Raw genomic sequence first — 573,304 nt, 5'->3', positions numbered from 1 at the left:
TCACTTATTTCCCGAGATGACGAGGTAAACACAGGTTCAAGAAGCTGGGTAGAGGACTCAGCGGCTTGTGCCTGGGAGCAGAAATGCGGCGTGACGCATTGTATCCCAATACATCTAGGAGCGTTGCTTTTTGCCGTCTCCCTGGAAACCATTACTGCGCTGCCACTTCCAGGCGGTCTATCACGGATTCAGGTGGAAACACAAGTATCTTTTCGTGAAAAGGGAATGTGGAGTAGAAATAAGGGGGGGTGAGGTGGGGAGGGGGGTTGCAAATGGCTCTGAAGTCTGCAGGCTTAAAAGTGTTGATAACTGTGGATTAGCTCTGCCTTCTCCCTCATGCAGCTTTAGCTGTGTGGTCTCTACCTCTTCAACCTTCCTTCTTTTTGGCTGAAAAAGCGGCATACAGAAACGCAGGCGTGTGCGTGTATAGACGCCGTGTGCAAATTAGGTCAGTGCAGCAAATGTGTTGTGCTAGGCGTGACCCTTGAACTCTCGGTCAAAAGGGCAATCAGTCATTTAATCATGTTTGGTTTTGCAAAGCATTTAGCATCTTTTGTCATTTGTTTGGTAGCAAGGAAGAAAAGCAACCTTATCATTGACATTGTTTAAACAGACCATGGGTGCATATAATTTGTAATCTCCATCATCCACTCCTCGTGTATTTGTGTGAACAGCTTTGGTTGCAAGGATCAGTTGATTGACATTGTGCCGGCAGACACAATTAATGCTCTCAAAGACTTTCAGTATTCAGAGTAACTAAATTCTGTTCTGTTTCTTCCTGTGAATGCTGCAGATGATCAAGCTCGATGTCCTTTAGACAAAATGCAAAGCACTATTTACACTGGCACGTGTCCTTATGTTTAAAAGTGTATCGTATCTCATCAGGCCAAGATGATGCAATACATGTGCATTTATTTATTTATTTATCCTAGAGTTAGCATGTGAAATATTTCGAAAAAAAGAGATCATTTTACTTCTAAGTTATCAACTACATAAATACATAATGCAAACAACTCCCTGCTAAACAGCGCCATGATTGATTGTGGCTATGTACTTAGCTTGAAAGCCTTTGGTTGTCCAACTAAAATTGCTCATCTCAAGTACTTCCAGTAAAGAGAAGATACCCTTGTAATCATGCACATCATAAACAACTTCATTTTCATTAAGCCTCTTTACGCTTTATGGTAAATTTAATTTAGATCATCCTATGATTAATGTTCTCAGCTGAGTATACTTAAGAGGAGCAGCGCATGTGCTGCTCTCAACATAGTGAAGGAACAGCCAGACTGTGCCAGGATGGGCAGTAATGCAAGATGTAATAATCCTGCACGAGATAGAATTGTTAAAATGTGTTGAAAAACAAAACAAAACACATACTACGAATATGTTGCCTAAAAAGATTTGACTGGTTGTTGGAGTTGGAGTGCATTTTTATGTGATATGCACCTTTTGAATGATATCAAATGATTAAAGATATATAAAGTAAATTTAACCATATTAGGCTTTTGTAGCCTTTTGGATCAAAACTACTTGTTTGGATATTAAAGTCTGGGTTAAAATCAAGGAGCAATTTCGTGGTCTGAAAAAACACACACACAAGGTTTCGAAAACTGCAGTTCCTGAAAATGCCACTTGAGGCAGTCCCTCACAGACAACCTTAAAATATTCAGATTTGGAGAAGAAATGAATCGTGCTTCCTGCCTGGCATAAAAAAAAATGACTTTAGACTCTAATGGCTGCTAATTTCCCTGCACAGGGGATGGGTTATTTTGTAATAACTAAAGTGCTATAATTGTGTAGAGGCATTATGCATTATTAGGGGCATGGCCTCTTCCATTGATGGGTGGGAGCACCAAGCCACTAGCCCTCTGCTAGGTTTCACCTAAACTTAATTAATGCACTGAACTTAACCTCTCAACTATGTTTGTGTTGTTGGTACCTTTTGCAGCATTTTAATGCAACTATCATACAAATAATATGGCTTGATGTGTGGCTAAAAACCTTCTAAAGTGAGTGGAATTTCATGAATTTATCAGTAAGTTACTTAGCAGCTAATTTAAAAGTATCCATCCTTGTACAACACACCTATATAGTCAGGAGTGCACATAAGTGGTCCGCATTTGCTGTCAAAATAAAAGACGCGCACGAGATAAGAAGTTGCAACGTGCGTTTGGGTACATAAGATTTTCTGGAGGAGGACAGACATTTGTTTAGAACTCTTAAAGATGTCGAAAAGGCAAGCTCCTTTAAGCAATTACTTTGGTGTTCCTCCACCTCCAAAGAAATGTCAGAAGGAGTCCGAACCACAAAAGAAGCGCGTATTCTCGAAAAAGTGGTGGCAGGAGGTGAGCTGGCTTCAAACAAATGATGGACGCACAGAGATGTGGTGCAGAATATGCCGTGAAAATCCCACTCTAGCGGACAAAAACAGTGCCTTTTATATGTACGCAAACGCGTGTTGCAACTTCTGGTGCACGTCTTTTATTTTGACAGCGAATGCGCACTTGCGGACCACTTATGTGCACCCCTGTATATAGTCTATGAAACACCTTGCAATCTTACGTAGGCCTAGAAACCGTTTGACGACCATCTGGCAACCATTGCTTGGCAGGGAAAAATTTTCCCTGATAGGTTGCAATAAGTTGCTGAGAGTTGCTGTGAAAACTACTGCAAAAGTCCCAGTTACAGAAGCCTTGAGACAACCTAATGACCACTGGGTAACTGCTGGTCAGTAAGAAAAAATGAACATTCCCCAACCTGTTGTAGCTGCCAGTCAACTTTACAAACAAGCCAGCATTCAAAGTGACCGCTGAACGTGACTGATGGATATAAATACACAAAAGAAAAGTAGTGAGAGTTCTGATAACTTGATCGTTTATTACAATTCGAAGAACCGATCGAGGAGTTAACCATTAGCTAGGAGTATTTACAATGAGAAGTGTGCATTGCTAGCTTAGCATCACATACAGTGATGTGAATTATTAACAACGTCAAAGAGGTAAAAGCCCAAAATTTAATCCAATTTTAAATCGGGGATTGACATGCCTTGCGACATCCATAAAGAAAAAAAGCTGCTTATAGTGTTGCACTCGCGGCCCCCCTCTCTTCTCCATCCTACAAGGATAATGCTTATTTCACCGGGAAGAAGGAAGGGAACGGGAACAGAGAAGTAAATATCCGTTGACATTTGAGAAAAACCATGCACGCAAACACGTGCATGCACGGGGACGGATCACATCCCCCACTGCCTGTCATCTAATTAATTCATTTTGGATTTCACAAATATGACCTGTGATTGCTGGTTGTCAGTGTGTGTGTGTGTGTGTGCGTGTGCGTGTTGGGGGGATACGGGGTGGGGGTGGGTCAGTCAGCAGCTGATACATGAAATGATTGGGAGAGTGCAGCGTGTTCCCATTATCTTGTCCCTTGCATTGTAATTATCACTCCTGCTCTTTCTGCACCACTGCTCCCATCTCTCCTCGCCATTGTAATCGTGATTGACTGGTGCGGCGGCCAAAACAGTGCAGTCTGAAAAGGCATCAGACACACATCTCATAACCGCCCTGCCATTTGATCTTCTCCTCCTCCTTCACACTGACTGCTCCACCATCTCTCCATCCCCCTTGTTTTGTTTTTTTTTTCTCCCAGGTTGAAGGGAAGTGGCAGCCAGACGATAAGGAAACATGCTTGTAGATGAGTCCAGATTCGACATGCCGAAAGCATATTATTCAGTGTTTTCCTATCTGGCGTGATTGAATATAATTACACTTTATGTTCAACCCATGCATAAATTGATAATACATGCTTTCAATAGTGCCGAGCGCTGTTCTAACATGATAAATACACGCAGCTCCACTCGCAGCCGTTCAAGTTACGAGTGGGAGGCAGGAATCGTTTATAAAGCACGAATGCTCCGTCGACATGCTTTCAGTAGTGTGGACACATACTTAGTTTCCCTCAAGTAAAATTTCTGGCCTTCAGTTTCCCTGATGCTTTGAAATGCCAGACAGCCTCTTGCTCTGCGACAGGTTTGAATGATACACCTTGTCAGAGAGGGAAGTTCATCAGCAGCCACTGAGAGTGCCATCGATTGAGCTGCCCTGAGTCCCGCCAAGTAATGGATTGGATTTATCCCTCTCTGGATAAGGCTTGTGCTCAAGCATGTGTGTGTGTGTGTGTGCACACATGCACCCATACAGCCAAGCGTACATACAAATTATATAGTGCTCTTTGCACATCTGTGTGTATTTTTACACAGCGGTGCGCCTGCACACTGCGTCCACACACACACACACAGCGTTGTCTAAACACCACCCTGACAACCTGTCTGAAAAAAACTCGTGTGACATTCAGCAGACATTTGTGACAGTCGGGATCAAAGGCAGTGATGTATTGTCAGCAGCTGCATGGATAGGGAAAAACAAGACAAGGAGATAGTACTTTGATAGATATCAGGACATTTGTCAGGCATCTGTCTGTGCTTATTTTAGCAGTGAGAGATGAGTATCATCAAATCTATATTTTGAGGAGGAAAAACGGCTCAAAGTTGATGGAAGATGCCTTTCATATGGAAGAGTCGCGGCAGTTCAACTGTTTCTTGGGTATTCTTTGTGGCCACGCTTTCTCAAACAAATATTAAGCAAATCATCATCAATAAATCATTTCGAGAGCCATTTAAGCATTTCAAGTCTCATTACAATGACAAGGGTAAACAGATTGGAAGGTGTAAAACACTCGATTAAAGTGGCATTCTACTTGCTTCTCTAAATTTTTAAAGAGGCAATATATCATGAATGTGTCCAACCAAAGATGGGCATACTTGAAGAGAGAACTAATTAGACTAATCTTTTTGCCAGAAGGTTTACCTGTAATGGTTATAATCTATGGACTGTAATATGATTCAGAAAACACTTAGTGGCAATCCATCTTCTGCTACGCCTTAAGGCAGTGCCGTGGATGTCTGTGGGGATGCATGTACCCAAATTTGCAATTTCTAAATTTGCACAGCATCGTTGCGGAACAATGTTTGGAAAAATCCTCAAAAACGGAGCATTTATTGATGAGCAGAGTAAGAACAGAGAAATTGTAAATTCTACTTATTTCATCTTAATAATGCTCTTTAAACGGATTCATGGTGTTTTTCGAATACAGATGGCTGTGGTCAGTGTTGCGGTTATTGGTTCAGGACCTTGATGGCTCTTACTAATGAGTCTGTTTGGCTGAAGCATCTGTCTGGATATCTAATGTCGCTCGCCATGTGGAAAATGTCATCCACCGTCTGGCCTCTTGCAACAAGTCAAGTCTCTACTGGCAGAGTCGACATTGTAATTAGTCTACGATCAAAGCATCCTGAGGGGTTCAGCGTGGTTTGTGCTGAGCACGACCTCTTGAAAGTACTTTTAAAAAATAGAATAGATGTTTTCCTTAATCCCAAGAACGGAAAATGCATGCCTATGGATCATGTTGCATTTCATATTAATGGGAGGCAGAGTTAAAGGAGGAGGTTTTTGAGTGCATCAGGGCATAATGTCACATCAGGTCGGTGGTCATTCATGTTTTAATGGAGTTTTCAAGCCATTTTTAATCATTTTATAGGATATTATGTAAAAATTAGCCCTAATATGGACAGTTGTGGTAGAGAAATAACCATTCTTCTATTTCTTGCTTGGAGTGAGACCATGAAACTTGAAATTGCTACAGTTTGAGACTTTCCTGGTCCACATACAGACTTCAAACTGTTACAGTCAAGGGCTTTTCGGGTGCCTTTTCACTCTATGGAAATCAGAAAAACCATGGGCAAATACAGGCAAATCGGCATAAAAGCTAATGAAGCACCCACGTACCCGCTGTTGCGAGGTAATGAGTGTACTTAGCTCTAAGGGAAAGGACATCTCCAAAGGATTTTCAGTGTGTGCCCACTTCCCCAAGTGCTTAATCATGGTGCTTGATTATGAGCAGCCATTAGAAGCCTGTGAGTCAGCCCCACTCATACACTGCAAGGAATTATGGTGTGCTTGATTGAATTCAACATTCTGTGCCCCTGGTCTATGACAGCTTGCCAGAAGATAGCAAAGAGCTTACCCTTTATTGGTGCATCACTTGAAGCAAACAAACAGGCTTTTCTCTGGGACAGCTTTTTACTAGGTGTGCCGCACACTGTAGCTCGTATTGCACATTTAGCCTACTGCAGAGTCTCCACAGGTAGACATTGAGTCGGATTTCATGCATCCAAACTCATACTGACCTTAGGAAAGGAAATAAAGGAACGTCATGAGGTTTGTAGATGTATGGCAATCTTACTGGCCCAAACCAAAAGCCACGAATCATCATGATGTGAACTATTGTGTTTCTTTTCAAGCTGATTTTTAGCTGTTATGGGTTTGCTTTTTTTTCACGTAACTGTATTACTCATACTGTATGTATATATATATATATATATATATATATATATATATATATATATATATATATATATATATATATATATATATATATATGTCTGTATGTACCCTGTCTCCTTGTAAACTGGTGGACCAATCTGAATGAAATTTTGCACACACTTCATCTCAGATACAGCGATTATTGACATCTACGTTTCAAATTTTTTTTATTATATATCCAAATGTTTTGATTTTGCTACACATCATTTTCATGCAAAGGCAATGTAACAGTCTCTGTTTGAGCTTGTTTCACGTCTGACATCAAATGTACGTTGCGAGAGTACAGAGTGTCCCTTACATGCCGCAGGCCTGGTAAAAAATGCCTGTATGGCGAGTACTATTAACATCCTAGAATGTCACCCACCACACCTGGGTAAGAGGGAAAAAGAGGGCTCACAGTAACATCACATGGAACCATGTGATGTTACTGTGAGATAAGATCATTGGCAGCCAGCCAAAAATGCAGGTTTTGTAGTGCAAAATACAAAGCTGGACATGGCAACACACGTAATGTGAGGAAACACCTCATCAAACACATAATATATCTAAAAGCTGACAAGTGTACCGACAGTGATAGTCTGAAAGCCACATTCACAGAAAGACCTGCAGCTTTTGTTACCACGTCTGTCACAGGCATATAAAAAGTTGAAGAAGTTGTGTGTAAATGGGTGAATTAGCCATGTTGTATTATACGTTACAACAGAAAAGTGCTATATAAGAACCAGTCCATTTAACATAATCAGGTAGGTGTATATGCTGGATGCTTATTCTTAGCATTTTTTCAAAGGCTGCACTAAAAGTTCTTATCAGCAGGCTATTAACAATAAGCTAACAGATTATATGAGGTGCTCTGTCTGAATCGTAAGTATGGAACCATAATTGATAGTATTCCAACATCACTATCTAACCACCCCCAACCGGCAGATGGCTGTCCCTCCATGAGACTGGTTCTGCCCGAGGTTTCTTGCTTTGCTGGGATTTTCTCTGTATTATTATTGCAGGGTCTTTACCTTACAGTGTAAAGTGCCCGAGGTGACTGCTGTTGTGATTTGGTGATATATAAATAAAACTGATTGAATTGAACCCTTATACACTGTTCATTTTACCTGTCTTCACAGTATTGGTAAATACATATCTGTTTAGTCAGGACAGTGTCATGTGTGTGTATATATATATATATATATATATATATATATATTAGGTTTAATGCTGTCACACAATATTGTGTCCTACTTTACCTAAGACAAACAGCCATCATCATTTTATTTTAGTGAAAGTGAAGTTGACAGGAATATTCTGGAGCTGTTTGGGATTTATTATGCAACCGTTAAAGCAGTTAAACACTGTCATCACTGCCATATCATAAAATGATCCTCATAACTACATCTAGAATTATTTAGCATTAAATAACACTTAGAACACATTGCAAGACCAAACTTGCATTTATGTAGCACCTTTCTTACTGACCACTCAAAGCACTTTTATATGGATGCATAGCTAAAGTGTGATCTGTAGTTAACTCATTCACTTTATCTACCTCACATCCATCCCCAGTTAAGCTAACATGCATCTCTTTGGACTGTGAGTGGAAGCCGGAGGACCCATGCACACACAGGAGGAACACACAAACTCCACATAGAAAAGGTTCAGCTGGGATTTTAACCAGGAACCTTCTTTCTGTGAGGTGACAGTGCTACACCCCTCCGCCGCTGCGCTGCCCTGTTACAGCTGTTGTGTACGTGTCAAGGCATCCTCTTTGAAAGCTTTCTCTGACCTCTTGTGACCTTTTTGGAACTATGGGACATGACTCACTTGTTGATGTAGCTTTCTAGCTTTAGTTTACCACTTGGTTACTACTAACAGCAAAGGTAAAGTTTCTAGGAGTAAAGTAGAAACTGAACAATATATCAGGATGTCACGGGACTCATGTGCTTGATAAACATTTTCTGGGGTTATCTTGTGCTGGCAGTCCCTGCATGGTGACCGGCCAGGGTTATGCGTTGTGCTTGTGTCCTGGTTTTCCTGGGACAGCAGACCTGGAGAATGTGTCCCGCCATGGGGGACTCACCGCACCTGGAGCGCATCACACACCTGCAGCTGATCAAGCCTCATCACACACAAAAGACATTCTGCACTTTTTTCTTTTCTTTTTGCACTGTAAATAAACACATTTTCATTCAAAGAGTCCTGCGTTTGGGTCCTGCATCCGCATACCTGACACAGAAGTTTCTTGTCGGTGTATGTTCTCCATTTTATACTATAAAACATCTTTAGTTGCACGGCACTTGGTGCCACACGCTTCAACAGTTTCTCTCCTGACACAGTTTTTACTTCATTAATTCAGTTTAATATCACGGGAAAGTTTTCTTGGTACGACCCAGTTATATAATTTAAATAATCAGTGCCAAAAGCAAAACGTGCACAATCCACATATCTACTTTCATGTTAAATCTCCTCATATATATGCATGTCGAGAAATGTTAAATGTTTCCCTTTATCTTTAAAAAAAAGCACTCTTGTTTCCTCATCTCGTGATCTCTCTGTCCCTTTCTCCTCTGTCTCTCTCATCGCGTTGCTGTGTCACTGGGCACACCTGCTTCATCCAGCTGCCAATTACAGCACAGAATTACAGACTGGCACACAATTAGGGTATGCCTCACGCACTGGCCCACGCTCGTAATGAGTTTCCCCAGTCATTGATCAAAGTCCCAATCACACCCAAGCCCAGAGTTCACCTTCTTTTATGTGGCTATCAAAAGATCATCTGAGTAACTTGAGACTCCTGTTTTTTTAACACTGGCCAAAGTGGCAGAATTTTCCATGTAAGAAAAAAAACCTGATCACCCAATTTAATGGTTTTCTTTATATTAAAGCAAACTGTGTTTAAAGGAATTTATACAAACGGCTGTCCAGTTTATATGTGATCAAATTGGTCTCAATTGCTAAAAACCACAAGTCGAGCAATTTTAAATGCACATGAAATGCAGCTGCAGAGAGCAACACTGCATTCGGCTTTGCACTTTCCACACTTTCTGCCTCTGTGTGTTTTCCCTCCTGCACTAAACTCCTCAAACTCTTTGGGCTGTTGCTGTAGATCAATTAATTGAGCTCTCATCTGAGAAGGGCTGCATGTACATCTACTTCTCATTATGCAAGTGTCAAGGCTTGAGTAGTGGGCTTCTTGGCAAATAATAGAGGAATGACATTGCTTGTTTGTTTTCCCTTGGATATGAAATGCACTGAAGCAGGAGCGAAATAGGTGGTGGGAGGGGTGGAGAGACGACGAGTAAAAAGAACAAGCCGAGCACGGTCGCACACAGTGTTCAAAGCCACTAGGCACAGGTTTCTGTGACTGACAAGTAGATGGGAACCTCCCAGTCACACTTTTCCAGTCTCTGTGAAATTGCTTCAGTGCTTCAGTGATACAGACTCATCCTGTAGTCTTCCTCCTCTTTGCCATTTCTCCCTCGAGCAGTTGGATTGTACGCTGCCTCTTCTATCTTTGAGCAACGTTATTCTAATTAATCTGGGTAGGTTTTGTGAGAAAATATAGGAAAAAAAAAATCAAATGTTTGAGTTTGAAATGAGAACTCAAAGCCGGCTAAGATAGCAATCTTCTGGTGAAGACAAGGTAATGAATTAATTTTGGTTCATGGCTCAGTAGTGAGGGGAACTAGGTTGAGTAATGAGAAGAGGAAGCTGTGATAATGGAAATCTAAATGATTAAAGTGTGTCTTTGCATCGTGTGGGGTGGGGGTTGGATGGTGGGAACTTGGAAGAGAGTTAGGATGGTGTGACAGTCTCTAAGATTGTAAACCCCCCCCCCAATAAAGTTCAGCATTACAGTTTGTATACTGTCATGTCTCGCTATCCTCTTGGCAATCACTGACCCGTGGAATATAGGTGTTACTCTGTTTCACATATGAGGAACAGAATATGCTGTGAATGTGCTTTTTCAACTGTATCCCTGTTGTACAGTTGAGAAGTACATAGCACATACTTAACCTGTTATGTTATGTAAGTTGTATGAATGTATTCACATCACTTCCTTGTCTTCTTACTAAAAACTATTACATAGAATTGTGTTTTATGCTGTTATAATGAATAGCGCTTCCATACGGTTACATTCATTGGCCACTCTATTCTGTACACCATGCTAGTACTGGGTTGGATTCCCTTTTTGCATTCAGAACTGTGTTAATTCTGCATGGCATAGATTCAGACCTTTTGGTCCATATTGACATGATAGCGTCACACATTTGCAGCAGAATTTTTGGCATAGCCTTAATATGCTCTGTTGGATTGACACTTTGTGACTGTGGAGGCCAATTAAGTACAGTAAACTCATTTTCATGTTCAAGGAACCAGATTAAGAAGATCTCACCTTTGTGACACGGTGAGTTACCCTAGTGAAAGCATGAAAGCAGGGGATTTTCATACCAAAAAATATACGTCCTGTAACTAATGGAACGATTCTCCTGTAATTAAATAGAAATTCAATATTTCATTTGGGGATTTTATTGGAAATTGCTATGTAATTATATTTACCTACAAATGCCAGCCAGGGCTATTCACACTCACATTCATGCCTATGGGAGATTTTGATTCACCATATAACCTAAACAAGTGCTTTTACCGGTGCGAGTTGCACAACACAGTCTACAACATGTCTTATTTTCCTTGACATTAAATGCAAAATGTGCCTTCTGCTCGTCTCTTCTTCCCAAGTGTTGACATTTTGCTGCGTTTTCATGAGAAACAAGGAACCTGGGAAAGCAAATGTCTAACCTTACTGCACAAGGAGGATCTGATTGGATCACTTCCAAACTTGTTCCGCCTTTCTATGCAGCTTAATTTGTTCTGATTGGATCTCCTGTTTCTGGAACATTTTCATTTTATTTTTATTCGCTGATGAAAGCGTAAATACTTTTCATAATAGTTTTTGTCTTCATGCATTAGTTTTTATTTAGTTATCATCATGTTTTTGCCAGAAAAAAATAGTTGTTGATTAAAACTATGACACAAGTTATTAGTCAACAAAATTAACACTGCAACAGAACAACATCATCTGCAAAAAATCTTGATCGTGATCTTGAGACTACGTTACCTTCAGCCTTCCACACTTTGGCTGCGGCTAACGATTCTATCCATAAATATGAACAAAATCTGTGACACAGTCTTACTGTTGGCAATGGGAACCAAACTCTCACTATGGTTGCACAGAGACCAGAACAGAAAGGACTAAAAGTAGCTAAATCTAGTCACACACAATGGGCAGTTATAACAGCCAATTTGCCTCCTGTTGTGCTCAGGGGATGCTGGCTGTGACAGGAGACGCAAACACTTGCTGCCTTCCTGTCTGTGATTCAGGAGCAAAAGTAACACCTTTGCTCTTCTAGCTGAGCAGTGGACAGTCAGCAGGTGAAGTTTCCTCACTCCCGGGAGGGTCACTGCTGCTCAGACTGGGCTTTTTCATGTGCGATATGACCAGGGCATGCCTCAGCTCTCTCAGATACAGATGATCCAGCTACAGCTCCAATGCTCTGATGACTTTTATCCTGGAAAGTTCCCCATCCAGACGATGAAGACAGTGATGACAGTCTTTCTTCTTTAAAATGACCGTATCTGTGTCCAAATTCAGAGGCCGCATCCTCCTGAGGCCGCATTTGTAGGCCGATTACGTCACAGCGACGCGACGAAGGCAATCCAAATTCCAAGACTCTTCCAAATGCGGCCAACAAATGCATTCTCCTTTTCCCCAGATTTGGAGGATGGGTCAGGTCTATCCTTCATGGCCTAACCTATCCAAGAATTCATAGCACGGTTCAGCCAATTCCAGTTTCCAACAATGGCGGCAGCTACTTAGTTTTAATATTACACTTATTACTCTTTCTGGGTCACAAAATAAACTTTTAAGATATTTTCGGGCGAGAATGTAGCTGTGTAAACTTCAAATATTTGCTCGATTTATCAAAATATCACATATTTCCAAAAGAGCTCCGACATATTTGGAGACGTCTGTTACCCACCAGCTCCATAGGTAGCCGGGGAGAGAACAGCAAACTCCCAGCACATCGTTTTCATAAACCAAAGTGTAATGTCACAGTGGCACATCCATCTTTTATATACAGTTTATGATTATGACCAGGCAGGTGTGCTACACAATTCCTACACTTCAGCCTCTGCTGAAGATATTGGCTTGAGAGAAAATAAAGATAATGACTTAAAATAAGGTGGTTTACCCTATCTAACTTCTATAATATCATGTATATCTGTTATCTATGATAGGTGTCTGCGAGGTGGCAGGTAATTCAGTGCACATGCTCATTAAAAAGTTGATTTCTGATACAGTTTATTTCCTTTTAAAGTGCAATTTATCACCCAGGTTCCTAAGTAATAGGTCCTGGTGACACAGTGAATTATGGTTTATGCAATTAAATTGTTTCAGTCGCACTTATCAAATGGATATGACCTCATCCTCTAGCCACTTGGTTCCGTGCTTCTGCACCTGTGATGCACCGAGGCGTGCGTGTACATATACGTTGCATACACACATTCTCGGCTCCTCTGCGGAGGTATAAACCAGGAGTAGATATTTCCCTAATGGAAAGGCTCATTGCGAAAAAATAACTGTAAAACCAGCCAGCGCTCTGTCAAACTATTTTACAGTGTCAGCACAAATTCTTCAGTCTCTTTTCACTCTGCAGAGAAATTTATGGCCATTGATGACTGATTGCATTTCTCCCCCTCACAGTACTCTGAGCCTTTTGAAAGTAACCCAGCAGCACATTAATTTCTCCAAAGTCATCAATTCAAGTGCAGTGACTTGCTGGAAAAATAAAAACTCAGATGAAGAGGGTCTAATTTTAGTAGTTTTCATCAGCGTTAGCAATATATATTTTTAAAAAAATCCCCAAACCATAACTCAGGCATTTAAAAGTGACTGCATTTTGTATAGATGGACAGCACAGGATTTAGCTTCTCCGTAGATGCCACATAGCTGCATGTGACGTCAATACCTGGCTGCTTCTCTCATTATTAAATCAACCGGTGTCATCTCAAATTAAAGGTCCAGTTATGTCATTAAGCTCGGAGGACCAAGAACAATCTGAGCGCCTCGAAACATCCTCGAGAACATCATTATGCAGCGTGCATTTAGTAGAACCACTGAGGTAGACGCAGGGGCTCAAAAGTGTTCTCTAATTAAAGGTCTAATGTCTCATCTTGTGCACATCTCTTCCATTTCTCTCCTTGCCATTCCCGGTGAAGGCAAGGAACGCTCAAGCAGAGATGGACAAAAAGCTCGATGAAAAGACACTGATTAACATGTCATGTTCCAGACAGGTATCCATTAGGCTCTTTAATCAAAGTCTATATGGCATGAAATTGACATTTTCAGCCCACCATAATGCCTCATGAGAAGCATCGAACTGAACTGATACTGCCCTATACATCAGTGCGCTCGTAGCTGTTCCACAACCTGTACTTTCATTTGCCATCTTCACGCCTCAAGGCTTCTAAAAGACCCATTGTTTTCCCGCTCTGCATCCAACTTAAGCGCTTCTCCTTTTTTTTGTTTTTGAGCATTTTGGAGGGAGACGCATTTCCCTGGGTCAGCAGCAAGGTATCATGCTACGTCAGTCAAACCGGCGGGATAATGATGCCACGGGTACCTTTGTATTCTAATTGCAGCCTTTCGATTTCAACTCGTATGAGTTGTTTTCTCTGACCGAGAAGAAATGTTTCAAATTCGAAAAAATACGACCCCAGTGTTTCCCACACACCTAGCTTCTATTTTTGGCACAAGCTGCAGACTTTCATGTCTATCTAACCTGTTGCTTCTGCCCTAGCTGGCTCTCCCTCGCCTGCATGTTGGATCCTCCTCCGATTCTTCAGCTTAGCTATTTCTTCCTGACCCTTGTTTCCCCCTCTCAGCTGCCACGGCAGCACTGGTTGAAGCTTGGAAATATTCAAAGCAAACAGAGAGATGATTTCGTGGTTGGCTAATCCCTCTGGTCCGGCCTGTCTTTGCAACTGCTTGAACGCTGCAGGGGCTCCAGTTTTACATATTTACCGTACCCCAAGGAAAAACTGTCTTTGCACCTTTTGGGAAGAGCCCTTTTTGAGTGTGCTGTGTATAACATACTAACCTCAACACACAGCTATTATCACTAGCGAGTTTCTATTAATATATTCGCTTTAAGTGTTGTTTCTCTTTATGACCATTTATAAGTGTTTCTTTTCTTCAGCAAAGGAGACACAATGCAAACTTACCTTGGGATTTTAATCATTTTAAATAGCAAAAAAACAAACAAACCCAGCGGCTGTCAATGTACTTGAACAGCCAGGCCAAGTAAAGAAGCATACAGCATGTGTAGGAAAACACCGGCGCCCCTAGGAGCAATAATTCGCTCTTCTTGATCAAACAGTTTTGCTGTTATCCAGTATTGTTGTGACTAAAGGACTTCCTTGCTGAAGGCCTTTCAGAAGCCAGCAGGTTGCTTTCAGCACAGCCCATGATTCCTTCTGTGCCTTTCACTAACACTTCTTTTTCTCCTCCCTAACTTCTCCTTTCTGCTATGTCTGTGTCCTTAAGTCACAGGGAGAGGGAGCACAGTTGTTTTGATGTAGGACTTGATAGATTTGTTTGCTGCTGCATTCATTTGCTCTGTATCAGGGAGCTGACGGGCCGTAAAATGAAAATTTGCCTTAGATTTTCAGCATGACTGTTTGGGGGCAAATGTGAAAGAACTCCCCATGCATTGCAGATAGACATTTTTTTTCTATGTCTTTAAGTGTGTGCATGTTATGCTTGGCGAGTAATAAGGATTCAAACCTTCCTGTTGACTGGAAATGATGCAGATTATGTCTGTTTAAGTTTTTTCTTTCTTTCTTTTTCTTGGTTTGACAAATCCCCCCACACTGAATTCATGTTGTCCACGATGTTGTGCTGCTGTGATGAGAGAGGTTAAAAAAAAAACAAAAAAAAAACTGGTTTACTTATTTTCTTCCTGTTGTAAAGGAACCTCATGATTAAAAAGTGACAGTTATGGATAGAGTCCTGCTTTTCAGGTAATTAGATTAAATTAAAATGCATGTTGTCATCTTGCGATGCCCACAGCCCCTAATTAAAATGAATGTGATGCAAACAACAGGAAGCGTTTTCTTGTTAAAAAACAAGTTGAAGGAGAGAAAGTCAAACAACAGACTGGCCTTTACTGAGGCTAAATTAGAAACCCAACCTGATCTCGCAGAAATACGGGAAGTGACCACAACCTCTGAAACAACACATTATGTGGCTGTGCTGTGGAAACAATGCCAATGGAAAGCCAATTAGGAACTTTATTGTGGTAGACACACAGATTCCCTGATGGTAATGTTGAATGAAACAGGCACAGTCCTGTTTGTGAATAGCGTGGCGGTTGCTTGAAACAAACTCATCTTTCATCCAGGAGACTGGGGTTCAACTCCCCTCTGGGACTGTTCCTCGTAATCACTTTTGTTTTCTGTGACAGGCGGCAAAAATATGTGATCGAATTTAAGGAAAGATCCTAGTTGTGGTACACTGAATAAATTCATAGAACCTTTTTTAGGAAAATTGCTGATGTTGTTACCAGCGGAGAACAACCTTTTTTATATACACTGTGGGCATTTTACAGTGTTGAATGTAACGTGTTCCAAAGTAACGCGTTACTGTAATCACATTACATTTTTCTGTAACGCAGTAATGTAACGTGTTACTGTACTAAATTGAGTAATTACATTGCAGTTATATACAATTAAGTTGTTACTTCATTCATAAAGGTTCTTCTGTAATGCAAACTGTGTCCAGGACACACACAACTGCATTATGTTGGTAACACAACTTTGGCTCTTTGCACGCATCTGCAAAAAACAGCATGCTAATGCAAAGCTAGTGGAAAACCCAGAGTGTCGATATAGCTGAGTGGATGCCAGTCCAGCAGCCAGGGTTTGAACTTTAGCAGGTAACAAAGTCAGTGATGAGCAGTCAGGCTTGACGCCTCAATTTGCTACGTTTTCATGTTTGTACAGTAGAATCACTGCAGCGATCGCTTTAAAGTCTCTGCCGATTTTGTGTTCATATTGTAAAAGCTAAAAGAGACAGTCCCCATTTGACTAGTAATTTATGTTGGTTTGTGGGACCGTAGTCTAAAGGCCATTACACACCGAGTATGTTGTGAAAAAGCAAAAAAAACAAAACAAATTTTTGTATCCGAACTTGTATAATGTATACACGCACCAAATGTGCTGTGATTCTGTTGAAAATTTATCCTCAAAAAATACACTGTGAACAAAAAAAAAAAAAAAATGAAGTCGACATAAGCGATGAAGAGCTGGTGCTGATGTTTCTGAAGAAGGAAGAAATGGAGATTCTGGGTTCATCAATTTCCAATGAGAAGGCAATAAAAAAGTGAGAATATCATGGAGAAGGTTAAGGTTTATGGAGTAAAGGGAATGTAACAATTTTTTTTCTGGTGAGCAATTAAGTAACTTATCTGCATTGCTTTTAAGAAAAGTGATGAGTAATGTGTAATATGTTACTTTTTGGAGTACCGACCCCAACACTAACCAGACCAGAGTTATATTCTGTGTCATGTATGTAGTGATGATGATGATGATGATGTTGGTGCAGACTGTAAAATTGTATAATATCATAGCCAGCAGGTGAACAAACATTTAATTTTTTTGGTAACTTTATGGTGTCAAAAAGACAAAACACTGTGTGCTGTTTATTGTGGGCAGTGATAATGGCCTTGATCATGAGCAGTCACCAAGGCGCTTCCTCTTTGTTCATGTGCAGGTGATGCGTGAGTCGAAAACCAAAGCAGGCCTTGTTGTGGCACAGGGAAGGTGCTCGTGGACAGCACGACACCCCCATTGCTCTTTCCACCTAGTTGCCCAGCTGGTGTCACGGAGCGCGTTGGATGATGGAGCACTCTCATTCCGAGCTGAGAGAGTGCTGAAGGTGAGAGTCGGCCGGAGACCCAGTTCTTTAATCCTGGCTGGCTTCTGCCACCTTGTTCAGCAAGATAAATGGACTTTTGACACTCAGTCAAATCACACGCTGGCCCAGCTTTAATAAACAGATGTTTTGTTTTGGTTTTTTGTTTTGTTTTTTTGCATTTTCTCATCTCACTCAACTGCCATGTGGTAATCAGTCATCATCATCAAGTTATAATAAAGACTTAAACAGTAATGTCCTTGCAAACCAACTACTAGTCCAAAACACATATAAATTCAATAGCACGGCTATGTATGATTGTGTAGCAACAGAAGCACCAAAAAATAAAAATAAATGTTTTTAAAGCAATTATATAGTTCATTGACTTAAAAAGTCAAAAAATAGAATTCAGAGGATTGTCAAAAAACAAATCTGTTCTTCAAGATGAGACATGCACGCATGCTTTTCTGACAGTCGCAACTGTTGGTGTGCTTTGTGGAAGTCCAGGTGTTCTTCAGACAGGCAAACCATGGGGGGCAATTACAGAGGACGTCCAACACCTGTGTCCACAAGTGAGATGGGAGCTCAAGAACATCCCAAATGACATTTTGTCAAGAGCGCTTAAATTCACGAGTACTGCACCAGGGTCTATTTCATACAGTCTGTCAGAAGTTTTTAGCCGAGCAAAGCCAGTGACGATGCTGTCATCATTTACAGTTACATATTACTCGTGTTTAGAAACAGATAAACACCAACACTTAGCAGACTTAGGGCAGTAAAGACTGCTGCAGAAAGAGTTGTACTAAGAATTAACAATGAAGTGTTTTACAGCAAGCACTAGTAAATGCATTAAAGTTCCTTTTTTCTTGAATGCCTCGCCAGATTACAAGATCCAGCTTGTAAAATGCATCTCTCACACCGACACTTCCTTGTACTCTCTGTAAGCACTGATGGCAGATCAGTTCAACACGAGAGTCAACACCACGTGAATCTTTTCAACTGTGTCTTTAAAATAAAAGCTGTTTAGTGCAAAATAATTAATAGCATATGTGGGATAGGTTCCCTCTTAAATTCAAATTATGGGGAGGTAGATTCTGTTTCAGATAATGTTATTATATTCATTCTTGCAGTGGATTATCCAAACCTACCTTCTGCATTCTTTTCCACTGTACAACCTGATTTTTAAAAGAGAGACAGTGCATATTATCCACAGAAATCAGTGATTTGTAAGTCATATAAACCCTGTTTTATAGAAAATAGCAATAATAAAATCTTGAAAGGTTAAATACACTGCAGCTTAGAAAACATAACAAGTAGACTCAGGTTATTGTCTTCCCAGAAAAACAAAAGAAATGTTTTGGGGAGACAATAACGTGACGGAACAGCTGCGGAAGTGACAAGCTAACAGTTAATGGTTAATAGTGAACAATCTATCTACATGTATCAACATTACTGAATCATATTACACACATTACATGCATCTTTTTCTTCCTCACAATGCTGATGAATCTTCTGCTTCTTTTAAGCTTATCTCAGGTCAGTCCTTGGCATGTTTTGGTTTCTGTGGCTTCAGCAGCTGTTCCGTCACATTAATGTTTCCCCAGAAACACTTCCGTTGTGTTTTGTGATATTTTTTTCTACTTCCATTGTGCTTTATTCAACTTTGCTGTGCTTTATGTGCTTTTGCAGTGTTTTTTTCTATCTGCTGGTGTGTTTTTTTTTTTAACTTGCAGTTTGTTTGACCTCTCAGAGCCACCATAAAAGTTTACTTTTACTCATTCCTCTTTGTTCAGGATCGCCACAGCAAAACATTCACCTCTGTAGCATCGCCTTCTCACACCAACCCTCTGCATGTCTTTCACAGCCACATGTTGTTCCATCGCCTCCTTTTTTACAAGACTCGATATGGGTTTGGGAGCAGAGGACAACAATTGCTACTTTTGTAAGCGAAATATTTTTCCCACTCTCACTTTATGTAGAAATTCAGAACAGTTTGAGGTCTGCTTTGTAACAGTGTTTCCCTTCATAACTCAAGAGTGTTTTACAATAGAACCCGCTAATGCTAAGCTTATCATCACAAATGCTGGCTTTTGATCTGCGTGTTCTTCTTTAGCCTTGAGGACACAATCTCTGATACAAAAAAAAAGGAACTAGAGTTGTGATTCATTAGAAATTTTGACTGAATGTGTTTGATTCAGCTTCACTTGATGTTTATATATCTTTTTTATTATTTTTTTATTGTTTGCTACGGTTTTAGCTCGTATTCACGGAAGCACTAGCAAACTGTTCACTGATAATGGTTTTCAGAAGTGCTCCTCAGCCCATGCAGCGATTTCCACTCGAGCATCCTATCTGTTTTTAATGCAGTGCTGTCTGCGAACTGAACATCACATGTTCTCAGTATTGTTTTTTTTTTCCATCTCCTCATCTCTTGCAGATATAGAGATTTTTCCAGATTGTCTGAAGCTTTTAATGACATTATGTGCCACTGATGATAACATCTGAAAGTGGTTTGCAGTTTTCACTAAGAAAGGTTGTCGTCTTAAAAAAGGAGATTGTTTGCCCACACAGTCTTTCACGGGGGTCGAGCCTCTCCTACATGTTTACTAAAGAAAAGACTCTGCTTTTCCGAGGTTCTCTTTTCATGTCTTAAAAACTCTGTCCACTGGAGTACAAGGTACTTCATGCTTATATGTTGAATTCAGTATTGATTAAGTATTTATTCCTTCTTTGTTAAGGCAGTTTCTAAAAAATGTAAATAGCAAACAGCTGTCTCTGTAATGAATATCTTTTGAGACAAGACTACACTTGTTTTTGTTTAGATTCTCTCAAGTCGATCTATAGACAGACCTTAAAAAGGTAAAGTTGCGGGCAATTGGCTGATAAAGTGAGCTCAATGCCCTGTAGTGAACACACCGGCTGTGGGATTTTGGCCTTAATGTTTCAGGACTTTAAAACAAAAGTGAAACAAATATTACCTTGCAGCATTAAAGTTCCTTTGTTCTTCCACTTTCTGGGTCACTGGAGGTGGGACTGGAACCCATCCTTGCAGAGGCAGGCTACACTGTGGTCCGGTCACCAGTCTATCGTAAGACTAGGACAGACAACCATTCAATTTAGAATTACCAACTGCATACCAAATGGATGACTGTTGCAGTACCTGGAGAAAGTCCATGCAGAAAGGCCTCAGTCAGCCAGTGAACCCAGGACCTTTATGCTGCGAGGGGATGGTGTGGCACACCACGATGCCGATGCCAGTCTAATGGAAGACATCTATTCACCCATCTATCAGACTGTCATCAGGATAGCCGAGATATGGCAGTGTCTCAGACCAGTCTACTACTGAGAACTCCAAAGAGAATTGCCCTCGCTTACTTTAAAATGTAATGCTCACTGGTACTGTTACCATCAGTTTTGCTCATACACTACCAGCAGAGATCCTTCTACCCACCCTTTGTTTCTCTCTCCATCTTTTTTTCGGAGACATCTTCCCTCCTGGCTCGTAGCATAAATGGATTTTCATGCATCATCTGAGCGTGTGTATTGGAGTTGATGGAGTGAGGAGGATGACGCAGATTCCAGCCACACAGCTCCTGTCCTGCACCTTTCTGCCAATTCCCTCTTCCTCCCTTAGCTCCCACCCCTTTTCCTGAGCCTTGTTTCTTGTTTCTTCCTGTTTGGTCAATCGCCCTGCTCTATAGACTAAACACAGCTTTGCATAGGGTTTAGCCTGTCGTTGACTGTATGCATCTGACAGTACACCACATTTAGATAGAAAACAAATAGCACCAGTCCACCGTATACTGGAATATGTCCAGTGTTCAAGGCCCCTATGTCCTCTACTCTTTGTCTTAGTTTGTTAGATTATAATTAGTTTGTAGTTTAAAGTTTAGTGATATTTTAAAAGACTTTCTTCCAGTCTGGGTTACTCCAGCTTTAGACCCCACCCACTCCCTCTGTGCCATCAGAAAGAATGAGAACTGATATTGTTCCCCTTACCGCAAGTCAGCTTCCCATTTGATTGCTTATCTCTTTTATTAGCTTGATGCTATTACTGGCATGGCTTCTTGGCTTTCATTATCCATTTTTATGCTGCAATATTCTCTTGGAATTGTTATCGGAGGCGAGTTCATCTTGTCACGTTGTTTATGCGTGATTGATTTGTGGGTTGCTGATCTCACCCTCCACCCCTTGCTCAGTGCCGGCTCGTCGAGCCGACAAGGTTACTTATTCACAGATGATAGACATCTTTATTAGGAGAAGAGAATGCTTTAAAACCTTAAGCACAGGCATTTATCTGAAGCGCGGCATCTTATGGCCCAACACCCGACATGCCCAAACTCATTCATCACGAGCAGGCCGACGGCCCAAGTTCAGCCTGTTTGCCCTCTCCATCAGCCTGAAGGACAGAGCAAGGCAAAGATGGCAGCAAGAGACAGAGAAGAGCAGTGAGCGTTTGTCATGACAGAACTTGGCCTGGGGTAAGTCACTTCCCAGTTTGTGTTGACCACCGCTATTTTTCTGCTCATCAGTATGACCCTGTAGGTTCAGCTTAAGGTTGAAATTTGCTGAGCTGTCAGAGGAGAGTAGTTTTCTTGGCCAAGACGTCTTGGAATCCAAGAAGAAAAACATAAATTAAGTAGGTTTTTTTTCTCTCTCGCTCTCTTTTTTATGTTTTAATGTATCAAGCAAAAGTAGATGACTTTGAAAATACTCATTATGGATTCTACTGGAAAAAGAGAGCCTCGTTTACCCAGCGGCCCAAGCTTGAGTCTTTATGCATTTATGCCTGTGTAATGAAGTTTTTGCCCAGTAGTGATGGCAAATGTCATTAATGCTTGCAAAAATGATGACTTGGAGTGCTCACATTAGGCCAAAAGTGCGGATGCTACTTGTTTTCTTTAAGACCTATCATTCTCGCCTCCTGCTGTGTATAATGGCACTTGGCATCAGTCGTCGATGACGAGGCGATTTCATTTATCTCTCGCCATTTAGTCTTTTCAAATGGGTGGCACGGCTCTGCAAGGGCTATGGTTATCACGATGAACCTTCACCAGTCAGAATGAAGGGTATGTGTACACACACACACACACACACCCACACACACACACACACCCACACCCACACCCACACACACACATTTTTGCATGCTTGGTTTTTGTAGTTTCTGAGATTGCTTGCTCAGCAAAGGCATTGCCTTTCAGGCTCTGTCTCATCCTGTAGCTCAGTAATCCTGTTGGTATTACTGAAGCCCTGTGAAGCTCAAACAATCCCTAACGAGCTAATAAGTTAAATAAATACTTTTAGCCAGGACAGGTGGCTTCCACTTAGAAATAGCATGTTAAGCATGCAGTATTTAGATTCTCCACGGGGATGTTTCATTTTCATTACTTAGTCCAGCTGATGGCTTTTAACCTTATTGACAAAAAAGGAATCAGTGTAATTTAAGACTTTAAATGAGGGCCTTACTAGAGATTCAAAATTTCAGCGTTTAACGTGGCACTTCTTTTGTCTTTATTGGCCAGCTAAATGGTCTTTTCCCAGAGCTTTAATTATTCATCAGTATTAAAGTTTAAATCCACTGGCTCTTGGGGATGGAGTCATATGGCTTTGAAATACAGGTCATTAACATTAAACGATATTAGCTTAACTGTTCCAAGGTTCTCTGTACCTTTTGTCTTGTGGCTCTTGAAATGTGCAGTGCTCGCATGATAGTGGGTTGAATTATAACATCACACACTGAGTTTTGGTTAGTATTAAAAAAACAGCCCCATCTTAAAAAAACTAACACATTCACCATCATGTAATCTAAATGCAGATGTAAAAATCACATTTTACTTTCCTCCTTTTTTAATGGAATGTGCTTGTATTTAATTATAGGGGGTGAATAATAGACAGTTTTATAACTTCCTTAAGAGCAGGCTGCTCGTTTTCTTCCTTCCCCTAGCTCAGCATTGGTAGCATAACGAGAAGAGGTCAGTGTCGAGCAACTTGATGTGTCAGGCGTCAGTGTGACGCCCGATTCCATCATTTTTGCCGATTGATTATTTATGCTTGGCTGCCAGTTTACATTAGAGCCCCTGCTGCCCCCAAGAAGATTGCTTCCATGTGCTCAATTGATCCATGTTTGAAGTTTAATTACCATTTGATAACCATTAGCCTTGTTGACATCATAACAGAATGGGCGCTAAAGTGGCTGCCTTGACAGTAATAATTGGTCAGTGTCGATTAGATGCCGTCCAAACACTTGGCTTAACTGTATTTGTGGGAAGATCATAAAGTGCTCAGTGCACTGCCCAAGACACCACAACTTAAAAACAATTCTACAACCCTTATTCACTCAATCCAAGGTTGTGTGTTGGTAACAGGTGTTAACCCTTCCACAGGGTTAGGCACAAAATGGAACATGCAATCATGGTAAAATACACCTTTCAATTCTGAGTTTTTATGTGACATGACATATACAAAATCCTTTAAATACAACCTTGGATAAACAACAGCCCATGACCTACTACACCATGTAATTGTTTCTTTAAGAAAAACTACACCATCATATTGAAGCAGTGTAAGAAGAACTCAGTACACACCATTCAGTAGCTTGTAGAAGCATGTTTGGAAATAATAACCAGAATACCACTAATGTAGCTTCAGTTTGTTGAAGTTTGCAGGAATTTGTTTAATTACAGCTCTCTTAAGGGTCCACCACAGTATTCCAATCAGGTTGAGGTCTGGATTTTGACTGGGACATTACAGAACCTTGAACCTTAATAGAAGAGCTTTCTTCTCTTTTTCAGCCATTCTGTGGTAGATTTGCTGGCTGATGTAGTTTCAGCCAAGTTTTAGTGTTACAGATGGCCTCATGTCTGACTCTGAACCCCTCTGTATGCTTTGATATACAGAGGAGGTCATGGTGGACTCAATTACTGCAAGGTGTCAAGGTCCTGTGACAGCAAAAATAGCCTAAATCCTCACCCCTCTACAGCCATACTTAACGGTTGGTATGAGGTGATTGTGCTTATATGCTGTATTAAGTTTTCTCCAGACATGGTGCTGTGCATTATGGCCAAGCATCCCCACTTTGATCTTGTCAGTCCGAAGAACATTGTTCCAGAAGTCTTCAGATGCAAATCTGCAAACCTAAGCCATGCTGCCCTGTTGTTTTTAGAGAGAAGAGGACACTTGATTATTGCCTACTTGATAAATCATAAGTCTTGGACAAGAATTTGATATTAGGGAAGAGAAAAACGTTTCTGGGAGTAAAAGGTGGTGGATTTTTGCTCTGAGTCATGAGTGACGATAGTGGTGATGCAGCCCAAAACAAACTCCTGTCTATTTTCGATGCAGTGTGTGAGTGGATTCACAATGAAGCCTCTCTGTATGTATAGTAAGAAAGATCTGTATTTGCTTGTCCGTCTGGATTCCTGGTCAGGCTGCTAGTTTATTCTTTTTGTCCCTTTTGCTTTCCCATGCTGTCAAACTTAATTCTGCTGTCAGTTTCAGGTGCTGTATATCTCAATGCTTTTCTGTCATTCTGCACTTTCACAAGGTCATCTATCCACTTCCTTACCATCCCCATCTCATCCTGGTTACCCAGGCCCTCATCCAGGTCTCTTAACTGTTCAGCATCTCCACCAGCACCTTGCTGTCTACCATTGTTAGGGCTATACTTTGCTATATTGCTACACCGGAGTCTTTTGCAGATAGTTTATTACATAATCTCTGTCCTGAAACTATGTTTAGACAACTCAAAAAAAATCCCACGAAAGTTCAATCATTTACAGCGAATGTTCTCCCTCTTGTCTTTTAGTAGAACTTGAAGTTAAATGCGTGTTGGGCAGAAGCTGGTGGATGACTTCAAGGCATTTAACCCAGTCAATGTCAAAGAAAAGCCCAAGCACATTCAAGGTCACGCTCCTGACCTGATGTGTCATCTTTCACTGAAGATTGCTCTTTGGTCTCTGGGTCAATGCCTAGGACACAACTCTCATTACCTGTTTTACTATCCTTGACTTGAAGATTAGGCCAGTTTGACACAGAAGTTCATGTTTGCTTTCTCTGCAAGTCTGAGGTCCATTGTGAAATTACAAATGCGCCTGTGGTCAGAAAATGACTTCCAGGAAGCGATCCAAATATATCAGGAATGCATGAGGAAGATTTAATTTTCATTATTATCACCATGGATACTGCCTTGTTGAATATTTTTAAACAGTGATGAAATGTCCAAACCAAATGCAGCCACCGAGAGGTTATTGGATTATGTGCTGCTAAAAATAAGCCTGTGTTGTTAAATGAGTGAACATCAATCTTCCGAATACTTGACTAACAAGAGCAGAGACTGTGATGTTCCACTTCTGCTGGAGAAGCATGTACATTAAAAAATGTACATAAAAATGTTAATATGTAACAAAATTAACTACTCAGTGTGTCGCTATTAGGTTCTGTATTCAAGTTTGTTTCAGATTGTTTGAAAAATCACATGACTGACTTGGGTTACGCTATCCTGTCGTTACAGTGAAAAACCATCAATACTGTCACACCTCTGGGTATGATTCACTCTATTAGGTACAGTATGATGGTTCACCAGGTAGCCCATGTGAGTGCAGTCTGAAGAGGACTCATAAATCTTTGCAGTCTTTGATTACTGAAAACTATGATTGACTTTTCAGGGTCTGATCGATGAAAGCCCTCACCGCTGATGGTTCAAAATGGTATGCCTTCAGTATTGATAAGCACTCATTGGGTGGAAAAAAAGTCTACTTGTTGGATTGCATGAAGCATTTTCGACTCTCAGGTAATGGAACTGTCATTCTTCCTCTCCCAGATAAAAATCGTCCTCCCCTTTCCTCGTTCCTTCCTGCCATCTTCTGCCATATTAAAAGGGTTATAAATTTAGCAAGGTGGCAACACTATTCCTGAAATAACTTGACTGTTTCTTTCTCTATTGCTTGCTCGAACTAAAACGGAAAAACAGACCTGAGAAATATGAAAAAAGAGAATTAAAAAGATTTTGTTTGTCAGTGGTCAGTATGAATTTATGTTGGTATTTTATGTTTCTTGGGATCCTGTCTCTCAATTTGCATTGTTCATGGTGAAGTGCAAAATTGTGATTGAAATTTTTGTAGAGTGATGAAATGAAAGGCTAACATCATAATGTAGTGGTTCTGCAATTCTCGATACATTAAAAGACAATCACCTTCGATAACTTACAGTATCTGTTTCATTTATTATGGTTTAACACTAAGGTTTTGGACAGACTAGTTTTGCTTGATGAAGCTGTTAATGAAGATGTTGATGTCTCATTTAAAAGTTCATCAACATCATTATCCATGAATTCAACTTTTCAAATGCTGGTAAAAGACATGCAAAAGTTAGGAGCAGGTCCATGTGTGAATCTGGCTTTAAGTTATTCAGCTTTTAGTGGAGTTGGGCAGATCAATCCAAATATTGACACTGATATCAGTATCGGATCAATGCTAACGCACTTGGATCGATACTTTGTTTCTATCCTCCAAGTTCAGTATGTTTCCCACTGTCCATCCATCCATCCATCCATCCATCCATCCTCTGTTCTGCAATTGAGGGTCATGGGGGACAGCTGGAGCCTATCCCAGCTGTCAGGGCAAGAAGCAGGGCACATCCTGGAGAGGTCACCAGCCTTTTGCAGGGCTAACACAGAGAGACAGCCAATCATTCACACTCACATTCACACCTGTGGGCAATTTAGAATCACCAATCAACTTAACCCCACTGTATCCCACTTAACTGTGTTAAATACACTTTTTTTTTATTTAAATGAAAAAATAAAGTCACGTCAATTCTTTATCGCCTACAGCACATTAAAACAACAGAAGCTGACCCAAAGTCCTTTAAAGAGATGCACATTTACATTCCAGGTCTCTAAAAAATACAGTATCACTATATAAGGAAACTGTGTCAACTAAACTGCATTAACTAATTAAAATCACAACACTGTTGTGTTGGTGTTCATTAAAATGTATTCAGAATTTGGCAATCGTAGAATGATTCAGCTCATAAATCATGACACACTGCTCTCCCCTACATAGGCTCCTTTTATAGGTTAAAAGTATCGCTATCAGTATCAGTAATACGGCTCTTAATTTACAGTCACATAGCACTACTTTTAGAATTATTTTGTGTTTGATGAGGTGTTTCCTCAGATTATATGGGTTGCTGTGGCCAGCTTTCCAGTTTGTTTGTTTTTTAACGTATTTTACCGAAAGTCTGCATTGAGTTTTGAAGCCCAACTGAGACTACTTTTGGCTCACCGCAACTGCCTTTGCTACTTGTGTTTATTGTCCTTCAACACGTAGCACGTCACATGGGTGCTCTAACTCAACTTTGTTACCAAATTTAGCACTGAATGATTTAGTGTGAATTTATATCCGGTACTACCGGTAGCCCTACAATCCAAAACATGGGAATTATTTATTTACTGTCTTCTGGTGCTACTGAGTGTTTAACATGTTAGTCATTTTAAAGTTGTGTAAATTCCCTCTTACCATATTTTCCTAAGCATTGTTTTTTGTTAACCTTTGTTCACTTTATCGCCATTCATGTGAGGTTTGTGGGGAAATCTGTTTAGAGTGACTGCATACATTATGTATTATAATACATTAAAGATATAAAAATATCAATCTTCAGTGCCAGTATATTGATAATCATACAATTTCCCCTTCTCATTACAATATATTGTGATGTTGATATTTTGTCCCACCACTATTCATTCTATTTGATTTCATGTTCAGTACCCTGTAATTGCCTGAATAGCTGATTTACGATTCTTGTCACTGCTGTTTCATGTACAGAACATGCTTTCTCTTTGCCACACTGAAAGTTATTATTGACGTGGGAAGAACTTTTATATCTATTATTATCCCTGTTACTACTTTATTACTGTGACTCCAGGTTAAACGAGTAAATGGTGTTGGTGGATAACTTCCCTGATTCTGTTTCGCTGATTTGCAGAGGGGTCAGCACGACATGTGACATGACTCATACTGTATTTCTGGGTATCTTCCTACAGTTATTCTATTTCAAGAGCACCTGGGATGTGTGGGATATTTTTTGTATTTTTTTTAGGCTGTTCACTGACTGCACGCGTGTCAGAAAGAAGGTAAGAGAAAGAAAGTGAGTTATGGAGAAAAGTCTCCAGAGATTCTGTTAAATCTCCCGTGCACCCTAGGAAGAGTGCCATCTATACAGTTGAAGGCACAGGGAATGTAGGAGGGAAAGTGAATGAATATTACAAGAAAGAGGCAAAAGGATGTGGACATGGAGTCCATATAAAATCAGCAGTGTCTCAGTGGGCTGACTATGTGGAGCTCTTGTGCTCAGCTCATCAAATAATGCAACACTATGGCTATTAACATTACTGCTACATACTGTACCACTCTATTATCACAGTATTTAATGTCTTAGAACTTTGGACCGTCTATGATCCTTGCATATTACTTTGTAAAAGCTAATTCGTTTTTCATGACTGTTTCGGGTCATGTAACCAGATTGCAATTGCCAGTGTTCAGGTGGCTGTTTGTTAAAGCAGCTTTCATCAATCAGGTTTTTAGATTTGACACCTGGCTCGATCAGTTGGTACAACATGCTGCCGACAACCCTGATAAATAAACCTGGAAGAACTACCCATCCCATCTGCCCCTACATATGTCATCTGATGTAACTTACTGGGATGGGAGCTTACACCTTACTGAGTCTGAATCAGCACATGCTCTGCTGCCAAGTGGCTGGAATACATTCATTCAGAGGAGAATGTACATATTTCACTAACAGAATGACACTTCATTTAAGATTTTAAATGGCTAATGGTCAAATATACATGATATTTAAGTCTTTATCAATGGATACAAGTCTATTTCTACCCTTTTTAAAACTATCTATCCTTATATTTACCCCTGTATTTACTTGGTTTACCCTTCAAATTAGCAGTCTGGTAATTTGTGTGTGAATCTTTTATTCTGACCCCCTAATGCACCTGGGGTCTCACGTTTTCTGATACTGCACATCATCCAACGTCACATCATTGCCTTACAGTGCAATGCTCTGCTGGAAAACAGGGATTCACGCAGATATACTTTGATCCGCATCATCCACATATTGCAGAACAAATTGCAAGTTTAAGGCTTTCACATTGCTACCTAACATTCTGTAACGTCAATATTTTGCTTTTGGGGACAGATATGTACTTTGACATTGTTTGGAGGGGGGTGGGGGGAATTTGTGCCACATTCAGCCAGTCACAAACTAAGGGTTACATGATGAGCAAATTGTAGCTGATGTAATACAGGATTATACATTGCAATTACTGTTAGTTTGCAGGTTTGGTTAGTTAAAGACAAGGTAAGAGCAAATTTAGCTGCAAGAAAGTTGACTGGCTGGATAAAAAAAGATCTCCTGAATAGGTTAGCCTGAATTACTCTTGACATTTGTTTGGAGAGGGAACATTTTCCGAACTCAGAGAACCTCAGATTTCAAGGAACGACAGAAATAAAACTAAACTTTGAGGGGGGACAAGGAGAAGCACTTAGTGGATTATTCGGGAAATGAGAACATACATGATCCCAATTTCCCCTATGTATAGGGGTAAAAACTGAATTAGATTACTGTTTGTATCCTATTGTGTGGTGTGTTTCTGTGTTATAAAAGTTGCTAGTGAGATGTTGCATTATTCAGCAGGACAGCATAAAAGATGCAGCATGCGGGCGGAAAAATTCCCATTAAAAAATCAGAGCTCTTGTTCCCTTATTTTATTAATGAATCAATTTATATATATCATTTAATATTCCTGTCAGGTCTAAGAACATGTCTGGGTTAGTGACTTAAGGAGTAGCTCACTATTGTTTTTTCTATGTATGCATTGCAGTGACAAGAAAAGTGTTGGTATACTTTTCTTACACGGGGCCAGAATATATGTAAACTCTGAATGTATAGAGAATGTTCAACAACAAGCATAATTAGCACTGTGTGCAATGCAGTGCAGGGCCTTTGCATCATCTGCTTTTATGCCAGATTACTGCCATGACACCAGACATCCCTGTGGGATAAACAGTATAAACATCTGAGTCCCTGCGATTCTGGAGAGTCGGTTTCTTCTAAGTTATTAACCAATAATGACAATTATGTCTGCACGTGTCTCATAAAATGCAATGCTTATTTTTCAGAACTGCTTTTAACTTAAGTTCTGTATCGTGTCAGCCGACATGACATTCCTCCTAGGTGTGTATATATATATATATATATATATATATATATATATATAGTTATATACAGCTTTATTTTCATGCACTGCTTTTCAATTATAGCCCCTCAGGGGATGGGGAGGACTCTATTATGTGTTCTCTGGCACAAAGAAACTTCCATTTTCCTCCAAACTTTCAATATATCTTAAGCTATGATGGCCTACACATCCTTATTTCTTCTCTGTGTGGAAAATGGGGATGATAAAAGTGAAGAGGAAATCCCTTTTCATTATTTATTTTCAAAATATATGCTCATTACTTATTATCTACAGTACTGGCGGTTATTATTATATGTATTTTTGAATAAACAAGAGATAACTGAAATCCCCCATCTCTTTCCATAACCTTGGCTCAGACCTGGAGCTTTAGATAATGAATGCAATTAAGGGCTTGCTGCATTAAACCTGCTGGTAAACAGTGGGTTTAAGAGCTGCACAATGTTAGACTTACAGTCAGTTTTTAGGCCATTTATCCATGAGGGAGAAGCCATTTTCATAGATGAAGGGAAACTCTTTCCACACACAGCGGTTAAGGCAGGTATTAGAATAAAAGCACTGATTGTCACTCTGTAAAAGAGTTAGTGCATTAACTGTGTGTGGAGGGCAACTTCAAAGAAGTATGTCTGTTATTTCTCTCTAATTAGGAATGCATGCCAGTGAATGTAGCAGTGATATGTGATTATTTTGCTTACCAGCAGTATCCTTTAATTGTTGTTTTACATAAAATACAAATAAAATGATTGATTCTTCACTCTGAACATACAACCCAGTGTTATATTTATTTTTCCTTAAAAAAGGACTTTTCTTCTAGCAGATGCATCCAAAAACCTGACATGCTGATAATAAAACCACTCTTCACTTAAACGCATATTTTTAAATAATCAAAAACGGGGGAAAGAGTTTTGAAAAATGCAAAAAAACAGACAACACTAACTGTCCATATTCAGCTTGTGTCTGGCAAAGCAGTTTGCACCCATGTTGCAGAATGTATCGCATTAAATTTTGATGAGGACTGTACCTAGTTTCAGGCTGGACTGTCAGTGTGAAAGCCCCCAAAGGTATCTATTCTATCTCCAAAACAGTGCAGCCACTGAAGGTTCTCCACAAATCTTTACTATATGACATGCCTCCTGCTTTCTTGACAGCAAATAACTTAACTTGTATGTGAGCATTTTCAGAAGAAGACAAATAACGCAACAGTTCAAGCCGCAGGCAAGACACACCGAGCCGAACCATCACAGTTGGAGAGCAGCGGGAAAGCAGAGTTTGTGGGTGTTTTTTGAGATTGCTGTGCAGCTTCAGAAAGGTGCGTGAAGTCGATACGGTTGACGTGTGAGTGTTGTGGCATACTACGGGACCATCTTATCTGTCATGGATAGAAAGAGTCCTGTGGCATTTTTCTAATCTGTTTTCATTTTCTAATTTCCTGAGTGTACCAACAAGGTCTCCTGTGAGTGAGTACTTGTCAATCACAGTGTGAAAATATTATGCTCCAATACAGTCCAGCAGTGATGCCGTAATCTACTTCCATGCACAATAAATTGTGAATTATAGCAGCAACATACCCTTGAGTGATATGTTGTTAAACAATTTGTGTCTGTGTGGTTTTTTTTTATTGGAGTAAACATAATTGTGCTTTGATTATAATTACCTTTCAGTTGGTTTTCTTGTGAATTGAAGCACACCACCAATGGGTTAAACAAATTTGGCAGTTTCTTGTGGAAAAGATCCGTTTTGTGTCTCAAAATGCGCGCACACACAATACCGCTCATTTAGATGTTTGATTTAAAAAGCAGGTTAAAATAATGGTAGCCTATGACACATAAGGAAATTATAGTGGGCCAGCAGTGGATTAGGACAGAGCGCCGAAAACTCTCACAGAACAAGAATTACAGTTCAGGCTCCTAGCAGTCGGCCCTTATTAAAATAAAAGGTTGTAGCTATGAATTGAGTGTGTCGGAAGGGCGCTGAGAGTTGTAACAGCTAAGCCGTCCTAAATCAAAGCACAGATGGTTAACTTACCTGCTGCGAGTCGTTTGGTCGACACCGATGCAGAGAGGATAGATAGGAAAGGTTTTTATAGAAACTATAGCAGTTGTTCAGAATTGGATACATAAACTCATCGGTTTTTGTCATGAGTGGTAAAGGGAACAATTTCCTTGCACATTTGTCTAAGGGGAAATTGAATTTTAAAGATATGGAGTACTAAAAGTGGATTTGGTGTAGCAAGGTTTTATGAGTCAGGCAGTACAAAGTGTATAAACTTGGACATTTAAAAAAAAAAAAATTTTCAGCTGTGGCATTGAGTCAGATAACTGTCATTTAAAGTCAGTTCAGCTTTTTGTGTGTGCTTATTTCAGCATGCTAGCTTTCCACATTATTAGTTCCTGCTTGGTAGCACTGGGCTGATCTGCCTTTAATGCAATTGTTTTTAGTGCTGATAACAACGGTGATTTTTAAGGGCTAGAAATTCTACTCCATATATCTTTAGATATTTAAGCATATACAAAAATGCACCATAGTCACTGTTTCTTAACTTTCCATTCATTGCATAAACTAGGACATTAAAGCAGCTATACCTATGTACTCTTTACTATACACTTGTTGTCAGGCACATCTTCCATAATATTTTTTAATTCTGGGGCATAACAGTGCATCTATAGTAGGCCAACAATATCAGGCTTTATTAGCATTGAGCACATTTGTGGGTCTCACCTTCATGATGGGGTTTTCCTGACCCACCACATGCCAGAGGCGTTGCATTGAGAAGTGGTGGCTGTAAGGGCCACTGAACTCTGAACTAACTGACAGGAAACCAGTCTGAGATCATATTAGCTTTGTAATATGATGTAATTCTTCTGGAAGTAGTCATTAGAAATATATTTAAGTTATAAAGGGATAGGCATGAAAAAGTTGTGTAGTGTCAGTGTTCCTCAGTTTATATTTACTGGTCAGCTGAGCTAATTGTGACACAACCAGCTGAAATTGAGACTCATCAGACTGGGCAGTGTTTGCACATTCTTCTATTATCCAACTCTGGTGAAACCATGCATTTGTAGCTCCAGTTTCCTGTTCTTAGGTGATATGAGTGGTATCCGATGTGGTCTTCTGCTTCAAGGCTTAATGTGCATTCAGAGATGCTCTTCTGCATACCTTCGTTGCAACAACTGGTTATTAATATATACCATTTTTTGCCATTCTAATGCTTAGTTTTAATGTCAGCAGACTGTCTTGACCATGTCTACATCCCTAAATGCTTCACATTGCTGGCATATTATTAGCTGATTAGATTAGGGTGACAATGTTTTTCAGTGGATTTACATGATCTTTCGGTGCCCGTGTGGATTTGCTTTCTGGGTAATCCAGCTTCCTTCCAGAGTCATGCATTTTATGTTGATTGGTGATTCCTAAATCGGCTGTAGCTACACCATTGTCAGACAGCCATTAAAAAGTACCAGTGTGCATGCAGCAAAACTAAATATGTCTATTTATTTTATTTCACACATACTTTCTTAGGAAGCCTTGCACCTGTGTTACCCATAATGGAAATGGATTTCTGGCACTTTGATTGGAGTTTCAGGTGTGTAATGCTAGTAGCAGCTAATGTGGTCAAAGCTACTAGCCTCCAGCAGAGAAAAAGGGAGAGGCTGCAGAGGTCTGGTAAACCCATTTCTTCATAGCTCCGCACTCAGAGATGTGTTCTTTTTCAAACTACATACTCCATTCATTGCCAGTATCACTTGAGGCAGTCTATCAGACTTTGTGGAGCCACAAAATGGTTTATGCAACTTTACTTTATATTTATTTATTTTCAAATACATGCAGTTGTAGTTACCAAGACCTCATATGTGTGAGTGGTTGTGTTCCCCTTTTAATATTTCCTCAATGAACATCCAAATTCTGAATTATTGCAGCATATTTTATCAGTGGTTTTCAATTTCTAACTGCACCATAAAACAGATTCATGAGGTGTGCAGAGTAATAATGACTATATTATTATAAAAAACAAAAGCAAAATGTTCAATGATCAAATTTACATTATTATTAATATTATTTATTTATCTGCACAGAAAATAATTTAGATGGTCATTACATGTCAGGAAATCTCTGATGCCCCGCGTATAACTCTGAATATTAAATGGTCTAAAATGATCTGCATGCAGGTAAACATAAGCGTATTTGCTAAAGGACAAAAGAGGAAGATCTGCAGGTGGGCTAAATAAAAGCCATATTATTGGCAACAACAAAAAAAAACACACAAAAAAAAAACCAATCAAATTAAAGCAAATGACACCTTTTCAGAAAGCCAGCAAGGGGTCTGTCAGCCTGATGGAATCCTCATTTCTCTGGACCATTTGGCAGTGAGTTGCACCCCTCTTTTCCTCGTTCTGCCTTAATGGCCACGCTGACAGTGACATGATATTCCACATAAAAGGAGCCAAGAGGAGCGAGACCGGGTGCAAAACTTCCATTAAAGTGATCAGAAGTTGTGTTGCTTCGAGGCCTTGACAGGGTTGCCCATTATCGCCTTGTCTGTTTTCCCCCCAGTTTAGATTTGGCTAATGCTCAGATTCTGCGTTTAAGTGCAGCGCGTGCTTCGCTGTGAGGTTTCCTGGATCTTTACATGAAAAATGGGGAAAAAAAGTGTTGGGTCCCAACCACTGAGGCCGTAGCCACTACAGTAACGACTGACAGTTGCGAAACTAAATGAGGAACCTTTTCCTCGTGTCTCTAACTATTTGACCATTTATATCTCATGTGTTTGTGTTAATGATTTTATTAATTTCTTTGCAGGAAGAAAGAGAAGAAGTTAAAGTCTTATTCAACTAAAAGTATTGCTATAGTTGTATTGGATTTTTGTGTATGGGGATATTTAAGAAACCATTTCACAAGTGTGTACTTTATGTCCGTACATGCATGTGACATTTGTTTGCAAAAAAGAAGGGGGGGGGCGAGTTTGTGTATATCCAAGTGTACTAGATGCTGTGTAAACACCCCAACTCCTCCCCTCAGCCTCGTTCCATCGGCACAACTTCAGCAAGCTAATTATAGCCGTCGATCACTGCTGTCTCCCCATAGTTTTTTTTTTTTTTACCCAGCAGCCCCTTTGTGCCCTTGCCCACTGCCGCCCACACTGCTTACAGCCAGATTAGCTACAGCCAGGCGCCGCAACGAGCTCCACTGCATATGAGAGCGTGAGAGAGTGTGAAAAGAGAAGGGAGGGGATTCGAGGTGCTGTTGATGGGTTTTGCTGCATGCTTTGATGGAGATAGTTGCCCAACATCCATTTGGAGCCCTGTTAAACTGTTTCTATAACAATGTAAGGTAGAGAATGTCTTAAATCTAACGACATGAATCTAGGAAAAGTTGTGGCAGTGAATGAATGAATGGACACTTAGTTCGACCTTTTCTTTCTTTTCCTCTCATTAGCCTGTGTCACTTTCATTTACATCAAAGTCACCTTTCCTTTGAAGTTATATCTAAAAGCACTTGTCTCAAGTTATGAAATCACTGTTTGCTTTTTCCTTTGTTGTGCTGCTAAAATTAATTAAAGATTTGCCACTATTTGGAACGCTAGATCAAGTTCAGTAAAGACCATAATAACGTTAATCAGCGCTGATTAAATGCTAGGCGTTATTAATTAAAACAAAGGCAACAGAAATGGCTTATTATAGGTCTCTGTAGGTATACTTGCCTGCTGAGATCTCCTCCCTCTCAACCTTCTTTATTCCTCCAGCTTGTTATTACATTTTCTACACCTGGGGGGCAGTGTTGTCTTTCCTTGTTTCAACTCACAATTACTGTTGCAGTGATATACACAGAAGCATGCTGCTGGATTTCATTTTCATATTACCATATTGGTTGGCCCTTGCTGTTGGTGAGAGAGAAATAGTGAGTCTCCCCCTGACTTCAACATCTTTTAGAGTATGTGATGAGAGGGATGTCTGACCCCACCGAGGTAAGAAGAGGTTTCAGACAGATGGAGGCAAAACGCGTGCATACATGTATTCAGGATGTGCGTCCAGTATTTAGTAATTTCACGTAGCGCTGAAGCTTGCGACAGCCCCCCAGATTTTCTCTCATATGTATGTTACTTTTTTAAGGAAAACCACAAAAAAGTAGTGGCGAAAAAAGAGAAAAAGAAGGGGGATTTAGACCTCTAGAGAAAACCAGAAAGTTTCAGATTTTGAAAAAGGGACTTTTTGAAAAAGACAATTGCATTTGAATGTGTTTCCACGTGACTCGAGCAGTGAATCGCCGCTGTCCTAACTCGTCCTAGAGGGAGCAAGATGAAGGTCCAAGAACCGTCTCTCCCATCTTTAATCACAACAACAACCATTATGACTGCTGGAACAGAACTGATCTGAAAACAGCAGCTTGCTATCTGCACCCTGCAGTGGCTCCACTGTGGATACCATTACATGATAAACACCTTTCACTATCAGAACCCAGGCGCAGTGCAGTACTCGGAGTCCAAGAAAGTTGGACTCAGAAATAGCAACAGGAAACTTGTTGGACTGATTCTGTAACTAACTTAAATAGGATCACGCATGGACCTAAAACCAAATTCGCATTTAACGCCCTGTGAACACATCAAGCTCCTGTTATATACTCTTTGAAATTTACTCTGGTAACAACAATAATGGGAGTGCATTTTTGTGATTGGAGGACCCTAATGATCAAATGATACACATTTAGTGAAGGACCATCTAAAAGCACCTGGATTTTTTTTTGTTTTTTGGGAGCCTGGAATATGCCAGACAATTTCAAAAATGTGGTTTAGACCATGACCACGCATATGCCATTACTCCCCGAGAGAGAGAGAGACAGCTTTTAAGTGTGATTGGCTCTTTGGCCACCGTGGAGACCATTTTATTACCCTCACTGGTCTAAATCTCAGCAGGCTCATGACCATGAGCAAATGAATAGATAGTGATGTTCTGTTTACCTGCTGGGCGAAGAACTTCCACCATCAACAATTCAACAAGGCTCTGCTTGTACCTACTGTGAGATTAACTATGCATTCAATTTCTATTAGAAGAGAAAGTGATTCCAGCAGTTCATGTGCTTTGAGTGCAGGAAAAAGTTGCAAAGGTGTGCAAAGAAGCAAACTAGGTTTCTGTCAAACATGATATTCATTCCCCGGTTGATGAACACGATAAATCCGACTCACCTGTCAGCTGTTATCAAATCCTCGAATGAACATTTTGATCTGTCGATCTTTGCTTTACTTCCCCTGGGTGGCAGTAAGATTTTCAATCGTTGCCACTTGCAGACATTATTTGCACATCTTTATGACCTCTTCACACGTTGCAAACAATGACATCATTTTGAATATACTTCCTATAGAGGTTTTTGCAGGTGCATGGCCAAAGATCTTTGTTGTAAAAATAGCCACTGATGGTTAAATCAACTAATGCTTTAACTCAAGGAACTAATTCAAACCGTAGGTATGATATAGTTTGTGTTCCTAGGGTGAGAAGGGAGGTTTTAAGCAAAAACATTCCCACTCTGTTACATTATAAAGGAATATAAAGCCTTAATGTGTCTTTGACATGTAAATTTTAAAAGCACACATGTTACAGCACTGGCAAAAGAACTAATGATTATGAAGCCAGTGCATAAGTTTAATAAGGCTGATCTGTAGCTACTCAGCTCTCTACAAGTGTTTGGGCTGCTGGCCTATTCTTTATATCACTTTTGCTCTCTCCAAGCCAGATCCTGAGGTTCAAAGATAGAGGTCCTCTTTAAATCCAATGTACACATCTTAAAACTGAAGGGGATTGTGGATACCAAACCTTAAAGCTGTCCCTTCATACCCTGGACTCTGTGGCATGCTTTAAAAAACATCTTAAATGTCACCTATTAAGAGAGGCATGGAATGTTTTTGTGTTTGTGTTGTTTTTCAATGCGATGCACTTTGTGACTAGTTTCTTGTTAAAGGAGCCAGCTCTCTTGTGAACAACCCAATAGAAATAAATTTTACTTCACTGATGTTTCACACTTTCTCATATCTATCATCATTGCACTGCCCCAGTCAATTCCTCATCCAATGGTAAACGGACTGCTTCTTTTCTACTCTACCTGAGCACTCAAAGTGCCTTGCCTCATTTTCTGCGCTTTTAGGAGAGTGTTTCCTATCGAACATTTACACTTTGACAGATGCATTGCAGAGCAACTTGTGGATTGAACCACCAACCTTGTGATTAATAAACAACCTGTTCTACCTCCGGAGCTACAGCCCCCCACCAAAATTAGCCTCTATTCCATGTGCTTTGTGTCTCAGTGCTCTTCTGTCATTCTGCCTTTTAGACTCTTGCTCAATGCAACCCGCGTCCTTCACATCTGTACCCCATCCTGGCCAGTTAGAGACCGTGTCCAAGACTCTGCCACTTGCCACTGCCAGCAAGTGGCTTTCAGGGGGTTCTTCCTACCATCGTTGGACAACATCTGGTTTGTAACAGAGCTTCATCAAAGTTTAATCACGAAATTGTTTATTTTTTAAACTCAGTTCTTCAGTAAAATAAGTTCTTTCAAATGAGCTTTCCTCATTGAACTGAATGCAATACAATAATCAGTCAGCAGGAAGGTAACAGGGTAACATAACACCCAATTTTCAAATGAGTATTCATGTTTGAGTTCAGCAAAAGGTAGACAAAGCTTATCACAAAGAACATATACTGTCAAAATAAAAGAATTATATCCTCAGTATAGACAATAAAGGTTTGTTTTATCAGTGTGTTTAAGTTTATTAATAATTAAATAGCCCAACCAACCCTGTTTTTTTCCACAAAATGTACAATATACTTGGATATGAGTGATATGATACACTACATTTGAACTTTAAACCTTATGTGTGTCTTAGTGGTTAAAGTGTGAGCACAAATTACAGCCAAGAGGATTAGAAAAGTATGAGACCACTCCGGGATAAAAAAAAAATCCATACAACAACAAAGTAGGATGTAAAGATAACAACCAACTAAACCAATACTTTTTAAATTTTAGATGGACAGCAAAGTTCTTAACACTTGAAATGTTAACTTTTAACATTGTACTTGAGGTTCCATTACATGAAAGCGTGTGGTGGTGTCAGAGTTTTCATGCCAAATACTAATGCCTCCACTGAGTTTTATCTCTTGAGCAGCGAGGTCGTGTTACTCTTGTGTGGCACTGTTAATGAAGGTGCCAGGTTTGAGCACCGACAGGTAAAACAGTGGTTTTTACCAAAATAAACATAAAGACGTTCAGCCAGAGGCTGTGTACTGTTACAAAAAGTGACATTATTTTAAAGGTTCTGTTCTTCAGCTTCTTTTTCCTTACATCTTTCTCTCTCTCTCCATTTTCTGTCTTTGTCTTTGTGTTTTTTTGTGTCCCTATTGCAGGCTCTAGTGAACACAAACAGCTTTTGTCAAGGGATTTGTGGATGTGTACGACTCGAGACTGAGACTTGGGAGCACTGGGCGTGCCTTTTGTTAATAGAATACGCATGGTTGGGTCTCCCTGGGGCTGTTAGTGATGAGGGGAATGAAAATGTTAATGTTTTTGGAGCTGTCGTGGGTTCTCAAAGACCTCTTAAATTAAACCTATGTACATATACCCTGCCCAAGAGGAAGCATGCATTTCTTTAGAAGTGGAATATCTACGTTTCAACCCATATTTAATTGTTTTTACTGCAAAACTAACTCAAGTCATCGTTGCAAGTTCTACTGAGACTTTGTAGGTTAGGCTATTACTAAGATATATACATCTATGTAGATCCAGAGAGGAAAGATATTGCAGTCAGTTACATAGGTTAGACCAGAGAGGCTTCAGTGGTGCAGTTGAAGAATGTCTTCGATTTTCTTGTCTTCACCATCAAAAGCAACACTTGCGTGGACACACCGGACTGCAGAAGTTGACTTTTTATTTACGGTCTCACGAACATCATCCAAAGAGGACCTGGCAGATATTCAAGTAGTGTCGGGTTCCTCAGTGTTTAGTGCTTGCTGTAAATAAACATGTCACATCAGGAAGATATTATTACTGTTGACCACTATAGTCGGGTAGTGTGGTAAACAGAGTGGCCACTGTTTAATGATCATGTCAGGCTGACAAAAACGACAAATCAGCACAAGGCTGACACTAGTAGCTGCTGTTAGAGTGCAGACAAAGACGAGGGGAATGACTGTTGTGTGATTTGTGAAGAAAATGCGGCTGCGTAGCACACATTACTCCAAAGGCACAAGCTAACCACTAGATATCTCTGTACTTTCCTGAGTGGAACAAACAGATAAAGTGGCAGTCTGCTTTAAGGATGTTCTCTGAGGTTAGCCTTGTATAGCCAGTATCCACTATATGAATCATCTTTTCCAATACAATGATCACACAATCATCCAAACATGCACTTGGAAAAAAACAAAAACAAAAAAACCCTGCCATTCAGTCATTGACACCCGGCTGATACTCGTACACTTCCCCTTTTCCATTTATGCGCCCTTACCAAAAGATTTAATTTATACACAGTCGAAAAAAAGAAGAGTTGTGTGGTTTCTCTAACTCCCTCTTTCCTGCAGCAAGTGTCAGAGGCAGTTCATATTGGTGCGGCAGAAACGGGATAAAGTATTTCTGCAAATATCCATCTTGACAGTCCATAGATCAGAGAGGGAGGGAGCACTTCAATGCGTGTTCACCAGAGTGAGCGGCAGTGTCACAAAGGACGTTTTCCATGCTCTCTCCTCTTTTCACCTCAATTTATTATTGTCGGACAGGTTTTTCTATCAGCGAGTGTCCTGAAATGGAACGATGTAGATTTTCTAAGCTTTATTTAAAGCTGTGTTCTGTTTTTCCCCTAAGCTGCTAATTTGTTTAGCGTATATTCATCAATTAATCAATTTCTATCTCATGAAACCACAGGGAAATGTCTTTGCTGTCCGTTATATGCTCTTTCGTTGCAATGTATGAGAACTGAGTCATGATTCATGCAAAATGGTTGGGCTGATGCCAACTTTATCTAAAGCCGGATCATCAAGGTGAATAAATGATTACATACAAACAACGATTTTGGCAATGCTGTCGTTCTTTTTAACCATTAGTTCCAAAAACACAACAGTGATAGAAAAAGGAACATCGGGGCAGAAACAACATAAATTGGTAAAAAACAAACAACAACATTAGAACAGGTAGATATTAGGATGTGATTGTGTGTGATAAGTGCTGCATGAGAGTGAGTGCTGTGTGGGTGTGCTGCCTTTTAGCACCTTAAATACCACGCCATTGTCATCTCTGAGTACCAATAGGTGGAGCCGATCAATCTCCAGGCCCTCCACACACCAAAGTGCCCCCGCAGTATTTGAGACGTTAACCCCCTAGTTGCTCCCGATGGCGTGTGAGCATTTTGAACGACAACTGTGTCGTCAGACGTGAAAGTCTCTACGTGAATGGTTGAATGGCAGACATGCTTTAAAGCACTTTACTGAGCTGAGGTTAAAAGTGCAGATTGCTTAAAAAAAACAAAAAACAACTACATTATTGACCTCAATCAGTAAAAACCCTCTTTATGAACCCTGAAGCAGCTTTCTTTTCTTCTTTTTCTTTTATGGCCTTTTCTGTGTAATGCAAACCAATCTGAGCAGCGTTAAGGCACCAAAGCACCAAGACCGGGGAATTATTTTATCTATTTGTAATCAGTGTCTGATCCTCACTTTTACAAACATTCAAACAGGCATCGTTACTTGTGCCTATTCTCCAGTGAGCCATAACTGTTCCACAAACAAGCTTGGAGATAAACGCTAACTCAAATCTCACATCAAATTTTACTCAGCATTTCATCAGTGCAGTCTCACCATCAAGTTCCCAAATCCTGAAGAGAATGCCAGACTGTGTCCTGCTGACATGTGCAGTCATTTGTAAAGTATGCCACAGCTGAAATGGTAGGATGATGCCAGGATGTGGCTGGTTTATCTTTCTCAGTCATTAAGCGAGTGTGCAGTGCTTTCAGCCCACCATAATTAGACTAACAGTTGCAAAAAAAAAAATAAAAAAATTCCAAACTCTAGAAATTCAATATAACATCAAATAGTGGGGATACTTCAACAGATCTGCTGGTTGAATGAAAATGACAGGAGAGTGTCGAATTAGTTTCAGATATCCTATTCTTTTCAGCTTAGTATTAATGCCATGTAAACCAACAAACTGGTATCAAAAGTGTCTGTCTATTGTAAAAGACATGACTGAACAATGGCACAGTAATTCTACTGTGAGAAAGCATTTTGAAAGTGTGATGAAAGAGTTATCCAAACATGTAAAGCATGTTATATAAAATGGGATATTTAGCAGTTCATTTTTATGTTGGAGTTACAGTTGGAGTATAAAAACTCTATCCAGTAATGTGGAGCTCCTTATTTTGAGGTTTCTTTCAGTGAAGGTTCTGTATCTTGGTTCAGTAATGGAGAGCCTAGAGCTTGAGGGTGTTGGCTTGTTCAACCTCAGGGTAACCAGTTGGTTATGGGAAGTACTTGCAATCGGCCTCCAACAGGAAAAGAAAGTCAACGCCATCACTGAGCAACCACCAATTTTCCCTAGTCCGAAATAATCTGCCATCCTATTTTACCTCTAGTGTCACTGAGCAAGAAAAGACACTACGACTATTATAAAATGATCGTGTATGCTATCATTTACAGATCACAGGAAAATGAAAACTAAATATTGAAAAAGAAAAGAAAATCAATATCAAGTAATCAATGAAATACAATGGTATGGTGCTAGTTTTCTTGTAAAATCACTGCAGTGAAGCAGACTGTATGTTTGCTGGCACTGGAGACGCATGTGCTACCTCATGCAGTCACTTCATCTGGCACATTTTCACCGCCTGCACATATGGATTGTCTAAATTAACAAACTCTGGAAGTAATACCTAACATAAAGTGACAGGTCTCATTACACTTCATATCCTCATTAAGAGTCCCAATCACGATTCAGCCCAGGTTCACATCACCAAACTCAAACAAATTTATTTCGTTCACTTATCATATTCCATTCCTAAATGATATCCCAGGGTCGGAGATATCGCTGATTATCTATCTCATTTTGGCAAGTTGTGAAATAATCAGCCTAATTGCTGTAAACTTATAAATGCTGTGCAGGTAATGTTGCATGATGGATGCACTGACTCTGACAGAGGTGAATAAAAAGAGCCACCGATGAGTAGGTTCAATATACATCAACATTCCTCAGGGCTCCACATGCACATTTCCAGGTGAACTGTGACTTTACAAAGGGAACATTGCCTACAGATGCATGAGCAGTTTTATTAGTCTGATCTTTTAGTGCATGCCTTTTTTTAACTTTTGGTACACACACACAATTTTTGGATAGAGTCATCAGTTCATCCTTGATTCCTCTGCAATAAACAAAGCTGTCTTCCAAAGTTTGTATTTGAAAAAGACTTTAGCTTAGCCTCAGAGAAGAGCCCTTTGGATTTTACTGTATGAGTTATGTACAACTAAAAAAAACAGAACCAAGGTGGGTGAAAGGTGATAAATATGTGCAGTCTATTTCATATTTTGTAGGTATTTAGTTGGTGTGTTTTCGGTGTGAGTTCAACCAATTAGTTTAGCTGGTCTCCATCTAACGCACGACCAACCAAAGTGACATCCAGAGGTGGCAAAAGTAAAGGCATTATGTACTGAAGCAGAAGTACAGGTACTGGTGGTGAAAAACTAGTAAAAGTTGAAGTACTGATTGAACTTCATTACTCAAGTAAAAGTGAAAACGTACAGGCTCTGATACGTACTCAAAGTAACAAAGTAAAAAAATAGCTCTTTGGATTTTTCTACCAGCCATTTTTTTGCAAAACTAACTGAACCTTGTGCAATATTAGTTTGATAATAAAATGATATCAATAAATGAGAGTACAAACTTTACTTCAGTTTAAATTTGAATTCTAATAAATGTAATCCACTTGAATGAGTTAAGCAGAAAATGAGCAGAGAAAAAGAAGGAAAATTTAAAAATATCTCTATTTTCTGTTGCCAACATTGTCGAGGGTGACTTTGCCTCTAAACAGAAAATGAGTAGGCAACGGTTTAAAGTGGGATTCAGCAGGTGGGGGGATTGGTCGTAGTGGCACAGCAAGAGGAATCGGTGCTCTGAGGTTTACTCCTCTTTGTGGATTTACACACCTGAATTTAACAAGATGTAAGCTGGTGTTTTATGAGTTGTCCTGGCTGATTTCCATCATCTACATTGACAGCACACTGTTTAATCAAGTGTCTTCATACTTAACAGTATGAAGGTGAATATCAGTTAATGAATCTAAGCATCATCAGCTGCACTTCAAATTTGTCTCTGATATACTTAATAAAACCTAACCATGAGCACCGCAGCCACTGTGCACCAGTTCAACACACTGTTTTATTTTAAATCCATCACATTACATGTACATGTGACAATACTAAAAACGTAATGTTACATGAACAGACCGAACATCTGATTTAAAATTGTGAGGAATACGTGTAAGCATTCAATTTCCAGTTTATCAAATCCCACTAAGCAGTCCTTACCTTAAAACTATAACCTCTTTTCTTCCTCTCCTGCGCTGTCTTTTCTATCTTTCTCCATCTCTGAGTGAAGTTAGCTCTCTTCCTTTTCTCTCCCTGTGAAAATTAGCATCTGGACATTTAGCTAGCAACACAGCTAGCTACCATGTTGTGTGAGAAACTGCACACAAAGCTTGTGTTTGCTGATGTTTGTTGAGCTGACAGAAACTCTACGTTTGAAATAACCTGCTACTTGAAAAATATTACGCCCTTTATGCTTTCTCGCTCCTCACTTCTCTTTTGTAACGCTAGCTAGATGCTAAAATACTGCAACTTATTGACACCAGAATTTAAGTACCTTGGACTCCGTATCAGGGTTTGGAACTGAAGAAGCCTTTCGGATGTGTGACGAAACATCTTCAGGAATATAAAAAAAGGAGTTCAGTTGGCTCCAACCATGACCTGAATGTCTGAAAGCCTCACAGACCATCAGACACCATATGACTTATTGATATTTCTGTGACAGTCTGATATAAGCCTATAATAACCACTGATTTCATTTCCAGTAACCTTTTAACCATGCACTTGCACATTTCCATGGAAGTCCATCAGAGAGATTAGGGGCTGTGGTCTGCACAGGATTTTATCTTGATTTTATTCAATCATGGCTTTTGCTGTAGGCTGTCTTAGAAGTGTGTTGTTTTAGTTTAAAGAACACACTTTGAGTCTGCAGGAAGTGGAATAGTAAGACCATGAAATTCCAGATATATCGGACCAGTTGACCACATACAACACTGTAACTTCCAAACCTCAAGACATACTTGCCAAGCAAACCACAAGAACAACATGACTGCTCTCCAGTGAGCACAGGCCTGCTATTTGTCATACATACAAGTAGTTCCCACGATCAAGATCAAACATTCATTATAATATTATAACTATGTGTGGGGTACATGTTATAAAGAGTTGGATTTCAGTTCTTTTTCTGTCCATACCATACTTTGTCAAGTGGTAAAATTTATCTATCATTATATTCTGAGTGTTGTGTTTTGACATGAAGGGCCGTTACACATGATATGTGCTCTTTGTACCAGTTTTTTCTCCTGTTGATGTAGAGGAGATGTTGGATTTCTCCATAGTGGATAACTGAGACGAGGGGATATCAGATAGCCTCAACACTCCAAGTGATCAATATGGGATGGTGCTATGCGATAACAAATGACTGTCATGGGGCACTCATTCAAGAAAATGAAAGCCCATTCTCCAACCCTGAAACAACAGAATTCAGTCATTTTTCATCCTTCGGGGGAAAAAATGTGTACCTGTTATTGTTTCCTTATTTTCTGTCATACTGTTACAATGGTAAATGTTTATATTAACCATGAAGAAAGTTTAAAATAATGAGCTCAAGCAATTCCTTTGACCTAATAGGAAGAGAACTTGTTTCAAAAATACAATGAATAGGAAATATTTGAACTGTTAAATTAACCAAAGCTACTCCTCTGAAGTTCAAGAAAAAAATATAGAGCTGGAAGTTATCATAATTTTAGCTAACTTAACAATTATAGCTTTTAGGAAAGTCACGATACCAGAGGTTTAGTAGCTGGTACCAGTACCTGTAGAATTCAGTTCTACTAACACCTGTAGCAGCTTTTGCCTAAAACAGAAAATGAAAACCCCCAGTGCATAGGCCTAGTGGGGGGCAAACTGAAGCTGCTTATGCAGATAGCTGTAAGCAAAGGAGACGATTTTTATTAGCTTTCTGGTTTCTGTTTGTAGTTCTCTTGTTGTCTAAGCCATCGGTCTAGTAGACTAGTTGACAGATTCCGAGTTTGTACCAAATAGACTTCATTGAAGGCAAACCATGATGCATGTTGAAAAGAATAAGTGCATTTTGCTACTGTTAGCAAGAAAAACACTGAGTTTGGACCATTTCCTACTTGGGCAACAGAAGAAAAGATTATGGCCTTAACGGGCTAAATAGAGAAGTTTTTGTGGCTGTTTTTGGCCCCCTTTTCTGTCATAAAAATTGTTGCTTTTAGGTGATAAAGTAAATCATCATGCGCCGCCTTCTTTTAGCTTCTCACCAAAGTAAATGTTTTCCTTGTACAGTTGCACAAACAATAAATCAGTAGCGGTGGGCTGATGTTATTTGCCCTCTCGTTCCTCTCGCTCACGCTCTCATATATTCACACACGCACATCACAGACACAGACAGTAATCCTCTTAAACTGCTTTTTATGCAACCATTTGTCATCCCGGTGTTGCATCTTGGGAAAATTGCAGCCCTACAGGAAGAGAAGGCAGTGGAGAAAGACAGAGAGATAGCAAACAGAATCACGTAGCAACCTTTTGTAAATGGCCACTTTTCAGAGTCATTAAAGAGGATCCAGTAGCTCAGGACTCATACTGGCAGTGAACGTCTCCCCACGCATCTTTCCTCCTAATAATCACTGTTAGCTTTGTGTAATCTCTTTCAGCTATTGACATCAGGGGGAATAAGGTGGACCTGAACCAGAAAGTAGTTATCCTTATCATTATTCTTCAATTAAAGGCCATGGGCATTAGTCTACAAGAAAGACTGGGTAAATAAAAGCCTTTTTTTCATTTCAGTTGAGTATAGAGCTAAATCTATCAGATATTTGTAACACAGTATGGATAGATCATTTCTATTTTTGCAGCCTGCTATTATTTTATTTGTCTCTGTTGGTAAATCCACTTGATTAACTATAGAAGTGAAAAACTGAAACATACACAGTACAGTAGATCATAACATTACAGTTAGAAAACAAAACCAATTGTGGCTTGTTTGGAAGGATTCCCAAGAGGACGTTTCTTCCCTCTTAAAAGAACGTGGCAGCACAGCTTACATTTGCAAAGTTGCATCTGAACAAACCCCAAGACTTCTTGAACAATGCCTTTTGGACTAAAGTGCAGATATTTAACCATAATGCGCAGCACAAGTATGGCATAAACCAAACACAGCATATTAACACAAACATCTCATACCAAGCATCAAGCAGGATGGTAGAAGGGTGATGATTTGGGCTTGTTTTGCAGCCAGAGGACCTTGACAACTTGCAGTCTTTAATTCGGCCATGAACTCCAATCTGTCCAGCAGCTAAAGCTTGGCTGAAATTTGGTCATGAAACTGGATGGCGAGCCCAAGAACAACAGCAAATCTAAAAGTGAATAGTAGAAAAGAAAAGAATCAAGGCGCATTGATCGAATCAAAGTTTAGACCTCAACCTGACTGAAATGCAGTGGTGGGAACCTAAGAGGGCTGTGCATGAACAAATCTCGCAAATCTCAATGAACTGAGGCCACATGGTAAAGACGAGAGGGCAAAAATTATTGAGTGACTTATAAAGTCATGCAGAAAATGATTACTACAACTTCTTGCTGCTAAGGTGGTTATACCTTAGCAGCAGTTAGTTTTTCAGAGGAGCCCTGTGAAAACTTTCTTTTTCTCATGACTGCATGCTGTTTTGCTATTTTTCTTTTTCTCTACCTCAGGCCACCAAATGAACTAATGGCTGCAAGTATGGCGATGTTGGTCAGCCACCATGTTGGTCCAGATGGAAATATCTCAAGCCATTAAATGGCCTGACATAAAAGAAGTGTCCAGAAAATAAATCCTAATGACTCTGGTGATCTCCTGACTTTACCTCTAGCACCACCATGAAATGGTGATTTGTCATATTGGTTAACTACCATGGCCATTACCTCTTAATTTTAATTTGAGTTTGGCAGACTGCAGGGGCTCTCACAGCCTGAAGGGTCTATAATTATGTGTGCTTTGGTATTTCAGTGTGTTATTTTTCAAAATAATTGACAACCTGAGCATATATTTTATGTTTTGGCAGCCCCACTAAAACTCTAGTTGACTGGAGACATTCAGGTAGTATAAATGGATAGACTCACACGATGCTCCATTAATGCATGCCAGCATAACAGCTGTACTTAAAGGGCATTCACCGAACAGACTTGGTTAGTGCAGCTATCAGAGTTCTCCAGAGAAAGAATAGCACTTTTGTCCCTGTTTTAATGCAATGTCAACACGCTTCTTTTTTTTCTTTTTAAATCACCAAACTTCTTTACCGATAAGCCCGAATAATCTAAAGCAACAACAGAGTGAGCTGCGACTTAACTCAATTTATATGCAAATGTAATATTTTCTGTGTAATGAGCTTATTGTATTATGTCAGCACTGACTGGTGTTGTTTTGTGTCATTCGGAATGAGAACCGAAATCAATATCGGTACCCTTTATTCCTGTTCTTCAAGATGGTCAGAGATTTGCATTGTGCGCTCTGCGTTGGCCTTAAATCTATGACAAGAGCTAGCAGTGCTGAACATAAAGGGGTGAACATAAAGGGGGATTATGTTTGTTAGCATTCAGTTCACATAACAGTTTCCTTCGGTGGCTGTGAGTTGCAAAGCATTGTGCCCACATGTGCTGTTTAAAAGTGTGGATTATTTGTAATGTCATCAATACACCTAATTGAAAAGTCAGCTAAAGTAGATGAAAACTGTTTGGAATGATACCTTTATGCAGTGTGTGCGTATGTGTGTGTGTCCCTTGTGCTTGTACAATGCCTAAATGATCCATGATGCATGTCAAACTCTTGTGTCAGCACTTTACAGCGAATAGGTGTGATAAAAAGTGAAAAAGTTGTGATTAGTAAATGTGCATTCTTTAGATCATAGCAGGTACTGTGCACGTTTGCCTGAAGTATCATCAGTTATCGCTGTATTGTTCTTTATGGCGTTGTCCTTTCATCCAATTCATAACTAAGGTTCAAATGCTATTAACGTTATTACTGTGATAAAACACACAACAGATTTAAAGACGCATTTTCATCTGTTAACTAGCTTGATCTTGGTGTTTTGTCTTTTATAAAGGGAGGCTCACTCAGGCAGTGTTTTAAATGTTTTTAATCCAGGAGCCTGGCAACACAGCCTTATGTTAGCTGTAAAGCAAAGCAATTAAGCTCATTATTGTGTCTGCATTTTGCTTGCTAACACAAGAGTGCAGAAAATGCCACAGAGCTGTGACATTTCTTATGGTAATATTCTCACTTTGTACAAAAGTTAAAATGGAGATTGAAGGTGTCAGCAAAATGTATGCGCACATCGACCACTTAATGTCTTTGCTCATGACAGCAATATTAAAGTAATACCGGGTATACTTTTGCCATTTCGTTTAGCAGAGTTCTGTCTATGTGGTGTTTTTCACAAGTGTGATAAAATGTCTAACAGGAAAAAATGCAAAAAAACGACATATTTGAGATGTAAGGAACGACTGCTAGTAAAGCGGGGTGGTGTATCAGCCGAGCTGTTACAGGAACACATAGGGTGATGACTGTATTGACTTTTAGTGGGTAAAAATTCTGATATCAATTACTACATGTACTGCAAACAGTGCAGGAAGAATTTTAAATAGTGGAGTCAGGGCTGCTTTGCAAACAAACGAATGATTGCAAGAGCTGTGTTCTTCACAGCTCCTATTTCTGTGTTATTTTATATAAAGCAAACATAACTACATGGAATAACATAGGTGGATGGTACCTGCTGACTTTTTAAAACTTGTTTGTAGTTTAATTCATACTAACTTGCCCCTATTAATAGTGGTATCAGAGACTGTCCTTCTCCAAGGGTCATTTGTCAAAGCTGTTATTATGACCTACTGTTTTTTATTTATTATTAGTGTTGTCAGCGTTAATCTCGTTAAAATGACGTTAACGCCATAACCGCATTAACGCGGCAAATCTCCGTTAGTGAGTTAGCATGGATCGCCCCTGTGTGGGGGTGCACGGTGTCAACGCGTTAGCTCGGTTAGCTCGTTAACGTGTTAGCGCCGTGCAGCCCTACGTCATTTTAACGAGATTAGCGCTGGCAGCACTAATTTTTTTTTTCAGTTTTAAACAATCTTAAGATTCTGAGTGAAGTCGTATACTTAAAATGGATGTGTGTTATAGATAAACGTGCTAACTTGCCAAGTTAATTTGGTGACTAATGCTAACCAAACAACTAGTGCAAAAGGAAGTATGTAGTGAGTTAAAGCAAAACTTAAAAATCATCCAAAATGGGCCTGAAACTCAACTTCTTCCTGTCTAAAGTCTGTTATATTTGTAGCTCCTGTAGCTTCCTAATAGACTTTTTTGCTTTATGTTTTTATAAAATGTATTTTATGAAGAGAAACACGTTTACATTGTTTCAGAAAATGCATACTTAGTCTTGTCTTGTTTCAGAAAATCAAACAAACAACTGAGATATACTACTGTGCAAAGCTCTTGAGCCTCGGATGGTGAGACAAATGGACTTGGACAGATACCCAAGTCCATTCTGGCTCCTTGGGAAATATTCTGGCCTGAAGGTCTTTCAAATTTTGTTTTTGGGCATTGGCTGCTTTGGCTTAAGACTAGCACAGTACTGTATAATGTCTGTCTGAGTCAAACCTCACTCACTTCTTCATAATACATCTCAATTAAGTCAACAGATAAAATAAAACCAATCAATGGGCATTTGCCCTCCTACCAGCAGTACTGTGACTTCAAGGACAAACAACATTATTGGTGATAGGACCAGATCATTGTCAACTACTAGCTGGAAAGAACTGCTGGTGCCACAAACCTCGTGAAAGTTGAGTGATTTTCCCTCAAACTGCAATCAGTTTCCCCAGTTTGAAGAATCTTATAGAGCTCAGTGATACCAATCCCCAGTCCCCCACTGTTACAAGGCTTACAAGACCACCCGAACCACGTCAAAACATACTTTTTTGTGCTGCCTGTCTTTATTTTTTATGCTGACCGTCTCCTGCATCTTGCTATACTCTGTTTGGAGGTCATTGCCTTTCTGCCATCATTCCTGATTGAAGAATTGTAAATTATTATTACTTCTGCAGGTATCATCTAAATATTTATTATTAGTTGACAATGATGAGTGGTGGAGGACCTTTATAGAACTATTCCTGCAGGAAAAGTACTGATAAAACACCTCTTAGGTGAGAGGTGAAACTTATGCATGAAACTTAAAGAAGTCCAATGGCTTTCTTGTCCTGTGAGGACCTCATATCGCAAAAGTTCGCTAAATAAACAGCTTTTAATTATCTTGCTTGCCCTAACAGAACACTATAGTTTACTATATGGAATGTTAACATCGTGTTAACAATTTTCTTGCCCACACACCCTGTGTATGAAAAATCTACTCTGTACTTTGTTGAATCCAGTAGATGAGCTTCTGAATGTGATTCTTGTTTTTTTGCTAGCGTGCCTCCATAGTATAGTGTTTAACATGTTTTATTTGACAACCAAAAGGTTGCTATTTTGTTGGCAGCCAGAAATACAAAACCCTCTTTAGGGTTGCACCAGGACAGCCATTCAGTATGAAACTCTGCCAAATCAAACTTGCAGAGTAACCCGTTGTGACAAGGAAGCAGCTGAAAGTAGTTTTATCCCAGTTAGTCCTTCTACTGACATAGTAGAAGTACCAAAAACATTTTGCCATCCATTTCATGATTTTATTTTTTTGGAGAATTTTCTGATCGTGTGAGTAAACCGGAGCATTATATCACAGCATAGTTCCATTTCCCCCCCAAAACCACTTTGTGAACATAACCACTCTGGAAGCTGTGATTCACTCCTTCCTTGAGCTGTTGCTTTTGCAACTCCAGTCACGAAACAATAAACATCTCTGACAAAAACTGACATGTTGGCTTACAAAATGCAAACAAGAGGAGTTTATAGAGGCTAATTTAGTTGTTTTCAACAGCAGTGACACATTGGAGGTCTGGTTCCATTTCTGCCAACAATGCTGTAAACAGCTGGTACTGATTCAAGAGGAAAATTTAGAGATTTATCTCAAGTGTGATGTTTAGAGAAACATTGCTGGGAGAGGAAGAAGCAGAGAGAAGAAAGCTAAAACAGTGATGAAGAGTGAAAATGAGGCAGCAATAGAGGTGGACGGACAGAGCTGGTCAACAAACCCTTAGTTTCCTCTTCACCTGACACTGTCAAGATACAGGCAACATGGAGGAGGCTGAAGATGGAGGGGTGGTGGAATAGCAGTCAGGGGAAAGGAAAGCAAGCGCAGGCCAGACCCTGATAACGGAGAGCTGTCGGGGCTCAGGACAGGAGTGGGAGACATTAGCCAAATCCGGACGGATCACAAGCCTCTGGATGCAATCCAGTTTTGCGGGGCTGCGATAAGGAGGCTGATTATGTGTCACCCATCAATTCGCCCACCTCCTGCCGCTGTCTCCCTAGCCATAAATCCACTCATGACAAGCTCTGCTCCTCGGCAAATCACCCCTCTCTGCTTCGTCATTCTGTTCACTTCTGTCTGTAGCATCCTCTCAGTGGTTTGCTGCTAAGAGAAAGTAAAGATGGGGATTAAACAAGTCTGGAAGTGACTGCAAGGATTGGTTTCAATGTAAAAGATATTTAATTGATAGATCCTTTCTGAGGGAGTCAATCTTTCTGATAGGCAGGAGTGGAGTTTCTGGTTGTACTGAGAATAATACTTTATAAGCAAAGCATTTAATAAAATGTCAGAATCAGTAAAGGCACTTTCAAATCATAATCTGGATTATGAGGTCGAAATATGATATACAACACTGTATGTACAATAAGGTTATGAATCTTAAATCTGATCCAGTGGGCAAATCACTGGAAAGAAATGTTAAACAATAACTGATTATAATCGCTAAAGATAATCCTTTATTTCCCCCAAATGATCAGACAAATATTAACAGATCTAGAATTAGTTTTTTCTTTTATTTCAGCAACTTTCAGATGTCTGAGTTCTGCGTTATTACATACAGCTTTTTGCGTTCCTATCTCTTGGCAACCTAATATTTTTCCTTCCTGTTCACACAAAGTTTTCCTTAAATAGTCACTTCAAAGTGGCATCCGCAAATTACAGCTGGTTAAATGCTTTTAGCACTTATTAATTACATTAGGAAACCAAATTGGGCAGCCGAGCTTTGATTTATTACTCAGCTAACTAGTTTTGTCACTCTGGGAATATGCAGATGGGGGCGGATGTTAGGATGTTCGCCATGAGAAAGATGGAGAGAGACAGCATGGCCAAACTTGCCCTGACCCTTAAACACATCCCCATGCTAACCTTCATCTAAAGCAACAGAGTCCTCTCGACCCCCGCGGGGTGAAGATGAACACATTCTAGAGTTGAATAAAAGCAGAGTGATGAATAACGTGTAATTTGTCCCTCATGGGTCACTCGTTTAATCCCTCCTCACTTATGATTTACCAGGTCTTGCAGGGCTTCATCCTGACCGTGGCATAAAATGCCAGTAATTATTTGCAGAAAATAAGCACAAGAGCTTTATAATTTCAGTTTGCTGTACTATAATTTATCAGCACACTAAGTGTAATCAGACACCAGTCAGATTTAAAACTATACTCTAACCAACAAACCAGTGATGCCACTGATGACATAAAATTGAATCAACCATTTAGAAGTATACGTATCTTTTAAATTAATTAATTTCAGAAGTTTCACCTCTTATCTGAGAGGTTTTTTATTAGTACATCTACTGATGGAATAGTTCTATAAAATTCCTCCACTGCTTATAATTGTCAGCTAATGATAAATATTTAGATGATACCGATTCAGATTTCCATGCAAGTCTTGTAACATTGGGGAATGTGGGAATGGTATCACTTAGCTCAACAAGCTTCTTCAAACTGGGGACACTGATAAAGAAATGGTTAAAATTCCTTTGATTTTAAGTAGATGTCAAATCTAAGGTCCGGTACTACATTGAATGACATGTTTTTGCAGTTTGAGGGAAAATCACTCAGCTTTCACGAGATTTGTGGCACCAGCAGTTCTTTCCAGCTAGCAGCTGACAGATGATCTGGTCCTATCAGCAATAATGTTGTTTGTCCTTGAAGTCACAGTACTGCTGGTAGGAGAGCAACTGTGCCCGAGCAGAGTATCAGTGATAAGTTTGGTTTAACCTGTTGATTCAACATAGATGGCTCATGAGGAAGTGGGTGGGAAATATGGAAATATACACATATGTCATGAAACTGGCATATATTGGTTTCTGTCATCATTATTTTGCTGTATCCTCACTATACATATTTGTCACCCCAATTACATATCCAGAAGCAGTAGTTTAAGTACCAAAATCACAATGTGCTTTAAATTTATCAGCTCTGATTATGGGACTTCCAGCCTATGTTTTGTTAGACTGATAAAAACATGATTTCTCTATGTGCATGTTTATTTTGTTTAAGGTTACAGTCCAATGAGCTCTCTCAGCCACTGATGCTAAGGCACCCTTGTAATGTTAATAAGTGAACATGCTTTACATTTGAAAATCAATTTGTCAAGTTATCGCTGGTCTTTCCATCCCAGCGGTGCTCTAAAGGTTGTTTCATATTCCATGCCACTGAAGGTGAAAAAATCCCCAAGATGATCAAATATCCTAAGTGCCGTGCTCGTTCACTGACTGACCCTTCTGTCCTCTCTTGGGGTTTTGGTCAGCGAACATCCAGACTGTATTAAATAACTTTAAAATGCTCTTTTTTATATAAACTTTTCTGAAACCATTTTAATTTTTTTTTATGTTGCGTGAGCCAGAGATAACATTTCTTACAGTGCTGTTTGAGTATACCACCTTTACCTGTGTGTTGAGTTTCACAGGGGTTAAGTGCCAACGCGGCCAATAATTTCCATTAACTTTAGGTGATGGCTTTAAAGAACAAGTGCACAACACAAAGCAGAATAGCTAGATTATATTTGATAGATAACTTAAACAATTTTTCATTGAAGATGTTGTTGTTGAAGTTGTTGAGGTGCATGTTTATCAGCTAAAATATGCTATGAGTGTTTCGGGACCACAATAAACCTTGTGAATGGTGAAATCTTCTTAATGGACTGTGAATTTGCTGTGGCCTTGAATTTCTCATACTACCTCTGCATGGATTCTTGCATCTCTTTCTCAGATTTGCTGTGATAAATGGCTGTCAAACTCCAGCTCGTTTCTCTGCTCAAATGCTGCCTTATGCGCAGCCCCCAGTCACCGCTGCCCCATCTAATAACTCTTCCCATGTTTAAGCAAAGCGTGTGCCTAATAGACTGATCTCAAATCACACATTAGGGGACGCTGGAGTGAGCTGAATGTCACAGTGCATTTATCTCCTCCTTGCCCCCCGACCAACCCATCTATGCTGGGACCATTATTTAACCTAAGAGAGGTCAGATCCTCCCTGTGAGGCTCGAACGGAGCATGAATTAAGCCGAATAGTGTATCCATCCATTAAAGTAGCCATTGGCTGCTTTAAAAGCTCTTGGAACGCTACCGTCCTGGACTGCTTTATGGGTGTCACCGACCAAATGGAATGACGGCGGGTGGGCCCGACAGCATGTGACTCCCTCACCTGCCAGGGGAGGGGGTTGAAGGGCAAGAAGAGGGTAGAGAGCTGGGATGCTGCTAGGTCAGCACTTGGCATTCTATGAGGAGAGTAATGATCCTTAGAGAGAGATCTTCCCCTCCCTCCCTCTGCCGTCTGTGCCACACTGTATATTTAGGAGAGTTCTCTTGGAGGTATTTTTTAAATTTCACTTGCTGTTGGTTTAAGTTTTTCTTACAGTTTCCTTAAAGAGTTAAAAGAAGAAAAAAGGTTCTTTTCTTTTTTTTCAAGAAACACCTAAAGCGAGTACAAAAGAAGAATAAACATAGCTCGGGGCATTTCAGTCCATCAATAACAGAGATTTTGACAATAGAAATGTTTTATAGACATGTTTGGTTTTTCAATCAACCCTAAAATGTGCATCAATTCAATGCACTTTGGCAAGAAGCTTGGAACTGGAAAGAGAGAGAGCTTTAAAAGGGATATTTTCTTATTTGACGCTAAAGATGTTTGAGCAGTGAAAGGAACAGAAAAAAAAGGCTTTTGTAGTCTGACTTAGAGTTTAGCGTTCAGTCGACCAACGGGAGTCAACATCAAGTGGAACAACCTGAGAAATGTACAGGTTGCAAAACAAGACAAGTCGTGTTCTTCCTTTATCGACATTAAACTGGATTTCATTGTTAAATTTCATCAGGCTTATAACATAATCGGTGTACAACATTCCTTAGCATTTTGGCTTCTTAGTGAGAGAATTATGCTGCAGGCTAGCTTTCAGGAGCCAACTGGACAGCTAAATTTGGATTTACCCAACAATGAGACCAAGATCCACAGCTGTGTGACCATATTGCATAGAAGACATGGCAAGACATGGCTTATTTCATATTCCCCCAACCATCTGTGATGCATAAATAAAGCTCCAGTTTTCTGACATTCCAGCAACCAAGAACTTAGTTTGTAAAGACAAATGGATTAAATAATGAAAACACACAGAAACCTCAGTCAGGTTTAGTGACTGCTAAAAGCAGTGCAAATCTGATCATAAGCAGACGGCTTAAACAGATGTTCTGGCCTCTGTTTTTTTCCCCCTTTCTTTGTGTGCGTGTGTGGTTTTGGTTTAATTTCCATCTGAGTGTCATGGTGTAAATTAAAAGTTTATCTGGGAACACAATGTTGCAAAATTGAAAAAGGAATTATAATACGGAATAAGAATAATAATAAAAATGCAACTAAAAACAACAATTATGCTACTACGTTGGTTCTTTTGCAACTTTGTAATTAGCTTGGCTGATATCCATGTCTCATGGTCTACCAGGGTATCTGGATGGTATTTTTTTTAATGCAGTCAAAAAAACAGATGCTCCTTTTGACATTAAAGTGACTTGGAGACGCTGTATTGACTTCATTTTTTGTAGTGCACTGCATAGCTTAAACCAACAGGGGTCATTCTCTACCGGCAGATGAGGCCAGCTGAGCTCAGCGAGCTGTGAAAGATGGCTGTCATGATTAGTAAACCAACTAGTAAACATTTTGTTAGTATTGTGGTGTGGTTAGTCCTGCTGTTACATGAGATCATCCCAAAAGAAACTTTGCAAACTAGTTGCTGGTAGAAATTTGTGGCTAAACTAAAATTTCAGTTCAGCTGTCATGTGTGACAGCTAGAGTGGCACCTGGCCATAAGGTTTGAGAGCAGCTCACTAGTGACTGATGACCTAATTAATTAATAGAAGTTCAAATTTATGCTACTTTATAGTGCTAGCACTAGCATTGTTTTTTCCTTTGCGTTTAGGATCTCCTGTGTACTCACTGTGGCTATACATTGCTTCGTTTAGGAGGTTAGGCATCAGTTTACTCTGACACAGCTTATACAAGACTTATTGTTTTTGTAATGGTGGACATCACAGCGTTTACTATGTCATCTGTCCACATTACACCCTCCTGGATTACAGTAGCCATTATAGGTCATAACCAGGAGCTGTCAGGACTCATATTTCTGGTAAGATTTAATAAATTTATTTAGCCATACACTCACATCCCTAAATATGACAGAATCCGTCATCTACCAGGATCTCAGCCTTTTCATTTTGTTTATTTCTTTTTTTTTTCTCTTTTTTCCCCACACAGTCATAGCCATATACTCCATGGTAAGTGGCAAAGCAGTATGATGGCATGAAGGGATAAAAATTACACACTAATTCAAGCATGAATAATAATTGGTTCTTGTTACTCTCTTCTTTGAACAAAGCTCTGCTTTGTTGGATCAAAAACATGGATTCTTGTGCTGATTTAGGGCCAGTGAAGCTAAAGCATCATCCATTCTGACTTGTCTGAGTAAGCTGTCACAATGGATCTTGGCAGTGTCAGCTAAAAGCTCAGCTAATGTTTGGGGATGAAATAAAGCACCAAATAACACAGCTGCAACATAATAATCAAACCACATTATGCCCCTAAGCTCGAATCTCTGAGCAGGTCTTTAGAAAGCGGTTTGATCTAGTTTGTCCAACTAGATGTTTTTAAGTCTCATGTGAAAGCTGATAAAACTGGTTCAGGGGGTCATCTTAGATCTTTGCATGTGAAGGATCTTTACGAGGGTCCTTTGAAAGGACGTTATTTATTATACTATAACACTTCACTGGTGACCTGTGAAGGTCTAGCTTAACAATGATCTACACATCAGTTGATTCACATGCAAGTAGAAAAGGTTTGAATACAGAATCAGTAACATGACTGAGGAGTATCAGACAAATGGTGGCTGAACATAGGGAGCTGTAAAGGTTTATCGATGAGTTAAAGGAGCTAAAGGACCTGTTTCCATGCTTTGCATTGACTCTGAAAACCAAATAAAAAACAGAATAAAAATACAGACTAAATGACATATTGGCATATGTATGTCAGCTTTCCCAAATGCATTTTTGCTTTTGCAGCTGCACAACAACAATAAGATCTGGCAACCTTCCATCCAGCAAATGGCCCTATTATTTTTGCTCCTCACTCTCCAGTTACTCTGAATAAGCAGAATTTATCTATGTCAAACAGCCTTGTCTGTGTTGTTCCCTATTTTACCTCTTCTCTTGTTGTCGCTCCACCGCCAGTGCCACCCACACACAGACAACCCACCACATCAGCCTTTGCTCTTTAGAACTTGCCTCTCCCTAATGTTGTCTTTGAATTTGCAGTTTTGACTTTTGTTGTATCTTTACCTCTCCACAAGTTTCCTTTCTTTCTATTTTCAAAAAATAATAATGAAATAAAACTCATTTCAATGTATTTGCCAGTATTTGGTTGTATTGTGGTGTACCACAGTATTCGGTGAGTTTGAAAAACAACACAATAAAAATGGGGACTTGGACTGTTCTTTTAAGTAACGGGCAGTTTTTCGATGCCCAATGTGTGCTTTTAAACATTGCACTAAAATGTATTCAAATAAATGTGGTTATCAAGGTGTTAACATTAAGACTTGAATAAGTTAACCATGTGTTTGGCGTAATTTGCACTACTGAGAGGGCTAGCTGCCTGCTCTGGGTATAACATTGGCACAGTCTGCACCTAATGATTTCATCACTTCATAACTGTCCTTCCAACTAGTTCATTCATTCAGTCATTACTCAGAGTCATAAATAATTACTAATTATCCCAAAGGGTAAAATATAACAACCCAGATATTAAAAACTTTTCTTATTAATATTTCCGTGTCATTTTTTCATCATCATCTTATGTCCACATCACTGCTGTGCTGTGATATTAAAAATAATAAAAGATACATTTGTCAGTGGGATTTCTGCGAAACATAATCATTTAATTTAATCACTGTATGTCATGGCAGCTCTTTCCCTCAACTGGAGAATCCTTAAGTTAACCTGAGCCTTTGACTTTAAATGGTGATGACATGGCTCTTCACATCATTACTGGATTAATATGCAGTTAAGACCTTCACTGCCAAATGTAATTTGAAATCACTCTGGTGCAATTAAAATAACAGAAATCGCTGAAGGCACTTATATGGTCCTTAAAACGAAAATGTAAAACAATCAAATGTGTCTGATATTTGACGACGCACGGTGTAACGTTACCTTACCTAAACCCTAATCCTGACTAAAGATGAGTCCTGCTGTGTTGTCTGGTGAGTTTATAGTTATTACTCAGTTCCACGTCTCTTCCCTAGTTGACTTTTACATCCACAACACACAGATAGACCATGCATTTGCATAAAACCACAATATATTATAGAGACAAAACTACAAATCCCCCCAAATACTTAGGAAAATACATTAATGTAATGAAACACATATAAAAAAGATACATATACATTTAAGTACATTACATTATGGAATTATAGTATAATTACTTTACACAATTACATCTCTGATCTGGCCAGTCCTTGACCTTTGCTGTGAAGGATTTAACATCTCTGATTAATTTGATTTCTTCTGGACGTGTGTTCCACAGACAGGCTTCCTATGGATAACGCCAATTATCCTATTTCAGAGCTACAGTGTGGTATTTCACAATCACCATGCTCCGTGTGGCTCCATCACTATCTTGTCTGTAAATGGAAAAAGGCTCTCTGCAGCAAAGCTGTTTATATATTTGAAAACTAATAAAAACTCTCAAAGATAAATATTTTGGATTTGACATTTATATCTGACAATGTGACAAACAAATGGGATCCGATGCCACCAAACAGGCTTTTGAGTCATTATTTTCAGACTGGCTGTGTAAGGATGCCAGGTGCTTAATTGTAGACGGTGAGCCCATGCTGTCATACAATATGAAAAATTAGAAAATATCATGGGGATGTCTAAATAGCTGTGTTGCTGGAGCGAACGTGCGGTGTCGAATTAGTGTAGATCACCTTATGTTGCAAATTCTCAACCATATTTAAAAGCAACTTTACGCATTTATCATATTTGAGTTGTGGACCTTAATTTATTTCTATGAACTTTGAATCTTAACTTTTATTTCTTCATTCTTAAGTTAATTTTAAAACCCTGAAGTGGGCTCTGTTTCTAATGGAGAAAACGTTTTCGTTTTTTTGTTTTGTTTTATTCAAATTGGTGGACATCATCCAAATATGCAGTTAGAGTTGCCGCTGCCTTACTAGGAGCAAGTACACACCATATATGTGTGCATCATCTGCATAAAGCTTACAGCCAGTGTTGAGAAGCTGACAGGCAGGTCATAGACAAACACTAACAGCGGTGAGCTGAGATCCTTGGGGAATACCCATTCTGTTTTTTGGTAAAGATGGCTTCTCTTGGCCAAACCTCAGACGCCGTTCCCTTGTTTAAAGATATGACTTGCAGTACTTACAAGGAACCACAGGTTTTGAGTCACCGGCTACAACAGTCCCACTCTTTAGATGATCATTGGCAAGGTTTTTTTGTGTCTGTGTGTTCAGCTTGAACTTGATGATGGCTTGAATAGAGCAGCTGTCGAGTGGTTTTACTCTTAATGGATTGCATTTATATATAGCGCTTTTCAGGACCCTCAAAGCGCTTTACAATTCCACTATTTATTCACACACTGGTGGAGGCAAGCTACAGTTGTAGCCACAGCTGGGGCACAGCTGGGGCCCTGGGGCAGACTGACAGAAGCGAGGCTGCCATATCGCGCCATCGGCCCCTCTGGCCAACACCAGTAGGCGGTAGGGTGAAGTGTCTTGCCCAAGGACACAACGACCAAGACAGACAAAGCTGGGGATCGAACCAGCAACCTTCTGGTTACAAGATGAGCTTCCCAACCCCCTGAACCACGGTTACTCGAAAAGTGCTCATTGCTCAAACTGCTTTATTTTCTGGTTTCCTATAAATTCATCCCGAAATTGTAAAATAATGTTTGAACAGCTGCTTAGAAAAATACACTTTTATGCACAGACTTACCTTCGTTTATTAATGAGAATCGGATGAACAGCAGTGCATGCTTATTCTTCCAGTGTGGACATTCGAATGACTTCATATCAGTGAATTTCAGCAGCAGTGTGCGGTGATGTGTTTGGTGGCGAGGCAGCACCGTCTGTATTTTTGCAGATGCAAGTCTGTTGCACGCTCTTTGAAGATAAGACATGCTCCCTGATCTAAGCTCAGTGATTATTAAAAAGATACCTCAAGTCGAATTTGGCAGCGCACATCACCATCTTCATAAAACTACTCAGCAATGTATAAGCACGCATAATTTAAAATGTTCTAACTGACTGTGACAGTGGTCCCATTTTCCCTCTATAGCTTAACAGTTCTATTCATAAACTGACTATAAAGAAGCAGATCAATGTGTGATTGCTAAGTAATCACAACGCTTTTATATTTTTATACTTTGTCAGTGTGTGCGCGCCTCGAGTCGAGTGCCTCCATTTCACATTTTACCAATGCGGCGCCTGTGACAGGATAAGCAGATCGAAGCTAATGTCTGTTCCATAAACACTATCCGAGCGACGTTCCACTTGATGGTTTTTTTTATATATATATTTTCAGACAAGAAAAGTATTTTCCTATGCTCTGTTGAGTTGATGCATAACTATTATGAAGAAAAGCAAAACCACCCAGTGTAGCCAACCACCAATCAAAACTATAATGCACATATGAGTCATTCATTCTTCCTCCCACACAGTTCAGCCGAGGTGAAAACAAGTAAGGTCAGATGACAAAGTCAGGTCATGCACGCAAAGTGAAAACCCCAAAATTAAACATAAGATCATTCTCTTTGTTTTCCTCTCCTCATATTTTCCTTTTTATCTCTGTCCAAATTTACACACAAACACACTGCTTGAGTTTTATAGAACTGCTTCTCACTCAGATCAGAAGATGAACACAGAGTTGAACCTGCACAGGCTTCACAATTGAAATTGACATATAGTTTCTCACATTAGAAGGGAGGTTCAAAGGCATCCTTACAATGCATTCATATTTTATTTTTAAGGCGCCCATGTTGGGCTCACTTAGCGGTTCAAAAAGCTGTTCTCTCCAGCTCATATTTTTCATTGCTGTTACGCCATTTCTCACACATGACAGTTTGCTAATTCACCTAATTTTCCCCCTTTCCTACTGTTTGCGTATCACCATCATCACATTCGAAATCGATTGCAAAAACCAAGGTAAAACTTCTTTGGTTCAAACAGCTAATGTCTAACAAAATGGGAATGTTTCAATATAACTAAAAAAACAAAAAAGGTCCTAGCTAATGTGCTCAATGATAATAGAACAGCGAGTTTTAAGGAGGGTAAGACCAACGTTATCTGAATAGACCTACATGATCAGTATATACTACGGGTTTTGTGTTTGAACATTTATCTAAGTGGCAGGTTTTCTGTGTTGTCCAAAAACTGTTTTTTTCTGCTCACTGATGTTGAAAATGAAGGACTGCTTATTAGCCAGCGTGTAGCCTATGGAGCAAACTCTTAGCTCATGTGTAGAATCACATGAATTCACAAGGCTACAGCATAAAAATCTCCAAACAAAAATGCTCCAGATTATGATTATTATTATTCCCTAGGATGCTTTCTCCTAGGCTAATATTTCCTTCACTCAGCGTCCATCAAAGTCCTGAAAGTACCACCAACGCTATAATTTGAATCCAGGAACTTCTTGCTGTGAGGCAGCACTACTAATAAATGAGTCACTTTTCTGCTTTGGGAACTAACTTTTTATATTTTGCATCCAGTAGCCTGGATGCACAAAGTGTTTGCATACACATTCTTTTCATGTCTTGTGTTTTAAAACAGCTGTATAATATTAAATTGTGGTAGATATTCCCACCATTAAAGCTTCTCCTTCTGCCATATTTTCACAACAGCAAAGAAGAAAACTTCTCTGCAATTTGATTTTTAATTGTTTTAACAAAACCATGCATCTGCTAATCCTGTAACTATTCCGTCATATCCAGGGCATCTGCACTCATGACTTTCGTTTCCATTCCCTAAGACTTTCAACCAAAATGAAAACTACAACCCAGTGGAATTTGTTCCAGTCAATGCACTTGCTTGGTGTTTTAACCATACTAGGAAAGGTGGTGTAAATGTCTGCATTTTTCATGGGTGATGCAGTAGGGAATGCTGAGGAGACTTGAGTGTTTAGTGGAGTAGCTGGCTGAGAGGGTTCGATCTTCTCTGGCGAGCTGTGGCGACGTCGCTGAAACAGAGTAACCATTTATCATAAACTGAAAACTTGTGCCATTCTGCTGACTCTCAGCATCTTACCTGCTCTTCCAGCCAGACTTGGGAATGTCCTGCTTCATTTTTATTTACTTATTTCTTTAGATATCTTAGAACCCACCCCCCTATTTTTAGTTAATTAGGTAAAAGTCCTCTGATTGGCTGATATTCAACAGGACACGCCTTCTTGAAGCTTGGTGAAGTGAATCAATGAAGGTCATCCTTTTAGGAGAGGCCATTATTACAGTATTAATTGTTAGTGATTTAAGTAGCAGTCTACCTTCAGGTTCTCGGTGTGTTATAGACAAAGTGACAGTAAAATAGAGATAATAAAGCCTGTCTTACACTGTAAATTAATATTAGTCAAGTTTATTTACACTGCTCATTTAAAAGCAACAGCAGCTGATCCAATGCACTTTCCCTATGTTTTTCATATATATGAGTGATACTGTTAGACTTATGACAGTAACTCTACTGTCATAAGTCTAACATGATTGAAAACCTTCCATCCCACCAGAAATTCTGTTCATGTTGGTATAAAAGTGTTTGTCCAGTCAGGTTTTAGACAAAACCACAGCACTGAAACCGCTCTGACCAAAGTGTTTAATGACATATGTCTGAATACAGACAGTGGAAAAATGTCAGTCTTAGTTTTACTGGATCTCAGTGCAGCATTTGATACAGTTGACCACAACATATTACTCAAACGACTGGAGAATTGGGCAGGTCTTTCAGGAACTGTACTAAACTGGTTCAAAACATACTTAGAAAACAGGAAATACTTTGTATCAATAGGTAACTTCACATCTGAGCAGACAAGTATCACATGTGGAGTTCCCCAAGGTTCCATCTTGGGACCCCTTCTGTTTAACATTTACATGCTCCCACTGGCACAGATTATAAAGAACAACAAAATAAACTATCATAGCTATGCAGATGACACACAAATATATATCACAATGTCACCAGGAGACCGAGGCCCTGTACAGGCTCTTGGTAAATGCATTGAGGAAATTAATGACTGGTTGTGCCACAATTTTCTCCAGCTAAACAAAAACAAAACTGAAGTAATAGTGTTTGGTGCCAAAGAAAAACGATTACAGGTCACCAGAGAACTTCAGTCTATACACCTAAAAACCACAAACCAGGCGAGAAATTTGGGTGTAGTGATGGACGCAGACCTAAACTTAGAAAAACACATTAAGACAATAACAAAATCAGCTTACTATCACCAAGAATATTTCAAGGATAAAAGATCTGATGTCTCAACCGGACCTGGAAAAACTAGTCCATGCATTCATCTTTAGTAGGCTTGATTACTGTAACAGCATCTTTACAGGTCTACCTAAAAAATCAGTCAGACAACTACAGCTCATTCAGAACTCTGCTGCTCGAGTCCTCACTAAGACCAAAAAAGTGGACCACATCAGTCCAGCTCTGAGGTCTTTACACTGGCTGCCTGTCCGTCAGAGGATAGACTTTAAAGTTCTGATGCTGGTCTATAAAGCTCTGAATGGCTTAGGACCAAAATATATCAGTGACCTCCTGACCCAGTATGAACCTTCCAGATCCCTCAGGTCATCTGGATCCGGATTTTTATCAGTTCCCAGAGTCAGAACCAAACACGGAGAAGCTGCATTCAGCTTTTATGCTCCATATATCTGGAACAAACTCCCAGAGAGCCTCAGATCAGCTGAAAGACTCAGTTTATTTAAATCCAGGTTGAAGACTCACCTATTCTCAGCTGCATTTGAATAAAACACCAAATCCACACTTTTAAGCTTAAATTTCTAAACTTAAATTTTAACTACTGATTTTATCTACTGTTCTGATTTTATCTACTGTTTTTTTTAATCAATTCTAATCATGCTTTTTATTTGTTTTTGTTTTTAATGTCCCTGTAAAGCACTTTGAATCACCTTGTTGTTGAATTGTGCTATATAAATAAACTTGCCTTGCCTTGCCTTTGTGTTAGAGTGGAGATTCTTTTAGAGAGCTTTTAAGGGTTAGAAATTTAATTGTTTGTTTGAATGTGAGAACCCCCTGCTGTACATTAATTACTATGGTACTTTGGGCAAGATTTTCTATTGTAATTGTATTGTGTTATTGTCATTTCTCTGTCTCGCTGCACTTTAAAGTGGAATTCTTCCTTATTTGCTCTCTTATATTATATTACAATCATGAACACATGTTAAACTTGGCCAAAGTTTCAGATGATTATTCAGTAATCAATCATCCTTATGAGTATTCGACCGCTGTAAACACTCTGGCTCTGCATCGTGTTAAAAAATATATGCATCCTCTTTAACGTAGCCATCTCACACACAGTTCAGGCCAATCCAACTGCTATTCAGACCTTCTGTTTATGAGGAGCAACCAACCAGAAAACAATGTTTAGGAGAGGGTGTTTCATTTTAGTTTCTGAATGAATGTAAGGCAGTGTTTGTCAGAGACTGCTATTAATGATTCAATTCTGAATACATTTCATGCATAAAAGTGCATAAGCAATAAAAAATGAGATACTCTTTTTATGAGGACTGTAGGTTTATTTTGCAGTTTAAATTTAGTGTACAGTGATTGGTCTAATGAGCTGTTATCCATCTTCATTTATATGTAGCTAAATTATGGTTTACATGAAATGGCAATAATCACATTGTGTGAGTAATCACTTTATCTTTGAAGTAGGGGGAAAGATCCATCCTACTGATGTGCTGGGATGTGGCCTCCATGATGTTTCTGGGGTTCATGAGGCTTTTTGGGTCGTAGGTGACACAACTGCGGTTGTTTAAGTTCTGACTTGTGCTCCAGCAGCAGAGCCGCAGCGCTTGATCCAGTGTCTTTTTACTGACCAATCTTAATGGCTTACTTTCTGAGTAGGGTATAGACTCTGTAAAGACAGATTTCCACTGGATAGAAATATGCTTGCCATCACTTTCTACTCCAGAAGCCTGTATTTGGCCAGCTTCCTTTCAACAACTTCCTCTTTAAGATCTTCTCAGGGCACAGTGCGATCTATCAGGGCAGAATGACAATGTCTAGTTGCAATGATGCTGCTGTGATATGTGCTGGAAACTTAAGTTGCTTGCCCAGGTTTATCATTATCTGCCGTTCCTTAGCAGGGGAAAGGACCTGCAGCAGTTCTAGGTTGTGGTTTTAGTCGCTCTCCTGCCTTGACAAATGTTATCTGCTTTCTGGGGGACAGCCTGGCCTGCTTATTGTTATGGCTGAGGTAACACTCTCAGCAACTGCCTTTAGCTTCTGGTCATGGCACCATCAGTGCCAACTCTCCCTTAAAGCTTTTGGACGGCTGCTCAGGTCGCGTTCGAGTGTCCTCTCACTGAGTGGATTGGACACGTGGAATGTGTTTCAGTCCAACAGTCTGAGGTCTACAGGGCTAGGTATGCTGTCTTATATAAAGTATGAGTAAATCATCATGAAATGAATGTAGTCTTGTAGTCTTTAAAGTGAAAGATGTTAATATGCCTGTCACACAGTCAACATAAACTTAAACTGCTTGGTTTACATCCTTCCTCCCAAATCACCAATCCCCCTTCACACAACTTGCAGATGATATCCAGCACCACTTTCCCTGGACTCCACTCTTTACATGTATGCCAGGTTTTCAGTGACGGTGCGTAGACAGGTATTCTATTGTCTTTAGGAAAACTGACATTTTGTAACTCTTGTATTGGACCATAAATTGCACGAGGAGTCATCGCATTATTTATTTATTTATTTTCTACTCCAACTCCAGCGTCAAATAATATGTTTTTACTTTTAAACTGGCTTTCATTGTCTTCTTCATTGCAAGATTTGCACGACTGAATCTGCAAACAATTCTTAAGCAGATTTGTCTGCTTTGGGTTTTGGGTTAGGAAGAAGGAGACGATTCAGAAATGAGATTCATCAGGAGATATTACACATGCCTCAGTGAAACAGGGTAATAAAAGAATGATGAATTCCCGGCCTTAGGTGGACCATAGGCGTAGCTCAGGACTGTGACCCTTACAAATCACAGTGGTTAACACTACCTCAATTTGAAGTGATAGATTTGAAATAAGGCCTTCAGTTCTGCGGATCAGGCGAGTACAGCTCTTTCAGTTGACAGATGTGGTCTTCACGCTCAGGCCTGTAGCATCAAACATATCAAGAGAATGTGAAATAATTCCAGGTGAATTGTGATGGCTGTCATTTTGAAGTAAATTATATAAAAGCAAATTGCCCTTGTGTGTATTTTATTGTGTGTTTCCTGCAATAGGAGAATTTCGACGGCAACAGTTTACAATAAATGTAAACTGTTGTGCTGAAAAAGAGCGTAATTATCTTTGTGCTTACAAAAAGTAAAGGAAAAAAAGAGACAGCTGTTTCAACATAATCCTGTTTTTCTCAGCTTTTACTAACTTCATGGGGGGTCTTATTGTGAACAGGCAACAATCTGCAGTGACATTGATTTAAAGTGTAATGTGATATAGGTCTATATACAGAAATGATTCACGCATTTTACATCCCTAATTGCACATTGTCCGCACAAATTCATCTAAATCCACGTCCTAATATCTTGCATGATTTTCAAAGGCATTGCATTGAAATTGCAAACATTGTGGGATTGTATATCTATGTTTAGAACGCGGTAAATACTGGGTGGATTATTAGCTCGAGGAGCCTGCTGCAGCAACCACCTACATAGGGTGGATTTGAGGCCTATCTTTGGATGCCACCCTGGAGAATACATTGTTTCTATTTCCCTGAGAGTTAATGATATGCTTATGCTATGCAAATTTTTTTGCACTGTTTTTAATTGTAGTGTCTGCAAGAGCCCACCTGATGTTCCACCCCCACTTAACTATAAAAAGCTAAAAATTCAATATGATAAACATGTCTGTCTCCTTGTGAGTAAAGTGTTACTTGAAAACTTCAGAGAATGTGATACTTTTGAAGTTTGTTTTTTTTTCTCCTGGGCTGTGGGTTCGCTTCATTTAGTGCCTTTCTAATTGCACACGTCTAAACTTTCTTGTCTTCAGTTGGCTCTGCTACTTTTTTAGCTATTGATACAATTGAATGGTAAAAATCTATGTATTTTCTGAGGATTCTGGATGATGTCATTGTCCAAAAGCTGTACCACAATTCCTAATAAAAGATAGCTACTTCAAAATCTTATGGTGTAGTAAAGCCACAGCAAAAGGCTTTCTCCATAAGCAATGTCATGAATTAGGATTGTAAAAGCTTTCCAAATAATAAACCTTCAAGCAGCAATGTAGAGGCCCAGCAGTTCAGCAAGGTACAGTCACCATGACAACTTGATCTGATTATGTTAAAAGCATGGCTGCATGAATTGAAAGGAGAAAACATGTTTTTGCTGATTGCAGCGCCACCATAATGTTCAAATGAAAAGTTTGGAATTAATACATGAAACAGTGACTGAGGTACTGTATAGTATAATCCACAGTCTAAAGGCTTCGTCTGTGAGTTCAAGTGGCTATAACAACAAGAACAAAAAATCTTTAAGGTAAGGCGCCGGTGTAACACATGCCTATTTCACCCTAGGGCCTCCGATGAGAAGCTATGATAACATGGAGGGTAACATGAAAGGTTATTACTGTGGAATGTATTATATGGTATCGACAATGCAAGCATAACCATAAAACATATTAAATATACTGCCAATAATGCAACAGTACATATTTACTGGAATGTCAACAAACATTACACTTAGTTTATACAAGTCTCCATTGCACACATTGTAAATAAAAGTTTTACAAGGGCATATTTAGCTGACAATGCAAAAATCATTTGGTCCATGTCAGAAAGATATGAAATTTATCTCAGTTACAGTGGACAACTCACCTTATTGAGATGCTAAACATGCAATCTAGCTTATATTATGTTTCCTCCCCTCACTCCAACTGGTCGCAGCAGATGGCCGCCCCTCCACGAGCCTGGTTCTGCCGGAGGTTTCTTCCTGTTAAAAGGTAGTTTTTCCTTCCCACTGTCGCCAAAACACTTGCTCATAGGGGGTCATATGATTGTTGGGGTTTTCTCAGTTTTCTTTGTATTATTGTAGGGTCTTTACCTTACAATATAAAGCGCCTTGAGGCAACTGTTGTTGTGATTTGGCGATTTATAAATAAAATTGAATTGGATTGAATTGTTAATTCCAACATATCTTCAACACTGTATTTGTGAAAGGTGTGAGTGCGAGCATGAATCATTATCTGACTCTGTGTGTTATGCTTAATTTGTGCCAATTTGGTTGTGTCCATTTGTGGATTTCTTTGAACCTACAGAAAAACTTTTTCAATCACAGCAGGCGTTCTCCCGAGCAGTCCTCCAAAATGCCAATATGGATGATTCTGGAACCGTGAGACTGCCCCTATCTATCACTGGATATTTTCTGCAGATAGACGGCCACTCCAAAGCAGTCCACCCACTGCCAACAGACTCCCCATGTTTCCACCATAATTTTGCCTTTAGCCCTGGGATAGATTTGCAACCTGTCCAGGGTGTACCTTTTGTCCTATGTCAGCTAGGACAGTCAACCCTAAAGTGGATAAGCCAAAAAAAGAATGGTGCAAGAGCTCCGTGACCCCTTGGTGGCACTAGAGAGCTAAACAGGGCAGAAAGAATCAGGAAAGTACTCAAAAAATCAAAGTTCTAGAAACAGTTTTTACAGTACGATAGCACAAAATGAAAGAGCGTAACGGAGTTTTACCTCAAGTTTTTGTGATTTATGTTTTATCAGTAGTGTAAACCACATGAAATTAGCCAAACTTTTATTTTAGGCTTATTGCAGGTTACCAGTAACTTGAAAGTTCTGCTTTTGTGGCTCATAAGTGCACTTGAATGTCAGTGTTCTATTCATGCTGAGGCTGAAAAGAGGCTGTCAAAAAAAACCTTTCAAAACCTCTTTTCACATGTGCCAGCACTCCTTTCTCCACATAAAAACTGCTGTAACACATCATTCACATTATATTCGGAAGAAGTTGTAAAGTTACGCTTATACATAACATTTAACGCAGTTTGAAGATGATGTACAATTTTTTTTTAGCTTTTATAATCATAAGAACAGTCACGGTGTTAAAATGAACTTATGACACGTGAGAAACATGGTGACACATGATTTCATATGTACAATTACATTCATTCAAAAGCAGACGATTGTCCCAATAATAATCTCAAATTTGTACAGAATGTTCCTCAAATTTGAATTTTTCAGACTAAACTGATCAATCATTGGTTGATTACACACTGTTTGTAACAGCATGCTACTTTGAGATGACCTTCTCTTCAGTCCTCTGAAGTGATGTTTTAATGATGCATGAAATGTGCAGATTTGCAGTGTTAGTTTTATTTCAGTGCCCTGCGCCAGCCTCACAATTGGTCATAGGTGCTTCTATGTCATATTTATGAGAGCCGAGCTGTCTATTCAAAGAGGACCTTTTATACTCTGCACATGGGAACAGGTCAGCAAATGTCAATTGCACTGATTCATATTTCATGTCAGGATTGAAATGTCTCCCCCTTCCATCATACCGGATCCAACAAAGTGGTAGAGAGGACATATTTTTTAGATATTGTTTTTTTTAAGGAAAATTAAACTCCAGTTTTATCAGCTAAATGCATGTAAAACACATCGTGCAGCATCAATTCTCTAAGGAAATCTCAGAGTCTCTCCACACCTGACTTGCTAGGGGTGGGGACAAAAGGGAAAATAATTTTCTCCCATTTACGTAAATTAGAAATCCAACAAAGGAGGTGCCTTCTGGCAATATCAACAATTAGAAAAGAAAGGAGTTCTGAGTAAAGCCATAAATTACATTTTCCTTAGAATTTCAATGAGGTGAGCGGTTACTTGGAAGTTATCCGTGATTGTATCTTTAATATTTCGCTGGGGCCACGAGGGTTCATATTTTTATGGTCTCTTGCTCACCAAGAAAAAAATATTTAGCAAATTAACTTTACATGTTATTCCATTGCCGTATTTTCATTAGGCTTTTTAATGAGCTTTAACTACAGCCCTCAGCAAAATCTTTGGAAGGGGAAGTCTGTCGTCTGTTTTGCACCCGGTGTAGAAAAGACAGAGTTCAGCAACTGTGAATGGTTTCTATTGGCATTTTGGCAAAACAAACAAACCAAAATAGATAATGTGTGATATTTTTAGCCTGATAAATATCTAATGTTGGCTGGAAGGGCTTTGAGTTGTTTGGGAATTGTCATTGGTCTTTTAAGCTTCAATAAATTTAGGGACGAATGAATAGATAGATGGGTAAAAAGAAGCTATATTACTACCAACCATATTATAGATCATGTTTATTCACTCCAACAAGATATGTGAATTGATGTCCCTGAGTTTGTGAATCCCACACCTCAAAACAGTGTAAGATTTCATGCTGGGCAGCTAGATGCAAACGCGACCCTGTGAAAGAGAGAGATGTCTCTGCTGCTGCTGCTGGAGTATTGGCACCTGCTTAATGGATGTGTGGTAAATGACCCTCATTCTGCAGTGTTTGTCAGCATTAACTGCGTTCCTCTCTGCTGAGAGTAATGCCACAAAACTGCTTGGGTGACACCCTGCAGTGATTTGTCGCTTTCCAAACACACAGCATCATGACACTTCAATAATGGACCTGTGTGTTTTACTCAACAAATGGCACAATGACTGCCACGATGGATAAAACTAGCTTCATTTTTATTCAGACAGGGCTGTTCAAGGCAGTACAACGGGGCAAGAAAAGTGCAGGTGTGCCGTCATCAACACAAGATAGATCCACATTGATGACGAATTAATGAAGAGGAATGGAGCACTATTGGAGTGCACGCACCTGAAGGGCCTGACTCCTCTGAAAGCCTGCCAATACCTGCTCAATAAGACACAAAGAGGACACAGGCCTGGAAGTTTTCATCAGAGCTGTTGTTGAGAGCTTCCTGTTTGACTTTAGGGTCATCTTAAAGTTGCATTTAAGATCTTTATAGAGACAATGTAGCAAAGTATGACAAGTCATTTTGCAATTGCTGTTGCTTAGATGTGCTGTGATTTAAAATATATAAATAAATGAAACAGAGAGGCATGACTTCTAGATTCCGTTTTGGATCTGCTCCAATAAATTACCCTGATTTGTTCGGCTCCGTGGCCAACAAATCCATTACTGTTCCCTTCACTAATCTCTTCGAGTTAGTTAGTACTTTTGCCTCTTTCTTTCCATAGAAAGAGTGACAAAGGACTGATGACATGCATAAAATGCTCGCTTTCTCAGCAACTTTAATAAAAGAGCGCTACGCTTTAAAATAAGCATGCTCTTTATGCGCATGCAGGAACATCATTTGCTGTCAAATCTCCCATTCCACCACATCCCAAAGGACTGAGTCAGTGAACAGTGAACTCAAGAAACAGCAGCTTGTCTTGACCATGTCTGCAGTACAACAGTTGTAGATGCACTGAGTTGCTACCATGTGACTGCAAACAGCTGAAAAGGCGTACCTAATGAAGTGGACGGTGAGTGTACATAGTGTAAAATATTTAAATACATTTCAATACTTATGATGAACATTCAATTCATTAGTGCTATGTTGCAGTTGAAGTTGATGTTGTTTAGCTTTCATCTCATACTGATACACAATCTGGAGCCACAGTGATCACATTTTAATGAACTTGGTAACCCCTTTAATATAGTTTTTCTACATGCATGGTAGTTCGAGAGCCTTCAGTAGACCCCTGAGTCAGACACCATGGCAGTAAAAGCAAGTGTCCTGTAGTGATGTCATTAATATTGCTGGATATGTATTGATTCATCCCTGACTACCGCCCGATCCACAAGGCACCAAAACCAGTATGGCCCTTCCTGTTGGTGGTGGGCCCACAAGAGGGCAGACCAATGTAGCTCCTGCAGACTATTCCTAGGAGGGCCAACAGCACCTCACATTCAAGCTCCTACCCTGGCCTGGCTCCAAGGGGGACCCCAGTAACCCTAACCCAGGCAGGGTATTCCTTAATATATATATATATATATTTTTGGTCATCATAGAGTTTTTCAGAATCACTCTTTCTCTGACCTCTTAGACAGGACCAGTTTGCCTTGGGAGACCGTACAATGGGCAAAATGCTCCCTGTTATCAATGAAATGCACAAATCCTTAGGGCATGTCAGGAGTACTACCTGAGACAGACCCAGAACTTGCTGGAGAGATTATGTCTCTCGGCTGGCTCAGGAATTACTCGGTGTTCCCTCTGGATGACCTGGAAGAGGTGGACAGATTGAGGAAAGTCTGGACCTCTGCTTAGGCTGTTGCCCCTGTGAAGAAACCTTAATAAGCAGTACAAATGGATGGATGAATGGATGGATGGAACCAGGTGAGCGGAATCTGCCCCGGAATAATAGTTTTTATATTGTAAAATGCTGAATTATAACTTAAACTAACCTATTTTCCTAAACATAATCAAGTCAATTCAGTGCCTGGGCCTAACCAAATAATAAGAGAAAAGAAAATGTGAAAAAGAAATGATCAAAATTATAGCAAATGATGATCAAATGATAGCATAAAAATAGCAGCCCCAGAAAAGGGAGGATAAAGTGATGGTCCCCCTGCGTAACAGTGCCATTGGGGGGAATTGTTTTGGTGGGACATTTGCATGTTTTGCAGCGAGCACTGTCATTAAAGTGGTCAATTACCCAGAAAAGAAAATGCCATAAAACCGGGAAAAGATGTGTGAAAATAATTTTACCAATAAAAATGGATAAATGTGCACACTGTTGAGGCTGTGGCTGTTGTTTTGTATTTTAGGAAGGATTTTTACAAAGGCAACACACACACACACACACACACATGCATATACACACATATATAGTGAAGTGTATTGAAGGAATACTCCATGCAAACATCAGCAATTTATTCATAGTTAACCAATAAATTTCAAAGTAGAATGAATTTAATTTTTACTGTGTTGTTTTTACTTTACTGCATGACATGTAGCCCCCAGTTGTGGAGTAAATAAAATATGATGCACTTTATTTTTCCCAAAAGTTTGGAAATACTTTTGGTTTGTTTGGTTGCTGTTGTTGACTCTCTCCAGAAAAACAGAAAAGAGTCAGGAATGTCAAAAATTGAGTTTGTATTTGGTAGCTAATTAGAGTGGTTTATAGCCGATGTCATGCTAAAATAAAAACACAAGCTAATTATACAGGCAGCAGAAACCCAGAGAAAGAAGAGGAGCAAGGAGAAGAACCATCATGGAAGGACCGGCCCCTGCACGGTGTGTACCAGCGGCTGATAGAAGAAGTCGCTGACATCCAGAAATCCTACCAATGGCTGGACAAAGCTGGACTGGAAAACAGCACAGAGGCACTAATCATGGAAACACAGGAACAAGTTCTAAGGACAAGATCCATAGAGGCTGGGGTCTACCATACAAGGCAGGACCACAGATCCAGGCTGTGCAAAGATGGCCCATATACCCGCTTGAAGGACAAAGACAGCTATATATATGTTTATTATATGTATATATATATGATTATTAAAGAAGACAAATGATATCCATGCATGTATATGCAACTATAAATATAAACCCAATCATCTTGCAGATGCAGACTTGTAATATATGGCAGTATAGTGTTGTCCTCATGGTGAGTTTAATCAGTGAACCAGAGTGGAAACTTCGTCGACATCAGCAGATCTCAGTCAAGTGAATCCAACTGCAGGTAGTTAGAAGGACACACATGCCTCGTCTACTGTCACTCCTGCAGACTTCTCCTGCCATTATGTCAGACATCTTTCTTTGTACATATAACACACTGCTGCTTGTGGCAGTTAGACAATCTTTGTAGGCTTGGGTCAAACAAAAAACAAGTTATTTGATTAAATCATCACATTAATAATTAAAAGTAAGTGACTGACTAACAGAAAGGAAAGCTGCCTTTCACACATCTTTCTGCTCTTCAGCCAATTTAGATGATACACGAGTAGTTTTACCTCAAGACGATGTGGGCATACTTTTTTGAAGCTTTGAAGTGTGCTTGTTTATTATGTATTAAGTGTGCAGAGAAGATCATTTGATTGCAGGCCAAAAGAAAAATGAATTTAAATTGATATTGTTCTTAAGCACAATCTTCAAGCTGAGACTGCTTCAAGGCATTTAGCTTAGTAGCTATCAAATAGAAGGACAACAATATTTACAGCAATTATAGAAAGACTCTATAATCAGTGTGTTTTTTAACAGAATTTTTATCATGCAGAAAGTCTGCTCAGTAAACGCCACGTATGTTCTTGAACACCTGTAAATGATAATAAAATGCTGGTATAGGAATCAAAGGAAGCAGTAATTCTAAATGGGTGTTCACACAAGGAGAAATTAACAGCAATACCAAACAGAAACTATGAAACATCAACAGAATTCACCAGCTTGTAGCAAAAAAAAGCAAGATAACTTTTAGTGACACAAAAGAGGCGGGCCCTGTGTTTTACTTATCTCAGCTCTGAGGCAAGCAATTATAGTGACTAAGAATGCAATCAAAGAATACCATTGATATGACAGGACGGTAAATACATTAGAAGGTAAACTATGCAACTACAGGCTAAAATGCCCACTAATGACCAATCGCCAGCAACAAAGCAAAGCAGCACTCAGTGCTTTGTTGTTTGATATTGGAACGGGGGTTTTCAGACTATTTACCTTCAGGAAGCATAGAATGTACAAAAAAGATGGAAGATGCTTTTTTCCATTTATGCAGTATCTCTAAAATTAGAAATATCCTGTCTCAGAGTGATGCTGAAAAACTAGTTCAAGCATTTATTACTTCTAGGCAGGAATACTGTAATTCATTATTATCAGGATGCCCTAAAAACTCCCTGAAACACCTTCAGTTAATCCAAAATGCCACAACAAGAGTACTGACAGGGACTAGAAAGAGAGAGCATATTTCTTCCCTTCACTGGTTCTCTGTTAAATCCAGATTTAAATTCAAAATCCTGCTCCTCACATACAAGGTCTTAAATAATCAGTCCTCATCATATCATCCTATTAGAGCATCTTCAGACTGCAGGCTTACGCAAGGCAGAGGCTTCAGATCTTCCGTGGAAACAGCTTCCAGTCTGGATTCGGCAGACAGACATGTCTTTTGTCCTGTCTGCCTCCTCTCACCCAACTGGTCGTGGAAAACGGCTACCCGTCCCCCTTCTGGTTCTGCTGGAGGATTCTTCCTGTTAAAATGGAGTTTTTCCTTCCCACTGTTGCCACATCGCTTGCTCATAGTGGGTCGTATAACTGCTGGATTTTTATCTGTATTATTGTAGTTTGACCTTACAATATAAAGCGCCTAGAGGCGACTGTTTTTGTGATTTGATGCAGTATAAATAAAACTGTATCAGTGTGAAAAGTGAAACCAGTGATGAAGTGCCTTACACCTGTATTTTGTCAACCATGGTTACATAAAGACTTAATTATCTGTGTTAAATGGGACAACAGCTCCTAGATCCCTTGCTCATTGAGCTCAGTAAACACTTTCCTGATGATTTTATTGGCTCAGTTGCTCATTTTCTAAATTTCAGTCCTTATTGGGGTGAGAAGGGAGGATCAAACGGAGTATTCTCATTGGTTAATAACCAGTCTATCACAAGACCCTCAGTTTCTCAGTCAGATCTACTCCTCACTTCTAGTTTCAGAACACCAAGATCACCTCAAGGCTTTACAGTATCACTTCACTAATTATGAGAGGGGGTATGGGGATCTGTATCCCCTAAGCTAAGGTTTTTATTTTGAATAGTTCTCTAATGTAGTTCTAATGATGGACTGTATCAGATACAGACAAATGGACTTTGAAGACCAGCCTGATCATTGACATAATGCCTGAGCAAAGAAAAATGCAAATGCAACCGATTTAAATATGGCTAGATTTTATTCATTAAAAACTCATTTGAGGGAGACAAAAACAAGAAATAGAGAGAAATAAAAGAAAACATTGGCTTATCAACGTGACAAAGATGGGACCTTTTCAGTGACATCAAATTTTTGAGATCTTTATTGTTTGTGGCATTTTTTTTTTAACTAGTTACAAATGTTACACAGAGAAAGTAAAACTCATCCTTTGCATGTTAACGCAACAAAAAATCTTGGTAATTTTTGGCTTTTAAGTTTCTTTAAACTGTTCTCTTTAAAGAATGTAATGACCGTACAGCATACATCTTTAATGACTTTAAAGAACAAGAATTGGGTTTGAATTTATTTTGTATCAAAAGTATACATACATGCTCAAATATATACATTACCAAGGTGCACCTCGATAGACACTTTTGGGAGCCATGAACAAGCATCTAGCATAACTCTGGCTGGATATTTGACCAATCTCCTTAGCAGAATTGGCAGAGTTGATTTAAATTGGTTGGTTTCCTGCCACAGACCCATTTCACAAAATTTCAACAGGGTTGAGGTCAGGAAGGACATTCCAGAAATTAAATGTCTGCCAAACACACATGATCCTAAACAAACATTAAAACCAGTTTTGACGTGTGTTTGGGATCACTGTCCTTTTGAAATATCCAACTGTGTCCAAGTTTCAACCATCTAGTTGTTGATTTGAGGTGACGGTGAAGAATTTGTAGGTAGCCCTTCTTTGCCATTATTCCATCCACTTGTACCAAAGTATGTACCCATACGACTGGCAGCAACACAGCCCCAGAGCATTAATGCTCTGAGCACAAGATCCATAGAGGCTATCACACCAGGCACGACCCCAGGTCCAGGCTGGGTAAAGATACCCCTGAGACAATCCAGCACATAACAGCAGGGTGCAAGACGCTAGCTGGCAGGGCATACATGGAACGCTATAACCAAGTTGCTGCCATAGTATACAGAAACATCGAGTGCCGAGTATGACCTGGAAGTCCCGAGGTCAAAATGGGAGACGCCACCTAGTGTGGTCAAGAACGTACGAGCTAAGATCCTGTGGTGGGACTTCCAGATGTTTCAAACTGGTGATGGCTAACCAACTGGACACAGTAGTGGTACACAAGCAGAGGAAGACAGCCGTAGTGATACATGTATTGATACCGAATGACAGCAACATCAGGAAGAAGGAACACAAGGAGCTAGAGAAATACCAAACTTATAGTCTGCATGCATGAAAGAGTAGAATTGACTTTCACTGGCTGTTTTTAATTAAAAATGCAAAGTAGTATCTAATTATAGAGGGATTCACTATCATGTGTATCATTTTATTGAGTAGTACATGATGGTTTATGGTATTGAACACTGAGCTTAGATCCATAAATAACAGCCATTATAATAGCTTATGCACAAAGGAATTATTAAAAGCCCAAAATTACCATGACATTCATTCCCACGATGAGTGTATGTAAACTTTTGACCTTAACTGTAGTATTTGTGGGCTGTGGTAAAACGGGTGGTATTTTGTTAAATACTGTAATGCATCATTTTGATACTGCACCCACTGCTTTTGGTTCGTGTTGACTACTGATGTTGACTAGTGTTGCCTTACTAACAGACACTGAAATGAGGGCAATTTTCGAATTGGAAATCTATGTAGTTCTACTAGAACAGCTGCACTTTTCATGGAGCATTAAAACGAAAACCTAAATGCACCATTTTCTTATCCTTCAATACCTTTTTAAAAGTCTTCATGCTGCCAACTATTGAACAGGTTGCATTCTCTTTTCTTTTTATTTCTTGTAAACAAAATAAATCCTCAGATACAAGGTTTGCAGAACTGCAGCGGAGCTCAGACTCCCGCTGGCCAGTAATTTGTATTTGACAACTCAAGCAAGCAGTGTACTTTGTGTACTCACTTTGTACAAGCAAACATGTTGGCCGGCTGAATGTATAGAAGCCAGATGCTTTGCAGGCACCCAGAACATTGTGCGTATGTGCCCTCTGTGGGAGCGAGATAGTGAAAGTACGGAGGGAAAAAAAGGACCTGAGGAAAGGGTAAGACAGAGGGAAAAAAGTGAATTAAATGAGGTCGAGGAGGAACATATGAACTGCGGCAGAGGAATAAAAGAAGGATCAGTCAAGAGAACAAAAGTCAAGCTAACAAGGTGGGAGTAGAGAAAAATGATTTAAAAAAAAATAAAATTAAAAGCTAGGACCAGTAGTGAACATTATCAGCTTAATACTAGTGGAAAGCAAAAGTTTTCAGCAATACTAAGTTACTATGAAAATGTACAATGAGGAGTTGATTAATTTAATTGTTTATACCACATTTAAGTGCTTCATGTACTTTTATGTATTTACTCAATGCAATAATCGGCCTGCAGAAGGGTAGCCGGTGGTGGACAGAGTGTCATTCTCTTAGCGAGGTTTGTTTGCCAGGTGATCAATTATCAGTACTTTTGCTGTATAATGCAGAACACTTTTCCATTAGGCCTTAGCTCCTGCATAAAGATATACAACTTTAATTTAAGCATAGGTCTCATAGGCTAATGTGAGTGTAGGAGTGATGTTCCTGCACTGTAACACTATTTTATTTCCTTTTTCTCAACACACATTATATATCTATACAGGTCTTTGAGGCCAAATAGCTCTCAAGCAAACAGAGAAAATGCATTTATTATGACATTCAGCCTACATGTTAAAAGTTCCTCAAGGTGTTTTTGAAGGCGAGTTGTGCTCTGGGGTGTTTATGTGTGTGGGTCCTGGCTTGGTTATTTAATGCATATACACAGAGTGAAACAACACAGTCTAACAATGGAAGCATTTCAGCAATAAATACTAAACTTTAATGCTAAGTAAGTATGTAAGAGTTGTAAAGTGTTTCGGAGAATCAAAATTGAGTATTCACATAGTGGATGTAAGTAAATCAAAATCACACGTAACTTTATTTAACAGTACAAAGGGGAGTTGTAGCACTAACACAACTGTAGTTTCACACTGGCAATGTGCCACCACCTTGTTTGATTTTTGAGCTACAGACAAAATGAGCTTAACATTCATTATAATAGTTTTAAGAGTTTACTAGGGTGTTATTTAATCTGTTCATCAGCTCAGTGCTACAAAGTCTTTTTGGACATAAATCTGATTTATAATTAAATGACTTGGTGTGCAGTCAATTAGACATGTTTCTCCTTACTGGCCCAAAGATACAGATATTAATTTCACATTTCAGAGGGCATCGACAATGTCTGCTAGCAAGTCTGTCCCCTTTAACAGGCTTTGAGATAGGGAGACAGAGCAGCATCTGATGCTCCTTAGTGGCTTAAATTAGATTTCTTTGTATGAAGCAATATTAATAAAATATCCTCTTCATTCTCTTTTCTTTTTTATTCTCAATTCACTTGACAAATAGCTTCTTTTCAAGGATGGCCTGGACCACGTTTGTGAAATACTGCTTCAGGCATTGCTGTGTATGTCACTGTTCCTGTTTGCTCTGCTGGCCATTCTATTAGATTGCATACAATCGTGAGACAGTATATAATTTGATTTCCACTATGCTGACTGTGCCATTAGAGTCTTAGATCAATAACATAGCAGTAGAATTATTAAGAATAAGAATAAGAATGACAATGTGTGCTAAAACTGACTAAAACAAAAATAACAACGCAATGACAGAGATGTTCAATAAGTAAAATCAGACAAAACAAATTTCATCTGTCATTTTGTTTCCTCCTTTGGGAAGACTTGTTGCACACAGGCAGTGATTCTCTGATGGTAGAAGGCACTTTTATAATTGTTTGTTTGTAAACCAACACTAAATGCATTTCTTTGTCTCCGGTGATAAGCGCATCAGAAATGCAGAACAGTTATGCCACTGAACTCAATCATATTCCTCATCTATGAGTTCTATTCATTTAGACACTTTGGGCCCCGTCCCTAAAGATGGTCTAATGCTATCCATTCTTTATCCAGGCAGTCAAATGTCATGTCCTTCCACTAAAATCCTAACGATTCACTGACTGATTATTCTTCATTATGCTCTCACACCTGCCTGAAGTCTGTCCCATCATCTTCTTTTGTCTTTAATGGCAATTCCTATGATTAATTGAATCTATTTTTGTTTTACATGGCGGGTGACGTGGTACGACCGCTTATCAGTTTCTCGTCATTAGGTGGTAGGGCTTGACAATGGGGCCGCTGGCTTGGGTCGACATGACTTATCGGGATAATATATGGCCTCGGGGTTTCAGGTTCAGTATCCTTCCCCACAGGTAATAAGTCTTCATTTTTGCAGCCATGGCTGGCCCGTCAGTCTGCCGGGTCTCCGGTCTTGTAGCGCCATCCCGCTGGGCCGCAAGATGGCTGATGACATAATCTGTAATTTTCTGACCTTATAAAGTATAATTATTTTAAGAGATATACCTGAAAAGTTTCACTTTAAATTTGACATTTTGTACTTTTTGTGTTTAAGAACTTATACTGATACTTGAGTTATGATGATGATACTATGATGCTAAAAAAAAGATATCTCGATGTTAGTTCATGTTTTTAAAGACATTTCAATTAATTTGAGCATGACAGCATCTGCCGATCCTCCATCCTGGACTCTATGGAGGTGACTCTGTTTATGAATTATTTAATTACATTAAATTAATTTCAAATGATTTTTCTTTCATAGCGAGCAGTTTTAAAGGTCCATTTCTAATTTGACTTCTCCTTTGTGTTTCAACACATGCCACACTTTCATTGTTGTGAAAAGAACTCGCAGTATGTGGCTTGTTTTAAACGGGAGGCCTGTTTTACCTTTTAATTCCCATTTTAGTGCCTTTATGATGATTTTTCTTTCATATGCCTTTTTCTTTCTTAATGTTTTACTTCATTATGTAAAGCACTTTGAACTGCCTTCATGTAGGAAATGTGCCATACAAATAAACTTCCTTCCTCCGCCTTTTAATGAATAAACCTGACAGCAGGATCAGACTTCACATTCTCTTTGTACTCTCTCTAATGGCATAGAAGCTGTCCCCGCACCAGCTCAAAGACCTCATGACAAGCCTCATTCGAGCCAAAGTACAAAGTGACTGTGAGATTAGCCAGACATGACATGCCAGGGAAGGTGGGGAAGCTGGTGATAATGCCATCGGCAGCAGTCTGGGTCAGCTTAGTGCCAGAATAGAAGTTGGCAGGATTGGCATCCCTTACATCCTGCACAGAGATGGAAGGTACCTGTGGGACAAGTGATGTGTGACCAATGTCATGTCTTCAGTGTTACAATTTGCATTTAGCATGGGCTGTCTATTGTAATGCATCATCACAAAGGAATGGTAGGCATAAGCACATTGTCATTTTTTACTGTCGGGTATCTTGTAGAGGCAGAAACTGGTTAAAATTGAGAAAAAAGGCAACTATTGCAGATATTTTAAATTTAATCTTCCTATGTTTGTGTGAAGGGAAATATGCAGCTTGAGCTCCATCGTGTCCTGTTATGTCTGCTTGTAAACTGGGACGAGAAGTGCCACTGGCTTCCAGCCTCTTACCCCTTTACCATACAGAATGTCCAAAAATAATCTAGCAATTTATTTTCCAAGTATTCCTCTAAACAAAACCTAGCATATGTGACTTGTTTGAAACCTCTTGTCATGTAGCAGGTGAAAAATGTCACCGATCTGTGCATCTCGCAGCTCACATAATGCAGTGAGGTTTTTGAGTGGTTTCACTTGAGTTTTCTGTGTTACACAAGATGAGTTTACTGGGCTGCAGATAACTCAAATGGATTGGTGCAAGGCATGCCAAAGCTCAAGTGAGCAACACTTCATTTTGCAAACTATTTCACCTTCTCATTCACCATCAACAGGGACATTTCTAATGCTTCTGATGTGGACATTAGCAGTTAGATGTTGATGATGATAATAGAATAACAACACTTTATATCATATAATGACAAGCCATTGTTTTGGGGGGGTTTTGTATTCTCTTCACCACAAACACAATGTTGAGCTTCAATAATGTAATGTTATCCTGTGTGGTTTCATGATTATGTTAGATATACATGCATATTTATTTATTTATTATTTGTATATTTTTCATTCCATTTTTCTGCTGCAAATATTGTCGTTGAAGCTACAGTCATATACAGAACATAGAACTACTTCAAGCAACTTACTAGCACGAGTTTGAGGGTCCTGCTCAGTATCTTTGCTGTTTCTAGGACTGAACTCTTCTGCACAGAGATCTTGGGTGTTGTTCTAAGGATCAGTTAGAGCTACTCGTCCAGTTTGGGGTCACTGCCGTGAGTGTCCGCTGGATTACTTTTGTCCTAACCTTCCACATCTTCTGTGGGTCTTCTTGCTCAGCCACTTCTGCTGTCTGCTGGTGGCACATAGCATGCATTGGCCTGCTTTGAATGATGATTCCTCTCCTTGCTCCTCTTCTTTCTCGAGTTTCTGCTGCCTGAGGTATTCACTAAGCACATGACCAGTTATGGACACCTTCCTGATGTACTGGATATTTGCTGCTTCATCCTGGACACTCACTAGTCCTTGGCCTCCTTCCTTTTGCTTAGTGTACAGTGTCAGGGTGCTGGAGATGAGATGAAACCCTACATGCAAACATGTGACCTCTCCATGGTTTTCCTGTGGGATTCCAAGGTACTTGTAGCTTTCCTCAATGTCTGCAGTGTTGCCTCCTGGCAGTGCAGTCCCCTCATTTCTGACTACCTTCCCTCTTTGTTACCATCTGACTAATCTTCTCCAGTCCAAATGACATTACAGTGTCATTGCTATAGATCCTAGTGGTGTGGATCAGTGAGCTGATGTCTCATTCACTCATGGCACACAGCTTTATAGCATCCATGTAGAGGAGGTGGCTAATATTTTCTCCATTCTGTAATCGGTATCTGTAGCCAGTCTTGTTTATGATCTGGCTGAGGGGGGTTAGGCTTATGCAGGACTCCAGTAGGGACAGAGCATCTCCTTGGTAAATCCTGCACTTGATGGTGACTTGTTTAACTGGCCTGCAGTTGGTCTCTAGTGTTTTTCCCCACATTCCCATCAAATTCATGATGAAGGCTCTGAGGATCTTGTTCATCTTGTACAGTTCTAGGCATTCCAGGATCCATGTGTAGGGCATGAGTTGTTGTTCAGTCTGGTCTTACAGTCTTGAGTGACTGCTCTATCTAAACTGCCCCTCTGGTGTTTCTGCAAATACCTTTTTAGACCCCGCTCATGTGCCTGTTCATTTTAGTCGCTTTGATGCCTGACAGGAGCTTCCATGTTGTTCTGAGGCAGGTTATTGGCCAGTAATTTGATGAGACTGGCCCCTTATGGAGATCCTTGGGGATCAGGACTGTCCGGCCTTTGGTTACCCATTCCAGATGCGTTTAATCCATTAGCAGCTAATTCATTTGTGCTACCAGACGCTTCTGAAGTACAGCTAGCTTTGTTAGCCAGTAGGTGTGAAACATGCCATGTGTCAGATGCCTGGTGCTGTCCAACAGTTCATGCTTGAGGCACTTTCTTGGATGTCTGCCACTGTGATGGTTACTGAATCTTTTTTCAGGGAGGTTGCTGTGGTCAACTCCTGTAGCCTCTAGCCATTGACCACTGTTATGTGTTGTGTACTTCTCCCGTATCCTTTTTTAGTATTACTCAGTTTCCAATCCTGATGAGCTGTTCTAATGTTGTTCCCCTGCCACAGAGCGTACACCTTGGATGGTTCAGTGGAGAACAGCTGGTTTATTCTTCTGGCTTCTATCTCTCTGGTATACCTCTTCAGGCGGTTGGGCTTGGCAGTTTCTAAGGCCTCAGTAATGGACAGTTTGCTGTATACTTAGGCATCCCTTTCTGCAGCTCCCCATATTTCAGACCCCTTGGGGCTCAAGAGGTTAATATGATCTGTTTATTGCCTATGTAAGAAGATGGCATTTATTGTTTCACTTGAAAGCAGTTTACCTTGGGTTTCTGAGTTTTTTTTCCTTTTTTGCTATTGTTCTTTGGTGTGTGCGTGCGTGTGTGTGTGTGTGTGTGTGTGTGTGTGTGTGTGTGTGTGTGTGTGTGTGAGAGAGAGAGAGAGAGAGACAGAGAGAGAGAGAGAGAGTTTCACGGTATATTTCTCTACCTCTACTTTACTTTTTAAACAGAGCTCAAAAAAGGTTCTTTGGAGAGGATGAAGCAACACGCACACACACACGTACACACACACACACACACACACACACACACACACACACACACACACAATTCTACTTTCCCATTTCTGTCACTAATGGCTCAGTCCCACTAGAGTAAAAATAGCAAAGCAACCTCCTTGTGACCAGGGAAAATCAGTGGTTGCCAGGTAATTGCATTTAATTTTTTTCTTATTTGGTAACAGAAGTAATTTTGGAATGCTGAATAGTTTCAGAATTTTTGTTTCAAATATATGAGGTTCTGTCTGGACTCTGCATGTAAGTAGTTAATATTAATTTATTTTTAATGTGAATTTTTGACAGCAACAGAAATGCAGCAAACAACAAAAAAATTGCAGTTTTTAGCTTATCCCTGTTAATTCCTGTATTATCACAAATATATTAGAGGTAACTGGCAAAGCAATTATTTGACTGCATTCAATAGTGAATTGATGTCAGACTTATTGCATTTTTCAATCTTTTATTGTCGTCTTGACTCACCCGAGTTGCTTTGAAGATGGTAACTAACCGTGATCGGTCATAGACCTGGTCCCCATCTTTAAGCAAACATGATCACAGTAATTTTGGTTGTGCCACAGTCACTGTTTTCACTAGTGTAACTCCTGCATAAAAAGTTAAGATTAGGTATATTTTAAAACCCCTAATTTAAAAATGTATATAAATATATATATATTTTTTAGTTTAACCTATGATCTATGATCTACTCACCTCGCCACTAACCCTGTACTATTAATTTAAATTTATTCAGTTCAATTGTATTTACATAACACCAAATCATGGCAACAGTCTCAAGGCGCAGTTGTAAATATGTAAATATTGGTTTTTCAAAATAATCGTTTTGGCAATTAGGGATCAAAAGAAATTATTTTAGGATCACTTCTCATCGGTGATGATGCCTTAGCTCTCACAGGGTTAAATAACTTAATATAATCTACTTCATAGTTAATGAGTCATATGATACATAACGTTCTGTGTTTTCCAGCTAATAGACTCTGTTTTCTCTTGCATGTAAAGACATAGCCACATAGCCACAAGCTTCAGGGTCAGTATTTCAGGAAGTGAGTGTAGAAAAACCACACAGTCCATACATTATGCATTAAGATCTCACAGGTTCCTGGCATGAAAAAAAAAAAAGAAGGACTCGAAATTCATTCACAGCTGCAGCAGCCTGGTCTGCTTTTCTCAAGGTGTAGAGTGAGTTAGGTTGCTGGTTGGATAATGAGACAGATGGACAACACAGATTGCTGACATTAGCTTGCTCTTGATCTAGATCATGATTCCTCATCAAGCTAATCATTTATCAGAAGAGTCCATCTTGTTTTTTTGGAGGGGGGGAGAGGACAAGCTGTGCAGCCCTGGCTGCTTCAACACTTGACCGCATGAAAAAATGGCTTCATGGAGCGTGTTGAAATGACAAAACATTAGGGGTCTGTTGCAAATGCTGCATTCATTGAACACATCCTAACACACTTTGGAGCTCAAGTAAAGTGGCTGTTTCTAAAAAAAAAATTCAAATTTTCCACTGGTGTATATATACATAACTCAATGACTGACTAACGTGCTGATGCACTTGCATTTAACTAGTTTAAAAAAAAACAGACAGAAAATAAAACTGTTCATCAAAGACTGCCCCTCGTAGTTCTTTTAAAGCCATTCATTGAAAATATTTAAATATATTTAAATGTATTATAGCAGCTTTAGCAATATAAAGAGCTCAAGATTTCCTTACTCAAGTGCTGTGACTGCAAGCTCAAAGTCTGAGAGTCAAAGTATGAATGGGCCTTCATTTATGCGGGAAGAAAATTAGGTGTGGCTATTTTCTTTACACATTGCAGGGAGTAATAATAATATTTCTCTGTGTTCCTCCATGATATTGTGGCGAGCTACAATATGTAATGTTATAAGCTGACGGGTATTTACATTAACATTATTCATTTAGATAAATTTTAATCAAATAGCAAATATTTGATTGAATATATAATTCAGCAAAGATGAATAGCTGCTAAGTTAGCTAATAGCTACACCTCTATGTACGCCTCGCAATTCAATAGCTGTAGAACAGCAGCCCTAATTTGGACTAATCATTTTCTGTTTGGCTTTATCAGATCATTTTATTACATTATTATGGAGGAATTTAGGCTCGCTCAACTAATTGTTGATTAGTATCAATAGAAGGCTTAGCTAATAGCTAAGCTAGCTGTTGTTCATCTTAGCTATTAGCTAAATTAGCTGTTGTTCATCTTAGCTAATAGCTACAAGAAAGACTCTAAAATGCAAGTAAATGAATAAATAAATAAAGACTTGCCCAGGATTACTATACCAGAAGTCCAATGTCCTTTCAAACTAAAGCAACATGTGCCATACTGACTTAACCTGCATCTCTGGCCTTTGTGGCTTTGTCGACAAAACTTTCTACTGCCTGAGGATAACAGAATTATTATTGAAAGAAGGAAACATACAACTACTGCACTCACCGACACTGAGTCAAGGACCTGGTGTGCCTTCACCTTACTGAAGGTTTAAAACTCAGCAAGATAACTGTTGTTCAAGTCTATACGATAAATAAAACATGCTGAGTATGATAGCATCTGAAGATAATTTAAGATGTCATTACCGATTTTAAGGTATCATTAAGGATAAGCACTCAGAGATGGATGGTTTTTATTGGCAATAGGCACAATGAGTAGCTCTGCCCTGACTTCTAGCCTATATTGACGGGGTTCAGACAGACCTGGCATGCATAGTTTGTTACAGTGGCTAAGCCATGAATAGATAATCACCCTTTGGGAGAAGGGTTTAGCAAAGGGTCAATTGAGTTTATTTGATTTCTTCAAGCCAAACAAACTTCCAGCAATACATTATTCAGATTTTAACACATACTGTTGTTTCTGTGGAAACATATTGGGGTTGTGGTAAGAGACCTGAAAACACTCCACACACTGTACGCTGTCACTGAAGGATAGATGTGGTATATTTATCAGTCTCTCTCTTAGACGTGGTTCACCAAAGTGATTTCGACTTGGGATGTGCATAGCATGAAGACATACACTGTTTAAATTTTTTCACCAGAAATGGATTTTATTTTATTTTTTGGGCAATACTTTGATTTCAGCATTCCACAATTTGTATGATAGTAAACACTGTGCTATCAAAGCAGTTCTCTGGGTGCTCACTGCATCTTTACTGTGTTTATTGAATCTGAACAGAGTACACCACAGGGCATAATCTTAATATTTCTTGAAATACGCCATCAGGCCTGACATATTGGCCTGCTCTGTGCCACCCATCTGTTCACAGCTGGGCATAGTGGCAGCAGCCAGTGCAGACCATAGTCAGTGCCACAGGGGTTAGGGCTGGAAAGGAGGGGAACTGCTCTAATGAGAGGCATCCGCACAGACTCCCCATCTATGGAACTATAACAGAAAACAGACCAGTGTTTCCCCTCTGAGTTTCCCATCTCTTTTCGTGACCTAGTGGGAGATGAATGGCTTCATTTTCTTTTGCCCTCGGTTAAAGCGGCATCTTGTCCACTCATTGCCTCTCTCGTCAACTGATGTTGGGAGAGTAAGGAGAAACGTGCTGGTAACATGCCAGGGATTGCTTTTTATATGTCAACAGAAAGACACATGAGCAAAGCAGGCAACATAAAGGCTTGCAGGCAAATTGGATTTGAGTAATGACTCACACTGTCACAGCAGACAGAGACGTGAAATGAACACCCGGGACTTTACCCGGCTATAGCAAACTAAAGCAGACCACAGTAGTCAAAACAAAGCTGGGTTATTTAGTTATTGGTCTGAGTTTCTTCAACCTTAAGGTCAGGAGTATAAATGTCTTGATGACGCTGCGTGTTGCGCACTGCAGTGATCAGTTAACCAGTGAAATAGGACAATAGCTTTCTGAGTCCTAGGAAAATTTAAGGAAATACACTCTAAATAAGTTCGAAAAAGCCCATTAATACACCGGAATCTCAATACTTGTCATTCAAGCTTTGTCCTTCAGTGATCACCAAGTTTAAAAAATGATAACGTATTTGTTACAGTAACGAAGAATACTGTTTTGTTGTTACCCTTCTTGTTCAAAGCATTTCATACAGAAAAAAAGGCCTCACTAACAAGTGACACCACCATCACAGCCCAAAGGAGAAAGCTGCATATCCTGCCAGTGTTAGGATGTGGACAAACAGAATTTAAGATTAAAGAGTCCCTCTAGCCCGGTGTCATGCTGAATAGACTGACTTTTATGTCACGGGAGAAAGTAATTGCCATAAACAAAAACAACAGCACAGACCACAGACCACAGACTAAACCTTAGCTTACAGCTCATTTCAAAGCTTGGTTTTGCCTACATTATGAATTAAAGCTGTTATATAGCTATAAGCTATATGTAAAGAATTTCCATTACTGTAGGAGAATTTCCAGTAAATATTGTATTCTTTAAATAGGCTTGATGGCTGCACTCATCCTAATCGCTTGATCTCTACATCTCTTCTTCACTCAAATCAAGGATCCAGACCTAACCCCCACCCTGACCTCTTTCACTCAAGTGCGGCTGGCCGAGAGCTGATGAAGTGGTGGCCATTTTTATGTAACAGATACGAAATGGGGAAACTCCTCTGATGCTATCATGGACTGTGTTATTATTAAGTTCACTGACACTCCAGGAAAAGTGGAAGATTAATGTTTTTCACACGGAAGTAGCACAACTTAGACAGTTACAAAGCAAACAACAGCTCGAGGATTCCCTAGAATATATCTGTGGGACTTTAAGATGTGTTCTACTGCACCTAACCTAAAACATAGCATTAGCAGTGGATCATAGCTACCATGAGCATGCTACCTACATACATAAACCCTTGCCTGTGAAGACATCTGTAAAAGAGATTTGATAAATAAAGGGTGATAGGGAGTCACATTGTACTGAGGCAGTTTAGACTCAGTAAATACAGAATGGCAACTACTTGGGGAAAGGCTTCATTTTCATTGGCAGCTCCCTGAAACTTGCCAGCATTGATTAGTCATAATCACCTCCAACCGCACAAAAGAGAATAAATGGCAAAAGCTCCTTACTCCATCTCTTCTATTCTTTCTGTAGCAACCAGCCTTCTAATCCAATTATGGTCACACGGTGCTCAAGGAATCTCGTCTGAAATCAGCCTTTGTTGTTTCATCCTCACGAGCTGCATTTACTCAGCAAATGTGAGTGCCACATTTCTAGTCTCTCACATTCAGCTGAATGTAATATTCTAGGAGACTAGCACCAACTGTTAAGTAGGTTTTTGTTAAGACCAGTTTTGTAAATGGACCAACCAAGCATAAGCCAGGCTTTGTGATGCAGTTGTATGAACATGCACACATCACTGTGCCCATTGCCTAGTAGCCTGCTCACTTGCAGCCACTATATACAGTAGCATCGACTGAAAATACGTCATTGATCCACTGGGACACATTTTCAGTGATGTACTCGAGGTCCCTGGGTGTTTCTGGTCTTTCAACATCTTTCGCCCTCACTCAGACAACCTAGCCAGGTGTTCCGGCAGCACTAGCCCACGGGAATATTCCTCCTAATCCAAAACCAACTTGAGGCCCTTTTTCACCTCCATTGTGAACTTGTGAGCCATAATGCTACTCTGCATTACTTTAATGCAAAGTAGCATGTAGAATACAGGAGAAGGATATCTGTTCTGCAGATCCTCTGCTCCCCATTTCATTAGGCTTGCAGCGTGACTCCCAGCCTCTTTTCTTGCAGAGCTCCATGAGCTCTTGGTATGTGGATTACTTCCTTTCATTCACTCCCTCCATGTGGTCCTCCCTGGAAACTGTAAGCTCTAATGAGAGCACCTGCTTGGAGGAGATTGATGCCAGCACCACATCTGGCTTCAACAAAGTTTCCACACATGGTCTGGGAACTTTAGCTGCCCTCCCAGATTGACTCATAGCTCCCAGCCCAATGCTGAGGTAAGCAGCCCCACTGCTGGTCTGCACTGTGGTTGTGACAGTTCCTCATGATGAAAGCAATATTCCTATTTAGGAATACAGCAGACATGTTTGTTCTAGAATAGCTTTGGAGATAGTATCAGCAATTGTCTTTAGCATCTGGTCATGCTACAGTAATGACTTTCCCCCCTTGCAGGATCTGTCTGTCAGATGTTGGTCCACAAGATCTTCTCCAAACTATAGTCCCTGCTTATCCATGCACTCTGCTTCTACATGTCCACCATCCTGCTGTTCCTCCTTGACTCCAGCCCACACATCCTCCAGGACTGGATGGTACCGGTCCTTGCCAAAGCAATCACTTTCACCTGGGAAGCTGCTGTTTATCATAAATGAAATCGAACACAGTTATGGATTATATTTAGTCCCATGGATTGGCGATGAAATGCCAACAACTGCTCCTATTAGAAAGTACATTATCATTTATTTTGATTTATTGTGATTTTGTGCGAATAAATGCATGTAAAATCCAATGGAGTCAATAGATTAGTAACCTAGAAAATGGAGCTTTCTAACATGTTTTTTAATGTGCACACTGTGAGAGCTTATTTGAACCCAAATGATGATCTTTCCCTAAAACAGTCATTTTGGTGCTTAAACCTAAAACCAAATGTAGGTTTGCATGGAAACAAAACTAAATAGCAAGTCAAAACATTTACCTGTGCTGTTTTACTTCCTTATTTATGCAAATCATTTTTGAGATGTGGAACTACACCGGCAGTGTTCCAAGCTGTAAAGCCTACACGGCCAGAAATGCTGCAAACTTGATTACTTTAATTGATTTGTAATTGAATGTTTTGGCCCTAAGTGGGATTACTAAGAGGGGTCTTTGGCAGCCAGCCAAAATAGTAAGTGCAGTAAAAACTCGTGTAACTAACCTTTTCACTGAACGATAGTGCTCAGCAAAGATACACAACAGCCATTAGAGGGCCAGAAATTATGTTTCGCAGGCCAACAACATTTGGAACAGTTTGATGCACTGGCAGCATCAACCAGGGACAAGAACTAACTTTTAAGGAAGTGTGTGCAGGAATTCACACTTCTATTTACGATGTGTGTGCTTCTTTTGGCTGCTCTCTTATTCACAAGGGGTCACCACAGCACATGGCTCCACATATTTGACTTGGCAGATTTATACGCCGGATGCCCTTCCTGACACACCTCCCAAGGGATTTTGATCTCAAACCAGGGATCTGTCATGTGTTAGGCAAATGTAAACCACTACACTATAGAGACACACTCAGAAATTTTATACACACAGTAAATTCTTTGGTCTTTAGAAAATGTCTGTGGAGAGCTAAGAAGCAATTTAAGAAGAGGATTTTTGTTGGGTATTTTTGGCCAAATCCAGTCTGCAGTGCTGAGGGTCAACACACCAAGGGCTCCCATCTTCACCTGCTGCCTAGCTCACAATGAAGGTGAGCACAATGCCCGTCCACAGGGTGGCGGATTCATGTCATTTCTTCAGGTTGTGCCAGCCAAATTCCGTGAATCCAGGCCTGGCCACTAGATGCTCACCTGTGGGTTCCTCTCCTGGCTCTGGCTCAAGTAGGAGGACCCCGTATCCCATTTCCAGGTAAGGTTAGAGTTCCATTTCATTGGGGTTTGTCAAAGTGCTCTTAGTCTGGTCCCTTCCCTGGAACCAGTTTGTGTTGTGAGACCCTACTAGGGGTTTTTTGCCCGGACTACATAGCTCCCAGGAACATAATGCCATGTAAACTCCAGAAGTTGCAAACTCACTAAGTTAGCGATTCGTTGGAGTGAGGGGGTAGTTCATCTGGAATGCCTCACAGTCACCTATGAGAAAGTGGAAATTGCTGGGGAGAAGAATGTCTAAAATAACCTGCTCAACCCGGTGCCAACACAATCCAAATTGGGATAAGTAATTTTTTTCCCTGCAGCTCTAAACCAAGAGAGGTGGAGTTCACGCTAGGAGGGTTGCCAGTCCATCACAAGGCTGGAACAACAAGTCAGACCCACCAGTTGACCTAACATACATATTGTTGCACTGTCTTTGGTGAAGGCCCTAGCTAACCACTGCACCACCATGCCATCTCCCATAAGAATCCATTAACATTTTTAGTGTCCCAGTGCCAGTCCCAATGCTCGGCACTGGCCTGTAATGCTATGCTCTTAACCCACAGCTTTCAGATTTGGGTTAAAGGTGCTAAAAATATGATTTTACAATATACGAAAGATCACAGAGACACCTATGCGTTTGGCCATTTTTTAAATTCCAGCCAACAATCAATGAATATTCACAAACAGGGTTAAAAAAAAGTCCCCCACATAAAAATCTGAGGCTCCTTCCAAGATCAACTCCAATTCAGCAAGATGAGAGTTGAAATGTTCTGTATTTGCTGTACCTCAAAGTGATGCTCGCACATGCTGAGTCATTTTGACAAACACATTCACAAATAAACTGAAACATTTCTTGTAAGAATAAACTGTAAAACTGCTTCTTCTCTTCCTATCTTCTTCTTCCAATATTATTTTTTCTTTAGAGAAAAAATTCAGTCTGCTCAAAGCTGAATGTTAACTAATTATTTTTGTTATCTTTCACTATGGCTAGAGGCCCTATCAGACTTATATGCATGCAGTACAGATAAGGGCTTATTGGCAGAGAGAAGCGGACGATTTTTAATCATAAATACAGGCTGCTCTGCTCATCAAAGTACCACTGTCTGTAGTTTGTCTAATCTGGTCTTTCCAAACTCACCCTACTTCCTCTGTTTTACCAACAAGATTTTATTCACCTACTACTCCCCTCACACTGTCACTATGTTCTTCCATCTTGCTCAGTGTTTACATGTCTTTACCACAACAGATGCTTGTAAATGAATTTGGCAACACTGATTTAAAGCCACCTCCTCAGAAATGACAGCTGTTATCCATAACCAGAATAGGATAATTTTGTGCGCATTCATGTTTTTCGGGGTGCTATTTAATTCAAGACACGCACAGGAAGTTAATGGCTTCATAACTCATGGACAACTAAAATAGTGATTTAATTCTTCTAAAGGGCTTTCAAATAATACATGTTTTTGTTTCACTCTTCTGTTGAAGAATGCATCCACTTTTATTTATTTTTTTTTACTTGTGTGCTATGTTGTGTTTTTGCTTCCTGTCTGAATTCTTTCTCTGCCCTTGTTATTTTTTGCTCCAACCACATTCATTTCACTTGTATTTGTTTATTTCTGTGTCCTGGGGCACAACGAGGTCTTGTATTAGAAATTGAGGATATCTTTCTGTTATCTTGATCCACTCACCCATACATCAAACCAAGAGGTGCTAGAAGCTGGCTATCAACTCGCTAAGTTAACGGAGGGTTTCTCCTATGCGTTTACATCTAAGAGGTGGCGTTGGCAGCATCTGACCAAAGTTATGGGTAAGTCTGCTGGCAACAGAGCAGCAGACGTATCCATAACAAATGAAAATAAAATTATACTGTGGAGAAAACAGGAGGTTAAACCCATAACACAGACTGAAAGCAACAAAGCTGCTGCAGACGAAGCAGCAGGATGAGTGTCCTTAGCAGGAAAAGAACCTAACAGTAGCTTTTGGTGTTTAAGAGCCTGAGAGCAAGTAAAGAATACAAATAAAATAAAGTGCATTCAAACACTGTAGGCTTATAGTCTATGTGCAAATTTGATATAATGTCAGCCAGCACAAACAGACATGCTGTTTTAGAATGATGTATTATAGAACAACAAAGAAAAAAAAATCATGGAATAAAATTGCATCTAAGAATTTATATTTATTACTAATGCTCATCAAAGACACACAGACACTTTAGATGTGATTTAAAAAATACCCAAAACTTTAGACACTGCTACTCTAAGGCAGCGGTCCCCAACCCCCGGGCCACGGACCGGTACCTGTCCGTGAGTCATTTGGTACCGGGCCGTGAGAGTTGAGGCTTGGGTGTGAAATTTATGGTTTTCAGGGTTTTTAGTCATTATTTTTTTAATCGTTTTTATCGTTAACTCAGTTTCCCGGGGTCTTTTCCAGTGTGTTATGAATAAATCTTCTTTTTTTTGGTACTTGTACAGGGTTTTTTGGTTGTATTTATCCATGACATCTTAAAGGCCGGTCTATGAAAATATTGTCGGACATACACCGGTCCGTGGCCCAAAAAAGATTGGAGACCACTGCTCTAAGGGATCTTCCAGGTATGGGCGTCAGTATTTTTGGAGATTGGTCAGTAGGTGGTGATATGCTGCTGATCACTAAATCACCTAATCTGTTCTGGAGCACTTAAGTTACCATGCAGAATAAATTACCATGGTGATATGCCTGAGTAATAAGTACAAAAAGTACAAAAAGCCCAGGGTTAACCTTGACATTAGCTGGACATGGAATCCTGCTTCGTAGCACAGGCCTCAGGTCTCCTCTCCTTGCTTTTCCTCTAATGTCTCTGTGCTTATTTTAGCATCTTTGGGTTACTCTCACCCTCTCCACAAAACAAGAACTGAACTAAGTCAAGACCCCGGTAAGTTAAGTACACAACCTCACTAACGACAGGTACTATTTATTGTCAGGTGTCAGGTCGTGTTTAACCTCTTCTTAAATTCATTAAAAATTATTTGATTTTCTATCAACCACCTGACAGTTGTTGGCCAGTTTCAGTATGAAAACCCTGGTTTGGGGGCATCATGAAAACAAAAGTGTATCCTCTGATGCTGGTCATAAAACTTAAAACACAGTTAACCTGCACTTAAAGCAGTATCATTTCTTCAATTATATTTTATTATTTATCATTACAATACAGATCTTAACAGTATATGAGTTAGCGATGATGGCTCAGTGGAAGGAATGGCTTTTCTTTTTTATGCACACGTTAGCTGTAATGTACATTCTCTACAGGATATTGACTTTAGTTGGAGTAGATTATTTCTCAGTTAAGTCATTAAAAATGATGACAGTGCTTTATTTTATTTCTCTTACACTATTACAGTTCTTTTATCCCATTCCTGGAGGGTATATGAATCAAACGACAGCATCAGTTGTTGAAAAATCTACATGTAGTTGCAGTCTGAAGGATGTATTTAGGATACAGTAATTCATTTTCCGTTTTTAATTAGTAGTTTGTTCAGAATACAATTCATGCATACATATATTTGTTGACTCATCTTTCTACAAATTATGCAAAATGTAGGATTAATAAAGAAAGCATCCTTTAAAACCTACATAGTCAGTTACTATCAGCCCATTTTTGTACATTTAAAACAAATGTTTTAATTTGTTTTAAATACATTTTTCACCACATGCTTTTTTTAAAACTAACAATCATTGTAAGGGATCGCTTAGAAAGGAGAATAGCTTTGGTTTGCCTTAAAAAGCCTTAAAGGGGATGTGGGATGGTCCGTGATTTCTCCTGCTCCTGCTTTAGCTGTAGTTTAGACATTTCTGATATGAACTGTAGGCGCTGGTGGCAGGCCGGTAAGGCAGATAGGATGGACCACTGTAAGCCTACACATCTTGGTGTGAAAGTCTGTCAGTGAGGCTGTGCGTTTTTTCTTTTCGGTGTGCTGATGCTGACATTAGGCTGAACATCACTGAGGATGCAGACACTCTTCCTTGGCTTGCATGTGCACAATGTCACTGTTGTCTTGCCAGCTGTCAGCCATGTTGTTGAATATAGTTTTCACAACATGCTGCTTTTTGCGAGGAGGTGACAGCTCCTGTCTCATTTTACTCGTGGTTGTGAGCAGACCTGTCTTTTTGGCAATTAGCATGTTGGCCAGGAAGAGTGATGTAAAGAACTTATCCATGCTGACATTTTTCCCTTTTCCTGTGACACACATTCTATGAGATACATCATGATGTCTCACAAACGCCTGTGTGTGTGAGCATATCTCTAATGTGCCTTTGTATTACTGGCTTTTTCTGTATTTTGTGCTTGTTTTTGGTTTTGTGTACATAAAAATGATAACAAAAAAAAAGATGATGGATCACAACAGTCTTTCATTGTAGTACAATAGGGTATATCCCCAATAAGCAGCGGGCTTCGGTGAGTATTTGGTGTCTAAAGTTTGACACCTAATTTGTCTGTGATGCTGCTTCCTAACTGTAGTCAGTACTATATACTTGTACACAGTTTGTTCCAAGTAAATGTCATGTCAATTGTCTCTGATTTTAAAAAGCACTAACTTTGTTTTTGTCCTCGTCCAGTGTCTTTCTATTTAAATAGTGCAGGATGTCTACTGCTGTACATATTATACGGTCAACAAATGGGAAGAGTTCACAGTATGCTGCTATTTAACAAAACTGGAGTGGGGCTCAGTATGACAGGCTGGGTCAGATGCACATCATCCCACACGCATCATCTTATTTCTTTGTAAGCCCTTTGATACCGCTCGGTATCACCAAATGAAATCAATGTTTTATTGTTCGGGCTTTTCAACAGTGGCTGGCTTCACTGAACATGACAAATCTCTCATAAGCTTCCTCTCAGTTTGTGTGATAAAGGTTCTATTAAAATGGCCTTTATTTTGTCTCCTGTGCCAAAACTGCCTTTGCTTTATTCCGCTGGCATAAACCTTGTGAAATGAAAAAAGGTAAAAAATGACAGACACAACCTGGCGCTGACGTCTGGGATGACTTTGCTGGTGAGTGTTGTCACCTCTCGCTTCAAAATTCTGCTTCTGCAGCACTGTACTGCAGGGATGATGCGCTAATTTAGCTTACAACAATCACAAACTGTATGTAGGTTAATGTAGATGCATTATTTGCTGAGTATAACGTTATGGCTGTTGCTTTTATTTTATTTTAATGAATTTATAATATTTGGATGAGAGACTGCTAAGCTCTCAGCAAACCCAAAGTAGGTTGGCTAGCAAGGTGCAGCCATAGACTGTATGGACACAAAAACGTGCTAATTAGTGCTAAGTAAGTTATACAATTACTACTTCAATAGTTTTACCTTGCTAATACAGTGTTGGCCCCATTTTGCCTTCAGAACGCCTTTAATTCTTCATGGCATAGATTCAACAAAGTGCTGGAAACATTCATCAGAGATTTTGGTCCATTGTGACATGCTAGCGCATGCTAGCGTCACACAGTTGCTGCAGATTTGTCAGTTGCAGATCCTGTTCAACCAAATCCCAAAGGTAGATTGAGATCTGGTGACTGTAAAGTTAATTTGAGTACAGAGTACTCATTGTTATAGTTCTGCTCTAAGTAGCCATCAGAAGATAGTTCACTGTGGTCAGAAGAGGATGGACATGGTTACCTACAATAATTGGTGATAAGTTGTTACTAAGGGCCAGAAATGTGCAAAGAAAGGGTTAGGGTTAGGCTACCCTTAGCCTTCTCAGAACTGAGGTTATGAAGAGTCTTTAAGGGCCCAGTCACACAGTAACCATCAGTGACCTGAGGAAACCCCTGGGGAAAGATGTGTATTCCCCGACTGGCTGGTTCCTGGCAGTCGTTATGTAAAGTTGGTTGCTGCTCCAAATTCTTCCTTGTGACTGATTTGCTCATCGGCAAAATGTTGCAGGTGCCCGTGCTTTGCATACAATGCAAACTCTCACCAACTACTAGCCAAGTGGTAGTAAAACTTAAAAGTTCAAAACGGGAAAGGGAAACCATTCACCTTGAAAGGAAAAGCTAAAGCTCAGCCAACATGTTTCAAAAGGCGTAACAACCAGTTTTTGCAGACAGCTCAGTATGTTACACAAACTACAGGCAACTGAAGGACTCTGCAAGTGATCAATGCAATAGATCTAGCCTAGCATAGCTTTAGTATAGCTTAATAAAACACAGTTGGTGGTGCCAGGGATTAGCAAGATACTTTTTCACATATCCTGTCATTACCCAGAAAATACCATATTAGAATACAAAGATTAATTTCAAAATGAAAGTACTATAATGTTTGAAAAGCTATTTGGATGCTGTCAAACAAAAAGTTGTCAGAAGTTTTTTGGGGGTTTGGAAACCTCCTGTAGTTCGGCAATAGTAATAGCAGCTATGATGGTGGTGATAGTGCATGAACTCCTGCTCACCTTTCTGGTTGTCGCTAAAAACCTATTCATTGGCAGCGGGTGCAGATAGGACGGACACACACTCTCACTCACTCTCATGCATGGCTCCCGTGGATCCGCTGGAATTGGTAATGACACAATCCATCTCTAACCTATTTCCAATTCAGCTCTGGGAAATGAGATAGGATGGTAATGGAATCTCATTGATCTGAGTTTGCTCTCATGTTTATGGTCCATAAGTATGAAAGTCATTTCTAATGTTCTTTCCCACACTGGATCTTTTTTGCATGCCATTACATTTGTGTGAGGTTTCGGTCGGCATTGGAGTCGAGGGCAAAGTGCAAAATGATTTAATTTGGACTACCTTAAAATGTATAATTTTAGAATTAATATTCAGCTAAAGGTAAAATGCTAACAAGCATGCGAGGTGTTTACGCATCCATAAGCTACGATACATATATTACTTGTTATAGGTTTGTGATACAAAGTAAGATGATACAGAGCTAGCGCTTAAAGGGCTGATTGCAGTAAATCAAGTAAATCGATCTAACTGGAATTGTGAGCAGTGGATAGTGGGAATAGAGCGCTGTAGTGTTGATTTCCCCCATGTTTGGGTCTTACATTTCAGGATGATGAAAAAGCTGCATAAATAAGAAACAAAGTGAATATTTTGTCTCCTTTGATGACTGCTGTATTTCAGATATTTTTTCCCTTTGGTGACAATCAACAAGTTCCACTGCTGTTTGCAGTGACAACAAGCAGCGACTCTGTGACAGCACAGGCAGATTGATCTTCGTATTTTCCTTCCAGTATTACCACATCTGACGCAAATCCAATCAGAATATCTAAGCTTAGCATGAAAAGATGTATGAGTCATTTTGCATGGCATGCATTTCACCTGTAATGTAACATCGTAGGATTGCCAAAATGTCACGTCATTAAGACTGGTACTGTATTTTATTACTGCATTAAAATTAATAAGGAACTGGAAAATCCTTGACAACTGTATGCCATGGTGGTTGCTGATGTGATTTAAAATGCAGGTTGTAATCTTGACTTGGCAGGATGTTGCAGTGGTCAGCACCTCACACCAAGAAGGTCCTTGTTCAGATCCACCAGCTCGAGTCTTGCTATGCCTGTGGTTATTGTGTCTCAGTACTCCGGGTTCCTTCTACAGGTAAGTGTTAGGTTATTTGGCCATCCTAACCTGTCCATAGGTGTGACTATGACATCTCTGCAATAGATGGGCAACCTGTCCAGATCGTACCCTGTCTTAAAACCTTTGGCAGCTAGGATAGGCTCCAGCACCTCTCCAACCCTGAAATGGGTAAGCAGAAAGAAAATTCAGGGTGGATGACTGTCGTTTAGTCTTCACTGAATGCTAAATGTCAAATGGATAAATGCATACAAGTTAATACAAGTATGGAATAGAGCTGAGAAAAGTAGCATTCCCATGACCTACTTGAAAGAAGGTGCCATCAGAAGATGAGCCGGCCTTTCAGTCATAAAATCATGCGACTGCATGATAAGGAGAGCCCTATTACTTTGGATGTTTTAGCAGCTCCTCCGGATCATCCCAACCACCACTCACCGACTCACACACACACACACACGCACACACACACACACACACACACACACACACACACACACACACACACAAACACACACACACACACAGTACCCTTACCTTATCTACCTCACCCTCAACTTGCTTCAGTCCAAAACTATTATGCTACAGTCCATTCACTAATTCCAGCCACTCTTTTACATACTCATCTGCTTCATATTCTTGGCGAATGTGATTGGGCTGACCGCGCAAGACCGCAGCAATAACGCTTCCCATTGCATCACAAAGTATCAAGTGAAGTGTGAAATTAACTGATGAGATGACGTGTCTCGATTGTTCCCTGTACATGAGGAGTGAAAAGAATGGTCCGCATCAATCCATGAAAGGTATAGACAGTATAGTCTGCATTAAATATGGTAAAAAAACCTCTTTGAAAACCATGTGGATGCGATGCTGGCTCTGCAGTGTTATCCCATGGACATAATACTATAGTGGAAACGTATGAATACTGTCTGGTAGTCCATTTTTATTGCAGTGCCAGCTGGAAGTCACTCTATGTCGTGTTACGGGGAGTTGGTGTAGGCGTGTTTGTACATAGATTTCATTGTTTACCCCTCTGCGGCCACCTTTTGGCTGCTAGTTTGGTGATGTTTGGGCGACTATATTATATATTCCTTCCAACCCAGCACTGCAATAACAGCGCAGCACTTTGCAATGCTACGCGGCAACAGCATTACCCCAGAGAGCTGCATTAAACATAACAAATCCTAACCTGTTGACAGTTGTTTTGTTATGACAAATCAGTTTCACATTCTGCAGCGCAGTGTAATTTAAAATGTGCTGGCAGTGTGCTCCTGCCACTCAAATACACACACGCACACATGCACATCGTCCCTAGATAAGTACAATCTGTTGTCCTTTCGTGGTTCAAACCAATTTGTATACAAAAAGATAAGTGTGTTCAAATGGTCTCTATTGGCAGATTTGTCAGAATTGGGGGGGTGGGGGTACCCCAGAGATTCAAGGACAGATGAATATATCTGAAAATATACAGAAGCATGTGAAGACTGTAAAATTGATGAATTTACAGTAATTTTACACTTTGCAATTAAAGCCCAAAGCAGCTTTTCTATCTTATGTAGAATATCAGAGATCTGTTGCTAAAAATTGCACTTCTTTTTTTGTATTAAAATATCTCTAATCGTCTTTACGCTTATAGAAAGACGCGTTTCACTGGTCCTGCCCACTTACAATCATACATGGCCCACAAGGTAAAATGAGTTTGACTTCCCTGCTTTAAGTCTTCATCCATATGACAGCTATTCCTCAACTGCTTAATATAAAAAAATCAATAAAATACTTTTGCACATCTGCACTGTGCAGATGTGACACACATCACTGCATTATCTGTAGGATGAATCGGAACACCAGTCAAAAATCACAGCTCAAAATCCCGACGCCTGCATGACCTCCCGTTATTCAGTTAGACCTTGTTTAATGAAGATTGTTCCAATCTAAACGCTACTGGCAAAGTCTTGTGGGCTGTTTTAACTGAGCTCATCGATCCTGTTATGTTTAAGGGGCAAAGGTTAATGTGTTGTCCATCGATCTGAATCGGGCTTTTACATAACTCTGCAGGTAATGCGTTCAATAAAGCCCCGCAGGTGCCGCGTGCACCTTTAGCTCATTTTAGCCTGATATGCTGTTTTGGATCCAGTGCATGGCTCCAGGGAATTCTGCTGCTGACTTCATACATTGCATCACAGTCCTAGATTACATGGAGCGCTCTAAGAAATGTACTGATGCGGCTGACATTTTGTTGCATAAGGTTTCAAACTGATTTGAGCCTTTTATAAGTAACCAAGACTATTAATAGGGGGGGAAGCTAATGAAAGAGAGGAATCACGAAGCAGAAGTGTTTCAGTGAATGTCTGTCTTTCCACTGTGAGTCAGTGCCAGACAACGACCTTATGAATAAATCCAGTCAAGGAGGGTAGGGTATAACAAGAGTATAACCAAGATCAGCCAGCATTTGCAATATTTTATTCAAGTAAGGACACTTGGATATTGATGTGGATGGTTTCTATTCTTAGGTGAGGCATTCAGAAATGCTTGTTTGCGGTCACGGCAAGAGCACAAGAGTTCTCTCTTCAGTGAATACTACTCATACTGCAAATACACACTCATTGCGCTGCGGTTTGTATAGACAAGACTGCCATTGCTGACCTGTGATGTTAAATCCTTGACTTACCAAAGCTGGATATTACACTTTAATGTTTTTTTTAGTGCTTCACTGGAGGATAAGCAATGCCAGTTTGAAATGATTTCCTGGATGGAAAATTAAACTGACCAGCACCAAAACATCAAACTGTAGGAAAACATTTGAAGCCGGCAAATCTAGTGAACAGATGACGGCACGGGATGTAAAAACTGTTATCACAGAAAACTAACTGTCAAGAATACAACATCAGATTGAGTTCTCTGTGGAGTCCTTTTCCCTATTACAGAAATGAATGGTTTCAATATCTGTGCAATGGTGTGTTAAGAATGAACGGAATATCATTAACAGGAAAAGAGGCTATTAAAACATTTTATTTCTCAGAAGACTTGGAAGTGAATCCTGCCACTGAGCAGAACTACTTTTGTTTACAGACGTCATGCCATATTCACACCCCAACAATTGATCATAATTGAGATTATCATATTAAGTACTTGCAGATTTGATTTCATTAACAGGTACCTTGGATGAATGAGCAGCCGAAATTCTTTTGAATATGGTAACTGAAATGCAGGTTTGATGCCAAGCCAGGTCGTTGTAAAGATGAGGTATGAACATAATAGGACCGACAACTGGTCAACAGTGACACTGCATATCTATATGCAGCTTGTGATGGTGCAATAGCTAATCTTCACCATACTGCAGGGCACATTAAGTTTGCTCTTAACATTTTTAGAACACGAGAACTTCCCTCATCCTCGTAGCTGAAGCTCTGAAAGTCTTTTCTCTATTTTTAAAATTAAAAAAAAAAAAAATTAAATACAAACAAAAAAGCACTTCAAGAGAGCAAACCTCCACCAAGGCATCTTGTTCTCTGGGCAGTATTTACTTTTAAGGGAATAATATTACAATTTGTATATATTCATTTTGTACGTTAAGAAGGTTGTAGTGCCATAAAACAAGAAGAACACTTTTGCCCTGTTTAAACTCATGTTAACTTACAATTGACTAACAATTGGAAATTGTTATGTATTTAAATGGTTGTCATTTGTTTCTGTAATATACATAATAACGCGATCATAAAATAATGCAATACCCCCACAAAGTCATGGTTTGCAGTCTCAGTGATTCCCTGATTATATATTAGAACCTAACTAATAATTGTATGAGGGGTTTTTTTTGTGGCAATATATAATTTTTCATGTGTTTGAACCCCAAATTATTAAGAACAATATCATTTACTAAATAAATAATACATTTTAATTAGAAATAAACATTAATTTACTAAATAATTCTTAACATAAATTCAGCAAAATTTTTATATAAAATATAATACTGTATACATTTTTTAGTAATGTAGTGAAAACACAAAGCAATAGTAGAAAAAAACGTGGCTTGGGATGGTGAAGTACCCCTGTGCTCAGAGGGGGGAGCTTTGTTTGCAGTCCAGCATTCCCACGTCATTTCCGTATGTAGCTATCTCGAGTGTCTTGCTGAGTGTTCTCATGTTTTTAATATTGTCTTTCCTAAAGCCCCAAGATGCCATTCATATACATATTTAGGGTTTAAGCTATAAAAATAGGTATTTTTTTGACCGCATCCAAAATTCACAGTTTTTCCCAATTCGTGGGTGCTCTAGCATACTCAAAAACATAACCGCCTTGGCAGAGGTAAAAATGATGAACTCATGAATAACCTGGGTAACAGCAGGTATCTCCTTTGTTTTCAGAGCAGTTAGAAATATTGAATCAGATCTTACATCGCTAACTTATTCTGACTTAAGATTTCTTACACATAAATAAACCCATGGCCAAATATGACTTTGAAAGGCTGTGTTTCTCTGGCTAACTTTAATGTTCATGTTTCTTTGATTATAAACTGTTAAACCATAATTGGCTTACCTGAAACCCTGATCCAGATCCGGATCATCTCACTGCCTGCTCCTACTCACTTTAGACTATACTTGTTATTTAGTGTCTGCTTTGTGGTTAGCATTAGCTTTAAGAGCTGTTCTCTGAGAAACTTTATTATGGAGGGAAACTGTGAAATATTTTAAATACACTTGTTTCTACAATAATTAATTTCATATTAAACTTATGTAGGTGTAAGTTTCAAAAGTTTTAATGATCTGACTTAATAGGATTTTTAAAGAGTACTGATCAAATTAATAAAGTAAAAGTGCAAATTATATTAATCGTGAATTATTTAGCTTTTGTTTCCTGCACACGGGAACAATATTATTTATTATAATGAACTGCCATAACATGTAGTTGGTTAATATTTTTATTATTTTTTTGCTGCTTGTGGGAGGGGAATGTTAAACCAAGAGAATCGGTAAACCAGAATACATTATCATTTCGAGTAGGTGGTGAAAACCCCGTCTCTTACATTATTATGAGACACAGAAAAACACCTGTTGCTGAAATCAGCGAGGCTTGCAATTTAATTTTATCAGCCCACAAACAATCACTCATTAGGAAGCTGGAATGATGATAGAACCCAGTCAGCTGTGAAGCTCTGCATTCGGGGGGCACAGCACATAACAGCAGAGTGCTATTTTACATGGGGGAGGAACCCGTTTGGCTGAATCCTCTTTGGCAGGGCTGCCCTTGTGGCAGCAACACTGGTTATTCACAGCTAATGTCATGGTCTTTAATCTTTTTAATACCTAATGAAAAAAAAATGAAGCAAATATATGTCCAACATCAAAATTCCCAGAATAATTAACTCGGCACTTACTATTTAATCAAACAAGCATTTGAAATGAACTCAGCAGGCCAACTGTTTTGCAGACAGATACGGGATAAATGCTTGGCTTTCCATTATTATGCACCTCCCAGATGGGATTTGCCTTTGGCTGATTGGCAGATGTTTAACAACTGGGGCCCAAGTTCAAATCTAATATAGCTGAACCTTCTTTGTTGTTTAGTTTGTGGATAATAAAGAACACCTTTGATTCTAGCCCAGTGTGAAAGCTCGTTTTTATACTTTTGTATATGAATTAATCCAAAAACACAGTTTGGAAGACCTTTGGAAGTCTGCTGATGATCAGCTAATTAGCTTCGGGGTCTTGATCGGTTCTCCATATTGGACTGTTAGGATGGTGTTGATGAAATTACACATGTACTGCACCAGGTTACTTCTTTGATTTTAAAGAGACATCAAGATGCACGTTAATCTGACATTAGACCTAAAATCATGAAAATGAATAGGTATTAAGTAGCATAATGGTAGCACGTTCTATTACAGCTCGGTAATAAAGGGGTAACAGTAGGGTAACAACAGGGAAACAAGATTATACAAATGTGGTAATTTAATAACCTAACACTTCTTTAAGTTAGCTTTAATAGGTTATCCATATGTTACCACTTTATTACAGAGCTGTATTTCAATATTATTACCCCCAGTTTTTGGGCTCTTATTATCCTATTAGATAGATTTCAGGGTAATATTACTCAACTGTAACCATTGTTGCTACCATGATATTACTTGGATGTTACATGGTTATTACTTTGTAATTGCATAGTAATTACCACATTATTACAATCTTTTCCCCCCTTGTTACCTTATTATTACCTCTGTATTACTGAGTGCTACCAGTATTATTAATCTGTAGATAGGGGAAAAAACAACAGTGTGTCTTTCAGGTATCATTTAAATTATTGATTAGTGCTTGCAGTATTAAAATCATCCAACCCTCCCTTGACAAATAAATCGCTTCCCAGTGGGGCTCGTTCACTGTTTCAAAGTACAGCCTGCCTCAGTGTAATATCTTCCTGCTCTAGGCTCACTTGACACCCACAAAGAGACAGCTGCACGTCCTTTGAATCTGCTGAAAAACACAAGTACACACAAATACTAAAGCGGGGTCTGTCAGTTTCCCTTTAGTTACTTGTGACAGCAAAATAAATACATGAGCTCTCTGTAATCTGAGCAGGGCGACTTGCCTGATTTCTCCCTCAAACACGCAAACATACACAGCCCGCCCTGAAACGAGTCTGCGTGACTTTTTCGGTGAAAAGTGGAGTCAGACTCAGCAAACTGTCTGGAACATTTAAACTGTTGATATTGCGGCTTTGAAGTGCTCTGGATGAAGTAGCAGAATGGAAACACGAGATTTCATAATGAAAGTCGAATCAGTTATAGTTTCTATTAAACATGCTGTCGTTAAAAGAGAGTTAATGTATGAGCCACACGGCAGCTCTTGAATATTAGCAATGGAGGCCGGGAGCAACTCTTTCAGCTCATTATTGTTGTTGTTAGGTTGAAAATTTAAATAAGTAATAGAACTTTAACCATTTAAGTTTATTTAATCACGTCGTCGCATTTACAGTAGATGAAAAGACACCCTCTTATCCTGCTGAGTTTTCAAAGCGAGTTGTTTGTTCGGTTATTTTCTGAATAAATAAACTGTGTCTTCTTATTAACGCTGTAAAAAGAAGTCCAGTGTGTCTAATTTTGAGAATATTTCCTAAGATGAGTAAAAAAGGAACAAATCCTTAGTTGGGAATCTTTTATCACAGATTACTGGATCCATATAACGGTAGACAGTCGTGTTGACTTTGGACTCGGTAAAATACAGTAGACCAACACCAGCGGATGACATGGCATCACATACTGACAAAACTTCACACTGGATTTCAAACATCTTGGATTCTGTGCTTCTCCACTCTTCTTCCCGACTCCAGGATCTCAATTTCTAAATTAAAGCAAAATTTACTGTTGCCTGGAAAGAGGATTTTGGACCACCGAATAACAGTACGGTTCTTTTTCCTCTTTAACCGAGGTAAGGTACTTCTGACGTTGTCTCTGGTAAAGGAGTGACTTTATTTTAGGAATGGCTCTTGGTGAACTGACTCCAGCCTCCTTCAGGTTCTTGAATTTACTTTTCTTGACATTCCCTTCAAGGCTCAAACCATCCCTATTTCTTGTGCACCTTTTGCTAACACTCCTTTTCCTTCTACTCAGCTTTCCATAAATCTGATTCAAAACAGCCACTCTTTTGTGTTTATGATGGTCACGTGCCGAGCCCAAGAAATACACAGTATTTATGGTGTATGAAGAATAATCTGTTCAAACCCAAAATGAAATACTCTAGTAATTTCAGTTTTTTGATTTTCATGAGCTGCAAGAGTTTGCCTTGAAATTCCACACACTGGCACACTGGATCCTCTCAAATACTGATCAATTAAATTAAAAACAACATTGACAATAAGAATTTAGCTAAAACACCTTAAGAGTGAGGAAGACTGAGGCTGGCTATCCAAGAACTGGCCAAATTTCAACTGTTTTAGTGGTTTGGTGTCAGCTCAAAACTACAAATGACTGCACATGTATTTCCTGTTTGTCCACGTTCCATAAAGCGCCTCGAGTGCTCAGGTAGAGTGGAAAAGAACCAGTCCATTTACCATTTAAAGCATGGCAATACTTCTAATAAAAAAAATCTAGGTTATTTTATTGCCACATCTTCAACACATGGACCTTTTGAGTCAAAAACCTCGGATCAAATTCCATCTACGATGCCGATCACAACAGCCACTGTCTGACATCCAAAATCCATCGTATTTTCAATTGTCCCCGCCAATCATCACAAAAGAGGCAGCCTACAGTGTGGCTGCGTGGTGGTCGATTGAAAGTGTAATTTCTAGTAATATGAGGGCCCAGCGGTCGAGATGCAATTGCTTTGTCTAGATTTCTGAGCAAATGTGAAGTAAAAATGGATGCTCTATTCCAACTAAGTAAGATGGGAATTACAGTGGGCAAGTAACGTTGCCCTGAGGTTAGGAAGGCCTCATTGGGCACACCATATGGGAAAGGGACACTTAAACTATGTGCCTTCCCATACTTTTGACAGCACGTGCCATCTCATCTCAAAATTAAGTGCCAAATAATGAAAATTGAAAGATGGTTTTACTTGACAGCACAGGATAATATACCTTAGAATAAATATGTTTAAAGTAAAACAGCAACGATTATCTGTAACTTAGGCTGGGCTGCTTGATTCATCCGTTTAAAAAACTACCAAACTACATCAGGGCAAGTTGTAAAACTTTCTACAAATCATTGAAAAAGGAAGAAAAATAGACATAAAACTGGAAGTTCCATCATTCAGTATAACAAACAGTATTAAAAAGACATTTTCCTGATAAATAAAGTAAATTTAGCTGTACTTCAACCCAATATTTATTTGTGAGTTTTGTATAATAAAATTTTCATGCTAATTCCTGCCGACGAATTGGGTTTGGTTGAGTTTTTAGTTGTTAAGATTAATCTGAACATTCCAAAGTCATTTAACAACCCAACTGCTTTCAGCAACCCCAAATGTGGTCTTTGCAGATTTCTTCACAAATGGCTGTTGTCAAAATAATGGCATTCAGATTAAGACTTTCCATTTGTTTCCATGAGTGAGGCTGTGGCTGAGCTAATAAATAGCAGTCAGATTCTCCTCTGCAAATGCTTCATTGTAGTGCGTGCGTTCTTGAAGAATTTGCCTGTGCCGTTTTCGTTATTGCTTCATATGTTTCTGTCGTTTTCGAAAAAAGGTATGTAGTGTGGTGGCATGACTCATCCACGGTATTGACAGTATTCTTGATTAAAATCAGAATCATGTAATAACACTCATTACCTCATGTACAGCAGGTGGCTGGAGCAACTTGCATAAATCGAGGCTGAATAAAGGCAGCGCCGCTTAAGAGAAATAATATTCTTGTTTACTAGTTCAGTTCCAGCCTTTGAGAAATGTAACAGCAGGTAAAAATCTCTAAAGACTGAAGTCCTCTCCGCAGCTGGATCCACAAGAATATTTCACATGAATAAACAGGAAATCATCTCATTTCATTTGGTGTAAACCCCAGGAGTAGATTGAGCCAAACCAACTAGTTACATGATTATAAAAAAATAAAACAAAAGTAGAGTAGAGAGGAAGTGGGGCTCTATAGAGATCCATTTTCTGCTGCCTATTTGGATGTGAGTCTAAAGGGCAGCAATCTATGCAGTAACACACAGATCTTCATCTCTTTGGCCACCAACTCCAGCTCTCAAACACCGATGTATTTCCAGGCCAGCTGAGAGATATGTTTTCTACATGCTCTGGGTCTGGCCTAGGTCATCCTCCTGGTAGGACAAAGACCTCACCGAGGTGGCTTCCAGGGGGCATTCCAGTCAGATGGCCAATTCACTTCAACTGACTCCTTTCAATGTGGAGGACTAACGGTTCTATTCTTAAGTCCTTAGCGCTTCACCAAATCTCTGGCTGAGCCCAAACACCCTTCCAGGAGACAAATTTCTGCCTATTGTGTAAATGGTTAATAGACTGGTTCTTATAGGGCTTTGGAGTTGACGTCACACCGCAATGCATTGTGGGAGCGCGGCGCCATTTTCGGGGTCTACGAATCAAAACAAACACACTGTGTTGGAACGACGACTACAAGAAAGATGATTAAAAGCAGCTCAAAAGAGAATGGACTGTATAGAAACCGATTGCGTCCAGAGGCGAAGCGGCAGTACTTGCAGAAAATAGCGTGCATTGGAAATGTGGACCCGTATGAAATACGGCCGTGGAGTAGAAACCCTGAAGACCAACTGCTATTGACGTAGCCTGACATATTTTCGTACCTTGTCTGTGGAGTCAGCACGTACATTCAAACAAAGGTAAGTCAGCTCGAGTACTGCGAGTGAAATGAATGAACCAGCATTGCAGCCATGAGTCTCTGTGAGCATCACAGGGAAGGTTGAAGCCGCCCACTGCACCTGTATGGCCGGAGTCCATATCCATGTCGCTGCTCTTCTGTTTAATGTAGAAGCAACAGTGCGGATCCGTGGCACAAAGACTGTTACAGATGAACCTGCATACTGGGTTTTGCTGGGTAATATGACCAAGATACAGCCAGAGGTTGGCCATAAGATAGACTTCTCCTCTTCAGCTGCCCAAAAAAAGGCTCTTGATCAAAACAGACCTTTTGACCTTTCAATACTCCTTTTACCGTATTGAAAGGTAAAAGGAGCCGTCCTCAAAAAAGAAAAATCCCACCTGCTACTGTGGAGGAGTTGTCACTGCTATTGGATACTTTGCTAGAACACAGTAAAGCTGTGGGTTGTGGGAATGACCCATAATGTTTTATATAGGGGTCTAGATTTATGCCTGTAGTGCACTGCCATGTAAATAATTTGCATTTACTGAATATGTACTGACTGAGTACCACTGCTCAAAAGTTGAATAAAGAAACAAACTAATTTTTGCCTCTTTTTTTTTTTTAATTAAAACCACTTTATAGAACATCACATCAGTTACAATGTAGAATCCATGTCATTTAAAGTTTACAAATGACAAAATGTTTACACAAAATCATGACAGTGTTTACATGATATCACCCACTACTAACATTACTTTATTTACTGTATCTTTTGAAAAAATACCGCTATTTATACAGCACAAGACTTAAGAATATTTAACAAGAGCAAGTTTCATTTTTCCCTGGTTTTACTACCACACTGTTCACAAAACGCAGCAAACCTTCACCATCTTATCCAGAAGGGTCACCTCTTCACCCTCACATGGAAGTAGTAATCTGATTGGCATGGTGGTATGCTTGAAGCAGGTCCCTTGTGTAGCGCTGGAACCCGGTCACGATGTGTTTCATCCATTTCATAGGCTGGTTTGCCTGCAATAATGCCAAATAATTAGCAACTCTATAAATAGAAGGTAGTTCTGCAAAATCACTCAGTAGGATCTTTGTTCTAATTTGCTATGACCTCAGAGCGCATCGAAAATAAAACTAATAGGCTATAAAGAGTGATATGAACATATTTAGAACTTACCGGAATGAAAATGTCTGGAGCACACCAACAGATATTTGGAGATGGAAGAGAACTGGATATCAGCTCGTCTCACAGCTGCTATCCAGGCTAGACGCCTTCGTTTGGTAACATCCGATACACGAGCTGCCTCATGTTGCTTCCAGGTTGGGAAAGAATGAAAAGATAAACCCTTTTCAAGCTTATTCTCTTGCCGGTCGTGCGATCGAACATTGCAGCCGACCACACAGCAAGAACGAACCATGGCTGTTGTGCGTGCCTTCGCTCCTTTTTCGCTTGCGCTTTGTTTTGACCCCGAAAATGGTGGATCAGGCCAAAATCCTTTCCACGCCCACCCCCGTGACATCACGCTCCAAAGCCCTATATAGTGCTTTTCTACTCTACTTGAGCACTCAAAGCACTTTATTCAACATGCTTCGTTCAGCCATTTACACCAATCCATACAAGCGCTTTTTCTATGCTTAAGTCCTCAAATGGATGCGTCATAGAGCAGCTTGGTGTTAATATCCTGAGGTCGCGTGTTTGTGACACTGCCTCATATTTGCATGGGCTGTTAGAACGTGTGTATTATGTATTGCCAGCTGTATTTTTGTGGCATGGTCTGCTTTAAGACTAAAAATTCGTTATCATTGTTTCAAAGTGCATTGTGCAAAATCAACAAAAGCAGGCAAAGGCCAAAAAATGTCCTGTTTTTAAAAATGATTTGTGTGAGGAGTTAGTAGAAGACCATGTAACTCTGGGGCAACACGATCTATCCATTTAGTGGGAGGATGCCACAGTCCAAAGACTAACATCACTGTGATACAGCACTTGCCTAGTCTGTATGATATGATCCAAACAACTCTATCTTCTGGTTAAATTTGCAATGTTTCTATTATTTTCTATCCAAGGTTACTTTCAGACTGTTTAGTCACTGTCCAGAGGCTGAGTCTCGAGCCACGGGGCAGTGGTGTTGATTTATTTAACACTGAGCTGTGTGAATTTAGATTTATAGGTGTATTTATGAAATTAAAAACCTCTGAAATTCAAATAAAAATTGTCTTATCTAAAGGCATCCACAGGCAAGACATTTCATGGGAAATTAAGGAAACAGGAAGTGAAGTATTATAATGACCTCAAGTCATATGTTCATGATTTATCATGGAGATTAGAATCATTAGCAGCGAGAGCAAGGACGGCGAGATATGTGGAGGAGCAAATGGTAAATTCCAGTCCAGTAAATGGAGCAGGGACACAATCATTTGAGAGAGATATCAAACAGGATCTATTCTATCATGGAAAAACCTTAATATGTGTTATTCTTGGATGCTTTTTTTCCCCTAAAGCGACCAGCTGGATACATTTGAGATAAATTGTCTTAAAGTGCTTTCTTTCAACTGCCAAAACCCAGTCCCTAGATTGGAAAACATTTTGAAAATTGATAAAGTGCAGTTATTTCCCAGTGCAATGACCCTTTTCAAAAGAACATCTCCGGGTGTCCCTCTCAATTAACATTTGTCCTCCTGATACCAGTGACAAGTTGTCACCCAAGGGAAAAAAAGTTAGTAAAGGAAGAAAATGGTTCTGTCCTCGCTTGCCTCCAAGGATCAAAAAATGCTACAGACAGTTTTTTTCCCTTTTCATAGCAAACATACACAGTTTCCCTCTCCCTGTCCTCTGCCAGATAGCCCTGAGGCTGCCAGAAGGGAAGCCATTGATTATTTAGCTCACAAGATTTACTTTGTGATGTTCTGAGTGAACATATAGCACGGGAAAAGACTATCTGACTAGAAAGATACATGTTTACCTCTTGGGTGCGATCCATTAAATATGGCGCTTTGATGGTGTCAGTGCGACGGACTCCACTCCATTTCTCCTCAAGTCAATCACAGCAGTGCAGACACAACAGCAGGGGACGCGCATTTCTCTTCTGGAGAGCTGGAGCTGGGATAAATTGTAGTTTAGTAAAATTATAAAGCTTTACAATAACGCTTATCAACATTTCAACATGGGTAGGGACACAGTTGTTTTCCTTTTTTGTGTACTTTAACTGTTGACACTTGTATTATGAGCCGCAAGTCTGACAAGTACAGAGATTCATTGCATTGTTGCCACTAGAAACTAGTTATTACTCCAGAAAAAGTATATATTTTTGAGCTTTTTCTGCTCTCAGCCATTACACAACGAAGACTAATTGATCCCTGCAGATGGCAGACAAGGCAATAGGTTATAAAGCCCAGACACTTTGCTTTCTCACAACTTGCTATCACTTTCCTACCAAAGTGCCATCAGCGAGAGCTGGAGGGAAAAAAAAAATTGGGACATAATTTGAGGCAATACATCTTTGCAGACGGCTACTTTTGTCATCTTAAGTGGACAAAGGCAGAAGAAGAAAACACCAAGAGCCAGTTGTGAGATTCAGACTGAGAGCAGCTCTCTTAGAGCCAGTGTGGAAAATGTGCAGTGAAGAATAGGAGGCAACACGTGAAAGCAGCTTTATAAAGCTTTTAACAACTGACTTCTTAAAATCGTGGTTATCTACCATGGTCGCCTAAAACAAGCCTCTGAATGACTTGTAAAGCATACGCAGGACATTATGTTAAGAATTATGTGAGTCACTCATTTTCTTTTTTTGCAATAATTGTTGTGTATGTTCATGACAACCCAGAATTCATCTTGTGTCTGAAATGTTAAAAGTGAAACGGGGACAAAGTAAGCACATGTTTAATTAGTACTTTCCTCACTCCGGCTGATTAAAATCGTCAGGGTGTTGGCAGTCAGCTGACGCATTATCAACATTTCTTGTGAGAACTTCATTTCATACTTTTTCACGGACCAGCTGATAAGGGTTTGATTTTCAAAGATGACTTAATGATAGGATGGGATGATGGGTAGAGGGGGAGCGAGCGAGAGAAAGAAAGACGTTTCCCTGGAGATGGAGACTTCTGGTTATCACACAGAAAAATGTAATTGAGATGAGGACTCTGTATAGATGTCAAGTTCCCAACACACAGCTTTTTCCTCCCTATCATCTGCATGTAGGGACATGTCCATCTTGTCACAAAAAATACTCAAGGAGATGAAAGGATGCTTGAACACTTTGTTACTTGTCACCTGGTATAAACCTTATACATCTTTTGAGCTTTTATTACTAGTAGTTGGTGAATAAAGGGTATTTGCATCAAATCGCTGCATATATATGCCACTGGTGTCTCCTTGGGTATTAGTGAGACCCATCTCACGCCCACTATATGCACAGCTGTAAAGGAACCCTTGATGCGACATTTAAACATGCTGGGTAAGCATCATATTTCAAATCGCAGGGTTAAAGGGCATAATCTTTCATTTAAACCACAATGTTTTCCTTAACCTTATAACCGAGACGTTTTTGGCGCCCAATCCAAACAGCAGTCTCCTGGCTGGCAAACTTGTTATTTAGTGCACCTCCACCCCTACATCTTCCAAATGTTGACTTTGTCGCTCTTTAGGCTGTTATCTCTCGGCAGCCGAGGCTAAGGTACACCTTGTGTATACACTGTTCCCACTGTTGGAGTAAAACAAAAAGTAACGTCTTTTTTAATAAAAGTACATTATGTATTTAGTCTATGTGGAATGTAAATCAATACAGTACTCGTTACATTTCTTTTGTGCTATTGTGCGGCGTTGTCTGAGAGGGGAAAAAAACCTTTTTGTAAAGATATACCCAATATCTTAATTATACTGTCTAAATATAACACAAGCCAACAGAAAAGATGTAAACCAGCCCAAAGAGCATTTGACAGAAGAATGTGCCCACTCCAAAAACAGGTCAGGGTACAAATGGAGGGTATCCAAGCAACAAGCTTTAAAAGTGTATTGGGTCAAGATTTCATTGCTGCTAGCTTGGCGTTAGCGTGCTATCTTTACGGATGCTGTTTCCAACCAATAAAAATTCGTGAATGTTCATATCTACACTCACAAAAAGCTTTTTGTATTTTTGCTAATGTCTGTCAATCATCTGTTTTTCTTAAATGTAAGAAAAAAAAGACACATTTCGTATTTTTTTTCTCTATAAGCCCAATACCCAGATAACTTATGAACTGATGTAATGCAAGTAACAACATCATCTTTGTTTACTAGCTATGATTACTAGAACTAACTAGTTTAAGGAGTTCCCAGTAGTTTTTATAACTTTGAGCAAAAACCTGCCCTGCAGCTCCTTTTTAAAAAAAATTTAAATTCCATCAACAAATTTGACCAGGGATTCAAATTTTGGGTGACCATCAGGTTGACATGAAATGAATGCAAACCGAAAACGTAACATGACATTCACAGTGGTACAATGAAAAGAACAAAATATATAGGAGAATCAAAAGAATTGTGATTTACATATGTTAATAATTGCTCTATGTTTGACAATGTTCATGCAACTTGTCCTTAGGTTAAGAGGTGGGCCAATCTCAACGATCATCTCAAATAAAGAGGAGATAGTGTAAAAATACCAAAACAAACACAAAACTTTTGAATGAATGCAAACCTCTTACTGATAAATCTGGAATTAATACCTTTAACCTTGTTAAGTGGACTTTGTAAGTTTTTAAAATAGGGTGATTTGCTCTAGCAGGACAATATTGCAACAAGACACCAACACCAAACGACTCCATGTGTTGACGCAGCATCTAACAAATTTGCATTATGTGACGCCGTGTGATGGGAACATAATATTTGACCCCCTGGGATGCGAACACACGGAGACCTGCGTTTTACTGGCAGGCAGCCAGGCCATGTGCTACACCTACTGTTTTCTGCATTTCCTGTCGCTCTCGCTCGTAATAAAGGCGCAAAAATGCCCTAAATTTTTCTTCTCAATATATTTTGTTTTCTCTCACTCTGTCTCTACCCAACCTTGCAATGCAATTACGTACATCTCCCATTGCTGTATATAAAAGCATTTCCATAGTAACCAAATTCCTTCCATAAGGACAATATGACTTAAGGGCTGCCATAATTGTAGGTTGTGGTTGCTAACTGCTTTGGCTCTCTGTGTGTGATTTTTCATATAAAATTGCACCTCTTTGTGCTGTCTGAAGTAAGTACTTGGTTTTTTAACTGTAGGGGGAAAAAAAACGCTACGGGTTTTACGGATCTATCGAGCATCCATACGCTCATGCAGAAACCTAGTTATAGAGAAACAGCAGGAGGAATATTACTGTGTTTTTACAGACTGCAGAGTTTAAACTAGGGCGGTTGTTGCTTCCTTCCTTTGAACAGAGATCCTAATGTGTAAAAAGGCCAACAGTTTGCTAGTGTATCTGTAATATAAGTTCTTTGTGTTGCGGCCAAAGGAGACTAAAACACTGGTCTTTTATACAGAGAGTAGAAAATGTTACAGCAGGTTAGATACTAATGAGACCAACTAGCTCAGGGTTTCAACACAGGAGTCTGTTTTTCCAAGTTTAGCTTAAAAGGATAAAGTATGGAATTTGCTTCTTTTTTTTTCATACTTTCAAAGAACACTATCAAGACCGGGCTCTGAAAGGCGCTCGGCTGCTGGAACGGCAGCTACAATACAGAGCAGCAGCCCCTGTGCTGTTGAACTCAGATAATTCAGCCATAGCCCGCCTCCCCTCCCTCCATGTTTCTCATCCTTTTCCTTCCTCCCTCCCGCTCCATTTCTCTCTCCATCCCGCTCTCTCCCTCTCACCCGTGCTGTCTCCCTCTTTCTTTGAGCAAGGCCTTGGAGGGTTCTGCAATTACTTTTGGGGCCGTTCAGAAAAGGGGATCACTCCAGTGAAATAAATCGCTCCATAACAGCTGCGGTGAAATGGCGCTAATTGCCGATTGATTTGAAGCAGAGGCAGCAGATATCTGCAATGCAGAGCCGCATCTGCCGCACTCTCCTCATCATTCCCCTCTCTGATTATCTATTGTTCGGGCTGTTTACTTTGTAGTGATGAGTGGTAAATGGCAGGTTAAGGAAGCTAAGGGGGCCAGACACCAAATTGGGTCCCTCTCAAAAAGACGGAGTGTAAAATTAGACATAATTAACACTCCCCTTAGGCAGATTCTCCAAACCTCACAGAGATGGCAGAGATGCAAATTAGCTGTAAAGATACACACTTTATATACAAAAACAGTGATTAAGCTGCCTTTAGTGTACAGAGGCTACAGCCTGTCTTGATTGAGAGCAAATTAACCATTGAGCAACTCATTTTGGTTTTCAGGACTCTGGATGTTTTGTTGCATTAAGCACCATGCCAACAGAGAAAAAAGGAAACGGCACTAAGTTAAAAGCTTTGCTTTTGTAATCAGAGTGAAAAAGCTTCACTCTTTTTATTTCCATTTTTGAAAATAAAAAAAGAAGAAAGAAAAGAAGAACCAAACACATCCCTGCTAGGAGCTGAATGTGCTTTTCAGAACCTGGCTGATTCGACCAGATATGAAAAGTGGCAAACTCACTGTGTACCTGACTCAAAGAGCAGCTGACACATATATAAACCAGCTGTGTAATTGGTATGCTGTTCACTTGAAACTTCGCAGTGGGCATCACTCTGTTTTTTGTTTTTACTACTTTATTTGATACAATAAGTGTTTTCTTGTTGATCTTCGCTGTTCTACAGTGACGTCCGATCTCTTTTAAATTTGTAGCAAAGCATATTTTGCACATTTTCTAGTCCGACCTGTCAAATACAGAGAAGATAGTAGGCGTTATCTCTCAGTCCAACTTGGGAAACATAAAGCTTCTAGTAAAAAATTAGAAAACTGAACACATAAATAAATCTGAGACACAATTAAGCTGTAAGTCTAACTAATTCTTGACATACTCTCTTTCAGTAACACAACAGAAGACCTATTTTTCCTTGTACTTGGTCCAACAGCAAAAAAAAATACTTTGATGTGGGGTCGAAACAAATCATGTACCACATACATACTGTATATGCTGCTCTTGCCCACTAAATGTATCCCATGCTTGAGTAGTGGTTGAATAAGTGGTGAGTACCTGAGTCTTGCTTTGTGTTATGCCAAACAGAACTGCAGTGGCAACTGCTGGATACTCAAGACATGGACGTGCTTCAGTTACTGTAAATCGAATTAAACCTACAAATGTATAAGCATACATTTTAAAGGCCTAAAGTTTGATAACACTGTCAACACTGGATGCTGTATTTCATGAGATATTTATTTACAGTCTACAAACAGAGTGTGGAGGAAGGAACAGGAACATAAAACAGGTTTAGACCAGAAATAGCGTGATTGGGGGGAAAAAACAAATGCACACGATCCTGATCAAATGAATGTACTCTCGCTGATTTGTCATCTTAAACTTGTGAACCATAAAAAGGCAAAGAAGCACAACCAGTAACTGCTGAGGCTATAAACAACATTTTCCTAGTTGACATTAAATAGATTAAATCTTATGCTTAATAATGAGGTGTGGAAGTACTTATAAATAGATTAAATCCATCTAAAGTTGATTGGCAAATGTTATCAGTCTCAAAGTGTTGATTATACATTAACATTTTTATATTGAAATTCTATCATAAAAACCGTATTTTATTAAGAGAGCTCATAATAGAGTGCATTGTGGATGGTGGCCCCCCGCGGAACAGATTGTCTTTTCACAGCAGGTGGATTGCCATTTGCTGCAAACTCTTGGAACTGACATCATTACACCTCAATTTTGTGATTCATGTTTGTTCGTAGGCGGCGAAATGTCTTATTTCCACCAAATTGGATACTGTTTCCCCAAAGGTTTTTTTTTTTTAGTGATCATTTTTATGATTCTCATTGTCATCAGCATTTAGAGCATAATGTCGCCTCTGCGATGACTTAGGCAAAGAGGGATCGCTTCTGTTTGAGCGAAAAAGTGTGTTTGAGCAGAGGGGAAAAAAACGCAGCGAAACAAAAAACAATATGTTGGCGCTTCTCACTGTGACAGACTGTGGGTACACGTCCCACAACTACTTCAAAAATAACATAATTCCTACAATCCTGCTTGACAATTAGATGAAATTATGACAATTATAATAAGTGAGGGGTTTCGTGTTTTGTATTATGATGTGGGCAAGTGTGTACCTTCGAAGGAGAAAAAACAAAACAACAACTTTTAAACCAAAATAGTCGCACACTCTTGCTAAAGACATTGCCACTGAGACTGTAGCATCAGCTGATTCTGTCATGCATGTTAATGTTATCGTTCCCTGTTCTCTAACGTCATATTTACATTAAAAAATGGTAAACTCTTGTAAACATTTATGGAAATAAGTAAGTAAATTTGTTTTTTTTTTCTAAGGGTGTTTTTTTTTCAGTTGCAACTAATATATTTACTACATGGCTGTAAACAGACACCCACTTACACAATAATCTCTTTATAAAGTCTTTACAAATGTTTTAGCTCTAAATTGTATTTTATTTGTTGCCTGTTGCAGTGTCAGCATCATAAACTCCAAAATACCACAGCTTACATGGAAAGTGAGTTAGCTTGGTAGGCTAGTTGATTGACCAATGAGGGGTGGAATGCAAGTTTTGTGTTACTACTGCAGTAAAGTTTTTTTTTTCTATCAAGAAACATTTTTTTCTTTGGTTTTAGTCTATTTGATGAAGAGAAAGTAGAAAAAAAATACTGTACAAACAAAATGCAAACCTAAACAATCTATCGACAACACTTAGAAGAGGCATTCAAGACATTGTGCTAATGCCCTTGGTGTCGGTTCAACTTTTATTTTGGAACTATTTTTTAACCACTATCAGAACCTGAGAAAAGAACATTTATTTAATGTTAAAATGAAGTAATAATGGATTGCATTTATATAGCGCTTTTCGAGACCCTCAAAGCGCTTTGCAATTCTAGTATTCAGTCTCTCTCACATTCACACACTGCTGTGTTAAAGCTAGCTACAGTTGTAGCCACAGCTGCCCTGGGTAGATTGACAGAAGCGAGTCTGCCATATTGCACCATCGGCCCCTCTGGCCAACACCAGTAGGGTAAAGTGTCTTGCCCAAAGACACAACGACTAAGACAGACAGAGCTGGGGATCGAACCGGCAACCTTCCAATTACAAGATGAGCTTCCCAACCCCCTGAACCACGGTCACCCACAAGTAGTCGTACTGGTAGTACCTGAGTACTGGGAAAGCCCTTCATGCAGGCCTTACTCTGGCTATATATGATTGTTGTCATTTTCTCTGTATTGCTGTTGGGTCTTCACCTTACAGTATAAAGGGACTTCAGATGACCGTTGGTGTGATTTGGCACTATATTAAAAAATGTTATTGTTGTTTGCTGTTATTTCTGATATCTTTTGACCTCACCCCAACCAGTCGTGGTAGATGGCGGCCCCTCCCTGAGCCTGGTTCTGCCGGAGGTTTCTTCCTGTTAAAAGGGAGTTTTTCCTTCCCACTGTCACCAAAGTGCTTGCTCATAGGGGGTCATATGATTGTTGGGTTTTTTCTCTGCATGTATTATTGTAGGGTCTACCTTACGATATAAAGTGCCTTGAGGCAACTGTTGTTGTGATTTGGCGCTATATAAATAAAACTGAAGTGAATAGAGCCAGAACACATTTTTCACAATATTTTGAAGAAATAATATTCATTTGCTGTAGTTAATCATGGTTGGCATACTGCTGAAGTCCTGTTGCTACTCAGTCATCTTTTTTAATGTTTGTTTCAATATTAATTGAGGGTCCAAAAATGATGAGGCGCCCACATCAGTTTAAAAATTATTCAGTGAAATTAAATTTGAAAGTGGAATTTTGATTTAATTTCAGCGATCGCTATCTGGGAGTGTTGGAAACTGCTTTCAGTGTTTAAGCTAAGCTAACAGTCTTCTGGCTGCTATCTTTGACAAGAAAGCAAATAAACACATTTTCCAAAGATTGATTTACTCTATTAAAATTTTAAAACGTGGCAGAAATGAAGCAAGATGAACAAAATGAGCATTTGTCTTGAAATGGCCAATTTTTTAAATCAAGCTTTAAACTACCCAACACAAAGCAAACACTGAGTTTCTTTTTGCCACCCTGGCACACAATGATTCATGTTTTCCTTGCTGCCAAAGCTGCCGCGGATCCAAGTTTGATCCCACACAGCTTCTCCCATTACGTAAGCATGTCCCCAACCCCTGGCCAAGTCCGAGGACAGTGTGGTCAGGCAATAATACACTCTCACATAACCAAAGTGCTATGATGTCAACATAATCACATTGTTTGTACAGTAACCACTATTTGGAGAGGTGCAGTGTTAGGTTAGTCCTTCCCTGTTTACGGGACTCTCTGTGTGAGGAAAGTGAATGATGGCACGCTATATCCTGCATGCATCCAAATGTGTCCTGCTGTTCCGCGCTGAATAGTTTCACACACACAGCCCCTCCACCGATCATCGCTAATGGCCTCATGGTGAATTTTCTATGTGTTTCATCTCTCACAAATAGGCTAATTTTAGACCACCCACAAAGTGTACACACAGGCACCCACGAAACCAAAATATTCATCAGACATGACGCAATGCAACCGCAGAAGTGAACAAGAAATGTGGGAATTCATTCACACAATATTCCCAAGACCCAAGTTTCACCCTTTACAATCTTAAGCCTGACACTCTAATGGCTCACGAGAGGCAGAGCCACTGAGTTGGCGCACCGCTTATGAGAAAAAGACAAACGTCCTGCGGAGAGCATTGAGATTGGAGCTCCTGTTTTCATTACTTTGGTTTATCGGCTCAATAGTCACCCCCTTTCTCCCGGTGCTAACTGTCCCCTTGATTTGCTCTTCTCGTGCCGGCACCTGAAACAATTCATTAAAAATGAATGAGAAGAAGCAAAACACAGAGGGCTGAGAGATGAGAGGTAGCAGTAGACAGGAAGAGAGAGCGCCAGAGCAAAAGAATAACATCTGCAGTCTGAATACAGGTAAAGATTATTTAAGCTATTCACAAAAATCTCTCTCAGCATAGATCCTGTTCTATAGCTTGTTCTGAAATTTGACATTTCTATCATTTTTATGCCTTTCTAATGAATTTATACGATGCGTGCGGATTCAAGAGGAAGGAAGGTATTAAGACCCACGTCTACAGCTGAAGGCAAACCTAACTTATCATTCCCACAGCTGTTTCTGCCATTGAATGCCTGTTCTTTCACTAAATTGAGAACGACTCTCAAGTACATTTTCAGAGAGGGGCAATCACAGCTTTCAAGTGACATAATTTCTCCAGTTAGTTCATAACTTCCCTTTCTGTCAAAAGAGCCCATACTTAATAGTTCCACAATGATTTTTTTATGCTTATGTACCATTAAGAAATCACTGTGGGTGTTTTGAGAATTTATGGTTACATGTAAGTGCTATTCCACTCTGCTGGGGTATTAAGGTTAGAAGCATTATTCCACAAATGATGATTCATGGAAAAGAAAAAAAGGGGCCTTTTTACCTTTGAAGTTAGCGTTTCATGTTGTTGAGCTCCTGAACTCGATGTAGCAGAAAGTGTTTACTTTTGAAATGGCCAGTTGTTGATTTTGTGTGATGCTTTCTTCTAATTGTGCTTTGTCTCGTTTCCCACTAGCAAACCTTGAAAGCAACCACCAGAATAGCTTTTCCAGTGTCGTGCGAACTCTCGATGAAACATTTTCTTTGCTCTTTAACTTTGATCATACATACATGAATAGTTAAGGAAAACACATATGGCTATTTTAGCGACACTAAGTCAGCCGTAGAAAAACAAAATGCTCTGTCTTTACATGAATAAGCCTGCAATTTTATGTCAGCACAACTCATTTCCAGCCCTATCAGATCTGTTTTTGTTTTGTTTATCTTTCCCCATTTGCATCATTATGAGGAAGAAAAAAATCCATAGTAGGGTTTGAATAGCTCCGTAATGAGGAGGAGGAATCAATCATCCTTTCAAAGTAGGCCCACTGCAGCAATGAGAATATAAATTCATGCTCATAAATTCTACACTTTTAGGTCCCCACATCCTTCTTAATGTCTCTAGAGTTTACAGCGGCCTTGTGTGTGGTACTCCACTGTAGATGGTTTGCTTGATTTATGGCTGGTTTTTTCCCTTCTCACTGGAAGGTAATGGTAGAGATGTCCAAGTTAGCCTCCCATGAGTGAGCTATAAAAGTGCTGTAATTACCGTGTTAATTTTGGGCCGAGCACAAAAAGATGTTCTGCCGATCCATCCAACTATCAATCTACCTATCATCTCAGCATTTGTTGTTTGGCGTGTCTGCACCATTATTACATATGTCACATAATTGGGCATAATTAAAAGGAAGTGCAAGTACTGTAATTAATGTCAGTTGTCAAGCACCAAAAGGCAGGAAGAGGATACGATTTTTCAGAAGCTGGAGCTCAAAGACCTCTGAAATGAAGGCATTTCTGACTGACGTGTTCTAAACTTGGCACACAACATGAATGATGATGCAGATATTATTTGGACTTGGGTGCAGACATGCACTGAACTTGTGTTTTAAACATGCTGGGATTAAAAAACAAAGAAAATGCCAAAGTAACAAAACATGTAGTTTCTACAGGGTCACTTCCAAAGACTTTTGATGTTTCTCATGTAACATTATGTGCACATTGGTCTAGAGTTATCTTACAGCGGTCCCTGGAGGTTGTAGGGTCTTTGTAGGTGAAATCAGCTGCAATAAAGGTGGTGCAACAAAAACATAATCACCGTGATCGTCACATATTCAGAATAGATGTTGTTAGTGGTCACATGCTAATGGTTGAACCATGCCATTGGCCTCTTACCTTTTTAAAGCAGGCATCTTGATCATGGGATAGCTGATAGCTTACAACACACTTGCTAAAAATTTGTGATGGATCCTGGAATTATGGAAGCCATAATTTACTAAATAAATTTGCTATATATTTAGTAGGACCTGAAACTAGTATGACATAAAGTGAACATTAAAAAGAATCCAGGTTTAAGGAACTTCCATACTGGCCCCGTTAAAGTGCACAGTTTTACAACAGAAGTTATTAAAATTAGTCTGATTTCTTAATTAGGAGATTTTTGTTTTATATGATTCACCTGTTTCAATATTATTAAGCTTGAAGTCATGCATTACCAGGGGCACGGTTATCTTTGAATCACAGGTTAGTCCAGGTTATTGGTCTTCTAGGCCTCACTCATCTGTTTAACCTTGTTTGATAACTATCGTCAGTGGTGACAGTCTCAATACTCCACATGAGTCCACATGATGTTTTAGTGGGTATATCATCTTTATGGTGTCTAGTGGTTTTTATTTGCCATTTCTTTTGAAAAAAGACAAAAAAAAGCTGTCTTTTGAATCAGGTGACCATTTACAAACCTTCTAAACACCAGTTTTCCTGTCATAGCTTTCCAGACAGTGTGCATGGCACTATATCAAAAACAGTACTTGCATGCTAATAGTTTCTAAGACCGTGCCTTTTTTTGGTCAGCTTCTTCAGAATCAAAAGACCAAAATGAACGAATAACTAATTTGCTTACTTTATAGCCGTTATGTTATAGGTGTCAAAGCTGGTGCTGCAAAACTTGTGTGCTGACTATGAGTCAAGGGTGCCACAACATTTATTTCACATATATGTGCTATATACTTTTGATAACATTTCAGCACACAAAGAAATATGCAACATGCACTGTACATTAACCACAATTCGTTTCTCACTATTAATCATACGTCCGTGGAAGCCTACAGACTTCCATGTCTAAATTTCTGAATTTAAAACACCTGTATAAAAAATACATCTGAGACCTAGACTTAGAAACACTGTAACCTTAACACAGAGAAAGAGCAACCTAAGAGAAAGCTCGGTCATTTGTTGTGTTCTCTTTTTGATTAAAATCAACATAACAGCATTATATGCAGCAGACACAACCGTATCCTAAACAGAGAGGTTCTGGTGAGTGTTAAAGTATTTGACCATTCAGGGCAAGGTTTCACGTGGCACTGAAATACTAAAATAGCTCAAATAAAATATAAAAAGAAAAGAAAACATATGGTGCCCATTATTTGTATTCATGCCCATGACCTGTAGGAGGCCAAAGAAAATAGGAAGGCTTGAAGCACGCAGTTCAAGGAATACCGTAAGAAGGGAACAAGCAGCAAACGTGCTGTCATCACCGTTTGGTTTGTTTTATTTACTTATTAGTTTTCTTTAAACTGCATTTGACCCTTACCGCCATGCAAGTTGTGGAAAAACAACTTCACTTAGCTGGGTTCAAAAGTTTCAAGATTTTCTTTGCGAACAGCTAAGAGAGAGCTAATATTTTTAATGTACGTCTTCCAGCAAAGTCTGGGGACTGATAATCCAGTGTTTGATGATAATATTTGGATTTGACAGGCCAGTGAAGATCAAACCACATAAATAAAATCCACATTGAATAACATGACTTCATTGAGATTTTATTACCCTAAACTCGTGGTTTATATAACGCTTGATGGGTGGCATTTTACTGTATTCAGGTGTAGAGAATTAGACAGGGGGGGTAACATTGGAGCCAGGCATCAGAATGATACTGACATTGACTGCTTTCCCACATCATTTTTGACCCCGAGCTCCCTGCCACATTCAGTTTGTGAGTACAACGCTGGATAGCGCTTTCTATTGTAATATGAAGCAGCCTCTGCAGCCGATCAAGTGGTGACCTAATGCAGGATAAGAAGAGGCAACGTCCTTTTTGAAAAAAAAAAAAAAAAAAAACCATCCCACATGGGATCTATTTCCTCTCAACATTAATAATACTCTGGAGCATTAAGGCATGCAGCTAAAGCAGATGTATTCTTCCTCAGGCTGATTCAACTTGTAAGCATTTCCTTTCTCAACCCCCCGCCCCCCAGACCTGAGGCGAAGCATGATTACCCGATTTTAATGAGATTTTTAATGTGATTTTTTTTTTTCCAATTCCTTCAAGACAATCCGGCTCTCTGTTATGTACATATAATGGTTAATGTTTGCAGTTTGATGGTATGCAAAAAAGAGCTAATGTTGACATTCTTCCTTCTGATGCTTTTTCTCTTTGATGGGGTAGGCTTGACTTCCCCGAGTTCTGCTTTCTACTTTTCTTTTCGTGTGTTGTTAATAATTAACCTGGGACTTTTCCATCACTTTGCTGCACTGGTAATTAATCAGTGCAAATACGAACAGGTTGCACATCACAGAAGACAGATGTATGATCATTAATTTGAGCCACAATTGTCTAGTGCAGAGCCAGTGGTAGGTTATAATCTTATGTCATTTGATTGTGCTTGAATCAGATTTATCATACTAACTTTACTAATACTGTTGAACTATAATAACAAACAAACATTTCTCTTCTCTTTCTAAAACTATCATAGCTCAGTATCCAAGAATAAGTAAAACTCTCTTGTGTTTATTAAGCACCAAAAACATTAAAGAACTTAAACCTGGAATTGTAGAAAGGGGAACACCTGTGGTTACCGCTGAGGACGGCGTTTCTCAACTTCTCCCAGCAGTGTAGCTCTCTCAGTGTGGATGTTATTACTCGTGTTTCATCCTCAAGAGTTTGCTCACTTAACTGCAGGAAACATTTTCTTGAGTGCATCTAAACTATAGAGGGGTCTGCTTGTATACCCCGTTAAAAAAAAAGAAAAAGGTACGTGCTCAGAAGTTTAACAGTCAGAAAAAATTCCTCAGACATATGATAGTAAATAATGTTGGTAAAAGTCCAGAAAATCTTCTGTGTATTAAACTGACAAATTAAAGTGTTTTGTTAACCAGTCTAAGTGATTCCTGGACGATTGAAGTTACAGCCACTTCGTAAAAATCCATATAATCCAAACGGTTTCTTTTTTTCTGAACTTATTCACATAACCAAATGAAGTTGTACACGTGGAGTGGTGAAAAAGAGCAGGACTCTTACACATCTACTCCTTCCAGAGGGGTGCACCAGATGCTGACAATCAAATGCCTTTGATGAACTGATCGCCTGAGCACCTGTGAGAAAGAAGTTTTGGCAGTTTGCTGCTCTGGACAATCAGGTGTGTTAACACAACCCCACGGAGGAAAGACATCAGCTTCTTGATATTGAAGGAGTAATTTTTGCTGCCTATCAATATGGCAGCTGTTTAAAGTCCACTATTTTCAAGCGAGAACGATCATTCCCAAGTGGAAACATTCAAGCAAGTTGGGGTCACACAGGTGGTTGAGGGGTGATGACTGGGATTGTTTTGCAGTCATCGAATCAACCATGAACTGCTCTGTACTGTATACCAAAGTATTCTAGGGTCAAATGTGAGGCAGTCTGTCTGACAACTAAAGCTCGGCCAATATCAGTCAGCAGGACAGTGTTTCCAAGCGCGGCAGCAAATCTACAACACAGTGGCTGAAAAAGCAAAGGATCGAGGTGCAAGTCCAGATGGTGTGGAGTTAGGAGAGAGCCAAAATTCCTCCACAGTGATGTGAGAGACAGACGAAGTACAGAAATACAGAAAACAGTTGATCGTGGATCCACATGCTATTGAAACGTGAACTGTAATTTTTCACTGAACTACACATAAAACGTTCTTTTTCCCATGCCTTTACATAGATTATGTCCTTGAAAGCCAAATTGGAAAATGCATATTGTTTAATGCATTAGAGCCTGGCTGTAGGAAGTATGTGTTCAGAGATGCTCGACAGTCCAGCCCATTTCTGTTTTCTCAAATCTAGCACAAACTGGGACTTAAGGATGAAATGATTAAGTTTTATTGGTCAAAGGTAAAGGTCACTGTGGCAATGTGTCCATCCACTTCCTGTGAACACAACACATTAAGAAATTGGGGTATTTCCAGATGAATTTTTGCAGAATTTCCTACAAAAACCCAATAAGATAAAATCATGGCACTGGAGAAAGGTCAAAAATCGGTTTATCTGTACTTACAGTGCAAAGATGTGGCTACAGAAGCTAAAGCAAAACCGCTGTCTTAAAACTAAAATTCCATGTTTGCGTGAAGTGAATCCCTGTGCAATAATGCCTGCTTCACTGCCAAGTTTTGGGGTTTTTTTGTGGTTACAAGTTTGCTCAGAGGTTAGCCTTTCTTAACTGTACTTGCTCCCACTTTTGCTCTCCTCTTTCTTTCCCAGTCTCCATTCCTCGACAATGGGGTCATGGCTCAGTGTTAAGCACGTGTCATCCCAAATAACGGTGAGAGACGACAGACCTTTGGCTTCCCATTCACATACTCGGCTTATATTTGGACGAGACCATGACATCACTGAGGCAGACTGCCTAGTTTCCGTGCCGGATTTGTCCTCCCTTTCAGTTTACCTTTATTTCCCACTACTAAGACAGCAGCTGTTCTCGGTCCTTTTTTGAATGAAACCCAGGATTTCCTGTATTTCTTTTTAGACTGATGGTCACCATATGCTTGGACAACAGCCAGAGCAATAACAGTCACAGGATTTGAATTTATTTTCTTGAGATACTTCATCCATCAGCTCTAAAGTGGCGAGATCGAGCAGGTGCTAAAAGTACACCAAGACGGAATACGTCGTGCCGTAAGCCTGAATAAACAAAAGTCTGTCATAAATACAGAACTCAGTGTCACCCCATTAGCAGGTCATTTAATATTAATCTTTAAAGAGAAAGCTCGGGGTATAATACGGGTATTTTGTGCTCACATTAACTTTTTAATTAGATATTTTATTAAAATCCACTCTGTCCTATTATTTACAGTTTTATCTGCTCTAATTTCTACTCATGTAAATTGAGTTGCAGTTTTTTTTCCCTCTCTTTTTACTCTCAATCAAAGATGTAACAACAAGCTATGCCATAACACTGTAATAACCATATAAAAATGTTAAACACACAACTTTGACTAAGTTTTTTTTTGGTTAAGTCTAAAAATTAACTAGTTACATTACTGTGATGGTGAAAATGACGTTTAAAAAACTGGTAAACAGTTACTGTAATACTGTAAATACTGTGTATTGTTCAAAGTAGAACAGTATTTTAAAAAGTTGTAAATGATTTCTGCACTGCTGGTTTCAAAGGCCTTATACAGTGAGTATGTTTAGGGTCTCGCATGTCTGGATACAAGGTCACGTGGTGGGAAGCAACCTGTCTCCAAGCAATCATGGTCCGACTTGGACAGACAGATGGCAACACATTGTAATCTCACGGCTCACAATAATAATTATATTTTAGCGTTAAAAATATTGTTTTGATAAAAGAGCACGTGCACATTGGTGGACCAAGCATTACAGAAACATAAAAATGATTTGGGTAATTATCAGTGCTGTTAATTTTGCATTGGTTGGTGGGCTAATACATTTGTTAAGCACTGTAATGCCAAAGTTTGCGAGAGTCAGACAGGAGGCAGGAATGTGACAAGGATTGTGACTCCCAAGCCACAAATTTGACGTGTATACAGAGGACGAGTTTTCTTCTCTGCAGCTTGGAGACACTGAAGCATAGAAAAATGAAAAGTCTCCAAAGCAGACTCACTGTTTCTACTCCACTAACCCTAATTCCTTGTTCATATGTAAGATAAATGTACATACCATGCAGCAGTACACAGTAAGCCTTTGGGTGACAGTGAATTATTCTTAATTCTCACTGAGGAATCTGTATACAATAAGCAGGTTTAGGTGCGTGGGGTTTTTCAACCCTATAAAACTGTTTTTTTTCCCACCACAGAGGATTTCCGGGAGCTGTCGTTGTAACTCTGAGACAGCTCTGAATTTATCTGCAGGCTGTCGCTGGAATTAACACAGATAAGGTGAAAATATGACAAAAGTTTGGGAGTGTAGTCGAAAGGCAGCTCTCTGAATGCCTCATTATATTAAAGAGTAAGAGGGGGGTACACTGTATCTTTAATGGGTCGCATTTGGAGGCTTAGAGTTTGGACGACACCCACAGCCAATTATATCTGCACTCCGGCCAAGCTTAATCAGAACCCCAAGCTCTTTGGGCTTATACATTAAATACTATAACACACTATAAAAAATGTTTGTCATGACACAGTTTTCAATTCCTTTTTTTGTGTTTCTTGTGATGGGAGACCCTAGTCGTTGGAGTATTTTTTTGCCTTTGTTTCTCTTATGTTAACAACTCCAGGCACTTCAGGGTTTTAATGGTAGCAATAAAACGAGTGTCAAGTTAAAGGGCGAAAGCTTTCCACTTCAAATAGCAAATCCAATGTCCCATTCCCGGTATTTATTGCCATTACACTGCCGTTCAAATTCACGAGTCCCGGCGATCGTTTGTAAAGTTTGAGGAGAAAAACAAATGTAAATCTTGAAATATTTACATTTAATTTTAAGTGCAGGTCCTCCTGCTGCCTGATCATCCACTCAAATAATTAGAAAACTATTTGAACGTGTAAGGCTCACAGCAAAGAAGGCAGACTGTCAATGTTTCTCCTGAGGGGAGTTTGTGGTGTGTTTTCCTAAGCGTATAATCCAAACATCCTTGCTGCTGTACGTTGCCTGCTTGTACTAGATAAATAACAGTCTTGTTTGAAACCTCCAGCATTTTGCTCTCGCTCATATGTACATTACAGCACATGACAAAATCACTTCCTCTCGACGTATTTGTGCGAACTTTACCCATGACCTTTAATTTGAATTATTCTCTATGGCTTTTCTCCCACGAAGACAGAGACGTCTTCTGAGCAGCGCTTCGCAAAGGCAGCTCTGCAGAAGAGCGGTTTATTTTTAAATATGAAATAGTTGCCCTAACTCCAAATGTGACAGATGCCGTTGGGTATTCAGTGAGGCTTTTTACTGCGCAGCTTTACAAAGACTGACTCTTCCTACAGCTACCATGGTACTTTTATAGATACTTCTGGAAACACTTAACTGACTCATCTGTTCTGCGAGTAACATAATCCAATATCTGGGTGGAATAGCTACTGTAATCTTCACGGTGTTACACTAAGAAGACATGACATCACTTTCAAGTTCTCATTGTCAGCAATAATTCACTTCCTAAAAGATCAACGGATAGCTCTTGTTCATGATAACATGACTTTGTTGTATATTTCATACATATACATATACACTAGTTACTGTAATATATGTCTATTTTAAAGGCAGGATAATATCTTCCTGGAGCAAAGCAACAGACACATTTTTCTCAAAGAAGGCATTTCTTAATCCATATTATATATCTCTCATCCCTCAGATGGTGTGTTGGGAGGAGGAGGAATTGCCAAAAAAATCTATAAAATCAAATCCTATTAAAGCGCAATAAACAAGAAGACACTAATCCATCCCACGCGTGCCTCTGCCAACTCTCAGCCCGGCTCTCTTGGTAAGACACTGGCTACAGTTGTACTGAGTATTTACCACTCACTCGCCCACTCTTTCTCATCAGTGTAAATTAACTGTAATTTAGGTGCTAACGCACTGCAAAGTGGGCTTGATGCTCTCAGATAGGGCTACTAGATGGGCTTGATTTTGAGTGTGGCACCGTTGGACGTTGTCTGACTTTGATCAGCTCTGTTATGCTTTGGAACACAAGAGCGCAAAAGCCATCGGTTTATTTTAGGATGCGGGCAGATGAAAACAGCATTTGTATGTGTTTGATGGTGAGCGGGTGCGAAAGCAGGTAAAATAATGTTTTATTCAATATCGTGTGATCGCAGCTTAGGGCAACATAGGGTGATGGCTCGGGCAACTTCTGTTGGAATTTCTTTGACACCAGGATGAGCTGACGTGTGGTGCAGAAGGACTCGTAGAGGTCTTGGCCTCGACAGCTGCCCCTTTTAGTGACGTCACTGTTGGTTCCAGAGTCCCTACGGCAGCATTTAAGGCTGACCTCATCTTCAGGATCTCATGAGTCAGCAATATTAAATTGCTAGCCAGTCCTCCAGTGGGGTAACCCCACTGTGGACATGAGCAGAGCTGCCAATTCCATCTCATACACATTAAGTAAATTGACTTCATCAGAAACACTCCAGGCTATATTGGATGACATCATACCTATGCTTAGGTTATGATTTCCTCAAGCTCAGGAGGATGCAAATTTGACTGACTGTACAGTGATGACTGATGTTGGTGGAGCCACATATCTTTACATTTTTTTTTCTAATTGCGGATATTTTATAGTCTGGTCACACGTCTACATAAGCATTATATAGATGCCGCAGACCGGTCTGGATAATTGCATCTGTCGTGTCTTAAATGGCTTTGCACAATATCTTTTATTGACTTTTAAATTATTGTCGCTGATGATGGCATTGATTCACTTTTCTGAATCTGCAGAGATGCCACATGAACTCCATTAAGGAAACCTATAGAAATGTTAGTTGTTATTCAACACGATCTTCTGTATTATAAACTCTCACTGCAGCAAACTGCCCTGTTATTTCTGCTCAGCTGGAAATAAGACGGGGAAAATGTCTGTTTGGTTCACATGTGCAAAAGAGAACGTCAGATTTGTCCGCTTGGCTTTACTGGTTGCTTCGACTGAGATACTGCACCGTACCTGCCTGTGCTCTGCTAAAGCCAGACTAATATTGATGGGCTCCTATGCACTCAGCTAATTCAGTAAGTGTGGTGTTTTTTTTCTCAAGTAAACCATCTGTGACCAGGAGGAATATTTCACCAGAGAGCACATTAAATAGGCAACAGCCAAGTTTGCCAACAGAAAGGCATTTATCACAGATGATGAAATTTGCCACTAGCAGATACAGCAGCTCATGATATCCCCATAACAATAAGGTGGCCGTTTTTTGTTTTTTTTTTTCGTTTTTTTTTCAACATGTAAAACATGTTCAGATGATGGGAAAGAGCTAATTAAACAGTGTAGTGTAAATCCTATACAGTTGCCAATAATAAAGCATCTTTCTGAAGCCCCTTCTGGGGGGGCTCTGTTTTAATATGACAAACTGTAAGAATGTACAGTGCTGTGAAAAAACATTTTTCCGCTACATGTTTTTCCTAATTCTCACAGTTATATGTTTCCAAACATCATGTTAATAATAGACAACGATAACCGAGTGAATATAAAATGCAGTTTTAAAATGACACATTCATTTCAAGGAGCAAAAAAAAACTATCCAAACCTACCTGGCCCTCAGTGAAAAAGTAATTGCCCCCTTTGTTAAGTCATTAATTAACTATAATGAAGCACAGATGTTTGAATCACAAAATCACTTAAATATAACATGTTGGACAAAGAGAAGTACACAACAATCTTAAGAAACAGCTGAGAAGCAAAGTCACTGACATCTATCAGTCTGGAAAGGGTTACAGAGCCGTTTCTAAGGTTTTGGGATTCTAGTGAATCACAGTGAGGGCCATTATAAAAAATTGGAACTGTGGGGAACCTTCCCAGGAGTGGTCGGCTTACCAAAATTACTCCACAACAACTCATCCAGGAAGTTACAAAGAACTCAGAACAATCTCTAAAGAACTGCAGGTCAGAGTTCATGATTCAACACTAACAAAGAGACTGGGGAAAAACGTCATCCATGGGAGAGATTCAAGGAAAAAAACACTGCTGACCAAAAAGAACATAAAGAAGACATCTTGATGATCCCCAGGACTAAGAATCTGAGGACTAACGAGATGAAAGACTATGTTTTTTCAGAGGACTGACGCCTGGTACGTCTGATGTAAAACTAACAGCATTTCATAAAAGAACCTCATGCCAGCTGTCAAACATGGTGGTGGTAGCATAATGGTCTGTGGCTGCTGTGGTGGCATTCGGGACCTGCACGATTAAACCATAAATTCTGCTCTCTACCAGTAACCCCTATAAGTGTGTGTCTGCTTAGCTCATGGGCTAGCAGGTGATCATGTGACACAAGGCTACATTGTAGCAACCCAGGTTCAAGTCCAACCCAAGGATCTTTGCCATGCTTTCCTGTCCGATCTTTACTATTTATTGAAGGCAAACACCCTCCCCCCAACCAAAAAAAAAGACTCCTGAAGGACAATACCCAGCCTGAAGCTCAAGTACTTGTACTTGAAGCTCAAGTTCAAGTACTTATGTAGCAAGATAAGGACCGAAAATACAGCAGCAAGTCCAGCTCTGAAAGTTTTTGGAGTGACCTAGACAAAGTTCAGATTTAAATCAGACTGAGTTGCTTTGACATGACCCTAAACAGACTCTTCATGCTCAGAAACCCTACAGTGTGGCTGAATTCAAACAATTCTGTAAAAAGAGTGAGCCAAAATTCCATAACAACAATGTGAAAGACTCATTATCAGTTATCACAAATGCTTGTAGTTTTTGCTACTGAGTAATTAGGTCTAAAGGATAATTTCTTTTTCACAAATGGCCTGGTATGTGTGGATAAATTTTTCTCCTAAAAAAATTAAATAATTCATTTAAATCTGCATTTTGTATTTACTCAGTTTGTCTGATGTTAGATAAATAGATTTTTTTTAAAAAAAAAAAAATCAGGAAGGGGGCAAATACTTTTGCACAGCACTACAGCTCATTTGAAGAATCGGTTATCTTTGACAATGAGCTGGTAGAAGCAAATCTAATTCTGAAAAAGATATATACCATCTAGTTCTTCATCCGTGAAACTAAAAGCTAAAAAGCAGAGTGTAACAATGTGCTGGTATTGGCCGAAAAAAAGAGGGGGGGAACTGTTGTTATGATGTGCAGGATACAGCTAACTTTTTCTTTCTCCTACAAATCTGGTAAAACCATTAAAGCATTCTTTTCTCCTGCATATGCTGTGAAAATGTTGAGTGAGACTTGTTTAAGGTAGTCATTTGGTTCATGCCTTGACAAGGCAATAATAGCTCTTGTACATACCCGCAATGTGTTGCTCGGCAGTATGGCTCCAGTGCAGCTTGTATGATTTTATTTCCCTCTCTGAGGTTCAGCATTAATTCACTGTTATCACTGTCACACTGACACATTTCAATTACCGTGACAATTACAATGATAGAAGCAGAGACAGGTGGCAAGAAATATGGTATCATTCAGCTCACACCACCTTAATGTCAGGTGTTAGAAAAGGCCAACGTATGTGTTGATCAGTTTGTTCACAAGTTTCCAAATTAATTTAACTGATCAAAACTGGTCCTGTGTTTAATTTACCACTGAGTTAACTTCAAAAACCTCCACCATTCACCTGTAGTGAGTGCACTCAGGTAGTAAAGTTACTCCGGACCAGATGTGTCCTTGAGTTTTTCCTTGTCTGTGTTCAGTTGAGTATTCAGTTATCAGTTGACTGTTTACCTCAGCTGTCAGTGTTGGGTGAGAATCCTGTAAAAATTTGTGGAAGAAGTCCGTGAAGCTTACTTCTGTCCAATGAAAGTGATACGGACATGAGTTGTTGTCATGAAGTTTTCTGTTGGTAAGCATTGCTGTTTTTGTCACTGTTAGCTGCTGTTAGCCTGCATTAGTGAAACTGTCTTTAAAGTGAATGCAACACTTGGTAAATAAACTGTTATATGACGTCTAATCAAGCTGTTCATTTGGGGGAAAGTGTGACTTTTAGAATACTCAAGGCTAGTGCTAGCTAGCATAATGTTAGCTCATAACCAGCTAATGTTGCTGTTTAGCTTGTCAGCTTTCCAAGAAGGGAGGGTTGCATGTCTAATCTGAAAAGGAGAACCTTTTTCCCACCCTGTAGGTTGTGAGTTATATTAACTATACAACCCTAGCTCTCAAAATCCATTTTTTTGAGACTGTCGTTAATCAATTGTAGATCCATGGCGGTATTGCCTAGCCATAGCGTTGATTGTTTTGTTGCATCTAAAAAAAGATACACATGGACATTTTAATGAGGTTAAAACGTGATTTTAATTGAAGGGGGACTTTAATGTAATGGCTCAGTAATGACTGGAGCCAACAGCTTCCAACCCGCTGTCTCAGCATTACAATTCAACTAGATGGTACGTTTTCCAATAACCATCACCGTACGCTAGCGTCCATACTCACACTCACACACACTCACATACAATCAAATGAGGCCTGCAATGATAGCCAAATTTCTCATCATCACTGAGAAGAGTGAAGCTTCTGCTATACCCAGACATTAACCCGCACGCATCCACAATTTTCTCAGGCTGACACTTCAATTAGGCTAATCCTGCCTGCATACAAAATGCTGCACTTCTTCTCTCTGAACCAGCAATGCTGGATACATGCCATATTCCTGTGCTTTCTCTCCTGCTCTGCATCACAAGTAGAGGAGCTTTATTCAGTGATGGAGGAGAGAATCCGGAATGATCGGTTCCACTTCCAGGCAGAAGCACGGAGAGGGAAGATGCAGGGAAGCAGAGATAGAGAAACAGAGCGGAGGAAGGATGAAGGGAAAGTGGTAGGCGGGTGAGGGAGGCCAGAAAGACTAAGTATCATTGCTATATGTTTCCTGCATCCATATATTCCACTGGAAAATGGAAGATATGGCGTAAGGAACAACTCAAGGGTGTGTCCATAGAGGCATCTACTGTCCTCAGTTGCTGTTAAGCACTTAAAAGAACTGCAAGAATAACACAGCCTTAATTACAAAGCCAGAAAACCCTGAAAATATGATCAACAATCCTCCCAGACAATGATAATGTCACTGCAATGCATTATTATTTGTGCTTGTGTGATTAAGCTGTGGTTATACTTGATTGCACCTGAAATTTGTTGATTTTTTTGAGAGACACAACACATGTTAATCTTGAGGCATTATTGATTACTGTGTGCAAAAAAATGTCCAACTATGCTTGATATGGAACTGAAAAAACTCAGTGTAACAGGAAAAAAAAGTTTTCCCAGGAAAAAAAATAGTTTGCTCAGGTTCACTTCTGTAATTGCCCGCTCCGATGCCTGATTTTCAAAATTAACTCACAGTCATCGTAAAGTTGGGAGTGTGGGTTTTTTACCATTTACCTGGATGACTGCTGATTGCAAGGCACTGCAACCTTGGATTTTGTGTGTATGTGTGTGCATGTGTGTGTGTCAGAGACAGACTGATTTGAGTGAAACATATCATACAGCATTATAACATGAATGGCAGTGGGTACGGCCGTGACGTTATGAACGCTAACGAGAAATGGCCTGGGAAGATGTCACAGAGGGATCAGGAGCAGTTTGAGGAAGTTCCACAAATATGTCCATCCGAGTTAGATCGACTGCTGTCATGTGTAGGCTTGGTCAAGACAGTGGGGGGAAATGAGAGACATATTTTGGGAGGGAATAAATTGACTTGTGAACACAGCTGCTGTGCCATCATTTTTAAAGTTTAAATAATGTGAATTCAAGTTGAGGTCTGCAAAAGGATGTGTATTCCATCATTTTATTTTCTTTCTTTTTTTTATTGTTATTCTCAATATAAAGAAGTCATTAACACCATCCTCACGAGCCCGTTCTCACTCCCGAGGCGTAACATCCCGACGTTTTGTCACGTCCTGCGGCGTTCCTGAGGAACGCGAAAGGTGACCTTCCACGTTGTTATGGTACGCGGCGGTTTCCAGCCCTGTACTGCAGCCCTAAACTTAACCTTATCACTAAGCCTAACCATAACCTTATGCCTAACCTTAACCATAACCTTATGCCTAACCATAACCTTATTCCTAACCTTAACCATAACCGTATCCCTACGCCTAAACCTAACCTTATCCCTAAACCTAACCATAACCTTATGCCTAAACCTAACCATAACCGTATACCTAAGCCTAAACCTAACCTTATCGCTAAACCTAACCATAACCTTATTCCTAACCTTAACCAGCAGTTTAATGAGGTGAAATAGTGTTTTCTAAAGCGATTTTAAGGGAAAAAGCGAAGATGTGTAGATTGAGTCCAAACGGTTCTCATGTGTCCGCAGTTTTCCGATGTCGTGACGTAGGAACGCCTTGGGTGCCCGAAAACGTAATATGTTGACGATTTGTCACCTAGCGTAAAATGTTACGATTTGGGAGTGAGAACGGGTTGTCCTCACCCACCAGGATTGGGATGATTTCTAGTAGCATGCAGTAATCAATATGACAAAATAATCACCACCTCAAAACAAATGGCGGCTGAATGCTTTTGTTCTGGTTCACCTGTCACTCTATAATGTCAAGTTTTCGAATCCATCTCCACGATATGGACACTTCACCCCACATCCCTCTTCTTTTAGGCCTTCCACCACTCCCTTCCTGGCATCGCTCCTCCCTGAGGTGCTACTCTAGGACATCTAGACTACCAGTGGAAATACAGTAGTTAATCTCTGCTAGTTAAATGCTCTTGTATGGCCTCGAGCAGTAGCAGTCAACTGTCCACTCTTTTGTGTTTTACATTTTCTCTGGGGAATTTGCTCAGCCTGTTCTAAAGTGTTATATATGGAAACAAAGCAAACATTTTTCAATCCTGTTTACTGTATCTGTACTATTCTTCTGCCTGCTTCCTTATGCACAAAGGGTGACCCCAGTGGAAGGAGCCACATGTATGTGATTTGACATAGTTGCCAATCTGTCAGTATTGGGATTATTAACAGGGGTAGGTGGAAATTTAAAAAGTAACACTGTTAACACTGCACAGCAAGAAGGTCCTGAGTTTGGCTCCATCATCTGGTTGGGGCCTTTCTGGAGTTTGCATGTTCTGACAATATTTGCATGGGTCCTCCCCGGGTACTCCGGCTTCCTCCCTTCTAAATTGCCCATAGATGTGGGTGTGAGTGCGAATGATTGTGTCCAGGGTATACCTGCCTCTCGCCCTATGGTAGCTGGGCTTAAGCCCCCCACGACCCTGTTAAGGATAAGTGGAGAGAATGGATGGATGAAAAAGAGGAAGTGGGAGAAACACCCTTTAACCGTGTTATGTGTGTTGATGTTGCATGATTCACCCACCAGAGGGGGTTCCCAAGATGTGTTTTGCTAACAAAATGCGAACGAGTGATGCAATACTTGTTGTGACAGTCAAAACAGGGTTGTTTCAACCTTCATTGTCATATTTTTAAATCACAAATTTTGGCCTTGAAAGTCCTTCATGTTGAAGATTTGTACACCAGATCCCCTTCCTGACACAACCCTCGCAGGGATACATGCCTGCTCTCAGGGATCTTTTGCAGTGGCGTCACCCACTACACTACACTTACACTTCCAACTGTGCTAAACTGATTAAAAGTCATTTCAGCTACAAGTCAGTTTATTTTTTTGTAGTTTTGTGACATTAATTATCAGCGAAATAGTTTCATTGTTTTCTGTACGATCCTGTTCTCCTTGTGTCACATTTTTAACAAACTAGACCCAAATTTTCATGACTTGTGAAACTAATTTCTGCAGTATTTTCTACGCTCATTAGCAACCACCTATTGAGTCACCACTTTTGATCACCACGCACAGTAGGCTCACAGATGAAGGTGCTTCTGAATGTTTTTTCTTTTTGAAATGACAACAATCTCCATGCTTTAGCAACTTCAAGGGGAATCCAACCTTACTAAGGTAAAAACTGGAATGTGCCATGCACTGTAATGAAGGCCAGCAACTCTTAGCCTTGCCCTGCAGTACTCGATATGCAGTGCAAAAAAGAAACTATGATAACAGCTGAAATAGATTAAAGGTTGACTCAGTAATCCTATTGAAACCGCACTTTTAATGGGTGCTTTTTGTTCACTGTTCAGTGTGCTCGAAATCTATGATGAACTGACTGAAAATACATTGAAAATACTTTTGAAAGTGAAAAACATTAGCAGCATTTTGATTCTGAAGCGCAGCATGTAGCTGAAGTTGCACAACCTTGACTTTTCTAGCAAGTGCCTCTTCCGTTGGCTCCAGTGTTTGGCAATATCGCTGACTGACTCTGTAAACCTTTATAGGACAGCATGACAGTTTCATATTATCCCTGATATAGCTTTGTCTAATGTCAAAAGCAAAGCTATTGTGAAAAAGACATTGGGAAGAAGATGGACAACGTGAAAGCCTTGTTGTGTACGAGGAGCCCCCTAAAAGCACTTATAAATGGAAAAAAAAAATAGTTCCCTCAAGCGGAACTGTCTTCACTATCAGCGGAAATTATATACACCCTGACAGTGAAATGACTACCAGCTGGTGAAGGGAAAAAAATGAGGGGGAAACGTCTAATTTTATGACTGCTTTTAATGACATCCCATTCCCCCACCTCCAACCCCTCACCCCACTGTGGATTGCTCAAGACCACACTAAGCTGTAATAATGCATTCAAGTTTGAACTTCTTCCACGTTTCTCTATTATATGCAGTAAGCTGAATTTTCCTATTACAGTGAGTTAGTCACAGCCACTTTCAGTTAGCGGAGCTGCCATATGCACAGCGGAAGGGTTTTATCATCAGAAATGTATTATGTAAGATTGACTCTAGGGTGGCGTGCAAAGGGGGGGGGCAAAAAAAGAAACCCCTGTTATCAGCTCCCGCGTCTGAAATGGAAGGATCCTGTGGAGGGTGGTGGTCAAAGGTTTCGAACCATTCAAATGGGCCAAGAGTGCTGATGCGTCCTGTTTACCTTGTGGTAATGGATTTGTTTGCGGCCCAAACCAACCCCTCCCCCCCCCTGTCTCGAAGGAATATTGAGGGCTTAGCTCCATTCACTTTCTGCTGCCCTGGCCATTTATTTTGATTAGGGAATGAAGTCCTCCACCCGGCCCTACCCCGAATAATTGACACTGTGTCCTCCTAGGTCAAGAAAAATATACCCTTAGTACTTATCCCCTTGGTGAAGTGGCAGTGTATGAAAAGATTGTGGCTGAGCACTGAACTGAAAGTGTATTATTGCTTTAGGTTGCAACAAAAAAAAGGAAAAAAAAACTGTCGGGGAGCTCGTAAATTATATTTCCGGCTCTTTTTTTCCCCCCACGCTTGACAGGATAATTGATGTGAGCTGTGAACTTCAAATTGGCTTCAACTAGCCTATATATTATATATTTTTCTTTTGTTGTCAGGAAGATCTAAAGTCACTCAGATGTTGACGGTTTAAATAAAGGACGTTGGAGAAAATAGATGAAATATGTTAAAATATTTCTTATACTGGGCCTCGGTGCAGCTCCTCGGGTCATTTTGTTCTGAAGCAAGATGCTTTAGCACTCTTTCCTCTTCCTTTCAGCAAGCTTTCTTCTGATTGGCTGCCCCTCATAAACACAAACAGTAGGTCGGAGGAGCTTCTGAGGTGACCACATTGGGGATATCCTCTCACATTCATACCACACCAGAGCCAAGAGAAGAAAAAAGCTAATTTTTGTGTGCATAGTGATTACGTGTACATATCCTGACCTCATTATTTGAAACCGCTACTGTAAGAGAAGAATGCGTAATATGCTCCTTTTATATTTTTTTCAGCTTATGTACAAGCTGCTAACAGCAAGTCTAGAATTAACTCACTGATTAAAAATCGGAGTTTTTGCCTAATCCCTTTCCCTTCCTTCCTTCTACATTGAGACATTAGTTCCTAAAACAGCACTGATGCATGTCCACTCCCTCATGAAGCCAACTAGGAATCAGCAGTGCAGGCAGAGAGAAAAGGGGAAGCAGATGGCTGGCCTACAGAGGTTCTGATCGCAGGGATATTGGCAAGATGCTGAGCTGGAGAAATTAACCTTCAGAGGTTTATACACTGCGGCAACTGTTGGCTCAGGCTGGATTGCTCCCTGGCCCTCATCTCACTACCGCTCCTGTTTTTCCAGTCAACCTTTTCACTGAAGTTGTCTCTTCCTTATCGGTCTCAATTTTAATCATTTAACTCCCTGTTTTCTCTGTTTGCTTGGTTTTTTTCTCACTTTGTCACTCAGTTGAAGAAACCCAATCTGATAATATCTTTTCACTGAGATAGCTAGCAATAATTTACACTTCAAAAACAAACAAAAATTTGCAATCACACCGATAGCTGCAGCCTTTTATTTTTCTTCCTTTCCTTTCGTTCCTGCCGCAGTCGTAACTAAAGGTCAAACCTTCCGTCTGCCTCTGAAGTAGCTCTAATATGATGTGCGCATGAAGTCAAAGCCTTGGCAGCGGCGTCAACTCTTTTCTGGATTCGTTATTGTTGATCTGGGAGCTGGCTCGATTGAGGATCCCCATATGTTTCGTCGTCATCAGTCTGCTGCGGGGCATGCTGCCTTTCTAGCTGCTGCAAAACAACAATCTTCACCATTCTGCCGACAAAAGGCTCCATAGCTGTGTTTCATTTGTAGCACACAGTCACTCCACTTGGTCTACATTGTACCTTTAGTTCATTCAAGCCAAGAATCCAGCAAGTACGATGTCTGTTTACTCAGCTGCGTAGCTTCCAAGTTTAATATTAGTTTAATATTAGCTTTGCTGGAAGCCAGCAGCAACAGTGAAGTAGTATAGCTCTGGCCTTAACAAGTGAATAAAATCTCTGTTACGGTTTGGTAATCGACGTTGTACTAACAGAAACAATATGTAAAGTATAAAGTGACTTTAGTTTAATAGGGTAATGTATTCATGTGAGTACTTGAAAATCATCCCAAGTTACAGGCAGCAGTGCTCCATTTAAATTCACTGTGATCTTTCTGTTTGGTTATTTTTAACATGTGAAAGAAACTACTTTAAAGTGCTGTAGAAAGGGCTTAAAAGATGAAACCGAAGACCTATCAGTTATTAATAAAAAATAATAAGAAACCCAAAGATGTTGAATCAAAGAATGTGAAAAATTTGTTGGAAGTGCAAATGTGTTCATTGCCAAATCTCATCAATGAATGAGATAAGAAACTGAAACAATCCAGACACACATAAAGGAAGAGGTGGAAGAAAAACATCCAGAGTTTTTATATTTTACTATTTGAGTCCCCTTCAGATTCAGAAAATAGGTTCTGTGCATCATTACTAATATTAAAATGGAAAAATATTAATTGAACAGTGTTTCACCTTCAGGGCAAACATTTGGAAATGTTTTGCAGTTAATGACTTGATAACTAGCATTGTGAGACAAAAGTCAAATATTTTGTAAATGAAAAATTTTCCCTAAGTAAATAGCCAAATCATGACTGGCTCTATATCACAGTTATTTCTGAACTCTGTCTTTTTTCTTAACCATTTATCCAACCAGGGCCGCAGGCAGGCTGGCAGCTATCCCAGCTGACAGTAGGCGAGAGGAGGGGTTCACCCCAGACAGGTTATTTCTAAGCCAATTTAATTGTTCTTCGAAAGATTTCTTAAAATCTTGCTCTGCCACATATATCATTTTTTGTTGCTTCGTCAGTAATCATGTTCACTTATTTCTACTGTACACTGTATTCTATTTCATATTGCCATTGAGTGGACATGAATGTTTTCACAGAGCATCAAAAACAACAGCTCATAACTGTGCTCCATCCATCCATCCATCCATCCATCCATCCATCCATCCATTTTCTTCCTTTATCTGGTTCCAGGTAACAGGAAGTCTAAGCAGAGAGACTCAGACATTCCTGTTCCCAGCCACCTTAATAATAATAATAATAAAACCAGAACAGACCTCTACCTCCCAAACCACCTCTTCAGGGGGCCACCAAGATCTTCCCAAGCCAGCCAAGGAATATAATCTCTTTAGCATGTGCTGTGTTTGCTCACCTAAGATCCACGCAGGAGGTGTCCTGGTCAAATGAATGAACCTCAACCTTTCTTTACCTTTAAATACGAAGGAGTAGAGGCTCTACTCCAAGCCTCTCCTCCTTATCTCTAAGGGAGAGCACAACCACCCTTTGGAAGAAGCTAATTTCTGTCACAGGGATTTGCAGTCTTATTATTTTAGTCACTACCCAGAGCTAGTCCATGACTTGGAATAAGAACTCCACCCTCTCTTCTGACTGACGACCATGGTTTCAGACTTGCAGCTGAGGGTTCCAACAGAGTCCAAAAGAGCCGCATTGTCTCTGGAGAACAAACAAATGATCCTGAGGTCAATAAAGTGGTAAAAACGTCCCAACTGGCTGTATCTTGAAATTCTGTCCATAAAAAGTATGAACACAATCAGGGCAGCCCTGATGGATACAAACTCTTAAACTCTCAAACCTCACCTGACCTCAAAGCAAGGTCTCACTACAGTTGTACAGGAAATGAATGGCCTATAGCATTGGACCCATCAACTTGTACTCCCCAATCACTCCTCACAAGATGTCCAGAGGAACCTGGTCGAATGCCTTCTCTAAGTCCAAAAAACACACGTAGAGTGGTTGGGCAAACTCCTGTGTAGTTTTCCACAACCATGAGAGGATAAAGCGCTGATGCAGAGTTCAATGAGCAGGACAAAAAAATTGCTCTTCTCAGAGGTTCTGTGGGACTAATGGACAGACTCTTCTCTCCAGCACCCTGACATAGACCTTCCCAGTGAGGATGAGGAATTGGAGTATACCTCCAAGTCTTCCTTCTTAAAAACCCTTAGCAAAGAGAGTAGACGCCTGTACCATGAACTTTAGTTTACCCTTGGGGTGTTCAAGGTTACAAATGTAGCTCACTTCTTTTTGAGGATAATAACCACCATGGTTACTCATGCTGAAGACCAAACAGAGTAAGTTTTGTTTGAGCTGAAAGCAGCATGTGCAAAACTACTGCCCACTGATCAGTCAATCCTCTGGGAAATAGAGTCACCGTTCATCTAAAGTCTTTGTCGTTTCTTTACAAACATCAATAAGAAATTCAGGTTCTTAAGAGCAGCAATATTACTTGTTTTTGTTTCACTTGCTGCCTGTAAGAATTTATTATTTTTTATTTATTATTTATTTTAGTTATTTTCCTATACACCTTAATGTAGCGTTAGGTTAACCTTGTGTCACAATGGCAAGTAGGCCTAGTCAGTTTTTATATTTGTTCTCTCAGACTGATTAACACTTACTAGGACTGCAGCAGAAAGAATCAGGCAATCTTTTCAACAGGAATACTTTTATTTAAATAACATGTTAATAGAACTGAATAAATAATTCAGTAAATATGATCAGATTTTGCAGTCTGCAATATTTTTGGCAAGTTTTCCCTCCTGGCTTTAAATAGACTTCATTAATGTAACATTTTTACAGTCATAGTTACCACTGCACACAACATGCCCACACATTCATACGATGTTAATATGCATACTGTGAAGCATTGTCTTGTTTTGTTCTATTCAATCACACTCACTAACACAGCACTACTCTGGCTGCTGCAAAGCCTATAAAAATACTTTTCTCGTCTTCTTTCAGTTGCTTCCTTTAAAGGTTACCACGTGGGTCTTGCGCCTCCATCTCATCCTATCCTTAGCGTCCTCCTCTGTCACACAAACTCTCTGCATGTCCTCCTTCACCACATCCATCAATCTTTTCTCTGGTCTTCTGCTTTTTCCACATACATCTTTTGTCCAATATAGTCACGATCCCTCCTCTGGCCCAGTGCTGTCTCCAACCTTCCCACCCTAAGCTGCTCTTCTGAGATATTCATTTCTACCTCATTACTCATCTTTTTAAGTTACTTTTGCTCGTAAGACATCCTGCTAGCAGACCTCTTTGTGATTAGCCCTACTCTGCAGCCACAGACAGGGAGGTGGGGTAAAGAGGGTTGCCAAAATGGTGCTCCATTTGATATTTATTGAATTGGGGATCAACTTTGCGTCAGACCAGAACACCGAGATTTAAAAGCCAGTGGTTTTTGGCAAAGGGTTGAAGAAGCTAAAGTGTCTTTTTGCACCTCATTTGCACCTGCGGAACTTATATTTGAGAATTTAGCAATCCACAGCAATGTTCATATGAAAATAGATGCAGAACGTAGGAAGATGAGTCACAAAATGCACGAGTTGATGAAGTGGTAACAGGTGATTGTTTATCAGCACAGGGACGGAGCTTCGAGAACAGTCAGCGTCTGAGTTCTTGATCGAACTGAAGTGACAATATAATTGAATTCTTTTAACACTCAATTATGTAGTGTTGCTGCAGTAGAATTAGGCACAGACGGCCTTTTCTTCTTTCAGAATTGAGAGAATTAAAAGAAATGTCTTTCTTAAATCCCACTCAGTACTGTTGACAACAAAGCCACACAGCGTTTGGACATGTTTCATCAAATTTAGGATGTTGAAAATAAAGCACCAGGGGACTGAGGCAAGCTGTCGTTGTTGAATGTGTGTGTGTGTGTGTGTGTTGGAGTGGGGTGGTGGGTGGGTGTAAATGAGAAATGACTTGTGCAAAGTGTTGTGACTGGCTGGTTGGTTTCATAATTCTCCAAAAACTGCTGAGAGACGGAGACGGAACATCTGCTCGACACATCTGAAGTGCAGTCTCCGGTGAAAAATAAAATCTGATGACAGTAGAAGTTCCTTATTTTGTTGTACTCTTGACTAGTGTGAAGCAGACATCTGCACTGGCACGATTGCCCAAGAAGTTTGGGGATTCGTTTTAGCCAATTTCCACGAAATTGTCAGAAACAAGGTGAAGCGATAATCGCTCTTGCTGTGCAGTAATCTGCGATCATTTCCCCGCATGTCATGTGAACTTTTGCGTGCATGGTAATATAATACTCGAGCATTCAGAGCGTTCGGTTTGTTTAAGCTTACATAATGTTGTCTCTAGTCTTGGCGGTGTTTTTGCTCCATAGGGAGTAATGTTCTAAGCATATGTGGGGGTAGCAAGGCTGAAATTAATGTAAATTTATGTGATTCCAATGCTTCATAACGCAGCAGAAAACATCCGAGCGCAGTAAACAACATCCTGTACATTATTCTACACTTGGGTTGCGTTCCGTGTTGAGTTTTCAGGTGCGATTTGTAAAAACAAAGAGCGGAAGGCAACGTGTCACTCCTGTGGAAATCACTGCCGCACATCAGCTCTGCATTTCTTGTAGTATATCATTGTTTTTGACACATAATATACGGCGCGATTTTCTCTTTAAGACAGGTGCTTGTTATTTGTTGCATTCCAACTCTGCTGTGATCTGACACGTGGACGAAGGCTTTGTTAAGCTTGTTATCAGAAAACACGTTCAGTAGTAAACTCGGGAGTAATGTTTCTCCAGCTGACGGCATCTGTCATTTGCTATCATGTGGAATGATGTTTTCTAATTGAGCGCATGGAGAGCTTCCTGAGTAACTTCTCCCAGCAAGCAGTTATTGACTGTGCTCCCCAGCTGTCAAGTAGTTTAATACTGTTTTAAAAGCTCTTTTTAGTTCCTGCACTTGCTCTTGCTTCAGGTTATTGACATTTTATTGTACTTGTGACATTCTAATTGATGGAGGAACATCCGCTAATGTTATTGTGACTAATAAGTAGTCTAATTATAAATAGATTTTGTGTAGTAAGACTTTAATTAATTCGCAGTGACTCAGTGAAGTTACTGCAGGTAATTATTCTGTCTGTAATAGAACATTTGTGTCCAATTGTTACCAGTAAAACCATATTATGTGCACTTAAATGAATAGCTACTTTTTTGGTTGCTACTTTTATGTGTTTGTGTTCATTTTGGTCATTTAGGCTTCAGCCTTCTGTTAGTATCTACACAGGATGCGTTTAGGCTCAGTGCATTAGCAGGTCGCCTGTAATTGTGGCTCTTTCTAGAGCTCCATACATAATCCACAAAGTCATACATGTACATTTTAAGCCTGGAAATATGCTAAGCTTGGGACCCCTCCGCATCTAAAGTGAATAAATATTTGAGACTCTTATGTGGATTTAATGCATTTCTGCAATTTTACTGACTTTCAACATGCCTTTGCTTTATCATGTTGGGAAATGTCATCCAGGATAGAACAATGTCCAGCACGCACATTCAACCGGACGGATGATTAAAACTGTCCTATTAGGTTTGATGCAGAGTAGCAGATATATCAATATATACTTTAACATCATATAATATATGGTCAAAAACATAGATTCTCAAATTTTATTCGTGATATATGGATATCTCGTGTTATTAAAGAGTTCCAGCATTTAAAATTTATATAGCACCAATTCATAACAACAAAGAAACCCCAACAATCACACAACTCCCTATGAACAAGCACTTGGCGATTGCGGGAAGGAACTCCTTTTCAACAGGAAGAAACTTGCAGCAACCAAGTAGTTGCAGCAACCAAGATTGTTGCACAGGAGGAAACATGTCACCAAACAACTGGTAGGTCTAAATTGGTTCGAATGCATTCATTCTCCAACAGATTGGTGAAGGTTTGCAACTAATTGCTGTGTACTTTATAAATTCAGACAGATTGCCAACACATTGCAATCAACCAGTTGGTCTGTGTTGAAGTGCACAACTTTCTTCAGTGTGTCTCTTTGCAATAGGGGACCCAACTTAACTTGTTGCCAACAGGAAATATTTTGATTATATTCTCATGTAAAGGTGAGGTTGCTGAGCAACACTGCTGTTCTGCAGCAACTGCATCACTATTACTGGAAGAATTTCTGCTTCAAATCTATGAAGTTCTGGCTGGACTCGAATGTAAGTAGTTCATTTCTCTGTATGGAGATGGCGACAGATTTCCAATATTCACCATTTATCACCATAACAGATTGAATGCAAATGCCATCCAAACATAAACTGACTTAGCTGCATTGCCATTTAGTGCATGTGGTTCCAGACCTGTTTCCTGCCTTAAAAGCAACCTTTTTTAAGGCAACGAGGTTGCAAGCTTATTGCACACAGTCACAGTAATTTTGATTGTACCTGGTCTCCAATCTTGTTTTCCCCAGTGTGACTGCAGCATTAGGTAGCCAGGGTCTCATACATCACAAATCTAAAATAGCAATCTTGTCTCTCCTCTGCTCACTGTTTCACCACGTGTGCCACCTTTGCTCCCACTCCTCTCCGTGTGTCACAGTGAAACAAACACACACAGAGCAGAGATGCTTTGTTTAGCTTTTGTACGCAAGCCACTGTGGAGCTTTTGATGTATCCCATGACTTCCTTGATCTATCAGAACAGCACTCTGTATGTACTATGGGACTTCCAGATTTTCAGAATAGCGAAACATACACCTGGATAATGTGGACCAGTGTGGATCTCCCTCTATGCAAGCAAGGAGCAGAAGGATGAAGCAAGGATTAATTTGTATTTTCATGGATATATGGACGCTAAATGAGCCAAAGGTAAAAACCATTTAAACATTTAAAGGGATTATAACCTAATAAAAAAAAACCCTAGTAAATATGTAAATTTGATGAAGAGGAAAGTGTTTTTTAGACGTTTAATCAATGCCATAATAGACTTTAAGTTCACAGACACAATAGATTAAATGTATAAACTTGCAGCAAAAACCTCAACGTAGCAACAGGGAGCTGCATTTCTTTTTAAATGACCGAATTGAGGTTTTAATTCTGAGTAATAGTACCATTCCACCATGTTACTAGGGTGAACAAAGTCTGCGTTAAAAAACAAAGCAGCTTCGAAAACATCGCACTTCATTCGTCAAAGGTTCCCCTGATGATTCATTGTGGCTGACATCAGTGACAGAAAAACCAGAGCGATGGAAATCTATTCAAATGCGGTGAGGCTCAATTTCCCCTTTCATGAGAGAACTGTGGATAATATGTTGGACCCAGACCAGTAGGGGGTAAAATAGCTTCATCAGTCTTTTCAAGTCAAAGTGAGGTGGAGGGAAACAAGTGAAACGCCGATGCATAACACTGACATTTTTTAATAGAATTCATTTATAACAAATGGAACTCGTGTCAGCAAAGAACTGGTTTTCGTACAGACTTCTTCCGCCACCAATGTAACCTAAGTAAGAAAATAAAAAGCACTCCTTTCATTCAGAGAAAGAAACATTTTACGCTAACAACTAATCAGAGGTAATTGTATGATCTTTTTAACAAGCCATTTTTTTCTTTTTTTTTTTACAATTTCATTATTTAATTTTCAGTCTATGCATCCAGACGAGAGATAGATAGAGAGAGCAGAGAACACAACGTTTATTTCTGTTAATGACACTCCAAGCTTGAATGGCAAAGCCACAAGAACAGATGGTTGGGGGGACAGATTGTTCTGAAGTCATCTGCTGGAGTAACCATGGCATCAGAATGGATGCTCTTTTTGCCACAAACTTTTTTTTTTTGTCTTTTTCAAGAGTTGATACCATTTTGTGTTATTTACATACACACAAAGTGAACGTTTAAGGAGATTTTTTTTTCTTTTTATAGATGGGTTCAAGTAATATATTATTGGGTTTAGAATCAATAGGGCAGTGCATAGTACAAAGATAGAGAAAGTGCAAGTCTTCCTACCAGGCCAGCTTTGGCCGTTCTGCAACGTTTAACCATGCATATGAAAAACAAAAGAAAACAAATCGATAAAAAAAGGGGAAAAGTCCAATGAGAAAAAAACACAACGTGTTCTGAGATTAACATAATGTAACATTAGCCACCATGAGGTTAAATAATAGCACTTTTATATCTCAAAGCTATGACAAAAGTAACCAGTTAAGCAGACACAAATATAACACATAGCTGCTTCAGTTAACAAGGGAAAGAAAGCACCTGGAATGCACATCCACAAAGCCATCAGAGAGGGTACTGAGAAGTTATAGATGCTGCTCAACATGAAGACTGAAACATAACCCAGCTAAACCCCCTGTCTCGAACTGCTATGCCAGAAAAAAAGAAAAGAAAAAGGGGGCTTGAAACAGCGTTTAGGATTGTCAGGATAACATAAATTATGTTTTGTTTGCAGTTTGTATTTCTCTACATATAAAGTAAAAACCTAAGGCATGAAGAAGAAACCCTTCGGTGACGACTTGTGCACTGGGCTTTTTTTTTGGCCTGATCGTTTTTGATTTAAAATCTAAACAATGTTGGGAAATGTGACTGCAAATGGTAAATTGGTTAACCTTAGGTTGGGCCTTAAGACATGATGGATATTATCCTGTTTTTTTCTGAGACCAGTCTCTTCCCTGTTTAAAACCTGTCTGGTAATTGTTCGCAATGTTGCCCGTTTTCTATAAAGGCCAGTAGGCCAGTATACATGTAGTATATATAGATATATACTGTTTTCCTCTAATTCGCTAATTCGCTTCACAGCCACAATAAGGCCACTGAAAATGACACGTACGACCTTTGAAACGTTCTTATTTGCATATATATAATCTCATCATGTGACAAATGAATACTAAAGGTAAATAAACTGTACATTTACACTAAATGCCTCGATTACTCAAAGGATACATTGACATGTTAAATGAAACATTATAAAAACAGGCATAAATATAAGGCACTCTAAATGCAAAATGAAAGAAATGTCCTTACCACCGAACGCTTCGAAGAACCACAACAAAGTGACGTCTTTGTACCTTGCCCTATTGCGTGGAACGTGAGTGCGGCTGCGCGACCCCTCTGTCTCTGAATACAAAGTGTACGAGAGCTCGGAAAAAAACGCCCTGACCGGCACCGGGGCGTTCCCACTCCCACACCTCACTTGCGGGGGGAAACGACAATGTCAATGAGTGAACAACATATCCACATAAAACCCCTATCTAAACACACACATATTTATTGCACAAGAAAAGATGCACTGAATCAGAATACAGTTTTGTCCTACTGATGTGCATTCCAGTGAAAAATCTCTTCATTTCCCCCACAGCACACAAACTCTCAATTTAAAAGATTTCATAGATGATCCATATTTCATTTACATTTTCACTCATAAATTATGTACTTTATCAATATATTTAGAATGTTATTTACTTTAATATATATATCTATGTATATATATTTATATATCTCACATATTTGACAATCTATACCATATATTTATATAGTCGTGTATGTCATCGAATTCATCAGGTTCTCTCTTATCATTGGAACATGGAAGAACTAAGATAATCGGTAGCAGCAACTTCATACTTTGCTCATCCCTGTTGATTCCACAAAGCCCCAGTTTATCTCATGGGAGTAATTAAGTTACCATGTAGGTGATCATGGACAGAAAAAACAAAACCAACAGAGGAAAATAATCAATTGTTTTAGAAAAAAAATAACAGAAAAATCAAGACCAAAAAATAACTCTTTAACAAAGTTACATTTTGGTTGTGTGAATTCTGTTCTGTGCACTAAGTGCAACAAAATGCGCGGGGGTAAAAAAAAAAAAGCAAAGAGATCCTCTGCAAAACAGCACATACTGTACGTTAGAACAGTTCTACAGCTTTGAGAAAAAAATAATGAACCTTTACGTAAATACATTTTATCACTTTTTCCCCAAGCGATAAATTTGTGTAAAAAAAGGAAATTCACACAGTTCAAAAAAAGCACATCAGCTGTATAATAAAGTACTAAAAAACTAAATCAATAATTTGTATTTATTTCATAGATCATTTACCCTCTTCCCCAAAATTTAGATGATGAACATTGTGACAGAAAACGGGGGTATTTATTCATTGTTACTTTAAGTCTGTCCTGCTCTTGTGGACCAAGCATTGTCTTCTTTTGTGATGGGTTGTCTGTGTGTACTTGATTGTGAAACAGATTTTTTTTCTTCTTTACAATGTGCATTGAGTTTTTTTTCCCTCCCCCGCAATACTGTGTTCCTCTGATGCCTCTCGTAATGGTTCATAATCACTGATGCATTTCTGACGATGTCATTATTGTTCATTTACTTTTTTGTTGTGTTGGTTTCGTTCAGTTTTATGAGCCCCAAAATGAATCCTTGAAGCAAAAGAAAAGGTAATTCCGTGTAATGCTTCAACAGTCAGGATTCCCTCACTCTGAGTCAAGGCGAGGTTTTTATTGGGGTTGGGGAAATACTTGGTCCTCCTGGGAATCATTTTTTTTTTTTCGTTTTTTGACAAGTCATGTCGCACATCCAACATGTAATGAGTTGTTAGCAAGGAGTTAAGGAGTACTTTCTCAAGCAGGAATTTATGGCTCAGAAGAGAGGCTCACTGGGTTTTCTTTTTCCAAAGGGCCCTCTGCTTTTATCTTCCAATACTGGGTCTTTTACGTTGCATAGTGATCAAAGCTTCCCAAGTACTCCAAGCCAGCTCTGTAGCAGAACTGGTATTGATCCTGGAAACAAAGAAGAAAAGATGGTTACATAGAATCATGTTCGCTACATTTTCCATTTCAGCCAACCAAGAAATTGTCTGTACTGTAGATACAATTCATTTTTTTCCAAAAATAAACACAAACTACATTCTCAAAGCTTGAAATTTGTATGCTGGTCAGTTGAAATGGAAAAGTGGAGAACTGGCAAAACTACTTTAATTCCACTACTAAATTAATCATAGTCTTTAACAGAGCCTCGCTTTAGTTAATCTGTTTGGCTAAAGAGGCTGCTTGGAATCTATCCAGACCTTTCAGGCAACTGGAGCTAACTATCAAATTAGTAACACAGTAGCTAGTTACAGTCAAACACCTATAGTACAGTATGTAAGTTGGGCTTTTCCTAGAGTGTGAAAGTACACCAATAACAAAGGATGGGGTTGGAGACAGCTCACCTCTGTCTGCACCATAGCTGGTCTTTGCGTCCGTAACATTTTCACTGTCTGAAAGATGTCTACTACGCCCTCATATCTCATTCGTTCCAAGACGATGCTGAGGGTGATGAAAACTCCGGTTCTACCGACGCCCGCGCTGTGGAAAAGAGATCAAGATGGCAAAGATGTCAATGCTGGTGGCAAGAACCTTAATTGATTGATTGATTGATAATACTTTATTCATCCCGAGGGAAATTGGGTTAAGGCTGCCAGCCGTGCCAGCACCATCTTACCCTTCCGACCATACATACATTACACAAACATCACATGGGGTTGACAGGTCAGAGAGGTATACAATGGAAAATGCACAACATAATGAACCTACAAGTAGTGTTTTTTTTCTCCCTGAATGGAAATTGCTAATTTCATCATAATTTATCCCCTAATGTGAATATATTTTCTTGCATGTTTTTCTTTTTTTTTATATATATATTTTATTTGCCTTCTGAAAAGACAAAGATGGTTTGGTGCATTATGCTGGTTGGTCACTTACCTACAGTGGACCGAGATAGGGCCATCTTGGCCGAACTGCTCTTTTGTTTTATGTACTTGGCCGATGAAATCAATGAACCCCTCTCCTGATTTTGGCACTCCTTGTTCAGGCCAGTCTGTGAACTGAAACTGCCTTACTGTCCGTGACTGCCCATCCTGGGAGAGAAATAATGTAGAAAAACGGTCATGACAATGAGAATTGAAGCTAGGAATGTAGCTGAAGGTATTTTGCAGGTAGCCCAGTTCATTCCATGATCGTTGTTACAGTGCAATCGTGAAATCTTGAAGAAAGGCGGTTGCGCAGATGCCAAGAGTAAAGCATCAGAGAAAACGTTTTGTTATTAAAGAAGACTGTCATTTTACCTGAATGTATTTAACATGAACACTAAAGATGCTAATTCCTTTGATGTGCTACCCTTGACAGGGTGCTTGGAGAATCGACTTTGAGGATGTGCATTACTTAAGTGATGTTGTATCCCCTTGATAAGGAAAGCAATCCCATTGACGAGACAGTGTAACATGCTCTACAAAGAAGGGAGTCTGTGCCATTTATCTGTGTAAGCCTTTGATGGAATTAAAAACTCTGGCAGCTCAGTGCTGCCGGCACCACATTTGTTTTTTTTAAACACATTGACATGTGTCATAATTTCCATATATTTATATTTCTTCCCATGTTACACTTAAGGCCATAATGGTGTTGTAAACAAATATTTGATACAATGCCAAAATTGGAGCAAATTACTGCTGCTGCGGAAAAAAATCGAGTTAATTACAGTTCATCATCCAGCGTGTTCAACCCCATTAGTCAAATCTCCTTTCTTGGTAAATAAAATCATGTGATTAACAAATTGCATTATGGGATTTGAGACATTAAAATAACCTATTGTGTGCTCAAACACTCACTTGGTTCTTTCTAAATTGTCTACACCTGCACCTCTCTGTAATCCACTCAGTGTCCTCCATGACCCTTGGGTAGGTCACAACCCAGACATAGAGAAACAATAGCACTAGTCTAAACTGTAAACAGCACTCATCTGAAGCAATACATTCCCACAACCTTTGATCTCTAAACCATGTTTTATGAAACAGTGTCTGCTTACCCTGGCATCAGTCACTTTGAACTCTCTCAGGATATACTGGGGCATGTTATACTCGGCCATGGGGTCCACCACAAAGTACTGGTATCTGGCCGACCTTTCTGCTGGCCAGTACTGGTGGCACTTTTCCTGTGGGAAGTGAAAAATAGAATACCACAGTGAGCCACAACATTCTCTTCACAGACTAGCTTCATTGTGTTCGTTCCCAGAAATGTCTGTCTTTCAATTCACACTGTATCTGCTCTTTGAAAGCTTTTCTTCCCAGTTCCTGAATCTAAGTATAGCTGTTTTCACACATGCACTGCAGCCCTGAACTTTTTCTAGACTTCTTTAACCCGGCGGAGCTGCACGTGAGGACAAGATGCAGTCGGACCAGAAAATAACCTGTCTTTAACCTGCCGTCTCCCTAGCACCAAGTCTATATAATGTTTGTTTGTGTCAATATGAGAATGGCACAGGTAACAGCTGGGTCACCACTGCTTGCCCCTACGTCTTAGCTCCTACGTTCTCTAAACTTAAACCAAACAGAGTATTTCCTAGAGGAAAGCACTGCTAACGTGGACTATCTTCTGCTCCTGTGTGAAAACAGCTTATTGTATTTCATTTCTTTCAAAGATTGCCAGAAGAATGGAATAGCAAAACAGTGTTTCCGTACCCTGCCCATTTCTCTAAGCTTGGTTAGCATTACAACAATAGTAGAGTTATGCTCCCAGAGCATCCTCCAAAAGTCCTCGGTAGTCTCTGCCAGTGGTCCCTGTGTTGCAATGTAGGCTTTCTGTTGCCTGTGGAAATGAATCACATGACAAAGGTGGGAAATAATCAGCGTGGACGCATATCTGAATGTTACATGGAACTACGTTTGCACTGATGTGAAGCCTGGCAATGGTAATTCGTTGTGTTGATTCACTTTCTTTTTAGTGCTTACCTGTACCCATCAATGAAACTGGCATTGATGTAGTCAGAGCCCTCAACTCCTCGAATGGGCTGAAGACACACTCGTGTGGACTCGTATGGCATTATGTTAACAAGGCGGTTCTTGAACTTGTTGCAGGGGAGATTGGCACTGATGAATCGTGATGTATGGGCTTTAGTGTTAGCTAAACGCTGCAGGGGAAAAAAGGAGGAAAAAAAAGAGATACCCTTGAGTGTATGGGTGTCAGGTAGGAACAATGGCATTCAGATGTTTCTGTATTTCCCCGGTGACAGATTGTGTTTGACAACAAAGGTATGTTGCGAGCGATAAAGATCTGAGCAGTCTAGCGAATTGCACACCTTGAAAGCGGTGAAAAAGAATCAAAAGTATAATATGCTGCACACAGCTGGGTCATGTAACCATAAAGTATGGAAATGGCATCAAAGTGATTATTATCACAGCTTGCCCTTTGCCCGTGTTATGATGAAAAGACAGGGAAATGGATACACCAGGAAGATTTAAGTAGTCAGAAGAGCAGTGTAATCTGACCTGTTTATAATCTCTTGGTTGAATCAGCATCCATCAAAGAGAATGAAAGTAGGCGCGTGACAAGCAAGGCAATAGCATATATACAGCAACGCCACAGACTGCAAAGGGTTGGACGAAGCTGGTGGAGCCTTTCATTGTAAATGCAGAGTGTATTGCTCAAGTTCTTCTGGCAACTGCTCTGTGGTGGGGAAAACCTGTGTTTGCCGTTTTCATGTAAACCAAGACCCCTGTTTTTGAAGGAAATGGAGCTATGGAAGGGGGAGCCAGAAAGGAGGGAAATTTATCCTATGTCATGTTACACGAGTGAGTCAACTAACTGGAATAGAGAGGAAACCACAGGCCCCTTGCCGTCTAGTGGGGCCTAATAGGGGCTGGAAAATAGTTTGGGAGTTGTATTGAGAATGGGAAAAAAATTACAATGACTCCTTGGTGTGAAGTGGGGTACGGGATGCCAGTGGGGTGCAGATAAATTCTAAATACTAAATAACTTTATCAGGTGTGGTTTGAAAATGTAATATACGATAAAACTGTCTTTAGCATTATTTCTTTTAATCAGCCCTTGACCCAAGCCATTTTGCTCAGTGCTTATCCTTTGGTAAAGAGTTAAGATACCTTGAACTCAAGTTCCATGCCGGTGACATTCTCTCCACCCTCTATCTGGGTCAGTTTCTGGATGTAGGCGTATAGGTTTCTGGCGGGCACTTCGGTGGTGCCGCAGTTGACGGCCTCCTGGAGCGCGTCATGTATGAAGACATACTGGTCCTCTGTCTGCACCATGTAGTTGCGCTGGGCACGCATTAGCGTGACGTGCCCGTAGATATCCACAGTCTTCTCGTGCTTGATACGTTCAAGCATGGCATCAATCACGATGAAGCAACCTGTGCGTCCCACGCCGGCACTGGAGCCACAAAGGAGACAGAGATGTAAGGATGGAAGATGGTTATTCATTTATGAAATAACGCTTTAGACTTTATTCAGATGACAGAGTTTTATGGGAAACTCCCACCAGGGTCTATAACCTCATGTTTTTATGAGTTATATCATGCCGATGTTGGCATCACAAGCTTTTTATAAAACCGGGATAAAGCCACCATGACATCACCCACTGGTCTGCGGACTGGTTTTGAAACCTTGAAACGTTTTGGCTGTCACCAGTTAGTTGTTAGAAACCATATGCCACGAGTCATGGGTTGATATGACTGACACACTCATTAGTGACATAAGCGCCTTGTCAATTACAAGGTCTCCCCACCGCTAAATTATACTCTGGTTCATCACTTTTGAGACCAAATGTTTTTAAGCTAACATCATGCAGTACTAAATGACACTTGAAACCAGAAACTGAGACCACAATTTCATCAAGCGCTTACAAAGTTATTAAACAGAAACTGACTGATATAGGATTTTTTTTAGCCTGATATTGGTATTTGGAAATTTAAAAACCCATTATTCCAATATATAATCCGATACTTTTTTAGTTTTAGTAGTTATTTATGTGTTTGTTTATGCTCTGCTAAGATCGCCTAGTTGTTGTGTCTGTGGCGTTCCAAAAACAAGCGCTGCCAAGTAAGAAATTGCATAGTGCCCTCTGGTGGAAAGACTGTGCAATGTCAACACTCATATTATGTTAGAGGAGTGTTTTTCTCCGTGTCTACTTTAGTTTAGTTTTAGTTAGTTAGCCTAGTTTTCATTTATCGGCTGTTATAAATGCCGATATTGACAGATTAGAAAATAGCTATTATTGGCTGGTAACACCAACTTGCTGAGTATTAAAGTGAGAAGCCAGGTGAATTTTTATCCAATGACGCATTTGCAACTGGATTTAGAAAGAATGCAGGTTTAAGTCATTTTGATCAGCATCAGCCCAGTGGAAGGAGAAGTGTCTTGTCCAAACAAGGACAGGGAGCTTGAATAAGTTCCCTTCTTCCGGTGATGAGGCCAAAAGGTAAACTCTCTTTGCCAAGTTTTCCACTGTAGGATGGACCATTTGGCTTGGAGTGTAATTAAATCTGAAGTGGCACTATGTGGAGAAGAGGGCCTGGTACTCACAGCCTTGAGCGAGCTCAACACTGGCTTTGCAATCCAGTCCTTCTCCTTTGGACCCCACCTGCACTCTTCAACCTATCAGGACTAATAACTTACGCAACAGCAACATTTAACCTTCATCTCGCAAATGGGAAAAGTGCCACTAGAACAAATGTGAACACAAATGTGGCACCGGAGTCGCAAATTTGACGTGAACATTTTTTATTAATGTGCCGGGCAACTTCTGAGAAGTGCAGCTGACTACAATTAATGCCATTAGATTAGTACTGTGCACCTAAATGGAATAAGAGCTTTAGAAGAGGCACTGAAAGCCAGGTCTCCTCATTAAGATTCACACAGGTACATTTGTGCATTAGTGAGCAAAATGTACATGTGAAAAAAAAAAGACATCCTGCCAAAGACAAAAATGTTTTACTGTTTCACTTTGACCTCTCCTTGCAGGCCAGCTTGAGACATGCTCTATAGATGTAGCGCGTTGGCAGTCTGCTGACAAATGCTCACCCCTGCACATTACATGTTTTAATATTGCATGGTTCAGCACAAAGATGTTTTCTGATGACAATTTATTTACCGCGGGGCGACGGGGTGGTGTTAAATCTTGTTCGTTAACTCTCCTCCCACCTCCCGCAAAGCTCGGCATTGACAAGACAAGTCCTTGCACTTGGCACTCCAAAGTAAATAGGTTATTCAATTCATTAAGCTGACATGCCTACGAGGTGTGAACCATGCTCTTGTGCCTCCTCCTGATGAAGCATTTGTTTTTCATTTGCTCTGAGGAACAGGGAAAGGCTTGAGAAGGAAAACTCAAGAGGGAGTGAAGTCAGTCCCCGGGGGCCAAGTCTGGTTAATGTGCCATGCTGCACTGGAACTGTGCTGCAAATGGAATAAAGACACGTATGGGAGTCATTGGCTTTAACAAATGATCTGATGATCACTTTCAAAATGGCTGACATTGGCTGAATGAGACTGAACTTTTTATTTCTTTCCTGACAAAACTCTTCACACCTTTAGGGTGGAAGGGAAAAAGAGTCAGTATGAGTGAGTGAGAGAGAGAGAATTGGGCTGCAAAGAAATGTGAAATGTGTCTCAGGGTTATTTGAAGAATGAATCACTTCCAGGTCTGAGAACACCTCAGCTCCTGGCCGTGGGATATAGAAACAAGTCGAGATTTTTCCCTCTACCCCAGCTGTTTCCAATCTGAAGGCATTTTACAGTGCAGACTTGAATGTGGGAGAGTGATGACCTGCAAGAGAGTAAGTGACAGAGTGACAGCAGAGAGCTAGAGAGAAGGAGACGGAGGACGACGGGGAGCGCAAGGGCGATGAGAGCGAAGGCAGACTTGTTTTAGCTAGAGATTCTCCCCGTTTGTCTCATAAGCATCTGGAATTGCTATTAATTAAAAAACAAGCAATGCTAGGAAAGTGTAATATTTCTTTATTGGCAGGTGTGTGTGTGTGTGTGTGTATTCGGGGTGGGGTGAGACGGTGCAGAAAGCTGTCGGTACATTTGGCAGTTGAAGGAGAGCTGGCGTACTGACTGCACTAATGACCTGACACTGCCTTTTCAACCAGTCAAAACCAGCTGCTCTGGACGTCGACACACATTAAGTGTCAGACTAATATGCTTTCCAGGAGTTTAGGGAATAAGGGATGGGAAAGAAAGTTCAGTGTGAAATACAGCTGCAACGAGTCCTGTGAAGATAAAGCGTGAGCAGCAGTGAAAGCAATTACATATGTATTGTTAGAAAATCTCTGGCTGTCAGCTAACCTGTCACCATTTTGCTACTCTGCCTATAAAACATGCACACATAAAGCGAAGCTCACCAGGACCGCTGCATTGCTGTTAATGGGGTCGATAATCATTTCAGTCGCGTGCGTGCGCGAATACTTGGAAATGTGGAAAGTATATCAAAAAGAAAAAGAACGTGTTGCTTACTCGGGGAGTATGGAAGGTTGGTCTTTTAAACCCAACCCACTGGCTAGTGTTGACTGTCCATTGGGTTGGCTATAATCCAAACCATTTGTATAACTGTACTGGAATCACTGGGAGACACAGCTATAGCTTGAAGGAAAAGAGAAGACAAAGAATCAATGTTGCTTAACCTAACAGCACCACTGACATTTCATTATGTCTTCAGTCTTTAACACTGGCTTCTCTATCATCAAAGAATTACTAGCTTTAAAAACTAGTACTGGTATTAGAGTATGACTCCAACTAGATGTGGTGTGGAGGAAAAGCACTGCTGCACTGAGCATTATAAGTCTCTGACCACATCCATGAATGCCACTGGGTGCAGTTAGGTGTGGACTGTTTTATTTTCGCCACGCCCTGCGGCTGTAACACCTCGTCATAACTGCACAGCCTGTGCTCACCACTAGTAGGCAACGCTGACAAAGTTGGTTGCCTGGTTTTTTTACTATGAAAACTAGAAGCTTTTCAAGGCAAGCCTCAGACTTGTGCTATCGATACAGCAATTGCAGTTTGTGGATGGATGGCCACTAAGTCTTTGCGACCTCTGCAAACATTTTCCTTCTGATTTGATGGCCTCAGTCATTCATTTTGGGTCATACTGAATCAAAAATAAAGTCTGTTTGGCAAATCTTGGTCATACCATGTTTCAAAATGGGGGATTAGCTGTGGTATGAAACTGCACCCTCATTGGCTAACGACTTGGAAATCACAAGCCATTAACCAATAAGTGTGTTGTTTCACAGAGAGACCCAACATCACTTATCACATCTGGGGGGGTTTTGCAACCAAGATGGCGGCGGCACAACTCAAGGCTTCAAAATGGGAAAGCAGTGGGAGAGTTCATGGTAGCTATGTCCACCTTTTAAACTTCTGAAATTACTTTAAAATTAGTTTGAATATATATATACAGTTGCTTATTTATATAAATTACTAGGAAATTTATAAAAATGAATCTTTCCATTGAACTTTTTTTGTGATTTTCTCCCTTCTATGGAGCTAAAAGCGGCCACCCAAACACATGAAATGTCAATGGAAAGCCCAGGATGTCCTCTATTTAGTACATCAGGACTTTGTGTGGTAGCTCAAAAAAGTCAAAAGATACAGACCATAAACAAATGTCCATTACAGATGACATAAATGAATAGGCTGGTTCTCAGGAGGATATTTATATCACACATTGGCCTTAAAATTTTGCATATGAGTGGGCAGCATTAGCAATTTATAGCCAACAGCCTGTGTTGTTTCCGGTTTTTGAATAAAGCTTTCTTGGAAATGCATCACTTTCTCTTGTATTTTGATTAGAGTGAAGTTTTAAGATTGGATGGACCCCATGGGGTTCTCTGGTTTTTGGGTGGGCCGCAGTACTCCGACATTGGGAATTTTTACAGCATGGTAAAAAAGGAGGAAGGAAATGGTTTGGCTGTTACTTGTAAGTGAGTTGTTCTTAAAGTTTTCCTTCTGAGTCACTGGGAGAGGCCAGAGATCACTGTGACATTTAATCATGTCCTTTTGACCTCTTCTGAAACCTCACAATGCCTGACTAGCCCTTTAGCTACAAGAGCAAAACAGCCCCTGACCTGTGGGTTACTGAAAACAGCAGGAACCAGGAAAGCAAGAGGCACGCTACAATGTCCCCGGAAGAAAATTCCTCTAGTCTTACCTTGTGACAAGTGTTCGCTCGGCAGTGGAAAACAGATGAATGTATTTTGATTGATACTCTTAAATACTCCTGCGGGGGACGCATTAGCCACCCACTAAACCCATATTAATGATGTTTCATAAGCAAGTGCGACAAAAAAAAAGTGCTCCCTGTAGTGGACATTTCTTAGCCTAACTGCTTTTTACAACAGAGGTATAGCTTACGAGCATGCGTTTGATTGAATGCATTTTGCAGCGTCTGTATGGATTCATCTAGAATCCGAGAATGTGAGCGACAGGAGGAGAGAGAAACGCGCTTCTAATTAGCGACTCGTGAGGGAGGAAATCCTGTGCAGTTGATTTTTAAAAGTTCTAAACCCTCTCATTTAAGCTCCTATTCATTCCCTTACACAAAAATAAATAAAAAAAATCAAAAGACCTTGATTGCTTGTTTTTTATGCCTTTATGGTCTTTACATAAGGCGCCTGAGCACATGCAAGCTGATTTTTATTTTTTTTTGGGTGCACCAACTAATCAGTCGACTGCTCCGTAGACTGCACCATGCTGTCAGTTGTGGATTTTTTTTCCAAGGCTTTTATTTTGGCCTCTTTTCATGTGCATAAACAGCTTCAGGAAAACAAAAACCTGCACAAACTAAATGAGAAAATCTTATTTATTCATCTTATTTAAAGTATATCTGCTAAACTACTTTTTGTCTTTTTTAGTGAGTGAAAAAATGTATTGGAAGTAAGTAAATATAAAAGATAGCTCTATTTAAAACTGTAAAACAGAAAGTTAGGTTTATAGGATTTGGAGCTGGGGCATGACTGTATCTGATAGGGTGCCAGAGGAATTAAAAACTCCCATCTGCACAGTGACATTAATTCCTGCATTCTGCTTCACTGTAAAAAAAAAAAAAAGTGAGGGTTTTCAATTGGAAGCGATTGGCCAACTAGCACTAATTAACTTCAGCATGTGGTAATTCTAATTCTTCAGTAATCCCCCTACCCTTTTTGTCGCTTTCTGACAAAAGTTTGTATCTGTTACACTCGCTATCGCTGCTTCTTAATTTCGACTTCCCCCCCCCTCCTTCTCCTTCTGTCACTTTTCTTTTTCTTCTTCTGTGCAGCGCCTCTGATGACTTCCTGAGTTAAGGGAAGCCAGAAGTCTGTGTTATATCTTTGTGCTCTCTGCTGGGAGTCTGCCCTCTTATGTCGCTGAGGGAAGTGAAGTTGGCATGAAAGTTATTTGTTTCAGATGCAATAACCCAGGGGATGAGCCAAGGACTTGTGGGCTGCAGATGCGCGACATGTTAGCGGTGTAGCGAGGAAGACGACAGGTCTGCGCGTATCTTTGTGTCACCGCGTGGGAGGAGATGTTTAAGTTTGCTGAGGGCAATGACACCAGTACACTTTGTTCTGCGATGTTGAAAACACCTTCTGATTTAAAGTGCTTTCTGTGAAAGCTGGTGGGCTGGATTTTTTTTTTCTTTATTTTTGTTTTTTCAGATGGGAGGAACAACAGTTTACATCCTATCAAACAGTCGTCCTTTCACTGATAGTTCATGTCTAATTTCTATTTCAAGTGTTAGTCCAAAAAAACCTCAAACATACACCTCTAAATAACCAAGAATATGTTGTGTTTTTGCCATATGTATTCATATATTCATTACAGCAAATGGAGAGAAGAAAATCAATTTCATGCTTCAGGATGTTTTTGCGAAGCCATGTTGTTTCTTACCTGCAGTGTACCACCATGGGCCCTGCATCTGGAGGATTGCAGGCTTTCACCCGTCTCAGGAAGGCCAGGAATGGAGTGGGGTGCTCGGGTACCCCGTGGTCTGGCCAGGCCGTGAACTGGAACTGCCTCACCTCCCTCTTCTCACTGGAGCCATTCTGAATGTTAACACGGAGAAAAGCTCAGTGACCGAACACAGCTTACATCAAATGATTTGACCTGCAGATGCTGCGAGGTATCGATCTGATACCAAGTAAAAATAGGGCCAGTATTGCAGATATCAGTGTTAATAGCAATACTCATACTTTTAAGTTACAAAGGCAGCTTATGTAGAGCAGTGTGTCATGACATATGAGATGAATGATTGCTTAACACAATCTAAAACACCTTTCAGCTTTTCATGTATTTTAAAACTGTGTTTTTTTAGCCCTGGAATGTAAATGTGCCGGTCTCTAAAGCACTTTGGGTCAGCGTCTGTTGTTTAATTGTGCTATAGGCTATAAATAAAATAAGGAATTTAGAGGACAGAAGCAAAGTATCGATCCTGTTACACTAGTATCGATCTGACACCAACATCGATGCTATATTTGCATAGATCTTCCCTCTACTGTGAGGTTTAAAGTGCTACTATACAGCATACAACAGAAATACTTACTTTAAAGAGTGCAAACGTCCTGACACAGTACGTGGCCAGCTCTACCGTGTCCAGCAGGGTCACTTGGATTAGACCGTATGTCTCTGTCCCTCTTGTAGGCCAGTACTGGTCACACTTTACCTGTAGTGGAGAGACATATCGCATTAGGCAAGGAGTCAATAAAACCTTTATGTATTTGGTGTTTGTTCACAAAGCATGAAGGCTCTTTACAGCAATTCTCTGCATCTCAGTTACGCACTCAGTACAAGTGCACCAAGTCAAATAAAGGCCAAATAAATGCCCAAATTCCCCTTATTCTTGCTGACTAGGTTTGATTTTCTAATCAATGAAATAGCTTGAGATATTTGTAGTGAACCAACAGGGCTATTAATTGTCCTGACGTACACCATAATTACAAAGGTAAGCACGGTTTCCACTCATATTATCGTCTCAGCTTTATTGCTATTTGAGTGTACTCTGTTTCACAGTAAACGGCCAATAAAACATTGTATTGCAATACTGCTTAGCTGACAAAGAGAAGAACTATTGGCTTTGGGGAAAGGAAAAGCTGGGTTCCAGTGAAACTGTTTTTCTTCAGATTGTCCCCTAGCACTGATGTGGTTTTCGGACACATGCTTCACCAACATATCCTGCTGTAGGATTCTCTGCCACTGATTAATATTACAATTGAACAGCACTCTGGAATAATCAGGTTTTTAACCAGCCACTAATTCAATTTCCCAAGCATCTGTTATAACATTAACACAAAGCGCAATGAAGTGTCTGTGACACCGGGAGTAATGTAATGATTCATAATATTGTTTACTTGCAAATAGTCGAGCTTTAGATATGCAAAACATACAAAGGCAGCATGAGTGAATGATTTGACTGATTAATATGAAAGACACGCACTTTTAGCAGCAACAAAAGCACAATATTTGCAACAAATGTCAAACAATATAGGCAGATTTGAGGGTGGGGGTGGTCTCCCAGCAAACAGCATAGTAATGTGCTTACATAGCACTGCTTCTATAGGCCAATGCAGACACCTGGGCTCTTATTTGCTTTGCAGATTGTGTGAACGCTCAGTGAAACCCGCTCTCTCGATTGAGTCCACACTCCTGTTAACACTAGACCGGGCTCTTAAAAAGAGGCATAGAAGTGTGAAGGTCAGTAGCTGATGGAGTCCAAGGAAGCTTTCATATGCTCAGTCAAATATGGCAAGACGTTTGGGGTAGGGGGAGGGGGGATAATAGCTTTTGACTGTGTCAACCTTAAAGAACTAGCAAGTGTGTACTGCTGGGAGATGTGGCTTTACGGTCTGTCTTTTTTTTTTTTACCACGGATTGTAATCCGGCGCCTTAAGCAGTATGAGGCCGATGAAGTAAGTCTGGATACTAATCAGTCAGGACTGTAAGACAAGAGTGTGTGTGTATTGAGGATATCAGTGGGTAACAGAATGCTGCTTGGCTGCTTCTTGTAGTGAATAAATACATAAAAACTGTCCCAGAGTATAGGACAGTGTCCCAATTAACATTATCCCTGCCAGTGATGAAATATTCCTGCAATCAGGGATTCCGGTGCGTCAGTGGTTAAAATCTAACAGTGTGCTGCTTCTTTTTATATATATGGAGCTAAAATATTCTGGGAAGCCTTAAATGATTGATGATTCATGAGTCACTAGTAAAACAATTCTCTGGTGGGAAAAATGTTAAACGGTGTCACAAAAAAAGTCATCATGATTTTATAGATGCTGATGAATGAATATCGGCGAACTCTAGCACAAGCTTTAAAAATGATTCTTAAAGCTTTACCCTGGACCGCTCTTCTAGTTTGGTCATCATGACGATGGTGGCACTCCTCTGCTCCCAGATCATCCTCCAGAAGTCCCCAAACGTCTCGGGTAAAGAACCCTGGGTGGCGATGTAGGCGTTCTGCTTCCTGTAGCCATCGATGTAGTTGGAATTAATGTAGTCACTGCCAGGGATACCTGTAAAAAAAGTTTACAGTGGGTGAAAATGGATTAAAATTTCAACTTTTGTTTTGTTTGTCAAGCTCGATGTGAGGCAGACCTTAAATGTCACACAACAGTGGCATTTGTGGCTAGGTAAATTGGTCCAGGCCTTTATTATCCCTACAGTTTACTGGAGGTAATTCTCCCCCACACAGTGTTCGCACAATGCCACGTTATCGTCCGTGGGTCCTAAATTTATGCCAGTAAAGCCACTGTTGTTTTGTATTAAAAAAAAAAGCACAACAGTCAGTTCTGGAACCAGTGTTACAGCCCAAAAGGATTTGTATTTGCTATCAACAACACATTTAAATCAACAGCTCCACCCCCCCCCCCCCCCCCCCCACCCACCCCTCACCCCCATATGTGCAACTGAGTTACAGATAAAGCTCGGTCCCTAGAAGTCTATCACCTCACACGGAGAAAAACAAACCAACAAAAAACTCGCAAAACAATTTCCCCCCACCGCTCCTCACTCCTCCTTTCCTTTGCTTATATTAAATGAAAGGCACAGCAGCCTTTTCGAATCCAGGGGAAAGAGACAGAGCTGACAGCTAGTCAATGCTTTAGGACTGGCAGTTTAGGGGCTTCGTGCACACATGGTCGACCAAGATAAGTCTCATCTGCATGGGCGCCACGTCTCAGAGAATCCCCTCACTCCAACCGCTTCCTCTCCCCCCCCCATCTCTCTCAGACTCCCTTTTACTCCCAGGTAACTTATTCAACAGAAAAAAAGGGAAAGAAAATGGAATATGAACACATTCAAAAACCCACACACATTATTTTTATTTATTTTTTCCCCAAAACTGTCCACCGCCCACTCATTTTGCTGTTGAAGCTGTCCACGCAGCCAGCCGGTTGTGCATTTCTGTGATGGACAAGGGATAAGTACAATTAAGCCCAGTGTGTATTCAATTTGAAAAGGGGGGGGGGAGCAAAAAAGGAGACATCACTGTGGTTTAATGAGAATGAAGCAAGTTGTTTAATGCACATTTGCAAATGGATTTTGCCTTTGTGCTTTCTGTCAGTCAGGATTTGTCTAAATTCGACCATTTTCTCTGTAAATATTAAGAAATAAACATTGCCACGGTGTTGTTCCGGCACTCAGTCGTCAGGGAAAGGCAAAGTAATCTCAGAGAGCTTTTAAAGTACAACACTGTAATTACTGTATTAATGAGGAATAGTAACTACCAGTCGTGGCATAGTCAAGTTCAAACAGGTTAACGCGTATAACATTTCCGTTAAATTTCGATTCCCGCGCTCGCTTATTGTAGAACGTGTGCGTCAGGAGAAGTTTTCTCGTGAGAGTTTCACTTATTTTCTTAATAAACGACCTCTTTGTCGGTCAGGCGGCGACAAAATCAAGAGCAGAATATTTTTATTACTTGTGACAGCTTCTGTGCTTGAAATAGATCAATGGAAAAACTAGTGAGCTCATGCATAACTTTGCTGTTGTGAAATAACAGAGCTGATGGGAAATGGAGCGCAGATCTTTTAGTCTTTTTAGTTTTTTCTAATTTTTTTTAAATTAACTTTCCAATTTTACATTTTTATTCAGTTACATGTACAAATACCTGACACGCAGTCACGCAGACATTTCAGTTTTAATCAACACCGGTGCCTCCTCGCAGTGGCTGCACTGACAAACATGATCAAACTCAATAAAAGACTTAAATTAAAGGTAATTCCTTTAGTTTATCTATATACAGTATTTTAAAAAAATATGGTTTCATCAGCACACAATGACACTACTATCGAGTAAACACGACTTTCGGGTTTGATCTAAAACTTTTCTAAAACGCTAAAGTGAAAGGAAGAAAAAGTTTTAGGTTCCAGTTTAATCTTGCAAGTGTATGCTATGTACGGTCAGGCGGACGGTCAAGAGTCAGCAAATGTGGAGCAAATTCAGTGACGTCACCGCAATTAAAGTCCACGAATGCACTCAGGCACCGGGGCCGCCTGTTTGCCAAAGATTCGGTTGATCCGTCCCCCCACATCAGTGAATTCCGTCTTCAGACTCTGATGTGAAATCCCAAATCCCTTTTTATTCAAAGAACTCAATCAAAGTAAACAATAGACACATTGGTTGCCGAAAGGCTTTGTTTAAGCTTTAGCAAGAATAGAGGAAGTCCCTCATGTCCCCCTGGCTGAGAACTACTCACTTTCCGCAGCACAAAGCCTCCAATGTGGTTGTACAGATGTGTTTATACGTCTGGCTAATGGAGCTCCATCAGTGCTCAAGCTGTGTGCTGTTTCTGAGAGACTTGCAAAAAAAAGGGTGGGTTGGGGGGCTCTATAAGGCTGTTTCTATCTGTTGTTGTCACATTATCCATTTACTAATTTGTTTATTTGCCTTCGCCCCCCCTGAGAGCAGTTCAGTGGATATGCTTAATTAATAGCTGTATGTGAAGTTGTGTTTAATCCAATAAAGTGGTGAAGGAGTCGGCACTTAACTGTCCATTTCAAAATGTGCTTTCATTCATTAGAAACTCGTGAGCAACGCATCTTTAATGTAGTGAGCAGCGTACTGGTGGGGTTCAAATCGAGCCTGTAATGGGCTCAAGTTCGACTCTGAAAGTACAAAATCATGAATGAGTCCTTTCCGTATAACCCTGCACTAAATCAGCACCAGCAATCTTGTGGGTTGTTGTGAGTTTGTCGAGTTTGACTAGGTTAAAAAAGGCACAAAAAAAAGTCATGCTTGTGTGTGTATGTGTGTTCTGGATTCAGCGTATAAATTCTGCTTAAAAACAGGCCTCGGCTTAATGCAAAATGTAACCCTGAAGTGTAATAAAGCAGCAAAGAAACAAATGCCGGTGAAACACACTTGTATCTCTAACTGTGGGTCATTGTTTGGTTTCATTTGAATGCTTGCTTCAGCATTTTAAGACAGAAGTGCCTTTTTCTTTCTTTCTTTCTTTCTTTCTCCCGAGGCCATTTTTTTCCCTTTTCTTTGCAAGCACCTGGGGTATCAAAACAAATAAGCAGGCTGCCATGCTTGTGAAGGAATATAATTTAAAAGTACAGTCTGGTTGCACTCCCGAGGTCCCAAAGATGAGGCTGTGCCGGCTATCTGCAGAATCGATACAGCAGTTAGGAGCGAGGATGTAGGTGGGCGACATACCGTCAATAGCTGAGAGCAAGACCCTGGAGTGGTCGTAGGCTATCACGTTGGCATATCTGTTCTTTGGTTTGTTGACCTCTAGGTTGGAGTGCTCCCATGTGAACTGCTGGCCAGGGTCGATGGACTGTAAGAGAGAAGATATTTGTTTTGTGACTGCAGTGAAACTATTTTGCTCCGTTTGGCACGTAAAACAAGATTGAATTTCACTCTTTGGCGATTCCTAGCGCGTGTTGTCAGAATGCCCACTGAAAAATGCATTTCACCTCACAGCGAGTGAAAATGAAAATCATATCTATTACATTATACGGGTGTTTAAATAAACCGCTTTAAGAGTGTGCTTGGGACTCGAGGTCACGTCTGCTGCTGTTGCTAGACCGGGGATGCTGAAAGGATGAAGGATACTGTTTTAACATCATGTGTGTGGAACACAGACTTTATTCCAGTGAGTACAGTACAACACCCACTCTGCATACACAAAGATGTGAAGTTGGTGAGTCCATAGATCAGTCTTACCCACACATTTAATCTCCCATACTTGATTTTGGGTACTACTACCCAATAGGTTTTTAGAAAGTGGGGTGTCTACACACACTGGACACAAAGTTCACTCTTTTGCTGTGCAAATGTTAAAAAAGAAATGTGGGAAAACATTTTGTAAGGGCGCATTTGCCATGAATGTGAATTCCCCACTTCTCAGAACTATTTGAACTATGTGTTGTTTTTGGCATGAAATAACCTCTAGATATAAAAGATTAGATTAACAAAATAATGCATTCTGAATTGGTCACAGAGGAAATTGCTTGTGTTCACATCAGCTTTTCTTATTTGATTAGCAGGATTTTATGGCTCATAGTAGAGCGCTACACTTGAGACTAGTTCAGTTTTGATATCCAGGCCCTCCTTCAGCTTTGCTAAGCAGGGCTTGATAACGGTCCCCCGTTGCAGAGAAATGAACTATAAAATGTAATATCACAAAGGGAAAACATAAAGACGTGATAGATAGAGTTTCATTTCGCATTAACAGGAAAATATTGTTCCTGTGCTATTAATGATTTTTTTTTTTTGAGTTAATCTCCAGTGAAGGCGACGGAAGACCAAGTGCAAAATAGCAAAATATGAGAATGATTGTACTTTTTTAATCATCTGTATGATCAATAAGATCAAAATCTGGCATTTTGGTGCAATTTATTGCTCATAGTTTCTTTATCTTTAACAAGTATAAACATATAAGCAGTTTAGGGTTGAAAAAATATTACACGGATGATGCAGAGGTGTGTATGATAAACTTGGTGTTTTCATTTATTTTACATTTAAGCCCAATGGGAATTTATTTTAAGACTGAGTTCTTTGTCTGTAGAAATCACCTAAGCAGAAATATGTGGGAGACAAACCGCAGGCTTAGCCTGATATTTTATCAAAATATGTTGAAACAGTGGGCTGCAACATTGCTCATAATAGGAATCTTTATTTCATTGTGCTCGCAAAATTGCTTTCCACTGCTCTTGAGTAAGCACTATGAAATTGGAATTCAATGTACTTAAGCTGCAATAATGATTGGGCAGCTTGGCAGGCACCCATACAGTGACCTCATAGATTTTGGAGTTGTTGAAGGACCTGCAGAGAGAAATTGGCAGAGAAAAGGTGACCGTTCATATCTCATACAGAAAGCACCTCTTGCTTGCATGCATTTTGAGGTACCATGAGTGTTCTGCCAGTGTAATTTCATCTACATGGCAATACGCAGGTAACAATTACAACTGCCTGAATACAGTCAGCAGATAAGGGAACCGAAGGCCTGATTGCATGACACTTGAATATACCTTTGAGCTTTGTTCATTAATGCACTTTTATCCTGATGATTGTCATGGTCAGTATGCATAGGTGACTAGCAGTTACTGAACCATAGATCTTAATGTTTAGATGGGAGTGTTTCCCATAGCATTTATACATGCACATATACAAGGAGACACACAGCTATGGCTTCTATTAACATGTTCTTATCATTAACTTTGTTTAGGCATTTCTCTGCAAATACGTTCATTGTTATGTACTTAATTGTGGCCTGCTATGTTCCACAGTCAGACTCCAACTAAAACGTATAAACTGCAGCGAGCGATGGTAGTCCATGCTGCTCTGTAACCTCGGTGATCTTGGTGGAGTCGCACATGAGCCAGTTTTCCATGACTTCAGGTTCTGGTGAGAGTAGCTCTCCAGCTCACAGCAGAGCAGAGCAGAGCCAGCACTGCTAGCTGCAGTCCAAAACAGTGGAGTTGGAGTTTGTCTGACTGAGGATGACGAAATCTGATGAGTCAGCTGAAGACTACAGACACCCCTTCAGCCCTGTTCATTATAAATTAATATTGGGTGACAAAATGAGCTACCAAATACAGGACATCATTTATATACCAGGTTATCCTGCCCAAGTAGAGTCAGCGTATGAGAAACAATCGAGTTCTAGAGAATAAGCAATGCTAAACATCTGTCTATACATTTGTTTGCCCCATCCAACATATTTCTCTTGTAAGGTGTAGTGCTATATTTTAAAACCTTTTAGTATCTATTTTCCCACCCCCTTAGATACTAGAAGCACCAACAGCATAATTTTTAATGACGAGAGTTCACCTTTAAATCATAAAATGATATATGTTGTGGCTGCCGCCGTGACATTTTAGTCATGTAGGCTTACTTTATAGCATACACTTGTCAAAGCGGAAAAAAGCACAGGTGTTACTAATGAAATTAATAACCCATTCAGCTGCCTTGGGAAGCAATGTCACTGAGCCAGCAGGCACAATAGCAGGGTCCTGGAACTAGAAATGGAATGTGCCATTATTAGTGTTATTAATTATACCTGTGTTGACATGTCAAACAGCCTAAAGTGAAAGAAAAAAAGGAATACGGGATCATTATAAATCTTAGTTTGGTGATGAAAGTAGTTGCCAACACCCCTACCGGCAAGCCAGGCACCAAACACATGCAGCTAAATATCATTAATTTAATATTAATTAAGTAAATTTATGTGATTTGACCAACACCCCCCAAAAAAGTTGTAGTTTAAGCAGCTGACTCACACTCACAGAGCTCAATCAACATTAGGAATTTTCCGACACTCACCTCGTACTCCTGTGAAAACTTGAGGTTATCGTTGGCTTTCAGGCGCTCCAGATGATCCGCTAATTCCATGACAGGGATTGGAGGGTGGCTGGCCATACCTGCCAATCATATTGGACCCAAGGTCAGTCAACAAGTCTTTCGAGAGGGCATCACCCAAGCACAAGCAAACGGTGAATCATTAGATAAGCGGCATGTGGTTACAACAGGGAAAATGGAAGAGCGGATCGTTGTTAGGCTAGTTTGTTCACTCAAAGCAGTGACCATGCTGGTAAAGAGAATATGGGCACAGAAGCCAATGAGGAGTCACCGAGCACACTTTGCCCCCACTGGGACCTCTCCCTACTGAGAGAGAAGAACGTTATTCACGCTGCAGTGGACAGTTAGCATGACATTAAAGCACAGACACGAACGAACATCCCAAAACAAACAGAACGAAACAAAACGAAAAGACATTCAATGTTAGGCCAGATGTTGACGTCTGCTTTGAGTGATGACATGGTTTCAAGGCTGTCATTTCAAACTCCGCCTCCTGTGATGATATAGCATTAACATCAGATGGATTAGATGGGGATGGAGATACAAGGCTTGGCAGAAAAAAAAGAAAAGAAAGGAGTTAAAGCTGAAAAAAAAATATTCCAAAAACAAGTCGTGTCAAATGTGTAATCGAGACCAACTAACTTGACAAATGGAGGTTACTGGGGTGACTGGGCGCACCTGAACCTGTGGAGGAAACGGCGGTGGAATTAAATATATTGCAGACGTCAGAGCAATGTGATGACTATTGTCTTTACAAACAGAAGGTAGAAATTGAAATGTGACAAGAGGGAGCTGCATGATTATGTGTTTTCTAAATGGGACATTCATTAGTAACATATAAATCAACATGCTAGAAGCTTTGCTATGGCACCATGCTTATTTCATGGAAATAAGAAAGCATACGGGGAACTGAAAATCCCAGAATCGCAAATCACTGCGACCGCTTTATTTGCCATTATTTTTACACTTGACTGCCGACATTGTATCAGCTGATTCTCAATCCTCCCTCAAACTCTGCTTTTGTGTCTCACAGGTGGCCATTGGTGTTAGTGAGACGACACTGGCTTATGACGATAGCTAGGCCAAACATTCATTCCCAGCTTGTCCAATAAGGTCCTTTTTAAAACAAGCCTTTGGAAGCAGCACATTTTTCAACTTGCAGGGTTTGTTGTGGGGTTTCACACATTTACCCAAACTATAATCTCTTTCTCTTTATGGTATCTAAAAATAAGCATAAAGCAAGTAAAAAGCAAAAATGAAATCAAGCAACACAGAGTCCAAAATGAGATACAAACCGCTATCTCCTGGCAGGCTAACTTATTTCAATACTATACTCTGCAAATGTGAGCATCGTCATTGCTTAAGATCCAGTGTTGCTGCAACCAGTGCATCAAGAATATCAATGCAAAATAACAGCAGAAGCTGAAAGAATTTCAGTACTTTATTAAAGCTGATATTTTTGCCCTGCTGATATATATCGCCCGATATTACCTGTTTGCTGATACACCGATATCGCCATTTATAACAGCTGATGAATGAAAGTTAAAAAACTATAGAAGAGATTGGAGAAGCACCCTATTAACTATGTGGATAGCCTGTCCACCACAGAGCAACCTCTCTGTTGACTACACTACTGAAAAGGGACTTTTTATTCCCACTGTTGCCAAGTGCTAGCTCATAGTCTGCCATCTGATTGTTGGGGTTTTCTCTCTATTACTGTGGGATCTTTACCTTACAATATAACGCACCTTCAGGGGAATGTTATTGTGAATTGCTGCTATATAAATACAACTGATATGAACTGAAACGCTACAAACAACCCGCTGATCTGAGCAGTTTAGAAGAGCATAAAGGAGTAGCTTTTTGTGACAGTACAACAAGATTATTTTTAAGGTGCAGTGTCACACTATCTTAGCAAGAACTCATCAATACACAGAAGAAACGTTAGGGAAATCTGCTTATACTTTTTGTGTCTGAAAGAAAAAGAATATTGGCAGATTTTTGCCTCACCAAGTGTCTTAAAAGTCCTGTCTTTTTGCTCTAGTGTTTGATGCTCTGGGGTGAGAACGTATTGAATGTACTACTTGGAGGCTTGGCAGTATAATAGCAATGCAATAGTCTATGTGTAGGTGTCAGTATATTTAAGAGCTTAGATAAAGGGAAAAAGATGAAAGAAAATTCAACAAGACTCCTTTTTGTTTACGGTGTCAACATCTGGACTATGGCAAAAGATCTCCACCTTGAGAATTTATGTGCCATTATGACACACCAGCTGGGTGTTAGTCTGTCTCTGCAGAGGTGATATCTCATTTTGGTTTCTGGCACAAGTGGGCATTAGCTAATGGAAGCTGCAGCGTTTTCCCACCCACTCTCGCGTCTCTCTGAAAGACGGCAAAGGCCGTTTCTATTGCAACCCACTACTCAAAATCCATTTCCACCACTGGGGGACAATGAAAGTACCTTTTCCAACACACTGTCGCTCAAACATCAAGCGTCCTTAAGATGAAAATGTCCATTGATGGGGTAAAGAGCTGAGAGAGAGTAGGGGAGAGAGGTGGTCTAATGTAGAAGCTGCTTCAGGACTTGAGAGAAAGTGGTCAGGTGGTAGGAAAAAGAAATGTTTGGCCCTTTTTGAGCCAAGATACCAGCTCTCAAAAAGGCTGTTTGGGGGGAAAAGTGATGGCTTGAGAGGTGAGCGAAATAGTGGAAGGATAGTTGAGATCACTCTGAGCCAAAAGGAAAAATACCCCTCTGCTGGGATGAAACGGTCTGTAATGGCCCCTAAAATCATTGAAGAGCATTCATAAATATGCATAATCTTTAGCAAAAATGAGCCTGCGGGGATAATTCATCCTCCTTTCATACTAGCTGACCTGAAAAATATGGCTTTGATATTACAACATTATTGGCAGTCTCTGAACACCTGTCCCAAAGCAGCGAGTGCCAGAGGAACTCAAACGGCAGTCAAGTGTGCCACTCTTGGTCAGCATGGAGGTAAACATGCATGCCACCTTTCCAGGCGATAAATGGACTGCGGCTCCCGTCTTTTCCCGAGGCGAGAAACGGCCGCACGACTGAGCCACGGCGCGACCACTCACCTCAGCACTAAAGGTCGGCGCGAGTAAACATCGCTGTTTACAGCTTGTCACCGCTTTCGTATCCCTATGGCCTGCATACCGAATGAAACACACAGACGTTCTGTATTTTGCTCAACTTCCGCGATGCTCCTTGTTCTAACAGGACTACACCGCTGCGAGAGTGACAGGTCTGGATGACCTGGATAACCCAGGTGCAGAGGAAGATGACAGATGTCACGAAACTGTCAAGCTCGCATTTCTGCCTCTCCATTTCCTCCCTGAGAAATGTCTCCAGGGAGGCCCGTGTCAGTATTGACCCTCTGTGTCTTCTCAAGCACCTGTCCATTATCTACCTGCAAACTGCTCACACATTCTGTGCCAATCTCACTGCAAAGATAATGTGTTTTTTTTACAGTGAGGTCATATTAGGCTAGCTGAATTAATTAAAGCAAGCACTCAGTAGCACTGACATTCTCAGTCTTAAATTCACACCACACCAAGACGACAACATGTGGCATCGTTCGGGATACTTACCGGGTGTTTGGAAGTTGAGACGTCGCAGCTCAACTGGATCAGTGGGATGATGAAGCGGCATTTCCTTGCTGTTGGGGAGACTACCTTTTCTAGCTTCAGATTCAGCTCGTTTTCTGTGGAGCAAATTGTCAATTTTAATTAATTCCGGGAGATTATTTGACTAATTTGTACTCAAAACTCTTAATTGTTATTGTGTAACCTCAAAGCTTGCCTCGCGGTCTCATGAATAATGAAGGCACATATGTAATTAAGGAAGTGACAGGGCTACATTCTTGTAGTACATAGGGCTATAAGAGGTAGGCAAAATAACATCACGTTATAGTATAAAGCCATCAAGTACAATAAGCCCTTAGACAGTAAATACTACCTTTAGCAAAGCCTTTTGTTCACTTTTCACTACTAATGTCAGGCGAAGGTTTGGATACAACTTTTTAGTAATTTGGAAGCTGTAGCTGGGGTTGGTATTAAGAGTGCATTACATTATATATTGATAGTGTTTTTTGTTTCAGAGAAAACTTGCTCCACTCCCTTTTTAGTTTTGTTAGATTTTCGAATCAAGTGCCACTTTCACAGATATAAATGTAGTTCATTCTTTAAAAAAGAAGCAAGTTAGGGGGTCATGTTGCACCATGAATACAAAGTTAATTAGCAGCTGGAAAGGTCAAGCTGTTTGTGCTTTGATCTCCTCCTATCAAACACAGCAGATGTAAGCAACATGCTTCCCAGGTCATTTCAACTCCAAATGAGAGAGAGCAGTTTTTATAGGTTTAGGTATCATATGCACAGCAAGGACGAGGGGGGAAAAAAAAGGGTTTTGAAAGGAATTAGGTCTTTATCTATTTCTTTCTCACTCTTACCTGTCCGGCTTGCTGCTCCATTGGTGAGCAAGAAAAGAAATATCAACAAAACATTAGGTGGTAAGACCGTTGACTTTGTATAATGGAGAATGCCATAAACCTTTCCTTAGAATAAGTAAATGGCTGGCTTGCATGAGAGACAAACGATACCAATCATATCTCAGTTTTTGCTTCGCGTGCGAGATTAGTGATGCTTCACTTCAGAGATTATGCTCAATTATGCAGCCTTGGGGCTCTTTGTTTCAAATGCTACAGTTTCCCAGGTGCATCCAAGATTTGTACATTGTATCTCTGCTATTTCAAGCAGTTTCAGCTGATTGCTTCTTGTTCGAGCATAAAAGTCATCTCTTGACTCTTAATTGCTGTGTCTGCCTTCTCCTGCCTACCACTGTTGCATTTATTAAAGTCACGACGTCGGCACGTTCAAGTGGGATCAGGATCTCGAATGAATGTGTGCATGTCAAGCACATAAGAGCGTTCAAATTTGTTTTATTTAAAACAAAACGATCGCGCTCTATTGATTTGGCAGTCCGACCATCCTGTCCCCCCCCCCCCTGCGAAATCACTAATAACGATAACATCAGCGGGGGTGGATATGCTCTCGTTAAGACTGAGATATCCACTCTCTGTAATGTATACAGTACACTGTGGCCCAAGCACACGAAAACAGAGTAGTAGTACTGCTGCAAGTCAGAGAGAGCAATAAATGAGCATCTCTGCAAACGCAGTAACGTTAAGCACCAATTTAAAAATCAAACACAAATGAACACTGCCCTTCTGTTCTATGTGTTAAATGCCCACATGAAACTACAGTGAGGCAGATTAATGTAACATGACTGTAATAATAATGATAATACTGATTTAAAGCATTGATGAGGATACCTTGCTTGCGATCGCACTGCAACCCTAGTTGGCCCTGACTTCTGTTTCTCTCTGCTCGTCATACCCACGCCCTTTCCTATAGCTCAGCAGAACATGCTTGTTTCCATTTGTTTTGCACAGGAGGCGACTTTTGTCACATAAAAATTGATCTTGACAAGAGAAATATATGCTGGTTATGCACTAAATGTTCCCTAATGTGGCAGTGACACTGGCTGGGTAATCGATGTGTAAATCTGCCTGCCACGAATGGAAAAACCAAAGCCAGCCGCATATGCAGTCCATGCTCACTTTCAAGTCACCTTTGTATTATCTCAAATTTCATATGAACGAATGCCAAGGACAATAAAATGCAAGAGCCAGAATAAAGCTGTACCTCTAAACCTCTTTACATTACACTGATAGTATTGATGGATTTTTTGGGGGTCTTCGGTATTGGTACTGTTACTGATTTGGGCTTGTGCTGACTCTTCAGTTACTAATCTTACCCTTCCAAAATTAAACCTTGAGGACTACTGTTAAATTCTGCTTAGGCCTGGACATTTGATTGAATGAACACTGCAGAAAATCTGCCTTATGTAAAAGGTGAGAAGGGACAAGATAGCAAAGTGTGTAGATGTGTAAGTGTGCAGCTTCAATATGTGCCTGTACTGGCAAAACAGGAGGGCAGCATAAGGTCAAAGCCTGGATCAAGAGCTGAGTCCCCCCTCCCGTGGAATAGGTAGTGGGATAAAGGAAGAGGCTGGGAAGCTATCCCAGGCCCCAGGGCCTTTCAAAGGCTGCACACACACATGCGGTGACATGCAGCAGATAGTCAAAGCTCTCCCCTCCTACGCTTGACTGATGAGCAGTGACAGCACGAGGTCTGACTACCACTAGGGGGTTTTAGGCAAAAAAAAAAAAGAGGCTGTTTTGATTCAGTGTGAAAATGCACTACAGCAAGTGTTTTTTTACAGTGTTACATGGGTTTGAGAGTGTGTGTTTATGCGTGCAGGGGGTGGAGGGACGTGTCTGATTAACTTTCAGTCAACGCACGTGTCTGTTTGAAGGATCGTGGGCGACTGCACTTCATGCCTTGACAGCTTGGGTAGCTGCATTCTTGAATTCACTTACAAGAGATTAAAAGTGTGTGTGTGTGTGTGTGCGCGCGCGCGCAACTGGCTTTGACAGTCACGGCTTGTCTGAAGATCAATGCACCTTATGGTTTTAGCTACATTCTTACATTTAGCATCTGCACTCAAATGTGCTAACTGCACATTCATGTGTGGGGGTTTTAAAAATGCATTTAAATACTTATTCGTAACATATGAATGCTCGGTGACTATAGATGACATGAATTTAAAGTGCACGTATGCGGTCTAAGTAGTAAAGTGTGTGTACATTAGTGCATTGTTTTATACTGTCTCCTTTGCAGTCAATGTGCACTAGCACAGAAATAGAGTTCAATGACTTCCCACCTACACTAAAGGGGAAAAAATACATGGCTCTTTATTGGCTTTGTATTATACATTTTTAAAGTATGCAGCTGGTATTTCCAGTGGAATGTGGAGTTTAAAGCTACGGCTAACTGCTTTAGCTAATCACAGACATTTGCTAAGAAACACATCCCTAACATTAGCTGTTTAACAGCTAACTAGATACAGAGATATGGCGCCAGAAGTTAGGCCAACCCCTTTAGCGGGCGTTGGTATCAGAGTCTGACGTGTTTGCGTGTTAGCGTGTCTTTTCACGCTAAGCTAGCTGTATATTCTGATTTGGATTCTCATGCTTGTGCTCCCCTGTGTGTTAATTAGCTTTTTAAATCCTCACCTCTTGTAAAGGAGGATGGCAATGACGATGCATATGATGAAGACAACAGCTAGCACAGGCCCCACCACCCAGATGAGGCCCTCCTCCTCATCGATGATTGGCTGGGGATCGATGTCGGCTGAAACGACTGAGTCCGAGTAGGGGCTGGTAGCATACATAATCTGAGCCAGGGAAAAACAAATTAAAGGTAAATGTTCTGAAATACGTGCCATTTTTAAAAAAAAAAAGAAAAGTTTGGCCAGTTCTCTGTGTATCATTTCGACATCAAAAGTGTTGGCGGATACAACAGACCCAATGTAAACGCTTTCCAGGGTGTCAAATGTGCTACACGCAGTCTGATACCCTCTTATATCCAGATTTAACAGTTTGTTTTGTTTCCCCTTCTTTTTACTCTAACTCTCGTTGGTTAAAAAAAAGTGTTAGGGGGTGTTAAAAATAACATTTATCCACAGAGTGGTCTCTAACACGCTCCATATGTGGGTGAGGACCTTCTCACTTTTCTCTGATGCTAAATGACACCTCATGTGTGTCTTTTAGATGCCAGCAGCTTTGACAAAGCGTCAGGATTTGACGCCATGGGAATGAGAGCGGGCTAGTACATCTAGACCTATTTTTGGGTGCCTGAGGTATTTAAAGCAGCACTGCAAACCTTTAGTTAATATACGGCCACTGCAGAGCATATCTTGGTGAAGACAGGCATGACCAACAATACATATTAAAAGCCAATTCAAAGTTTTTCTGTGTAGTTCCTTCTAAGCCGGAGTTTGACCAATCAGAATTATCTTTAGTATCTCTCCTATACTGGAGCCTTGATTGAACTATTCCACAGTCCAAGTGAAGATTAAAAAAAAAAAAGGTCCAGTGGGAAGAAAATATATGCTTCAGTGGGCAAATTAGAGATTTCCCTCCGTCCGTCATTATCGTTTTTGCTCTACCTGAACTCAGGGTTAGTGGAGAGAGTGTGAGGCAGCGCTATAGACCCTGCAGCTCATCAACTCCATCATCTTGCCTGCAGCTGCCTAATCATGCAGCTTTCTGGTCTTCAGTACAGACAGACAAATGCACACACACACTAGCTGCAGCAGCGAAGATAAGGCGGACCGCACACTGGATGCAATTAAAGAGGAGCTCTGTTATCGAGGTGTTCTCGCGATCAGCTAAGGTCTTAAGGGGCTTCTATCCCTAAAGCAGCAAGGGTCAGCTTCTTCTGGCTGCAGCTTTAAGTTTTAAAGTCCAATGCCTCAAAAGGACTCAGAGTAACACATCTGACCAGAAGCCAGCTCCGACCCTCAGCCAGGACGCGGCACGTTTAACCTCCTCTGCTTACTAACACGGACAGCTGCTTTTTATTTTTTTGATTTCAAGAACAAAGAATGTGAAATCACTAGCAAGGGGGCTTCCTAACGGGAAGAAAACTTATACTCGAGTATAAGTTGACTTACATTCTCGGACATCTCCAGAACAGCAAGCACAAAGAAGATGTATTCCTGGCCATTCTGAAGTTGCTTGTTCTCAAAGTCCCCATAGATCTTGCCATCTCCCAGGGTGAACTGTTTGGGCAGGTCTTTGAAGTAAGCGGCGATATAGGCTTTGGGTTCTGCCTGCCTCTGGAAACGAAGGCCCCTGCTCGTTCGGTTTATCTCCTTCAGCAGCTACAGTGAGGAGTGAGAAGCAGACAGTTGATAACACACAGGCACACGTTCCAGTACACACATGAAAACAAATCCACACAAACCAAATATCTCTATCTAGATTTTTTTCCTTCTTCTTTTTTTCCCCTGATCGCTGAGCTGAAAACGCTGATTGCAAAAAAAAAAAAGGCAGAACATTACAAGAAAAGATCAATGACTTATTTCGTGTTTTTTGGACTACAAAAGATTGTCAGATTAAAAGATTGTGTGGATTTCCAGCATATAAAACAGCTGAGGATTATCCAACAGCTTCAAACAGTAAAAAAGACACCAAATTAATTCAAAACTTACACAGCTCAATTATTCTTCTCTTGCTGATAGCATCAGAAAGATTTTTTGATGAAATATGTAGACAAATAGAAGAGAAGAGTTTTCTGTGTTTGACGACTGTACTGTTATGCATTTTTAATTCTTTGCCTTCAGTTCGAATGAAAGATGTGTAGAGCTGGATTATATATATTGAGATTAAATTAGCAATATGTTCAAATTGACGTTTAATTTGTGCTTTATTTGTTTGCCGTTTTTCCCTCCTCTGTTGCCTCCTCGGGCGATTAGTGTTAGCGCTTGTTACTCTAATAGGCTGAAGGACTGTGCCCTTCATACAAGCCATCAGATTTTAAATTTCTGGTACAAAGCGCGGATGATAATTATGCTAATCGGGCCTGGCTAGTTGTTTCGTCGTCTGAATGCATATCCGCGGCCTGTGCGTGCATGCGTGCGCGGCTGTCATTCACTTTAGAGAGGGTGCGCTCATTGTGTGTGCTCTGTTTTGGCTGCGGGGCTGTTGGTGCTGCCCGATAATGTCTTCAATCATCTCTCCTGTCAACACAGCTAAATCTAGCTGCCCTTGGGAAAAGTTGTGAAAAGGTGAGTGCCAATATTGACAAACAAATAAATTCTGACAGAGGGGTGACTTTTGGCCAATCGGTCAAGGCTACAGACACATAGGCACGAGCTGGAAAGCCGATACCAGATGAGACACCGCGTGCTTTTCTTTCAGCCTTCCAGACACGTGCGACATCTCAAGATATAAAAATTGAGGTTTAATTATCAAGATTCGATTTGCGAGTACTATTCTTTGCCAGCCTGCTTTCGGCCTGCGATGTTCCACCTCGAATCGAAACATTTGCTTACACATACATCAATGCATAGCCCAGACCACCCCCCTCGAATTATCTCGACTGGCTAAATATAAAAGTTGTCAAGTGTTTTGTGGATATGCAGGTAGCCTAGCTTTGCCTGGAATGAGAAGAGACATGAAGGCCTGATGCAGCTCTTCAGGTAATTACCACAGACATAAAGAGGAGGAGGAGGAGGTGGGGATAGGGGTTTGAGTTTGCAGTGCACTTGATGGCTACTTTATGTTCTCATTTCCATATGAACAGTGCTCTCTGCAGCTATTTGCGTCAATCAGCGGGACTCATCTGCTGTTCTCCTTGCCCCTTATTTTTTTCCTAGTTTGAAGGAAAAGACGTGTGCGGGCTGCATGTGCGCAAAGTTTATAGGGCTCGTTATAAAGCTGAGTATAATCAGGAGATAAAAAGAAAAAAGAATTATAGCCATTATAACCAATTATGACAATTAAAACCAGATCATCCTTTTCATCATATTTTTTTTAGCATACCTCCTCCAAATTCATCTCGTCTGGACTATCCCAGGGTTTGAAAAACTTGCCGGTGCGCTGCTTCTTCAGAGGTACCACCACAATATAATAACCCCTGGAAAATATAAAGTGTTGTATAAATACAAATTGTTCTGGACTGGGTGGAGTCAGTGGAATAAACAACACAGCAAGAAGAGCCACGGCAACGGCTCCTTCAGTGTCTGTATTAGAAAGCGTAGTCTGCTGACCAGAAAACAGTGCAAAGAGACTAAAATCATGCTTTTAGCAAGTTACATGATCTCTTATCATCTGATCAGGGATTTCTTTTCTGCATTAATTCAAGCATGTTCATTGAAGTCAGGCAATATGGTTATACCTCGCTTAGGCCCCCTGTGGGCTAATTAGGAGAGCTCAGCAAATGTAGAAAAGATACAGAGCGAAATGGGTTTTTCATCTCTTCATCGGGGTGGCAACAGAGATAACGACCTCCTGCCAGATTTGGGCTTCCTGGTTTGGGCGCTGCTCTAGCTAGCATTAGCCAGGATAGCAGTGTGGCCAGCTAATGGGAAAATAATTAGCTTAAGCTCTGGCGTGGGAGATAGTGGTCCAAATGTAACCACCGATTTAAAAAGGAAAAAAGAAAAGCCCAAGATGGGTTTGGAACTTCAGTCTGCAATCGGATGTGATCCTTGGCCTTCTGACAACCCTGGGCTTTGTTGAAAGGCTGTAAGAGACTTTATAGGGCTTAGAGGAGTGTGCTTAAATGAGCCGGGGTGCTCCACTGTGTAATGACTCAGGTGAAGTGGATATTACACTGAAATGCAGGGATGAATATAAATGACTGTTTTGGAAGAATTACCCCTGACAAGGTCAGCTATCAAGTTAACTTGTTTATTTCCATTCACAGAGCAACAGTAGGAAATACAAATCAGTAATGTGGATGGGGGAAACGAGTTAAATATCCAACAAGACACATTTTGATACACTACCCAGGTCAGGAAATTCAGAGTTGACTCAGGAACGCTGCTCCAAGCTAATCCGTTGACTTATGTTGTTATTATGTGTTTGACTGCATAGCTGCAATGAATGTATTGTATCTCACTGATGGAGCTCAATTCAGGACTGAAAACAATACTTCCGATCTATGCAGCACTAATGAATCAAAAAATAAAAGGAAAACACATGCACACATTTTTTTTTCTGCTTACCTTACTCTCTCAGAAGTCTCCACTGCAGGTAGCTCCACAGTCACCATACCGTCTGAGTTGGTCTTGTCGACCAAATAGGGTTTGGTGCGGAGGACGTCCGGGGCTGTCATGGTGGACACGCGGTGCTGAAGACCTCCTGCACTGTTGCCACGATTGGTCAAGAGGAAAGAGTACTGAGTTTCAGGCTGAAGACCCGTGATTAGCTTCTGGGTTAACTTCCCATCGACCTCCACACTCTGCCCATTATCGTAGAGGATCTGTAAAAGGATGATTCACTTGAGGTTTCATGTAGAATACCACATGATTTCTAATGTAGTGTACATTGCAAGTTTTTACAAGGCTTTTTGTTGCGTGTATATGAAAGTGCCATACTGAGCCAGGCAATGCTCACAGTGAAAGGTTGAGCAGGGTTGTAGGTGTCTGGAATTTCCCATGTCAGCAGCACCGACGACTTCATGGCAGCTTTCACGTGAAAATTTTTTGCAAACACTGCTAAAAGAAAGGGGGAGCATGTGATTTAGACACAAAACATCCTCTCGCTCTCTTTTTTTTAAAACAAATCTACCGACAGAGGTCCCACATCGTTGCTTACCTGATGCCTTCTTTAAAACCAGGCTGAAAGCAGCAGTACTACTCTGAACTCAACACTATCCTCTTACCTTCTTACCCACCAGCTCTTAAAATTAATGACTGACCTTTGCTTAACTGACAAGACAAAGAGACGTACATACTTACTCCACGTGCATTTCTTAAATGACTGTTAGATTAAAGAGACTAATGATAGGGCAGTATGTCAGAACCAAAGTCTTCGGGTTGACTCCGTACTTTGACAACTTCTGCCTTTTGAGGTTTTTAGGGAAGTGATTGGAAAGGGCAGAGCAGGGAAAGGTCGGCTTGTTATTGTTATTTTTTTTAAAGGGAAAGGCCTAAAAAAAATTCAGGGACTGGTCCTACCTTGATCCACAGGCTGTGTCCTGAATTGGACACTTGGGCTATAGGGACCAGCGCCCTTGCTGGTGAAGGCACACATTTTAATATCATAAGTAGTATCGGCCCTAAGGCCATCCAGGATGACTGTCGACTCCGGGGCAGTGATGAAGAGTTCTGAGGGACTGCGTGGGCTGTTGATGTCCTTGTACTGCAGAGCGTACTTCACTATTTGCCCGTTTCGTTCTGCCAGCAGCACAGGTTGCCAGCTAACCTGAATGGTGGAGGTGGTGGCGCCCTCCGCTTTAATGTTCTGAGGGTAGCCGCTTGGAACGTCCTCATTTGTGGTCACTTCTTTGACCGTTTCTTCACCAAAGCCCACCTTGTTGCGCGCCGATAGGCGAAAAGTGTAAGAGGCTCCCTTGTGGATCTCTTTGGTTGTGTAGTGGTTCTCTCTCTCTGCGAACTCAATAACAGTCAGCGGATCCACATCTTTACGGCCAAAGCGGAGACGATAGCCTTGCAGGGGCCCGTGAGTTATTGCTGGGGGATTCCACTGGAGGAGAGCTGTGCCCATGTTGGTTGTACTGACCTTAAGCCAAGGTTTTTCAGGAACTAATAGCAGCAATGGAGAAAGGGACAAGTTAGAAATATTTGTAGCACACAGGCATTCAGGGTTAGTCAATCTACAATCAGCTATGTCTGTCTTTAGTGTGGCATGACGCCGTACAAGAGGCGTTTCCTGGTTTTTTGTTTTGTCTGTTTACGTTACTACAATAAAAGTGCCTTCAGCTTTGCCATGTCATACCAGTGGGTAAGAGTTATTGTTTCTTAATGAGACAGTAATTAGCTGTATTCGTGCTCACTGACAAGTGTAAATAATGCTTAGGATATTACATAATAGTTTGACTGTTATTAGATGCAATACTATAGCATTGCAAAGTGGAGATGTGTGAGCAGTGATGATTCTGTTACCTGCACCAGTGGTGGTGATCAGCTTGGGCTTGCTGCGTGCACCGTCGCCCTTTGTCGTGAAGGCTGCGACAGTAACAGAATACGTGGTCTCAGCCTGCAGTTCTGTGATGATCATTTCCTATGAAGACACAAGACTTGAGTTGCAGGATGCTCATGTGTTATTATGCAGATGCAAGCAAACAGAAGTGGGATGTGATATTAAAATAACCTTCATGAACACATTCCTTTAGCATATGTGAGGCAGCACGCTAAACAGCTGGCCAAAGATGCAGATCGAGAATCCCAGCTGTAGCCAAGCAACAACACAATCAGGAACAACCTTTCTTTCCAATATTTCCAGTGTTTGTTATCTTGACTTCACTGTCAAATAAACAGCTCTTTGCAAATCGTCTCTCCCTCCTCGCTGACAGGAAGAGACCCTACTGAGCGCAGCAGCAGTTGGCTGGGGGTGTGACCCGGCTGTTCGCCCAGCGAGATTTACCCCTTTGGTGATGGTGGCAACTTTTCTGTCTGTAGAAGGTGAATTGTGCTTGATCAGCAGCTTCTTTTAAACCTAGTCGAGTTTTTATCAGAAGTTTAACCATTTCCAAACATACTACACGTGACTATTTATCCATTTGCACATGAGTAAACCACAATAATTCAAAGCGCCAACACAGTTCGACATCTTCAAGTTAAAGAGTCACCAAAAATAAACTAAAACATCGCCCCCAACCAATCGTGCCAGATGGCTGCCCCTCGCTGAGCCTGGTTCTGCCAGAGGTTTCTTCCTGTTAAGAGGGAGTTTGTCTTTCCCACTGTTGCCAAGTGCTTTCTCACAGGGGGTCGTTTGATTGTTGGGGTTTTCTCCTTATTATTGTAGGGTCTTCGCCTTACAACATAAAGGGCTTGGAGGCCATGTTAAACTAAAATTTTAAATATAAAAATGTTTAAAAAATAAACATTTTGACCTGGTTTTGACATGCTGCATCACATATACTTCAACTCTAGGCATGTGTGACTTGACAGGGATCACAGTGAAAAGCTTTACTTAATAAATAACTACAAAAGTTCAAATTTTATTTCATGTTATATTTTGTTCATCAGCACTTGCAGTTTGGTAAGCTTCAGATGAGCTTCCTTTCTGCAGTTATTAAAGATGAAATAACACTCAACCTATTAGTTAACATATGTACCACATGCATTCATGCAGAGATTGACAGCAGGAGAAAACATTTGTATTTGGTGAAGTTGAGCTACTCACATGATCAGTTGTATCATCATATTCCCACTGATTTTGAGATCAGAACATGGAGAGAAAAAGAGACAACAAATAAGGCATAGACACTAATCACTGGAAATAAAATGCACACACACACACACACACACACACACAGTGTTTGTCTACAGCCACTAAATAAATTAAATACAATTTTTTCATAGAATATTTACAGCAAAAGCAGAAATGATCATCCATATACAGATAAACATGCAGCAAGCTTGTGTGTCCAACTGAATTCTCATTAGTGGCAAAACAAGTTACAACTAAGCTGAATAAATAATCAGCCTTACATAATAATAGTTTGTAATTTCACTCCAAATAAAAGACTGATTTAGCCTGATGTAAAAGGTGTGAGTGAGAAAAACATTACTATGTGTCTCAGATGTGGTGGCTGGCTGAGGGTGGGGTGGGGGTGTTGTACCTGGGCATCATCAATCAGGATGTCCTTGATGGCTGGCTGTCCTGTGGGCTCCCCATTAACCATCCTGACATAGTGCACCTGGTACCCTCGGATCTGACCGTGCTGCTTGGTGGGCATCGGTGAACGCCAGATCACTTTAATTGATGAGGAGTTGACAGCCTCCACCTCAACTTTACGAGGTGGCCCGCTAGGAACTGGAGGAACACCATGGGATAGAAGAAAAAAGGTGAAAATTATAGAGAACCCCTTCACCCCCTTTTTTTCTCTCTCTTTTTTTTGAATCTTGCCCAAAGCCGTAGCGCAAAATGCTGCAGTGACCAAAAAAATAAAAAATAAAAATCACAAAAGTGCAGCAAACTGCAACAAGCACTGCATGACATCAATATTTCAACAATGGTAAGGAGGGGGGTAAAAACCAACCGCAAAAACAGGTCTGACAACTGACCTAATCTTGAAACATTAAAAATGGGTATAGTGGATTTTAAAAACATGGAATAAAAATGCCTTTTTGCCAAAATAGAAAAGTGGAGCCAAAGGAGGCTTCAAGAGTTTCGACTGCTTGAAGCATGGCAAGAATTTTGGCTATGGAGCAAGGAAAAAAATGGGTTAAAAATGACTGTATCACATGACGAGAGACAAAAAAAATCTTTTTAAAAAATGGCCTTCAAAAAAAAAAAAAAAAAATCTTCCACCTTTTGTTTTTCCCACTGTCCACAATTTGTCAAGTTCTCAAAAAAAAAAAAAAGAAAAAAGTGAAAAATATGATGACATTTGGTAAAAGTTTCAAAAATGACAGTTGGGACTGGAAGTTTGGAGGCCTTCTGCTGAAAATGCCATACCATGTGTTGAAATTGAGCAGCGTAAGGGGTGGGGGATATAAAAAAGCCAAAAAATGGTGCTTTTTGCAAAGTGAGGTTTTTTTGTTTTTTTTAAAAAGCATTGTCCAAAAATAGGGTTAAAAGTACTGAGTGTCGACAGTCATATTAGAAGCAGGCAGAGAGGGTAGAAGAGAAGAGGGGGGTTTGTAGATATAGGCAAGGCTGTTAGTATTTGACAGGGTAGGTTAAGAAGGGTAGACTGGAATTGCAGCTGGAGCTTTGTTTTAGCGAACACATACCATCCTCCTCTGTGCGGATGACCTGCGGCAGGCTCTCCGGTCCTGCTCCAACATCTGTATGAGCAGTGACAGTCACACGGTACTCTGTCCATTTTTCCAAGTTTTCCAAAAGGTACTGGGTGCTTTCCGGAGGGATGTTGACGATTTGACGAGTAGTCGTGTCCTCCCCTTCGGTCGCAGCGTACTGGATGGCGTATTGCGTTATGATCCCGTTTTGTAATTCGACAGGTGGTGGCCGCCAACTTACCAGGATGTTGGTGGAGCTGGGGCTATAGCACTTGACTTCCTGAGGTGGGCCCGAGGGTTCTGGTTGTCGGGTTGGATTTGGAGCAGTTTTTTGGGGGGGTTTGGTTCAGTTGGGTTTTGGTGAGGCCATTCATTGGGTTGGATTTGTTTTTTTTTGGATTTTGTGTTTTGAAAGGAGTTTCAGTTTTTTTGTTTTGATCAGAGTGATGATGGTAGAATTGACCAAAACCAAGGGAAAAAAAGAAGAGGGAAATAAAATGATAAAAAAAAATGAGGCAAAAGCACAAGGACACACGTGGGTAAATCAAAAACATTTTAAATCAGTAAAATGTGGAATACACAAATAAAGGCAAAATGAAAGGTAACGACAAACACAAAAGTGCGCCAACTCGTGATGAATGGATGGTGGTGACTGGGAAAATTAAATGGACAGCTTTACCATATGTAACCTACCTTTGTCATGAACAAAAAAAATGTGTAAAAACAAAGAAGACAAAAATCACATATCCTAATATTCTTAGATCCCGTAAATATGAAAAAAAAAAAAGCTACACCTACTTCAGATGACATTTAAGTTAAACCATTTTAAAACAGACTAAGAAAAATTTGGCAAGCAGTTACCATCAATCCAAAAACATAAAGGTTGATGCTGTAACTATTTTTAAAAATAGAAAAAAAAATATTGTGTTTGTCACCAACCTTTCCGAAGCCTGTTGGTTTGTGGTAAAAGCCTGATTGTACAACAGAGAACTTCCCAAGGAGACATGACTGATTTATTAGATTCTGATAACATTGGCATGCACTGTTCTTTCTAAGTTAACTACATCATTTACTACATCATCTGAGCCAAGTTAGAACTTGTGATCTTTTATACCTACCTGATCCCTGCCCTTGTCTTTCAAAGCCCTCAGATTTAGGTCAGATACACAGAAGTTTCCTCTTCTTTTTAAAAACATTCATCTATTTTTCTATAAGAAATCTAAGACTGGTAATTCTCTGCATTTCCAATTTTTGTTTTTACCCCCTCCCCCAATTTTAACCAGCTGCATAAATCTGAGGTCTTTCGGGTGGACATGTCCCTAACTACAAAGGCAGTACTCGCTTTGAGCTTTCTATGATATTGAAACTCATGAACGCTCTTCATTCAAATCTGAATTGAGTATTAAGGTGAGAGTTCTTGAAGAAAATGGAAAAAAAAGTTGCTTTGGTTCTCTCCATTGTAGCCACATAGAAAGCTCAGACAGACTCCAAAACATTTCTATTCTCTTATTTTTTGGCTGACATGCAATTTCAGGAGACAAGGCTTCCTAAAGGCCAGCTATGCCCTTTCATTTAGGAGAAAAAAAGGAGACACAGATGTGGGCATTCACATAAATAATTCAAGGCTTTATCATTCATTTACGTCTGTTTTTGCACAACAAAGGTGGAGAGCCCGCAGTTTTTTTATAACCTCGTCTCCTGACTTTACAGGAAAGCCCCGGGTACACTGCCCATGCAACCTTTTCAAAGGGGGAGGGGGATACAGCATGGTCAGGTAGATTTTGTTACACTGATTTTCCATTTTAAGTGTTTACAGCTTTGCTATTTTCAAATGCATCAAACATTTAAAGGGGGAAAAAATCTTATTTGGTTTATCTGTGCTCAGAAGGACCTTTCTGACATTTTTGTCACATCTTCGATTTTGGGGTTTTTTTTGCGGCCCACATAAAACTTTGAATGCATTTGAAAATGTGTTCCTTCCCAGATAGTTTCAACCCTGTCAGATAAGGAAGAAGACCTACGTGTCTGTGGAGTTTCTGCAGAGATTTCATTGGTGTAAGCTCCAACTCCGTGTTTACTTCGGGCAGCCAGCCGAAAAGTGTAAGTAGTGAAGGGCTTCAAGTCCTTCAGTAGGTACGTTGTTGTCGGCTCAAAGCTGACTCGTTTCTGGGAGGAAAGGGTGGCATTGTCACTTTGTGTATAAGATTCGTTAAACTACAGCAGAACAGAAGGAAAATCAAATGATAAGTTTTACTAAGACAGCTTTAATTTGAGTTATTGTCTCACTAAAGTCACAGATTTTACCAATAACAGTTCTATCCATAGTTAAACCTCTGAAATAAACAATATCTTAGAAGTAATGCTTCATGATTTACCTCAAGTTTAACGGTGGAACAACTGCATATTCATGCATTTACTTGGTAAGTATAGATCAACTATGCAGACTAATAACATGATAAGTAGCCAAATAATAATATTATTAAACACAATAATCCGAAAAATGGTTAGAGCCTTATTAATGTGTTAAGGAGCATTATCGACTCTTAAGTCTTAAGAGTTGACCAAATAGCTTAATATTAGAAAGTAATTACCTCCTCTTTGTCATCTCTCTTTCTGTATAAAAGCTCGTATCCTGTCACTTGATTTTCTTGTCCGGTTTGCGTCTGAGCGTTCCACGACAGCAAAATGCTTGTTTCTGATTTGGCTTCTCCTTTGAAGTCAGTTGGTTGGGAAGGAACTGAAATTAGAATGAAGAGATGAATTCATTACTCGTCATGTCCTGCACTATCCACTCTCATCCGAGTCACACGTGCACACACATGCCACTTGGCGGTTGAGTTATTGCGATAGTCTTCACAGGACTTTTTCATGAGAAATAAAGAACGAGGCATTTGAATCGCTCCTTCTCACTTAAGATTACTGGCTAAAAATGTTTTTCACACTCAAAATTTTCATTGCAGGGTTAAGAGTAACGATACTTTTTAGCAGCCTTTTTCCAGTTTTGTATTTTCATTCATTGTCACTTTGGCGTTTTTTTCTTAATGATTTAAAAACAAACCCACCTCCGGTCTTTGCAATGATTTGAAGATCTGCAGAAAGAGGCCCATCACCCACTGAAGTGTAGGCTAAAATTTTGATATAGTAGGTCTTATTTGGGATGAGGCCCTGAATGGTGGCAATATTAGACCCCCGGACGATCTGCTTCTCCCAGTGGTTGGGGTGCTGGCTGGGATCCATGGTGTAGTAGACTCGGTAGCCCATGATCTGTCCGTTGGCCTCCTCTGGTTCATCCCACTGGATAAACGCTGTGGTGGCGCTCATCATGTGACCTCGGACCTGCCTCGGTGCGGTGCTGGGTGCCTGCTCAGCAGTTTTGGCCTCAATGCTCTCGCTGGGTGGCCCCCGGCCAATGTTGTTTACCGCCACCACCCGAAACTCATAGTCGGAGTAGGGGCTGAGGCCCCCGACGCTGTACCTAGTGGTGGCTACGCCATCAATCTCTTTGTACAACTCATCCGAGTACTTGGACTTGTGCTGGATGATGTAGTAGGAAATTGGTTCAGGGTTGCCAGAGTCCCAAGCCAATGTTATGCTTGTGGCTGTGCGCTCTTCCACTACAGGAATACCAGGAGCCTTGGGCAACGCTGTGATGATAATTATGGAATGAATATTAATAAAAATGCAAAACACACAAAAGTCACATATTGGTAGAGGAATTTATTTTATATGCCGTAGAGACTTTATTTTAATTTGTTGATGGTTGACTTTTATTGATAACTTTCATTTACCAGACCGCTGCACACGAAACTGATGAGCCACAGTGTATGTGGAGTCATAAGAGACTGTGTTGTGCGTATTCGATTAGGTGGGTGGATAGTCTTAATATTACTTTAGTTTTCTAGTTTACAGTCGTGTAAAAAAAAAAAAAAGGAAAAAAGAAAAAAGCGACATATCATCTAATGAGTGAGATTTAAGGCTTGTACACTCCACGTTCAGCATTTCGGAGCGATGTTGTCGTTAATCTTGGGTTTCCCAGTGTTTATCACTTTAATAATTAAACAGGTAAATTTATTACTTTAATTCCCCACACCGTGGCACATGGCAAAAAGATATCAGGGCAATAGATTGTCTTTATACACCATCTGAAGTATGCTTTTGGGGGAGCTCCTGCCAGAGGGTTATATTGTGACTAATATCTCTGTGTTATGTCTTGGAAAAACAAAGCTGAATGTCTGTGTACGTGGCTCTGTCCCCGGTGTGCTCGTAAACATGGCGGCACCAATCGGGGGTATCTTTCTGACACACTGCAGTGTAGATATGATTACGCACAGATAAGTACCATGTCTACACCAAAGTATACTCACTATGTTTCACCCTCTAACATGCCCCCTCCTTTCTTACAAATTGCTCGCAGAAATGGTGCGCTTTTGGCTCTGTAGCTCTCCAGCTGAGAGATAAGCACTTCACTATATTCTCAGCCTGGCATCTAATGCACCGAGGCTGGTGCCAGGGCTTGTCTAAAGCTTTAAGGAATCCTCTACAGATGACTTATCGTGGCAGTGTGAGGTAAATAAGTTCCTTTAAAGCACTGCCAGTAGTCGCTGCTCGGATAGATTACTAATAAATATTAGCTGCAAACTGGAGACATACTGTACTTTGAAGTAAATACACACTCTAAGAAAAGCTCTTGAACTGAACTATTAATACCTTTGCCTCTAGCATTGGCATTTCTATGAAAATTACAGTCTTTAATTACAGTAATAGAAGAAGAATTAAAGGCACATGTACCTTTCACTGTTATCTGTGCCGCAGCCTCTATCACCCCGAGGGTTGACATGGCTACACATGTGTAATTGGCCGATTGCCGTACGTCCGTAAGCTCCAAGACGTTACGTCCAATGGGCATATCGTCTTCCGGCGTAAGATCCTCAGCTCCCATCATCCACTTGACATATGGCATGGGGGAGCCCACAGCTACACATGTGATATTGACACTGCCGCCTGGCATGATCTCATTGTCTGTAGGTGGAATGGAGAATCGCGGTGGCACCCGTCGCACTAAAAAAAGACAAAAAAATAGCATGAAAACCAGGCAGAATCTGGGGAAACCTTTACAGAAAAACGGCATTCACCCCAAAAAGAAGAAAAAATTATTTAATGAGAATATTAACAGACTCTTAAATGTTTAATAGTGTCAAATTTTCTAAGATTTCTCCATTTATGAATGTTCTCATGCGATCCGAGACTTCGATTAAGTGGCGAATGGATTAACAACAACACAAGCACCATGCACAAAAAACTGCATCACCATCAGTACGGATGTACAGAACTGCACAAAGTGCTGGAGAGTCAACAGCACTCCACAGTTGTATGCAAACAAACAACTTTCAGGCTGCAAACTTCCAGCTGATGTGAGATAATGTGCCGCATCACATTCTCACATCACATGGACATGTAGGTCATACACTTAAAGGCTTCACACGCGACAAACAGGAAAAGTGTCTCGTGGTTTTAAGGTCACTACAACGCACTGTTAACAATGCTATAAAGATGGCTAAAAAGGTAACTGACTTTAGACTGTGGATCTGTGCTGTACACCTCAGATAAATGTGAAATTTATTAAGAGGAGTAGTTATACTGCCGCTCAAAGCATGAATAATCTCACAACATTACAGTCAGTGATTCTACAATTCAATCCATGCCTGGGAACAAATCAAAATCATAAACATCATTTATGATGCTAATTCAGACTGTTTTCAGTATGACTATACGCCTCTCAGTACATTTTGACAGAAAGGGCTAAGAAACGTCATTCACTTTGACAGCTGTGAAATGATGTGCCATGTTAGGGATTTATAGGAAAGGATTCAATCCTAAAAGGAGGGTAACACACTTAAAGACGGATGCATCTGCGGGGTTCGAACAATGCATTGGTGCAGCCAACCTATTGGTCAATATCAGCTATGGGCTCTTATATCGGTATCAGCATATATAATGACCAATAAATGAACATTTATAAATGATGTTGCATAATTTGTCCACTAGAGGGAACTCTGCAAACAATCAGCAGATTAAAGACTTCTTGTAAAAAATAAAAGCTTATTAAATAAAAACTACTAACAAGGAGTGATAAATAACTAGGCATAAGCAAATGTTACAGAAATCTGTGTGAAAGAAAAGTATCAGCCGATATACTGTAGGGTTAAATCATCAAATATCGGCATTGTATCTGCTTGGGATCTGGGAGGGAATATCCCCTTTGAAATGCTCAATGTAATGTTACTTTTTTCTTCACTAATATAATGAAACTTCTGAAACTAGTTTTGCAGCACATCAATAATGCACTATAATGTGCTATTCCTGCAAAAATGTGATACATTTCACTCTTACGGCAACTCTTTTTTAAAATGTTGTTAGATTAAATTACTCTTAATTGTGCAGGTTTGCTCCAATAAAAATCTTTAAAAAGGCTACAATTTCTTTAAAAGATGAATGTCAATGTGTGACGCCGGTAACACATGAATGGCATCGAGGCCTTCTGGAGTAGAGCAAGAATCAATCATGCATACAAGGACAATGTTGGCTTTAGGAGGCAACTACATGAGGGAGTCTAGGGAAAGGGGGCTGCGGGGGCAAAAGAAGCAGTAACAGGGTCAGAGGGAAGACATTGTGTCACTCGGTGTAAATGGAGAGGTTAGTCTGACACTGTTACACTGCTCTAACTGCGGCTAGCACAAGCTAAGGGAGAACAGAGAGACACAAAAGAAGATAACATCATCTTAGCACTCAGGTTTATCCAGGGGACGTAGGCAAAAAGGAAATGAGGCTGGTACTACCAGGTGCTGTTGTACAACTTCTAGCAAGGATTTAAAAAAAACGTAAAGTCAGTGTTACTGCTCATGGAATTCAAAATAGATTACTCAATAAATTATTTAGCGAACCTTGAAGAAATAAATGAAGGAATAAATCACTTCTAAAGATTGGAGTATTTGTAGTTACACTTACGCTGAGTCTAAGCTAGTTACTTGTGCTATATTTGACTAGAACTTAGACGTGCTCTTGCAGCTGCCTGCTACTAATTCACAGAGCCCATTCTGTTGAACAGGCGGCAGCTCTCCAGAGAGGAAATCTAGGGGAACTGCTTGCATTATTAAATACAACGTTTCTCTCACTCAATATTTAATTAATATCCAATTGGATCACGCTCCCCACAGACATAATATTATCCTGCTCATTTGAATATCATTACATTTGTCAAGTCTTGTGGATAACGCTCTAAATACATCATTCTTTCATGACTTCCTGCGCAGAAACATCCTCATCTGAGGAAGTGGATCATCTCTAAGGGCAGGATTGTTTTTACAGCTTGATGCCTGCCTTTGGTTCCAATTACAATAAAAGGTGGATTTCGCTTAAACATGCTCTTATCTGTGACAGACTTCTGTTAGAGGGACATTTTTGTGTAGATTAAGGCTTAAACTCTTGTATGCAGAGAAACATTTGACATCCATATGAATGTAGGTGGTTTTAGTTCTAAGCACCGATAAATGAAAGACAGTGATCTTCCTAATGCTGTTTGTCATTTAACCCCGTTCTTTTCTTTCTTGCTTTTAACCACCTTACCCTATTCCCCTGCTGTGCTGTTAGTCATCAGAGAAACCAAGCAGGAACACTGACAGGGTAGGAGCTGGGGGAAAGGGATGGCTAGTCCAAACATTAACAGGTGACCATGCAAATAGACCGTCGGACAGATGCAAATATCATTCCTAAAACCCCACCTCAAGATGCAAAACATGCACCACCTATTGGACAGTCAAGCAAGGACCAGAGGCATTCTCAATGGGAACATGGACACTGAACGTACAGCAGAGAAAAATAATATTCATAGAAGCAAAATAAAAAAAGGCTAAAGTAATACATCAGTTTTTTTATTTTGAATGTCTCTAAGAAAAAAAAAATCACTTGTTTCTGTTGTGTTCAAAAAGTAAAAAACACACCAACCTTCTCGCAGCTCTGAGGGATGTGGGGAATTTGATGCAGAACAAAATGAAATAAGGAAAGGAGAAAAACAAGGGAAACACAGAGAGTAAAAAGGCCATGTTTTAGGTGTTCAGATGCTACTTGAACAATTAGAAGGACCTTCTGTTTCGAGGGCGCAGGAAGCTGCTTGCACCCAAGAGCACCCATGTTACAAAGCAAAGTCTTAACCTGTCTAATTTCAATCCTCCTAAATAAGAAGAAAAAAACATATTGTCTGCTCAAGTCATGTGGTTAGCTTCAAATATACTAAATATTAATTAAAGTTGATTACATAGCTTATAAAAAAATACTTTGAAACTATAATTAATGAACGCTAACCATAGGACTAAAGAGCACTGAAATATTTGGAAGAAAAATATAATAAATAAACTCAATAAATAAATGTATATATATACATAAATATATATATATAGGCTCTAAACATGGAAAGTTTCTGGATTACTGGAGCAAAAACAGTGGGTTTTGTATATAAAAGGAAAAAAAGCTTTGCATACTAAGTGCAATGAGAAGTAAGTAAGAAGAGGTAGACCAATGTGCTATATATTCTGACTAAACCAAAAGAAACAAAAAAAAAAACCAGTTGATTACAGGCTCTGTAGGAAAAAAAGAGATCACTAAAAGCTGCTCTTGAACTATGTCGTAATTACCAAAATCATTAAGCTTTATATTTCAAACGCTGTGCAGCTGTGACTGTTTTCTTTTGTCAGCTAATTTCATCTTTATTGCAGGATAACAAAATTCACAACTGTTACATAATAAAATTATTATATTCCAGTTTAAACTCTTGAATTTGGTGTTTTAACATATTCATCGTCAGCAGCAAAGGTAATGGGATTAAAGGTGTCCTTCCATTGTTGACCAGTGGGTAGAAAAAGGAGCTGTTTACTGCTGGGAAAAAAAATCAGGGCTGATGGAGGGGAGGGAGGACATCCGCCTCCAACAGTTAGGTTTTAAAAGCAATTAGTAGATAAAAACAGCAAGCAGTGTTAGATTCAGGATAATCGAGAGAAAAGGGCCATAAACATGTAAAAGAGCACTTTAGGTTCAAATCAGTGCAGGTAAGTCAAGTGCAAAAACAAAAAACCAAACCAATACCAAAAACGAAACTTAACAAATCAAGCATACTTACAATAGAGTCACACGATGTGGCCCCTGCAGACTTTATCGGCTAATTTAAAAATTCCTCTCGAATCGTAAAGAGAAAGTTAATGTAATGTTTGAAAAAAACATGCTGGTGGTGCTTAACGCGCGCTTCCTACCTCTGACATATAGGTTTGCTGGGGCAGAGTAGCGGGTTCCATCGTTGTTAGTCGCCACGCATTCATATTTCCCCTGGTCAGACTCTTCGCTCTGCTCTATCTGGAGGGCTCCTGGTTGGGAATAGCAAACGGGGTAGCAAAGTATATTTGGTTAAAGCTATGTCATTAGCATCAAGTTCACAAGCAAAAAAGAACCAAGCAAAAAAAACAACAAACAAAAAAGCAACGGGCTCGTTTGACCTCATGGAGGTCAACGTCAGCGCCCTTCATTTCTAGATTTCTTTGTCCTTCTAAGCATCAGTAGATCAGTGAAATGAACCTTATAATTGATCGATATCCAATTAAATGTAAAATGAAATTTTTATAAACTATATAAATTATATTCGATCATTTATTGTCACAGCCTGATCCACTGGCTGAGGTGAAATCGAGACTGTGCAATTGCATTGTAAGTGAGGCAAAACACTGCGATACAAATAGTTTCATTCAAGAAGCCTAAAGTAGCAACACGAGAAAAGAAAGGAAAAAAACACATCGTCAACCAAATCCAAAGGGAAAAAAAAGAAAAATAACACCAAAGTCAGTCGCTAATATATTTACCCTCATGATCATCTCTTATAAAAAAAAAAAAAAAAAAAAGCTTTTTTACCTATAGGCTCTAACAAGACACTCATCCTAACGCCAATGGAAAAAAAAATGTCACTTTGAAAAATAGGGACAATCCCGTCAATGTACAACATATCACTGGACTGGTCAATATGGGGATGAGTGATACTACTTCAGGGAAACATGGATCAAACAAAAGAGGTTTACAGTATAAGAAAGCAGCATAACAAGGGAAGACAATTGAACAAAAGAAATTTAGGTATGAATTTTAGCATATTCAATCACAAATCAGGTGTATTATTCTGCCTGCAGAATAATTTGGGACTTCATTTAAGTGAAGTGACTTTTCAAAAAAAATGCAGCTCGTACCAAAAAATTGAAAAATGCTGCTGAGACATCTGGAAAAAATGTAATTGAACGTATTATGCAAGGCAAAAGCACCATATAACCCTCTGTAACAAAAGTTTTGACATGCAAATCTTAGCGAAGAAATGTATGTCGACACAACTTACAACCTTCTGACAACCCTTAGCTGAAAAATAAAATGCAATTGTATTAGAAGACAAAATTCAAAATACCGGCCTGAGCCGACAAGAAGGTAACCAGCCACTGCTTTAGCTTGTGAAAGCTACAAAAGACACCCATAAAAATCCACCAATGGGATCAGCAGTGTGGTGTCACATGACCCAGGGAAAAATGGCTTTATGCATCAACAACTCTCCGGCTCCATGTCACACGGCAAAAATGAGCCAATCGGGTCCTCGCCAGACTCTACTTGTTTGCCTTCCCAAACCCTGAAGAAAAAAAGTCAAAAAGTAAAATAGTCTCCAAACCCAAGAAAAGTAAGAAAAATAGGTGAAAGAGAAAAAAAGCACCGTAGAAACTTTATCAAAAAAGTGGTTGTTTGGGCTTTTTTGTAGAGGTACAGGAGAGGAAAGCAAATAGAAGAAATGGAAAAAAAATAGTTTGCAAAGATAGAAAGAATTCTTTGGGAGAAAAAAGCAGAGGAGAGGCAATGTTGTCGTCAGCATGCCTGCGTGATTCCACAGCATCTGTGCATATTTTTAGTGCTGAACAAGAACAGCTAAGGGGGAAAAATGCTTGGTTGTTTTAGTTGGACAAAAAGAGGGACACATGATTCGCTATGGCCAAAAAGAAAACAAAAATGAAACGTAAAAAATAGTTTAAAAAAATAATTGTCATTGGATATGCTTATTCGAGCCAGGGCAAGCATATCGCAACTGAGCTAAACGGGCTCTTAAAACGAGAACACAAAGAGTAAATAAAGCGTAGACAGAAAAATGAAATACGAACGTAGTCAACGAAACAGGACAAATAAGAAGGAAGGTCCATATGAACGAAATGGGATTCGGTCTTGGTAAACAGGACAGAAATGGAGGTGATTCAAGTGAATGGATGGATTGACAGCAAGAATGAATTTGTATTATTTTCATTCTGTGAACGTCAGTTCAGCACTCTTACCTCTTATTGGTGTACCACCTGGGTGGATAATATGAATGCAAATAAGATTAGAAAGAAGAAGCATTAGTACGTGTAGATAGAGGCTGGGGGCTTTGGAAGAAGAATCAAATTAGATTTAACAGGGTACGTAAATAAAGGTACTACAGGAAAAGAGAAAGGAGAGAGAAAGAGAATAAGAACTTTTTTTTCTGTACTCTACTGGCAAAGAAAGACAGGATTCATCATAGAAAAATCACTGGTCAGAGAGACACATTGGTGTACCACGGGGAGGTGCCATTTTGGAAGTGGCAATGGCTTCTGAAGACCATCTACTGAAGGGAAAGACTTTCAGGACTTTGTGGTGTGTAAGATTGAGAGCAGAGATACTTAAAGAAAAAAAAGTGTGATCCCTTTGCTTGACCTGAGCTAAGAAGAGCTGGTCACCTCTCTAAAGGTTCTTTAAATTTCCATGCCTAAGATGTGCTGGTGTTAAAAGATTAAGTGAGTAAGCGGTGGGTCAGTAAGTGAGTTACAAACATGTGAGGACAGATCATTATCCAGGTCAGTATATGACAATGCTAAGCTAAACTTTGGATAACCGCCAGATTAGGTGACGCTACAGCTGGTAGTGACAGGACACCGTGGGGTGAGGGAAGAGTGTATGTGCCTCTAGTAGTAGCCCTGAGACTAAACTATCTGTTAGTAAAATGCATGCCATGCATTTTAATAGTTGTTGGAACATGGAAATTAGTGGAGGTGATGTGCGCTTTAGAGCTAAGCACTTACCAAAGGATTCTGTAGATTTAAAAATATAGAGAGAAGAAAGACAGCATAAGAATATGATTATATTCTTTAGGTAAGTTTAGTTAACAAGGTTTTGTTAATGCTTTATAAACTCTGAGTTGCACGTTAGCAAAAAGGATTAATGCTACACAGTTCTGTTGAAAACAAGTAGGCAAAGAGGTAAGGTTAACACGATGATTTAACAAAGAACAGCTGTGAAATCTGTGAAGACAGGGGGTCAAACACACAAGACTTAAAATTTAAGTAGTTAGGTTAATGCGCTCTTATTAGCTGCTAAATAAAGTTGCAGGCTATATATATGTATAAGTTCTATATTGCGATATTAAAATCAAACTTGAGTATATATATAATGAGTATTTTGGGGTGTGTCACAGGCAAAAAAAGCAAAGCTGGCAGCTAAACATTAAAGCAGGGACTGCTAAAATCAATGAATCAAGGGGCTGGGGGGAGAGGGAAAAGCTTTAAAAGTTTTACGCACTACTGTGGCTGATTAGTCTCCAAAATTAAATGTATTTCTTAAACCTAAAAGGCCTTAAACACAGCAAATATCTACCCAAATTAGTTTAAGATACCTTTTGGAAAGTAAAATTTAGACAAAAGTACATTAATTCGATTTTTGGGGGGAGGGAGCGTGTTTTCCTGTTTTAAAAGTATGCGCACTCCGTTGCAGATTCTGAATGAAGCCGAATGTTGAATATTAATTGTTAAAAGAAAAGACATAAGAACATGAAGAAAATGGTTCTAAAAAATTCTGCACCAATGCAGTGGAAAGGAAATCAACAGAAAACAGCAAAAGAATTCATTGTAAAAAAGTCACAGCAGTGAGCAATGAGGGCAGAAGTTGGGGCAGAAGCCAGCAAACACAGAGGGAGGGGGAACAATCCCAACAGCCCATGACAACACTGGAAGACAAAGGGAGACACACAAACGGACACAACACACCAGGGTGTACAGAAAGTAGAGGACAGGAAATAGTAGAAACAATGCCATTACCTACAAAATTAAAAGCCAAATGAGAAGTTAAATTATGGGAGGAAGAAGTGGATGAAAGAACAGAGGATACAATAGGGGGAGCAGATCAGATAGAAGAAAACAAGAAAGAAGACTTCCCTGTCCGGTAATTAGATTTTCAGCAGAGGAAACCTACCTGATCTGAGCTGTTTAATGCGCCCATTGTTGTTGCTGGTGTTGACAGGGAGGAAGTCTTTGAACCAAGAGATATCTGGGTCTGGGTTGCCGCTGGCAGCACAGAGCATGGTGGCAGTGCGTGTTCGCTCCACCACTTTCAACTGTGGGCCCATGTCTATGGTGGGGAAACCAGGGGGCAGCTGGTCCTCTGCAAATAGGTTATACAGACATTGTGGCATATATCAGAACTGAGCATAGCATCAAACCTTGTGCTAGGGAGGGGGAAGAGATAATTGGAAAATAAAAGAAGAAAAAAAATCTTTAGCATTTAAAGAAATAGCTTGTTTAAATAGCAGCATTTTTGAATGACAAATACGATACAATAAGCTAAAGCTAGCAGCTAGTTAGCTTAGCGTAAAAAGTTAACAGGCAGCTACTGTAAATAAAGCTCGGCTTAAGGAAATAATTTTTTTAAAAGAATTTTATAATAGGTAGCTTAGGGTAAATTAAAAATAGGAATCAATTATATGTTTTGAGTCTTTATGCTAAGCTAATTTTAGCTAACTTAAATGACTCCTGAGAATAATAGATATGAGAGCGATAATAATGTAATCCATCCACAGCATATAAATGCCACTCTTTCTTTTCCTCGGGGAAAGGATGGGGCTTCAGTGGCTACACGTGCAGCAGAGCTTTGATGTCCTTTGGTGATGGCAGGTGGCTTTGCCGTGTTGTAAAAGCTGTCTTGTTCCCGCGCATGTCTCAACTTTCTGATTGAACAAGGGCGAGCAACATCTTGCTGCCGTTTGAGAAGTGAAAGAAAATAGCTCACGCTGCACTTTTGCCCCAACCATGTTCTTTGAGCAAAACAAAGAAAATCAAAGCCCAGAGCAGTTTTGTCTGAAGCTCACAGCTCTCAACAGGAAGTATTTTCACTTTGAAGCAAGTGATGATCTCTGAGAGGCTGCAGACTCAAACACTGTCTACACTGCAAGATCCCCCATATGCAAAATATCTGCCACTCTTCAACGTTGGCTAAGTCTTAACCTGCCAAACAAGACCTGCTTACTGTGAATGCCAATGAGGTTTATGTACATCTTTAAGTTTTGCTTTCCCTGCTGTGATATCGCTAATTAGTGTCTTCTGTTGCTTTCGTAAACGGCACCTTTTTGGAAACTATTTCTTCATTAAATTTTCATGAGGCGACATCAGACTAGAAACAGCTTTGAGATGCCATAGTCTGCAGCACAGCCAAACGACAATTATGGCTGCCTTCCAACAATGCTTTTGGGTATCTGGCATGAGAAGCCACCGCCATGGATAAATCTTCTCAGAAATACACAGTATTGCAAATGAGTGATTTCAGACTGTGCTGCAAAAGTTTTCCAATGCAACTCTGTGTCCCCGACTGAACTGATGTGTAAGGTAAAGATTGCTGCATCTTTGAAAATGGACAACTATAGGCTTTTTAAAGGGTTTTGATCATTTCCAAGCCTATGGAGTGCACTCACTCCTTTTAAAAGAAGTTGTTTTCTTTGCCAATATGTGCTTTTAGATATACAGGACATCTTGTCAGGGCACAGACATGGGTGGCATCTGGTTTCTGGAACTGGAACAATGACTCCAAATCCTTTGGGTTCTCTGGTGGGGGGGTTAATTGGCCTTTTCTGGCATATCCCATCGAAGCTTGTGTGGATTGGGATCTGGGGCGTTTGGAGGCTGGGTCAAAACCTTGAGCACCTTGTTCTGCTGTCAGGAGGCCTCTGCCATCAGGGAGTGGTGCTGAAATTGGTATATAGTTAAGCTGTGTGTCATACCATGCAGTTAAATGCCAGGAAACGAGGATTCCCAGGAGAAAGCTGCACTGTAGGGTTATTCACTTTACCTGTCAGTAGTTTTAATTTTGTGGCTGCCGAGAGCATACGTTATCTTTATCATGTCCAGCGTCCATTAAGGTAATGAAAGATGCTCTGGCTTTACTCTTGTTAAACTTTTGCAGTTATCTGGCATTGTGTCTGCTTGTTGTTGGCACAGTACAGATGCTCATAAAAACAGCAAGCACTTCATCAAATCGCCTCCGTCAAACAGTGGCCTTATTTAATTTACATCGTAAATAAACTAGAAAAGTATACAAGAAAAAGAACAGGGCTGATTTTTGGATAAAGTACTTAGAAATTATTCAAATATTATTCTTTTTCCCTTGGGAACTTGTTTTTGCCATGATTCATAACCCACCGAGGGTGGCTAAATGATTGATGTTCAGTCTATTGTTTTTTAATGTTCATTTAATAGTCTTCAAGAACTATTAACATTCTCCATCAGCATATATCACCTTAGAAAAAACAGGTCTACAAATTAAACACTGACTCAGTCTGAAGTGTTTAGAAGATGCAAACAGGCGATACAAATCTCAGTTATCATTCCCATAAATATAAACTGGTAATTCTGTGTGAGTTTGGTAAAACATCAACATAAAAATGTAAAGAATGGTCACATATGTTTAACTATTGATTTCGCAAAAAGGTGCAGTACTTGAAGTCCATGCACAAATTTGGTCCCAGTCACTTAGCTCCAATAAAAGCTCTAGGTTAACAACTATCAAGGAATGAAAGAGCAGTTTAATGTGAGAAAGTGCACTGCTCATTCAAATGAAGAAAGACACGGAGGGAGGGGAAATGAATTAATTGTACATGGTAGCTCCTGTCCAGGCTCCCTCCAGCCTGTTCAAGGTCGAACAGACAATTAGTTGATTCTACAGTGAGTCCAAAGTATACCTGATCAAACACAATAGCCAGAGGCAAGCCTAGGAGCAGGGATGCATGTTGAATATAGTAATTGGATGTGACAATCCATGCGAACTAAAATGCAATGCTCATGAGATTGCAATGTATTCTAAAACAAAGTGCTCAAGAGATCATAATTTAGCTATCCTGTAAGATGTTAGAACTGTTCTCGTGCTGCAGCTTTAAGGACTGCAAAAGAGGGGCAGGGGACATTTAATTTTAAACTGTAAGTGGTATACTCTGCAAAATCATGTGGAATCACCGCCGTACGCCTGATTCAGCCTACTGATTAACTACAGTATCACACAGAAGAATTGTGTGAGGGCAAAAAAAAATGTGGGGTCAAGTGAACAACGTGCACTTTTGCCAAACCCATATTATCTAAATGAGTGTTACATTTCGCTAAACCATATTTTTAGTGCAGTCAGCCGGTATGCGTCCAGACAAAATTAATGATTTGTTACAAATAGTTCTGGCCTCGTGCATGGATTCCTACTTTGGCCAGAAATGTAATTTACAGCTGCCTCGTGAACCCGCGCTCATCAAGAATGGTCACAAAGTCATGACATCGACAGTGAGCTATCTGAAAACTTTCCTCGCACAGATCTGAAACTTTAGATACAACAAACGCAACTACATTCATATTCTCAAGCCGCTTGTAACTCTTAGCTCTACTCTCATTTATTTCATAGTGAAGTGAATTACTATTGTGATAATAAATAAAGGAAGGGGAAATTGAACACAATTGGAAGCTGCTGCTGTGATTAACAACTCATGTCAACAGAGCTGCTGCAGCGTTCTCCTTATAAGGCTAAGAGAGCAAAATGAAATCACATTAATTGCTCTTTAACCACACATGTTGCACATTTTTGAAGAACGTGGTTTATTGACAAGGCATTAGAGGTAAAGACTGAAATAATTAGTCAAGCAGAGACCAAGTGGTTTGCAGTTTTTTCGACTTGCAGAGATTGTCAGTAAGGAGCTGTTTCAGTGCCACTTAAAAGGTCTCAAGTGCATCCTGTCAGGGGGGGAAACTGGAAAAGTTTGGGGCGCTTGCATTTGCTGTTGAATGTGTAGGCTGGGGTGAATACATTATGTCCTAGGTGCCATGAAAACAGTGCTAAGCCACTCCGTGCAATAAATGAAAGTCAAACCTGAAGGGTGAAATTAACAGGTAAAAAGAAAAAAAAAGCGGAATGGTTTTTACATAATTTTTCTCGTTCGCTTATTCTACCTGGCTCCGGACTGCAATCTCAAGGACACCCTAAGACAAGGGCACTTCCTGCTTTACAGACCCATACTGTATATTCAACAATGGATCTACACACTAAATGAGATGGAAGGGAGAGAAATGCTGAAGTCACCTTCTAAAGAAGTGCTGAGCACTGGTGCTTGATATAAAAAGACTCCCAATGACAATTTGCACACATTAGCCACTGCCAGGCTATCAGGCCATATGAGTGTGTGTTGCCAAGTATTGGATGAGTATAAAAAGGACATTGGCTCAAAAAGTACCTCAGTGAGCAGATTTCTGCAGAAGACATAAGGCCATTGGACATAAACTCACCCCATTAGCAGATTATATCTATTGATCACTCATACAGAATACGAGCATAAGTGAAATCACATTTTCCTAGTATGACAACAGGGGCCATTAAATTTTCTAAAGTGTTGCTTCAGTACAGCAATAAATTCAATTTTTTTGTCATTTTTCAGTTGTAACTTAAAAGATTTAGTGACCAGAGTGACAAAACCCCTTTTTTTCAGGATTTAATTAAATAGACTTGGTGTACTCTGAACTGACAGAGGCGCCGTTTAGCCAGTCAGTTACTCACAAGTGTACTTTAGTTGATGCAACACCGAGGTAGCTGTACAAGGCGACGTTTACAGTGTCTTAGAAAACTAACGTGGTTAGATCTATGGACACGAATTCATTTGTGAGGCATGGGGACCTGCACATAAGGCCAGAATCGCTGCCTAAATTTGGCACGCACTTACATGTTGACAGCTGTGTGACACTGGGTTCAGACATCAAAATGAAAAGCCTGTTTGTTTCTCCTGCTCAGCACCTACACAGGATCAGCAGACGTTCAACCGTGTCTTCGCTATCACTTTCATTTATCCGGTGAATGTCAAGCTGTGCACACAGCACAGGTTTTTTAACAAAGCAACGCTGCAGTGTGCCGGTGTTGCCTGGCATCACATTTAGTTAAGTTAACAGCTTCGCAGCTTTAAGCAAAGTAAGTTTGACAATTTATGTGTAGTAAATCTTGATAGTCACACACTGGACTAGAGATGTCAAGAAGCTACACACTGTTCTAAAAATAACCAAGAAGTAGCACACATTGGTTGTGAAATGAAGTGTAAATTTAAAAAAAAAAACACACATTCCCCATATCGTGAGTTATGGATGCTCTTTTGTGACACTGAAATCACATTTGGCAAATCACAGCTGGCTCCAAAAATACCCGATGAAGGAATCCGAGAAGAAAATAAGCCTTTGTTGCACCGGACTTTCCAAGTAAAGCCATAAAAACATAAACCTTTCCAGTCACATTCTGGCTTTAGTTCTGTGGTTGCTGCACAAGGATTGGATTTGGTCCGACCCCTTTTCTCCCCAAGCGGAACAAGACTTTTCACCCTCGTGGTTGAGGTTATTCTTCGGGGAAAATCCCCCGAGGACATAATAAGGTATATTTGTTGGACGTATTTGAGTGGATACAATCTCCTCAAAGAGGCTGTCACAGGTCACTTACTGTGGCAGCAGCACGGGAGTCTGTGTTTTGGTATCCCGTCTTCATAAAAGATTGTCAATTATGAACGTGCAGGAATTTGGCTCAGGTGGATGTCTTTAACTATTTACACCACTTCTTGTCATCGTCCTAAAGATGATTTTTGCCCAATTCAGGAAATCCATCTGATCCTCGCTACCCCTCCCAAGATGAGACTAGCAGAAAAGAAAAGAAGCCGCAAAACATCAACCATGTTGAATGTGACAGTAGTGCTTATTTTTCTCAGCAGTCTGAGCCCAAACCATTTTTCCCACCACACCATAGCATATAATTTGAAGTTGAGGGACACTGATTAAAAAGCTGTTTCAATGCTCCAAAATCCAAAACAAGTGAGAAAGAAGATCAGAGAATTTAGGAGGGTTAGAGCGCTAATCATATTAATCATACAGTGATTTTACTCAATACAATAGCATTGTTTGGAATCGACTTGTTTCATGGTTTGCTAATACATTAGCCTGCCTCGACTCGGTTTTCTAAAAGAACTCTGTGTACACAGTTTAAGAGAAAGGACAGAGAAATTTAAATAAAGTATGTAAAATGAAAAAAGGTTGAATAGCAAATAACTTTAATTATTAAGAGGCAGACTTGCTCCAACGCTGCAGGCTTGAGATTGTTCATATGTTTATGGATCTTTTTAAAATTTTGGTTAACTTTGTTTTTGCCTAAACATGATTTGTGCTAACGCTCTTAATGTTTAAAGAAAGCAAAATAAAACAAGGTTTTCGTAACGGTGACCTGTATGATTTGTTCACGCTAAAAACGCTGCGAGAGACGACCTAAATCCCCGTCAATAAAATGTTCTGTTCGGCTCCTGTTCCACTGACATATTCATTTTTTTTCTCCCTTTGGCACGGAGAGGGAACTGTTAATTATGCTTTTGTTTTCACACAAACAAAATTACTCAACCAAACGTAAGAGCTCTTGATTAACAAAAGAAGGCAGCAATTTCATTTTGTGCCAATTCTATGACGGCATCTGTTCCATTCTTCTCTCCCTCCCCTCCGCTCTAATGTTTCACCACTTTCACCCACATCACAGTTGATTTCCTTGCTCTATTTACAAGGTACACTTTATACTGTGGTTAAAAAAAAAAGATGCACTTTACAATCCAGCTCCTAATGAGTGACAGGTTCTGAATCTGAGCCCACCCTTTGCTTTATCAGCTACCTACAGCTTGGTTGAACAACCTCAATCCTGAACCTGGACATAGTTGCTTAGCTCAACACACCATCCATCATTCTGCCCATTAACTTTGAGCAGAGGTGAAACGTGTCCCCACATTAATTTTTGATCACTGAACTAGGACATTTGATGGTGTTTTTCTACTTTAGAACCTCTTAAATATTCCTTAAAATCTTTTTTCTGCTTTAGGATACCATGCTAGCAGGTGGCATGAAACAATATTTAACCCTATAACACCAACTGAATCATATTTGAGAGTTTTTGAGACTTCTACATCAGCCTGATGTTTTTAAGCATGTTTTTTAAGCTAAACTGTGAGCAATAATATGCACAAAAATGCTGGATGTAGCAAAAATGATATGAATTAAAGCTCACATATGAATACTGAATGAATTTTCAGGCAATATTTTACATTTTTGAGGCTTTGCAGAGTTAAAAAATAAATAAATACTCCACTAATGCCTTAAGATTGCTTTCAGCATATAAATGGGCTGGCACTGCCTTGGGTAGAATACTTGGAATAGTTGAGATGCAAGTGAAAGCGATGACCCCTGACACTGGGAGCATAAAGTAACATTCATGAGTGGCAGGTCCAGCTATTAAAGCAACAAGTCTGACAAGCACGCAGCGTATAAACATACATGCGCGCTTCGTCGCAATTCTTAAGAAATTACGAATCGAGACGTCTAAATTCTCCCCGAATGCCCTCAGAGAATTCAGAGCCAGTATTTATCTTGTTGATACATCCCAGTGCTGCTTGGCACATATGTTGTCCAGTCTAAATAAGATTAGGGTTTTTTTCACTCTAGAGCTTCCTTTGAGCCTGATTTTCCAAATAAGCCTCCTGGCACCTGCATTGGGTAGATATTGCTTAAGTAATCCAATAATGGAAAACAAAATGCTCAGCACTAGCGTCTAATAGAGCACACGCTGCTGTGTCGAAGGGGGATAATTCTGAAATTCTCCTTCCTGTGTTGCTCTTTAAAGGATTCAGGCTACTGAACTCTGAGTCAACCTTCAAATTGTTTTAAAACGTGGCACGTAGCTTTATGATTGTCTAGACTGGAAGAGACTTTTCAAACATGAGAGTCTGGGGTCATGCGTCTGTATGTCCAAAAGCCTTAGATCAGCCGTATGGGAAAATCTTAAGTGGCAAGGGGTTGCTGCTTTCTACTTCAGGTTTGCAAATGCGTCCGTGCAGGACCTGCATGTCAGATCTAATCCTTTTGTATCTAGCAAAGAGCCCGAGGGTTCGTGTTTTCCATGAAAGCCCATGACTCATTTATCTCAAATGAAGATACATTTGCGCGTTTAACATTCAAGATCAGAGAGTGGTGCCTCTCGTTTTGGATGTATACCTGCATGCGCGCTGTATGTGCCAAAGCCTCATGTTCGGCATTAACGAATCATCTGATGTGAGGTGAAGAAAACCACACGAGGAATGTCAGTCAATTTAACAAAAACAAAACATGTTTCTGCAGTTGTTCCTTTATGTTTCATTTTGTGCTGTAAAAACAGCTCCTTGGAATCCTGGCTTGGCTCCGGAAAATATGCTTCAGTCTAGTTTATTAGTTGATTCAACAGGTACCGAGCACGCTAATGAATATTACCGCGAATGTGCCACAGTTGGCTCAAACCGCTAATTTCAATTTGCTGTAATAGAGTTTTAGGAGGAACATTCCCACTCTGACACAAAGTGGCATTAAGTCTCTCCAGCTTGGTGCCTCTAAAAGGTAGTTCAGTAATTTGCTGAACAAATACAGTCTCTTTGAGAAAGCTGCTAAAACCCCAGGGCGGACAACGAGGGACCATCGACTATCCACTAAAACTTTTATTTCCCCACTGTGGCCTAAAGCAGTGAAAAAAGGAATTGGTTGTGAAATACTATCCTGTGTGTTCTTTAAAACTCCTGCGATGATGAATGTTGGAACGAATTATGGGAGGAGGAAGGTGAAGGCGCAGAAAGCTCTCTTAACCCGAGGTTCACGGCAGTCTGTCTCGGTGAAAAATAGCTTCCTCTCCCCCTTTTGCCCCACACTGATTGTTTCTTCCATAAATCCCCTTTGAGATTGTGTAATTAATTGAATGCTGCTTATTTGTCATTAAAAATCCTCACCTAATGCCTGAAATTATGAGGAAAGCATTGTAGAGTCAATCTATTAATCACAGGCAACCCCCCCACCCCCACAAGAAAGCCTTCACACGTGAACAATTTCCTCATTCATAGTGACTTTGGAGAACTAGTTGAAAAACTTTTAAGTCAACATTTTTCTTTCATTAAAGGATTTCATTATGCTCATTTCCAGCTCCAGCTAGATTAGGCTTGCATGAATCACTGTTCAGAATAATCAGAATAATCTTAGTTAATCTTAGCCTCGGAGCTGATCATCTGGTACCTGAGTCTTGCCTTTTAGTCAGCTTTCTACGGACTGGCTGCTCCTCATCAACAGCAGGAAGGTGAGATCACATGATACAAAAGCCAAATTACACATATTTCACATTTGCAATTTTCTTGTATCCTGACAAAAACAATACCCAGCTTTCAGCTTTCAGCCTCTCCCTTTAGGGGTCGCCACAGCGGCTCATCTGCCTCTATCTCTATCTCTCCCTCTGTCACATCAACCCTCTTCATGTCCTCCTTCACTACATTTTCTCTGTGATCTTTCTCTTTCCCTCCTGCCTGGCAGCTCCATCTCCAACTTCCTGTCCTCCTCTGCACATGCCCAAACCATTGCAACCTTGAGCCTCTAAGAATAACTTACATTGAGCAATCAAGTTAGAGTATTCTTGTTATTAATTTGTCCACAATGCCCTTAAAACACAGCTGGAAGGTTTACACTGACACAAAGTGAGGTCCACAGATAGAGCAGCTTTGGTTTTTTACAATTCGATAGAAAATATTGGGTGGAAAAATGATTTCTTTTTAAAAAAAAGCTTTAAAGTGACCCAACAAAATGTCCCTCCAAGCCTGCCTTCCCCCATAGACATTGTTTTTTTTTATGGCCACTGCTGCTGGGGCAGATTGGATCAGCCAAGCAGAGGGCATGCAACAGAGATGTACGCCACTTCTGGCAAGGCGACCCAACTCTCCGTAGGCCCAATGTCATTCATAAACATGACGGATTAGCTGTGATATTCCTCCATTTACAACATAAGCGAAGGGAGTGGGAGGAAGAGAATGAAAGCAGAGAGGGAGTGTTAGTGTCGGATGCCCCTTAGGGGTAGCGCTAAAATGGATGGGTAAAGAGCGAGATGAAACGGAGAGATGAAGCAGGAAGGGCGGAGAGGGGGCCTTTCTCTACAGGCCTGGCTGGGCAAGCAGCAAGACAGGCAGGAAGCCAAGCACAAAGCTCCATTTACACTCAGATGCCCCCCCACTTCTTTTTTTCGTTGTTGCTTTACAGACTACATGTCAGCTCAGCCAGATGTACTGTTCTGAGTAAAGATCACCTAGGGGCAAGGTAGAGAGGGAGGTTGAGACCTGCTCTACCTTCAATCAAGTCTTTCTTCGTCTTTTGCATTCGCCCCTGTTTACCGGCTCCATCAGTCTCGATCCAGTTCATCCCGGGCTTTAAATTTGCTTTACGTTGAGGAGTCTCTCAATCCGTCTTTTTGCGTCTCCCGCCTCCGCGTTCGCTTATGTCCTTCTCCCGCCCTCTTCAGGATTTTACTTTGCATATTCCATTTGCTGGTTGTTACCCTGAGCAATGATTCCATTTACTCCAGAAAACAGTGTCCCATTTATTTAGTTGGAAAGGAAGAAAGAAAAAAGAAATCTTCTTGTGGATGTCTTCCATCCACATTTTTTTTTCAATTATTAGTAATCAGCAGAGGAGGGAGCAAACTATTTGACAGTGCTTTCAGCTATTTGCCAAACACAAAGCCAAAATGGATGTCATTTAGTCCCTCTCAACATCATGAGATGCACCTTAGGAAGCCTCTTCTTCTTCTTTTTTCCCTTTATTTATTTATTTTTTAGCTTTTTCTTAACAGTCCATCAACCCTCATTTGATCCTCCTGAGTGCATTAAGCATTCACAAATAAAGAGGACGTGGAAGGGAATATATAAACAACCACACGCTACCTTCTCCTTAGAGACGCCTCCATTCTCACCAACGCTCCTGTCACTTTGAAGCACAGACATCTGTTCCGCTTTTATGTCTCAGGCTTATTCACTGTATATTTACCCTCTCACCGCCCACTTGGGATAACTATATGTTTGAAACTTCGAAGTTTAATAAAGCATCAACATTTATCATAAAACAACGTTGCCTTATTCGTCTTATCGGTTCAGGGGCAGCTGATAAAGGCCAAAGCCAGAAGCCGGAGTCGGCAGGGGCTCAGGAGAGCATCGGCGACTAGGTGAGGTTTCCTACCAGGCAGCAAAAAAAGACAGACGGCAAAACCGTGAGACGCTGAGTTGCTTCATTAACCTTCGTGTACTGTACATTGAGAAGCAAAGGTTAGTTTGACTCAAGAGGCATTTCAAATATCTTGGCAATCTCTTGGGTAAATCTCCTCTTTGTTCAATATTATGTGTCCATTGAGGTGTTTATTAGTGTATTACTTTACTAGAATCCACAAAGTTTTTAAAATTTAAATCACTTTTTTGTTTTTAGACAGGGGCGGCTATCTTTAAGGGTTATGCCGTGGTATCGGTAGACTCAGACGAACACTCTGGGAGACGTATAAAAGGAGTGGTATAAATGTCTGAGGAAGCTGACTTTTATACAAGTTCACTTCCTCCCGAGAAAGGAAAAACCTAGCACCAGCCATTTCAATAATTTATATATCTAAAAGCTTACTAGCAGGAGAGGGGGGTATAGAGATTATTCATGCTTGCTAACATCCTGCAGAGAGGACCTCTTGGCTCTCAAAGAGCCCTAATGGAAAATGGGGTTGTATCAGGCTTTTCAAATTTAGCAGACAGGCATTCTCCTCCAAAAGTGACTGCGGGAGATGGGTGTCACAGCAGGCGGGTTCTGACATCGTTTTATCACGGATATTGCTATATTGCTTTAAGTTTTGAGATTTGACAGGTGCGCTCAAAGATGATGAAACATGCAACGACAAAAATATGAGGTTTTATCCCCCTTGGCTTCGAATTAGTCACCGCATTTATTCTTAATATAACACATGTACGGGGAGGGGGAAGTAGCACAAAATTAATTCTTGACGCGTCACTTTTCACCAAAGTTGTTTGGTTGTAATTAGCAAGCAACCTTACATGGCTTGAGAAGTTTCTCAAGATCATTAGATGCATTTAGGATGACCCTGCAGTACCAATTAATCTAGTAGAAAATTACTTTTGAGTGCAGCTAAGATCAAAGCTGCTAACATTAGCACCCCTCGACTACCTGGCTCAGACTTACACACTCCTCATTTTATGACCTTGTGTCCCTCCTAGTCTAGCCAAAGGAGTATTCCTGATTAAATATACGTTATGCTCTGCCATATAGTGCAGCGATACCAGCTGCACCCTGTCTTTCAGGAAGCTGGCCTTTGGGTAACTTGTGTGTTTGAGGTAGTGGAGAACTCTCTCGTTTTTCCCAGTGTGCAGCACAAGTACCAGCAAGTAGCAGCAGCCACTGTGCAATGCATGCTGATAGGGGTAGTTAAGTTACTGCAGACAGCTATAAAGTGTTTCCTAGGGTTTCATTATGACAGATATTGCATTTAAAAGCTAGCCTACAAGTCATGCTAGACTTAATTAGCTGAAAAACTGAGGTTTCTCACAGTCAATGATATTAAGTAATGTGAACAAACAGTGATTGTATTTTATCGCGCTCAAAGAAGTGATGGTGAAAAATGTATGAATTAATATCTGAGCTCATGGTCGACATAAATGTTTCTCTAAACATGTAGATGATATAACAAATGTTAGCATGTTAACAGAGTCATATAAGATGGTAAACATCCTAAACAGAATGCCCTGTAAGCAGGTTGTCAGATGCTAGTTTGTATTATGCTCGGTGCTTAAGATAAACCTTACAAACTTCTACTGAAGAGTCTTAGCATGGTTGCCAAATCTCAGACTACAGCTTGTGAGACATGCTTTTTATCTTCATTATTATGCTCTCATGATGCCCAAACAAGTCTCACACCAAATAGGAGGAAGAGTCAAAGGAAGCCCTTCATGAAAAGGGTTAGATTAAAAAGCTTTTTTAGCATTTGCCTCACAGCCAAAGACATAATTTCAACCCCAGTCCTTCGTAGATGTGCCTGAAACGCACAAAGACTTAAATTGTTACCTTAACTCATTGTCTTAGGTCATGTTATAAGTTGCATTAGGTTATATTATATTAGGTTTAAAACTGGAGATCGACCATAAGTCTCTTATTGCAATACATTAGATCTAAAATAAGAAATAGGAGACTGCACCAGAACATCTAATTGACGTGAATTCCTGAAAAAGAAGTGAGTATTAAAGGTTACCATTGAGTGCTGTTTGATCTGGTTACATTACAATACCTCTCATTTATATTGCATTCAAAATCAAACCAATTTAATAAAGTTTGAGAACTCTATTTGATATTTTTGGAGCCTGATGTATCTAACATCTTGCTGCAGGGATTTTTTAAATTTTTTATTTATTTATTTATTTTGAAAAGCCCCGATAACAAAGGGCTTATTGTACATTACTACTGAAGTTTTTCGTGCTGCAAGAAACAGAACCGATTTGTTTTGTTCTACCCCTCAGCCTCCTGGTAGACACACCTGTGGCATCAATTTCCAAATCCTAGGTCAACTTGTTCTCAAGTTATCGAGATTTTCAGACAACGTGACCTCTGACTTTTAGGTCGAGATCACTGAGATTCAGACTCATCTGAGAATTTTAGTAGATGCATCTATGGTATCAACTTGAAGCTCCTACGATGCCTCGTTCTCGAGTTATTGCATTCACAACCGTAGGTGCTTAACCTGTGCCCCTGGCAGGGTGACAACAATACCCCACCAACCTTTTACAGCTCAGGGGTAAAAAGTGTTGGATGGATCAATTCTTTACTCATAAAACTGAAAAACATATAAACATATTAGAAGACCTTTGTCGTTATTATGCAAGCATAGCGAAGTTACATTTATTCTGACCTCACATGTTGAATAAAACTTATATAAGTTTGAATAACAGACAAATACTGACACACAAAAAGTGTCATAAAAAGTATCAAATCTAAGAAGTGCATACATATTTCTTTTAATAAAATTCTGGGCTTACATCATTAAAAAGGAGACAACAGAACAACAGGAGCGCATATAAAATATATATTTTATAATAGTGGCCATAATAATATAATAAAATAAAAAATATATATATACATATATTTATATTTTGAATGGTCTAAACAATGAGATTACACATTCTGAGTTATTTACAGACTATATAATGTAGAAAAAGTAGATAATAGAACTATGCAGGGTTTTATCTTCAATATGAAGCTTTTTCTGCAAATTCCAGTTTGATTTACATTTTTTAGGTTTTCAGCTGTGACACAGAGGCCGTTCTCAAGTTCAGCATTAAATTCAGCACAAAAATGGTGTACTGTGTACTCTGATACTGAATGAGGAAACTGTTCACACAGAAAAATCAATCGTGACCCTATTACGGGCCGGTGCTGCTGCGAGGCCTCTGTGGAGGACAGCGGCATCTACGGCCAGGAAGCAAAAACAAAACGTGCATTCCTCATTTGTCTGAATCAATAATTATTAATCTGTGTGGCCGAGTTTCATTTTATTAAAATAAATACAAAGCCGAAACACGTGCAGAGTTATCTATCACGGTCTGAGTGCAGTCAGAAAGCGTCTAAGGCAGCAGCAGATGTTTTCTCACATGCTACGCAGGCTGCAAAAGTCCCAACATCAATCTTGCAAGCAGCACTTTTTGTTTTAAATCATCCTGCATACAATACAGATAATGATCGGCTCTCGTGATTAACCACGCAGTGCGTTATAGAGGGGTTTGAGGGATGATCTTTTTTTCTTCTTCTCCTTCTCTTTTACTTTCCCGTGAAGATCAATTTCGTCGAGGACAGTCAACTCCATCTTTTTAATTACAATAACGAATAACTTGTCATTACGTGCTCCATTTTTGTGACGTATGATGGAGCGAAGTTGAGAAGTAGCATCAAGGCCAAATCCCCAGCAATGTGGCTATTTTATGAAACATCTAATGATGATAATCGACTCTCTGTGACGGTTCCAGCGTTGCTGGGAAAAAAAATATGCAGCAGATATAATGACTAGTTAGCAACCGTATGAAATGTTGGTGGCCTCTGAAAAGCCAGAGACTGCAAAGAAAGTTTAAGGAGTTTAACAATCTAAGTATTGTACAAGGATGAATCTGCTTTGACTGTGCAAAAAAAACAAAACAGAAAAAGTGTTCGGATAAGTTCGTCTCATACTTAAAAACTCTCACAACGAGTCAGCATGTCATCCCAGCACCATTTCCTTGGAGGAAAAGTGTACTTTCCTAACAAAATTGAGTGTTTCCATGCGGCAGCTCAGGTCTCGCCTTCTATAGAGCTCCCGCCAGTAAACCAGAGAATTGCATGGTAGCTGCTACTGCTCCCCCTCCTCTCCTGTTTTTTTCTTTTTTCTTTTTGCAAGCCACTGATCACAAACACGGTAATTTTACAATGGTCACTTGCTTTCTACCGACTGCTACGCTTACTCTGGCGAGACAGCTGACACAGCATTTATCTTCCCGAGCAATTTGAGCATGCAGACCAGTTTTTGTTCATCTTGCACTCTGCACTTGTTAGAAGCGGTGCAAGAGCATACAAATGAAAAATGGCATTTAGGCAGAGGTGTTAAGGTACATTTTAATCCTTATTATGAGTCCAAATTTGCTCATTTTTGCTTCACAGGCAGGTTTCTGTCGACCCACGTGCTGTGGATGTCGGTGTATAAAGCCTGGAATATCAATTAGGCAGGTACTGGCGTCTTTTATTAAGAGTGGAGACTGTTTCTTTTTTCCGCCCATAACAACGACAAAGAGCCCGGAGTATACATTGTCTATGAATAATCACTGATCATGTAGCGGCGCTTTCATTGCATGTGGAAAGATCCGTCTCAGCTACACAGCCCTGCACCATTCCATACAAATGGAAATGATGCATTCTATTTTTCCGTCACAGGAGAGCGGCTTCCCATTTTCCGCTCCCACTGTCAAGTTGTGCACAGCTGCATAAGTTTGCCTGCTTGTGTGTGGGGCACAGGAAATGGTTGTTGACAGCATAATGGGAGTATGAGGATGAAATATAAATCCTTAATCACGCCTGAATCATGAACTGCAGCACTCAAATGTACACATCATTCTGCTGGAAGTGCCGCTAGCAAAGCGTCTAGACACTGTGCGATGTTTTGTCTACATTTTCAGGTGTTTTTCATGTTTACTTTCGGTTAACCATCTAAGGGTATATACTCGTTGTAGACGCCTCACCGTGAGCATGTCCGCGCTCATGAAGAAGATTAAACACCGCTTTTACTGAAACCGTATGCCGGCCACGACACCCAAAATGTGCTGCTTCTTCATTTTTCAATCTCTTCATGTCATTCTCAATTACCGAGCAAATCGGGACGACCCTAATTCAAAGACATGAATCACGTATGAGTCGGGTCATCTCACAGTTAATCGAAACACAGAAACCCCCCATAAAAAAAAGAAAAAGAAAAGAAAGTGCAATAAGAAAAGCCGCACCTCATGCCGGGGCCTGGCGGATTTGACTTGGAACATCATTACGTTTCCGAGTTCGCCTTTCATGCAAATCGCTTCTCTAAAGCTTGGAAGTTCATTACTAATGGCGCTTCCCATCAAGTTGGAGGCCCATTGGAATACTAATATCCCCTGGTATTTGTCACCTCAAGTCCCCTCTTCTCATAACACGGCAATTACAAGAATGTGCTTTTCCTTCATGGAATTAGGCATCGCCCCCTGTGGCGAGCTTCCCACAACAGATGCTTTGCAGTCGTTTCCACAGACCATTGGAGCCTAAATGAACTAAACGAACAGTCACTTTATATGTATTACGCCTGGTGCAGTAGCACTTATCTTTATTTGCTTATTTATCTCTCCAGGCCTGCATCACACACTTGTGTGTAACTTCGGTATTTCTCCAGTGAAACTGCCAAAGAAGTGAATTTTTCATCTTGGTGACAGACGAGCGTTCGAAAAAAATCTGCTGAAGTTTATGTCGTGTGGAATGAAACTAGCAGTGCCGTACTGTACGGAGCACTTTTGGAGGTAGGAAGCTTTTTGGGCTTCTAAATCATTTATAGCACACTCTTGAGGTAACGCTGTGCACTCGCAAGCTCTTCATATAGTACTACGCTTTTACAATACGGCGTGTCGGCACATTTCCACCTTGCACCGAACACAAGTCAGCTTGTCTTTGAGTAGCGTCTGCAACTCGAACACGTGTGTGTGGTACGCTGTGTATACTTATAATCTGCAATACCAATAAAGGAAAATGTTTTATTACATTTAACACAGGTACGTGAAGCTGTGACTGTTATGTGTCCAACTGGTGCTACTGCTCATACTTATTATTAATGTATTCGTTTATTATTAGTTTCATGACCTGTGCTCAATCCTCAAACTCACTCTATATTAAACTCCTGTTATTCCACAGCAGCGTATACTGAAGTGAAATCAACATAATTTTTATATTTTTTAAAATTCCAGATTATCAGCTAAATCCTCACAAAGTCAATATTTCACGTATCCACAGTAAGCAACGTGAAAGAGCACAACTTTATATTTGCACCAAAGCCGAGGAGGAAAAAGCTCGGCCCCATTTTTCTCTTTTTTTTTTTTTTCAGCCGTGATAGGCCTCTACTCACCTTCAATACATTGATGGGAAAGGAGAGTGAGCAGAAGAGCAAAATGGAAATGGTAATAAACATGCTAATGCTAGGCCGTGGAGCCGGGAAGAGCAGCTTCTACCCATCCCTCAGCTATCTATTTGTGTGTGTGTGTGTGTGTGTGTGTGTGTGTGTGTGTGTGTGTGTGTGTGTGTGTGTGAAGGGAAAATACAGAGATAGAGGCAGAGCGAGAGTGAAAGGGAAGGGGAAATGCACAATATTGCATGTGAGTGAGAGCATGCACACGTGCACACGCGTCACACACACACTCACTTTGTGCTCCAGAGTAAACAGGAGAAAGCTGCATTTGAACGTGCCACCTTTCTCTTTCAATCGGCCTCTGGAGACAGTGCAAAGGGCCTTTTGTTGGCTCACTGGTGAGATAAGAAGCGAGTGGAGGGAGGAAGGGCTGGGTGTGTGCGCGCGTGTGTGTGTGTGTGTGTGTATGTAGGGGGGTGCTTCAGAGACTCGCAGTGCCAGCTTTTTTTCTATAGGATGGAAGCACCCCTCTCAATAGGAACTCATTTGCCATGTTGTGTAATTGTGGCACATAATGGAGCGCACCTCATTCAAGCAGCCCAAGGCTTTTTCTTTTTTTTCCTTCTAAAGCCATTTTCTCCATTCACAGTCAAACAAGTCATGTTTTAGAGAGATATTACGCAGCCTTTTGAGCTCAGGGCCACCACATATTTGCCTCTGAATGGGATGTTATGTGTAATCAAGATAAAATTTTGTTCACTGCTCCTTATAAAAGAGGCACTGTCATCGCAACTCGATATTTGTCATCCGACTTTTACCCGCACCGCTCGCTGAAAGTAAACAAAGTGGCTGACCTTTCCTGCCCGGGTTGCTATGCACGTTCGTGTAGAGGGGTGTGCGCGGCGTGTTAACAACCACTGGTCCGCTGGAAGGCGCTGACATTGAGCCAACCTGCCATCGCAACACCGCTTGGAACAATATACGGCGGTTAATCGCGTGAGAACGCACCGCTTTGTTTTCTGCACGGTCAAATGAATATCAAAGCTGAAGTGCAGGAGATGAAAAATGACTGATTTGAAAATTATTGCTGAGCTTTTCCATTAAACCACTCCAGGCTAGGAATAGATGGCTATTTGCATAATTTAACTGGCATCTTAATTATTGTGTCAGAAATCTGTATGCAAATGACTTAAGTCACTTAGAAACGGAAACTTAGTTGGCTAAATGGCTAATGGACTAAATCTTATCAAGTTAGAATGCACAACGTGAGTGTAACCGAAGTCTGCACAGTCAAACCCACTTTCAGAGTGACGGTGAAAATAAAGGAAAATTTAAAAAAAAAGAGGGCAAGAAAGACATCAAACAGATAAATTCAAGCTTACCTGGGTTAGTTGGAAGAAAAGGGTGCGTTAGTAGTGTGTATATGTGTGTGTGTGTAGTAGGGAGGGTTGGTGGTGGCTTTTTCTTTGCTTGTCGGGCTGTTGAGAGGGACCTACCACGTAAAACAGTGAGTCTGGTGGTAGCGCTCGTCTCTCCAACACTGTTGGAGGCGACGCATTCATATATGGCTTCGTCTCGGGGCGTGCGCAACGGCTGAATTCTCAGCACTGAACCAGAGCCATCGTCGAACTCAATCACCTGCAGGTGCGAGAGACAGGATATGTTAAAGGAGATTTTTTTGTTCACAATGGGTGAGGGACCTTCTGCAGAAAAAAACGAGAAAAAAACAACAAAACAAAAGAAAAACAAGAAAGAAAGAAACAGAAACAACACTGTCGAGGACATTTAGCTAACAACACTGATGGTGACTGACACAATGTGCTGTCTATGACAGGAACGAAAGCTGCTGCCTACCTTACGCTCAACCCTAGTGATTTATGTTCTGATGAATGTTGCACGTTGTTGTTATGTACATATAGAAAGAGTATCTTTAGAATTTATGCAGGATTATTTTTCTTGTGGCTAACTCGTAGGTGCTAGTTATATTTGATTTAAACAAAAACTAGCATACTCTTTGTGGTTAGGCACGGAGTCCATTTGTTATGTGTTCAGCTGTAAATTGCTGGATATCTACTTAAGCGCTGTGCAAGACTTTATAAAATAACCAATGAGGCTGACTAACTTTAAGAATGGGGAATTTTTTATATTATTTTTTATTCTTTTATCTTGGTCAGACAAATTTTTGCCCGGACTTTAGGTGGCAGAGAATTGAAACCTGAACGTGTCCCACTCTTAAAGTTAACTTTTAAATCCTTTGAAGGAAATGCATCACACTGGATCGTGTCAATGGGACAGAAACAAGCACAAACAGTTAAAGGTGGCTTGATAAACGGTTACGGACAGTTGTACCATGAGGTGAGGTAGTGGTACAAAAAGACAGGATCGACTGCTTTGGACGAACGACACATAAAATGCTGACAAACAGGTGTGGGTTTTTTGGTAGCTTATTCAGCTATGGGTTTGTTTTTTTTTGTTTTGTTTTGCATGCTACACGTTGTATACTCACTGATTTTAGAAAGATCTGTGTGTCATAACTCAATCTCTTTTAAGCATAGAGGTAGATTTCAATAAAAAAAAGAATAGGCCCGAGAGCTCTGTTGCACACACGCAAACGCTCACACACTCACTCACGCACGCACAAGCGCACAGGCCTACGGACATTTTTAAAGTTCACAGTATATCTGAGCATATCTTAGTTAACAATACATTTTAAACATTTCATTGGCCAAGCTAAAGCGGGTGATGTGCAAAAACAGCCTCTTTTCTTAGTCAAAGCCAAAGAGCAAATTAAAAAAGGAATATGTGAGACTTCTAAAGGGGAAATGGGTTTTTGTTAGAAGATGAAGCGGCAGTGCATGATTGAATCGGTGCAGAATGGCAGCTGCCAGCAAGTCCTGTGAGGCAGTGGAGGAATGAAAACTAGCGTGTTAGCATTCAGCGCAACGTGCGATGCAAACGCGATGAACTCTGATAAGATTAGATTTCTGCGGACATGAGATGCAAAGAAGAGGTGGGAAGAGGTCTCCAAGCTCCCTTAAGCCATCCTGCTGTGCAGTAGCAAGCAAATATGGCATCTAGGGCAGAGAAGGAGGAAAAAAAAGTGACATCATGATAGTCCCGAGAACTGACACAGAAATTAATAGAAATCTTATCAGTGTTCTGCGATGATGTGTTGTTTCTCATGGGTATTGAGCCCAAGTGCAGATTAAAGCTGACCAGAAATCAAAGCTTCAGCCAAAATAAGGAGGGCACGACATGCATTTAGATAAAGATGCCACAAAGCAGAAGGATTTTTCCGAAGTGAAAGCGCTACTTCCCCCCCTTTCACTTTGCACGAAGCTGGCAAATGTGGCGCGATGCTAATGGAGGTATCTGGGTCACACCACAAGTTGTGTTGGTTTTTTTCGTGTGTGTTTTTTCTCTTCTATCCAATTGCTCTTTCCTTGTCTTTTATTCAATTACAAATTTGTCCCCAGATCTTTTGTGTACTTGCTCATTAAACCTCATGCATGTTTAAAACCCTGGCCAGCGTGATTATTAGAGCCTGCTAATGCGTGGTGGCAAGTCAGGGCAAAAGCAAGCGAGGGAGGCTTGGCGGAATGGATTATGTGCGAGCAGAGCCAAAAGCAGTGCTGAAGCATTCCCATTTTTGTCGAGCATTTTACATCAGAACAATAGACCTAATACCTCAAATCTCTGGTTGCTGACTTTCTTCCCCTTCTTGTTCCACACGATCTTCGGCCGTGGATCTCCTGTAGCTTGGCAGATGAAGGATGCTACACCTCCTTGCACGCCTGTTTGGTCATTGGGGGTTCTTAAAAACTTTGGTGGTGCTGAAAAGAGAAGCAGAGAAACAAGAAAAGATTGTTTTTAAATCTGAGCATCGCAGAGAATGAGCAATTAATCTCTTATCAAGCCACACACACACACGCTAGAGGAAAAAAAAGTCGAGGATTTTGGCATGTGGCTTTTAAGAAGATTGACTTTGGAAGTCAAGACAAGAGCTTATAGAGACTTTATTGTGCAAGTGCAAACAGATCAGCTGCTGAGATCAGGAGTAAAAGGACAGAGGTGTTGGGAGCAGAATGTATAAAACATTCTCCTGACCCTGGAAGGATTTTGTGAAATCTCCATTGAAGGTTGACTGACTTGAGACTTAGGGTGGATTTTGTTGCGATGGAGGGGAGAAAAGAAAGAAATTAGGCTTATAAAAACCATTTTCCACTTGTTGTTTTTCATTTGTTCTCAAGAGGAAATTTGGATTTAATTGCCAGTTATTTAGACATAAAGACTTTCACTTGTGTCAAGGCAGAAAAAAGACCACCTCTTATTTCTCTGCCTGTAAACTGTGCTATTGTGATCGCTATGTGATACTGTCATAAAATAAATGGGAGGAAATGCGAGCTAGATGCATGCAGCTACTCCTGTGGTGATTCTGTTGTTCTCCATACAAGCGAGGCTGCAAAGCCAGTCTATTTTCTGAATTCTTTACTTTGTGAAGAAGTAGTTAATTTAATCGGAACTAGTTGGTAACTGAAACGAGACTCTGATTCAATCCAGTACAATTTTATTTGATGTAGCACCAAATCCCAACAGCAGTCATATCGAGGGGCTTTATATTGTAAGGTAAAGACCCTACAATAACAGAGAGAAAACGACCCCCTATGAGCAAGCACCTGGCAACAGTGGGAAGGAAAAACTCCCTTTTAACAGGAAGAAACCTCCAGCAGACGGGCAGCTATATGCTGTGACAAGTTGGGGGTGTGGGGAGGGAGACAGGACAAAAACACACCATGGAAGAGAGAAGGAGATTAATAATAAGTATTGATTAAGTGTAAAGTGGTGTGTAAGCATCAATCAGGCTTCAGTATCATAACCCAACCATGGGAGGATTTGGGGTCACCTGATCCAGCCCTACCTATAAGCATTATCAAAAAGGACATTTTTAAGCCTAATCTTAAAAATAGAAAGGGTCACTTGAATCTCAACAGGGTGCCATAGTTCCGGTTAGAAGTGATTAACATGAACTAACATGAACTAGTTTTTTTTAGCATCCCTCTGAGACTGGGTGTTTCTGATCAGTAGCATCAGTACCAGGGCTAATATCTCCATATTTTAACATTTCCCCACTTGTTTTCAGAAAAAAGGAGCCTTATAAATCCATTTAGTTGCAGACATTGCTAATCTGTAGAACATCACTGAATAATAGTGGTGCCCCACACAAATGAGACATAAACCTTATAAGAGCTTTGGAATTCTTTGATTGCTGTTCTTTTCGCTCTTAATTGGTCCTTTAATTTGGCGCAACAAGTCAAGCGTAAAGGAAATGAAAATGCAAAAAATGCAGCAGGCGAGTGGAGGTGGGAGAACAGAGGAGTGGAAGCGTGTGTGCTTTCTGTGGTCATGGTATGGACGTTTTCAAACCCCATGTGGGCTTTGCAGCGCCGTACGCTAGTATTTGCTTTGGTTTGCACAACAATGAGGTTGTTCCAATCTTATTCCTGCAGAGTGCATTTTTAGAATTACAAGAAAAACGTTCACTGGCCTAAGTCAGGCTTTGTCAGCCATTACAGCCAATCTCAATCCATATTCACTCGCAACAATTCAGTTCTGTCTTGCCTCCCCCCACCCCAGGATAATCAGCCTCTGCCTCACAAGCTGACGTTTCTTTTACAATCGCACAAAAATCAAAAAGCATGAAAGTGATCGGTTATCAAAGGGACCTGGCTTCCCCTGATGAGATTTTGATTGATTTACATTCCAGCTTTATCATGATCAAGGCTCTTATAATTTCAGTAGCAATAATGTCAGTGCTAAGTCAGACCCCCGCCGCCAGTGTTTTCCTCTGAAGCTAGAGTGCCGGCTTCAGTGGGAGGTGCAGCTCCATCTGTCCCCCTGCAGAGCAACTGTTTGCCTTTTATCAATCACTTCAGAAGGCCATTAGAGGCCACACAGCTGCAGCAATGCCAACCATGTGAATCACCTCATCCGAGTGAGCGTGTGTGAGTGAGAACGTGCGACCGTGCTTATTCGCGTGCCTGCCTGTGCACAGGCTGAATGCCTAGCAGCAGTGTCGGCAACGGCGCTGCGAGTGTGGGACAAATTAACCTGCGGGATTCGCGGAGAGGTGACATAAGATATGCGAGTGGCAATCAAAAGAGTGAACAGATAAACGGGCAAGCAGCTGGGCTTCCACTGGGCCAGCGAGTCTGGGAAATCGCCTGATCGCCCCTCACGCACACACACGCGCGCGCGCAGGTTTCTCAGACTCGCACTCTGGTTCACCTGCTGACAGATCAGACAGGTGGGCAGCAGAGTTGACACTGTGTAATTTGTACTTGGCCTAAAGCACCATTATATCTGCATTTGCGCCTTATCTCATTGACTTGGCCGGGGTGTGGTGCACGTTGGCATGCAGCCAAGAGGGCGCTGATGGGTAATTGATATGCTATTGGGGCTGTTTTCGCTCCCAGGCCATCCATTACGGCTGCGGTGCGTCTCCCTATGCTGCCTGTAATAGACTTCTACGACATGTACGGGAGATCAGCGCTGGAGGTGAGGGGAAGAGGGCGTGTGTGTGTGTCTGCATGTGTGTGTATGTGTGTGTGTGGGGAGGGGAGGTGGGGGGGCTAGTCATAGCACAATGGGGAGTGATTGAGGCGTGACATGGAGGTAATGGTGTTTTCACAGACATGGCCGCTGATATCGCCATCATATCCCCATTTTAGATCTGCGGCTGACAAACATCCATTTTGGTAGGCTCCTCGTACGGCTTCGCGCAGACAGAGGCTGATTGAAACCTCGGCTCTTGTCCGAACAATACCGCGGCTATAACCTTGGCAGCGAGTAGAGGCACGGTCTGTGAGCAAACAGTGTGCAAATTTCACACGCCACAGAGAAACCTTACCAAAGAAACACGATTTTTTTTTTTTTTTTTGTCAGCGACTGTGTCAGAAAATGACTTCTGTTGCGGTATAAAAGCATACGAAAGCAGAAAGCAGGGGAGACGTGTCACTTTTTAACTGTAATCATGTTCATTTAAACCAAAAAAAAAAAAATTTAATTAACACAGATTATCTTTTCAACGCGAGGCTAACAATTTAAGAGGCTCCTTTTACCTCGGCTGCGTGTGCGCACCTCCTTTGAGAGGTAGCCACAATCTACATAAATTAATGCCATGGCTAGGCACCTGGTAATCCAGTGCTAAGCTGTCAGTGGCAAACAAATGAGAAGTGTCACAAGCTGAAAGGCTTGTGACACGGGCCTGTTCCTGCCTTCCCTCGAGGTCATTATGTAACCTACCCCATACATAGCCACGGGAAAAGACGAAGCATCCCACAGCTCCATTTTTCATGGTTCAATGTTGTGTTAATAATTTGATGTTTGAGTGAGAACCACGATTGTTCTTCAGAACATCCATGTCCACAGGGCTGAGGGGGCAGACCATTCCCTGACTTTAAATATCTATATTTTTAATGTGTGAACAGAAATGAAAATTGGAAGCCTTGAAACAATGTGGGCTGAAGATGAAATGCATAACTGCTCCTGCTACTGCACACTACCCTTACGACTGATGAGGTCTTAAAACATTTCAAGTTTTTTTTTCAACCCATCAATCAAGTTTTTTTTTAGCTGATTATAAAGAAAAACATAAATAAATAACCACAAGGAGTTACGTTTGAGCAGGCACAACATATTACCTACTCTGGAATCAAAAACGGCATATAGATGTCAAAAATTAAACTTGTGGCCGGTATCTTTTGGTAGCCTGTATATAACCGTTATGGTCTGATCTGTGCTGACACTCTGCACCCTGCTGTTTAACAATATGGTGTTACATTGGTGCTAGGCAGCACTAACAAAAAGAGGTGGCTGATCTGCACGAGTCCTTTTCTGGAAACCTATTTAAAGCACGAAGGGAAACTCTGGGATACATTTGATTCTTTCAAGTTGCAACAGTGCATTGCATTTCACCCTTCCTCTTTTCTCCAGGGCTACGGCAAATGCCCCATTCAACCCCACACAACTGTTAACCCTCAGAAGCGCTGCATTGGTTTGGCCTTTAAACCGGTTACCAGAATCAATCATTCAGAGAGGTGATGTAGGAGCAACCTTCAGTGCAAATAATCGTTGTGTGATGTTATCTTCCGATATATTTCCGGGGCAGTGCACAAAGAGCCAGTGACACTGGCACTAATGGAAGGACTGGGAGAGTCGCTCCATTTTCTTTTCTGCTCAAACTTGGATTTCAAACAAAAAGTAAGAGGTGTTGGACCTAAATGGAAATTTCTTCTCTCCTTGATAAATCCCAACCCAAACGAATGAATGATGCGAACGTGTTTATTAACTGCAAAACCCAATTACAAGTCAAACTCTGACATGACACAGAAGGGGAAACATTTCAAGAAACACTGTCGGTAAACTGACACTGCATAAATAACCTCACATCTTCAGGTTTTTCTTGGTGTGGTTTGATTTTTTTGTTTTCTGCTTCAAGTACCTGCTACAGGGAAGCTATCCGAGCAGTCGACGGTAAAAGTGAGGACTGGGCTAATGATATCGATTTTTTTTGTATCATCCCAGTGGGGTTCAGAGGATCTTGCAGATGTGCATTCATTACAAGCCTGTTTGATATTGGCTTAACTCACAGTCAAACACTGCATTTAGAAATGCTGGTTCTCAAAGACATCCGAGTCTGGGTTTCGTTCACAATGGCCAAAACATTTCCAGCTATCAGGATTCGCCGTAGACTTAAGTTTGATCTGCCGAGCCATTAAAGAGCACAAATCAAAGAGAGGAATGAAGAACATTAATAAACCGACTTTTAGCTGAAACCTCTATTGGGCGCACAGACACCAGTCCAAGACGGCTCGGTTTTCACAATTATACTGACTGACATATTCAATTTCATTTGCATGAAAGGGGCCATTTCCTCTCTGAATCTTTAACTTGCAGGGTGAGGTGGGGTTGCGGAGGGCGATAATTAATCCTAACACATTGGGTGGCAGTCTGCAAATACTGTGCTCCATTTTGGACGTACGCATGGAAGAAAGGATGTCATTAACCTCATTCGACATCTTTAAGCCCCAGCATATCAGCTGTGTGATATTGATGAATTGTCACAATTCAAGCAAGCAACACAAATTAGACTGGAAGGGACGGCTGGTGTCAGGAGAGGGTAAAAGTGACACATGTGGTATATATATTTATATATATATGTATATATGCCTCAGACGTTTGACTTACTTATGACTTATAATCCTTTGAGTATTCTGCAAGTCAAACAGTAGCAGTAACTTTGTTATAATAGTTGAAAAAAGGAAGGTAAACAGTGACGTGCTCATTGGTGATTGTAGTTTAGTTAACTGCCTGCACGAAGTCTAGAGACGTCTGACCTCACACCAAACACCAAAGCAGAATGTCTTAACAGCAGATGCACAAAAACAGAGCCAAACAACATAAAGGGAGGGCGGGGAAAAAACCACAAACCCAAAAGGAACCAAGACAAAACGCACATGCTAATCTTTGGGCACTTCACAGCTCGCTATCTGCAGTGTTATGATAAAAAAAAATGTATCTCTTATAATGCGGAGGAAACAAACTCCACACTGTACGCGCTGACAAAGGATCTCGGCAGAAAGAGAGAGAGAGAAAGAATCGGAGCCTAATTAGAACTGTTGGCTGATTTGCATTGCATGCTCATCGGTAATCTTGCCTTAAATGGAATCTGAAATTCTTATTGCAATTAGTGATTACTTGAGAAGGGATATGGCCCCCGAATGATTGTTAATTACTGGATCAGGAATAGTACATTAATTCACTGCAGAGGTTTTAATGCAGTGCAATGATGGGGACCCACTCTTCCATCAATATTGTGCTGCTTGTCACACATAATGAAGTTCATAATACAAGCCTTCTCCCACACTGCCCCCACCACCACCACCACCAGCCCCTCCCCACTGCTTAAATGTGCTCTCTAAGCAAAATTTCAAACAGTCATTATGTAAAACTAATCCAATGGAATATACAAAAATGCAGCCTAATGACACATTAATATAGAGACTGCATATAGATAATAGGGCTGCAGGTCCATTTCCTGATAGGGTCACGGTCTCTTATCTGGCTCATGAGCTAAAGAGAGGCGGATATGAATAAATAAATGTATATCAGTGCATTGAACGTGGCTTTAAAGCCAGAATAAAAGCAGTAGGACGCATAATAGCATGCAAACTCTCATCGCAAAAATACTCAACCCAGTGACTAAGGCTGCTTAAAAAAACATATTCCGATGGGACTGTCTTAACCCCGGCCGGTGTGTATTACTCATGCTCAGTGGCGCTCCTATGGAAGGTCTGAGCTTCTGGCTACAACTCTGCTGGAGTAAGGGCACTTGTGCACAGACAACAGCAACCGCTTCAAAAAGAATGGCTAATGCTCTTGTCCCACATTCGATGCACTGACAGATTCTCTGATGGGGGGGCAGAAGCGCAAATCGTGCACATATACATGCATGCACAAGCACATGCTCTCACGAGTATTCGAGCATTCCTGTTGGATGGCGGAAGCATTGCAAATGGGCGAATGATGTTAATAAATTGACTGACGTGGGGCGACAGAAAATCGTGAAGGGGTCCATTAAATAAGCACATATTGAAGAGAGGCAAGTTTGGATGAGATGGAAGCCAAAGGGGTCCCTGTTCAATTATCATCGTGGATTCATAAAGGCAAAAACCTCTCAGTTCTGGAGAGACGGAACCGCATGGGTTATGCACGTCTCTTCTGCGGCGTATCGCGACATTTGCAGAGGAAAACTCTGTCTCTCTCTCGCTCTCCCTCTCTTCCCGTGCTTATCTTTCTACCAGACACGCACCCGAAAACAAGCTACCGCCGTCTCCCGAGGGGCACATTAGAGAGGCAGAGGGATCCAGTTTGTCACTTAATAAAACGGCCCACTCAAACAGATGGCTTTGTTCAAACGGCCCCCGACGCTCTAAAAGCTGGGACCGGATCGCCGCCGAGGCAAATCAGACGCAGGAATGTCCACCTCCCTTTGCGGTGGAAACCAAACAGAAGGAAACATATAAATATTGAATTGCACCACTGTTGGTGCGAAACCGTCCGCCTGTGAGAAAAATAAATAAATATGAAGGCTGAAGAAGAAGTGGGAGGTTGGGGGGGGGGGGTGAACACTCAGCTTCCCTGTTGGAAATTCTGAACATCTGGGCTGAGGTTGTCAAACGCCACTGCAAAAAAATATATAAAAGAATAATAATAATACAGAGGGTTCACTTTCAATAACACTTCATTTTCATCCCTGCTCATTCATTATTTGATCATTTGTGCATGGATACACAAATCTGGGGCCAATTGGTGTGTGACCATTTGAGGAGAAAACAGTCGAGCAAGAAGTATGAAATTTGGATTTGTTTGTCTTGTTTGTTTTTCCCTCTAACGTCTGAGGGGAGGGGGGTGGGGGGAGGGAAGGGAAGGAAAAAAAAAAGAAAAGAAAGAACATAGATAAGCAATTCTAATTGTGCAGGCTTACTCTGTTTGGTAGTCAGTGCAGTCTATTTGCAAAAAGTTAATTATCTGATAGGATAGGCAGTGGCAGCCACTAACACAGAAAGCCATTCGTTCATTCTGTTATCCACTAGGCAATGGAACGATTCATTAAATGGCAGTGCTGCAGCAAAATGGCCAGTAGTTATCATGCTGAGGCTGCACAGACTTGAAAAGATGTAAAAAGAAAAAAAATGATAAACAGTCTTTGACCGTGTCAGATTATTGTCAATATAATGATGTGTGTGATTCTTCTAATACAGAAATAATAATAATAATTGTAATAATACAAAGATAAAAGATTTTAAATGATGATTTCATTTGTTGAGGGAAAAGGCTATCCAATCTTCTAGTTCTAGTTCACTAGCCTCGCCCTGATTCCTGCCAATCACTTAAGTAAAATCTGTCTGGTAAAGTGAACTAGGCTAGAAGATCTCACAAAGCAACGCATCATGCAAAGATCTAAAGAAACAGATGAGAAACAAAGTCACTGGCATCTATCAGCCAGGAAACTGTTACAAAGCCATTGCCACAGCTTCGGGACTCCAGTGAATCACTGTGACAGCCACTACACCACAACTTGGAACAGTGGGAAACCTTTCCAGGAGTGGCCGAATTTACTCCAAGAGCACATCGACGAATCATCCAGGAGGTTACAAGGAAATCAGAACAACAGCTAAAGAACTATGGTCAGAGTTTATGATTCAACCATAAGAAAGAAACTGGGCAAAAATGGCCTCCATGGGAGATTTCCAAGGACAAAAACCACTGCTGACCAAAAAGAACATCTTGATGATGCCCAAGACCTTTTGGGAAAAAATATTCTGTGGACTGACAAGACAAAAGTTGAGCTTTTTCAAAGGTTTGTGTCCCGTTACATCTGGCATAAAACTAACACAGCATAAAAACAACAAACATGGTGGTGGTAGTGTGACGGTCAGGGGCTGCTTTGCTGCTTTGGGACCTGGAAGATTCTGCTCTTTGCCAGAAAATCCTGAAAGAGAATGCCCGGCCACTATTTCATGCCTTGAAGATCAAGCACAGTTGGGTTATGCAGCAGGACAATGATCCAAAATACACATGTCCGCATCTGAATGGCCACAAAAAACCCCAAAATGATGGTTTTGGAGTGGTAGTCTGGACTCAAATCTGATTGAGATGCTTTGGCAAGATCTTAAAAGGCCGAATATATCGAAAACTCTCCAATGTGGCTGAATTACAACAATTCTACAAAGAAAAGTGGCCAAAATTCTTTAATAGCAATGTGAAAGACTCATTTCCAGTTATTACAAATGGCTGATTGCAGTTCATGCTGCCAACTGTGGCATGACCTGTTATTAGGTTTAGGGGCAATTAGTTTTTGCACATAAGGCCAAATAGATTAGACGACTTTTTTCCCATTATAAAAAGAAAACTGCATTTTGTATTTTGTCTAATGTTAAAATTTGTGATCTGAAACATGTACATGTGACAAATATGAAAATTAGGAAATTAGGAAGGAAACAAATACTAATATATTATTCAATTCCTTTGTGTTTATTGTGTATTTTATATTGTTTCCTATATTGTGTATAGGAAATCAATATATAGGAAATAGGAAATATATATATATGTATTGTGTATAGGAAATCAAATAACTACCATGTTCAGCCGGCTCTAATCGAGGGAGTATTTCACTATTTTTGGGCCTGCCCTATTTCTTTAAAGCATAAACTTCACATAATTGTCTTGCCCTCAACCACAGAGCGGAAAAGCTTGCCTCATATTTGTCTCCGTAGGAGCAGAGATGGATTATGTAGCAAATAATTCCACGGATTCGACATTGTATATTTAAACAGACTCTAATTTTATGGATAAGCAGTGCCAAGCCATTTCCGATGGATGCCAGTTGCCGGGCCATAAGAAGTGACACATTCCCTGCACTGTGTTTTCTCAGGCGCTTACAGGCAAACTAGCTCATGCTCCAGCAATCCTGCATGATGACAACTGGCTTCCTTTCAGCAGCTCAGCTATCCTGCAAATGCTCCTAAGTTCAGCAAACCAGGTTATACTAATACCAAGCTTTTTAGGAAAATAAACAGACCTTTTATCCTGGTTTCTCCACATCCTCTGTACACCCAACCATCACATTCTGCTAGTCTTCACATTCTCATTAAAATAAAATACAAATTCTTAAAAAAAACACACACAAAAAAAGAACAAGAAGAAGAAAAAAAATCCAAAATGAGCTCGTCTGAGTACTGTTCTCTGCAACCAGCTGTATTAATGGCTATCCTCACACCAAAATCCTATTACTGGGACAAAGGATATAAAGGGGAGGTACCACAAACAGTCACTCAAGGACCAAAGTGACCTTTCATAGGCCACTAATTTTATGCAGCAGTGAAGGAATAGTACTGCATATAAAAGAGAGGAAGAAAAATGGTAGTAAGTGGAAGAGTACTGAGATGAAAATCACCTTTTCCTTTATGAAGCCAGCAGTGAGTATGATCTGTCAGAATCCAGTGGCATAGCTGTTAGTGACCAGGAATGTAATGACATGTCAATTATGACATATCATGTTTTCTTCCATATGTGAACAGAGTGGAAACTCAAAGCATTGCTGTGTTTTGTGCTTATGTAACTTAAGAAAACCTCCAATAAACCAGAGCCAGATGACTTGGGATATCTAGAAGTTTTGGACCCTATGAGAAGATCTCACCAACAGAACAGTGCCACAGAAGCCAGCACTGCTCGGAGCCCGTTCAACCTCAGTGCAGAACCAGTCTGGATGTTTCTTCCGAGACTGGAAGAATAAAATTCCAGCCAATTAAATTTTTTGTGGAATTCCTTTTTGTAGCACCACAAAAGGCCAATAACAGCAGCTGTTCCAACTTTGGGCCCATCACACCAGTGCCAGCTTTTTGGTACTGATGTTTGTTTAGGTGAAAATGTAAGGAAACTATTATTATGTCGATGGAAATGAGTTCTTTCAGGGTTCAAATGAGATGGAAATCTTGCGCTTTTACCTTAGAATGTTAGATTCAAACACGTAATAAACCATAATTGTCTGAAATCTTATAATAGCTTAATTTACTGAGTGAGGTTTATAGTACAACTAGCTCATTTTGGCTCATTTTTCATAAAGATATCAGTTACTAACTACTCTTATTATCTGAGGTCAAAGTTTTGTATCTGATCTGCTGCATTTCATTTCATATACGTATATATGAAAATGCCACGGCATTGTCCAAAAGAATCATCATTTGTAATTAGTTTGCCTTACATTAACTTAGCAACATACCCGATAGCAGGATAACACATTAGCTGTGTCTTATGGGATTGTTTCTGTCAGCTACACATTATTAATATGTCGCCAACTAAACTGCATGCAGTAAATCTAAGATGAAGTCTTTGAATTCTTAATTGCGAACCCCTGAAGAAAACAGTTGAGCTGGTATGAGTGTGTGTGTGTGTCTGTGTGGCAAAGTCTTTGAAGAGCTACAGATGGGAAACAAATGAGGGCGGGTGGTATCAGGGTCAGTCTGGCGAATGGGGGTTTTTGACTTGGAAGCAAACAGTGCAATGTCACCCCAGGAGCAAAAAAACACCAACCCTCAGGGGGCGTAATTAAAATAATCCAGTAAAATTAAGTGCTTCAGATCATTTTGGAAAGACTCTTCCTTGATGTGTGCGCGTGTGGATGTGGCGATGATTCATGGGGAGGTGTAAAGAGTATGTGTGTGTGTGTGTCCATGTGTCTGTTTACACTGACTGTGCGCTACTAGAATCTCTGCTTTTAGAGTATTTGTATTTATCATAATCATAAGCCTGCTGCCACACATATCTGTGCAACGTGCCGCAACATCGCACTTGTGCTTCCATAATGTTTTGCTTTTATTTTTTTCCAAACTTTGAAACTAGTCTCAGGTTTCCATTGAACTGCTTGCATGTTGCGATTACCCCCCAAATAATTGCTTTAACCTTGGAAATATTTGCATCACTTTAAAGTTGGTTAAAATGAACACGATCAAAGTGATGAAATTACACAACCAATCACTTTTTTTAAATGAAAGAATGAAGACAAAGAATATAAAAGAACACTAAAAAAAAAAAAAGTTATTTGCTTTCTGGGAATATAAAACAAAAAAGCTTTTTCTGAGTTTGCCTATATTATAGCCTTTCATATTTGTTTTGATTTAATGGAATATTCTGCGGTGAAGGCATATGAAAAATCTGGAGTAGATTTCTGATGATTTGAAGCCTCCGCAGGGCATGAGACTATTGGGGGCTGGAGATGTGGCCTCTGGACTGATGGAGTTGGTTACCCTTCCCTTCTTAGTCCTTTTCACCCTTCGCCAAACTGAGCTTCAGTTGACAGAGTGAGAGAGTACACAAAGGCGCCACCCTCAAGTGCAAATGTTTGCTGGCAGTAATGGGCTTTAGTCCACTAGGCGAGTAAATGTGGGAGTTTTTTTAATGTGTGCTTTAAGTGTATGTACATAAGTGTGTGAATAGAAATACTGTACAGACCACGTTTATTTGTGCATGCAGACATAAGTGCATACTTGTGTATTTTTCACAATACAGCTGAAGTGTTTACACCCCTGTTCTAAGTTAACAACTGGAGTACTTCCTTGTACCCTCTGTCTATTTGTATAATAGCAGCAGACATTAAAGCAAAAAACATCCTTTTTGCAAGGATGGAAAAGTACCACCTTAAAATCAGTACAAACAGGACAGACAGTAATCAGGAGGTCATGCCCCTAAAATGATGCCACGGACTGTGCCCTACTTGGACAATCTTTTTCTGAAAAACAGATGGGCAAGTGCCTCCAACTCGTCACAAGGGTTATCAAACGAAGCCAGGGCTTCTGTGAAAGCTCAGACTGTGCATAAGAAAACAAACAAACTGAAAAAAAAAATTATTCTTTGGCACAAAACTGCAAGACTAACTTCGATAAAGATCATTAAAAAGAGCCCTGATGAATATTGTGGGGACATTCTTTGATCGGACAATGCCAAGATGAATTTGTTCGGCTCAGATGAGGCCCAGTGTATCTGGCATGAACGTTAGCCAGGACTACCACAGTGAATACATAATCCTAACAGTGGAAGTGTGACGCAATAAGCAGGGGCACAACCAAGGGGGGGCCAGGGGGGCACTGGCCACTGCTAAAGTTTTCTCTCTTTTTACCTATATTTGACAACAGCATAATAAAACTGGAAATTTTGTTTTTGGTGTGTCACCCTAATATTTCTAGTGGCCCCCATATGGCCCCCTAGGCAAAAATTCTGGAGGCTCCCCTGGCAATGAGGTTGCATGAGTGCAAAAAAAGGTGTCGGGGGATAAAACCAAAAGACAACAGCACGATTCCCAGTGAACACACCAAGGTAATGCCTGACCAGATGATTCAAGTTCCCCAAAGCCTGGCAGAAAAAGAATATTCCAGATAATAATGATCCAAAACAGACTGCCAAAAATTATGAGAGTTTCTAAAGAGGGGAAAAAAGTAGAAACTATGACCAGGCCAAGTGTGTTGCCTGACTTGAATCAAACTAAAGACATTTGTTATACTCGTATCCTCCACACTGAGGATTTTTTTGCCATAAAAGTTCATATCTGGAACTTTAAATATATTCAAATGTGATAAATAATGTTTGAATACCAGGATCGAAATGTGCTTCGGCTGTTGCTGCCAGATTCCATTGTGGAAAAAGTTTTATCCAAGTTTCAAATCTGCTATTAATTTGTTTTTCACTCTTATCTGAATCATTCTAAAAGCGCAAGTGGGTATCGACTGGAGTTATTTTATTGTGGAGCAGTGAAACCGCCAAGGAGCGAAAGATAAAGTTAAAAGCCGGTGGCATTGTCACAAAATGCCATGAGGTACTATGATCCCCGGTAAGTAATGACTTCATTTGTCTTCTCACATTGATTAAAGGATAAATAGTAAGCCTACAAATTGACTTGGCGTGAACATCGTGAATACTCCAGGAAATCTAGTGCACTTGAGGGTTTAAAGTGTGAGACTTGTCAAAGTGAGGAGGACTGAACTGATGGGGAGGTAGTCGGTCACGTCAAACAAGGGTCCTTTATAATGGCGTGAAACGGGAGTTATCCAACGCATCGCACGGATACGATTCAAGTGTAAGATCTCATAAGGATGTAAAGTATCTGCAATTAATAGTCAAAGTTGCAAACTGCATCCATAAATTGTCGGGACTAGCGTAGCTTTCTGCATATGAATAAAACTCGGATGTGGCTTGTAAATGAGTCTCCCTTAACACTTGTGTATCTAAAAAGTACTGACATCACTTCAGCACGCATCTCATTGAATGAGATATCAGCGCTAATGCAGTTTTATCCACTCATTCATCCCTGTATGAGAGGCTTTTTCCTTCCATTCCTCTCTCATGCTCACTTTTCCCCCCCATCCATTTTTATAGTAATCATCATACATTAGTATAGATGGCTTTAAGAATAAACAAATTCGATGTAATGTAGTGTATTCACCAGTGAGAAACCATCCGGAAAGTTAATACAGTAGAGAAAATGCAGCATTATAAGGAGAAAAAAAGAAAAGAAAAACAGGTCTGCGATGAATGTTGTTTGCCTTTAAAGGAGGCCTAAAACCTACGTTTGTGTAATGTACCGGTAAATAGCAGAAGAATTATGTTTATAGCAGAGTTCTCCTTGTGTTTTTGGAATGGATATTTTCACTCTGCAGCATGTAAGGCGAGTGCGCCGCCATTAATCATTCCACAGGTGCGGCAGCATTGTCAGAAGCCATACGTCCCTTTGCCTTTCCAACCTGGGTGGAAAGTAGAATGGAAAGGAAAAAGGAGGGAAGGAGGGTTGGTGGCTGGAGGTGGAGGGTGAACACATCCCTAAAAACAATTTCACTTCCTCTTCTTCCTCTGCACTGGATTTGTCAGTAAGGGGGGTTCGAAGTCCAGATTAATTAGATCCATTTTGTGGTCCATCTTTGTTTTTGTTTTTTTTGCTTTTTTGTTTTTTTTTCCCGCCACTTCCATGACTCTTTTCTTTTTCTTTGTCTTGCCTACAGTCCTTACTGCCATCCCAGCGCCATTTATCACATTGCCATCTCGACAGTGCCTTCCCCCTTCCTTGCTGGGAAGCCATTAGAGCATCTCTGCATCGTGGCGGCCAGATTGCATTCCGGTCCCCGCTCGCGACATTTATCATCTTTTGTCCTAAGTTTTTATCTGCCCCTGCCCTGTGTGAAGCCCTATCTGCAATGCCCACTATAATGAAACACTGGGAGGTGAGGCTCAAGTAAATAACCTAATTAAACCTAGCAAACAGGGACAAAGGGGGGGAAAAAAAATTCACAAAAGGCCTTTGTGAGAATGCCAGAGGAGGAACACTCACAGATGGCAGCGAGGAAGTCGAAGCAGCGATGTGGCACGCGGCCCATACCACCTTCTCATCTCAGTATTTATAGTACTCCTACTGGTGCTGTTGTTTGTCCAAAGATGTCCTCTTTACGTGATTTGGATCAACGCAGAATGACAGTTTATATTTAGACTGGCGATACGCTGATTACTCGTCAGGAATCGGGTTTGTAAGACAAGAAATGTTCCTGTAAAGCAAGGGGATATATCTGTGATAAGGACCCAAAGCACTGAGTAATGGGTCCTAAGAGAAAATCTATCCTCCCTTCTCACTCGCTTTCACTCCTCTCTCGGAGTCTTAGGCAAAAAGTCGAGCCAGCTCTGATTGGTCTCATTAGGGACAAAACGAGGAATACTAATCATCAAAATTATCGACGGCACCCCTGCAAACAGTATCGAGTCAATGCAGTAAAATGTCAGGAGGGCATTAGTGGACAATTATTAATCCATATCAAGCTGGGGTGGACAATTTAATTATCACGTAATCAATATTTCCAGATCTTGTACAGATGTAGAGCAGTGACTCGATGGATAGATCTGCCTTTTGAGAAGCCCTTTATTGGATTAAAAAAAAAGGCAGCTGGGAACAGTAGTAGGGTGGCAGTAAACAAGAAAGTGCTTCTCTGCATGGCTGACCCAGGGCACACACTACAGCTTCTTCCGGTGATGAGCACCAGCTCCACTGCACATGGATACTTTAGGGAAAATTCAGGACCTGATTTTTTGTTTTTTCTGGGCACACACAGACACCTTGGATGCTTTTTTTTGGTTTTGTGCTCATAATTTGACCCATGCGTTTTTCTTTTTGTTCTAATCTTGTTATCTCAAGCAACCTTGACCAAAGACGAGACTCCGTTTGTGTTTATTGGAGCCTCTAACTTTATCATAGCCTCGCAAAGCTCAGAAAGCCACAGGAGCGGTGTGCTGACTGCATTTCTTTTTTTCTTTTTTTTAACAATCCCCAGCCCCGTGTCATTATTTGTGCAGCTCTTACTAGTAATTTGTTGCCATATTGTGTCATTGCCAGTAATGTTGCTTACTTTCTGCTGGTACTCTCTGTTTTCTCAGTGCAGCCTGAATAATTACTCTCATTGTACCTGAAACAAACTATCTCAAATATTGTCAGTCAAGGCTTTTGTGTGAGTGATGAGACAAAATGAATGCTGTGTAACAGGCCCTCGTGGATTTCAAAGACGCCGCACAATGAGCCACGGCAAAACAAAAGTGGCTGTCTTCTATGAGATAGCAGTCATCTGAGATAAGAATACCCTCCCGTGGTTTGGTTTTGCTTTTTTTTTTTTTGTTTGCTATTATTGTAACTCTCCGTCTCCATCCCCCCGAATCACTTCAGCCACTACACAGCCTACTGATTACTACAAAGTCGCCTGGACCTTGGTTATTTTCACTATTTACTGCCTTACTGCGTGTTGCCATGGATTATTATTTTGGCGTAAGGCTGCATTTTCAGAGCACTCTTTCCCCCCCCTCACCCAGCACACATTATAAACCTGCAGTACTCTTATCTTTTTCCTGTAATGCTTCAGCGTCTGTCCGCTATAATGCCGCGACAAGCCGAGAGGACCGCGAGCCAAAGTGCTTCTCTTTGTGCAAATGCTGTAAATAAAAACTCTCTTGGTTCACACAGTGTTGACTCTGAGCTCCGATGGAAGTTGGCTGGAAGTTAAATGCAGTGGCGCATACTTTCTAGATAAAAGTCAACTTTTTTTTCTTTGCTTTTCATTGTGTATGACAAGAGACTTGAAATAAGATCAAAATGTGACATTCAATCCCAACTGCAATATCTTTAATCTGTTTACCTTTGACTTTCATTACCAAATTTCAGATCCTTAGAAAAAAAAGAAAAAAAAAGAGTTGAGATCATTTCATAAGATGCCGAGAACCTAATCATATCGGCAGGATTAGAGTTGTAGGCTCCAGGATTACTTTTTGAAAATTATCTCTGAGCTTTGTAAAGGAAAAAAAACCTCACTAAGCAGTGAAGAAATATAAAAGAAATCCCTGTAACTTGTATTAGCCTCCCCTTCACTTCAGTCCTATCACCTCATCTGGTTCAAATGCCTTTGAAAGTCAATCCATCCATTCTTTTAGTTAATCGTCAACTAAGCTCTTCTCTCCCGTAGCTTTATTTTCTGTCGCCCAACTTGTAATCTCTCAGCATCCATGGTTTTTTGACATTAGCACACTGTACAAGCAGCACATTGTTGTGGCAGGCATGGGTCAGCATGGATTTTGCACACCATCTGATCTATAATGCACCACAAGTACTGCCCATCTCTTGGTTCCATTAGGTGTCTAGCATGCATGTGTGGAGAACATGCTTCTTTTATATACATGTATGCCACAGAGACAGTGAACATGTGTAATGCAACCCTGCACAGCAGCTGCTTTTACCACCTTATGCTTTAGGAATGGGTGCTAGGATTGTGGAATGTGTTGCGAGCCAACAAACGACCATTCCCTGCACACTGTTTGCACAAAGATTACACCTGTTAGGGATTATTTTCACTTTAAAACAGACAAAACAGGTTAGCCAATGGATTCAAATGAAGCAATCACAGGAAGACCACCTTGCAGCCTCAAAATGAACAAACAGGTGAGGGTAACAGATGCTATTAAATGATCAAGAAACATTATCTGTAACTACAGTATATACAGGATGGACGGGTGGAGGATTAAGGCACTTGCTTTGTTTTACAGACAGACAATGCCTGTCTCAAGTCGTAGTCATGAGAATCTCCCCCTATGTCTGTGTACAACTCTGATATCTCACTCAATGTAGCAAAACCACCATGCTGTGCTATTTAGCGTTTGGGTTTTCCATATTAATTATTTACCAAGTTGAATACTCAAAGAGACAAACCACTAAATAAGCTAAATAAAATCTCCAAAAAACAAAAAATCTCACTGAAGAAAAAAAAAATCAATCTTGGCCAACAGGGACCAAACCCCAGGGAGCGTTTTCATTCACCTGAATATATTTACTATATGACTATTCACATAGCCAGATGCAAACCTTCATAGTATGTGCAAAACATTACAGTAGTTATAAAAATAGGGATAATTAAATTCTTTTCAGTATTTAATTTCTGGCTTTTCATGCAAAGACTCTCTTAAATTTTCTATTTAACTGGTTCATTCTGTGGCACTTTGCTACCTGCTAACTCATTAGCGTCTCATATCGGTGTTCTCATTCGCCTCGCAACCATCCAGATACACAAATAAGGATTTGATGGCAAAACTAAAGCCTCTTGTTCTTGAATGTTTCTCCTTGAATCCCAGCAATGAGAGGGAAAGCACACGCAATTAAATTGTGCCATTTAATGAAAGGCGACAACAGATCGCGCACCGTGTGCAATTTCTGTCCCACCCAGGCATGGGCAGGGAGAAAGGTGAAGGGGTGTAAGGGGATCGCTCTGATCATGTATTTTTCTGCGCTCCGAGAGGCACGAGTAGGAGAGCGGGAAAATCTTATTTGGAAAGTGTACTTAAGGAAATCCATGTAGGCACAAATCCTGACATCACAGAGCACACTCTGTGCCGTCTTGTACCGACTATCAAGACGGAGGGAAAAGATAAAAGTGCAAGGATGACTGTTTAAGGAAGGAGCGAATGAGGTTGAATTTAGGAGGACTAAAGCAGTCCGCCATGATTTGATGAAATATTCCGGACTGCTTGTTTACCTTAATGGGGCTTGTAAAAGCTAACAAGGTCCCGCCTTTTGACTCAGGATTCCACGGTCATTCCAGCCTCTTTGTTGTACATTAATTATCTGCACTTAACTTGAAATATCCTTCATCATGACTCAAGTGATGGGGGTGATTGGGGTAATTAATTAGCTGATGAGAGGGTGATGAATGACATGAAAGATGGCACCAGGGGAGTATTAAAACTAAAGGGAAACAGACTGGTTATGGATGTTATGATGAATGCTGTCTAAACACTGCATAAATGTCCAGGGACCCGTCTGTAATAGTGTGTGTGTGTGTGTGTGTGTGTGTGTGTGTGTGTGTGTGTGTGTGTGTGTGTGTGTGTGTGTGTGAATACATATGATGTGATGGGCACTTAGAGTGCTCCACCATTAGAAACAAGAGCTTGGCTCAGGCTCAACTTGAAAAGCCTATGGGTCTTGCTGTGGCGTGAGAGCATTTTCACCTCTCAATGGAGGCTTTCACTCTCATTTGCCATAACTAATAAACCACACTAAAGCAGTGTGTCACAATAAATCTCAGCTCCTCAAATGGCATGACTCATTTGCCGGTGCAGAGAAGCCAAAGAGGGAGAGAGAGAGAGAGTGTGTAAGGCGCAGGGTGTGTGAGCCGGTGTGCGCGAGACTGAGTTAATGAGTGAGCGAGCGCGCAAACAAGAGAGAGGGCGGAGTGACGGGAAAGACTGACAGATGTAGTGTGTGTGAGAGGGTATTAGGTGAGAAAGATGGCTCTCCTAAGACGGACTTTGAGCACTCACTCCATCACAGCGCTGAATGTAAATCAGCTGTGACAGGAGGAGCTCGGGGCATAAAGATTTCCCAATCTGCATCACGCTTTGGCGAGTGCTGTAGGTAAGAAGGTTGGGATGTAAGCTTTTTGGCTAGGACTGAGAGATCGCCCGGAGGCGCTTCATGGAGATGAATGGTTTAGACCATTAACCCCACTGCAGAATCCCAACATGCCCCCGAGGCACACGAATGTGCTGCACTGAGATCAGTGCAACGTGTCGCACTCTCAGGACCCCCCGGTGTGAGACCAAAGCGCCAGCCTAGGGCCGGGTGTTACCCCCCCGTGTGCACACGCGCGCCCAAACCACACGCAGTTCTGAAGTGGGGAATTCAAAAGTGATTGTTTCCCTCACAAATCAGGGATGGGAGTGTTTCAACAAACAAATTCATGAATTTAGCAACATTTATTTCCATTTTTCACGTGTAGTGGTTAACACAGTCGCACAAACAAACAAAAGATCCCCAATTAAAGGCCAGAAGGATAGGCCCAGCCTAAGGAGGTCACAAGCTACTGTACTCCTAGTGCTCATCCCAAGCCTGGATAAATGGGATGGTTGGGTCAGGAAGGGCATCCGGTTTAAAAGCTGTGCCAAATCAAATACGCAGATCCATCCGCTGTTACTACCGCTTGGGAATTAAGTGACCAACCAAACAAAAGTGCAGATTTTATCTTCAGAGATATTTTCAACAATTTACTAAATGACATGTAAATCCTGTCTCTGCAGCACAGTCATACTGTACACCACCTTTTTCTATGTACTGCTTATGACGTACAAATTAAACACTGGATTTTGGACGAGTTTGGTTGTGAATGGTGCATACTTTTATTTATGTAAATCGAAAAGTTTTGGTAATCATCAAATTATCATCATTGGCCTGATTTGCTAGTGCAAAATTGATGAACAAGTCATGAATGTGGAGCAGACGAAGCAACCTTTTAGCCAAATGTACTGCATTAAGTAAACATGTATCCAGAAAAGTGCTCATTTCCAGCTTCATGATTTTTTTTTATTCTTGGACTCTGTAAGAGGAGTTTTGCACGACTCAAAGTTCAAAAATAATGATCTCACACTGGGCTTTGGTGCACTCCAGAATGATTATAGTTTTGTGTTGTCTAATTAGTTGCCTTTTTTATTTTTTTATTTTTATTTTGAGGTTTTGTTGTTTGTTCAGTTCGCTTTAGTTTCAGTTCATTTTTCCAGGGTAGTTAATTTCCGTTTAGTTGTCATTGTTTGACAAAGTTTACTTCTAGTTTAGTTTTGAATAAGTTTTAATCATTATAAAATTGAGTCTTATTAGGGGTAAATTAAAAAAGTTCACAACAGGTATGCCAATTTTTGACAGCACCTAACCCACAATCATGTGGAGACCCAGGTCTCATCACTGATGAGAAAGTTGACCAAAAGTCCGGTTTATTTTAGCTTATTCAATTCCATCTTACTTCATTTATACAGCACCACATCACAACAACAGTCACCTTAAAGTGCTTTATATTGTAACCCTTCAAGAACATAGAGAAAACTCTAACAATCAGACAAACCTTTATGATCAGGCACTTGGCGACAGTGGGAAGGAAAAACTCCCTTTTAACAGGAAGAAACCTCTGGCAGAACCTTGGTAAAGGAGGGGCAGCCAATCTTAAGATAAGAAGGTTTAAGATTAGGCTTAAAACTTTCCTTTTTGCTAAAGCATATAGTTAGGGCTGGATCAGGTGACCCTGAATCCTCCTTTAGTTATGCTGCAATAGGTGTAGGCTGCTGGTGGATTCCCATGATGCATTGAGTATTTCCTTTTCAGCACCTTTCTCACTCAACATGTGTTAATAGACCTCTCTGCATTGAATCACACTTGTTATTAATCTCTTTCTCTCTTCCACAGCATGTCCTTCATCCTGTCTTCCTTCTCTCACCCCAACCGGTCACAGCAGATAGCTGCCCCTCCCTGAGCCTGGTTCTGCTGGAGGTTTCTTCCTGTTAAAAGGGAGTTTTTCCTTCCCACTGTCGCCAAAGTGCTTGCTCATAGGGGGTCATATGAGTGTTGTTTTTTTTCTCTGTATGTATTATTGTAGGGTCTACCTTACAATATAAAATGCCTTGATGCTGTATCACTAAAATCGAATTGAATCTGCTGTGACCGGTTAGGAGTGAAGAGAGGGAGACAGGACAAAATACGCACTGTTGATCATTTCACGTCATTAAGTTCTTTTTATTTTCATTTTTGAAGCCTAGTTTTTATTGTTACTTCAAGACTAACATTAAAATAAGTCTCAGTATTATAACCTTCGTGCCGCCCCCTCAGTTCAAGCAGCTGTTTTAGCGTCCTGTTCTTTAACTTTCATCTTATCAACAGCCTCTTGCAAACAAAAGATTTGAACAGCCTGTGGTTGGGGGCAGAGCTGTGTGCTCAGATGACCACATAAAGGACATCTCTCTCTATTAACAAGTCAATCTAAAGTTGGGAGATAAATCAGGTAGCATATGGGGAGCAGACAAACTCCAGCATGTTTTGGGAACATTATGACTCAAATCCACATGGAACCATTTTCACTTCTCTTTTCTACTTAAAAGACTTGAGTATGAATTTCTGTACTGTGAGTATAAAAGCATCTTTAGTAAGATTGCTGTGCACACATAGAGGTTTTGTTCTCTCCCCTTCACCTGCACACTGCAGTAAAACATCATCTGGTCTGTGAGCGCTCGTGTATTTCAGACTTGACTAGCCGAGTAATCCCATCGCCGCAGCTACGGCATCAATCCATTAATTGCACTGTCACTGTGGCAATGTCATGAAACACCTGCATTGTTATACAGTTCACTGGCACAGTGTGTGAAGGGTGATCAGATTTTAGTACGTGCGCCAGCAAAGCCCGAATCGTGCCAAGCGTAAGCCCGGCAGATGCAGAACAGCTGGCATTGTGTTCGTCTCACCGGCTGATCCCAGCTTCAAAGACGTGCTACGAGGTACCCTTTCAATGAGAGTGTGTGCGCATGAGGGAGAGAAAGGGAGAGCAATTGTGAAAGAATCAAAACAAAAAAAAAAAACCTAGCATGACACACCGTGTTAACGTGGCCCTCTATTGTTTTGCTGACACCATAAACGCTCAACGGACAGATAAGGAGGCGCCAGGTTGACTGAAATCCATACCATTTCACAGTATGACAGACCCTGTCGTTTCATGGCGAGGGATTCAAATCTATGGAATTAGAAAAAGGGATTTGTGGAGTTTGTTGATTGCCACTCCAATGGATTTACAATTTGGATTAAGGTGCTTTTGTTCTGTCAATATTCCCACTCTGAGACGTGAATGGTACAGCATGCTTAATTTGCACCACCACTTTTTAGTCGGTTATTTCTTGAAGAAATAAGTGCACTCAGATGTGGCGTTACTAACCGTGGGGGCTAGCCTTTAATTACCTTCATCGGAGCCTGTACAACATCTCCATATTGTATGTGATTATCTGCTTTTCTTGAGAGTGGGAGGGTCAGGGGTGTGATGAAAATTGCTTGGCTTTTGTGCGATTCTGTGGTCTAAGTGCGAGGCGAAATGACTGCGATCCATAGATGAGGCTAATGGCCTTAAATAATACACTTGGGCAAAGTTGCCGGAGAAATCGGCATCCATGGAGTTAATAATGGGCCTGATACAACCTTTACACATAATTGCACAGCACATTGTTGACAAGGAGTTGGTACAGGCCTTTACAGCCAAAGAAAATGGTAATGACTTCTTACTCGTTCAGTTCAACCTGCAAGCGAGCATCTTGCATTGCACCGATAACATTGTTTTATCTCAGATTCCCAGCCTTGTCACAAGGTCTTCATCCAAACAACTAGATGGTAATTAAATGCTGGCACTCTCAGCCGAAGGTGTTCTCACCGCATTTATTTGAAGTGTGAACATGATGCATGCTCTCCCCTTGTAGATATCGACGCTAGTTTTTAAGGATGTACTGTGCTAAGATACGTTTTGAAATGAACGAGTGGAGCCAACAATGAGATTTCCACATGAGCAGCGTCCGGCAGAATGATGAACGAGGTGGTAGACTTGAAGAATTACAGTGATTTAAAGTTGGATCAAAACCCCCTCTGAGAGTACGGTTCTCCTCTTGCTTTGATGTCATTTCGTGCGGCTACACAAACATGCAACCTCGGCGCGCGCTTATTTGTGTGCCTAATTCCGTGTGTGCACCGCAGCGTGTAGGCTGCAGCTCTTAAAGAGTACATACTGTGCATTCACGTGTGTGCGTGCGCGCCCGCTTCTGTGGGTACGAGCGTAAAAGCGAACGGAATAGACTCAATTTAAATCATATTAGCATGTAGGCAAATTAAGCAGACGGATTTAATTTGAGCTGTTGTAAAAATGCTAATTTCAGTACAGCCCGCAAGCTTATATGCAAATACAATACTATTTTACAATAATTCATATTAGGCCAGGCATGCATAAAACACATATTACATCCTAACGTCATCTGGGGAATTGAGTATCATTAGCTTTTGGACTCCTAACAAGGTGAAGCTTTTTAGCTGGTATGTGGGGCGGGCGTATGCATTAGAACTTCTCCACTTAGCTGTGTGCATCGCTGCTGCTGCTGCTGCAGCTTTATTTACAACACTGTAACGCTCACAGGAATGACAGTGTGTCTTTGCGCGTGTGCATAATTTGGTATAACTTGTCCATCCCAACAGGCATGCCTCTAATTTTTTCGCATTCTGTTGCTGCATTACTACTAAACAGATGACACTTATACTCTCCTCTGCTGTCACAGAGCAGTAGATACTGCTGGGTCATAACTTGCTTCTGCATTTAGTTAACTTATGGGGAAAGGACAGAATGCAAATCTGCTAGCATGGAAACATAGCTGCCTTTAGATGTTGTTGTATTTAATTCTGCCCTTAGCCGCCCCCCCTCCGAACATCAACTCTACTATGGCTTGCTTTTTTCACACTGCTGCAGCTCAGAAGAAGCACCACATCAATAGATGATGTGCTGTTTTCCTCCCATGTGGTTCACCTTTGATTGCAGGCTCCAAAGGTTTGCACATACATTAAGGTGCCTGTGGATGTTGTTAGCGCTTGGGTGGGCATGTTTCTCTATACTCGCGTGCCTGTAAATAAGCGCACGTGAGCGAGATGAAGTTTGGGTGTTAACATCTTAATGCGTAAAGAGGACGGAGCCTTGTCGATACTCCTTTGACGTGTTAAAGAGAATTGGGCTGGCTCGCCGTGACTCACCACGCCACCAGCAATGAGGGCAATCAATTAAAACACTATTAGGCCAAGGGTTTGACGTGGTCCAACACAGCATGTGTGAGTTGGGTTTCTCTACAGATGTAGCTGAGTAAATTTGCAGCTGAAAGACCAGCTTATTTTTACCTCCACCAGGGAGGTTATGCTTTTGTGGTAGCGTTCAGTTGCCTTGTCTTTCTACCTGTCTTTAAACACGACAGCTTGAAAGGTTCTGAATGAATTCTGGCGTCCATTAAAATTTGGCTCATATTCACCAAGGACTTTAAGTTCAACCTATTGATTTATTGGCTGAAAATTAACAAAAAGCCTGATAATTTAGAACCTATGAATCGTACAAGTGTGCTGTGTATTGTCAATACATAGAAAGTAGTGTGTAAAAATGTAAAATATGATGTCACACTTCATAAACATTAATAGACTGATCTGAAGGTCACAGAAATAATAGTAATCTGTACATAACATATCAGCATATATGGAGTAATATATGGGGATTCTAAAAATGATGTTACTTTGAACTTTTGGCCTCTTCTTCAAGATCAGATGAGATCAAACTTTCATAAAATGTTTATATAGTTAGTTTGCATCCAAAATCATGTCACATTTGACCTCTGACCTCATTTTCACATTTCACAATCCACCTTTCGTTCAAGTTGACCCAAAAATGTGTTTTCTTCAAACAAAGTATTGTCAACAGAAAAAGGCTGAGCTGCCTAGTTAGCTAGAATACTACTGTACACTAATACTAAATAATAAGCTCCAATTATGCACAAATCAATCCCTATTATCCATAACCAACTCCCACATACTGTTATTAAAAGTGCAATCAAAGTAAACATCTGTTATGCTACCCTTATCAGATTTTTACTGCACTACAATCTTAAAAATAAATTTAAAAAGAACAAATAAAACTAAATGAACATATATATAAAATACAATACTGTTTCCCTTAAAGTAAATAGAGAGTGAGCTTTCTTGGGGAGTGTTAAACTAGGTTTTTGATGTCAGTGATGTGTACTCACTGAGAAAAGAAAGATACAGTAAATTACTTTTGCAATTTTCACATCTGTAGCTGAATCCAATTGCTCTAAAAATACAGTAAAATATCACTCTTTGTCATCACAGTTGAGTTTTGTATATGATAAAAAACAGCAGTATTATACAGTAAAGCTATATAGGCTAGTGTAGCATTTCTTTAAATAAGGAAACTGTTGTATATTACGATATGATTAGAACATTATTACAGCAGTATGTTGTTACAGTTACAGCACTATATTGTTGTCTATTTCTGTTGTGTATTGTATATTATATTGTGTTGTACATTATTTTTGTTGCATGAATGCCAGACTTACCAGCATTGAACTGTTATCTAATAGTTTGACGCTGGCAAATTCTTCCTCTCTGTAATCTAAGTTATATTGCAGGTTGACTTGATTTTTCTGTTGCCCAGTAGCAAAATCAAGCCCCACACCTTGTGGAGACACGATCCAGTCCAAACCTGGTTTGGTTTTGCTTCATATCTGTGTTGGGCTCATGAAGCAAAAGCTCTATCGAGTTAAAGGAGACCCGAGTTATTTAGTTCTGGTGCCCACACCAAAGTTTTAGCTTTAACTTCATCCCTGCGCAGGTGGAGCTGTTTAATGCTTCAGGCTGTCCTCTCATCTCCAGTGAGTCCTGTTTGTATTACTGCTCAGTAAGAGACAGAGAAATTGTTTGTTGCCTCTCTCACACTTTGTCCCCCCTTGGCTCACTGGGGACAATTATGTCCCCCGCTCCTCCCCCCTTCAAGCTATTGCCGAGCCCAATTTGCTACACAAATTAAACGGGAGGCATTTGAAGAGCAAGGGGAACAAGGTGAAGGAGAAAACAACAGAGAGCAACAGAGAGAAGGCCAAAGACTAAACAATGAGTGAGTGAACACACAACAGCAGACCGAACAGACCTGCACAGTGATAAGGAAATACCCTTTTATATTTATTAAGAGAAATGCATGTTTACTAGGAGTCCTTACTGTTAATTTTCTTAAAGAGTGCCCAATATGTGAGGTAGGACTGGCTCTAAGGCTTGTGCCATCTGTTGAACAGGCAGACTCAGCCATTTTCTGCACTCGTGTGTCTCATATCCTCCACCAGGTCCACAGCCTGAGGCTAGCTCACATCCAAATGGATCCAGAGCAGCAACAGTAGGGTTTTGGTGCTGAGGGGTTAGTCTGGAACAGACTAAACTGATGTGCACTGAGGTCCTCAGTGCACAGCACACATGCAGGGAGAGCCTTTGAGTGTCAGGGCTGGGCATGCACAAGCATCGGCACAGTGGAGGAAATTAAGGAGCTTCCGAGTCGCTGGAAGGGGCTATTGCACGGCTTCCAAACAGCAAGGGAAGAAGGTGGGGAAAAGACAAAGACGCTGGCGGGGGAAACAAAAAACAGAAACAAAGAAAAAAAAAAAACAACATCAGAAAGAAAAAGCCAAAGTAAGAACTGAGGAGAAAATTGGCAAGAGAGCGATTAGGAAGAAAAACAATAGAAAGAAGCCGGGGAAAGAAAAGGAGCAAACACGTGCATGTGGGAGATCAGGCGGTGCAGGAACAGAAAGGAGCAAATATAAATCCCAGAGCTAAAATGTACTGCCTGAAGTGGCTCTGCTTATGAGCAGCCATGTTTTCGCACACCTCGGCAGCAGACACAACAAGCACCGCGTCTCCGTGACCTCCCTCACTCCCACACACCCCTTCAGTCATTAGCAGACAGGCACTGTGGCTACCTCGTGATAAGTGTGTGTGTTTTGGCTTTGAAATGATGACCCCGCACAGCTGTTAAAGTAGGGTACGGGGGTAGCCGCAGCTGCTAACAACCACACAGCCAAATGAAGGGAATTAATCGGGGGGTGGGGGTGGGGGGTTGCAGGGGAATGGCGAGCACTGAGGCGTCAAGATTTGGAATGTCTGGAAGTTTCACCGAGGCAGTTGTCTGAGGTTGTCTGAGCAAATGTTATGTGAATTCACACTACGCCGCGGAAGATGGGAGTTTGTGAAAAGATGGCTTCCGAAGAGCCCGCTCAATGGTAACGTTTATCGACCGTTAATGCCATTTTGGGAAGGTCCCATAATTAAATTGTGTCAATAAATCCCGGAGCTGCACATAAAACCGGGGAATAAACGGAGAAGACGTTTTCAACTGTTTGCCTCTTCCCTGCTGCGAGACATATGTGGCTTGGGGGTAAGGGGGGGTTTGGGCGCAGAATAGAAAAATAAAACACAGTGGAGCGGATTGCAGGGAACATTTCTCAAGCACAAAGTTGAAAATTTCGCCCATCAATTCCACTTTGCGTTGGCTCTGTTGTCTGTGACCTTGGGTGAACGAGCCCTTCATTCTGAGATATTCAGCTGAACTGAGGGGATTTCAGGCAGTGCAAAGGGAGCAATAAAATTTTTTATTCATCTCACTGTGACTCCAGTAGCTAATGATTCATGGATCTTAGTGTAAAAAAAAAAAAAGGTGGTGGGGGATGATGTGGGGGAGGGGGAGGTGGTCTTTTGGTGTAGGACCAGAGCTCAATGAGGTTTGAAAACGGTTGTCACACATCAATGGGCAGGTGTCTGATGTCAAGTAACTCAATTCCAAAGATTTCTCATTGCTAGATTCTTGGCTGAGGCGTGAGCGTTTCTGGTTTTTACTGCAGAAAGAAGTAGCTGGAAAATAAGGAGTTGAGATGAAGAGACTGATCATTGTGAACTAAAGGTGTGTGTGTGTGTGTGAAGGAGGCATAGACACAGTGGGAACAGTAAAATAGGACTGATATAGGAGGGCCTGTTTTCTCATCACTGACTGGGATCACTTTTTAAATATGTTTCAGGACATAAAAAATCCACATAAATAATAACATAAATAATAACACATTATTAGACAAACAGTGTCTCTTACCCACAGACCCAGGCCTGTGAAGTTTTTACAAACGCAGTACAGGAAGTATTTCTGCGCATGATGATGTTTAAACGAAAATGAAGGAGATGACTCAAAAAACAGTCCCCATCCCATAACCAGCAGGACACCACACTCGAGGCCCGTGGGGAAAGCGGACGGTGTACTTACTTTGAGCGTCGGCGAGGTGGAGGAGCAGACCCAGGACAAGCAGCAGCGGCAGCAGCAGCGTGGGTCTGGCTCTGCGCATGGTGGGACAGCTTGGCACCAGCATGCTTTGGCAGCCTCGGTGGCACTGGCTCACAGAGCCCTGTGAGTCAGTCTGGTCTGATTTCTCAGATGCAGGGTATTCACAGCCTATGCGAGGCAAGAAGGGAAAGGAAGAGGGAGAAGGAAGGAGGGGATGAGGAGGGGGAAAAAAAGGAGAGAGAAAGAGAGAGGAGAATGAATGAAACAAAGCTGTTTGGCTCCACGGGTTTTATCTATTCCTGCACATTTCTGACATACCCCCACACAGCCTCGGCTGGAGCTGACAGAGGATAGGAAGAGCCTGATGTGCTCACAGGGTATGTTCTGACAGTTCTCTAAATGGAATAGTCACTTCACACAACGCGTGTGCACGTGTGCATGAGAAGGAGTGAGACGGAGAGTGCAAGCCACAGAGAGAGAGAGGGAGAAACCACCCAGATGAAAGGGCGAGTTAATATGATTTTGTCTTCACAGCTCCGGTCACGAGCGCCAATTAAATACGCTCCATAATATGAGCACCTTCCAAGTCCACCTCAGATCAGCAGCGATATCTGTTTCACATAAGGAAGGCCTCGCTCCCATAAAGCAACAGCCAGGAAATGCAGTAATAATCCCGAATTGCAAAAGCGATTTCCTATTATTCAGTAAAACTGCTTAAACTTTTAACATCACTGGACATAAAAGTCGTCTGTAAACGACACTGTGCTATCTTGTACATGTTTGCTAAACCCGTTCATCTCTAGCCCATACACAACATTTCCATCAATTCTTTAAAAGCTCTAAGTGCCTATACAAAGTAGAGTAGCTTAACTTGGAGCCCATGTATGTTTGTGTGTGTGTGTGGTTCAGTCTTTTATCCCTTTGCTGCACAAACAACAAATAAAATCTGTAAGACAGAGCGACGAGCCGTTGCCATTCATGTTTCAGCCTTTTATCTCAGGACCACTACATGGCTGTGAAAATCAATGTGATACAGTGAGCTAGTATTAGCCGCAGACCGGCTCCATCCCTTGTCATCCATTTGCTTAAGCCCGAGCTTGATCCTCAGTGATGGATGCTGTGCGGTAGTCTTCGGCTCATAACACGGCTCCCGGCTAATCCGAGTGTGTGAGCTTTGATGACACACTGTACCGCTGGTTAGCATCTTAGCTCGTCTGCCTGCATTGTTCGGCGGGAAGCCGCTGTTGTTTCAGCTGCGGTGGAGACTGGTGGAGTTGGATGCGCGCACGGTATGCGCACCGTGACATTTCAGACACTTTGTGCACCATGAGATCAAAAGCACATCAGTTTTCGGATTGTTTTTGGTAACTGTGCACATAAAGGCTTTTGCTAGAAGTATTGTTACGGTGGGGTGTTTATCTGCAGATTTGACCGCCACTCACTAGTAGGAAGCAAAGAGGAAAAAAAAGGGAAAAACGCAGCCCCTAAGCCCAATCACTAGGCCCGATGATGACAAAGTACCTCATTTCCCTGTTACCAATCATCCTCTGTCTCGTTCTTAGCCTTCCCTCTTTCATTTCTGTGGGCTGTAAATGGCAGAAAAGACGGGAAGATAGCACACCTGTCACACTCGATTTGTGTTGGGGGGAGATAGACACGACTACCTGTCTCCGAGCACCGCGGGGCTAGTAGCGAATGCAAGAGCGGGGGGGACGGGTGGCAAAGGGAATCAATTTGAGGCAATTTCATCCCCACTCACACCACACACACACACACACACACAAACAAAAACGTGTATGCATATAACATACATCTGAGAACACTAGACAGAATTTTCACATGAGCAGTGTTTGTAGCGACGGTGAATCTGATTAGAATTAACTGGACTGAAAAGCCCCGAGCAGCGGTGCGAGGGGATGGAGCTGCAGCGTGATCCATACGTGGCGCGGTGCGGCGTGCGGCCGTCTGTCTCCTCCGGTTATTGTTTCACGCATCTGCCCCTCCAAATCTAAGTGATAGCCTTTGAGTTAATTAATGAAGTGTGAATTTCCATAATGACACGACATTAGGTAGCACACAAGAAACAGTACTCGGCAGCCCTCCACTTCTCTGTTCGCACCCCGCGTGCATACACACCCATTTGCACACACACACACGCTGATAGAGGCAAACAAAACCATCTGTATGTTGTGTAACCGCTAGTGAGACAACCAAGAGGCTACGCCATGTGAGTAAATAGAAGGAGAAGCTAATGTAGGCTAAAATGCACCCAGCGCAGCCATAATTTATACCAACAATGAAAGCAATTATAATTGGTGTTGATTTGTAGTGTTCATTTTTACAAGTAAACTGTGCTGCAGATTCCTTCCTAATGTGCTATGGGGGTGACGAGCCACCTGCCAGACCTGGCAGAAAGGCAGCAGTTTGCCAACTGCATTGTTAACCGACAATGGATTTAGCTTAAATACTGCAGATTTTTTTATTTATATTTTTGGAGTGGAAGCTTCTACAATTACATATACGGGCGTGCATGCAAATTCGCATCATCGTCTCTGTATGCATTAGTCGGTGTAAACCAACAGCATCACCTTTGATCGTTTCATCCTCAACACGGCCATTTGGCGTCACTCTGCGAATCTTCTCGTTCATATATTTGGTGGCACTGATGCTTGTCATTGAACATTTATTACAATAAAAAGGGGGAGAAAAAAAACACCAACAGTCTTGTCTTTCTTCCTGAGCCCCCGGTGGTATTATTGTGTTCCCATTCAGTAGTGTTTCATTCAAAGGATTTTGCTGCTGATAGCAATCATGCATTATTAAACAAAGCCTGACAACATGCACAATGTTAATTAGAAAAAGGGTGGGGGTGGGGGGGAGTGTGTGGCAAGAAAAAGAAAGGGGCCGTTGAGCTGTCTACTCTCTCTCTCTCCCTCCTTCTCCATGATCCTTATCAGAAATGTGAAAGAGAAAAGAGGGTGGGATGTTTATATTCTCCATAATGGCTGGGCTCTATTCTCATTTGAGCATGCCTGTTTGGTATTCTGGTGTATTTAGACAAGCAATATTATTAAGGCTCTAAAAAAACCCAAACCAAAACAACAACAACAAAGAATCAGTCATATTTATCTCATATTCCAGCCATACTCCAATAAACTTGTTATGGGGACAAATGCAGGCAGAATAGTTTATGAGCTTCAAAAACAGCGCTTTCATAACATCAGCATGTCTTTTGCGTGCTCTCCTCCACGTTTTACTGTTTTAGCGAGCTCGATACAAACCAAAGGCCCAAACCGACGGTGCAATTTTTTATTATTTATTTGTTTTTTAACATTTTCAACATGAGCTTGAGCGTAGCATTTGGACCGCATTATGCTCATCCCCAGCGCAAGATGACTAATTTCGCTTTGGCCTGCCCCGGAGAATGTTGAAATGGGGTGTTTTTAATTTCAGGCTCATGCACAGACTGAACTGAACTCGAAAGGAAACGGCGGACTCATGGTATGTTATCCTAACAGACCAGAGCGGCCACAAAAATGCCACCAAATCTATTAAGGCCAATCCCTCTGTAATTAGCTCAACACATGCGAGGACAAAAGCACAGCAAAACTACGAAGGATGTGAACCGAACTGGACCGGGTTATAAAAAAGTAGTATCATACCCAGACAGGCACAGCCAATGAGAATGCGTTTCCTTTTACGAGGCAGGGCTTTCTATTTATCTTCAGACTGGCTAAGTTAAAGAATGCAATAATTACCCTCCACAGCCACACTTTTAAGCTACAGTGATATGCAAGGCTGTGAGAACAGTGGGGTAAACTGCTATGTTATAACTGGTCTCTGTGATTTCTGCCCTGATGCTGGGAGACACGGCCCGTGCCTGAGAAACCGCATCAGACGACCAGCTCTTGTTGTGAAGCTAAGTGGCAGCGAAGGGGACACAAGGTGGAGAGCAGAGCAGAACTGCAGGAGACACAGGTTTCACCAGCCTCCAATTGCTGTTGACTTAATATGCATGTAAACTATTCTCCAGCTTAACACCGTGATGAAGGCACCAGTAATAGATGGCTGGGAATAAAGCTTAAAGAATTCATGGAAATATTTTGTCTTGATAAGGTTTAACCATGTTACTGATGATTTTCTTGGGCATTCAAATGAAAGATGTGCAATACGGGTGCATCAGAGCATATATGTTTATATATGAGGAACGCATCATTCATTTGGATATTAATTAAAAATATGGCACAGTGTGGGTGCCTTAAGGAGATTCTAATGTAAGTTCTAGAGATGAAATACTGCTAGTAAACAATGAGTATATTTGCTCCACCACGCTGTCCTTGAACACTGAGCAAGTTCATAAAGTCATGTGACACATCAGTAAAGAAGGAGCCCGGCTTATACAATCCGTTAGCCGTTTGTCGATATATAAACAGAGTCCGGAACAGCTTTTTCCCCCAAGACGTGGCCTCCATCGTCCCCCCATACACTACAATAACTTGCACTAACTCTCATTGCGCCCTGTATAATCATTCCCTTAGGAGTAATAACGTATTTGTTATTGTTTTTATTATCTGATCTTTTTTGATGGGTATAGCAGAGATGCTATTCTGTTCAATTCTATATCAGCATTTATACTAGCCAATAAATGCAAATGTAAAACGTAAAGACAAGACAGAATGTTTGGAACACCACAAACAAGACGACCAGTCGATCCGAGCAGAGCTGGGCAGTGTTTCAACTGCTTGTTGTGACAATAAAACAAGATTGTTTTTAATATTTAAATAAGGACTAATAAATAAGCACACAAAACAAATATTAGTGAAATCTGTTTATCTTTCGTTTTTTTTTTTGGATAAAAAAAAAAAAGTTGGGGGCTGGTATTCGGGATCACCAAATATTAGAATCGGTCTTAACCCTAGAACACTATCGCTGGGTGATTTTCACCTGAGCAAATACATTTACATGATTTCTCTCTCCTGCAGCTGTTAGTGTGTCGAGGAGATTGTGCCTTCACCAGGGAAGTCTCAAATGTCCCAGGAATGGGTGTATCAAAGACCAGCTTTCCAGGGTCATTTTTTTTTTTTTTAGGAATTTTTTGTTCTTGAATTCCAGATTTTTCTGTAATTTTGGAGCATTACTTTAGCATCCCCCATGACACTTTTTTTCATTTTGTTAGACATGGCACAGTTGAAAGTAAAAGCTGACCACTCTGATTTGTCATGTGTTTGATATATTTTGATGACAAGTACTTTTTGTTGGTCATATTATATCGGGTAAAAATCACCCGGCATTAGTGGTTGTGTTACTATTTATAGCGATAGTGTTCTAGGGTTAAAAACTCTGGCAACACTCGTCAATACAGGTGCACTACACTAAAATACAAAGTCAGTTCTTTAAAACTTCTGCCTGGAATTTAAAGTTGAATACAGTACACAAATATAACAACTAAACACACCTCTCCTGCTTTGGGGCCTGTTCTTCTCTTTGAACACTTGAAAGAGCCCTTATGTGAGATCGCGGGAGGATAGCAGGAATGGGACTAAAATTCATTTACATCCAGATCCATGCTTGTATTTTCACAATCAACCACAGTAGCTTTGCATGATACAATCCAAAATAACCCGTTTAGCCTCGGTGTACCCTCCATCCACTGTCTGAAATGAGACGTCTTAAGGCTACACTTTGGTTTGAACAGCAGGTGGGCGGGGCAGCTGTAAGATGACCATATGAGGGACAGCCACTCCCACTGACATCATACAGATCTAAGAGTAAAAACCAAAAGAAGTAGAAACAGCTCATACTTCTCATCCTGATGACTTCTACATACACCCAAGTCATCATTCGAATCTTTGGCCACGTTTGGTATTATCATCCAGCATTGTCAGATCATGTATATACACAGACAAACATAATAAGCTCCCTTTTAATGAGTAAATACCAATCAAAGCGAAACCTCTGTGGAGTGGCAGTGTATACAGGAGTCAGATTGTCAAAGGGCAAATAAAACATCACAAGCTGCTGTGTACTAGCACTGCTGCTTTTTTAATAGCTTGCATCGAAGAAACACATGGATAGCTGCGAATGACGCCCCTAGGATTTTCCCAAACATCAAATGACCAGATTTACAGCTATACAGCTAATATTCTTTTGGTTTCCCGTAAATTTTAAAGTCTCTCTTCTCTAAAAAAAAGGCCCTTTTCTTATGTGTACTTCTGTCTTTTCATGAAAATTCTTCCCTTGCGTTAGTGGCTTCTGTTTTTCCTTATTTTTCCTTTCTCCCCCACTTTCTTTCTGCTGCTACTTTTTTTCTCTTGCCCGCGATGTGATTTAAGACCGAGTGACAAGGCCTTTTCTCACACATCGCTCTCGATCAGCCGGCATGTGTAATAACATTCCTCAAGCTAAGCTAAGCTATGCCCTCAAGTGCAGCCTCCACATGAAAGACCCTGACAACTACACATTAGAGGAGTTTATTTTCTATACTTATTTATTTGCTTCTACCCCCTCGCCTCCCTCAAACAAGCCTCTCACGGCCATAAACTATTCTCCGGGTGGTGCCGCCGGACTTTTTGCTTGAGAAAATCGAGGTTTACGCCCCTGCCTCGGATGCCTGACTAATTCTTCGGACGAGCAAAGGCTACCGGTTGCTGGGGCTGATATCTGGTTATATCTTGTTTTCCTGTGAATGGATCACCCAACATGAAACAGCACAGCGGGAAGCTAATTGGCTCTGATGACATTTGTCTGTCTAATAATTGGTTTAAAAGCACCTGCTGCGGCTGTAGGACGCCGAAGCTATCACGATCCCATCTCGATTGTGTGTCCGTGGCAAATTACTTCCAGGAGGTTTCAAACCACTTCCTCCCCCCACCCTTCTTCCCTGTCAGCAAAAATGATTGTGGACTTTAAAAATGTCACAGCAGAAATAGTGTAAAATACAAATTATTTCTCCTGGGCCTTTTCTGTGATTGTTTTTCTGTTACATTAACCGCCAAAATGGGAGGTTATGCATCTTCATCGAGCAAAAAAAGGAAAAAAATAATATTAAAAAAAGTACGTAATTGGGCAAATGAACACAAAAGCTGAGTTGCAGTTTTAAGACCGTTACCTTGCTTGGGTGCAAGAGCAAGCTTTTATCATTGTGTGAACTCAGCCCACCCAGACTGACCTTGATGCTTTTTTGGTATGACTTAAAGGAGCGCACGGCGTCAGCTCAGGAATGCCTCCACTCTGTGTGTGTGTGCTCGCTTTTGTTTTCAACAGCCTCTCCTTGACTTTTCTCTCCACCTGATCTACCTTGCTACTTTTTCCCTCTCTCTCCCCGTCCTCGCCCATCTTTCTCTCTCATCTCATTCCTCCCGCCACGTTTCCCAGCAGCTGCTTGGTTCAGATGGATGGTACCAACAGTGCAAGACCCTGACCTGTAGTCTAGTGACTGATTATCCCCGTGCCCTGTTGTGCTGCTCTTTGAACGCATACCAACACACAGTGCACGCACGGGCATAACAAACGCACACACAAACACACACATACACACACACACACACGTGTGCAAGGTTATGGAGCTATTGGGTAAGCTTTGGGGACACTTGGGAATTTCAAAGTGAGGGTTGAGGGGGAACAAAGAAGCCAAAGTAATCTATTTCATCTTTGTCGCCATTTTTGGATCACCTCCGCTGACCTTGTTGACACAACAAACACACTTGCTATTGAACGCTAATGGACGCCACTAATGCCTTTTGAATGGGCAGCGCATAAAACCAGAGCAGAGCACAATCAGCCTTTTGGGATGCATGCGAGCTGTGTAAACTATTCAAATGACTGCCAGCTCTTTGGGAGGCCTTCTCTTGCGCTACATTTGCTTGTCACGGCGTGGGCGGCTTCTATAGTACAAGCATGTGCCACTTGGGTCGTGCTTGACCTTGCGTATCAGCATTTAGCATAGGGAAAGAACTTGTTATCATGCAAACAGGCTGAATCATGAGGAGTCTATTGTGTTGGGTGCACAAAGTGTGGCGGGATAGAGAGGGGAAAAAAGAGAAAAATAGTAGACGCGGCAACAGCAGCAGCAGCAGCAGTGGCAGCAGCCAACCAGGAATGGATGGGATTAAATTTACGCCGCATGAACTGGGGAGGGCTAAATCATGTTACATATTATGAAGCAGGAAAAAAAAGAAGAGGGAGTGAGAAGAGGGCGGAGCAGAGGGCTGGAAATATAATGGATAAGGGGAGCAACGAGGCAGAGAGGTGGCAAGAGAAGGGAGAGGAGGACAGGGGAAGGAGGCAAGGAAGGAAAGGGGGGATGAAGAGGAGAGCACGCTGTAGGGTGAAAAAGCAGGAGAGGCGGAGACCAAGGGGAGGGAAGCGAGGGAATGTGCCTCACTGCCAGCTTTTTTCACACTCCGCCTGTGCTCGTACGCCTGACGGAGGCTGCATGAGGGAGATGGGAGAGAGAGGAACGAGGGATAGAGGGAGAGAGAAATCAGGCGCTGCCGAAGAGGAGAGGGCGGTAGCTGCGAGACCGCTCTGGCAGTGTGAAGGTATTGTTTCCTGAAAGGGAGGGAGCTGGACAGATGACAGCAGGTGAAAGAGAAAAACAAAATGTGAATAAAACACATGGCAGACTCTTCTCACCCTCAAATGTGCACACTCTGGTTCAGGACTACGTCCAAGCAAATCGATGCGGCTTAAAGGAAAAAAAAAACCCCAAAACAAAACTCCCACACAAACACGCTCGCAAACGTGGACTCGGGCACACACGAGCAGAAGAGCGGGCACGCATACCCTTTGCACCGCGTGCTCTTGGCACTCTGACATCTACCCCCAACACAGCAACGGTCTGTGGGAGGATGAATAATCTCACTTCCGTGAGGCAGAGCAATGAGAGAGAGGAAGGAGGGTGAGAGGGAGGTTGTTCCCAGCCTGAGCTCACGTCGTTTTATGGAAAGTGCCGAGCCCTCGAACAGACAAAACAGCGTTCCACTGCCACTCGCCGACGCGGCACAAAACATTAGAACAGAGCTCTATTGAAAATATCGGAATAATACAGCGCCGGGAATTGTGTTGCCCCCTAATACATATGGCATAAGTCAACAGCAATGTGCCTCCTTATCTTTTCGAAACAATTGACACACCGAGCTACATTGTGCGCTAGTGACATTTTAGTGGCTTTTGTACGCACGCCAAGCCGTTTGGTATGTAAATACACTACTTAAGCGCACATGAAGGATGTAAGGAGGCGCTGGGGGCATCCACGCTATACTCATAGGCCAGCAAAATAATTAAAATGCCAAGTGTCTTCCATTATCTAAATGCTAATTTGCCTCGATTTACCCTGAGCTAAAATGTAACGCCACATTATGGCTGTGCACTAAGGCGACGATGGGTGAATTTCCCTTCAATTAGCCTAGCACACTGTACGCTATCGTTTACCTGGGGTGAGATGTTTTCATAAGCGGAGATCTAGTCTTATGAAAATATTAGGGGCCGTTTCATGTCAGTTCTTGGCACTTGCCCCACATCTGCACATACATGGACATATCATCTAAGCTACATTACAGTGGACCCTGTTATGATGAGCGTTGCTCACATTAAACAGTTAAAAAATCAGCTTTGTAGGATGTCTGTTAGCCTGGATATCCCTGATATGATCATCTAAGGGACAGAGCACCTCATATAAGCACTTAATCTCCTCACGCCTGCTATTCAAACTTTCTGTTTGCAAGGATCAGCCAATCAGAAGAAGGTTAGAGCTCAAAGAGAGGGCGGCCTTTAAGGCAGTGCAGCTAAAATGTTTACTTTCAAGAGCAAGAATGTTTGTCGAAGCTGACAGCCACTCATGTTTCTCGCTGGACTTCAGCCAGTGATGTTTTTGCCATGACTGAGATTTAATAAGAAAGCCTGAGTCAACAAGTAAAAGAGCAGGCAGGGCCCATTAGAAGCGGCAGCTTATCGAAGCTTTTTTTTTTTTTTTTTGCATGAAAATTCATCAGTGCCAATACGGAGGGCAACAGGACAAAAAATTATTATCACAGATATGAAATGTTTTTGCTGAATACACAGATAGGGGTGAAATTGTGTTGTTCCTGCCTTTCCATCTATATCCTGATAAGACTGTCAGAGGACATGCTAGGTGGGGGTGGGGTGGGTGATGACGAGCATCATTTTAGAAAGCTGTTTCAATATTTCTGCAGCTCAAGTATCCTTACTAAAGTTTACTGAGCGCTTTGATGCGGGAGCTGCTGATTATAACTTTTATTAGTTCTTGGACGCCCTTGAAAGGTGTTTTAGCCAAGCTAAGCTATTGTTCTCATGAAAAGCAGTTTAGGCTGCCCGTGCACCTCGGTGAAGAGAAAGAAATGGTTCACCCCAAGGCAAAAGCAACAGTTCCTCCTTTGTCGTTTCACCAAGACAAATGTTTGCCATTGCAGTGTTACCAGACACACACACACATGGGGGCGGGGGGGGGGGGGGGGGGGGGGGGGGGGGGGGGGGGGAGTAGTTCCCTGTCACTGATGGTATATTGTAGCGCTGGAACGAGACATTTTATTATGCTGCCGAAAACAAATGGATAATCCTTTTCCAGCCACAGTTTGAAGATTGAAATTCAAATCAAATGCCACCTTCAAACAAATGTCAGAGTACAAAATCAAAACCGTTCTGTCAATGCCTGGATTCAAGCAAAGAAAAAGCACAGTTTGACATTTGGGAGTGATTTTCTCTCTCCGTGTCTTCATGCCTTCATATAAAATTAACTTGGTAATTGTCTGGAAAAAAAAAATTTAAAAAATCTACATGTGAACCCACGCCACACAAACAAGTCTTTTTTTTCGCTCTCACTTTACATCCAACACCCTCTTAGAAACCTTTCTACATGCTCCCCCAACCCAATACAAATCCGCCCCCGAACGCTCGCAAACATGATTAAGACACTGTCAAGCCTGACATTGCCATCTCTCCCGTGCTGCCAGTGGCCCTCACTGTTGACTGACTGCGTGGATGTGCCTTATCATTAACGGGGCCGCCCGTGCCACCACGGAGGGGCTTTGATGACAGAAACTAAGGCCCGAGTGCCTGCCCCTCCCATTCCGCCTGCCCAAGTGTCATCTAAATGAGATAGGGCCTAGGAGCTAGGGGATTAGGCTCTGCATAATTACCTATTTAAAGACCCTAATTGAGCATTTCATTAAGAGACTGGCACTGAGATTTTGCCAAGGAGGGCACTACAGGGAGAGAGATGTATTTGTCTGTGCATGCTTGCTGTGTACTGATGTGTACGTATGTGTGGGTGTGCGAGGACATTGGTGTGCATATGCTTGAGTGTGCATTTTGGAACCACAGCAGACTGTAACCTTGAATTCAAGGGTTACCTTGTTAGCAACAAGGTCTCTCACTTAGTTTTGTTTACATTGCACTTAGGACTGTTTGCCACACGATTGTGTAAGTATATCCAGGAGATGTTCACCCTTCCATTCAAGAGTACTATTTAACCTTCAATAATCTATGTTGCATTACATCTTTATGTAACAGTGCTGCTACAAAGGCATCCGCCAGTGCAAAGTCAGTGCACTGAAAAAATACTGTCGGTATTTACAAAGAAAGAAAGATTGACTTCATTAAGAATATATATTGTTACAGGTGATAAACTCCAGTATTTGCCACTTGATTGAATCCAAGAATACTTGTTCAGTCGATTTATTTATACAATGCAAATTCTGCTCCAGTTGTTCCAACTTCTATTTTGGGATAACACCAGCAAGGCCATTCACAGGAAGCTACAAATCAAAGGCTAACAGCTGAGAGTACCAGGATCTGAAACAAGCAATAAAAGAGCTACGCTACAAAGCTATAATGATTTCCTTGTCTATGAAGCTAACCTAATCCAACAGAAGGCAAATGCGTGTGCATATTGTTCATTTCTTATATTCACTGTCCTTCATCCCAACAGTAAAAGACAGTAAATGAGTTACTGCCACTAACACTGTCAGCTGTCAAGCTCGTGCCGGCTCCTCGATTCCCAGTGGCATATCTAAAACAGCTTTGTCAAACAAGAGATGAGATACAAGACCTACGTGTCTTTTATTTCAATGTAATACTGAAACTCCAGTTCTGCTGTTCAGGTTACCTAAAAGTGTTTCTCAAAAACACAAAAAAGGCCACCACTCAGAGCAGAAAGAGTGATAGTCTTTTGTGCGCAAAGCTTTCATTATATTCACATTCTATGGGTCAATCGAAAAACATATGAATGCCAGTTCAAATCATAATTGCAGCATGTAAATATGAGATATACAATCCTGCACCGGCCCCTGACGGGGATCAAAATCAGTGAACTGCACTGGAATCTGGACCACACTGGGGTCCCCAGATCTTTTGTGATTATAAACAGTTTCAGCAGTGACCATCATTAGGAGAGAATGCTAGGCCCAGATAGTTTGCTGGGTCTACCATAGTTCGACCTGATTTCCACGACCTAGCAGACCGCAACTCTGCTTTGCCCCCTTGTCGTCATATCAGGGATCACTGGGGACACCGAAAAGTCACTAGCAGTTGCTTGCGCATGATTGACTCGTTTGCTAAATGACTAGCATCTGAAGTGGCAATGCTGGCTGGAGGCTGTTAAAGTCTTTAGGGCAGACACCAGCTGCTAACTGCAACAGATAAACTGTCCCTTCCTCCTCTCGGGATTCATATGAGTAGAAGTCTGGCCAAATATGCTCAGGGCTGTGATGACACTGAAACATCATGTGTTGTCTGTGTTGGCAAAGCACCAGACTTACATTCTTCTCTGACATGCCAGGGTTTGAAAAAAATCCCTGTATTAGATGGGAAAGGAACCAGGATTTAGTGGAGGACTGGAGGAGAGAAATCTGCTGCTCAACCTCCGATTGTAACAAACTCAAAAGTCAACGTAACATCAGTGTGATTGACGGACTCTACTAAAGCACCCTTGCATGATTTGAAGTTTAAGGTAATTGATATTTATCTTACGCCAAGTCTTACTGCAGCACCTCAGATCATTCTCTGTTCAATCTTCAAACCCACGCCTTCTTTTAATCCGACCTTTTCTGAATGGGTTCACCTTTGTAAACAGAAGGTTTTACATCAAGTAGGTGTGCTTGAGACAACCATTTTTATTGACACGCCACAGAGCCAAGGGTAGGAAAAAGAGCCTGAAACAACACATTTAGAGGATCTGACACCTGAGATTGTTGCTCACATGGATTACTTGTGCTCATTATTTGAAAATCTGGCTATGTTAAATGTGAGCACATGCCATTACAACAATACTTCTATGACAGAAAATTTGGAAAAAGCATGACAGCTTCTCTTTTATGTTATTAACCTCTGATGCACTGGGCTTAATAAAACAGGCACAGATACTGTGTCCATGTAATCCACAGAAATAAAGAAATTCAGGGAAAACACAACAGCAGTGGATGCTGTCGGTATAACTGGCACATGAACCTTGGTTAATAATCTTTTGTTGTTTTCATCTGGTGTTCGAGGCGCTGTTTGTTCTGTGACCGCTTTAATGTAAGCTTGGATAGGTGGGTAGGTTAGTTTGTGCAATGCCTCATCCAAATCTCTTACTTGAAGAATCGTCGTATGACTCTCTCTCTCTGCCTTTTGTTGCTTTACAATGACCACGAACAATGAAACGTGCAATAAGCTTCAGAGTCTGGAATATATTCACTTACACAAATGGAAGATTGGCAAAGGATACACAAGAAAGCAAGAGTCATAATCTCCAAGAGAAAAGCCCTTTGTGCAACAAAGCGTGCCCATGTTTGCATTTCCTTCTGTAATGAAAATTTTGACGGCTATGTCATTGCAGTGACTGTCAAACGCTATATGCTGCCATAAGATGCCGAAATCCTGAGGTTGTACCTTGCGCCACATGTTTAATTTTTGATAACATCAGTATATATTCAGAATATTGAATTAACTAAATTACCTCCATGACCGGCAACACATCTTGAGGTAATCCTATCATACATGTGCATGTGACCACAGTTTTACCCCACAAGCATGCCCATGGGTGGATTTAAAAGATGAATGCAGACTGCTGCTATCTTTTTGATATTCTTCTACATTAATGGATTAGTAGAGTAACACTCTATACAACAAGAAAGCCAAGCTGTTGTATAATTTAACATTTGTGTGTGGACTTGTGCACGTCCCAAGTGTGGACAAACTACCTACTCAACTTGTGTTCCCCATCTGAAAACGCCTACAGCAGAGTATCCTCTAAAATAGGCTGTTTCTATTCCAAAGTTCCTGAACAGTTCTGGCAGCCCCGGTGGACTCAATCTAACAGGAGGCCCAATGTGGGCCCTATCAGGACCCATCTTGGCATTGCGCTTTCGATATCTCTCCATCTCTGCTAAGGAGACATCTATCTTGATTTTTGCTGAGTGCCAAAAAAGAAGTAGTAGGAGAACCAGACGGAGAGATTGAGAGGAGGCTGGAAGAAGGGTGATAAGGCAGCTGAGAATCAGAAGAAAGGATCTTGGGGAGCGTGGCCGGAGCGTGCCGGAAAGAGGAACTTCATCTTTATCTAATTACCACAGGGCCATTTTGCCAGGGTAGATAGCGCCAGCGTTTATGGCGGCCTGTTCGGTATCTCGGGCCTTTTTACGAGCACACGCGTTCTCACGCACGCAACTCGTGCAGATATGATTAACATTCAAATACACTTTGAGTCACACACATACATAAGCCTGAAAGCGTACTCTCGCACATACATGCGGCCCAGGGCTGAGTGCCATAACAGCCCAATGAAATATATTCAGATTAGAAAGGTGTCGCATTACTCTCCAGTCGGATGATAAATACGCGGTTAGCACCATCATTAATCTTGTACCCCTCCCCACCTTCTGCCTCTAGACGCGGCGATGTAGAGCAAGCATACACTGGATGGAGCTAGTGGCTCAGTTAGGGGCTGCGGCGGCGTGGCCGGTGCATGCATGGAGCAGTGGCACTCTCTTCTTGTTCTGCTCGGTCTCACAAGCACACAAGGTCAGGGCCGATCTCACTTCTGAGATCGCTGTTCACAGAAGCAGGGTGGTGGGTTGGACTGAAGTCTTGCTGGTAATTTCTTCTATAAAAGGATCCGCAAAAATGTACAAATGTATATAAGCCCCCTTGTCATTTGTTAAACACATGGACCATTTTCTTCTTCTTGAACTCTCGGTGCACTCTCCCTATCATTCCTTTCACATTCACCTCTCCTTTCTTTCTGAGCACATGTCTTTGTCCTGCCCCACTTCCGTCTTTCATCCCAGGGGTTAGCTGACACAGTGCTCTGAATGACATTTCATTGTAAGTAGCCATTGTCTGGCTAATGAGCAGCATGCATAAAACACACGGGAGACAATGATAGACATACACGCACGGAAACATCAACACATGCTGGGCACAACGCTGGAGCCACCACCAGTGGCTTAAGCAGCATATTTCTCCAGCAAACACTGCCGTGTCCCTCGAGAGAGATTTCAGACAGACAGTTCAGACAGTGGCACCTCGCCTTCAATACAAACACAGCCCTAGGGAGAGGTCAGAGGTCAAGAGCTGAGGAAATTACGTGTGATAAATTGGCGCTGGTGCCATGAGTGTTGTGTATATGTGAGGAAGGTCATCCTCCCCTTCCCCTTCATTGGTGTTTTTGATGAAATGTATAGCTTTTGAAAGAACAGCCTGTATGTTCGGCATGCTGAAAGTCAGGGTTTTGAGCAGGTTCCTCCCACGTGTCCTCATTCAAGCGGTGTCTCCCGGGAAAAATGCAAGAGGGAGTGCATCATTTGATTTAGTCCAAAAGGAGGACTAAAACGCTCAGGCTTAAGCAGCATTTAGTAGCTTAGTCTAAAATACCCTTATGAGAAACATCCCTAATATTTTACCTAAAATATAAGTAGAATTTTTGTGTACCAGATTTTTCATCCATTCTAAACAGAAAACACATCCAATTCAGTAGCGCACTACAAACTGTGCCCCTGAAAAATGGCTAGACATCATATTTACACAACGTTTTGCTGAATCAGAAGTTGTGCAGGAGGAAAGTCGGGCTGATTATAAATTCACAGCTAATCTCACATTCCAAGGACAATGTTTTTCGAGGGACATTTACTCATAGTTCTGTGAAACTTCTGTCCAGTCTGTAGCTGCCAAAATACTTGGGGCCTTTTCTTTTTGTTCCTCTCAGATTATGGCATTATTTTCCCCTGCCCACATTCAGTGATCACCATGACAGCAACAGGATGAGTTTTATTCTTGCCAAGACCTTTGAGCCCAACAACAAGCGTACACTGGGACCATTGTGTGGGAAAAGCCAATATAAACTCCTGTGTTTCATTGCAAGATGGCTGATTAGCTCTTAGGGGGGCCGTAAAGAATTTGGTGCCTTGGTTCCGGGCCTTCGGTCATAAGACAGTTGTTAAATTTGGGTGATGACAACTATTGCGTGCAGGCATCACATACGCTGGTATATAAAATTATGCTATAATCGAGCACAAACTCCACACAAAAATTGTCACGCTCTCAGTTACCTTTTGTTGGGCCAATTGTGTTACCACATTTTTATTGGAGCTCTCAGTCGCCCCCAATCACTCTGCGCACCATAAAATGCTGGCAAGTGAATTGGGGCTACTATAATGGTGGCACAATACAGAAATAAACTACTTTTACTGCTGCAAACAAAGTGATGTGACCTGGAAAGGTTGTATTTTTTGCTGCGATAATGACTGTATTTTAGAGTCAAACCTCAGTGTGAACTCTAATTACTTGTCTGGGGCCACTGAGCTACATTGGTCTCAAGCACTTAGTAATGAAGTCCATATTGGGTCCATGTTTATCACATACAACATGAATGTCCTGATTGCTCAATCTCTGTACTCACTGTTTCAAGATTGTTTTCTGTTTGTTTACACGATAACATGGATCTGATATCTCTTGTTAGCATTGTTTCTATATCATCACAATAATGTTAGTCCAGGGTCAGCAGTGCAACTGACCAATCGCATTGTCTGAACATTTAGTTAGCATTAGCTGAGAGGTTAGCTAATGGTATTAACAACTATTACTAACAAACCAACATAGGTAACCTAAATGTGTTTAACAGCAAACCTAACTTATAAATTATAAATTAATAAAGAAACCACTTAAAATGCTGACCAATTGTTCCAAAAGAGAGTTTTAAACAAAGTTTGTTTTCTATTTCCACCAAGTTCCAAAACTATGAATGGTCATTTTCAATGTTGATCCTGGACCAAAATTATTTTGATGATGCAGGAACAACACCAACATGGGAATATCAGGCACACCCCGAAGCAGGACCCTACTGCTGTTTACACCCTCCTTTTTCAAGGGGCGGCGTATCAGAGAAACTAGCTTAAATCGATGAGGGAACTATAGGGAACTATAGTGGCTTGCTCTAGACAGTGAACGCATTGAGTGGCAGCACCACTGACAAATATTAGATAATAAGGGATACTTTGAACTATGAATGATGCAAAGCCGCTCTAAAAAAACAACTTTTTTAAATTACGGAACTGGAAATGAACACAATAGATCCTCTTCAAGCTAAAAAAAAGCACAAGAGCATATAATCAAGTGGATATTGTTTTTTTGTTAGCATTTTACAACCATTTACTGACCCATTTGAACTTATCCCAGCTTACAAATCCACTAGACAAGGGACCAATTGTTCATCAAACTTGACCAAGTCGGAATAAAGTTAAGAGATATTTTTAAGAAAACGTCCTTTGACTTTCAAATTTTATATGATTTCATTATCCACACTCTGCAGAACTGGCTCCCAGTTAACTTAATCACTGTGACACCCATTTCTCATAAATATGCAAATACAATTCAGACGTGTTGAGCACTTCGGAGAGGAGAAAAAAAAGTGACTTCAGGCGAAGACTTGCTGAAGACCCCTCCTCAAATCATGAGTCCTCTAATCGCCTCACGTGAGGCGCTGTTCTTCAAAAACTGCGAAGTTTCGAGGTTCCCAGAGCAACATGTTGTGCCAAAACAAAGCATGCTTGCTTGTCAGAGTAAATTTAATCATACAAAATGGGAGCACTCTGTGCTGCTCTCATCACTGCCACTTCTTTTGAGTGGTTGTGTTTTCAATGTGGTTAGAACTGAAGCAGATATGTTGGTAAGGGGGGGGGACACAACAACAAAGACAGGAGACTTTTCCTGCAATTTCAATGAAAATAATATCATAAAAAAACTGGCACAATGGAGGTCTGGTTATATACAGCAGCTTGAAATATAATTTTACACTCAGGTCCTTTGTATCCCTGTAGGCCAGTCGCTCACCAGTAAAACAGTCCTCTACAGACTAAAAGGCAAGCATGGGTTTGTGAGATGGTGGGGAAGTATAAAAGGAACGCAAGGCAGGAGAAAGGGATTTGTAGGGGTATTAAGGCACTGCACGCCTGCTGGCTTGTGCCTTATCCCACAGCACATTCCAGTGGCGCAGCGGGCAAAACTTTACAGTGCTCATCCTACAAGCAACTTCAAGAGCTGGGTGTTCCATCTACAGCTACTATCACCCTTGAAGGAGAGCCATCTCAATCCATTTTCTCTGAGCTGTCTTGTCTCACCTATTGCATTCCCGCTGATCTACTTAATCTCTGACAGGGAAGCAGAGCTTGCGGACTAACAGCTGGGAAATCTGTGCCCCCTACTGCCCTTGCACTCCTGCCTCCCACTCTTTCTCCCTCTCACCGCCCTACCAGGTCGGCTTGCTGACGGCTAATAAAAGAAGCGGCCCTTGACTGTGAACAGCTGGGATCCTGTGATCTAACTCGACAAGCAGCGTGCCGGGGTTTTTTCTCTGTGAGTGGAATAGTAAATACATAAGAACAGCGCGAGGACGAGGGCGATGAATTTAGGACATGGAGAGGAATTCGATAAATGGAAAAAAAAGAAAGGGAGCTTAAAAAAACGAGAGTAAAGTGAAAAAACAGACATACAAGCATCCATTGGTAGGAAGAGAGCTCAGTGGCTGTCTTGTCCCCAGCTTTTCATTGCCTAACCAGCTAATCAATAGCACAGAGAAACACTATTTCAGCTGGCTCGCTGAGCTCTCTGCACAGGAGAAATACCGCAAGTGCCAACTCAGTCTCGGTGTTTTTTTTTTCCTTTTTGTTCTCCACAGCATGTGACGGCAGTATTTCGTTAAATATATTTAGCTTATACTCAGGAAGTGATGTATCTTGTGAAGTGGGGAGTGTGCACCTACGCATAACCTGAATTGGACTTTAGAGAGAAGGGAGTGGGTGGGAGCAGCTGAAGTATGTCATTGATATTAACAAGAGAAAGCTCTATTGTTCATATAGGATGGACTGCAGCTTATCCAAAGATTTGGCATAAATAGAACGGCTATTTCAAAAAGAATTAGATCATAAAAGGCAAATATATAAAAAGACTCAAACTCAAATAACTGTCTCTGTTAAATCAAGCATAGCCAGATCAGGCTACGGCACGCTTGCACCCTTCTACACATCTAATTGGCAATCACATAGGTTATGCTATTTAAGCTACTTTACCCTGCATACAGTCGCTCTGCATATGCATACTGCTTTGCAACCCACCTTTTCCCCAGCTGCCCCCTTCATCCTCCATCTGATCTAACAGTGACATATCTGACAGTGCCCTGCTGCTACTCCCTCTGCATACATTGAAAGTTTCCCTTGTATGCATGCAAAAGGTCGGGGAGGTCCCAGAACAGAGTCCTGCTGCCAAACAGAAATGACTGGTTGATAAAAATAATCTTCTTTTGACTCTTAACTCTTAATAAAAGTGCATAGTGAATTCAAGAGGCGCTGGATTATTTTAGACACTCTTTTTATTCTTAGGAAGCGCTTTGATGCAGCTCGGGTGCAGAAGCTGCTGGGAATGGATGCGGTCCTCCCCTCTTGGCTGTTGGCATTCCAATCTCGAGAGAGACGTGAGAGTGGCACCTCTAAAACAAGGACTCCAGTCGGTGTGTTCAGTCGGGGGCTGTGATGTGAGGGAGGCTTTAAATGTTGGCAGACTTAAATAGCTGCTCATATGACCCATCATGCCTGACCTACGTTCTCTTATCGCACTGCTGTTCCATAGATATCTTTTCTAATTTCACATGCCTCTGTGTGTGTGTGTGTGTGTGCGTGTGTGTGTGTGTGTGTGTGTGTGTGTGTGTGTGTGTGTGTGTGTGTGTGTGTGCGCGTGCATATGAGTATCTGTGCAGCGGGGAAGTTGGTGAGTATGAAAGACGATTCCAGATGCTCCCAGCTGGCTGTTGCCCAGTGAGGCTAATACACTTCTGCCTGCCTAATTAGAGCACACACTCACACAGGCATGCACAGTCGACCCCTCCTCACCACTCATGTCCCGCTGTTTCAATGGGTTTATGGTAGGAAGAACATATGCCCCCCCAGTGTTTTATACAGGACACAAATGCAGACAGCTAAACAAACAACCAGGGGCTTAATTACCTCATAAGTGAGGCCAGGGGTGAGGGCTGCTGTTGAGTCACAGTGGCATAAAGGCTGTGCAATGTAACATGGGAAAATGTAAAGCTATGCTGTAAATGTAACTGGTGTGTGGATTTTGATAAAAGCAGTGGGAAAATATTTAGCAAAATATACATATATGTGATTGCAAGCAGTGTGGGAGTCTAACCAGCTCTTTCAGTACCTCAGCTGCTTTGTGCAAACACAAACTAACAGGACTCCATTTGACTCGTTGTAACGTGGGGGTGCAGCTCTGGCTTCTGAACCGGCCGGCACTCCATGTGTCCTGTCAAGTGTAACGTGTTTATTCAGGACGTGCACTGAACATGTGTCTGAATGTGTTTACCTTGTTGATCCTTTCTTTAGGCAACCAAACAACGGCCTTGCAAACAGCTCTGCTCTTTAGAAATTACAAAACATGCTCTATCTGGTCTTGTGGACAGCCAACATTTTTCTCAGGAGACAAAAAAAAAACACTAGGCCCTTGGTGGGCTCGAACTTTAGTGACTTAGGTGACGAGCCTGTGACTTATGTCACCGCCACCGTCACTCAAGCTCTGAGGGGGAAGCCATACAATTTGTGTCTGCGAAGAACAATGAATAGATGAAACTTTGGGACTGTTTCACAAACTACCTTGTCACCGCGCTGTCACAACACAGGGTGTCAGACATCTCCTACCAGCCTCTCAAAACTGGAATGTGGTTGGCAGTCTGACTTCTTCTTTCTTTTATGCAGACAAAAAGCGGCAATAAAGACTGCAATCATAAGAAAAAACTAGGTTTGGTGTGTATGTTTCTCTTCATTGTTGTAACCGCATCTCTTTTTTTGTGTTTCTAAGATTTTATTTGCAAAATAAAGAACCCTCCTTAATAATCAAGTTGTCCCGACTTACTAGAAAATGTCAAATTTGGTATTGGCTCCTTAAACTCATTACATAAACGTCAAAATCAAACAGGAAGAGTTTGTGTATGAATTTGCAAGTCATGTCAGCCCACCAACCAAGGTCTAAAAGGGTAAACAAAAGCCTCAAAGCAACACACACTGAAGCAGCGCCAAATGGGGACAACTGAAGGAGGGGGAGATCGGTTTGGGGCACTGGAGCAACAGAGAAAGAGATCCCAAGGTCGGTGTTCTAGTGGCCGGCTACAGATGAGGGAGGAGAGATGGCGTGGACAGATGTCAACAGTGATAAGCGTCAGGCCTGACGAGCTTCTGCTCGGCTATCAGTTACTACTCTGGGCTTGAGGTCGGGCCGATGCCAAGATGATGCCAACGCCTCTCCGTGATGATCGGTGCCTCCGGAGGTTGTGCAAAATGGCTGCTGCCGTGCCAGTGCATTACTACGAGTCACTGGCTCTGCAGTTTTTTTTTCTCTTCAAAGGAAGTGCCATCTGTGAGTGACAGCGGGGTCTAAGCCATTTATTTTGAATGCAGTAAACAAAGCTGCCATTTTTGCATTTTGGGGGTCTATATGCTTGGATATCACCGTGGGCGAAACTGTTCGCTGTCATGAGAGATATTAAATGCAGTGTGATGTATACCCTTCCTCTGTCTCAATTTATCTAGTCAAATCCGTGCTCTCTCACGAGCATCAGTCAAGCGGCAGGACAAAATAAATCCTCATTTTCGCATCTGAAAGCAGGCCGGACAAAAATCCAATACACAGGAGAGTGCTTGGTCTTGCTTTAAGCACAACAACTGCCGAGAAAAAAGAAGCGGGGCATTGGGAAATAAATCAATATCAGGCCATTTACTATCATATTCTATGGTCATCGATGACCTGTCAAACCATTTATTTCAGAGTCTGGACTGCAAACCAAAATCATTTTCCAAAGAACTTTCTCTACATCCAAAACAAATAATGAATAACTCGCAAATCGATACCGTGTGCTTTATTGAGCTCACATGCTTGATTTGATTCTGGCATCTGGCCCAATTGTTTTTCATTTGCCAGATATCCTCCTCTCTCCCGCCTTTATTCGGCTTTGTGCAGCGCTAAATAATAGCAAAAAGACGCAGCCCTTGAATGATGTGTGCACGCAGCCATAGTAGGAGGACTATATATTTTTTGAGGATAGCAAAGCTCCCTTGCGTTCCGCCAGCTCCTCTGAGTCATATGTTTTAAGAGACACAATTTTAGCAGACTGATTTGACTGTTGAATACACAGAGGCTCAACAGTGCGAAGCAAAAACATCCGGCACCCTTGATCAGTGCCTCTCAATAGGCCTCGGGTTTCTCAATGGAATCAGCGTTGGCAGTGCCACATCGATCCGGGTCGCACCCCGCTGTTATACTGAATGGGGCTGAATAAAATCATTGCAGACAGACTCAGAGCTCGCCAGGGCAGGGTCAACCGCTTTGACCCCCACTGGGAGGCCAGGCCCCGTCTTCCTGCAAAAAACAAAAACCAGAAAAAAAACTGCCTGCATCAGCAGGACGCTCACAGAAATCGCTGCAAGAGAGGTTCCGCTAAGAAGCTTTGACTGACAGGCAAGCTCGCATTTTGTGCAGTATTTGACAGGGATGCATAACCAGCTCTTTGAGGAGGTTTTCTTTCAGAGACGCGGTCCCAAGCCAAATCAGTTAGCATGTGCCGCGGAGTGCAGAAGAAGTGGAACGTTGTGAAGGAAATGAAAGTTGTGAGAGAAGCGAATAAGAAAGGCAGCAGTCTTATTTTATTGGAGTGAGACTTTGAGCCTCCTGGCTATTAAAGCAAAAAAAAAAAAAGAGGAAAAAAAGCTACATTTTTTTGCCTTCATCTCACCTAGGTGAAACTGGGGCAATCCCCATCTGCCTAAGTATGAAAAAACAGCCACCGATCCCAAAGGCATGCTGGAAGCCGCCGTCTGGAAGGGTCACGGCCTCAGTGAGTGAACGAGTAAAGGATATCGATTACCAATAAATTCATTAAGAACTAACGGGAGGACCTTCTGTGAGACGCAACAATTTGTTTCTGTCAAAACAAGAGCTCAGCGGTGAGGCCGTTTTCACCTGGTCAGTTTCCTATTTTGTAAATAAGGCATTGATAATGATTTTAAAATCAGCTGCCCCTTGAGTAACCCCCAAACCTGCCAGACAATTAGGCGAACAGACGTAAAACGTTCTAAAACGCGGACACCACAGTGATTTCTTTGAGACAGTGGCCATTATTTCACAAAACGAGCACTTGGTAACGGCGTCATATATCTGCTCCTCTTGCGTTGCGCATCTGTCACGCCTGATGTTAGCTGGCAGCCGACCAGCAGGCCCGTTTCCATCCTGTCTGCATTTAATGTTTAATATGAAATGAAGCTTTCAAGGTTGTGAAATCTGGCACACGGCGGTTAACTGTACTTATTTTTTTCATTTTCTTTATGTTAATTACCCTTCACGCCTGCACCGGTGTCTGTTTAGCGACATCTTTTTTACATGAAAGCTCAAACTGTATTCGCTACCCACCCACCCCTTTTTTTTTCTTTTCTACCTGCCTCCTAATCCCCCACCCCGCTCGGGAAATCCTGTTTGCTGTATTTGAGATGCAGGGAATTAAACTTTCCCAGAACATCAATGATAAAACTGCCAAGTTTGTTGCCCCCTTTTGCACCCACTGTGACGCCTCTGCTCTTCAGGCCTTCGGAAAGGATGCGCCTGAAGATCGAGATACCGACTGAGGATGTTGACAACTGCCGTTATCGCAGCTCCGCTATTAATAAGATCGTCTGCTAGCTCGTGTCCCGAGGTTTGCCGCTCTGTGTTATCGTGCTCCGGGACAATCTAAAATGAAACAGTGCTGGAAATATGGTGCAGCTGTGATTGGGGGGGTGGGGGGGTAAAAATAGGAAGAAATGTGATGGGCCATAGTGTCAGCGTGGTTAATCGAAAATAATGGCCAGCAATTTATAGTTGCCATTCCGAGCAGCGCTGGATGTACTGATGCAGGAGATCGAATTTTAATGTCTGCGTTCCATCACTTTATACAGGCTACTGATGTTTAGGGCCCCGGCCAAACAGTACATGAATCTTTTGACGGAGGTTATCATAGAAGCGGTTATAAACAGCACTGTGTGTTCAACCTGTAGTGTGTGTATATGTGTATGAGGGCACATGTTACAGAACGCTGGTAAGCATCAGGATGATTTGACAGTCATCTGATTTCCACCGGCGGCTATTTTAATAAATATACACAAGGAGGAGGAGGAGGTAAGCTCGTGGGACATGCAAATGTCATCCACCTGCGTTGTTGTTGAGGCCAGGGAAATTCTGAGACCCACCTGTATTTTTCTTTATTTGACACATGTCCATCGAATCTCCCTTTCTTTGCTAGGTCCTCTAACTTACACAGATCCAGGGGAGAAAAATAAATAATTCCAGATGCTCGATAATCCTATAATACTTTGCTTTATAGCAGCTGGTCTTTGTGCCCCAGAATAAACAGATTAACCACAGAATTTGTTGGTGTTTTATCAGCAGATCAAACCAGCTTGATCGCCTTTCAACAGATACACTTTTTGTCGGTTTCAGGACTAAAGAAAAGTTTGCTTTTGATTTAGTTCATGCAAATACTGCATTCAGTGCACATGCAAAGCTCATGCAAGTTTTTGGAAACTGACATCACTCATTCCCCTAAAGTGGGGCTTCGTTTAACCCCCCACCCCCCCTTTTTTTAGCTAAATGAGCCATCACTTGCAATCTGCAACATTTGTGAAATTTATGTGTTTTTTATGTTAATTGCATCCCAAACAAAGCGCCATTAATCAATCTGTGCAGTCACATGTAGTGATGGATTGAGTCATGACTAACTTATTGATAAGCTGACCTCAGTTGGCTCTTAATGCACATAAATTGTGCCGTGAAGAAGAAAGGGGGTCTATGCTGTTAGCTCGGCACAAGCAGCACCTAACCAAGGCATTACAGAGCCACCGGGAAGGGCCTTAAACAGGTTCTGTTGTGTTTGCTGAAGAGAGACCATGAGTGGCAATAGGGTGGATGCTGATTTCCATACCATTCAATAGCATGTGATCTGCTTTGTTTTGTATCATGTAAAAGAAAGCACAGCACATCTTGACTAACCAGGAAAGGGGCTCGCTCAGACTGGTATTTAAAAGGGCTTCTAAGCACTCCATTCAGATACAGAAATTACAGATCAGCTATGACTCATGCTCCTCGGTGTTAGGTTTTTTTAAATTTTTTTATTAAAGTCACTCATTAAGCTCAGACTGTATTGTCGGTTCCCTCGGCTTACAGCACAAACGCCAAATAACCCACCTATAGAGCACAAGAGGCAGAAATCAGCTGCATACAATTTTTCCTTTTACACTGATCGTTTTCGGCATTTCACTCCTGACGTCAGAGCCCTTAATGAAGACAGCGTAGCTCGCCGCCGAGTTCTACACAGCCAGTCTAAAGATTTTATTTCACTGCTTCCACAGCTTGCCTTATTTCACTACGGCTTAATGAGAGTCGTTTGGAATAATAGGCTTCCATTGAACAGAGGCATCTGCATCCACACAGCTCTAAATGAGTGAGCTAATTTCCAAAGATAATCACCTCTCCTGCTGTGTTTTTATGCAGTGATGCTGTAGATTTTTAGCCCTGGATTTAATGAAGTCAAAAATTACCTCCAGTCCTCTGGTAAAGGTCTACAGACGCTGAATGTGTCACTGAAATTTCTCTTTAAAATCGCTAAAGAAAGATGTGATTTTCCGCATAAAGCTGGCAGTTTATTCAAGGTCCCTATTCAGGAAAAAAAGTAAACTCTAGAATAGGTTATCACATTTCTATGAGCAAAATACAACTTCTTTTGTAAGAGAGAGAGGGAAGGTATCCTTGATGTGAAGCCCCGCCCACCTCCTGTCCAAACTTTCTGTTTGCGAGGGGAAGCCAATCAGGAGGGGAGCTAAAACAGCTCATTTTAAACAGTAGATAAACTAAAGCACTGCACTAAGGCTCAGCATAATCTCAATAATGAATTACGCAAAGGAAACTGTAGAAGACACCTGAAACTCCGCATAACAGGCACCAATAAGTAAAATGATCATTTGATGTTATGTGAAAATGTGCTTTAATTCCTGGCATCCATTAGGTTAACGCGTAATCATCAACGTGTTTTTTTCTTTTAAACGTAAATCCGTCGTTTCACTGACTGCTTGAAATCGGCCTCAGAGAAATTTCGACTCGCCTGGCTGAAACACTTCACGCTGCTACAGAGACATAAAAAGAACTACAAACACTTTTTACATGTTTCCAAGAGCAAACAAGTGAGATTTCTTCGCATGCCTTGGTAATGAAGTCCACCGGGACATTCGGAGATACAATTAAAGGATGAAGTGAGCTCTCTTTTCGCCGCCTATTCTGTCTCCCCACTTTATTCCTCCCTGCTCTCTTGTTTAGTCCCAGTGTGCGTGTGAGCATTGTCACTGATGACACAGAAGCTGTGGCGTCACGCAGTCACTGCAGATGGCAGATATGAAAAAATAGGGTGTGTGTGTTGGGGGGGGTCAGGAAGGGAAGAATCGCTTACAAACGCTCATAGGCCATTTTGACAGAGAGAAACCCCGGCTTGTCAGAACAAATAGGAAAGGTCACAAAGTGTGACAATTTAGTAATGTCTCATTCACTGCGCTACACTCTCTTTTATTTAACTTCTCGCTCTCACGTCAGCGAAGTTGCCTTTAAAAAAAAAAATGTCGTGCCCTTTTATTTCTGTAAAGGTTGCGCTTACAGGCAGCCACAAGCAAGAGAGACTGAGCTGTTTATCACATTCGCAGCGCATTTATGCAGCCGGGGCTCCAGAGGAGCTGTCAGTAATTTGGCAACATTTACAGTACTTCTCCCCTCCCCTTTTGCGAGTGGCCATCGCAAAAAAAAAGAAGAAGAAAAGAAAAAGTTATAGAATATGAAAGACACGGAAGCGGAGGTTAATTCCTCGATGCAGTGTTATGCAGGCTGGGGATCCAAACGGAGGAACAAGGCAACAATATGGCCAGCAGCTAGCGCAGGACACTGTCCTCACAGCTTTGCGCTTAGCTTATCACAATAGATTTCCAAATAGCGGCGGAGGGTGGGAAGATGGGGAGAGAGAGCAGCAGGGGAGGGGAAGAAGCAGCTGCATTGTATATGTGTCTTTATGGCTACTAAATGAACCCTTCTATAGACTGTGACACAAACAAACCAGTACTGAAGAACACACAAACACACACACTTATTGGGCTGTCACAGGAATGACAATCAGCTGTGACAAAAGGAGGCGATGGCCAGCATCAAAAGCTAAATCGGCATCCGGCTGCACATTTAACTGACACCCTTTCTCCCTTTGTGCAGACCTGAGGTGAGCATCTAAACTGGGTAATACTTATAGTTAGTAAGTCTGAATCTAGGTTTCAGCGACAATCATGGCGGTAAGGTTTAGATTCTTTTATCTGGAGTAGCTTTCACACAAATGCACACACACACGCACACTTGCATTCCTGGCCAGTTTTTGCGGTGGCGGGACACTTGTCCTGCTGAGGGAGGCTGCAGCTGGCAGCCATCACGTAGAGCCTTTGTCATGGGGGTGTTTGGGCTGCACCAACATTTAGGTGGGTGGTACGTGTAAAAGCAACATTTATATGAATGCCGAGACCCAAGGTTCCCCAAAAGAACATTGTGTTATATTTGGGTGATTATTTTGTCTAGAGCTTTTACTCTCTACCTCTATTCACCTATCAGAGCTGATCTTAAATCCCAGAGTATGCTGTTATAGCGTCTGCAATCTTGGCAACTTGATCTCAGGCTTATTTGGTGCTTTGGGTGATATATGAGTGCCATGTTATTTTAAACTTTAAGAGAAAAGAGGAAAAAGATATATACATGAGCATCCAACTCCTATTTAAAAACGTTCCCTTAATTCCGAGTTCTGACGGCTTTATTTTGTGATTTTGTGGGTCAGCACCCATCTGACTCTATAAAGAGCATGCCAGCTCTTTAACTCTCCTTTTCTCAGCCTTAAGGAAGAATGAGAGGCGATAGATGGTGTCTAGTTACAGTGATGCTGAACCTCTCTTGGAATGTTTCTTTAGGGTAGCCCGACAGGAGAATGCATGCAAGGACAAGGTAGCGGTAGGTAGAGGATTAAGTGTGGCAGCTACAGTTACAGTGCCCGACACCTGACACAGACTTCCCCTGAACAGCATGAGAAATTCAGTGGAAAATAAGTTATATTAGAGGTCACAGGATCTTTAGCTGACTGTACTATGTAGTTTCCATGAATTCAGTGCACTGATGATGGTATAAAGGTTTGCACCTGTGAGATTTGTACGCAGTGTGAGGTGTGTCCCTGAAAATATAACGTTAAGGCAATGAATAAAACTGAAAAATGTGGATAATGTGGCTGGTACCGTGTGCTGTGTGGTGCATTAAAGCTACAGTAAGTAAAAATGCTGTAGGTTATGTAACAGAAAAAATGATAAATATACATTACATACATATTTGTGTGTAATTACATATTCGAAAAAACTGAAGAATTCTCATGAACTTAGAATGAATCCATTAAAAGTACATAGGAGCAGGCACCGGTTTGTGTAAGCCGCCATGTTCCCCTGCCATCTTGAATGCAGTCGCCGAGAGGGACATCGCTGTTCTGCCTAGTCGTGTTTTATGTCCCACACACGTAGTAGGCTAAAGGTGAAGGAGAAGAGAACTCGTGCGCGTTCTCATGCCTCGGAGGCAAATTTTAATCCGTGCCTGCACCTTTAGATTTAAAAAATGAAGGATCATACCAATGTTTTCATAGGTATGATTTCATCTGAGAATAGGTCACACAGAAGTGAAAATGCAAAGGAAAGAGACACACGACGGGCGTTGGGTAAAACAAGGATAATTACAGGTACAGTAGCCTTTTCCAGATGGAAGGAGATGCAGAGGGCGAAGGATTTTAAAAGCGACACTGAAGTTACCTGCTTTCCGATCGAAAGGTAATTCAACCTAACACCTGGACACATGGAGTTTGAAAAAAAAAAAAAAAAAAATTCAAACTTTTTAAACATGTTTGTCCTGCAGCAGCCACCATAGCTAGTGGCAAGAAAACTGCATGCAATCTGCAATCTACTGACATCTAGTGGTGAGATGTTGCACACCGCAGCTTTAAGTGTGGCAGCTTGGCCTGGTCTTTTCTTACACTAAGTCTGATGAATAAACAACGTTTAGAAGACACACAGCACTAGCATGATATCAACCACTGGCTGGTGAAGTCCTTGAAGCCTTGATCTTGGTGTTTTGAAACTGGACGTGACAAACGAGGGATGGATCCACCCGAGAAACTGAGGACACACTGTGCATCAATCAATCGCAACATATACTGTAAAGCATTGTTTTCTGTTTTTGACTTTAATAGTTACCATCATTTACAAAATGAACATATTGTTGGGCTCAGTATGACAGCGACTGAGACCGTGAACTTGTCGAAACGTGTCGAGATCATAGGGCAAAGGGTCATTTTCCCCTCAGACTTCTATGGAAGCAGAAACCTTTTTACAACCAGAGCAGTCACCCATTGCTGGCTTGAAATACAAATGCAGTTTTAAAGCACTTCCACATAAGCTTCGCTTTTCAGAACAGAAAGCTACAGTATGTCTCATCAAGAACATGTTATGTATGGACCCAAGGATATCTTGGTGACTTCACCGGGCTCGGTATGCCTAGCTTATTTATGCTATCTAGCACTCTTAAACCATTTCAAACATCTTAAGCCATTCCACATGGACTCCATTTAAGAGTAACCTAAGTCTGCTAAACAGCTCTGTCTAAAACTGTCTTTCTATGTTTAACTGTTGCCATCTCATCTCCCAGTAGATTTGTATATGTACAACACCAAATACAGTTAATTGCCCAAAGTGTTCACATGAATGTGGAAGGCTGGAAGATACTGACTCCTCATTCGCTGTTTTTTATACTAGTGCCATGTCGGGTCCTAATGTTTAGATGCTCAGTGTAGATGAATGGTACACTTGAGAAACATGCGAATAGAAATAAATGAATAAACAAATTTAAGTATTACTTTATACATCCCTGGTAGCCAAGGGAATTTTCACTATAAATACATTGGCGGGGTCATGTGTGGCATAGTTTTCTAGCCTGACTAAATATAAACAAGGCCTGTCTGCACAGTGTTATCTATAACAGTGTGATGCAACTCTCCGAAACCCCTCTGAAATAGTTCCTAAAATATACATGAAAAGGGAAGGGAAAGATATACCCATTCTTTTGTGTCGGCTGTTTGAAGACCCAGCTACAACCTTGATCTGTCATCCCTAAAATATCACAATGAGGTACGAAATAAAGGATGGAAGGGTGGGGGGGGGGGGGGGGGGAGACAAAAAAGACTCATGCGCCGAATTAAGTTGTCAGCATTGCTAGCACCGTCAAAGCGCATCTGTTTAACCAACATTACTATTCTAGTATAATGGCAGGGATCAGAAGAAGAAAAAACAAAATTTCCTTTGGGTCTTGGCAGGTTTGAAATAGGCAGGACAAGGAAACACTGCAGCTCACATTAATGCCTAATACTCACTCACATTAATGTCTAATACGCACTCATTTCTTTCCCACACAGAGCTCTGTATTCCCCCTGGGCTACCATTTGCTTTGCAAAATGCATGCATGAAATTCTTGAGACCAGGCTCCCCGTGAGAGTCTAAATAATAGATTACCAACACAGCATCCAGCCTGAGCTATAACTTCAGCCCCAACTGTCTGGCCTCATTAGTGAGGGGGGTGTAAAAGATAGCCAGCTGCTAGCCCAGGTGACGGCCCACAGCTCTGGCCTTTGGCTGCAGTGGCCCACCCTAAAGAGAATATACGGCGTCTCGCTCTTTGCAATTCATCTTGTAATCCGCCTTAAAGCTGCTAAGCTTCCGCTGAAGGCAAATGAATGGTGACCAATGGCAAGAAAGATGAAGACGGAGAAAGAGGAGAGTGGAAGTTTCAGTGAGAAGCACGGACAGGGAGGGAAAAAAAGAAGAAGAAGGAGAAAATGTGTCCGATTCAACTGTGAGGAATCAAAGGTGGTTGGTTTGGGCTGTCTGGGCAGAACCAGAGGTGACCTAAGCCATTTTCATCCACTGATTGCCCCCCCCCTTTTTTTCTCCCTCCTTCTGCACCTCCCTCCGTCTTTTTTGCTCTCTCTCTTTCTCCTCTGTAGCTCTGTCTCTCTCGCCCTCTCTCTCCATGTCCGCTTCCAAATGGCAGTCATTATACCGGACATGAAAAGTCATTTTAGTTCCGCCTGGCTTCTTCAAAGCAGCTAGCTATAATTGCACAGTGAGTAGAGAGAGAGAATGCCGGGGTTACACAGAATTTAAACACTCACTCGTAACCTTGCAGCGATGCAGGAATTTGAATTCCGATTTAAAACGAGAGACGTAAATGATTAATAATAAAGGAGACATATTCCCACAGTGTTGATGCCAGTATGTCCACATGTGCAGGACTTTTTTTCTACTCTATTTCCCACCTTACGCGTGAGATTTCTATACGTCTTTCGAGACCTCTGCGCGGGTGCACTGGATTCCACTAAAACACGCGTCACTTCAAGAATTATGGCACAAATCGGGGAAACATTTCCAAATTATGAAAAATCCATCTCCTATTAAATGCATTCCTCATTCGTGAAATTGCTATGTGGCAATGTCACTGAACTTTTTAATGGAATCCTCTGCTCCTTGCCAATTCCGGTCGGAGTCCGGGAAATGCAAATGGGCAACAAATTCAAATCTTTACACCCTTTGTTCCAAAACTTCATTTAAGATAAAAGTCATTTTTATTTGTGGTTTAATGTATGCAAATATTTTTTCTGTAGCACTGCTGCTGCAATAAATCCTGCATGTTGAGTCTATTCTTAGGTTTCGCTCTACCATCTACATTCATACGCGCATGTGTGTGTGTGCGTATATAGACACACTGGGCGTCTGGGTGAGCACAGAAGTGCTTGCGTGTGTTACAATCTCAGCCCTGAAACAGTTTACAGCCCCTGAGGGTCATATATACGTAGCTCTTTACCAGTTTACGAGCTAGCCACCAGTCTGAGCTGAGCACCCCCTCCCTTGCACTTATCTCTTGCACCCTTATATTTGGCACAGCAGGTAGCGTAATTGTTCTTGGAAAGAGCCTATCAGCCAAAGCCTTCCATTTTTGACTTTTCGTCTCAAAGACCTTTATCACAACACCCCATTTTTGCCTGGCTGCTGGCTCTAACCACAGAGTGCCTCTGAACAAAAGTGTCTCCGCTAAGTCGTTCCCTTTTGATGGAGAACGACGGGGTGAGCGAGCAGGGAGGTGAGTAGACAGAGAATACAGACTGGGAAATATGTCTTCTGTACAAGACCAGCAGCCCCCACCCCACCCCCCCAATCCACGAAACGTAACGTGGCTCTCTCTGGCGCGCGAGCAGAAACAAATTCTGAAACTGTCATACTTTAATTGAAATTCCATCACTTGTGTGGCTGCTATTGTGGAATAATTTGATAAAGCTGTGTGACATGAATGCACACAGGCCGCCCGCCACTTCCATTTCTTCCTCCAGCTTTTATTTCCTCATTCTGCCGGTTATTCAAATGAACCTCGCTGGATTCTGCTCTCAGCCTTCCCCAAAAATTAAGATAAGAGGAAATGAGACAATAGGAAGGGCATAAAAAGAAATGATGTTTTGGGTTGCAGTACAATCAAAATGAATCCCTTTAAAAAAATATCACCAGGCTACCGTTTCATACTCCATCGCCTTCTTTCATGTAGCATTTGAAGCCAGAATTATCATGTTTCACTAGCACTCTTCAGCTTTCTTCTAAGTAGCCGCAGCTTTCCCAAAGTGTGGATAGTGACAGACTCTTAGTTGCTAGATGGGGGGGGGGGGGGGGGGGCTGATCCAAAATGGAGGTCAAGGGCAAAATTATAATACTCTGCCAGTGCTGCTGACCCCGATCCAAATCCATACCCGCATACTTCCACCCCCTGTACTTCCTCACAACTGGCTACAGGCGTTTGGCATCCATCATATCTCCTGAAACACAATCTCCAAGCAAAGGACAGCTGCAACAGAAAAGCACTCCTCCATGTTTCTGTCACATCGATAGTTCCCCTGTATGTAAAGGCTGGAGGCAGAGCCTCAAGGCGAAGCACTCCAAGCTGTTAGAAATGACACTGAGCGTTCCGCTTTTAACGCTTACAAGTGCATTTTACAAAGGGAGATGAAATCGCCATGAAAGAATGGGGAAGGAAGGCAGAAGAACTTTTCTTTCTAAAATTACACCTCGTTTCAATGAGGCTAATTTGAAGCAGGGAGAACGCGGAAACAAAACAGGGCAAGACATTTAAATCGGTCGCAGAATTGGAGAATGAGCGCAAACGGGGAAAGAACAAGCTCAGCTTCTCCCTCCATCCCCTCCGCTGCCAAAAATATTTACGCCTCAGCTTTCTGCCCTGACAGGGTGATGGACAGTAGAGGTGATTTTGCTTGGGCGTGAAAATAGGCTTCTTATTATTCCAACCCAGTGGCAACTTGAATATCAATAAAAACTGCTAGCGTTCCCCTATGTGTAAAACCAATGCCCCGTAGCGGTGGTTTTTATCAAGCAACCCACCCTTGACGCTAGTTATGCAGTACTAGAGGTTACGGGAGGAAATGCTTGCCAAGTAAATAAGTGAGTGAAGCGATTGAATAGAGAGGAAAAACACCGCGGGACCACGGCCAAAGTGAACCAAGGGTAAAGTCATGATCACTTCATTATGCCGCGGTGCAGCTCAGTGTTGTGCGAAATCAAACTGCTTTCTCATTTGTCACAATGCATCAGGCTGGCCTCTGTGAGGTGGGGGTTCTGTAGTCGAAGGAGGGCCCCGAAGCACAGCCGCACACACCAGATTAGCAGGAAGAAACTTTTAAGTGTGCCATATACACAATGCACGTGCGATGTACGGCGTGAGCTTCGTGGACGTGAACCTCGGAGCCTTTTCCCTCCAGAGCCCGTCAAACTTCTCTCTCGCATCCACCAGCCACCCACCCTGCCAGCTAGCCTGCCTGCCAGTCAGTGGGTAGCTGTTAAGGGCCATTGTTGGCACAAAACAAGCTAGAATACACCCACTGGATTACAGGGGGCAGGCAGCGAGGGGGGGTGATTGCTAACAGACATATTGGCACTCCATCTCACCCAGTTCCAACACCATGGCGCCTGATAATTGCGGCCTCTGTGTTTACGTATCCATTTTTGTAATGTAAGTGTTGATTTCTCATTCCACACTTGTAATAGGGGCCCTGGCCTTGGAATTCCTGAAGTAGAGCTCTCTCTCTTTCACACACACGGGCACATGTAGAAGCACAAAAAAAGTTTTTCCTGACATTTCTTTCTTTTCTTTTTTTAAACTCTTGAAAAAACAAAATAAAGCAGTGAGTCAGAGCTACTTATCCGTGCTGAGACAATGGGAGTGTGCGGAGCAGGCACACTTGTTTTTAACCGGCCTCGGCTGTGTGCCAGTTACGGATGGTGGATAAGGAGATATTTAAAGCTCCCGCAGTCCTTCCAGACATCTCTGTTACACCGAAGGCCCTGCTGTCAATTAGCTTTTATTGGCGAGCTTAACATTTAACCAACCGGTGGCGCGGCAATCAAATCCCACAGCTAAGCAAATGCACACTGGAAAGGAAGCAGAAATAAGAGAAGCGTCTGAAAGATCTCGAGTTCCCTTAAAACATGAAGTTTTCAAAACACCCGCTGTCCCTTCCAGACACTGTCAAAAATGTAGGATGTGATTTCAGAGTGTGCTTCAGGCACAGAAACTGAAGAAAAAAGGAGTAGATCGGCAGGCACGCTAAAGATGGCCCAAGCCCCTTGTAGGCACTTTCCAACCCCTGATCATTTTTCAATTCAGTGCCTTGAATGCCACAAACTGTTTGCATCCTTTGCGCGTGCACGTTCACACAAACACATTCGTGTTTTCACAGGTTCAGTCTTTGCTCACCAGCTGCATATTGTCTGGGAGGCTTTAGAACAGCAGAAGGTGAAGGATGAGGGGTTGGAGTGCAGATGGCCGCGTCGGTGCCACTTTTCGATGACTGAGACTCTTTGCTCCCTTCAGCGACTTTGGGAAGCAGCACTTAAAACGGAACGCCGCCTCGGCGCGTATCCATTTTGCCTCCCTCTTTCGAGTGCTGCTGAAAGTGAAACTCAAATGTGTGGTGACAGCATTAATTGTGCTGTGTCAAAATCGGGCTAATTGTCTGAGCCTGGAACAGTCGAACGTGAAGGTACAGTGCAGAGATGCTGGGCGTGCTCTTCCCAGAGTGCTCACTGTGCGATGAAAATGCCTGAGCAAACACCCACATTCACTCTAATTTCAATGTTTAAATACACACACACACACACACACAAACACACGCAAACAGACACACCATACTGGCCTTTCAAATCACCTCACTAGCCGACTCTGCCTTCGATCCCTGCCTTTTCATTTACCCAGACAGCAACACCACAACACATCTTGTCACTCTTTCATCCATTTTTTTACACTGTAATCCCACCTAACATGAATTGCTGATTATGTAGTTATACACATATTAATTTCCATCAAGCTGATAAACTATCATTTCATCCTTGGGGACATTTGTTACATTTCTAACACTGGCTGCTATACCTTATATAAAGTTTTTCTTTCTTTTTTTCAAGCAAAAGAGGAGGGATCTCTAATCATGGCTTGTAGCCCCTCTCTGCTGCATTCTCCTCAGTGGCTGGAGAGAATGAGTCCCCTAGTGGCCCAACTGGCACACTGAGCACAGGTGGCATGTACTCCTGCTGGAAATAAAGGCTCGCTTTCACCTGACTGACAAATGCTGCTTTTATTATTCTAATTTTTTAAAAGCAGTTAACTTTAACGCCCACTCCTCAATAAACACTAGAAAAAATGTTCTAAAATAAGACAGGTAAGATAAGGCACCTCTGGAGAGTTTTCAGAACGCACTTTGAAAATTCCTCGCACTCCACTCGCTGCCTACAAAGGCAGGATGCACTAATACGAACCGTATACTCACGACAGCCACTCGGCTTATAAAGAGGGCTTAAAATAACGTGTGAACCATTTTTAGGATAACACAGCGCAGAAAAAACAGTTACCAGTTTATTTTAAAGTAAATAAAAAAATAATAATGTAAAAAACGAACGTAAATATTATAAATACATTAAATGCGTGCGGATAATCTACTGAACATCTCAACACAAACCCCACGTCATGACCAAAATATACCACAGACAAATTTGCTCACGTGCAGGTGCATTTTAAGGTTTTTGTTTTTTAAATCAGCCAGTCAAAGGAAGCTATTTCGTGTCATTCCGCGCGAATTTCTTACTGTAATGTGGCCCTGAAAGCCACATTGCGTCGCGCGAGTTCACAAAAAACTACAAGTTGGACACACGAACGCAGAGCATTAGCCCCTGAACACGGCAGCGCGAGGACAGAAAAGCCCGTCCACATACGTGTAACGGCCCCCGCTAATGTTTGAACCAACTTCGCGAGCCTGTGCGCGCACCTCAAATCACTGCGGCAGCCACTTCACTTCCCACCGTCACAACCTCCAAACTCCCAGGCTCGTCAAACATCTCTTACCTTATCACCATTTTGCAGTCACTCTCAAACTCAGTCTGTCCTTTATTTTTTTCTGCGTAAAGGGAAGTCGAGTTTCTTTTTCTTCTTTCTGTTTTACATCCACTAAATGGCAGGCGAGTCCCGGGGAAAATACCGTGGAGGAAAGAAATCCGTCCTCAGGTCCTTCTTCTTCTTTCTTTCTTTCTTTCTTTCCTTCTTCTTTCCTCCCCCGTCTGTTCGTTCTTATTTCGCGTCTTTCCTCGAGTTGTCCGTCACCGGTGATTGGGGGGAGAGATGGGGGTGAAAAAAACACGCACGTGGGGCGTGTATAATATATTCTCTGGTTTGGGTCTGTCTCTGTTGTGCTCGTTAGATCTTCATTGAATTGAACGTGGCGAGACTGTGGTTGTGTTTGGAGAGTGCGGTGTGCCTGGGACACACTGCTCTCTCTCTCTCTCTCTCTCTCCCTCTCTCTCTCTCTCTCCCCTCACTCATCCGCCTCGGTACGTCTGTCTGAGTCTCTCTCTCTCCCTCTCTCTCTCTGTCTTCACCGAGACCTGAGCACGAACTTGGTGTGTGCGTTTGTGTGTTTTTGCGTGTGTGAAAGGGTGGGTGGGGGGAAGCGGGAGGGGTGACGTCACTCAGCGAGGTCCCACTCTGCCAGCTCTCCTGGATCAACTTTCCTTCCCAAGTCCACTGCAGGAATGTCCATTTGGACATGGCTATTTTAGAGGAAGATTGGTGTGAAATGGAGAAGCCAGAGTGGGTGTGAGTGTTTAGGTTTGACCTGGTAATTATTTTCAGATGCTAAATCAAGACAACCTCTTTAGCTCCCATGTGTCTCTGTATGTCAGTTATTTTAGAGTTGTAAATGTGTTGTAAAGATTTCCCCCCCTTTTTAAGTCATTTTGAATCAGATTCCAACACGATGTGTATCAGCAACAGACTGTTTAATACAAATAAAAAGATGTGTCTATGGTGCACATATTTAAAGAGAATCCACAGAAATGACTGTCATGAGGTGTGAGGTCAAAAGGGGAAATTGAATGGCTCTGGTTGTCAAGGAGGCAGTACATTACAAACAAGTAGAAATCAGTTCAGTTGGTCAGGAACATCTCCCTCTAACCATCATCAGTCAGGATAGTTCATTGCTTCATCTACAAATCAAAGTTAAGACTCTATAATGCCCTCATATCAGACTCCCCCCCCCCCCCCCCCCCCCCCCCCAAAAAAAAAAAAAAAAAAAAAAAAAAAGTAAGTATGTTTCTTTTTGTGGGTCCAAGCCTATTAAAACTGAACTTAGCTTAAATAGGCTTGTGAGCACGGGACATGGTAGAAGTAGAGAAATGTTTATCTCGGGTCCTACCTACTTCCTGTCACCATTGCTTATGTAGTCTGTAGTCGCATAAAGTCACAGAATGTCACTCACTTTCTATGATCTCTGGTTACAGCATTGCTGTAAATGACTTCCATTGTGGATGTAGTTTCATGGTGGAATGTATGCTACCATCCAGACATGTTTGTTTTCAGGGAAGGTCTTGCTTACTTTAAGCAAGCCAATGTTAAACCACAACAGTGTGGTAAAGGTCTGGTAACTGAAAGGGGCCTGTCTGCAGTCCAAACCTGACACTCGTTGAAAGCTAGTCTGATAATAAAACCAAAACAATACAACAAAGGAGGAACTGATGGAAAGAAACAATGCAATGGAAAGAGACAATCTAACAAGCATCTGGATAAAATGCCAACCACTCCACTGAACTGAAGTTAGTGCTCTAACACACAAAAATGTGCACAAACATGCTTATTTATTCATGACATTTTCACAGTTACTTATTGTCAGTAATTGACCTGCAGTCTTCCCATCTCTGGACAGCTGCTGGCTAAACAACAACAGCCTATTATAAGCATCATATGTCATATGATGGCATAGTGTTAGCTTGAGTCTCCTAAAAATCACACTTTACCTCTGACAAAAAAAACTTACAATCTTACATCATATGAGTTTATTCACTACATGTTTGACTCTATCACTGCTAGATCCAACCTCAAAGAAAGTTTCACTAATTCTAGCAAACAGCAGCTAACATAGACTAACAGCAGCTAACACTGGCTAACAACCGCTAACGGAGGCTAAGAGCAGCACTTATCGACAGAAAAGTTCAGAACATCCTCAACAACTCACATCAGCATCTGAAGTGAGCTTCACTGACTCATCAACTCGTAGAAAACTCCTTTCACAAAGTTTTACAGCCACCTCCAGAGTAAATAGACTTGGACAGATTGACAGCTGAGGTAACAGTGGACTGACAGCTTACACTCACTACAGATGAACAAAGAGTCTTTGGGGTGATTCAAGGGGTAAAAATATAAAATACTGCAAAATATATAATTGGCACATATCTGCTTTTTATTACTGATTTATTACTAAATGTTAAGATTATTCAAATATGCTACAACATAGTGTGTAAAAAATTGCTCAAAAACACTGGCTGGTCATGGCTGTTATGAGGTATAGTCTAGATTTAATGTTTTTGATATCTCTTGGCTGACTAAAATATATTACCCCTACAACTTAGATGTACTTCATTTGCAGGGGTAAAAAAAAAACAGAATTCAGTTGCAATCTACTGACATCTAGTGGTGAGATTTTATACACTGTACCTTTAATTTCAGCTATGGGTTACCAGTAAAGAGGTAGTCTGCAAAATGATCAGTTCCTGTGCTAATACTTGTATAGATGCTGTATTATGTAAGCAGGACAAGATGAATCTGTTACAAAGTGCAGTACCTGAGTAGTAGTTATAGCTTTTATAGCTAGTAAATGCAGCTGCCAAGCCAAGAATAAACACAATACCATAAAAGAATCAATCTTAAATACGAGTTGTACTGTACTTGTGTCTGTTACTTGATTATAGATGTTTGCTTTTCCCCACAGTGGACAAACAGAGATGTAGCATTACCTACATTTCCTGACTTTGGTTTGGTTCATAATAAATATCATTGTGTACAGTAAGGTGCCTCTAAACCCTTCTGAGAGACACAGATCCCTGTAGGGATCTTATATTGATTCTTTTGTCAAACTGAACCTAAAGTGCATGCATGCAAGGCATTGCTTCTTCATGTAGGAAAACTGCCTTTACATATGCAGTAACTAAACCAATGTCAGCCTGTTGATCAGGAACCTCCAAGTCTAAGAATTCCTAGATGTGGTTCATGCATGTCTATGTCACTGCCTAGGCATAATGTCACACAACAAGGGGATAATATTGCTCCTTATAACACAGTGAAGTGAATGGACCTCTGATGTAGGGCTACAGAAAATAACAGCAATGGCCTGGGGAGACAGATGACTAAGACCAATAGTGTTTTCGGAAAAGTTGCCTCTATGGCAGCAAGCCAAAACCTCTGATGAACAACCTGGCCCTGCAGACACGTAGATCTAGCATCCAACAATAGTACACTGAGAGACAGAGAGACAGACTACTGCAGTCAGCAGATCTGTTTTCTTACCTGCACTCAGCCACGTCATGCATCTGATTGAGTAACCGTGAGGGTGATTTACACCTGCAAATTATACCCAGCTCCATTTTGTAAGGGCAGAATTAGATTCAGTCTATGCATGTAGATTCCAAAAGAAAGTGTTGGTTTTCTGACAATGAACCATGGAGCAACTCGATGAAATTACTGTAAGGTGAACTATTGGCCTCAACTGCTGGCTATGAGAAAGCATTGTGGGAGTGAGACTGTTGTGTCTCAAGGCACAATGCACTGTAGATCACAAATGTGTGGATATCACGACAACATTTTCTTGGATTGTTTGGAATATTATTCTTATGTAAAAGGAGTAGAGAATGAAGGTTGGAAAGCCGATTTGGCTGTAACGATGAGGTGCCAGATTCCAAACATTTAAAGATTCCATTTCATTCATAAAACTCAATTTGCTTTAATAAAACATTTTTTTTGACATTCACCCTTGATGCATGACTGCAAGAGATTTTTTTTTTCAAATCTCTCAACAATATTGTTGATCTTCAAATATAATTGCGTGGCACTAGATATTAGATTTACAGTTCTGCTCTGCTTCTAACCTTGTTCTTTTATATTCTTGGCACCATCTATAGCAGTAATACAGCAGCACTTGTTGATAAATGGGGGCAAGGGTAGGATTTATCAAGAGGCTGCCTTGCTCGCCTATCGTGGCTGAACTTTGTTGCCCAACAAGACACGGTAGTCTATAAACCAACTGTCCTTCAATAAGAAGGATCCAAGAGAGAGCTGGGAAAATACATTACCACCTGCTGCAGGTTTACCTACCAGCACTGACAGGAAAAGGACCATTTTAAAGACTCTAGCAAGGGAAAATTTCTTTGTTGTAGGACAGTGATAATGCATTGGTGTTACATGCGTCAGTAGTGTTTGAAATCCTGCAGTGGACATATTTACATTTATATGTGCGTGGGGTCATGCAAAGTGTAGCACTGATTGACATTTACTATGTAAATACAATGCAAATGCTAGTAACGATGCTAAAGGTTATCCTGTATCAATATGCATTCGCTTTAGATGAATAATGTAAATAAACCCTTTGATGTATGTGCTTCCCTGTGTACGTACCCACACAGTAAATCTTTGGGGATGATTCTGACTTTAGAAAACTAATTAACATTAAATATTCTCAATACTTTGAAATTCTGTGGAACTGCTTTTTTCTTTTTCAGTAGACAAAAATCAGCAGTTGACTGTTGAATAATTTGAATGCCATATTCAATTATAAGCAAAGTAAGCGCTGTGGACATTTAAATAATGTGCTACGCAAGCTATCTGAATTCTGGTTGAATATGTTGGCAGCTATTGCAGGTACCGGCATGATATTTTACACAAACATTAGGCAAATGTCACTTTTCTTCTAGTTTTACCGACAGGTCAAAACTGTTCACATATCCTGTCAAATATCTCAAAACTAGCATATCTATTGGCACCAGTTGGTTTATAGGACGACTCGTAACAACTTTGGACATAACCTATGACTTTTCAGTCTTATACTGCTTTAAAGTTGAAACAGCTTCAGATTTTAAACAGATACTTACATCTGTTAGTTATGTCACATGTTAGCATTTAGCCCCTGTATGCTTCACTAGTATCGTAACTGTAGAGTTATTCTTTCTTAAAAGTAGCGCAAGTCCCTTTTAGCAGTGCACCATCTTAGCCTTTGACAGCTCCTTTGTGCCATGGTGCTTAAGTTGGTGGATCATTTCTGCTTAGATTAAACCTTTTCCCTCTGCAGGGTGGTCAGCAGTGTCCTTGTGGACAGTTTAAGCTACTGTACAAAGCAGATTCATTCATTAGATGATTTTTTTTACTGGGTGCATTGTTTATTTCTTTGGAATCACACCTTAAAGTCACATTTATATGTTGTGTTTCAGCTTTGAACCAGCTTGATGAGTGGTTCTATAAGTTGTGGGGGGAGAAACAAAGAACCTTTATTTTGCTTAAAGAGGTTCTGAGTAATGTTCATCAGATGAATTTGAAAAAAGGCTACTGTTAAACACACACTATCATTGCTCAACAGGTTTGGGTCAATTCCAGTGCAACTCAATCCAATAACTGTTATATCAGTAACACTTCAGTTAGCGTTTTGATTGCGGATAATTTGCAGAGTAACTCTGATTATACAGACTATTTATAATTCAGCAACCACATTTAATGCTAGATTTAAAAAATCAACAACAACCAAAAAACCCCAATATCTTTCACTGTCAATCTTCTCATAGCCCGAGGTTCAGGCCTTCTCACCCTTGACAAGTTGCTGGCACTTTACAAATGACTGTCTGTCAAATCATTACTCTGGTTTCTGTGACCAAAGACAGCACCATGTATAATGCTGCAGAGAAGAGAGGCAACTTATCTGAATCAAAAACAAGGATTGTTGTTTTCAGCTCCTCTCGCCCAGGAGTTGATACATTTATAGCCCCTACCTCCCCCCACAGTCCCGATCAAGTAAACCAGTCATCGTAAAATTAATTTCCCCATCAAGCGAGACTCACGCTCTTTGGGATAACAATCTATCTTAAGCGGATAAATCTAATCCAATGTGTTGAGACGGATGGAGATTGACTTATTTATGGCCGCTGCCCAAGCAGTCGAGAAAGAGAGGAGGGAGGGTGCTGGGTGGAGGGGGCTAAGTGCAACAAATGCCAAGGTGATACTGCACATATCTCCAAGGCACGAAAAATGTAAACCAACACCCAACTCTAGTCCTTGGCCGAGACATCTAATACTTCTCTCCTTCTTGGAATCTGTCAGATGTGATGAATGGCTAAGCATACAGTCATGCCTTCATGAGCAATTAACATTTAGTCAAAAATTGGAAGACTTAATAGTCAAAGAGTTCATCACAGACAAAACAAGATTTTTATGATGTCGCTGAAACGATTGCGATGTTTAAACGTGAGATTGATTGCCATAATTACCCAAACGATATGGAAGAAGTGACTAATTTACTGGTCAGACGCCAGACAGCTGTATACAGAGCCTTAAACAATCACTGATAATGCCTGCACAATTCACTTACTGACCTACATAACTTGGAGACTACACAGTCATATCACATGTCCCTGAGGACAAATCACACTTTAATGTCTCTTGAAGCCAGACCATTAAATTAACCCTGTTTATCTTTTTCAAATTGCTGCCTTCGAGAATTACCTTGACCTAAGATGGCTGTCTGATGACGAAGGGTGAAAATTGTGTATTATTATTAGTTATTTTCTTGAAAAGTCATGATGGTACAAAGAAAATTTGTAAAAATCAGAGTGAACTTTGCAACCTTTAACCGAATCAATAATTTTTAGGTTAATAGTTTTCTGCAATGTTAAGTTATCCTGAATAAATGAGCTACAATCCTTATAACTCTCTATCTCTCTATTTGATCCGATTTGACTGACACTGCAGCGAATCCAATTTTGATCTAAATGTTGACAAAGTTCACAGACACTGTGACACTGACACTTTTTAAGGTTCAAATGCATAAATCTCATGCAATAACATCCGAAAGACAATATTAAACGAGCTTACTAAAGGTCTGCGTTTCATGTTTGATCTGTTTTCATTTGCTATCAGCTGTACAGCACGTTACATCAATATGCCATGCAAAAGAACACACACGGGCACAGACTGCTTGTTCATTGTGTATTAGTTGCATAATCCATAGTTCGGTGTGCAACAATGCGTCAAATATTGCCCTTCGCACAGAGGGTCGCAAGCATATCGACAACGGGAACGCAATGGGCTGCACTCCTAAGGAGGGTAACTTGAACTCTTATGTGACCTGAACAGTTTTTCCTTTCACGGGGCATGTCATGATGAGAAAACCAAAAGCTTAGTCATCTTTTTTGAAACTGCTGAGTCATGAGTAGTCAATATCACCTTATTATGATGTCAAGCGGAATCAGATTTGCAATGAGGCTTGTGGATGGGGCCTCGGTTTGATTTAGTTTAGTGCTGGCATGGGGTGCAATGAGCTGAAAAGCAATTAGGTCCATTAAGAGATCAACTGGGATGGCGTGAGCAGCCGCGGTGTGCAGCGGCCTGCACAGAGACAAAGAGAGAGATAAAGGTAGCAAGGGAGAGAGAGTTGGACAGATTGAGTCAACTCCTGCTTGATAGAGTCACTCTGTGGAACCTAGCTCAGGACACTGTCCACTAAACCGGCTAAAATGTGCATTTGGATTAAATGTTAAATTTATGTGTGAGTGAAGTGAGTGGGGCACAGTGTTCCCCTTACAAGTCTGCATCAACACTGCTTTCATACACCTGATATGGTAGGAGGAAGATTAAAGGAAGTGGAGGTGGACAAGTGAAAGTGGATGACAGGGGCTTTCCCCCAAAACTAATCTAACCCCAGCAGCACTTGACTAATATTCAGTCAGCATGAAGTCACATTTGCAGCTGTGGAGGGCCCTTCTTATGCAGAAGGAGGGTATGCATATGCAGGTAAGCTGTGAGAACCCACTACTCTCCTCCTTAAGTAGCAAACAGCTGTCACGGTGAATACCAATACCTAAGTTGTTGTGCCTTTGAGTTATGTTATGTGCTGTTTCCATGCAAATACAGACCTTCTCAAAAGAATGAACATATGGTCTGTATGCTTTATGTGCACATCCACTATAAGAAAATACAGGTAAGAACTTAGTAAGTGCCAACAGGCAGGGTTAAAAAAAATAAAGTCATAGCAGAAGTGCAAAAATGTGCAATTCCTGGAGTGGCCACTTGAGGGTGGCCCAAAAAGCGTGAGCCACTCCACACAGACGGTCATTTTAACTTCATAACTTCCCCTCCATGAGTCTGATTCTGCTGGATGTTTCTTCCTGTTACAAGGGAAGTTTTCCTTCCCACTGTCGCTAAGTGCTTGCTAATAGAGGGTTATCTGATCATTGGGGTTTCCTCTGTATTATTTTTAGGGTCCTTGCAATATAAAGTGCCTAGAGGTGACTGCTGTTGTGATTTGGTGAGATATAAATAAACATGATTCGAATTAATTCAGTGGATGACTTTTTAAAATTTATTTTTTAATTTTTAACTGTTTGGATTTTGTCAGGGGACCGGCCGCTTTGACTGATGAACGTGCCGACACAGACCTCTGTACAGCATAACTGTCTGCTAGACACCAACTCTACTTTGAGCCACTGACAAGTCAGGACTGCAACCTCTCACCCAAACAAAAACCATGTATGGCCCCTAAAAACCCCAAAATGGTAGCAGCCAATGCTGCCAATGCTTCAAAAACTGGAGTCCAAACACCTGTGGGTGACATCACAGTTACTGCGGCCATCTTTTATTTCCATTTTATGTTAAAGACATATTTAATGAGCTAGGAATACAACGCTTGGTTGATTAGTGACTCAACAGTTCTGCTAATCCCTGAACTCACGTCATTATTGTTTTTCTTTTCTTTTTTTCTTTCTGTTGTATGACAATGGAAACAGTAAATATTAAGCTCTGGAAAATTTTGGCTGAATTTTGTCTCATTTAAATTATTTATCGATGCAACAATAAAACATTAATATGAAAAAAAGCTGTCCATGGGATTGCCACTGATACAGCAAACCATCTACAGGACTGAGTAAAAAGACTGAGTTAAAACAGGATGAATCATTGCCACGATGTGATAATGTAACATAGCTATGATCCCTTTGTTTTACATTTCAGCTCTTTTCCTGTTTCTTTGTGATTCTCCCTTCCTGCCTGAATTCAAATTGGTGAGTCTGAGGACGAATCACACACTCCCCCTTTTTCTGTCTGTTTCCCCTCTATCCACTCCCATTCTTGTCTTTTCATTTATTTAAATTCCTCCTTACTCTAAAAGCCTTTTTACCTTCTCCTGTCATCATCTTATACCACTTGCTCATTTATCTCCACCCTTCTCTGTCTTGCTCTCTATATCTACTTCTTCTGCTCTCTACCTCTCTGACTTTTCCTTGCCAAACTAATAGCGACACATACCTCATTTCTTTCCGTCTCTCTCTCTCTCTATCCTGCCTTTTCTCCCCTCTCTTTTTCTCTCTTTTAGCACATGTGGGCATTTACGAGGAGCCTCTCACCATAGCCGATTGATCATGGCCATTGTTTGCACTAGGTCCTCCATTTTACAGTCCAGTGTTCATGAAAAGGAGTGTCTGCCACTCCTATCTGTCACTCCCTCTACCCCCCCTTCAAAAAATATACTCTCCCTCACTCTCTCTTTGGCCAGTGATCCCCCACTGACATTTTCACAAGCACACCTTCATCAATTTCACACCTCCGATGCCCTTCTATGCCAATGTGGGAGGCAGGAGGAGGAGGAGGTGAATTGATGGGTGAAAGCTGACAAAGCTCGCGCGAATCCGAACCCGGGGAGTGGCAGAGTTATTTAAGTGTAGGACAGATAGGACATGGAGGGTGATCAATATGTGTGTTATCAAAGTCCAGGAAATAAACAGCTGCATGACGTCAAACAAGTGCCCCAATTCAAAAAATGTCCAGCAGTATGCAAAAAAAAAAAAAAAGACAGAAAGAAAACAGTTTCATGATGACGACCACACTGACAGCTATCTGAATCTCAGCTTACCATTTGCTGCCCCCTGTAGTTAGCACCGTTCTCATGTACTTCTCCAAAGATGAGTGAGGCAGCCTGTGCTAAAACTTCAATAATGCAATAAAAGCCGAGATGAATAAAAAGCCGTCCAGAAGGTAAACATCCTCGGTACTCTCTTCCTCCCTTTAGACTCTGGAAATTAGGCTATTCTTTCATCAGCCAACTGGTGCATTTACGAGCGGCTAAATTAATTGGCGGCAGCGGCGAGATGTCAGCTGAAGGAAAGGTAGTACATTCACCTGAACAGTGAACAGAGCCTTGAGCCAAAGACTTCGATGAAGCAGCAGAGGAGATGGAGGAAAAGGAGGAGGAGGAGAGTGGAGCAAAAAGAAGAAGAAAAAAGAAAAGAGTCACAAGGTGGCTCATTCACTGGTTCAGGGGTTTATGGGATTGCTCCCAGCTGTCACTCTGTGTAGTGAATTCGCAGCACCGTAATATCTTAATTGTTTCAAATTAAATGCTCGTAAAATGGCAAAGGAAATGAGTTTTTCTCGCTGGCTAATCCAAAGCAGCCCCTTGACTTACATCTGGGCCTGCTTTAAGTGAGAGCTGGTTTAAAAGGTGGAATGGCTCCCATATGAGATAGCTATGGATAGCTCGGTGTGGAATTAGTTTTTAAAGGCTGTGAACTACGAGCCGATCGCTGCGCAAAAAATGGGACTCGACGCGTCTCCTAACTCTTTTTTCCTCTTTCCTTTGTCTCCTCATCATTTTTTTCCTCTCCGCTTCCCCGTTTGCATTTTCATCTTTCTCTTTCATTCTTACTTCACAAGTTTATGTGTGTATTTATTCATGTTTATATAGAGGATGTGCGCACACAGGAGCTTATCATAATAAACAGTCTAAATATCCTGTGGGGATTCACACATTTAGTTTCCCTCTCATCTCCCTCCGGCACTCAGAGTCGCAACTCATTCCGCAGCACACGTTCGGATCACTCAACCAGCTAAAGCATCCTGAATGACATCAGACTCGCTGTCAAATACACACACACACACACACACACACACACACACACACACACACACACACACACACACACACACACACACACACACACAAATATATCCTCCTGTATGCATGCATGCATGCACATACATTATGCATGTACACGCTGACATACATGCAAGCTCGGAAACATTTAAACCACTCCTGAGTCTATCACCAACTGGTCTATATGCTACTAGAAACTCAAAGCGCACATAAACACATGACTTGTGTGTTAGCACAGTATGGCATCCTTCTTATGGCTATTGTGAATGCAATATCCGGTCTTAATGGATATCAGAATTTCATATTAGCCCCTGTTAACTTGACATCTCCCCCTTTTCATTCTTGTACAAATACCGGCTCAGAACGAAGCCCCTAGCAGGCAAATCCAACAGACAATTCTGTGTCATTACATTTGCAAAGTGGTTTTGTGGTGGGGGGCTTTAGGTAGCGGTGGCAGTAGGGGCAGTGAAGTAGATTATTGTAAAATGAAACACCAACTGAGGAGGTCTGACACCTCTCCACGAGGAATCAGAGACTGGTTAGAAAAAAGAAAAGAAAAAAACAGAGGAGAGAGGGAGAGATGAACAGAACAGGGGAAAAAAGCGGAAGAGCCATATTTCCATTCACAAAACACCCCTAACAATACAGTCTTCTTTTTTAAATCACATCCCATTATCTATAGCAGCAGATAGTTAGTATCATTAAAATTAGAGATAAAATTGCAATTAATATTAAAAAAATGTAATTTTGTCATTTGCTAAATGGACTACTAAATGAAGCTTGGGATTGTTTCATCAGTACATCCAAATTACTTATGCCACTAAGGCCAGAGAAACATGCAGCACATCTTGGTGAAACCTGTCCAGCAAGTGCACTAATTAGAGCTCGACTGATATAAGATTTTTAAGACCGATACCGATACTTTTGGCGATTTAAAAATCCGATATATTGGCTGATATTTTGTTCTCTTACAGACACATAAAACATAAACAGATTTCAAACATTTGCTATGTGTAGATAGTTATGTCCTTAAAATATAGAAAAGGAAGAGCATAAAAAAAATCAAATCAAACAGTTGGAACAACCCACTGTTCCCGCAAAAGTAGCAATAAAAGGAAACAACAAAAAAACAAAAACAAATCACAAGTCCTTACTGATCTTGTTTTACCGTCACAACGGATAGTTGATTATGTGTTTTTCCTCTTCCCGACTCAGCTGCCTGCTTGGGTTTGTGTCGTTCGAAACAGGGAAGTTGCAGGGCGCCCTCTAGTGTACAAACTATGCAACATCAACACCATGACACGTTTGAAGGGTGTTTCTCTTCTTTCTTTCCTTTTTTTTTTCCATTTTCATTTATTGGCTTTTACAAATGCTGATACTTATATATTGGTGAATAGCTCATATCAGCCTCTAACACCAATACATACTGCGTAATTTGAAAGCTAGTGATTCTAGGAAAGATAGAGTAATGCATAGCAGGGGAAGAATAATGTGATTTGAAAATTAAAGCATGTGAACCTATTCTAGTCGAATCCCCCCAAAATTAATGCAGTTATGAGCCTGAAAGTGGCAGAACACACATACTCATACACGGAGTTTTCTGTAGACAGCCTTGCCTCCTTCAGTTAATGTAGCCTTAAAACAAACTGTAATTTCTGTCTTTCTTTTTTTTTTTTAAATACTTTTTATTTTGTACTTTTTCCAAATTTATAGTACATACAAACAAAAAAAAGAAAAAAGAAAAGCAAAAGAAACAAACTAAACAGAATGAAATGCACATAATCTGTGGGATTAAGAAAAAACAAATTAAACACATATGTAAACAGAACTGTCTCGACCCGAACTGGGGCGACCCAACATCTGTCCAGATACTCCTCCGATAAACTAAATTACGCCACCACAAAATCCCAAGAGTTAGTAGGACACCCCCAAACGCCCATGCCCATTACAAAACCCTATAACCAATTCCAGTCGAAACCCTCTCAATTCTCAGAGAGAGGCTCTTACCAGCCGGAGTATGCCCAAAGTACCGTCCTATCGATCCCGTCCAAAATTTATGTCTTTCTTTTAATAAAAGAGAGAAATATTAAATATATGCAACATTTTTTTTCTGCTCAAATTTGAATTTTCGTGGAGTGAAAGGGACACGTGTACGGTACAGTGCAATGTCCGGGTTTTTTTAAAAATGATGCAATGATCTAAATACAAATCAGCTTTTAGACTATTGTGACAAAATGTCTTCAGTGACAAAGGTAATCGAGATGATTTGCTTTGAAATGAGCAGATTGTGACAGATGTTAGCAGCAGGGTATGTTTGACTCTTTAAATTGACATTTGAGTAAGCTACGTGTAGCGCGAAACACGCCAAACCCTAGCTGTAATAATATTAGAATTCCTGTGGCTTCTGTGGGTGAAAAATGTGCAAAATCAGCTTTAAAATTGGGTTTTTTTCACTAATCCTTTACATTACGGTCCATCTTCCACTTCTTATCATCTGCCTGTGCTCGTCTGCTGCATGCTGCATTGTTTTTAATATACTGCAGAGAATTCTCAACCCTGTCCCCTGATGCTTCACATCCCATCTCTCCCCTCTAATCTCCACTCCTGCTTCTGTCATTTCCATCTCTCCTCTCCTCCCCTTCCCTTTCTGTTTTTCAAGCGTCCTTTTCTCTCCCCTCTCATGTCTCTCATCACCTCCACTCCTTTTCATTCCCCCCCTACCTGTACACTACACAACGCTCCCTCTTCTCTGGACTCTCATGTGCTCTTGGATCCTTTCCCACCCCTTTCTCTCTTTTCTGTTTTTCTCCGCGACTCTCACTTTACCATTGTTATTCCTTTTTTTCTTTGCCTGTCCTGTCTCTGTGATTATCTTGTTACCATTGCTCTGGCAACAAATTCTCTTGACAATCACTTTTCTTCTTATCCTTACATCGTCCCCATTCAAAATCTGCTACGTGTGACTTGTTGCTTTCTGCGGTCGCCATTTATTTTCCCTCCTCTTCTTTTAAGTTTAAATTGTCCTCTATTAACTGTTCCCGTGCCTTACTCCAGACTATGCCTTTCCATTGCCAGCCTCACACTCTGCCTCACTCTCTTCCTCTTCTACTCTCTTGCTACCATGTTTGTGGCCTTTCGCTCTGTGCACATCTAATGGCTGGGGTGTAATCCACTGGCTAATCTGCTGACAGCCTGTGTGACAAGGCATTAGCTTTGTGTCACTGCCTACCATGCTGCTTCTCAGCATGTGTGTGTCAGAGAGAGAGTCAAAAAAACCGGGGGGGTTGTGGGGAGAAAAGGGCGAGTCTGTGAATGTTGTGCGTCTGCATGCATACATTTCTTTGTGTATATGCTTGAATGTGTGATGGGGCACAAGTAATGTGTCTCTGTTGCTTGATATCAGCTGGATGCCCAAGCGTAAAATTGATACTGAGGCTCCCGAGTTTTCCACGAACTTTCACCTTTCCATTTTTTTCCACTATTTATGTCCACTGCTGCTCCTTTTTTTCCCCCCAGTCCATGTGTAATAGCAGTTTTAATAAGATGCCAGGTCAGAGTGTTAGCAAGAGGCAGACTGGGCAAGACAGGGCAAAACAGCCTTGTCAGGGCGCCTCACTGCTCTGTCAGGCATCCAGCCATGTCAAATAGGGCTCAGTTTGTAACCAAATATTGGATTTTCTATTATTTCCACTATAATAGCTTGGACATGATTGTATTTCTTTCAGCAAAAGCTTATTGTGCTGCATTTAGCTCTAAAGCCGGCTGCTCATTCTGCTGCAGCTGTATAATTAGTACTATTATTGCCATTATTGATTAATCTGTTGATTGTTATTATTCTGTATGGGATCGGCTGTTTTGTCTATACAATGTCTAAAATTAGCAAACGTCTCAAAAAAGATGAGTTTTTCATGACTTGAGCGTTGAGTGATTTTGCCTCGGTCATTTGTGCGTTTTAACTTTGCGGTTGTTCTTTTGTGCTCATGCACGTCCATGCATGTCTCATTTCTTTGCATCTTTTGTACAAAAAGAAGAAGGTATTCTTTCTCATCAGAAGTACCAGCCCCGCTGAGCAAGGGGGAGCTCACCTTGCACTTTCCTGCATTTTTCTCCTTTTAGCTTCTGTCCCTTTCTTTAGCGATCTCCTCCCCCCGCCCGCGTCTCCACCTGAGTGATCCTGTTATCACAGCTGACCCCTTTGCGAGATCTGTCGACAGCCAAAGAGATTACACACAAGGCCACGGAACACACCGGGCTACCCGTTTGAAGAGAGTGGGAGAGACTGCCTGATCCCCTGATGCTGATAAAATGCCGAAGGCTTTGGGGATTCAAGAAGGTCCTGTTGGGAATGGGTGGAGCTTTGGGGTGGGAGGGTTGGTTTTTTAGGGGTTTCTTTTGCTATAGTCAACTTTAAGTCTACTTCTAATCACTTTGCTTTTCAGAGGGGATCAAGGAAAGGAGAATAGGGGCTTGGTTTGGACTGAAATCGGGCCCTGATGGAGCTGAGGATAAGGTTGTTGTGGCTTGATTCAATAACAGTTTGCAGGAAAACCTAGGTGTAGCATATTGATGGAAAATGCTTTAGAGCTTGGATGAAACACAATGATTTAAAGAAATGGTTTCGTGGCCTTTCCTACATGGATTTTTTTAAATTCACGCAGCTCACTTGAACAGCTTGTAGATCCATTCCTTGCAAGAATTTTTCTTTGAACCCTGTCAGCAAAAGACTTGCTTCATCTGTAGTGTAACCTCACTTTTCATAGCTGCTCAGGCTCATAAAGGACAAGTTATATTAGTTTTATTGGTTGCCACCAATGCCTCCTCTGAACATTTTCCAGCTAATGAATCATACTCCCTGGAGAAGTGTGATTCATTTCATTCATGCTAATTCGTGGGTCTTCCTTCGTACATCCCTCCAAACTTCCCGTTTTTGACTGTTTTTGCCACACGGGGGATACATCTACCATTCAAGTGAGAACACAGCACAATTATTATTGCTTCATGCAGCACAAAAGCAGAGCGGAGAGAGACAGACTCTTATGAAACACGGCTTGCCAAAATGCTGTCAGAGACGGAGGTTTGATGGCTCACTCGTCCGTGGCCTCCGCATCATGTTGTCTTCACCAGCTGTTGTTTGACAGAAAGGGATTCTTCCCGCAGTGTGCAAAGACACAGCTATCAACTTAAGAGACTTGACAGGAACACACTATGGGGCCGTTTCTCTACTGTATCATAATAGGTATTACTGGTGGAGCATCTGCAAACGGCACCAGATAAAACAACGGCAACAAATTGCAAAGAAGTTGGAAAAGTGGAGCCCTGGTGGTTTCTTTCTCTTTAAAATAGAATCATATTTCTTCCTGACTTCAGGCTGACACTGTAAAAGGTTGTTGCACTGAGATACTTATGTTCATAAAATACATCATAAACCTTTTGGTTCAGCTTTTTAAAGGAGTTCTGTGTCATCACGTTGAGATTTTGCAGTGGAACCAGGAAACAGAGAAGCGCACCAACGAATGCAGTCCCGGGAAAGCAGGACTGTGAAAGAAACTGCCTTTTATTGATCTCTCCTAATTACTCGAGTCAATAAAATTTATGGCTTCAAGGCTTGCCAGAATCCACTTATATGGCATACTGAGTTAAGCAATCACTTCTAATGGCGACTGATTAAATGATATACTGTTCTGCCAAACAAAAGCAGTACAGAACAAACATGGTGGGGTTTAAAGCCCAGTATGGAGCTACACTGCCAAAGAAGAGCATCAGAACGGGGCATTAAAAAAAACAAAAAAACTAAACTGAACGACGCAAATAAAATGAGTCACTGCTTATTTCATGTGTAGCTTCCTAAAAGTCAGTCATATGTTCAGTGTTTTCTACCAAATTCCCATTGTATACATCAGCTGTAACCGTGCCAGTGAAAGCGGATTGCTATAGATCACAATACTCTGTGCAGATACATGTATGTATAGACGGTAAAATTCAATCAAATATGACATGCGCTACCGGGCTTGTTGCTGCTGATTGTGAGAGCAGGCCCAAGCTCCCTACACTTAGTAGATCATCGTAATTAAAACATAAATAGGAGGTATTGAACTGCATGCAGTCAACGGAGCTAGTTCCAGGGAAACATTGATTCATGCATGCACTTGGAACCAATTGCTCTCCTATGCATGGTGAATTATAGAAATAAAATATATAATATAAAGGGTAGAAGCCTTGTAAATAAAATCAATAGCAAGCTGCCTCGACTTCTCAAATAGTAGACAGTGAATTACAATCAAGCAAATAAAGCCGGTGGTGGTGGGGGTGGGGTGGGGTGGGGGTTTACAACATTTTCCATGAATGCAGAATAAGATACAGAACGCACATTTAAGCTGTGAGTCTGATGAAATATCTCATAGGAATTAAAATTAAAAATTACTGAACGATTACTGGTTCAGTTTTTTAAAATATTTGCAATAATTGTTAGCATCACAGAGTGTAATGTGTTAGCATAAAAACATACTCCACCTTTCAAAATGTAGCAACTAACTACTTCTATTATTATTACTACTACCAGTGTTGGTCAAGTTACTTGAAAAAAGTAATTAGTTACTAATTACTAATTAAAAAGGTAATCCCATTACTTTACTAATTACTTATTTTCAAAAGTAATTAGTTACTTTATTACTTAGTTACTTTTTAAAAAAATGATACACAACCTGAATAGGTAATAAAGCAATAGACCTTTCACCCCATTCTATTTTTTCTGCATAATGCATCATATAAAATGTAATCAAATGAAAAAGTCTCGTTTAAAAACTTTTTAAAATTAGTTTTAATCTTCTAACTTTATGCACGTTGCATCAAGCAAAAAATAAATTATATGCAACATTCTCTGACTGGAAGAAATTTGTTTAACATTGAAACCTATTTTCTGCATATTCCAGCATATAAAATAAAATAAGTTTGTGTTTACACTCACTCTTTCAAATAGAGGCAAGTAAAACACAGCAAAAGATAAATCAAATCAAAGATTCTGCGGCACTAAGTCCTGTCGCTCTTAAATCTATTGTCATCTGTTTAACAGGAGTGGGGCCGGGGGAGGTTTGCTCGGTGCTGCACTGGTCATGCCAGTGGGAGGATCCGGGGGTTTCTCTGTGAATTTCACATTCCTGTGGCAGCGTTAGGGATGGGTATCGTTTAGGTTTTATCCGATACCGGTGCCAAATCGGTACTTTTGAAACGGTGCCAGTGCTTAAACGGTGCTCGAACCGGTGCTTAAAGAATGGAAAACACAAACTTGTCCTAAAACCTCTCATGTTTTTATTTTTAGCAGGCTCTTTTTTTCTGCAAAATGATAAGAACCGTAACAACATATAAACATCATCTGTGCAAAGATTTATGTTTTTAAAGTGAAACAGTGAAAAATTACAGCGCTGTCAGTACATGAATATCCAGACGTTGTACAAAAATGTCCAATTCTGGCACACAAATTAGACACCATGCCAGTTGATTTTTTTAGGTATTTAAGAGCAGAAATTAATTAATTTTATTAACATGCCTAAAAATGCTTTTTTTAAAAATACGTTTTTGAAGAATTAACCACACATTTACATGGTAATGGGCCTTTTCTGCCATGGAGCGTTTAATTGGCCTCTGGCCCTTTAAACTCTGAGGGGCTGTAACTTTGGTTTCTTTTGGTCAATTTGCATGATTGACACCTCTTTTTAATTGTTTGAGCCAATAGAGTCACAGTAACGATGCCACGTTCACGTTACTTCAACCAATCAGACGTTCCAAGGTCAAAACCCACGTGGGCCCAAATTTACTGCATGTGACGTCTGTCCAGTCACGTGTCTATAGGTGGGTCTAAATGGAGGTTGTTGACGGAAAACGACTCTGATGCGGCTAGGTAGGCATGGTAACTGCTGATAATCACATGGCTACCGGCTACCGGCGAAAATAACGGAGGAAATCGGGACGGTAAGCCAATTTCTGTCTTAGCGCATTTGCGCCGCTGTGTGTTTTCTTCTTTTGCGGCTCATTCAGTGAATTTTGGTCAGAGTGTGGTGAAACTTGGTGTTTGGAATTGGTGATAGCTCTGGAAGATAACCAGCCTGTCTTTAGCCGGTTACATGAAGTCTGGAGAATTTCTGGTTCGCCTTGTTTGTTTAGCGGACTTGTGCGCATTTACATAACTGCTCGTTTAATCACGGCTTGTTTTCGTTGAGTTTGGTGGTTGTAGAAATGGTTTATATGACATTTTAGCTGAGATTCAGAGGTTTCTGTGGATACCACACATGTCTGGACTTATATTTCTCACCCCGTGTTATAACCGATTAAACGTGATCTCCTCCTTTTTGCTCGCGGTACCGGGGGCGTGGGGCTTAAAGCACTTTTTATCTTTTTGCAAAAGTTTGCATCTTTTGCTGTGAAGTACAGCCAGACTTTTGACCGCTTTGCCTTGGGCATTTTTAATCTCTAGCTCTGCTCTAAAAGAATGTACGTACCTGGGCCCGCCTACTATCCTTGTAAAGGTAAAATGGTAAAATGATTGGCTAGAATGACATCTCAAGAAAAAAAAAGCACCGAAATAAAGCACCGAAATGTGCGCTGCTTTTCGGTCTGGTTACTACCGTTTATGTCAGAACCGGTGCCATGATGGCACCGGATACCGGTACCCATCCCTAGGCAGCGTGCTAGGTGCTTGCTCAGATTCGAAGTTTAATGCTAATGTTTTTGTCACTTTTTACAGAATCAAACTCAAAGTAATGTGAATACTTTCAAGCTTTAAACGCTACATGGTCGTACTCTCTCCTGCACTCCATATTATCCACTGTTGATCTACACACGTCTGTTGCTGCCACGGAGGTCGTAATGACGTGCGTTACTAAAATCACGGTTTAGTAACGCAGTAACGCAGCATGCTTAAGGGAAAGTAGCAGTAATCTAAATCCTTTTTTGCAACAGTAATCCCTTACTTAACTCATTACTTGAAAAAAATAATAATCGGATTACGCGTTACTTCCCATCTCTGATTACTACTACTACACTAAAAAACCACTACTGTAAAAATACTGGGAATTGTAAACAGTAAAAGACACTTCTTTTGGAATACAGTGCACAGTAATGTAAATGCTGATGTCTTTGAGGAAATAATACTGACGCCAAGCTACTATAAATTTTTATGGGATAATGCATTAAGAGTGATCGGACCCAGCTGTTATCGTGTCATAGTTCAATATGAACTATGACACAATAACAGCGTGTCTGTCACGATAACAGACATGAAAACAAACTTAACGTGTATCGTGCATGAGCAAAGACGTGCACATGCATTTTTACAATAATAAACCGTTTATGAAAATTACAGCAGGAACAGCAAAACAACGCGGCAAACAAATAACTGACAGTGGAAACCGTTGTTGTAGTGGGCAGACTGAAAAAAAAAATACTGTTAAAATGTGGCAAGCGCATCTGCCTGTACTTTCCTGTAATTTAAAAGGGAAACTTCTTACTTTGTACCCTAAGTGCTTTTTGCTGTTGTTCAGTGTTAAGGATCAAAGACACCTGTCTACGACTAACACAAAGAGGGAGCAAGAAGCATAATTTGTCATTTGCCATAGACACCCAAATAAAAAGGCATATTTTGGTTTGCCATGTTTTTTTTGTTTTTGCTAAATAGTGAATTTAAAATGTACTTCTAAATGTTTCTTTCACCAGACATGTTTTCTTTTTCCTTCCCCTGGAGTGAGCCCAGCTTGGCAGTGTGGAGCTTTATCTCAGTCAGCCATATTTGTTAGTTTGAAAGCATTCCTAATTTACCCCGAATACAGAGAAAATTAGTCCTACTTAAGATAGTCGGCAACAAGAAAGCTTTGTGCAAACACTGGACTTTGATGTGTATCTGTAGTCTGAATAAGCCACAAGCCTGCCTTGTGATGATGGTTAATGGAAAAGTATAAAGGTCTAGAGTAATACCAATGCAATCTTTTTTTTTTTTTTTACATGATATTTGTTTGTGCTACACAATAATATCAGTATAGCTACGCATGACATCCAGGTGCTTTAAAACCAGATTTGTTCAATGCGAATACACACGTGCTGCAATGCACCAAAACTAATTCCTTTAAGTGCATTTTTCTACATTTACTTCTTCATCACATAACACAGTTATCTGAGTAATTCATTTTAGTTAACCAGAGCAGAGAGTAAAAATCTGTATGTTCTCTAACCTTGGAAGTTTAAGGTTCACCTCGAGGCACGCTGCTTTTTTCCACTCTCTTTCCGTCTGTAAAGCTAATATAGCGTGATGAAGGAACAGAAGCACGTGGATTGCTATTTTGCATAGGTGCCATGTGTTACAGCTTCAGGAGCATTCCTTAAAATGGCTCTGGGCATGCACCTGCATCCCATGTTCCACATTTATAAACCTACATCTTAAAATGACTTGTAGGTTTAAAGCAACAATCCCACACTAACTACACAAATGCAAAGTGAATTTTTGCAACAGGAAAAAAAAAAACCAAACCATTATGGAACTGTGTAATCTTCACTTCCTGAAAATGTGTCTAATCATCAATTTGCGAACAGTGTCCTTAACTGCTGCCAGCCTCATATGGGGGAAAGTGGGGTCAGGAATTAATGGTAGGAAAAAAAGAGCCAACGAGGGAGCACACAGAGCAGAGCAGTTACAGATGAGTGCAGGTATGAAGACAGCTGTGGCAGGGGAAAGAGGCTACACAGAGAGTGGACTGGATGTATGGGGAAAATTGGATAGGGAAACAACAGAGGGAGGGGAGAGGCAGGCGAGAAGAGATAGGAAGGGTAGAGTGGCAGGAGAATGAAACAGGGCAGAAAGAAGGGAAATGAAGGAGGGGGATGAAGGAGAAAGGGAAAATTGGAGAAAAGGCAATGGAAGGGAGTGAAGGAAAAGCTTTTCCTCCCAGCCGTATACTGTATCCTCAAAGCAGCTTTCATCCACCCCTCACATCATCAGCCTAGGTTGAGAAACCACTCTGCAAACTCCACGCATAGACACATGCCCAAAAAAATGGCCTTTGACTGTAATCACCAGTCTACCTTTTGGCATCATGCAATATCATTTTTTTATGCATTTCATTGCTACTGGGATCTACTTAAAAAGGAAAATGGAAAGCCCCAAAAGGTTTCCTCTAATTATAGACAAAGTGAGCTTCATGAGCCAGCTGAATACTGAAGCCTTTCTAGCTTGTAGGACTTGGCTAGAATTGAATGATTTGTTTTTCTTTTGTTCAGCTGGAAATCAAAGGGGCACTTGCACAGGTATATTAGTACAGACAGGTGCAGACACAAGAAAGACAAACATGAGCATATATTAGCAAATGTTCATACAGATAAATTCTATTTTCTGAACTGACAACACAATACACTCGCCAGCCACAATATTAGACCGCCCTAGTGCTGGTTTTGCTTTCAAAGCTCTTTTAATTCTTTGTGAGACAGATTCAACAAGGTGCTGGAAACATTCCTCAGAGATTTTGGTCCATATTAACATGATAGCATCACACATTTGCTGCAGATTTATTGGCAGTATATCCATGATGTGAATCTCCTGTGCCACTACATCCCTAAGATGCTCTATTTGGATTGAGATCTTGTGACTGCGGAGGCCGTTTGAGAACAGTCGCTGTCATGTTCAAGAAACCACTTTGAGATTATTAGAGCGTTGTGAAATGGCACATTATCCAGCTGGAAGTAGCCATCACAAGATAGGTACACTGTGATCATAAAGGCAAGAACACGGTCAGCAACGATAATCAGGTCGGCTGTAGAATTTAAACAATGCTCAAGTGGTACTAAAAAGGGGGCCAAAGTGTGCCAAGCAAATATCCCCAACATCATTACACCACCACCACCAGCCTGAACTGTTGCCACAAGGCAAGATGGATCCATGCTTTCACGTTGTTTACATCAAATTCTGATCCTACCATCCAAATGTTGTAGCAGAAACTCTGGAAAAACGTTGCCTGATCTGAGGAGTCAATCTTTTATTGTCCAGTTAAGGTAAGCCTGTGCAAATTTGATCCTCAGCTCCTTATCTTAAATGACATGAGTGGCTACCTGGTGTGGTCTTCTGTGATGGCAGATTGTAACACCAAGTTGGCTTTATTGCCGAACAGCAAAACTTTTATTACTCACTCCAGACAACAACTCTATAGTGCCCCACCTTCAGGAACTGTTTCCTGTTTTAGCCCTTTCAACATAAGAATATGTTGCTCTATAGGATTCCATCACAAGATGCTCTTCTGCATACCGTGGTTGCAACACGTATTTATTTCTACATCATCATCAAGACACTTTTTTAAAACCCTAGAGATGTTTGTGAAACTACCCCATCTGGCACCAACATCCATGGCACATTCAAAGTCACTTAAATCACCTTACATCTCTCATTCTGATGCTCAATTTGAACTTCAGCAGGTTATCTAGACCAGGGGTGTCCAACTCCAGGCCTCAAAGGCCAGTGTCCTTTTAGATCGCACCCTGGGTCAACACACCTGAATCAAATGATTAATTTATTACCAGGCCTCTGGAGAACTTCAAGACATGTTGAGGAGATCATTTAGCCATTTAAATCAGCTGTGTTGGATCAAGGACACATCTATAACCTGCAGGACACTGGTCCTTGAGGCCTCGAGTTGGACACCCCTGATCTAAACCATGGCCACATGTCTAAATACACTGAGTTGCTAACATGTGACTGTTTGATTAGATATTTGCACTGACAAGCTGTTGAACAGGTGTACCTAAAAAAGTGGCCAGGACTTATTTAAGGTAAAACAAACCTTTACTAGATACATTAAGCATGCTCATGCACTGTGATGCCTGTGTAAAGGCACACAACCTGAATAAATGCTCGGAGCAGAGAGGAGACAAAGGAATTAAAGCGAGGCTGACTAACAGAGTATGACATGTCCAAAGCCTATCACTAATTATGCCCCCACTGCTACAAACTGCTCCCTTACTATGATCCAGTGAAACACGACACAGCAACAAAGGGCTCCAGCAATTACTGCTAAAGTACCCTATAAGTGAAGTGTGTGCTTTTTTTCCTGCATGTTATAAAAGAGTTTGAGATCCCAGTGGCATTAAGTTTCAAACTTTAAGATTTAAACTAAGGCTGATTTCAGTATTGTTTTTTTTTTGTTTAATAACTATTGTAAGTATGGATGCATATTAAATGTAGAATTTGTGTAATATAGTGGAAAAAATCCCTTTAAACATTATTTGATTGAGATAAATAAAAATACAGTACTTTCTGACAATGCTTCATTACTGTGTATTGTTACAGAGAAAATAAAAAATGATCTCATCTTACTGTTTATCCTCAAGGATGGAAAACTCTTGTATAAAACTGCATTAGGTCATCTTAATGGCTCGCAGACCTACAGTGCATTTCCCTGTTTGGCCTAGATGCTTTGATTACGTTCAGCCTAATCAGTTCAAACTTTTATGGATGCTGTATTTGCTTGCAGGTAATTCATGTTAACATCGTGTTTAACCTCTCTCTGGTAATTTCACCAGTGGCAATTGAGAGCAATCTCTATCTAAAAATAGTTTTACCTCGGCACACTGGACAGATCTGTGGAGTCTCCAATCTTTGTTCCAACCCGACTTTGTGATTTAAGCTTGAAACATAACCTTTCACACTGCGAGTCACAATAATGCTTGCTGCCCAGATAAGTAGTGCTTGAATAAGATGAATCACCCCTCAAACTTTGCTTCCAAGGAGCCAGACTTTCTCATTCTAGTTATCCAGGCTTTCTGAAGGTAAGCATTTTTGTGCCAACAACTCAATTTGCAAAGAGCTATTAACTGAAAACTTGGGCTATCTCGACATGGTGTATGTTGTGTCTTTTGAGGAAACTGGAAACTGTCCAATCAGTCGTGGATTGGCCTCCCCTAAGTCCAGACCTCAACAGTGTGGGATCATCTTCAAGTCAAGTCAAAGTCTAAGTTTATTTCTATAGCACATTTAAAAGACTGGCGTACATCAAAGTGCTTCACAATAAAACCGCAATGCAGACAGAACAAGGAACAAATAGTACAATTATAATTAAAATTACATTTACATTGTGTAGTGTAGGCCGAATGAAAGTCAAACTAATTTGCTTCAAAAGCTAAGTTGAACAGGTGTTTTTTAAGCGTGATTTGAAAGACTGAATTGATTCCGATGTCGACTGGGAGATTATTCCAGAGTCTAGGGGCGGCAATGGCAAAAGCACGGTCACCTCTGGTTTTTAAACCAGACCTTGGTTGGATTAGGAGCAGTTGGCTGGAGGATCTCAGTGCTCTCGTTGGGTTGTACAGATGAAGGAGATCAGTTAAGTAGCTAGGGGCCAGATTACTTTGAATTTTAAAAGTGAGCAGAAGGATTTTGAAATCAATGCGATATTTGACAGGAAGCCAGTGTAAGTTAGTGAGGACAGGGGTGATGTGCTCATGCCTTCTGGTGCCAGTTAAGAGGCATGCTGCTGCATTTTGGACTAATTGCAGACAGAGTTGCAATAGTCCAGTCTAGACCTGATGAAAGCATGGATAAGTTTTTCGAGTTCTTATGCGGTAAATAGGCTTAAATAGGGCTTAGCAGAAAACAGAAAAGGCAGACAGCATCCAAAGAAGAACTTTGAAAGTCTTTCAAGAAGCCTGAAGAACTATTCCTGAAGGCTACCAAAGGATATTAGAAGAAAGCTTGAGTAAGAGAGTTTAGACTGTGCTGAAGACTGAAGGTGGTCAAACCAAATAGTGACTTTCAAGCTTGTTAGAATGGCACAAACTCTGTTTTTGCCTTATATACTGTATTTCCATTTCACCAATTGCACCTATTTCTCATTTTGATAGCCAAATAAAAAGAAATGAGGGGTGGCTCAAGACTTGTGCACAGTACTGCATGTATTTTTCATACTGTATTTTAGTGGAACATATCTATTCATCGTGCCTTTCATGGATGAAGAGGTTGTTTAACGATTGTGCCACTCTTCTTGCAGCCACCCAAAAATCCTTCATTTAATGAAATCTTCGGCATTCTCTCATCAAGCAGCAGAATGTAATACATCATTCTCTGAGTCTTTCCCATCTATTGAACTAACCAAGCCCTAGAATCTCATCTGGGTGAACCAGAGCAAATGAATAGAGCATTTCAATTAGGAAATATTCGCTCCTTCTTTTTAATGCAGCACAGCTTTGTGGTTGAGGTTAATAAGAGAAGTGTATTTTTACCTGAGCCGTGCACAGTGCACTCACTGAGTCTTGTCAACATATCAAAGCATGCACACAATGCAAAGACAAGCACTTCTAGTTCTTTTTGCAAACAAAACAGAAAATGCCCACATAGATTTGTCATTATCGAATGACCCACATGCCCACTTAGATTTCTGCCACTCCACATGTCTTCCCACAGTGCAATATTGCATGGGTAGCAGAGAAGACGGGCGAGGCGTGCCATTTATCTCTGCCAGACGTGGTTAAAAACAAGTTTTTAATGTTTTTTTGTTGGCTGGGCAGGATTTGCGATTGCTTAAGCAACACCCTGATTTTTCAGACCACGCTAATTAAACAGCGGGGAGAAAAGAGCGAGAGGCCCTTTGCTCTCTAACCTCTGTGCTTCCACTGAAACCAACGTTAGCACAGTTCTAGGAATGAACAGAGAAGGAAACTGAATTTGAAATGAAATGAGCCCATCTTTGTTATTTAATCAATGAGTCTTGCATGTGAATCGACTTTAGCAGCTTACCTTTCAGCACTCAAGCAAACTTCCAAAGAGTTCAAGAGCTGCAGGACAACAAGACAACAACGAAAAGCATGTTAGATTACGGTATGTTCATGTCATCATGAAAGCAATTATGATAAAAAACAAAGGTTAATGTCATTTTGGGAGAAGTTTCAAGAAAGGGAACTGGTGAAGACAGCAGGTCTTGTTGTCGGGGAAATAATTTTAATCAGAGCTACGGCAACGCAATGATGTGCAGCCTTGAGCTGAACTAATTCAGTCCTGCCATTGCTTTTATAGTGTAAAGGGCAAACATTTATTACACACTGATTACATTTGGCAGGCATATGTGTCTGACACATAAACCCTTGTAATTTTCCACGCCGTTACAAAACCCCCTTCTTCACCGCTGATATTCAATCACGGCGTGAATGCGGTATATTTCCCATGGAGGCACCAAAAAAAAAAAGAGTCACGAGGACAAAAGGAGAGGAAGGAGATTGAGGAGGGGCGATGAGCAGCTTTTTAGTTTAGTACTAATTAAATGTGGGAGGTGCTCAAAAGGTCAGGGATCGACCAAAGAAAGAAAAATAACACTTAAAAAAAAAAAAAGTAGAAATTGGGATGTGTCATGGCTGACGGTGTGCACGAGGCGCTCAAGGTCTTGTAGATTATTACCAAGCTCACTTTCAAAAAGAGGGAACTGGGGGAGATGGGAGAGAAAATTAGTGGTGTGACTGATAAACAGCATATCTCCATGCTCTGTTCCCCCTTCCACCCCTCCTCCCTTTTTTTTTCCAGCTGGGAGATAAAATTCCAGCTTGGCAATGGTTGCCAGCACAATTGATTCTGGCAAAGGGATACGACTGCAGAGCATGAGGGCTAAGTGTCTGAATAGCTGCTGTCAAAATGCTGAAGGGGAATTTATTTCTAGTTTATATGCGAGCTATATCATGGAGTTACTGAGACTAAATGGCTACAGTTTGATGTACAGCACGCTGCCATTTCTCTGGTGTGTAATCATGGCGCTGTGCTCGGGCTTATGGGTGCCGTGCCTGGATTCAGTGAATGGACTGAAAGCAGGCAGTCGTTTTCTGGAACATGACAAATCCTTTACATTTCCAAACACAAAATCATCTGCAAACCATTGTTGTAATTACTATGAACTTAATACTGAGCTACATGTGTAAAAGCTGACATCCCTAAAAAACCCCGCCAACTATTTCATGTTAATCTCTCTTCAACATGGCTCTCAGCATCAGTCATATCTTTTAGTAGGGTGGGGAATCTGTTGCAAACATAATCTGAGGTGAAGCAAACGATGCACAAGCAAATCAAAACAGAGTTAGGACAGGGAAAAATCTGTAGTCCCAGTGTCTGATCCATCCCTCACCTAAAAATGTTTCCTGACCCGTAGGGGATACAGAAAATGATTAATAGGTACACTCCAGCAATCAGCAGGCAATAAGAGAGCCACCTGTCAGAGGTTCTGCTGCCCTTTTTAGATTTATAGCTAATAACGGTCCACGAATGCAGCCACTCAGGTAGACTCCTATCAGAGCCTTATAGAAGGAAATCTGTGGGTTTGCAGAACATTATGAGAGTGTGAGGAAATATGTGAAATAAATCAGAACTGGAATGTGTTTAGCATGTGGAAAACTGGGAATGATGCAGGATGCAAAGTTCCCTCATTAAAACTGCAGCCAGTTAGTGCAGAGCCTGTTTGAAGAGAGTGTAATCAAGGTTATCTTCTTACAACTACAATTTACAGATGTCCATTGAATGCGTCAATGAGAGGATAGTTGTAAAGGAGAACTGCAAATCCAAAGATGAATGACTAAAGTCCTCCACCCCCTCCACACAAACACACACACATACGTGATATCTATTATATATGTATATACTACATAGGTATCTTTGATATATAAGCGAGATCCACTTTGAGTTCTAGACTATTTAAGTGAATTTTGTAAATTTTGTGCTTGTGCACACTATTGTATGTCACTTTAAAATCCTTTTTGAAGGTGTAAGTCTGACTTTTGAGGTTAAAGGTACAATAAGGCTTACATTGCAGAAAATACAGAAAATAATTACTTCAAGTTTTCGTTGTCTGTTGTGATATAAAATATAAGAAGCCCTCATCTAAATAACATTAACTCTGCACTGGACTTGCTTAAGTCCAGCTATACTTCTGCAAAGGTTAAGCAGTATTTAAATACACATTGATAGAGATAGAGCTGACAGCCATAAAGAGATTTTGGGAATTACTAACAAAACTAATAGTCTTCTAGTCCTTACTGAACATGAAATATGTTACATAGGTAGATATTACTGCTCGTCACTCTACAATAGACCTTAAGAAGTATATGTGGGAGAACTAATTAGTTAGTATTTAGTATTTAAATAGCTTCCTCCTTGTTGTGCACTCAGTACAATTCTTAAACACTCCACAGAGGTCTCTAAAGAGTCTAAGCTGTCTAATACCGGTTGTATTTATTTAGCCGCTGTATGGCAGCACTTTGACAGATTCTCGATGATGTCTTAAATATCCCCTAATAGTGAAACTAGGGGAGACAGACATGATGACCTTCTTAAAACACCATCTGTTGCACAGCACAGCCACAGCAAGGCGAGATTAGCCAGTGAGATTGAAAGACTCCCATTACATGACACCTGCTCTCCCACTGCACTGTAAATGGCAAAAGACAGTGCTTTCACTTCACTTCATTTCAGATACCATTGTGTGTTCACAATGATTTCATTCTGAAGCCAGTGGAAACATGTCGAAGCTTTTGTAATTAATGGAATTGTAAGACTTGATGGGCACAAAAGCTAATGCGAGCCGCTCTGAAAAGGAAAATGAGAGCACTGTCCTTTGACATTTTCCATTTGTATCTCTGGCAGGTGATTAAGCTCTGAAAGAAAGTGATATTATCCTGCTGTGTGTAAACAGCCTGGGAATATTACACTTGATGAACAGAGATGATGTGCAGCCTACCTAAATTACCTTAGTGCTCCATTAATTCCAGCAACATCACCTCACACCATTATTTCACGGCCTTTGGTTTATACTGCCATTTTTTTTGCCCAGGATTTGAGATCTTTTTTCTTTTTTTTGTAAATCTCAGTGTCAGGGTCACTATCCTCTGAGCTCCACACTCCCTCTACCCTCTTCTCCCTGACCCCCACCCCCCTTTCCTTGGAAATTCTCCGTCCATTGCCCTCCTGACAGCCACCCATCAACCCGGGTGCAATTTAAAAAGCCCTTCAACAGCTGCCATTCCAAAGGACCGGCTATCAGTCCAGCTGCCAAAGCCCAGACAGGGACTCGGCATCAGCGAGCAACTTTGAACGTCAGGTCGGTTTTCCCCCATCCGCCAATTCCAAATGGACTGAAGGTGAAAGACTCTATTTCTCAAAGATTGCTTCAGCGGAAGACAGACGGACTTAGGTGGAGTTTTGATGCAGCTCTGCTTACTTCCTTCCTGACATGGTACAGCAAACATCAGGCATGCATAGCGTTTTTGTGTGGAGACAAATAGGTTGACGTCATTTAGGCTGATGTGTACGATTTTGAAATATCAGCATAAAATAGTCCGTGAGTTACGTTTGGAAACATTATGATGCTTTGAGAAAAAAAATCCTCTTGGGAGAATTCCATGAAGGGGGATATTTATGTTTCCATAGATATATCACTTTCCTCAATGTCAGGCTCAAGCAGTTTGTGTGTGAGTGTGTTTGTGCCTGCCTGCCTTCCTGCATGCAAACACCGCATACATAGCTTGTCTAAATGTGCATGTTGCCGGAAACTATCAAGCGAAAACATCTCAGGCAAGAGTCTGGGCAGCCTGCTGTTGTGCACTTCTCTCCACCATATGTCTTTGTCAGAAATATTTGCTGTGCACCGAATGAGGGATGAAATCAATCCAAATGCTATTTTTTCCCCCAGTTGCGCCTTCTTGAAGGTGGCAAAAATTGTACTGATACTTGCCAGATAAGCCAAAATTGTCAAATGTAACAACTGGCCGCCGGTGACACTCACAAACAGACCATCTGGTCTCGGGTGTCCAATAGTCGTTTAGGGAAAAAAAATGGAATGGCTGAATCCTTTTTTTCTATCTCAATTAGCAACTGGGAGGAACGGATGGGAAAATGACTCTGCTGCTGTTATGGACCACTCAAAGATGAATGCTATGTGCCAGTTGGGAAATATGTTAAGGTGCTCCATAGGCACAAGTGGAGTGAAAAATGTCTCTTAGAATTACTGAACAGATGCACTCGCTGGCCTTCATTTTCCTAACTCGCACCCACTCAGCTGGACTTCTGCTCGGCTCTACACTGCCTGAAGATAAAATCAGCAGCGCAGCAAGGTTGTGTCAGACACAAATATGGTCAAAGTGTAAACTTTTAAAATTTATTTTTAAGGTGAGTTTTTTTAAATAGGTTAATGTGCACAACTCTTGAGCCACCAAGAGTGTTTTTTTTGGTTTTTTTTAAGTGATCTTAAGCAATAGTTCTCCAGCATTTCAAAGTTCTCTTGGACGCTGGTATATAGTAAATGGACTGGTTCTTATATAGGGCACTTTTCTACTCAAGTACTCAAAGCGTTTCAGTCAACATACCGTATTTCCCATTTACCAAAACATTTTCTTCTATTTCTGACCGCTTTCCATCTAACATTCACATTCAGATAAATGTTAGAAGCATTGGAGATCAATATCTTTCCCAACGATACTTTTGCATGCAGGCTGGAGCAATCAGGGATCAAACCATCAACCTTCTGATTAGCAGATGACCTGGTCTATCTATTGAGCAACAACCACCTTTTGATCGGCTGCTTTTTCACAAAGTTTTCGCCCAGTTATTGTAATTGATAAGTTTAGGAGAAATGTCTTAATTATTCATTTATTTATTTGATGCCAAGCCAGTTAACACTGACCTATGAATCATTCAAGCTTAAAGTACTTAACTCAAGGGCTGGACCGGTGTTTTTATACGCATAATGCTCAACTTAGCAAAGAACCAATTTCAGATGGTATCATTAGGAAAACATCTCTTCTTTTTAGGCTGAATCTATGACAAAATGGCAACGATAACACAGTCTGGCAGGCATAAAGTAGCATTTTTCAACCAACAAGGTGATTCCTTAAAAAACTATTAGCTTAAAACATATATCGGGATATCAAACAGGGAGAAAAGATGAGCCACATTATACAAGACCTTGGCTGAAAATTGGTGCCAACAAGTCTAATAGAGAACTGAATCTAAATTTGAAAATTTGGGTTCCAATTGACATCAATATGCACAAAGGTGAGACAACAGTGAGAGTCTACAGTCGTCTGTAAAACACGGTGGAGGCTCTGTCATGGTTTGGGGCTGCATTTCAGCCAGTGGTACTGGGTATTTTGCCAAAATTGAATTTTGAACACGGAAAGACTACTTACTAAAGACTACTTCAAACAGAAATGACAAGAAAGCTACCTCAGAGAAGCTGTATCTGAGAAAAAAGGTACTCATACCAAATACTGACTGTCAAGTTTGTTAGAATAGTACAAACTCTGTTTTTGCTTTTATACTATTCCAGTTTTGCTTGCAAAATATAAACGGGGGTGGGGGGGTGGGCTCAAGACTTTTGCACAGTATTGTGTCGCATATCTGTTTTCCATTTCAATAATGGTCTTATACAAATATTTAGCTGGTGCTGATGCTGAATCCATTTTGCATTTTAGCTGAATCACATAAGTCCTGTATGTAGCTGGAGGAGCGAAGTTATTTCCAATCACTGTTTCTGGACCAGCTTCAACCATTGTGTTGGGGACTCTTGCTGTCCGCCAAAGCTTTTAGTTCATTGTGTAGCAGCATCACTTTTGCCCATAGCCACAAGACTGCATGAACAAAAGCGCCAGTTGGCTGGGTCACACTGTGATGCACCTGGGGGATGTATGCATGTTTTGCATGGACTGTGGAGGGTAATCGCTGGGTCCATTAACATGAGAGTGAGCTGCAGCTTCCAAGCTGGAGAAAAAAAAATGCCCCAAGCGAGCTGACATTATGAGGAGGCATCTTCCCCCGATCCCTTTCACTGCAAAGAAAGTTAATGGAGTTGAAGTGGGTCGTCTAGAGTTAAATTGAATCTCCTGCCAATGCAAAGGCTTTGATGTGGCAAAGATTAAGGAGTTGTTGTAATTTTGAGTTCAAACCCGGAGTACCAGCATCCACTGAGAGCAACCTATTTAAACTTTTCTTAGTCTATCAAGGACTGGTAAAATACAGCTACTCTTCAGCATATATTAATGTAGAGGATACACGTTGCATATTCATTTTGTACAGAGACTGTGGCAATATTGAGCTATTAATCTATAGATGTTAAACAGGACAAGCACAAACACACACACTAACTGATGCTGCTGAGTGAAACTAAGTGAAACTTCCACATGAAAAGCAAGATTTAGTTAAAAGCAACACAAGTGACAGTGAAAGTTTGTACATCCAGTACGTAGGTTTGCTTTCCTTTTTGATGAATGGTTTTGAGTGCAAAGAAGGTCGTGTGTCTTTTTTTGTCAGTGTTCTGCTTCTCTGTAGCCAACAAGTGTAGAAAAAAGTCACGGGTTTGTGGTACTATACATCAGTTAATGGCAGAAGTGTCCTTCCCATGCCCTTCTGTAATAGCCAAGCATCATTAGTGAGGGGGTCAAGAGGGGGGGCAGCCATCCATATGTTTCAATAATTACCCTGCTCTTCTGTCAAAGCGCACACTGTGCTTACGTCGGTGTTAGAGACAAAATCAAATTTGAGAAAAAAAACCCACTTTTAAATTTTTAATTTTTAGCTGTAAGAACATTTAAGTTGGAGGTGAAAGGTGAAGATGCTACATTTTTGTCACGCCTCAGCCTCGGTTCCAGCAGCAGCAGTTTCAGCACTGTGAGTGACACATTATTTCTCTGTAACCTCCACCCTCCCACCCTAACGCTCCCCAAATCATAACCCCACCCCAATCTATTTTCTGCCTGGCTAGTCTTATGAAACTGCATATATTCTGTCAGATTACTCCCATCAAATTCCCATACTGTTTAGTTCTCGGCTGTTTGAGGAGCAGATTTGGATGTTAGGGCCAAAACAACGCAGGATATGTGAGCTGATCAGAGACATGCTACACCCTTGAGATTTCGAAGGGGACCTTTGTTCTTAAAATATTAAATGCATGGTTTTCTGATCCTGTGATGTGACGAATATATTTGGAATAGTGCTTAAAGCCTCAGTGGCACATTATTATGTCTGAATCATATTAGAATTGTAATGCACACTTCTTTCAATTCTAAAGATGTCTTTATTTTTACGCAGTATTAGTTTACAGTACGTAGTAACACTATAGTAAGAGTGACAAATATGTACGTGCAAGTTCAACTAAATCTTTATTAAAACTCTCCTCATTCATATTTGCAGTTTCTTTGAAAATGCATTTTATTTTGAAAGGTAAACGATCAACGTCAGTAAAACCAATGAGCAAATTAAAATGACCTTTTAGTTTCATAATTTGCTTGACTGGACTAATTACTTGTAATGTCCATTAATATGATCTCATTATGATTTTTTTCCCCTTCTAATAAGCATCCTATATAAGAAAAAAAAAAGATTCTCAAGAAGTGCATTGAGTATAACCAAATGCACAAAAGATCACTGCAAAAATTTCATTTGCCGGGAAATTACCTTAATGTCTGTATTCTGAGCCTGAGCTGGTGTTACGCATAAAAATGGCTGCATGAGAGATAATCGCTAATAAAAATGCACATGAATGGAAGGGTGTACCGGGGCAGAACTAACGGGGTAAAACTAGTTTTATCTGCAAGAAATCACCTTGCGTGAGGCCCTGCTACAACTGAGCCAGATGGATGGGAAAAAATATGAAAAAGTTTATATTTAAAACAAATAAATAACTTCTTTAAATGATATGGTCCCATATGTTGTAAGGCGAAACACAGGGTATGCCCTAAACAGGTTGCCAGGCTACTGCGGGGATAACACAGAGGCACAGACTGTCACAGCCGGGATGGCTAATGTGTCTGAGGTGTGTACTCAAAAGTAGACACAGGAGAGAGAAAACTAAGGTGTAATAAAAAGCAAGCCATTTATTAGGCTGATAGCAAAAACAAAAACAAGGCAAGGCGAACTGGGGAAAAACTAAAACATTAAAACTAAGATATGAACATGGCCTGAACACGAACATGAAAACCATGACATGAGACAATCAGAACATAAGCATAAAATCTCTGACATGAAGAGCCGAGAATCACAGAACAGGTAGCAAAACAAACAAACAACCCAACACTAAACAAAGGGAGACAGAGGACTTACAGTTTTTTCTGAATGCTTAAACCCTAACTGTGATTCTTATAGCACAATTTCTAAAACTATTAATACTTATAGCAAAACCACTCACTGAGTTTGCAAAACTAAAAGCACAAACACTGCTTTGCACTCAGTTTGCCATTTTGTAACACACACTTTGCAAACCTGTAGCTACAATCCACTGCACAGCACTCTTTCTGCAGAACTGTAAACACAACTCACGGCTTTACACTCAATTTGCAAAGGATCAACACACTCCTAGCAAAACTATACACATTTATGGCCACTATTTTGCCAACTGTCTGGCACAATGTCACATGTGAAAACTTTTTTAGATAATTAGTTCACTTTGCAATCAGCCTAAGCACTTTAATACAGGTAAGCTGTGTGTGTGGAGTACAATAGAGGGAGCAGGAAGAGTGAGAAGTAGAGGAGGCCGAGGAAGAGGACGTGGAGGTGAAGAAGTAGGACGAAGAGGACAACAAGGACAAGGAGGAGCAAGAGGAGGACGAGGAGGGGGGAGAGGAAGGGTAAGAAGAGTAAGAAATAGAATTGCTGATAACATCAGAGCTACAATAGTGGACCATGTAATCAACCATGGAGTGACCCTGAGGGAAGCTGGCCAACGGGTTCAGCCTAACTTGAGCTGCTACACTGTAGCAAGCATCATAAGGACATTTTGAAATGAGAGTCGGTTAGTACAGTCACTTTGCACTAAGATTTGTAGCACTGCCATGCTAATGAGAAACACAACAATACCATAGATGTAAAATTCCAGAAGATATTTTCCCCTGTGCCTTGGACTAGAGCAGCGCTCCCCAACTCCCGGGCCTCGGACCGGTACCGGCCCGTGAGTCGTTTGGTACCGGGCCGCGAGAGTTGAGGCTCAGGTGTGAAATGTATGGTTTTCAGGGTTTTTATCGGTTTTCAGCGTTATTTTGTTATCGTTTTTATCGTTAACTCGCTTTTCCTGGGTCTTTTCACGTGTGTTATGAATAACTCTTCTTTTTTTTGGTACCGGTACTAGTTTTATTTTGTTGTGTTTACCCGCGACACCTTAAAGGCCGGTCCGTGAAAATATTGTCTGGCATAAACCGGTCCGTGGCACAAAAAAGGTTGGGGACCGCTGGACTAGAGGACATTTCATGTGATGTAGACGAAATTTTGTGGCCAGATCCACAGAGATGACACAATGTAGACTGATTTCTTTTTTTTCCTCAGTGAAATTACTATTTCGTTTTGACTTGGAAATAAACACTTGTGTTTGTTTTGATGTGTGTGAATAAACACCAGTACTTGAAGTTTGGATCCCTCTATGCTTACGGATCTATGACAAAAGTATGAGCTCAAACTGACATAGCCTACCTTGTGCACAGAGAAAGCAAAAGCCAGATGTGTTTTTCATTCATACCATCAGTGTGTAGTTGGTGCATTGTGTGCTTATTAATTTGATGGCTTGTGTTTACTGTCTGATACAAAAATACCATTTTTACAAAGGTGTGGTGAGTTAAGCAAAGGTTATTCGCTTTTACAAGAAAACTACAATGTTTTGCTGATTGGGTGAAGAGTTTTCTTATTTGTGTGTAGAGTTTTGCAAAAATAGCCAATAGTTACAAAAAATGTGCTCAAGCCATCAGACAAAAACTGTAAATACACAGAAGAGTAATGAGGGAAGTGGAAACATCTGGGAAACACAGCTGACACAAATAAACCTGACACCACAGAGGAAGCGAAACTAAACACATATGTCTGTGAAGGTTCTCAGTCATCCAGGTCATCGTAGTCTAAGGAGCTTGGAAAGAAAAGCGTCTGGACTTCTTTGAGTTGCTTGAAGACGTTTCACCTCTCATCCGAGAAGCTTCTTCAGAACTGAAGAAGCTTCTCGGATGAGAAGCTTCTAAACACACTGAACTTCCTAGTCTTCCTTAGATAGTTAGTTAGTTTTTGTTAATTTATGTTGTAATTTATGTTAGGTCAGTCTGTCTTGTCTCTGCTAGCCAGCTAACTAGGCTTCTTAGTTAGCTAGTTTAGTGTTTTCTGTTAACTTATGTTGTAAATTATGTTGCATGTAGCACCTTGGTCCTGGACGAACGTTGTTTCGTTTCACTGTGAACTAATTGTACATGGTTGAAGTGACAATAAAGCCAACTTGACTTGAACTTGACTTGACTTGACATGGAAACACAAGACTTTCAAAATAAAACAGGAAACATGGAGAGAGATAGGCATGACAACAAAAGGACGTGGAACACGCAGACATGAAATACACAAAAGATTGGGGGAATGGAAAGGAACACAAGGAGAGGAACATGGGAACAGATAAGGGGGACAAGGCACGGGCATAACTAAAAGTACACATATAGGACAAGACAGACTTAGACAGGAAAATGACACATAAACAAGGGAGCATGGAAGATAATATTAACTAGACTAAACCCTAACTAAATAATAACACTAGAACTGAACATTATCCACAATGCATAAGAAATCAAAATTACCACTGCAACACCATGCTACCCTAAGAGGAATGCCAATAATATTATAGTGGGATAAGCTACTTTGGATTAACTTGATCCAAATATATTCCTTAACTGTGATGTCACATAACTTGAAAAGCTGCTGTAGCTCTAAACAAAAAAAGAAAAAGGGGGGGGTACAGACCTTTTGCGCTATTGCATTTTTGAAATCTTACACTAAAATAAGCCTTACCGTCCAGTAATGCTGATAACTCTGGACCTTTAAAAAAAACCCAGTGGAGCATAAAAGTGAAAATGGCAAATGCATCTGCTCACCAAGTCAGCATTCTTCCCATTGTCTATGGATTAGCTACAGTGCTTGAAGCCGCGTGACTCCACTGCCCTTTGCTACTGCAGCGTCATGTGACTGGCTTTAACGCAGTGGTGTTAAAACCAACTGCATCAGCTTAATGGCCATTCAATAATGTGAATTTGAATGAGACTCCCTGCTGCAGTGATTAATGCCGATTGATGCATTTGCTAGCGTGGCGCCGATTGACCATTAAGACAATTTATTGATGTGTTTTGATTTAGGCTTCACCGGGTATCAAAAGGAAGCAAGAGATAAGAAGTTTTGATCGTGCAGAGAATCGAATTTTTTTTATTGTTAGCGTGCCTCGCTGCTGATTAAGTGAAGGGAATTAAATCAATTACTCTGGAATTCAAAGTGCTGTATCGCTCAGATCTTTTTAATATTGTTATCCCGTTACTCATCTGCCCTGTCAAAAGTTAAAACAGTGTTTAAACAGGGACATTTACTCTAAACTCGAGCCAATTAATTTCTGATTCAAGGAGATTTGCCTTGAAGAGTTTGCGAAATGTAATCCTTAAAAGCATTTTTGCATGTCTTTACCAGAATGCGCTTATTTCTTCCTCTCTTAATCTTGCAGTCAGGAATAAAGTCACTAGTTATCATCATCACCATCGTCATCTTACATTTTGCTGTCACTCCAAAAGGAAAAAAAAGACAACTTTAAAACAAGATATAGAATGAATGATGCAGGGTACGTGGGATGCATCTGTTTACCCTACACAACTTGCCTCTTGATGCATTCATTCAATCCCAGTCCCAACTACTCTCCCATGAATGAAAATCTCCTAACAGCACGCCACAAAAGAACTTGCTAAGCCATTTGGATCAAGAATCTCCCCAGGCAAATCAGCAATTAGAGCCTAAGCTGCCTTGTAAAATCAATTAGGAGTTGTAGTGTGTGTTACAGGTACAAGAGTGGCTGGCACCTCTCTAAATGGACCAGGAAGAGAGCTTTAAGTCTGCCATGCAAGCAACTGTAATCTGCACCACTTAGTCACCAAATTTCTATGAAATCCTCCTCTCTTTGTGAGTAATGCTTCGTGCTGTTGTTTTGAGTTGCTAGAAACTTTCGAAAGTTTTGACAGCCGAGTTGTATTTCAGAGATAAGGCATACGCCGCTCAGATAAAAGGCTTTAGTTTTGTCTTTAACATTAAGTGAAGTTGTTCACCGCTGTTATTACAACAGGAACACTAGCTTACGTTTGATTTGCGTCGCATCTTGTGGTTTTCTTGTGTGGAAGTTTGCGTCTGTCTGTGATAATGCTGCCACAAATGCTCTCTGCAGAATTCAACTCAAATTTACTAGGTGTGTTGAGGCGCTTTTATATGCGTACTGCTGATTAACTTTGGATATTTCTTCCTAGGTACCCCTACATGAGAAGTGCTCTCGATGAAGTGCCTGGTTAAATGAATGTTATATTGACTCACTTCAGTAGCTTGTGATAAAAAAACTGAATTTGTGCAATTCTAACAGCCTTGAAAGTCAATATTTGGTATGACCACCTTAACTCGCAAACACAGCCTGAACTCTCTTAGACAAGCATTCTTGTCATTTCTTGAAGTAGTCTTCAGGAATAGTTCTCCAGGCTTCCTGAAGGACATTCAACGCTATTCTTTGGATGTTGGCTGCCTTTTCTTCTCTAAAGATGATCCCACACTGCTTCAATAATGCTGAGGTCTGGGCTATGGGGAGGTTAATCGATGACTGAGAAGTGTTTCATTGAGTATTTCTCTATCCAGGTACATTTTTATTGCATTAGCAGTGTGTCTGGGATCATTGTCATCCATGCAAATGAAGCTGCTGTCAATCAGACTCTTTCCGGATGCGATTGCATGTTGGATAAAAACCCGATGGTACTTTTTGCATTCACAACGCCATCCATTCTTCATTTGTACTCAACTTCTCCAGTTTCCTCAATGAAAACAGTGCACACCATGTCAGGATATTCCAAGTTTTCAGCTAATAGATCTTTGCAAAAGAACTTGTAGATGCAAAAATACAATGTATTCCTGTCAAGCTGTGTTATCTTTGGAGTATATAAATAAACGAGGGGTGGCTCCAGCTTTTTTCACAGTACTGTATTTTTACCAGCTGGATGTTACAGTTTTTCTCGATTGCTTAAACACTATAACCAATCTTTTGAACTAAAATTTCAAAACCATAATGCTATTTTTCAAAAACCACACCTGTTTCCCTGAACTATAAACACTATTCCCCTGCTTTAACACATGAGTCAGATGTGGTGAACTGTTACTGCAAAACTCTACACACAAATCCCTACATTTTTCAGTGCTTACACCATGTGGCCATTTAGAAAGCACTTGCATTCAATAATGTTAACTTAAGTCAGCACAGCTTGAGCTCAATTAGCACACAATTAACCAAGTGGAAACACTACGAGTCAAAATTTATCACACATCACTCAGAAACTCATTCAGGTTTGAAACAATGGATTCAAAGAGATGCAAAGGAAGAGGTTGAGGAGGAAAAGGAGGTCTAGGACACCAAGGAGGAGGTGGAGGAACATAATTGGCCATCGGGCTATTGTAAATGTCCCTGGTCAGCGTGGAGGGAATGTCACTCTGTGCGCAGCCATCAGCCAACGAGGGGTACTCCACCGCCATGCCATTCTAGGACCCTATAACACTATGCTTCTCCTTGCTTTTCTTGATGGTCTAAGACAACATATGTTCCAGCGGGACTACAGTGAACCAGCACAGCCAGAGCAGCCTCACTATGGTGTTGTTTGGTGTAATGTCAGCTTCCATCACACTGCTCTGGTTCATGACTGGTTTACCAATAACCCAAGGTTTTCTAACATCTTTCTGCCTGCATACTCTCCCTTTCTAAACCCAATAGAGGAGTTATTTTCGGCGTGGCGGTAGAAAGTGTATGACAGAGAACCTTATGTCCGTGTTCACCTCCTCCGGGTCGTGGAAGAAGCCTGCCTATACATATCAGTAGATGCATGCCAGTGGTGGATCAGGCATGCAAGAGGATTTTACCCCCGCTGCCTGGCCAGGGCCAATATAGCCTGTGATGTGGATGAGATTCCCGGGCCTGACCCAGACCACAGACAGGATGCTGAGGTGGAATAATGTTTTTGATGTGTGTTGTACTGTATGGTACATGAATAAAAATGTGCCACTGTATGTACATTGGATCTTTTGTGTTCATGATGTGAAAAGGTTTTTGAGGGGAAGAACCACAAGCAACATAACTTGCCAGTTTTTGAAATATTGTTTTAAATTTATTGCACCAATGTGTAAGACTATGTTGTAGTGTGTGTGTTTTTGAGGCCTTGTGTGTGATGTCTGTGGGCAAAGTTTGTTTTTTCAGCAAGAGTGAATGGTTTTGAGTGTAGAGCTTAATTTTGACCTGAAAATACAGTGTTTGGGAAATTGGGTGAGACGTTATGGATTTGTGTTTACTGTTAAGAGAATATGAGTCATAGTTTCAAGAAAAGTGTTTAAGCAATCGAGAAAAACTGTAATAAGCCCTAAAACCCCAAAATAAGCTACCCTGTAGGGGAACTGAAAAGCTTTTTTGATGATCCGCTCTATGTATGACTAACCCCCTAACATACACACAGATACTTGATGTAATGTTAAAGTGGTGCCTTAAGCCAATGCTGCAAGCATCGTGTATAGGTTTTGCTATACAATATGATTTTGCTTTGTAAGCACTCGGGTCTGAATCCGAATGAGCCACTTATTCCCTAAATGAAAGCTGCTTCTTCAACTTTCACCATGATAATTAATGAGATCGACATTTTCAATTATCTGTTTCCTGCCTTTGCCGTTTGAGGGAACAGCTGTTAGCGTCGACGGGGTAGGAAGACGGGTGATAGAGAACAAAGAGGGCAGCATCTGGCTTTTTGAAAGATGGCGTATAATTCTTCGATGAGATCTTTGTGTGGCACACCACCACCAGAGCAGATTTCCACCAAGTGTGTCTAATAAAGTGGGACGGTATATACCAGCGCTGGCTGAATTAGGCAGACGTGTGGTTTGTTTATTGTTGCTTCCTGGAACTAATAGATTGTATGGAGACCACAGAAGCTGATAATGTTTGATGCTCTTTTGATGCCATATTTAGGCATTAGTAAAGCACTGCTTACTTCTTTTTACAGTGCTGACTTTCATGTATGTGTTATATCTTTCTTAGTGTGCTGCACACGCTACTTTTCTGACATCCCTCCCTACAGTATGTAGTAACTGAGCGCAAATGGGTCCATTCACAACAGCCTGTCAGAGTTTTTTTTTAATGCCCAGCAAAGATGTTCAGTGACAAAATGGGTCATGTAGAGGCATGGGGCCCATTTTAACTTCCACCAAGGTCAGTAGGTCTCTGTTGGCTTATGGCCTATTCAGCTGGGAGCTGCAATTACGCTATGAAACCATGTATCATACTGAGTTAGTCACCAGCTTCAGTTGCCCACTAGTACCATACATCACCCTTGGTTGCACCATGTAGAGTATTTGGAAGGCCACAGTGAGCCCACGGGGGAATCATTAGTTCATATGTAAATATGAGAAAGTGGTGCAGATTTCACCTTGCCTGCATGGATTGAGAGCGTAGTAGCTTGGGAATGACAAACGAGGGTCACGTAGCCCAGACACTCCAAACGCCTGTGGTTAGTATTGTTGTTATGATCCTGCATGATAATTGGGGGATGAAAAACCGTGGCGATAAGGCGATCAGCGTGAACACGACCAAAAGGAACCGAAATAAATGGCAAAAAGGCACGAAAGGACTGCCACACCGAAAATGTAAATAAAATCAAGACATTTTTGCATGACTATATTGCTTATCTTGTCTCAATGGAGTTATTCATGTGCTCCCATTAAGGCCTGGCCACATCTTCGTGCCGTTTTGCATATGTATAGTTTTTGTGGGAGAAGGCATGCCCCTTCTGCAGCAAAATACTTTCACGCTGAGATCAGTGGAGCGCGTGCAGTTCAGTGAACGCTGTTGTACATTCTCACTTCAGCACATCACAGGAGACGTAACAGCTCATTCTTCCTCACTGGGCCAGACCGAGTCAGAGATGCAAATACGGGCATTCAAGCATGGAACTCCTGACCTCAGTAGGCAAAGCTAAAATTTTAGAACAGCCAGACAGCACTTTTCCTTTCCCCTAAAAGAACTTGAAATATGCATTGGCTGTTTTTTTTCTCTCTTTTAATACCATTACAGAAAAAAAGGTCTCTCTCGGCTGATTTCCCCCATCCTTGTCCCCACCTTGCTTATAAGATTTTAAAAAAAAGAAACATGAGAGAGAGATCAGGATCATTGCGCAGAGTGACAGATTCAGTGTAAATTTCCATGCCAAGATCATATCTGGAACGCTGCAGTCATAAGATTTTACAGTCAGCTCAAAACAGAGAAGTCTCTCCATAAAACATGAAAATGAAAACCAGTTCAGAGTCTAACTGTAACATTGGTTTGCACGTGTGTACACAAAGTACAAACCCATTTCATGTTATGGCAGAAAGCAACAACCCCAGGCAGCAAGTCTGAGCTTTTGAGGGAAATGTAAAAAAATACTGAGCCAAAAAATTCAGCATGACAAGAAATACAATGACACCCTTCTTTTAGACTGCATCACTGTTCTGCCTTTATGTCAGTGTATGCTGCTGTCTACAACAATTACTAGTGCACTTGCTGAATTTATATATATACATATGAAATTATCTGAAGATCAACACTGTGAGGATCTTACTTGGCTGCAAAAGCTAAGAGAAGCAAACGCTCCATCATCGGTCATAAAGCATTTTAAAATAGTCAATAATATTTAGAAACCCTTGTGTCATGCTCTTGGGAGGAGTTGGGCTGAGGTTGTGCGGTCAGAGCCGCGAGCCACTCAAGTGGCGAAAAATAATTAGCACAATAACGTGGCGAAAAAGGAACTGCAACTTGAGGAAATCAAGTGTTAAGGAACATCTGAGACCGCAACAAGCTGCGCCTATGTTCTCAACAATGCTCAATCATCAGTCCCTGCAGGAGAAAAGCTTCTATTTATAGAGCAAATTCACTCATCCAACTTTAATGGTTCCTTAAGACGGACTGTAGCGTCTGCTGTCAGTGTGGGCTCGTTTCACCAGCACTGTTGCTTATGTATGAGGTGCAGTACCAAAGGATATAAACATGTGTACTTGTTTGTTATTTATGTGGGAAAATAAAACCCAAACATGTGGATGTGTTAACTGTGAACTCACTTGATGTTATCAAGTTAATTAAAACCTGGAAATGTCGCAGTCAAGTTGCCCTTAATTGGAAGCTCAAATGTACTCACAACCACATAAGTCTCTGTTTGCTTTTTTACACAACCTCTCTTAAAAAAGACTTGACAACATTCAGAGCCCCATTTTACATGAAAACCAACATGTGAACCCGTGAAAAGTTTCCAAAAAACCTGGCTAGGGTGGTCACGGTACTAGAATTTAAAACTCAATGCCATTAGTGGCAATTCTATTTTTATGCTAAAGTAATACAAAAAAAAAAAAAAAAGGAAAAAGAAAAAAAGAAAGCCCCTTAAAATGTAGCAATGTTCGGTAGGCTACCACTAATGCTCCCAGTTGATGCTAGACTTTTCCCAGCTTCAAACTGGGACTTTAGAAGAAACAAAACTTTTTAGACAGAAATACGTGTGCTATCCTGTTAAATAACCACCGTCTATTACTGTTACAGATTATACAGCTCACACAGTAAGGTTATCGTTTTATTATTAGCGATTATTAGCTGCTACGTTAATGATAGCTTAACAGTTAGCTAATGTAGCTATTGGGAAAGGGAAGTTTGTTCTCTTTTTTGCAGATGTTTGATATTCCAAAAATGTTAAGTCCCTCCGGACGCAACTTGCCCAGTTCTCTAGGCTTGGGACCAGTACTAGGAATACACTAGTTTGTGGTCTCCTGCAGTTGGCTAGTTTGCTAATAGTTATACAGCTAACATTAACATCTTTGCTAGCCAGTTTAACATTTATGATATCTGTTCAATAATGTTCAAATGGGAGCTTCTTCCTGAAGCTGTGTTTAGTGTTATGGATGCCAACTATGTCAGTGGCGGTGTCCCTGCCTGTCTGCAGAGGTACTGTGTGAAGTTGTGCGAGATGTGGGGAAGGCAAAGATAGCACCACTGACAGCACAACACAATACTGTTGCGAATGAGTATCTAATCTGATTAATTTTCAGCATTGCTTAGTATCTGAGCATTGACTTTTTTTTTTGACCGCCTACATTTAACAGGGGGAAAATCCAGCTCCTCCATGCTAACTTTTTACTGTACCATCAATTGGTACTAAGATTGAGCTTAACTCTAATTTTAAATAACCTGGAGTCATATGTTCTTGGCTGCATGGAGTGGCAAGACTGCTGTCTTAGTTATCTTGCATTAACATCAAACAGACCGGCCGGGCTGTATTGTAGAGATAAAAAGACACTGCCCTCGCTATTTGTGAAGTGCTATTCAGTTAACATGACACCGCTGCCAAAACTGTGATATACTTCAATCTATCACCTCGACAAAGTTCATTTGGTGTTATTTGGAGACAGTATGTTGGCCACCACCCCATATAATCAGGAGTCCATAACAGTGAGTTGTAATTATCTGTACCTATACGGTTCTCCCACGCAGTCTATTCTGCTGGTGCTTACTGCGGCAGCTTGCCTGAATTGGGGGTATTTATACATGAAATTAAGGTGTAATTAAAATTGGTCTGGTGCTAAAGGGGCTGAAGGTGATTATGCTCATTTGCATAGTACACAGATTTCTTTTTTTAATGCTGCCTCCACAATTACGGCTAGTTCTAACACATTTTAGACATCCATCATTTTTAATATTTCAAACAAAACCCAAACTTGGGGATGATTAGAGAAAGTGTTTATGCGTGATAACATTTTGCATTCTTAATGTATCTCCAGGGTAAGACGAAATGATTGACATGCCACCCGTGTTAGTTAATGAAACAGACTTAATTCTAAATGTGCAGTTCTTATTTTCAAGGCATCTGGCAGATGTTTTTTTTTCCCCCTCATCCTCCTGAGTCAATTACCTCCATGTTGCTCAGGATACGCTTGGAAAACGTAAGCAAGGAAAGATTCTGGTGAGAATCTGATGAGGAATCACTGAAACTGGACGTCCAAAAATAAACATTAGCATTCAGCTCATTTTTCACAGGCACAACATTATCTAATTTGCTCCATTGGGCTTGTTTTGAAGCAAATGGGGGACTATTATATGGGCTGCAGACCAAGGAGAAACTCATTACTTCTCACATTATCACTGGAAATGCGTGGCGGAAAAACTGAGCTCAGCCTGCTCGCAGGCTAAAGCCTTGGCATCTCGTCCAGGTTGTAAATGGACCCCTCTCGGCTGATACGCCATTGTCTCCAAAGCCATTCCTGATATTTGGTGAAGGGATGTCATGACTGCTCCAGCTGTCACAGGCACAGCTGTTCACTTTCCCCTTGAGTGAGCAGAGCTGCCTTTGCCTGGCGGCTCGATGCTGCGTGTATGTATGGGCCAGTGTGAGTCCAAGCACAAGCATGCAGGGATACTGACAAGGAGCACTAGCAACACAGCTTATTCCAAGACACGGGAATAAAAACAATTGCACACGAGTAAATAGGTAGCTGCAGGCAAGTAAGCTGCAACTATGAAGACTTATTATTTATGTACTACTGATTTTACTGGACCTGGGGGGTGGGAGGCTCAGCATCACTTCATAATGTACCGTAAAGATAATTATATTAATAAACAGCAAACTGGTAGTTAATTAAACTTTAGTTAAACATTAGTTAACAGTTTTACTGTTAACAGCCAGTAGTAATTAGCAAAGGTAAATAAATAAATAAACATAAAGAAACCACTATCCAAATAATTGTTCTAGAGGTGCAACAAATACAACTTGTAAATGGTTAACAAACGCTGTGTAATCATCTATAAACATTTATTAGCTAGCTATTAAAAAGAAACAGATGTTTAGAAGTTGTTCTGAAAAGCCTACACAGGCAGCTGTGAACCTCAAAAAATGGTTAAGTTCTGTTCTTACTTTTCTTTTTTTTAGTATCTTTTTTTTAAATTAGGCATTGACACCAGAACAATTTGGTCTGGTTTAAGTAAAGATGAGTAGTGGTCAGAAGAAACCAAAACAGGTATACGGGGGACAAACCGAGCCCATTCCCCTATGCCTAGTGCGATGGGAAAAATGATCAATATGCTTTTTGTGACATTTTTGTTTGGTGGTGTGCCGTGTGATTTTTCAGTATGTGCCGTGGCTCCAAAAGGTTGGGAAACACTGGCCTATTGTACACACCGTAGGACCAACAGTAAAGATCAACTTGTGGGCAGGGAGGCCGAGGAAAGGCTAACATCAGTAACGAAAGCTTTAGCACGATTTTAGAACTAATAACTCCTCTATAGTAAGCTGGTGTCCCCCCAGAGCTCTCTCACACTTCCTGTTAAGCTTTCATTTGCTTTTATTCTACTCAACTGCAGTAGTTTGGGGGCTGACACGCATTAATTTGTTCTGATTGGGTTATCTATTACTAATAACTAAAAATTCATTTTGCCATAGTTAAATTGGTACCGATTGGAACTCCCTTCACCTAAATGTGTCAGGCACATCAAGAAAAACGCACATCATTACTGATCACTTAATTGTTTAACACTCAGTAAAGTTTCCTTAACTAACAGTTTACATTTATTGTAAGCAATAGTCGGCCCCGTGTTTACTCTTCATGAGACTTTTGATGACTGGGCCTTTGCTTCTTGTGCAAAGAGGCTCATCAGTAGGACCCGAGGAAAAAGCGCTTTGGATGTATGCACTCATATGTGATCGATGCTTCTCCACTTTGGCCCGGGCAAGCATTATTTTATCATAACACTCTCCACAGCGTGACTGTGTACCTCTCGAGGTCTAGGTGACCGAAGTGCAAAAAGGGCCATATTGATTGCATACTGAACGAGTCAGTTATGATGAATGGACACTTGCTAAATCAAATTCAGAGATTAATCGGCCAGCAGCAGTGTCATTAGGGCTTTGTGATGGGTGAATTAATACGGTGATTAAATGAGAGGTTGCTACTATGTTACCATGTCAGCTCCTGACAAGCTGACCCAGTATCAGCTGGCAACGCAGTAAAGATACTTCATCATATTGCACCTTTAGAGTGTGTCTGACCTTTGGCATTAACATTTATCATCCGGGGTTTTCCTAACGCTTGTTTGATGGAATAGTCAGTCGTTCACATGAATAGAAACAGCTCATACCCGCTTGGCAGTTCTGGGTTATAGATGTAATGAGAAAAAAAGGAATCCCAGCGTACTAAGAACACCGCCATAGTGCTAGTTCCAACACAGCAGAATGTGAAAAGACTATGGATGTTTTCTGCATCTATATTGGTGGAGCTAATAAAAGTATTCTTAGCTGGCAGTGAAAAGCAAATGCTGACAAAATCAATGCACCCTACTGCCAAATCCACAAATACTAGCAAGCAGATTTGGCTCATTTTCCAAGCAGGCATATACACGAGAACATGTATACACACACACACATGCACACACACTCTGTCACACACACAGAGACAAATCTGTGAAACACAGTGTCCCTGTGACCCTTATGCTCCATATGGTCAAGAAGAGGGCAGAGAAAATAAGCACACGGCTCTGTGGGTGATTGCAGCTTGGCAGCCAGCTAAGCCCCGAGGTTCGTGGTGTTGAAGCAACATAGCGATGGCTGGTACAACCCTCTTTTCTGTTGCAGTGCTCATGTCCTGCTTCATATAGTGTGGTGTAATGTATATACATGGTGCCTGAAGGGGCAGAAAAACAAGAGCGTTCCACCCCCTCCTTTTCTTTTTGGCCTGAAAATCAGCACTTAGCTGAACCTGATCTGAACAGCTGTAAACATGGCAAACATAACAGCAGAGCATGCATAAATCATGTACAGTGTATACACAGTGTGTGGCTATAAGCACAGAGCTCCCACAGGGCACCATATTGACTGGAAAATTATCTTGATGAGAAAGAAGATTAGGTGAATGGCTGCTAGTGAAAGAAGCGAAGACGTTTCATCAATGGGATTTGCAAACACGCCATTATGTCAGCACATGCACACTTTGGATTCACCTTAATACAAGTACATCCATCCATTCGCTTCCGCCTATCCTTTTCAGGGTCGCAGGGGGCGCTGGAGCCTATCCCAGCTGTCATAGAGCGAGTGGCAGGGCACGCCAGTCTGTCGCAGGGCCAACACACAGGGACAGACAACCATTCGCACTCACATTCACTCGCGCACCTATGGGCAATTTGGATTAACCAAAAAACCTATAAAAAAATACCTCAAAGGTACTGTAACCTAACTGTTACAGATGCCGTACTAAACGGGCAGGATAAATCAGATCTTTAATGCAAACAACTTTTAGTGTAACTACTTTCTATGAACATGGACCCAGTGTTAAAAGAGCATTTGAACTTTTTAAAAAGCTATCGTGCTATGCTCTCATTATTTGAAACTTTGGCCATGTTTAAAATGAGCACACACCACTTTAACATTAGTTATTGTTAATTATTGACAGAAAATAGGGAAAAGCTAAAAAGGTCCATTGATTGATTAAAGAAAAGGCTGGAAGTAATGATTTATTGATTTTTCTCTACAAACATAAGGAAATACTGTATAAAAGGCAAAACAGAGTCTGAAAAATGAGCCTGAAAGTCAATATTTGTTATGACCAGTTTTATTCTCAGACATAGTCTGAACTCTCTTAGGTAAACTTTCTTGTAATTTCTTTAGGTAGTCTTCAGGAAAAGTTCTCCAGGCTTCTTGAAGGACATTCAAAGCTCTTCTTTGGATGTTGGCTGCCTTTTGGGGAGGCCAATCTATGACCATTGTGTGTTTTTCTATCCAGGTATGCTTTTACTGCATTGACAGGGAGTTTGGGATCATTGTCATGCTGAAAAATGAAGCTGCTTTCAAGAGCAGAGCCTCCGCCTTGTTTCACAGATGGCTGTAGACAACGACAACAGTACTTCTCTCTTTATTGCCGAATCATTTGTAGTGTTAAATGGTTTAAAAAACAAACATTCCTCTGACAGTGGCCAGGTGCAAGGATTGGACTGAAAATGAGTAAAAAAAACAACCAAAGTCCAACAGAAACCTTTAGAAATCCTGGAAAACTATTGCTCAACACCAGGTTAAAAATGACAAGAAAGTCTGACCTCTTGGAAGAAAAATATAAAGAACTAAGGGTTGCCTCAAGACTTTTCCCACAGCAGTGTATCTGACCAAATAAAACAGAAATTCAAAATAAGCCAACTCAGTTGCTGTCAAACTATCAGACAGGCTGTAGTCTAGACTCCACGTCTATGCTTTTTTTTTGGTCTTATTTAGAGCAATGATGGTGGGAGCTCTAAGCACTCTCTATTATCTTTTGGGGGAAAAATATGTGCCAGTCCCACTTTTGTCAAAATGCATGCACCCGATAGCAAAAGCTTTTATGTCTTTATGTAATTTGTGCCCCAGAAATTTTACAGCGTCACTGCTGAGTTTTGCCAATGAAGGCCATACAGTGCACTGCTCGCAAACTACTTTAGCAAATGGGGTTTGCCCCGACAAAAAAGATCATCGCTCGCATAACAAAAGTGCTGGGTGACCTCTGGATGTTTTGATGTGTGAAATAATGCTATTGCCGTACAATATTCATAGAGTGTGACTGGCCATTCACATGTGGCCATATCTTCCAAATGGTTCCCTAATTTGAGCAGACAGGTCCACCACTGGGTCACGCACCAGTACAGTCATGCATCTGACCAGGAATAAAGCTGAAATCAATTTCCCCTAGTGTCTCTTTGAGGCCTTTTGAATGGCCTTCAGTGTTTGTGCCTGAGGGAGCACTTACTCCACTTCTGCTGACCTCTTTGTCCCTTCCCCTCGGAGCATATTGCCCGCATTGAAATGATAACTGCCTTTCAATCTCTGGTCAAAACAATTGGGTGCACTATTCAAAACCCCAATAGCTCTCAGAGCACTTAACCACAGTTACCAGCCAAATAAATTTTAGGTTAGTTATCAATACGGGTATAGGGGTTGCAGGAAATCAGCGTACTTCTTTTGACCTCTCTGTCGGTTGCTCAACAGTATTCACCTCTAAACGGATTTACAAGAACTGATGGGGGTCAAATAACACCATCCGTAGTTCATAGTAAAGCTTCATGCCTGCTGTTTCCAATCAAGATCTTAGAATATGTGTTGAAATCAGACTATGTACGCTTCACGGCCTTTAACTGTGTGCAAGGTCGAGCTTAGTATGTAACATGGAAGGAACAAATGGAAACAAATGCAATCGCTTTCAAACTTTTTATCATATGCGATTGTAATTCAATTACTGTACCACCAAGGAGGAATGGAATCTGTGGCAGAATGGCTCGTTACGACTCGCTGCTTTGGGTAATGGTGTTTTCTTTGCTCTGGAAATGAAATATAATATCATTAAATAGAGAGATGTAGAATGAAGTGTCGACAGATCCATCTTGGGTGCCTGCTCAATTTGTTTGTGGGTGCTGAGTGGCTCCCCAATGACAGATCCAGCTCATCATTGAAGCATCCGGCTCGTGGAAATCTGGGGATTTGACTCATCCGACATTTTCGAGATTTATGGTTGTAAATTTGTAGATGTAGGAAACAAAACAGGCAATTAAGAGAAAATCCCAAAGAATGCTGAACGGTTTAATGAATTTTTTCTTTCTTGGTTTTGTTTAGAAGCAGGTCTTTTTTTTCTTTTCGAGGGCCGTGGATTCACAGATCAGGCGATAAATCTTTGCTAGTAATCCACGTGCATGCAACTTCTTTAAATTCGTACCTGTGAAAGGATGAAATCATCCTCGAACACGGCTATCAGCTGTGACTGAGACTGTTGACAAGTAACAGCTCAGATTTTCAGTGTTTGCACTAACCTCAAGATAATATTTGCAATGGTACCACTGCTTTTAGCTTCAGATAACAGTTAAGGGGGCTCAGAAAAGGGGTGGGGGTGGGGGGGGATGAAGAGGAGAGGCAATAAAGAAAAGCTTTGATGTTGTCATGCATGATTGTGCGGAGGCATCCTCGGGCTTGTGTCGAGTGTGTTGATTTAGTGAGTGCTGCAGAAACGAGAATACAGATGGCTACTGGTGCTATTTGGGGCCGGGCTCTGAGAATTAGAAACCTCTCCTACATCCATTATCTTGGGTGACACTTCAAATACTTCAGACATGAGCATCAGATTTCCTTTCACAAGTGTGGCACTATGCCATTTTAATTAATTTACTTTGGAGGGTGGGGTGACTGTCATTAGGAAAAGGAGCACAGGAGCAGTTTAGGGATTTTTCAGCTCTGAAAAAGCCAACTAACAAGCACTGGGACATTTTTTGTCTTTTTGGTTTCATATCCTTCTATAGCACTCATTTATATACGTTTCTGATTCGATAGGCCAAAACATGGACGTCTGCTCAGGCTTCAGACGGCCTTAAATGCTCCAGTTTTTTTCTCCTTCTTGCTCTGTATGATGTCACAGAGTGTAGATGTGCTTGATATGGACATCCCAGGCTGTGAGTACGCACCACACTTTCTTATAGGTTTTTATTTTTAACTCAGTTTAATTCAGGTTCAGTTTCCAGAGTGGATTTGATCATTTCCGTTTAGCTCTCATTGGTTGAAAATGTTTCATTTTCATTTCATTTTTATTAGCTTCAGTGTTAGTTTTAGTCTTTATTACTGATTATTTTATTTAAGGCAAAGGCCAGAGACAAGATTTGGGGAAATGAGCATTGATATTAGAATATAAACAGAACTTTTTGAAAGCAGTTGACTCACAGGCTTATAGACATCCAAAGCCTCAATCAAAACATCTGTTAAACCCTCATCAAGCAGTTTGCGATAACAGATTTTACTAAGTTAAGTCATACTAAGAATTTTCCTCTATATTTTTGATTTTAAGTTGGTTTTCAAATATCACGTAATTGCAGCCGTAAAAGGCTGATGGCATATTGTTGTAACCCTGGTGGGCAGGTGGGTGGGCGGTGTGGACACCCAAGTTTGTAAATGCGATAACTCGAATACAGTGGCACCTCGCTATAACACGGCTCACCTTTCGCGGTCTCGCTGTTTCTCATTTTTTTTGTTGGTTTTTTTTGTTTTGTTTATTACAGCGCATCATGTTCTACGTTCTGATTGGCTGTAGACCACTGTCAATCAATCTCGTGTCATGTCTCCTGTTCAGCTTGTCAAATTTCCCTATATCTTCGATCACTAGCAGTGGGACTCTGAAGTGCTGTACTGTATGTTTGTTTGTAAGTTTTCTCTAACAAACAGAAAATGTCGATGAAACCTTTTGCACCATCAAAGTCAACTGCAGGTGCCTTTGGTTTCATTCTATAATACTGGACTTATTTTTCTATGAAGGTTTAAACTTTGAAAGTGTTTAAACAAGAGAGAAAAGTGTGAAAATATTCGAGCCTGTCGGAGAAAAGTGTATAAAGTGTGTAGGGAGGGGTTTTACAGCATTAAAACAACTACAATAATTGTAAAAAAAAAAAAGTTAGCTACTTTGCGTATTTCACCTATCGCGGGTTATTTTTGGAACATAACTACCGTGATAAACGCGGGACCACTGTATAAGGAAACATAGGATTTTGATATTCATACCAGAGGTACATCTACTAAAAATGACAGATAGCTATAAATCTCAGTGATACTGAACTTAAGGGCCAGGTCATGAGTCAAGTTTTCTTAAAATCACGTAGGATTTTCATATTTCTGCCATAGATGCATCTATTAGAAAGCTGAGACGTAGCACTGGTACCCACCAGTATTTTTAGTGTAGTTTCAGCTAACTATAATAATCTTGTTGCACATGCATCAAAGCTGCTTTTCAGATTTATTTGTAAGAGGCAGACAATGACAGCAAAGCTGTCCTGAAAAAAGGATTATTTTGAACTGGTAATCAAGATAAGCAACTTTTATAACTATTAAAGCGAAATGATGATTTGTAAGCAAGTTGTAGCGAAAGCTTAGATCATTGTGGCACAGGTTTAATTTAACCACACCAATGAAGAAATAATCTACAAAAAGAGTGATGTCAACAAAGAGCACTGCAAAACAGAAATGCGTGCTCTGTTGCAACAGCAGGGCGCTCCAAATGCCTCACAGGATTCTGCACCTGAGCTGCAGACTAAAGAGCCAAACAATGGGAGGGTGTTTTGTTCTGAAACGCAGTCTGTGTATCACGCAAGCGGGCACTTAGGCAAAGGTGACAGATGTTTCCCTGTATCAGACCCGGGAAATAAATAAATAACTCCAAAGTGCAACAAATGAGATGCGTCCACTCCATGTGGCGGACATCTGTGCGGCACACTGCCTCTAGTCGTGGCCGGGTCCTTTCGCTTTAGTATCAAAGAACGATTTTTATTCTTCAACATCAAACGTGTCGCTTTTAAAAGCAGGAAAAGTGTTCCGTTTGTGAGGGGAAACGCAGTTTTTATCTTGGACTTTGCGTGTCTGTGCATGCATGTTGAATTCAGTAACAGTGGAATGCAACTCCTTTGTGTGATGTTAAGACCTGCGAGAATAAATACACAAAGAGAAAATGGGAATACACCACTGTGACTAAAGAGACAATTCTGCGAAGCTTAAGAAGTTGATTCAATATCCAAAACGCTGAAACACTGAGTTAAGACTCAGTCATTTTTGACCTTCGACTACTTTAACAACCTGCTGGCACTCTGTTGTAACCGAGCAGATGTGAACTCAGCTCAGTTTTAATTTCCAGGGATGGAAAAAAATCAACTTAAAGGATTTCATTTAAATGTAGGAAGTCTGATGAAAGCAGACCTCTATGTTCTGCCTCATTTCCGTCTTTTTTTTTCTTAATATGACACACCAGCAGCAGTCTATTGTACATTTTACTTGCAAGTCATGCACATTTGGCTAAACACAGCTCAGAGGCATAATGTAATCAGGGAAGCCATATTCTTGTTGCACAGAATACCCAATATTTTGGAAAATGGGATTCAGCGCATTCTCATCAAACCCCTGGAATGAAATATGAAGAATTTTTATAGCTGTGGTATTTGCTAGAATAATATGCTCGCCAGGTGAATAATCACACTGGCTGCGAATGACAAACCAGTGTGCTGTGCCATAAATACGATGGGAATGGGACAGAGGAATTATTATTATCCCTTTAGGAGAGTGTTCTGCTGTTACTGGTCTAAAATATAAGACTAGTGGTTATACATATAAATTTGAACTAACCCTGTTTGGCACTTTATCGCAATTCTCAAAGGCCCTTTAGATAATTCACAGTTGTGGCGACAAGTAGTCCTAAATACTTAAGCCACTGCTTGATAACTGTGATTCACCACATACGGTGACTGAGGGTATAGCTGATACAGCTGAATCTGCAAAAGCTGTAAAATGAATCTGGATGTGTTTTTTTCCACTATTACCTATAACGTGGAGTTCAACCTCTCCCAGTTTAAGTTAAACAAGTTTTGAACACAAATTCAATTTAAAGCTGATTTAAATACCAAGTGTTTGAGGGCGTCAAGGAAAGATTTAAGGACCCTTAATCTCTTTTTTCCCCCTCTGTGCCAGCTTTTTGAGTTAATTGCTAATTTGTTATTAATAAACATTAACTGTGAAGATATTTCAGTCTTTACCAAAGTGTTAAAGTGAAAAATTCAAAACATCTTTAGAACAATGAATCATGGAGCATTCACGCTCCTAAAGCTTTGAAAAGAATACGATGTATTAGCTTGTGGTGCTAGACCAAAGTCGTGTCACACTCGGGAAAACTTTGTTGACTGTGTGCAACGAACTTGAGATCTTGTTGTCTTTGAAATGGTTGTCAAAGCCACATATGTGCATCAGAACAGTGATAGAAAAGTCGAAGCAGTTCAATTGGAAGCCTCAATTGAACGAGTCGTTTGTGATAATACAGCAGATGATTGTCAGAAATTGGCAAAACTTGCAAATCAGTTTCCGTGTGTGTACACAGAAATTCGCATTAGCTACTTACATTCGTAATCTCTGATAGAAATTCCTCCACAATTAGTGATGCAGCTCTTGCAGGACAACAATTTTTACTGCAAAATAACACATGCCTGGCAACCTTGCTTTCATACATGCATACAATCAACATGTGATAGTGTGCAAAAATCTTGGGCCACCTATCACATTCGCTATGGCAGATGTGTGAGAGGGATTGGACCCAAATGCAGACACTGATGACGGACTTGAACTGAGAGCGAGCCTTTATTTTGGCGGAGCAGAACACAAACAAAAGCAAAAGGAGACAAAGACTAAACTAGCAAAATTCTAAACTGGGAAAACCTAAAAAAAAATAAAACTAGAATAAAGAAACTAAAGACCTGAGACGTGGAACACAGACCACTGGCGCCTGAAATGCAGTGGAAGGTACGCAGATGATCCAGCAACAAACAGAGGAAGGCAAAGGGCTTAAATAGACAGAGGGATAATGAGGGAGTAAGACACAGGAGGAGAGCACAGCCGTGAGCAATCACAAACAACGAGACTGGGGGAAGCAAAACTGAAAACACTAACGTAGCACACAAGACTATCAAAGTAAAACAGGAAACAAGAGACACTCACAAAGACACACACTTGACCCTGAGGCATGACTGACTGGGGAGACAGGGCACATGAAACTTAAGAAGAGCACAGAGACAGAAACCAAGAGACTAAAAATTATAAATAATAATGAAATCAAAGACTATTAATAATTCAAAACACAAAAAAACTGGGTCACCGAGGACCATGACACCACCCAAATATACATTGAAATACAGTACATAAGGCTAAAAAGTCTGTACCGTTCTAATAAGCTAAACACACACAAACACTCACACATTTGTCAGCTTTTTCCTTGAGTTTTGTGCCAGTGCTAGCTTTTACACTTTGGGTAATGAATACTGGAATATTCACCATATCATAAATCCACTGTATATAAAATAATGCCTTGGTGAATCTAATTTGCTTTAAACCATCAGAATATTTAACTATCATCAAGGTTTTTTTTATTCTGCTCAAATGAAGATGTTTCTTTGGTAATTTGAAATTCCACTTCCCATCCTACCAGAGGTGATGTCAAAACATTTACACCCTAGCTTGCAAATCCGATAAGAGCAGATTAAAAAGGATAGTGATCTCGAATCTGTTATTCATAGATACCTTGTGACAGTCCTGCTTGACGAGCCAATAACCTTCAGAGTCCCCACTTTGTGATGGAAAGAAACCAGTTAGCCTGAATTAGTGAACCACATCCAAAGGTTACACAATGGACTTCCACCACTCTGTTACTTGCCAAAACAGCAGATTGATAGGGAACCTATATCAGTTCAAGTCTTTGAAATGCCACAAAGAGGTAGCTTGAAAGAGGACGGATTATGTCCTCTTTGAAACTTGTGATTCCACACCACTAACCTGAGCGTTAAACTGGTGGATGATTTCTGATATGTGCTTTGGAAATAAAGAAAGGGCAGCTGTGTCACACTAAAGAGGTCAACGAACTCAAGTGAATCCAAAAGGCGCCGTAATGCTTTTGCAGGGGTCCATTTCCTAAACTAGATAAAGTGCGCCAGTGTCGAGGTAAAAAACCAAAAGCCTTGTTTCTCATTTTCCAAAGGTTTCATTCAGCTGCGTTGGCCTTATCTTCCATCCACAGCCAACTGTATGGACCAACACAGCCTTGATACGACAAGTGTAAGATAAACTTGACAGATCAACTTTTTCGATAGTCACAGCACCCATAAACAACTGGGGCCTCTAATCTGATAATCCACCAATGAAAGATTAGACGCGGGGAGTATTATTGTGTTGTCACTCTTGCTTACAGGGTCACACGGGCTTTAACTGCCAGGGTTAGACATCCCTCGGCAAATCCTGGGAAGGTGTCACATCTCAGCAGGTGAGGTGTGGCGATAAGACAGACCGGGGGGGATATTAAACGGACAAACTGCAATTATCACAGGCATTAATGAGAAGCCAGGAAACTACAGGAGGCTGGCAGGGTGGCTTTGCGATTAGAGACCCGTTCTGTATCTGAGCACTCAGAGATTTGACTTCAGAAACAGTCGTGCATCTATCAACGGCTGTTTGTGCAGTGATATATCCTAAAACTGACCCCCGTAAAATTCACCTGGATTTCACTGACACTAGATTTTGAAGGCTCATCTCGGGAAGCATCTCAAAATCACTTATGTTACAAACGCGATTAGCGCGACGTCCTCCTCTGTTCTTTTCAGTTTTGCAGTCCTGCTTCTCTGTACATTTCTGAACCTGACATTAACTATCCGAGCAGCCCCTGCATATGCTCGCTGCTATCTCGCAAGAAGAGCCGGGGAGTTGGAGTAATTCAAACATTCTTCAAACTGCAATTTATTTTCCCTGAGTTGTAATTATGGTCTATTAAAATGCAAATGATGTCAATGGCAGAACAGCGCTAATCACTCAATGTCTGTTTATGGGCAGTACAGCCACATTAGAGAGAGAGAGACTCACACAATGAGGACTGAGATGAACAGAGATCCTCTATCAGTGAGGGATCCAATAAATTAGAGTCTCAATAGATTGCATTTCCCCCGGGAATATGAAGATACCGTAATATTCCATTTAAAAAAACAGGTTACATACACTGTACAGCACATTCACAGGCATGCATCAAATATTCTGTATCTACAACAGTTTCTTATAATTATACATTAAGAACATTTCCAATGGTGGACTGCATTAAGCTGTACGAACCGTCTTCAAGCCATCTCCATGCACACTATTACAGCCTCGTATTATCTGTTTGCAGCGGGTGCAAGCATGCACGTGTTAAGCCAAATGTCATACACAGGTGTTAAATATAACAAATTTTCGAGGACAATAAAACCAACAAAACCAAAAATGAAGGCCAACAGTTGCTAAAAATGTACGCGATACCTTCTGTCACTCTGAATAACAAACCAGAAAAAGACGATAATGCTACAAGCTCAGTGTTCTACACTTTATCTCAATAACAGCCTTCTGCAAGTAACGGGCTAATTTGGGGGAATAATCCGCAATTTTTTAATTTATTTCGTTTTTCCACGAAATTACTTTCTGTTTTTTTTATCTTTCCAAATTATGCCTTGCATTATTCCGAGAAAAATGGACAACAGTCGTTGGAACTAATTTTCTATATCATTGACGTTGCGCATTTAAATGTGCTATATTTTTTTTTCTCCCCCAGAACGTCATACGATCCAATTTTAATGTAATGTGCTAAAAGCTAAAGTCTCTAATCAAGACAGAAAAAAAACCTCACCAAGGCTAAATTTAGGATTTAATCAGCTGTTTATCCTGTTTCTATATCATTTTTGTCAGCCTGCTGATGCCCATGTCAGCTGGATTCTGTAAGTGAGCTTTTTTTAAACCATCCCGTATCCATAAATACAGAAAACCCCGAGGCATACTATAACTATGATGATACGTTATCTTTGCTTCATCCACAATTAATCATCAATGCAAAGGCCTCAAAATTAGGGCTTGCCCATCAAAACTGTAAATGTTTGAAAATTAGCACCAAACACTGACTACATAAATGCACATTAAGATATGATTGATATTTAATTCCCCCCATCCCCACCCTGTTCTAGTCCCAGTTTTTGGATGAGACGCCACAGTACGGATGGATGTCCCGTCCTAAACGTATGGGGTCAACAATGATCCATATTTGAGTTTTATTCATGAATGTGTAGCAGAGGGGCAGAATGTGGTCATGCTCACTACACATGATTTACTGTTGCACCTCATGTGAGTGAAAGGCTCACAAGAGCTGTGCTTATGGAGTGATGACTTTGATGAGCATGAATTACCTCGCCGTTGTAAGCAAGCGGCATGCTGCATGCTCCTCTCTCTCTGCTGTGTCATTTCAGCACGCCGCTCCTTTGGCGGCTGATGTTTACACATGTGCATGTTCGCCGCTTCCATCACTTTTGCTATGCATTACAGTGAGCCGAGCGGGGGATTAAAGCTTATCTATAATACTGTTAACCATACGCCATGACAACAACCTCATGTCCCCCTCCCCCCACCCTTTACTTATCGGGAGGTTATGCTGCTGACAAGACACGGTGTTATTAATAATCAGAAACTTCTGAAGCGTTCACAGGAATGCAGCGCAACAATGCGGTGTTTCAGCTAAAAAATTGCCAGGAAAATAAATAAAGAAATGAATCTATGCTGCAGACCGAGGAGACGCTCCAAAGTAAAATCAGGTTCATGTTTAGATGTTTGTCCAGAAATACAGACTGATTTGATTTGAAGACGTGTGGCGGGAGCTTGCATGCTAACGTTTCACTGAGGAAAGGCTGCAAAACAGGCACGTTAAGACAGCCCTGCATGCATATGACACGAGCAAAATGTCACCCTGTGCACTTAACAAATTGAGAACGAGCTAGCCGCAATGGTAGAGTGCTTTTGTAATCACTGATTACAGGATTTGTGAGTACATAAATAGCACTTTGGCCAGATCAATACTGTCATCGCTCCTTCGTCAGCTCACATTAAAAGCAGGAGCTGGGTAATAATGGAAGAGCGGTCGGACACACGCAGTCGTATTCTGTTTGATCGTAAGGGGGTGGGTGTCCCCTAGGGCGGAGTCTCCGGCCTGTTGATAAATTCATCTTTCTCGCCGTCCCCGTGGGAGCTTGCCAATGAGTGAGGGGCATTGACTTTTCATTAAGGAGATCACTGCATTGGAAATTGAATTTATTTTAGACTTAAGAACACAACAGAGCTGTTTGTGAGTCGGCCCGAAGGCCAGAGCAGAATTCCAATACAAAGGTGACGTGTTTGGCTGAGTGATAACGCTCTCCGTTCCCTCCAGTTAAATACACACAGGTGTCAAGAAATAACATGCAAAATTGAGGACTCTGCTATTATAATGGATTTAGGGTGCTACAGTCGTGCTGTACAGTGGGCTACTCGTTGCTGTTTGCTTAGTTTGAATTGATAATGGCAGCCTTTGGCAACAGCGATGCATAAAAGAAATGCACCGCATATGAATGTTACTAGAGTGGTTGACACGGCCGTGAAGTACTTGCTTTATACTACCATCAGTATACTGGCGATTTCACCTGGCAGGAGGTATAAGAGAAAATGCATAGGCAGAGACCACCCTCACTAACTTCTCATGCTTACTCACGTCCTGTTTTTATATAAGCAGGCCTGAAAAACGACAGACACCACACAGTTCATAAAAGAGCTTCAAGGGTTACTCCAAGGAGGCTTTCAGGAGTAAAGAGGAGAAATAGGAAGCACACTGTGTCCCGTAGTTGTTTTAACCCTTATATAAATGGGTTAAAACAGTGGTCCCCAACCTTTTTTGCGCCACGGACCGGTTTATGTCTGACAATATTTTCACGGACCGGCCTTTAAGGTGTCACGGATAAATACAACAAAATAAAACCAGTACCGGTAACAAAAAAAAAAGATTTATTCATGAAACACGGGGAAAAGACCCAGGGTAACCAAGTTAACGATAAAAAAAAAAATAACGTAAAAAAACGATAAAAACCCTGAAAACCATCAGTTTCACACCGGAGACTCAACTCTGGCAGCCCGGTACCAAATGACTCTGTCTGTGGCCCGGGGGTGGGGACTGCTGGGTTAAAACATACATGAGGTTTTTGAGACTTCTACATCATCAGTGTGATTTTTCTTTTCCCACCAAAAAAATGAAATAAATAAATTGCCCGATACATTTTTAAGAAATAAACTGCCAAAAAAAGAAAAAAAAATGCCTGCTGTAGTAAATATATGCAAATTAATATGTATAGACATAAATATATATACATACAAGATTAATTTCCCCTGCTGTTCTCCATAATGTTTTTCATTTAATTCCAAAAAAAATAATCTCCCAGATGTAAAGAAATTCATTCATGAAAATCACTGTTGTAACCGCTTATATTTATTCCGTAGGACATCTATCCATTCAAGCGAATGGGTTTGGTTAACCCGTAAACGAGATTCATTTAATAGCTTCACTGCTTCTTAACAGTGCATTATTGGCCTTATGGTTTCATCGCTGGGTAGTCAGTGTTATTTAATGCTGGGATTTTACGACCTATGGGCGTTCGGGAAAATATCAAGGGTCACTCCGCAGCACTGTACCTCCCACCTATGCAAAGCTTTTCCACTTCATCCATTTCATCAAGGTGAGCTAAAGTGTTTACCCCATTAATTTATTTCAGCTAAAGCCAGAGCACTGACCCATAAAATGAGCTAAGATAATACTGACCTTAACATGGTCTTCTGCACATGGAGGTAATTGCTAAGGCTCCAGATCAATCAATATTGACTTGCCAGTTTTTTTCACCCCCCGCCTCCTTTTTTCCCACCCTCTGTTGCTTGAGCTGAATGTGTAAAATTGGCTTTAGACGGATGGAGAACATATCCCTGATAGTTTAACCTTTATCTAGCTAACATGTTCACTTATCTGTACAATTATAGATTTTGCCAGTCAAGCTGTTTCACACCAAATCTGTTAAGTGTTAAAAGACTGGGGAGTACAGCTTGGATTATTTTGGATACCCTCTCTGCATGTGTGTATGTGTTAGCTGAATCTTCTGTATGATCTGTTGCCGCATGCAATGCCATCACATTCAAACAACAAATTCCATACGGTACATCTTTGCAGGCGCACATGCATGCCTTTACATCACAATGTACTCGAAGGCATTTAATGCTTTTTTTCCTTTAATTTTTCAAGGTAGGGGCACAGACTTAGCAGGCATTTCCATCTTGACTTGATAAATCTCACAATCTTCTTTTCCTTGCCACACTGAAGTAATTTATTTTCTATCTCTCCGAGCTATATTTTCCAGTTAATATTTCATTTTTTTTTTCATACAACCTGACAAAGGATGCCACAAGGGATGATAAGAATTCTGAAACCTTTGCACTCTCTCTCTCTCTCTAGATACAGGGTTTACCTTGAGAAATGTTTGAAGAAGTAAGGCCTTTAAAATAACTTAGACGCTAGTGTTTTGTTCTTCTTTCGTCACACACGAAAAAAGCTATACGCTTCTCTTCACTTGGGTATGCCGTTCAGGAATGGCGAGGATTGATGACAGATGTTTACATAAGTGCGTTCGGCTTCATGGGTGATTCCAACCAACCACTGGGTTACAACCTGCACTGAGTATCTGATGATAACAACAAAAACAACACGCGCTACGAACATCTACCCCCTTCAGGTAAAGATCACAAAGGCTGGCTGACTAGAGACGCTATTTATGGAGTTCTCAAACAGCAAATCCTGATTGTGTCAGTCAGACCTATTTTCATTCCTGCCGGCTAAACATTCATCATTCATTTGCTGCAAATGCGTGCAGTTTTGATTCGGGATTGTGAGAGGCGAATTTAAAGTATTAACGTTCTCATACCAAAAAATAAACCTACTGTCCAGTGATTTACAAAGCCTGTGTTTTTGCAGCAGAACCAAATGACTTGTTCCTTGAGTGATGGGTAGCAGTTTCCTTCTGGCTATTCAACTCGCCCTTAATTTGAATTTGATAAGATTTCCTTTAGAGACATTGTTAGGCTAATGTAAATTTGGAGGCACGACTAGAGCCTACAGCTGGCTTAACTTTGATGAGGTGTTAATATCTAATATCAAAAAGCAGATAAAAACCCTTATTAGCCCCAGTGGTCTTGCTAGAGTGGGAACTTATTACACAGAGTAGATGAGATGAAAGCAGATGAAGTAATAAGACTGCCGGGGGCTTTGTTACATGTCCTTAAGCTTTCCGACGGGGTCAACTTAATTTTGTGACTTAAATGCTGAGGGTTTACGAATGCAGACAAGCCGACATTGTTTGAGAGATCTAATTCAGACTCTCGTATTTCATAGACTGCAACATCTGGGGGATTACAGTGTCTCGAGCCAGAGGCAGTTTGATAATCGGTTGTCATTTTCGGAGTTGTATGCCCTTCGCAGCTTCGGCGGTTTCTAAAGGTCTTTGGTTCAATCAAATATTTGTGAGATTAGTTGGGCTGCACTCCTTTCAAGAACTATTTCCATGTGGGATGGGTTTTAATGTTTGCCTTTGGGCTTTTGTAGTAGAACACTCTGAAAATATGCCAGACAAGTGATAATTTTGGACTCTGAAAGTTATTTTGAGAGAAAAATGTGGCTATGTTTTAATAGCCAGTGAGGAATAACATACACTATGAACTCAAACCAGCTTGAAACGTGATCGTAACATAAACAGACGCGGACAGGGACCACTGGGGCTGCGTTTGAAATGCAGCAGATGTGGTAAATTTCTTTTAATATGTATCGTTATTGATTTCTTGTAATCTTACAGCCCCCTAATCACTGGACGATTGTACAGTAGATCCAGTATTACACACAGCAGGCTGAAGACATGTAAGTAATAGACTTCCTCGATCTCACAAGAAAGCACCAAGTAAGCACACTGTTTGTATGCCAGCAATCAATGCTGTGGACTTAGAGGAATGAGCTTTTGACTGAGTGACTGAGGGATGGCATCAATACCAAACATTCACCCTAAACAAGTCGGAAAACACCTTCGGTTCCTGCACTGTGTCCCATTGATTTCTATTCAGCTCAACGCAGATTCTGCAGCATTTAGACATTTAATTCCCTCTCAAGCAAAGTCATTACACAGTCGAGCATTTAATTAAGCAATCACAGTGGTGCAATCTGAATGATTCAGTGTCTAAATGAGGGCCAAGTTGGCATTATTGTGCCTTTGCGGTTCCTAACAAAGCCCCTTGTAAAATGTTCAGATTTACGGAAATATTTCATCCTTTCAGCATGTCAAAAAGTTCACAAACAAACAAAACAGTCCACTTCTCTCACACTCAAAAATCCACACAGTTACGTTCTTAATTAAGTGTGTTAAAGGGTTTTTTGAGATGGAAGGAGCCAGGTATTCACGGCTGACCTATTTCCACTGCAAAAGAAACATAATTTTAGGGGCATGGGCACAGATGTGTCTGAGGATGTACTGGGGAGGTGTTCTCTCCTTTCCACGCCTCTGTGAACAGGGCGACAGTTTATTATGTCTGGATATAGCCTGTGCGTGTGCTTGGTTCGCCTTTTCCCAAATGAGCTCAGCTGTAGTGACATTGAAATTCACAAAATGTTCAAAGCTGGTCAGTCAGTGCAGCTTGTGGTGCTTTCATAATGAAATTTGGACAATGCCAAAAAGGGGATTTATCTGAACCCCATTGTTTTTATTTATTTGCAAATCGAGTAAATCTAATTTTCTTAAGACTGTCGAGTCATTTTTTTTCACAAGTAATTATCCTGGAAATTAGTCCTGTGATGCAAAACGGACAAATTTATGCCCTGAAGTTTGGAGGATAAAGAAATGTGTATAAATTATAATACCCTTACAAATATACATCTCCAGTAAATAAGGGAATTACATTAATTGAAGGTTTGTCTTTGTTGCTTTAATGCCACTTGCCCAACCAGTTAAAAGTTAAGAAAAAACAAGTACCAACAATGGAAAAGTAGGAAAGAAAATGACTATTTCTAACTTGTGATTGGGTGGGCAGACTGCAGCCGGCCTTTCAAACATGCCCACTGCTCAAGAAACACACAGAGCTCTGAAACTGACACATTCCTCAGCTACAAAGAATTCATTCTGATGGCTCAGCATGCACACAGACATTTCTCACTGCTTGAGAAAAATCACATGCATAATTTCCTCTAAGTCATGTATGGAATGAAACAAATTACTGTTCTAAGATTTTGTGCATGACATTTGACAGCTATTATATACAAATAATAAAAAAAAATTAAGATGTTAGAAACTGGAGACCATTCCAGCATCTAGCCCTGAACCAGCAACCTCTGAGCAACACCTACTGCTCCTGTCACCCATATGTTATTTCGACAAGTCCATCCTGATCTAAAAAGCGAAAATCATAGCTTTTTTTTAAAAAGAAAAACAACGCACGATTTAGTAACACTTATATCTGATATCTGTGGTTCTCTCCACCTCCACTGTTCTGTGTGTAATCACCTGCAGAGGGGAGGTTACATGGAAAATGGGTTAAATGGGGGTTAAAACAGACAAAAGGAAGAGATTAAGACTAATATATAACTAAAAGAATCAAAGGATTCAAAAATGTGGGCATTAGTTAATTCAGAAATTTGACATAAATTGACAATTATATTAGTTTGCCTCTTTTTTATGTACCTTTCCACTGATTATCCTGTTTGTTTGATTCCCAACTGAACTGATTCATTTTTAAATTCATTTTTCTGAATATATGATTTTCTGCATTCTTTTAAAAAAAAATTAACACTCACCTTAAACCTCCTCTTATCACCTTATTACCTCTGCTTTTATTTGTATACATCTTTGTACACATTTTCATTGTTTGAAACAGAAGCCTGTCATTCAAAGTGTTGTATGGAGTTAACTTTCCAATGTCCTCAATCATATTAGCACAGACAGTCTTACAAATGTATGTCTGATTTATCTTGAGGAGTTTTTTAGTTTTGTTTTGTTGTTGTTGTTGTTTTTTTTACTATTGTCACATCTGTCTCATATTCTCTGTATGCACTCATGCCATCTTTAAAATTCCCCTTCAGTTCTTTGCTCATATATAATATTACTTCAGTATTTGTGATGATTCAACAAAAATGATTTTAAAAAGTCAGCTCTGAACGGTACTCTTTAGAGTAGATTTTATTACTAAAGGGCAAACTGACCTTTGACCTTCTATACAAATCTGATGCTAAACTAAGCTAATCAGTTTTAAGCTAATGTCACTTTAGCTTTACTGTATGATTCTCATGCAATTCTGGAAAAAATCAATAAACAATTGTATTTAATAAAGGAGAGAAAGTGTGCCTTATAAAAAGAGAGATAGACATTTTTTATATATCTATCTATCTATATATATATGTATATAAAATTGTCTATCTCTCCCTTTAAGTTGAACTTTGACATTCTAAACTCAGACTACAGATGTTAATCAAAGTCAAAACTTAATCCAGGCCTGATAAGATGCTCTATTTAACAGGCTCCTTTTAGCAGGGGGCTCGATCAGGTGAAATGAAGAGGAACTGATTGCTTGTGGTGATTGTGCTGATTACATTTTAAATTTAAAACTTTCCTCCTCGTACATGGTCCTGAACACTTTTCCAGACAATGACATGGCAGACTTAGTAAATGCCAAGGTCCCTGCAATCTCATAGACTGACAGTGAAAAACAACACTTCTATTTCATCTACAGATGTCTTTATATTATTACATTATGAATGTTATGAGCAAATAGCCACTTTTCTACTTGTCCAAATCCTAACCTCTACCATTGGTAAAATGTATAAAATAAGGCCGAATTATTCCCAAAAGATGAAAATGCTGCTATATTTTCCCAGGGAAAAGCATTTTCCGCAGTATTCTGTTTACGTTTTGCCACAGCAGCAGTAATCATGAGCATGTTTTCAAAGTTTGATAAAACAATCATGTTTTGTAGGAAGGAGAGTTCAGCCGCGCTGACCTTCCTTTATTCTGACTGCGCCCTGAATTCACAATGATTGAGATCCGTGTTGCAATTCCCCCCCTAGTCAAAACATTATGGATGTTTGTATTACAAGTGTCACATAAATGACATTTGAAAATGTACAGCGCGTGTTGTGGGAAGCGGGTAGAGGCGAGGTTATTCTTTGCCAAGTGCTGAAGTACATAAATGAGTTAATAAAATTACAATTTCAAAATGAGAACAATTAAAAGATGAAATATTGTAACAGATTACAAGCTAAATCTAATAGTGCTCGGTGTAGGCACAGCAGGCATTAACAGCAATCACCAGTTGTAAGCATGATCACAAGCTTTACCATCAAACCTCTTACAGTGACAGAAATGGGCAGAGTGACAAATCATTTTACACAATCTTATAATGTTTTCGGACCTTTTGCATCCTGGTAGGTTTAATGTCATGGCAACAGTATCAGTTCCATTCCATGAAAATCAACCAATCATTTTGCATCTTTTGCAAGTCATACTCCAAAAATCCATGTGCTGGCTTGACATCACACATTATAGAGCTGATGGCAAACTTACATGTGATCTTTCTGCATGTGCTACAGCTGTGAAAAGTTAACTGTGAGCAGGAATGTATTAATTTCCAAATACTTGGAGCTAAAGCACGGGGAAACACTGAAATGACTGTATGTATTAGTTTATGTCTCATAAAACAAAGCAGCTCAGGACTTTATGCGTCATGCATAAAAAGCCTTAGCCACATTGTTGGAGGGGGAAAAAATACAATTCAATAAAGTCAAGATCTTGATGTCAAATAAATGAATAACTGGGATAAACTATTGCTTCATATTATGCATCACATTAGCATTCAATTTTGTCTACCTGAGCCTGCTCGTGTAGTTAGAGCATGTAAATGCCAAGATTAAACACAGGGGTTACAAAATACTGGATTTTAAATTGGTTATCTAAAGTCTCTTATAAGTACAAAACATCAAGAGTGCTGGCAGACAGTTTTGCTTGGGAAAATGACAAGCTGAAGGTTACAGCAACTGTTAATCTACAACATTAGCTCCATGAGCAACTTGACGAGAGGCCAAGATCGGCATTTTTTCCCCGTCTGCTGTCTGTTAAGTGTTCTTTTCAAGTCAGTGAAGAACCTCTGTGTATTTTACAGAGTGTATCTCTAAGTATAAATGTATTACATAGAAAAATTCTTAAATGAATATACATAATATAGTCTATCGGATCTATGAAAGGAAATCAGTCATATCAGTAAAAAATATATTTCATATTTATTCAAAATCTTAACTTACCTGTCCCCATCTCCATTAACATACATACACAAACACATGCATGAGTGACGATAATCAGTCCAAAACCTGATAACGTTAAAGATAAACCCCAAAGAGAAGAGTAAAATCCTTAGAGGGGCCTACCTTGAGGTCGAAGGTGTGAAAGTCATGGAGCATTCTCTCTCCCGAGACCTGTGACAGAGCAGGGGGGAGGGGGGGGGGGGAGACGTCAGTCATGATTACGCCTCAGTGCAATTACAGAGCAACTCCCCTGACAGTGATTGATCAATGAGGAACTCCTTTAATGAAGACAAGGACTCAGGGGCTTCCAGGAGCAAATTGGCAAAAGTAAGAAGTGGGAATAGTGTCCCAGATTGCCGAGCCTCTAAGAGGATCATCCCGTCTGCAGCAGCAGTTCTTTGGTAGTGGCAGAAGTACAGTATTCACAGGTACATGCCTGACTTTAGCCAGCTGAAAGTAAATTAACTGCATTAATATTTAAAGTTAGATTATGATTGATTCTTGTCAACAATTTCTGTTATGAATTACTGTAAGAAAATGTGTGCTGACACTAAGATAGCACAATTTTTGCAGTGTAGTGTTTAAACACTAGCTGGACTATGGAGTACTATGTGGATATTTTTGTTATTCAGTACAACGTCTAGGACTGAAGGATGGTAGTAATACGAGCTTGGAAATGTAACGATGTACTATTAATAGTGTTTCCTCACTTGGCTAATGCGTACCCAGCCCAATTTTACTCTTTAAGTGTGCGTGTGTGTGTCTGTGTGTGTGTGTGTGTGGGGGGGGGGGGGGGGGGGGGGGGGATGTGTGTATTCATGATCGTTTATGTTAATGAGAGTGTGGGGAGTAAGTGGGAGGGTGGGTGGGGTGGGCTGCTTTTAACCATGTAAAGCACTTTGTGCTACATTTTTTGTATGAAAAGTGCTTTATAAATAAAGATTGATTGATTGATTGATTGATTGATTGATTGATTGATTGATTGATTGATTGATTAAGAAGTCTGCTGTTAACATGCAAAGATGCATCTTTGAGAAAGCCTCTCTGTGTTGTCTTTGAATGAAAATGCACATAAAGCTTTTGGGTATATATGTTTAAAAGGGGCTGTTAATATCTACAACATGTGTCCACACTGAAAAGAAATGAAAAAGTTTACCCTTACTGCTAACTCTGAGAGGTGTCCAGAGTTCGCTGATTCTATTCTAAGTTCCTTTACGAACTGCTAAGTTTCAGACAAAGTTGGCACAGGACTATGCCCGGTGGAGTGGCGCTGCAGTGGGTATATTATGATGTTGGCTCGCTTTAACTTTAAACAAAGAATGTGCGAAAAGAACTGAACCGTAGTCTGAAATAGCGCAGACAAAACCCTTTCCAAGTGTTCCTATATAAAAGTGTGTGTAGTCATATTTAAAGCAGACTTTAATTAGTATAACATGGTTTTAATCTTCAGCCCTGACAAATGGAGCGATCCAATTATTGTGGTATTTGTCATCATCATCATGTGTGCTACATTTAACACACACACATAAGTTATCTGAGAGGATAAAACTGTAATAGCCACGTGTGGTCATGGTAAAGATTCACAGGTAGGAGATGCTGACATGGGCTAGAGCAGGGGAGGGAAATTAATTTTCCCAAGGGGAAACATGGGAAACTGGGAATGTTGTGGGGGGCCACACTAAAAAGCTTGTAAAGACATGGGAAGATTATTTGCCCACCTCTGGCCCAGAGGAAACCTGACCCCAGATTTAACAGGGGGATAGTTTAAAGTGCAAAACTAAAAGCTAAGAAAACTTCAGGATGGATACAACCTGACTTTAGAGATTAAGACTCGTAGTAGTATCTAGCCGCACCATATGTTACCTTCTAAATGAAAGTGGGCTTCAAGCCACAGTGCTTCTGGGTGAGTTTTCTTGGGACAGCTGAAACAAAATTGGAGCTTTGTGCGAAGTCACATCAGCTCTGTGGTCATGGTAGAAAAAAAACAACTTTTTTTTAAAGAAAAGTACACCATCACACACCATAGGGCTGTGTTGCTGCATTAGGCACAGTTTGCTTGAATCTGCAAAGGACACAATAAAATCAAGGTATCCAGGCAGTTGCTGGTCATGGTTTTTCCAACAGCATAATGAGATATAAGATAAAATGAATGAAAACAAGAATAAGTAGAAAACACTGGACCATTCTGAGTCTTGATCCTAATTCTATTGAATATCACTGAGTGTCACTAAATGATGAAATAAGAACAGCTTCAAAAGAAGGTAAGCATGACATTAAACATCTTTAGGGTGATCAACGAGGTAATCTTTCAGGTGTTTTTAAATTAACTAATGTATTTTTTGTTTTGGTTTGATTTTGCATTTGGAAGGACTGGCTTGATGATATTTATTGGGCACATATCAGTAATCCTGATGCACTTTGGTGCTTTTAACTCTGTTACACAAAACAGGCTGGACTCAAGGGCCACTTAAACATGACTGCCTCAGTTGGACTGTCAAGAACAGCCTCATTGTTAAAACACCAGAGAACAAGGAAATCAGGCCCTTGAGGCAAAAGCTTCGTATGCCACTGTGTTGAAATTCAGTTCTTGATTTAGACCTGCAGCACTCTCTGTGCAGAAAAGTGGACTGCCTTGTAGTCTGACCTACCATAAGGGAGGACATATTTACTTTGTGTTCTATTCATACCATGTACACAGGTGAGTAGGGCACTTGTCAAAACCAGACAGCCCTTCAAGCAAAACATCTGAATGACCCTTGAGGCACGTGCACAGATAATCAAAAGGACAGAGAAAGATTAATATGGAGACAAATATGTTGATACTGCCAAAGAGTGGTATTCAGACTGGGAATGTGGGACTGGAGACACTAATTAAGAAGATCCACTTATGTGGTATTAATAGGTGCATCTGCACTTTACACAGTATTTTAGGAAAACTCAAAGTGATCACAACTACACCTATCCTGAACTCTACAATTCAATTTTATTTAATGACACACATTATTTGTGTTACATGAAAAAAAGAGATAAAGCTGCTTTTCTGGTAGTTCCCAATACAGCCGATGACTCCAAGACCACAGTTTTCTGTGATGACACATATGCGCACACAAGAGGACTGAAAGAGATCTAGAATGAACACCAGAAGGCTGAAATTGAATAATTTAGAATTCAATTGTCTAAGAAGAGCTAAAGTTTAGCTACACAGGATCTGTGGCAGAGAGGGAAAAATGTGTGTTTCCTGACTAATGTTGTTTGCATGTCGCTGCTGGAGGTTTTAGGCTTTTGCTAGGCTAAATCTCTCACAAAAAGTGGATGCCAAGCGGGTAGTAGTTCGCATCGAAAATGCCAACTTGTCTGCAAACATTTGTCAAGTGGTAATAAAACTCGAATCACTGGGACAGAAAACGTTCACTGGAGGGGGAGGGGGGGGGGGGGGGTCACTAATCAGTCTCTAGGTCCGCATTAATTGGACTTAATAAACTTGCCTGCCTCAGCATCTGTCCTTATTGTCCAGGAACCACACGCCAACCGATCGAGAAACACACTTAAAGGGGTACTTGGGCTGGTATGACTGGGGCCTAATGCGATATCATTTCTTTATTTTTGATGAAGCACAAACATCTGAGTTATTCAAAGTTGGCTGTGCAGCTGTAAGTTCATACTGTAACCAACTAAGACTATCTAAAGCGGTGGTCCCCAACCCCCGGTCCATGAGTCGTTTGTTACCGGGCAGCAAGAATTGAGGCTCGGGTGTGAAATTAATGGTTTTCAGGGTTCTTATCGGTTTTTATCGTTATTTTATTATCGTTTTTCTCGTTAACTCGGTTTCCCTGGGTCTTTTCCCGTGTGTTATGAATAACTCTTCTTTTTTTTTGGTACTGGTACTGGTTTTATTTTGTTGTATTTATCCGCGACACCTTAAAGGCCGGCCCGTGAAAATATTGTCGAACATAAACCGGTACGTGGCACAAAAAAGGTTTGGGACCGCTGATCTAAAGAACTGCCACCTAACTCTGCTATCAATGAACATTCAGAGTTTAGCATAGCAAAAGTATGAAGCTCAATCACATCTGTAATGTATTTTGTCATCTAGTGCTGTTACCCCTCCCCATCCGGCAGCAAAAACCTATGAGTATATATACTATAACTATAAGTCGGGATAGCTTTAGTGTAACAGCTGCTCAGCTCGTAGCAGTTCTAAAACAGTCGGCTTTACTTTTGCTTTATATCGTTTGTCTGAACAGCAACAGCTGTATTTTCATTTTACCAGTGTGTGTTGCACTTTGGTTCCCATAGAAACTAAGTCCAGTCACCCACCGATAGCGAGGGTACAACAACTCTGTGAGTGTCTGTAGAGTGGATGTATTATAATAGATCTGACTGTGTCAGCCATCTCTGGACATAATTGCCAGTAATCAGTACTTAGGCAGCGTGTTATGCAACATCAGGGCTGTCGTATATAGATCAGTTCTATCTCAGGTGACTTTTTTGAAACTGCGAACATTTAGTGCCATAAAAAAGTGTAGGCAGGACTCCATCACACCAGACTACATATTGTGATCATCGACTCTAAACACACGATTTGTCTGGGGGTTTGCTGTGCACTGTATACACAGTGTACTGTATAATATAGTGTAGCATACTCTAGGTGCTGGAAATACTGTGCCTGAAATCTGAAGACATCTACCTTTACCCAAAAAGGCTGAAAATACAAAGGATTACACCATTTGCTGTAAAAGGTTTGACATTTCTCACACACTTTATTTTGGTAAAGTCACAGAGACTTTGATAGAACAATCAAATTAGTTTGAAGCATTCATGAATCTACGAGAAAGGTTGAATGTTTTTTTAAGCTTATTTCTGAATGTGGATTCTTTCAAGTTTAAAGCTATGATGCTATCAGATAATTTAAAACATGACTGAGGCGCAATTAGAACTTGAATAGCATAGATTAAAAGTACTGGGCTTTGACAGTGACGAATTAACTAAATGTGTCATGATCTCCTTCATGAACAAAAATTGCCCTTGCTAATTTACATTTTTGGTCAACAAGATCAAATCAAACTAGCAAGAGTGTGTTTTAAATCCACTGGTTCTCAATCTATAAAATGTGCTCCACTTAGCGTTTACAGATGATAATTAACTTAATTTATATTCTTATTTATTTTTAGCTTTTGTTTTTGTCATTTAAAATATTGCTGTATAATTTAGACTAACTGGCTATTAGGTCAATGTAACGATTTTATTTTCACAGTTAAATGGGTCCTCAGGAGCTTCAAGAGCTAAAAAGGGCAATCATTTGCCCAGCGGACCTGCTTGCCTCAGCACTTAAAAGGGACACGTTTAAATGTCCAGCTTTCACCTGGGAATGGCCCACAAGGGGAACTCCTGAAGGGGGCTAGTGGGGCTGGGTTGATGCTGAGGTCCCAGAAAATTGCATAGTCATCCATCACATTAATGAGTCATGTCACTTTATTTATTTAAAAAAGAAGACTTTTTCCATCCATTGGATGTTCCCCACTATCGTGATGCTGCACTTCATCAGTGCAGGCTGGAGTTAATCGAGGCAAAAGCAGGGCGAGACTCAGGCTACAGTAGCACAGGTAGCCAGCCAAGTTGAGCTGATTACAGCTAAATGTCGCTCACTTGTATTCGGACAGCAGTAATCCAAGTTTGGCTGAGATTTTGGGATGCATATGTGGATGTGGGGTAATTTGGACTTGAAATCAGCTCTGGTTATTAGCAGTTGGGCAAGCTTTGGGCCAAAGGCAGCCCATTCATCACGCTCGCAGCACTGGTCTGTGCAACCAGTTGTGCCAGATTGAGATCATGCTCAGGCCAGGAAAAAGTTTGGTTTGTGTAGTAAATGTCAGTTGAATAATGTCAGAAATTTTAGGTTATGGGGTTATAGGGGAAAAATACATAATATTTAGACTTTGTTTAAATTCTATATAACAATAACACCAGAGCAGAAATTACAGTCTGAATTAAAACCCTCCCCCAGAGGATTAGTTGGAGGTTAAAGCGGAGTAGAGAGTTGCAGCCGAAAACTGCACTGCTGTCAGGATATGAGCTACCAAAACCGACAAGTATCAGGTTATAGTACATCAGACAGTGGCTTCATGGTGTGGTAGTTAACACAGTTGCTTACAAGGGAAAGCTTCCTAGTTCAATTTCGACCCTCAGGGTTACAAGCTAATGTATTCTTAATGTCGATCCAGAGCCCAGATAAATGACGTCAGGAAGGGCATCTGGTGTAACAAACATGAGGATCCATCCATTGTGGCCTCCCCTTGGGAAATAAGGAGGTAGCTCAAAGTACCTGTGAGGTTACACAACATCAGACCGGAAACATATGATTGGACAACGCCGGTGAGTTTAGACAGCTTTGAAAGGGGTTGTTATTTAGCAAAAATGAAACAGCTCATGCAAGCACAACTTAACCTACTTCCTTCTTTGGACAGAAAAAAAGAAGAAAATATTGCCTGATATTCAAAAGGTTTTTTCCCCCTCGTCTAGTCTACACATGCAAAGTTCCAGCTTTGCTTACAGATAGCCGGTATTTTGATATGATCAGCATCATACAAGATCAACATGCTAGTTCATCTCATGGATACAGTAAACAGGGATAGTCAGCCTACATCTTTTATATTGATAAGGAGAAGATATGCCTGCTAGCCCACAGCTGAAATTCACAAACCTCAAGTTTACACGTGTCAGTTTGATGACATAATTAGCTTGTTTAGCTAATCACATTTTTGCAGCAATATGCTAGCAACCAAAGCAATCACAAGTTTTTGCAAACCGGTTTGAGAGAATACATTTTTCCCTAAAGGGTCACTAGGGAAAAATAGGGGTCACTGAATGGTCTCTGAGGTTTTAGCAATCACTTTCCCCAGAGACTGCTATCAGCTTCCAGCAACCTCTTGCAACTGGTTGGAGAGTGCTAATTTTTCCCTCACGACTTGTGGTTGCCAGATAGTCATGGGCTAACCTCTAAGCCTGTACGACTGGGGGATTAATCACTTGATCCTACACTGTCAGCATGCTTATCACTATGTCATGCGGTTTACATGTGAGCAAAATCTCAATTAAAGATTTTCTGACTCTTTCACAATGTCTGTCATACTGTGTTTTTCCTTTCATTTGCTCTGCTTTCCTTTCTACAATGTTGTTTTAATTACCAAACTCCACTGAATCAGTGAATTCATAGTCTAATTTACTGGTACAAACTACATGTTCATATTTGTGTAACACGTAGTAGCTCTCAATAATCCAAATAATTGTGCAAAGTAGCAGCTGGTGAAAGTAACGCATAGAGTTTGCATCCCACGGGTAGAACAGTGGGTTGTAAAAGTTAAGGCGTTACCACCTGTGAGCAACGTACGCCTTGGCACACTGCTGCCAGAAAAAGTCAAATCCAAAAGTCTTGCAAACAAACTCTCTGTAAAGTTCCAGCTACAATATAATGTTTATAATATCACTGGCTTCCTCCCATGCTCCGTTTGCCTCGTGAAAACTCTAACACAGACAGGGTAGGGAGATTTAAATAGCAGTGTGAGGATATTGGAACTATATGACATTTCTCTTTCCTAGGAAATCCAAATCTGTGATATTACCATTTCAGGGCTGAACGGATTTAAAGCACGATAGACTGATATATCTCGGGACAGGGTGAAATAGATGAATCTCAAGTTATTTACCCTTTTTAATTGGAAATGTCTGTCACAGGGCAGCAAGCCGAGTCCTATTCCAAACCATTACCTGTCTGCCTTGATTATTTGAAGGTATTTTAAAAAGAGTGAAGTGCTGAGTGTCAAAGGTAGCTATTGAATTTATTCCTGTTGGATTTTCTAGGCTTAAAAACACAAGTGCTGAGAAGTAGAAAAGCTCGCAAAAGGTCAAGTTGTTAATCACATCACTACGTTTACTATTCACTGATTCACAGATGACGACTGACAAGATTTTGCTGACAGGAAATCCAAATAGTCTAATTTACTCTGAAGCTTAACTCTTTAGTTTTGACAACCCCTTGGAGTTTTTATGATTAATCCGTCACCAGTTGAGCATCAAACTTTTGTGTCCAACAATCTAGCAAGAAGTGCTATCCCTTAACAGGGGTGCGGGTTTGTTTTTTAATAGACTTAAACGAGCTGTGGTTTCCTTTGAGCAAGCCCGTGGGGCTTTGCTCATAATTGCTCCCCAGGGTCCTGTCAACAGTTTCTACCTGCTCTTGAGCTCTCATTCCAGGACTGTCATCCTGGCTGTCTGGGCCCGTGAGTGACACTGTGGAATCACAGGATGAGCTCTGTCGAAGAATATCTCTGGCTCCAAAGGAGAACACCACTGGGACACTGCCAGCCCAGCTCATGATGTCACACTGTGACAGCGGCAACTTCTTAAGCTCAAAGCTGTTGGATGTGGACTGCCCAGGGACTGTGAGGGTTATCACAGGGCTGCCTTTGTGTACGTGCACAGAGTACGAGCAGGAAGTTCTCAGTAAAATGAGACTCAAATTCACACAAATGGAAACTGCCAAACATTATTGTTCTCAAGAACTGTTTTGCTCTAAGTTAAGATGTGTCCTCGGACGACAGTTTGACTGCCTCTGCAAAGGAATGGATGTGCAGCAAGCAGTTCAATGATCTCATCTCTTATTCATAAAATACTACAACTCTTGACAGTACCAACATCTCAGTATATGCTACTAAAATATACAAATTACAGCAAGAGCTGCAACAACAGTCACTCTAGTCTGCAGGAAAAAAATACTGTAGCTGACAAAAATCCTGATTTAAGCACTAGTAGTAACATGTTTTCTTTTTCTTGTCTTTTTTTTTTTTACCTCTCAGGCAGCTGAAAATGTGTTTTGACTCTGACAGTACTAAAAGCAACACTTTTGTTTGAGTCATCTCCCCATGCAAACATGGATTGCGATTGGGCTTTGGCTGCATGTCCACAGTCTCCAACAGCAGCATATAAAGGCTCATTTGCACCATCTGCAGTAGAGGTGACAGGGGCAGCTCCACTGCCAAGGGGCTATTAAAAAAACAGCAAAAGTACAGCTGCCACAGTCTACCTGCTCCTCTGTTTTGCCCTCTATGGATTTTTTTTTTCTTGGTTCAATTGCTCTTTGGGCAGCTTTTGAAGGGCAATGGTGAAGACAGAGACACTGTCACAGCAGGGATCAGCACTTGTTCTGTATGTAGTGAGATGTACATGGCGACAGGAGGTTGTGGGAAAGGTCTGCTTCACACAAGTGTGTCTGCATTTGGCTCCGGTGTTGTATAGTATAGCTGATTGGGCAGTATGAACAGGAAAAATAGCGTTTAGCTAGCATTTTAGCTAGCATTGTGGTTAGCTAGCATTCTGGTTAGAAAAATCTCAGTAGATAAGGGATTGCTTGTCATGAAATTTAGGATAGGCATCCATTGGTCTCAAGAAGATAATTTCTGAGACTTTGGTTGTCTTTAGGATTTGTCAATAAAATGCCTAAATAGCTATCCCATGAATCACATTGAAATTTATAGTAGCTTTTAGCTAGCATTGTGGTTAAAAAAAACCTCAGTAACTAAGGGATGGCTTGTCATGAAATTTTAGACAGGCATCCACTAGTCTCAGGAGGATGATTTCTGAGACTTTTGTTGTCTTCAGGCTTTGTCAATAAAATGCCTTAATAGCTATCCCATGGATCGCATCGAAATTTACATCCACGCTAACACTTTAACAACTTGATGATCCAGCTGGCACTATATATTAGTTTAATATTAGATTTGTGACCAAATGGCTCCAAAGAAAAAAAAATAGCACTTCAGTCATTACTAATATTAGCATTTTATAACAGTGACGCAAAGTGGTGATTTGCCTAAGTACTGTGTAGCATCACAATGCCGTTAGCATGACTCATATTCTTGTATTAGATTCTGTGTCAATGCTGAATTTCTGCCACATCTTTAGTTTGTTTAAACTCTGAGCATCGGCGTCAAAGAAGAGACGAATATGTGCTTCAGCCTGCAGATGTACAGCTAGACAGCTGCAGGCAAATGTTAGTGTGCCGTGCTTCTTTGTAAACTGCTGATGAAGTGAGGGGATTCCACTTTGACGGTAATTTGAGCACAGACATTTGAAGACAAGGCTATTCCACAAGGGTTGATTTTGTCCCTTCACATTTCTGTCAGGACCTCCCGCTTCCAGAAACTTCCTAACGAAGTTAGCGATCATCGGTGCAATCTGTCATGCTTTTGACGGTTTGATTGTTTCTGTGTTTTCACATGCAGAGGAGCGGAGAGGAAAAGAGAGCTTCATGTGTTGCTCAAGGTCCTTTTAGATACTCCCCATCCCACATCTCCCTGCACAATTAATTTTATCTTTGGGGTATTATCAAGAGGAAGCCTGGCAAAGCAGCATGACAGAAAAACGGTCCAGAACCCCAAGGCCCAGGGTGGGAATTAATCTGTTTGACAAGATCTCTCACAAACGATTTGCCTGGCTTTCCTTCAGTTGGATGTTGCCACTACCCTGCATATCTGAGGAGGTGAAGAATAAGCCTGTTTTAAACGCAACGCAGACTGAAATGAGTTTAAAACAAGGAAGTGAGCGGTGGCAGGGTGCTGCTGTGTTGGCTCGACAGGTGTTACAGCAACCTTTATGGTATGCCTGTTAAGTGAGCATTAGCATTGTTCAGATCAACCATGCGTTCAAAATAATGAATTCCCATCGTGGCGGGCTGACATTGGCATTATTTTCGGAAACAAAAGCTGACTTTAGTCCTAAATCAAAACCCCCAAAATCGGTTTGGCTTGTTTTACTCATGCTTTCAAAACTATTGACGTCGAGCAGACGTTTGATGCATTATCTGGGACGCAGAAAATTAATCAAACTAATGATTGAATAATTATCTCAAGTGCAATTAATTAAACATGCCAATGAACTCATCTTGAACAGCTGTCCTTGCTGCACCACTTAATCACTTGTGAGAATTACCAAACACAAATGGAGGACGCCGAGTGCATGCAATAATCTCTGCAAAGTGCATTGTTTACAAACAGTAATTAATATCACACCGTGTATTAGCAGGCTAAGTGACTGCAGTGCACTTCTGTAATTGTACCAGTGAGACTTGGGTTTCTTCCCCACTCTTGCCTCAGACACCTCTTGTTAAGACAGGAGACAGATTACGAGACCGAGCAGAGACTTTCCAACTATTCCCTCTGATTTACAAGGTTTTTGATTCTGTATTTTGCGGGTGACTCAGTGGCATAAAAAAATGCAAATAACACGTCATTCCTCATTGCAAAATCCCTAATTTAACCCAAAATGGCCTGGACACCAATAAAATGATAAATCACCCCCAGCCCAATTTGTATCCACACAGTGTAAAATTGATTTATTTTATGATCCAGCCTCAGAATGTGAAATACTTCCTGCTATATTTGTTGGCAAGAACTATCTAAAAGTGTAACTGAGCTTTTGGCGTCTCTAGTCTCTGGCTGTGGCCATGCCAAATATGGGAGTCTGCAGAACTGTATGATGAGGTAATCACATATAAGGCTTTCCTAGACCATGGAGCTTGACAGTCACAGCAGACTTCAGGAAATGGTCTGTGTGGTTCTGGCACATGCCATACGGTCCTGCGAAAAAAAAAAGTCTGATTTCTGAAGCTTCGCCCAAACTGGGTCATGCAACAGGACAATGATCCCAAGCACAGCAGCAAATCCACAACAGAATGACTGAAAAAGAAAAGAGTCGAGGCATCGCAATGACCCAGTCAAAGTCCAGACCTCGGTCTGATTGAAATGCTGTGGTGGGACTTTAAGAACTCTGTGCATAAACAAATACTTGCAAACTTCAATGAACTAAAGCACCACTATAAAGAAAAGGGGGCCAAAAGTCTTTTACAACCAAGTCATGCAGAAATGATTCTACAAGCTATTGAATCACGAGGTCTACTTAATTTTTCACAGCACTGCATTGAGCCCTTTGAGAACAGGAAGAACGGCACCGAGCAGTAAACAGTCTTTAAAATAAAGAAATTATTAGCACACCTGGACAGCCCATCGGGAACAGCAGGTACAATTTGTTGTGTCCTCAGGGTGGGTTTGGACTGTCACGGATACTCAGCATGCCTGGCATTATTATCAAAAGCAGGTGTAATTTAATATCCCCGTTCAAATCCGCACATCCGGCACAACTTTCACTCTTGCTGCTGCAGTGACACTGATGCAAAAGCATGTCCTTAAAAAGTAATCATCACATTTCCTGGCGACAAATACAGTGACCTGCCTTCCCTTGTTAAAGCACAGTCAAAAAATAGTGTAACACACTGTAACGCCTAACAAAAGTTTTTTATTTATTTATTGTTTGCAGTGGCGCGCCTTTTGTATTTTAAATTATATGCTAAAGTTGATACTTTCATACTTTCTAAAATCTTTTACGCTTGACTATACAGTGCTAATTTAAACATGTTACCATGCTAACTCTGTGCCTCCTTGGTGTAGGCAAGTTTTTGGGCTTCGTGCATTAATCCATGTGTGATTATGTAGCCTTGGCCATTTGTATACGTTTTGACCACGAAAACTCAGTATCTAGAAAATGTTCCTCCCTGATAAAAACACTGGCCAGCGGTTTGCTCAAATCACTGGTTTTATGTGTTCAATCACAAGTTAAATGGATTAAGGCAGTGCTGTAGACTTGTAGCTCAGTCGAACACGATGAACTCCTGCATCGTAACATAGACATCCATTACAATAATATCAGCAATTACATGCACTTATTATAGCTTACATAAAAAGATGCTTTTATCATTAGAATATAAAACCACAGCTGGATTCTGAATATAAAAAAGGCTAATTAGCATATTCATTATGGTTTTAATATGTTTCACAGTACTGTACTTTCAGTGAGGACTGTAGCAGTGGAGTAAGATACTACAGTAATTAAAATAAGCTTCATGCAAACTGGGTGACTCACTGTTTCTTCTCTCTTCTGAACTTGACAAAATGCACATGGATAATGACAGCGCGGAAAATTAAATGTCTCAAAAGCAAGGTAAGGGGGTGATTAAATGCAGCAGTGGTGGTCTCTTAGAACCATGTGTGAGACAAAGGTAAACTGTTAATAATTATAAAATAGCGTCTTTTTAACTGAGCACAGAATGTGCCCGTGAATAATCCGCTGAAGAACAGTGCCGCTATACCTAGCACAGGAAGAATTTGCTTTAAATTCTGTTAGCAATCTTTATTATTTGAAGTTTTTGATAAGTTGATACAAATTACCAAAAAGAAATGACAAATCTATTATTATTAGTTATTAGTAAATTTGCACATTCTGTCATAACTTTTCTCAACAGAGCATCAAAATGTGGTTTATTATGTATTATGATATGTGAGAGCTACAGCAAGAAGACTGCACTAAGTATCAGTTTCTTTAAAAAGACTGTGACCAGCTATGTCACTTATTGTGTGAAAAAACAATTGTGCTGAATTGTGCCTACGGTAAAACTCCGTGGACTCGATTGGAAAAGACAATTTGCAACAAAACAATGAGATGGGCATTTATTGTCCTTCTGTTGTTATAGCGAAGCAGCGTTCTTCTTTCATCTTGTTTTTTCCTCTTTGTTGCTCTTGCTTCTTATTTATCTTTCTTTTTTTCTCTCTGTGTGTATATCCATGTCTTCATATCACGCTGGAGAACACTCTTTAACAGCTTTAAGAATTACCCATTTTGACCGGGTTAAAAACTAAGCTTTAAAGTACAAAGTAATTTTGCTGCTTGTTGCAAGAAAAGAAAACCCATCCAGTCACTTTGATCATTTTATTGTTTGTCCAAGCAGAGAGCTTTGTTGGAATCGATTTCCCTCCAGTATAATTGGTGTCATGCATGGTTTGGCTAAATAAGCCGTCACACCAAAAGATACTCGGACAAACTAAAAGGGCAATGTTGACATTTTGCTTAAGAATACACCGAGCTGTTACGCTGACCCCAAAATAATCACACCTACTTGAAAATACCTGTTATCTAATCAACGACAATCAGTGACTAATTCTGTTTGGGATCGTTAAAGTTTATCCGCTGCTCTGTATGTAATGTTGTTTGCTCTCAGAGGCATTGTTTTCCCTGCTCCAGCTTTTCCAGTCGGGCGTAGTTCAAATGTCATTCAGATCAACAACAGGAATAATTTGCCGTTACCAAATTCCCTAATGTATCTTGCTTGAGCTTATGTGTTTTTAGCAGACTTGCTTCTGTAATTGAAGTGCATTACCACAAAATAGGTCCACCTCATCATTCAGTCATGCTCAGTCAAAGTCTGTAAAACCCCAATTCACTGTCAGCTATCCAGCTTAATGTATTTTTGTTAACAGAAAGTACAAGGTTAAAAGGTTAATATCTGCCACTGACTACAATTCTCTGTGCTATTGTTGCGGTGCATCCTGTTTCTCTCTCTCTTTCTTCTTTGCTCTTCCCCAATTGTGCTATTGTGTAAGTGTACACTCACACAGATGCTCACACACGCGCATGCACCATACACACTCACGGCACTCTCTCTCCTCCCCTCGGTGTAAAGGTTGCAGCAGAGCCATCCATCCAAACCCACAGACCATGAAATTAGGTTAAGACGTAAGGCTGTGAATGACACAGGTGTGGATACAAATGAGAACATCCGAATGAAGAAGTACAGATCCAAGACGGCTGATACTGTAGTCGTTATAGGCATTTAGAATTATATTTCACAGGTTTCTCCTTCATTTTATTTAGCCCCACTTTTCCTCCTGTGTATTAGTGGTCAGGGCAGGACATTAGCATACATGCTGGGAAGCTGTGCATGAGGATATTAGGAGAGCTGTCATATTCCAAATCTCATTTCCGTTAAAAAACTTTAAAGTCGCTCATGCTTGTCTGCGCTCCTCTGCTCTCTTGTATAAATCAGAACGCTTCTTTTCTTTCTTCTCCCTTTTTTGAATGCAGTCAAATATTAAAAATTTTCCAGCCCCGCTTGTTATAATAGTTTACGTCCATGTACGACCAGGAATTAACAAGTGATAAGCACGCTTGCAATAATTGGTTCCATTTTTGTGACTGCTAATGTACCAAATATAACAATAACCATTTTAACTCTGGCTTTGAACTTTTCAGCTAAATTACAGAAAAAGACAATGTTTTTTTTTTTACAGGAAATATTTAAAACAGAGGCAACTACAATTACTTTTGATAATATTAGGAAAAAACATGTTAAACGCATGTTTCATTTCTAGCATATGCTAGCAATGACTATCAGTCAGTGCATCGTCTGCTCTTGAAATAGCCTATATGAACACCATGTCAGGAACTCATTTGCACTGATGTGTTAGTCCAGTGTAAACCGCCATTGCATTTTTAAGCAATCTACTACATAAGCAAATTCACTGTGATATTTACTGTCCCAAGTGCTGTAAAAAGTGAATATCTTCCTTTTTATGACCCATTTTATAGAAGGAATCTTACATTTAAAGTATGGCTCAGTAATTAATTTTTTATTCAATAGACACAATGTAAAGAGGACAAAGGCGGGGGCAGAGAAAGAGGGGAAGACATGCGGCGAAGGGCTGCGGGTAAGACTTGAACCCGGGCCGGGCGCTGTCAGCTGTATGGTGTGTGGTTGTCTGCTCAATGCACTGAGCTAAACCGGCACCCCAGTAACAGGGTGTAGTTTTAATTTGTAAACATGAAGTATGGCTGAAAAAAAGAAAGAAATCATAAGAAACTGAAGCCAGCCAAAAAAAAACTAATACAGTTGTGTAAAATTTTGGAATTATGCTTGAAAATTGCTAACAAAAACAAAATGTGCCACTCATCCTGTTGTAGATTTGTAATGCATTGGTACCAAAACAATGACTGGAAATTGATGAAAGGATTGAAATAATTTAATTTATTTATTAAAACAACTTTTTTCCCCCTTTTGCATTAGTGTAGCTTTTATACTCTTCAACAATTAAGGAGTGAATTGTAATGGAAAATCATTTCCTCAAGTGCTTTTTGAAATGGAGGTTGATAGGAAAGTAAAGTAATTGACTGGTCTTTGATGGTCCCAAATTTAGCTATTAAGCATCATGCTAATGGATGTAGTACTGCATTAACACAGAAGCCAAGAACAATTACTTAAATATGATAAAGGCAAATAGATATCAGGAAGGCTTTGGCAGTTCTACACATTTTCAAAAAGCGCTGATGGCAAATGTCCAATTTACACTTTGAGAAAATCCGACCGTAACACAATTTACTCTACATATAGTGGAGACACTTTTTCAAAGTCCATACCTTTTATTTTTCTGCTCACGTAGTACAGAAAGGAGTAGAGAAACAATCAGAGCGCTCTTAAACCATCAGATTTAGCATCAAATCACTATAGAAAGTGTCACAGCTTTTGAAGGCAACAGCATCTGGAGCTGGTAATGTAGGAGCACTACAATGACTATTGCTTTTACTATAATAGGTATTGACCTGTGCATCAGCAAGAATCTGCTGATATCTGCAGTCCTTCAAACCCCACTGAATTCAAACATGAAAAGTTTCTACTGCAATCACCGCACGTCTACATTGATACAAAAGACGGCCGGGCACTTAAAAGAGAATAGAATACGTGCATCGGTGAATGCGATTATCAGCTGAATCGGATTTTGATTGATAGTCCCATCGGGGGCATGTGGGGTGCATGAAAGAGAGAGTCAAAAAAGAATTTGCCGACTAATGGTCCGTTCCGTTTTTTGAATTATGTTTAACCTGGGTATTCAAGATACCATGACAGTGATAATTAAAGACTGGAAGTGTGAGTGGAATTGGAATGCCAGTCAAGAAAAACAAAACCTATACATTCCAACAAAGCTGTGATTAATTTCATTGAAGGACTGAGAAATAATTGCCTTCCAGAGACTCGAACACATTTACATAAAGTGCAAATCGAACTCTGCATTGAGTTGTGTAACAGGAGAAAGACACTGTTCCCCAAAATGTCGCTGAAAACATGGTTTCCTCCCATAGCAATAGCATTAGTATAATAGATTCAGAGAGCAGACAGTTTCTAGGGTTTTTCTTTTCACTTTTAGAATCCACAGTGACAGAGAGCATGTACATTACTAAAACAGTAATCGCTATTATTATGCTGGTTTTTTTCTTACAGCTTCATAACATCACATAATCACATTGCAATTGTGGGGTGGTAATGTGCAAAATAAGAGGTGACGTTATTACCTACATTTAACTGTAAATATGCATAAACATTATTATTTAATGTACGAGTAAAAATCATATTGCATGGTAATTACATGGTAACAAGTTTGTAATATCAAGTGCTAACATTGTTACTATTATCATTATTGTTGTTTTTAAAAATAACAGCTTGTGATAACATTGTAACAGTGGTGTAACACTGTGGGAACAAAGAGGTAATAACCACACAAACATTACCTATATATATATATATATATATATATATATATATATATATATATATATATATATATATATATATATATATATATATATATATGCTATTGTGTTTATATATGTATAAACACAATAGAATATTGCATGGTAATTACATGGTAACTAAGCGGTAACTATGGTAACTATAATATATAGCGGTAACTATAATATATAGTGCTTATTATTATCATTATCATTAATATTATTGTTATTATTATTATGAAAGCGGTTTATCCATCTCTTTTTAATGATGGGTTTACAACCATCAGGTGACTTGTTCTATATGCATTCTTCCAGTGCCGGTGTATACAGCTCCTGGTGTGACTGTTTTTGGCACAGGCAAATGTGGACTTAGGAGGCCGTATAGAGCTGTTGACTTGTGTAAATCAGTGAGGTTTGAGGGCATTCAAGGGGCTGCCAAATACAGTTTGCAAAATAAGAGCCCATGCTATGAGCAAGGATAATATACAGTATATCTTTGCCTCTGTAATATAGTATATATAGTATGCCTTTTTAGGAAGGTGTGAACCCTTGGAATGGAAGCAATTTTAAAGAAGGTACTGACAATATATACAATAGCAGCACTTACACAATATATATAATATATAATAAACTAAATAAAAAAAATCTTGCATCCTTCTAGGCTGTGTTGTTCCAGCATTGCATAACGATATAAACAAATACACAGTGCTCCTATAGTTCTACTCACAGCCTCGGAATGCACAGTTTATATGGAATGAATAAGAGTTAAGTGGAGAATCGGCTCATTTAAAGTGTCGTCTGCGCTTGCTTTTACACACACACAGACACACACATTAAGTTATACTATATAAGCACTTGCGGGATGCCAAAGGGTCAAGTGGTTTTCACTGCGCGCTAAGAAAAAGTCCTGATGCTTGCTAATATTTCCTGATGTGTTCTTTTATTTGAATACCGGGTGCTGCCTCAGCTAGCTCCTATTGTCAAAGCTCTCTATTTGAATGTCAACACTATTATTACAGCAGGTGATGCAACAGCAGGTGTCTCTCTGCCTGTCTGTCTGCTACACCCTGCCTGTCTCTCTGTGTCTTTGTGTGTCTCTCTCACCCTCTCCTGCTTTCCTTCCCTCAGTTTTGTTTAATAGCTATCATTATGTGTCTGCCAAATGGAATCCATTTGAAACCCGCTTTTTCTACCCTTTGCAAGCATCTCTATTTTTCTAGGCTTGACATTCTACCACTCTTTCACACTTAGACTGTAATGGGTGAAACGGAGAACGTTCTCTGTTGCTGTCTTGCCTCTCTCTCCCAATTGTTTACAGCTGAAGCTCTGACAGTGGAGCTTCTGACTAGCTTGGGGAGAATGGACACTTTGACATTTCACACCCTGAAATGTGGCAGCGCATGGTATTACTAGTAAACGCTGTTCATTACGGCCTTGACAGCTGATGACCAAGATTCAACCTTCCCACACCTGCCTCTGCCGAGACCGCACAAAAAAGGGACTTTCTAAATTCGAGATGTTCGGCGCGATCAAAGCTGAGAGGCTGTGTTCTTTTCCTCTGCTCTTCTGTCTCCTTGTCCTTACTTTCAACCATGTAATCAAGTGCACTTTATTGCTGTCATGTCTGCATAGGCCTGACTTTATTTTCAACTGAGGCTTCATTGATGTTGAGAGACTCGAGACGGTGAGAGGGGAAGAAAAAGCACCGGGGCTATGGAGATGGGATGATAAATTACCTTTTAGAACAAGGAGGAGAGCTAAATAAAAAGTTTATAAGAATTTGAATTGTCGCCGTAGAGTTTTGTAATAAGGGAAAAGTAGCAATGAGGGTTAAATCAATTTGTGTGTCACACTGAGATATATATCCTTCAATATGAGGTTAGCTAAATTTCTGGTCTACATTTCCTGACAAGCAGCAGAGGCGGCAGGATTGGTGGGGCACCTATGAATCGGCAAGCCTCCGTAGGAATTTATTGGGACATATAAGTGTGTGAAATTAAATTGTAAAACTGTACTTCATCTCTACACATCGGCGTATGTTTTCTAACAAACGATTAAAGCTCAATTATGACACCGCTGTAAAAGCTTCATTCTTATGTGATACGCCGAAGGAAATTTAGTTCAAGTGCTCGTGTATTTCCTGGTTCAAACTAGACCCTTAATGAATTGCTTTTTCATTAAGGTATTGCTTTTGTTTTTTGTTCAATTTGTTCAGTATGTCATTGTAAGTCAGCACAGATTTGGCAAGCACACTTTAATGAATCTGGTGTGGTCTGATTGCTCAGAGACTACCACTCCTTCATGAAGTACAATAGGGAATAAGGTGATTTCATTTTCTTGTAAATTCAATCTGTACCTAGGCTGAGGTTTACAGTTGTTTGCTGTGATTACAGGAACTCTATAGACCAGCGGTCCCCAACCCCCGGGCCACGGACTGGTACCGGGCCGTGAGTCGTTTGGTACCGGGACGCGAGAGTTGAGGTTTTCAGGGTTTTTATCGTTAACTCGGTTTCCCTGGGTCTTTTCCAGTGTTATAGTTGTGTGTCTTATTTTGAAAGAAATATTTATGCGTTACCATAGCGACCAGAGAGCATTAAGGGGCAGAGTCCTCTCTGAGGACTGACGTTACTCTCAATGTTGTTGGCGCATTTCAGGAGGATACTGCTAATAAAGTTACACAATCACATAGTGAATTTGCATTTATTATTATATTTACAAAATACCACTGTTTTTGTCTTGGTCGTATCATTTTATTTTGTTGTATTTATCCGCGATACCTTAAAGGCCGGTCCGTGTAAATATTATCTGACATTAAACCGGTCCGTGGCACAAAAAAGGTTGGGGACCGCTGCTATAGACTATAACAATGACCCAAGACGAAATTAGACCAAACTGGGAAATTATACCCAGTATGGTAGCTGGTACATGTTAGTATGTAAAAAAAATCTTGTTCTTAAAGCAAAATGAAAGTTCACACGAAGATATAGGACTTTAGAGCCATCTTTCAGAAATCCAGTTGAATCCAGTTAAGTGCAGTATATGAATGAATACATTAACATTTAGGTGAGAAAAATACAGTATCCTCAGCATAATGGAAAAAGAGGAATAAACGTGCAAGACTGCCCCCATGGTAAACAGACTGAAGCAGACTGCTTGGTAACATTTAGTCCATCAAAGACAAGTTGTTCTTCTAGTAGGGCAGGGGTGGCCTACTCCAGGTCTCATGGGCCGGTGTCCTGCAGGTTTTAGACCTCACCCTGGGTCAACACACCTGAATCAAATGATAAGTTTATTAGCAGGCCTCTGGAGAACTACAAGACATGTTGAGGAGGTAATTTAGCCATTTAAATTAGCTGTGCTGGATCAAGGACACATCTAAAACCTGCAAGACATCAGCTCTTGAGTAGGGATTCTTTAATCTACTGTTCTTTGGCATAAAGGGCAGAAAGTTTATTAGGCTCTGCATTTGAAATCATGATTCAGCCATCTGAATTGAAAATGGTAGTAATTTGCCTCAAAATAGTATTGCTCAATAGCCACTACTCCAAAAACGTAACTCTTTGAAACAGCGTGGCAAACACAGACTGCTCAGTTTTTAATGTGTTCATACTGTAACAACGATACATTCATCTTCCCTTGACTTCCACGCTGACGTTCAAGATTTTCCTGTGAAGAAGAGACATTCTTGTGCTTTGACACAGTTTTATTTTGACACAGAGTTTATGAACTCTGATGAAGCCTGAGCAAAATATTACAACTACTGCCCATTTTTTAAATACACAACTCTTGAAAGAGTCAAACATGTAATTCAGCTATGTTGCTTAAACCACAGAAATCCAATGTGTTTGTCCAGATGTGCAGTGACCAAAAGATTTATGAAACTCTTGACATGTTTATTTAATAAAGAGCAAAACAATCAGAGTATTAACGATGCTTTTTATGATTAGTTTGGACATTTGGACAATAGATCCGGCCGAACGCTGGCCTCTTCGCAGCCACTGACTGATTACGTAAATATTAGCCTTACACAAAGGCGATGACAGAATCATCTGTAGCAAACATGATGATTGTAAACGTTGTGTTTGCACAGTGTGGACAGAATTTGTGTAAACTTTTTCATGCTTTTACTTTCATTACATATATATTTTAAAAAAGCCATTTTTTGCTGTGGGTTATCCATGTAATAAAGAGATAAATGGTGCATTATCACAGATATTTTGCAATATAAAATTACTATGAATGACTTTTTCTTCATTATATAAACAGTTAGAGTTTGTTGTTATTTTATTTTTGGCTGGGCTTACACCAGCCCTCCTCAAATCCTGATTTATTACATGTGGAAGGACAGATTACCCGTGAGGAGTAAGAAGGCGTACTAGACAGTGCAGATGCAGTGTGCTGGGGGAGAAAAAAAATCACTGGCTATTGAGTGTGATCACGAGCTGGAGAATAAATCTACATTACGCACATTTTATCTCACAGTTTTGAACCTATGTTTAAAACTTGCTATGCTATAAACATCTGACATATGAGCCTCTCACTGAAGAGGTATGGAATTCATTTCAGCACAACTAAGCATTTTAATATGATTGGTGCTAATATCATTCATATTGGCAAAATTTCCAGTTGAGCAGCTGAAAATTCTCATATCCGGTGGGACGGGGACCGGCACTTTTTCTTCTAAAGAGGAACAGCAATATTGCATGTCTTTTTGAGTATATGCAAAGCATTTCCCATCTTCCTCCAATAGCACTCGCTCAGAGCAGCCATGGCAAATATCATTAAATGCCCTGCTAACACCCTACCTCCCCCCCCCCCCCACACACACTTTCGTGCATGTGCAACTGCATATGCAAAACCACCTCTGCCGTCTCTCTACCCATACTCATTTTTTCCCCTCCTTTTTTCTTCCTGGCTATCACTCAGTGGCAGTGCACAAGGGAAAGAGAGTGCATTGATCTGCCAAAGTGAGCAGCCATTTCACAGGGTGAGTCTGTGCAGCATTCCTGTCCCTGAATGGGAATTGCTCATTTCACCTGGCCGCCTTGCCAATAGGAGACTAGTGGGAAGCCCTGCTGGAGACGGACAGAGAGAGGGAGGGAGCGCAGGAGTCAGGGCCCTGGTCAGGGCTTGGCAGGCGGCAGATAAGAGCTCCTCATGTTGCTCCTGCATGCACTTACCACTACTGCTAGGGCTCAGCCTGCCTCTCTCTGTCTCTCTCTCTCTGTCTTCCACACACTGACATGCACATACACATAGCTTTTCTCCACACATGTGAGGCACTAATAATAACTTTGGCGTTCTGGTGAGTCAGCCTTCTTTCCTCAGGCAAGGATAAAACTAAAACATGGTGCCTTTATTGAGTCTAAAATCACTAACTGTGGAATTCCCAGAACAGGGCTTTAACTCAGCCTGTAGTCCATTCATTGCCAAGATGCCATGTGTCCTCAAGATCTAATATTGTGACCAAAGCAGGTGCTGATGAACTGATAAACAAGGCAATAAACTATTTAGGATATTCACATGGCCAACATACAGTGCAGGAAATATAGTTTTGGAAATTAAAGTTGAACAGACGAGAACTCTCATGATCAAACCTGACTTATTTAGAATTGCAGTGATATAGTACAATGTGTGAGATCTGGGCTTTTTCTTGGTATAGTTAAAGTGGGAAGTAGATCGGTGGTGAAAGGAAATACTCAAAGTCCTCATTATCTTGCTAATCAAAAGAGGTTATCCACTAAAGACAGGTTAGTATTTTGCACAGCATCTCCTGTAATGGGTGGATGACTATGTGTTGAAATGAATATATGCTGGGTGCATTGTATATAAAACAATTTGCAGAACCTACTCTATATGGACAAAAGCACTAGACCACCTACACTTACACCTAAAGGAGCTGATCGGGCATGGAAACCAATCTTACGAAGCTCCCAGCGTGCAGTTTTTGTGCTGATGTTGATGCAAGAGGAGGTTTGGAGCTCTGCAGTTACTTGGTTAGCCATTTGCCATTCGTTCACAAATGTTTGTAAAGGCAGACTGCATGGCTAGGCACTTGATTGTATACACCAGTGGCAATGGGACCAAAAAACACCTGATATAAACGATACTTTCTGTAGCTTAGGTTCAAAGTTAAGTTTGGGCGATAGATTAGGTTTTTGGTATCTATTTTTATTTACAACTTAAAAACTGTTGCTGCTTGGACTTCATCCATCCATCCATTCACTTCTGCTTATCCTTTTCAGGGTCGCGGTTGGACTGGAGTCTATCCCAGGGCGAGAGGAAGCGTACACCCTGGACAGGTCGCCAGTCTGTCACAGGGCTAACACGTAAACACAGACAACCATTCGCACTCATGTTCACACCTACGGGCAATTTAGAGTTTCCAGTTAACCTAACCCCACTAACTGCATGTCTTTGGACTATGAGAGAGAACCCACGCAAACATGGGAAGAACATGCAGAAAGAACATAGCCTGATGGTGGAATTGAACGCAGGATCTTCTTGCTGCAAGGCAACAGTGCTGCCCACCGTGCTGCCACCAGTACTTGGGTTTGAAAGTTGCAAACGCAGTGATGTGGAAACCTGTCACTGGATGGTTGATGTAATATTGTAGAAGCAAGCAAAAGTATGTAAGACTTCTGTCTTCCTCTATCTGACGACTTTCTTAGCTAACAAGTTATCCTGAAGTAGTAGATATATTAACCACAATTTTGCCATTTCATCCCCAACTTTGCGGCCTGTTTCAAGTTGGTCACACTGATTATTGAAGAGCATTTATTAGCACCCATCCTCAGTAATTCATTCATTTATTTCCAGGCTGGTCTTTCAACTTAGTGGTGCAATTAACTCTCACTGCAGAGTTATTATCATTTTGAATTTTCAAATCAGCTTTTACTTCAATTGAATTTTGACTTTTTGTTTTACATTCAATTTAGGTTCAGGTACTTTTCAGAGAGGATTTTCCTATTTCAATTTAGTTTTTACTGACTTTAGTGTTAGTCTTTTAAATTAATATTTTAATTATTATCTTTTATTATTTTTTGGAGTGCACGTGTCAGAGGCAAAGTTTAGGAAAATCAGTAAAGGTATCAGATTATGAACACATGACGTTTTGAAAGCAGTCTTGTGGGCATCTAAAGTTTAAATTAACATGTTCATCAACTTTTCACATTTAGTTTTTAGTTTAGTTTCACTTTACTATAATAACTTGCTGGATTTGCCCAGTAGGGGGCATTATGGAGCACACAATCTCCAGCTCTTGGTCTAATGCTAGCTGCTTGGAACATCTGAAAATATTCCCCAACCCTATTAGAATATACTATATGTGCAGACCAATCTTTTGTTTACAGTTTTTTTTAAGAAATAAAAATAATGGCAAGTGCTAAAATATTGTGTTGCAAGTTACAAAAGAATTTTTCCCATTATGTAAAAAAAAGTTTTTGTTTCAGTAAATGGAGTAAATCCAACCCTAATAAATATCAGCCACAATTTGTCATGTGATATTTTTCCTTGCATAAAAATAACTTCTTGCCTTTTTTAAAGTTTTATCCTGTTTTTGCAGATATTCATATCAACTAAATCTGTTTATGCCAAGTATATCTCGCTCAGAAGCAAAGCTGTAAGCTTCTCAGTATCTGACTCACCTCTCCAACATCGACCCCCCCACGCCCCCAGCGCTCCGCCTCCCCATCCTTCATATGTCCACATTCCATCCAGCCACTTCATTCCCCCACTTCATCCTTCACATGTTCTCAGATTTATTTCTCTCTATCTCTCTCCCCTGGTCAGCCCACTTCCCTCCCTCCATCTAGCCTATCTCTCGGCTTCTCTCCTTGCTCAGTGACAGTCTCATCACACTCTATCAATCAGGCTCTGAGGCCCGGGTGCAGTGCAGCACGGCATCGCGCAGTCCCGGTCTGGTCCCATCAGTGCCAGTCAGTCTCCCTCACACTCTCAGTCACTTTAAAAAGGTTTAGGTTGCCAGATATAGTCTGTTTCCTCCGCCCCGATCCAGGTCAGGAGATGGAGCTGGAGTCGAGATTCAGCTTAGCGCTTGATTTGATGTCACTTGACATATTCTTGGGCCTGTCTCTGTACTCAAAACATGCAATTTACTCTTTTTTTAAACAAAGATGGTTATTTGGAAACATTATCAGCTCACATACACAAATTTGAAAGTAGAACAAAGTAATCCCGACTTAACGTACTGTGTGAAATTTAAACAAATATATATTTAAAGAACAGTTAAAATCCTCTTGTCTAAAAAGCATCAAGATATTCTGCTTAGTTTCTTACCTGCCGCAGGCCTCATCCTGTGGTTGACGTCTCAGGAAAGAGAACTACATGCACGAAAAAAACAGAAATAGAAAAAGTATAAGAAAAGCATTTCTCTACACAAAGCAATTAGCTCTTACTAAAAATTAATCAACCATGAATTTTAGTATACAGAGCTTTTCATATATAAAAAACTCTTATTGTTATGTTGCTCATTTAATTAGTTCATGTATTCGGTGCCATTATGTACAAAATATATAGTTAAGAAACAGAAAAGTGCTTTTGAACCAAATTTCAGTTGAAGGAAGAGAAAATTGTGCGTGCGGTAGAGAATGACTTAACCGCAGTTATCGATTGACTTTGTGAATTATGAAAACAAGTGTAATTACATTTTCCTTTAAGTAGCACAACAAATTAGGCTTGTTAGTTATTCTGGGAGCAAAAAAAAAGAAGAAGAAAAAAGAAAAAAATGTCTTTTTAAGTCTATTTAATGTGCGGGGAAGATTTTCTCAGGCTATTTTCCTGCTAAATGCATTAGCAGATGCTGCTGTGCCCATACAAGCCTGTGGACTAATATTCTTGTAAATGATTTGCTACTTATTTAAATAACATGGAGAAATGTGCTTTGGGTGGTTACAATAAAAATGAGCTGGTTCTGGGACATTTCTTTCTTTTTTTTTTTTGGATGAGTTTTAATTTGACTCATTATCTTTTGAAACATTATTGTAGAACTTTATAGCGGTCAAATGGGATGATTAGCAAAGATAATTGTGAATGTCACGAACAAAGTAGTGTCTCTGCCCGACACTTATCACGCTAACTCAGAGGCAATTTTCCGTGTGAAAACCTCTTCTTTATTTGCAGAAGCTAAAGGAAACAAGCTAACCTGACATTTAGTTGCATTAAAAAAAAAGGTTTTCAGTTTTACGGTTCTTACATGTAAATTAACGTAATTACCCAGGTGAGGATATGGCTGGCCTCTACAAACTGACCTCATCACCGGTGTGTTTTGCCGGGTTCCTTGTTATCAGCTTTCTCTCTATACACGCCGGTCATGCTAATGAATCCACAAATTAAATTGTAGAACAGAGGAATATTAAGGCGCCTGGCGTTTTGATGCCGGGGAGGAATACTCAATTAGGCCGGATTTGGCCTCCGTAATTATTACATTATAGCTAAGATAGCGTTCAATGGCAACAAATGCTCGGACGCACTCTGTTCTATGACAACGGCAATGGGCAAGCAAAGATGAAAATGCCGGCGCCGAAGAGTGAAAGGCTGCAGGGGAAAGAAAAAAAGAAAAAGGCGAGTGAGAAAGTGACAAGAAAGCTATCGCACGGGAGCCCCCGTCTGCAGCAGCCATATTTCATTACACAGCACTGAAGCTTAGGAGGCAATCAAGCATATTTAGCCATCCTCGTATTGCCGCACCACCCACCCCCCCAAAGCAATTATTACTCCCCAGTTTTTTACTGTGCTTTGCCATGGGGAAAATGAGCCGCAGTACTTATCAGCTCAATGCATACACAAGTGAGTGAGGTGGAGGACATGTAGGTATGCATATACTGTATATGTAAGTGTTTGTGCAAAAAAACCCAAACAAACGCAAAAAATGGGCATTGGCAATGGTGGTGCTCAGAGTAGGTATTTGGGAGTGGAGTGCCGGCCACTCCAGAGCAATAGGTTACCTTCTTTCAATCCCATTAGCTCAGTAACATCAGCACATTTAGGTGCAGCGGGTGGAGCGAGAGGGGGGATACAGAGATAACCATAAACATGTCACCAAAAATGCATTGTTATTTGCATTCATATTGGAAAGAGCCAAATTGATGTGGGGTCAAACAAGGAAGGTGAGGGTTTATGACCTGTGCATAGCTCTGCTGTCAGCAGCTCTGATCTATCGGACCGGCCAGCCTTGTCAGTGCTTTACGCCTGATTATATTATCATGGCTGACGATCAATGGGGATGAATGATCGTTGGTCTGCGGAGAGGAGCAGAATGAACAAAGCAGAACGCAAAGAGTAGATTCTTTAGTAATACAGTGAATGGAAATGAATCCGCCTGGCTGAAGTCATCTAGTTAAGTGATGCATTGCATGCCAGTGCAACACAAAACACTTTCAAAATACTCTGGCTGTGTGTTGCTCTTGTATTCAGTAAGTGATTTTTTTTTCTTTCAGATTTTTTAGTAAAATGGCACAACTATGAAATTTAGGGGGGAAAAAAAGGAAAACCTTCACCATCCTGTGTGCCGGGTTTTGAGCAGCTAATATGCAGTCATTTGGGTGGTGCAGCCGCCAACTGCAGCATTAGTCCCCATCTGGGGACTTGTGTTTTGGTGAAAGTGCTTCTGCATTTGCGAGACTCTTCAGTTCTGGGCATCCTCCCCAAGTCCATAACTCAACGTCCCTCTATCACTCCCATGCGACTGGCTGTCATAATCATCGGCATTATGCTACCTCAATGGGCCTGATTTACAAGTCTGGACATCGCACCAGCTCTGCGCCAACGGGTAAACATGAGGCTGTTTGCTAGCGCCAAGCCTATTTTCTCCATACAACATTTAATGAGGATCAGAGACTGATATTCAACAGAGAAAAGTAGCTTGGATTTATATCTATACAAGATTGCAAACAAAGTCCTTAAAGAGGTTTTAGCTTTTTGTTTTGGAAAATGTGGGATTATCTTTGCTGCTGCGTAGGTATGAAATCATTTTGGACTGCACTTAGTGGGTGTTTTCATTAGGGATCATTTGACACTTGTTGGATTTATAGGGAAAATCAAACACTCATAAACGATGGTAGACTGTGTAGTATTAGATATATATAATATATGAACATATTAGGTGTTTGCTTTGGTACATTCAGAGTAATTTGGTCTTTATTTGTTCATCATATTCAAACGATATAGCTTGTGGGCCTAAAATAGTCAGTCTCTTTACTCATTGGTCAAAACAACTCAATCCCGACTTGCATCTTGCATCAGGTGACCTCAGTAGGTCACGCGATAGGTTGGGCCAAGATCTCACAGTGGTTTCACCTGAAACCTCTGGTGGTAATGACCCGCACCTTTTTTCACTACTTGGCTCCTGCGATGATGCGATGATTAATAGTGGGTCAGCAACCACCTCCAAAGGAGCCAACTCCCACTAGGGTTTAAATACCTGGGACTCTCCACCTTTTGGTTTTAGAACTGGTGAAGCCTCTTAGATGAAAGGTGATGCATATTTAAAAAAATTCAAAGTGATCGTGCTCAGAAGTTGATACAAACTTTCTGACATATATATATATAGTCCTTTATCTTAATATAATGATTTTCTCTCTTTTCTAACTGAAATTAATTACGTGAACTCCACAGAAGATGATTAGAAAATTGAATTTCTTGCTGTTATTAAACGTCTTTTGCCTTTGATCTCGCTCTCCTTCTTGAGGCGTCACCTGGCCCTTTCTTTATCCCTCTCATTCATCCTCTATTATTATATTAGCCCATACTCATCCACATTTTGCACCTCCTAAGTGATAGGCCACATAAATCAATTTTTTTTTTATATATATACACACACAATAACAGTTATATGCAGCTTCCAGACCGCTTGCTGATAGCTGCCATTTCTTATCACCGCAGCTGAATATAGCAGCGTTATGAAGGCACTTTTGCCTGCTGTCTAAAGGGAGGCGACTGAGGGGAGAGAGGTGATGCATTTTTGTTCAAATTACTTAAGCTGCCTACAAAGCTTTCTGTAAAGTTGCAGGGTTATGAAAATTTACTATGAAGAGAAGGGAATCTTAGACAGAGGGGAAAACACAGTCTTGATGACACCTATCATGTGCATTCTTGTGGATTTTAATCATTCTGTTGTGTAAAGATGCTGTCATTCCTGGCTTTGTGTGCTTTATTTATTTATTTTTTTACAGTAAACTCACGCAGCTCGATAAAATCAAGGAGCACACAGAGAAATTCACTCTGCTTCCTTACAACTCTGGCAGAGGTAATAGCAGCAAACGATGTCCAAAATGTGCGCATTCTTCTTGCACTCTGTCACAGGGAACATGCCGGTCCCACGGTTTCTTTTACCAAAAATATTTCTTGGAGGGCGTAATCCTGCCATCTGTGCTATTAATTTGAAACTTATTATAAACAAGCTAATCAGGCTTGTTTGTTTTTCCTTTTGTTGAGCTTTAACATTCGCGCGGAAACGGGCCTCGGGTCGAAGCTGAGACGAGCTCTCGTTACAGTAAAAGCACATAGGTGTTACAAAGACACGGAGAGCTCATCAGCACACAGCGTGATGCTGTGAGACCGTTTGATAGACAACAGCACAGCAGGAGAAAGAAGAGCGGAAGTGGGATTCAGAACTAAAGAGCCAAGAGACACTTTCTCTGTCTTGCTCCCAACTGCTCCCAGTGCAAGAGACACGGGCCGCTGCACAGACAGATGGCGAGGAGGTGTGTGTGTGTGTGTGTGTGTCTGCGCGTGTGAGTGAGTGTGTGGTGGGTGGTGACGCCATTCAGCTTTGTGCAAGTGTGAGAGATGGAGCGCAAGAGCAAGAGATATAAGGGGCGAAAATGAAGGAGGAAAAAACACTGCAGAGGTGTGTGTGTGAGTGCTGACTTTCTCATGCAGCCATTAATCCATGATATATATATATATATGTATATAAACACACACACACACATACACACCACATCCAAATAGCTTGCGTGTTTCATTACACCATCGATAAAAGTTCATTTGCACTGTCACTTTGCATTCACCCGTCATACTGTGCAGAGACATAGCAAGTAAGGAACCTCTCCTGATGATGAGAGGCACACCTACTGTGGGTGTGTTAAAAAATATCTGTATTGACAGACTGCCACCTACTGGATTTTACTGTAATTTCAATCGTACTATCACCCCATCTAATCTCCTTCTATACTGCATAAGCATGTAAACATGTATTTAACCTGTCACATAGTGTAGTTATGCACATACATAAAGCTTCCCTGAAAGCAAGTTGCCCAACAACTAATTCAATATTTCTTTTTTCAATACATTATTTAAAACTCAAGTTTGCTCTTCCTGATGGTGGTTTTCACATCTTCAAGTTAGTTTTAGTTTGATTTATTTAGATGATTTGGGATTTTTTTGTGAAATGAGAAAATGGAAAATGTAATGTTTAGTTTTTCTTGGATTAAATAAAATGACTGCAACTTTTTGTCATTTGAAAATTAAGATTTAAAATAGCTGTAGTTTGGCATCACAGTCAATCCTAATCGAGCGATTCAAAAACAAAGCATGTATTTCGTTTAATTTTTCATGCAAATGAGACTTTACTGAGTTATTAAATGGAAAGCAGTCATTCTAATGACGCAGGTGAATCACGCCTCCTCACGTGGTGGGACTTGGGGAAGGCTTGGAAGGCAAACGGTGATACATAGCACCATCTTGTGGTTATATAATGCTGGATAAAGGCTGGCAACAAAAACACACTTTGGCTGAAAAATATCTGTCTATGTAAGAATGATTCGGTTTGAAGTTTCATAGACAGTTCAAAGTCCTGAGATAGCATTCCCTCAACATGTGTATCCTGACGCACGTTTAGACTCTTCTTTCATTTCCTTTGGGGTTTGCAGTGGGATTAAGTATGCAGATTGTTTGCCGCACACGTTTACACTATGTTAACTAATGAAAGAAAAAGCTGAGATTATCCATTTGCATGACCAGTGCTGCTGCAGCTCCATTTCTTCATGTTTTTCTCTTTTTTTTTATTTTATTTTTTTGCAAGCAAACAGTATGCGTGTGTTTAAGCCACATCTCAAAAAGCACCAGAACATTACCTGTCACAGGACTAAATGAGCAGCAGGTGTGCCGTTAACAGTGATGAAATATGTCCCATGAAACACCTCATCCATAACACCTCGAGACAAACCTGCGCATTGCATTAAACATGCGCACAGGCTCAGGGCTTTTGCAAAATTCTGCCTTTTTTCTCCACAGAGAACAAAACAAATCTCCCATGTTTGCTTCCTCATAATCACAATACCAATGCGATATTAAAGAATCAGCATTTCAATCATGACAAGCGAGGCAACCGGACTTATGAATGTGCTGTATTTAAGTAAGTAATTTGGAGGTTATCGGAAATTGTCGCTAATCATTTAATAATGCACCTTTTTAGTATTCTCCTGATCCACTGTGGTCACTGCTTCAATCTCTAATCCAGTCTGCTTGTGGCTTAGTAGAGATTTGTCCTGAGAAACTGCTAGCTGCTATCTGACATGAAACAGATTTGATCCATTCTGCACTGCATATCTGTCTTTTTCAGACAGCCAGTTTCCAAAAGAAATATGTCAGCAGACTGGGGATTATGCATTGCTGCTAATCACCAACCTGCCCAACATATCTTTGGTTTGACAATCCAAAAGTCACCCTCCCCCCCTCTTTTTCCATTTCGAATACTTATTTTGATCTTCGTTTAACCTCATTGTGCTGGTACAATCAGCTGTATTAACTATCGACTTCATGCTCCGCCGGGTTACGTGATTATCTTGTGCAAATGAAAAGTGATTTAGCAGGAAAAATCCGAACATGGAGTAATTTCACATCCCTGTTCTACTGATGTTGAGCAAATAGACTCATCATCATCATCATCATCATCATCGTTGCTATCCAGATTTGCTCTTCTGAGAGCCAGAACGAGAAGGTGGCACACTTTATTCGCTTCGGGGATCACCATCTATCAAAGCATCATGAAGCTGATCACCAAGGGAAATAGTTTCTCTCTCATTCCTGCCTCCTGTAAATGTTGACTAGCTAACGCCGCTGTGCCTCGTGTGTACAGAAAAAGAAGAAAAAAATGATAATACAGAAAAAAAAAGTGGAACTTCATTAACTTTTCCTCTTTTTTTTTTTTGTCTACCACCTGCTGTGTGCACTTTCATTGTTATTTACTCCTTTTTAGCTAACTGGATATTGCTGAGTCTGGCCAAATGTAAGCACACAACACGTGGGATGAATGTGATGGATTTCTGGTATCACTGGTCTTTATTTGTGGTGTGACTATAACCACAATTCCCCAGTCACAGCTTATTGCAGGGTGAAGCTGAGCGAGATATACTCGCGGCTGGCACGAAGCCACTGGACTTTGTAATAATTCATTGGCCAAAAAGCCCTCCATGTACTCACTGTGCAATATTTATACCCCACTGAATGTATTTCTTCAGCTACATCACCGCGCAGGCTTGGGTCAGGGATTTTCTCTCCTCAAAACGGGTTCTAGTATATCAGATGCTGGTTAAATGTGGGAAATAACACTAGGAATTTGCCCCGATCACACTCTGGCTGCTTAGAATGCTGCACAGCAGGTAGCTGTTAAAATTGTTTTACGCTTTGTTGTGTTGCAGCGCCAACATCTAAAACACTGTATGTAGTTTTTTTCTCTTCCTGACAATACAACTAAGTTAAAGACATGAAAATGATGATGCTGTGTAAATATGCAATAGCTTATTTTTTATGTCAGGGTGCTGTAAGCCTGTAATCTTGTATTCGTCACTGACAGCTTGTTGTGATATCCTTGCATAGGTACTATGATACTCTACAGTACCTCATTTATTTAAGGTTTTAGTTAGTCCTTTCTTTGTTTTGTTTTCTTATTTTCTCATGTACACTGTAAAAAAAACCCTGTAATATAAAAGTATTTTACTGTGTATTTTACAGTTTTGTACTGTTCTTCTAGAATATCATTAAATTTACATAAATAGACTGTGCTTTCACATTTCAAATGTAAATTAACGTAAAATCACTGTAAATGTAATAAAACATAATTTTCTTGTTTGTAAAATGTATCTGTCTGTACATATGCATATTTAGATTGTTAAAATACATTCACAAATGTATCATGATTTCACAAATATTTGTCCGTTATTTGAAAGATTGAACTGTTAAATTCAAATGTAATGCTATGGAAAAATATAAAAAATGATTCTTATTAACTTTTTTTACATCAAATAATAATTATTGTTATTGTTATTTAGGGCGATCATGGCTCAAGAGTTGGCAGTTTGCCTTGTAATCAGAAGGTTGCCGGTTCGAGCCCTGGCTCGGACACTCTCGGTCGTTGTGTCCTTGGGCAAGACACATCACCTACCTCATACACCAGTATGAGGTAGGAGGGGGAATTATAAAGTGGAATTGTAAAGCGCTTTGAGGGTCTCAAAGAGCGCTATGTGAATGCAATCCATTATTATTTAAACCAACTGTTTTCTGTATATTTCTGTACATTTAAGTATTATTATTCATATTGCCGCATTCATTGACCTTGTTTATAGGTAATTTCATTGTTTAATCACATTAAAATCTTCCTAGTTTAATGTTTAAAAGCACCTGAAAAAGGCAAAATCCCATGTAAAATTAGGGCAACAAACTGTATTGCCATTACTGAAAATAACCGTATTTTCATGAGAAAGTTATTTTCTGGTATTATTTTGGCGCCCCAGCTGCCGGAATATTACTGTTTTTTTAGGATTTTTTTTTTTACGGTGTATTTTTTTCTTTCTCTGGTTCTGCTGGAGGTTTCTTCCTGTTAAAAGGGAGTTTTTCCTTCCCACTGTCGCCAAAGCGCTTGCTCATAGGGGGTCATATGATTGTTGGGTTTTCTCTGCATGTATCATTGTAGGGTCTACCTTACAATATAAAGCGCCTTGAGGTGACTGTTGTTGTGATTTGGTGCTATATAAATGAACTGAATTGAATTGAAAGGTGTTTCACACACAATGTAAACATCTTACATTGTGATTTAATTTTAAAAAAGCCTTTTCTACTGTTGATGAGGCTGAATGGACACAAGAAAAACACCAGAAAAAAATACTGTTATCTCTAGTGGCAACAGTAATTATGACTGGAGGAAATAAGGGAGCATAGTTGAGGTCCATTCCCACTAAATGTGTCAAGCATGAGATTCCTTCTCCCATCAAGACGTCAAAACTGTTCATGCTTTTCACAAGCAAGCCTTGAGGGCATGAATCTCACTATGATACAATGTAATCGGTTTCTTGTGTTTGTCTGTTTGTTAGCAGTCTAACATCCACAGTTTTCAAGATATCATGTTCAAATTTTGTCTGATGGTAGATACAAAAGACAGCTTATTTCATTTTGGTGAAAATCGACACCAAATGTGAAAACCAGTAAAAAGTTAAAAAGTTATCATTTTTTTTATTGAAACATCACAACAATACACTAAGGCTTGGCGGACCAACTAGGCTGGCTAAGCATTTGACCTTGATCTTCGCTGTTCCTGCCCAAAGTCAAAGCTGACCTTGAAAAACAATTGCAAGAAACCATATTAACTAATATTTTATATGACTGTGGAGAGGGCTGTACAACACAGTGTTTATTTTTTCAGTACAAAACCCTAAGACATCACAATGATGACAAAGTTTCACATAATGACATAGTAACTGAGAAATCTGCAAGCTTTTTACAGCTTGAACAGGCAAAGGATTTCAGACAGCTCTGCTCTAATCATATTTGTAAAATTAATAAAATAGACCATATTAGAAGTAATGCTTCAAGGTCATAGGTCAAAGGTTAGGATCACATGAATTTGGGGTGGCTGTTGCTCAGGTTACTCGGACGTTTGGTGGCTTGATCCCCGTCTGCTCCAGTCTGCATGCCAAATATCCTTGGGCAACATACTAACCCCAAGTTACTCTCTGATGCAGCCATCGGAGTTTGAATGTGTGTGAATGTTAGATAGAAAAAAGTGCTTGTGCGAATGAGTGTGAATACATGAATGAGGCAAGTTAGTAAAGCACTTTGAGTGCTTGGATAAAGTAGAAAAGCGCTATATAAGACTGGTCCATTTAGCATTAGGAAAATGCTTTAGTTTCCATTGGATCGTCTTCAAACTTTAAGCAATATAAGAGTGACTGGGAGACATAAGCACTTCCTTGAGCTCCTTAAAACATATTTTTTCATTACAACATTATATGACTTCATATTGAAACCAAAAGATTATTATAGTACACTAGATTTCCATTAACAATGCTGACATCAGCACAAATGATCTATGAAAACAGTGCAGACGTCATTATTGGGGGTTTCATGATTACGAATGATGACATCAGCATAAATAACATCAGTTTTAGTATTGCTGTTCCCCGTCGGGGGTAGTTAGCTCTCTGAGTGCTCTTGTCTTTATCTGTGTCTTTGTTTGTTTCTTTTTCTGTTTACTCCTTCTAGACTACTGAGAGCTGAACAACCAGGCCTGGCACACAATTACATCTTAGGCTTCAGTAGTTCTTATCTATATCAGATATTATGGTCATTATATTGCCCAGCAACCACCGAACAAAGGGCTAAAATAACCCGCTTTTTGCCTTTTTATGCCTAAAACACACAATAAAAGATTTTTATTACTTCAATTTTGTAACACTAACATCTCATTTACACTCACAAAAACTGAATTATACACACCTAGTTATCAGCTAGCTTTTCTTTAACCAAATTTAATAAAGTTTTAATTGTTTTTTTTCTGTGTTGAATTATGACATGTTAAGCAGACTTCCTGTGTACAAAGCTGATTAAATCAACTCTATGCTGATGATACACAACTTTGCACATTTGCCTTTTTTCACTTTTTCACCCTTAAATCACTAAATGTTGTCAAATTTCACACTACAGTTAACTTTCATCCGCTTGGGACCCACAATTTATTTTAAAGCAGTTTTTAAATTGTTTTCATTATGATAAATATTTGTAGCCATAAATTGTAGTAAAACATTTAGTATCTTGAAATGCAGGAGTAAAAGAGTTTAGGTTTTGTCTTCAAACATTTTGTAGTTTTCTTTAAGGATTCAGATGGACTTTAGTATCATTTAAAATAAGGATTTCAAGTGTACTCTGTATGTTTGGCTAACAAATAACACAAAAAAATGAGCACATGGGAAAAATTATACTTTTCAAATTCCACGATGCAATTAAAAACAAAGTCAATGACGTGGTGTAGAGAGCTTCTGCTGCAGTTTTATCCATTAGCAGCTTAAAGTTGTGAGAGAGATTCTTCTGCTTCTTTTATCATTAAGATGAATGACAACGAACTAATTCCAAAGTGAGCTGACAAAAAGGTTAGATTTAATATAGAAAATCCAAAAACAGATGCCCTTGCATGAACTGAAAGAACATTTATCCGACTCACCGAGTAATGAGGCTTCTTTGGTGGGATCACGCAGGTGCCAACATGCTGCCCGATGCTGCGGTTTTACCTCACCGACACACCAGTGAAATTAATGCCCCCTTTGCCCCCACCTAGAAGATGAGATAGTAACTGAGATAAGAATACAAACCACATGAGTGTGTGCATATAGCCTGCCAGGCAGACTCTGTCTATTCTTTTTTAGCAAAAGGAATCAGTGGATAATTCTAATATTAGCATCACTTTCACGTACTATTTTCAACAATGCGAGCAGTTACATACGGAAGAAGCAGAAAATAATATATATATTTATACACGTATATAAATATGTTTGATATAATCAGATTTTCTTTGTTCACTTTAAAAAATGTAAAACATCGTCTCTCTTTGGTCTCCAGCTTACAGCTTTTTTTGTAACCCACGATTTTAATATTGCAAACAAAATGATGAAAGAAACCTGAAGGTGCACATAAGAAAGCCGTAAAACAAATCTATGGCGACGGTATCTTCAAATGCATCAAGTGCATCATCAATAAACGTATAAATTCCCATCTGGTGGGAATATTCAAATTAAGAAAAGAGCATGCATATGAACATAGCTATGTTTAATTTTCATTTGAGTTTTGCAGATTAATGTTGGCCAAAAGAAAAAAACGTTGTACTACCTTTAGGCTCGTAATGATTACCCCAGGTCAATCTGAAAGACTCCACTTTGCATCTAAGTGGCTTCCTCTTAGTGTTATTAGAAAAATACCCATCTCGTTTTTCAACTCGTGATGCTCTATTTGCATAGAATTAACCTCTCAAAAGACATTTTAAAGGCAGGCTTAATCTGACGTGCCTCTGGAATATCTTACGTGCATTTGCATAACGTCTGCCTCCTGCTCAGGTGATAAAGCAGTGCTAAGCTGGATTACAGTATTTGGTTCTGTAAGTGTGTGGGTGTGTGTGTAAGACTGCATACCTGCTGGTGTACCTGAATATGTGCTGGAAACAGGATTTTTTTCTTTCTTTCTGTTTTGGCATGCCTACCAATTGCCAGCAGGGCCAAAGAGAACACTTTGCTATGCCTGACTGACATGCTACTCATGTGACCTCATGAAAGTACAAATCCCTTCAAGCAGTGTAATAAATCATTGGAGCCAGGTCTGGCCCACAACACTTGGATGGATGCACACACACACAGTGCCAACCATGATATAATATACTGAAGCCAGTTTAGTCTTAAACGCTACACCTACTTCTGTATCCTTGACAATTTAACCTACTCCAAAAGAGCTTAAACATACCCATCTAACACTTTGTGCCAAAACACAAAAATAAAGATTACTTTTGTATTTTGCAACAAAAAGCTATTTTAGTATTAGAGCCACGTCAGCGACGCAGTAAAAGCCCGCAACACCGTACAGTTTTAAGTGATTCGGTTGTTTAATACTCCAAATACGCATCATTTTTCAGTGCTAACGGGTCACTTCACAGTTACTGTAAGCACTTTGAGGAAGTAGACTTCCTACTTTCAGGAAACTTTTTTTCTTCTCGGCTGCTATTTTAAACCAGGTCACCTGCTACTGCTGTGAATTCCACTTTATATAACACGACTCCATCTGACAGGCGTAGGGCACCTATGTACCCGCAGTTCTTGGTAAAAATGCATTACAGCATCTTTTAACAACAGTGCCCCTAATGTTTTTTTTCTTCCCTGAAAAGAAACAGCAAATTCGATTTAAATTTAATGACTTAATGGCTCTTTAACAGGGCACTCGAATGGCTTCCAACAGTAGCGAAATGTGATAGTGACAACTCTGCTCCTGTCATTTACGCAAAGTTAGCCCTCCTCACTTATCTGTATTTAACTGTCTTTACCTAGCCTTTCCACGCATGTCGCATTTGTCGCCGTCACCTTTAATTTGAATCAGTGTGCCACCTGCGCCTCCTGCAAATTTTTTTACAAATGCTCCCGGTAATTGCAACAAGGCATTGAGTAGCATCCGAAGCCTTGTTGAAAAGGATCTTTCATTCTTAGTGCCTGCGATCTCATTTAACACACTTAGGGATATATGTGATGCTGCCAGCAGGGACAGGAAATAAAAATGAGGGTCTCAATCCTCCTTAAGAACAGAGCATGTGATAATTTGATCTCAACACGCTTCCCCTACGAGTGTATTTGATGAGTTCATTGGAAATCCTGTGGACATGTGGAAAAATGTTCTGGTGTGCGCTGGCCTCTGCCCGGGGAGCAGTAACTCAGAGCAACACAAACGCTCCAATTACAGCTGCACCCGCAAGTCCTCCGGGGGAAACCACGGGACTGTTCATTGATCTGAAAAACACCGCTGTGATAGAGGGTAACTTGGCTTCACTTCCAAAGGACATGAACTGTACTTTTAATTATCCCAGCTGGAACGTTGTTATGATGATGATAATGAGAGAGACATCGTGATTTAGCCGAGTACAGTTCAGCGTTTGCAGTTGTGCGAATTTTAGTTAGTGCAGATTAAAGCGTTAGTGTCACGACACGGCTTTAGGAGAATAGCATAATTATACACTGCAATGATGCTATTTTAATACGGCAGGTGATTCTGAAGATTCAGGGTGTTTGCAGGAGCAAATATAGCGAGAAGTGTGAACAGCGTGCATCACACATATGAGAACAGCTTTGCTCTTAAAACTGTAGAGCAGCAGCAGTGGAGATCCCTGTACTGCAGAGGGCACCGTTAGCTTGCTTTGTGTGTCATCAGCCCAACATGGTAGCCTACTGACAGCATCAGTGGAATTAATCTCAAACTGTTATTGAATAAAACTGCATTAAAAAAAAAGAAATATGATTACAGCAGTCTGCCTTTGCAAAGGCACTCATTTATTTTTCTATAGTTTGTGCAACATTCATCCCGATTCATAATAACAGTCAGACAAAGAAGAAAAATATTTGCTACAATTGAGCAATGCATCATGTCCTGACATGTATTCTACCTTTATCTTAATCCATACTAACATCATTTATTTGTCTGACCCCTGATTTGATTTCTGTAGGTTGACATTATTATTCTCCTGCACTGCTGACATTTGAACGCTGGAGGAAGAAAAAAAAAAAAGAAATCCCCCAGTGGACTGGCTGTCATCAGTGGAGTTTCTCAGATTAAATAACACAGTTGTAGGGTTTGAGTTTTTTGTTGTTGTTGTTGTTTTCTTTTTTTCAATCTTACCCGTTTGGAATAATCAGCTGCGATTGCTGCCTCGGACCAGAGCGACGAAAGAACAGAACTCCTCCGAATTTCCCTGCGGGTAAAGAGACAAAGAGGTCAGGACGTGTCACGCTTTAGTCCATTCACCACTAAACACTTAGATCGGTGTACCGAACGCCAGCGCTGAGTTTGCATACAGAGTCACCGCACCGAGGTGAACGGAGACGAGCATGAGCTGGCACACACTGTAGTGTCTTCGCGCTGATGTGTTATCACCGCAGCCCTATTAGGTTTGTAAACATGCTTCATGTACTTTGAGAAAATGACTTTCCATTGTGCATAATGAGAGCTGCTAAAAATAAAACTCCTCCATGAATGCTGAGTGTCTGCACCTTTTGCTGAAGACAGGATGGCAGGATGTTTGGTTATGTCTGCTTGGAAGTAATAATTTCTGACAGTGCCTTTTTTTTAATGCGTGCAAGAAAGCATAAGTATATGCTTGACACACACACACAGAGCCAGTTATAATGACATAGTGCATGTAGTTGGGGCTTTAATTGAATGTGGTTTCAGATTGTGTTGTGAAAAGGGACACAATATCCAAGCAGTATAAAGGCTGATTTTCATTCTTAGGTAGAGGCATAAATATTAAGTCTTCTACGTTTGCTTCGGTTAGGTTAAGTAGAACACGTGCCCTCAAGATTGTCTGACTACCCTCAGATGTCACAGTGGCACCGGTGATTGACAGATCTCTGCCTGTGTTTGCCTCCCGTGGAAAAAAACACACACAAAAAAAACCCACCCCACACGGATAACTGGATGTTGGACACTGCAGCACAAACTACCTCTCCTATCCGCTGTCCTCAAGTGATCTTCAAAGCGACACAAAGGTGAATCTCGCTTGACTTTTTGCATCTGCAAACCTACTTCACATCATTTTTTTTCTTCCCCACACCCACTTTGCCGAAGCACTTGATATGCAAAAATCATATGTTTACTTTTGAGATCAAAGTTTCTTTCTCCCTCCCCTTCTCCATTTTTTCACCACCATCTAAAAATGGACCCGTTTCATTATGCAAGCCAACAAAGAGCAGCGTCTGCTCGCGCAGCCCATTCCAAGCATACTGATTAATTAGCTTGTATAATTAGCTTAATGATTTAGAGAAACATGGCCAAGGCCACCCAAGTAGCTATGCTAATGGACCCCTGTCTACAGCAATTAAAATGCCCATAACTTAACAATGGTGGTGTAGAAGTCCACATAAGAGCTGTTGGGGGAAAAAAAGTAGGTGAAGTAATCAATGCAAGCATCACGTTAGCTGGCGCTGTGGTAATAAATACCTTTGCACTTATCAAATTGTGAAATTGTGTTGCAAGAGTAGCATTTGTACCGACTAACCCGCTACACATGCGGACACCGCTGGAACTCTAAGCGCTAATGAAGTGTTCTCATTTGTCTCTATGATGATTAGTTTTAGCGCCGGCGGTACACTTGGTGCATTTATACCGCAAATTAGCCCAGAAATGTGTTGCAAGACGCTGAAAATGTGAACCCTTTTCTGGTGTCACACAGAGCAAATTTATCGTCCGTCTGCCTTATTACGCCTTTCTATACAATTTCTTTCTGCCAGTTATGCTAACTCCGTCCCTGTGTGAGCACATACTGGAAAGTGAGTGAGTTAGGACATGCAGTTGTGGACTTTATAGTTTCCATTAAATGTGAGTCAAACCAGACAGTATCTTTGCTCTCTGACAGTAGGATCAGCATTCCTGGCTGTACTTCAGACATAAATCGCCCATTTATGACCTTCCCCCTGAACAGTAACCAACAGAGACACCAGCTCGTCTCATAAAACCACCAGAATGTTGAGCGAGAGAGAGAGAGGTGAAGACATCACTTCCATCGATACACGGCTTCTAAAATGCCAGTCAAGTGGGAGCAGTTAGAAAAAAAAGAAAATCAAATTCCTATTTGTATATTCTTTTAGTGCTATGACTGAATGCTGGAAAGATATCACCTAGTCATAAATGAGTGGTAATACACTACGCACTGTGCGTAATCATGGCGCCATCGAGCTTGTATAAACAGAGCAGGAAATGGACTGGGTATGGAGGGTGAGCTCAGAGTTTGTTGCAATATTACTCTAAAACCAGTTCAGAGCTTCTGGTGAGATCTGGCACCAAGATACTTTAGAAAGGCAGACTAAAATACATTTTGATGCTGAATGCAGGACTAGTTAACGATAGCGCAAGCTAGCGTACGTTTTTCAAGTAACACTATTTTTTAATAATGAGAAGAAACAATAATAATAATAATAATAATAATAATAATAATAATAAACACAGTTACAAGGTGCTTTACAAGACAGGACACATGTGATGAAACATATGGTAATAAATGAGGAAAGTCATTCAAAGTTTCAAAGTTATACAGGATTGGGAGAGCCAGGCTAATACATGATTTTACAGACCAGTTATGATATTTATACATTTATAATTTAAAATGTGATATACAAGTTGCAACATCAGAAACATCAACACTGATTACTTGGTAAAAGTTGGTTTTCTTTACCTTTTAAATTTTAATTTATTGCTAAGAATTGCCAAATCGACGCTATTGGCTGATAATATCAGCCAGCTATTATACATTATATTATATTCACCCATCCAGTTCATTGAATTCAAGTGTTGGAATCACTTCCATGCATACGTATAAATCATAAGTATTAAGTCAAGCATCTAGCCATGCTGACTGTTTCTACAAACATTTGTGAAACAATGGGTTGCTCTCGGGAGCTCAGTGAATTCCAGCGTGGTACCATGACAGGATCCCGCCTGTGCAAGAAGTCAGTCATTGAATTTCCTTGCATTGCAACAGGTGTAAAGTTTGGTGCTTTACAGGAGCTGGGCTCGACCCCTTAGTTCTAGTAAAAAGAACTGTTAATGCTTTAGCATACCAAGACATTTTGGACAATTTCATGCTCCTAACTTCATGAAAACAGTTTGGGGTTGGCTCCCTCCTGACTGTGCACAAAGGTGCACAAGCAAGTCCATAAAAACATGGATGAATGAGTTCGGTGTAGAAGAAGTTTACTGGCCTGCACAGAGTCCTGACCTCAAACCAGCAGAACACCTTTGGGATGAATTAGAGCAAGACTTCAAGTGTCTCACAAATGCGCTTTTGGAAGAATGGTCAAAATTTCCCATAAACACTCGTAAACATGTGGAAAATATTCCCAGAAATGTTGAAACTGTTATAACTACAGTAGGTGGAACAACATCATATTCAACCCTGTGGATTAAGAAGAGGATGTTGCTCAAGTTCATATGTGTGAAGGCAGACAAGTGAATTCATTTGGCAATATAATGTGTCAGACGGGCTCTAAAACTATCAAATAAATTAAAAGCAATATAAAACTGTCAAAAACAACAATAAGAAGACGAGGTGATGAAACAAAATAGGAGACAGCATAAAAGTAGCTCAAAGTGGAAGCATTGAAAAAGCCTACTTATAAAAATATGTCCTTAAGAGACATTTAAAAGACAATCAGGAGCTCAGCAAGCTGCTCTCCTCAGGGAGATTCTTCCAGACAGTGAGTGCCCTAACAGAAAAAGCCCAGTCACCCTTGGTCCTCAGCTGAGACTGTGGCGTGGCTAGCAAAGCCTCGGCCGAGGATCTCTGCAGAGACTGCAGCCTGGCAAATAAATGCTCCACTGGAATGTAACTCATGTGATTTCTGCTTATTAACCCTCTGGAGCCAACAGAGGCGCCGGTGCATTCACATCACATGACCCATTTAAGATGATCCAGCAGCAAGATCATCTGCACTTGGGTCAAAAGTGCAGACTTTAAACCATATACCAGTTTTTAATCCTAACAGTGCAGTTATGTGGATTTTATCACAGTTTGATGCATAGAAGTCATACATGACAAAAACCAGCCAACAAAACAATCGTGCTTATGTTGCCTATGCTGTGGACACAACAGAAGCGTTTTAGATGTTTTATAATGTTATACAATGATAATGTTAAACAATGTAAAATGATACAAAAGTAAAAATGTTCTGAATCACATTGACTGTTATAGTTTGATATTGCATAGCATCGTTTGCTAGCAATGCTAGGTGTGCTCTCCCAAAGTGTGGGGTGGGATTAGGGTTAGAGTTGGCATATATGAGGACTTAGATCTAAGAGGGTTATTATCATGAATATCTCAGGATCAGGATTGTTAGGAACTCATTTCTAACTATGTTTGTCACTGAAGACAGCTGCTTGAAGCAAAGGCACTAATTAGAGCGGTGACAGCTAGCTATAAAGGGAGCTGCAGGGAATAACACCAAAACACTGAGCTGAAAAAGGGTAAAAATGCATTGTAGAGAAACAGCATTGGGTGATAACTTACTTTATTGTACCAGGTTCAATTGATTAAAGCACAAGAAATTATTATACATGGCTTAAATGAATGGGCTTGCTTTCTTACACAATTAGACAAAATAAAGAGGATCATAGTTCAACCTAGCGCTGGCCCCAGTGTGGCACAGAAAACACAGAACAGCCCATCTGCTAAATACTTTATTAGACTAAGAGTGAAGAAACAAAACTCTGACAGAGACAACAACTTTGATATTATAATTGTTATCATTTTAAAACGGATGCTTAACAGCACTGCCATTTCCAAATGGTTTCAGCATTTCCAGTAGGTTCCATATGCCATGTCTCCGAAAGCCTCTTTAATGAAACAATGTAAGGCAAATGAGTCATTATGATTCGCAGCACTCCCAAACACACTAATTACCACTCAGACTTGATAACAGTCTGTTTGTGTCTGTGTCTGCGTGTTGCCAGCAGGTGCACCGCTATTCACTTGTGCGAGCTGAACATCACAGTCCCGAGTTTGACACCATTGTGTCAAAAACTCTGTGCTCAGCTCGTCAGCTCTGGTGCGCTGTGCCCAAACAAGCCAGCTAAAAATGAGCATTTGGGAAGGGATCTGCTTTTTTTTTTTTTTTTTGCTTCTTTCACTTTCTCTCTCTGTACCCAGAGCTGCCTCTGCGGCACAGACGCAGAATTAGTTATATAGTGCATCATGTGTCTGTTCAGGATTGCTGTCATCCTACCCAAAAAAAGAAAAGGGAACAGAAATTTAAAAAATAATAAAAAAAAAAGGTATGTTTTGGGGAGAGAGGGGGTTTGATATTTTAGACATATTTGCATAGGTTTGCAACAGTCGAGCTGATGTTGACGGATATCACATTTACCATGCGAGCTGTCTCGATGAGGAATCCAAAGTTGCAGGTATACGGAAGTCACTGATGAAGCACAAACTTGTTTTTTTCCCCCTCATGGGTTGCATTTGCACATTTGGCTTTATTAGCGAAGCTACCCACTGACATCCTTTGATACAAGTCAAATGTCGTAGCTCAAACGAGTTTTGTTCCACGGCAAACCGCTCCGCCGCGCAGCTTCGATGCAAGCTCTGACGAATGGGAGAGGCTATTGGTGTTCGGGTGGAGAACAAGCGAGCGGAGACGTCATCCCTTCCACGCTCCCCTCTCCCTCGCTTGCAGCCGAAGCCCACTTATCAGCAGAGTTTTCTATCATGCGGAAAACTTTCCATCACGCTCAAACCGCTCCTCCCCAAAGGCTATCATAATCTGCTCAGCATGCATAATGGTAATCGTTCAAATATCTCATCAACGCAACAGGATAAGCATGCTGTCGGTGCGAGGAGGAGAGTGAGTAAGATGGTGTGCGGTAGACGGGGAGCGAAAGAGGAGGTTCGGTAGAAAAGAAAAAGAGGGGGTAGGAGAGGGTAAAAGGTGAGAAATCAGATGAGGTGCAACAGGGAAGAGGGAAAACACATTAAGGCTAGAGTGGGAGACTCTAGAGGAAGAGAATGAAAGAGGAAGGAGGACAGAAGAGGAGGAGGTGGTGGTGGTGGTGATGGGGGTAGCTCCACCAGTCTTTGGCACTCTTAGGAAACTCTATGCCACTATATTCTGCCCCTTTTTTCCCAGTCAGCCTTAGAGAAGATGATAGCATTGATCATCTTCTTAAAAGACCGCTTTTCCTGTCACTGTATCACCTCTCGTCATTAAGATGACTGCTTGAGTTGCCTTAAAAGGTTTCTCTCATGTCTGGCAGAAGCTGCAAGCTGTTCGATTGCCTTCTACATTCTTTTCCTCCCTTCATTCGGACGAGACCGCTGACAAACCTAAGAAGTGTCATTCATATTGGTTTTCGGCAAAGTCCAGGAATGAAACCTAATCATGACTGTGCCGAACAGTGCCACATCCAAGGACGGTGGGCACGCGGATTGAGAATGTTTGCCACCGGAAGCACGTGCTCATCAATCAAAAGCGGGGAATTCCACCTCATTTATTGCCTCTGTGATGGATGTTCCCTGCTTCTTTGACGTTTGCGCCCCCCAGGGAGGGTGAAGGGGGGTGGGGGTGTGCCCCTGTGGAGTTTCCATCTCAAACCTCATGAGCACCAGGAGTAAGAATAAAGTAAATAGATTTTGTTCTCCAGATCTTTCACATTTCCTCCGCTATAAATCCACTTCTCGCCCGCATAAATCTTTGGGAAGTTTGGGCCGCCCTGTGCCTCTGCTTATTAGCCGACCGGGGGATCAATTTATCACCTTTGAGGACAAAGAAAGGAGGCATCGGGGGGATTCTCTCTATCCCTTTGATTTATGGAGTCAGAGAAGAGGCAGGGCATTTTTGGGTCATGCAAATTCTTCCCAGCACAAGTGCCAGCCCCTCCCACCTCCTCTTTGTGTTGAATTAATTTCTTTGGCAGAGAGAGGAAGCGAGGGATCCGTCAGGTGCTCGGAATGCAAATGAGGAGGTTTGGGCTTGTTTAAGTAAGTGGTGGTGATGGAGCTGCTTAAATGCAATAACCATATATCAGTGGAAATTACACACATTCAATGATGGCTGATTTCAGGGTTGTTGAGTTTGACTGAATGTAACTGAAAATGCTAAAAAAGAAAAAAAAGAAAAAAAAAGAAAATCACAGCACAGATCCAAGACTTGCAGCTTTCATGCAATTCTAAGTATTCACCACTAGTCTGTGCTATTGGTTTAAGCAAATCTTCCTGTACTGCTGTGACCCATTTTTTCTGCCCTCTCCCACAGAAAGAGCTGCAAAAATGTGGCTGCCCCACCTCACCTGTGCTAAGTGGCTACCTCGTCTGGGCGAAGCAACTCCTACCGCCGCCGCTTCCTCATTTGTGATTGTCCTCATGCAAAACGACGGGGCTGGGGGCTGCTGGCTTGTGGGAAATGTATTTTATGTGAAGCAGACTTCTTTTGAGGCTGATGGAGTGTTGATGGTTTCGCACAGTGGTTACAAGGCAGGTTTGAAACATTGCATCACGTATTGTTTGGATCTAAGTGTGATTCAACCTACTATCATCAGATGTTTAGAAAAAAAGAAGGTGGCAACGGGAAAAGGCAGCTCTGTTTTAAGGTTACAAATGCACTTTTATGCCAGAGGGCTTGTTGTGTTTGTGTAAATCGCGCATGTCCGCGTTAGCCACGTGCAGGATTGTTTGAACGAGCGTGATGGAGAACGGGATAAAATGCAGAGAGGCGTCCCGTCGCGCCAAGTGTGGCTACTTTTTTAGTTTGTTTTTAATTATTCAGATTGTGAATTTTAAAACGCCTTCCAAGTTACGCGGATTTCAAATCAACCTCAAACTCTCTGCGTCCTAACCACATTCCACGGCGCAGGCTCCACTCCACAACTCACTCGCCACTGCCTTGGCTCTCGTCCACGCTCATCCCTCCTCATAACAAATGATCCTGCACTCGCCAGTGCATTTCTCCAACACCTACCAGTACTGCCACATCTTTGTCATTTCCCCTCTCCTGCATTCCTCCCTTCCACTTCTGCTTTCACTTTCTCTCCCCCCTCTTTTTTTCCTCCTTCTCTACCTTGTTTAGGCATGCTATCTTTTCCTTGTGGCAGAAAGCATAAGACTCGCCGTTTGCTGAGTGGGCAGCGGGGGAGCGGAGGAGGAAAGAGAAGAAATAGAAAGACTCAGAAGGAGGAGGGAGAAAAAGAGTTATCTAACAGGATTAAAGGAGAACAACGGAATGGAGAGCACTTAAAATACTCATGACATGAGCCCTCTTGCAAAAAGGAGGGGATGAGTAACAATGGCTGAATCACTCTTGAGGTTCTCTGGCTCTAGACAACATGCTCTCTCTCTCTCTCTCTCTCTCTTTTGCCATCTACGTCTCTCTTTCGCCGCCCTTTCATCTTCTCCTTTCCGTCTCATTTTCACTTACTGGTTAGAGGTCTCGATGGGTCGCGAAGGAGTCGCTCGCGTTAATATGGGAAGCGAAAGGAGGAGGGTGCGGGTTAATTAACTATTGAAAAGGAAGACATTCGGTTCAGAGTTAATGGCGAGAGAGCTACCACCAGGATATATTCTGTGGTGGAAAATATTGAGGCTATCAGCGTTTGTTGAGTCATTTGGTTGGGAAAAAAAACCCCACCCGGAATGAAGGACCGAATGATGGATGCTGGCTGAATGAAAATATTAAACTAACAGGAGAAGGGGAAAAAATGCAGCGAGGCGGAAAACTAATTTCTTAGTTACTTTAACCAGCGTTTGTGTGTATTGAGACGCTGACAGCAAATAAGGACAAATACCCTTCCACTCAACCCCGCCATATGGGAATCAGAAAGGTAGAACAACATGACAAATTTCCTCGGGGTGGATCGAACTTCTGTGAGAGAATAGCACTTCAAACGTTTGGCGTGCCTCGGCAGCCTCCCTGCCCGTCTGACTTGCAAAGATAGCAGCCGTCTGGCAGCGCGGCCGAACACACACACACACACAATCACACACAAACACACTGAGAAGTGCTCCTTCGCACACAGGTGTGGGAGCACACTGGATCTTTGCATAAGCACACACAACAAACTCTCTACTGCTAGTCTCTTCAAACACTCTATCCTTCACCAAAGACACACACACACACACTTCACCTATTGTAAAGGAAGACATGGCGTATCTTTTGTCCAAACCCTGACAACTGCCAACATTTTGAGTGGATTTTAATGCAGCAAACTAATGTGTTTATACTTGCTATAAAAAGACTGCGCTTGGCGCATAATATATGTGGATGAGGTCTCTGGAGTTGCTGCTGTCTCTCTTTTTATATCACATAACAAACATGTGATGGCAGTGGGAGAGAAACTCTCCAGCCTATGTAAATAGGCCGCCATTTGAATATTTCACACAGGGCTCGTGCTTACATCCATTCCTTTTGAATCACCGCTTCTGCCAAAATGGAGGAGAGTAAATAAGTGTATAAAAACATAAAAATAAACTGCAAGCGCGCGTGTGTGTGTTTGTTTGCACACACGGTGTATTCTGTTCTTCGCAGCGAGAGGTATCGCGTCCTTGATGGTTATGTAAGGGATGAATTTTAATGATAGTAAGATCATGGCAGCGAGCGGAAAATAATGACGACTAGGCTGGCTGGTAAATTGACTGAGAGATTTGGCTTTTGGTGCTGACTCTCCAAAGAGAGGACTTAAGGAGCTTCTGGGATTTGAAAGTTGAAAGATAAAGACTGAGTTACACTGGGGGATCTGAGAGAGCCTCAATTTTCAGCTCGGTGCCATGACAAGAATCATTAGGCTGGAAAAGAAAAAAAAAAGGACGTGATGGAATAACTCAAAGGCATAATCAGTTGTTTACAATGGCAGGGAAGAGTGGAAGAGAAGGAAGAAAGAGACATGTTCACAAATGAAGGTTTCTAAAAACCCAGCCACCACACATCATCTGAATCCTTAATGAAAGAACCCTCGTGTCTGACGATGAGGGATGGATGGGAAAACCTCATATGGAGAAATAAATGGAAACGTGAAAGGAAGGGAGGATTGGCTGGTGGATATACACAAATCCAAGGGGCTATCGGAAGTCAACTCAAGATTACTGAGGGTGAAGCTGTCTTAAGACTTCTGCTTTCAATGTAACGCTTCTTTGTGACAGGAACTGGGAAGAAACGATGTACTTCTCAAGCTAACTTTGGAAAAAACTAGCCTTTATTTCAAAGACGAGCACCCTGGTACAGACTGTACACCTTACAGTCTGTACCACCTGGGTATGCAGAAGATCAAGAAGTTTGCCAGAAGTGAATTAACTCAAAAGACTTTATTCCCAATACCAGTACTCCACATCACAGAGAGAAGTATGCAGCTGCTTAACTTCGCTCAAGCTGTGTCTGACCGAAGCAGTCCTGATGTTTTAATTATCTGACTTCATCACTGCTTTATGTAACGTTTTGCTCTTCCTCACATTATAAGGTCAATCATAAGGTAGGCCCACCCTAAAGCATACCTTGCTCTACCTTTCTTTTTGTCTCTAATGAGAACCATAACTTACAAAATGATCATCTTGTATTCAATAATAGTTAAAGTCGGGAACTGTGACTATAAACCCATCTGCAAAGTGTTTACTGAGGTCATAGATTAACAGAGCTAAGGCTTTTTGCAACCAGTGGGAAGTTGCCCCCTGATGCTCATTAGAGTGTCACTCCCTCCCTTCTGTATAGAGTCTGTGAGCATAATACAGTGACAGAAGTATATAATATTGCTCATGCCTCTGTGTTTAGAAGCCAAAACTATTGCAAACATGTGCAGTGAAGTTGCAGCTGTGATAAAAATCAGGAGTCTACATACACAGTCCATACAGAGTCCAGCCAGAATGTAGAAACCTTCTGTTTGCTTTAAAAATAGTGATGCATCTGCTGCAGGACAGCAATTTAAATGCAAAATGACACAGGCGCTTGGCATTTTTGCTTTTTAAAATGGATATAACCAGGAAACAACCAGATGGAAACTAGCTGATTCATTGACACAGACCGACTCCAACTAATTGCTGTGTGTTAGCGGTTGACGAGTGACAATTGCAATTGTTTGGAGACAGACAACGTGCAATCGCTTTGCGATCAAAAATGAGAGGTGGTGGGTGTTGCATGCTCAACCTCTGGGTGATCAGCTGGTCGATGTAACTACTTGCAATCGGTCTTTAAATGTGAAAAAAATTCATGGCAATCACCAATTTTACTTAAGAAGAAGATTGCCATCCTGTATTTTCTTGTTTATTAGTAGTAGGCCGAGAGACTCTCTAAGGGTTGTGATGGCCACACAGAATAACCACAATCACTCAACCTTCTGTGCAAAATATAACATATCAGCACAAAGCTAGCATCACAAATGGTACAATCCAAAGAAGACCGAAATAAATACAAGGTTCCTTCATCAGTAACTGGAGGCAAACGCCCAGTATTGTCAATCCAACTCCCAATGCTGCCTTCGTTGTCAGCAGCACCAGTAAACACTGTCGCCATGACATGCCCCTAATGAAATGGTGGCGTCGCTGTACAGCAGAACACAGCTGTGTGCTGGTCCATAAGAAGAAACAATGAAAGGGTAAAAGCGAAAATTGAGACACCTCTTTGAAGCACTCCTTTAGAAAGACACTCCATCTGTTCCAAAGAAGCTCGTCTCAGGCATCTCCCAGGTGGGTGTGAACCAGCCCATTCTCTCCCTGGGCTGCTCTTGTAAATAAGAATGTGCTCTTAGTCGGCGTGTCCTGTTTGGTAAAGGATTCAGCTCTAAAGACTGCAACAAGAGTGAAATAAATCACTCGAAATGTTGGGAAATAATGAACGTAACATATCGCACGTGATCGCTTTACGTGAAGATGCACCGGCATTTATCAGAGCAGACAGTAAAGTCAAGGACGCTACGCTTTCCATGATTGCAGGTGATCTGGGACCTGTGATGGAGTGCACCACCATTCACTTGGCAATGACTGACGGAATACTAAAGAAGGAAGGAGAACGTGAAGGAAGGCAGGGAGGAGACAAAGGAGGATGGATAGCAGAATATTAAAGCAAGTGCAACTTGAAAGTGGTACAGCGAGAGTGAAACACAAGCAGGGAAGGAGAGGCAGTTGAGAAGAAGAAGAAGAAGAAGAAGAAGAAGAAGAAGGGGGACTGTGAATGGATATTAGAGAGAGGAGCTATTCACCTGGTGTTGATATGGATGAAGGAGAGAGTCATGGGAGGTGGGGAGGGAGAAGACAGCCTAAAAGTGAAGAGAGTGTGCAAAAGAGAGATAGGGGTTCTTGCTATCCTCTGGGAAGCTGTGAAAAAAAAAATGAGAAAGACAGGTGAGATAGAGGAAATGGGAGAGAATGGCGAGGGGAGTAAGGAGAAATGTGGGATAAAAGAAAAGTAGAAAGCGGAAGAAAAATTTTGGAAGGAGAGCGGAGATAAAAATAGCGAAGGAGACAGAAGGAGAGACATTCTGAACAAGTCCAAACTATCGCGCCTGAACACACTTATCTCCCAAAGTGCAGACAGTACATTATCACCACTGGCACTAAAAACAGCCTGAATCATCAATAAATGAAATCCGGTGCAGGTAAACACGATGCAGTGTTTCAAGCGCAGAGGTATCAGCGCTGACAAAGGGAGCGTGATTGTGAGGGGATACGGCCACGCCGTACCGTTTCTCATTATCTGCCGCGCGTCAGTTATTAACGCTGTGTCCATTCGAACATCTAATTAATGCAGATAGCCAAATGCCAAACCTGATGAAACGGCGTGATGAGGGATTAGCTGGAATAACAACCGCTCTGACTGGCATAACTTTGGCTCCCTGATTAGGTGGTGGAGGGAGGAGGAGGAGGAGGAGGAGAGGAGAACCATTTCTAGATCACTTAAGTCTCTCCTCTCCCCCCCTCGCTCTCTCCTCCTACCTCTACTTCACTGTCCTTAATGAAGACTTTTTTTTTCCTTCAGCCATGTGCCCCCATTCTCCCAGCGTCCCTCCCCTCAGCCGCTGAGTGCTGTCCTAATTCCATTCTGATAGATGGAGAGAGGAAGAGGCTCATTAAAAATGGCTTTGCTGATTGTGCTTCTGTCTCCCCCCCAGTCAAGTGGTGTGTGCATATGTGAGCTGTGTCTGGTCAAGTTTCTTTTTTTTTTCTCTATTTTTCCTGTTGTTTTGTTTCCCCTCTGTGCTGTCAGGGAACGCTGTGGGGTGATACAGCATGTGAAATAAAGGAAATCATTATTTACAGTATTTTAGTGCAATTTTGCAGCAAAGCTTTCCCCCCCAAACAACCCGTTCTCACTCCCAAATCGTAACATTTTACGCTAGGTGACAAATCGTCAACATATTACGTTTTTGGGCACCCAAGGCGTTCCTACGTCACGACATCGGAAAACTGCGGACACATGAGAACCGTTTGGACTCAATCTACACATCTTCGCTTTTTCCCTTAAAATCGCTTTAGAAAACACTATTTCACCTCATTAAACTGCTGGTTAAGGTTAGGAATAAGGTTATGGTTAGGTTTAGGGATAAGGTTAGGTTTAGGCTTAGGTATACGGTTATGGTTAGGTTTAGGCATAGGGTAATGGTTAGGTTTAGGGATAAGGTTAGGTTTAGGCGTAGGGATACGGTTATGGTTAAGGTTAGGAATAAGGTTATGGTTAGGCATAAGGTTATGGTTAAGGTTAGGCATAAGGTTATGGTTAGGCTTAGTGATAAGGTTAAGTTTAGGGCTGCAGTACAGGGCTGGAAACCGCCGCGTACCATAACAACGTGGAAGGTCACCTTTCGCGTTCCTCAGGAACGCCGCAGGACGTGACAAAACGTCGGGATGTTACGCCTCGGGAGTGAGAACGGGCTCCCCCAAAACATTATGTGATGCCTTTCATCAAAAGTGTGTGTGGAGGGGCAAAACAAGTACGGAGCAGGAAAAAAAAAACACGTCGAGCAGGTAAAGGAAAGTGGTGCTTCTCTTATATGTACAAAAGAAATAGGCACAGGAGAGTTACAGGAGACGAACCAGACTGTTCTATTCTCGCACTGTCAAGAACAAAAGTATCAGCTGCTGAACAAAGCGCAGAGATGGCTGGAGCGTTAACACGCAAGAGTCATCAGGGACTTTGAGACGAGTCTTTAGATAAAGCCGTGTCTTAAACAAATATCAACAGAACAAGAATAAAAAAACCTGTATTTGCACACTTCAACAGTCAGATAACATCTATATGTGCCCCCATGTCTGTGCATTAAATAGAACCCTAGAGCGAGCAGGTGATCAGCCAAGCTTAGCAAACAGGCTGGAAGCAAGGGAAAATAGCAAGCTTGTTGGTAGGTGTGTTTTTGAACCTTGGAGAGAGAGGCTTGCTGTTTTCTTCTGCTTCCAGGACTAATACCAAGGTAATCAACTCCAGGCTCGATTTACAGTGTTGGCGCAGAGGCATGAGTTATATCAGTCTTTTATCAAATGGGGGCCGATCAGGTTTTCTTGAGTCGGCAGGTCTGCAAAATACTCTAGCTTTAATGCAGAGCAAATGTAAGGAAGGAGGTCAGACTAAAGCAAATGCACTCAGCGGCCACTTTCTTTCTTCTATATCTAATCAGCAAGTCACGTGGAAGCAAATCAACACGTTTAGGCGCATTGAGACAACCTGCTGACATTCAAATCGAGCATCAGAGAGGGGAAGAAAGGGGAATTCAGTCATGGGGAACGTGGCATGGTTGTTGTTTTCAGGTGGGCTGCTCTGAGTATTTTAGAAACTACTGATCTGCTGTTATTTTCCAACACAACAATTTTGGGGGGTTTAGAGAAAATGGTCAGAAAAAGAGGAAATATCCAGTGAGCTGCAGGTCTTAGGGTGAAAATGCCTTGTTGAGGCGTTACTGGCAACAGTAGCTCAAATAACCGCTTGTTACAAGTATGCAGAAGAGCATCAAAGGACAACATATGCAGCCTTGAAGCAGATGGGCTACAGCAGCGGTCCCCAACCCCCGGGCCTCGGACCGGTACCGGTCCGTGAGTCGTTTGGTACCGGGCCGCGAGAGTTGAGGCTCAGGTGTGAAATGTATGGTTTTCAGGGTTTTTATCGGTTTTCAGCGTTATTTTGTTATCGTTTTTATCGTTAACTCGGTTTTCCTGGGTCTTTTCACGTGTGTTATGAATAAATCTTCTTTTTTTCGGTACCGGCACTAGTTTTATTTTGTTGTATTTATCCGCGACACCTTATTGCCGGTCCGTGAAAATATTGTCGGGCATAAACCGGTCCGTGGCGCAAAAAAGGTTGGGGACCGCTGGGCTACAGCACCAGAAGACCATTTTGGATACCTTGAGAAGTTAGTGTCAGAGTCTGGTGTGAAGAGCATGAAAGCATGGATCCATCCTGGTGTGTATCAATGTTTCAGGCTACTGGGATATTTTCTTAACACACCCTGGGTTCTTCACTACCATGTGAGCATTGTTTAAATGCCACAGCTTACCTGACTATCGTTGCTGACTATTTCCATCCTTTTATGACCACAGTGTACCATCTTAAGATTCCTGCTTTCAGTTGGATAACACGCCATATCACAAAGCTCAAATCATATCAAAGTGGTTTCTTGACCATAACAATGAGTTCTCTGTACTCAAAAAACCTCCACAGTCACCAGATCTAAATCCAATAGAGGACCTTTGGGATGTGCCGGAACAGGAGCTTTTCATCATGGATGTGTGAACTGTGTGATGCCGTCGTGTCAATATGAACCAAAATCTCTGGAGAATCTTTACAGCACCTTGTTGGATCTGTGCTATGAAGAATTAAGACAGATCTGAAGACAAACTGTAGTCCAAACTGTATCAAGGGTTTTTGTGTAATAGAAGTTTTTACTAGTATTTCTGTCTGATGGAAACTTGCTGCTTAAATGTGCTTTCAAAGGCCACGGCTGACGTCATAGGGGAGCTGCATGTTTCTCTAAAACCATCTGTATTTTGGGAGCGTGTGACAAACATAATTTCTGCTGTGATTGCTGACATTTTGTAATTACCAATTTGCAGTGTCACTGTCTATGAGCAAAATGACAGGTATAGCTATTAGCGATACTGACACAGGGAAAAGGGTTTGAGTAAATTCTTTAAAAACGTGCATGAAGGACCACAGTTTAGGTGATTTCGTCTGTTGGTGATGATTGTGTCCAAACAATCATAGCATATATCACATTCTGAAATATTTTTTGCAAGTTAGTAATGTATAATATGAGATGCAACACAAAAGGATACTTTAAATGATACAAAAACACCAAAACGGCATGTATAAGTAATTTCGGATTTGCTATTATAATTACATTCAAATTAATGATAATGTTTGATTTAGCAAAATTCCCAAAAGACAGTCTCAGTGGTGATACACAGTATTTAGAAAAACTAAGAATGAGAAAAGAATTCACAGTCTGGTCAAGGTCACCTCTGTATGGCTCACAGCAGTCCTGAACACGGATGTAATTAGTAAAAATCAATTTTACATATTCAGACCCAAAGCTTTTTTAAAAAATTAAACATATTAGCAGTATGTTAACAGGTTATCAAAAATGGATAATAAATATAATATGAAACACAACTAAGCGCATAATTTCCCTGTAATGAAATTTAATTTCAGTGCATTTTATTTGAAATGACATTGTAATTAAATTTACTCACAAATATTGTGTTTTAGAGGAAACATAGAAATAATTATACTGTAGTTTGTAAGTAATTTTAACTAATGTGTAAGTAATTTTATGTCTTGCATGATAGGGGTGGGCAGTATAAACGGTATACGGTAGAAACGATATGAATTTGGCCAAAGGTCGAGATTTTGACTATTCCGCTCTACGGCGATAGCGCATGTTGATGGTGTCATCAAGCTGCGCCTGTTTTGGTAGAAAGCATCGCAGCTGCTACAAGCAATATTATCTGCAAATTATGCCGGGCGACAGTAATAGCGAAGAAACGAAGCACGTTTTGGAATATGAGGAAAGCCAAAAACTGCGCTTCCTCCACTTCCGTACCATTGATTCATTAATGTTGAATTCTCTCGCAGCTGCTCTATCCCATGTTGTTGTTGGTGTTGTTAATAATTAACCTCGTATTGTTCTCAGTTGTTCTCCTGACTGAAGTTTGGTCCGTTTACAGCATCCTGCCATGCGATTGCATTTGTCCCTAACTATCGGGAACCCTCACATTAACTTTTATCAACTTGAAAAAAAGTTAGCATTCATCTTCCAGCTTCACTGTATTTATGTTATGCTAACATAGCTGTGTCGCTAGCGATCACGTAGCACATCATTATATACCAGCTAGTTCAAGTTCAGTAACCCTAAAAAAGTCACTGTTGTTTTCCGTCTTCATTTATGTTGGAAGTGACAGCAGAGCTGTACATTTTAATTTTTTCAGAAATCTCTCTTTCAGAACATGCTATATCATGTTTAGGTGGAAACTAACGAGCTAACTTCCTGCTAACTTCTAACTCTGTTAAATTGAATAAATTCTGTTTTCATGGATGCCTGGATGTTAAACTTAATTGTTACACCTGGTAAAGCAGCAACGCTGATCATTTTATTAAAGATAAAGTTTTTAACTCTCAGTGATGTTGCATCAAGCGGTGCGGCTTCGTAGCTTACCGAAGTCGAACTAAAACATTTTTGACAGATTTTCTGAGTGCCGTGTACCACATAAAATCGGTTTGAGGTCAGTAAGCACAACCAGAATTCATATATAAGGCGCACCGGATTATAAGGCGCACTGTCGATTTTTGAGAAAATTAAAGGATTTTAAGTGCGCCTATAGTGCAGAAAATATAGAGATATAGCAATATAGAATATAATACAGAAATATAGAGAAGAAAAGAATATATCGTGATATATATTGTTACCGCACATGCTTCAAATTATACTGCGATATGGATTTTAGGCCATATCGCCCAGCCCTAGTGCATGAGTAATTTTAAGTGTTGCATAACTTTTACAGGAAAGGAGACAAATTATTGTGCAAGTCATTTTAAGTACTGCCTAATTTCTTGGTAATTTTGCAGATGAACAAACAAATTTTCCTATCTTACATCGTAGATACACAGTACTTTTCAGGGTGCAGGCTATCCATTAATTAGTCCATTAATTTTGGCTTTTTATATCTTTGTTTTTTTCCCATCTATATTTAATAAGCATTACGTTGATGTGCATGATGGATGTTCTATTATTCAATGTTTGTTTGTACTCAAAAACCTTGTTTTTAATGTTTGTCTTACAGTTGCAGGCTGTAGTATAAAGTGTTAGCAAAAAAATGTGACCAAAAATGACAAGCAGCCACAGGAGGAGGACAAGTTTAAGCATCTGAAAACTAAAAAGCTTGTCAGATTTAGTGTTACCCAGTATGAGGTGCACAGCCACCCGTCAGACACAACCCAGACAGTGGCTCTGGGCTACTTCTGTCTCCCTGTCAAGTACCCATAGGTCAGAACATATCTGACATCTTGGCCATATAATGTGGGCCTGTTGCTAAGCCTCACCCTGACTCAACACTGTCAGGAAAGGCCAAACGTGGCCCATAGAAAACTACACAAGTGGGTCATGCTTGTGCCAGGCATTCATCGCTCTGGGAGAGGGCCAGTGGATAATAAATTAATGCGCTACAAGATGCTTCCTGAGAGATCAGAAGACAACTTTTGATAGTCACCACTGCACCACACTTAGAGAGCACTACCAAAGGATTCTTTTTAACACACAGCATGCGGTTTCAGTTCTTAAGCACAGTAGTAGATCTTTGATATTATATGCAGCCATCTAGTGGGTGTTACTAAACCCACCAAGCGCTCCAAATAACCATGCAGTCATACTAAATGCAGCCACTCCGTTCCAAACTAATGCGCTCTTTTCTTTGGCTGTGATGCTATACACAAAATAAAACACATAAGTTGCAGAAATCGGAACCGATGTGATACAAAAAGATCAACACATGGAAAACAAAGAAAGAACACCAAAAAACTGGGAACATTTGAGCTGGAACCAGCTGTCTTTTCTGGAATTTCCACTTAAATATATGACCTGAATTAACCCTGGATGTTTTTAGAAGGTATATCAGTCAATCTTACATATAGCATATCCCCTTCCACACCTTATTCTCAGCTATAATCTGTATAAATAGCTTTGTGCCCCTGTGTCTTCCCACATGAGACCTAACACGTATAATACACTTACTCTTAAGGGCTGTGCAGCACAGACGTAATCTCACACATATCACTACTGGGGACAGGCGTCCCTTTATGCAATCAATGCCATGAGGCCATGAGCCGCATACATCACTTAAATCTATATAAAGCCTTACAGCCTGCGCACGGGATTTCAATACATTGATGCATTTATGCGAGTAATACAGATGTAATTTATGCCCGTTAAGCAAAAATGTGTTACAGTGCAGTTGAGTCACTGCACACATGTGGTTAAGTGAACTATTTTAAATACTAGCATGTCAGACTGAGATGGCTCCATCATTCTGTTGCTAAAATTACCACCCTTCTGTTATAAAAGGGATTCAGTACACCATTTAAAGCCTTCGTATCAGTAAATGAAAGAAAAGACCCATGGGAATTGTCTCTTCACTGTCAGCTTGTCTTATTCAGCGTTTGTTTCCCTCTCACAGTCTGAATTTGACTGTTTCCTCTTTTTTTTTTTGTCTTCATGGTCCGCACTGTGCACACAATGCTGCCAATTAGTAAATGTTGAAGAGTGAGGCGAAAATCGAAGCTTTCCTTCAAAATTAATTCCTCGCATTTGCAGTTTGGTGCTGCAAAGAACGTGGGAAAGTGCTTAACAAGCCCAACGCATATATGATTATGGCCCGGGATGTGACAGTGATGGGTAGTGCATTGGAGAAGACTGCTGGCACAATTCACAATGCACACACACACAAACACACACGTACAGAGAAACGTGGGCAAATACTTAAAAGCAAATGTTAAATTCACCTGCACTTGACAGCCGAGGCAGTTTGCAGTGTGACTGTGAATATGAGCACAGCGGCAAAAAGCAGCCTATAGCTGGGTGGATTTTAATTCAAGCCGGCTTTGATGCTTTTGTGGAGTTCATGGGGCCAAAACCACTCAGCGGCATAACATTTATTCTTCCTTACATTTTCACAAACACACGGGAACATCTGCACGCAGAATGAAATCATGTGCAAACACCTCCGAAACCTGTATTTTCCTGCATTATCACCGCGGCCTTCGCCGTAATATTTTTCTAGATGAGAACTGACGACTTTATGAAGACCGTGCGTTGCGCGAAATGGTTTAAATGGCTCACGGAGTGGGGCGGAGCTGTGCGGTGATGTAGTGCTCAGAAGGCCCAGAGCTTTATGCTTCACAGCTCATACTGTCATGCCCAGTCTACGGATTTATCGATGACCCTTAATAAAACTGTAACATTTGATAAATTTGCTGAGCGAGAATGATCAGGGTGATAAATAAAGCAACTTGTAGGCTTCGGCTGTGGTGTAGCAGCAGTTGTGGAAGTCTGTGTGGTGGATTTGGGGTGTGTGTGTGTGGAGGGGAGGGGTGCAAATGGAGCCTGCAGAGTGAGCTGCATGCTTATTGCCTGGACGGGAGCCCTAGTTAACAGCAGTAATGTATTCTCGGGCATCAAAGGCTCAAAGTTGAGAGTTTTAAAGGAGCTCGTCACTATTGATTTTGAAAGAAGAGCAGCTTCCTGGGTTCATTATATGGGAGCTCTCAGCCTTTACTTTAGGCAGCGGGGCCATTTCACAAACAACAGGGAGCTTGGGGTGAGCATTCCTTTGTTGTTTAGAACAAAAATTAGTTTCAATCATTCGCTGTTTTTGCATTCACGAGCTATAAAGTATAAAACCATGGCTAATGAATACTACCCGAATGACTTGAGGCCCTGGGGCTTTTTTCACAATTAATACACGTTTTAATTGAACTCTGAAAAAAAAAAAAAGGCACCGTTTGGTGTTAAGCAGTAAAGAAGAAGCAGAAGAAGAAGAAAAAAACCCACAAGGACAAGGGCTAAGATTGCTGTGGTTTTCTCAAGCTCGTCTCTCAAGGAGAAATTGTTTTTGTGCTTGTTGCCTTTGAGCCTACAGATTTGTCAAAACAGCTAAAAATCGTGCATTTTCTTGTTTTTTGTTGGGGGGGGGGGCAGTTTGTACTGTGTATGTGAAGTGTCACATTTAGTTGTGTGAGCATCGCTACGGCGGAGTCACTCAGTGTGAAACTGCTTAAAAAAACACACATGCATATTCATTCAGCTGTCTGAGGTTGTTTACGTGCAGTGGGAGTACATAAAAGCACGAAAAGTAGGTAAAATTGTATTAATTATCTGTGAGATATACCAGCTGAATTACATATCAAAACTGGGACTTTAACTCGTTCAAACATCTGATGCATCTAAATTGCACAGCAGAGTTCAGAATGTGCTCGAACAGATGGCTGATTGTTTTTGGTGGACTCGGAGAGCATTAGACAGGCAAAAGTGTAAACATCAGTGTGGGCAATCAATATCTCATTAGGGTGTCTGCTTTAGTTCATGTTTTGTCGCTTTGTATTCTCCACACACGCTCTTTATCGGATGGGTAACTACAGCCATTTGGTGGGAAGGGCAATGCAGTACATGGCATAAGATACAGGAAAATGGGCCTCCACTGAGCTCCACATACTCTAAGCATGCACTTGCTCCGAGTCCATCATCCTGCGATATGATCGGCAGTTTGAAAAACATCCGTGCAGCACAACTGGCTCGCACTCCTGAATTTCTAGCAATGCCATCATCCTTTTTAGCATATTTTTAGACGCAGGGAATCAGGGACATGAGATAGCTGGTGGTGCTGGTACACTGGGAGATAATGCAGGATGAGCCTCAGGCAAAGGAGGGCTGGAAAACTCCTCTTGTCACTTTAGATAAGAGGAAGGAAATGGGATTGGTTGCTGAGGGACCAGCTAAGTGCTTGTCGCTGTCCCTTTAGCTTAAAACCGGCAGGGTGCTATAGTGCATCTGGACAGGCAGATGCCCATCTCGCTGCGTTCAGTTGTGTATTGGGTTGACTCCTAAAAGGGCAGTCACAGAGCAAGGTGGATGGTAAGTTTGCAACTGAATTGTGCTTCAGCTGTCACGCTTTGGAAATATTATCTCATGGAAGTGGCAGGGAAGAATATTGGTTAGACAAAGTGTCCGTCAAAGAGAATACGCAGACGCAAGCCCATACTTTTCCTCTACACTGCTGAGCACCTGAAAGCTCTTGAAAATAAAAAGCAGTTAAGAGAAAAAAAAGGCCACACTGCTTTGAGCTGATAGAAAGGCCACAGTAACTCAGATAACTAGTTGTTATATCCAAGGTATGCATCTACAACAGCGGTCCCCAACCGCTGTTGTAACGATAAAAACGATAACAAAATAACGCTGAAAACCGATAAAAACCCTGAAAACCATACATTTCACACCTGAGCCTCAACTCTCGCGGCCCGGTACCAAACGACTCACGGACCGGTACCGGTCCGAGGCCCGGGGGTTGGGGACCGCTGATCTACAACATTGAACCGCAGCAGAAGGCCACATCAGGTTCTGCTCCTGTCAGCCGAGAACCAGAAACTGAGCATACAGTTCACACATTTACTCTAAAATTGGTCAATAAAAGCTTAGAAATATGTTGCTTGGGCCTCTTATGATCATTTAAACACCACAGTATACCTTAGTATCTTTAATGACTACGTCCATCCACATATTCTGATGATAACACATCATGTTTAAAAGCTCAGATCATCCCAAACTGGTTTCTTGAACATGACAATGACTTCACTGCACCTGAATGGCCTCCATAGTCACCAGATCTCGATCCAATAGAGCACCTTTGGGATGTGGTGGATGTACAGCTAACAAATTTGCAGGAACTGTGACGCTAGCATGTCAATAAGGACCAAAATCTGTGCGGTTCTGAAAGCAAGAGGAAGTCCAGCCTGGTACTAGAAAACTGTACTCAATAAAGTGACCAATGAGTGTATTAAGTACATTGCCTAGTTTCGAAGCAACCCTTATATTCAATGCACAAGCACGGGCAACTCTCCAACTCCTGATCACACAGAAAAATTTAGAAATGTCATTTCAGCTCCCTTATTGTTGATTATTGATTTCTCTCAGTGGTGTTCATTGTGCTGTTGGTTATAGTCACTTAGAGGGTGTCTGTAAAAGACATGTTGTGGAATACTTGTTGAAAACTGGAGAAAAATGTCTTAGTACTTAGGCTTCGTACTTACAGTCTACTGTGATTTTCCCCTATGGCAAAGACAAGGGCTAGGTCACTCTTAATATGAAAGTAAAAATAATAATATATATGCTCTCCTTACACTTGCTTAAATGCAGAGTGATTGCAACACATTTCATTATTCAATTTAGCAAATGGGTTCTCATCACATTACTTTCATTTTAACTGTTGTAATATTCTTCCCAGTGGCAATTTTTGTTTCTTAGTGCTTCATATTATTGTGAAATGATCTGAATGGTTCTCATCTAGAGTCACATATAAAAATAATTAGGAAATGGGTAGTGAAATAGTAGCACTTAGCTGTTTTAAACCTTGTGGGACATTAAAGTCTTTCCAGGAATATAAAGGAGCCACTGTTCTCTCCTTCGACACTTTACACAGGATATGTTTTCTTTATGATGCTGCTTGATTGATGGCTAACGCCCCTCACATAGGCATATTTAAGTGCGCAAACATTCCACCTACCTACCTTCCTTCACTGGAAGGTCAGCTGCCATCCAAAATGTGTTTATTTTCAGGGTAATTGCATCAGATTGAACGGTGAAATACCGTCACCTCTTGTCGGTCCCTTGGAAGATTAGCACCGAGGCCATCAGCGGGATCGATCAATGCGCAGGCCACTTGAAGGATGGGAAGGTCAGTGGCAGTGATATTACTCACACTGGGGGAGATCTTGTGTCAGGGGCTTTAATTTTGAAGAGGCTAAATAATAGTGATAGGTTATGGACAAGGAAGAAGATTGACATCAGTGATAAGACAACACAAGTACAAGAGATTAAGAACTGTGACTGCAAACCAAAGAAAATGTCTGAACTGCACCAGGACAGTAACACAACAGTAATCCTAGGCAATTATTATAAATTTTATGCACTATCCATCTTAGTGTTTTCATAAGAAGGTGTACATGATCCCCAGCTACCAGCGCACAGAGAACAAACCCTCCCTCCCACGTCTTTCAGTCGAAGATGTGTACATTTTTGTTTCCTTCTGTGCCGTTTTTTAATGCTGAGCACATCCTCTGGCGGACTCACATCATCAGAGAGAAGGAGCTGACTAATCTCAATCCCTAAATTTATTCATGTTCAATAAAAGCTATTCATCAGTTTAAACCAGCCTGTAAGTTCAAACTAAATTTGAACCACTTGGGAGAAATCTAAATGACTCGAAGGCAGTGTGGTTAAGCAGCCTGGGTGGAGGGATTGTGAAAGGAAGGGAAAAGAAACGGCAGGGGGAGAGGAAATCGTCCCCTGAGTGTGAAGCTCTGCTAAGCCAGCAAGCAAAGGGTAGATCGCCGAGTGCTTCGCTGCGTGTTGATAAAGGCTTGGCTATTGTTCAGTCACTGTAAACAGTATAGCAGGTGACTTGTCTTTGGCACGCTACGCACATTGATTATTGATCGCTTAGAATGACGTGAGAAGAAATGCTGGGAGGAAACAGGGAGAAGGGAGTAGAGGATAAACAATGAGGAGTGAAATTAAACCATTTATTAAAGTAAAAAAATAGAAGTTTGTAAAATGAAAGCTGTTATAAATGAGTTTCAGGAAGTTTAACAGACGACTGCTTGAATAGATCACGAATACAGTTAAATGTTATTCAGCAATGTGATAAATTCATAAGACAAATTGGTAGATATGCACCAATTCCAATTTTCTTGGGTGATTTCAGCCTGCTAATACCAATTTTGCCTATTCTGACTTTCAAGAACTACATATACACACATACAGCATATATAAGCAAAAGATAATATGATAGCAAAATAAAGATTTCTTTATTGCCGCTATACTTGAAACTGGAGCAGAGCTGTTTCAGCAGACTAGCATACATACATTCTTACGTTCTTTCACTGATGCATTCATTCCACAGAATAAAATAGTGACTATAAAAGTCTAAATATACACAAAATACAGTTCTGCTAAAACTGCAACAAGCTACACGATCTTGTACAACTTCAAATAAAGTACTCTGTTACTGGATAGGTACAAATATTAAAATTAGCTACTTTAAATCCACCTTCGCCTGATATAGTTTACCTTAGCTTACCTTAGGTTTATATAACAAAACAAGTGAAAACAATTATTTTCCAGTAGGCTTATACATTCACCAGATTAAAAGATATTGACCCTTCTTTTTTTTCTACCTGTCGCCATATTTCTCCTGGCTGCTAGCTTCTGGCTAGCTCTGAGCTCTGGCTAGCTCTGAGCTCTGGCTAGCGTTAGCATTAGCCACTTGGCCTTTATTAGCTTCTTTAAAATGGCCGTGTTCAGCTGCGTAAAGGCCATCTGTCTTCTGAACCACCATTTTTCACTGTAGTTTTTTTCTGTATTTAGTTTGGTAAACTTTGTGTCTTTATTCACAGTGAACAGCTTGCCCTATTATGCGCATGTCTTACATGTATAAAATGGAAATCAGATATACGTGAGATTGAGTGGCCAGTCACCAGCCAGCCTGACTACACAGACTTGTACTTTAAAAAATTGGAATGTAACTAAAATTTAATAAACTTTTAAAAAAATATATTTTCAATTTAAATGACTCTTGCAATATTCCCCAGAATTAGAACAATGAAATATTTTCTTCAAATCACTCGGCCCTGAAAAGAACATAATGAAGAAAGAAAGAAACTAAAGGCATGAAGGCTAACTGTGGAGTCTGTGCTGTGTCTGGTGTGCAGTGGACCATGAGACTGCACTCTCCACCTCAGTTACACCCTGCTGTTCTTCTCAGGTAAACACACTACTGAAGCCCAACACATGAAGTGAAAAACATACAAACCATCACACAAAGAAATCTTTAAAACTAGGATCCCTTAGACTATGTAGTGTGCAGTAAATTTGCACAGGTAAAGAAAGGCACCATAAAAAAGGGGGCTTTCCCTCTTTTCAGTGGCTGAGTAGTTAATAAGCATAGCGTGCAATATTTTCAGAGATTGTTTGTTTTGTTTCATTTTTTCATGACAAGTTGAAGTTCACATAAAAAGGCTGCTGCAAGACTGTAAGAGCTCATCAAAAATGACCACTTTCAAGTGTTGTTATTACTTCTATTGTCACCTTCAGCTTCAGAGTGTGAGCTAAGGGGTCTCTTCCTCTGTGTCTCTATCTACTGCTCTCTGCGTCCCTTCTTGCATTGCAGGAAAATGGGAAATCAGAAACATCAATTATTCCAGTAAACAAGTTTGGCCATGTAGAACATTCAATTATACATTAAACATTAATAGCCGGGGCTTATTTCACACATCCATTAGATTGCGCTAAACATGGATACTCCATCTTATTAATAGAGCTTGAGTGACTTGAGTGTTCTTTTTTTCAACTAGAAATTTAATCAGGGAATAATAATGGTGTGAGTGGTTGGCATTTTGTTATAGAGAAGCTTAAAGTCAGAGAATCACCATACAAAGAGACCAAGGATGAAATTGATGAACGTGGAAGGAAATGAGGAAACTATATTGTAAGGCATGGTGAAATAGGGCGGCAAAAAGAGGAGAACACTACACCATGAGCACACACCTTTTAAAGTGCAATGTTGGATGAGAGCTATGGTAGTAATCCCCATTTCTCTGTGAATAATACACCTCTGAGACTCTACAGCTAGATCTTCACAAGCCTAAGAAATACAGTGCAGGGACTCGACGCCCAGCGGTGGTTAAGCAGAAGTGTGGTAAACGTGCTAGTTGTTTGCTTTAGCCCTCTGTGTTAACACAGTTAATAATGGGATAATGACTCTGATTAAAACTCGTTGGCACCTTGCTCACTTTAATAGTGGCATTACTCATTATCATACTTGTAGCTGATGAAAGCCATTCAGTTAAAGAGGCCTCTATAAAGCCATATAATATAGTCATTTTTCTAATTCTACATGGAGTCTGTGTGTGTCATTAAAGTTATACAAGATAAAATTACAAAGATTAGGGACAAATTGGAAGAGACTGCTAATTGACATTGAATAAACAGCGGAAAGTCCACATTGCAAAAAAAACATCACAACTTATTTATACATGGATAATGTCGGATGTGGTACCAGCAGACACTCGTAGATAGTTCAGCAGTGTCTGAGACACTCAGAGCAACCTGTCTGCCACTAACAACCAGGATATTTTCTAAGTTCCTTGAATCATCTTGCTTTCCCATCCTGATCTTGTTTTGAACTTAAGCAGGTTGTCTTGTCTTGTAAAAAAATTCACTTGTCTTCTAAAAACGAAATTAAAAAAGCCCCCCAAAACATAATTTCGATGGACATGTGCAATGACAATAAAGGGCTATTCTGTTCTATTGACCATGTCTACATGCCTAACCTGCTACTCCTAAATGTGACTAGAAAAATTTGTGTTAACAAGAAACATATACATATGTACATACATATTTCCTGGTAACCTGAGTCAATAAAACAAAACACAGTTTTTAAACTATGTTTTCATTAATTAAGGAAAAAAGCTATCCAAACCTACCTGGACCAGTGTGAACATGTAATTGCCTCCTAAACCTAATAACTGGTTCTGACACCCTTGGCCGCAAGAACTGCAATCAAGCGTTTGCAGTGACTGGCAAGTAACTCCAGTAACTGGAGTCTTTTAGAAATCGCTGAGGAGGAATTTTGGCCCAACCTTCTTTGTAGAATTGTTTGAATTCAGGCATTGGACGGTTTTCAAGCATGTTATTCAGATTTGAGTCTGGACTTTGGCTAGGCCATTGGAAAATCTTTCTTTTGGGTTTTTTTTTGTGCCATCCAAAGGTGGCCTTAGTGGTGTGTTTTGGACCATTGTCTTGCTGCATAACCCAGGTGCTCTTGAGCTTCAGGGCACGAACTGTTGGCCGGGCATTCTCCTTCAGGATTTTCTGGTAGAGAGAAGAATTTATGTTTCCATCAATTACAGCAGTCATCCATCCAGTCATCCAGGTCTGTAAGCAGCAAAGCAGCACCCCAAACCACAACTCTACCACCACCATGTTTGACTGTTAGTATGATTTTCTTTTTATGAAACACTGTGTTCATTTTATACCAGATGTAAAGGGACTGAAACCTTCCAAAAAGTTCAACTTTTGTCTAGTCAGGCATCATCAAGATGTTTTTTTGGCAAATGTGAGATGAACCTTTGTGCTCTTTTTGGTTTTCTCCTGGTTCTTTCCCATAGATGCTGTTTTTTCAAAGTTTCTGTTATTGTTGAATCATGACTTTAACTGAGACAGCTGAGGTCTGGAGTTCTTTAGTTATTGTTCTGGGTTCTTTTGTGACCTCCTGGATGATTCATCTGAGCAATTTTGGTAGGCCGGCCACTCCTGGGAAGGTTCCCTACTGTTTCAAGTTTTCTCCATTTGTGGATAATGGCTCTCACTGTGGTTCACCGGAGTCCAAAAGTCTCAGAAATGGTCTTGTCTTTCCAGACCGACAGATGTCAGTGACTTTCTTTCTCTGCTGTTTCTTTAGATTGTGGCATGATATATTTCTTTTTAGCCTACTTCATTTTGCAGACAGGGTTTTGACTAAGATTCAAATTTGTTTGATCTGAAACATGTACGGGTGACAAATATGCAAAAAATAAGAAGTCAGGCAGAGGATAAATGCTTTTCACTGCTCTGTATGTGTGTTTGTGTGCTCACTGGTTTGTTAGGTGTTCAGCAGAATCAACTGTGCATTGTAATCATAGAGTGTACTGTCTAATGTACTTCTTTGATTTGTAAAAGGATTACCTATTCAATTTTAACATTCTCCCTGTCTTAACATGCCCTATAGCACTTGGCTTGATTGAAAAGCCAGACAAGTGTTGTGTAAAATCTAGCAGAAAGGTGTATTCAGTTTAGTTTATGAGAGACAATGTGCATATATGACACACGCATCAGGCAGGTCCTGGCAAGGATGTCCAACACTTATTGAAGTCCAAGGATTTGATTTCTTATATTATCTACAAAGCAATAGCACTCCTGTCTCCTTCTCTGAAGTGAACATAAAATCTGTGTTAATAATGCTAATCTTTTCCAGTCTGCATACTGTGCCCAGACAGATTTAAATTTAATTCACTATTTCTCCCACTTGACCAACCTCTTCACAGGAGACACAAAACATCTGCACAGGTTCTACATTTTTGCAAGGTTTGGAGAAAAAAAACAAACAAAACAAAAGTTAAGTATGTTGTGCAAAGTTTTTGACAAACCATGAAGAAGGATGAAAGCATATGGCAGATCTGGAAAGTCATGGAGATGTGAGTCGGGGTAAACAAGAGGCTTACACTTTTGGAAAGGTGCGGAAATCAACATCTTACACAAGGAGAAAAAAATGGCCCTTTTAAGTCCTCCAATCCACCCGCCACTGCATCAGCAACAAGGGGAAGCAATGTGCAAAGAGGAAAGAAACTAGTGTGTTCTCAAGCTGAAAGGTTGTTAATTAGTGTTCATCACACATTTAGTGGGCGTCATTCGGCATTCTAAATTTAAAGATGTTGCGATTGCTATTCTTGTGAATGTGTTAGAAAAGTGTTTTTTCTAACTGCAAAAGTGCAAGAAGAAAAAGTTCCTTGGGTATATTGTGCAGCACCTCTATATGTTCTGGTCTCTCGTGTGTAATGTATAATTCAGTATATTACTGGCACCATAAGTGTGTGTTCTCCCCACGGCAAATTTAGCGCCTCATGTTGTTTTGTTGACAGCTGTAATATCTGCTTTTCCCCTCTCGCTACTGCTTTCCGGAAGACTCTGGATACAAGACAGAAACTTTCAGAGGCCGTATAAAGTGTACTTAAGATACTGTTTCAAATCGCCACAGTGGAGGTAGAGCACACAAATGTCTTAACAATACCGTTGCAGGAAGTCAGTGCCACACGAGTCCTGTAACCTCTTTTAGGATAACAATGTGGGAATTGAAAATGGAGAGAACATTTTACAGCACCGACTAGACAAACGTTAAATTCAGTGTTGAGAGTTATTGGTTTGGGCTTTGGTTCCCGTCTGCGCCTCTCCAACTGTGCTAATCACCGACTCTGTGATTCAGTAATATACACAATGGACGCGTCGTTGGTGGGACGGTGACACACAGAGATTTGGTTTTCATCCACTTTCTGTTTTTTCACTGGCTGTGTCCACAAAATAATATTCTGGCACAAAACCAATGAAGTGATGCTGGAGAGTTGGCTCCCTACAGTAACAGCTGCCCCATGTCTGAGGCATCACATTAAATGATGTCAGTGATCTGACACTAATCATGTGTGCGGCTGACTGCTGGCAGTCCAGTCATCAGATCTAGCTGCCTCCAGGACCACATCACTTCTATGTCAACTGATTGTTCCACAGCTTAAGGCTTGGCTTTCTGTTATTAGATAACGCAGCAAATGTTGTGCATAAGTAAACATGACACTAAGGGCCAGGTTTACAAATGGCTTGCTGCTGCACAAAACTCTTTTAACATTAAAAAAAAAAAACTACTGTCAGGATTTACTAAAAATTATGGCCACACACCAAAGCCTTTGTTTGCATGTTTTTAGAGTTGTAAGAACTTCGGCATTACAAATCAGTTTTAATGGCTACTTCTCTGTTGAATCAAATCTATTATAGCATGATATTAAAATGTCCATCAAATACAGCTATCAATGCAAAGTGCTGAACGTTAGAGTGGACCAATTGTGCTTTGACTTACTTAATCACTACTTTGTCACATATGTGCACTGTTAAAATGATGAAAGCTCGCAAGGCCAAAAAATCCCAATCGTAGCCATCAGACTGCTCTAAATGCTCTGAAGTCGCAGACAGTTTTTCATTATACTGCAGATCTCCTTTGTGTGGTCATCTCAGACACCCAGCTCTGGCCATGAGCAAAGCAGCCCCACCTACATACTGTTCCAGCCTTCTGATTCTTCCCTTTACGTTGGTCTTAAAGAAAAAGAGGCTAAAAATAATTTGTGTCAGATAGATGATGGACTGTGGAGCTGCAGCATGATCCAGTATAAGATAAATAAGAATTATTTTTAACTGTAAGTCAGTGGTTGGTCAGGATCTGGCAGCAACTAACGTTCTATGTCATTTCTACCCATCTAACCAGTGACTGGAATCCAGGAATATGCCGACACCGTTAAGCGAGTATAATGCTTACCACATTCGCTATTCGAGTGTTGCAAATTAGCACGCTAACACAGTGCTAACTAGGCCAGTACATTGAGTAAGTATTTCATAAAATCATCCAGCAGAATTTTGGAAACTGTTACAATACCTGTCTGCTCAGTGTAGCAGGCAAACAAATACATACTCTGACCTAATGATCAAACATGCTCTTTCACTACATCTATGAGTCTTTGGTATGTACCTCTCTCTCTCTGAATATATATATCGATATAAGCCAACATGCAATCTTAGCTTACTGCTTTAGTATGAAGACAAAGATCACAATGACGGACAGCAAAGAGAAGAAACACTTAGAAAAAGGAAAACTTGTTGATTTCCAATCAATCAGGTGCAGACTTCAGCTGTGAGACTGAATAGGAATTCCCAAAATTCAATGCAATGATGACACACCATGCTCAAAGCCAGTTGTAAGAGCCCAGGAAAATAGACTTAGCTTGTCTTGACTGTGTGATGAATCCCCCCAGATCATTTCATACAGCAAAGAAACAAGTTTGGTGAGAATGAATCTCTCTTTCTAAGACAATTTTAGAGGAATTCTTCCACAAAGACAAGTATTGATTGAACATTCTTGAGTTTGATACGCAAGTCTTGTCTCCTCAAGTCTCGGACAGATATGCACTCTCACCTCAGTCTGGCACTGACAAAAGAGTCACGTCGTTATACCAAATATGAATAAAAAAAAGAAAAGTACAACAATTAATCTGGATAGTCTTATAATCTGAACGAGTTAAAATCGAAATGATAATAGAGGTTTCTTTTTTTAAATATATATCGATAAAGGCCCCAAAAAATGGAATTCATTCATGGAATGAATGAATAACCCAAGCTCATATACGCTGTGGTCACTTTAGCCTTCATGCCTCCCCTGTAATGACATGTCTTTTCCATAACCACTCTCCAGTTCTAATCTCCAATAGAGTTGAGCAGCTGCTTCCACTGGCAGTGTGAAAGGGTCCCGCACCACATTGTTTTGTTGGATCATCTGGTTTTCTTTCCATTTTTCCCATTTCTGTTTCTTCTGGCAATGTTGCACATGGTGCTAACACAGACCTTCGCTGGCAGTCGGGTGTGCAGCCGGGGCTTGTGTGAGCTCAACCCTGACTGTCCCTCACACACCCCGGGGCTTTGTGAAAAATGAGACCATGGAGAATGAGATAATAACATTGTGGAATGGGAGTGTGTGAATTTGCAGCCGACTTGCGCTCACGGGAATCTGTGTGTGTTTGTGTGTGCGCGCATTAGCGTGTGCATGTGCGGCCTGTGTGGAACATAATTGTGTCCTCCCATGTGTAAAAACTATCAATCAGGTTCACTTAATGTTATGTCATTATGGGTAAATTAAAATTCCACAGTGATCGATAGGGTATTGACTATCATATTACGCGTGTGCATAATGAATAATCTTTTTTAACTCGTTTCATTCCCAATTTATTCTGTATTTGGCTTTTGTTTGTGTGTCCAATGGGAAGCAACAACATGGGCAGAGTGTCAACGCTTCTGAAAGCATGACCAGATTAAAAAAATGGAAATGGGTTCATACCTGAATTAGCATTGTATGCTGACAGATAAGACAGTGAATGGTCCCCCTTGGATTGCTGCCTGTGATTCTGCATGTTAGCACGCATGCCAGAGCTGCTCAGAGTCTCCTTCTCCAGCTAGGGCTGATAATTGTCACGTATACGTGTGTTATTACAAAACACTGACACGACGACAGATCAGCCAAAAACAAAGTAACAGGAGAAGACGTGTTCTACTTTTGAAGCACACTTGCGATCCATAAATACATTAACAGTAGTAACTGTTAAAATGATATTTCGCCTTACTTTAACACATCAGAGCAATCACGGTGACTCACTTCGTCTTTTATGTTTCAATAGCAGCACGCAGCTATTAATGCTAATCCTCATTTCGGGAGCTCTTACAGTCACCGCTTTATAATTTCTACTGTAGCAACATATAATTTATGCGATACTTAAGCACCGCCACTGACAGCGGTGTGATTTTTTAAAAATTATTATTATTTTCAAAACTCCCATTTCATGCCAAATCATGGAGTATCAGCTGGTCTTCATTCCATACAGTTTCCCAAGAGCCTTATAATGATGTGTTTGAAAATCCTTCTGGCTTCATTACAAAGTGCTATTCATCTGAGAGAGGTAGGAACAGAGACAGAGATTGAAAGCAAAAGTGTGTATTCCTGAGTGCGCACATGGTGTGTGTGTGTGTGTGTGTGTGTGTGTGTGTGTGTGTGCGTGGTTTCTGCGTGGGGTTGGGTCTTTGTAATTGTGCACATGACACCAACACAGAATGCAAGAGCGAAACTGAGTGAGACAGACAGATAATCTCTACCTGCAGTTCAGTCTGAGCGCTTGCTTGTAAGTGCTTCCTTATTTCTCATTAGGACTTAGAGTGAGAGGAATTAGTGGCACCGAATGAAAGCTTCGCCTGCTTTAATAATATTGCTGATCCAATTTAACATGACCGGATTATGTTAACATAGTCATTATGCACCCAACTCAAATGTAACTTCGCTGAAGGTCTTCCTCTGAATTACCTGTTCTTCCTCAGTCATTAATATGATAACGTGATTTCATCACCAGAGCCACCGATATCGTTCGTTTTGAATAATAAATGGATCTTTCTCTTTGATGAAGCTGTGCTATTTCATTGTATGTCCAAGGCTTTTTCTCTGGGGATTTGGAATAATCACTGTATAGTTGTACAAATCTTTATGATGAATAAAAACCGCTGCATAAAATTGACAGGTTACCTGCTATTGCATAAACTGCTACCGAGGTGCGTATTAGTGTGCAGAACAAAAAGAGCGCCGCTCGAGTGCAGCTCACAATGCACGGCTCCAACTAGAAAGCGTGAGACAATAGAAAGCTGAATGGTGAATTCTGGCGAAAGAAGAAAAGAAATAAAACGGGCTAAAAATAGACGTCGGACCGTGTTTATGGCGGAAATCCAGGGGGAGGAATGAAAATGTGGGAAAGATTATTCTCTGCCGTTGACAGTGCAGTGTCAGCTTGTTATTCTTGCATACAATATCTTGATTTCTTCTCTTTGCCTGCCATCTTTCAACCGAGGTGATTACCATGCCAGTTCGAAGAGGAAAGTTTGAGAGGAGAATGAAAGAAGTGAGAGGTGGTTGTATGGTAACGAGATGGCAAATTAATGATGGGTGTAATGTCGCGGTGACGCATGTTAACTGCCTCCGAAAAGGAAAAAAAAAAAATTAATACAGACATGTGATGCTTTCTAAGACTCTGCTAGTCATCTAATGCAATTTAAATAGCTTTGTGTAATTAATGCTGGCTTACATTTACCTGTGTTAACTAAGTTCAACAATATGAATGCCTCCAGGAAATATCTTTTTTCCCTCTCACACTATCTAGGCTTCTTATTCACAATGGGTCACCACAGCAGATCCATCCACATATTAGCTTTGGCACAGATTTGCAAACTCTGGATGCGCTTCCTGATGTAAACCTCCATGGGATTTCTGCCTCCTCTCACTCTTGAAAATGGATCTTTTCTGTGTTAGGCAACTGTTATTAACCACTACACCAGCGGTCCCCAACTTTGTTTGTGCAACGGACCGGATTAATGTCAGAAAATATTTTCACGGACCGGCCTTTAAGGTGTCGCGGATAAATACAACAAAATAAAATGATACGACCAAGACAAAAACTGTGGTATTTTGTAAATATAATAATAAACGCGAATTCACTGTGTGATTGTGTAACTTTATTAGCAGCGTCCTCCTGAAATGCGCCAACAACACTGAGAGTAACATCCTCCTCTCTGCCCCTTAATGCTCTCTGGTCGCTATGGGAACATGTAAATATTTCTTTCAAAATAAGACACATAACTACAACACGGGAAAAGACCCAGGAAAACCGAGTTAAAGATAAAAACCCTGAAAACCATCAATTTCACACCCGAGCCTCAACTCTCACGACCCGGTACCAAACGACTCATGGAGCGGTACCGGTCCATGAGTCTAAGCTAACACTATCAGTTAACACTATCAGTTAACAGTGGCAGACAGTGCGTACAACCACCAGAGCAACTTGTATGTAGATAGAAGTTAAACAGTTAGAGGAGCCAGTAGCAAACTAACAACAACTAACAAATAAAGCTTTAGCTAGCTAAACTATTACAATAATCACGTGTCTGATGTAATCCTGAAGATTTAATATGATAGATGATAAAACAGCTGTTGTGTATGTGTTCATGTAAGATTAAATATTATCATTTAATAGCTTGTAGTATTTCTCTTAATTAGTGTTTGAGTTCACTTTTTTTCCTGTCTCTCATGTTGATTTAAGGTAAAAAGGAGCAACACAACTATCACAGTTTTTTAATAGTTGACTTAACCTTTTGTGCTTTTTAGCCATGCTGAGTATGTGTGAAAACAGAGCCTGGCCTACATTTGCCTGTGACACTGCATTTGAAAATGAGTCCTTCTGAGTCACTACAAGTCCCTTGACCGAAAGCATATTTAAAACTGACCGCGCCAGTATTAGAGCAAAGGATGTGGGAGATGTTAGTGCTGCTCCGGGCAGCCAGTTTGGAAAGTTTTTCCCCTGTTCTGTCCATAATTACACATGGCTGGTGATTTCTGAATAGCACGTGCAAAGATTTATTAGCAGAAAAACAGAGAACGTGATCAAATCTAGCCAACAGTTACGTCGCTGCTTAAAAGAAAACACGCTAATCTGCAAGGCACGTTTTGATTTTAATTAATGAATTGCTCAAATATATAGCTAGTAACACGCGTTATGCAAAGTTTGCCACAGCAAATGTAACTGGAAGAAGCTGCACTCTGGTCATTTGCATTAAAATCGATCTCATTCAGTCACATCCTGCCGACCTTCAGACCTTCGGTTTCACCGCACTGCCTCCTAAACTTTTCCTGAATCTTGACACTGGATGACTTTAAAATAATAAATGAACGCACTGCTCTCAGTTATTATTGTGATGTCTCATCTGCGTAGTTTATAATGCAGTTGTTGTGTTATAGTGAGGGTAGTAATGAAATTACGGCCCTTATTTCCTCCTCGTGCATCTAAACCTTGAATCCAATTGCAAGGTCATTCCACTCTCCTCGTGCCAAAGGCTTAGCCTTAAGCAGAGCCTGTGATTGCTTAAGGCCCAGAACAAACATGAATTCTATAGACAGAGACTTCCCCGACCAAGACTATGCACACACCGTAGCAGCGAAAAAATAAATAAAAACAGCCTGGCTCAAATTTCCCATCTGGCTTCAGGCCTTAATCTGTAACAAGGGACAGTTGAGGACACTTTCTCTCCTGTATTTACAAACCTGGGTTCTCAGTATGGCAGGCCACAGAGGACTAATTAACAGTAGTTTCTATTTTGGTTTCGGTGAAGAAAGCACAAGCAGTATTGCACTGGGACATGCTGGAGCAGCTTTCCGTGTACACAGAGCTCTGGTTAAATATGGCGAAGCCTCTACACATCCACGCTTTTACCACGGTGCAGTACCGCTACACTGTTAATGGTCACCACATGGTTAAAAAGAAGAAAGTGGGACACATTATTAAGGCTTCACGTCAACAGTCTGTTACATTTTCCGAACTACGGCTCCGTTTACTGGATACAGCATCCTTTATTGTGAATGATGACGTATTCGCATGTTCAATTATAACAAATACGTGGCTGAGCATAAATGATAAAGAAAAAGTTACAGCAAACTCAGTTATGTCCTTGACTAAATGTTTGCTGAATTCCAATATACAAGAAGAATTTGATGTTTAAATAAATAGTGTAAACCTTTTCAACCTTATATGAATGAACTTTTGATGCATGACTAGCTTGTTTTTTTAATCGCCCATAGTCAAAATACTGTGGACATCGTAGGAGTTGATGCGATGGCGCACTTGTAAAACTCTTTCTGACCTCAAGACCATCAGTTTCTTTCTTTAAAAGATAAAAATGTGACACGTTGTATCTCTGGCAGAGCAGCAATGGACAGAAACTGTAAATAACATTAGGCAGGGAGAAAACCTAGTGGGATACATTAGATTTTGGGTTAAAGGCAGTTCTAACTCGGTCTCAAAACCAATTCTTCTCAAAAATAGATGATAAAAATGAAATCAAGTTACATGTCATTGGGAGCATTTTCCGCTTTATTTATTTGTGGCTTTTGAAGAGGTAACAGAAAATATTTGAGAACCAAAGCCAAAGCTGATGGGTCGTAGTTATGTGAATAATGCACGCACACACACAAAGTAAAAACCAATAAAGGAGGCAAAGTTACTCAAGAAGTTAACTATTGGAAAATCTAATGGGTAACCTTTTTTAACATCTACCGTCACAATAAAAAAAAATAAAAAATCACCCTTTCATTGATTCTTGAAGCACTAAATAAAAAGAAAATGTGTGCAATGTGGTTGTGTTTGCTACATTTGCCTGTTTCCAACCAGTGTAGTAAATTTGCAACATGTGCTAGAACTAAGTAAAAACTGATGCATGCCAGTTAGTTTTATTCTTTTCTACCCATAATGGTCGATCTGAGGATGTGCCGATTTAAGATGCAAAAGACTTGAATGCTATTATTGTGCCCAATAACATTTTTGCCACAGGACCTGATGACTCTGATCTCATCCTTGGGCTCAGTTTAGACGGTTATAATAATTTAATCCAAGTATAACTGTCAGTTTCTATCTACACCAAAGAAACACGCAGTGTTTTAAACTGTATGGTAGTATTGCTGAAGCTTTTCAAGCATATGCTTTTACATTACATACCTCTAAAACCTTGATAGGCCACCCAAAAAAAAAAATACATACATTACTGTCACTTTGCCTCCATCAAAACATTGTTTATCGAATCGGCCACAGTGACATAATCCGCTGGCATGCTCTGCTGCGATGTAGATGCACAGTATACATCTGAGCAAGCCGTGAACACAGCCTGTCTCTGCTTAGACTCCCACGAAACATGCTGCTCGATTACAAACATCCAGCCTGTACTTTATGTGGTAATGCCAGACCGGCAGATGGGTTGGTCACCCAACGACCTCTGACATTGAACCCTCAGAGAAGCAAGGCCATGGATTTTGTCCAGCGGTCTTCATCATTCTCAAATGTTCAGCCAAAATGGATGTATGATGCTTGAGCCAACTTGGGCCAGATGCTGTCTCAAAGGAGACCATATGAATTCAGCTATTATCCCAAAAGATGGGATTGGAAATAGAAGAGATTTTGGTCTGGATAAAGATTCAGGCATGAAAACAGCAGTGTGTTGGTAGCATATTCTTATATGTGCTTAACAAATCTATTAAACCACCTTTCACAAGAAAATACAAAAACATCTACCGAAAAATATATTGCTATTTAATAGGTAAATAATACTGAATTCATGGTTCTATGCTGAAATTTGAACACTGGACTTCTTTGAGAAGTCAGAAATTAATCAAGCATTAAATTCAATGACTAAAAGCATTTTTTTCCCTTAAGAATGCAAGTAAATAACTTTAATTTGGCGTGTTAATCGAAAAATATAAATGGCCTTTGCTATTTTTTCCTGCTTTTTCATGGAAAGTTCACGGATAACATCAACATTCATATTGTGGCAGTAGAAATATCATTTTGATTGAAGAGCTTGTGAGCTTACTGGTAGATTAACTGTTACAAAAACATTAAAAAAGTGATTTTGGCCATTCGTCAGTGCTGATAATTTAGGGCAGCTGTGGCATAAATAGTGGTAGTGGGCTAGTAAATTTGTTAAGCAGTGTGTGTATCTAATCGCACACAAAAAATGGGCTTCTGTTTGAAATTAAGAGTTCACATGTGCAACAAGGTCACGTGTTTTCGCAAGCCGAGTGGAAGACAAAAACAAGAGATAACAGGATGATGTAGAATCAAGCAGGTCCCTCATTGTTTCTCAGCCACATTTTGTCATGGCTGCGCCCTTAATCAGCTGAGTGTATTGTGTCAGTCGTTTGACTGCTTTTGTTCGTTTAATGACCAAACCCTGAAGACACAATAGAAAATTATATTTTTGAGGAGCGGGCTAATTAACGCTGCTTATTAGAGAGAGACGTAACATGGAGTAACAATAGGAAAGGGAAGGCTTGGGGGGGGGGTTTGTGTTGGATCCATGCTGCGGCATATCAGAGGTTTTATACACGAGTTGAAATTTAGCATAAAAAGGGTGTCAAAACTGGGAGCAAGAATGAGAGTTAAAAAGCACCGGAGGTGATTATTACACAATGTTAATTCATTCCTGAAGAAAAGAAAAGAAACAATGACAAATGTAGTTGGCACAGAAATAGCACTGACCTTGAGGCAACCTTGTTACTAGCCCAGAGAACTTTGGATTTTTTTTATTTCAGCAAGGGGCCACTCCTTAGACACACGAGGGCATTGATGTTTCGCGAAAGGCGCAGGTAACCGCGACGACTGCCGCCGCGCACTTCTCCAATCTGCATGAGGTGAGTGTCGTTTTTGTGCACCGTCTGATTTGTGTCCAACACCGTTCTGTCATGTTGGTCTGCAGAAGACGAAGCCACTTGCTCGAGCAAACAAGGCTTTGATTGACGTTCAGCTTAATAGGGATGCAACACATGGAGGAGCTGGTAAACAAGCTCTCCTTCCAATGTTGGAATAGAGCGCTTTACTTGGGTGGTTAGGTTGGAGAGGCAATGGAGGTTGTTAGTCGGAGAGAGAGGAAAAACAACACCCTCTTGACACGGATATGGTTGCTAATATTTCCTTGTGATTTCTCTCCAAATGGATAAAAAAAAATTTTTTATTTATTTTTTCTCCAAGACTGGCAACGGACGTGTTTAACTCTTAAAAATAGCCTTGAAACTATAAACTAGCAAAAACAAGATTCTGATAAACAACAAATAGGAAAACAACAGAGGTAAGTAAATAATGGGGTCCTGGGTTAGGTGTAAAGCTAAACCAGGGGATTATAATTAATGAATGCAGTCAGTAAACAAATGTCTGGAGAGTTTAAAGGGGGAAAAAGAAAATTAATGAAACAGGAAACTGAGGAGCTTAAATCGGGTGCCCAGTAACCCTCACAACACAAGCACACACACACACGCTGCCCTGTGAAGTTAGCATCTGATGCTTGGCTTCAGGACCACTCACAGAACAGGAAGGCAGGGAAATAGAGGGAGAGGACACCTTAATGTGCCTACACCATATGCCGTTAGCTACTGATGGATACAGCTCTCTCTCCAGCTACTGGAGTAACTTATTGCATTTGCTAGCGACGCTTCCGCTGTTGATAAAGTTAAAGAAAAGCCATCTGTTCATTACAGCAGCCCGGCTTCACTTACAGCGATAGGTGCGTCCAAGCGAGCGCAAATCTAAATGTTGTCTGCCTAAAAACTACTGTTCCACGACATCCTGAAAGCATCTGCATGCGCTTAGAATGGAAAGTCACATGCGTGATCATCTGATGAGGGATTATCATGACAGTGTTTTTCTATCAAAAATTCGAGGGGAATAACTGACATGCTGCTACCACAATGCAACGTAAGCAGATTTTCCCACAGGCGGGAAATAAGAGTGAACACTTGCTGAATCTGTCACTCAAGTGTAATTATTGCAGAATGTATGCAAAGGCACACTAACAAGCTATCAGTCACATTTCTTATTAACAACTCAACCAGCTGTTGTTGGGAAAAACGCGGGGGGTGAAAAAAGCGCAATCCACCACAGGGACCAGTATGATTGACTCTGGGTTACGGCTTCTCATATGCTCGCCTTACAAGAATTCCCATGTTGTCTGTGAACTCCAAATCACTGTTAAAAACATAATCCGTCACGTATACCTGCGCTTATTTAGCAAAGCGGGAAGACTTAGTAGATGAAATAAAGTTGTCATAAAACGCACATATAAAAAAAAAGTAAAGTTTGTATTTATTCTTGATATTTTTTGAATGATATGCAGCGCATCATTGTTGTTTTTTTCCAAGGGCATGAAAAACACAGATGGAGGCTTGAAAGTGCTGCATTATCCATGAATAGCATTGTTCTTATCCTCTGAGAGATGGAAAAAAAATACATATAAATAAATAACTTCAGATGAATCCACTGTGGACTATTGCAAAGCTACCAACGCTCTGGATGCTCTCCAAACTTGCCTTTTCTAATTTTCACCAGGCATAGATCTACTTTTAGACTTCTACCACATAATGGTATTTGCTTAACTGAGCAGCCAGCAATCACTCTCCTCTCTGCCAGTGTCATATCACTGATCAAGTGTGGCTCAGTTCCTGTCTGAAAGGAGGGCTGCCAGACATAATGCAATAATAACGGGTGCACAGCTTGCCTAAGAGAACCGAGGTCCTATTTCACTGCTGACGATGCTGGAATGAACTCTTTGTGCTCTTTCTCTCTCATTCTCCCACTACGAAACCCTTGAGCTTGTGAGAGCATAATGAGCCAATTGTAATTCCTCGCCTATAGCTTTGTATTGAAGAGTATATGGATGGGGTGGAGGGGAGGTGGGAGAGTGGAGGCACTGGACATTTCTACTCTGAGTCAAAAGACGAGGATTCTAGGATTATCTGAGGCAGAAAATGAGGCTTTTTTATTTTTTTGAGTGCTAATCTTTGGAACAGTTACGGAAACAACCGCCGAGAAAACTTTGCATAGGTAGACACCTGAAAACGTCACACACTAATAAAAGAGCAATCTCTGTCTTAATCTCCATCCTTGCGTTAGCAATACAGTCGAATCTGGCTAAAAATTGAGTACAGTGTTCATTAAGAATAGGTTTGTATTAAATAAAGAAAAAAGCCAACCTCCACAGCACTTAGAGACTGTATTTGCAATGGCCCCTACTATCAAGTGATAGATGGATCCTTAAAGCATCCATAATCTAGACATTATTTAAAGCTTTTACTGTAACAGGTGGCTTTAATGTAATGTGAATTGCTGACCTTGGAAAAAAAAAGAAGGTAAATGCATCAACTAGATGTGATACGTTAAAAATCTAACAGCTTTTAGTCTCGACAAAGAGCACTCCTCTTATCCGGCATAGTGGACGTGAACCTGCGCTGCTCCCCCACAGATGCCTACTGTGATGTTTGACAGATTTCTCCCTCTCCAGCTAGGCTCACAGTAAATGTCCATCTGGCAGCTTCCCATGGGTACTTATTATTCTCAGCTAGCCAGGGGTTTTCTGTTTCCGAGCAGTCAGCCAGCGCCTGCCTCAAAGAGTTGAGAGCAGGACCAGAACTGCTTGCAGATGCTCTGCCGAGTAGCCAAACTGTGCGAGTGTAGTGGCATGGCGCTGGGTATTCAATTACACAATAACGTGGCAGTCTGTCCGAGTATGAAAAGTCAACTGCATTGAGGAAAAACTATGTATCTGAGCCACAACACCGGTCAAGTAAGAGTCGCATCAAGGTGTGCCAGTTTTCTCATTTGTCCAATACACCTCCTACACCTTGGGGGTGAGATGATTGATTTTCCCCTTCTGAACAGATGCTTGGAGCCATGGGTACCACTGAAAAGTCCCGCTGTCCTGGTCTGATGCCCTGCTATGGTAGATTCAGTCATGCAGTTAACCTCCATCACTCTCCTGCAGCCTGCTGAGTGTCTCTAACACACACTGACAAAACATAGGATGCTACACTTCTCTGGACATCCAACAGCCAGGGATATTTTTGCACGTACCCTTCTATTACGTCTAGGATTTTTTCCACGTAGCACATTTAACAAACTCCCCAAGCTCTCGGTTCAAGGACGGACAATCTGTTAGTTAAAGTAAATCTGTGGATGCTCACTAAGTTGTCCAAGTGCATGGGTAGTAAAGAAAGGTAGCAGCAGTGGAGCTCGGTGACATTACTGGCATGGTAATGAGTGAATAAAGAGCAGAGTCTGCAGCGAGTACAGGGGAACTGGAAATATAAATGCATGCCTATCAAGACACACAAAGACCATATGGGGCCTGTTTAAACTGCACGGCAATCATCCTGATTTAGAAATAGTCGCTTAATCTAGAACATGAGATGCTATGACAGGACTGTTCAATCAGTGTGACTAATCACACCATGACAAATACCGATGAATGATCGCTAACTAAATCTGCAAACTACATATGTTGACATCGACTTTTTTTTAAGGAGGAACTGAAACAGACAGCTGCTACAGGTCGGAGTCACAGAGACCCTCTGAGTTTGTTAAAAATAAAAATAAGAAACGGAGCAGGTTAAGTCCACAGATTCAGTTACCACACTCAGCCCATTCTATTCTCAAGGCTTCACATCCTGCCTTTTGGCAAAGCTGCCGGTGTCTCACAAATGTGCAATTGTCCTTTTGGTATTTTTGGGTAGGCAGTAGTGGGCTTTTTTTCCCTTCCCAACTGATCACATAAGGATGCTTGAAAAGAACGTGCAAGCATTACATTTAAACACATATGCAGTTGAGCATACTTTGACGCGTGAGGATTGTTGCACAAGTAGTCTTTTGTGCCTAAACAGAGAATTTGAACAAAAAGAGGGGAAAAGTGCAAAATATAAAGCTCGCACAGTCTTGTGAAGTAGTCACTTCCAGCCTCCAAATGTAGATTTTGTCACTCCCAGTTGAGAAACTCCGTGTTTTAACAACAGTACTATGCAAAAGTCTTGATCCACAACTCATTTCTTTATATTTTCCATCCAAGAAGTCAGTCTTTCTTTTTTTAAGTGGTCTTGAGCGATAGTTCTCTAGGCTTTCAACTTTTTCTTGGAACATTGGCTGCGTTTTTCAGTTATTTTCAGTCCTGTGATTGTACCTGACCATAATCAGCCCATTTTTGTTTGCTTCTTCAGCCATTTAACACTGACATATGAATCACTGAAGTTTAAAAAAGGCACCTAACTCATGGGATGAGCCAGTGTTGTGTCTATATATAACAGACAACTTGGCAAAGAATCAGTTTTAGACTGTATCTTTGTTCACTTTGTTAACATTAGCCTAAACCAAAAACACATCGTTTATTCACATTTTTTTGCTGAATCTATGAAGACAAAAAGATAACGACTTGATAGACATAAAATATTATTTATTTGCATCAGCAATGTGATTCCCAAAGAGCTATTACCTGAAAATTTGGCTTATCTTGACACTGTGCCCAGTGTGTCCTTCAAAAAATTAAAGAAACTGGACAAGTGGAGGGCAAATAAAGAAGTGACAGACCATCTACAGAAGATGAACAGTATCTGAAAGTCATGTTCTTAAGAAATAGGAAAAAATCCATCAGAGAAGAGCGCCGAAACGGTTGATCTATGCCACATTATACAAGACTTGGACTGAAAATCACTGGCAACAGGTCTCATGAACAGATGAATCCAAATATGACAATTTGTCATCATTATGTCAGGGGGGGATGTACAACAGTGTGTGTCTATAGACATCTGGTTTGATCTACCAATGTCTGACGGCCATGGCTTCATTTTTCACCATGACAATGATCCCAAACACACTGCCAATGCAGTAAAAGTATACCTGGATAGAAAAACACACAGTGGAACACCATCAGTCATGGATTGGCCTCCCCAGAGCCCGGACTTCAACACTATTGAAGCACCGTGGGATCATATTGAGAGAACACAAAACAAAAGGCAACCAATAACCAAAAAAAGAGCTTTGACAGTCCTACAAGAAGCCTGGAGAACTATTCCTGAAGACTGCTTCAAGGAATTATGAGAAAACTGACTAGGAGAGTTCAGGCTGTGATGAAGAATAATCGAGATTTCAATAATCCCTGCACCTATTTCCCATTTTCCTAGCAAAATATAAGGAAACAAAGGGGGCTCAAGACAGTACTGTGCACCTGCTTTCTGGAACAAACCCCCCCTATAACCCTGACATCCGCATTCAGCCTTGTTTTTTCTGCAGTTACAATACATGGCTTTATTAGATAATCTTTGAAGCAGTTTCCACCACTGTGAGGAAAAGTAATTAATGCAGTTTTGACATATGCAGGAAAAAAGCAGCATCCATCAGACCCACATGAGCACAACTGCACTAAATATGACCTGCGCAGGATAAACGGAATTATAAAGTGAGCCCCTCATCAGCTGTCTTTCTAGGTTAAAAAACAAATGTGGTATTGAGTCGGAATTGAATTATTCTTTCTTTGTGCATCTGTGTGGGATTTCTAATTAATGCTGCAGCAGATCTGAGAACGCCAGAGTGCAATGCAGTTGGACTACAGAGAAACTTGCTTAGGAGTGTTCAGTGGGTTGGAAGCAGGAGTTATGGTGTCTTTTTTTATGGCTAAGAGTGTAAAACTGCTCCAAGTCTTTTTACCAAGTATAAAAACTTGAAGGTTTGAAACTTTTGTCCTTTTCAGCTCTTCAGTACCGTACATGGCAGACCACCTTAAAAAAAGAAAAGCTGAAGCATGGATGAACTTTCATAGGAAAGTTAATTCCGGGAACAAGAAATCCAGGTTTCTCTCACTACATGGCCACCATCCACGCTACCAGCGGTTTCATGTTGACACGTGGACTCGCCGAAACAGCAAAGGGGTTCACAGCTTAGCACATGTGAGATTTCCACACACTCACCACAGTGTGGAAACAAACACCATCCGTTCAATGCTTGTTTAAGTCAACACTGCTGGCGTATTCTTTGAACAATCTGGGACATTTGATTCTCATTTGAATAAAACTCAAATTGAAGGCACAGAGCACACAATCCACTTGCCAGAGAAAGCCACCATTGTGTATTCTCATGGACACATATGGGAAAATGGGATGGGTGGGGATTGCAGGGCATTGCGTACCTTACTGGGCAAACATCAGCATCTCGGTGTTGCGTTGGCTCTTCCCAAGCCCCACCCCACCCATCACCTAACCCTTTTTGTATATTCATGCATTTGCATCACTTCCATAGACACATGACAACTCAAACAGCGCTCTCACTCTTGGGAATAGTGCAATGAAAAATAAAACAAGTCTTACCTAGTGCGGAATGGTTGGTCACATCTGTAAGCAAATCATTTGGGAAAAGGGGGGGGGGGTGAGAAGGAGAGAAAGCGAGAAAAAAGAAGAAGAAACGTCAGCAAATTACAATGTACAGCAAGCTAAACGTCAACGCAGGCTGAGGCTGTCTCCGGCTACCCTGAAAAATGATCGTCTCCCAGCATTGTACAGAGTCGGGGGGTTAAGAATAGGCTGTGTCAAGAGAGGGGGACATCATTTATTAATCGAGGGACATGAAACGTCTGAGATAGTCTCCCCCGAGGATCCCGAGTTTGCACAACTTGCATTAATATTTGTCAGTGTTTCAAAATTTTAAAGGTGGAGGCAGAAATTATGTAAGCAGAAACCCAATCCATTACCTGCGAGTCATCGCCTTTTTTTTTTTTCTTCTTTCGTTCCCCCACTAGTGTAACACAACCACAGAACAAACAAATGTGCTCACACAAATCCACACCCAGAGTGTTCCTCGCTCTCTCTCCATATGTCTCTGAGGTAATTAAGTAGCCCTCAGATATCTCTCACCCTATGTCCTGGACCTTTTACTACACTTCCCCGAGCTTGTTAGTCCGACAGCGGACATCCAAGGTTCCGAAGGCGTAATAAAATGGCAGTCTTGCAAGTCTTGTGCGCGCCACAAAGACCCCAGGCAGCACGCCAAAAAAAGGCCACCATTTAGCCACATCTTCACTAGTCACTGCTACCTGACATTCCCATGAGTTACAGAAAGGGGTATTGAGATAGGCCTAGTCCCCAGCCCTCCCCTCTACTTTCCTGTACTAACATTCCACCATGCTGAGAAATATATACTGGATTTCCATTACACAGTGCTTTTTTTTTTTTTAACATCGGAAGTGGTCCCTGTACGAATGTACTCTTCTAAAGCACAGTTTTGCTTTCTTGTAAATGTGCAATAAAACACGGAAATGGAGTGAGCTGACAATAACAGGGAATAGTGTGAGGGAAATAGTAGACTCAGGACTAATTCGGAGTTGCTGTTGCTTACATTGCAATCTGGTTTTGTTGCTAAGCAGAATTTGCGGGTAATATGATTTATCACTGATGATTTCTATCCCCACCCCCTCAGCCCCCAAAACTCCCTGCATTCATTTACATTTTTGGTAGGGATGCAGCAAATCCCCACGGGGATCAACAACAAGTGAATGTGATTGCAATATCTGTTTTGTGCGTGAGAACAAATCTATTTTCAGGCAAAAGGGGGGAGGAAGACTGGGGTTCAATCTCTGGGACGCTCATTACCATTCCGCCTGACACACATCCGTGCTCGCTGCTACTGTTGTTGCTAAACACAGAGCTCAGCTGAGGACCTTGAAGCTTCATGCCAGGAAAATTGGACCCTGGGGAAGGGGGGTAGCAGGGACTGATGTTGGACTTGAAGTGCCGCGGAGAAGCACCTGGGGTTTCAACGGCATTAGCATCAGTTTTGGGAGAAAGTGAGAGACCGAGCCATGCCAGTAATAGGCAACAACGAAAATGTAAAAGATACAGATGTTGTGGCAAATGTTTACATGCGGTGCAAATGCTTGAGAACAATGAAGCGCGTACAGTTAGATGACTGTACTTTGTCAGGAAGGACAGGTCCTACGCTCTCAGCTATTCCACATTCCTGTGTTTTTAACAGAGAGACTTTTTGCAGTGCAGTGAAGATTATTGATTTTTTTTTCTTCTGAGTCCTGTGGTGGAAATTTAGGATGCCCAGCCAATCAAAACTAGTGGAGGTAGCGTGGGCCTAAGTGGATTAGACTAGTGGGTATGGTGGAGGGAGAATCTAGAGGGAGAAACTGAAGCTCTGGTGGCTTCAATAAACCCACTCTGTGAACCAGGAAATAGATGGAAGACTAAGACACTTTTTTCACCCTCTCTCACCCTCCTGTTTTAAGCAGATAAGCTGCTTCCAAGGTCTTAGTTATGCTGTGTAGAACCCACAACACGATATGGAAACTTTTGACAAGTCAAATAAAAAGAAAGAAGCTGAGAAGTCTGTTCCTCGTGTTGTCTTTTCTCTGTTGACAAGAGGGATTTGGGTATGTTTGGAGTGGTCAGTACTGGGGGAATTACAAAAAGCCTCTGTGATGTGGCATAGTGAGCATGTCACAGCACCATCGTGGGTCTTTAGTGAAGGCCCGGGCTCCTTTTAAGTTAAGCCTTGACTAGCCATTGCAATAAAGAAGAAATAGCTTTGCTTTGATGAGCAACTGGCAGCCTCACCGTGAACCCTTTTACGTTTTCTTTTAAATTCAACCTTCTTTTCTTTTGGTTTCTTTTTCTCTGTTTTGTTTCTTTGTGGTTGTGATGGCAGCTCACTATGACATCACTTGTACCAAAATAGCTTCAAGAATTAGCAGAAAGTTAGTGCATTTCACAAAGAGTCCTGTTGACATTTTAAGCTTTCACTGTTTCAAGTCTATAGGTGTATAAATACAGTAGTTGCCAGTTATACACTCCATATTTATTCCAGTATCTTTGCACTTTGTACCATTGCACATGCAAATCTGTACATATGCCACACACGTTTTTGTTGTCTGCACATCTTTTTTAAGCACACAGAGAGCAAAAAGAGTCCAGTTCCTTGTAGCTGGCCAATAAAGCTGATTTTGATTCTGTGAGAGTTCATTCAGTGTGTGGAGTGTTTACTTGTGCTGTATCTTAATGAGAACAAAATTCTCGTGAAACATTGTCATCTTGGTATCTTTGAAATAGTTACTTCAAGAACAGGGACTAATCCTGCAACCCCTCGCAGTCCGATGCCATTTTCAAAGTGAGCTGGTAATATATCAATTTACTGTGATAAATGAGCACAAATCTCAGCTAGGTCATTGAAATTCACATTAAACAGAAATTCATATTAACTACTAGATTTTAAACAAATTCCGACATAGGTGCTGCAGGATGGCAATGACATAACTGCTTGGCAATGTTGCTTTTATATAGGAATATAACCAAACTACTGCTAATTAAGTCAACTGGCCCGTTGTAAAGAGAGGCCTTGCAGACAATGTGGTCTCATCAGTGCACACTGACTAAGACTGAATCACTAAACTGCCTCAGAGGGACTGCAGTCAGTCTATGTTGGAGTGTTTGGAGACAGACTGCCTTCCACCAGGCGACCTGTGCAAAGGCCTTGCAATCAAAAGTGTCTGCCACAGCTAATTGCAATCAGTCGCCAAATAGGAAAAAAATTCAGTGCTATCTCTGGGCAATAACCCATTTTTTCTAGTCACAAGAAGGTTGCCATCCTGTTTTTACTCTAGTGTGAATATGTCTTGTTTTTCAGAAGATCTAAACCTAGTCAAAAACTAACACTACTAATTGCTCTAGCTTGGAGTCAACTTAGACAATTTTCAGACAACATTGTGGTTATCAAAGTCACTACACCCCTGCGTTAGGTGAAGCTTCAAATATCTGCTGTTGACTCAAGTCTCCGGAGCTCAAAAAGTGGTATTCGGGATAGTTAAAGTAGTTGCACTGTGAACACGGTCTCATTTCATAATGAATTGTTGGTGTGCAGAGAAACAATGGTGCCAAAGGTTACCCTTTATACAAGAATTTGGATTAAACTTAAAGAGGCATCATCTGCCCTTGGTGGGATTTTTGGTGTGGGATACAGTATGGTGCGTCCTCTGAGATTTGGCAGCTCTTGGACAAGGACATCAGTTTCCCCGAGAGAGACTCTGTTTCACGCTGCCAGTGTTGAATTTTGTCATTCGTCTCATAGTGCACCACATCACAGACAACACTGCTGTTTTTGGGGGGGAGTCAGAGGAGCTTTGGTTTTTTATTTTTCTTCTTTTTCTTTTTTTTTTACCAACAAAACCCCCCACCACATCTACTTAAATACATTAGCTCAATATTACAGTGATGTGGTTTCAATCTGATTCGTGGATCTCTCGCAGTACTAATTCCAACAATGATAAATCAAACATTATCAGCCAAATGACTATCTAGAAAAGATTTGCCCTCTGCAGATCAAGCCTTAAAACCCTTAAAGATTAAGACTTCTATCTCTTAACACCAGCCGCCGCAGTAAATCTGTAAAGGTCTGATCACATTGCTAAATAACTTGTGGCTAAATTATCCTCTAGCAGCCACTAGAAATTCTGTACGAACCTTTATTGCCAATTTTCAGTCTCTCATAGACGGGCGAATAAAGGTGAATGGGAAAATTTGTCTCTCGGGTCAAGTAAGGCGGAGGAAAAGCAACAGTTTGACTTGATATGTATCTATTACTGTACCTCTTACTGTAAATATTATTTCCTCTGTAATTATCTATGTTTCCTGTTTCAAATACTCTAAAATGTGACATGTAACATGCTGCAGTATTCTTGCAGCTTATGTACAGTATAATGGGTACCTTATACATAGAAAAGGTGTTATTGTTAAAACAGTATGTTACTAATGGGACCGATACTGACCAGGAAATCAAACTACCCACCGCCCTATCCCCTGTTCCTCTTTCGTCTAGTTCCACAGGGCACCTTTTCAGATTAATTGCAGTTAATCAGCGAGTCAGACATCCCCCCCCAAATAAACAGCTCCACTTTTTCTCAGGGGCACAAGGCAGTACACACATGCACACAGAAAACGAGAGTAACAGCAAGAGAGAGCGAGGGAAAGCTCACTCTCCTCAAATCGGCTACAGGAGTGAGTGCCCACTAATTGGAAATCAAAAGCAATGGAGCTGGAAGGCAGCCGAGAAGGAACAGTGAAACCTCAAGCGCCTGTTGTCGGTCAATTTAGACCATGACAAAAAAGGCCCTGCTTCTTGTGTCACCATTTAACCTATTCACCAGTGTGGAATGAGAGCAGCTGTTTTTTTACAGTACCACATAATGGGACAAAATGGCTCTGGTTGGCCGTGCTCCAGCTAGCTGCAAAAAGGCTCCGACGCAGAGAGAAAAAGGGAAAAAAGGTGCGAAGAAGATACGGCAGGAGACGGGAACGCTGCTGCCTCGTTATCAGCGATGCAGAGAGAGAGCGCTCACACTCTTCCATCTGAGCTGAAATAAACATTACTTCTTTTTTTTGTGCGTGTGTGTCGCAACAAACAATTAGAGAAGCCACGACAGAGGCTACAGATGGCCTGGGCTCACACAGACTGTGGAAGTATCTAGAAGTTTACACAAGTCAGACGAAAAGCCAGATCGGCTCCAGAACCGAGGCTGTTCTCCGACTAAAAAAAATAAAATAAAATAAAATATTGCTCAGTTGTTTTTAATGTCTTTCCGAGTTGAGGTGTGAATAAGTACTTTGTGAGTGACAGCTTGATGAGCGCAGTTATAGAAACTCCAAACTTCATCAGGCAGTTGTCAGACTCGGGGCTGTCCGGTTTAAAGGCTGCTCAGGCATGACAGTACGGGAATGAGGTATGCTTATGTTAGCACAGCAGCAGATGTTCTGTTTCTGTTCCAGCTGTCTTCTTTTTTGAAGTGCCGTGCTCGGTATATCTCAATCCCAAATCTTTATTACTATCCTCTCATCCACCCCCCCTCGCCTCCCCGGGTCAGGCGGGAGTCAAACTAAGCAATCACAGGTAGACTAATTACTAATAGATGCCTCTTTTTTCCTGAAACAATTATAATTTCGACATATTTGTTACAGAGTTTCAACAGACTGCAAAAACATTGTAAAAAGAGAGAAGAGAGAGATCCCATGTTTATTCCCAGTTTTTACCTGCTATGCTAGAAAAGCACAATAGAAAAAAATGAATGACATAACAGAGCTAACTCAAATGTAGCCACATGTCTGATGTATCTTCCTGGGGGCTTTGCCCACTCTCTTGTGTTTAAAAAAGAAAAGAAAGAAAGGGGGAAAAAAAGAAAGAAAACAAAGCACTGAAGGGACTTAAGGGACTTTTTCAAATGCGGCTTTTTTCAAGAATTCAGCCTGGCAGACCTTGATGAGTGATCAGAAGTTGGGAGATCATAGACCCGTGGGCTCTATGCTGAGTTCTGACCCTGAGTTCAGCTACGTAGAGGTGGGATAAAGACTCTCTTGCCTGGGGAGAAGTAGAGGGAAGGACAGAGTAGAAAGGAAGAAATAAAACGAGGGAGCGGCAATAGCCTTGATGCCTCTAGCAGTGCGGCGCCGGCTTGGCCCTTCATATCAGCCACTTGTGAAGACGGGAGGGGGGAAACCCTACAGGCACGCGTATGTCGACCGGCGCGATCAAGGCCAGCTAAAAAAACCCAGGTCTGGAGCTGTTACTTTAGGCTATGGTGTGAGCTGGAGAAGCTCAAAGGGAGAGACTTTAATGATGTTTGACACTTCACCATTACCGCGGGTCACGAGGACACGCCTCACAATTGACTGCATTTCCAATTGAAATTCTTCAGGTCTAAAGATCACAGTCATTTACGGCCCCATTGAACGCTAAACGCTCACGCCGACTATCTGAGGAGCTTGTACGAAGGAGTTCCTTAAATCTGTGACTCAAACAGATAATTAGACATAATGAGTAAACAATGTGGCTGCAAGATGTGAGCGGGCTTATTGCTTTTTAATTGTGTTTCTCTCGGCGAGCTGAGCTACTTCTGCGAGCGCCGTTTACCTGTGTGCGTTGGCCCGTGTGAGGCCAGGTGCAGTCATTACCACGGGACAGATGGATCAGCAGAAGCGTTGCTCGTTTCCCTTGCAAGGCAACATGGTGGCTGCCATATGTAAGCTCATCATTAAAAGTGACCTTTGACCCTCCAGCGGGTGCCTGTCATTCTAATGGAGTTAATTAAGAACGTCCGCCACAGCGCGGAGGATGTGGTATTTTCCTCTCTTTGTGTTTGTGGATGTTATTGGCTCGCAACGATGAGTAATATTAATGTCTGCGCATTGTATATTTGGAGGCCAGCATCCATTCGCACGTTAGGGCGGTTTGCATGTAGTCGTGCGCGCGCGCGTGACTCAGGTGTCAGACGTGTTTAAGTTTGGGGGCTTCTTTTAATATTGCCGACGTAGCTCCTTTGAAAATTCATTAAAGTGCTTTGACCCCTCTGCCATCTGCGCGAGCGAGAGGTAGGGTGTCGTGCAGCTGGGGAGCACAGGAAGATGAAAATTCTGACACAGGCAAAAGCAGGCGGGCGAGCCCCTGGACACAGATTGAAGGCCAGTGATATGCCAGCTTTGAACTGCTATTTATTTATTCCTAGACCTTATCTAAAGGTTCCATTCAAATTTAGATTCAGAGATAAAGACTGCTGGCAGCAGTCACACATTTCTCTGGCAAATGGCAAAATGTTATGTAAGCGTGATGCTTATAAAAATTAAAAAAAAAAAAACAATCCCTTAGAGGGCTAATTAAAAATGCTACACTAATTGCTAAGTGTCAAGCTAAAGTATAATTAACTCCACAATTACATGCAGTGTATTACTGACCGATTACAGCGATAAACCTCAGCTGCTGATGCCAACTGAATATATACAAATAAGCATAGCCAAGCCAGATCATCCTCATTAATATGTCGGAATTTAATGCACATTTGGAGCGTTTAGGCCTCCTTGTCCGACACTTCCTCGTTAATCCGTGTCACTTCTCTATAACTACCGAAAGTCAGGCTCTTGTCAAGCGTTTGATCAGCACGGTCTCTGGTGCACTCTCTGGTGCCAGTTACTTACTCACAATGAAGCAATATGAGTAGCGGTGTTTATGCCCTGTAATCACTTTCTCCTACACCTGATCTCCTCTTCATAAACTCAGCGCACCAACATTATTGCTGTTATAGTCGGAAATATGGAGCTATGTATTATGCATTAACAATCATCTCCCGGAGGGAAGGCACACACACACACACACTTTGATGCCAAGACACACACACAGGCGCAGCGTCATCACTGGCGAATGTCTGCAGGTATGCTGGAAATGCATGCGAAAATAAGCACGCATAGACATTTCCTTTGCTTTGTCTCCCCCCCTCACATCAGTGTACACAGATGCGTCGACGCTCGCTCACTTTAGCATATGCCTCAAAGCATTGGGGTGTAATAGAGGCTGCCTGCACTTTGCCTCGTCTCCCCTTCCCTGACACTAATCAACACCTCTTCTGCTATTAAAAATTCCTCTCCATGCCTTTTGATCTGCTAACTATCTCATTTACATGACTGGCGCTCAGCAAACCAGCCTGCTGTTGGGGAGGTGTGATGAGGTAAGGTGGGGCCGGAGGGAGGGGCTGGCGGCCGGTGTGAGAAAAAGGAAAAGTGGAAAAGTGGGGGCGGGGGGTAAGAGGAACTCTCTCTCTTGTTACTGAAACTTATTTCAGCTGCTTAAGGAGCAAAAGATCACGTGCGTGAGAGCGAACGTTTCGGCTGTTTCGTGATTTCAAGTTGTTGCAAGCAGTGCGGCGATCCAAAAATAGAGGGGCTGAAAATAACACAGGGGTGGAAAAATCTCAAACAGGTGGAGAAATAAAACAGCCGAACCCCTGCGTCCTCCTCCCCTCCACGCTTCTTCTTCTCTCCCGTTCTCCTGCCTCTCTTTCTCCTCTTGGCTGACTTTGTGTAGTGCCGTGGGGCTTCCACTGAGCCTGAGCCTCTTTGGCAAGAGCTGTGAGACTGGATGGCATTGAAAAGGCTTGGGTGTAGCTGGGCGAGAACGCGGGAGCGGGCAGGTAGAGAGGGAGAAAACGGTCGACGAGTGAGGGAGAGAGAGAGACAGGGAAGTTGTGGGAACCATTGTAGGTGGTTTCAATCATTCTGATGCCATCTGTTCCACTCCATTTTTCGCACTGACAGTGGATATTTTCCCCGGTGAGACGAGAGGAGTCTGTGTGCGTGTGAGTATGACAATGAGAGATAGTGAAGGACAGACGAGTATAAGCACAGAGCACAATATATTTATCTTTTACACACTATACAACTCAACTGTATAACCAGGTGTCTGATTCCAAACTTTTACTTTGATGCAACTAATGACCACTTTCAGGACTCAGTAAGCGGCTGTCAGTCAGTAATCAGCTACTGTTCATTATTTGAGGAGCTATCAATCAATGGTAAAGTTTTCTTGCTTTATTTTTCAACTAAAACTACTTCATTAGCGCTTGCACATCAGTGCTAAGCACTCGAGGCTGATGGAAATATCTAAGGAAAAAACCTAAGGGCATTGCAAAGTATTAAAAAATTCACCTGACAGATGAAAACCTTTAATTTTTGCAGTTCATCTCTAATATATGCCAGTGTTTTTACATCAAATCACAAATGCCAAAATCATGGTTACAGGAAAACCAAAATCAGTTAATCCTTTAAAGCCTGGACCATGAAAAAATTGCCCGAATATTTCCCTTTGTTGAAAATGGAGTGTTTATTGAACCTTGTGAATTTAGTTAATTTAATATTATTTGCATATATGAGATTTAATTAGTATCATATTTGCTACAGTCAGCATTGTTTTGGGTTTTTTTTTTGCAAGTTATTGCTTTAAAAAATTATCTTGCAACTTATTTAGGCTTTATGGAGAGGGGAGAAAAATCACACTGATTATTTATAAGTCTCAAAAAATCAAAAGAAATCTAGTTTATCACATATGATACACTTGGTGTGAGAGGATTAAATCAGTTGGATGTATCTTCTGAGGACCATGAACGGCATTTGCACCAGGTGTCATTGCTCTAGCTAGGCACTGGGTCCCTCATTCTATGAACTTTTAACTCGTGTTTCCTCTCTGCTTAAACATGCATGAAGTTATTTTATCATCCACACACTTTTCAGCTATGACACTCTTCCCTCTCTCTTCCTCATTGGCTCTTTCACCTCAAGCCCTTTTTGTCACTTTCTGTAATAGCCTCCTTATGAACCCCCCGCACCCCACCCTCCTTATTACCTAGCCTGTTTCGCAGGTGTTTCTCTCCCTCTTTGTATACCTCATTTTTATTTCTCCTTCCTGAATAAAAACTAGCACTGAAAATCCCTCTTAGTGTCACCCTGCTTGCTTATATAAAAATCCAACTCTTCAAGATAAAAGGCTACTGAAAATAATACCGGCATTAGGGTTTCCTATTTCACAGCGTTTCAGTTCTGAGGGGTCAGTGAATCTGCGTGATGTGGAATATTGAATATGAAGATGGGGAAGCGCCACAGTGTTTTTTCAGCATGTTTGCTCAGTAAACTCAGTGTTATTGGATCTACAAGTCTGCCGTAGCGGTTGAAGGAAAAGGCCACATTCGGCTTAGACTGCACCTCGAAAAGAAATTGGCGGGGATAATGGAACAAAATTCAGGAGAACGTAAAGACAGAATTGTGCAGAGTAAGAAAACAGAGACTAAAGGTTCACCCCTTCAAAACATAACACTAGAGAAATATGAATTTATGCATAGGGAGATATTGCTTTACCCACTGAATTCTGGTATCATATTGTTATCTTCAATGAAAGCAAAAGTGAGTCTACGCTGTGAAAATATAATTTGGTACAGTGGATTTTTGAAATAAGCACTGTTATATATGTATATATATATATATATATATGTAGATATATATATATATACATATAAGGATGCCACCATGCTAGCAAAGATGTTACTAATTTGCTACTATTTCACATTTAATGGTTAGCCCTAAACAGTCTATTGAGAGTGTGGGCAGATACTGAACCACTTGAGTTACTGTAATTCATTCCTAGAGATCCATGAATATTTGTATTGAATATTATATTTAGCTATTAAACTTTTAGTAAGACATTTATGAAATCTAGAGATATTATCCTAATAGAAACAATGAAGATCTGTTCAAAACAGTATATGAAAAATTCTTCCAGTTCTCCACATTTAAAATTCTTAACCTGCCTGATATTATATGAAATTTTGGGGCCAGATTTATTAATGCCCTGCTCCAGCACAAATTGGGCTTTGGTATAAAAAAACAGTGACAAGATTACATGCAAGATGTGGGAACTCAGAGATTTTTTACGACTAAGCCTGTTGCATTTGTATGCAATATATAGGAGAATATTTAAATCACCCACACAAACTGATTCTATAACACATTCAATTCTTATTTTTTTGCACTTTGTAATGAAATAAGTTGACTGCGCCTGGGTTTAGAAATTAGGGCAGCCTCACCTGTAAAATTAGCCACACCCACTGGTATTTAGAATAAATCTGGCCGTATATGAACAGCTGAGAAACACAAAGTCATGACGATTCAGCTACATCAAAAAAGCCAAAATATATCTCCCACTACCCCTCCAATGATGAATAAAACGCCAAAACACAACATTAGTCCAGTCAATGCACTTTTATTATGAGGTCAAGACCTTACAAAACCTTAAACCCAATCCACTGATTCCCTTTGAGCAAGCAATGGGCAACAGCAAGGTGACAGAACTCCCTTTTAACATGAACAGACTTTAGGTCTAACTAGGCGACGGAGAGAAAAAGCAGCAACATATGTTTGCAGTAGCCATTACTAACCAGACATCGAGTCAGGCAAACCCTCTTCTCTCATGTGTAAGATCTAACCAAACAACATCAATAGTCACAATACTCCAACCTCCCAGCGTGCTGCACTTTCAGCAATCAGCAAGATAAACAATAAGACTGCTTAAGACTTGGAAGTAGTCTGCTGGGACCCAATCCCACCTAATAGTCTAATTAAAGCCATTGATTGCTTATATGAGCACACATAAGCAGTGGACATTTCCCACTAAGAACCACCCACAGGCCTAGTAATTAGCACAAATTCTGAGCTATGAGTCAGATTCTGCTGCCTCGTTTGCAGGGCAGCGGTGTTGTTTTGTTTATCGACGCTCTTTACTGCCATGACCTTTCCATGTTGTTCGCATTGTACCGAATGCACTGTCACTCACCTGCAACTGTCCCTATCAGTCCTCAGCATCTGTGTTGAATCAGTGTTCGAATCTCTGTCCGTTTCTTTCTTTTTTTTTCCTCCCCCCTCCAACAGCCACAATGCTGCAGATGATTTGGAAGGACCAGCTGGGATGCTTTGCCGCATACGTTTGTGAGAGCTGTCTGGATTTGATGGCCTCCAGTGACATCCATTGTCAAGATCACAATAAAGTCAGACGTTTTACCTCTTCAGGCTGTCTTAGGCATGATTTTATATCCTGCTGTTTGTGACTCTTGAACTTACCAAAGGGGAACCATTTTTAATGAATACCGGTTGTCCCGAGAAGGCGAATAGCCCCCCCCCCCCTTTTTTTTTTTTGAAGTGAATTATGTGATATAAATAGAGTGTGCTCCAACAAAGGACAAGACCTGACTTGGGGCAGTATATATCCGTGGACTCGTATCCTACAATTTGAGTTTTATCTTCTAGAATTTATAGTAAGGGGGGCATGCATGACGATAACAGTATGATTATATCTGACTACTTATGGGCAACCCGAAACAAGTTGTCTTTGTTTGCTCCTTAACCAGATAGCAAACACAGAAAGAGTAGCGATTGCTAGGGCCAAGCTAGGGGTCACTTATTAGTGAGTTATCTTAGTGGACGAAGGGCAGATTTATTTGAACGATGCGGCAAATTGATACTCCCAGTCTGAGTTAAGCGTCAAGATAAGAAAACACAGGTTAAGCCTCTACGAAAATCTTAATAAAAAAGGAGAAAATATAAATTCAGAATTTCATCACAGACAATGAAATTTAGTGACAGAGGTCAAGAGGATTGTTTTGGCACAATGTGGGCTGACAGTGCCGTCACAAAGCATTCACTGGCAAGGACGCAAGTGGTTCTCTCAGCACTTTGAGTGCTGAATTTTTTTAAAAAAGCCTGTTGATTTATAATACAAGGAGAAATAAAAGAAGACTTAATGGTGAACAAAGAAGCCATTTTTTAAACTCCTTCTAGGCTTAAACGGAGCTACAATAAATTCAGCAGCTACAGAAAATGCTTTAATTTGTTCTGGATGTGCCGAACACCAGGAGATATTGCTCAAAACTGTAACCGCTGCATACATTCTCAAGGTAATACATACTTGACCCAGCAAAAAGCACACGAGGCAACAACCCATAGTGCCACAAAAAAATACATTTCTTTTTAAGTAAACGTGCTGTAATTTCTGCAGAAAGTCTGCGGTAGATTGCATCATTTGCTAGCTGCCATTTATTCAGCAGGCCAATAAATCCCGTTAAAAGTGAAAGCACTTTGATTTTGTAAAATACTACCTACTGTATACCAGCAGTAGATCTACACAATGCTTAATCACTTGTGCGAACCATGTGAAAGAGAGAAGAGAGAAAAGAGAGGTTTGCATTTACTGGCAGAAAAAAAGACCGGTATTATAGCTGAGCTGGGCACTAAGCTGCGTCCAGGTGTTCGACTCTTTCCAGGTGGCCATGTAATACTCTTGCCGACCCAGATCATGGCAATCATGGAGCTGGCAGAGATGGCTCACTGCCGACACCAGTGTAGCGCCTGGGTAATATGCCAAGTTGGCAGCGACATGCCTGAAAAGCAGGCGGGCAAACAGGCAGAGAGTCTCGAATGCTCCTGGAGTGGAAAGATGGTGGTGAACCTTTCATTTTCTTTTCAGAATTCATGAAAATGTCACAGTCTGGTACAAGGCCTGTCTGATTTTGTGACTTGTCAGTGTTAGGAGTGTTGGTACATCATGATCAGAGCTCTGTGTAACAGTAAGTGTTTCATCATTTCACTTAGTGCAATGATGCACTTAGCCTGCCTGCATGGATCATCCTGAGGCATTATTTTCTGTTTTTCTGCTCTGCTGTATTTTTGTGTTTCAGTGACCTACAACTCAGCCGCCTACAAACATATCTTCTGTCAAAGACTGTCAACATGCTATATCATGTTCACTCTAAGTCACAGCCAGAGATATGATCTTTATTAGCCCAGGAAGCCAGAGTTATATGAAGCCTGACTCTGGCCCGTAGTGCCCGGGCACTGTGTGCTCCACAGTGTAAGTAGCTTGGCTGGCAGGCAGCCACAGACAAGCGCTGCTGTGTTTCTGCTTGCCATCCTCTTAGTTGACTGCATGGTAATTACCGTCTCAATGCAGGAAGAAAAAGCAGCTTTTAGTAGGAGGATTGAGACAGAAAAGCGAAAAATGTGGGAGTGTGTGGCTTAGCAGCTTAATGAACATGTCAGATGTATTTAAACAAATGGATTACCACATCAGTATACACTCGACTGTATCACGCTCTTCTCAAAAATACTTGTGAATATGGGAAACATCTACAGGAGAAATCTCCAAAATAGCAGGGGGAAGTATCATGTCTGCATTTTTCTATTTCTGTGACACATACAGTACTTTATATAAAACTTTACAATTTCCTGCTCATAGGACACTATCCATTTACACTCCCACCAGGGCTGTCAAAAAAGAAGCAAAAAATAAATCAAAACTGGATGCTAACTGATACTAAAAATAATTATCCAATTAGAAACCTATTTGCAACAGTATCAACACCAACAGCATTGTCTTGGTCTCGTCCAGTTAACAAGCATCTTCACACAGCTCTTGTAGCGCTTCACTAGCGACTTAGCTAGCTAACGTTCTCAACTCTAAAAAAAACCCTTTATGAGGAATTTTGAAAGGTCAGTAAAGCACCTGTTTCATCAACTTTGAGGTATTAAACAGTTATCATAAATGTTAACCTGACTGGTGCACACATTAACGTTAGCTATTTAACTGTAAGCAATTATCCGATAGCCACATTAGCTGTCTTTTAAGTTATCATTAAGTTAGCAGCTAGCGGCTAAAGCTAATAATCAAACGATAACGTTATTGTGTGAGCTAGGCATCAAGCTTTATCATTACTAGAAAGTCTTAATTCAACAGGATAACAGAATTAGTATTCAAATAAATAAAGTATTATTTTCTGCTGTTCTACATTAAAGCAGAGAAAAGTCTACGAGGAACTAGAAAGAAACAGTGGCAACGTACAGCTACCTCTTTAAAAAATGTCCTTTTTTTCCTCGTATCTAAAAAGGTAGTGACTACCAAGTATTTTCCTTGGTATTGAGTTTGAAATTCTAGCATCATGACAACCCTGAACGCCATTTGCATTAAAACATAAATGACAACCTGCATTTCCGCCAAACAGCAGGATTTCTACTTGTCAGCCTCAATAAGATTTTTCATTTTGAAACCTTATTTTTATCCCTAACTGTGTTGTTCCTAGATTCCATTTCTTGCAGCTTTTTTGTCCTGACCCTACACGGATGTTTTACCTGAGCTGTCAATGTCAATACATTGACTAAATGAATAATAGATGCTCTTTTGTCATATCCTTGTGCCAAGGCATCTTCTCAGCTCAAAGATGTTCACATGCCAAAAAAAAAGCAATTTGAAAGTTGACCTTAACATGTCATGCTGAGAAGTTGTTTTCTTTTTCTTTTCATTACTTAAAGGCAATGGTAATTATTTACTAGACAAAGTCCTTCATGCCGTTCATAATCAATGGGGAGAGTAAAAGCTACACAGTTTGCATTGACTGTGTGCAGTTCTACATCCACAGAAATTCCCATTTGTAAAGAAATGTTCAAGGTGTATATCAGTACACTTGGCATTTGCTCATGAACCTCACTTAAGCTGTGGGCATGTATCTCAAACCTTGTTTGTAGCCTCAAGCAATGTTTGTCAAGACGCATTATCACCAGTTGGCTGTAGTAAAATAATCCTTTCACTGCTAGTTAGGAAATGTGTAAACGCTACACTTCCTAGCATGTGAGAAGGGCAAAAAAGTGGCTTGGAATAACGTATTTATGTTAGTGAGTAAACTTGAAAAAAATGTAGCTGTAGAAAGCTGTCATCTCTTACAAATGATGATAGATTATATCAAATATTTTAATAGAAATGTTGAAAAGTTTCATCAGACACATTGCTAATCCAGACTATCACAACTATCATGTTGTAAGCTTTGTGCCATATTGCATGCAAGACTTTGACCTCGAAGAGATAGCCAGTTAAACTGACCAATTGGAAGTGAGTGAGCCTGGATGTCTACCTGTTGTGGAGTTCAGAAAATGCCACTTCTACTCATTGCTCATTCTGAACGATGCAAGACCCATTATTCTTGCAGTCATTACTAAGCAGAATGTCAATAGCTTATTAGAGAGAGAGAGAAAGAGAGAGACATGGGAAGGGAGATGGATGTATGGAAGAGTGAGGGAGCAAGGTGGGAGGACAGAGGAAAGGAGGAAACCATCAACAGAAACCTGCAACATACACAATTTCTCCCTCAAAATCCCAACAAGCTATTCCCGAAAGATTCACGCAGGTCAAAGCTTAGTGTTTTAGCAGACATGTGACAACAACAGATGTTAAGTTCCATGTTCGTGCCTTAATTTGTTTTTAATGGGTTGATAATGTGCCAACCCCCACATATTTCCCAGGCTTTTCCACCTTTACGTATCTCCCCAAACAACACGGACGTCTAACGAAAAACGCCGTCAAATCCTCAGAACGCATTTTCATCTGCGCCCGGTTGCATTAACACCAAGAAACGTCACATAGCAATGGCACGACCTCCCTTTTCCTCTGCTCTGTCGCTCTTTCTTTTCTTTTTTTTCCGCTCTTTCTCTTACTCTCGCTCTTTTGCTCCCGTGTCTGTTTCTCTCACAGCATTGTACAAATGTTTCTCTTGTCTAAGGAACCGTTCCATATGTTTGCAATCACTCTGGCTCCCTTGCCTGCACAGATCATTTAGCAAGCTCCCTCATACATTTCAATTAGGCCCACCTAGCGCAGCCACAGACACGGGAAAGCAATATTGATTTCTTGATATCCTGTGCGTGGGTCGGCCCAAATTAACGCTTGTACTGGGGAATATGATATATCCATAACAATTCACTTGTGTTTGTCACCATATGTGTGATATGTTGCATGATTGTTAATACGCGGGGAAATGGCAAGTATTTAACTAAAAATCATGTCACTGTCAATGCACTGCAGTGGACGTCAGTGGATACTAACATGAGAGAAGAAAAAACTCTGTTGCAAGTGCTGCTGTACAACACTCCCTGCAAAAACGAGCATTTATGTCTTAAAGCCACAAAATCTGCCTTCGTCCTGAAATATACTTATGATTTAATCATTGCCAGCTTTTAGATGGGTTCGGTTGTGGTTTGTTGGGGGAGCAGCTACTTAATGTTGGCTGTCAGTCAGACTCTACCACCTCATCCATTCATGGCTCTCTGTTAAAGCCCCGAGAGAGTGATCATTCAAAGTTCAGGAGACAGGGATATTACATCAAAGCGCTGATGAGACTTTGGAATCTGGGGACAAGGTTGTTTACACTTAAATTCTACATGCTCTCCAACTCTTTATTACTACTCTTGCTTAAAGCTCGGCTAGGATACACACCTTTGCCGCCATCGAGGAAAACAAATCCATAAAATACTGAATGGAAGTCTTTCAGCAGATTGTAATTCAAGTGTTCTGAGAGGGAATTCGATTTCTGCACTTCTTTACAGTTTTTTAATTTTTAAATCTAACACATTATTTGAGACTTTAACCAACTGGATATCTATTCAGGTCACTATCAAAAATCAGAAAAAATAATCACAATTTTCTTTCAGACACATGACACATAAACAGATTTCCCCAGCATAACGTAGAAAAACTAATTCAATAATAATCTTGTTTTATTGTCACAAAAAGTCATGGATTCTTTGTTTACACTCTGCCCAACTCCACTCAGAACAGCTGGTGTTAACAGCTGGTTGTAAAACATGCGACATCATCACTGAGAGAGCTGAATGGTGTTTCTTTTGCCTCTTCTTTATATATTTTTTTAATTTATCAGCTATTATAAATGCAGATATATCAGTGATTAACTGATAACCCCATTAAATATTGGACTCAAAAGCTTATACCTTAGCATCATATAGTCTTATGCAAAAATCTGTATTCAAAAAAGGTCTTCATCCTTTTTTTAATATAGTTTTTTGCCTGCTATCTAAAACAAGTTAATGACTGAACTATCACAGCTGTCCAGCCATTTCTATGAACAGCATACAGTATATTGTAATTAATTTTAATGCCTCTAATATCTAAAGACATTCCACCCAGACTACCCTCTAGGTTTCACCACATAAAAGCCTGGCCAGCCTCCATGCACTTCCTTTGCATACAGATTATATCAAGCAAAGATATCCATGAATGTTATTATGAATGTACGACTCGGATTTAAATAGTATATCCCAACTTCTTCTGTAGAGATATAATGGGGATGATATATAGTAACGTAGTGGCATTTAATTGTGTTACTGAGGTCATTTGTAGCTAATGTTGAATAATTCTTCCAGTCAGCTAGACGTCTTGGCACTGCCCTCTTATAAAGATACATGTCCAGCCTTGTGGTTTATCACTGTGGGTTAGATCTATGGGAGGGGGCAGCACACATAGAGTCTGACATTTCCAGTAATTATCTTTATGAAGATGGGAGGCCTCTCAATTAGAGTGGTGCTTGATTAAAAGTAATGGTGCTCCCTCTCGGGCCGGTGGCTAGCTGACAGCCGTACCATCAAGCTCCTTTTTATCTGGCATGGGACACTCTGTGACCTTAAGCAAAAACAGTGATATTCTATCTTGTACAAAGAAAAAAAGTTAAATTAGAAACTGATATCTTCGTTGCACATATTTAATGTCAAGATAATATGTAAATGCACGATTCTAGGAAGAGTCACATGGTACATATCTTGAGTCCCTTTTACTTTATCCTTTATTCCTTATGTAATGAACACTAAAGCAACTATGGTTTGACTTTACTATGTTTAATAAGGTAAATATGAGCACATTGTTATCTTTCCTACAACCACAAATTCAAGTTTTTTTTGTTTCTAACAACACAGCTTCACATGAAGGCTGTGTCGTACCTCCCTGCGTAATGACAGTCTTAATGGAAAACAAAACTGGCTCTCTCGGGAGTGTGATGGTCAGGCTGGCCATTACAGAGTCACTCAATAGCAGCTGATTGACTCGCTCCCCTGCTCCTCTATAAGCCTGTTAAGCGGCTACTCAGCGTCAATGCAGTGCTCTGGGCACTGGCAGTATCCCTGGTCCTTGCTGCTATAGGCCACTGGATAAAGTGCTTACCTTGATTTAGTAAACTAAACAGCTGTGGACCTCATTTGGGATTGATAGGGATATATATCATATTAAGAGACAAGATCTGAAAAAAGTCAAGGAGACCGCAATACAAGCGCACAAGTAAGCACGAAATTTCAAAGAATACAGCCAACCATAGGATTTTTAAGACCGATACTGATATCTGTTTAATTAAAAACCCAAGATAATGGCCCTTTTTTAAAATTCAGGCACGAGACTTAAATAACATTTGTTATGTGTTGTTATTTATGAATTCTTACTAGAATAATAGGACAATGCAGTTTAAAAATAAACTTATTTTGCTGTTATAACAATTCTGGATTACTCGTGTTGCTAACACGGAAGTTGCAGAGTGCCCTCTGGTGGACAATTACTCAACAGAAACCTAACATAGGTGAAGTGTGTTTCTTTGCTTTTTATATTTTCATTTATCAGACTTTTTAAATGCTGATATATTTGCAATTAGCTAATGTTTGCTCTGATAAAATATGAGCTAATTTTTAAGTGCTTTAAAATGCAGTACCATGTATACAGCGAAGCAGCTAACCCAGACTAGAACATGATAGATGATTTTTTTTTTCTAAAAAAAAATAAATTGTTTATTTCAAGGATTATGTTAAGATGCCAATGTGACAGCATCACGGGGTTACCACAGATTGTGTGAAGGTTTAGGGACAATAGCCATGTCCTGCCCATGGATCTATTTAAAGATGAGTGCTTTGTTACATGCTGCATTATTATGCTGCTAGTACAGCATTGACCATGAAATGGTGCACCTTGTCTGCAATAAAACCTAGGTACACTGTTACTTTAGCATGACCCCTGATTTGTATTGAAGGCCAGGTTTGTGCCAAGGAAACACTCCTTGGACCATTATACTGCTGTGTGGCTCGTTTGCTAGAATGCAGGATGAAGCCATGGACTGGTGCAAAATTTGGTTTATAACATTCAGCACCCTGTGCAAAAGCTTGATAAAAGAAAAAAAGTGGACTTAAATTCTTTGGCGTTAGCTTAAATGATCCCGGTTCATGTCTAACTATACTGTTTTGTATATCTCAATGCCAAGTTTTTTCCCCACAAAATCTGCTGACTTATTTATTTTTCTTTCTTTTGAGGCGTTGTGTGATATTTAAATAACATAGTCTGTGAAGGAAAACAGCTATTTCTGAAATGTTGCCACACTGTCATTGTCACCACTCGCATCATGCTAGTGTTTGTTAAAATAGTGCATGAATTTCTCTTTTAAAAGCATTTCACATTGATGCGTGTTTTGGTGATTCGACTACACACCTATGGTGTAGAATGTTTCCTGAGGTTTCCCACTGTACGTGTGGTATAAAACCATACCCTGCCTCACACAAACAAACAAAAAAAGCATGTTCAATTGTGATTTAGTGAAAAGTAATATCTTAATGTTCACCCACAAATATATAGGCATGCATGCGTGCACACTGGGAGATACAGCGGCACACTTTCTGTCATTCCTTTCTCCATTTCCCTTGTTCCTGCAACCTCAGGGAATCTGATCACCTCCTGATGTGAGGCTTAGAAACTGTAATGCAATAGACAGTCAACATATATTTCCCCAGCGAGACAGCCGCAGCTAAAACTTCATATTCTTCAGCGACCGCGCGGCTGAGGAAAGAGATGGCTGCAGGACATCAAGAGGAAGAGTCAAGGAGATGGATGGATGGATACATAGATCAATGTATATACATATATACAAGCTACAAGCTATTCTTCAGTACTTCAAGCTGAACTCGCTAGCTGATATAAGTAGGATGGTTCAGTTCGAATCAAACAAGGCCAGAGACTGGAGCCAAGCATTCTAAAATAGAGCCGAGCAAGACCGTGAACCTCTCTTACTTGACTAGTGTTTGGCTGTCCTAAAACACTGAACTGGCTAATGACATCCAATCATATCAGTGGGAGGAAACAGAGCTTGCCCCTGCATCGTCTGGCAAGGAGGAAAGTGAAAGAGAAAAACTGAAAGAGAGTGAGCCAGAAGCATAAGGAGCCAGAGAGATGCAGAAACAAGAAAAAAAAAATAACAAGAAAACAAGAAGAAAAAAGCAGACCAACAATAGCGGCTTGGTTTAGCCTCGCAAACAGGGACACAAAGAGTCAGAGAGGAAGATACAGACGAGTCCCACACATAACTAAATGATCATCATTCAGCGTACTCTTTGTAGTATCTGTGGACAAAGCAGTGCTTTATAATACCCACATGTAGGCAAAATTAGTGAGCTGTTTTGCCGTATTTATATTTATTTATTTAACTAGGGGGTCTCATAAAAACACAAATTATTCAGTACATTTTATAAAAAAAATAAAAAGAAACAGAATAAATCTGAATAAAAGCTGTTTTTATGACACAAATGTCAAAATTTCCGATTCTCATCTTGGCAGGTGTGAGGGTTTGCTACTTTTTTGTGTTCTGTTTGTTCCTCTAGGAAGTAGCATTGGGCATTTAGTAGCTGTGACATTTAGAGGCACATAATTGATGGCAATTATGGTAATATCAATCCATCCATAATCATTATGACAACAGCATTTGAATCGCAGAGAGCATTGTTAAAACTAGGAAAACCCAAAGGCTTTCCAAACTGGTTCCAGTGCTTTAAGCATCTTTAGACACTGGTTTTCTTTACACTTGATACCACTTCATCATTTCTTGACTTGCTTAGATTCAATAATGACACGCTAACACACATACAAAAGCGGTTTTAAATAAGTTTAACACCTTGTTAAAGTTGTGTCCCTGCCCATAGACACGTCAAGAGATGTATATGTGTGAACACTGAAACAGACAAAGCATCCCACTCACAATAAATTGATTCCGACTGATTGAGATAAAGAAACGAAATAAAAGAAGTCAGATTATCCAGTGAAGGAAACCATATATGTGTACGTAAATGCGCGCATGCGTATGGTTCGACGAAGCCTGGTAGTAAGAAGGAGGAGAGAGAAATGCCATCTGAGCCAGAAGCGTGGGAGCCAAGGCGTCACATAATACTTGAGGAAATGCATCAGCAACAAAGAGGAACCAGGTGTAATACACTCATGAATAAATATGCTGAGGGCTGGAATTGATCATTAGTGCTATCTGGAGGAGGTAAAAAAAAAAAGAAACAAGTATGAATAGAGCCCCTGCAATTTGGTGAGTGGTACTGAAGCATGTGATGATCCTTGAGAGATGCTTTTTATTGTTGGTGATGGTACTTTTTGGTTTTTGCCTCTGCAATCTGATTACTGTCTTTTCTTGCTCTATGTAAGTACTATTAGCCAAATAAAAAACTGTCCCAGCTTTACAGTATGAATTATAGTGGTAGCTTGTGCATTGGTTTGTGTATCTCTACTATTTTTTCTCATAAATTATGATGCAAGCACAACATAAGCCACTTCCTCATAGTGCACCACTTATACTTTGTTTCATGCTGCACCAAACCTAAGCTGGACATAAATGCTCTTGGGCTCTCGTGTCATACGCTGTGATGTAAAGCCAGGGAACAAAGGTTGTCCATAGCCTGCCTCAGCTAAAGCGTGGAGCAGCACGGTTCTTAATTGGCGCTCTGATTAGAGCGGGATCTGGGCTTTGGGACCCACAGCGCCCAGCAACACTGTCTTCCTTGGGATGTAAGGGTGTTGCTCCTGTCTGTCTTGATTAATGACCTCTCCCTCTGACCTCTCCTGCGATTCCTGGCAGGCTCCTCGCTGAAGCCAGCTAAAGCAAAAAGTGTATACAGTTACAAAAGCAAGCTTACGTGTCTGTTTGTTGGAGCTAGTATACATGCAGCCATGTAGTTGGGTTTAATGAGTAGAAGAAGTAGGGCAGCGACTCCGTTTGAAGGGAAACCAAGCTTGTTGGCCATCGCTGACGGCACACGCGCACCACAAACACGTGCACACTTTAACTTGCATTCATCATCCTGCAATGGCTGCTCAAATGAAATATAGATGACCTGAAATGCACCTGTTGTTAAGCATCTGCGGGAAACTGAAACAAACACTGCACTGCATATTCCCCACGCAGCCCTATTTTGTCGTTGGGTCAGCAGCATTTCTGTTAGCTGTTATTTATTCTAAGGTTCCAGTAATAAATCTGATTCCTTTACGCTGATGTACTTGTACTTTGGGCACCAGTGAGCATGAGGCAATATGCAAATTGAGAAGTTGGAGAGCTTTCTTTGGGGCAATCAAACGACCTACTATGGAATATTTAACTGGTAAATAAACTGCAAGAGATGCAAAGAAATCCAGTTTACTTTCAGTCTTCTGGTTTCCCATATACTCCAGGGAATTTTGAGGTTTTCTTTAATCTCATCCTTAAATTAAAGAATATCAATCATTGTATGATGCATAGTATCATTATGTTGGTTCCAGTGTAGGTATTTTGTCTGTGTAAAACTGTATGACCGTCTCTATTCCCATGATAGACTGCATCACTTTTTGTTGTTGTTTTTACGTAAGGCTCTAGACTCAGTAGTAAACTGGTTGGGTTATAAGATCTCGTCAAACAAATTCACACTGGTTGGACCGACACCAGCGTTACTCTTGTAAGAACAAAACCAATACAATAGCTCTCCAGAAGTCATCCATTCAAGATAACCTTGGGGTCGCCCCGTCTTAATAAAGACTGCTTGGACTAATTTAATTTAAAGAATCTAAACTGCCCATAGCTATGAATGCGAGTGCGAATTGTTGTCCGTTTCTCTGTGTTAGCCCTGCAACAGACAGGCAACCCGTCCAGGGTGTACACCGCCTCTCACTCTATGACTCTAGTCCCCCCTTAACCATGAATTGGAAGAAAAATAACAATGGATAGATCGATGTTCATTATAATATATATATATATGTTCACTATTCAATGATATGCCAAATAACTTTTTGTTAAATTAGATTTCAAAACATCAGCACAGCTCAGCTATTCAAATCAATTCATTTTCATTTATATACAGTCAAAAAAATAATTCATTGGATGAACCTAATTTTATCTTGCCACTTATATTCCATCTAAGCAAATCATGTTATATTAATCCATCTTGATTGTGTTGTTTCAACACGATATATGTTTGTAAGTTTAACATAATATTAACATTAACATTCAATTAATTTGACTTTTTTTTCAAACAACTTGTTTGTACCAAGTTAGTCTAATTAAATTTATTTAAAGTCATGTTATATTGTTTAAACACTTTGGCACATCAAAAGTCAGTCTTGTTACATGAACTAGTAAAATATTTGTTTGTTACACCAGTGATAATCTTGTTGAATGAACAAATGTAATTTATGTCTGTAGTACATGTTGTGTTCATATTATATAATGTTCAACGGATTTAGAGCAACTTCCAATCCACCCATCCTCTTATCTTGATCTGGGCTGCGAAGTGATAGGGTAAGAGGGGCACGGTAGATCCTGGACAGGTCGCCAGACTATCACATAGAGACAAACAACCATTTGCACTTTAACACCTTTGGGCAATTTAGAATCACCAATTACCCTTACCCTAATAACTGCATGACTTTTAACTGTGGAGGAAACCAGAGTACGCAGAGAGAACCCATTACAAACTTGGTCAGATTGTGGATTTGAACCCAAGACCTTCCTTGCTCTGAGGCAAAAGCACAAACCACCGTGGCATTGAGCTGTCAATACAGATTTAGGAAAAGTTGGAAAGCTATGCTTGATGCAGAATTTTCTTTATGTTTTTGTCCTTGACAAGTTAAACCATAATAAATAGTAATACATACACGTGGTGTGTGTATGGTTGTCTGCCTCTTATAACCCCAGTGATTTCCCTGTGGTTTGACATCTCGTGTGATCTTGAGAATTTCGTGAGTCCAGGCAACTAACCACCATTTTCACAGATATATTGGTATCAGCATTGACGAACAGAAGAAACACCCTTCAACAATATTATGAGAGTTTACGTTGTTGAGCTTGTCCACCAGAGGGCACTCTGCAACTTATCTGTAAGCAACATGCGTTTGGAACAAGCAGCTTATCTGAGAATAATCAGGCAGAACGTAAAGGCGCAGTGACTACTTGTAACAATTGTAACTTGTAACAATAAAAGTTATTCATTTATTCCATTTCAGGGTAACGACTCATAAATCACTATACATGTCAGGGATATCTGTTTATGTTTTGTGTGTCGGAAAGAAAGAAAATGATTGGAAGCTGGATATCAGCTTTTTAAATCACCAAATATCAGTGATGGTATTGGTCTGAAAAATCATAAATCAGTGGGCGGCACTAGAGACGAGTCATATCACCAAAAAATAGTTGGCCTATGGTGTTTGGTTGTTCAAGTTATTTTCATGTCTCATGCTTGAGGACTGGAGCATAAATATATCAGAATAGGTGTATTTCAATATGCTTTTCTCTGATAACAGTTTTATAACTGTAGCCTTGTCTAGCAAAAGCATCGACAGCTCCACTGTCTGTCAGCGCATCATAGCAGACACGTACACATCCAACCAATGGACTGGTCGAAGAATAGTCCTGATTTCCTTCATCACCTTCTGACACAGAAATAAAATATGTTGTGTAATAGGTAAGGACACACAACTGTTTAGTCATTATGTAAGCGAATTCAGAAAATGTGAAATCCACTGTATTTGCCTTGAGACACTAACACACACCTAATAAACACAACCTCTATCACAGTAAAAGGAAAGAGCCTTCATCTGTAACGGTGTACACCACCTCCTCCAACCCCCACCATCTATCCCCTCACCGCTAATTATCCAGAAGATGGATTACATCATGGGATCTAATAGAGAGAGGCACCATTACACAAAAACCACACCAGAAAAAACACACACACTTCCCCCAAGCCCTCATGAAATCACTCAGCTGATCTGCCAATTTAGTTCCACATTCTTATTAACCAAAAAGGTAGAAGTCACTCACTGTCATCACTCAAAAACGTGAACAATACCAGTCAAGCCTTCCTATTGTTAAGATGGATGTTGTTCCATGAAATAAAGGGGCATATTTAAGATAAAATACAATACATGAGTTTGGAGTGGCATATTTTGAACTGTTAAAATCCTAGGCGATAAATAAGGTGAGCATACTGCATGTCATATATTCTTTTAGAATTCTGGCACGGGTCGTAACTTTTAATAAACTAAAAATAAAACTGTAACTGCTACAGGTCTGTTTGTAGACCAAACTCAAAGAAGAAGATGCACTTTGGTTCTTATATACGGCTTTTTTCGCTCAATTTACCATTTACCCCGGCGAAGAAGGGACATTTTAGAGAAGCAAAGTGCCATTTACTATTATTGGTCCTGCTTCTGCCACCTCTACCTTGATGCTGTCCTCCACACTAATGTGATTATTTGAAAATCACCAGAAAACTGCTGGAAAATAGCAACGGGTTGAAAGAAAAAAAAAACTTTGACAAAAAAGAAGATGAAGGGGGAAAAAAAAGGCAAAGGTAGGATTGGCAACATTTAAAAAATCTCTTTTTTCCCCCACCAAATCCTCAACTTCTGTTGCCGTAGTAACCGAGAAAGGGTGAGTGAGGGGGGAAAAAAGAAAATCAACATACAAAGACCTCATGTGAAACCACGATGTTGAAAAACTCACCAAACTTGGCCAGAGATTTTTTTTTTTTTTTTTTTTTTGATGCCCCAAGGCAAAAATGACATGCATGAAAAGTCGGCATACAGACTTGTTTATCACTTCAGAGCCAAGGCAGAATGCATAATGTATCGTGTTTGCTCTGTGCTGCTGTTAATTCATGCTGTAACTAGCTCTCCAAAAAATAAATAAAAAAATACATTAAAAAAAAACCTCTTCTTGGAGGAAGGAAGTCAAAGCTAAGCTGTTTGCAAGGAGACTGCTCCAGTGATGATATAACCCATGTGGGGAAGTACTCACCAAGATCAAATCACCTCCTGTGGCACTTCACCATATCTAGCCTCCTTTCACTCATCTATTATCTCTAACTTTCTCTCTGTCTTTGTATCCCTACTTTTTATAACTCTCTCCCCTTCACTGCCTCTCTGTCCCCTCTATCCCTTTAATCCCCTTATCCTTCGCTCTTCTCCCAGATGAGGTGGTCTGGCCCTGGCCTGGCTATTTCACTCCCTTCTAATCACTGTCCCTCCCCCTCCAGTGTCACCTGATTTGCACACTTCATGAACTGGAACGTCTCCACGGCTGGTATTCCCCTTAGTGTTCGCCCAATGGGCCGTCCCCCGTGCTCCCGTGCCACCTTGAACACATCATCGGCCCCGATGACCGTGAACACGGGAGGCGTACGCATTTGCGCACACACCGCCACGCTCAAAATAATAATTGTGCTCGCCTCGCTTGCTCTCACCCTTTGTGCCTCACAAAAGAGCGATCACAGGCACGCTGTCTAAGTTGCCACGGGCTCTCCCTCGCTCTCACATGTGCGTACATCCTGTCGGGGGACTAGATGTTAGATGAAGTTTGAAGCTTGATGATCATCATCAGAACAGTCAGAGACGTCTACCTATGTGTTGGGGGAACTAAGCTGCCACTGTCTGTGTAGAAAGCATCTATGGATGAAGACAGACATTTATTCCCACGTCAGAGAGTGGAGGAGGGGTACCACAGCTAATCATACGTATGTCAGAGACAGATATTGAATCCTTCTTTCCTAAAGCAGAGTAAACTGGCTGACTTAAAGCTGAATATTCCATTGCATGCTGTAGTCCCGTCAACGAATGGCTCCCATGCATTTTTCACAGTCCAACCAGTGACCTCTGGTGCTAATTCACCAGTAAGCCATTCACCAAGGACAGCAGTCCCCAACGGGCTTAGTGCAGGATGCCTGCTTGTGTTTTTGTCACAGTGGGGAGGTCTGAGTCATTGTTCACTTGGCCTAAGCCAGTTTTGGCCAGGGAGAGTCAGGCTGATAGGATGCACTGGAGAATGCTGCCTGTCTCATGATCCAAGGGCTGGCCTAATTTGTAATTACCTTCTGCAGTGTTCTGGAAGACTGCAGTTTGTGCTTGTCCAGGATGTGGATTATCTAGTGTACTGAGATGGCAGGGTCATGTACATGCGTGCACACATGCACGCACAAGCACATCCACACTCCCCTAGCAAGAAACTGATGACTTTCCACAGCCTAGCACCTGATTGACTGAGGCAGCCATGTTCGTAATTCGATTTTCCTGCCATGGTATTGTTAAATTTTTAATCAAACCTCTGTGTGCTACCTGCATTCCCCACAATGGATTACATTTAATTGTATAAATTGAATTTGGAGCTAAGAACGAGTGAAGAGTAAACTTGTATCTAGGCGAGGTTACCATCTTGGCTGTTCTGTACGAGCCTTTGAAGTAGAAAATTTGGTCTACAATCCAGTAGATGCTGTTTTTTTTTTCTTCAGTTTTTCATTAAAAGAAGACGAGTATGGTTATGTAGAATGAATTGAATCAAAATGCTCCACAGATTGTCTGTTCAGTCCATATGGCTATTAAGCGGAATTGCCCTGCTAAACTCAATTTTTAAGTCATAAGACACTCCACTCTATTATGTGTGTGCGCATAGGGGAACTGTTACACAGGAATGAGGCTAGGGATTAAATATGGATAAAGTAGCAGTTCTGTTAAGTCGAATATGTGAGGGGAAACGAGGATCTCTTGATTGATCTTATCTTGCAACTGCCTACCTTTGATTTTGAGTGTCAGACAAATTATTTGACTGCACTCGAGGAACTTTAAGTGTAGGGAACCATGCTTATTTATAATTAAACGATTTATAGCGACAGTGAACTGTGTTCCTTTTACACTCCCGTGTTCTACATCAAAGGATGAAGACAAAAACAATTCATATTTGGCAGGTGGAGCCGGTTAACAGAAATCCATCTGCGAGAACTATCGGCCGAGTTTAAGAAGCTACGACTGCGTTGCAGACAGTCAGAGAGCGAGGTTCGGAGGCTTCCACCTAATTTTAGATGACCGAGCACCTTGTGTGGAAAGAGGAAGGCACTGACATCGCAGCCTCCGGTGGCCTTAAACCGAAAGCAAATATTGCCAGAGAGAACAAAATAACAGGGGGAGGAAAAGAGCATTACTTCCTGGCAGGGTTGACTTCACACATAAGAAGGTACATGCTGCTCTACTGGCTCTGACCCACATAGAGGCAGAGCCAGGTCTGAGACACCAACAATAGACATGTACAGTAAACGTGACCGCATCAAGAAGAGAGCGTGATGGAAGAGGTGAACTACCAGAGCATGCAGAAACCTAGGGCGTTTCACTAAAGGGAAGGACTCAGCCCACTGAGAGGCCTTTGTGACACCAAGTGTGACACAAGTAGCCCAATCAGCCACAGCGCCGCAGTGGGAGACCTGGGAAGGAAAAAAAGGAAGAAGAGAAAAATTCCACAAAGTCTCAGTTATAGGAAGTGTGCGATTAAGGAAAGAGGAAAAGAAAAACTGTCATAACATACCCAAGTTCTGCTTTGACTGATTGACTTGAGCTTATGAATTTAGATTTGTTTTCGAGTCTCAGTTAACAGGGGCAACAACCGAAACACTTAAGTAATTCTGTTTCCCATCTGTTATCAACACGATTTTTAATGAGTAAAACCTGACAGTGCGTAGTGTTGAAACCTTTAAAGGATGCTCCACGACTGCAATCTGCTGCCTCAGATATTCACAATAACATCCTCAATTGCCCATTTGAGAAAGTGTTACTGACTGTCTGCGACATTCGGGGGTCTGAAAATCCCCGGGTCAGCACCATGCGTCACTGGGAGCACTGGGAAAGGCATTTAGCTTCTGCACGTGGTCTCAAAGAGAAGACGCTGGCCTTTTGATCCGCAGCTTCATTAAACTGAACAGGCTTCGGTGTGAACCATCTGAATCCTGCCTCCTGCTTGAGACATGTTTAGATGCGTAGAAAGGCAATGAACGGCATTCAGGCCGAGAGTAATTTCCGCCTTCAGACCAAAAAAAAATCAGATGTACCATTTATTTGTTTATTTTTTTGCAATACAAGGAGTGTTTGTCACGCACTGTATTTATCCGCATGTTAATTAGACTGTGTTGATCATTCCGTCATTCCTGTGAACAAGCAATAATGATTATACATGTTTGGATCCCTCGGCAACTGCTAATAATACCACTCAAGGGCATAATTCAATTGGATGGCATAATTGGCACACAGAGAACAGAGACGCTGGGGAGTGGGCTCCCTACGGTCCGTTCTGGAATGATAGTGTGCCGGCGCTGGCAGTGAGGTGCCCTTTAGCTGAAGCCTTTTGCCAAGATTCTGTCTAAGCTCTGGGACCCTGATGGCATCGCTGTCACATCACATAGTGCTGTACCCCGTATTTTAAAATTCTTAAATCATCCATTTGAATGAAGAAAGCCATGTACAGTACTAATAACAAAATTAGAGAAAAAAACAATAAACGAAAACAGAATTATATTTTCCCCACACGAGACCCTCTGCTTGCCATTAACAATAGCTCGTAATGTCAGAGCTAGACACACAATTAGACAATGTAATCTTTTTCAGACCACACAGGCATTAGGATTAATTTCGCAGTAGACAATACAGGGATGCGCTTCTATTCAGCAACAGTGAAATTATGTCACTTTGAGCACTATCCAATCTGTTGGCATCCTCTCGTAACCTCACAATTATGTTAAGGTTGCTCGTGCCTCTCAGGAGCACAGGGGTGACTTTGGACACGGGGAGGTTACAATGAGAGGTAATTGCCAAAATCCACGGCGGAATAGCATGATCTCTTTCTGACACCGATGGGAGGCAAAAGACAAAGAGCCTTATGAATATTTAAATTGCAATTTTCTTCATTTTCTTCAATTGACCCTTTTTTGGCTTTAGCAGAAGGGAAACACTGAACGGATGAGGGTGTCAAAACTGCAGCATGTAACTCAAGACGGAAACCAGAGCAAAGCATCAAAGATGCAGTTTGTTTTCCGATACGCGCACAAGACATAATGCACCAGGTCAGATTGTGGAGTGATAAATCCATATTTAAAATAAGCAGTATTTACAGATGAGGTCAGAACAATGTCTGTAGCCACCATAAAACACGGTGGAGGCTCTGTCATGATTTGGAGCTCCATTTCAGCCAGTGTTGTTGGGGATCTTCTCGAAATTTAAGTACCACCATGCAATATCATCTGGAAAGGCTTAGCTTCTCAGCATGACAATGATCCTAGACACACTGCCAGTGAAGTAAAAACAAGACTGATATTGGAACACTATCCAAAGAAATGCTTTGAGTGTCCTTCAAAAAGCCTGGAGAAATGACTAGAAGGCTTGTCTAACAGAGTTCAGGCTGTGTTGAGGTATAAAGAAGGTCCTACCAAATAGCTTGTGTGACTAGATAGAGGATCAATAGGAGGTCTGTGACTCTCTTGGGGGGCACTCCCACAGGGCTTAAAATCTGGGACTCTTCACCAGTTGCTCTTAGAAGTGAAGAAGCTTCTCGGATGAGAGGTGAACTATCTTCAAGAAACTTAAAGAAGTCCAGACACTTTTCTTTCCAAGCTCCTTCAGAGACATACGTCCTACGAAATATTGACCACCAAATTTGTACAAATTTAGATTAGTCACTCCATATGACCTGTAATTTTGGTTCATTTTTTGTAAAACTTGGCTTCCTAGAGCCTTTTCTCCATGTTCCCATTCCTTATGGATGGCTTTTTGACAGCCACCCTTCAACTGAGACTGATGAGGCTTCAGTGAATGGTAGATGGATCAACTAAAGACTCATTGTCATTGTCAGGGCTTCTCCTATTTAAAGTCATGACTTTCAGATACTATTCATCTGCTGTAGATAGTTTTTAGGACTGTCACTCCTTCTTTTCCTGTCCGCTTATCCAGTTTCCTCAAAATTTTCACAATTTTTTAGCTAATAGCTGTTTTGGGAATTTTTCGTAAAAAAACACAAAAAATTATACTGCCTTAATATTTTTTCTTCGTTGTCTGTTATGTGTAGACACATTGTTTACTTCCTTGAGTTAGGTGAACCTTCTTGTATGTGTTAAATAGCTTACCAAACAACAAAAACATTCCCTAAAATTGTCAGGTACAAGGACTGAACTGAAGATGAGTGAAAAAGCAGCCAATGCTCCAAAGAAAAAGTTTGAAAGTCCGAGGACTACTGTTCAAGACCACTTTAAAAGAGAAGACAAGAAAGTCTGGCTACTTGAAAGCAAAATAGAAAGAAAGAAGGGCAGTTCAAGACTTCTGTATCATGTCATTAAGAATATTCATTAATTATTATGATTAAGCCCTGTACACACACAGTAGAAATTTACACATGCAGTTTTTGTTTCTTTAAAATTTGCTGTCTTATATGATTGCGCCAACTCAAGGACAGACTTCAGTATCTTTAGTCAAAGGTTTGAAAACAACAACAACAACAATAATCATATCAGCAAACTGGCAAACTGTCTTGGGTGTACCCCACCTCCTACCCTATAATAGGCTCCAGCCCCCTGTGATCCTGAATTGGATAAGTGAAAGAAAACAGATGGATGGATAATAATAACAATAGTGTCATGTAGGAACAGCACAATCACAACAATATTACATCCTTTGAAAAGGAACTAAAACCTTTGCGATTATTTGACTTGTATTTAATTGGGTAATGTAAAGTCTCAAGAAAAGCAGACGACTCGCTGATGAACTATTGATTCCTGCCTCTGTTAATCCCCGTTAGCACCACTGTAAATCTAAGTGAAACTCCCTGATTAACAATGTCATGTTTAAAGCACAATCCGAGATTCAGGGCTCCACTAATTTGTGCAATTACTAATCATATCATCTCCATCAGGCACTAATTAGAGCACATGCACACGAATGTTGGGGCACAGCTGATAAGGGAAAGGCATTAACTGATACATACTGAAAGTTGCAAGCATAATGAGCACAAGTGCCCACTGAGAGCAACGGAAAACTTTGCATGCAAATATAGCTTGAGGTCAAACTGTGTCTGAACACTCAAAACCATATGTCTCTTGTAACAAGCTTTGGTTTATTAAGACATGTAAAAAAATGAAACATTCAAAAATTATTAGGATTTCTGTTCAATGACTGAGTTCACGGAAAACAGCCCAAACCAAAAAAGCAGTAAAGCAAAGTGGGAGTAGCAGTGACTACTGTTTGGTTATTGTTTATGTGAAAAAGAGTCAAATAAACAATGTAGAGTAACTGATACATACAAGATTTGGCAAGCCCCTTGCTGATTCTGACAGTCAACCTGCGAGACAGTTGCTTTGCCTCGGTTCACCGCATCTGTCTGACGTAACATGACTCACAAACAGGCCCAGCGTGACCTGGCGTGCTCAGGAACACAAGCGCTCTGTCTCAGTGTCACGGCTGCCTCGCTCAGTTACTAACCTCAGGCGATGCTCCATGTTGCCATCACGTAATGACCCAACCGGGCCATTCGAAAATGTCTTACCTCTGCACATCTGCGCTTATTTAGAATGAAGAAACAAGCTCATTTGCAAATGCATTTGAATCTCCGGGTGCTGCAGAGACGGAGAGAGGGGGAGAGAGAGAGGGCTTTGCCCCGGGCAGCATTTACTGATCGGCGGCCCGAGCAGAACAGATTAGCAGGGTTTCATTCACAAAATCCAAACTCACTCAGGGGAGATTGCTTGTACCACTGTAAGCATATTGGAATGGCTCCGCAACCGCCGTTCAATTCCTCCTGCGTTCACCAAAATCCCCTTCCTGCCTTGCATTTTTGTGCATAAGCCGTGAATATAAACCGAGAGCGGCACGCTTCATACGAGCATCTAATAAATGAAATGCTGGTCGGGAAATAAACTCCATTTGGTTTATATCAACCGAAACCCCCCCACAGTCCACCCCATCAACACTCGCCCGGATAACACAGCATTGTTATTCACCTTAAGACAATTATTTGCCTTCCACAGCTGTTTTGCAGCCGCGTATTGCCAATAATCCTCACAGGCGTGGAGGCCTCCCCGTGCCGTTAGCCCAGCGCAGTCTCACGTAATAAAGGACCGCAAATGCCGCAGGTAAGGCTCAGACACACATTCACACACTTCAACACATTTCCCGGTGAGATATGACAATGAAACAGCTTTCCCAAGTATCTGACGCCAGTGTCAACTAGCTGTATAAATAATTGTTTACAGTTGTGATATCTAAAGGGTTATTTCTTATTTTCCTCTAAGCTGACAGATGATGGTTGAGTCCAGGTTAAATAGCCATTATAACCATGATGCTCAGGCATAGTCACATTTCTTTTCATTCATATTTTCTTTGGGGTGTTTCTTCCTGTGCTTCGAGAGGATGGATGAAGGTCGAGCCCCAAGCTTAATGATCATTATCACCATGACTCTCAAGCATATTCATAGTTTCCAAGAAGGTTCTCCACTCCATCGCTTTAACGTTGTTCCTTTGTTTTTTTTCCTAAAGATTGTTGTTTGTATTAGTGCTTTTCTTTTTGCATCTCAGCATTCGCTGAGTTAGATTTTGCATTTTAAGCGTGCTGTTTTGATCATGCCAGTGAGCGCATCATTGAGGCATCTCGGCATCTTTGATGTATTGCATACTGATGGAGCGCATGCATTTTCTCCCCGCAGGTTTTAACAATCTCGCAGACTTCCAACTGTTATTTCAACATGTCAATGAATCATCTGCCAGAATGCGCACCCAGGGAATAGATCTGGGCGCTGATGAAGACATCCTGCAAGAGCAATTGTCATTTAAAGTGCTGCAGCCCGAGCTAAAAATGGACATCACAAGGCTTACAATAATTCTGCCTTTAATTAAAAGACAATACGAAGGAATCATCTCTGAAGGTGTGGCTTTATTTGAAATGCTATTCATTGTGTGATTTCAAGTGACAGCAATGACATCATGACGAGGTGTAGCAGCACTGGAAATGAGCCTGGTGGTTTATAATGCAGGAATCCGTATTGATCCAGATCGGTGTAGAGGAAAGAGATCAATAAAGCTGATCCCTCTCAGTTGATCTTAAGAGAGCTGAGGTGCCAGGTGAAAAATGATCCATTAGAGGGATGTGAAGCAGTCTCAGTGGAGTGCATTAAGTCACTGTTCAAGGCTTTGCTACTGTCCTGTACAGCTGTATGCGTTTAACCGTTTCACTGCATACTCAGAAGAGGAAAAAGCAACAAATCTTGCTGATTTATGATTATTGTTCACAGTGATTATTAAAAATGCTCTAATATAAGTTACAGTTTTAATATATTAATGTTGCTGGTTAATTTGAGTTAATTAGTACTGTGCAGTTGCCAACCTTCATCCCCAGATTAATAAGGATATAAATGTACTGTGCATATTTAAGAAAAATCACTTGATTTGGACACAAGTGTCTTTTAAATCAACACAACATAAAATAAAAAAAGTACTGCAAAACCTTTGAATCATACAAATTGCATATAATAAAAATAATAAATAAATAGGCTTGCCAAAGTCAAAAGTTCAAAGATAGAAGGTAAGCTGGCTTGGCTACTTTGGAATAGTTTCTACGCACCAGTGTTTTCATGTAAAGTTCAAACAAATGTATGCTGCCTCTCCTGACACCATCACCATTGGGAGGTGGAGAAAACAGGTTAAAAGTCTTCCAACGATCAGTAATATAACCAAAAATGGAAAAAGCACATTCCACATTTCTGCTACTTTACATTCAGCTTCAAAGGTATAGAGAAAAAATTCCAACCATTGAATTAACCCAAATTCTAGCATATCTGGCTAAGGAAGAAAAAAGATTCCGAGATCCTTTCTACTTCAGGAAAATAAATAAATAAATATATATGTTAGAACTTGGACATTGATTTTTTTTACACAGGTGTCCAGTTTTGGAGAAAAAAAAAAAGCTGGTGAACGTGAGCGCTCATTTATCTGTGTGCTAGTGCCAACGCATGATTTAACAGGCTGCAACATCTGCCCTGGTGTGCGATCGCCTTGTGAGGACATTTCCTGGACATTAATCTGAGATTAAAGTTGAAATCTGAAGCAGGACGAGCAGGGATTACCGTCGCCTCCTGTCAGTTTCACTTGGCACGAACATGGTATGATCAACACCTCAGGTATTATCAGGCCCACTATACCGGGTCTCTGCACGTGGCACTGGCACAATATACTATAGGCGTCTTTTCCAAAAGGTGCACGCTGTCGTCTTGACAACATGGATGATGAATAACATGTCGATTGTTTAATGGAAACATGGTTACATTTCTTAAAATCTGCCTGTAATTTAATGGAGTCATGAACACATTTATAATATATAATTTGCCCTTAAGGCCACAGAATATTAAATATTTACACAACATGGTTAGACTGAAATTGTACAGTATTTTAGAGTTTGTGATCACAAGTAATGTTTACTCTCATAATTTTGGATCCATTTTTATCCATAAACACAGCGTTAAATATTCCAAGGGCCTAACTGTCGAGGGGAAGCAAGCTAGCTAATTAGGACCTATATTTCTGATTTTCTCTCTATAAGAAACAGACTGTATCATTTAACAGCACCAAATCTGACAAAGGCAAAATAAAAGATGAATGAAAACATCCGTGCGGGTCCCTGAAAGCATACTTGAGAGGCGATAGCTGGCTCTCTGTACTCGGAGACTGGCAGCTTTGAGAGAGGAATGAAAAGGCAGACATGTGAAAGTGTGAAAATTCTTCAGAAAGATAAAACCGAGAACGAAAGATTAAAAAAGACAAAAAAAATAAAAGGGAGAGAGAGAAAAAAAGCCATGCCAAAATAAACATCACCACCCTCGCTCTGGCCAGTTAGATCCATTATATCCCGCAGCTTCTTTCTCCGCCATTCATTCTTGCAAAACACTGAATCTTATCTCTGGAATAAACATGAAATCCCGTTTAATGAAATTTGCTTGTCTTTTCACCTTTCTTTTACTCTTGTTACGCCGTCAAATGTGTGCGAGACAAAGCAGCGCAAAACACAATATCTATCCGGGTGAATCACATAAGTGCAACAGCCTTGGCCAGACTGATGTTTTAGTCATTGCTTTAGATAAGGGTTCACCCTGCCGTGACCTGGAAAGATTAAGGTACTGCCCACAGCGCACCAGATGACGGACCGCCTCCCAACTATTGCCTCCTCCGACCCTCGTTTGCTAAGGATACCTCATTTTGATCATCTTGTGATCTTGTATTTATTGTGCATTGTTTGCAGATTGAGTGAAGCTTGCGTTCGGCAGCGTCTTGGAAAGAGAAGGTGAAAGAGTATTGATGTAACCTATTATTGAACAGCTTATTGAACTGTTATTGCAGGGTGGCAGAGAAGTTGCATCGCAATCGGCAGCCTCTCTCTGTTTGAGGGCTGCAGCTTCCAGCAAACACTTTTTAACAACAGGAAATGGCTTGAAAGATAAGTGAGCTGTTCTCTTACCTCTGTAATTGTCCAAGAAAGAGCAGGCGGTAATTACCTAATGAACAACTGATAGCATAATAGCTGCTTCTTTAGTCACTGGGGGTCTGTGTAACGCCTCTCAGTTACAATTGGAAAGCTGCTTCCACTTTTATTTCATTGTGTCACAAAGACACGCTCTCGGTTATTTTATTTTTTAATTGTTCACTGGGTTGTGCTTCAAAATTTGAATTTTGAAGAAAACACAGAAAAGACTCGTTGTACTTATTATCAGTGTCTGTGTACCGTGCTTGAGGCTAGACTGCACCATTAGCACCCTGACGAGTCAGCAGCCAGTATGGGCCCACGAGCTCATTACGTATTATACAGCACATCTGACCAAGCAATAATTTATCAGCTATACTGGGTATTAATAAACTTCTTCTTTTATTTATGAAGCCATTATTAGTTTTTTTTTCAGGCGTACAAGTACTTTGAGGAACTGTATCTCTCTACATCTGAAATAGACATCCATAATCCATCCAAACTCATTATGATAGCAGCCTTTGAATCATAGAGAACACTGTTCCCTACTCATTCCACGGGCTAATACTTTATGATTATATTTCTGCTTTTCATGAACAGCAGCCACACACTGACCAGTGGCTATAGCCAATACGCAAAGTTCGCCGCAGACAGACCAGCATTAATCCATTGCCTCTTACAGGCACTCAAGGTGGTCCAAGGGTACACTTGATGCTCTGCAAGTAGCCCGCCTGACGACTGCCCGGCTCCTTCCTCAGATCCTCCTCTCTGCAGCCAAATTTGCAACCGCGTTTACACCGAAAACACCCAGAAAGCAAGAACTCTGACTTATCACGCACCCTTTAGACAGGACCCCATCAATGGCTACCTTGACCTTCAGGTGTAGAGGGAAACATCGCTGCTGTCAACCTGCAGTTATGATGAAATGCTTGTCTTACAGGTCACAGTGACCTAACCTGGGAATATTACAGCATGCCCATATCCTCCAGGGTAAAACACCAAAGAGAAGAATAAAACAGAAAATGTTTTATGCCTTACATACAGTGCAAATGATTGAACGATCAGATGCAAGGCTGGGTTCACGTCCGGCTCTAAGCACCTTCCCTAAGAATATTAATAATAATAATAATAATAATAATAGATATTACTATTATTACTGTTGTTCTCTAATCAAATTTTGAAGCAACAACCCAAACGCGAGCAATTAAAAATTAAACTGAGACAATTATTCATTTGTGAAACACAGAGGGGGGAGGCAAAAAAAGAAAAGGTGTAATTAAAGTTTTTCATTTGATTCACTTTGATTGAACAAAGCGCTGCAAAGCATTGTTCGTCTTAATGTTAACACCGCAAAATGTCCCGCTTTCCGGTCTTTCAATCAGTTGCGCACTCGCTGCATGAATAAACAATGACGCTGTGTTCTGTATGCCACTTGAAACGCTGAGTAATTTTAGAGAGTCATTTAATCTAGGATGTGACAAAAAGGCATTTTGATTGAGGCATAACTCCAGGTTTGGAAAACAAAAATTGCTCCTGAATTACTGCTGTTGGGTAATTTTGAATTTCCTGTGAAAAGCAGTACAAATTGATATAAAATAAATAAATAAAAAATAAATAAAATTGGTCCGTATTAAGGAGAGTTGTTACAATATGAAGCTTTCAAAAATCGTGTCACTTCCTTTCCCCGCGACTTCGTCATTAACTTTACTTTTGCATAAATTTCAGGGTTTTCGTCACAAACGTAGCAGCCCAGTCACACTTTGCGCAAATACAGAGAACAAATCAAAGTATACAAAATGCTGTCATGTTACACAAATAACTGTTTAACAGCAGCCAAGCGTGAGCACTGAAAAGCAGGTTTAAAAATGCAAAAACACAAAACAGAAATCCCCTTCGCTGCTTCATTGATGTTTTTTTTTTTTTTTTTTGCCTTTTCATTCATGGAGTCAATCAGCAGCCGCATTTGCTTCTAATTAAACCGAGGTAAGCTCCAAGGAAATACTACTACAGCAGCATACACATCCCCTTGACATTACGTCTCTGAGCCCACAGAAGGGCACTCTTTCTTGAAATAGATGCCTCCTCCTTAGGAGCTGCCCAGCTGTCAAGGAGAAGGGCACTCACTGTATAACTGCATATAAACATAACACAAACTGCCAAGTGTGATAAGAATGGGAAGGAGGCTTCAACACCAATTTCGACAGAAGACAAATGACTGCTGGTGGACTTATCGTTGTTGATTCGTGTAGCTGGAAGAAGCTTTGCTTTTGTTTTTTCTTCCCCTCTTCCTTCTGCCAGGCTGTTATTTATAGTCTGTTCACTCACATCACAGGCTCATTTTAGTTTAGTTTGGGGGGGTTTTTCTGCAAAAGAGCTGAGTGAGAGATTGAATGTGAAATATTTTCATGTGAATGTCCTTAAATGTTAATGAGCAAATGTTTCCAGGTGGCTTTACAATATCACGGATTCGAAAACAAGCCACCCTTCCTCTGATCTTATTCACATATATGCATATATATATATATATATATATATATATATATATACATATATATATATATATATAAATATATGCACACATTTACAGTATTTCCACCAGATAAATGGCTGACTTTGTGGAGATGCACACTCTTTTTTTTCCCTTTCTCTACAACTTTACACTCTAAAGTCTGACCACATTTGCTGTTTTCACTAAAGGACAATAAGCTGAAAAAGCCTTACTCCTTGGGTTTCGTGCATGTCCAGTCAGGAATACTGAGCAGCCCTCGCTTATGAGGATACGTGATTTTTTTTTTTATTTCTTTTTTTAAAATTCTCGCCCCTGTGTTTTATCTACTCGGCCCGTCAACGCCGCTTTGTGCGGTGACGTAGCTACATCGCGAGCAGGCCCCCGAGGCCGCTGTCCTCTCTGCCACTCGAGCTCCCCTTGTTGTTGACTCAGCATGTTGGACATGCTCCCTGGGTTGCTACACTGCCACGGCTGACACACTATTGGTTAGTATGTATGAGTGTGAGCGCGCGTGTTACGAGGTCAACCGTTGCCAGAGGCCGATTGCTTCAGAAACAGGAAGGTTCCCGTCGGCCACCTGCCGTGCAGACCCTCACCGACCCACGTGCCGTGTGCTGTCATACGCTATCATTGCTTAGAGGAGGTGGAGATAAGGCAGGGTGTTGCATGAATTATGCAATGCTGCTAACTGATGTTTACGCAGCCGCGCTGGGAATAGCGTCAGCGTACAGTAATGGGTTGCCTGTTGCACTCAAAGTGAGGCAAGATTTAAAAATGCTAATTTTCCTGCCCAACTACAGTTACATCAGCTCCATTTAACATCACTACTGAATATGTAATTTTCATTGTTTTAACGTTCAGAGTTGGCAAAATGCGCTACGCTGTATGCAAACGGGCTCTTTTCTGAAAAGCACCTCTGGTATCTTAATGAACTACAGTAATGAACTGTGTAAAATTATGCATGCGATTAGAGTTTTGTTGAACAAGCCATTTGAGCACGAGACATAATAGCCCCCAATTTTATGGCTAGATTTACAGGCAGTAATCATCTCAGAGTCTCCTCGCCAAATCTCATTCTGTGTGACTGGTGTTCAAGAGTGATTATTTTTTTGTTAATACTCCTGTAATTAAATGCATGCTTAGACTCAGAGTGATTACAGTTCCTGACGAGTAATTGCTCTGCGGTTCAGATCGCTCCTAAGAATGATAATCAAATCTGTAGAGTTTTGTCCATGTGTCCCGAGAACAATCGAATGGCATGTGAATCACCGCCCCGCAGGGGCAGTCAAATGATAGTCGTTTGCACCGCTACAAGCACTGACTGTAGATGAGCATTCGTGTGCTGCCATTAATCTGTGTTTTACTTTAAATGCCTATTTATTGATATCAATTTCAGACCAATTATTAACCGAATACAAATATTGGACTCCTGCTGTCCACACCTCCGAGCTACCACGGCTTCAAGTGAGAAACAGCCTGGCTGCTTGGTAGTGTCATGCAACACCTTAAGGACACACTGCCCACATAATCTCAATGCATAAGAAACTTCACACACAATTTGTCAATATAAAGGCACAGTGCAGAATGGCATTCTCAGACAACTCAAGGAAGCACACAAACGTGGACACAACCATAGCTCAGTAGGAAAATCTTGGAAGCGAAACATGTTGAACGACTGCCAAAACAGCAGCACAGAATCTAAAGATCTACTCAAAGTGTAACTGATTAAAGAGCGATCCCTTTGGTAAAGACTTACAGTTTTCTTTCTTTTTTTCTCTTTTTTTGTCTTTGATATTTTTCAGTAACCCAGAAATAATTACAACTCTCTGCTGTCAATTCAGCTCTGCCAATGTGCCATTATAAGCTATAGTTTAAAGCACCGGTGCCAAGGACCGTAAGCAGGCATCACCTTGACGGTGCTAGAAATCTCACAGCTTTATCAGCTCAGCGAGGGCTCAAGTGGACATCGTGTAAGACAGTAAAGAGGACAACAGAGAGACAAAAGGGCGAAGAAAGAAAGGAAATGTTTCAATCGCAGCAGTGTCGGGTACAGTTGCAGGAATTGCAGACTGAGGACTGAAGAACGCGATAATGAGGGGCAGATTTGCAAACATTGTGCTGCGGCATCAAATTGCTTAGTTCATTTGCACGAGCATAAAGCGGCAATTAGAATGGGATTCTCTGGGATATTTATAAAATCATCCAATCACATAACCATATTATATGAGAATATCCTTCAATCATCTAAATGGGGACAAGTTCAGCGCAATATTATTTGTCATGAGAATGTTTTGGTACAAATGAAGGACTAGAAGATACTTCAGAATGAAACTTTAAAGATAGGAACATGTGAAAGGTTTCTTTAGCAGGTATAAATAAGCTTACAGTGGGAAGCGTTTTTGTTTTTCTTTACAATGAAGAATCTTTTTCTATATGTGTACAGCTCCAATGCAAATTCAGACGAGACTGATAGTCCTGCACCTCGACGGGTCGCTAATTAACAGGTTATGTGAATAAGTGGAGAAATGAGAAGTTGTGTGTTGACAGAAAAGTTATGTGCTGGACAATTTCTTAGCCGGGAGCAGAAACTTCCCGGAGTCTCATTGTCACTGTGGAGGTGGATAATCTAATCTTTGAACATAGCCGGGCTAGTTTTGTCCTTCTGTTTCCAGCCTTCAAGCGTCCCCTGACTCCTGCTTCATAATTAGCAGGCAGACAAGACAGCAGCATCTTCTCGAATTAGCCTCGCTGCCAGTAACTGAGCAGATTTCCCCCCAAAATGTGGAACTATTCTTTTAAATTTGTTAGTGGAGCCACTTCTTCTTCTTTTTTTTTTAAGTCTATCTGTCGGTGATTGAGTGGGGGTTGTATTTCAGGCCAAGGTGACCACATTGCCAAGAAAATCTACCTAATGCACCCTGCAGCATTCCTCTTGTCGATTTACAGTAGAGCCAGCTTAGTACTAGACTCGGTGTGCTTTAACTTTACAGTACAATTGCTTAAAAAGTCTCTCCTCGCTCTATACTGTGAGTCTTGGAAGGCATGGCTTTGGTGAATAAGGCCCTATGTATCCCCAGGGTCCAAGCCCCATCTCTTTGACCTGTTTCTTTCTGTATATTTTTTTTCCCATCAAGGCTCACTCAGCTGTATCTGTCTTATTTCAGCTCGCAGACCTGCTGGGATGCTCTCATTCCCATTGCTCGGGCTACCTTTGATATTGTCGATACCTCACCTGCACACAGGTCCACAGATAAAATTGCACCTCGAACACATACGAGGCAAATTATATCTCCACGCGGTGCGAAAGCAGGATTGCGCTATTAAATGCCGCGCATTCATCCGCCTGCATGCAAGGAAGAGCGGACATGAAAACTGCATTTCCCGTACAATAAATAAACGTGATTTAATGACGTGATAAATTGTCCGGCTTGAGTTTAATACATAAACATTCGACACTGCAAAGAATTACAGTCTGAACATTCCATTTATTTAGTGAAAAGTCAGATTCAATCCGTCAGCTAAAGGGCTGCATACACAACAGAATTATTCATATATTAACTAGGGATTTCCATGCTTCCATTACTTATAGGCTCAACAGAGGACATGTACTGTGGCTCCACCACGTGCAGTGAATGCTAAGCATGTCGAGTAACTTTCCTTTGAGTGTGACTCCACAGAAACCTTATTTTTCGGAAGATGGTTGATAAGTATATCTCCGGGTAGGACCCCGCCATGAAATAACCACCAGTTTAATACACCCAACACCCTTTCAGGGTTCCCAATGTAAGAGTAACAGGATTTCACGCGATATAATGTCTGGAATGTGAGCAGCAGTAGCAGTGCATCATGATTAAACGCTTGCGTGGGTAGGAGCGAATGATCTCTGCATTTGTCACCAGAAGAGTTTAGCGTCCATCAGAGCTGCCAGCGGAGGTGCGTCTGCCACTGAGTAGGAACAGAACAGGCCAGATTGTGTGGGGAGGGAGGCTTTGGCACGTGACCAGGTGCATCTGAAGCCTCCTCTGATCCTCCAATGTGCTGTTGAGCTGCTCTATTCCCTCGACACAACGCCAAACACCTGCTTGGCCCGATTGTTAGACTGAAAGCTCTGTTATCGGCGTGGGCCGTCCAAATGTTGAGGCGCCCTGCTTTCATCAGCACGTAGCATTGAGCTGGGTAGATAGGCAATAGATGTCCGTCTGAGGTTTTCAGTAGACGCAGACTTCATGCGGTCAGGGTCGACACCTCGTCGGAAAGCCACTGCTTGAAGTAATGGAGCAAAACCCTGAAATGTTGGGAATTCACGTATTTTTTGTGCGAGTGCAAAAGAAGGCCTTAAAATGAACCAGCACTATACATATATGCATATTTGGAAGTAAATTATTTATTAAAGCAAGTTCATTATGTTTTTCAGGAAAGAACGTGCTATGAAATGGAAAACCGCCTATGTGTTCTGCTTCTGTGGATTCCAACACAACATTATGAATTATTGGAATGTGCTGCGGTGAAATATTTATGGGGCTATGGTAATTGATTGGGCTTTAATTCAAGGGGCGTGGGTCATCATCAAAAGGATGGACGGTCAACAATGCGAGCTTCCTGTGATGAAATAGAAATGCGTTTGACTAATGAGAAATTCCGAAGGGAGGCATCCATCAGATGGCAACCCGATTCCCTCTCATCATTCGTTGCGATGGCACGAGATGACTGAGGCGCGGCAATATGACATTCTAATTGAGGGCATATTTCAGAGGGGAGAACAACAGCGCGCGCTTGGGAAGCCTATAGGTGTTTTTGCCACCATGTTGCAGGGGCAGCACGGGGAGATAGGAACGACTAATACAGTTATAACGTTGAGCCTATTGGTAAGTCATTAAATGACAGGACTCCAGTGACAGCCAAGATGCGAAGTTGCTGGGGCAGCAGGCAGCTTTTCAGAGTGGACGATCAGAGCGCTTGGCAGCAACGTAATTGATGGAATAAAAACAAAAGTGACGGGAGTTGTTTCAGCTCAATGGCGAAGATGAAGGCGTGTTAGACAAAGATGTCTGGGGTGGATGGCGGTTGGGGAGGGGGAGGAGGAGGAGGGGTGGTGACAGATAAATGAGGCCATCGCTAGCTGAGGGAGGAGGAGGGGAGGAGAGAGTTGCTAGCGAGCTCCCTCGCGATCTGTACCTGCCAAGTCCCTACCCTGAACAGCTGCTAGCAACTCTGAGGATGTGTAGCAGCTCACACCCTCACCCCATCCATCTTTTGCAGCTTCTAATCCAACTGCACCGAGATCCGTTTGAGGTGTTTGGTGCTGCATTTTTGTACGCTAAGACCTTTGAAATTTTGCCCTAATGCATACATTATAAGAAATCTATGAAACAAAATAGCAGCATTTTTTCTAATTGTCACATATTCTTGGTCATGTGCATTGCACAGGTTGCAAGTCTATAAATTGACACATTTTCTCTGTGATCTCTGCTGATAACCCGCCACGATGACACTCGATGACAAACTGCCGTCCGCCTTTGCCGCTGTGAAAATACTTTACCATTGACTATTATTATCAGGTCTGAATTTAGCTTAAGCATGCGTGCCGATGAGCAACACTTCTCACTTGTCATTCATGCGAAGCGCCCCGTGCCCCCACTCACAAGCTGATGGTCACTTACAAGCTGGTGCCTGCCATTCATAGCCGCCCTCTATGAGACGCACCTGCAGCGGTGGGTTATGTAACAGGCCAGTGAGAGGGCCGCTCGACGTGCCCTGCATTTGCAATGATGCAAGGCCGTTAAAGACATTCTGTCATCCGGGGCACAGGGGTGTTCTCTTATTCATAAACTCAAAAGGGTTTCAATTAAGCATTTGTGGCTGGCCTCCCAGCGGTTTGCATGTTTAAATGAGAGGCCTCTGTGGGGATAACAACAGAGGAGTTCTCTTAAAAACTGGTCAGAGTCTCGAGATAAAGAGATGATGAAATGTATCTTCAAATTTACAATACATGTGGAGTAATTACAGCATTTTTTGTCGTTTTCCGAACATCCCCTAACCATCCAGTTTTTTTTTAATACATGGAAACATTTCTACAGTTTCAAATCATTTCGTTGGGTTATTTAAACTTTAAACAACTTTAAAAAGGTCACGCAACTTTAAAATATTTACGACAAGAAAGAGGTTGATGCTGAAGTAGACTCACCCTTCAGATGCTCTAATTTGAACAGAAGCCAGCTCTATAGTAAGTGAAGCTCCACGACAACATGTAGTACCGGCTAATTAAACTACAAAGGGAGTGGAACGCTGCCACGACTGTGACCCAGATGTTAGCACAAAGAAAAAAAAGACCTTTTTTTTGTCTGGAGAGGTTGTAGTTGGGGGGATCAGCCACGTCTCATACTGTGTGCTATTTAGGAAAGAACTTCTGCATTTAGCCCCCGGTTCACACCGTCTCTACCACACAACTCCTCTGTAGATCCATGGTGCACTTCAAGCAAGGCCGTATTAAGTGGGATCAGGTCATCACTCTGGCTGTGATTGCAGCAGAGCTCTGACCTGAATAGAGAACACTGACAAGACCTTTGTTATGTGGAGGCAAGAAGACATGTTGTTAGAAGAAAAAGATCACATCGGATGGTCTAGTGTGGTTGTCTGTGGACGTATTTCAATAGGAGAGAAATGTTAGATCAAGACTATGGAGGATATAAAAAACTACACTAAATTATTGTGATTCTCTGATGAAAAGAAGTACACAAGTGAAGCAAGGGGATTATTGAAAAAATGTAGAGGTTCGCGGACATGACGTAAGCCTAATGACAGAAAACAGTTATGAACAATAAACAGTTTCTTTTAACTTAGATTGCATTTTCTTTCAAAGCCAACATATATTGTTTCTCTGTGCTGTGTGGTCACTTCGAGGAATAGAAATAGACTTCTTAGCATCTGTTTTGACCTGCTTGAACCACACAGTCTAGAACATTTACACGAATCATAAGTAATATTCTTAGATTCAAATAAATACCCAGCATGTTGTTTGTTAGACTCACTAATGTTACATGCTGGGTAGAAGATGACCTAACTTACAGGTTTACCAGGAAAAACATTTCTGTTTATTGCTAATAAATAAATAAATAATAAGATTCAAAGCAATGGTGCATGAGGTTTTTGTTTGATGATACAGCACTAGAGCTCTACCACTTAGGATTTTTAACTCTTTCAAGGCTGAACACAAAATAATTGCCAGAGATTTTTTGAAAAACAAGCATTTATTGAACCTTCTGACAAAAATAAATAAATCAATAAAAACTGATTTAGAGATATGAGTTTTCATTTGTATCATATTTGCTATATCTGGCATTTGCTGCAATTTAAGACCAATGCCAATATTGATGTTTGGTGATTTGAAATCTGATATATCAGACACACAAAACATGTTTCCCGAACATCTATAACATCTACTTATTTATGAGCCTCTACTAAGATAATATGACAAAACAGTTTAAAAAAATAAACTTCTTCTGTTCTCAAAAATATTAGATGGCTTGTTTACGCTCTGCCCGACTCTGCTCAGATCTGCTGGTTGGTGAGAAAAATATCAGCACATGGCTAATATCTACGGAAGAGGATTAGGGCCACTGGAAAAAAAAAAGTGGGCATGTCTCTTTTTTCTTATTTTCCAGAATTCTGAGATTAAAGTCAGAATTCTGCGAAAAAAGTCAGAATTCTGACTTTTTCATCAGAATTATTTTTTCTGTGAATTCCAACTTCAATCTCAGAATTCTGAGAAAAAAGAATTCTGGGATTAAAATCAGAATTCTGACTTTAATCTCAGAAATCTGACTTTTTTTTCTCAGAATTCTGAGATTAAAGTCCGGAGAAAAAAGAATTCTGACTTTAATCTCAGAATTCTGGAAAAGAAGAAAAAAAAAAGACGTGCCCACTTTTTTTTTTTCCCAGTGGCCCTAATCCTCTTCTGTAAATATCGTCTGACATATTGGGCCCCAGAGATATATTGGTCGGGCGCTAATGAGCTTCTACCTTTAGATTCAACTGGAAATTGCTGATGTTGGCTCAAAAGGGTTGCAATAGTGATATATGATTCAGCTTAATCCTTAGTTTTTTTGCTTTGGAGTACCAGAAGCACGATTCTACAGCTATAATTAAAACATAAATTATAAATAAACTGATGCACTTCCATCTCAGCCTTTACCTGAACAGCTTTAGCTAGATTAGCATGCTTTTACCATGCATTAGCCACTACGTAGCATTATACCTGATTTATCTGCATAACCAACATGAATACATGGCGAATTTGTATACCATTACATAATGCTATTTGTCAGCCTATATTTAAACACATGCTACTTACACCAATACAAAATGTGCTCTTAATAAAGAAAAATGACTAAACTGATGCCCAGCTAAACTGTGGCTAATGCAACAGCAACAAAATCTGTACCACTATCACAATTTCCCATTCTGTTCTTTAGAAATAAAATCCGATGACATAACTCGTGTGAAGTCAACATATCTGGCCATGACTGTCATCTGCATGGAGGGATAACAGAAGGAAGTAAATTGGGCAATTAAACGAACGGGGCTTTAACCATTTTAAAAGACAGTTGTGAGAAAAAATAATTGCACAAAGTACCACCTTCCAAAAATCTGACGGATGTTTTGCATACCATTGTGTCCCGGCTCACGGATGATTTGCAAGGTATTATTATGGTTTGTAGAAATTAAAATTATGTTTCCAAGACCTCACCGTAGGGTACGATACATGCTGGCATTTCAGAGACGTGTCTGAGCAGAGTCTTGGACAACAGTCCTTTATTCATGACTATAATGTGATAGAACTCTAATCCACGAGTGCATCTGCATTTATATCTTCAACAAACAACCCTATATCTGGATCCCACCATTGATTTGCATAATTGGAGATTGTGGCCGGGTGCTTGTTATTCATTGACATGACACTGTAGAGAGGCAGATGGAGAGATGTACTGAACTGACTGTTCCAGTTTCTGTCGGGTTAGGGTAGATACATGTTTTGGGGGGTGGGGGTGGGCTTGTTTTTCAAAAGGTTTCCTCAAGAGAAAGAAATCTTGCTCTGAACTACTAAAAGCAACACAGAGCTCTTAGCCTATTTATTTATTTTCACTTTATTTATTTATTGAGTGCTGAATTGTAAATTTACATATGGGCCAACATCTAAGAAGCACCAGTAAGAGCAGCTCTGCGAACAGCAGGAAAACAGCTTAGGCAAAATGGGCTCAGTTCAGCTTTTCCCAGACAAATTTAAGATTTTTTACCAAAACGAACCACGTGGAGTTTACCAGCCAGCGGGCCTCTAAATAACCTGAAGTACACAGAGCACCTGACTGAGATGAGACAATGCTGACTGACTGACACATCCATCTCCCCAGCTATCTGTCTGTCTGAGGGAGGGAAGCGAATGGGCCCCTCATGCATGAAGAAGAGAGCACTGCTTATTAGTGAGAGGAGACAGAGAGAGAGCGAGAAAGAAGGGTGGGAGATTGCATCGTCTCGATTTCGGTTTGATGAAGGACACAGTGTCTTCTCAGGATGAACAGTAATCTATGTCATGGTTAAGAGGCGTACAGTAAAAATGTGCCCTGATGTCCAACGGTCTGTACAGGAAATTTTACAGTGACTCCGAGAAAGCTATTGGTTCTTAGATTTATGACAAAATGTAAAGCCAGTGTGATTAGTAGCCTATATAAAGGTTTTTACTATATTTTACCATTGTATAACAATTGTTTTGCAAGGAAGGGGTTCAGAAAATGAGCAACACGGGGTCTATTGTTTTTGTATTTAATTTGTCATTGTCACATGTACGTTTTGTTCCAACCTTTGCTTACCTATAAATTTACATCATACATTCTGTTTTTACAGACTCGTCTCTGTTTTCTGGTTTTATAACATTATATGTAATGAATAACAAACCAAAACAATGTGTCAATGTGTGAGTTCTCCACTCGCTTATAACATGTGATCAGCGTCTGGATAATAACATTTGATCCATGGGTCCTTGCATTTACACCTAAGGTTAAACTTCTTTCTCGTTATCACAAGCGGTTGGCAGGCTCTTCTACTAAACATTGTGTGCTTGTTTAGCCGTTTAACCATCCTTTTATAAACATTTTAAGTGTAAAAATATCGGAATAACTTCACAGCAGCAAGGCCGAAATTAACAAGATGAGTTCTATGAATAAGAGAGAATTTTGAAAAATTTAAATATAAAAAAAACATGAATTCTCCCCATACTTATTGGCAGACATGAGAAATTTATAAACTCAACCTGTTCTAACTTGTTCTAACTCATTACGTCTGGCATGCCGACAACAGATGAAAAACCTCCGGCATCATTTTTAGAGCCTCTGTTTGACTTTAATAAATGCCTAAATTACATGCAGTGAGACCGCAAGGAAGCACGCTTTGGTAGTGTTGTCACTGGTGCTGGATGTGCGACCATTATAACCAAGTAAATGGGAGATGCATACCAAGCAGTTTTGGTGCATAAACCAAAACAGCCACTAGCGTAAAAACAGTGATCTTGTACAGGAATCAAAGTCCTCTATGCTCATTGGAATTCATGTTATTATCATTTGGAAACAAAGTGTGCCATTTGGGCTAGCTCTTCTTTCTGTCGAACATGCCAAGGGAGTTTTCAAAAATTGCTTTGGGAATTTCCTGAAGGAGTGAAATTAACCGCGGTATCTAAGTGGCAGTCATGTCAAAAGCTGCTGAAATCCACTAAATGCTAATGAAATGTGCTTCATTGCTTCCTTTCTTTTCTCAGCGGGCCAGCCTTTACAAAACGAAAGGACATTAATGCCATCCCACAATTACTGGTAGCGGCGCTATTCAAAGCCATCAATAACATCCACCATGTTTAGTGTAAGGAAAGTCAAATTCTTTCAGCACCATGGTGGTCTTATTTAAGGTCCTTAAAAACATTACTTATCATTATCCATGACAGAGCGTTTGCATAGACATGAAAGACAACTTTCTAACTATATGTCAGACTTCATAGATATATAACAAAAGCCCGGCCCGCCTTAACCCTGTACCAGGAGGAAGTAGGAGCAGAACCAGGTGGAGTAAAGTGACCTTTCCATGCAGGCTAGGCATTAAAATGTCTTTTGTTGACACATATTATCCACATTTTGTTATTTTGGTCCAGTTTGGTTATTTTTTTCTCAAAACGATGCATAAAAGTGTGTTAATAAAGTTTAAACTGGGACGCAGGATCACAGGAATTCTCTCACAAGTTGCTTTTTAGTTATTTTGACATCTAGTGCTTGGGGTGAAGCTGAGAGTATTCATATTTTTAATGAAGAGAAAACTCTAAAGTAAATATTAATGGCACCAGGGATAGCTCTGCTTTTTTAAAGAAATAAAAACATGAGATTCCGACTCACTAACAATTTTATACAGTCTCTAATAATTAATCTACTGTATGTTTCGGAAGTAGTTGAAGTGGCATTTAAGGTGATTCTAATCTTTATTTATTGAGAAGATCTACATTTCCCGAGTGCATGCTGTACACACACACACACATGCACAACAACTAAGTGAGCAGTAAATGTCAGTTTGCAATATAGCGCTTGCTAAAAAAAAGAATCTTCCTCCAGTGTGACAGCAGAGGTGAGACTGTGGTTTTATGGTCTGACGTATATGTATAAGAGGGCGCTTTATACTTTCAGAAATGTGAAGTTGCTGCAAATTATTTATAGCGCACGTCCTCTCAGCCAACACACCTTTCAGAGCTACATTTCCCGTAAAGGAAGCGCTAGAAAGACATTAAAATCTTTACCCGGACACGGGTAAATCAAATACATCTTCAGCTATACATGGACATAACATTTTACAGAGAGCCATCCAAAAAAATGCGTGTTTATGAACGGATCAATCAATACATCTGACCTATTACCTGCAAGGGCTTGTCACGGGTACTATTTCAGGTTTACAGCCTTTCAGCGTGAGAGCGCTATTGATTGCTTGCCTTCAGGAACACTTCTGGAGTTAGGACATGAAGGAGGAAGGGGACGGATGAGGAAACGGTTCGTCTCCTGTTATATTGGAGTTGTGGGGTTTTCGGTCTGAGTTTCAACAGATCCACAAGGACAGTAATTTGTGTCACAGTGTACATTTTAAAGGGTAAAAGTAAAATAGCAGTATTTACAAGATGATGTCATTTGAATAAACTACAGCGGCAAAACTATGAATGGCTGCCAATGCTTGGGCATATATAGTTACTGTAGTTCCACAAGGGACAAGTCATATAGAAAATGAGAAAGATAAGGATTGACGAGTCTTGTGTTCTAAAAAGAAAAGCCATTCGTCTATGTAGTTTGACAGTTTGGGTACAGAATGACACTCCACGCTCAGAAGTACAAAAAAAAAAGTCTCTGTAGTTCAGAATAAAAGATGGCATCCTTACTGTCCATTCTCATGCTATTTCACAGCGGCTCTTAAACATGAAGCTGTGCACTTCAGAACAAATGTTGTTTTGTCTCGCCCTGGGATGCAGGCACTTTGATGAAATCAGTCCCAGTATGTCTGAGGCGTCATGGTCAGAGGGATGCCTACCTATCCAGCGAAATGCTGAGCGGTTGTGTGCTGTCTGGCTTGGCAAGCCATGTTATCTTTCAGATCGGTGATTCCCATGGATAGGCCGTTTGTGTTTGAAGAATCCAGACTGGGAAAATTTGTTTTTAAAAACTGCAGCAGTTCACTGTTTCAGGCTAACATGTTGGCTTTTAAGGTATGCACTTTACCAAGCATTACTCATTTTAACTGACATTTTCCCAGATGGAAACTACTGTGTGCTGCAGCCCATTGAAAGGCTGCACTAACTGGTCTTCGTCATATTGGATTTAGTTTAGCAGCCGTTGGTTGGCAGGCCAATCCTCCCCCCCCCCCCCCCCCCAAAAAAAAAAAATTAAAGGGCTCCGAAAACAATACCTCCAGCACACACGCTTACACCTGGCAGTTACTGCTTATTGGAAAGACTGGAGGTTGGATTTATGTGCAGAGGAAACATCACATGATTATGTTGTATAGCCACTGTAAACGATGAAAGAAGGAATTATGTCAACAATGACAAAATGAAAGGAAAAAAAAAAAAAGAACAGTGAAACCAATCAGCCTGGCTGCTTCCTTTATCAAAATATAGGCAAATTTGTCATAAATCAATTTGCTTTTCGCTGCCAGTGAAGCAACTTTGAGGCAGAGCCAGTGCACTGTAGAAATAAACATCACAAACAAGCTCAAAAGAGATTCTTCAAAGGGTCTTTCAAGCCAAATGGATGGATGAGGAAAATTAGTCTGAGTGAGGAGGACTGGATGGGTGGGGTTGGGGGGGGGGGTTCTGCAAACAAGAGGCACTAAAACACTATTTACATTTTGCAAGCATTTACTTTTTTTTTTCCGTTAGTGTGCTTCTCAGTTTGCAAATATTTGTCACAGTTTAGGAAGAAATGGCTAATGGTTTGTGGTTTTGTCATACAGTTCTCATATGTACAGTTATATGCACAATGTAAAAAGGTGTTGTAGGTAGTGACGATACTGTGGACAGTGTAAAGAACAGTTGGCCAAACAATCAAACCACAAAGCTCATTAGTTATCGGGGCGTGTTTTTCCCAGCTGCTCTTTCGGTGGTCAATGAGGCACTTTCCATCCCATGTTCATCCATTTATCTGATCTTGTTCAGGATATTACAGCCCTATTATTCTTCTCGAGAGTCATTTTCATGCCATTAGCATGTGTACCAAAAGACTCATTTTGAAAACCTCTTACGATTCGAAGATGGCTTTCTGAGTTTTCTATCTTTTCCCCCCTCTCCCTCTATAAAGCGACGCTGTGTCTCCAGCGTTGTGTTTTATTCCGTCATACTATAATTTTTCTGTTGCGTTTTTATGTTTTTGAAGCAAAGAACAGAAAGAAAGTTTGAAGCATTTAATTTCTCCAAAGAAAGCAGCTACGCTTGTGAAGTTGCGCCTTGAGTAAAAATATTCCAAGACAACTCCAAAACATTTTAATCGTGGCTGTAATTGATAGGGAGGGCCGACTCTGTGAATTAATGAATCCAAACGGGGCCCTTTGATGTGAGCAGGACTGTGACATTCAGATTTGTGCTTGACTGAGCCTGAACCAGATAGCTCCTCAGAAATAGCTGACTTTGGCATTGGCTGGCCGTCATCCATCACATTTGATATCAGACGGCAGACAGGTAGATTAATACCCCCGATACAGATTCTTGAGAGAAAGGAAGCACGCCTTTACTTAAGGTCAGCACATGACTCTTGCTTCTAATAAAATTAAATGTTTAATGACTGTCACTTACATATCATTGAATAAGTAGATATCTATATCTATATTTTAAGATGTGACACTACATGCTCCAGAGATTTTAGGCTATTTTCCACATCTCCATTTAGACTAACAGAAAGAAAATAACCAGAAACACATTTACATGTTTATTTGACTTGGTCTGTTGGGCATTTATGCTAATGAATGCATATTTAAGGAGGTGTCTTTTTTTTTGCATATTTATAAATATACAATTTTATAAAAGTTATTGTAGGTATTCAACTCGGAACATTTTATGGTAATATCTGAATAACTGAAAAAAAATTTTATATTAAATACTGGAAAATTGCTTTAAAGGTAGTTTTCTGAATCTGCGCCAAGCTTGAAATCTTCCCTTCAGCAGCATTTACATTAGCAACATTTTCCAATTCTATCTTTCTATCCAAGCAGTTTATTTCTATTTTTTTTCTTATTTTTTGACAGTGTTTTCTCATTCATGAGGTGATTAAATTGAGATATCCAAAATCCCCTCTGTAAAAACGTTTAACTTAAAAGATGCTGAACCAATTACACCCTTTTAAAATACCTTTAAAAACAAAAAACTGGTCTATATAGTTTCTCTTTTGAAATTCTAAGTACGATCACATTTATGAGTCGTCTCCATCACAAAATGTAAACTAAAGGCTTTATTTGGGTCTTTAAATAGGCTAAATCATCACTAGAGGGAAAAATTGACCACTAATGTAATTTCCAAGTGAATTTATTGAAAAAGGAAAAAACAGACCCAGTTAGCAAACAGGCAGATCCTGGATGGAGCTCTGGTGGAGGATACGTGTGGATTCAAAGTTTAGAGTCATGGGCAGGCTAACCAAAAAAACACAATTCACCTATCACGCTAACTCAACCTTAAAATTGCTTCTATTTAACATATTTGTGTATTTACACTGTGACATATTACTGTCATTGGATATCTTGGAACAAAAAGTGAACGCAATGTGATGAAAATAGCAGTAGGTACAAGCAAATATACATTGCAGCAGTTGCCTGCTGCTCTTGATCTCTTTAATAAGGTTAAGAAAGCGGACTCAAAGATTCCTCCTGATGCAGCTATAGACAGATGGTAATAGGACATGACCTCAATAACTGCTGAAAGCTGAGGGTGTTCTGACTGCAAAAGAGATCATCTTGCTCTTGAGAGAATTCTGCAGCCGATGGAGAAATAAACATAAGTTAATTGACTCCAAAAAAAAAAAGCATATTATTGCACTACGCTAAATAGGCAGATGCACAAGTGGAGTTATTTCATCAACAGGTTTGCCACAGGGCCAATTTCCAGACTGCTGGCGGATGTCAGAGCAAATCCTATGTGCACACTCTTAAGGGGGACGTACATCATTAGCTGGATGAGACTGCATGGTCTTGGACATGGCGTACCTCAAGACAGAGTGCGTTTTGGCACATTTAAGGGAGCTTGGCAGCGCGGCGTACTGTATAGCCTTTGGGAGAAGCACACGCCCCAGACAACATGGGCCATAATCTGTGCTAAGATAGAGGTTTTCTCCCTTATTGGTGGAGATTTATGTTCAAAGTCAGTCAAAGCGGAAAGAAAGGTGACCTTCATTCTTAGAGTCTCCAAGAATACAGCCATCATGAATATCAACACGGCTGCGTGCATGTTTTTTCGTCCAGGCTGTGCAGATGATTTTTAAATCAATGGAGAGCTTTCTCACCCATGTTTTTAGCATACACCGTATTCTCTCAGAGATAAATCATTCATCCATTGATTGCCCTCTTAGTAGGTGATTCTAAAGGGATCCTGACCTGTCAAAGCTGATTTGTTTCAAATGTCAAAATGCCCACTGAGGTGCCCTGACTTGAACTCTGTCTGATGAGAGAACTTAGCAAAAAGAAAGGGAAAGATTTACCACCAGAGATAGAGTTTAGCAGCTCAGCATAAACTCAATTTATCATCAACACATTATCCTACTCTCTCCTGGAAGAGTAAAGTGGGGGATGTGCCACGCTGCCTCTTCGATTAATGACTATTCCCCAGTGCATTCAAAGGCATAAAAATGCATGTTTTCCCCCTGTATGGCTCACAAACAAAATAACATCTTTTATTGTCAGTGATCTATAGGTTGCTCGAGTTTTATGGCCACAAATTAATTTTCTTTAGCGCAGTTGCGAAACGCTCAGTCTATAATTACTCAGGGTTTTGTTTTGGGTTTTTTTTGTTAAAGTGAAGGCTCTTGCGCTCTTTTCTTCTCAAATGTCAAACATCATACTGACCTGGTAAATATCTGCTGTGGCAAAAGAAGTCGTTTAAGGTTCAGCACAGGGAGAAATACAGCACACTGCATGGTTAAATGAAAGGGCTGCGAGCAGACCTGATAGATACACTCATTCATCCCTGAAACCCACCTCACTTTGTCAAGTGTCAAATTACGCTGCAGAAGAGGGGGGGAAAAAACTCTCTATCCTAAACCCTGCAAAAACCTGAATGATCTTTTACTATGAAGTCAATTTTTTAACCATATGAAGAATGAGAATTGTCGGCGCAAAGGGTGGTAAATTGATTTGTGATATTCCTCAAGATTTATATTCTAGGATATTTGGTATAGCATCTGTAAAACTGTGCACAATATAAGCCTGTGAGATCTAGCAGTTATAAATAAATATTGAAGGCTGTAACTGCTGAGAAGTGGATGGGTGTTTTTCGAAACCCTAGCGTGATGGTTTTTCTGTTGCACCCTGTAATAAACTCTGAATGGCTTTGTAATTAAAGAATAAAGTTTTTTAACGACTTTCCGCTGAATGCTAATGTTACAACAAAGTAGTTTTTTTGCCAAAATATAATTTGGGTTTGGTTTTTTTCCATTTCTTGTAATTGAGTTTATAATTAATATAAGCACATTTCACATCGTTAGCCATACGGAGGGAAAATGACATGATAGCTGTGAAAATGCCAAGAAAGGCAAAGGGGAAAATCTTTCAGATCCCAGCAGATTTTTAAAGGCCCTGATGATTCTTCCCAGCTAAACTTGGGATTATTTCCGGAGTTGGCAGTTCATCACACTTGCATGCGGGAGGCGCTGAGGGTGAGAGACTTGTCAGGAAGGCATTCTGCTGCCAATTAGTATCAATTGGGAGAATATAAGGGCTGCACTGTTGCAATTTTTACAGGGGGCTCCCCCCTCCTCACAGCTCAACTCCTCCTGGGGCATTAGAGCTGTTTTCCCCCCCTTTATCTGAGTGATCAAACCTCTGAGCCACGACACTATCTGTGACACGGTGCGTCTGATCAAACCACTCTGTGTGACATTATATTATCACTCATTTGCTCAGCTGGAAAAAGATTTTAATCAAAGTAAATTTCGGAGCAAATTTTAAAGTAGGACCAATGTCAATAATTTGCAGTGTGACAACACCTGCATTTTGAAAAGGTGCATGCGACTATATTACTTGTGTATATTATATTTTTGTCACTTTCATTCAATTCTGTGATAGAGTTTAGACACTGCACGATCGCAGACACATGCAAGTACAGAATATATTTTCAATATAAGAACATTTAAAGACTCCCTATGTAGTTTGTGACTACTTAATGGGTAGTTGGTGCACAAAAAATACATTGTTGTGATAGTGCAATACACAATACTGCAATTTGTGCTTGCAAAAGACTATAAGATAGCTAGCATCGTTATAAACAACAAATTTCGAATGATTTTAATTAAGTTATCAATTGTCTTTTAGGAGGAAGAACATTCAGCACATTTGAAAACATTTCAAAGGTACACATGTGTAAACAGACTAGCTTACATTTGGGTTTACATATTGTTCTTGTGATAAGTCAGTGTTAGGTTTTCAAAGAGTCATGCATAAGCCTAACGAACCATCAACCAGTATTGGCTTTTTGTCAATATATAGCCAATCAGCATATAAAAATTGTTGGCTATGTATAAAAAATATATATTTATATATTATCATTTTTATCATTTATATATTATCATTTTGATATATTTATCATTTTTATATAACATTTCTTTAATAAAAATAAAAAATAGTAAGGGAGAGACACCCTTCAACTGTGTCATGGATTTCATGGTGTATAGTTTGTCCACTAGAGGGAGCTCTGCAACTTCCTTGTTAGCGACATGAGTTGGAATACTGCAAACAAAACAACTGGCTGATCTGAGCAGAGAACAAGTAATGCCCAACCTGTAACAATGAAACTGTGTATTTTTTAAAAAGAAAAAAAGCGCTTTTGTATTTTCTTTGGAAGGACTCCACATAACAAACGTTAGGGAAATCCCTTAATGAAAAGAAAAAAAAAAAATCGGATAATACATCGGCTCTTAAAATCACCAAATGAGTGACCCCTAGGTAGGGATGCAACGATACCAATTTTTTCAAACCGATCCGATACCGATACTTGGATCTGAGTACTTGCCGATACCGAGTACAAAAACCGATACTTCTACCACACACAAGTTAAACTTAACCAGTAGTAAAGAAACGACCCCAGACAACTCTTTAACACAAACGAAACGTTTACTGAACGTAAGGGCAGAGACAAATACTGTACAACACATCCCTTTTTTAAACTCAAATGATATTCCAATTCCTTAACCAAATGAAATACACTGTATAAATGAAATAATTCCCTTTCAAATTATATTAAACAACCCAACTTATGTTATCACCTTTTGGTAAGTGACTCACTAATATACACTCCAAAACACGTTATATAAATCCACTACACATACAATATTCACAAATGGGCCCCACACACACTCACATTCACACTTGTTGCAGGCCTGTTTGCTGCTCACGCCGGACGATGGAGAAAAATCCTCTTCTCCCCAGTAAGAGCACAAAAGTCGGACTTCCAGTTCCGTTGCTCGGTAGGTCGCCGTTCACCAGTCCCACACTAAATCCACTCCCTGCGGACCCGATGCTGTCTCTGCTACAGCGCGTTAGCCAGTCACTGTCCAGCTCTCCGACAGTCCATAGCGGCTGCCTCCGTGGCGCAGCGAAGCAGTCCGGGCTAGCCTTTAGCCTCGGCGGTCGTAGCTGGAAACACAGTTTTCCACGGTGGTGCGACCGTTGAAACAAAAAGTCACTTCACCCACACTCTGTTGCGAAGCTCTCACACGGTTAGCTTTCTAGTCACACACTCTTTTGTGCTAGTTAAACTCAGTAAAACTAGCCGAGTCTCTCACTTTGGTTCAGCTAACCTCGTGCATCTCTCCATGCCGTTCTCTTCTGTGAACTGTGAACACCTTATGTTACCGTGGCGTTCAAGTCCATGGGAATTATGAGTATCTACTCCCAAATTCCCATCCGGGCTACATTAGTATCGGTTCATGGTATCGGTTAACTTTTACGAGTACGAGTACGCACACATTTTACAGTATCGGCCCCGATACCTGATACCAGTATCGGTATCGGTGCATCCCTACCCCTAGGACATGTTTGCTGAAGACTGGGATAAATCAGTGACAACTATAAACTCTGTTGGGATGCTTGAGTTTGAGTTCAAATGTTTTAAAAGAGTGCTTTCTCTGCCAGTGTTAGCAGCCAATGTTAGCTCATAACATAAGAGCAACCTACTCAGTTTTGACTCAATAAAAAAAAATCCAAACATAGAATCATGTGGCTCAGATACTCACGTCCCCACTTGGACTCATCTCTTCAGTGTTTCCACAACCGTCATCATAACTGCATAAATAGACATACTGTATCTAGTGGGGACTGTCAGCAATAGTCCAGAGGTTACATTTTAATGAGAATTTGGATGTGCCTCTTCTCTAATTTCACTACTAAACTAAAATGATGTGGGCTGTGTGGGAGGCTGGTTCTCTGCTAATACAGGTTCAAGTATACTGTCATGGGTTGACATGGACACACATTGTGCTGTTCCACCTATTGCTACCCCCAATTAAATACAGTGTCGATCTTGTTATATTTGCTTGAGACTCAAGTGTGCTTGGCTCCCAGGATGCCCAAGGTGCATCGCATGCCAGAAAGCAAAGGAATAAACAGCTTCAACTATGGATGGATGCTTCACCCTTCTGTCTCCTGTGGATTCAGTGAAAGCATGCTGCCCAGTTAGCAGGGAGGAGGGGAATTATTTTGTAGAGGCAGCACTGTGTAGGAGTTGGAAGTATCCCTTTTTCTGGTAATGTGCTTAGCATTTTGTGCTTCTGCTGTTGTAAGCCACGCTAGAAATGACGAAGGCTTGTCCTTATTTGCAGGCAAGCTAGACGCCTGTAATCACATTCATGCATTAAATATAATTTGGGCAAATTGTTGCTAACTATGTCTAAATGCAAGTCTTGCTTGTAAATAAACACTTCAACATGCATGAGTTAGATAAGGAGGTCAGTATCAGTCTTTTGTCTGTCTAGTACTTTTGTTGCTGGAACAGGCTGCTGATTAGCTTAGACGCACATACAGACTGGAAACTGGAATGAGTAGTTGGGATGCGGAATTTGAAGATGATTGCGGAATACATACACAAAAACAAATTGCAAAGTATCAGTGGTGCATTTTATATAAAAAGCTGCCGGCAGGTAGTTTCTGTTATTGCTGTTGTTTTCTGTTCCACATAGAGCCAGGTAAGCTATTTAGCCTTGCTCTTTGTTTTGAATCTATGCCACCAAAATGGAGCTGTCGCTGAGAACTAGAGGAACCCTATTCTGTATACATGTATAGATGACTTAAAGTAAGGATATCACAATGCCAGAAATTGAATAGATGGTGCCAGCACTGGTGGATGAGTTATAAGATTCTCAATTTGATACCCAAACACAATGATGAACACAAAAGTCACTATTTAAATGACTGACATGGTGGCAGATCATTTATTTAAAATGTTAATATTATATTTTAGTGACAGGACACAGACTGATAGCTACATTATGTGAGTTTAAGCGTTTATATAGCATTAGCAATTGGACACCTCTTAACCAATTCAGCGTACTTGATTTCATAAAGTAGTGCCTGGTGTGTCAGGATAACAAGAAGGAGAATACTTTGGAAGTTGTTAACGTGATTTCAAACTCACTTACTTTGAATTCTTTGAACAGACCCAAATACCGGTCTTTTAGGAACGCCACTAAAGAAGTATTTAATCGATTTACCTAAAAAGCACGATAGCGTTGTTTGAATATGGGCTTTGCAAATCAGTTATCACCCCTCGGTCATCCACCTTGAATGCAAAGAACTTCCATACCCAACACTAGGGCTGCCACGATTAGTCGACTAGTCACGATTACGTCGACTATCAAAATCGTCGACGACTAATTTAATAGTCGACGCGTCGTTTGAAGCTTTGTAAGATCCCAAAAGACGCAGGAATAAGTAGTAGGATTTAAGAGTGTAATAACGGACTGAAACAGAAGATGGCAGCACTGCATGTACAAGGATGCCAGCTGCCGTTAAACCCCGAAGAAGAAGAAGAAGAAGTGTCCGGTATTGTAGCTGTGTCCAAATTCAGGAACCGCATCCTCCTGTGCCCGCATTTGTAGGCCAATTACGTTACAGCGACACGACGAAGACTGTCCAAATTCGAAGACTCCGACAAATGCGGCCGACAAATGCGCCCTTCATTTCCCCAGATTTGAAGGATGGGTCGGGTGTATACTTCGTGGCCCAACCTATCCCAGAATTCATAGCGCGGCCCTGCTCAGTTTCCAACAATGGCGGCAGCTAGTTAGTTTTAATATTACTTTTATTATTCTTTCTGGATCACAAAATAAACATTTAACATATTTTCAGGCGAGAATATAGCTGTGTAAACTTCAAATATCTGCTCAGTTTATCGAGACACCACATATTTTCAAAAGCGCTCTGACGTTTTCGGAGACGCCTGTTACCCACCAGCTCGATAGCTAGCCGGGGTTCAAGACTCACTAGAGCCGGTGAGAACACCGGACTCCCGGAAAATCGTTTTCAAACCCACCGCTGTCTTTCGCTACTCAGGTTAAACATGATATATAAGTCACTTAGATAACTTAAAAATGTTATTGTTTGGCTTTTTTCAGTATTTTATTTGTTAATGAGTAAATCGGTTTGGCTGAGATTAAAGTTATAGTTTTTACACAGCTGAATAAACGTCAAGCAGACAACTGATTTTCAGAAGTGTGAGACGCTCGAGAATATACTCCGGTGTCCTGTTATATTTTAGATAGCAAGGAGCAGACAGCTGAGTTTATTAAACTCCAACGAAACAATCTGCAAATTTCATTAAAATTTAATAAACTATCATCTTGTCTTTATTTTTAGTTAGCACATACCTTAAACGCTGTAAGCTAATGATAGTTATATAAGAGCAGATGTGCAATAAGCTGTACGTTTTACGTCCAATGGATGCATGATCTGATTAGTCGACTAATCGCAAAAATAATCGGTGACTAGTCGACTATCAAAATAATCGTTTGTGGCAGCCCTACCCAACACTAACACAGAAAAAGAAAAAACTTAAGTACTGTCACATTTTCAAAATATTGGTATCGAAAGGTATTAAAAGCACTGGGTCCCAGAGCATTCTTATTCCCAACGCGTAAAATACCAACGATGTGTCACGGCCCGAGGCGTGTCATAGTAATGTGAAAGGTACCCCTCTGCATGCTTATGAAATGCTCCGGATTCACAATAGAAGTGCGGCTTTTTATGCGCTTGCCTTTTTGTTCACTTTGCGGCTTTCTGTTGCAGCCCTAACCCTAACCTTAACCATAACCTTGCATTTATAGATTCATTCCAACCCACTCTAATGCCTTGGAAAGCGTAACATACAGATGGGTTGGGCGCCCGAAAGCGTAACATAGCGTCGGTATGTCACGTTTTGGGATGAGAACGTATTGTGGGTCCGGTGAGATCCCTTCACAATGATGCGATCTTATATTCTTCCCCAAGTTTAGATTGGTGTTTGTGAACAACCACATGAAAAGGCTGTTGCTCCATTGCCTTTTTTAACCTTTACTGACAATACCTGGGAATCCAAGGAAGGCCGCGATGTTTTACATTCAGAACATGTTCAGTACATTACCCATCTCGCTTTAAATCCTAGAGTAAATGCTCCAATTTCTACTGAGCCTTTCACAAGTGGCTTGTTTGATAAGGCCACCACGGCAGCACTTTGCCAATAACCAGTGCACCAATAGCTCTGCCAGTGGTCTATTATATCAATCCATCCTTTTATATTAAGCGCTTGACAACATCAAATGAATTCAATAATTCACAACAGAAGCAATAGATTGCCGAGGATAAAACAATTAAGTTTTTGTCAAGCAGGATCAGAATACCAACAACTGTCTCGTCTTTACATACACAACGCAATCAAGTGTAGCATGTGTTCAAAGTGTCCAGAACTCGGTGTTTTTCTGCTTTAGGCCAGTTATTGAGATGGAAAAAGAAGGTCAGGAGGAAGATTATTTTCATGACAGCGCAGGCTGACAGGTCAGTTGCCCTGAGTACAGCTTCACCTTCTCTATTCTGAACTTATAAAATATTCAGTCCACTGGAAGACAAAGGAAGTGCTCCAGTGACATCGACCAATACGAGCTGTTCCCTGTGGCTCTACCTGCGAGCCACGGGGTGTGACTACACCTAGCAACCTTTTGAGCTATTAACCTACCCTCAGTGCCACTCACAAAAAAAGAGGTCAGTCCTGTAACAGGCTATGTGACTGATCATTCAGCCTTTTGAAAATAAATATTAAGTGGCCACAACTCTGTTGTTGGACGGCCTTGTGACGAGTGGAATGATGATTCTGGGCTAAAATGGATTATTTCATCGTGCTGCAGGTACAGAATTATTATGATTTATTTCGCAAAGAGATTTAGACAGGTTATTTAGTTTCATACTGATCAAAATAAAGACGTTGTGTCTGTAAGAGTGCAAACTGTTATGGAGATCGGCGGGAAGGGATATGTCACATACGTCACTCGGTCTGTCAACAGCCGTGAACGCTGTATAATTTGCAGATGTCTTGTTTCTATCAGTTTAATATCATGACTTCCTTTTTTTCTAATACCCACACTGACAAGAAAATATAATGCTTTTCAGCGTGTCACATTCCTATGCAAAGGTGCCATCTAACAGCCTAAAAGCTAAATCCATTGGCGGTGTCACTCAAAAGCGATGTATTTTGGGAGGCAAATACAGCTTTAGATGGCTTCTCGAGTTTGGAGCTTATGATGTATGCAGCCAATGTTTTGGCCCAGACTGTTGATATTCTCAGACTGCTCTGCCGCAGCAAATTGTCCTTGCTGAAAATAAGAATAGTAGAGTGCTTAAACTGTTTTGTGCCCCTAAAAAAAAGTCATTGTGTTGCCTCAGCAGGAGTCAAGAACACACAGTAAAGAGAAGGAATTGATTTGTCTTTTGCTGTAAGTCAACAGTAATTGACTGTGGTTGAGTACTTAAAAGACATTTCCATCTGCAGAACTCATCAGGGGTAAGGGAATTAGTAGCAGTGGGTTGTCTTTTTTTGTATCGGTGTTAAATGAGCAAGTGAATATTGAATAAAAGGAAAGTGTTTTAAATGCTCCAGTTTTACCCAGGTTTGTCAGTACAATAACCTCAGTCTGAAACCCGTCTGGTTCAGCTGCTCTGCTCCCGATTTCACTTTTGATTTGCTCGGATTAGTACTCCACAGTTTGGACTCTGTTCAACTTTGGTTTTACTGCTGCTCTGCACAGTCTTAACCCACCCTATTCTCCATGCATCAAGTCGCACACTTTTCCCCAGCTCAATATTACATCTGCAGTCCAATCAGCCTTATATATAAAGACAAGGTGTATCTATCTACCAGTCATAACTAGCTAACTCTGGTGAGTGCAGCATTTTCCACTTATTTCAAAATCACGTCTTCGGCAGTTCTAGGTACAAGTGACATTTTGATGTCAGACCATGACACCAAAATGTCATAGCGTGCCGGTTCTCAGTTTCTATTATTATTATTTACAGCCTGTGTGTATTTCCCTGTGCACTGTGTTTGAGTTCTAGTTGTTTCTACGGAGTTTGGTACTTGAGTTTAATTCCTCACCTTGCTTGATATTTTAGTTTACTTTCCTAGCCTCCCCGACCACTCCTGTGAGTCAAGTTTCTGAGTGTGTTTAGTTATCTAAGGAGATTGGAAAGAACAGCGATTGGACCTCTAAGTTTCTTGAAGATGTTTCACCTCTCGTCTGAGAAGCTTCTTCAGTTCTAAGACCAAACGATGGAGATTCCCAGGTACATAATCCCTAGTGGGAGTTGATCATGTGCCTCATCACATGAGCCAAGATGTGAATAGGGTCGTGGGTGATTATCAGTGAAGGATTCTAGTGAAACCAGTGTGAGACCATATGGCCCATTGAGATCACCTGACGCAGGATGTGAGTGGGCATTAAGGCGCCAGGGAAAGGAATCTCAAAACTGGATTGTAGGTGGAAGACAGTTGGTCCAGTAGCTTTCTTTCCAAGGTGAGAACCTACACAGACATTTTGCTTAGTTATTTACTTCCTGTTTTATTTTGCCGGGTTATGTCTCTTGTGTTTGCTTCTAGTCCCAATTTAGTTCAGCTGTTTCTCGTTCCCCACCTGTTTCCTCATTCCCCTGATTACCCCCATCGTGTCCGTGTATAAATAGCCTCAGCCTTCCTTTGTTACAGCATCTGTTTGTCTGCTCGTCTGCTCCCTGTGCAGTAGCAGAATTAGTTTGCTTTCTCTGATGGACCTTTTTTTTCCAGCTTCTGCGAGTCTGCAGAAATTAATGACACAAAAAGAATCCTCACTATTTACTTTCTTTTCCTTGTTTTGTATGGCATCACTGACAGCAGATCTCCTTAAAACCATCATCTCATGCACTTGGTTATCCCGGTGAGCAAAGGACCGCCCACTCACCTGCGGGTCAAACCATTTATCTGAGAGGCAGCCAATCAGAAGAAAGAGGCTGCACAAAGGCCCAATGAACTGAGATTCACCCAATGCTACTCTAACAGAGTCCATGAATAAAAAATATAGAGATAACAATTAGCATAATAGTTCCCTTTTAAATTCAGAGTTTATAGTACATGACACAACAGTTCTAACAACTTTGTAAACTACAAAATATTTCCTGTAAAATAACTACAAATGTAGCAAGAAGCTATTACCATGGTCTCAGTTATTAGTACTTTACATCAGGGCTTTTTTATAACAGCATTTAAAAAAGTGAAATAAAAGAAGAATATGGAATGAGCATAAAAGTCATGCACTGTGCAAAGTTTTCAAAGTTAGCAAATGACAAAATGGCTGCATCCTCTATATTTCCCTAATTGCGCCTGTTAACTTTTTTTTGTTGTTTCAGCACTCCCATGAAAACTTGTGCAATTAAAAGATTCAAAAAATAGATAGCTCTGATAAGATGTCCTTGGCAGCAACAATGACCATCTTTGATCTCCGCGTGCTGCTCTCTTGGTGGAACGACTGGAAGTAGCTTGTTAACTCTGCAGTCCTATGTTTCCTCAACAGTCGGCTATGTGATTCATCTCTCTGCTCTTCGGCTACCCCCCTTAATCTCCTTTTCACACAGTGCCCTTTTTTTTTTCATGGGCCTGCTGGTGAGCCGGCCAGCCAGCCTGCCTGCCCGTGCCTGCGCCTGCTGATGTTTATCATTAGTTCATTAGGGCACAAAATGGCTGCCCGAATCCAGACATTTCCTCACACTCTCCCAGAATTCCTTCCTTCCGCACAACACAATTAAAACCATCACACAATCCCGGTTATATAAAGTATACCCAACGCTTTGTTCTTTCTTTGTTGTCCTTTTTGTCTTTCATATCATTCACAGCTTTGACTGTAACGCATTACACGCATAAATTAGAGTTAAAAAAAAGTCTCAATCTTGCTTATTACTTTGAATGCTGAGGCCGAATTGCTGCTCTTGTCAACAAAGTGATCAAAGAGACGTTTGAAATGAAGAGGCTTTCTGCATGGGATTCAAATCTGCTAGCATCTAATTGTGCTGTTCTGTGAGAGCTTTAGAAAGGCTGCTGGTGGCTCTCATTTTCTTGTTATTCATTCACAAGTAGGATGTATTCTGGCAAAATATTTATGCACTGGGTAACATCAACATCATTTGTACTGTGCCTGTTATGCAGAGATGATATTTGTACTGCTCAATTTCCTTGTGCACTCCAAAATCACGTTTTTTTGTATGTTGGTGATTTGCAGCAAGCTGATATTTCCATTTAGCTGAATGGAAACAAATTATTTAAATATCCCTCCTGTAGATATCACACTATATGATCAAAAAAGGACATGATGTAGTGTTAACAAGGTGTTTTTTCCTTAATTCCATAAGAAACTACAGAGAAGTATTTCATGAAATAGTGATGCTTCTGCGCTGCCGGGGTGGGAAAATAGATTCTACACTAAAAAAGTTTCAACTATATATAAAAAATAAAGTTTGCAACAATTCCTCAGGCCTGTCGGGATGTGAAATATTCTTTTTGCTGTCTGAACATGGCTTTTACAGAGCTATCATCCTACTGAGAGTCTACAACATGCTGCTTTGTCTTGGGGCCTGAGTCTTCTGCAGATAAATACCAGATACTTAGAACACAGGTTTAACAAGAAAAGCAGAGCTGGACCTCTCACTCAGGTTCAGACACAACCAATATCCCTGAGCATTCAACAGGGGAGCTGGCATAAATAAAAAAAATGCTGGAGTGGAAATATATTTCCAAGGGAACACACACACAAGCAGAGAGGACAGGACAACCCTTTGAAGGGCTCTTGCTGGCTTGCTAGTCTGCCTGTCAGCCACCCTCAGCACGTCACAACAAAGTGGAAGGCATTCCATATTCGACTCCAATTGTCTTGTGAGTCATTACATTCCGCTCAACATAGGGCCCATTTCACTGCTGACACGACTTGCTGTCACCACTGAATCGCATTGACATTCACAAAGTCATTCTCCACTGGGACCACAAGGCCTTTACATATGTGTGTCTATGTTTGTGTGTACGTGTGTGAAAGACACAGCAAGGATGTGTCAATTTTGAACGTATCTGGATTGGGGAAATACTCAAACAGTACCTATTACGGCTGTTTAGCAGTCACTCACTGGAGGCGGTAGAACACTTGTGGACTTAACGGAACTATTTCCGTAGATTTGCAGTGATATTGCTGGCCGTGCCCACTTGGGTGACCTATTGAGGAACGTGAGACTGCAGCAATACTAACCCATGGGCCTTTTACATGTGGATGTGTGCAACAATTAATCCATTATGCATGAACTTCCTCCTGGAATGTCAAAGAAAAACTTGGCCAGAATATGAACATAGTATTGCAGAGTCTCACTCACTGTAAAGAACCACTCAGTCTCATCATTTTAAAAAGACAACCAAATCAATAAAAAAATAAATAAGTCGTATTAATCTGATGGATACTGGGCTGCGTAATGAGTCCTAAGCTGCAGAAAATATGGTGGTGATGCAAATGTTATGAAACGGGTGTCATTAAAATAGGAAGTCTGAAGAGATTCAATACATAAATAAATATAAAGCACTTTTAATAGAATAGCAGGACTTTTCTATACAAAATAGCACCATAAGAACATTGGATATGTGCCAGTCTATCAGTATCGGCATTTATAAAGACCAACGTGTTTGAATGTAACAGCCTAAGACGTGGAAACATCACAGTGTCATAATCTTTTTGAGTTTAAATTTTTTTTATTTGAGGTCCCAACCAGATGTTTTTGCTGTATAGTTTGCCCATGAGAGGGCGATCTGCTATTTCCCTGAGGGCGCAACAAACACAACAACCATCTGATCCGAGCTGAGTCAGGCAGAGTGTAAAGGAGTCAAAAATATAACTACACAGAACAAAATGTTAGGGAAATCTGTTTATGATTTGTGTGACTGGAAGGAAAAAATATTGGCCAGTATATCGGAATGTTTCATATCACTAAATATCGGTATCAGTATCAGTCTAAAAAATCCTTTATCGCTCAAACTCTACACAAAATGATTGATCAAACGTGATTAAATATTTTTCGTTTTCCAGTTCAGGAGCATCCCTAAAGTCCTTTATTTGGGAAATCAGTAACAAAGATCATTTATACTCTAGAAAACTATGCGTTCCCTGAACCTGGTTCTGCTGGAGGTTTCTTCCTGTTAAAAGGAAGTTTTTCCTTCCCACTGTCGCCAAAGTGCTTGCTCGTAGTGGGTCAAGTGATTGTTGGGTTTTTCTCTGTATGTATTGTTGTAGGGTCTTTACCTTACAGTATAAAGCACTTTGAGTCGACTGTCGTTGTGATTTGGCGCTGTATAAAAAAATTGTACTAAATTGAATTTAATTGAATGTGTGTGGTAAACATGGGGCAAAATAAAGCCTCCCCATTATAAGCAATACTTAGCTTATGACAGATTGTTTTTACATGTTTGCAGACCATTTTTTGATTCATATTGTTTTATATTTTTTTTTCCCCCAAATATGATCATTATCACTCTTTTTTGCATATTTCTACACAGAAATCAGTTATCTAACTCTTTAAGACAATTGAACAATCAACTATTGTGCATAACAAATTGTTTTAAGATGCACACAATGGAAATAAAGGTATAATAATGACATAGAACAGGGCAGGTGTGGCGTATGCTTAAAAACACAATAGCATGTTAACCAAACTCTAGAAAAGACAATAGAATAATTGTTCACCTACACTGCTAGACTCGTACAACATGTCTGTGTTTGCATCAAAATTTGTGAGCCTCTAAAAATTACATTCCGATAGCATTCAGCATAAGAGGGCAGGAGGGGGGGTTGCTGGCATAAGGCTATCATGGGAAAATTGAGTGCGACCCTTACAGGATGGTTATTTTTTAGCTCACTTTCGCACAGGTCACTCGTGGGAGAATTCCAACTCATTTTCACTTTTGAAGTCACTTTAGGGACATACTAAGGATTGGGATAGAGTAGGAATGGGAAAGCAAGAACATAAATAGCAAAATATATATTGAAAACAAGCATTTGTAAAAAATAGAACTCATAAGAAAATAGGTTTCTCTCAGAGTATAATTGAGGAACCAGTTTAAATGACATATTTAGGACACAGGGCTCATGTTGTGAACACATCATCATCACAAATCCACGTATGCAAATAAGCAAGTTATGCAAAAGCCTTAACTAACTTACACTGACACTGCACTCGTAACACCTTAGCACCTAAAACACTAAAACCAAACACTGTCATCAGCTTAATCTTAAAATGGAAGCAGTAAGAAGATTTCAACTGCACTGTAAAGTAAGCAGAGTTGTCTTTAGCACTCCTGAGAAGTTGTAAAGGTATTTTCTAAAACACACTGTAAGTTTTTGTGCGGCACAGAGCAAGACGTAAATCCCAATCACTATGCTATTTTTGTAAAGGTACTGTTTAACACCATGGGAAATAAGCTTTCGCTATCACAAAGATGACTCTTCCCTTTGAGCTGTAACGGTACTAATGCCTGTAGGTGTATCATGTTCCAGAGGCACCGAGGGGCATCATTAAAAAGTTAAGAATTATCTATGGATCACAATGAAAATTGTCTACAGTTCATTTGCTTCTTCACAGCACATCTGGACATGTTTAACCTATTCCACTGAGCACAAAGTGTAATCCACGGGGCGTCTAAAAAGGAACTTCAAAGAGGATGGCTTTTTTTTTTTTAAAGATATCCTTAAAAATCACACAGAACAGCATGAATCATACACCCAGTTAGCACAGGAAGAAAAGTGTAGGGGTGGGATAGCATAAGGTGGATGTGAGTCACTGGATGTGGAGAGTTCTCCTGCAGACAGAGAATTCCACAAATGGATCACGGTAGCCCACAATCAACCACTACTGTACAAATAAAGCAACAGCCTTTCTAGTTAAAATTAAAAAATGAGCCTTTGAGCGCATCGACAAATTAAAATTAGTCTCATGCTTTCTCTTGTATTGTGGCACCGCCGCCTAGATGTGTGGAGAAATCCCAAGCTAGAGACGCCTGTCGAGCTTAGTTACATTTACTAAGCTATCACCGGATAATTCAGCTCAAACAAACAAATTCAGATGGATGATTGTGCTCGTTCATTTGCTGCCACAGAGGTGTTTGGTATGCATCACAACTGTATCTAAGGAAATTAACTCACGCTAAAATAAAGTCAAGGATGTCCCGACACTTAGAATTTGTCTGTGTCACTTGAATGAGGTAACATGTTTTCAAAGAAGACCTAAAATGTTTTTTCTGATTATCTGTCATAAATATGCCGTTACAGCGGATGCTCGTATCAACGTGGCTAAAGATTCAAATAATAACGGGAGCAAATGTACAAGTAATCCCCGACCCACAATACCAGGCTCCAAGCTGCTACTAAATGTTGGGTTTTAGGCAGTTGCTATTTTTCTGTCTCCTGGGTCTGTATGATGTAAACACAGAAGCACCCACCAACCAGCTACTGAAACCTTCTGTTTATACGGGGCAGCCAATCAGAAGAAGGCTGACAGGAGGGAGTTAAAAGGGCTTTGAACACAGGATAAAGGGAGTGTCTTAATATAATACACAAACACTTTTCTTGCCCGCCAACGCAACCTAACTTGGCACACAGGTATATCTTAGTTCCTGTCATTTTGTTGCCTAGCAACCACCTAGCAACCTGGTTTTTTTTTTTAGCATATAAGCACCTGTAATGCCTGATAAAGGCATCTTATTGACTTTCTTTCATGACAATAATAAGTAATTCAGAGCCTTTACATTTCAGTTATGCATGACAAACCATGATGGCATCACGTTCATGCAAAGCTGCTATAGTAGAGTAATAATATGGAACTGAAAGTAAATAACTATTCCCATGAAGGGATAGACAAGTACACGCAAAATGTTGACAGGCAAGTGACAGCAGCTTGGGCTTCTGAGAGTGTTCCTTCTCGCAGTTTTCTGTATGAGAAAAGGAATTAGAAAGATGCTCTAACTTGTGAAGTCCATTGCCATGTCAGCTACAGGTGATGCAACACGAGGTTAGCGAGGACACTGCAGCGCTGTTGCTGAATGTCGGAGTGCTTTCTCAGGGACAAGCACTCAGAGATCATTCAGTGCTCCATATTGAATTAAAAGCAAAAGTGCAACTAACCCCACTTTCACTCCTATTTTCCTTCAGTGTGTTACAGTGATTGCATTTACACATTGCCAGCTTATGTACTTATATGAGACTGACTCAGAGCAGCATTACAATCAATCAGACACACTTTTTATGCGGCAGTTGGTCTTTTTTTACTCTACTTGCCTGTGTATTAGTTAGTGTGTGTATGTGTGTCTGCGTCTTTGTGTGCATTCACTTTGCAGACATGCAGGCGGGTGGCCATCCCAGCAGGAGGCAGGCTGGGGAAGGTGGCAAGCGTGGGGGGGGGTTTGTATGAGGGTTGTAGTGCAGAAGTACAGAGAAGAATTATTGTTAGCTCTCGCCGTGTCAGCTGTGGCTGTGGCGAGGCCAAAACAGCTGCAGTCTATCCACCCTCACCTCCCTCTCCCGCTTCATCCCACCTCCCCGCTCCTTCTCATCCCTCTGCGCTTCCACCCGACATCAAAGGAAGTCTGTGACATGGCCTCGGCTGAGCTGGCGGGTCGGCTGGAGCTGCTGCACTTAGGGCCATCTACGGTTTCATACCGTGTGAACATCCAACAGGGAAGCTGGAAAGCCAAGCAACTTTGTCCTTTTTTTTCTTCGAGTCTTGTCATCTTCCATCCGGTACTCTGGCTCTCTGACACACGCTAGCATGCCCCCAGCCACTTCGCCGCCACTTCCGTTTCTCGGAGATCATGGTGCAACAGATTGTGTAATAGCCACTTTCTGGCATTGTTGGACACGCCATCTGAGAGACAGGCAAAACCTGCCGTGGCAAATGTTGCCCCAAACCTTTCTGTGATCTTCACTAAAGAGGGCTTGTGAGGGAGGGATTCTGTGACTCAGCATGGCCATCGAGTTTTTTTAAGGGTTAGTCATCTTTGTAACCCCATACCTGGATAAAACATGCCTGTCTGCAGCGGCGACAACATGGAAAATTTCTTCAAAGGCCAACTCTGAAGAAGTTGCACTTCATTCCCGCATAGTTTTACGGTTTTGTCACAACATGGTTCACATTGTTCAAGGGTTCCAGCTTAAGGGAAGTGAGGTCACTTCAGTGCACTGTGAGAGACACAGTGTTTCTTTAAGGGAGGCGCCAGGGCAGTTAGCCAGCCAGGCACCTGCTGGGAAGATGAGAACGCACCTGGGGTTGAACTGTAGTCAGTGTTCGTTTGGGCTGCTGCTTTTGTACGAGGCTGCGTGCACGAGTCACAGGTGGAGAAGCGCATTTTGAGAGAATTCACATTGCTTAAATACGACAATTAAAAACATTTTCTAACAGCTAAATGTTTATAATTAATATTGAATATAGAAACATGTATGTCAACATGTATGGTAGTCCTAGACTGAAAACTGTCACTGACATACATCATTTTTTCAATTTTCCATCAGTTAGAACTGATTCAATACTGGGAAGGGTGATAAATACAAGCCCTGGACCAATGACTCCAAGCAGAAAGGTTATCTAACCTGGTGCTTGTTCATCTCGTTTGATGAAGACAACACGAGTGAAAAGACCTTTACAAAGGCAGACAGACAGATGCTTTTAAATTTCTTAGCCAATGCAGAATTCATGGAAAGATTACACAGAAGTGCACATCAGCAGAAAGGAAAGCTTTTACTCTTTTTTTTTTTTGGGAGGGATAAGGGTATGGGGGGGGGGGGGGGGGGGGGGGGGGGTGGTGAGAGACTTGGGAATATGAGAATCTTTCTGTCAACTGTTCTGACACTGGTAGGGATGATCGATGGCGAGGTGTAAGCTTAGACAGGTACTATAGGCTAGACACAGACTGAAGAAAGAAGGATATGTTCAAGGGACATTGCTCTGCCGAAATGAGATCTCTTTCTTTGTCTCAGCAAGCGTCAAAAATGTGTCATAGTAATGGAGTTGCACTACCCTTTCATTAATTAAATTTCAACACCTACATAATTAAGCCCCTACTTTAATGAAATCTCTCACGCTTGGAGCTGTGAAGAGAGAACGGGAGACAGCATCTATGCAGTGATAATGAGGGAGAAAATGTTAATCTATAGGCAAAGTCTTAACAAGGTGTTAAAATACAAGATCTTCATTTTCACTTAGGAGTAACATGAAAGGTTCCAGCAATTCTCGCAAAGTAAATCCATTACAGAAGATGTCTGCTGCTCCCAATTCTGACTGATCTAACAAGATCGAAAAATGTAATTTTCAGAGAAAATATGTCAAATCATGTGAAACTAATTCATTTAAGCAGGGGAAATATTCTTCTTTTCATGTGTCTTGTACCGCAACTCTTAAGTGTTTCCTGCACTATTATATTAACGCCTGCCCGAGTACATTTGGTGACTTATTTTATCTTTTTTTTTTCTTATCCATCTGAGAGCTCAACACCATCTGGGATCAATTCAGTGGACAATTCTTACACTCCTATTTTAAAAGTTCCTCTAGCCCCGTTGGTTCCTCTCTTGTGTTTTCCTTATGGGCTGGCTCACTGGCCAACTCTCTGTAGTAGCTGTCCTTGATATTTTTCTGCTAGTTGTAGTCTTCCTTCTGCTATGCAAATCTACAGTGAGCTGGAGAGCCGCTCTGGGAATCTGGTTCATATGGCACTACGCCGAGCTCACTGAGGTCGCAGAGCAGAACAAGGACTACCAGCTGCAGTCCAAGAGCGTGGAGGGAAAGTTCATGCACGAGACCAGAGACTTGCTGGAACTGAAGATGATTACCCTGCTCCGGAAGTGTCACAGTGTACTTGGAAATGAAAATATTTCAAGACAAGAATCACATCAAGTGAAATATTAGGATTGCATGTGCCTCCATTAATGCAGAAATACCATTTAGAATAAATCAATTAATTTATTGGGGGAGTGGGGGGGTGATAAAGGGGTAATAAAGTGCCTGCTTCCGGAAGCTGGCATATGAAAGCGCAGCTAAAGACTTTGGGCGTTCTTATTTCCTCGCCACAGCTGATCTAAATTACGCAAACAGGTTACCATATTGACATTACCATTAGCCTTCAGCATTCGTGTCCCACAGCAGCTGTTGCAGTCATGTTGCATTTGTTATTGCATAGAGGGGGGTGGGCGGAAAAAAATTCATTGCATTTTTATGCTCCATCCCGTCATACCTTTAGTGACTTCTCAAGAGCAGTTAGGATTAAAAAAAGAAAGCAAAGTCAAGATCCATTGTGGGGCTGTATATATTTTTATATGCCTGTGCATGCAGATCTTCAAAAATCCCTGAGGCTTTCTTATTATTGCTGACTAGAATATACTTGAGCTCTGTAATTACTTACAGTTTAATGTATAATACACTGTGTTCACCAGGTGGGAACGTATAAGATAAAGAGCACGAACACAGCGCAGAGTGTGAATATATATAAATAGACAGGTATATACATATGTATGTATATATATATATATGTATATATATATATACGTATATATATATATATATATATATATATATATATATATATATATATATGTATATATGTATACCTTGCATATTCTTCTCTTTTCTCCAGTTTCAGCTGAGCCTTGCCTGTCTGCGTACACCCTGTCACACACGTATCTAATCCTAGGAAGGGATTGTCAAGAGTCCTATGCATAATGAAGGTGGATATTTCTCCTCTCATAAGTAGGCCGGGTAATATGAATTGTAGCAGTGTGTTGCAGTTAGTGCACCTTACGCAGCTACACAAATAAAGTGTTGTTTGATATTAAACATGAGCAGGGATGGAGAAATGTAGGAAGGAGTGCATGCAGTGGTGTGAGAGGATTATAGGGCTAGGCTCAGTGCCCATTCAGCACATTGCAGCAAGTTAAGGCTCAGGAGAGCTACGGCGCACAATAGTGCATGACTGATGATGTCTCTGAACAATGGGTTTCAGTCAGTTCAGTGAAATGAGTATAGGTCCGCTGTATTATGCAACTGATGACAGTTTTCCTGTGTATACTTTCACCCCTAATGATCACAGAGATAAGGGTGAAGAGGTCATGTGTCAGGGGTGCAGATCTCCAACCTCAAATCCTGTGCTCTCAACAGAAAGACATTTGGGAGTCAGGACGTAATGAAAAGAAGGTCAAACAATGGAGACAGAGTTCCTCTGAGATAGGCTCCACGTGAACGATTGGGCAAAAAAAGGGATCTCAGGAGAGCCAACTCTGAGAAAGGAAACTGCTCAGGAAATGAGACAACCTATGACCCGAGCTGTGTGCGAGTGGCACATGGGGTTTTCCATTTCGGCAGTAAGAGAGAGCCAGCGCAGAGGTCTCGGGAAATATTGCCATTGGATAAAAGTTCAAAGCTCCGTTGAGCCTCCCACCAAGGCATTATATTTTGGTCAGTGGGTACGCCCCCAAACAAGTAATCCAGACACCCTGAAACTGAAGTGGAATGAGGTTGTGACAGTGTAGTGAAAATTTGCAAGGACCATTTGGGTGATCCAAATGTAAATTTTTTTTAATGTTAAGTATGTGAATGTGTTGAGCGCATACTTAACAGACAAAAAAACCCTTTATTTATATTGTTGCCATTTTATGTCATAAAAGCAGTGGGTTGTGTGAGTTTGCTGTTGTTAGTTCACAATGTATATGAATATTATCTCAGTGGGATACGGTGGGAAAAGGCAGGTCCATGACCTGCCTTTTTTCCACTGTCACTCCCACATGGTCCTGAATGGCAGGTTCAGGACCATGGACAGTGACTGAGCTGAAAAGTCCTGCTGCAGTTGTTGTTCTTCTCTTCTTCTTCTTCTTCTTCTTCTTCTTCTTATTATTATTATTATTATTATTATTATTATTATTATTATTATTATCATAACTAGTGTTTTAGGACACAAGGAAGATATGTCTATAAAATGAATAAAACTGTAGTCCTCCCCAGCTGGAGCATCATCTGCCTCTTTCAGAGCATATCGATGCAGACAGTACAGCAGGATTACAGCAGCGGTGTTTCTGTTATGTGCAAAGTGAAAGCTGGATGGTCGTGATGGTATTGGTGATACTTGTCCAAATAAATAAATAAAAAATAAGCAATAATAATAGCGAAAAAAACAATCAAAGTCATATTTTTTCACATAAACATGTATCTAATTATCTGAGACTTAAATACTGCAGTCTAGGAATATCTCGAGTTGATTTGAATTAGCAGATACTAAATGAATTCAGCCTCTAGCAATTTGTTGTACCAGCAAAGCATTTAACTTTAAAAAAAATGAATGCATATGTAAATTATTTCATGAATGAATGACTTTTACAACCTAGAAAATGATAAGGATGGGTTATAATTGGCGAGGGGAGGGGGGGGGGTCTGGATGGTAAAATTTGAACACATAAAGTGTTTTACTTGAAAGTAGACTGATGGGTTACTTTATTATAACGGAAAATAAACAATTCACACAGCCCAAATTTGTCAGTGAACCCATATATAAGAAATAAGAAAATAATTTTTTAACGGGACTCATCACAGCGAGATGTTACAAAAAAGTGGGTAAGCTGCATTGACTCTAGAAAGTATTTTTTAATTAATCTGCGAGATGACAAATTTGTGTGGCCTGTCCTAAATAAACACGTTGTCCTACATACACTTCCTGGAGTTGTATTGACACATTTAACGCAGGATCTTTCTCATTAGCTCAGCCACACATACAATTTTTCATTCAAGCGTGCACATCCTAGATGAAGGGTGTGAGTACAGGAAGCTCCTATATTCAATATCCTCACAGATGCCTCTTATGGGAATTCTTCTCACCCCTTGGCCTACATTAGAGAACTAAAGTGCCCTGATTGTTTCTGGCTCATTTGAGGATGGAAACTTCAACTAAGAAAAAGAATATGCACCCCAAAATCAAAGTGTCTGCTCAGCTGGGCTGTGTACTGGAGCTCACTGTAGGGTGTTTCAGGACCTCGGACAGCACACCTTCTGCAATGTATGAATTCTGTGGGCGAAACACTCTTAGCATTTCTTAGACCATGTTAGCGTTACACTAGGTCTCCTATTACAAGGTCTAATAAGAGATTAAAGGTGAATTTCATTCTGAGATGTACTGTGAAAAAGTCTTGTGTCACCCTTTGTTTCCTTATATTTTGCTATGAAAATGAGAAATCAGAAGCTTTCCGGACAGTACTCAACAGCGGATCAATTTTCAGATTTAGATTCATCACTCCATCAGACCTGTTGCCACTGATTTTCAGTCCAGTTCTTGTGTAATTTACCATACCTCAGTCTTTTCTTCCTGTTTCCCTTCCATAACAATGGCTTCTTAACAGCCACCCATCCACTGAGGGCATTTCCGAAGGTTCTGATGGATCTCTCAGGTCCTGTGTCAGCTCTTTGCTGATTCCTATTTCCTAAGAACAAGATTTTCACATGCAGCTCATCTACTGTAGATAGTTTTTAGTCCTGTCATTTGTCCAGTTTCCTCAGATTTTTTTAAGGATACACTGCACACCATGCTGAGATATCCCAAGATTTTGGCTAGTAGCACTTTGGGAATCACCTTTTATTGTTGTTATTGTTGGCTTTTTTCATAGTTTCAGCTACAGATATGGGAACAAATTGTGTGGTTTTTTTTTGACAAGGTGCTAGCAACAAAGTGCCTAAAGATACTAAAACTGTCATATGATACGTGTAGACACAACACCGGTTCATCCTTTAAATCGAGATGAAACACTACACATATAAGGCTAATTTACAACACTGAGCCTTGATTCCACTAACTAACATACATGTAACACTGTCTGTGAAACTGGATTTAAGAAATAAGCCCGTAAAGTTGAAGGTTTAAAAACAGGTGTAGTGTAGCGCCATCTTCTGTCAGTACAGAACGCTGCACTGTTTTAAGTCCACTTTAAGTTAGATGCCTTTTTATGCTTGAATGACTCAGAGGTCAAAGCCTGCAGAATTATTGCTCAAAAACGAATTTTAAAAATGACAACATAGTCTGGCTCCTCAGAGGCAAGGTATAAAGAACTGAGAGGAGGCTCAAGACTTTTGCACAGCACTGCAAATAAGCTAATACATACTTAACCTAATTCATATTAATATTGATCAAGACTGCTCCTGTTTGCTTTGCCAGTACATCAGATACATACATATTGGGTTGCTTTCTTCAAGTACATTCACACACAAGGCACTCTATTTGTGAATGACTCATTGGAACTGATCAACAATGGATACAAAAGAAGCCAAAAGCCATATTAAAGTTATTGTTACTGCCCTGTGAGGTTTTTTATATTATTCTCAATGATTTTCGATTGCTGTGGCAGACTGCCAGTTTGACTGTGTTTTTCAAGAGCTTTTCAAAAACTTGAAAGGGTGATTGGCTATTTAAAACATACATCCAGGACCTATTTTACCTGAGGAAAATGGAAGACTCAGGAGGGGTCCATCACAATAGAGGCCAAAGGAAACAAGTGAATAACAATAACAAGAGGCATAAAAGCTAATAGTGACAGAATCTGAAGAAAGGGACAAAATGAAATGAGGGTAAATTGGGTATAGTGAGAGCGATAAGAATATCACAGAATATAAGAGTAAGTGGGTCTAACAAAAGAGCGAATGGTAGAAGGAGGAGGGGGAAGTGAGCCTTTCTGCCCCATGTCACAAAGAGTTAGTGAGCCATTAATTCTCCCAGAACTAATAACCATGTGATTTGACCATGTGTGTATAACTGCATGCATACAGTAAAGACCTGTGTGCAATGTACAACTGAGCTTGGCAATTAGTATTTAAAAAAAGAGTACAATCAGTTGAACAACTGCTGCTATCAACTAAGTTTGTTAAAAGGAATGCTCTCTGATAAAGAGAATTTTTTTGAAAAATTTGGGGTTTTTCTATGTCGTTAGGAGTTAAAACAAGTTGACACAACCATATTATACACAGTATAATATATAAGCTAGCTTAGTGGAAAACGGGAAAGACAATCTGGTTTTGCCCAAAGCTAACAAAATCTGGCTACCAGCATATCTAATCCCCACTTTCTCACTTCCAGCTCATCACATTGGTCAGAAATCCCCTCTCATCATATTTAAAGAAAGAGGGCACCTCTTTAGAGTCACTCTCCGGTGCACAGAGGTATTTCTTTATTGTTGATTTCCCAAAATAATAATATTAATAATGATAATTTGGTCCACTTCTGGAGCCAGGTTGCACAGTGGGCAGTACAATCATGTAACCCTCCAACCAGGAGACATTAAGACCAAGTTCTGTCTGCGACAGCCATTTTTATTCAACTGTTTATCCGCATCCATGGTTACCACAGTTGTGCGTCCCGCAGCAGCGACGACGCAAGCAGAGCACTTGTGCCCACTGACTCACACTGTCCGTTTCTGACGTTGAGGGGCTGAAGTCCGCGGGACTCCCCTACATGCTGAAAAATGCTTCTCAATAAGCACCCAGTGCAACTTAGGCGGCAGGAAAAAGGTTAAACCTCACTACAGGCTATTTCTTGTTTGCTTCCAGGCATATTTTGGGGGTATTGGCCAAAATGTCCATCAGTCGCTTTAACATTTAAACCTAAATTGCAGACGAATCAAAACAGCCATTAACACTGCCTTATGAATCAAATTGCCCATGACCATTATTTACTGCCCAGTGGCTACAGCTGCGATACAAGCTGCAAGTGCACCAATGTGCTATGTGGCTAATTAAATTTTATATAAAACACGTGTCTACTTAAAATTCAAAGTGGAGGTGACACGGAGGTGAAAAGTGCAGTGCATCTGTATGGGGATAATTCAGGCAGGCAGAATTAGGAATTATTTAGTGTAAAATCAGACATGGGGGTAAAAAAAGCTGGAAGCCAAGTGTTAAAGCAAGTGTTTCGGTTTGGAAATGGGTTTATAGATAAACATCTATAAACATAGCCAACATTAATGGTTGACATTTGTACAGGGAAGCTGAAAGTATGACAAAAACACTCCAAGAGTAGCCGTGATGGCTGAGTAACTCATGAAAGGAAAAACATGCAGCAGGGCTGCACAGCATTGTCTCCGAGCCGTCCCTGGGTGCTTTCCTAAGTGCCCGGTCTTTTCATGTGGTTATCACCTGTGTTGATAATGCTAAATGACTTTGTTTTCGGGTGACTGCAGTGAGAGCAAGCTGCGTACATGCCTCATCCTGTCACCTTCTGATTTTCTGAAGCACGATGAGGGCCCGGGGAAAGGAGGAACTGTTGTGTTTGCGTGTGTTTGTATGTATTCAGGGATTTGACTGTGGCACACTGGGAGGTGAGAGGAGGTTATACTTTTGCTGGATAATTAGCTTTTGGGTTTGAGATTTAATGAAGGCCTTGAAAGCATGAGCCCTTCACATGAGTGTGCTAACAAAGTTTGTGCTGATGAGTGGGAGTGACTGACGAGCAGAAGCAAAAGAAGAAGAAAGGCAGGAGGTATTTCTTTCTTAAATCCATCTTTTCCATTTTCTCCCTACTACATATATTGTTTTTCAGCTGAGTGAAGGTGATATAAGTGTCAAACTAGCTTTATCAAGGCGATCCCAAATGGTTTACGTTTTGGGGAACCTTGTGACTTCACTCTAGGGATGTCACAATACCAAACATTTAGTAGTCCTTTCCAGTGCCAGTGCAATTACACGATTATCGATACCCAATTCTATACTAAAACAAAATGATCATCTCATTTAATGAAATTGAAACTCCTAATTAAAAATTGAACAGTGAAGTTGTGGCGGATCATTTAGATAAAATGTTAGCATAATATTTAGTCAATGGGGCACTGAACCGTTAGGATGGTTGCCAAGTAATCCACTAATGTTACAGTTGCATTATGTTTGTATAAGCTTTTAATGTAAGCCCCTGCAAATATATTTGATTACACAATGGCAGTACCAGCTAATACCAACTGGTATTAGCATGAGCATTACCTAATAACCAGACTACATCATGCTGCATAAAAATAGTGACCTATGGCTCTGAAAAAAATAGATGGAGGAACCCAAAATATTCAAAGTGAGGATTTGAAAGTGACTTCACAAGTCAATGGGTCATCACATATATACAGTCTTTAACTGACCAGACAACAACTTGCAAATTCCATCAAATGCAACTGTTCAAATCTAGTTTATCCAATTATTAGTATTATTGTTATTACTATTAAAAGCACTACTTGTTACATTCCGAGTTCATATTTTATTGATGTCAGGATACACATTATTAATTAAAGGTTACAAATTGCTAGAGCACACACAGAAATGATAAAAAAAAAACAACCAACGACTCCTTTTAAATGTGGTGCTTCTTAGTAAGTTGGCTCCAGCGAGGCAAAAGCTGCTAAATCAAATTCCAGGATTCAAATACCCTGACTACAAGGGAAATGGACAATAGAGATGCAATAAAAAACTTGATGATATCAATGCTCAGGGCAAAAGAAGCTCATAAAGAGAGCAGTGACTTAAAATGTGGGCCACTGTGTTTTTTCTGAAGTAATGAGAGCTGTAATATAGCTGATGAAATCGGGACCCCATGGGCTGGAATTCAGAAAGAAAAGGCATAAAAGCCTTTGATTACAATGCCACAGGCTTTTTCCTCATAATGCAATAACCTAAAATGCTACTGAAATCAGGTAGATTTTTACATTCATGGCATCATTTCTGCAAGACGGGTCACATAAACTCAATCGGTACTATCAGAACGACGCTCGGAATTCTAAATCACTGCGTGGTTTGCCTTGTTTGAACGCCAAGTCATCGCTGCATGCATCCATCCGATTTTCTCGCCATAAAAACCTATTAAGAAAAGCCAGTCTCAGGATGCAGCGGTGAAAGAAGGCAGAGAGGATTGTCTTCTATCCCACACATGGCAGCCCAGTCACCACACTGAATTAGACGTGGAATGAGATGTTTTGTTGGTGTTATTATGCTCACATTACGCGGATTGCTAGATCTTCCCCACTGGGCCCAGTGGGCTCGGAGCCTGAGAGAGAGACAGAGACTGGGAGAGAGTGGCGAGGAAAAGGGGTCGAAGGGAGGAGAGAGGAGGCAAGGGAACCTGCCAAAAAAACAGCTGCCTGGCAAAATGACAGAGACTCCAGGTTTATTTAGGCAGGGGAAAGGAGGGGAAGAAGCAGAACTGGGTATGGAGATGGAAGGAAATTGGAATAATCAGGTCCTAATGTGCTGGGGCTGGCAAACATTTCTGCCCCTATTACACTGAAGGAAATAAAAAAATAATATTGTCAGGCTCCTCACTACTTTTCCCTAAAACATTAAGATGATTAAGCCTCTTCAGTGTTGGGGGGAAAAAAACAATGGCACTTGAAATAATCTGTGGCAGTTGAGCCATGGTCTTGGAATATTAATTGCAGCTTGAGCGGCCAGGGTTTCAGTTTTGCGGGCACACAGCTGTGAAGCTTTTTTTTTCCCCTTCATTTCCTTGCTCGGCTGTTTGTTGTCTTCGCCTGATTAATTCTATTTCTCTTACCACTGCATTAGTTCTAAAAAGGCACTTGTGTTTTAATAGCTATAATGGGCATAAGTGCATACATTCTGCAGGGATGACACTGATATAATTGAACTAGTTCACTCTTTCTCTATTTATTAACCAATTAAAGTCCCAATCAGCTATCACAGTAAACTGAGGTGGATACTAAAGAGGTGAAATGCATCTATGCAGCCATGCTCCACAGAACAGGCAGAGAACACAGACTGGCACCGAAGCGCTCGCTTACGCCTTTGCTTCAATACAGCATGTTTCGAGTCACTCAATATTTAATCAATGCCAACTTCAAAAAATAACTTTGTCATGCAGCACAGAATCAGCCCCTGGGAACTGTGCTCAGCGGGGACAGTCGCATTTGGTATTATTCCTCACACCCGGTGACTTTGCAGGAAATGGTACCCTGTCTCAGGTGAGGCTGGTTATGGGTCCGATTACTCCTGAGCAATCACGTTTAAAGCAATAGCCTGTGCATTTACGATAGGGTGTTCCACAGGAAAAAAAGGGCCAGACAATTATTTTTTTATGATTATGCCGTCATGGTGGATGTGAATGATAATCGCCATTCAAGGTGAAAGAGAGTTTTTTTTGTGTGTGTGTGTGAAATGGAAACCAGAGGCTGTCACCGAGCAGTCACTTCTCACTGAAAACACTTCACTTGTGACATACATACAAAAAACCCACCCGCAGCTCCTCTTATGGAAGGGGGGGGGGGGCTGTGAAGTTCAATGCTAAGAGCTGAAAAATGTGCTGGAAGGAAGGCGAGCGGTGTCTGGCACTGGGCCTGTTAATTGGGAGCCATGCAGGAGTGCTCGTAACTTACCTGAGATTCCCATCGACAGAGGGATCCTTCAGCGGGGGGGAGAAGGGAGGGGGTGACAGGGTGGGGGGTGGGGCAGGGCGGGTGTCCAGATGCCCTGATCAATGACTGCCATCTTTTACACTGCAGGAGGGCAAAGCCCACAGTGATGAAGACCGTGAGAACAAAATTATGGCTATTTGCACGCAAGAGAGTAATGGGAGGAGAGGGGGTGGGGGTAGGGTGGGGGTACTGAGAGAGATGGAGACCAGTGAGAGAGGCCCCTCCTGGAAAAATCAATGCTAATGACTGGTGAGTGTTGCCACACACTCACACACTCAGACACACACCCGAGTGCACATGCTTGTATACACAATTTCAAAGGACACATTATGCAATTATACCCATACCCTGTACTTAGAGGCACAGATTCACACACACACACATCATTTTGTCTTTCTCATGCAAGCACACAGAACAGAGTCTAGGTGGGTTGCTGCAGCAGCAGTCGTAATGACTGACATCCAATTAAAACACTGTTAAGGAAGCTGTAGTGATTACTGTCTCTGGAGCTCATCGATTGCTGATGGGCGCAGCTGTCTCATTACGCTGCTAAGTACCGCGGCCTATTTTTATTTATCTATTTCTTTATTTATCACTCCCTCCTACACGCACTACAGCTAATGGTGTGGCACTGACCTTTTCAACACCCCCTGCCACCTTTGACTTACAACTCTCTAACTCTGCCCTCCATCTGCGACGGCAGCATTAGGCCGGAAAAGTGAAGAAGGGCTTAAGTGGCAGGTGAAAATTGTTCCCACCTCCTCGCTCGGGTCGGTTGGTACAGCGAGCGGATGTGTTGGTGAATTCAGAGGAGATCGATTGATGTATGCACGCGCTGCTTTTTCAGCAACTCTCTCGGAGTGAAGAAGAGCCCGAGCGGAGTGACATAAGAGAGGCGAGAGAAAAGAACTTATTTAGCACGTTGTCCCATATGGACAAAAATACAGATGGAGAGAATAGAAAATCCGACTTCCTTCAAGCATTCATAAATTTAATGAGAATCTCCTGAAAAATGAACTTGCGGAGAGATTGCCAGCAGGTGGTACACAAAATCTGCAGAGCTGCAAAGAAAGGCTTTAATCTTTAGGAGTCTAAAGCTCCACCATAACATCATCATTAATGCCGAAGCACAGGTACAAGCAGTCCAACTTTAAAATTAACGAGACTTCGTATAGTCAATATTCAAATCAGTGTGTGTGTGCATGTGTGTTTCGCTCTATGATTACACTCTCCACTGCCCCAATTTCTCAAGCGACAGAAAAGAATCAGCTGTTTCCAGTAGTCTGCTATTTCACTCTCAGCTAATGTAGGTCTCAAGACAAAAGCCCTTTGTGCTAATAGTTTATGCAAATATGCTAAACATTTACATGCCATTACGTATGTTGTATCACCTGCAACAATACTGTTATCTGTTTTATGTGATGTACAAATATCCTATTGTGATATCATTGTTAAAGCCATGCGTTTTCATGACCTAGTGTGCACGTCTGTGAGTGTAAGCTGCCTTCAATGATGATTTAGCACCTAAAAAGGAAGCTACTTCAACAACACACCAATTAAGTACAATAGTCTGCCAAATATGCCAGGAAACCATCGCTTGCTTCTGCACTTAAGCCAAAACCACATCACAGTACAACCTGGATAGCAGCTGGTGATGTTGCAACCCAAATGTAAACAAATGAGCGTCACTGGAGCACTCACTAGCTCCACATGCTAGCTGCACATGCTAGCTGCACTTGCTAGCTGCACTTGCTAGTTGCGCTTGCTAGCTGCACTCCATATGAGAGGAATAGCAGGACTTTAAGCATCTGGTTAAAAAATTAGACCCAAGATACAACATCCCAGGCAGTTTTATTATGTGACAATACTGTGCAGGCTCCTGACCAGCTACATGACTAAGTGTTATCACTTATCATTTTATACTTTACTAAAAACTTCCAGGGAGAACACTACCTAGGATACTTTTTGTGCTTACATTTGATGTATGCTGTCACTGCTATTGCACTGTAATGCTGTTGCTGCTGGCACCTTGTCTCAGTAGATTCACACTTAAAATTAGGAAGTGTGCCATCATTGACAGCAGCTCATTAGAAAAGAAGGATGGGAAATACTCTACATTTACACTTCTAAATGCTGCTGCCTGCAAGCATCAATAAAATGTTCAGTATACTTTTTTTTAATATCGTCAGAAGTATTGTTATCCCATATTTTACTTAAATATCATGACGTAATTTTGAGGCTGTATCGCCTGGCCCTAGAATGTAGTAGGCAGGAGCCAAAAACATAATTCAGCTATAGGTTTAAAACTTCCAATAAGTGCAGTGGCACCTGCAAAAACAATTTTAATTGGGAACAAAGCCAGAAACAGTTTCAGTTCCAGTGCTGGTTTGTAGCCGTACCTTAAAATTTAAACATGTAAATGTACTGACATCTATCAGAATGAAACATTTGAACCCAAATATGTTCAGCAGATGGTGACAATGCATCATACTCTACAAAGCTGCACAATTTTCTGGTCCACAGTCCTCACTGACTTATAACCCTTTTCACATCATTTCTTAAGACCAGACATTTCTGTCTCCTCAAATTATGACTTAGACTCAAAACGACATAATTGGCTCTCGGGAACATATTTACAGTAGAAATAACATTGCACCTCAGGGTTGCACACTAGTAATTATTTTCACCTTTTATTTCTCTGCCAGTCATGATTAATAATTTGGTCTCTATGATTTTAGAAAGTACAGAATTTGCCAATTGCAATTTTCTGGAGTTCAAGGTGACATCTTCACATTGCTGATTTTTTTTAAAGCGACAGTCTAAACAGTAGTAGGTCTTACTGATGAATCAAATTAATAATAATAAATTCAGCTCCACTGCGATACTTGTCATACAGTTGGCGTGGACTCTCTTGGCCAATTAGCAAATGATCCATTGATTTAAAATGGAATAACAGAAGCTGCACTGACTGTTGTTACTATAAAGCCCACTCAGACACCGCCTGACACTGCAGTGTATTAATAGTTCAGTGCATTATGGGGGTTTTTTTGTTTTGTTTTTACACTTAAAGGATTCGTGCAGATATTTTCCTGCAGTATGTACACCAGTCTTGGTTTAAAACAACCAGTCAAAGCTGATGGCCACTTCCCTCTGAGCCCAATTCTGTTCATACTGTTAAAAGGGAGTTCTTCCTCCTCACCATCACCAAGTCCATGCTCAGTGTCTGCCCACTGGGGTTCTCTCTTTTATAATGTAGCGTCTTTCCCTTACAATATGAAGTGCCTCTGGATTTTGTTGAGTTGAACTCATTTTAACTCAATTCATCTGCCTAAAAGGGCGATTCAATTCAAGCAAACCATCCCACAACTCATGCTAGGTAAGCTAGGGGCCTGCTACCTCAACAACTAGTTAATGACATTTTAATCTCACCAGTTTGCTTATTTAGAGGTTGCAAGATGTCTGCTTGCTTTATTTAGCTCCTGCAGCTTGCAGGTTTAGTCTGGTTTAAAACACAAGAACTACACCCTACCCCAAAAACCTTTAAGTCCACATTAAAATCTGCATTATAGCCACTTTTATGCTTTAATTCTTAACTAATTTAATTACAAAGACCACTGGACTGAGGCAGAGCAATGTTTCTTTTCTGTGATCCCTGCTGTGTTTGATTGTGACAAAACCTATGAACTGCAGGTCAAGAACAGAGCATGAATAATATGATTTAATAAAACTTAAAAAGTGAAAATATTCAGTATCTGAGTGCATGTGTGCAAACATTTGTCACACAGCAATTGTTGGGTATAATACATTTCTTGCTAACCTGCTGTTGATCAATGTGCAAACTGAAATACCCAAACTACTAGCTGCTAGTAACTAGACTTACACTATTAAAGCTATTTTTCACAGATTCAGTTGACAGTTCCTGTCAGTCTCTTTGTGCACAAATTTATGTGTTAATTAAAATTAAAATTTACTTAGAGCTTGCCTCTGTCTGTTCATTAACAGGAATTTCTCATTTGAGGGTCATGTAAAATTACCAGTTCATGAAACATTAAGTTAACTTGCAATTCAAATGAAGAAAAAATTAAAAAATAACAAAAAATAAAAAAGCAAAACTGAAGAATCAAGAGCACAACAGCGCTAGTTCTGTGGTTTTGTCTTTTGTGAGGCACCTGAATAATTCATATCCACACAAAAATATTTATTTCTTTGTTCAGCTTTCTTTGCTGCTCATTCACCTTCCATCTTCCTTTTTTCTTAATTCCCTATCCCCCCCTGCATGCTCTCTTCACATCTGTCTGTGCAAGCCCAGGTACTAGGTGGCTGACTTGGACGCAACCATGATTAGTCAAACATGAGCACATGATTACTGTGCAGCAGGAAGTACACAATTACGCAGCCCACCATTTCGGCATTAGCAATTGTCACACTTAAATCTGAAATTTGGCATTCTTAGTATAACTGAATGAATATTTAATCAATCTGTGGCGGTGAGTGAAATTGGGAAATGAAGGGGGTTTAGCCCTTGCTATAAGCTTGTTGCAGAAAATGGACAGTGAGAACACAAAGAATGTACGTGTAATTAGAGGGAGGGATTGCCAAAATGGCTTTGTGAGGCTGGATGCAGCAGCGGCAGCCTGAGGCATTAACACAGACATTGTCATTGGCAGGGTTTGTATTGATCTGCAAGCAGGTCCAGTGTAACTGAAGCAGCAGTGGAATCTAGTGACATGCTTTTTCTCTGTCAGATGGTGTGACTATAGACTATTTGTCTCGGGTCGGCTAAACACAGAGCTGTAGGGTTACAGGTCTGAGCGGTCACTCGCGCTCCCTCTGTTCAGAAGTTTCTCAAACTTTACGTGGTATAGACACCGAAATCTTTTTGTAATGTATGTGATTACCTTCATTTGCTACAATAGGAATATGTTTGAGCCATGAGGTCTTAAGATATTTACACAGTTTAATCAGTTAAATACACCGGTAATATATTTATGAAGATAAAACCCAATAATGAAACATAAATAAAGAATACCATCCACCCCACATCATCCACCTCATTTTAAATATATTTCCTGCTGTGTTTCAAATAATCACGCTAATTATTTACACTTCTAATTTAGCTTAAACCTTGGCTCTTACCCTTCATCTTTTATCTTTTCCTTTGTCTATCTATTCAATTAATATATGTTTATAAAACCTCAAATTGAGACTTTAAAGTATAAACAAGAGGAGCACACGGAATAAATTCAGCGGCTCGTGTTGCGCCACACTGGCGGCCATTCTGACCATATCTTGTTAGTGATGCAATCTAGTGGGCGTTAGAGTACAAACGCGTGTCTCAGAAATGTAAGAAATTGCATTCACTTAATAGAAGTCAGCTCCATAAGCCACCAACTTTTTTTAATCCCAGCTTTCGGCTTTGTTGCTGCTGTTAGCCAGCAGCAGCTGTGGAAAAACTTCCCAACCTCAGCAGCTTAGCTGTTTCTCCTCCCAGCTGTTTTTCCCCTCCAACGCTCCCTGGACCAATCTTGTTCTTTTCTTCTGCTTCCTTTTTTTTTACACGATTGATCATTTAACAGTAAACAACTGCTGGTTATGCAAGTGTATGTGTTATGGTCCAAATAGTCTTGATTATAGCATTCTGCACATAACCCTTTGAAAGAACTGATGTGGTGTAGATATTATTTATTTATAAAGTCTGGCGAGGGCATTAAATGATACTGCACAAAAGTCAAGTGATATTGGTTATCAATATGCACAAGGGCTTCAAATCAAACATATTTCATACTCTGTATAGTTTGCAGCTATGGAGCTCTGAGTAAGCTATGTAATTGCTATACAGCTGTAATAATAATAGATGCATTACCTGGACTGTTCTAAAAGTCCCAGAAATAAACCCCATGGTAAGTTAACTGCTTCATTTTTCTGCTCGCACAAAAGAACCTATGGTTATTGTCAGACTATGTTGTAAAGAGAAAAAAAATGTGAACCAAGCTGGATTTAAACAGAATCTCGTTTCTTTTTTTTCAAGGTTGCAGTCACAGTCTTTATTTTATCAGGAAAAAAAACATTGTGAAAAATATTTTTGCGACTCTGGACTCAAAATTAGGTTGCAAACTTTTTGACACTGTGCGAAAGATTAGGCCAGCATTAGATATGTTTTGCTTAAATGCAGGGTCTAAACACTGAAAGGCGTAAACCTTGCAAAACATCAACTACCAACAAAAGAATCACGTCTAAAAAAAACGTGAGCTAACTTGTCTGTTTAACGATTTAGACCTTGAGTGCTAGCATATCAGAATTTAGAGCCCAACCAGTTTCTCAGCTGTTTATATTGTTGGCCGATATTAATTATTTGCTGTTCGCTGATCTACGGGTTTCTGTATTTTATAGTGGTTAGTAAATCTTGTTTTGTTGTTTAAAAAAAACAAAGACGGGATAGGAGAAACACCCTTCATCTATTTTATGAGTGTTGACGTTGCACAATTTGCCCACTAGAGGGCACACTGCAACCTCCATGTTGGCAACATGTTTCAAACGTCACAAACACAAGAACCAGCTAACTGAGCAGAGTGAGGCCAAGCTTAAACAAGTAAATAAACAACAACTACATGATAAATATCAGTGAAATAAGTTTATATTTTAGAAAGAAAAAATATCAACTAATATGTCAGATTATCGAGTTTTTAAACTTAAATCTTAAACAAATCTTAAAAATACTAAATTGGTCGGCCTCTATCATAATTGGCATAGTTAAATATGTTTGGCCTTTTTTTTCTTGATAAAGCAACATGGATCCAACTACCCCTTGCCCTTGTCTACAGCAATAGCTCCACTGAGACCAAGCTATGTGTAGAGGCTCATCTGTCCTTAAAATTAAAAAATGGCTCAGGGTTTGTTGTAATTTCTTTTTTCTTTTTTTTTTTTATTGATTTACTATACGGTAAATATTAGCTTAGGCTATTTGGGTTAAAAAGGCTATTGACTCCAGACACTGTAGCAGTAGGCATTCCAGTTTCACTCCACTGTTGTCCACAGATGCCTAAGGGCAGATTACACTTATAGACTTTCACTCTTTGCCTAATACAGACAGTATCAGGACTATTAAAAATAAAGCCTGCTCAATTTATACCACGGTGGCATTAATGCTAATTAGTATATTAGCTTCAGTCTGTCACTGGGAATAAGAGGCAACATTGATCTCTCGTCATCATGCTCATAATAGATTTTTTTCCCTCCCTCTGCATATATTATTGTCCCGCTCTCCTATGGCTTCCTCTGAGAGTTGCTTTCACATTTTAATCTCTCTACTTTAGGAAAAAGCGAATGCGCTTCTCTGCACAGTCGATGCTAATCACAACAGTTGCTGTGCAGCTTCTTTGCATGTATTTTTAGTTGGTTGCGAATTTGTATGCAGTGCAACCTTTGAATTATTGCTGGGATTCCTGTTTAGTCCTTCCTTACCGAGAGCCGTTTAGAAAAGTTGCTGCTGCTAAATCAGCAGGAAAAGATCAATTTGAAATTTAAATCCCTGAACAAGACAAGGCAATGTCATTATATGTGCTGCCTTAGTAACACCTTATACAACGATGTAGCACCTGGAAACTTTAATAATCTGCAAGTGAAATAGAGCTATACTCCCAAATAATTAAAGGACCCGAAACGTCTATGAGGATGGACATTGATCATGTTCATTTTATCTAACTGCACTCCTCAGTTCCTATAATTAACAAAAATACTTCAATTTTTTCTGTTTTTATTATATTATTGATTTAAATATATTATTAAGGCAAATACAACCAAAGTCATGTCAATTTAATGTATTACTATAATCATCTCAGGGCGTATGGTAAAAGCCAAAGACCAACAGTGTCTGCAACAGTATAGCACACAGTAATGCATTCAAGTGGGTTCGCTTGCTTGCTTGTTTGTTTGTTTGTATAAGTGCATCTAATTAAGACACCAATTAATTTCCAGACATCCTTTAATAACAGCATCCTGCAGCTCTAAATTATGATTGGATGGAAAATTTAGCAAAACAAAAACGACTGTCGCTGATTGAGCTGTATTTTTTTTTTAAGGCTGATCTCCTTTTTGTGGAAACACTCCTGCCCCCTGTTATCTTTTAAACACACACTCAATGTATTCTCTATGAATAATCACTTTATGAACATCACCATCAGCGTAGCTATCCACTTAGCCCAGTCCTTGATTGAGTCTATTTGACAGACTGTAGAGGACAGTGAGAGTTTTGGCCTTACCCAAGGGACACACTTGGCCCTTCCAGTAAAAAGAGGCCACTAATGGAAGCAGAGGCCCTCGTCTCCACTCCACATTTTTATGCAGGCAATCCAGGCATTTATGGTAATCATAAAGTGGGGCCAAATGGATGGCAGGGTCAGCTCTGAGCACAGAAAAACACTGAGTGGTGCAGTCTTGTTGACAGCTGCGAGTGCTGCCACCTCCCTGTAAGTTCAGCTACAGCATGACTCTTTCCACGCTCGACGCAAAAAAAACATCTCAAGACCTCAAAATGGGACCCCCCGCCCACCCCTCCTGTCTCCTGCTAACGCAGTTTTTCTTGCTCTCACTTTCGGTGTTTATGAACCTCTGGGGACAGTTTATGAAAAATTCATTGGCTCAGTGGGGCAGGTAGCAGGCTTAATGTTGGATCTTTTTTCCCTGCCTTCCTTCCTCCCTTCCACGACACCACCCGTTTGTCAAGTGTTTGAGAAAACACCTTGCTTAAGACAGAGCAGAGGTGGAGCAAGAGGGTAGGGAAAGTGTTGCTGGTGAATCATTACTAAACTTAATTAATATGCAAGTGTAAATGTGAACGCTAGTGTTTCTCAGCTGAGATGCACCATGATTGTGGCACAGCCTGGAGCTGCATGCTAATTTATTTTCTCATCTTCCCTGGCTTGAAACTCATAATTGCTGTTAGCGCACGCTGGCCTGCCAAAAACCAAAAGAAGCTACAAACATTTGTCCTCAGTGTGCCTCAGTGGGTTAAAGAAGTAAACAGGAATAACCTCTCCAAGAAAAAAAAAAGAATGAAACCATATTTTTGCACACTTGTGTCGTTTGCAAGGCACCGCTGAGAGTGTAGATTTTCCAGTGTGTTACTGTTTTAAAATTGCCTCTGCTGTGTGCTGATGCCTGGAATGCACATGACACGTTGATGTCTCCCGATGTGACGGATAAAAAAAAAAGCAGGAGGAAATGTTTGCAGTGTGTGTGGGAGAAAATGTGCGAGCCTTAAAGCGTCATTTAAGAGCATTATTTTCAATTACAGCAAGTAAAAAAGAAATAATTCACAGTAGGTCAGCATTAAATAGACCGCAGTGATGATTTTATAGTGAAGGGAGCATCGAGAGAAATTATGTCATGATACAATAATCTGATGTAATTCAATAGAAAAAGTGAGGGGGAGGAAGGAAAGCAGCTAAAGTCTAGACATCCCTGTGGGAAGTCTGTGTGATCGGTGGAGGGAAAAGTTCCTTTGGAGCTTATATTCTTCATGGCTTCCCATCGCTTCAGTCAGACAGAACAAACAACCAAAAGTGTTCGTCGACAGTTTATGGGTAAAATAGTTTGGAAAGCCGACGCATTTATGTTCAGTAAATTAATGAGATTGCACTGATACCTGTCCAGACTCATATAATAATATATAATATTAGGCGGAAAAGACTTTAAAGGAATTCAATAGCAGGGAGCCCCAAAGATGTCTGTCACCAGTTCAGTAAATTTAATTGTTGCCAGTTTTGTGAAGTGCTATGATACCAGAGTCTGACCTTTGACCTTTTTTATTTGGATCATCATTTTGTAATTCTCTCCTATTAAAATATAATCAGTTTTTTTGTGTCCAGCTAAACCTTTCTGCTACGTGTGAAAAAAAATCTAGCAGTGCAATATTTCTTTCAGCTTTCAAAGTTTCTCTTTAAAGATGGTCCGTTTCTTCAATCATTTTAAGTCCAGTCCTTATACCAGACCATTTTCAGGCAGGTTTTTCTTTGTTTGTTAAGCCACTTAACACTATCCTATGACTCATTCAAGCACAAAAAATGCATCTAACCACTTTTGGGACTACATATAATGAACAACTTACTAGCAATTTTTGTTTATAACTGAAATTTTGATATAAAATAGTGTTTTTCCACCACTAGGTTGAATTTCTCAGCATGTTGTGCATTGTGTCAACCAAGTATTAGTCACCGAAGTGTCATCAGAAATGGTCTCACGGGAAGGGTGGCTGTCAATAAGCCATTCTTAAGGAAGAGAAACAGGGAGAAAAGGTTGAGGTATGAAAATTACACACTGCACCTGGACTGACAATCAGTGGCTTTATGAAGTGATGAGTCCAAATTTCAGGTAAGGAGGGAGGTACAACAGTGAGTGTATACAGCCTTCTGTAAAAAACTGTCTCTGAGGTGGCTTGGAAATACATATCAGCCTGTGGTGTTGGGCATCTTGTTGAGATTGATGGAATTATTGATGCAGAAAAGTACCATAAGATTTGGATCCATCATGCAATAGCATATGGAAAATCTCTGATTGTCAGCAGTTTCATTTTTCAGTATGGCAATGATCCCAAACACACTGCCAATGCAGTGAAAGCAAACCTGGATAGAAAAACACACGATGGAGCGCCATCGGTCATGGATTGGCCTCCCCAGAGCCCGAAGCTCAACATTACTGGAGCAGAGTGGGATCACATTGACAGAGAATAGAACAAAATGCAGTCAACATTCAAAGAAGAGCTTTGAATGTCCTTCGAGAAGCCTGGAGAACTATGAGACTTGTGCACAGCACTGTACCGAAGTAAAAGCAAATAGTTGTGTGTGGAGGTGGGAAAAGTAAATGAGAGGCAAGAGGCAGGAATCTGCAAAAGACATAGTAAGCAAAACAAAACGACTTCCAAGCCAGTTGCCACCAACTGCACTACTTTACTTAATAAGTTTCAGAGCTCTAGTAGATGGATTATGAGAGCAAGGCTTCATTTTGCCATTCGCAACAGAGTGACAGGGCCAACAGCAGTGCGGTTTGTTACGGCTGGCTCTTATCGGCTGAATTTTATCTTAGTCCAGTGGAATTACATTCAGAGACCAATTCAAATATACTGTTAGACAGTGTAATCCATATCCATGGCCTCACAAATCCCTCAGAGCATTAATTCATCCCATACAGTCTACAAGATTAATAGTAGGCCAGGGCAAGATGTGATAAAGCTAGCAGAATACATTGTCCCACTGGCCAACAGTACAGAGTCTAATTTGTATGGTTTTCAATAGGCTCACACAGTGGTCATTGTTAAGACTCCCAAAATTCACAGGCACTGGTGTTATGATTAGCTCGAAGAACAAGTTTAACCCAGGTTAGTCCTACAGGCACATGAAAAAAGATATTAAAGACATTTTTAAATGTTAAGGGCAGACAAGATCAAGCTTTGTGACAAACAGTTTAAAAACTTAAGCGGATCACCAAGTGAAACACTTAACAGAGTTTGTCATAACAACCTGTTATATCATTAGCCAGATTTTAACATTGTCTCCACAATGGCCTGTTTAATTGTGTCTTCATTGGTTGACCTAGCTTCTTTAACAGCATAAACTCACATTTTGCAGTAAAAGAAGACTTGTTACCATGTTTTAAATATACAAGCTATAAATTTCACACGGCATTCCTTGTATTTCAAATAATAGTTTACATGTTTTCATGAGAATTCACGTCCCAACTAGGTTACTGCAATGCAAACGTAGCCAAAATAGTAGAAAAAGAAGAAATATAAGGAATTAATTTGTTAATAGATATCTAAAATTAACATTCAACTTCTTTGTAACATTTAGATTTATGTTTTTATTCAACTGAAAGATTTAAACACTGTCTTGATTTTTATTTGAGTCTTACAATACTACTATGCTACTGGGCAGCTAGCTTATCTTTGGACAATAAACCCAAAGCTTAACTGAGATTAAAATTTCTCCTGCTTGTCTGAACTCGCTGTATCAAGCCAAAATGACCTGATGAAACAAAATGTAATGTGTTAAGCTATAGAACGCAAGAGCTAGGCTAGCTGTTTCCTTCTAGTGCTAGTCTTCATTTTAAGCTAAGACAACTGCTTGCTAGCAATAGCATAATCTTTACCATATGGAATCAACAGCACTGTTGATCAGGCAGGTAAAATAGCCAATAATAATAATGCTTATTATTAATAACTGTCTTGAGTTTTTATTTGATTTTTACAAAAGTACTATGCTACTGGGCAGCTAGCTTATCTTTGAACAATAAACCACTAAGCTTCACTGAGATTAAAATGTCCACTGCTTGTCTGAACTTGCTGTATCAAACCAAAATGACCTGATGAAACAAAATGTAATGTGTTAGGCTATAGCACGCAAGAGCTAGGCTAGCTGTTTCCTTCTAATGCTAGTCTTCATTCTAAGCTGAGATATATGGTTGCTAGCAATAGCGTAATCTTTACTATATGGAATCAACAGCACTGTTGATCAGGCAGGTAAAATAGCCAATAATGTACGTATGTAAAAAAAAAAAATATGTAAATGGATACAGTAACCTCTGCTGTCTATTTAAGAAATGGTGATAACAGTGTACTTTGTTCACATTTAAACAGGGTTGCAAAATGCTACATTGTTACTACAGTATAGAGCTTCATATTATTTTAAAAACAAACACAATATCAAGGAGGATAAAGGTAAATACAAATATCAAATTCCATATATGGACTTCATAGCAACTATACTATGAGTGTCCATGCAATAAGATAAGATAAGATAAGATAACCTTTATTAGTCCCACATGTGGGAAATTTGTTTTGTCACAGCAGGAAGTGGACAGTGCAAAAGTTATGAAGGACAATTAGAATAAAATAAAATAAGAATAAATACAGTACACAACTGTACAGAATAGAATAAAAATAGAATACTATATACAGTAGAATAAAATAGAATAAAATATACAATAGGATAAAAATAGAATACAAATGCTATATACAACAGAGTGAAAAATACAACGGTGCCAGAAAGATTATTGCACATTTGTGTTATTGCACATTTGTGGATGTGTGTGTATGATCAGTTAAAGTAACTATGGTCTAAACTAAAATAACTATGGTCTCAGTTTTTACACAGGCTCGTACAGTCGGTTATGTCCACTAGCAAAACTGCCAGATGTATTACACCCCCACATAACACCAACTGAAAACAGTGTAGCTAAACAGGTCTATTGTTCTGTGTGTGCATCACAGAACAAGAGAGAGTTGAGACGAGGTATTCAAAGCAATTCTGAGATTCTGGTTTAGGTGGGTAGCCTCATACTGTAGTACTGATAAGTATCATGCTTCCAAAAGTAAATTGTTTGTGTGCGAGTGTGTATTTGAACATATGTTCCTGTGGGTCATGTGGTGTTCTCTGGTGTTTAACCCCCTGCCCTTTCTCTACTTAATGGACTCCCTTGAGGCCTAACCTCTCTCTCACAAACACACACTCGCATACACACCCGCTCTCCCTGACTCTGGAGGTTTCATAATCCTCTCTGCTTGCTCGCACACTTAGCCATATCTGATGATTTTCTGCAGTAATGAAGTTAGCATTGGAGGAAGCACTGCTGCTACATTTTAACATTGATTTTTACGATACGTGGTGGGTAGTGTATTTGAGTCGAAAACGGGGCTGTGAATTGTTCTTGTAAATGCACGGGCGCGTAAACAGCATGACGCTTGATGGGTGACGTTTTACTTTCTCGATGTCTGACAGGGACAGGTTAAGCAGGGAGTAAAAAATGATTGGGTCTACAGTAAAGGCAGAGAGAAAAAACTGCGATGTGCATTAGTATGTAGCATGCAGTGTTTTTGGAGGCTCTCTGAGGGTCACAGTATGTTTTGCATCAAATGCAAAATGAGGGCAAGTTCTAGTGCTTCAGCCTCACTCGAGTGTGTGTGTGTATATCTATGTATTCCTACTCAGTGGTTCAGCACTAAGATACACTGAAAAAGTCCCCACAAGGAAAAAAAAAGATGATGAACTGTTTGTCAGGTAGTTCAAAGGCAAAAACAATCCCACATTCAGACCACGCTACGTAGTAGTGGAAAATACGCATTCAAGTTGGAGGAGAAAAGAAAGAAAAAAGATCTGCTGTAAAGCCATAAAATACAATTCATCTTGTCGCGGTCCCTGCGAGGAGCGTGTAATCGCAATGACACACTGGTGTAATCCATTTAAAACACTTTGGCTCAGGCCTAGGCTGCTTTGACTTCCTCTGCAGGCTTGTGCCATCATCTTCATTTCAGATACGTTTCCCTGACTGCCTGCTATTAGCGAAAATGTGTAAGCTGCCTTGTCGTCCACCTGCTCAGGCTGCCAGGCGAGCATCTTGTCCTGGATGCATTACATGACCGGCGAGAGCACACAAAAAAACAGAAAAAACACGAAAAGATAATAACCGGCTCATCTGAGGCAGAGGTGAAGTGCAAGCCTATTCGCTTGTCCGCAGACATGTAATCTGTCTCGAGAGGTGCTCTCTCTTCTGGCGCCTCTGTGCTTTGACTTTCGGAGGCAGGGTAGACCCACCCAACCTGACTAGGCAATGAGCTTAGAGTAATGGTGTCACCAGAGCGCTGAATCTCATTGAGAGTTGCTTGAGCAAACATTATCTCACGCTGAAACCACTGCAACAGTGTCTGGAGGGGAGGCTCTGGTGAGTTATTACACAGTGAGTTTTAATCTTACAGGAGGAAATACACGCTTGCCATTTAATGTAAGAAGACCAGAGGGCAACCTGGGTGCATTCTGCATGTGCTTCTCCATGCAGGGTTGAAAGTAATTGAACTAATTAGGCACTCAAAGGGACCAAATTAAACATGAGGTTGGCATTAAACCGTGGATGATTTATATTTACCTATAAACTTTGCCCAAGACTGCTGCTCACCACCGGACTGTTTTATGCATCGTTGGTTTAATTATGACTATTTGTTAATGGGCATTCTGAGAGGTCTGGCGTACTGGTTAAAAATATTCAGGGTCGTTCAGGAATGAAAAGAATGATAAACAGCGGTTTAACAAGAGCGACGAAAACAACCTTTTTCTTCACAGCCAAATATTTGAACCAAAAAAAAGTGTAATACATTTAAAATTGTATACAGAACTCAATAAAGACGCATTCATTGCAAAAAATAATAACAGCACTGCACGTTTGATCAGCATTAGTTGTGACCTTGCACACAAGATGCTATCAAAACAGCTTAATGCACAAAATTGAAGCGCTGTAAACAAACTCCAACTGTACGAACAAAGCCAAATTATATGAGGGAAGCCAAGCGTTAAGCAAAGTGCAGCCACTGGATTATCTTTACACCTATTAGAACACAGAAATAACACCGCTAGGCAGTGGTGACCACCACAGAGCTGTTTTTCTTTCTTTTTCAAACTACTCATGTTGTTTTTGGAACAGTCCCACCAACTTGGAACATACCAACGGCTCATCTGTGTGCTAGTCCGGTAGCTTATAATGTGCCAGAGCTTCTCAAATAATTGCACTTATCTCGTGAGCAATAATGTCAACTCTCTCTTTTTTTTTTCCTTCCCCTCTCTCGGAGCATATTGCATTCCCCAAGTCAACAGTTCAATCTCACCTTCCCCGCCCACTTCTCTCCGAGCAGCAGATGCCATAATTTTTCTTTGCCCCCACTTCTCTTTCTCCTCACCCACCTTCCTTCTACCCACTAGATGGATCAGCTCTCTCTCTCAATCCATGCTTCCTCTGCACCTCCTCAGACGGGGAGATTGATTTGTCTACAGGACGCCTCTGACCTTTGATATGATCCGATAAGGGACGCACGGCCCTAACCGAATTAGACAATCAAAGGGGAGGCACATTAGAAGTGAGAGGAGGGTGTTTCCCTTTTTTGCTCACAACATGCCGCTGCTTTTTTTTTTTTTCTATGACGGTTAAATCCACTGTCCATCTCCTGCCAGCCCCAATCAGACACCCGGGGGAAAATAAAAGATGTGTTTTCAAATTGCACTCTGCCTAAAGGCTCTTTGGGCCAAATTTAATTTTCACCTTGCATCGATTTTCCCTTACTCCCAACTCAATGGATCCTAATGTTATCTATGGTGTATTTCTGTGCTACGCAGGAATAAAAGGGAGGCCTTGTTCTGGACTGCTGCATGTCAGAAGACACTGCGTGCAATATGTCTTCCTCGTAGCATCCAGGGACTGAAATGATTGAGAAGCTGCCCTTTTCTTTGTGTCAGTTCTGGCATCGCTTTGTGTCTTTGGGATATTTCCCAAATCAACTTTCATCCACATGTATTGACTTGACTTGACTTAATCCTCCAGTTTGTCTTTAAAACTGATGTTCAGTACTGTAACTTTTAACCAGGAAAAGATATTTGCTTAACGCATCTTTTTTAGTCCAGATGCATCCGACTGAAATAGCGGACTTCTGTTGTGATGCCTTCTGTTGTGAAATCTAGACGGCACACATGCAGCGTGTTAGATGCTTTTACTAAAAATACACCTGACGTCAAGGGATGGTGGGCTTTTGTCTTATCAGTAGCTGGATGCAGTGTTGCTACAATGAGCCTTAGCCTGAGTTGGATTGGCACCTTTGGGCATCCAGGTTAAAAATCAAGAAGCCTCACCACCTCTAATGATGATTAGGTAAGTCTGTCTCTCAGCACAGATTGTGAATGTGTTTTCACTTTTTTTTATCCCAGGCTTGATTTCTGTAGGAATAACTACAGAAATAGCTATTTATAAAGATACTTAAACTGGGTTAAGCACATCTAGCTCTATTTATAATGCTTTAATAATTAATGAAAGATAATTTAATTCCTCGGCAAGCTGCAGTCAGGCTATGATGGGAATCACATCGTTAGAAATGCTGCATCGAGTGGAAACAGAAAACACTGATAGAAAAAAAGCGAAATTAGATTTTCCAAAAAGGACAACGCTTTAGCGTCCGTCTGTTCGGACGTTTTTAGAACCACTCGGGTGTCGAGGCTGAGGGAACCTTTGTGGCAGCTTACCCTAAAAAAATAAAGAAATAAAGATATTTTTGGGGGAAAAAACAGCTGACAAGCCGGACAGAAGAAAGGATAGGTTTCGACAGATCCCAGCCTTCTTTCACTGGAACATATGAAGAGGAAAACAAAGAGTGAAGAGGATGACGAGGAAAGGCAGTGGCTTCAAAGTGGGCTACAGTGTTGCAAAGCCAACAAATGGCGTGAAAGCACACTCAACTTGCACGGATACACATGAGACCCAGTATCACAAGCCACAACACATAACCAGGCGCGGGTATGAACAGAGGGAGGGTGTTTGTGTGAAGGGGGGGGGGGATGAAGCAGTGGGGAGAGCATGAGGAGATGCAATCCCTCCCTCCCACCCACCCCTCTGGCAACGTCGGTATCCTCGGTACCATTTGTTTGTCGTCTTAAACTGGCAGAGAGCTCAGGAAGCCAGGGTCTTACATAAACCCTACCCAGTATGGCTCTTTGCTGGGGAACTGATCCCTCCCAAAACCCTCATTGTTATTCTCTCATGATGCCGAGGGATCTGCCGAGCACCCACAGCCAAACCTACAGCAGGACTGAGTGGGAGGTTGGGGTGCTGTGTTTACATGTGTGCTCTGTCAGGGGGGACTGAGCTAACTGTACACACAGGATTACAGACGGAGTACAACTTTTAAAGCTGAAATGTCACTCATTTATTGAGGACGTGGTCATCGTTTTTCCCTCAACCTCAAATCGCTACACAGGGGGCAAAAAAATAAAGTGCAGGATTCTTGTTCATTAATCCTTCCAGGTCTGTTACATTGCTGACTTTGTGCGATCATAATCGCTTAAAAGACTCCATGAGACAGGTCTTCTTTGTCAAATTGAATTTCCACTCCACTATCACCAAGTGGCAGATATTCATCAAGGGGAAAGGGGGAGAAAAAGATTTCAAAAGGTACAATATAATAGACTCGAACACACTTCCAGGGATGTCCAGATTCTCCTACGTGTGGAGATTACACTCTGCAGCCACGGAGCTGCTGACTCTGTCAGGGGTTTGATTTAAATGTCCAAGGTAGAGCTTGATCAAAACATGTCCTTTTTCAGTCTGATCAAAGACAATATGGCCGCTGGGGTCTGTGAAATCCATGCTGTGCACTCTCAACCTCTGTATTTACAGAACAGAGCTCAGCTTCATTCAATAAAATATGCATAAAGCACGAGCTGCCTCATGTGATTGCCTCATCTCCGGCAGCTATTCAAGAATTTTCTCTAGGATTTTTTGGGAAATTCACGTATAGAGTTGAAATATCTATTTAGTCAAATTTGGGAAGTGGAATTTACAGGATCTCTATATTTGCTGTGGCTCTGCATATTATTACATTACACTCAGGCTGTTCTTTAGCTGGCTGTAAAATACTATTAATAAATTATATGCTGTGGATACAAGCCTCACTGATCCTACCACAGTGGTTGGACTATTTCATATCCAATATGAAGATTTATTTTTTTTTCTTAAGGCACCTGAGACAGTTTTTCCCCCCCTATAAAAACCAAATAAAGACTTTTCTAAAACTAAACCCTTAAAAAGTTTAACTTGTTTCCTCTCTTCAGCAAAACAATAATGTGGTGCCCATCACGGTGTGCAGAAGAAATATTGTTCACAGTGACCTCCAAGTGACTACCGGAATGGGTTCAAGGTATGAATATAAAAATCTAATAGTGTGAATCTGAGGCTGCTGGGACAACTGAGATTTCTTCTATTTGCAGCTAAGGCTTCATCAAAGTATCCTGTATAAGGTGCATTTTTGTCAGCCTTTCTTTTTTCTCATTACTGACCTGAAAGGACAGTAAGAGAAAAAAACAGTTGGCATCAGTGTTGGAAAAAAAGAAAAGAAAGAGAGATTGGAAAGTGTCTGGAATCATAATCAAGTCTGGGATGTACACAGAGAAAATGAATCTTATCTTTAGGTCAGAGGCGGATGATCTGACAAAGAAGCCCACAAGCTGCCACTCGAGTTCACTTTCCACTTCTGCTACTTTCTTTTTGTTTTTTCCAAACGCTTTGATTTGCTCTACCCTTTCCCATGGTGGAAGTCCCTTGGATAGCAACCGAGTAGGTCTAATTGATTTCTCTTGTTCATGTCGGGTAGAGGCAGCAGCATCGAACTGTGCAGAGTACCCTGGCTCCAGCTTGCCTGTATTATTCCTTTCTGTTTTCTTCTTTGCCTCCATATCCCAGTAGACTATAAGGCCAATATTCAACATACCAGTGCCCTCTAAACTCTCACAAGATGCCAGATGGCCGAGGTATGCCAAAGCAATCGCATGTATGGAGGTAAAATAACACCATGGCGCTGTACACGTGGCTTACATAAAGGTCAGGCTGTAAGATTACACTGGCGTTTACTCTTCTGAAATCACACCAAGTCGTTATCGCAGCTAGACTCTATCGTGCCGAAATAACTAGCGGTAAAGGCGATGATATCATGAATGCCCATTCAGCCGACTCCAGTGCAGCAGCTTTGCAGAAAATAGTAGCTTTATAGAATTATTCGAATTATTCATATTTCATTACTGTAATATATTGATTTTTTTTCCAACAATTAAACAAAAACAAGCCTGCAGTTCCAATTGCTTTGCATTTCTTTGCATGACATTCAGGAATCCTCGCATTCACCCTACTTCAACAGGGATTGTGACGCAGGGCAGCACATCTATAACATTATCCTCTTGCCTTTGTCTTTGGTCAGTATCCATCAGTTTTGTCACTTCCTGTCATGTCAGGGGAACAAGAAGGCAATGCTTTTCTATTTAATATTTTTGTCTGTTTGTTTTTCCAATTTTAACAGCACAATGCAGACCAGATTTTCTTTCTACAACAACAATGCAGCCGACAGTCGAGCAGGGAAGGGAAACATCCACCACAACGTTGGCGGCTGAGATGAATTTCTAATCACGCATGATTGAGCTTGGATTAGAAGCACTGCTAGAGAAATTAGGTAACAGCAAATTTACAACAAAAGCGCCCTAACTGAACAGTGTTTTCTGCTGGTTCAAGATCAAGACAGCCAAGGTCAAATTAAAGCTCAGCAGAAATACAAGGAACATCATCTCACAGATAGCATAACTGCCATCATATGGATGTATAAAGAATACTTAGCACTGCTTATACATCATGAACCAGCACTGAATAATTCATTGAAATGCCATGAAATTTACATATTACAGAATTGCATTTGTGTAGGTCAAAAATATGACACCCTTCAGTACTGCGCGGAATACTGTGGACTAGCCAAAGATTTACGTCACCAATGGTGGAAGAAATTAAAGGCAACTTTATTGACAGATCACATTAGCTTGCATCATCTTTTAATAGAGGTGCTGAATTTAAGCTTCATCTTAAATCATGTATTACCAGAAAGTGGTGGCTGTCATATATGAGTAATTAATGCTACAGTTAGCAAAAAAGAATTTAAAAAACCCACAATAAGTTTGATTAATGATCAATGAACTGTGCCTTTCCTGAATATAATTCCATCAGATGTTTGTCTGCTACAAACATCTGCTACATATAATCAGCAGCTTATGGTGGCTAATGCTAGCTGTTAGCATACATTAGCTACTTCTTCAGATAACACTGAGTCAGTAATGCATGTGTTGACGTATGCTTTGGCTATCAGTGTAGCCAAAGATTACATTACTCTGTCATGCTTCAGACTGTTATAAAAGATATCTTATTTCTTGGACAGCTAACACTGAAAGCACCTATCATAAATTTACAGTCTTTTTAATGTAATGTGCAATTTCAGCTAAATAAATAAATGAAAGAAAACAAGAGTAAATTAATCCTTTCCAGATCCTGAAAACTAGTTTTATTGCTTAAATAAACCTTTTTTCTTTCAACTTAAACTGCTCTAAATTTAATCTAAAAATGATTTGCAGACAGAGAAAACCAAATTCACCTCTGAAAGCAAAATAGCATGCTGTTTCATTTACTCGTTGTTAATTAGGTTAATCATTAACATGATATGCTTTTTCTCAGTTTATTACTAGCAGCGATTTGCTACAATCTTACTTGTTTTGTTGCAGTATAGTAAGCAGCTTATGGTGGCTAATGCTAGCTGTTAGCATGCATTAGCTACTTCTTCAGATAACACTGAGTCAATGATTTGAACTGGTTGGCTTTTAATAATGCATGTGTTGACGTATACTTTGGCAGTCAGTGTGGCCAGAGTTTAAAAAAAATATTACATTACTCTGTCATGCTTCAGACTGTCATAAAAGATATCTTATTTTTTCAACAGCTAACACTAGGAGCACTTATGCTAACTTTACAGTCTCCATAATATAACATGATATTCTTTTTCTCAGTTTATTACTCGAAGCGATTTGGTACAGTCTTCCTTGTTTACGTGCAGTATAATAAGCAGGTTATGATGGCTAACGCTAGCTAACAGCACATTTCATCTAACAACACTGTCCATTCAACAGTTTTCTTCCTTTTTCCTCTTACACATCTTTACAGTCTGGTCCAGGGTGCAAAGTTGGAAAAACATTACGATACATGACCATGCACCAGACAGCTGCTGCTACTGCAAAAAAACACACACACAAAAAAACATGTTGTATAACCAAGAACAGGTCTTGCACAGGCCAAGGGCATCTTTTGAAACTTTACAGTATCTTCACAATAATACGTAATTTTGCCAGGAAAACAGATCTGTATATTCCCTTGTAGACTCCAGACTCAATGTTTTTTGTTGGCTTGTTACGATGCAAACCTGTAGTCATTAATCAAGGCTTACTGGGCTCTAACCTGGAGAAGGCAAATATTGATTGCTCTCAGATAAGACTTGACATGTGGTTACCCAGCTATCAGATGGCAAAAAAGTACATTTCATCTGTGCCACTTATATAACATCAGTCTATCCTGATCATTTGTAATGCCTTTTTTTTTGTTTTTTTGATTGTTTAACATTAACTTCAATATCAACGCAGGGCTTTTAAATTAAAATGTGACCAGCGTGAAGAAAAAAAAGGATTAATAAACCTCTCTTAATTGGATAACATGAGCAATCTGCAACGGCTCACCTTCCTACTGTATCACATACATCAGACTTAATAGCACTGACATCTCCTGCACGAGGCAAAACTTGTTGTTTAACAACTTAATGAGTGTCTGATTTATGACTGGAGCCCGGTGTCTGATAAATAAACAGCACAGGTGAGAGGGTTTCATCTCACGGAGCGTTTTCTAATCAACAGCTAAGAAGAGACGAAACATTTAAGGTTGTACTTCTGTGCATTGGGCCTGCGAATAAATGTGTGCGAGCGTGCCGGCTTGCTGAAGTGAATTCCACTCATCATTCAATTCTTCCAGCGTGTGCATGAAATAACTGATTAGTTGCATCTATCAAATTCTAAAATCGCCAATATTTCACGTACGTATTGAAATATCATCAAGGTAGCGCAAAAGGTCAATACGCGCACTGTCGGGGAGGGAGGGGGGATAAATATCATCCTGTTCTTATTAACAGTCATGTGACAAACCACATCTGAGGCTGTGTGACGCGCATATTCGCGCACATCCACGCGGGGAATGGGTTTGTATTGTCATGTGGCCGCCTGCGAATCTCAATGAGATGCATTTTGTGCCAAGTAGCCAAGGGAGTTGTTAAATGTGACGGCATCAGAACATCCAGTTTCGGAGAGGCTGTGTCCATGAAGGGACAGCGACACCCTCGTGAGTGAGAAGCTCGCTCTGCAAGAGACGTGGAACTTTGGCAGCCAATGCATCAGCTAGCACAAAATGAAGCCTGCCTCATCCAAGAGCATTAAGATGCGGATAAATAAATAAAACATTGCCACCATGAGAGGAGAGGCAATGTGACAGCGGGATTTTTTTTTTTTTTTTTTTGTGCTTGCTTTCATGTTGGCAGGCGCAGGCATTTTATTTTGGGATGAATCAAAATTTCCTGAAAACGCCTGCGCCAGGTGTATCTAATTATCTGACAGTGCATCCTCATTATAAAACGGCCCCTGGGAGCCGGGTGTTTGGCTTGCCGAGCCTTGGACCACAATCAAGGTGCTCCTAACAGCAAGTGCATGAAGATAATATAGACACTACGTTTCCATAGATGTACTGAGCCCACTTTTTTTTTCTTTTTTTTTGCTGAGAACTAGGCAGTGTTTGCACTTTCACGATACTATGTGTGCCCGTTTTCTTTAAAAATCCATATATACCTACACGATAACTGTAGTTTTGCTTGTTTGCGGCGCATCCATGTGACAAACACGTGTCAGTACAGTTAGACAGTCTGAGGAATGAAAGGAAAAACAGCTATACATGTATTAGCAGGTGTTATGACAGCCCCTTGCTGTCTCAGCCATGCCCCGATTATGTCACCTGGATGAAGTTTATAAACCATAATTACAGCTTATTCCTGATTCTCTCCAGGGAGGTGCAAGCAGGCAAAAGGAAAAGTGGGTGTGTTGTCAACACGGTCACACTAGAGCAAACTATGTTAGGGCATAATTAATGAGAGAAAAGGATCTGCAGAAGTGGCAGAAGTGCAGCTCTGTAGCTGGCAACGCTGGATGCTGATCTGGGGGGTGGGGTCACCGTGGAGGAAGCTTGAGCAACGGTGAGCAAGCCGACCTGTCTTTTTCCTGCTTATGATTTCCGGCCACAGCTTAAATCCCATCCAGCAGTGATTGATGTGGGCTTGGCGAGTGGGTCTGGGAGCATCACTCAAAGGCAAGATGGAGGAAAAGCTGCGGAATGTTTCCAGTTTATGAAGTGGGAGCGCTGCTGGGTAGATGATGGCGAGGGAGGAGGGAGGGAGGGGGCATTCTTACCTAGGACTAATCTGTGGAAAGCTTTGCAGCAAATGATTCAAATCCGCTTTATGCTCAAATGTGTGTTTACTCACAGGGACACCTGAGCTGCGTGACCACTGACTTTCAGCATTACTTTTTCCCATATTGCAATTTGCTGGTCATCTAAAGAGGGTGTGAGCACTTCACCTGATGTTCACCTGAGGTTATATATAACCTTCATATAATTACTGCTGCTAGAGATGTTTTTTTAATGATAATACATGATTACCTTCTAATTTGAACCGGTTTAAGAAAGAAAGACACAAATATTTAAACTGACAGATCATTAGGGATTAAAATAATGATAAGCAACCCTTAATTACATTCCAAACTAGGATGAGTAAAGTCTTTTTTCAATAAAGCAGCTTAATATTAAGACAAACTCATCTGCATGAATAAAAACTGTGTTGCTGAGCCACATTAGCGCCTTTTTATGCGTTAAATTTTAGTGGACCCTGTGTCACAGTTTCCTCTGCTTACCCATTTAGTTCCTTTTGAAATGCAACAGTAGCCTATCTCTTGCACTGCCTCATGACTGGCAGACCGTAATGCTATTACCTCTCCTTGATGGTCATGCTCACTTAGCCCCCTGTCACTCTACACTAGCCAGCGAAGACACATCTCTCTGACTGGCTGTCCTTGTCCTCATTTGCGAATGCTTCTCTTTGCTACAAAATACCGAGGAACCACAAACTTTTCACTTCATTATCTTGCCTTTTAGAGGCTTTCCACTTTTCTTTTTTTTTCTCGGGCTGCAAAGTATGAGTGCAAATCACGGGTAATTGGCTATATATGAATCACTTGTCAGTAGTAGTCTGAAAAAAAGAAAAACTCTTTAACGCAGGGAAGGGATCGCATAAATTATGGAACGTCCAAATCAGGCAGTGATGGAGGGAGGAAATAAAAAAACAAAACAAAAAAAACAAAAAACACGGGCATGTGCTGACACACTACTGCGCATGAGCCACTGTCAGTCACCAGTCAAATCTGGCATCAAAGCCTGTCAGATAACAGCAGCAAAATGGGTAAACTGGGTGAGTCACAGCCCACCCACCGGCTACACCACCTGAGTCAGGAGCTCTTGGGCACGCATCAACGCGTGCGCACACACGCACGCACGCATGCATTCATAGATAGACTAAGCAAATCGTCTCAGTTTGCAGAAGCAAACATTACACCAAACTTTCTCAACACGTCCCACAACTATGACACAGAATAAACCCCCCCCCCCCCTTAACACACACGCACACATTTCCAGCTTGTTTATGCGTGCCCGCGCATCCTCCGGAGAGGGCAGAGCATCGTTCGGGGCAAAGATGGCTCTCTCCCCCTCTCTCTATTTCTATTTTGTGTGTCCGTGTGAGCGCAGTACGTGTTATAAATGTTGACGATATAAATTCTGTTAAATATCTCGCCGCCATATGGAGTGTAACAGCGAGCGGCAGCCCGGTGCACGTTGCGTTTGCGCCACATTCTCCACAACATCCCTCCAAAGATGTGCAAAAAATGAAATAAAAAAAGCACCCCGGGCTCCTACTCACATCGCGGCACGACACAGAACTTGGAGCGGACACAGAAAAAAAAAACGACACTTTATTCCACACATGGAAAACATGACGAGCTGCTCTCGGCTGCAATTGACAGAATACGAAAAGAAAAAGTACTACTTACTCTATACCCAGGCGGAAGAATGCAAAGCCCTCGCAACTGTAGATATAAAAAAGGGAAATTAAAAAATGAGGGATGCGCTTCCTGTTGTTATTTTTCATTCAAAGAGATCAACTTAGTAATGGATAGCTGGGTGTCTTCTCGAACGTGAAGCTTTTATATATGTATATATATATGTGTGTGTGTGTGTGTGTGTGTGTACAAAAATCTCCACTTACCATGGGCTGTCCGAATAAATTCCTTAGGAAATTCCAGAGGAGTCCCTTCTTTCTTCACTCAAAGTCAGAAAACAGCAATGCCTTTTTCTTATTCCAAAAACAGGCCCCTGAATGAACTGAAAGAGAGAAGAGACCGAAAAAAAGAAGAAGAAGAAGAAGAAGCCACAACAAATTCCGTTAGAACCGGGAGTCCCCCCCTCCCAAACACCAACACCACCACCACCACCCAAAAAGTGTTGACCTAACATCTGTGAAGGAGAGCACACAATAAAAAAACGCAACTCGTAATAAATTGGCGGAATGGACAGATGGTACCTGCTCTCTTTATCACTGCCGACAAAGACAATGAGAGCGGCAATAAGACGGGCACAAAACTGAGAGAGCTGAGCTTTCCTTAGGAAACGCAGTCCCGGCGTGCTGTCGGATTCTACGCGCGCGGGGGCACGCACGCACGCACGCACACACACACACAGCTGCCGACGACGGCGGGAGCGAAAGCGAGAGGGAGGGGGGGAGAGAGGAGACCTGGGATGCTGCGCTCCAAAGCTGCACTACGCAGTCTGGCCGCTTGATGGCCAGCTAGAAGAGCTGCTGAGACTGGGATGTTTCCCAGCACTGTGAGAAGCTGGAGCCAAGTGTATACCCTCATTATCAAATGTTTAAAAAAATCTCACTGTTAATGTTAAGATGTCATCTGAGCTATGAGCCCATCATTGTGCATGTTGTGCACTGACAGCTCTAAATCGTTCAAATAAACCCTGAAGCAGGGGCCTCACTTTAGTTCAGGAGCTACATTTAGTCACACAGATCACAAGCGGGTCAGTGAGGGGAGACGCTTTACCAAACAGGCAATGCAACTTCTAAAACGTATCGCTGGTTTTTACACTTTCGTAAAGCATGCTGACGTTACGTAACAATTTAACAACATTACATACCAACGCAGTGGGGAAAAGCACCAAACTTTCAAAAGTAGAGTTTTTGTAAGTGAAAGATACAAAACAGCAACAGTGTTTCAAACAACTTCCCCAGATCTAGAAATACTTTAAATTTTCCATCTAAGCTAATGCTATCATCACTAGATCAGGAGCAATTTATTTTACACTTTATTTGAATTAGACAAGTTTATTACGGTGCTTATGTCCTTGGGCACAGTTCAGGGGGACGATATTGTACTTTTATTTGATGATAACCCGAGCATAATGGTGGCACAGTCCATCATCTGGGCAGGGCCCCATCTCTGCGTGGGTTCTCTCCAGAAGCGCCTGCGTCCTACCAAAGACATGCATTTAGTTTTTCTGTTAACTGGTGATTAGAAATTACTTGTGAATGTGAGTACAAGAGATTTTCTGTCTGTGTGTTAACACTGTAACAGGCTGGTGTTCTGTCCAGGGTGTACCCCCCACATCATTACCTGTGGCAGCTGGGATAGGCTCCAGCCCCACAGTCTTGAACTGAATAAGCAGAAGAATAATAATTGATATATGTTAATACTGCAGCTTTCATTGACTTTAGTGATTAGGATTTCACATTCAAAGAAAATAATGACTTGCGATTTATCGTTATGTGCTGAACTGTCATCTCAGGGGGGAAAAACACTATGCTTCCATTGGATGGATGGATTAGGAGTCTGGCAACACAGTGGCGTTTACTGAGAACTGGATCATGCTGCAAGACTGGGTCTAAAAGTAGTTTTGACATGTTTTTGCCATGAAACTGGGTCAGCAATAAAATCCAGTGTTACTTACACTAAGTAAATTCAAGCCCACTGCAACTACTGTCATCTAGGAATAAGCATAACTACAATTTTTCCAAAGACAGTGTGGTGTTTGCTGTCAAAATACAACTGCTTGGGTTAGTATACCTTTACAGTGATGAACATCGCCTAATATATTTGGAGCCCGCCATTGGCTGGAAATCTATGCAGTTCACATTATGTCAATGAAATGCTCCAGAATTACAGCACAGTGGCCTCTTGCATCATTTTAGTGTACGAATGAACACATTAATGACTACCATTTTTTCACTCTAAAGGGAGTGAATTCTTAAAAATTGCAGTGAGAAATGATTTCATGTATTTGTCGGTACTGGAGCAGCTAAAATGTAGTGGACTGTTTCTTAAGCATCAGTCCCCCCCCCCCCCCCCCCCCCCCATTTCTCTTTTGTGTTCATCACAATAAAACCTGATGAGAAGTGAGAGGGGAGAAGTTTTAAAAGAGAAAAGCACAATTTGTGAAGGGGAATAGCAAATAATTCTCAGTATTCTGGAAGAGTTCTTTTCCAACGAAGATGGCGATTATTTGCTCATTACTATAGAAGCTGACATCGTTCCGCTATCAAGCACAGCATTTCCATTTATTCCGTAGCTCACCAATTCACAAGCACTGATCTCGAGCTGCTCCTGAGGCCTCGCTGAAGGTGCAAGTTTTTTTTAAACTAATTACGCTGCAGAAAATTCCTACTGAGAAAATACTTGAAAGTGGAATCATCTGATCTCTGCAAGTGAATTTGTTAAAGCTGACACTTTAGATAGTTGTAATTCGTGCTTGCAAATGATAGCTTAGTTTAGGCTGTGGATGAAAATGCTTACTTTATCATGTTCTTTAAAAAAACATAAAGAACAGGGGAATATGTGTAGCCCTACGTTTAAGTTAGGAATCTACACGGTAATCCAAAACTATATCCAAAACCTGTGCAACACGCAAACTCTAAGGATCTTACAGTTGTTGCGTAGACATTGCATAAAAAAACTAAATGCAATCCTTGAGGTGTTTCTAGACCTTGAATTAAGTCAAACATTGGAAAGTTTGAAAGAGAAACTTGTCTGCACACAATATCTAAGCCATGAGTCCTGCTGGACTTACGTGTAGAGGCACAGATATGAGGAGGGCTACAAAAATATGTCACGCTGAAGGTTCCCAAGACCACAGTAGCCTTCACATTTCTTAAATATAAGTTCCTCAAGCCGGTTGCCTGCAAATGTTGGAGAAGTACCTTAATAAATGATGGGACCAGGAACTTGGTCATTCTGCCCGAGCTCTAGAGATCCTGCATGGAGATGGGAGAAAAACTTCTAGAAGTACAATCATAATTGTAGGCTTTACCAGTCTGGGCCTTTTATGGCAGATTTGCCAGACAAAAGCCTCTCCCATAGACTGGGGAGAATGAAAACCTATTTGGAGAAAAAGCCCCTAAAGGACTTTCGGACAGTGAGAAACAAAATTCTCTGGTCTGATGAAACCAAGATTTCCTTTGGGAGTGCACTGGCCCCACTACACCTACCCAATAAGTTTTGCTTTATTTTGTAGCTGCAGGCAGATGAAGGTGGATAGACTCAGGAAAGAAGCTGAAGAGATTCCACGTAGTGCAGGTGACGAATGACCTGCGCTGACTTTGAGATGCCAGTTTGGTGACAAGAACTCTGCAAAGGTGTGTGGGGTCAGCGGTGACCTTGCCAGTTCTTTTCTTCTTCAACTCATGCTAGTTTACCACCTGCACTTTCTTCAACTCTGCCAAGTTACAGACTTTACATCCGGTAACCAAAAATAAAGCGCTGAAGTTACTGTACACATTCTGCAGGCAACTTAGAGGTCAATCTGTCTGAGTAGCTATTTGAAGTTTGTCTTTTTTCTTTTTTTGTGCATTAATTGACTCAAAGTCATGTATGTTCACAGTATGTATATTAAAAATATCAGAAAACACGAGATACTTCTTAGTTTTTAAATCCACTGACTATAAAGATTTTCCTGTTAAAAAACAGAAGCCTTTGTGAGAACTGTTAAAGGTTACCATTAGGTCTACAGCTCAGCTTGAGTCTGTTTTCAGGCAGTTGGCTTCCTGCAGGTTGGGTTGGGTCTGTGCCTACAATAACAAGAACAGAATCAACACAGACTCTGAAAACTGTATTACTTTCATCTTTAAAATAACTTTCAAATTAAAACCTTATGTCTTAGCCTTGCATCATCTCACACTCACTGCTCTGCGGTGGACTGATTCCTTTTGCTAAGGCACTATGGTAAGGTTTACCTACCTATCTTATTTTGCCTTATTACATGGACAGATACATGTTTTGTGTGTGTGTGTGTGTGTGTGTGTGTGTGTGTGTGTGTGTGTGTGTGTGTGTGTGTGTGTGTGTGTGTGTGTATGTCTTTGTACAAGCTATTAAATATATTGAGATTGGAGAAGTACAGCAAGCAAAAAGGTATTAAGGAGTTTAATTTACATGCAGCAGTCACTTTATTAGGTACACAGTGCTAGTACTCGGTTGGACCCCTTTGGCTTTCAGAACTACCTTAATTCTTCATAGCACAGATTCAATAAGTTGCTGGAAACATTCCTCAGAGATTTTTGACCATATTCACATGATAGCATTGCATAATATCTGAAGATTTCTTAGCTATACGGCCATGGTAAAATTAATTACATTAATACATGCTACATGGTGCTGAAGGAACCAAAGTGCACCAAGAAAACTTTCCCGATACCATTACACCACAAGTAGCATGAAACACTGACAGAAGGCAGAGTGGATCCATGCTTTCATGTTGCTTACACCAAAATACCGAAAATGGAAGCTAATCGGACCAGGTAGCGTTTTGCCAGTCTTCTATCATCCAGACTTAGTGATCTCATATGAACTGTAGCCTCGGTTTCCTGTTCTTAGCTGAGAGGAGTGGCACCCGGTGTGTTCTTCTGCTGCTGTAGCCCATCTGCTTCAAGATCTTGTGCATTCAGAGATGCTCTTCTACATACCTTGTTGTAATGAATTATTGTTGCCATTCTATCAGCTCACAGCAATCTGGCCTTTCTCCTTTGACCTCTAGTGTCAGCAAGGAACATTCACTGAACTGGAATATTTTCTCCTTATTTGGATCTTTCTCTGTAAACCCTAGAGATGACTGCGTGGGAAAAACCCAGTCGATCAGAAGTTTCTGAAACACTCAGAGGAGAAAGGCCAGACTGTTTTGCAACGTCCATGTCAGATTCAAAGTCAAAGTCACTTAAATCACAGTTGTTTCCTATTCTGATATTCAGTTTCAGCTTCAGCATGGTGATCACCATGTCTACATGCCTGAATGCTAACATTACCATGTGATCCGCTGATTAGCGAGCAATTGAACAGGTGTACCTAATAAAGTGGCCAGAGAGTGTATATTTAGAAAAACCCCTGAATGTGAGATAATGTTTGGTTTTACAAAACAGTTTGAACATGAAAGAATTTTTGATAGTGAGCCACGTGTCACATCCTACTGTGTCCAGTCACCACTCACCTGCTTAAAGTGGATAATATAACCTTTGTTTCCATTGTCCAAGGTTGCGCTCGCCATGCTGGAGAGCTGTGTTACAAAAGCGACCTTTTGTTCATGTGTCATGACTCGTTTCATTTCCTGAGCCTGCCAAGATTGACTGTTATGTGATTTTTAATCTTTAACCCATAGCATATTAATCTGCTTTGCACAGAGGGGCGAACATTTTGTATAAGCATTTTAAATACACTGTACAGAGTACACATGTATAGAATTGAACATTATAAGCTTTTTATGCCCACTACTAATTTTATTTCAGGGTTAATGCTCTCACAGTACTGGTGCAACAGACAAAAGGTGGAGGATAAGAAATGGGATTCCTTTATATTTACATATGTATATATCTTTTAAAATTTTTTAGACAGTATTAAATTGGGCAAATATAGCTGAAATTTTGCCCAAATGTGCAATATAAATACAAGTTGAGTGGGTGAAGCTATGCTCAGTGCTTTGTATCTGGTATTCACTTTGGTTCACAGAAGTTAGGTGATATTTATGAGTCACTGCATTATTCTGGGAGACAGGAATTATTTGGAATGTTCTCTTGCTCACACCCGCTTCAAGAGGCGCACTTCCACGACTCCACAGCTCTTTAATACCTCTTGTGATCACTGCTGGATTATAGGACAAAGCAGATTTGCATATTTTTCTTGTACCATGAAATAATGTGGCCATTTCCAGCATGCCGCATTCCAGTGTACAGTCTGTGTAGATTTACTCGGAACACTGTCGAATGTCTGATGTGAAATACAATCACGTGAGCTGAATGGGCAAGTGTACAGTAGAGAGGATGTAGATGAGAAGGGGGGGGGGGGGGGGGGGGGGGGGGGAATAAAGAGATGGAGACGTATACTACTGATGCTATCATTAGCTCTCTTTAGATTAGGGAGCTAACCTCGCTCTGGCCTTGCCTGAAGAAAGAATGATGAGAGAAACTAAGAGATCAGTTGGCAACGTGCCATGCTAAAGCAACAGCACAAATGCCTCTATGATGTTGGGTTTTTTTTAACAAACATGTTCATTTCAACAACAACAACAACAAAAAATTTCACGCTGACAGCTGCAAGCACCAACGTGAAGTCGCCTGTCACAAGCAATTACAGTATATCAGACTGAAGTTCCTGTTGTCCTCAGAGATCACATCTCATGAGGCTCAGGCTGAAAGAGATGGAGAACAGTGACAAAAACATTCAAAAGCCCGTGCCTCCCTGTTTGAACGTCCGCTCTATGTTGGCTAAGGGGAGCTTATAAGCCTCCAAGGCAGCCATACTTATTTGGCGCCTAGTTGGACAATCTGTATCTTTAAACCACGCGTTCTTGCTTCGACGCTCGGCCGCGTGTGCAGGTGATCAGCGCTCGGCCGAGGAATTTTTAATATTTCTTATATGATGTTATCGTGGCGTCTGCTGCCAGTGCAGGAAAATCTGCTACAACTGCAGCTTGGCTTTGTTTAGTTAAATGACTAAAATGAAATATTACAGCTTGGAGTAATCCATTACGTACACAGCCATCCATTCTTCTCCAAGCCTCAGAGGCCTTCGGCATAATAGGAGTCCTGCGCGAAAGGATCCTAAATGAATGAATTGGGACTGTGATTGATTCTAATTGGACGGTTTTTTTAGGGCCTTTCATCTTAAAAAAAAAAAAAATTAAAAAATTACAATAGTTGCCAGACAAACTTTTTCTCCAGGACACTACACAGCAGTTGGAGTACTTATAGCCCACATGATTAACCTCTTGATAGTGGCATTGTAAAGACACTGTCAGTTAAACAGCAAATGAAACAAAGTTTTTGCCGGGGGACTGCATACATCTGCACCAATTAGATGACTACTATCTGGCTCCCTGTCACGTAGCGAGGGTCGTCCCCAGCTGTAGGTTTCTCTCTGTCTCTTTGACTCATTAAATGCGACTTGAAACATTTTTGCAGAACGAGTCTTCGACCCCCCCCCCCCCATCACAGTCAAGAAAGGACTGACAAATGAAAAGTGTTCTCCAGCCCAGTTACTTTTTTCTCGTTCATTTGCACATCCAAAAGTCACACTTGACCAGGCATTGTTAACAGTGGCTTAATGAAATGGGATTACTCGTATGCCTTGCCAGAAAATGTTTACATGCTGTTTAATCTGAGCCAAGACCCACTGTGCAAAAAATTCCCAGACACGATGACATAATCGTTCTGCACTGTACTGTTTAAATTGTATATGTGGGTTTTTTTTAGGTTTTCATTTATGCAATTTATGGATTTTATCAGTTTGCCTAACAAGCCTTAAAGAAGTCTTTAGAGTTGTTCACCTTCTATCTATTGAAAGTTTCACATTCATGGCAGTCAGGATTAGCCTATGTTAACATTTGTTGGTCAGTGGCAGAACACGAGACTGCAGGAGAAGATGTCATAGTCAGATGACATCAATCTTTTTGGCCTTGCCATGTGCACCACTTTGGGACTGAACCAGCAGTGCCACTTCTGTGTTGGCACGAGCACTCAAATGTTGGCTTCTTGGAACAGCCAAACAGACTTGGTCCAAGTGGTTTGAAACCCCCTAAGCTTAGACTTCAAAGGCCTACTTATTTGTCCCTGCCCTGACAAACTGCTGCAATTTACCCTTAGGCAGACAGGAACAGCGAGGACTCGGCTCGTTCCTTATTCTCGATTGCAGGGGGTGTCAAGCTTCTCTGCTATCTTAAAAGGGGAACCCCAACTCCGCAAGAGACACCTTAATCCATTTAGTTGACAGCTTGGCTGTCCACTTCCATTCTGGCCGCAATGGCTGATGTGTGAGTAGCATCATTTCCATAAAAAATAGAAGATGTTTCTAAAAAACAAAGAAGGAAAAAAATATGATTAAAGTACCTAGAATAACATCGGTATCAAATGAGAATGATATCTAATGTTTTTCTTAGTGCTGCAGATCCAAAACCTTGAAATTTCCACACTGACATTATGACAATGGCAGCTTGCAGTGTGTTTGAGTAGATGCAATTTTTCTAAAATAGAAGAAAAAACAAAGAAAAAGAGAAAAAAAAAGTTTTTGTAGACAGAACAAACACATCTGAACTTTAAAGCATTTCAATAATCAAAAGAAAGTCACCCTAGTGCCTTTTACCACTTGCTTCTGGCTTCTTGTATGTCACTGAAAGCCAGCTTCCCCAAGATGCCTTTCTTCTGACACTTGCCTTCCTCAGTCATTAAGGTTCAAGGGATGCCGTGGTTAAGTTGATGACTCATAGGAAAACCCTCATCTGGAATAAAGAAAGCATGAGTGGGGAAAGGAGTGGCTGACCCAGTGTGTGTGACACCCAGACGGCAGCCTCAGTCGTATCACTGACTGTAAACTCTGATGGCCTCCCAGCACATGAACTGCACAGCATTACGCAGCTACATTAACATTAGTTATTATTATTATTAAAGCTGTTATTATCACAGTGCTCCTGGTGTATTAGGTGGCCACTATTATTTCTATGTAATTATATGTTATAATCAAATTGTTACGTATTGTGGGAAGTACAGTAGAAGGTAAGGTAGAACCTAAATTAAGATGGCGATAAATTTAATAAGAAGTGGCGTGGTGCAGTTTTTGGAATGACATTAGGAATATGTACCAACATTGCAAATAGAAGGTGATGTACACGCTAACAATGTTAGTCAAATACACCCAAGTGATTGCATTTATAATCTTTGATTTAATTACATTTTAAGTGCCTACTCCTGTTGTTTATCTGGTGTTTTCTTGGATAATGGATAAAAAGCTTTCCATCTTCCTTTGTAGCATAAATCTATCTTTATTGTGTCTGTACCTGAAGCCAAAGATCCTCACATTGCCCGTTTATTTTGGTGTGGCATGGCTGCAACAGCTGCTGCTCTGTGGAGGCGCTTTTTCGAGGAGACAAAATCTTCTTCATGCTTTTTGGGGGGGTTTTCTGGGTTTGTTGGGGGGATGCTAGAGGAAGATGTTATCAGAACATACTGATATTGGTTGCCAGTCATATTATTCAAATAAAACCCTGGAACAACCAGCTAAAATAAGTCACGCAATGCCCACTTGCAACCTCTCATTTGCTGGCTTTTTTGTTTTTAAAGCATGGCTTCGACAAACTCCTACTTTCACACACTGAGTTAATTAGGTCGCCCTCCTTTTTTGCCGCCTCCACACAACAACAACAAAAAGAAGAAGAAAGACATAAAATCTTTATCTCAGTGACATTAACACTTACTCGTTTTTTCTCAGTCTCTCGTCGGGACAGGACCCCGAAGTAGTTCTTGACTGCAGGTGTGAGCTTTGTCATCTTTATCGCATTACGCACCACGCATCGGCGTGTGAGTGTGTTGGTGAATAGGTGATTTGAAAGGCTGCACTTTGTATATGTGCAGACATTTGTTGATTCTATTATTTCAGTCTTTTAATCGTGTTAACTGTGCCCGGCTTTATTTCAGCTCATAATCAAAGGTGGTTAGACTGTAACATAGACATCCATACTCAGGCAGTGGAGATAAAAGGCTGTTTAGTGCTCACCAGTCAAAAAGATGATTAAAAAAATGAGGAACGACATGAGCAACATTCCTTGAAATGTTCGTATCATGCTGATGGATCTCTGCAAAAAGCATGGATTATAATGACCCCAAAAAATGTACACTGACGGCATAAATTAGAAAAAAAAACTTCTGCTAACTACGTGACTTAGACAGAATTAAACAGCAAATAACTCCTAGTGTCACATCACACTGCATTAAGATTGCTCTCCATCCATTATCTGGACACTTAATATGAAAATATACAACGACTACCTACAAGGAAGAGCTTAAAAGTCTAAATCCATTTTCCTCTGTGTGTTCTCCGAATTCAAAATGAGCACCTGTGAAGCTTAAGGAAGCCTCCTTTGCTTAGAGAAAGCCTAATTATCAAACTGTCACTTGCCAGTCGTTTGTGTGTATGCAGATGAAGTGCATCTGCTGCATCAGCCCAATGTACAGTTAATTTTCTTCCCCATCTTTTTTTTTTATCCCCTGTATTGATAAAAAAAAAAAGAAGAAAATGGAAATGTTGTTTTTTTTTTTTCATCACTCCAGCTCGTTCTTGATGTATTTGCAAGTGAAGTGAAGAAAATTTGCATACTGAATATTTTCCAACTTTTTAATATCCTCCTATAAAACTGCCGGCTATCACCTCACCCGTTGAGATCAGTTAAAAACGTTATAGAACCATTCATTTTCTTACCTATAGTCAATTTAGCAGCTGCACAGACTGAGACGGTATTTTAAATACAGTAGCTTCAGCTAATTTACTCCAAACAAGAATATTTTGGGAGATCCCAATTAATGGCTAATAAATAACGCTTCAAATTAACCATCACCAGAGACAATGTTATTAAGGCATATTATACTATTTCTATAACAAATTAAGTTTCAAATGTTCCTAAATAAGTGTTTAAGATTTTAGCATAAAATACTTGACAGATCATTCATTGCACAGTGTGCCACTGCTTTTTAACTGGGCTGTGTGAGTGCCTGTAGCTGTAAATCCACTGCTGCCCACACCCCTTTCAAACAGAGTTTTGTGAGTTACACAGAGGAGCAACCAAATGGGCCAAAGCATACAGGTGACCTCAGGGTAGCAGACACTATACGAGGCATTTTGTCACTTCTAAAATTAGACTTGCATGAAAGATGGGTACGTCCTATGGATATGCAAAGTGAAGCCACGTGTGGAAAATGCCCTAAACCTGCATTCTTTTCAATGCCGAGCAGGGGACGACTCCTCTGATCACGAAAAGAAGTCAAATTCTACAGAAGTCTATGGGAACGTGATCCTTACTCTCAAACTATTAGACAAAAGCACTGTGCCCACCTACACATTACACCTACAGGAGCTGCTCAGCCATGAAACCCATGCCATGAAGCTCCTGGTGCACTGTTTTTGTGCTGATGTTAATGCCAGAGGAGGTTTGGAACTCTGCAGTTACAGAGTCAGAAGCACTGCAGCACTACTTTGCAAAAACAATACTTTCAGCTCACCTTGGAAGACCTAGGAGGGACGAAATCGTACAAACTGACTTGTTGCCACGGTAGCATCCTATTCAGCGAGCCCTCTGCAAAGGCAGACAGCATAGCTAGGAGCTTGACTTGCGACACCTGTGCAATGAGACTAAAAACACAAGGTTAAGAGGTGTAGCCTTATACTTTTGTCCATATAGCTTATCAGTTAAAAATTTAGTTTTGTGGTTTTTAATTTTGAGTATTCGATATGGCCTTTTTGTCTTTTTTTATAATAGAATTAAAACAAAATCGCTCGCACACAAACACTTATATACACCCGTATCTGATATCAAAGTGGTCTTAACGTTTCCTCAAATACCCTGCTGTCCCTCAGCATTACAGTGTTGTCCAGTGGACAGGCTACAAAGCAAATGATGAGGGTGGACGCATGAGCTGCAGAGTGTGCTAACAGTCCAAATTTCCTGTTGTCGTGGGGGCATCTTCGTTCATCTCAGAAATCAAAGCTAGTAGAGGCTAAGCTCTCTGTTACTGAGGAAATTACAGCGTGGACTGTGGCTGCTCATTAGGTCTGTCGTCCCCAGGTTTTACTCACTAGCAGGGGGCTAAGCTTATCAAGTATTCATGTCAAAAATGGCTGAAAAGCCGAACAACTCGTTCAAAAACATATTTAATGACCTTTGAAAAAAGGGAAAATGACCGAAATGGTTCGAGCTCAAATTTTTGTCTGTCTCTAGACTCACTGGGAGCTCGTCATAATGTCCCTTTTAAGGGCATAGGGCCAATGTTTTTGAAAAATGCATCAGAATATCAGCACCGCTCGGTGAGTCCACAGATACATCAAAAACATTTCAGTTCACAAGACGAATTAAGCAGTATGGGGTAACAATTAGTCAGCTCTGGTAGGAATGAAATATTTGAGCTTTCTCTCTTGCAACATTGGACGGAGTGCTTTGTGACATTTACCAGAGGCATAAATACATCTGCACAACTGATAATAGCACGGTTTGGAGCTTTAATGACAGAACAACCCATCGTCTTTAAAGTGATGTTCGTGTCTGTATGGGAAGTTTTAGCAGCACAAGTCATAATTATATTTTGATAGATGGTTATTAGGTGTTTTTCTTCGCTCTTTAGTTATCCTTTCCTCTAGCAAAGAGTCACAGCACACCAGCAGATGTTTCAGTTTGCTTGCAATCGATTTTCACAGAGAACAAGAACTACTTCTGTGCTGGCGCTATAGACATTATGGATTCACTAGACTAGAGCTTAAGTGTGTATGTGGCCAGCAAAGATCAGCAAAGGAGTGCTTTAGACGTGCTTGATAATGACACAAGTGACCTCAGATGACAGTTCTCAAAAAGATGCTACAGTTAAGACTATGTGACTGAATGTATAGATTCAGAACACTGTTCCACGGTCCATTTAAAGCAAACGTATTTTATTAGCTTCTGTGGAAATATCAAGTCCCACTTAAAGAAAGAAGTCTTTAGTCCTCAGTTGTTGGAATCGTTTAAGCTTTTCACTGCAGTTAACCGTCAATAATATCTTGTTTTCACTCAAGTAAGGTCGTATCATGTAAATACATTTCAAAGATCAATGTTCAGAATGTGGTGGATATGCATTCGTAAAAGAGAAACTCACTTGTTTGCCTAACAGGGGGTTCTTTAAATGTATAAATTAAAACTGACTGCTCTTTCACGAGCTCCGGTTGTAATAGAACAGTGCAATCACTCTATGAGACAGCCCATTCAGCACCCTGGCTTGCCGCTATAATCTGAAAGTACGTGGCTTTCACGCAGATTATCATTCATGCACATCATCGGGCCCAGTCGTAAGACATGTAAAGCAGAGTGTGAGGTAGAGATGATCACATTTGTAGATGGCACTTTAGGAGGAAAGGCTCGGTAGCACAATAATGTACGTCTCTTTTCCCACATATAAATGCTCTCTGTGCACCCCCTCACCCACCCTTTCCTTGACTCTCTCTCACCTCTGAGCTGAACTCCAGTGGCCTCCTTGCTATCGATATTGTAGCATATCTTGTGTGCGTTCAAACCTCTTGGTTTGGCCAGTGCACCAATTAGCGTCACCCGTGGGCTTTCACTCCCTTAACCCCTGGAGCCACTGCCCGGCTGCTATTTGATATAGGCATGCTTGTAAGCTCAGCAAACATTCTCTGCTCTTTTCCCTTTACCAAAGAGACACATGTCTCGTATCACTCTAAAAATCTAAACCCCCGGTTGCAATATAAAATCAAAGGATTGACAGAGTAGATTATAAAGTATTGCTTTATATTTTTTGAACTTTTGCCGCAGAGCCCTCAGATCTCTGCTATCTCAGATTCATCTCGAGTGTGTGCTATAATGTTTACATGACGCCAATAGCCTTGTATTTCACCTACCCCTGCAAACTCTTTGAGTAAACTTCAATAACTCCTGTGTGCACAGAGAGCGGGAGAAGTGGGGCTTTTCTTGAGCCAGCGCACAAGTTAAGGGAAATTAGCTAAGTGGATTCCATGCTGTGGATAGCTGGAGGGCAACCCTATAGTGCTGGAGATCCCTGTCTTGCCTGGGTTTTGGCTAAAGTCTTTGCACATCTTTGCCATGGAGTGGAGTAGGCATGTCAATAACCTAAGACAAGCTTCACTTTTCAGAGTTCTAGCTGCTGCTCTGCACAGCATATCTCCATTACTGATGGGTGATGTGTCCCAGTCGTGGCCACATAAATCCAACATGAGCACTAACTGTCTTAGGATCCTTTCGGTGTAATCCCTCTGACCAAAGTTCTTTGGCAGATCTCAAGTTGATGGACAACTGCCTGTCAAACATCCGTGAATCTCTCAGCGCAATGCCACAACTCGGCACTGACATTTCGACCTGGCACAATGCCAAGTTGCATCAATCCATCCGCGAGCTTCTCGGCTCCCAACTGCCATACGACATACTTTGCTACACGGCTGTCAACTTCCATGGAGCAGACGCAGCCAGAGACTGATGCATATTGCATGGCTGCTGTCTGCGGGCAACACGAGTACAACCTTGACCAAGAGGCAAAACCTTTAGCCTGAATTCAGTCTAGCAGCAGAGACTTCCACCTAACATCTGGACACATCTGTCAGCAAGAAGCTGAATAAGCTATCCTCGGGTTATCACCGCAACCTGAATCCCTGAACCCTAAGGATATTTTGCAGACAGCTTAAGGTCAGAATCGCAGAAGAATCCTAAAGTGAACCGTTCAGCATATCATTTTTACATGAACTGCAACTGATGTGGCTCTCTTTGGAATCTAGAACATAATAATTAAACATTTAAGAAAAAGTTGAACCAAACAACATCTGTTCATCCCCACCCCCCCGTTTGTTGTCCAATTTCCCAAAGCTTCTCCTCTACTGGATGAAGAGATTTAGAGTAAACAGATCCACTTGTGTGTGGAAATTCACTGAGAGGAAAAAAAAAGTGCTGGATAATTTGTATCTGTTCTGTCCAGTTAAAGAAGATGCCAGACAAACTAGAGTCATCAGAGCGACATATGCCACAGAGGTTGGCCTCCACAGCTAGAGGCTCTCTTATTAATAGCCTGTCAGAGGTGGTTCTCAGGTGTGGCTGTGGCAGATGGCCTTCAGGGCTAGCTGAAGTGGCTGCTTGCATCTCTGTGTGCGGCACGTTACAAAGAGATTGTGCTTGGCTGTTTTAGATATTCATCTGCATGCACCAAAGCTCTTAATTATCATGTCTAGGCTGTCTTTTTAAATATTTTTTTATCGCTGGCTCACATTTTCCATTTTAAAATGTGCGTCAGACAAATATTAATATACTGGTCACTTTATTTTATTGCATGTGGATCTTTTGTTGTTGGATTTCAGCTGCGCGGGCTCCCCCATTAGTTTCAGAGTCCGCTTTAAGATTTTGATTTTGACTTTTTGGAGCTCTGCATGGACAAGCACCAGCGTACATCAGGGAACTTTTACATCCATACATCCCCAGCAGGTCCCTGAGGTCATGTGATCAGGGCCTGTGGGCTGTGCAGCATACAAGGCTGAGAACTAAAGCAGACGGAGCTTTTGCAACAGCAACTCCCAGACTCTGAAACTCTCTCCCACTGAGCCTGAGATCTGTGGACTAGGTGATCTCTCTCTTTTTTTAAATAAAAAAACGAAACAAAGAAAAAGGAGCTAAAAAAATTCTTCTTTTCTAAACTTGCTTTTGGGTAACTTTTGATGTTCTAGCATTTTCTTTTTTGTTGCGAAGCA

At 40.7% G+C, this 573,304-nt stretch overlaps 1 protein-coding gene across 27 annotated transcripts; it reads right to left on the bottom strand.

Annotated features, from left to right (window-relative positions):
* Positions 1 to 151,990: 151,990 nt before the first annotated feature.
* Positions 151,991 to 558,182, bottom strand: LOC134624906 (receptor-type tyrosine-protein phosphatase delta-like). Of its 27 annotated transcripts, none has more exons than XM_063470050.1 (45): positions 558,073 to 558,182; positions 557,758 to 557,873; positions 557,543 to 557,578; positions 447,283 to 447,306; positions 401,103 to 401,175; positions 397,903 to 398,012; positions 386,748 to 386,791; positions 361,134 to 361,181; positions 318,981 to 319,018; positions 254,995 to 255,180; positions 225,875 to 226,020; positions 223,684 to 223,825; positions 204,611 to 204,799; positions 203,446 to 203,454; positions 202,681 to 202,698; positions 200,593 to 200,703; positions 199,295 to 199,306; positions 196,082 to 196,351; positions 194,356 to 194,937; positions 193,885 to 194,030; positions 193,315 to 193,459; positions 191,288 to 191,593; positions 190,171 to 190,364; positions 189,732 to 189,758; positions 188,489 to 188,606; positions 187,541 to 188,128; positions 186,978 to 187,078; positions 186,587 to 186,843; positions 185,400 to 185,493; positions 183,527 to 183,736; positions 182,085 to 182,245; positions 179,397 to 179,408; positions 178,540 to 178,652; positions 174,893 to 174,990; positions 171,779 to 171,902; positions 168,458 to 168,633; positions 166,665 to 166,784; positions 166,013 to 166,167; positions 159,230 to 159,515; positions 158,081 to 158,259; positions 157,811 to 157,937; positions 157,159 to 157,284; positions 156,060 to 156,214; positions 155,528 to 155,663; positions 151,991 to 155,096 (listed from the first exon to the last, which is right to left on the bottom strand). In XM_063470050.1, exons 10-45 carry the CDS (start codon positions 255,095 to 255,097, stop codon positions 155,028 to 155,030), a joined length of 5,805 nt encoding a protein of 1,934 aa, XP_063326120.1. In that variant the 5' UTR covers positions 255,098 to 255,180; positions 318,981 to 319,018; positions 361,134 to 361,181; positions 386,748 to 386,791; positions 397,903 to 398,012; positions 401,103 to 401,175; positions 447,283 to 447,306; positions 557,543 to 557,578; positions 557,758 to 557,873; positions 558,073 to 558,182; the 3' UTR covers positions 151,991 to 155,027. The 27 variants fall into 27 exon arrangements, with proteins under 27 accessions (XP_063326120.1, XP_063326122.1, XP_063326125.1 ...); XM_063470052.1 differs by having other exon boundaries at positions 186,978 to 187,075; XM_063470055.1 differs by lacking the exon at positions 179,397 to 179,408.
* Between the last annotated feature and the right edge of the window lie 15,122 nt (positions 558,183 to 573,304).

The sequence above is a fragment of the Pelmatolapia mariae genome, linkage group LG3_W, assembly GCF_036321145.2.
Source record: "Pelmatolapia mariae isolate MD_Pm_ZW linkage group LG3_W, Pm_UMD_F_2, whole genome shotgun sequence".
NCBI lineage: Eukaryota > Metazoa > Chordata > Actinopteri > Cichliformes > Cichlidae > Pelmatolapia > Pelmatolapia mariae.
The sequence above is the reverse complement of the archived record's forward strand: the minus strand, read 5'-3'. Positions and strand labels throughout refer to the sequence as shown.

Coding starts and splice junctions, on each gene's coding strand:
- LOC134624906 (XM_063470050.1), bottom strand. CDS start 255,097: ATGCTGGTGCCAAGCTGTCCCACCATGCGCAGAGCCAGACCCACGCTG. Junction 191,594..193,314: donor TGCAGAAACTCCACAGACAC/GTAGGTCTTCTT, acceptor CCCGACAACCAG/AACCCTCGGGCCCACCTCAG. Junction 166,785..168,457: donor AACTAGAAGAGCGGTCCAGG/GTAAAGCTTTAA, acceptor TCTCCACTACAG/GTAAAGTGTGACCAGTACTG.